General features: G+C 44.9%; 12 protein-coding genes and 2 long non-coding RNA genes across 20 annotated transcripts; 4 read left to right on the top strand and 10 right to left on the bottom strand.

Annotated features, from left to right (window-relative positions):
* Positions 1–20,798: 20,798 nt before the first annotated feature.
* LOC119162349 (uncharacterized) lies at positions 20,799–46,071 on the bottom strand. Its single transcript, XR_005108562.2, has 3 exons — positions 46,012–46,071; positions 40,444–40,532; positions 20,799–28,916 (listed from the first exon to the last, which is right to left on the bottom strand). It is a non-coding gene; the product is annotated as an uncharacterized LOC119162349 (long non-coding RNA).
* An 8,771-nt stretch (positions 46,072–54,842) lies between these two features.
* Positions 54,843–57,443, bottom strand: LOC119161226 (sulfiredoxin). The gene is made up of 2 exons (XM_037413595.2): positions 57,079–57,443; positions 54,843–55,368 (listed from the first exon to the last, which is right to left on the bottom strand). Exons 1-2 carry the CDS (start codon positions 57,349–57,351, stop codon positions 55,162–55,164), a joined length of 480 nt encoding a protein of 159 aa, XP_037269492.1. The 5' UTR covers positions 57,352–57,443; the 3' UTR covers positions 54,843–55,161.
* A 23,760-nt stretch (positions 57,444–81,203) lies between these two features.
* LOC119161227 (sulfiredoxin-1) lies at positions 81,204–84,069 on the bottom strand. Its single transcript, XM_075879681.1, has 2 exons — positions 83,719–84,069; positions 81,204–81,883 (listed from the first exon to the last, which is right to left on the bottom strand). The coding sequence occupies exons 1-2, from the start codon at positions 83,989–83,991 to the stop codon at positions 81,677–81,679; spliced, it is 480 nt and encodes a 159-aa protein (XP_075735796.1). The 5' UTR covers positions 83,992–84,069; the 3' UTR covers positions 81,204–81,676.
* Positions 84,070–85,793: 1,724 nt separating this feature from the next.
* LOC142776289 (uncharacterized) lies at positions 85,794–86,951 on the bottom strand. Its single transcript, XR_012887423.1, has 2 exons — positions 86,717–86,951; positions 85,794–86,109 (listed from the first exon to the last, which is right to left on the bottom strand). It is a non-coding gene; the product is annotated as an uncharacterized LOC142776289 (long non-coding RNA).
* A 27,995-nt stretch (positions 86,952–114,946) lies between these two features.
* On the bottom strand, positions 114,947–117,711 carry LOC142761670 (sulfiredoxin-1-like). Its single transcript, XM_037413598.2, has 2 exons — positions 117,359–117,711; positions 114,947–115,640 (listed from the first exon to the last, which is right to left on the bottom strand). The coding sequence occupies exons 1-2, from the start codon at positions 117,629–117,631 to the stop codon at positions 115,434–115,436; spliced, it is 480 nt and encodes a 159-aa protein (XP_037269495.2). The 5' UTR covers positions 117,632–117,711; the 3' UTR covers positions 114,947–115,433.
* A 1,795-nt stretch (positions 117,712–119,506) lies between these two features.
* On the top strand, positions 119,507–366,020 carry LOC119162350 (uncharacterized). Of its 4 annotated transcripts, none has more exons than XM_075879678.1 (5): positions 119,507–120,626; positions 340,850–340,920; positions 348,461–348,535; positions 348,629–348,685; positions 365,798–366,020. In XM_075879678.1, the coding sequence occupies exons 2-5, from the start codon at positions 340,896–340,898 to the stop codon at positions 365,977–365,979; spliced, it is 339 nt and encodes a 112-aa protein (XP_075735793.1). In that variant the 5' UTR covers positions 119,507–120,626; positions 340,850–340,895; the 3' UTR covers positions 365,980–366,020. The 4 variants fall into 4 exon arrangements, with proteins under 4 accessions (XP_075735793.1, XP_075735794.1, XP_075735792.1 ...); XM_075879679.1 differs by lacking the exon at positions 119,507–120,626 and adding an exon at positions 319,279–319,359; XM_075879677.1 differs by lacking the exon at positions 119,507–120,626 and adding an exon at positions 330,658–330,904.
* LOC142776290 (sulfiredoxin-like) lies at positions 125,025–146,106 on the bottom strand. The gene is made up of 2 exons (XM_075879680.1): positions 145,957–146,106; positions 125,025–125,694 (listed from the first exon to the last, which is right to left on the bottom strand). The coding sequence occupies exons 1-2, from the start codon at positions 145,960–145,962 to the stop codon at positions 125,485–125,487; spliced, it is 216 nt and encodes a 71-aa protein (XP_075735795.1). The 5' UTR covers positions 145,963–146,106; the 3' UTR covers positions 125,025–125,484.
* On the bottom strand, positions 202,785–208,201 carry LOC142776288 (uncharacterized). Of its 2 annotated transcripts, XM_075879675.1 has the most exons (5): positions 207,812–208,201; positions 207,507–207,682; positions 206,990–207,049; positions 206,523–206,918; positions 202,785–206,226 (listed from the first exon to the last, which is right to left on the bottom strand). In XM_075879675.1, exons 1-4 carry the CDS (start codon positions 207,925–207,927, stop codon positions 206,818–206,820), a joined length of 453 nt encoding a protein of 150 aa, XP_075735790.1. In that variant the 5' UTR covers positions 207,928–208,201; the 3' UTR covers positions 202,785–206,226; positions 206,523–206,817. The 2 variants fall into 2 exon arrangements, 1 of the variants encoding a protein (XP_075735790.1); XR_012887422.1 differs by lacking the exons at positions 206,990–207,049; positions 207,812–208,201 and having other exon boundaries at positions 207,507–207,643.
* Positions 219,199–226,622, bottom strand: Srx (sulfiredoxin). Its single transcript, XM_037413599.2, has 2 exons — positions 226,168–226,622; positions 219,199–219,948 (listed from the first exon to the last, which is right to left on the bottom strand). The coding sequence occupies exons 1-2, from the start codon at positions 226,483–226,485 to the stop codon at positions 219,739–219,741; spliced, it is 528 nt and encodes a 175-aa protein (XP_037269496.1). The 5' UTR covers positions 226,486–226,622; the 3' UTR covers positions 219,199–219,738.
* LOC119162048 (cyclin-dependent kinase 1) lies at positions 275,795–276,097 on the top strand. Its single transcript, XM_037414532.1, has one exon. It carries the CDS (start codon positions 275,795–275,797, stop codon positions 276,095–276,097), a length of 303 nt encoding a protein of 100 aa, XP_037270429.1.
* LOC142777254 (uncharacterized) lies at positions 279,218–281,270 on the bottom strand. The gene is made up of 2 exons (XM_075881579.1): positions 281,130–281,270; positions 279,218–279,664 (listed from the first exon to the last, which is right to left on the bottom strand). Exons 1-2 carry the CDS (start codon positions 281,177–281,179, stop codon positions 279,331–279,333), a joined length of 384 nt encoding a protein of 127 aa, XP_075737694.1. The 5' UTR covers positions 281,180–281,270; the 3' UTR covers positions 279,218–279,330.
* A 41,275-nt stretch (positions 366,021–407,295) lies between the features above and the next one.
* Positions 407,296–410,785, top strand: LOC142777253 (uncharacterized). The gene is made up of 3 exons (XM_075881578.1): positions 407,296–407,336; positions 408,719–408,775; positions 410,415–410,785. The coding sequence occupies exons 2-3, from the start codon at positions 408,742–408,744 to the stop codon at positions 410,681–410,683; spliced, it is 303 nt and encodes a 100-aa protein (XP_075737693.1). The 5' UTR covers positions 407,296–407,336; positions 408,719–408,741; the 3' UTR covers positions 410,684–410,785.
* A 13,718-nt stretch (positions 410,786–424,503) lies between these two features.
* On the bottom strand, positions 424,504–468,306 carry LOC119161229 (calpain-9). Of its 3 annotated transcripts, none has more exons than XM_037413600.2 (18): positions 468,014–468,306; positions 465,911–465,980; positions 460,935–461,187; positions 453,179–453,353; positions 452,518–452,595; positions 450,676–450,842; positions 449,035–449,207; positions 447,523–447,683; positions 440,642–440,847; positions 434,472–434,538; positions 432,719–432,757; positions 432,018–432,075; positions 430,328–430,410; positions 429,653–429,721; positions 429,479–429,557; positions 427,644–427,757; positions 426,767–426,822; positions 424,504–424,672 (listed from the first exon to the last, which is right to left on the bottom strand). In XM_037413600.2, exons 1-18 carry the CDS (start codon positions 468,296–468,298, stop codon positions 424,646–424,648), a joined length of 2,160 nt encoding a protein of 719 aa, XP_037269497.2. In that variant the 5' UTR covers positions 468,299–468,306; the 3' UTR covers positions 424,504–424,645. The 3 variants fall into 3 exon arrangements, with proteins under 3 accessions (XP_037269497.2, XP_037269498.2, XP_075735789.1); XM_037413601.2 differs by having other exon boundaries at positions 430,328–430,392; XM_075879674.1 differs by lacking the exons at positions 465,911–465,980; positions 468,014–468,306 and adding an exon at positions 463,967–464,018.
* A 27,176-nt stretch (positions 468,307–495,482) lies between these two features.
* On the top strand, positions 495,483–496,839 carry LOC142777252 (uncharacterized). Its single transcript, XM_075881577.1, has 2 exons — positions 495,483–496,156; positions 496,238–496,839. Exons 1-2 carry the CDS (start codon positions 495,946–495,948, stop codon positions 496,603–496,605), a joined length of 579 nt encoding a protein of 192 aa, XP_075737692.1. The 5' UTR covers positions 495,483–495,945; the 3' UTR covers positions 496,606–496,839.
* Positions 496,840–576,716: the final 79,877 nt, after the last annotated feature.

Below are 576,716 nucleotides of genomic sequence, written 5' to 3'. Positions count from 1 at the left end.
ACGAAAGAGGGAGAAAGAAGGCCACCGGCGCCACATTTGCTTCAAGCTTGGCACTTTTTTTTGGGGGGGGGGGGGAGTGTTAATCCATACATTATGTCCGTTATTGTATATGTAACTCTATGTATGCTATGTAAATATATATATTCGTAATGTGTATGTAATTCATGATTACTGAATTAGACAAATGGAGCAGAAAGGTAGGTCCTAAAGCTAACTTGCAGAAAACGATAGTAATGTACAACAACCTCGAAAGAGACCAGCGCTTCGAGATAGGTAGCAGTGCACTTGAAGTTGTCAAAGACTATGTGTACTTAGTACAAGTAGTAACCGCCAAGCCGAAACACGAGATTGCAGTAACTAGAATAAGAACGGCGTGGAGCACATTCTGCAAGCATTCTCAAATCATGAATGGTATATTGCCAATATCCCTCAAGAGAAAGGTATATAACAGCTGCATCTTGCTGGTACTTAGCTATGGAGCAGAAACCTGGAGACTTATAAAGAGGGTTCCGCTGAAATTGAGGATGACGCAGCGAGTGACGGAAATGAAAATGATACGTGTAACCTGAAGAGACAAGAAGAGAGCATAGTGGGTCAGGGAACAAACTGGGGTTAAGTATATCATAGTTGAAATCAAAAAGAAGAAATGGACATGGGCCGAGCACGTAACGCGAAGGCAAGATAACCACTGGTCATATAGGATTACAGACTGGATTACAAGAGAAGGAAAGCGGGCGAGGGAGACAGAAAATTAGATGGACAGAGGAGATTAGGAAGTTTGCGGGTGTAAAGTGGCAGCAGCAAGCACACGACCGAGTTGGCTGGCGGAACATGGGAAATGCCTTTGTCCGGCAATGAGCGTAGTCAGGCTCATGATGGTGTATGTTCCTGCGTGCGTTTCTATGCGTGCGTGTGTATATTTCGAAAGCGGCTCAACCCCTTCAACATCCTGAGAAGAATAAGCTAGCAGACGGCTCACACCTTCGTTCGTCCCGAGTTCTGACAAGCCCGCCGAAAACTTCATTGTGCGAGCGCGCGTTATACATGTGTTTGTGTGTGTGCGAGCTAGGGAGCCTTCAGCGCGAGCGTGTGTTGATGTGTGTGCGCGCGTGGGTGCACGTGCGTGATTGTGTATGTGCACGCGGGTATGTTGTTCCAAATATAGGAGGAAGAAACGGCGCGTGCACGAGCGACAGCGACGGGCGCTGGCTCGTTCAGTCGTTCCAATGTCTTGTGCACAGAACCTTGATCCACGAGGGGGAAACACCATCGCCATGCCATTTTGAAGGTTCGTTCGCACGCCCTGTCCTTTTGTCCGTGGTTCGGCGTGCAGGATGTGTTCAGGAGTTTTTAGACATCCAGGTAGCCATGCGGATATCGGACACAGAGCGTGTAGCGAGTTTTATGCGCGTGCGGCGAGCGCCTCCAAAATGGCGACCCCGAGCGATCCTTGAGGATGACGTACCCCCTGTAAATGAAAATAACTACAAAGAGAATAGGGGTGGACCGCACCACCAGGAGGTATAACCGGATTAAGGCAATCTAACATGTGTGCGTGTGTATGTGAGTGCATGCGTGCCTATGTGTGTTTTGACGTAAAGCTTCAGTGACTGCCAGACTCTGGCAGTCACTGAAGTCACGCGTTTTATTTAGCAGTGCAAAACAAAACGCGTTTCAATTTCCAACAGCTGTGGCCAAGGCGGCGTCCTCTGTAAGGGTTCGCAAGAAAACTGGCTTTTTGCAAGCATCAGACAAATTAGAAAGAGAAGGAAAGCGAGAAATTAAAATCAGGCATCAAGTAAAAGTACGTTGGAGGAAAACTTAATTGATATGTGAGGTTTAACGTCCCAAAACCATTTGATTATGAGAGACGCCGTAGTGGAGGGCTCCGGAAATTTCGACCACCTGGATTAGAGGAATAGTTGGTACGTCAATAAAACTGAGAATTGCGCGAAAGACGTCACGTGTGAGCACCGTTACTCATCTTGAATAGAATGGCTGCCGTGGCATAACCACGCCCGCCAGTTAATAGCATACAGAATAGAGGTAGTTGTTCAGCTTTCGTTGAGCTTTGGTAGGGTATATGTGGGCCCAAGGGGATGGTGCTAAAATAAGCACTTGTTAGAGCACTCTTAGGCCACAAGTTCTGGTGGCAGCGGTGCAACAAGCGGAATATAATTTGGAGCAATTTTCGGAGCAGTAAAAGGTTACTTTTGGAGCACTAAAATTACCATTTGCAGCAGATTACGGGGAAAAACGTTAATTCTTTATCACGAAAGAGTAAATTTGGAGCAGTATAAAAAGAAGGATTATATTTAGAAAAAAATGTACAAACGATTCCACATTCCCTAAATTATGTAGAGTGAATATGAGCACTGCTGTTTCAATAAAAGTAGTATTTTAAAACCCCCCTAAGCAACTTGACAATGATAAAGTCCACATTAGCACTTGCCACGCCTGTCTAATCTTTTTACAGCCTATGAGGACTCAAATGTGGTTCTGCCAAGCTGGCGACCTTGAGAACCGGGGGATTTGTAAAACTGAGAAATAGGGGCGGCAAAACAAAAAAAAAACTGGCGCTCTGCAGTTCTGTTTGATTTTTTTATTGCTGCAGATGTGTCATACTATGCTCCAAATAATAATAGCCAGTAACTTTTTATACGTCAGCGATCATATTATTACTTACAATTAGGCGGGGTAAACGCGCATGAGTAACTGAGCAAACAGTGCTGTGTTCCGCAAATAATGCTAACAGCCCCTATTAAATCTTAAGATGCTTTTCCGCAAACCACTATTGTACTGCGGCAAAGGTGGCTTAAATAGCGTTTTGTAGCGGTTTAGGCGAAGAAATTTTCAAACCGCTACGCCCCCCCCCCCCTCTTTTTTCACAATGGGTTTACGTTTAGGGCACAACTTCTCGCCTCGTTTGCAAGCCGCGTTTGACTAAAGTAACAACGGTATGCGCCCATTGGCCTGGCGACCACACCGGATATCTATTACATGCGCCGTTGCTATGGCAACAAACGTGTCGCCGACAACGCTGGCGTTCGCAGCACATCGAGTTTGTTCGCACGCAGTAACAGCAGCATGCGCTTCCCGCTTTAGTTTCTAACATGCCATAGCCGCATTTGCCGACTGGGAAATTCATATTTCCCGCGAACTGTTGCTGGTTAAGGCAACGCATTTTTGCCCTGAGAAGTTGCGTCGTCCCGCCGATAGATAGTCGCTGCGGTCAGCGGACCGATAGCACGCGGCGTAGTTACTTCATCTGGTCGATCGCATTTCGCTAGTATGGTTTGCGCACCTGGGTTCCTGCATTGATTGATGACGCTAACTACAGCTGGCCAATGTGGACTGCATTTCTAACTGAAATTAGTGCAACTGAAAAAATTTTGATGCTGGTCGGGTATTTTGGCGCAGCGTGGCACAATTTGACAAATTTCATGGTTTTGGCGCAATTCAGCGCACAAATAAGGAATTGTATCAAATCAGCGCAAGTAGCGTAGCTGTTGCACGGTGTACTGTTGAAACTGTTGCACCCCTGTGATGGTGAAAACCATAGGCGTGCAGATGAGGTGTGAGGAGGGGGGCACTCGCTTGGTAACATAAAAGGACGGCGCAAAGTCTGCCCCATACATTGATTTAATAGCGAGTAGAGCGTGCTGCAATTGCAATATCCCCCCCCCCCCCCGGTGCAGGGGAAACTTGCGCACACATATGGAAAAACCACTAGGACAAACTTTGTAAGTGCCGTGCTGATTTTGACACATACTTAACAAAAATAACCAATTTCATGCCTTTAAAGCCGCTGGACAGAGAAGCCGTTTCTCATTTCATTCGGTCTCTTCAAGGTTTTGCTTTCATTTTGTCAAGTTACTTCTGTCATTTCCTAGTTGTTTATTTAGGTTACGTAGCCGTGTCTTTAGTTCCAATCGATGACGCTGATTGGTGTGGTTCACCCTTGACTCTTAGTCTTTCTAAATACAGTTTGAATCACCCTCCTCACACAAGCTTCACCACGTGACCCTAACCCCCCCCCCCCCCCTGTCCACTCGGAACCACCTGTCTCACATATCTTTAACTGCGTAACTTCAGGGGCACCACGAGCATTTTTTTTTTTTTTGCGGGGATGAGGGCACTCACGACATGCGAGTTCGATCAAGAGGGCAGGGAGGCTGAAAATTTATGCATGCATATTTTTATTATGTTAGCTTTTGGGAAGAGTAAATGTGTGCGGGAGGATGGGGGGATGGCGGAATTTTTTTTTCTGTGCGTGTGTGTGTGGTAGGGCAGCTGCGTATCCGACGCTGATGCACCCCTACGTGACCTCTTTTCGGCCCGCTTAATATAGCAGCGATGGCGTAATGGTTAGAACATCAGCCTCACATGCAAGATGTCCGTGCTTGAAATCCCGGTGCCACTCAGTTCTCAACCAGATTAAAAACAGTCCGCGTGGTGATGGAGCTGCATTAAAAGGCCTGGGGTGCGGCCTCACCGGTGGCCACCGGCGGTAACGCACTCCCTCACCAGAGAAGGATTGGCCACCCTGGTGCAGTATCTGGCCACTACCTCCCACATGCATACGTCTATTAACTAACGGCCCTCGGTCCCCAGCGCCTGCGAAGCAATTAACTATGGTGGCGGTCAGATCTGCAACGCAGCAGAGGGTGCTTGAACTTGGCAACGTTTAACGCTAGAACATTATCTAAGGAGGCAAGTCTAACTGTAGTATTCGAGGAGCTAGAGGGCATTAAATGGGATGTAATAGGGCTCAGTGAGGCTAGGAGGACAGATGAGGCACATACAGTGCTCGAGAACGGGCACGTCCTTTGCTATTGTCGGGCTTGGCTGACAGAAGAGAACTGGGAGTGGGGTTCCTAATTCACATAAACATAACTGGCAACATAGAGGAATACTATAGCATTAATGAAAGAGTGGTAGGTATCGTAATTAAACTGAACAAAAGATACAAGATGAAGGTGGTACAGCCTTACGCGCCTACATCCAGCCATGATGACGTTTCAGTTGAAAGCTTCTATGAAGACGTGGAATCGGTAATGAGTAAGGTAAAAACAGAGTATACTATACTGATGGGAGACTTTAATGCAAAGGTAGGGAAGAAGCAGGCTGAATACCAGGCCATTATGGCATCGGTACTAGAAACGCCAGAGGAGAGCTACTAGTAGAATTCGCAGAACGCAATAATTTACGGATTTTGAATGCCTTCTACCGAAAACGAGGAAACCGCAAGTGGGCATGGAGAAGCCCTAATGGCGAAAATAAGAACGAAATAGACTTTATAATGAGTGCACACCAGGCATCGTGCAGGATGTGGAAGTGGTTGTAAAGGTACGGTGCAGAGACCATCGAATGGTACGGTCTCCAATTCGGCTAGACTTGAAGAAGGAACGACAGAAACTGATACTCAAGAAGCCAATCAATGAGCTAGCACTGAGAGGGAAAGTACAGGAATTCAGAGTCTCACTTCAGAACAGGTACTCTGCCCTTCGTGAGGAAACCGACCTTAGCGTAGATGCAATGAATGATAATCTGACGAGTATCATTACGGAGTGTGCAGTGGAAGTTGGAGGCAGGGTAGTCAAACAGGACACTGGTAGGCTTTCCCAGGAAACGAAGAATCTCATTAAGAAGCGTCAAATCATGAAAGTCTCAAGTTCAACAGACAAAATAGAACTGCCTGAGCTTTCGAAGTTGATTAATAGGCGTAAGGTATGTGATGTAAGAAGGTATAACATGGAGAGAATTGAACACGCTCTGAAAAACGGACAAAGCGTCAAAGCAGTGAAGAGTAAACTTGGGATCGGCAAAAATCGTATGTATGCACTAAGGGACAAAGAAAAAAAATAACTACCCATATGGATAGGATAGTTCAAATGGCGAAGGAGTTTAACAGAGATCTGTATAGTAGCCGGGACAACCACGACCATAATGTAAGAACTAGCAGTAACCCAGACTACATCTCACCAGTAATGACAGAAGAAGACAGAAAAGTCTTGGAGGGAATTCAGAGAGGCAAAGCTGCTGGTGAGGATCGGGTGATGTCAGACCTACTGAAAAATAGAGGACAGATTGTGTTAGAAAAACTAGCGACGCTGTTTAGGAGGTGTCTCCTGACGGGAACAGTACTAGAATCTTGGAAGAATGCTAACATCACCCTAATACATAAGAAAGGAGATGACAAGAACTTGAAAAAATTACAGGCCGACCAGCTTGCTCTCCATAGTAAACAAGCTACTTACAAAAGTAATTGCTAACCGAATTAAGACAACACTAAAATGAAATCAACAAAAAGAAACGAGGAGGATTTAAAACAGGCTACTCATCAATCGACCACATTCATATTATCAATCAGGTAATAGATAAATGCTCAGAATATAGCCAACCACTATACATAGCCTTCATAGATTAAGATAAAACGTTTGATTCAGTAGAAATATCAGCAGTCATGCAGACACTGCGGAATCAGGGCGTCGACGAAGCATATATAAACATCCTGGAAGAAATCTACAGGGGATCAACTGCTACCATAGTGCTTCATAAAAAAAGCAACAGAACACCAATCAAGATGGGTGTAAGACAGGGGCATTCAATATCCCCAATGCTATTTACCGCGTGCTTACAGGAGGTTTTTAGAGGCCTAGATAGGGAACAGATAGGCATAAGTGCTAATGGACAGTGGCTTAGTAACCTGCGCTTCGCCGATGACATTGCATTGCTGAGAAATTTGGGGTACGGATTGCAACTCATGATTACAGAGTAAGACAAGGAGAGCAGAAAGGTAGGTCTTAAAATTAATCTGCAGAAAACGAAAGTAATGTACAACAACCTCGGAAGAGAACACAGTGCTTCGCGAAAGGTAATAGTGCACTTGAAGTTATAAAAGACTATGTCTACTTAGGACAGGTAATAACCGCGGAGCCGAACCACGAGACTGAACTAACTAGAAGAATAAGAACGGTGGGGAGCACATTCTGCAAGCTTTCTTAAATCGTGAATAGTATATTGCCACTATCCCTCAAGAGGAAGGTATATAACAGCTGCATCTTGCTGGTACTTAGCTATGGAGCAGAAACCTGAAGACTTACAAAGAGGGTTCAGCTGAAATTGAGGACGACGCAGCAAGCAATGGAAAAGAAAATGGTATATGTAGCCATAAGAGACAAAAAGAGAGCAGAGTGGATTAGAGAACAAACTGGGGTTAAGGATATAATAGTTGAAATCAAGAAGAGTAAATGGACATGAGCCGGGCATGTAGCACGTACACAGGATAACCGCTGGTCATTAAGGGTAACCAACTAGATTTCTAGAGAAGGCAAGTGGGTTAGGGGAGACAGAAGGTTAGAAGGGCAGACGAGATTACGAGGTTTGCGGGTATAAGTTGGCAGAAGCAAGCACAGGACCAAGTTGACTGGTGGAACATGGGAGAGGCTTTTGTCCTGCAGTGGACGTAGTCAGCCTGATGACGATGATGCTGATGATGAATATTGAATCACCCACTTTCCATGAGCTTCATCGCGTGGCCCATTTCCAGCCTATTCTTCGTCACAGGACACTCTCTGAATCTAGTTTAGATGGTCAGCATTACTCGCGAGCCATCACATGACCCGCTGTAGAACCGCTGCTTGACTCACCGGCCTTTCGTCATGCTCATCATGTCCCCACTTTCAGTTTACTGAGATAAGCTTCAGCACGTGATCCCCTACCATCTTTCTCTAGACATACTCCCGCCTCTACCTTGGTCACGTGATCTGTACACGTCAATTCACGAACAACGCCGATGGCACATTGCCCGCAAAAACAGAGTCAAAAATGAAGTTGTTAGGGCGCGTGCAAGGGACAAAAGAGCATGAGAAGTACTCGAAGCACCAGTGATTGTGAGACTTGAACTAGATAACTGTGTTAAACCTTTGAGCGATAATGAGACGAATGTGTCCATTTCTCCGCCGCTTCGTGTGGCAATCATATGAATGCTTTTCCTCCACTACACTAGAGCGTATCAGGCACATTTAGGAAACCGTGTATATATATATATATATATATATATATATATATATATATATATATATATATATATATATATATATATATATATATATACTCAGGCAATCTCCCTGCCGGAGTCCCTTGTCTTGCTACAGGTAATTGCCTGCCATCAGGCTCTCCCACAATGTCCCTCCGTGAACGACGCGTCGCGGAACCCGCCCTATCCCTCTCTTCCTTTCTCCTCCTACCCCCTGTTTCTTTTTTCTTCTTTTTTTTCTTTTTCTTTCCTTTTTTCTTGGTTCTTCTTGGTTTGCTCCAGCGAATGAGACGAAAAAGAAACTGTTCGGCACAGCATATGTCACTACTGTAAAACACCACGAATTTGTCGCTCTCTCCCGTTTCCTTCTTGCACCACCATGTCAATGCGGCATGTTCGCATAGCGTCGCACTTGTTCGCAAACCCTGACGAAGACCGGTCCACCGGTCGAAACCGTTGGTAATAAAATTAAGACAACCGCTTAGTTGTGTTTCTTCTCTTCCCAAGTACGTTTGGCTCATTGGAAAAACTTCTTCAGTTGTACAGCAATGGCTGCCATCCATCCCACTTCTGAGTGGTTGTCGGTGCGCTGCCCGTGCGTTCCAGTTGTGCTGTCATCGGAGATTTCTCGATCAAGTATGTACACCAAACGTTCAACCCCATGGAACCTGGGCCCCTACGTTTTTCTCATACCGCGGAGCACGCTTCAACGACGTCCCTGGCTTACTTGAGCGTTTGCCACCAACACTGCCGAGGCTAGTGCTTCATGTGGGAACCGTGGACATTGCGGACGACGGATGTGCACAGTCTGTGAGGAACTTGAAAGAGCTTGTTGAGCGCATTCACCGGATGCGACCAAACCTCGAACTGTGTATAAGCCTGCCGCTACCCAGAGCCCCAAACCGCCGACACCGAGGTGCGAATAAGAGATTCGTGCATTGGTTTAACAGGGAGGTATCCCGCTTCGTAGGTCAGGTGCGCCGCTTGTGCTATCGAGGAGAACTTGGTCGTGGTGTTTTCTATCTAGACCACGCCTTCCACGAGATGCCGCCTTGGAGGGCCCTCGCCGCCGACGGCCTTCATCCAAGCTTCGAGGGCGTAGCGATTCTGGCGCTACACTTCAGAGAGCTACTCACCACCAAAACAGGCCGCTGGCACCCGCAGAACGTGCAGCCGGCCAGGAACGCTGCCCCCGTATGTGCCGGCTCTCGAGCGCCTGCTGCAAATATGGTGTCCGCGAACTCTTCCTTGCCACAAAATTCCGTGCCACCTGCTCCGAGGCCTGCCACTGGCCCAACTTCACCGACGATAGCCTACAACCTCCGCAGTTGTAGCGAAGCCGCACGACGACCCGCACGGTCGAACGCTAACTGACTGCCAAAGAGTTCAGGTATGGTCCATTCCCCCAAACCGCGATCACGCTCTTTTCAACATATTAGGAAGATAATTGAGAAGCGTGTAAACTACGACCTCCACTACTCGACGCTGACGTCATACTCAACCTGTGATTCGGTACCGAAAGGCTTATCTCTCAAGCTTAATCCCGCAATGACAACAATAAATCGAGAAGAACAAGCACAGTGGGAGAAAACACTTCGCGATGCATCACTGCAACTCACGCAAATTATTATTCAGCACAGCAAACAAAAATCTCGTGAACTTACAGAGAAAGAACTGTCACTTAGACGTCAGTCTGACCTCAGGCAGGAGGGCATTATGATCTTGAGAAGTATGAAACTCAAAAAACAGCACTGACAAAAGAGCGGAAGCGTCGCAAACTAAAGCGGGATGGGGTAACTTAGACAATTACTACACACGAAGCTATACCGGCGACACCGATAAATATCGACCGGGATGTGGAAACGGCGCCTCCAAGTGTAAATGACTTTTCTTCAGCACAGCTATCTGCGACCGAAATCAGACTGCTTTCAAAGGGTTTAACATTCTGTCCGGCTAGTGGAAAATTTAGTGAATTCCAATTGTATCAGGATTTAGATAACTTTGAGAGAAATATGCGCCTACGGGAGTACTTCCATGACCATGAACCGAGCGAAACAGTATTCCCCACCTGAACAGCGGGACAGACACTTAGCCATGTATATATCGGCAGTACAAAAATACATCATATATAGCGGCTTGTTCAAAAACAAGGCGCTATAGAAACAATCTCTCCTCGGAATAGCGTAAGTCACTGGAGGTCCTAAGCCGTCGAGCGGATTCGGTAATTAAGCCTGCGGATAAGGGTGGTGCGATAGTAATATTAGATAGAACCGATTACCCGGCAACTGGAGGGCAAGAAATTCTACTCGGAACTCGAAGATGACCCCACTAAATTATTCGAATCAGAAATAATCCGTGAACTAAATTTCCTGCGTAAGAATGGAAAAATTACGGCTGATATGCTCAAGGCAATGCAACCGATTCAGCCTGCTCCAGGCCGGTTTTACTTGCTCCCTAAAATACACAAAGCCAACCACCCCGGTCATCCTATTGTTTCAAGCAAAGGCACAGTAACAGAAAGAATGTCAAGTGCGCTAGATTTCATCATTAAGGATATTGTTCCAACTATCCCTTTATACATTTAGGACACTAATCACTTTCTACGTGAAATCAGGGAATCGAGGTTCCCAACGATAGCATCCTTGTTACAATGGATGTAGTGTCACTTTACACGAACATCCCACAGTCAGATGGCATTAACGCAGCAGTCGCAGCTTTCAAGAAGGCCAGTGTGCCGGTGTGCTTAGATGAGGACACGTTGTCGACTTTACTGCATTTGGTACTCAGCCACAATAACTTTGAGTTCCATAATGAGCACTTTCTCCAGATAAACGGAACAGCTATGGGTACAAATATGGCTCCTAATTACGCGAATATTTTTATGGCATCTATTGAAGAACCATTTCTTGCAAGCAGAACACTGAAGCCTTTCATTTACAAAAGATTCTTGGACGATATATTCATTATTTGGCACCATGGACAGGAAAGTCTGCTATCATTCATAGATGATTTTAATTCAACTCACTCATCAATCTCGTTCACACGCACCTACTCTAAGTCAAATATAAACTTTCTCGATGTCACTGTTCAAATTAATGAGAAACCAATTTGCACGGACCTATACAAAAAACCAACGGATCGCCATCAGTACCTACATTTTAAGAGTAGCCATCCACATCACTGCAAGACAGCCATCCCATACTCGCAAGCCCACCGATACCGCCGAATTTGTTCGGACGTGCCAGATTTCGAAGACCATGCCAAGGACCTTAAAGCGGCCCTTGTGGCAAAAAAGTACCCAGAGAAAATAATCGTTGATGCTATAAGCCGGGCACGTAGTTTAGATAGGAATGAAATTTTGTCGAGCTCGAAACCACGCCATTCAAAAAACCAAACTAACCTTGTCATCACAATACTCGTCCACACTACCGCACCTCAACAATATCCTTTCAAAACATTTTAACATTATACAGCATAGTGAGCGTCTATCCTCAATTTTCACGGAGCAGCCGCGAGTGGTCTACCGCCGCGGAAAGAACATAAAAGACATAGTTAGAACTAAGATGACCGAGTCTGAAAGCAGTGAATGGGGTCGTAAGCCATGCGGGAAACGTTGCCAAGTCTGCAAACACATGACTACAACCTCTGTTGCCGAGGCTTCGTCCTCAGACTTCACATTCAAAATTAAGGACACGCTGAATTGTGACAGCCAGAACGTAATATATATGCTGCATTGCGATGTCTGACCAGCAGTATATCGGTCAGACTGGTACGGCGTTCAGATTACGGTTCAATAACCACAGAGCCCACGCACGCAGTCTGCCAATTCTGCCTTTTTCCAAGCATCTGAACTTGCCAGGGCACTCATTCGAGAAAATACGAGTCACCCTCCTCCAGTAAGGCTTCCGCGGGACTCGTGAACGGGAACAAAGGGAGTCATACTTCATCCACAAATTCGAAACACTAACACACGCTATCAATGAAAGCATCGGCAACCTATCGTTCCTCAGGTCGCGCAGCGGTGAGATGGGACAGGAATGTAGTCTGGCGTAGATTTCGTTTTTTCATTTTTTAATATTTTCAAATGTTTTTAATAACGCTTCAATTTTTAAAAATTTTCATTTTTTTAAACTGTAACAGGTATTTTTAAAAATAGTATTATTATTATTAATCCTCGATATGCTCAAAAGAGGTGCCCAATAGTTATCGGGGGAATGAACCAACCGAAAAAATTTTTCCATGTACTATTCGTACATGTACCTTTGTTGTGTGATTTTTATTTCTTTATTATTTTATTAATACTTTTTCACATTCATTTCATTTTTGTGTTACTTGTCTGTCTGCATTTCCCTGAGTTTCTGGATTTGTGCACATATCTCTCGCACAATATCGGCCATTCCAATATGTTTGTTATTCTTTGTTTCATTTTCACTGTTCACCTTTCTTTATATTTTCCTTGTCATTCTGTTTAACTTATGTTTGCCTTATTATCTCATTATCTTTATTATCTTATTATTATCTGTTTTCCTTATTGACCGCCCTATCCCCCTCTTCCTTTCTCCTCCTACCTCCTGTTTCTTTTTTTTTTTCCATTTTTTCCTTTCTTACTTCTTCTTTTTCTTTCTTCTTTTTTTTTGTTTCTTTTTGGTTTGCTCCAGCGAATGAGATGAAAAAGAAACTGTTCTGCACAGCATATGCCACACTGTAGAACGCCACGAATTTGTCGCTCTCTCCCGTTTTCTTGTTGCACCACCATGTCGATGAGGCATGTTCGCATAGTGTCGCACTTGTTCCCAAACCCTGACGAAGACCAGTCCGCCGGTCGAAGCTGTTAAAATAAGACAACCGCTAAGTTGTGTTTTTCCTCTTCCCAAGTACGTTTGGCCATATATATATATATATATATATATATATATATATATATATATATATATATATATATATATGGCACGTATTTGTGACTCATGGTATTCGTTCAGTTTAAATTGGTTTTGTGCTGTTTAACTTCTTTTTAAAAGTGGTGTCACACTGTGTGCAAGATAGCCAAAGTTCTAGATTTATGGCATTTTTCTCCTGATCTGAGTCTCCAAAGAAGGAATGTTAGCTTGCTATTATACATATATTTTTTCGAAATTGGAGCAGTATATCAGCCAAAGATTATGTTGGAAGTGCACTTGGCAAAAGATGAAGCAATTTCTTATTTAGCTTAACTACATAACATGCATGCACAGTGGTTTCTTCAAGTTAGAATGACATTATTATGTAACAAAACAGCACTTTGTTATGGAGAAGGCCCTCAAGTTCTTTTCTATCATCTTTTACTACTACGAGAGCAGCGGCAATTAGACAAAAACCTGCTGCTAAAATGCTGTTCTTGCAATTTGGGGTCAAAGGAATGGAAAAACAAAATTGATGCTTTAGGCAGCCAGGAAGCCAAATAGAAGCACAAATCTTTAAGAAATGCCAAAATCTATGCACGAAATCTATGAGAACACCTAATATCTTAGGCCTGAATATAGTTCATAAATCTTACACAGCAGTTTTAAGCACACTTGCAGGATTCAATGCATTCAGTGACCTCACGTCGATGTAGCTTGCAGTGATTGATGACCACAATTTTATATTATATGGGCGGAAATATAGGCATAACTGAAGTGTTCGTGCTTATCTACACCAACAAAAGAGATATAGAAAGAGGCTAAAACAGTTGATGCCTACGAAGACCCCAGACAGAGCCACTGGGCCGAACACAACATGCAGAGGCGCAGATTATGTACCAAATCTAGAAATAAGGTACCCCACAAGTTTTTCTTCGCACATTTTTTAAGTGTCCCTCCCGCTTGCATCACACCTTTTCGTCTCAGAAATTTGGTAAAAAGATTACAGCTTGGCGCCCCCATGAGACAATGGGACAGGTGTTGTCTCACTTTTTCAAGCACATTTCATGGGTCAATGGGACTCCTACTTCCCACTTTTTTCTCATAAACTAATTACCATATTTTGGTCAATACTATTTCTAAGCACACTACTTAGGAATTCCTCAGGCATGATTTGGTTAACATGTGAAAAATATTGATGAACCCACAAAGGGTTAACGAGCATTCTTTCACAAAAAGAGTCTGAATTTCTGGAATAGATGAAGGGCTTGTGGGAAGGTGTGCGAAACTGTTGCAAGCGCTTGCGTGCGGTGTACTGTTGAAACTTGAAAGGGACAATTTTTATGCCTTCAATCAATTCAGTCAGTATGTGCTCATCTTTCTACTTCTCCTACTTGAGTTTCATCTTCCGCACTGTTTTAACTCAGTTTAAATCAGGTGTGCTCAAATGAAACAATAATGTTGCAGTCATATGGCACAGACAGAGTTGAAGTTGGGAGATATAAGTATCCCCCCGAAATGTTTTTACAATGTGTATTATACAGGCACACATTAAACACATGCGAGAAGATATAGAAAGGGGCTTCCGACCCTGCCTCGTAAAAAAAATGGTTTCTGCGTAGCTGTGATTGCATGTGCATGTGTTAAAATACAGGTTAGGGGTGTCTCTCTTTTCCAGTTCATCCCTCAGCTAGCATTTTGTGCCAGCCACATGAAGCTTGATTGCCATGAAATGCTATGGTAGTGAGAAAAAAAGCCCAGTGCTATGGACATGGCACTGAGCCCCTCAAACCATGCTTTTCATGCATCGCCCTCTCTATCCCTCCCTAAAGCCCCTCTGCCCCCCCTGGAGTAGACACCACTCACAGTGTCACACCACATACACACTCAGGTTGCGTTTCCTGAACGGCCGCCCGTGACAGCCGTCTGATTCTTTCTCTACCTGAGCTGTATGCTTACTGGAATTACTATAGCAAATGCTCAGAGGACAGTAACGAGTTAACTTTGCACTGCCTTCGTAGGAAACTGTTCATGTGCTCGGTGAACCCCCTTGCATCTGCTGCATACTGGGTTAAATAACACACATCAATCATAAACCCTTCATCACTACCACAAGATGTTGACAGAATTCCCGCACATCCTGGCACAAATCCTTGGGGAATAATTGTGTGGAGCAGTAGTCATAAAGCTTGGGAACTTCATAAATGCTTTCAGCATGATTGTTTCAGCATAATTGCCCCGTGGTTCTTCACTCCAATTGTTCAGCCGCCTCAGCAAACAACTTTCATTCTGTAGAGCTTTTAAAGAGACCATAGCATGGCTGTATAAATTATCACCAGCCTATTTCACTTTAACTACAGGACAAGAACACCTTCCAGTAGTTTCCAATTACCATTGTTGTGTGCAATCTAATTCCATCTCATGCTACTAAACTTTTGAATTCATAATGCCACTGCCATCTCTGATCATATTTGTCTTCTTTTGACACTCATTATTTCTCTCCAATAGACCACACATTATCTGGCCTACACGCTGCATGGCCTGCAAAGCTCAGTTTCTTCCTCTCAAGCCCTGCAACACTTTTTGAGCATAGTTAGAGAATGCTGCCGATTGGTAGTAGAGGCTCCTGAGAACACGCGAGCCAAATATAAAGCACAGCACGTGGCCTGGAATGCACAATAAATTATTAAAGTCATCTAAAAGTAGTTTTCTCTTCTCTCGACAAATTATGGAAGACGCACAAAAATCACTCGTAGGAAGCCTATGTATCAGCAATTGCTTGATTTGAACATGGCGCGCTCGGTTGTTGCAGAGATCGCCGCGGGAACCTGTGACTTGTCCATTAGAGATAGAGTTACTGTATATGCTACCTTTCTAAAGGTAGCATATACAGTAACTCTAATTAGGGTGCCTTGATGCCCGCGCTCCCTCTTGTCCACGTGTGCATACGTGGTCACACTGAAGAAGCCGCGCATTCAAACGAAAAAAAAAAGAGAGAAAAAGTGGTATAGGTCACGAGGTGCGGGTGACGTATTTTCTTTGCCCCTTCCATCCCTTCCTGCTTAGCTTCGAGCGCTTTCGTCAGGGCTAGAGGGAATGCAATTGCAGCATGCAACAAATCATTGTAACTACGTTCGCACTGGGCGGATTCTTGAAATTTTCGCGGCGTGGAGTTCGTGTGCCGATCTCTTCCAGCTCATTAATTCCATGGTTACTTGAAAAAGTGTTTCAGGGCCCCTTTAAAAATAGTGCTGGCAACCTTTGTTTTTCAATCCACACCATTGTAATATCTTCAACACAATCTTCCTGATAATTTTTATTCGGCTGCTTGCCTTCATAGCTGCAACTGAATCTCAGGTGTCCTTACTATCATGCCAAAGTTTTCACAATTAATTAAGGGGGAACATAGCTAGTGGAGAAGGAAAGTCAGCAAAGAATATCTTATTTTCATTACTACAGTAGACTCTCGTTAAACAGAACCTGAAAGGATAGGTAAATATGTTCTATTTGACAAAAGTTCTATTTACTGAGACATGAACAATGGAGCACGCACAAGTACGAAAACCAATAATATCACAGGCAGTTGTTCCACTAATGCAGCAATTCCATTTAACAGAGTTTTGTTTACTGAGAGTCTACTATACATTATTGAGATCCACCGCTATCTTTTTGCATGCACCCATAGCTGTCCTTTTGCTTTGTAGTCTGTGCAACATCAGCCTGGGTGCAAAGTAACCGTGATGGACGCGCTGTCAAAAGCATTCGGGGACACAGTGAACAAACTTCTGCAGAGTCTAGAATCAACATTGGTTATGTTTAGCTAATTTTGTATTAGTAATTAATATCAACCTGTCCAGAAGTTCTAAAGGAAATGCATTTAGAATCATGTCAGTGCCAAAAATTTGCATCCGCAGCGAAGTGGAACACACAAGTTTACATTAGGAGCCTGCTTGGTTCATTTCTCAATTTCCAGATGGCACAACCTGTCCTTGCCACTGATGTTTGTGGCTGCTGTAGTTAGATAAAATGCTAATGCTAAGGAGTTTGAGGAAGAACTAAAACTCTGTAATATTGTTACGAGAAGAACAAATAATAATACTAAAATTGGCACCATTCACTTATTCAAAGCTAAGTACGAGCCCCCCTTTAGCATCGTGCACAGCTTACCGGGGAGCAGTCAATGTTACAAAAATGTTTCAGTACAGTAAAATTCACACATGCACTCTACAGCTTGTAAGTTTTATCATACTTTACAAAGAGTAAGCAAGCACTGCTAAATGACCATAGTGCCAACCAGAAACATGACTTGAATGGTGTAGCATAGTAACATTTTCACTGAGCGTCTGCTCTTTGCAACTTCTGCCTTCCACACTGTTTGGCCCACATGCGTAGTGAGACTTTCAGTTCGTATTAATTTAATACGCCATACAAAGGCAGTTACTTAATGGGATTACGGTTTCGGCTGTGCCCACTCTTGCTTCAATAAAGCACTCCTTTGGGCTAATTGGTACACGTTGAACATAGGTGGCGGAGTTTTTTACGGCATGGGTGGAACAGAAAATACACTTACGGACACAGAAAAACACAACCACCAGTTCTGCTTGCATTTTTTTTGGTCTTCGTGTCTTTTCTGTTTCACCCATGCAGCACAAAACTCCGCAACCTACGTTAAACCTTTTTGCTTTATTAAAAGTATTCTCTAATTTTATGACCCTCACTAAGGTCAGGTGGAACCGACAGGAGCATCTTGGCAATGTAAAATCACCAGTACATTTCCACGGTTAACAATAACTATAATCATCAAAGTCAACAGAGGCATCGCAATCACTTCTTGTGGAATTCCCAAGTGCGCCAATAGCACTATTGGGTAATTTAGCACATTACGAAGCACATGTGGTAAGACTTCATGGAAGATGCGGTAACTATTCAGCACAAGAATGCTTGATGGTGCCAAAATGGCCAAGCTCTTTGATTACCTACTGCACACTACTACTACTACTACTACTACACTGGCACTGTCTTGAGTCAGCTTGACTGAGAGATAGCAGCCGAATTCAGATAGTGCACTGTCAAGCAAACTCAATTTTCTAAAACCAAGCAATGTCTAGCAGAGTGTCTCATTCACGAGGCATGTAAAAGAGACAAAGTGTGCAATGGCAATTTCATCAGAGATTTCGTAAACAACAATATGAATTGGTGAGCAATGCACTAGCAGGCTCGGTGCAATACGAGTGACCACTAAGACATGAAAGCTCGAAACAGCATGAATGAAGTCTGCACTAGATGTGTGGTGCTGCGCAGAAGCTTCATATAGTTTGAAGCCACTTGAGACCAAAATAATCAAAACAAACCCAGTACAAAGCCTGCAATGATGAAAAGGTAGCGCGGTGAAAGATTCGCATCAAATGTGCACACGCTGAGTTCAGCAGGCCAGTGTCTACTACCAGAAGTGCATCACTCATGCGAATATCTAAAATGAAACTTATTACTTCTAGCTGGTTTTTAACTATAACACCTATTATACACTGTGATAACAGCATGAAGTGTATCTTATCAAAAAACCACTCTAGATTTGTCTCAGTTATAAGCCAATAGCAGCAATCTGCTAATGACAAACTAGAGCAGTCGCTGGCAGATTCAAAAAGAGTGACGACAGACCACTGTATGAAAAGAGAGTGCCTGAGAAAATGCCAACTTCCCCCTCTGCTTGTAAACGTTATGCGTGCACAGGACTACAAAATTTGGGTGAGCTTTCTATAGCAGTGTTTGCTGTTCATAGAATGCATTTTTTACCAGGCCCGAAGAGTGGTAAAGGGGTTCTTTTACACCACTATCCACAGGAGCTTAAACTGTTTATACGTACCCAACTCAAGTGTTGATATGTGTTGTGCCAATTTCATCCCCAGCAACAGGCTTCTCAAAGTAATGAAGACAAAGCTTGATCAAGGAACGCATCATGAACACCATATTTTGGAACCATTTTTGCACACGCATCTCAGCAGTCAGCCATATATAGCTTCTGCAGGTAGTAAAAGCTCGTTAGTTTGAACTCGAAGGGGACTACTATTGATTTGTTCAAATTACAAGCATATTTCAAATTAGTGGGTGGGTGCTGAATGAGCAGACATCACTCCACACTGTACAGACATAATCCATAGTAGCCACTTCTACACTCGTTATGGTGACTTAGGCGATACTTTGTCTGCACCAGGCAATTTCGTGACTTATGTTTCTGGAGCCCTAACAGAGGACATAAATTACTTGATCAGTCAGTGATCCATCAGCAAGATGCACCGACATGCACTCATGTTAGCAGGGAGCTGCTAATGTAAAAATATTTGACAATAAATGCGTGTAGCACTATGTATAGTCCAAAACACCTTTATTTACATGGCAGAATAACACAATAAAAAATAAACGTAATCAGTAACTCATATTTGCTTGCCATTCTGTCACGTCTCCATGATCATCGTTTCTAGCTTGCTCAAGAGCTGTGGCGCAGCATCCAAAGTCCCATGTGCTGAGAAATGCTGCTGTTTTATTGTTTTGTATCTCTCGTAAACTCGATTTGATTTGGTTTCGCAAACACATATTGATCACTTCTGGGAGCAGCGATGAAAACCAGGGGCTCCAAATCTAAATTGATTGTTGTGGATACCAACGCGTTCAAATTTTTGGGAGTTTTCCCCGTAGAAATACACACAACTGTGCTGAGACCAGGGCTTCAGTTCGAATAACATTTAATTTCTACTTAACCCAGTTTTAATTAACAAGCTTTTGTTGTATAACCTGCTTTGTGCTTCTTTTCATAGCATGCATGAAAAAATTGTGACCACAATCCAGAAGCTGCTCCTCACTTCTAGACAGGAGAAGACATCACTCAGTGTTTTCTGTTGGAGCACTTGCACAGCAGTGAGAGTCTCGAACGAGAGATGTGACTCGAAAAACACAACCTTTTTGCAAAATAACATAAGTCGTTTTTAATTGCTTTCACAAGTTTAGTTACTCTACTTCCATGACAAAAGAAATCAAGGTTATTAAATTTGAAGCAGGCTAATGTCACCTCTAAAGATTACAAGATGGCTATAACAAAAATTAAAAAGAGCTCATTGTCTAGAATACCCTAGATATTGTCCACTGACTGCTTGCCATTGCATTTCGTATGAGGAGTACACCAAAGCCACATGCTCAAAATAACCATGATTCCGAAAGCTCTCCTAATAGAAGAGATCATTTAAAAAAGCATGTCCTTGCTACACAGATGAACTTTAATTTCTACATTTAAAATACGTTTTTCTTTATATGCAGCTTTGGGAAACTTCTTGAGTTTTGACATCATGGTACTTTTTATGGCCAGATCTAGATATAATTTTCACATATTCCTTAACATGTCAAGAGTGCAATTTTATTTTTAAGGCATATCATTTACATAATTATTATAAACCTAAAGTAAGTAATTAGTATAGGCTGAGCATTTAACACTTCTAACATTGAAATTTTTCTCGTTCGTTCAAATGTAGTTTACACTAGGTAAAAGCAGCGCTGCAAGGTTGAGCACAGGAAAAACCTCGACTACACAAACAAAGCACATCTAACAACCAAATTTACTGAAACAAAAACAAAAAAGAGCGGCGACATACAAAGGAGAGGCCCTCTCCTTTGTATGTCTACCCTCCCCCCCCCCTTTTTTTTCATTTCAATAAATTTGGTTGTTATATGCACTTTGTCTGTGTAGTCCAGTTTTTTTCTGTGCTCAACTTTGCTCCACTGCCTTGCTTTTACCTACAGTATGTTCAAACTAACCACCACGTAAGCTTTTTTAAATGTAGTTTAAACACTTTTTGATAGTTTCCACAGCTACTGTTGAGTAATACAAGTCATTAATGGCTCATAACTATAAATGTTTATTGGCAGAAAAGGTCTCTCCAAAAAGAGCTATACTTTAGGCAATTTTTATGGCACAAAACAAAAGCTATGCAACCTACTATAAAACTGTTTACATATTTGAAATCAGCATAAAAACTAATGGTAAACAACAAAACTTTTAACAGCCTTAGGCTACAGACTGAACTGATTTTTACTTGGAATCACATCTCCCTTTAAATGCTGCATGCATGATTTGAGCACAGTAGACTCCCATTAAGACAAACTCTGTAGATGCATTCTTGCTTAAGACGAACAACACGGGAGTCTTTGTTTAGTTTCCCATAGACTCAATGAAAAAAAAATCTGATTAAGAAGAACCGCATAAAAAGCTTCTTCTATTAAGACAATCGAACTATCACAGCGACCAACAACGACAGAGATTCTGTGCAACGAATATTATAATCTTGCTGGGGGCCCTCAGGTGAACAAGAGAAAGCAAAATGAAAAAGCAAAAAAAACCTTCCTGGTACAAAGACTCAAAGCAAACTGAAAGCGAATTGCGACGTGGAGGTAGAAAGTGAGATAAGTGGAAAAGAAAGGTCAGCGGATAAAGCTAGTACCTCCCTCACCAGTAGGTAGAGAAAGCTTTACCAGCAAAGAAAGCAACAAAAAGTGCTTGTCCTTTCGTATTCCTGCACCAGTAGGTGGAGAAAGGGAGCGCTTTACCAGCAAAGAAAGCAACAAAAAGTGCTTGTCCTTTCGTATTCTCCTTGTGTTCTTCAGCTCCCAACCAACAGGAGTACAATGGAGAACAGGAGAGCACGAAAGCTTGGCTAGACGGGAAAATGCAAGGGACAGGGTAGAAAAAAATCCAAATGAAAGGGGAAATGGGGAGGAAAATTGTCTGTACATTATGATCACATGAAACAAAAACCACATTTGTGGCACTAGCACTCGCATCAGAGGAGTCATATGCATTGTCATTGCCCCACAATGGCGCCTGAGCAAATATTGTGGTGAGATTGCATTGTTTTGCATAGGCCCTGTGTGTCGTATCTGTTCGCAGAGGAATGCAGCAAACTGTGATGAACCATTTTCATAATAAAAATGTACGGCAAAGAAAGGTTTGTGATTGTGAGTAGCGTAAACAGAAATCTCCAGCTGCAGGTCGTTCAGGAAAAATTACTGCAGGCTAATAATAAGAAAATATCCAAACCTCAAAAAAAGCTTCCAGACTTTCGTAAGCAACTTGGCGTATATTGGCTTTGTAAAAGTAGTGGTTTGCCATCGAAGCGTATCTAGAGTGATAGCAAAGCCATTAAAACAGCATCTCAGGTAAACAGCCAGAATAAATTTTTCATTTTTTGAAGGAAAATTGTGCTTGTCCCTCCCTTTTTATTTTTTCTAATTGTCAAAATAGGGTTATGCTTTGGTTTTCTAGTTAAAATGTGGTAGCAATTTATTTATGAGCATATTTATTAAGAACTGGCAAAATCGAGTACTCATTACATTAGTCTAAATACTCTACTTGAAAGCATAGTTTTTGTCAAGCTGAGCCAGATAAACGCTTTTTCTTGTTTTTTTCCTCCCCATTAAAAGTATATTTCATTCAGCGTTTTCAAGCAACATATTCGGGGTACTTGGTATGTTAAGATTTGGTCTTTCGGGGCACTTCTGATAAGATGAACTCCAGATAAGACGAACAAATTATCATGGTTCATTCGAGTTAGCTTAAATTGTTTCTCGTTTCCCAAAGGGAGTCTACTTCACATCAGATTGGCATGGCAAAATGTTGATCCCCATTTATGGGACACTGTAGCTTTACGCTAAAGCCATGCCAACACTTCTCAGATCAAGTGAACTTGGCAATGTGCTGCATACTACTGAGATATTCAATCACTAACTTTGGTGTTCGCTGCGATGGCCTATCTACAATTATTTTGAAAGGAAAAAATGGTGGTCATTTAGATTTCCATTGTAGGACATGCGGTTGCACCCTCCGGTTTGAGAATGCGTCAGTCATGGCTAAGGTGCGTGAAAAGACTGAAAGGGAGATTATCGAAGCGTACTTTATCAGGCAATATAATGACAAGTGCATAAGCATGCCTTCAATTTCACTTTCGGACAGGGAAACGGTCTTCCTACATGGTCATGTGTAATGTTCTGGCTAATGTCTTGTATTGTGTTCTCTTCCATTTCTCTTCTTTTGTTTTGTTCATCAGTGTTCTTGTTTTATTTCCCATGTGACGCTACGCAATGTTTTGTAAAGTTTTATGTTGTTATAGTTTTTTACTCTCTCGGCGTACTGCTTTTTCGGGTTGCTCAATTGGGGCTGTTTGGAGTGAATATAAAATTGTTATTTTATTGTTTTATTCGGTGCTAAGCGCTATTTTTAGTGTTTTTTAAACAAAAGTCTCTAGAGTACGTTTTCATTTTTTCATGCCTTTGTTGATGCTTGGTGCAATAAATAATAAAAGATAAATTTTAAAAAGATGAGCGCATACCTTGGGAATGCGCAGTTTAGATTGTGATGGGTATCACTTTTGTATTTTGCCATTTTATCACTTTTGTCATTGTGGTGGCAGTCAATTTTGATTTGATTTGTTTTGGGTCGGCTTTGTTTGCGGCATCTTTGGTTTTGTGCGCATCGTGGAAGCGCAGCGTACCATGCGTATATATTGGCTTCAAGAAACGACAATAAACAGTTGGTAGTCTGCGCTCTTTCCTGTCTCCCTTGTTTTCCTTCAAGTTTGTGCAGCAATTCAATTTTTAAAAGATCTAGAGATACTCAAGCCATCGCGTGCAGTATCAAGCAGCATGCTCCTTCGGAATTCCCCGCTTCCTGCTCTACTTGTCCTCCTCCTCCTCCATGAACTCTTAGCTGAAGTATCAAGTTGCACCTGGCCCTCCGGTTCGCAACACGCTCCTGCGCCTCTGAACATTCTCACTGTGCATTCCTACCTCCATGTTGCCACACCTATTTCTCTACCCCAATGCTTATTAAACTCAGTTAATCACCATTACAAAAGCCTGCGGTGTTTTATCGGCCACTTGAATAAGTCATAAAACATGGTGTCAGAAATTAACCAGTTCTAACCTCAGCGCATTTGTCATAAAAAAGATTTCTGCAACACCAAAATTCGACTCCAGGGTCAACACTGCAGAACAATGGCGAGCCTGCAAGTTGTACCTCAAGGCAACTAACCCAGCCAGAGCACCATCTTACTGGTAAGTAGCACTTTTTTCTACCGTCGGAGGCTCTTCACTGCTTGATATATACAACACTTCTGATTTCGGGGAATCAAATACAGAAAGACCAAATCTAAAATTCTAAAAATCTAAAAAATCGTCGTGCATTGCTCGAAGTACGTGTTGTCACAGACTTGTAGGCACAACTAGAAGTAGGAGAGGGCCTACGCCGGAATAATTCTTTTTGTAAAGAACGCCATCCTTTACGACGAAACGCCGTTGACCGTTCGTTCCGAAAATAAAGAAAGAAGCGAGACTGTTGTCATTGCTTTGCTCTGCTCGAAAAGTTGTTAGGTCAGGAAACGAAGTATCCACTACAGCCAAATATTCATCAAAGTTGTCAGCGTCACACTCGGTTGTCGGAAAGGGAAGTCGTCAAAGGCAATCGGCGTCAGCATGACGACGACCGCTCTTGTAACAGACTTCAAAGTTGTGTTCTCGCAATCGTAATGCCCAACGATCAAGACGACCAGATGGGTCCCGTAGTCCAGTGAGCCAACATAATGAATGGTGGTCCGTGACAATCGAGAATCAGCGTCCATAGATATAAGGGCGAAACTTGTGCACGGCGAATATGACCGCGAGACATTCCTGCTCTTTGACAGTATAGTTTCGCTCCGGTTTACTTAAACAGCAACTGGCATAGGCAATGACGTGTTCAGCAGCTGCATGGCGTTGGACCAAGACGGCGCCGATACCTACACCAATGGCGTCGGTATGAACTTTTGTGGCAGCAGGGAAGTCATAGTGGCAAAGTACAGGCCCTGACGTAAAAACAAACTTGAGTTGCGAAAAAGACGACTCGCATTCCGCTGACCACCGAAAAGGTGCGTTCTTGTTGAGTAGAGACGTCAAAGGGTAAGCGAGGTCGGCGAACCTGGGCACGAAGCGACGGAAGTACGAGCATAGGCCCAAAAAGCTTCGCAACTCTCGTATTAATTGACAGAGGTTGTTTGAAGCTACTGACTGCAGCGACTTCCTGGGGGTCGGGTCGAACGCCATGCTTGTCCACCAGCTAGGTGACCGAGAACGAGAGTCTCACGGCTGAAAAGTGACACTTCTTAGAGTTCAGGGTGAGCTTAGCTCTCTCAAGGCAGGTGAGAACAATGTCTAGACGATGGTTGTGTTCATCAAATGTACGGCGAAAAAATATAATGTCATCCAGGTGGCAAAGACAAACTTCCCACTTTAGTCCACGTAACACAGAGTCCATGAAGCGCTCAAACGTGGCTGGAGCGTTGCATAGGCCAAACGGCATTACATTGAATTTAAATAGACCATCTGGGGTTATGAAGACCGTTTTCTCTTTGTCATTCGGGTGCATGGGGATTTGCCAATAACCAGATCTCAAATCAACGGAGGAGAAGTACGATGTCGAATGTAAACAATCAATGACATCATCAATCCTGGGAAGTGGGTAGACATCCTTTTTAGTAACAGAGTTGAGCCATCTGTAATCCACGCAGAATCGCCATGTACCATCCTTCTTTCGGACAAGAATCACAGGGGCAACCCAAGGACTACACGACTCTTGGATGACCCTTTTTTTTAACATCTCTTCTATCTGTTGAGCAATGACCTTGCGTTCCGCAGATGAGACACGGTATGGTTTCTGCCAGATAGGTGAGCGGATCCTGTGTCAATCCCATGGCGAGTACGCAACTCGGGTACATTTATTTTCTCTTCATTCTGTGCAAAGTCAAATATAGTAGCGTGCTTTGCAAGGACTTCGACCAAAGCTTTACGTTTTTCTGATGATAGCGACTTGTTTACCATACTCAGAAAGTTGGCTTCTGTATGGTACGTTGCACGAATAGGGTCTACACTCTCGTCGCTTAAAGATGCAATAAAACTGGTCGCATTTTGTTCGAAGAGGGCGAGTCGCATTCCACAGGGTAGTATGACAGGTTTATTTGAATAGTTCGACACCCATAAGGCCGATCGCCTATCACTGATCAACAGAACACAATGTGGAACGAGCACATTTTTCTTGGTGCAATTGAGAGGAATGGGCTCCACAAGAACATCACACTTTCCGGCGTCGGAGGCAGAGGCGTCAACGCGTACGGTCTTCATCGAGTTGGGCGGCAAGACAACATCCTCAATGACGGTGATAGATCCTTGACAGCGCCTAGGATCGTCAGTAAATGCGGATAGCATAATCTCGCCAGCATCGCAATCTACAGTAGCCCCGCACTCTCGTAGAAAATCGATCCCCAAAATGATGTCATGAGTGGAGCTGGTCAGGACACAGCGAATTCAGCCTCGAAGACCTTGTCACCCAGAGTGACACTAACAACACACACACCGATTGGGCATAATGTCTCCCCGCTCACTGCACGAAATGATGCAAAACTGTCCCAGCGAAACATCACTTTATGTCCTAGCCGCAATTTGAAGTTAAGACTCATCACTGAAACAGCTGCTCCAGTATCTATCAAAGCCATCGTAGGAAGTCAATCAATAAGCACAGGGACCCTATTTTGCGTCATAAAAACGGGTGGAGGCATAGGCGGATGTAGTGAAAAATGTTCGGCGACCTCACCTCCATTGGCCGCACCACCTAGTTTCCCGGAGGCGGGGAGGTGACGCGTTTACCAGGAGATGGGGAACGAAACTGGCGTGTTGTGGGGGGCATCAAGCTTCGCACGAAGGAAGGCGAGTCGTTGCGTAAATTCCAGTGAAAATTGCATCCTACATGTGTATCACTGTGGGTCGTTTGCTGGAAGCCGTCCCCAGCGTACGCGTCCCGCATTGAGCGCATACCACCGCGCCAGCAGTTTTGTCAAGAAGACGCTGATGATCCCTCGTAGTAGCACTGCTGGGGGCGACACCTTTGACCACAGAATCGAGCCACATGTCCACGAAAACCGCAGTTATAGCACACAGGGGCCTCATGCACGTCGCCAAACCTTCCACGAGGCGCCATGTGCCCATGATTGTCCCACGAAGACACCATTGTAGGTGGGAGGCATTCTGGAAACCACGGCAATGATGTAAGTTGTCGGTTGGGGGCTCTGGTGCTCTTGATTGGGGCACGTCATATAGTGTGGCATCAATGGCAGCACACATTGCGTCGTATGGCGGGGAGGTGTTGATAGCAGGTGCCTTCGGCGGGTTGACAGCAATCACGTCGTCCAAGTTCTTCGCGTATGATTTGCCTGATCATTGAGGCAAGATCACAGGAGGATGTTGGAGGGACGTCAACACTTGCAACGGTGGTGACGTTGGCAAGTCTACCAAATTTGGGAGTGATGCACCTAGTCTTCAGGATCTCAAACGTGCGGCAGTGTTGTATTACATCCGCTACAGATGCCAAGGTGTCCTTGCCGATGAGGAAATCGTAGACATCCTCAGCAACCCCTTTGAGGAGATGCCCTACCTTGTCATTTTCTTTCATGCGTGGGTCTACAGGCTTGCACAATTTCAGAATCTCTTCAATGTACGTTGTGCATGTTTCACCGGGGACTTAAGCACGCTGCATCAAAGTTTTCTCAGCACGCTTCTTCTTCATCAATGGGTCCCCGAAGCAGCTCGCTATTTCTTTCTCAAACGCTTCCCAGGTCGGTGTTCTTTCTTCGTGGTTTTCAAACCACACCAACGCCGTCCCTTGAAGAAACAATCCGACGTTGGACAACCGGGAGGCCGCATTCCAACAATTGTATTTACTCACACGGTTGAAGTGTTTCAGCCACTCGTCGACGTCTTCTCCGACCCACCCAGAGAAGCTGCGTAGTACTATGTGTTGGGGCCACGCAGAGCCAGACGAAGAGTGCGTGGTGTCGCCATCAGCTATTGGATCCATATAGAGCGGTGGTAGACCAGCCAGTCGGCGACTTCAGCGTAGTTCTTGAGGTAGCGCTTCCGTGATTGTTCGACTGGGATCGCTCTGCTGTACCCCGCACCTTCCACCAATCTTGTTACGCTGAGATGCCTTTATTTACAGGAAATGATGAATGCGAGAGTCCAGGGATCTGTCCGATCACCGCTCATGCCAACCTCGTTCTCCTCTTCTTCCACCCGTCCCCTCAGTATCGTAGCAATATATATATATATATATCCATCCCTGTACTACATGCTGGAGAAAAATGACTGCAAGGACTTAACGTGAAGATGGGCTTTCCACACGATGAAGAAATTCCTGAAATGCATTTGATCCTCGAGGAACTTCCCCCTCAGCAATGAAATTTACTTGGCTAATGCTACACAAAACTAAATTTTTTGATGGAGTACCCTTGTACCAAACATCTTCATGCATTCTTCTCTAGCGTATTCACACAGAAAGAAAAAAATGTTTGCAACCAATCAACATGAAAGGAGACCTAATCATTACTGCTGCTACATGTGAATTACATGTGAAACGACTCAATCAAGGCCATCAACTGCTTTTGAAATGAGCAACATCAACAGTTACACTGCTTGTGCATAGGACCCGACAACCACCATCTTCAACATGCTGTGCATGCCCACATAACGTTATACACTTGACCAAACAACTCACTCCAGCGATGGTGCATGCCAGTGTGTTTTATGTATCAAAGGTGGAACTTAAACATGAGAAGATGAAACTGATGTTGTCCTATAAAGAACGTAAAGAGTTCCTGATAGCAGTAGAAAGATAGAAAAGCTATTCATATAACATTTTTCTATACATATTGAGCATTTTGACAACAGCCGAGATAATATTATTTCTATACAGACTCTCGAAACTATGTAAGCTATAAATCATAATCAAAAGTAGCCCGATAGCACGGTGGCAGGTGCCATTCTTGACAGTGTATTCCAAACAATGATCTTTGATGTATCTGTAATAATTAGCAATAGCAGGCTCTGTCTTCTCTGGCTTTGACAACAAAGGAGGAACATAGAGGAGCATAGGGTCCCTGCACAAAAAACAAAAACAGTGTTTACGAAGCGAAGACACCTTCAAAGCCATGCATTGGCTCATGTACAGGGGCACTACAAGGATATGTGAACTCCGAGGTGCGGGACACGAGAACCCTGACATGCACTGGAGTAAGTCAACATAATTTATATATCAAACGAAGGGTACAGTACTCGCAAATTAAAACACAATATTTTGGTCCAATAATGTGCATACTTTTGTTTCTCTCATCTACAGTTCATGTCATTACCTGCCAGATTTGCAGCGACGTTCCCCGGTTATCATGCGCAACTGCTCAAGGCACTCATTATATGAAAAAAAAAAACTTTCACATTTAAATTTGGGACTATAGCGCATGTTGCTGGAATACAGCACAATGCTACTCAAAAGTTTTATGCTTTAGTATTGTTATTTATGCTCAGTGCCACTGTTAATTTTCTTTGATACAAATTACAAAACTTGAACAAATGCTTGATACTTTCTAGCTCTAAGAGGAGGTCTTGATGGAAGCGGACTGAATACAATTTCTTCATTCAATACTTGCATCTAAGTACATTCTTTGTTATGCTTTTCCAGATTCCATAAAACGCTGCAAGTTTTTTTTTTTTCATAACTTTTCACCGAACAACACTTTTATATTACAGAATTCCCCCCTAAAAGTGAAAAAGATGGATGCACAAAAGTGCACTCTACAACATGAGTGCAGGAGACATCATCCAACTGAACCAACTGATCGCAGAAGGTGGGAGAAATCAGTGATGTCAATATTGAAAAAAGCTGGATGGCAATCTTTCCTCCTGTCAGACAGTCTGCATCCACCTGTCGCAGGGGTCTAGTAGTTACGGTATTTTACTGCTCAATCGCGGAAGCGAATTCCATGGCAGCCACATTTCAGTGAAAGTGAGTGCATTTAGACTTAGGTGCATGTTAAAAACCGCAGGTGGTCGTGATTTTTGGGGCTCTTCACTGCGACATCTCTCATAGGATCATGATTTTTTTAAATGTAAAACCCTTAGAATTATTAATTACTGTTTTGCATTTCATTACACTGCAAAGGGTTTATATGACGAAAAACTGAATATTCAAGCATTAAACTTTTATACATTACCAAAAAAAACACAGCCATTGCTAACTACAGTAACTTCTCTCAAAGAGAAATCGGCTATAGTGACTGATTACTGCCATGAGAAGTAATTCACTGCATGTAGATTACTTTCATTGCAAGCTTTAATAACATTTTACTAAAGCTGTGGGTAGAATGAGCTGGCCTAGTTATCTGACTCTGCCCTGAGGGCCCTTCGTACAATGATTTTCACCAACTAATGCTTTCGAAATTTTTTAATACTAATAAAAAATTTGCGGTTCCGAGCCTCAAAAAAGTAATATAATTATGAAAGACGCCATAGTGGAGGGCTCCGGAACTTTTGGCCATCTGGTGTACTTTAACATGCATGAACATTGCTCAGTACGCGGTTCAATTTTTTTACAATCTTTTTATTATTATTATATCTTATTATTATTATTATTATTATTATTATTATTATTATTATTATTATTATTATTATTATTATTATTATTATTATTATTATTTTAGCAAGATCAGCATCTACAATGAAAGCTTGAAATGCATGCCCTGTAGGGAATGGTGATGTGATGCACCAGATCACCGTTCGCCATTATCTGTGTGGAAGACAAACATGAAGGATTTTTCCCTCCATGAATAGGGACTGATGTTTACAGTTCTGGAACCAATGGCAAATGACTCAGCACATTTGCCATCGTAGTGAGTCCAGCATCCCCAACAAATGCATCACTAACAACCTTTAAAATGGCAATTTGCAGTATATTACTAACAAAGTCCGGTTTTCAGTGCTCATTCTTCTTGGTGCATCGATCAATCTTGAAAGGCACAAACATTCTCATGCACTTTGATTCTTTCCTTTTCAGTTCTCAAGCTGTATGTACTTACTTGTGGGATAAGATGTGCCTGAAATGCTTTTCCCATTTTTGCTGACGATCAGGATAAAACATTATCAAACTCTTTGCATGATAACATTAGCAAACCAGCTTGCATAAAGATAGCTACAGACAATTCAAGGGACCTTAAGATGTTTTTTTTTCTGTTTGTGTGACCGGTTAGTTGCTTAAAGTAGCAACAGGCAACAAAAAAGCACTGCAGTTCAAAAGACAGAGATGATGAAAAGGCACACGCAGAGGTACTGGTGGGTCCGTATTTAACTTTGTCTCCTAAATTATGCTGCTCTTTTAACAATCATGCACAGTGTCGTCCACTCTTATGGTGAACATGGCTTCGTGTGGCTTCTCTCTCCAGAGCACCAGTGCAGCTGGCACAGCTGTGCATTGAAGCTTAGTGACGTGCATGCGCACGCGGACACAAGGGAGATACTCTGCATCATCTACAAAATCATTGAAGTGCGCTGCTCAGTAGTAGCCAGGTGCCGGTCTTGCTGCAGTACATTAAGACCAGCAAGCTCGTGTGTGCCTGCACTGCTTCAAGTCGATGCAAAGCCATGGTGAATGCACTGGCACTCCACAGAGCGTTGCCACGCTGAGCGGTGTTCAGCCTAAGAGCCACTGTACAACAAAGCAGTCTACCAATACTTCCTAAGCGAATTCTCAACTTACTAAGCGATTGGGATCCCAGGATAATTAATCAAGGCTAAGCTCCACGTCCCCCAGCTGTTTGCCAGCACACAGCTGAGCTTGTTTTGCGGAAATCCCAGCCACTATCTTTCGTGGGAATCCCAGTCACTGCCTGCACGCACTTTCTTCTCTGGTAAGCTGAGAATCTGGAAAGAACCCCAAGTTTGCTAGCAGGCTAACATTCTCTAATGACGACCACTCACGAGCGTAAATACAGGAACCATGACTGCAGACTTCCAGCATAAGTGGTGGGTGCCAAGATGCCGATCCCACATTAATCAGAAACAGCCCGATCCTTAGTGTACTATTGCGCTGCAGTCACTTGCTTAACTCCACTCACTATTTGCCTCGCACAGGCACATAATGCCACACCATCACACAATCTTTTGCTATATTTGCAGCCTAGAACCTAACAGGGGAAATTAACGGTGCTAGAGAAAAGAAACTACAAGATAAACACTGGTTGAACAGCTCATGCCAACATATAGAAAGTAGCAGCACAGACAGGCACTGCTTAATGTACGCCGCAGGCTCCAAAGTGTAGTATTGAACTGTGAATGTGCACTCTATCTGTCATTGTCTCTTTCTTTAAACAAGAAGAATGATCAAGTGTTTCAACTATTACAAACAACCTTATTTCACAATGTGATAGTAAAAATTTGCTTTATAGCATCCACAAGACTGCCCATCACATGTAGAGACATCTGTGACTTGGCGTACTCATCTAACATTCTATGTGCAGGAGTGACTGATAACTCAGTTGACAGCGTCACTGCAATCTGTACTAGTGTGCCTATTTGAAGCCTTATAATAAATTAAACATGTTATGCAGGGTGCCTAAATCGGTCGGCTAGTGACCCTAAGGACCTATAGTACCGGTCCAATTCATTTTTACTAGACTGACAAAACCGTTTCAGGGTAAACAGAATTTCACACAAATAAAATAAACACATTGCAGAATTTAACCCCATATTTTTCACATGGTAAAAAATATCCAAATACCATACTTAGAAATGGTATGAAGCATTGTTCACTGAAATATGACCATTAGTTTATGAGGAAAATAATGAGATATATGAGTTCCATTGACCCATGATGGGCTCTTTAACAAGTGGGACAACATCTGTCCCATTTCCTCCCCATGAGGGCATTATGCGGCAATACTTTCGCCAAAATTTTCACACAAGAAGGTTGGAAGTAAGTGATGAAAAAGGACACTTCATAAACTGTGCAAGAAAACTCTGGGCTCAACTCATTTCCGGCTTTGGTACACCATGGGAACCGGCGCCCATTGTGATGTGCCAGCGGCTTTGTGTAGCCTATTCATACATCAAGCATTTTAGCTCCTTTCTGTTTCTTCTCCGGGTGTCGATAAAGACAAGCACCTCAGTTATGCCTGAATTCACGCCCATGAATAAAATTATGGCAATGAATCAAGGCAAGCCATATCAATGTGGTGTCATCGAATGGACTGAATTCTGAAAATGCAGTTACATACACCAACCATGTCTCAGGTATCCACTTGTGTCATAGGTCATGTATATTCATGATAGCCTTAACTTCCTGACAGTCTAAAGCATCAATCTCAGCATTCTTTTTTTTTTTGCTCTTAATTTCAGGAACAATGTCCTAACCACAACTTGGTTTTCTTGCAATGTAGTCATAAAAAAAAAAAGAAATTTCAGGGCATTCTTTGTCATAAAACATTTCTTGCGACATAACAGCACCCGTAAAAGTTGAAAAATACATTTGGGGGGCAGAGGGGGGTCTGTTTCTTAGTTGGGCTTAATAAGAAACTGCTTCATTTTTGTTCGAGCATTCTACGACACGATTATTGGCCAATTTACTACAGTAATTCCAAAACAAAACCCATAGATTCATCCTACTACTACTTTTCTCAAAATTCAGAAAAGGGGAGAAATACTACAAATCCACAACTGTATAGATATGTGGCACAAAACGGAATAACTTTTAAAATTTTCTACAGTGCAAAGTGAATTTCAACTCAGTGTGTCATCGCCACCACGTACTGTAAACATAAATATTTTTTTTTCTCGGTTTCCTAAATGTTTTTTACCCATGAAAGAAATGAAAGAAAATTTAGCGCTGATTTCAATGTGCAGTGGAAGGGGAAGCTCTTACTGAAAAAGGAAAATTAGGACATATTCGTCCCATTATCCCTCAAAGAGTTAAATATGTCTTCACAGTAACCACATATTAGCAATTTAAAAAAAATAATGTGTCTCCTGACGCTGGGTGACCGAGCCAATACAGCTAATTTAATCGAGCAGCAATGATGGCAGCAGGGCAATTGCACCATCGTTCAGCAGAGTCATTCGACTTTGTTGTATGTTGCCCATAGGGGGTATGCATTGAGCCTTGAACCGCAAGAGGGCTCAGTGCATACCCTCTATAGGACCTCCAAATGGCACAGTCATCAATGTGCCATTTTAAAAGTCCGTTCGTACGCATAATTTGGCTGTGCATGCTTCTGCTTGCGAATAGTGTTTCGAAGGTCTCTAGACATCCAAGGTGCCATACGGATTTCGGACACAGCATGTGCAGCAAGTTTTTTGTGTGTGCGGTGAGCACACGAACCTCCAAAATGATGAACTCGACACTAGCAATCCTCACGGGTGTCAAGCGCATACCCCCTGTATGTACAGATATTCGGTGCACGTTTTTGTTCATGGCTTTGTCACACAGACCTCCTCAGCAGCAGCTTTCACTGTACCTCACATGGTGTTGGAAAAAGTTGAACGAGGAAAAAGACGACGAACTGTTATGCCTTGGATTCTTGCCCTGTATCAGCAACCCACCGAGTTGGGCTGCGACTTATTGTAAATAAAACTATTTTCTACGCATAGGGAGGCTCGATTTTTTTCAAGTCGTCTCTAAATCTGGAAATGGCAAACCACATCAATGGCCCAAAGGTAATCCCCTTCACGCTTACAGATTGAACGCATCGACTTACAGCTGCTCAACACACAGAAGCACCATGGAAGCTCTCAACATAAAGCGTAAATCTGAGAGAGCTTAGTTATCAATGAGGCAAAAGCAACGCTCACTTAAAACAGTGTTACAGAAGAGGAGCTTTGTATTCTCCATGAACACCTACACCAGTTTCACGCCGATTTTATCTCTGATATTATCGCCCACCTGTAAGCCATAAAAGTAGAGGCAGAGTTTGACTGCGTTGTCGATTGTGATGATCGAGTCAGAACCACGTCAGTTAAACTCAAGCATTGGATATGGCAGTTTAGAGAGTCTCAGAACCATGCACTATTGGCAACACCAACTGAACCTGTGCAACGCGCGCCCCAGCCCGCTATCTAACTTCCGCAAATCGACCTCATAAACTTCGATGGCCAACGGTGATCAAGAACGCCTTTTTGGGAGCAGTTTAGTAAACTGATTCACTACAAATAAGGGCTCACCAATGTAGACCGGTCCACCTACCTACGTTCAATTCTGACCAGTGACATGGCATTGGCTATCGCAGGACTTCCAGCAACTTCAAGCTGCTACTATGAAGCCTTGCACATTTCAAAACAGTGCTTAGCCAAAACCGATGTCATCATTCAAGCTCTTATTTAGCGACTCATTGAAATGTGACCCATGCAGTCCTCCAACAATATCAGAGCACTTCAACACCTTTACGACATGGTTCAATCTCAGACACGCACCCTAAAGACTCTCGAAGCATCAGATGCCAATTACTCCACAATGTTCTACCCCATCCTGCTGAAATTACTTCCTCATGAATTGATCCTCAACTTCAACAAGACCATCACACACGCCAGCAGGGACAGCACAACCAGCACCGGAAGGCAAGCACTAAGTCTTAACTGCACTTTATTCAAATAGATCTAGAAACTCAACAGCAAACATTCCTGCACGTTTCTGTAAGAAAGAGCAAGTTGAAGGGCCACATTGATGATTTTTGCAATAGTGCGACATTCTCTACACACCATCAAAATCCGACCATGCAGTGTTTAATTTTATCCAAAAAACCAGCTCTTCAGAAGAACAGCAGCTTTTTTTTTTGTCACTCAATAACCCATAATAACGAGCAGTGCGACTTTCAAATGCCACTAGAAAAAAAAAATGCCTACTACGTGCCAGTCGCTGCCGTCACATTCCTCCATCACATGCCAAAATATTACAGGAGAAAGGTCAAATGCAAAAAATGTAATTGACCCCATGTGGATACAACGTGCAACTTGCAGATGATGACATTGACTACCAATTCTCAGACGTTACCAAAGCTGGTAAAACTCGAAATAGTTGGAAGTGCCACTTACAGATGGCATGTATACCTACAAACAGCTGTTCGTAGGGCAGCTGGCCACGAAAGCAATGTTCGAGTTCAATTTTATTTGATGGAGTCAGTCACTGCAGTTTTGTGATGAAGCAACTGGCAGAAAAATTGCATTGTCGATCACTCGGTCATGAAAGTCTTCAAGAGGGGTATTTTGAAGGACAACATGACGAGAAGGCCTTCCCACATGAGTTTGTCACGTTGCATTCAGTTCATGGTTGCAAGTCACTGCAGATAAAAGCTCTCCTTACAACGAATATCAGTCACCAATCAATTCCACAATTGACTGAAGACTTCATCGACAAGCTCAGACACCATGGACTTTAGTTCGCCAACATCAATCAAGCTGAGAACTTAAACACAGTTGACATCTTGATCAGCAGTGACTATTACTGTTCATTTGTGACTGGAACAATTGAGAATTTACAACATAGACTGAAAGCCATTGAAACCTTCTTAGGTTAGACACTACATAGACCAGCAAACTCTTGCACTACAGCCATGCACTGCAACGAGTTCATCGTACTGAAAGCAGAAGTGACCGACCGTAAGACAACAACAAATAATTATGCAGACTTGGAAGTCGTGAAAATGAAGTGCAAAGGACGTAAAAACACTCACAATCAAGACCCTAAAAACTCGTCCCAACAGCGGTCACAAGCCAATGAGATATCATGTGCCACTGTGATGTTACACAATGGCGCTTCCAAAGATCCAAGTGTTCTTGGAAGGAAGTCTATGCAACATGTACAGTTACATCTCGGAACAGTGGAAAGTGTGCCAAAAGCATTGAAACTGGCTCGGCACACTGACACCGGCGTATTGTCGTCTAGCCGGGGAAATTCAAAGGAAATACTACAGCAATAGACCAATAAAAAATGCTTAATCCACAGATGACCTGTCGCCCAGATGCCACCTTCAGCATGTTGAATTCTTTCACTGTGAACATGAAGTATGGAAAGTCGACCGCTTCTGACCATATAACGAGAGGAGTGTCCGGCCGTAAATTGACGGCAGGTTCCATCTGGTGGACAGGACTCCAATCGCTTACTTATGAAATGAAGGCACAGCCACTGGACCACATGCTGAACACTACCAATAGCTATGGCAACATACTTCTAAGATGAAACAAAAATTTATTTCGCAGAATATTAAATGCATAACAAATAAATGCCGGCACATCATGCATTCATTCCTTGGAACAGTGATACAAAGATGCTCTTTGGGAGCTGAAAACAACTCAAAGACCCAAACCAGCACCCTCATATATGAAAGCGTGAAGAAGAGACCTCGTTATTGAACACAGGTTAAGTGAGCTACGGCAACTATAGAACATTGTACGAATGGGGGAGCTGCAGAGATTACTGGGCATGAATACAGTTAAATGGGCCTTTCAAAATCTGTCCCCACTGAAATAGAACTTTTTGCAAACTTCTGCGCACAGGCCAGATTATTGAAAAAAGATCAGTGAGGAAGAACACAGTGAACTGTTCTTCCTTGGATTCACATGCTGCAACAGCAACCCACAAAGTCGCACTGCAGTTAATTGTAAATAAACCTTTTTTCTAAGCATCGGAAGGCTTGACTTCTTTCACATGGGAATTACGAAACACTTTAAAATAGCACACTGGACATCATCTACTGCCGCCGAGCTTATCGGCGTCCGACAAGCGGCCTGCTACATTTAACAATAGAGTCCAGTGAAATCGACATTATTTTCTGACACAAGTCCGTAATTCAACTAATCAGCAGTTACATGATGCAAGGAACTGCATATAGTTCTCTGTTGTGCAACACAATGAATATGTTAAATAAGGCATCTCAATCCGGACAAACTGTTGCGTTACAATGGATTCCCAGTCACTGGGACATAGCTGAGAATGAACAAGTTGACGCAGAAGCAAAAATTGCGCGCAATAGCAACAAAATTGCATCAATTCCTTTTTCTCAGCATGAAATCAACGCATTGCTGTCTAAGGCTATGAAAACATCTACGACTATGGAATGAGCCTGATTATCACTTGCTTTTTATCTTCCGTACTGACTGAGGAGAGATAGGAAACGCTACTACATAGACTGCGGCTGGGCGTCGTATATACACAACAATACCCATGCAAAATTGGACAGTAGCAAGACCCTAACTGTAGTGCGTGTCACATGTCAGAAACTACCTATTAATCACATCCTATCCATGTGCCCTCCATATGCAGCCAAAAGATAGTCAATAGAGTACCTCATAAATCATCTAGATTGCTCACCCTTTTCCAAGGAAAAGCTCTCGGGTGCTTGGGAACATTTAGATTATGCCAAACGCCCATTATAAATTCTTGTTCACATTTCTCAGTGATACCGGTTTAGATGCTCGTCTTTAGAGCACGTGCTAATGTAGCTAATGTATGTATGCCCTACCCCACATGAGACAGCGTGTTCAGTGACCCAATGTGCTATACCCATAGTCATCTTTTAGCATGCCTTCCTCTTGATCTTTTTTTTTTCTCCTTTTTGTCCTTACCCCCGTGAAGAGTAGCAGGCTAGAAACACGGTTTCCAGACTGACCTCTATTCCTTCGTCCCATTAAAAATCTTTTGCAGAGTGCAGAATTACGAAAAGACGGCAAATGAGAAGTGTATACAAGTGTCGTCAGATTGCCATAAGCAAGTCGATGTGTTATGGGTATGAGTCGACAAGTTCTTTACAGTACCTCAATACAGGTGCACTAATAAAGTTGGAGAATATCACATCAAAAGGCAGTGAAGCAAAGGTCACAATGATGTCATACTTGAATGCTGAAACTCCTAATGCTATTCTAGTATGATGATAACAAAGCCCAGGCTATTTCAACATCATCATAATCGGCCTGACTACGTCCACTGCAGAACAAAGGCCCCTCCCATCTTCCGCAAGTCAACTCGGTCCTGTGCTTGCTGCTGCCATTTTATACCCACAAACTTCTTGATCTCATCTGCCCACCTAACCTTCTTTCTCCCCCTAACCCACTTGCTTTTCTGAGAATCCAGTTAGTTACCCTTAATGACCAGCGGTTATCCTGTCTACGTGCTAGATGCCCGACCCATGTCCATTTCCTCTTCTTGATTTCAAATATGATATCCTTAACCTCGGTTTGTTCCCTGATCCACTCTGCCCTCTTTTTGTCTCTTAAGGTTACACCTACCATTTTCCTTTCCATTGCTTGTTGTGTCGTCCTCAATTTAAGCTGAACCCTCTTTGTAAGTCTGCAGGTCCCTGCTCCGTAGCTAAGTACCGGCAAGATACAGCTGTTATATACCTTCCTCTTGAGGGATAGCCACAATCTACCTGTCAATAATTGAGAGCTAGTGCTTGCCAAATGTGCTCCACCCCCTTCTTATTCTTCTAGTTACTTCAATCTTGTGGTTCGGCTCCACGGTTATTACCTGTCCTATGTAGACATAGTCTTTTACAACTTCTAAAGCACTATTACCTATCTCGGAGTGCTGTTCTACTCGAGGTTGTTGTACATTACTTTCATTTTCTGCAGATTATTTTAAGACCTACCTTTCTGCTCTCCTTGTCTAGCTCCGTAATCATGAGTTGCAATTCGTCCCCCGAGTTGCTCAGCAACGCAATGCCATCGGCGAAGTGCAAATTATTAAGGTACTCTCCATTAACTCTTATCCCTAACTCTTCCCACTCTAGGCCTCTGAAAACCTCCTGTAAGCATGCGGTAAATAGCACTGGGGAGATTGTATCCCCCTGCCTTACGCTCTTCTTGATTGGTATTCTGTTGCTTTCTTTATGAAGCACTGTGGTAGCAGTTCATTCCCTGTAGATTTTTTCCAAAATTTTTATATATGCTTCGTTTACACCCCGCTTCCACAGTGTCTCCATGACTTCTGATATTTCTACTGAATCAAATGCTTTCTCGTAATCTATGAAGGCTATGTACAGTGGTTGGCTGTATTCTGAGCATTTCTCCATTACCTGATTGATAGTATGAATGTGATCGATTGTTGAGTAGCCTGTTCGAAATCCTGCTTGTCCATTTAATTCATTAAATTCTAATGTTGCCGTAATTCTGTTAGCAAATACCTTTGTAATTAGCTTCCCATGCAAGGTTGCCTGAGTAGTAACCTTACATGACTTCACTTGGCGTTTCAAGCACTCTCGGTATAATTTCAAGAAATTATTATATAATAATAATTGTCGAGGTTTTACATCCCGAATCCACAACAAGATTTTGAGAGATGTTGTGGAAGAAGGCTCTGAAAATTTTGACCACTTGGGGTTTTTGAACAGGCACCTAAATATGCGCATACAGACCTATAGCCCATTGCATCCACTGAAATGCAGCCACCACAGCCGGGATTATATCTTGCAACCTTTGAGTCAGCATACAGGCACTAACACCACAGAATTTCAGACAGTTTTATGACTTTCGTGGAAATCATTACAAATGTAACACTTCGGTGAAACTGGTACTGATAGTACTGCCGCACCATCCCTTCTTGCACATTTCTCCATAGCACAGACAGTAGCATGGAATGTTTCAGAGGGAGCTCACCAAGGGATGATATGTCGAATAAACACTTGCAGATCGGACACAAAGCACGTCAGCCACGTCTTTTTAGTTCTCTGTGTGCCTCACAGTTTCTGTGGTGGAAAAATAGAAAATAGAAGTCACTACATCATGAGATGTCTGCACCAAGACAAAAAGACAGGTGTCTACCTCCTAACTTTCCTCCTAAACCTACTCTCTGCACTAGTAAAACTTCACAGCTCAGGTCTAATCAGAAGCCATTTCCAGATGCAGCCACAGACATTTTCAAGGCTATCATTTGCATTAGTGTTTCTGGCCCCGGATATGCTATGGATATGCTATGTACAGAAATAATACATCAAATGTGATACCTATTTACCATTATTAAATATGTTTACAAATAATTCTATGTTTTAAATAATCAATAAATTTCATCCAACTTGATTTCATATATGAATCTTCTTGTGAATACTGAATATTCCTAACATTTGCATTGTCAGCTGTGTGAGATCAAACAGAAAATTGGACAAAACCAGAAAATTTTCACATCAATGCTGAAAGTACAAAAACTTAACTAGAGTTTATGTTACTAAGGAAGTGAAATACCTTGGCTATACCCCAATCATCCCCACTGAACAAACAGTGCTGAGTATGCTAACTACATGCTTGTTAGCAAGCTTCTGTAATGACGAAAGCTTCCTTACAATAATATGCTAGGATATGAAGTATTTTAATGGCAAAAATGTTTATTTGCTACGAATCTAGAACAAAGTACCCAGGTTGGCTTTTGACAGTATCTGATTCATACTTTATTTAATTAACCTAAAAAATTATACAGGTACGACCCTAGCCATCCAAACTCTGAGATGATAAATTTAATTTCAGCTATCTTTATTAATGGGCTGCAGTATGCACCGAGCCTGCATTGGTGTTCCAGTTTTTTTACTGCTTCAGCAATTTTTTGGAGCAGGTGTGAAGCAGAAATTCTGTGCAGTGCTTACATAAAGATGAAGAAGGGTAGTGGAGTGTAGGCTGGACGAGTCTGGACTGAGTTTTGGGTGGGTTCAAATAAAGCAGAGGTCATCAGTGAGCTTCGTCGGGAGGACGGCAGCTCGTCCCTTCCTTAACATTTCGGTGCCACGAAACCCGGGAGAAAGAGCCTTTATATGTGTGACAGAGCCGACTTTTACAACTTCTCCACCGCATCTGCAGCCTGCAGGACCTTTGTTGAATGAAGCTCATGTGCGAGGTTTAACCCTACCCGTGACACAGTTTGTGGAGCGTGACATGTAGACGATGCCCGGAGCTTCATCATATGATGCTTTGTGACGAATAGCACGGCGACGTTTACTTCGCCTCGTGGCGTGGCCGGCCAATAATTTTCTACGTTTTCCAATGCTGGACCGGATCATTTAAGCCCTAATCGAAAGGCTAGTCACGTACGAAAGACCATCAGGAAAGTTATCGCAAGCATCAAAAGTCTCCTGCATCTGGAGCACCCACAAATCACTGTTTCAGAATACTGACCACGTTTTGACAGACCAGTTCGAACTTCTCAAAGGAACTGATAAAAAGATAGAAGACACAGCTGACATCGATAACATAGAAGCAGAAATGGAGAAAGATGATGTTTATTTGCATAATATTATTCTAGCAAAGTCAAAGCTGAATATAAAATTGAAGATTGAATAAAGGGTCGGAAGAATCGCTTGAAGGCCATAAGAGAAAGGATTAGAACAGAAGTGCAAACGGGAGTACTCTTTATGCCTGTGGTGCAACCATCTAGCCAATGCTTTATCAATAGCGATACCACAACACAGAAGGTAAACGGCTCACCTCACAATAGAGAGAGGAACGTATAGGAATCACACAAACTAACGATTCCACTACAGAGAATACAATATGAAATACTGCCAATGAAGAAGAATCCGAACTTCTAGACACCTATTTGATCCCTTCAGAGCTCTCGTCAATGTCCGATACCCATCTAGTTAACGACAAGAGAGCGTCAACAATTCGTGTGTGTGTGGACGAAGAGACTACTACGATCAAATGGTGGGATACCTTTGGAGCTTCGAATACTTTGCACCAGATACCAAGGGTGAGTACTCACCAAAGTTGATAATGTCCATTGTGAGGCAGTCCTCAATTGCATGCTTACATGTTACCGGATGAGTAAAATCACAGCCACAGCAACAAGCAGAAAGAAATAGAAAAAAAATGGAAAGATTGTGAGGACACTGAATCCTACTGTCTGTATAGCTCACAGACATAACAAAGCTGCAGACACCAACGAAGAGAAAAAAGTGGACCGCGCAGGCTGCATCACTGCAGATGCCAAATGCAAAGACAGTATCACAGTAGGGAATGATGCAGCACAAACCAAGAAGGTGAAAGAAAGCAGGCGCTCACAAGGTAAATGCAGCCAAAATGAGAAAGCCAAGTAAAAGGTTCTCTAGAAAAGGCTGCCTGAGATCTTTGTGCAAGAGCCTTCATTGCGAATTTTCATCCACAGGAAGATTTCTCAGAGTGAGCAAGCTCAGCAAGGTCAACACGTTCAAAGCCATGAGTGTGGCCCAAGCTTAAGAAGCATTGATGAAAAATAAAGTCCAATGAGATGCCCGGATGACCCCACAATGAGCGACTTGGAACTCGTACAGACATTTGGAATCCCTGTGGGTTAGTGTTCCTCAGCATCAAGCGCCACTGTGGCGGCACAGAGGATGTTGTTAAACTTCGTTGTTAAACGATAAAGCCTGTTCAAGAACTTTAGGAAGAGCTTAGTCAATTTGTAAGGGTAGAGGATGTGTGAAATTGTGTGCAGCGCTGATATGAAGATGAAGCACAGTGGGGTCGAGGCTGGGTGAGTTTGGACCGAGCTTTGCGTGTCTTCGAATAAAGAAGTCATCGGTGGGCTTCATCATAGGGATGGCGGCTCGTCTCTCCCTTAATAGCCCCATCATATTCAATAATTATCAAGTTATGCATTAGGCACACAAATAATCGTAGACTATGCACACCATGCACAGCAGAAAGTGTATGCGTTCAAGTAATAAATGGCTGCCTTGAACACATATTTTGACACTGCACAAAAGAGTTGTCTTTGAGACAGCATGCGAAGGCTTTGAGTGTATTCTTCAGAATCTCACCAAGTCCTAGTTGATGCCATGTGGTGAGCGTTGCAGACAGTTATTCTCTTTCGAACAAATGTCTAAATGTTTTTGTTTTTGCAGTTTTCCAAAACTAGAAAGAATTTTGTTGTAACTTTTCATTTACTATTAGAGCTCATTCCACTAGCCATAGCTATATCTTATGTGATTCTTAAAATAGAAAAGAAGATAAAAGTGAGCCCTGTAACTGTCTGCATCACAGTGCAACACCTCAACAGTAGCTCACGAGAGATGGCAGTGAGGAGGGATTAAAAGGATAGGATTAAAGGTATTGAGATAGAGAGGGGGAAGGAGAGAGCGTGGCGCAGGGACAGGGACACCAGAAGCAAGGAGAACATAGGAAGATAGGAAAGATGGACACAGTTGCAGGAGACCGAGGACGGGGCACCACTCAGTGAGAGCTCTTGTCGGCGGCAGGAGATGGCGTAGGGTGAGCCAGTTGGCCAGAGCTGAGCTGTCGTCGGAGGTCGCAGGGGCACAACCGGTCGGTACGAAATCTAGAGAGCGAGTTTTCGTAGCTATATGTATTGGCACGTATATATGGCACACAGTAGATTACTTCTATTTATGATTACATATTCGTTTACAAAAGTTACTTCGAAACCTCAATAAAATATGATGCAGTCGTAAGGCTGCGCCAGTCTATTATGTCGCAGTTATAAAAGCTTTCTGCACTTAGTTTTTATGCAATCAAAAGTCAACCTGCTCGAGGCAGACGCTCAACTTTACACGTAAATGTAGCTGAGTAGGTAGTTCTCGAAACAAGAGTGCACAACTCCCAAGTAGACAGGAAATGCCAGACTACAAGTCCCACCACTGGAAACTCACTGAAAAATTAGTTCAGTGGGCCTTATTTTTTTCTTATTTTTTTCATCTTTTAATGCTGCACTAACATGCATAATAATAATACCTGAGGTTTTACATCGCAAAATCAAAATATGATTATGAGAGCCGCCGTAGTGGAGGGCTCCTGAAATTTTGACCACCTGGTTCTCTTTGATGTGCACAGGCCTCTACCATATTTCCTCCATTGAAATACAACTTCCACTGTCACGATCGAACACATGACCATTGAGTCAGCAGCCTAGTATCATAACACCTGCTCCACCCGGTGGACACACACACACACACACACTGTACTGCACCGCAGTCAACATCACGTATCACGGCTGAGTTCATACAAGAAACTACTAGAAACGATTGACAATTTGTATCTATCTAGAAAACAAAATCATTCCTCGATTGCTCTTTCAACTACCCCATCCTGACTGATGTGTTTTTTTTTCTAAGTGGGCTATAGATGCCATAACAAAAAAACATTTTTATTATGAACACGTAGAGACTACTTAAAATTACAGCTCCTTATTGCCCAGTTTGCGATCTCCCTTCTCCTTTGCATTTACCCCTCGCTATTATGTGTTCTCTTGAAACACATTCGACAAAGATGTAGGCGCTTCTCTGCAATCCCACTACCTTTGTTACCCCCCTGCCCCTTCCGGCAACAGGTCTGGGCAACAATCCTTCCTCTTCTTTTCTTCGGTAAAGGGATGTGCATTCCACATAGCAGCTTCAATAGGCCCATCAGTTAACGTTCACAACTGGCGTGCAATCAGATATTTAAACCCTTGAGTTGAGGAAGAACATAAGAGTTGTTTTTGAAACTGCAGGCGAAGGCTTCAAGTGTAGCTTTCAAAGCCTCACCAAGTCCAAGTTGTCACCATGTGGTGAGTGTTGACAAGTGACAGTCATAACATGAAGGAAGTGCAAACAGTCACTCCTTCTTTTAACCTTCCTTGCTACATATATATATATGTATTATATAAAATTGATTCTAAATTGAACTCGTTACCATGTTAAACCTCAGCCTCAAGAAGCCTCGCATAGGGCTTCTGGGGACCGTCTTCCTCATCTGTTTATTCTTTCATAATTTCTTTCTGTCTTTCTTAACTTTGATATTTTAACTTCAAATTGTCCGTCCTGTCGAGGCTTTGCTGATTTCGAGTGGTAGGACTCCTAATGTGATGTTTAAGATTGACTTGCAAGCTGCACCCCCCTGTTTCACGAACTAATCCTCTACGTTTATGTGGTTGTAATGAACATTCATCTCTGGCGGGTTTAGTTTGGAATCATTAAAAACTAATCTTGCAATGTTTTTATAACTGCAACATAACAGAGTGGTACAGCCTTAGGACTGCATTGCATTTCGTTGGGGTTTTGGAGTAGTAATTAGAACTCTAAACGACTATATAATCATAAATAGAGGTCATTCACTAGGTGCCAGATATGCGTGCTAATAGTTACAGCTACAGCTAGTCGAACGAGCTGTCAAAGTAGATAAGAAGTCACAAGAAAATTCTTTTCAGTCCTGCGAAATGGCGAAAGATAAAAACACTTGAAAATTTGTTCGAAATCCAACACTCACCACATGGTGACAACTTGGGCTTGGTGAGGCTTTGAAATCTACACTTGAAGTCTTCGCCTGAAGATTAAAAAAAAACTCATGTTTTTCCTCAGCTCAAGGGTTTAAACATCTGGCTAAGCAGGCGTGATAGCATAAGAAAAAAAAGTACGTCACCCGCACCTTGTGACCTTGAGCACTTTTTTTCATCATATACGTGGCTTTTTCAGTGTGATCGCTCGTGCACGCATGAACAAGTTGTGGCCTCCCGCAGCGATCCCCGTAACAACCAAGCACGCCATGTTCAAATCAGGCAATGGCTGATAAAAGCCTTCTACGAGTGACTTTTGAGCTTCCTCCGTCATTTTTAGAGACAAGAGAAAGCAATTTTCAGCTGACATTGATAATTTCAGGCCGCGTGCAGCGATATAATATTTGGCTCGCGTGTTCTCGGAAGCCTCTATCGATAGGCCGCGTTTTTCTATCATGCTCAAAAAGTGTTGCAGGGCCCCCTTCAGGTTAGACCTATTATTTTCCTTTACATCACTCGATCCCTCGTCCCCAATTTAAGCTGACCCCTTTTTGTAAGCCTTCAGGCTTTTGCTCCGTAGGTAAGTACTGAGAAGATGCAGCTGTTATATACCTTCCTCTTGGGTGTTAGCATTAGGTTACCATTCATGATTTGAGAATGCCTGCCGAATGTGATCCACCCAATCCTTATTCTCCTAGTTATTTCATTCTCATGGTATGGCTTCGCGGTAACTACTTGTCCCTAAGTAGAGATATTCCTTTGTAAATTCTAGCGTCTCTACACCTATTGCAAAGCACTGTTTTCTGCTGAGACAGTTGCACATTACTTTAGATTTATGCATATTAATTTTCAGACCTACTCTTCTGTTTTGTGTGTCCAGTTCGGTAATCATGAGCTGTAGTTCGTCACCCGAATCACTCCTAAAACAAGTTTTATCAGAGAGTCGCGGGTTACTAAGACACTCTCCATCAACTCTTATCTCTAACTCTTCCCAATATAGTGTCCTGAAAACCTCCTCTAAAGATGCAGTGAATAGCATTGGAGAGATCCAGTCTCCCTGCCTTACACCCTTCGTTATTGATATTCAATCGCTTTCCTTATAGAGAGCTATAGTGGCTGTGGATCCACTGTAAATTTCGTCCTGTATGCTGATGTAGGTTTCATCGATGCTCTGATTCCATAGTGCCTGCATCGCTGCTGATGTCTCGACTGAGTCACACACCTTTTTGTACTCTATCAAGGCTTTGCACAGGGGTTGGTTGTATTCCCTGCATTCCTTGTATCACCTCATTGATAGTATGAATATAGTCTATTGTGGAGTAGCCTGTATGAAATTCTAGGTGGTCTTTTGTATGAGTGAATTCTAATGTCACCATAATTCTATTATTAGCTACTATCATATTTTTAAATAGTTTGTAGAGAACAGACAGTAAACTGATCGGCCTGTATTTTTTTCCAAGTCTTGGGTGGCTGGCTAGCACCTCCCAAAAGAGACTCCTTTTTTTTTTACGCCTAGCTCTCAGACTTCAGCAGCTTCTGAATACCTAACCGCGGCGGCAGTCAGACATGAAAAGAACAGGCTGTTACTGGAAACAACCTCGAAACGTTCAACACCAGGACCTTATCATACCAAGCTAGGCTAGAAGAGTTACTTCAGGAGCTAAAAAACATTATTTGAGATATTATTGGCCTTAGTGAAGTTCAAAGAACTGGACAGCATACACCATACTAAATAGCAGACATGTCATGTGCTATAAAGGACTTTCCGATGGGGAGAATGTGGGGTCGGGTTTTTAATTCACAAAGACCTCGCAGGCAAATTTGAAGAGTTCTCTAGTATCAAAAAAAGGTAGCAAGTCTCATTATCAAACTAAAGAAGCGATACAAACTCAAATAAGTTCAGGTGTACGACCCAACAACGAGTCATGACGGCCGAGAAGTAGAACAGCTATATGAGGCCACCGAACTAGCAATGTGACAATGGTGCACCCGATACACCGTAATTATGGGAAATTTCAATGCAAAAGTAGAAGCGAAATAAAATGATGAAGAGACAATGGTCAATTATAGCAATGACTCTAGTGATAGCAGAAGAGAGATGTTAGTAGAATTCAAAAAGTGGAATAGGCTTCGCACATTGAACACCTTTTTCCGAAAGCGTAAAAATAAGAAGTGGACGTAGAAAAGCCCTAATGGACAAATGAAAATCAAAATAGATTTTATTCTACGTAGAAACCCAGGCATAATCCAGGACACTGATGTCATAAACCAGGTGAAGTACGGTGACTATAGGCTAGTAAGAGAGAAAATAACACTTAATTTGAGATCTCAAGTAAGGTTAGCTATGAAAAGACAACTCAACCTAGATGTAGTATAAATAAAATCAGAAGCATTTGAGATAAAGATCGAAAACAAATATGCAACTTTAAGAGAAGAGGGTAATGCCGACGTTGATGGGATGAAAGAAACAGTAACTAGACTGATCTCTAAAAAGGCTATCGAAGCCGGAGGCAAAGTGCTACAAGAACTAGGCAAGCTTTTCCAATACACTAAGAACATGATCAAAAAACGGCAACACCTCTGAAGAAAACTAACCCTGTATGTAAAATAGCGTTAGCACAGCTTACAAAGCTTATCAACGAGAGGAAAGTGTCCATGACATAAGAAACAAAAGTGTCTAAAGGGACCAGTGTCAAAACTGTAAAAACAAAACTAAATAGAAAGAGGAAAAATGCATGCTCTCAAGGACAAGTGGAGAAATATTTTAGACAACTTCATTGCCATAGTTGGGGTGTAGAGGGATTCTACAATGAACTAAATAGTTCAAAATAAGTCATCCAACCTTGAGTGAAAGAAGTAATAAGAAAGATACGAAGTACCATTTGAAACTACCAATGAGATTAGAAAGGCCATACGGGATATGCCACGCGGGAAGCTAGCCGGCCAAGACGGAATAACAGTGCATCTAATTAAAGACGCAGGAGATTGCACTTGCAAGAAATTGGCTCCGCTTTAAACAGAGACCGCAAGTAAAATGACATTTACTCTAGAAGGCTTTCCAAGAAAATGACACAATTGTTAACAAAACTCAATCTACCTGTCAAGTTGACAGGTCGATTGCCGAGAAGGTACAGGCCCAGAAAAAGAAAAAAAAATATATGTTTTAAGCAGATCAGTTGCCATTGCCATGCGAGGGGGGGGGGGGGTTTAAAATAAAGGAACACCTATCCTCATAAACGTCTTCTGGCGGTTTGCACTTTCCAGGTCATTGTAGGAAATGTGGCTGCCAGCAGAGAAAATCACTTGTTTATTTGGCCTCCATGACAAATGCACTTGGGATGTGATGGAAGCTTTTTACATCAAAAAAGAGGGGGAAGGATGCGTGCACAGACCATCGGTAGCCCTTAGTGGAATAGTATTATTTTATTTGGATCTAATGCTACCACATTAAAGTGATTATACTGCATAGTGATACTTGATGTTTTTGCCAATAGATGGTTCTTCCCCTTTTTTTTCTTGGTGCGCTTACACATGTTTTTCTTCGCCATAAGCAGTTATTTTTGTAATTTTTACTACTATGCTGTGCAGACGCTACGTTGTGTCACTAAACAAGGTCGGTTGCTTTATGTATGTATGCTTGTACCTTCCAATAAATTTTTATTTGCGAGTTTACCACCACTGTTGTGCCATCACACGTCCTGATTCATATAAGCGCTGCTTTTCCTACTAGATTATACAAACACATAAGAAAGGAGACAAGGAGCTTGCCTTCGGGGATACTACACAAAATATTTGCTAAAATAATCTCAAATAGGATAAGAGAAACACTTGACTTCGACCTACCCAAAAAAACAAGCTGAGTTTAGATAAGGCTACTCCACAATGGACTGCATTCATGCGATAAACCAGGTAATAGAAAAAGCTACGAAATACAACAAGTCTCTTTACTTGGCGTTCATAAACTTCAAAAAGGCATTCAACTCAGTAGAGATATAGTTTTATAAGCATTAACTCGACAAGGAGTACCTAAATCCTATTTCGATGCCTTAGCCAACATCTACAAAAACTCCACTGCTACCTTAATTATTCACAAGAAAAGTGATAAAATTGCAACCAGCAAAGGAGCAAGACAACAAGCAATGAAATCCCCAATATTGTTCACTGTGTACTTAGAAGAAGTGTTGACACCGCTAGACTGGGAGGAAATGGGAGTCAAGATTGACTGAAAATGGTGTAACAACCTACGATTTGCAGACGACACTGTGCTCTTCAGTAACAGCTGCAACAAATTGCAAAAAATTATTGAGGAATTAAATCGAGAAAGTATTAAGGTACTTCTCAAAATGAATATGTTGAAAACCAAGGCAATGATGAATGTCCTGGTGAAACAGATTAAGATAAAAAACTATGAATTGGAGTGTACACACGAATATTCATACCTAGGACAATATTTGGGGTTTTACGTCCCAAAACCATAATACGATTATGAGAGATGCTGCAGTAGGGTGCTCTGGAAATTTTGACGATCTGATGTTCTTTAATATGCACTGACATCGCACTATACACGGGCCTCTACCATTTCACCTCCATTGCAATGAGACCACCTTGACAGGGATCAAACCCGCGACCATTGGGTCAGCAGCCGAGTACCACAACCACTGCTTCATCATGGTGGACGTCTACCTAGGACTACTCATGGAAGAGCCTAATCACAAAACAGAAATTCACTGAAGAATGAGCTGCAGCACACTTGGCAGGCACTCTGACATATTGTCACGAAATCTGCCACAATCATTAAAGCAAAAAGTATATAACCAGTGCATACTGCTAAATTCTGATGTATGGGGCTGAATCATGGAGCATAATAAAACAACCAGAAAGAAAACCAAGAACCATGCAGCGTGCAATGGAACGTAGAATCATAAGAATAACATTGATAGATTAGAAGACAGAAGAATGGGTAAGAGAATTAACTAAAGTTTGAGATATCCTAGCTGACATCAAGCGAAAACAATAGACCTGGGCTCGTCACGTACAGTGCAGTCCACTTATAATGATATGCAAGTGCCATTGAAGTTCCATCATTACAAGCAATCATTGTTATAAGCGGGCTGATAAAAGAAAGACGAAAGAGATGAAAACATTCTATTTGCATCCAAGTACGGTTAGGGCAACTATGCACTTGTTTGTAGAAAAGCCGTAGTCCGTCAGCTTTGATTGCATCAAGCGAAGCATGCACACAAACTTTCTCAGGAGCATCAAGAAGCTCCACATAGCCGAGCGGGAGGCCCTTTGGGAACAAAAAGTCCCGGAGGGGCTGCATGATACGTTGGGCCTCTTGCAATGAGAGTACCCGAGTAGGCTGCTCAGCCACGTCATCAGAGTCAGCGATCGCCTCATCACAAGGCACTCTGATGTTTGAGCAATATCGTCTCGACGAAATGGACCAGCCATGACACATCTTCGTTAACCGCCGACAACCCAGGCAGCTTTTCGTTGATGGGCGCTTTGCCGGCCTCTCCTGACATCACTTCAGAGGTTCAGAAAGAAAGCTCCTTCAGCTCTCGCTTCCTCGTTAGAGGCACAGTCGACTCATTTTCGGAGTATGGACCGGGTACAGGGCACATATAGGTGCATGCCATCGACACGAAGAGCCATTTCCAGCGCATGCTGCGGCCGTATTCAGTCGCTATATCCAATATTGCAGGAGCATCGTAATGAGCAACCCTGGAGTGAAATAATGAGCAGTTTATTTTTTTCCATTGAAAGCATACAAAAGTGGATGATGCCCTTATTGTTCGTTATATCCAATATATTGTTATAAATGGTATTAAATATGTCGACTCAACAGTAATGCGTAGAACAGACACCCAGTGGACAGTAAGAGCGACAGATTGTTCGCCAAGGGATGGAAAATGCAGTCGGGGAAGGCCGAGAGTTGGATGGAGTAACAAATTCTCAAGTTTGCAAGAATAAAATGTAATCAGCTCGCACAGGATAGGGTAAACTGGAGATCATCGTTCGTCCTGCAGTGGACTAACACAGGCCGAGAAAGATAATGATGACGACAATGCAATCAAGGACGCCTCTTCACAACACATACACTAATATATTGTAGTGAAGCATACTTGAGAAATACCTGGATAGGGGTTCGGTTCAGGCTGCAGCTGCAGAATACTGATCAGACTTTGGAAGTATTTGGAAGAAGAAGGCCGAAATTATTTACAGCAGCATCAGCTGATTGGCTTCCCTGCAGCAAGAAAGTTCGCATTTTTTTACAACTTTTAAGTGCACTCCCATTGGAAATAACAGAAAATGAAGCCTTGAAAAAAACGAGGGCCCGAAGGGCACATCCTTGTGCTGAAAAAAGGGGACCGTGGGCCGGGGCACAAGCTCGGTCTGCCATGAACAGTTACACTAATGGCTCACACTTCTGAGCATGCTTTGGTTGAGTGTGAAGGTAAATATACAATGATTCAAGAACACAAAATCAGACTTTCGAGAAACCTGATTTTTAAGGAATGAACATAACTAATCACAGAGAACAGATGCGCACATGCTGAGAAGATGGAACTATTATAGAATTAAATGCATCTCATGACAGACACACAGCATAGAACTAGAAAACGTTAAGGGCTACTGCGCGGTTTCTCTTACTTCTATCTTTTCGCAGTCGGTTGTAGGGCCCCTCCCAACAAAGCAACACGGCTGCAGCATGCCATGGTTGGGCACTCTTCGAGTTCTTTCAGGTTGGTTTATGCACGAGTTTTCTCGCTGCATTTTTTTGCGCCATCTCGAAGTGAACTTAGTAAGAGTAAGTGAACTTTTACTCGGACTGTGCTTTCTTAAGTTTCAGACTGGAACGGACGGAAGGTAGGTAATGGTTTCAAACTTGAAAGGGGTTGAAGAGCCAGTACACAGGCTCCAATTTTTGTTTTTTGCACCTCCCAAACAAGCTCGCCAAGCCCAGAAGGCCACAGCGACCACATTTTGCAAATATCACAGCACTGAGCACAGCACAAAAGCCCTTGTCCAGTCCTTTACTCCTGCAAAGCGATGGCCATGCAGTTTCTAATTGTTTACCTCAAGAATGCCTCACTTCTAACCCTTCGCTTCCTCACTGCAAAGCTCCACACACGAGCAACATCTGAAGAAAACATTGCTCGGTCGTTTCATTGCACACCGATGACTTACTCATAGACATAACCGTTACCCTAACAATGTGAATGTAGATACGATAATAGCTATGCCTACCCCCCTGCGCTGCAGAGAAGGTTGGCGAGGCTGAACGAGAAACTGAAACCGGTTCAAAATGAGCATTTCATGTCCTGTAACTAAATTTTTACACCACTTATTTGCAAGGATCTCGTGACAGTATGTTCCCATTATTTCTCCAGAAATTTTTGATAACAGAGTTACACACTGGCCCTATAAATGAGTTATGCTTTTTCGTGCAACAGTCTGTATGACTGCAGTGTATAATGCTTTGTTGGGAGGGGCCCTACAAATAATGCACTCAGAACTATGCAGAAGACTGGGGGAGGCAGCATGTTTCTTTTCACTTTTCATAGGACAAGAGGGGCTTAAGCACCTCATAATTATCAGTGGTTTTACGTCCCTAAACCACAATGTGATTATGAGAACATAATGGGACTTTGGGAATTTCGACCATCTGGTGTTCTTTACCACACACTGACATGTCAGAGTACTAAGGCCTCTACCATTTCACCTCATACACAGGTAGCCTAAACTGTAGTTAACGTAAGCGTGCTTGCATGTAACCGCGGTTCACTCATGTCACACGGTATGCGAAACTACGGTTATGCCGCTAACAGCAGTTGTACAGAACCGAGCTTTGCCACCCAAGTTTGGTGATTAACCAAGGAAATGACGGCGTTTATGGAGAGCGGTTTGGCCACTTTAACAAAGGGCGCATTTGTGCTGCGTAACATCAGTGACCATGGATGGCGCTAACCACGATTCAATGCGATTAACAGTGGTTTGTCATGACCGCGCTTAACTTGCCTGTGTAACAAAGGTATTTTAAATGCAATGACTTTGGCCTGGATTAAACGGTAACCTTCGGGTCTACAGTCGAGCCCCATAGCCACTTCCTGCCATCTTTCCGCCCTCCATTTCTACCATTTCGAAGTGGAAGGATCACAAACCGCATTTCATGAACAGCATTTTGAGATTCCAATAGCTGTCAGAACAAAGACTAACCCATCCCACTTTCCTGTTTTCAACTTGCACAAAATTTATAAAATTAAAAAACAACATTCACAAATCAAATTGGTGGAAATAGGAAGAGGGCGGCCAGAGCACTGTGGAAAAGTTGCAGAGTGCTAATCCCAAGGCCGAGAACATTTTATGCCAACACCCCAATGGTGTGTAACCAGGCGAAAATGGGGAGAAGCTTGACACAGCTGCAGCGAACAGCACATGGATGGGCACAGCAAGGAGCAGAGAACTAGAATTGAAGTGAAAGGGTAGACCAGTCACAGCTAGCCTGTTAATCAAGCAAATTATTAAACCTAGGATTGCAAGTGCCATAAACAGAATTAGACCCAAAGACAAAGATCTGAATACTTCATTTAGTAACTTGCCCACATACTCACGAAATGATACTAGTGGGCACACAGGAAAACAGATAATTTTGCATTTACATAAATTTTTTATTGATTGGATGCTGTACACACAGATGATTATGTCAATGTGAGCTTTGAACAAATGAAAGAGAGAAGAGGAGATGGGCATTGCACACTATGAAGACACTGTACACAGAGTGCAGGCTTTCACAGGTAGTCGCTCAGTGATGTTGCTCTCAAGAATTGTAAAAGGACTTGTGTGGCTTTCTGGGCTGATGTACTAGAAGACCACGCACCCTAGAATTCCGGAGTTTATGTCTTCTTCCGCTCCATAGAAACATACAAAAATATATTAAACTGCATAAAAAATGTTTAAAAACCCACGTATAGGGTTTGAATATCCCTACATTTCTTTAATTATTTCTCTCTCTCTCTCTTGTACAAATGGAGTAGTGGCTGAGTCACCAATGTCAATCAGGTACGATTCGAGGTTAGTAGCTAATGAAATGCTTGTTGTACCATGAGACTGTCCAACAATGGGCACCACTATAATCACTAGAGATCTGGCGCTGACCCTCCGAGGTATGGCAAAAGTGATGCAGGTACTGATGGAATCAGCTTGGCCCGAATGGTTGCGAGGCCAAGTCTGTAGTGTGCCTCGAATCTGTGGTTGCCACCGAAGGCGTAGTAGTAGTTGCCACCATCACGGCCCTTGATCCAGAGGATGTCCACAGGTGTCACTTGATCTTTCGTGTTTGGGTTCTGCATTACAAAAAAAAAAAAACAGCAGTAATGATAAACATAACAGTATAGGCCAATTCATTATGCAGATTAATTGGTATCAGAGGAAGTGAAAAGTATATAGAAGTCAATAAATTTCATCATCCTATCCCGTTTCTTTTCTATTCGCTATCTACTGGGATGATGTGACCAATTCATTATTTAGGTTTAACGTCTCAAACAAAATGAAAGGACTACAAGAGAGGCAATAGACTCTTTCCATAAATGTAAAGCTAGCTTTCCTGCAATGCAGTTAGCCCAACTAATGGTAGCTAGTCATTTGGCGCTGACTGCACGTTCAAGCAGTTTGATTGCGCTTTGACAAGGAAAATATTTAGCCACAATGGTGTACCAACTCTTTCGTGAGTGGAGGGCAAGCTAACATCACTCGTCAACTGGATATATTGAAATATACAATATATATATTCATACACTCTTACAATACATATATTCATTGCGGTGCTCGCACTTTGATGTGATGAAACTGACTCTTAATTAGGCATCTATAGTGCTATAAAACACGGTCTTCCACCTTCTCCTTAGTCCGGTGGGTCACGTTGTGGGGCAAGTTAAAAGCCGAGGTTCCCACTATGCTCGGGTCCATTGCTTCATTCGTCGCCACCTTGCAAGTTGCCGGCATCGCTCCAAATCACCATATGCAAGGCAGATCAGATTAATTGGAGACTACGACACAACCGAAACATTTAGAAATATTCATCACAATCACCATCTCACTGCAGCTCTGACAGAGCAGCCGTGATGCTATTGCTTTTCGATCAAAGAAAATGATTTTTCTGAAGCAGCAAATGATTTCACCTGTCCACCAAAAGTTTGTTTGTTCCCATCCATAACTGCATCGGCCAGTCAGAGCAGAATAAAAGCATGACCAAGTGATATAACTAAAGAGGGCCCCTGGTCCAGCGCTAGCCTGCTCCCCAATGCCAGAGCACAAGGCGGGAATGCGTCACATACGTGAACCGCACCCCAAAAAGCCTTCAAGGAAAATCATCACACCAGAAATGTTGGGAAAATTTCACTATATTGTAACGTTCTCTCCAAATAATTTTACTTCATCGTAACAATATAACCGAGTGATTACTGTGCTGAATAAAAACTTCGTCTTAGTTGAACGTTTCCACAGCGTGCAGCCTCAATGAGCACTGTCGAAAGGGGTGAGGGTATAGCCCCCAAACTTTTCTCCTTTTTTCAGTGGGGGGGGGGGGCACAATGGAAATGCTGGCGCTCCCCTTGCCCCCCCCCCCCCCCGGCTGATACGCCTATGCTTGGCCGGCTCTTTCGATTTAAGCATTTCAACATTTTCAGTCTCCATGACCCAACTGAAATTCTGTGTACCGTATGAATGCGAAGCCAGCCGTAGTAGGAACCCATTGTGAGCACTTGGGGATATTTTGACGTGCATCTAAATCACTGTAGACTCGAGCCCACGCTGTAGTACTAAGCTGCACAACCCCATATTTGCCAAGCACTCATGGCCGGTATGGTGTAACTATACTCATTACAGGTAACATTTATGAGCCTACACTATAAGGTTCGCCAAAAGCATTTTCAGCTGACGCTCTAACTCAAGTGGAACAGCATTGGTTAAGAAGCACAAGATCCAGCAATGATAAAATGACGGACGTAACACAGGTGCATATGGCACTACAATTACGCAATTCTCAATCCACTCACCTCAAGTAGTTCTGCGATTCCTCTGACCTTGTCTTCGTCGTAGTGCGCAACAGGCAGAGGCCGCGTTATTTGATCAAGGGGCACATCGTATACTTTTGTGATGTTAGCACTATGCACGCTAGAAATGTTGGTGTTGGCAGAAGCGCTGTTTACAATTACAACATTCTGCATATTACCTTGCCCAGCAGCTGTAACCAGCGAGTTGAAATCAAGATACAAAACCGTTTTGCCGGAGGTATCAACACCATCAGCTACGACTTCGGCTTCCGCCATTTCGAGCGTTTCTGCGTTACTTTGCTCACAGAGAATGTGTATCCGGGCAACGCCACAGCACACCTACCAGTTGCAACGCTTCGTTCTTTAAGATGCCTGACGAATGGCTCATGTTGCCAGCGGAGTCGTCCTACCTTCAGTTTTGAGCAGACGCCTCGCAGTGGCGCTCGCGACCGGCACTATTATGAGACGAGCCTAGAGCAGAGGTTTATAACTACAGCCCAAGGTGCTAGGCTAGAAGGGGACGAAGCCATTGAATATATAAGAACAAGGTTGACAGAAAAATTTCAACAAAGAAGTGCTCTATGCACCGTAATAGACAATGACGAATCAAGTGGTGCAATGGCTCCATTTTCACAACGAGAGTGGGAAAGAGATGAGAAAAGGGTTCCTAGTAGTACATCAACGGGCCCAGATGGCATTCCAATTATGCTGATAAGGACATTAGGTCCGAAGCCTAAGCAGGCTTTGAGAGAGGCAGCGAGCAAACTAATAATCGATGGTGAAGTTCCCGATAGATGGAAACTTAGCAGGATGAGCATGATCTATAAAGGAAAGGGGGACAAAGCTGACATAAACATCTACCGTCCCATAACAGTGACATCAGTGGTCTACAGGCTGGCGATGCAGATTATAAAGGAAAGACTGCAGGCATGGATAGAGGATGAGGGGGTGCTGGGGGAACTGCAGAATGGGTTTCGGAAACACAGGAAGTTGGAAGACAATCTGTTCTCACTGACGCAGTGCATTGAAATAGCAGAAAAGGAACACAGGCCCCTGTGGCTAGCATTTCTGGATATCAAGGAAGCGTACGATAGCGTGGTTCAAGAGGAATTGTGGGGAATACTGGACACACTAGACGTGGAACATGTCGTCACTAATCTTTTAAAGGATATCTACAAAGGTAACAAGGTATTTATAAAGTGGGAAAAACAGGTATCCAAGCCCACAGAGGTGAAACAGGGACTTAGGCAGGGGTGTCCACTGTCACCCCTGTTATTCATGATGTACCTAAAGGAATTAAAGGACAAATTAGAGGGAAGGTGACTTGGCTTCAACCTCTCTTAGTCAAGCAAGGAAAACTCATTGAACTGGCACTACCAGCATTAATGTAGGCAGACCATATAGTGCTAATGGCCGACAACAAGCAAGATTTGCAGAGATTGATCAACATCTGCGGTAATGAGGGATACAGGTTAGATTTTACATTCAGTAAGGAAAAATCAGCAGTCATGATTTTTAATGATAACGAAGATAGTGAGCTTAGAATACAGGAGGTCACGCTAGAGATAACAGATAAGTACAAATATCTGGGCGTATGGATAAGCAATTGGACCGAGTAGACCTAAGGGACCGAAATATACGTGTCGACTAAAGGTAACAGGAATGCAGCGGTAATGAAAAACACGGCACTGTGGAATTACAATAGGTATAATGTTGTGAGAAGAACATGGAAAGGAGTCATGGTTCCTGGTCTTACGTTCGGCAATGCGGTCTTGTGCATGAGATCAGAAGTTCAGGCAAGATTAGAAATAAACCAACGTGGAATAGGTAGGCTTGCTTTAGGAGCTCACGGGAATGCACCAAATTATAGGGAGTACATGGTGATATGGGATGGACATCATTTGAGGGCAAGGAAGCTAGCAGCAAGATGAAATTTGAGAACAGATTGAGAGAAATGGTGGAGGAGCGTTGGAGTAGGAAGGTTTTCGGCTACTTGTACAGGAAGAATGTCGATACAAAATGGAGGAAGCGAACCAGGAAATTGACTTAGAAAACAGCAGGTGGCCAAACCAAAAAGAACTATCGGTTAAGAAGAAAGTGAAGTAAACGGAGACTGACATGTGGAGAATGGACATGATTAAGAAGTCCACACTAGAGATCTATCGAACTTTTAAGCAGGAAATTGCCAAGAAAAGGATCTATGATAATACTCGGGGTAGTTCTTTATTCTTTGAGGCCAGGACGGGAGTACTGCGAACCAAGACATATCGGGCCAAATACGAAGGGGTAGACACAGTATGCAGTGCGTGTGGAGAGGAAGAAGAAACTGCCGAACACTTGATAATGTTCTGTAAAGGGCTTCACCCTATAGTTCAGGATGATGGCGCAGAGTTTTTCAAAGCACTGGGGTTTAGAGACAGGGAGGGCAAAATAGACTTTAAGCGGGTAGACTTAACTAGAAGGAGGTTATCTGATTGGTAGCTAAAGTCAAGGCACAAGTGAAAATTAAACACTTCACTGCAAAGTACCAGTCCTCAACTTCACTATTTAAAAGAAAAAAAAGATAAATGTAGTGGTTAGTTCAGTAAGTATTACGGCTAGGTGGCGTTAGCCGCCGCCCGAGCTAAAGGGTACAGCCACATCCATCCGATCAACGTTTCCAAAGGGCCACTTCCTCCGTGCCCAAGGGCCAAGAATGCAAGGACCTTTCCTTCCTCCGTGCAAGGCAGCGATGCGCTGCGCAGAGAAGGGAATCGATCACGCGCGCGGGCAATGTGAAACATTCAAAATATATTTTTTTTGCACGTGCATGGCCTCAAATGGCGACCGAGAAAATATGTTAATTAGCTTCTGGAAAACAGGATGCCTACGTGGGTGCACGACTGAACTGAAATATCGTCAGGTCGACAGGATGCCGAAAGTGAGCGCGTGACGGCACTGAAACATTTTATCGACGTGAAGTGGTAAAGAGTGGAACGATGAACTCAGTTGTGAGCCATTGCTTGGAACATTTTCTACGGCGAACCATAATTTCCTCATGCACTAATCTGTAATAAAGTCCCATCATTCATAACGTCATACTCAGAGACGAGAATCACGAGTAGTATCTGGATGAAAACCTTTTATTTTCTGTACACCGGTCATAGAACGCATTATCGAGTAGTGACTTACTATTTGTTTAAACAATGCATTCTTAATAATTGGTTGCGCGTCCTTCTTTATCCCCAAGAAAAAAAGGTTTATAGTTCACAAGCGCCCCACAGAACATTGGGCTGCAAGCCTAGGTGATGCGCCTGAGCTTCAGGTACTTCCTCTTTTCACGGGAAGACGCTCGCTCCTTGTGCAGTACCTCTGTGTAAAAAGGCAAATGGGCGAGCAGAAAAAACTTGGTTACTTGAGTGGTGAGGCTCGGACCATTTTTTTTTTTCAGGCAGGAAAAAAGCTCTTCGAAGCTGTCACTGTGAAGCTCGTTGTGGCTAAACCACTTTGAAGAAGTGATTTCAAGGGCGCCAACAAATGCGAAGAGCCTCTCCGAAAGGCCTACACATAGGCGTCCGCACGAGGGGCGCAAAGGGGGCTGGCCACCCTGGCGCGGAATTTGTTATATACATTGATTAGCTTGCGGCGCACTTTTTTAGTCATATAAAGGGGGGGGGAGGGCGTAAAATCTGCCTCGTACACTGATTTAATAGGGAGAAGGCGCCCTGCAATGAATCATCGCCCCCTTCCCTAACGGCAAACACACCTATGGGCATATACCCCTTTCAATGCAAACAATTTCGCCATTCACAGTGGGCTTGAAGTGCCAGGAGATGTACCTCTCGCCGAAGTGCAGCTCGCACACAGCCGAGTTTTCTTGAAGCAGCTTGTCAGCGCGCGGGATCGCTCTCCGCCACTGCACTAACAGAGCTTCGTCCTCCGAAGCACTGAACAACGCATGCTTCTTTTTAGTTGACTTGTAGCCTGTAGTGAACCCCGGGACGAAGCAATGACTTTACTTTCGTGCCAAATAATCCATATCCAGAAGCATGTCAGTATTCGTGTATATTTAACCCTGGGGTAGCAAGTGCCATAAGTAGGAAAGCTAGACCCAAACACAAAGATCTGAATACTTCATTGAGTAACTTGCTCACACTTTCGTGTAATGATACGAGTGGGAACACAGGAAAACAAACATTGTCACATTTACATACATCTTTTATTGATTGGATGCTGCACAAGCAGATGATTATGACAATGTGAACTTTGAACACATGAAAGAGAGAGGAGAAAATGGGCATAGCACACCATAAACACACTGCACACAGAGTGCAGGGGTTTCACAGGCTGTTGCCCTCAAGAATTGTAGAAGGGCTTGAGTGGCTTTCTGGGCTGATGTACTTGACGACGATGCACCCGAGATTTACAGAGTTATTGTCCTCTTTGGCTCTATTTGAAGATATATAAAAATATATGAAAATATTTAAATATATAAAAAACCCAGAGATAGGGTTTTAACCTCTCTATATTTCATTAATTGTTTTTCTCTCTTGTACAAATGAAATAGTGACTGAGTCGCCAATGTCAATTGGGAACAATTTGAGGTTAGTAGCTCATAAAATGCCTGTTGTACGATGAGACTGTCCAACAATCATCATCATCATCATCAGCCTGACTACGTCCACCGCAGGACAAAGGCCTCTCCCATGTTCCGCCAGTTAACCCGGTCCTGTGCTTGCTGCTGCCAATTTATACCCGCAAACTTCTTAATCTCATCTGCCCACCTAACCTTCTGTCTCCCCCTAACCCGCTTTCCTTCTCTGGGAATCCAGTCAGTTACACTTAATGACCAGTGGTTATCCTGTCTACGCGCTACATGCCCTGCCCATGTCCATTTCTTCTTCTTGATTTCAGCTATAATATCCTTAACCCCCGTTTGTTCCCTAATCCACTCTGCTCTCTTTTTGTCCCTTAAGGTTACACCTACCATTTTTCTTTCCATTGCTCGCTGCGTCGTCCTCAATTTAAGCTGAACCCTCTTTGTAAGTCTCCAGGTTTCTGCTCCGTAGCTAAGTACCGGCAAGATACAGCTGTTATATACCTTCCTCTTTAGGGATAGTGGCATTCTACCTGTCATAATTTGAGAGTGCTTGCCGAATGTGCTCCACCCCATTCTTATTCTTCTAGTTACTTCAATCTCGTGGTTCGGCTCCGCGGTAATTACCTGCCCTAAGTAGACATATAATGTTTTACAACTTCAAGTGCACTATTACCTATCTAGAAGCACTGCTCCTTTCCGAGGTTGTTGTACATTACTTTCGTTTTCTGCAGATTAATTTTAAGACCCACCTTTCTACTCTCCTTGTCTAACTCCGTAATCATGAGTTGCAATTCGTCCCCTGAGTCACTCAGCAATGCAATGTCATCGGCGAAGCGCAGGTTACTAAGGTATTCTCCATTAACTTAGTAACCTGCGCTTCGCCGATGACATTGCATTGCTGAGTGACTCAAGGGACGAATTGCAACTCATGATTACGGAGTTCGACAAGGAGAGCAGAAAGGTGGGTCTTAAAATTAATCTGCAGAAAACGAAAGTAATGTACAACAACCTCGGCAAGGAGCAGCGCTTTGAGATAGGTAATAGTGCACCTGAAGTTGTAAAAGACTATGTCTACTTAGGGCAGGTAATAACCGCAGAGCCGAACCACGAGATTGAAGTAACTAGAAGAATAAGAATGGGGTGGAGCACATTCGGCAAGCACTCTCAAATTATGACAGGAAGATTGCCACTATCCCTCAAGAGGAAGGTCCAACAATGGGTACCACTATATTCACTTGAGATCTGGCATTGACCCTCCGAGGTATGGCAAAAGCGTTGCAGGTACTGATCGAATCAGCTTCGCCCGAATGGTTGCGAGGCCAAGCCTGTAGTGTGCCTCGAATCTGTGGTTGCCACTGAAGGCGTAGTAGTAGTTGCCGCCTTCACGGCCCTTGATCCAGAGCATGTCCACAGGTGCCACTTGACCTTTCGTGTTTGGGTTCTGCATAACAAAAACAAAAAAACAGCAGTAATGATAAACATAACAGCATAGGCCAATTCATTATGCAGATTACTTGGTGTCAGAGGAAGTGAAAAGTATATAGAAGTCAATAAATTTCATCATCCTATCCCATTTCTTTTCTATCAGCTAACTACTGGGATGACGTGACCAATTCATTAATTAGGCTTAACATCTCGAACCAAATGAATGGGCTACAAGAGAGGCAATAGACTCTTTCCATAAATGTAAAGCTAGCTTTCTTGCGAAGCAGTTAGCCCAACTAATGGTAGCTAGTCATTCGGCGCTGACTGCACGTTCAAGCAGTTTGATTGCACTTTGACAAGAAAAATATTTAAACACCTCTTTTGATGTACATGGGTTGCACGTATGTCACATCTAGCAACGACAGGACCAAGAGCCCGCATGTTTGTCAACATAAGCAGCTGCCTTGAAGTGTAGTCGGGAGCTTCTGACACAAGTCTGTAATTTAACTAATCAGCAGTTACATGATGCAAGGAACCGCATATAGTTCTCTGTTGTGCAACACAATGAATATGTTAAATAAGGCATCTCAATCCGGACAAACTGTTGCGTTACAAAAGATTCCCAGTCAGTGGGACATATCTGAGAATGAACAAGCCGACACAGAAGCGAAAATCGCGCGCACTAGCAACAAAATTGCATCAATTCCTTTTTCTCAGCATGAAATCAACGCATTGCTGTCTAAGGCTATGAAAACATCTACGACTATGGAATGAGCCTGATTATCACTTGCTTTTTATCTCCCGTGCCGACTGAGGAGAGATAGGAAACGCTACTACATAGACTGCGGCTTGGCGTTGTATATACACGATACCCATGCAAAATTTGACTAGCAAGACCCTAACATTAGTGCGGGTCACATGTCAGAAACTACCTATGAATCACATCCTAACCGTGTGCCCTCCATATGCAGCCAAAAAATAGTCAATAGGGTACCTCATAAATCATCTACATTGCTCACCCTTTTCCAAGGAAAAGCTCTCGGATGCTTGGGAACGTTTAGATTATGCCAAACGCCCATTATAAATTCTTGTTCACATTTCTCAGTGATACCGGTTTAGATGCTCGTCTTTAAAGCACGTGCTAATGTAGCTATTGTATGTATGCGCTACCCCACATGAGGCAGCGTGTTCAGTGACCCAATGTGCTATACCCATAGTCATCTTTCAGCATGCCTACCTCTTGATCTTTTTTTTTCCTTCTTTTTTTCCTTTCCCCCGTGAAGAGTAGCAGGCTAGAAACCCGCTTTCCAGACTAACCCCTATTTCTTCTTCCCATTAAAAATCTTCTGCAGAGTGCAGAATTACGAAAAGACGGCAAATGAGAAGTGTATACACAAGTGTCGTCAGATTACCATATGCGCAAATCGATGTGTTATGGGTATGAGTCGACAAGTTCTTTACAGTTCCTATATACAGGTGCACTAATAAAGTTGGAGAATATCACATCAAAATACAGTGAAGCAAAGGTCGCAATGATGTCATACTTGAATGCTGAAACTCCTAATGCTATTCTAGTACGATGATAACAAAGCCCATGCTATTTCAACATCATCATAATCAGCTTGACTACGTCCACTGCAGAACAAAGGCCCCTCCCATGTTCCGCAAGACAACTCGGTCCTGTGCTTGCTGCTGCCATTTTATACCCACAAACTTCTTAATCTCATCTGTCCATCTTACCTTCTGTCTCCCCCTAACCCTTGCTTTTCTGAGAATCCAGTTAGTTACCCTTAATGACCAGCGGTTATCCTGTCTACGTGCTAGATGCCCGACCCATGTCCATTTCCTCTTCTTGACTTCAAATATGATATCCTTAACCTCGGTTTGTTCCCTGATCCACTCTGCCCTCTTTTTGTCTCTTAAGGTTACACCTACCATTTTCCTTTCCATTGCTTGTTGTGTCGTCCTCAATTTAAGCTGAACCATCTTTGTAAGTCTCCAGGTCCCTGCTCCGTAGCTAAGTACCGGCAAGATACAGCTGCTATATACCTTCCTCTTGAGGGATAGCGGCAATCTACCTGTTAAGATTTGAGAGCTAGTGCTTGCCAAATGTGCTCCACCCCATTCTAATTCTTCTAGTTACTTCAATCTTGTGGTTCGGCTCCACGGTTATTACCTGTCTTAAGTAGACATAGTCTTTTACAACATCTAGAGTACTATTACCTATCTCGGAGTGCTGTTCTCCTCGAAGTTGTTGTTCATTACTTTCATTTTCTGCAGATTAATTTTAGGACCTACCTTTCTGCTCTCCTTGTCTAGCTCCGTAATCATGAGTTGCAATTCGTCCCCCGAGTTACTCAGCAATGCAATGCCACCGACGAAGCTCAAGTTATTAAGGTACTCTCCATTAACTCTTATCCCTAACTCTTCCCACTCTAGGCCTCTGAAAACCTCCTGTAAGCATGCGGTAAATAGCACTGGGGAGATTGTATCCCCCTGCCTTACGCTCTTCTTGATTGGTATTCTGTAGCTTTCTTCATGAAGCACTATGGTAGCAGTTGATTCCCTGTAGATTTTTTCCAAAATTTTTATATATGCTTCATTGACACCCCGCTTCAACAGTGTCTCCATGACTGCTGATATTTCTACTGAATCAAATACTTTCTCGTAATCTATGAAGGCTATGTACAGTGGTTGGCTGTATTCTGAGCATTTCTCCATTACCTGATTAATAGTATGAATGTGATCGATTGTTGAGTAGGCTGTTCGAAATCCTGCTTGTCCGTTTAATTGATTGAAATCTAATGTTACCGTAATTCTGTTAGCAATTACCTTTGTAGTTAGCTTCCCATCCAAGGTTGCCTGAGTAGTAACCCTACATGACTTCACTTGGCATTTTAAGCACTTTTGGTATAATTTCAAGCAATTATTATATAATAATAATTGTCGAGGTTTTACATCCCGAATCCACAACATGATTTTGAGAGATGTTGTGGAAGAAGGCTCTGAAAATTTTGACCACTTGGGGTTTTTGAACACGCACCTAAATATGCACATACAGACCTATAGCCCATTGCATCCACTGAAATGCAGCCACCACAGCCGGGATTATATCCTGCAACCTTTGAGTCAGCATACAAGCACTACAACCACAGAATTTTAGACAGTTTTATGGCTTTCGTGGAAATCATTACAAATGTAGCACTTCGGTGAAACTGATACTGATAGTACTGCCGCACCATCCCTTCTAGCACATATCACCATAGCACAGACAGTAGCATGGAATGTTTCGGAGGGTGCTCACCAAGGGATGATATGTCGAATAAACATTTGCAGAACAGACACAAAGCACATCAGCCACGTCTTTTTAGTTCTCTGTGCGCCTCACAGTTTCTGTGGTGGAAAAATAGAAAATAGAAGTCACTGCATCATGAGATGTCTGCACCAAGACAAAAAGATAGGTGTCTACCTCCTAACTTTCCTCCTAAACCTACTTTCTGCAGTAGTAAAACTTCACAGCTCAGGTCTAATCAGAAGCCTTTTCCAGATGCAGCCACAGACATTCTCAAGGCTATCATTTGCAGTAGTGTTTCTGACCCCGGATATGCTATTTCCCTCAATGGATCTGTGGGATTAAGTTTCATTTTACACGAAAGTAGTACAGAATTAATACATCAAATGTGATACCTATTTACCATTATTAAATATGTTTACAAAGAATTCTATGTTTTAAATAATCAATAAATTTCATTCAACTTGATTTCGTATATGAATCTTCTTGTGACTACTGAATATTCCTAACATTTGCATTGTCAGCTGTGTGAGATCAAACAGAAAATTGGACAAAACCAGAAAATTTTCACATCAATGCTGAAAGTACAAAAACTTAACTAGAGTTTATGTTACTAAGGAAGTGAAATACCTTGGCTATTGAACAAACAGTGCTGATGTCACACTCAGGTCCAGTTAATTAGGGAAGCGATCGCCGGGCTAATTCCAAGGGTTGAAGGATCGGCCCCCCGAACCGCACCACGAAAGCGTGGACAATTTAGAAGTGGTCCTTTTTGGCGCGCCAGCGGACGCCGGCTGTGGCCCAAAGAACAAGTCAGAGCCGAGAGTTGATAAACAAACAAAATTATATTCTCAACAATGGCAGATCAGAAAAACAACACACAAATGTGCTCACTTCACAATAGCTGAGTACAATATGTCACCGATCAAACAACGTGCTACACAGTACAATTAGCCACACTCGAACAACGGACACAAACAGTACACACTACAATGCAGTCGCATGCATTGAACAACCAAGACACTCAAAGACTAAAGAGATAGAAAACCTATTCAGTCCAAAGTCCTTGGAACAAAAGTCTGAATGATACTCTTCCGAGAATCACTCACTCAAAGTCCAGGGTTGTTGCCGTTCCACTGCCCAGAAGTTTCTCTTCCAGGAAACCTCGCATCTTCAATTGGCCACTCTCCAAGCTTCAAACTTCTTCGCCGGAAACACGTCGGCTTCACACACGCAGCTGTTGCCACGCGTCTTCGCTCGATAGCGGTAAACACACGCTCTTGCCTGTAGCTCGAGCCTTCACCCCTCAGGTGGAAATCCTCTTCATCTCCTGCTTTGTCGCTACGGACAAAACCTTCGCCGACTACACGGCGGGATCCCTTCGCGCTCTGGCGATAACTTCCGTCTTCTCCTGATCTCTCATCTCGGCTGCTCGGTTAAATACCTTGCGCGCGACATTCCAGAAGGTTCTCGTCATTTCGTCGGCGCTATACGCAGCGAAGGCTGGGAAGAGGGCGAGACGGTTGGAATGCCCTCCGCGGCCGATGACTCAACTCGGTATGACCACGCCCCTTTCATTCTAGAACCTTCGCGGGCCATCTCGGCCGCCGATGTGGGGTGAGGAGGTTCGTCGGCGAAGCCACGCTTCCAAGGGGAGAGCGCGCGCCCGGGGAGCCTTGGATGTTTGTTCTTTTTTTTTTCCTTTGACCTCCCGGCGTCTCTTCCGCGCGTTACCGCAGAATTTGGCGGCGCGCCCATTTTTAGCGCTCGTTCTGTGACAGCTGAGTATGCTAACTTCATGCTTGTTAGCAAGCTTCTGTAATTGATTTGATATGTGGGGTTTAACGACCCAAAACCACCATATGATTATGAGAGACGCCGTAGTGGAGGGCTCCGAAAATTTCGACCACCTGGGGTTCTTTAACGTGCACCCAAATCTGAGCACACGGGCCCACAACATTTCCGCCTCCATCGGAAATGCAGGCGCCGCAGCCGGGATTTCATCCCACGACCTGCGGGTCAGCAGCCGAGTACCTTAGCCACTAGACCACCGCGGCGGGGCGAAGCTTCTGTAATGACGAAAGCTTCCTTACAATAATATGCTAGGATATGAAGTATTTTAATGGCAAAAACGTTTATTTGCTACGAATCTGGAACAAAGTACTCAGGTTGGCTTTTGACAGTATCTGATTCATACTTGATTTAATTAACCTAAAAAGTTATACAGGTACGACCCTAGCCATTCAAACTCTGAGATGATAAATTTAATTTCAGCTATCTTTATTAATGGGCTGCAGTATACACCGAGCCTGCATTGGTGTTCCAGTTTTTTTACTGCTTCAGCAATTTTTTGGAGCAGGTGTGAAGCAGAAATTCTGTGCAGTGCTTACAAAAAGATGAAGAAGGGTAGTGGAGTGTAGGCTGGACGAGTCTAGACTGAGTTTTGGGTGGGTTCGAATAAAGCAGAGGTCATCGGTGAGCTTCGTCGGGAGGATGGCAGCTCGTCCCTTCCTTAACATTTCGGTGCCACGAAACCCGGGAGAAAGAGCCTTTATATGTGTGACAGAGCCGACTTTTACAACTTCTCCACCGCATCTGCAGCCTGCAAGACCTTTGTTGAATGAAGCTCATGTGCGAGGTTTAACCCTACCCGTGACACAGTTTGTGGAGCGTGACATGTAGACGATGCCCGGAGCTTCATCATATGATGCTTTGTGACGAATAGCACGGCGACGTTTGCTTCGCCTCGTGTCGTGGCCGGCCAATAATTTTCTACGTTTCCCAATGCTGGACCGGATTGTTAAAGCCCTAATCGAAAGGCTAGTCACGTACGAAAGACCATCACGAAAGTTATCGCAAGCATCAAAAGTCTCCTGCATCTGGAGCACCCACAAATCACTGTTTCAGAATATTGACCACATTTTGACAGACCAGTTCGAACTTCTCAAAAGGAACTGATAAAAAGATAGAAGACACAGCTGACATCGATAACATAGAAGCAGAAATGGAGAAAGATGATGTTTGTTTGCATAATAATATTCTAGCAAAGTCAAAGCTGAATATAAAATTAAAGATTTATTAAAGGGTCGGAAGGTTCGCTTGAAGACTATAAGAGAAAAGATTAGAACAGAAGTGCACACGGAAGTACTCTTTATGCCTGTGGTGCAACCATCTAGCCAATGCTTTATCAATAGCGATACCACCACACAGAAGGTAAACGGCTCACCTTACAATAGATAGAGGAACGTATAGGAATCACACAAACTAACGCTTCCACTACAGAGAATACAATATGAAATACTGCCAATGAAGAAGAATCCGAACTTCTAGACACCTATTTGATCCCTTCAGAGCTCTCGTCAATGTCCGATACCCATCTAGTTAACGACAAGAGAGCGTCAACAATTCGTGTGTGTGTGGACGAAGAGACTACTACGATCAAATGGTGGGATACCTTTGGAACTTCGAATACTTTGCACCAGATACCAAGGGTGAGTACTCACCAAAGTTGATAATGTCCATTGTGAGGCAGTCCTCAATTGCATGCTTACATGTTACCGTGTGAGTCAAATCACAGCCACAGCAACAAGCAGAAAGAAATAGAAAAAAAATGAAAAGATCGTGAAGACACTGAAGCCTACTGCCTGTATAGCTCACGGACATAACAAAGCTGCAGACACCAACGAAGAGAAAAAAGTGGACGGCGCAGGCTGCATCACTGCAGAGGCCAAATGCAAAGACAGTATCACAGTAGGGAATGATGCAGCACAAGCCAAGAAGGTGAAAGAAAGCAGGCGCTCACAAGGTAAATGCCGCCAAAATGAGAAAGCCAAGTAAAAGGTTCTCTAGAAAAGGCTGCCTGAGATCTTTGTGCAAGAGCCTTCATTGCGAATTTTCATCCACAGGAAGATTTCTCAGAGTGAGCAAGCTCAGCAAGGTCAACACGTTCAAAGGCATGAGTGTGGCCCAAGCTTAAGAAGCATTGATGAAAAATAAAGTCCAATGAGATGCCCGGATGACCCCACAATGAGCGACTTAGAACTCGTACAGACATTTGGAATCCCTGTGGGTTAGTGTTCCTCAGCATCAAGCGCCACTGTGGCGGCACGGAGGATGTTGTTAAACTTCGTTGTTAAACGATAAAGCCTGTTCAAGAACTTTAGGAAAAGCTTAGTCAATTTGTAAGGGTAGAGGATGAGTGAAATTGTGTGCAGCGCTGATATGAAGATGAAGCATAGTGGGGTCGAGGCTGGGTGAGTTTGGACCGAGCTTTGCATGTCTTCGAATAAAGAAGTCATCGGTGGGCTTCATCATGGGGATGGCGGCTCGTCTCTTCCTTAATAGCCCCATCATATTCAATAATTATCAAGTTATGCATTAGGCACACAAGTAATCGTAGACTATGCACACCATGCACAGCAGAAAGTGTATGCGTTCCAAGTAATAAATGGCTGCTTGAAGACATATTTTGACACTGCACAAAAGAGTTCTCTTTGAGACAGCATGCGAAGGCTATGAGTGAATTTTTCAGAATCTCACCAAGTCCTAGTTGATGCCATGTGGTGAGCGTTGCAGACAGTTATTCTCTTTCGAACAAATGTATAAATGTTTTTGTTTTTGCATTTTTCCAAGACTAGAAAGAATTTTGTTGTAACTTTTCATTTACTATTAGAGCTCATTCCACTAGCCGTAGCTATATCTTATGTGATTCTTGAAATAGAAGATAAAAGAAGCCCCATAACTCAAGATAAAAGTGAAGAAGATAAAAGTGAGCACCGTAACTGTCTGCATCAGAGTTCGACACCTCAACAGTAGCTCACGAGAGATGGCAGTAAGGAGGGATTAAAAGGATAGGATTAAAGGTATTGAGATAAAGAGGGGGAAGGAGAGAGCGTGGCGCAGGGACAGCGACACCCAGAAGCAAAGAGAAGATAGGAAAGATGGACACGGTTGCAGGAGTCCGAGGACGGGGCACCACTCAGTGAGAGCTCTTGTTAGCGGCAGGAGATGGCATAGGGTGAGCCAGTTGGCCAGAGCTGCGCTGTCGTTGGAGGTCGCGGGGGCACAACCGGTCGGCACGAAATCTAGAGAGCGAGTTTTCGTAGCTATATGTATTAGCACGTAGATATGGCACACAGTAGATTACTTCTATTTATGATTACATATTCGTTTACAAAAGTTTTAATTACTACTTCGAAACCTCAATAAAATATGATGCAGTCATAAGGCTGCACCAGTCTATTATGTCGCAGTTATACAAGCTTTCTGCACTTAGTTTTTATGCAATCAAAAAGCCAACCTGCTCGAGGCAGACGCTCAACTTGACACGTAAATGTAGCTGAGTAGGTAGTTCTCGAAACAGGAGTGCACAATTCGCAAGTAGACAGGAAATGCCAGACTACAAGTCCCACCACTGGAAACTCACTGAAAAATTAGTCAAGTGGGCCTTATTTTTTTTCTTCTTTTTTCATCTTTTAATGCTGCACTAACATGCATAATAAAAATAATACCTGAGGTTTTACATCCCAAAATCAAAATATGATTATGAGAGACGCCGTAGTGGAGGGCTCCTGAAATTTTGACCACCAGGTTCTCTTTGATGTGCACGGGCCTCTACCATATTTCCTCCATTGAAATACAACTTCCACTGTCACGATCGAACACATGACCATTGAGTCAGCAGCCTAGTATCATAACACCTGCTCCACCCGGTGGACACACACACACACTGTACTGCACCGCAGTCAACATCACATATCACGGCTGAGTTCATACAACAAACTACTAGAAACGATTGACAATTTGTATCTATCTAGAAAACAAAAACCATTCCTCGATTGCTCTTTCAACTACCCCATCTTGACTGATGTGTTTTTTTTTTTCTAAGTGGGCTATAGATGCCATAACAAAAAACATTTTTATTATGAACACGTAGAGACTACTTAAAATTACAGCTCCTTATTGCCCAGTTTGCAATCTCCCTTCTCCTTTGCATTTATCTCTCGCTATTATGTGTTCTCTTGAAACACATTCGACAAAGGTGTAGGTGCTTCTCTGCAATCCCGCTACCTTTGTTACCCCCCTGCCCCTTCCGGCAACAGGTCTGGGCAACATTCCTTCCTCTTCTTTTCTTCGGTAAAGGGATGTGCATTCCACATAGCAGCTTCAATAGACCCATCAGTTAACGTTCACAACTGGCGTGCAATCAGATATTTAAACCCTTGAGTTGAGGAAAAACATAAGAGTTGTTTTTGAAACTGCAGGCAAAGGCTTCAAGTGTAGCTTTCAAAGCCTCACCAAGTCCAAGTTGTCACCATGTGGTGAGTGTTGACAAGTGACAGTCATAACATGAAGGAAGTGCAAACAATCACTCCTTCTATTAACCTTCCTTGCTACATATATATATGTATTATATAAAATTGGTGCAAATTTGAACTCGTTACCATGTTGAACCTCAGCCTCAAGAAGCCTCGCTGACGGCTTCTGGGGACCGTCTTCCTCATGTGTTTATTCTTTTATAATTTCTTTCTGTCTTTCTTAACTTTGATATTTTGACTTCTAATTGTCCGTCCTGTCGAGGCTTTGCCGATTTCGAGTGGTAGGACTCCTAATGTGATGTTTAAGATTGACTTGCAAGCTGCACGCCCCTGTTTCACGAACTAATCCTCTACGTTTATGTGGTTGTAATGAACATTCATCTAGGGCGGGTTTAGTTTTGAGTCATTAAAAACTAATCTGGCAATGTTTTTATAACTGCAACATAATAGAGTGGTACAGCCTTAGGACTGCATTGTATTTCGTTGGGGTTTTGGAGTAGTAATTAGAACTGTAAACGACTATATAATCGTAAATAGAGGTCATTCACTAGGTGCCAGATATGCGTGCTAATAGTTACAGCTACAGCTAGTCAAATGAGCTGTCAAAGCAGATAAGAAGTCACAACAAAATTCTTTTCAGTCCTGCAAAATGGCAAAAGATAAAAACACTTGGAAATTTGTTCGAAATCCAACACTCACCACATGGTGACAACTTGGGCTTGGTGAGGCTTTGAAATATACACTTGAAGCCTTCGCCTGAAGATTAAAAAAAAACTCATGTTTTTCCTCAGCTCAAGGGTTTAAATATCTGGCTAAGCAGGCGTGATAGCATGAGAAAAAAAAAAATACGTCACCCGCACCTTGTGACCTTGAGCACTTTTTTTCATCATATACGTGGCTTTTGCAGTGTGATCGCTCATGCACGCATGAAAGAGATGTGGCCTCCCACGGGGATCCCCGTAACAACCGAGCACGCCATGTTCAAATCAGCCAATGGCTGATAAAAGCCTTTTACGCGTGACCTTTGAGCTTCCTCCGTCATTTTTCAAGAAGAGAAAGCAATTTTTAGCTGACATACATAATTTCAGGCCGCGTGCAGCGATATAATATTTGGCTCGCGTGTTTTCGGAAGCCTCTATCGATAGGCCGCGTTTTTCTATCATACTCAAAAAGTGTTGCAGGGCCCCCTTCAGGTTAGACCTATTATTTTCCTTTCCATCACTCGATCCGTCGTCCCCAATTTAAGCTGACCCCTTTTTGTAAGCCTTCAGGCTTTTGCTCCGTAAGCAAGTACTGACAAGATGCAGCTGTTATATACCTTCCTCTTGGGTGTTAGCGGTAGGTTACCATTCATGATTTGAGAATGCCTGCCGAATGTGATCTACCCCATCCCTATTCTCCTAGTTATTTCATTCTCATGGTATGACTCCACGGTAACTACTTGTCCCTAAGTAGAGATATTCCTTTGCAAATTCTAGCTTCTCTAAACCTATTGCAAAGCACTGTTTTCTGCTGAGACTGTTGCAATTTATTTTAGATTTATGCATATTAATTTTCAGACCTACTCTTCTGCTTTGTGTGTCCAGTTCGGTAATCATGAGCTGTGGTTCGTCCCCAGAATTACTCATCAAAGAAACTTTATCAGAGATTCGCGCGTTACTAAGACACTCTCCATCAACTCTTATCTCTAACTCTTCCCAATATAGTGTCCTGAAAACCTCCTGTAACGATGCGGTGAATATCATTGGAGAGATCCAGTCTCCCTGCCTCACACCCTTCGTTATTGAGATTCAATTGCTTTCTTTATGGAGAGCTATAGTGGCTGTGGATCCACTGTAGATTTCTCCCAGTATGCTGATGTAGGGTTCATCGATGCTCTGATGTAGGGTTCATCGATGCCGAGAAGTAGAACAGCTATATAGGGCCACCGAACTAGCAATGTGACAATAGTGCACCCAATACACCGTAATCATGGGAAATTTCAATGCAAAAGTAGAAGCGAAACAAAATGATGAAGAGGCAATGGTTAATTATAGTAATGACTCTAGTGATAGCAGAAGGGAGATGTTAGTAGAATTCAAAAAGTGGAATAGGCTTCGCACATTGAACACCTTTTTCCAAAAGCATAAAAATAAGAAGTGGACATAGAAAAGCCCTAATGGACAAATGAAAATCAAAATAGATTTTATTCTACGTAGAATCCCAGGCATAATCCAGGACACTGATGTCATAAACCAGGTGAAGTACGGTGACTATAGGCTAGTAAAATAGAAAATAACACTTAATTTGATATCTCAAGTAAGGTTAGCTATGAAAAGACAACTCAACCTAGATGTAGTAAGAATAAAATCAGAAGCATTTGAGATACAGATTGAAAACAAATATGCAACATTAAGAGAAGAGGATAATGCTGACGTTGATGGGATGAAAGAAACAGTAACTAGACTGATCTCTGAAGAGGCTATCGAAGTCGGAGGTAAAGTGCTACAAGAACTAGGCGAGCTTTTCCAATACACTAAGAACGTGATCAAAAAACGGCAACACCTCTGAAGAAAAGTAACCCTGTATGTAAAATAGCGTTAGCACAGCTTACAAAGCTTACCAACGAGAGGAAAGTGTCCATGACATAAGAAACAAAAGTGTCTAAAGGGACCAGCGTCAAAACAGTAGAAACAAAACTAAATAGAAAGAGGAAAAATGCATGCTCTCAAGGACAAGCAGGGAAATATTTTAGACAACTTCAATGCCATAGTTAGGGTGTAGAGGGATTCTACAATGAACTATATAGTTCAAAATAGGTCATCCAACCTTGAGTGAAAGAAGTAATAAGAAAGATACAAAGTACCATTTGAAACTACCAATGAGATTAGAAAGGCCATACGGGATATGCCACGCGGGAAGGTAGCCGGCCAAGACGGAATAACAGTGCATCTAACTAAAGACGCAGGAGATTGCACTTGCAAGAAATTGGCTCCCCTTTAAACAGAGACCGCAAGTAAAATAACAACTACTCTAGAAGGCTTTCCAAGAAAATGGCACAATTGTTAACAAAACTCAATCTACCTGTCAAGTTGACAGGTCGATTGTTTCCATTGCCATGCGAGCGGGGAGGGGGGGGGGGTTAAAATAAAGGAACACCTATCCTCATAAATGTCTTCTGGCGGTTTGCACTATCCAGATCATTGTAGAAAGTGTGGCTGCCAGCAGAGAAAATCAGTTGGTTATTTGGCCTCCATGACAAATGCACTTGAGATGATATGGAATCTTTTTACATCAAAAAAGAGGGGGAAGGATGCGTGCACAGACCATCGGTAGCACTTAGTGGAATAGTATTGTTTTACTTGGATCTAATGCTACCACATTAAAGTGATTATGCTGCATACTGATACTCGATATTTTTGCCAATAGATGGTTGTTAACTTTTTTTTTCCTGGTGCGCTTACACATGTTTTTCTTCGCTATAAGCAGTTATTTTTGTAATTTTGACTGCTATGCTGTGCAGACGCTATGGTGTGTCACTTGACAAGGTCGGTTGCTTTATATATGTATGCTTGTACCTTCCAATAAATTTTTATTTGCGAGTTTACCGCCACTGTTGTGCCATCACATGTCCTGATTCATATAAGCGCTGTTTTTCCTACTAGATTATACAAATTCATAAGGAGACATCCAATACTTAAAAAATATAGGCCCATGAGCTTGCCTTCGGGGATACTACACAAAATATTTGCTAAAATAATCTCAAATAGGATAAGAGAAACGCTTGACTTCAACCTACCCAAAAAAACAAGCTGAGTTTAGATAAGGCTACTCTACAATGGACCACATTCGTGCAATAAACTAGGTAATAAAAAAAGCTACGAAATACAACAAGTCTCTTTACTTGGCGTTCATAAACTTCGAAAAGGCATTCAACTCAGTAGATATATAGTTTTATAAGCATTAACTCGACAAGGAGTACCTAAATCCTATGTCAATGCCTTAGCCAACATCTACAAAGACTCCACTGCTACCTTAATTATTGACAAGAAAAGTGATAAAATTGCAACCAGCAAAGGAGCAAGACAACAAGCAATGAAATCCCCAATCTTGTTCACTGTGTACTTAGAGGAAGTGTTTACACCGCTAGACTGGGAAGAAATGGGAGTCAAGATTGACAGAGAATGGTGTAACAACCTGGTCTTCAGTAACAGCTGCAACAAATTGCAAAAAATTATTGAGGAATTAAATCGAGAAAGTATTAGGGTAGTTCTCAAAATGAATATGTTGAAAACAAAGGCAATGATGAATGTCCTGCTGAAACAGATTAAGATAAAAAACTATGAATTGGAGTGTATACACGTATATTCATACCTAGGACAATATTTGGGGTTTTACGTCCCGAAACCATAATACGATTATGAGAGATGCTGTAGTAGGGTGCTCTGGAAATTTTGACGATCTGATGTTCTTTAATATGCACTGACATCGCACTATACACGGGCCTCTACCATTTCACCTCCATTGCAATGAGACCACCTTGACAGGGATCAAACCTGCGACCGTTGGGTCAGCAGCCGAGTACCTCAACCACTGCTTTATCATCGTGGATGTCTACCTAGGACTACTCATGGAAGAGCCTAATCACAAAACGGAAATTCACTGAAGAAGGAGCTGCAGCACACTTGGAAGGAACTCTGACATATTGTCACCAAATTTGCCACAATCATTAAAGCAAAAAGTATATAACCAGTGCATACTTCTAAATTCTGATGTATGGGGCTGAATCATGGAGCATAATAAAACAACCAGAAAGAAAACCAAGAACCATGCAGCGTGCAATGGAACGTAGAATCATAAGAATAACATTGATAGATTAGAAGACAGAAGAATGGGTAAGAGAATTAACTAAAGTTTGAGATATCCTAGCTGACATCAAGCGAAAACAATAGACCTGGGCTCGTCACGTACAGTGCAGTCCACTTATAATGATATGCAAGTGCCATTGAAGTTCCATCGTTACAAGCAATCATTGTTATAAGCGGGCTGATAAAAGAAAGACGAAAGAGGTGAAAACATTCTATTTGCATCCAAGTACGGTTAGGGCAACTATGCACTTGTTTGTAGAAAAGCCGTAGTCCGTCAGCTTTGATTGCATCAAGCGAAGCATGCACACAAACTTTCTCAGGAGCATCAAGAAGCTCCACATAGCCGAGCGGGAGGCCCTTTGGGAACAAAAAGTCCCGGAGAGACTGCATGATACGTTGGGCCTCTTGCAATGAGAGTACCCGAGTAGGCTGCTCAGCCACGTCATCAGAGTCATCGATCGCCTCATCACAAGGCACTCTGATGTTTGAGCAATATCATCTCGACGAAATAGACCAGCCATGACACATCTTCGTCAACCGCCGACAACTCTGACAGCTTTTCGTTGATGGGCGCTTTGCCGGCCTCTCCTGACATCACTTCAGAGGTTCAGAAAGAAAGCTCCTTCAGCTCTCGCTTCCTCGTTAGAGGCACAGTCGACTCATTTTCGGAGTATGGACCGGGTACAGGGCACATATAAGTGCATGCCATCGACACAAAGAGCCATTTCCAGCGCATGCTGCGGCCGTATTCAGTCGCTATACCCAATATCGCAGGAGCATCGTAACGAGCAACCCTGGAGTGACATAATGAGCAGTTTATTTTTTTCCATTGAAAGCATAGAAAAGTGGATGATGCCCTTATTGTTCGTTATATCCACTATATTGTTTTAAATGTTATTAAACAAGTCGACTCAACAGTAATGCGTAGAACAGACACCCAGTGTACAGTAAGAGCGACAGATTGTTCGCCAAGGAATGGAAAATGCAGTCGGGGAAGGCCGCGAGTTGGATGGAGTAACAAAATTCTCAAGTTTGCAAAGATAAAATGGAATCAGCTCGCACAGGATAGGGTAAACTGGAGATCATCGTTCGTCCTGCAGAGGACTAACACAGGCCGAGAAAGATAATGATGACGACAATGCAATCAAGGAGGCCTCTTCACAACACATACACTAATATATTGTAGTGAAGCATACTTGAGAAATACCTGGATCAAGGTTCGGTTCAGGCTGCAGCTGCAGAATACTGATCAGACTTTGGAAGTATTTGGAAGAAGAAGGCCGAAATTATTTACAGCGGCATCAGCTGATTGGCTTCCCTGCAGCAAGAAAGTTTGCATTTTTGTACAGCTTTTAAGTGCACTCCCATTGGAAATAACAGAAAATGAAGCCTTAAAAAAAACGAGGGCCCGAAGGGCACATCCTTGTGCTGAAAAAAGGGGGCCGTGGGCCGGGGCACATGCTCAGTCTGCCATGAACAGCTACACTAATGGCTCACACTAGTGAGCATGCTTTGGTTGAGTGTGAAGGTAAATATACAATGATTCAAGAACACAAAATCAGACTTCCGAGGAACCTGATTTTAAGGAATGAACATAACTGATCACAGAGAACAGATGCGCACATGCTGACAAGATGGAACTATTATAGAATTAAATGCATCTCATGACAGACACACAGCATAGAACTAGAAAATGTTAAGGGCTACTGCGCGGTTTCTCTTATTTCTATCTTTTCGCAGTCGGTTGTAGGGCCCCTCCCAACAAAGCAACACGGCTGCAGCATGCCATGGTTGGGCACTCTTCGAGTTCTTTTAGGTTGGTTTATGCACGAGTTTTCTCGCTGCATTTTTTTGCGCCATCTCGAAGTGAACTTAGTAAGAGTAAGTGAACTTTTACTCAGACTGTGCTTTCTTCAGTTTCAGACTGGAACGGACGGAAGGTAGGTAATGGTTTCAAACTTGAAAGGGGTTGAAGAGCCAGTACACAGGCTCCAATTTTTATTTTGCACCTCCCAAACAAGCTCGCTAACCTCAGGAGGCCACAGCGACCACATTTTGCAAATATCACAGCACTGAGCACAGCACAAAAGCCCTTGTCCAGTCCTTTACTCCTGCAAAGCGATGGCCATGCAGTTTCTAATTGTTTACCTCAAGAATGCCTCACTTCTAACCCTTCGCTTCCTCACTGCAAGGCTCCCACACGAGCAATATCTGAAGAAAATCTTGCTCGGTCGTTTCGTTGCACACCGATGACTTACTCACAGACATAACCTATACCCCACCAATGTGGATGTAGTTACGATAATAGCTATGCCTACCCCCCTGCGCTGCAGAGAAGGTTGGCGAGGCTGAACGAGAAACTGAAACCGGTTCGAAATGAGCGTTTCATGTCCTGCAACTAAACTATTACACCACTTATTTGCAAGGATCTCGTGACAGTATGTTCCCATTATTTCTCCAGAAATTTTGGATAACAGAGTTACACACTGGCCCTATAAATGAGTTATGCTTTTTCGTGCAACAGTCTGTATGACTGCAGTCTATATTGCATACAAATAATGCACTCAGAATTATGCAGAAGACTGGGGCAGGCAGCATGTTTCTTTTCCCTTTCCATGGGACAAAAGAGGCTTAAGCACCTCATAATTATCAGTGGCTTTACGTCCCTAAACCACAATGTGATTATGAGAACATAATGGGACTTTAGGAATTTCGACCATCTGGTGTTCTTTACCACGCACTGACATGTCAGAGTACTAAGGCTTCTACCATTTCACCTCGTACACAGGTAGCCTAAACTGTAGTTAACGTAAGCGTGCTTGCATGTAACCGCGGTTCACTCATGTCACACGGTATGCGAAACTACGGTTATGCCGCTAACAGCAGTTGTACAAAACCGAGCTTTGCCACCCAATTTTGGTGATTAACCAAGGAAATGACGGCGTTTATGGAGAGCGGTTTGGCCACTTTAACAAAGGGCGCATTTGTGCTGTGTAACATCAGTGACCATGGATGGCGCTAACCACGATTCAATGCGATTAACAGTGGTTAGTCATGACCGCGCTTAACTTGCCTGTGTAACAAAGGTACTTTAAATGCAATGACTTTGGCCTGGATTAAACAGTAACCTTCGGGTCTGCAGTCGAGCCCCATAGCCACTTCTTGCCACCTTTCCGCCCTCCATTTCTACCATGAACAGCATTTTGAGGTTCCATTAGCTGTCAGAACAAAGACTACCCCATCCCACTTTCCTGTTTTCAACTTACACAAAATTTATAAAATTAAAAATTAACATTTACAAATCAAATTGGTGGAAATAGGAAGAGGGCGGCCAGAGCACTGTGGAAAAGTTGCAGAGTGCTAATCCCAAGGCCGAGAACATTTTATGCCAACACCCCAATGGTGTGTAACCAGGCAAAAATGGGGAGAAGCTTGACACAGCTGCAGCAAACAGCACATGGATGGGCACAGCAAAGAGCAGAGAACTATAATTGAAGTGAAAGGGTAGACCAGTCACAGCTAGCCTGTTAATCAAGCAAATTATTAATTCTGGGATTGCAAGTGCCATAAACAGAATTACACCCAAAGACGAAGATCTGAATACTTCATTTAGTAACTTGCCCACATACTCACGAAATGAGACTAGTGGGCACACAGGAAAATAGATATTTTTGCATTTATATAAATCTTTTATTCATTGGATGCTGAACACACAGATTATGTCAATGTGAGCTTTGAACAAATGAAAGAGAGAAGAGGAGATGGGCATTGCACACCATGAAGACACTGGCTTTCACAGGTAGTCGCTCAGTGATGTTGCTCTCAAGAATTGTAAAAGGGCTTGTGTGGCTTTCTAGGCTGATGTACTAGAAGACCACGCACCCTAGATTTCCGGAGCTTATGTCTTCTTCCGCTCCATAGAAACATACAAAAATATATTAAACTGCATAAAAAATATTTAAAAACCCACGTATAGGGTTTTAATCTCCCTACACTTCTTTAATTATTTCTCTCTCTCTCTCTTGTACAAATGGAGTAGTGGCTGAGTCACCAATGTCAATTAGGAACTATTCGAGGTTAGTAGCTAATGAAATGCCTATTGTACCATGAGACTGTCCAACAATGGGCACCACTATAATCACTAGAGATCTGGCGTTGACCCTCCGAGGTATGGCAAAAGTGATGCAGGTACTGATGGAATCAGCTTGGCCCGAATGGTTGCGAGGCCAAGCCTGTAGTGTGCCTCGAATCTGTGGTTGCCACCGAAGGCGTAGTAGTAGTTGCCACCATCACGGCCCTTGATCCAGAGGATGTCCACAGGTGCCACTTGATCTTTCGTGTTTGGGTTCTGGATTAAAAAAACAAAAAAAAAAAAAACAGCAGTAATGATAAACATAACAGTATACGGCAATTCATTATGCAGATTACTTGGTATCAGAGGAAGTGAAAAGTATATAGAAGTCATTAAATTTCATCATCCTATCATGTTTCTTTTCTATTAGCTAACTACTGGGATGATGTGACCAATTCATTAATTAGGTTTACAGTCTCAAACGAAGTGAAATGGCTACAAGAGAGGCAATAGACTCTTTCCTTAAATGTAAAGCTAGCTTTCTTGCAATGCAGTTACTGGGATGATGTGACCAATTCATTAATTAGGTTTAAAGTCTCAAACGAAATGAAATGGCTACAAGAGAGGCAATAGACTCTTTCCTTAAATGTAAAGCTAGCTTTCTTGCAATGCAGTTAGCCCAACTATTGGTAGCTAGTCATTTGGTGCTGACTGCACGTTCAAGCAGTTTGATTGCACTTAGGCAAGGAAAATATTTAGCCACAATGGAGTACCAACTCTTTCACGAGTGGGGAGGCAAGCTAACCTCACTCGTCAACTGGATATATTGAAATATACAATATATATATTCATACATTCTTACAATATCTGTATTCATTGCGGTGCTCGCACTTTGATGCAATGAACCTGACTCTTAATTAAGCATCTATAGTGCTATAAACCACGGATTTCCACCTTCTCCTTGGTCCGGTGGGTCACGTTGTGGGGCAAGTTAAAAGCCGAGTTTCCCACAATGCTCGGGTCCATTGCTTCATTCGTCGCCACCTTGCAAGCTGCCGGCATCGCTTCAAATCACAATATGCAAGGCAGATCAGATTAATTGGAGACTGCGACAAAACTAAAACATTTAGAAATATTCGTCACAATCACCATCTCACTGCAGCTCCGACAGAGCAGCCGTGATGCTATTGCTTTTCGATCAAAGAAAATGATTTTTCTGAAGCAGCAAATGATTTAACCTGTCCACCAAAAGTTTGTTTGTTCCCATCCATAACTGCATCGGCCAGTCAGAGCAGAATAAAAGCATGACCAAGTGATATAACTATAGAGGGCCCCTGGTCCAGCGCTAGCCTGCTCCGCAATGCCAGAGCACAAGGCGGGAATGCGTCACATATGTGAACCTAACCCCATAAAAGCCTTCAAGGAAAATCATCACACCAGAAATGTTGGGAAAATTTCACTATATTGTAACGTTCTCTCCAATTAATTTTACTTCATCGTAACAATATAACCGAGTGATTACTGTGCTGAACGAAAACTTCGTCCTAGTTGTTTGTTTCCGCAGCGTGCAGTCTCAGTGAGCACGGTCGAAAGGGGTGGGGGGCTTAGCCCCCCAACTTTCTCAGTGGGGGGGGGCACAATGGAGATGCTGGCGCGCCCCTTGCCCCCCCCCCCCCCCCCCCCACGGCTGATACGCGTATGCTTGGCCAGCTCTTTCGATTTAAGCATTTCAACATTTTCAGTCTCTATGACCCAACTGAAATTCTGTGTACCGTATGAATGCGAAGCCAGCCGTAGTAGGAACCCATTGCGAGCACTTGGGGATATTTTGACGTGCATCTAAATCACTGTAGACTCGAACCCACGCTGTAGTAGTAAGCTGCACAACCCTATATTTGCCAAGCACTCATGGCCGGTATGGTGTAACTATACTCATTACAGGTAACATTTATGAGGCTACACTATAAGGTTCGCCAAAAGCACCTTCAGCTGACGCTCTAACTCAAGTGGAACAGCATTGCTTAAGAAGCTCAAGATCCAGCAATGATAAAATGACGGACGTAACACAGGTGCATATGGCACTACAATTACGCAATTCTCAATCCACTCACCTCAAGTAGTTCTGCGATTCCTCTGACCTTGTCTTCGTCGTAGTGCGCAACAGGCAGAGGCCGCGTTATTTGATCAAGGGGCACATCGTATACTTTTGTGATGTTAGCACTATGCACGCTAGACATGTTGGTGTTGGCAGAAGCGCTGTTTACAATTACAACATTCTGCATATTACCTTGCCCAGCAGCTGTAACCAGCGAGTTGAAATCAAGATACAAAACCGTTTTGCCGGAGGTATCAACACCATCAGCTACGACTTCGGCTTCCGCCATTTCGAGCGTTTCTGCGTTACTTTGCTCACAGACAATGCCTTGGAAAAGCTCCCTTCTCTTGAGTGAACTGCATGCGCCGAGAAAAGCGCCTGATAACGAGAGTATTCGCAATTGTGGTTAAGAATTGCCTATCTCTGTAAAATAAGAGAACATTTTTTCTAATTATTTTTTTTAAATTGAGATTACAGCAGAATACGTGCATTTAGAGTGGTAGTGTTGTTTTTTTAAGCCTTGTGTTGATAAAGTTAGCGAAACCCTGCTTCAAGTCTGGCAACAGTCGCACCCAAGCAGCTGAACGAACAGTTGATGGCATTTCGTCTGCTGCTGAACGTGTCTACCTGCTTAGTTTATTTTGTCTTGTATGCGTCTATTAATTGCAGTTTATATTTACGGTAGTGTTTGCGTGTGTGTCGTTTGAGAGCCTACTTTCGCCGGGGTGACTAACGAACTAAGTGAGTGATCACAGGAAGCGCAATAGATGGTTTGTTGCTTTGTTTACTTTCGCTTTACTGAGAGCCTTCTGATCACTAATGTAGCCACCGAATGTATAACGCGGTGGAATGAGTATTTTTTTACTATATATCACATTATATTGGCGTGCTTTTAGCATTCGCCACCGCATTATGTATAAGGATTACTCGTACGTATATTCGTTCTCGCTAATGGAGTACGTGCACAGTTCCTAATTTCAGGGGCCTGTGCAATGTTTATTTTTCTCATTTACTGCGAATTTCACCGTGGTGCTTTCATATTTATTCCTCTGCGTATAATAGAAAATTTGAAAGACATTGCTCGCAACTGATATTCAAGGTTATACCAGGGTAGCGTTAGAAACTAGGCATGTTATACTCGTGGCTGAGCGTTCGAATTAGACTGCTACGCAAGTTAAGAAAAGCGATCGTGTGCCTTTCTTTCACTATTGGCGAAAAATACATTTTAAAGTTGTTTTCTTGATTTAGCAACAAATATAGTCGGTTAACAGGGACTGGTGTGTGTGTGTGTGTGTGTGTGCGCGTGTGTGTGTGTGTCAACTTTAACATTTTAAACTTCCAAGGAATGAGTTATTGTTTTGGCATTGTTTTTCTATTTCCCTGCATTTGTGGATGCGTCTAATTTGACATATTCGCATAGACGTAACCTTTAAATTTGTGTAGTTTCCGTCTCCAAGTTCACACAGCGGCAACTTTTTTTTCGTATCCTTCATCTGCATGCTCAGAAGCACAATCGTTAGTGCATGAATGACCTTCGCACTAATGTTTTGGATTTTATTTGCAATATAACTTCTGGAAATACCTGTTGAAAAGGATCGTGGTGTCTGTGCTGCATTCCAAAGCCCCGGCACAACATAAATTATAGGGGATGTTTTATTTTTTTGGAAATCATAAAATTGAAGCCGCGTCTGACTTTTGGCGCTGTTCTGTTCTAAAAACTATCCTGTGGGTTCTCTCAACCTTCGAGAAAGTGTCGTCAAGAGAAGCGTATATTATTCTGCTGATTTATTGAAGACCAGTGCAACAAAGTGGAGAGAAATGCTCAAGAGTATTGCCGTCATCGCGGATACATCTGGTCAGAACCCTGTAAATAAAATATCCGCTATTGCTGCATCATTAGCAAGTCTACCAGTTAGAACCACGCCATCTCAGTTCCGTGGAAGAGGAGTGGTGCTGCTTTATATAAAACAAGTTTAATTTTCATAGAACTGCTTTCCTGTAGAATCGGAGAAGTGGTTTTCGCAGTCCTGTCTCATCATGAAAAGACAAACACGACGATAATTATGTATTGATAAATGAACAAAACAGAAGTTGTGAATGGCAAATGGACCTTTATTACATGTGGCTGATGAGGAGCAACGTGGCAAACATAAGAATGCAAATGAAAAGTGTTTCTCAATCAAACATATGCAACCTACACACTGTAAAGATGAAGTACGAGCTCGGAGGACATCATAAATAAGATTAAGGAAGAAGACACCATAGCGCGCCTAGTGCAGTGTAGCTGCACGCATTCACTGCTGTTTTTGTGCTTTTGTATACAGTCGTGCAAACTCTGCAATGCATTGATAATACGGCAGATTTTAGGAGGCCTTTTCTCTGTGTTCTTCTGTCGGCAGCTGGTCCCCTGCACAAAAGAGGCAAGAAATAGTATTAGAAAAACGTAATAGCTTGGACACAAAAGCCACATTTTTCTTTAATTCTAGCGGTGCACACATTCATTAGTATGTCTCGCGTTAAAGAACAGACATGGTTGAAGTATTGAGCTTTGACTATTTTGACACATGTTTGGCTCAGGCACTTGGGCAGCTGACCAGGCATATGGGTATATAATTTCATTATCTAATTGCACGAATCAGTGCCATAGCCAGCAATTCTTCTTCGGGGGGTAGGAATGGGGTTAAATTAAAAAAAAAACAATCTCATTATGTATCTGCTGTATTTATATTTCATATGTTTGCATTTTCATACGACACTCGATGCACGTTTGCGTACATGCAGGTTTCACAGAGCATGAGCATCTGCTTGATCCCCTAAATGTGTACGTGGTTGTTCATTGGTATTGTGAGCTGCATAGACACTGCATAAAGAAGCTATGTTTCACGCGTAGTAGCTACAGCAGCACACTCATTGCGCCCAATGTATTGTGTTGTGCTTTTCCTAAACTGTCTTAAATAGTAATCTCATCGAAGCAGGAAAAAAATTTAAAAAAAAAAAAACACAGGAGAACTTACCTTCTCATTGTTACAGATGGTCGTCTAACGGAGGTGTGCTTCGTCGTAAATTTCGGCTAGGGCAGCAAAGGTTCACCGGAGAGGAAGCCATTCTAAAGTACGGTGAACCCAGCACATCAAAAGTTTGCTATGCCGCTTGCTTGTCAAGCTTTCGCACCACGCTTGAACTGATGCGGTGTGCGAGCTTCATCAAAACACTTCAAAGCACTGGAATCCGCAGTAAGTCATGGAGCACTCGCACGAGGAGTATACGCACACCCGAAGGCAGGTAATCCACTGGCTCATGCACGGAACGCAACACATCACGGCACTGGTGAGTGCTCCTCTTGACACCACGCCCGCTTGTCCCGGCGCCACAGTAGCCGTTGCTGAACCGTTCGAAGACAGCTCCGTAGTAAACGCGCACCGTCATTGTCAAAAGAACGCGGCGGTGGCAGCCAAATTAATCGATCAACGCCGTCAAAGCGAGACGGGCTCTGCCATGGACGCGATGCTGGCGCAAATATTTCACTCGAGGGATGATTCAAGGCAGCTCAATCGCTTCCTTGACAATCTCGAGGAAATGCTCAAGATTTTCTCAAGTGAAGGGCGGTTTGTGAATGGGAAAACGCCACTTAAGGAGCGTTTCGAGTGAAGGGTCGAGTGGAGGAGCGTTTGTGAATACGGGCCAATGTATCCGGGCAACGCCACAGCACACCTACCAGTTGCAACGCTTCGTTCTTTAAGATGCCTGACGAATGGCTCATGTTGCCAGCGGAGTCGTCCTACCTTCAGTTTTGAGCAGACGCCTCGCAGTGGCGCTCGCGACCGGCACTATTATGAGACGAGCCTAGAGCAGAGGTTTATAACTACAGCCCAAGGTGCTAGGCTAGAAGGGGACGAAGCCATTGAATATATAAGAACAAGGTTGACAGAAAAATTTCAACAAAGAAGTGCTCTATGCACCGTAATAGACAATGACGAATCAAGTGGTGCAATGGCTCCATTTTCACAACGAGAGTGGGAAAGAGATGAGAAAAGGGTTCCTAGTAGTACATCAACGGGCCCAGATGGCATTCCAATTATGCTGATAAGGACATTAGGTCCGAAGCCTAAGCAGGCTTTGAGAGAGGCAGCGAGCAAACTAATAATCGATGGTGAAGTTCCCGATAGATGGAAACTTAGCAGGATGAGCATGATCTATAAAGGAAAGGGGGACAAAGCTGACATAAACATCTACCGTCCCATAACAGTGACATCAGTGGTCTACAGGCTGGCGATGCAGATTATAAAGGAAAGACTGCAGGCATGGATAGAGGATGAGGGGGTGCTGGGGGAACTGCAGAATGGGTTTCGGAAACACAGGAAGTTGGAAGACAATCTGTTCTCACTGACGCAGTGCATCGAAATAGCAGAAAAGGAACACAGGCCCCCGTGGCTAGCATTTCTGGATATCAAGGGATTGTATGATAGCGTGGTTCAAGAGGACTTGTGGGGAATACTAGACACACTGGGTGTGGAAGATGGAGCCATTAATCTTTTAAATGAAATCTATAAAAGTAACAAGGTAGTTACAAAGTGGGAAAAACAGGTATCCACGGCCACAGAGGTGAAACAGGGACTTAGGCAGAGATGTCCACTGTCACCCCTGTTATTCATGATGTACCTAAAGGAATTAAAGGACAAATTAGAGGGAAGGTGACTTGGCTTCAACCTCTCTTAGTCAAGCAAGGAAAACTCATTGAACTGGCACTACCAGCATTAATGTAGGCAGATGATATAGTGCTAATGGCCGACAACAAGCAAGATTTGCAGAGATTTATCGACATCTGCGGTAATGCGGGAGATAGGTTAGATTTTAGATTCGGTAAGGAAAAATCAGCAGTCATGATTTTTAATGATAACGAAGATAGTGAGCTTAGAATACAGGAGGTCACGCTAGAGATAACAGATAAGTACAAATATCTGGGCATATGGATAAGCAATTGGACCGAGTAGACCTAAGGGAACATGAAATATACGTGTCGACTAAAGGTAACAGGAATGCAGCGGTAATGAAAAACACGGCACTGTGGAATTACAATAGGTATAATGTTGCGAGAAGAATATGGAAAGGGGTCATGGTTCCTGGTCTGACGTTGGGCGATGCGGTCTTGTGCATGAGATCAGAAGTTCAGGCAAGATTAGAAATAAATTAACGTGGAATAGGTAGGCTTGCTTTAGGAGCTCACGGGAATGCACTAAATTATAGGGAGTACAAGGTGATATGGGATTGACATCATTTGAGGGCAGGGAAGCTAGCAGCAAGATAAAATTTGAGAAGAGATTGAGAGAAATGGTGGAGGAGCGTTGGGCTAGGAAGGTTTTCAGCTACTTGTACAGGAAAAATGTCGATACAAAATGGAGGAAGCGAACCAGGAAATTGACTTAGAAAACAGCAGGCGGCCAAACCAAAAAGAACTATCGGTTAAGAAGAAAGCGAAGGAAACAGAGAATGACATGTGGAGATTTGGCATGATTAAGAAGTCCGCACTAGAGATCTATCGAACTTTTAAGCAGGAAATTGCCAAGGAAAGGATATATGATAATACTCGGGGTATTTCTCTACTGTTGAGGCCAGGACGGAAGTATTGCGAACCAAGACATATCGGGCCAAATACGAAGGGGTAGACACAGTGTGCAGTGCGTGTGGAGAGGAAGAAGAAACTGCCGAACATTTGATAATGTTCTGTAAAGGGCTTCACCCTATGGTTCAGGATGATGACGCAGAGTTTTTCAAAGCACTGGGGTTTAGGGACAGGGGGGGCAAAATAGACTTTAAGCGGGTAGAATTACCTAGAAGGAGGTTTTCTGATTGGTGGCTAAAGTCAAGGCACGAGTGAAAATTAAACCCTTCACTGCAAAGTACCAGTCCTCAACTTCACTATTTAAAAGAAAAAAAAGATAAATGTCGTGGTTAGTTCAGTAAGTATCACGGCTAGGTGGCGCTAGCAGCCGCCCAAGCTAAAGAGTACAGCCACATCCATCCATTCAACGTCACCAAAGGGCCAAGGCTGCAAGAACCTTTCCTTCCTCCGTGCAAGGCAGCGATGCGCTGCGCAGAGAAGGGAATCGATCACGCGCGCGGGCAATGTGAAACATTCAAAATATATTGTTTTTGCTCGTGCATGGCCTCAACTGGCGACCGAGAAAATATGTTAATTAGCTTCTGGAAAACAGGACGCCTACGCGGGTGCGCGACTGAACTGGAATATCGTCAAATCGACAGGATGCCGAAAGTGAGCGCGCCACGGCACTGAAACATTTTATCGACGTGAAGTGGTAGAAGAGTGGAACGCTGAACTCAGTTGTGAGCCATTGCTTGCAACATTTTCCACGGCGAACCATAATTTCCTCATGCACTAATCTGTAATAAAGTCCCATCATTCATAACGTCATACACAGGGACGAGAATCACGAGTGGTATCTGGATGAAAACCTTTTATTTTCTGTACACCGGTCATAGAACGCATTATCGAGTAGTGACTTACTATTTGTTTAAACAATGCATTCTTAATAATTGGTCGCGCGTCCTTTTTTATGCCCAAGAAAAAAAAGGTTTATAGTTCACAAGCGCGCCCCAGAACATTGGGCTGCAAGCCTAGGTGATGCGCCTGAGCTTCAGGTACTTCCTCTTTTCACGGGAAGACGCTCACTCCTTGTGGAGTACCTCTGTGTAAAAAGGCAAATGGGTGAGCAGAAAAAACTTGGTTACTTGAGTGGTGAGGCTCCGACCGTTGTTTTTTTTTTCAGACAGGAAACAAGCTCTTCGAAGCTGTCACTGTGAAGCTCGTTGTGGCTAAACCACTTTGAAGAAGTGATTTCAAGGGCGCCAACAAATGCGAAGAGCCTCTCCGAAAGGCCTACACATAGGCGTCCGCACGAGGGGCGCAAAGGGGGCTGGCCACCCTGGCGCGGTATTTGTTATATACATTGATTAGGCAGCGGCGCACTTTTTTAGTCATATAAAAGGGGGGCGTAAAATCTGCCTCATACACTGATTTAATAGGGAGAAGGCGCCCTGCAATGAATCTTCGCCCCCTCCCCCTAACGGCAAACACACCTATGGGCATATACCCTTTTCAATTCAAACGATTTCGCCATTCACAGTGGGCTTGAAGTGCCAGGAGATGTACCTCTCGCCGAAGTGCAGCCCGCACACAGCCGAGTTTTCTTGAAGCAGCTTGTCAGCGCGCGGGATCGCTCTCCGCCACTGCACTAACAGAGCTTCGTCCTCCGGAACACCGAACAACGGATGCTTCTTTTTAGTTGACTTGTAGCCTGTAGTGAACCCCGGGACGAAGCAATGACTTTACTTTCGCGCCAAATAATCCAAATCCAGAAGCATGTCAGTATTCGTGTATATTTAACCCTGGGGTAGCAAGTGCCATAAGTAGGAAAACTAGAACCAAACACAAAGATCTGAATACTTCATTGAGTAACTTCCACACACTTTCGTGTAATGATACGAGTGGGAACACAGAAAAACAGACAATGTCACAATTATATACATCTTTTATTGATTGGATGCTGCACAAGCAGATGATTATGACATTGTGAACATTAAACACATCAAAGAGAGAGGAGAAAATGTGCATAGCACACCATAAACACACTGCACACAGAGTGCAGGGTTTCACAGGCTGTTGCCCTCAAAAATAGTAGAAAGGCTTGAGTGGCTTTCTGGGCTGATGTACTTGAAGACGATGCACCCGAGATTTACGGAGTTATTGTCCTCTTTGGCTCCATTTAAAAATATATAAAAATATATGAAAATATATAAAAAACCCAGTAATAGGGTTCTAACCTCCCTACATTTTTTTAATTGTTTCTCTCTCTTGTACAAATGAAGTAGTGACTGAGTTGCCAATGTCAATTGGGAACAATTTGAGGTTAGTAGCTCATAAAATGCCTGTTGTACGATGAGACTGTCCAACAATGGGTACCACTATATTCACTTGAGATCTGGCATTGACCCTCCGAGGTATGGCAAAAGCGATGCAGGTACTGATCGAATCAGCTTAGCCCGAATGGTTGCGAGGCCAAGCCTGTAGTGTGCCTCGAATCTGTGGTTGCCACCGAAGGCGTAGTAGTAGTTGCCGCCTCACGGCCCTTGATCCAAAGGATGCCCACAGGTGCCACTTGATCTTTCATGTTTGGGTTCTGCATAACAAAAAAAAAAAAAACAGCAGTAATGATAAACATAACAGCATAGGCCAATTCATTATGCAGATTACTTGGTGTCAGAGGAAGTAAAAGTATATACAAGTCAATAAATTTCATCATCCTATCCCATTTATTTTCTATTAGCTAACTACTGGGATGACGTGACCAATTCATTAATTAGGCTTAACATCTCGAACAGAATGAATGGGCTACAAGAGAGGCAGTAGACTCTTTCCAGAAATGTAAAGCTAGCTTTCTTGCGAAGCAGTTAGCCCAACTAATGGTAGCTAGTCCTTTGGCGCTGACTGCACGTTCAAGCAGTTTGATTACACTTTGACAAGGAAAATATTTAAACACCTCTTTTGATGTACAAGGGTTGCACGTATGTCACATCCAGTAACGACAGGACCAAGAGCCGGCATGTTTGTCAACATAAGCAGCTGCCTTGAAGCGTAGTCGGGAGCTTCTGACACAAGTCTGTAATTCAACTAATCAGCAGTTACATGATGCAAGGAACCGCATATAGTTCTCTGTTGTGCAACACAATGAATATGTTAAATAAGGCATCTCAATCCGGACAAACTGTTGCATTACAAAGGATTCCCAGTCACTGGGACATAGCTGAGAATGAACAAGCCGACACAGAAGCGAAAATTGCGCGCACTAGCAACAAAATTGCATCAATTCCTTTTTCTCAGCTCGAAATCAATGCATTGCTGTCTAAGGCTATCAAAACATCTACGACTATGGAATGAGCCTGATTATCACTTGCTTTTTATCTTCCGTGCCGACTGAGGAGAGATAGGAAACGCTACTACATAGACTGCGGCTGGGCGTCGTATACACACAATACCTATGCAAAATTGGACAATAGCAAGACCCTAACTGTAGTGCGTGTCACATGTCAGAAACTACCTATTAATCACATCCTAACCATGTGCCTTTTATATGCAGCCAAAAGATAGTCACTAGAGTACCTCATAAATCATCTAGATTGCTCATTCTTTTCGAAGGAAAAACTCTCGGGTGCTTGGGAACATTTAGATTATGCCAAACGCCCATTATAAATTCTTGTTCACATTTCTCAGTGATAACGGTTTAGATGCTCGTCTTTAGAGCACGTGCTAATGTAGGTAATGTATGTATGCCCTACCCCACATGAGATAGCGTGTTCAGTGACCCAATGTGCTATACCAATAGTCATCTTCTAGCATTCCTCCCTCTTGATCTTTTTTTTTTATTCTTTTTTTCCTTACCGCCGTGAAGAGTAGCAGGCCAGAAACCCGCTTTCCAGACTTACCCCTATTCCTTCTTCCCATTAAAAATCTTCTGCAGAGTGCAGAATTACGAAAAGACGGCAAATGAGAAGTGTATGCAACTGTCGTCAGATTGCCATACGCACAAGTCGATGTGTTATGAGTATGAGTCGACAAGTTCTTTACAGTACCTCAATACAGGTGCACTAATAAAGTTGGAGAATATCACATCAAAATGCAGTGAAGCAAAGGTCGCAATGATGTCATACTTGAATGCTGAAACTCCTAATGCTATTCTAGTATGATGATAGTAACAAAGCCTATGTTATTTCAACATCATCATAATCGGCCTGACTATGTCCACTGCAGAACAAAGGCCCCTCCCATGTTCCGCAAGTCAACTCGGTCCTGTGCTTGCTGCTGCCATTTTATACCCACAAACTTCTTGATCTCATTTGCCACCTAACCTTCTTTCTCCCCCTAACCCACTTGCTTTTCTGAGAATCCAGTTAGTTACCCTTAATGACCAGCGGTTATCCTGTCTACGTGCTAGATGCCCGACCCATGTCCATTTCCTCTTCTTGATTTCAAATATGATATCCTTAACCTCGGTTTGTTCCCTGATCCACTCTGCCCTCTTTTTGTCTCTTAAGGTTACACCTACCATTTTCCTTTCCATTGCTCGTTGTGTCGGCCTCAATTTAAGCTGAACCCTCTTTGTAAGTCTCCAGGTTCTGCTCCGTAGCTAAGTACCGGCAAGATACAGCTGTTATATACCTTCCTCTTGAGGGATAGCGGCAATCTACCTGTCAAGATTTGAGAGCTAGTGCTTGCCAAATGTGCTCCACCCCATTCTTATTCTTCTAGTTACTTCAATCTCGTGGTTCGGCTCCACGGTTATTATCTGTCCTAAGTAGACATAGTCTTTTACAACTTCTAGAGCACTATTACCTATCTCGGAGTGCTGTTCTCCTCGAGGTTGTTGTACATTACTTTCATTTTCTGCAGATTAATTTTAAGACCTACCTTTCTGCTCTCCTTGTCTAGCTCCGTAATCATGAGTTGCAATTCGTCCCCCGATTTACTCAGCAACGCAATGCCATCGGCGAAGTGCAAATTATTAAGGTACTCTCCATTAACTGTTATCCCTAACTCTTCCCACTCTAGGCCTCTGAAAACCTCCTGTAAGCATGCGGTAAATAGCACTGAGGAGATTGTATCCCCCTGCCTTACGCTCTTCTTGATTGGTATTCTGTTGCTTTCTTTATGAAGCACTATGGTAGCAGTTGATCCCCTGTAGATTTCTTCCAGAATTTTTATATATGCTTCGTTGACACCCCGCTTCCACAGTGTCTAAATGACTGCTGATATTTCTACCATGGTCCTTCAATACTTTTTTCTGGTCATGAAACTCCCGCGAAAGTTTCATATAGGGACACAAGTGGCCACCAGAGGCGCCACCGTAAACAGGAGGGCATCGATCGGCCGCGCTTGGCAGGGCTGTAGCGCGTTCGCGGAAGCGTTTCCCATCAAATACACTTCTTCAGATATTTTCCTTCTCCGTGTTATCGCTAACAAATCATAGCAGCTATTAGTATTGTCAAAGTGGTCCATGATGCGCGTTGTCAAATTGCCTAAGTCTTTGACTGCTGGCAATGTTTTAACTGAGTTCGTCTGTCAAGTGACGCGCATTCGTAGCGTTCCTAAATTTCTCGATTCCTGCATAGCCGCTTTTGGGGCTTAAACCGAACACTGTGACTGGTTCTAGATGACTGAAAGGTTAACATATTTTGCGCTAGAGATTGCGGAGCAGCCGTGCTCTGGCTGCACGTAACGTTCATTTTCGGAATAACTATCACTTTATTCCATATGGCATCACGAAGCAGCCAATAGAAGTTCGCGTGCCAATAAACAAATCTGTGTATCAGGGTGACTTGACATTAATAGCCTTGAAGTACCTCTTGAGGGATATCGTTAGTGAAACATAGCTGAAAAATTAAAAGCTCAGAATGAGACACCACAAGACAGAGAGGGATGCTCAAGTTGTGCTCTTTTCTTTTTTTTCTTTGATGTCATAATTAGCGCCCCTGATTTTAAAGATTAAAAAATGAGATGAAACTGTTGTGAGCTGCTAGATATAGGCACTACGTGCTATTTCGAAGCGAGAGCTTTTGTTTTTACGCATGCAGATTTGATAACGCAGCCGAGTTTTGATATACGCGGCTTTTTTTTTATCCATTCCCATGTACTCTCCCAATGACCACGACTTCTAAGTCCGCGTTCTAATTAGCCACCCTGTTCCTTCTACGCGCACATAGAAATCAACCAGGATCTTCCTTCAACCCAGTTATTCAGTTTAAACGAATCAGTTGTACATGAAACTGCATTGCTCTTTTTGAATATTTCTAGAGATTTTCTTTATGCACTTAGATATCTCTTTCAATCCAACTTGAGCTTTTTATGTGCGAGATATTTCTGCCTAACGAAAGCAAATCTGTGTGCCACTTACCTAGCAGGGGGTAACATTTTGAATTTGGCAACTACGCTACGCGGCAATCGTCGAGAATTCGAAACTGCCATGAGCACAGGCACATAGTTTATTCAAATCTGCGTTTCAAAACTGTGGATGAAAGTTGGGAGACGGAGTGGATGACACAACAAAAATCATTGAAAAAATTTATGTCCCTGGTTTCCTCCCTCCTTTGGCCGGGCAGGATAAACGACGTCCGCCAGCACGAAACAGTTTGTTCTGCTCACGCGTAAAAAAATGCAGACGGCACTTAATAAAAAAGTGCACAACTTCTGCCGTAGTGCTCACGAAATGTGAGCCACAGCCAACACTGGCCGAAGAAGTGCGGTCGTCCAGCAGGATGTTCTCAACAATGTTCATGTAAACACTGGCACAGGCTATTTTGTCCACCGTGCACATTTCCACATGTTCTTCCACAATTTGCAAGAGCCGCAGTAATTTCTCCGATGGCACTTGCAAAAATCCTCTTGTCTTGATTTGAGTCAATGCAGTTGGCTCTCGGGAGTTGCTTCTGAGTGTTTGGAGGCAGTCCTTGCAGCTTATTTTAGCAAACTTTTTTGCTACATACCCACCAAGGTAATCCAAAATACAGTCCCTCGTTGACTCGGGATGAATCATGTCTTGCATGCATTCAGCAGGCTCCAGCAGTATATCGTCAAAAAGAACTGCCAAGGTATCAATCTGAAACATATTTTGCGTTATCACAATGGCCAGAGTGAGAAATTTGTAAAGTAAAATATAAAAATGCAGAATAAAACTTCTAGGCGCTTAAGCAAAAAAAAAAAAAAAAAAAAAAAAAAAAAAAAAAATTTTTTTTTTTTTTTTTTGCTTAAGCAAGTGATCTTATCTTCTTTCTAATATATATATGTGTGTCGTAGTAGTAATAAATCAGTTGAAAGTCTGCGCTCGTCCTCGTCTCTTATGTTAGTTGTCTGAAGTTTTACGCGCCTAGAAGTTTTATATGGATTACCAACTAGCCCAATCCCACACTTTACTTAAGCAGAATAAAAGTCTGTTCTATATCATACGACCAGACGTGCATGTCATTAGCATCAAAAAGCTAGACGACATTCAGCACGTTTACGATGCACAAACACCCTACAAGCAGCATTGGTGGGTGCTATTCAAATGTTTACCTGATTAACAGTAGGCTCTTTATGTTGAAAGAGATCCTGCATTTTCAAGAGGAGACGCGGACCATCCCCTTCAACCGAGGCTCTCTGTGGAGGACGGATCAAGTTGTTCACCGAGAGCAACCGGTAAATGAACAAAAATTGCTGAACAGTTGGCTGTCCCCCTGCTCCAGCGACATGTCTTGCGATGCCAAAAAATCTCTGAAAAATATAAAAGTGTGAAGAAAACGTCTTCAACGAGCAAAAACGTTTAAATGTACCTCGAGGTGGTCTTGTCCAAAGTTGCCAACTAAAACATAGCGAAAGCCACAATTCAGCAGCTTTTCAACAAGCGTCACTGTGCTGTGCAAAGTCATTCTCAAAGCATTGCATGTTGGCTTGCTGAGAAAGAAGAGTTGCTTTTGCTTTGGTAAACTCTGGTTGTAAGTGTGCCACCTGTCAAGCCATTCGATGTTCTCCTTCAGCGTCTGAAAAACAATCTGATTTAAGTGGAACTTCAAAGGATGTGACAGTAGGTTTGAAATATTAGGGCTTACAGAAATGTGTTCCGCTTCGTTGTACTGCACATCTTGTGGCCTTTTAGAATTGAAGCAGTCGAATAGACTATTCATTCGCCTCGCAAAATCCGAAGTTGCTTTGGAGCCACGAAGTTTCACACATTCTTCTCTACTGCGATAGAAGTCCATTGCTGAAGCAGTGCTTTCACTGAAGAGCTGAAATGTTTTAGAGAAGTTATATGGCAGAGTGTTGTATTCTGATGAAGCAACACCACTTTTTGTTACACATACTGATTAATGACTCATGCTAGAGCAGCTGTTATGTCTTACCTGGACAGCAAGTCTCACACTCAGTTTTTGGAAAGCGTTGGGGCTGATGTGAGCTTTCGTAAGCTTTGGCACAGCCCGAAGTCCAGCTTGCTGCTCCTCGTAGTCCAGCAGAGCTTCAAAGTGGGAATGCTGTACTTCTTTGTCACCAGGCAACTGTTACATTTATAAAAAGGCTGTGAGACAAAGTTAGCCAGAGCACTGTGATGACTTATCTTAAACTGTTTTACGCACCAGGAACTTTCCGGCCTTCAAAAGGTTATTCCTGATGCACTTGAAGATGTGCGGCGGGTCAATTATAGCCTGAATGACTTTGGAGGAGTCACATGGATGCTCAAACGATGTTGATACTCTTGTGACATCACCACTGACACCTAAAAGAAAGGCATTTCTATTATTAAAATCACTTACTAAATACCTTGAAAATAAATAATGACTGCAAATATTTACCCAAGGAGTTCAGTGCTGATCGGTTCGAAGTTGAGTTATCGCAAGTGACTGCCTCCACAATGACGCCGGCATTCGATAGGAGTACAATGCACTGCAGGATCAGTTTGGCAACAGTGGATCCTGGTGCAGCCCCGGACGTGCAAAACGCTCCGACAGTCTGCGACCAGCCACCAAGGAATGGTCGGAAAAGGAACACCAACACGTGGTCCCCATCTTTCACTTGGTCAGTCGGCTTCGTGTGCTCTGCTAAGTCCACCTTTCCAAGCAGTGCCATATCCGATTCCCTGACGTGAAGGCTCTTTCTCACGCTCATCTCATCAAACATGAGGACACCTAAAGAAAAAAAAATATTTCAGCTCTTTACCTAGAGTCCAGAAAAATCAAATGCAAAAGAAAAAAAAAGATAAAAACCTCGCCGTTCTCTCTTTGGAATCTTTTCCACTTTGTCTTTGAGGATGTCAAATAAATTTTCATCAAATCCGAAGCCGGCCTTCAGATTTTTCAGATAGGAGTAGAGTGTGCGAGGGTGTGGTAGAGGCAGAAAATTATTCTCGTGAAGAAATGTATAAACTGCTGTGGATTTGATTTTCAGCAGTAAACAATCGTAAAGCCATTCCTTTTTATACCTGCAATAAATAAAATGCAATTTTTGTGGTCACGATTCTGCTACAGCTCAAGCAAACAGCACCATCAAAGTAAAACAAAATATTGCGTTTTGTCCCACGGCTTCACTTAGTAGTTTCTGTCAATATCCAGAAAGCAAACGAATGCGCACCGAACATCGCACTTCACATAAAATTGCACACACACACAAACTTTACAAACCGGATCTTACCGTGCTGCTTTCGCAGACTTCATATTTGCTTTCATGATGCACTGGTCTATAATGAGCTTCTCGCGGTCTGAAAGCTTGTGAATATCTGCATACACTCCATTCTTTCTATTCGCGTGCGCCTCCGCTTTTGTGAGTTTCCGCTGACATGACTGAAGCTGTTGCTTCACGCTGCGAAGTTGGGCCTTCACTCTCTGTAGCTCCGACGCTGAACAAACGGTGACCTCTGTTTGACACTCTGCATCAGCGTAGCCATTGCGATTCTCAGTTCTCACAACATCTGCAAAGAGTGAGAAAGGGCAATATTTATAAGGGAAGGAACCAATTTGGTTAGCGTAGTGAGCGAATTTTGTTAGCGTGGTGAGCGGGTAGGATACTTGCAAACTTTGTGCCAGACTTACCTTCGATTTCTTTGTCGGCTGCACTGGAGACGTCTGCATTCGCGACTGTCGCATCACAATCCGGAGAAAGCTCTCGCGGCCTTTTTAGAGGTGGGCCCTTCGTTGCACGCGAACGCTGCTTTGGTTTCGAGAGGTAGGAAGGCAAACCTTCAAAAATCCTTGGTACGGCGTCTTCCACCAGTCTCGGTCGTTCTCGGGGCAGCGAAACGATGTCTCCGTTCACAGTGCACACGTCCGCACGTACAATGTCACTGGCGTCGAAATGTTTTTCACACACGCGAGCGTACTTTGATTCGAACGAAAATCCGGCAGTCTCCTGTCGCGGGATCGCACGTTTCCACCTGACGCGTTGTTCTGCGTTGGCTGGTAAACAGAACAGGGAAACTTTTTCGACGGTGCCCTTGTATCCAGAATGACAGCCCGGCACGCAGCAGGTGTTGGGCATCGCTGTCAACACGATGCGACCGCGAAAAGCTAAAAAGGGGGGCGATCAGCACGACCACCACAACTCCGCGCCAACAGTCCGCTAATGGCGGCCAACAGAGCAGCCGGCCGGGCCGGCTTCCTCGTCCCCCGTCTAGCTACGCCAGCGCCGCGGCGCGGAAAGTGCGGGCGGTATATGAAGCTCTCCCATTGAGTGACGCGGGAGTTTCATGACCAGAAAAATATTGAAGGACCATGTTTCTACTGAATCAAATGCTTTCTCGTATACTATGAAGGCTATGTGCAGTGGTTGGCTGTATTCTGAGCATTTCTCCATTACCTGATTGATAGTATGAATGTGATCGATTGTTGAGTAGCCTGTTCGAAATCCTGCTTGTCTATTTAATTGATTAAATTCTAATGTTGCCGTAATTCTGTTAGCAATTACCTTTGTAAATAGCTTCCCATTCAAGGTTGCCTGAGTAGTAACCCTACATGACTTCACTTGGCGTTTTAAGCACTCTCGGTATAATTTCAAGCAATTATTATATAATAATAATTGTCGACATTTTACATCCCGAATCCACAACATGATTTTGAGAGATGTTGTGGAAGAAGGCTCTGAAAATTTTGACCACTTGGGGTTTTTGAACACGCACATAAATATGCGCATACAGACCTATAGCCCATAGCATCCACTGAAATGCAGCCACCACAGCCGGGATTATATCTTGCAACCTTTGAGTCAGCATACAGGCACTACAACCACAGAATTTTAGACAGTTTTATGGCTTTCGTGGAAATCATTACAAATGTAACACTTCGGTGAAACTGGTACTGATAGTACTGCCGCACCATCCCTTCTTGCACATTTCACCATAGCACAGACAGTAGCATGGAATGTTTCAGAGGGTGCTCACCAAGGGATGATATGTCGAATAAACACTTGCAGATCGGATACAAAGCACGTCAGCCACGTCTTTTTAGTTCTCTGTGCACCTCACAGTTTCCGTGGTGGAAAAATAGAAAATAGAAGTCACTACATTATGAGATGTCTGCACCTAGACAAAAAGACAGGTGTCTACCTCCTAACTTTCCTCCTAAACCTACTCTCTGCACTAGTAAAACTTCACAGCTCAGGTCTAATCAGAAGCCTTTTCCAGATGCAGCCACAGACATTTTCAAGGCTATCATTTGCATTAGTGTTTCTGGCCCCGGATATGCTATGTCCCTCAATGGATCTGTGGGATTAAGTTTCATTTTACACGAAAGTAGTACAGTATTAATACATCAAATGTGATACCTATTTACCATTATTAAATATCTTTACAAATAATTCTATGTTTTAAATAATCAATAAATTTCATCCAACTTGATTTCATATATGAATCTTCTTGTGACTACTGAATATTCCTAACATTTGCATTGTCAGCTGTGTGAGATCAAACAGAAAATCGGACAAAACCAGAAAATTTTCACATCAATGCTGAAAGTACAAAAACTTAACTAGAGTTTATGTTACTAAGGAAGTACCTTGGCTATACCCCAATCATCCCCACTGAACAAACAGTGCTGAGTATGCTAACTACATGCTTGTTAGCAAGCTTCTGTAGTGACGAAAGCTTCCTTACAATATTATCCTAGGATATGAAGTATTTTAATGGCAAAAATGTTTATTTGCTACGAATCTGGAACAAAGTACTCAGGTTGGCTTTTGACAGTATCTGACTCATACTTGACTTAATTAACCTAAAACATTATACAGTTACGACCCTAGCCATCCAAACTCTGAGATGATAAATTTAATTTCAGCTATCTTTATTAATGGGCTGCAGTATACACCGAGCCTGCATTGGTGTTCCAGTTTTTTTACTGCTTCAGCAATTTTTTGGAGCAGGTGTGAAGCAGAAATTCTGTGCAGTGCTTACATAAAGGTGAAGAAGGGTAGTGGAGTGTAGGCTGAAGGAGTCTTGACTGAATTTTGGGTGGGTTCAAATAAAGCAAAGGTCATCAGTGAGCTTCGTCGGGAGGACGGCAGCTCGTCCCTTCCTTAACATTTCGGTGCCACGAAACCCAAGAGAAACAGCCTTTAGATGTGTGACAGAGCCGATTTTTACAACTTATCCACTGCATCTGCAGCCTGCAGGACCTTTGTTGAATGAAGCTCATGCGCGAGGTTTAACCCTACCCGTGACACAGTTTGTGGAGCGTGACAAGTAGACGATGCCCGGAGCTTCATCATATGATGCTTTGTGACGAATAGCACGGCGACGTTTACCTCACCTCGTGGCGCGGCCGGCCAATAATTTTCTACGTTTCCCAATGCTGGACCGGATTGTTAAAGCCCTAGTCGAAAGGCTAGTCACGTACGAAAGACCATCACGAAAGTTATCGCAAGCATCAAAACTCTCCTGCATCTGGAGCACCCACAAATCACTGTTTCAGAATATTGACCATGTTTTGACAGACCAGTTCGAACTTCTCAAAGGAACTGATAAAAAGATAGAAGACACAGCTGACATCGATAACATAGAAGCAGAAATGGAGAAAGATGATGTTTATTTGCATAATATTATTCTAGCAAAGTCAAAGCTGAATATAAAATTGAAGATTGATTAAAGGGTCGGAAGGGTCGCTTGAAGACCATAAGAGAAAGGATTAGAACAGAAGTGCAAACGGAAGTACTCTTTATGCCTGTGGTGCAACCATCTAGCCAATGCTTTATCAATAGCGATACCACAACACAGAAGGTAAACGGCTCACCTCACAATAGATGGAGGAACGTATAGGAATCACACAAACTAACGATTCCACTACAGAGAATACAATATGAAATACTGCCAATGAAGAAGAATCCGAACTTCTAGACACCTATTTGATCCCTTCAGAGCTCTCGTCAATGTCCGATACCCATCTAGTTAACGACAAGAGAGCGTTAACAATTCGTGTGTGTGTGGACGAAGAGACTACTACGATCAAATGGTGGGATACCTTTGGAACTTCGAATACTTTGCACCAGATACCAAGGGTGAGTACTCACCAAAGTTGATAATGTCCATTGTGAGGCAGTCCTCAATTGCATGCTTACATGTTACCGGATGAGTCAAATCACAGCCACAGCAACAAGCAGAAAGAAATAGAAAAAAAATGGAAAGATCGTGAGGACACTGAAGCCTACTGCCTGTATAGCTTAAAGACTCAACAAAGCTGCAGACACCAACGAAGAGAAAAAAGTGGACCGCGCAGGCTGCATCACTGCAGATGCCAAATGCAAAGACAGTATCACAGTAGGGAATGATGCAGCACAAACCAAGAAGGTGGAAGAAAGCAGGCGCTCACAAGGTAAATGCAGCCAAAATGAGAAAGCCAAGTAAAAGGTTCTCAAGAAAAGGCTGCCTGAGATCTTTGTGCAAGAGCCTTCATTTCGAATTTTCATCCACAGGAAGATTTTTCAGAGTGAGCAAGCTCAGCAAGGTCAACACGTTCAAAGGCTTGAGTGTGGCCCAAGCTTAAGAAGCATTGATGAAAAATAAAGTCCAATGAGATGCCCGGATGACCCCACAAGGAGCGACTTGGAACTCGTACAGACATTTGGAATCCCTGTGGGTAAGTGTTTCTCAGCATCAAGCGCCACTGTGGCGGCACGGAGGATGTTGTTAAACTTCGTTGTTAAACGATAAAGCCTGTTCAAGAACTTTAAGGAAAGCTTAGTCAATTTGTAAGGGTAGAGGATGTTAGAAATTGTGTGCAGTGCTGATATGAAGATGAAGCACAGTGGGGTCGAGGCTGGGTGAGTTTGGACCAAGCTTTGCGTGTCTTCGAATAAAGAAGTCATCGGTGGGCTTCATCATGGGGATGGCGGCTCGTCTCTTCCTTAATAGCCCAATCATATTCAATAATTATCAAGTTATGCATTAGGCACACAAATAATCGTAGACTATGCACACCATGCACAGCAGAAGGTGTATGCGTTCAAGTAATAAATGGCTGCTTGAACACATATTTTGACACTGCACAACAGAGTTGTCTTTGAGACAGCATGCGAAGGCTTTGAGTGTATTCTTCAGAATCTCACCAAGTCCTAGTTGATGCCATGTGGTGAGCGTTGCAGACAGTTATTCTCTTTCGAACAAATGTCTAAATGTTTTTGTTTCTGCAGTTTTCCAAAACTAGAAAGAATTTTGTTGTAACTTTTCATTTACTATTAGAGCTCATTCCACTAGCCGTAGCTATATCTTATGTGATTCTTAAAATAGAAAAGAAGATAAAAGTGAGCCCTGTAACTGGCTGCATCACAGTGCAACACCTCAACAGTAGCTCACGAGAGATGGCAGTAAGGAGGGATTAAAAGGATAGGATTAAAGGTATTGAGATAGAGAGGGGGAAGGAGAGAGCGTGGCACAGGGACAGGGACACCCAGAAGCAAGGAGAAGATAGGAAAGATGGACACGGTTGCAGGAGACCGAGGACGGGGCACCACTCAGTGAGAGCTCTTGTCGGCGGCAGGAGATGGCGTAGGGTGAGCCAGTTGGCCAGAGCTGCGCTGTCGTCGGAGGTCGCGGGGGCACAACCGGTCGACACGAAATCTAGAGAGCGAGTTTTCGTAGCTATATGTATTGGCACGTATATATGGCACACAGTAGATTACTTCTATTTATGATTACATATTCGTTTACAAAAGTTTTAATTACTACTTCGAAACCCCAATAAAATATGATGCAGTCGTAAGGCTGTGCCAGTCTATTATGTCGCAGTTATAAAAGCTTTCTGCACTTAGTTTTTATGCAATCAAAAGTAAACCTGCTCGAGGCAGACGCTCAACTTTACACGTAAATGTAGCTGAGTAGGTAGTTCTCGAAAGAGGAGTGCACAACTCGCAAGTAGACAGGAAATGCCAGACTACAAGTCCCACCACTGGAAACTCACTGAAAAATTAGTTCAGTGGGCCTTATTTTTTTTTCTTCTTTTCTTCATCTCTTAATGCTACACTAACATGCATAATAATAATACCTGAGATTTTACATCCCAAAATCAAAATATGATTATGAGAGCCGCCGTAGTGGAGGGCTCCTGAAATTTTGACCACCTGGTTCTCTTTGATGTGCACGGGCCTCTACCATATTTCCTCCATTGAAATACAACTTCCACTGTCACGATCGAACACATGACCATTGAGTCAGCAGCCTAGTATCATAACATCTGCTCCACCCGGTGGACACACACACACACACACACACACTGTACTGCACCGCAGTCAACATCACGTATCACGGCCGAGTTCATACAAGAAACTACTAGAAACGATTGACAATTTGTATCTATCTAGAAAACAAAATCATTCCTCGATTGCTCTTTCAACTACCCCATCTTGACTGATGTGTTTTTTTTTTTCTAAGTGGGCTATAGATGCCATAACAAAAAAACATTTTTATAATGAACATGAAGAGACTACTTAAAATCACAGCTCCTTATTGCCCAGTTTGCAATCTCCCTTCTCCTTTGCATTTACCCCTAGCTATTATGTGTTCTCTTGAAACACATTCGACAAAGGTGTAGGTGCTTCTCTGCAATCCCGCTACCTTTGTTACCCCCCTCCCCCCTGCCCCTTCCGGCAACAGGTCTGGGCAACATTCCTTCCTCTTATTTTCTTCGGTAAAGGGATGTGCATTCCACATAGCAGCTTCAATAGGCCCATCAGTTAACATTCACAACTGGCGTGCAATCAGATATTTAAACCCTTGAGTTGAGGAATACATAAGAGTTGTTTTTGAAACTGAAGCGAAGGCTTGAAGTGTAGCTTTCAAAGCCTCACCAAGTCCAAGTTGTCACCATGAGTGTTGACAGGTGACAGTCATAACATGAAGGAAGTGCAAACAGTCACTCCTTCTTTTAACCTTCATTACTACATATATATATGTATTATATAAAATTGATGCTAATTTGAACTCGTTACCATGTTAAACCTCAGCCTCAAGAAGCTTCGCATAGGGCTTCTGGGGACCGTCTTCCTCATGTGTTTATTCTTTCATAATTTCTTTCTGTCTTTCTTAACTTTGATATTTTAACTTCAAATTGTCCGTCCTGTCGAGGCTTTGCTGATTTCGAGTGGTAGGACTCCTAATGTGATGTTTAAGATTGACTTGCAAGCTGCACCCCCCTGTTTCACGAACTAATCCTCTACGTTTAGGTGGTTGTAATGAACATTCATCTTGGGCGGGTTTAGTTTTGAGTCATTAAAAACTAATCTGGCAATGTTTTTATAACCGCAACATAATAGAGCGGTGCAGCCTTAAGGCTGCATAGTATTTCGTTGGGGTTTTGGAGTAGTAATTAGAACTCTAAACGACTATATAATCGTAAATAGAGGTCATTCACTAGGTGCCAGATATGCGTGCTAACAGTTACAGCTACAGCTAGTGGTACGAGCAGTCAAAGTAGATAAGAAGTCACAACAAAATTCTTTTCAGTCCTGAAAATAGCGAAAGATAAAAACACTTGAAAATTTGTTCGAAATGCAACACTCACCACATGGTGACAACTTGGACTTGGTGAGGCTTTGAAATCTACACTTGAAGCCTTCGCCTGAAGATTCAAAAACGACTAGTGTTTTTCCTCAGCTCAAGGGTTGAAATATCTGGCTAAGCAGGCGTGATAGCATGAGCAAAAAAAAGTACGTCACCCGCACCTTGTGACCTTGAGCACTTTTTTTCATCATATACGTGGCTTTTTCAGTGTGATCGCTCAAGCACGCATGAACAATATGTGGCCTCCCGTGGCGATCCCTGTAACAACTAAGCTCGCCATGTTCAAATCAGGCAATGGCTGATAAAAGCCTTCTACGAGGGACTTTTGAGCTTCCTCCGTCATTTTTCGAGAGAAGAGAAAGCAATTTTCAGCTGACATACATAATTTCAGGCCGCGCGCAGCGATTTAATATTTGGCTCGCGTGTTCTCGGAAGCCTCTATCGATAGGCCGCGTTTTTATATCATGCTCAAAAAGTGTTGCAGGGCCCCCTTCAGGTTAGACCTATTATTTTCCTTTCCATCACTCGATCCCTCGTCCCCAATTTAAGCTGACCCCTTTTTGTAAGCCTTCAGGCTTTTGCTCCGTAGGCAAGTTCTGACAAGATACAGCTGTTATATACCTTCCTCTTGGGTGTTAGCGGTAAGTTACCATTCATGATTTGAGAATGCCTGCCGAATGTGATCCACCCAATCCTTATTCTCCTAGTTATTTCATTCTCATGGTATGACTTCACGGTAACTACTTGTCCCTAAGTAGAGATATTCCTTTGCGAATTCTAGCGTCTCTACACCTATTGCAAAGCACTGTTTTCTGCTGAGACTATTGCACCTTACTTTAGATTTATGCATATTAATTTTCATACCTACTCTTCTACTTTGTGTGTCCAGTTCGGTAATCATGAGCTGTGGTTCGTCACCCGAATTACTCATCTTAAAGAAACTTTATCAGAAATTCGTGGGTTACTAAGACACTCTCCATCAATTCTTATCTCTAACTGTTCCCAATATAGTGTCCTGAAAACCTCCTGTAAAGATGCGGTGAATAGCATTGGAGAGATCCACTCTCCCTGCCTTACACCCTTCGTTATTGAGATTCAATTGCTTTCTTTATGGAGAGCTATAGTGGCTGAGGATCCACTGTAGATTTCTCCCAGTATGCTGATGTAGGGTTCATCGATGCTCTGATTCCATAGTGCCTGCATCGCTGCTGATGTCTCGACTGAGTCACACACCTTTTTGTACTCTATCAAGGCTTTGTACAGGGGTTGGTTGTATTCCCTGCATTCCTTGTATCACCTCATTGATAGTATGAATATAGTCTATTGTGGAGTAGCCTGTATGAAATTCCAGGTGGTCCTTTGTGTGAGTGAACTCTAATGTCGCCTTAATTCTATTATTAGCTATTATCATTTTTGTATATAGTTTGTAGAGAACAGACAGTAAACTGATCGGCCTGTATTTTTTTTCTAGTCCTGGGTGGCTGGCTAGCACCTCCTAAAGGAGCCTGCTTTTTTTTTTTTATGCCTAACTCCCAGACTTCAGCAGCTTCTGAACACCTGACCGCGGCGGCAGTCAGACATGAAAAGAACAGGCTGTTACTGGAAACAACCTCGAAACGTTCAACACCAAGACCTTATCATGCCAAACTAGGCTAGAGGAGTTACTTCAGGAGCTAAAAAACATTATTTGAGATATTATTGGCCTTAGTGAAGTTCAAAGAACTGGACAGCATACACCATACTAAATAGCAGACATGTCATGTGCTATAAAGGACTTTCCGATGGGAGAGAATGTGGGGTCGGGTTTTTATTTCACAAAGACCTCGCACGCAAATTTGAAGAGTTCTCTAGTATCAAAAAAAGGTAGCAAGTCTCATTATCAAACTAAAGAAGAGATACAAACTCAAATAGGTTCAGGTGTACGACCCAACAACGAGTCATGACGGCCGAGAAGTAGAACAGCTATATAAGGCCACCGAACTAGCAATGTGACAATGGTGCACCCGGTACACCGTAATCATGGAAAATTTCAATGCAAAAGTAGAAGCGAAACAAAATGATGAAGAGGCAATGGTTAATTATAGTAATGACTCTAGTGATAGCAGAAGGGAGATGTTAGTAGAATTCAAAAAGTGGAATAGGCTTCGCACATTGAACACCTTTTTCCGAAAGCGTAAAAATAAGAAGTGGACGTAGAAAAGCCCTAATGGACAAATGAAAATCAAAATAGATTTTATTCTACGTAGAAACCCAGGCATAATCCAGGACACTGATGTCATAAACCAGGTGAAGTACGGTGACTATAGGCTAGTAAGAGAGAAAATAACACTTAATTTGAGATCTCAAGTTAGGTTAGCTATGAAAAGACAACTCAACCTACATGTAGTAAGTATAAAATCAAAAGCATTTGAGATAAAGATCAAAAACAAATATGCAACTTTAAGAGAAGAGGATAATGCTGACGTTGATGGGATGAAAGAAACATTAACTAGACTGATCTCTGAAGAGGCTATCGAAGTCGGAGGTAAAGTGCTACAAGAACTAGGCAAGCTTTTCCAATACACTAAGAACGTGATCAAAAAACGGCAACACCTCTGAAGAAAAGTAACCCTGTATGTAAAATAGCGTTAGCACAGCTTGCAAAGCTTACCAACGAGAGGAAAGTGTCCATGACATAAGAAACAAAAGTGTCTAAAGGGACCAGCGTCAAAACTGTAGAAACAAAACTAAACAGAAAGAGGAAAAATGCATGCTCTCAAGGACAAGCAGGGAAATATTTTAAACAACTTCAATGCCATAGTTGGGGTGTAGAGGGATTCTACAATGAACTATATAGTTCAAAATAAGTCATCCAACCTTGAGTGAAAGAAGTAATAAGAATGATACGAAGTACCATTTGAAACTACCAATGAGATTAGAAAGGCCATACGGGATATGCCACGCGGGAAGGTAGCCGGCCAAGACGGAATAACAGTGCATCTAATTAAAGACGCAGGAGATTGCACTTGCAAGAAATTGGCTCCGCTTTAAACAGAGACCGCAAGTAAAATGACAACTACTCTAGAAGGCTTTCCAGGAAGATGGCACAATTGTTAACAAAACTCAATCTACCTGTCAAGTTAACAGGTCGATTGCCGAGAAGGTACAGGCCCAGAAAAAGAAAAAAATATATATGTTTCATGCAGATCAGTTTCCATTGCCATGCGAGGGGGGGGGGGGGGTTAAAATAAGGGAACACCTATCCTCATAAATGTCTTCTGGCGGTTTGCACTTTCCAGATCATCGTAGGAAGTGTGGCTGCCAGCAGAGAAAATCACTTGTTTATTTGGCCTCCATGACAAATGCATTTGGGATGTGATGGAAGCTTTTTACATCAAAAAAGAAGGGGAAGGATGCGTGCACAGACCATCGGTAGCCCTTAGTGGAATAGTATTATTTTATTTGATTCTAATGCTACCACATTAGTGATTATGCTGCATAGTGATACTCGATGTTTTTGCCAATAGATGGTTGTTACCTTTTTTTTTTCCTGGTGCGCTTACACATGTTTTTCTTCGCCATAAGCAGTTATTTTTGTAATTTTGACTGCTATGCTGTGCAGACGCTACGGTGTGTCACTAAACAAGGTCGGTTGCTTTATGTATGTATGCTTGTACCTTCCAATAAATTTTTATTAGAGAGTTTACCGCCACTGTTGTGCCATCACACGTCCTGATTCATATAAGCGCTGTCTTTCCTACTAGATTATACAAATACATAAGAAAGGAGACATCCAATACATAAAAAATATAGGCCCATGAGCTTGCCTTCGGGGATACTACACAAAATATTCGCTAAAATAATCTCAAGTAGGATAAGAGAAACACTTGACTTCAACCTACCCAAAAAAACAAGCCGAGTTTAGATAAGGCTACTCTACGATGGACCACATTCGTGCGATAAACTAGGTAATAAAAAAAGCTACGCAATACAACAAGTCTCTTTACATGGCGTTCATGAACTTCGAAAAAGGCATTCAACTGAGTAGATATATAGTTTTATAAGCATTAACTCGACAAGGAGTACCTAAATCCTATGTCGATGCCTTAGCCAACATCTACAAAGACTCCCCTGCTACCTTAATTATCCACAAGAAAAGTGATAAAATTGCAACCAGCAAAAGAGCAAGACAACAAGCAATGAAATCCCCAATCTTGTTCACTGTGTACTTAGAAGTGTTTACACCGCTAGACTGGGAGGAAATGGGAGTCAAGATTGACTGAAAATAGTGTAACAACCTACGATTTGCAGACGACACTGTGCTCTTCAGTAACAGCTGCAACAAATTGCAAAAAATTATTGAGGAATTAAATCGAGAAAGTATTAAGGTAGTTCTCAAAATGAATATGTTGAAAACCAAGGCAATGATGAATGTCCTGGTGAAACAGATTAAGATAAAAAAACTATGAATTGGAGTGTACACACGAATATTCATACCTAGGACAATATTTGGGGTTTTACGTCCCAAAACCATAATACGATTATGAGAGATGCTGTAGTAGGGGGCTCTGGAAATTTTGACGATCTGATGTTCTTTAATATGCACTGACATCGCACTATACACGGGCCTCTACCATTTCACCTCCATTGCAATGAGACCACCTTGACAGGGATCAAACCCGCGACCATTGGGTCAGCAGCCGAGTACCTCAACCACTGCTTCATCATGGCGGACGTCTGCCTAGGACTACTCATCGAAGAGCCTAATCACAAAACAGAAATTCACTGAAGAATGAGCTGCAGCACACTTGGCAGGCACTCTGACATATTGTCACGAAATCTGCCACAATCATTAAAGCAAAAAGTATATAACCAGTGCATACTGCTAAATTCTGATGTATGGGGTCGAATCATGGAGCATAATAAAACAACCAGAAAGAAAACCAAGAACCATGCAGCGTGCAATGGATCGTAGAATCATAAGAATACCATTGATAGATTAGAGGACAGAAGAATGGGTAAGAGAATTAACTGGAGTTTGAGATATCTTAGCTGACATCAAGCGAAAACAATAGACCTGGGCTCGTCACATACAGTGCAGTCCACTTATAATGATATGCAAGTGCCATTGAAGTTCCATTGTTACAAGCAATCATTGTTATAAGCGGGCTGATAAAAGAAAGACGAAAGAGGTGAAAACATTCTATTTGCATGCAAGTACGGTTTGGGCAACTATGCACTTGTTTGTAGAAAAACCGTAGTCCGTCAGCTTTGATTGCATCAAGCGAAGCATGCACACAAACTTTCTCAAGAGCATCAAGAAGCTCCACATAGCCGAGCGGGAGGCCCTTTGGGAACAAAAAGTCCCGGAGGGACTGCATGATACGTTGGGCCTCTTGCAATGAGAGTACCCGAGTAGGCTGCTCAGCCACGTCATCAGAGTCAGCGATCGCCTCATCACAAGGCACTCTGATGTTTGAGCAATATCGTCTCGACGAAATGGACCAGCCATGACACATCTTCGTTAACCGCCGACAACTCTGGCAGCTTTTCGTTGATGGGCGCTTTGCCGGCCTCTCCTGACATCACTTCAGAGGTTCAGAAAGAAAGCTCCTTCAGCTCTCGCTTCCTCATTAGAGGCACAGTCGACTCATTTTCGGGGTATGGACCGGGTACAGGGCACATTTAAGTGCATGCCATCGACACAAAGAGCCATTTCCAGCGCATGCTGCGGCCGTATTCAGTTGCTATACCCAATATCGCAGGAGCATCGTAACGAGCAACCCTGGAGTGACATAATGAGCAGTTTATTTTTTTTCCATTGAAAGCATACAAAAGTGGATGATGCCCTTATTGTTCGTTATATCCACTATATTGTTTTAAATGGTATTAAACATGTCGACTCAACAGTAATGCGTAGAACAGACACCCAGTGTACAGTAAGAGCGACAGATTGTTCGCCAAGGGATGGAAAATGCAGGTGGGGAAGGCCGCGAGTTGGATGGTGTAACAAAATTCTCAAGTTTGCAAGGATAAAATGGAATCAGCTCGCACAGGATAGGGTAAACTGGAGATCATCTTTCGTCCTGCAGTGGACTAACACAGGCCGAGAAAGATAATGATGACGACAATGCAATCAAGGAGGCCTCTTCACAACACATACACTAATATATTGTAGTGAAGCATACTTGAGAAATACCTGGATCAAGGTTCGTTTCAGGCTGCAGCTGCAGAATACTGATCAGACTTTGGAAGTATTTGGAAGAAGAAGGCCGAAATTATTTACAGCGGCATCAGCTGATTGGCTTCTCTGCAGCAAGAAAGTTTGCATTTTTGTACAGCTTTTAGGTGCACTCCCATTGGAAATAACAGAAAATGAAGCCTTAAAAAAAACGAGGGCCCGAAGGGCGCATACTTGTGCTGAAAAAAGGGGGCCGTGGGCCGGGGCACATGCTCAGTCTGCCATGAACAGCTACACTAATGGCTCACACTAGTGAGCATGCTTTGGTTGAGTGTGAAGGTAAATATACAATGATTTAAGAACACAAAATCAGACTTCCGAGGAACCCGATTTTAAGGAATGAACATAACCGATCACAGAGAACAGATGCGCACATGCTGACAAGATGGAACTATTATAGAATTAAATGCATCTCATGACAGACACACAGCATAGAACTAGAAAACGTTAAGGGCTACTGCGCGGTTTCTCTTACTTCTATCTTTTCGCAGTCGCTTGTAGGGCCCCTCCCAACAAAGCAACACGGCTGCAGCATGCCATGGTTGGGCACTCTTCGAGTTCTTTCAGGTTGGTTTATGCACGAGTTTTCTCGCTGCATTTTTTTGCGCCATCTCGAAGTGAACTTAGTAAGAGTAAGTGAACTTTTACTCGGGCTGTGGTTTCTTAAGTTTCAGACTGGAACGGACGGAAGGTAGGTAATGGTTTCAAACTTGAAAGGGGTTGAAGAGCCAGTACACAGGCTCCAATTTTTATTTTGCACCTCCCAAACAAGCTCGCCAACCCCAGAAGGCCACAGCGACCACATTTTGCAAATATCACAGCACTGAGCACAGCACAAAAGCCCTTGTCCAGTCCTTTACTCCTGCAAAGCGATGGCCATGCAGTTTCTAATTGTTTACCTCAAGAATGCCTCACTTCTAACCCTTCGCTTCCTCACTGCAAGGCTCCCACACGAGCAACATCTGAAGAAAACCTTGCTCAGTCGTTTCGTTGCACACCGATGACTTAATCACAGACATAACCTATACCCCACCAATGTGGATGTAGTTACGATAATAGCTATGCCTACCCCCCTGCGCTGCAGAGAAGGTTGGCGAGGCTGAACGAGAAACTGAAACCGGTTCGAAATGAGCATTTCATGTCCTGCAACTAAACGATTACACCACTTATTTGCAAGGATCTCGTGACAGTATGTTCCCATTATTTCTCCAGAAATTTTGGATAACAGAGTTGCACACTGGCCCTATAAATGAGTTATGCTTTTTCGCGTGCAACAGTCTGTATGACTGCAGTCTATATTGCATACAAATAATGCACTCAGAATTATGCAGAAGACTGGGGCAGGCAGCATGTTTCTTTTCCCTTTTCATGGGACAAGAGGGGCTTAAGCACCTCATAATTATCAGTGGCTTTACGTCCCTAAACCACAATGTGATTATGAGAACATAATGGGACTTTGGGAATTTCGACCATCTGGTGTTCTTTACCACGCACTGACATGTCAGAGTACTAAGGCCTCTACCATTTCACCTCATACACAGGTAGCCTAAATTGTAGTTAACGTAAGCGTGCTTTCATGTAATCGCGGTTCACTCATGTCACAAGGTATGCGAAACTACGGTTATGCCGCTAACAGCAGTTGTACAAAACCGAGCTTTGCCACCCAAGTTTGGTGATTAACCAAGGAAATGACGGCGTTTATGGAGAGCGGTTTGGCCACTTTAACAAAGGGCGCATTTGTGCTGCGTAACATCAGTGACCATGGATGGCGCTAACCACGATTCAATGCGATTAACAGTGGTTAGTCATGACCACGCTTAACTTGCCTGTGTAACAAAGGTATTTTAAATGCAATGACTTTGGCCTGGATTAAACAGTAACCTTCGGGTCTGCAGTCGAGCCCCATAGCCACTTCCTGCCACCTTTCCGCCCTCCATTTCTACCATTTCAAAGCGGAAGGATCACAAACCACGTTTCATGAACAGCATTTTGAGGTTCCATTAGCTGTCAGAACAAAGACTACCCCATTCCACTTTCCTGTTTTGAACTTACACAAAATTTATAAAATTAAAAATTAACATTCACAAATCAAATTGGTGGAAATAGGAAGAGGGCGGCCAGAGCACTGTGGAAAAGTTGCAGAGTGCTAATCCCAAGGCCGAGAACATTTTATGCCAACACCCCAATGGTGTGTAACCAGGCAAAAATGGGGAGAAGCTTGACACAGCTGCAGCGAACAGCACATGGATGGGCACAGCAAGGAGCAGAGAACTAGAATTGAAGTGAAAGGGTAGACCAGTCACAGCTAGCCAGTTAATCAAGCAAATTATTAATTCTGGGATTGCAAGTGCCATAAACAGAATTACACCCAAAGACGAAGATCTGAATACTTCATTTAGTACTTGCCCACATACTCACGAAATGATACTAGTGGGCACACAGGAAAATAGATATTTTTGCATTTATATAAATCTTTTATTGATTGGATGCTGAACACACAGATGATTATGTCAATGTGAGCTTTGAACAAATGAAAGAGAGAAGAGATGGGCATTGCACACCATGAAGACACTGTACACAGAGTGCAGACTTTCACAGGTAGTCGCTCAGTGATGTTGCTCTCAAGAACTGTAAAAGGACTTGTGTGGCTTTCTAGGCTGATGTACTAGAAGACCACGCACCCTAGATTTCCGGAGTTTATGTCTTCTTCCGCTCCATAGAAACATACTAAAATATATTAAACTGCATAAAAAATATTTAAAAACCCACGTATAGGGTTTTAATCTCCCTACACTTCTTTAATTATTTCTCTCTCTCTCTCTTGTACAAATGGAGTAGTGGCTGAGTCACCAATGTCAATTAGGAACTATTCGAGGTTAGTAGCTAATGAAATGCCTATTGTACCATGAGACTGTCCAACAATGGGCACCACTATAATCACTAGAGATCTGGCGTTGACCCTCCGAGGTACGGCAAAAGTGATGCAGGTACTGATGGAATCAGCTTGGCCCGAATGGTTGCGAGGCCAAGCCTGTAGTGTGCCTCGAATCTGTGGTTGCCACCGAAGGCGTAGTAGTAGTTGCCACCATCACGGCCCTTGATCCAGAGGATGTCCACAGGTGCCACTTGATCTTTCGTGTTTGGGTTCTGGATTAAAAAAAAAAACAAAAAAACAGCAGTAATGATAAACATAACAGTATACGGCAATTCATTATGCAGATTACTTGGTATCAGAGGAAGTGAAAAGTATATAGAAGTCAATAAATTTCATCATCCTATCCCGTTTCTTTTCTATTCGCTATCTACTGGGATGATGTGACCAATTCATTATTTAGGTTTAACGTGTCAAACAAAATGAAAGGACTACAAGAGAGGCAATAGACTCTTTCCATAAATGTAAAGCTAGCTTTCCTGCAATGCAGTTAGCCCAACTAATGGTAGCTAGTCATTTGGCGCTGACTGCACGTTCAAGCAGTTTGATTGCACTTTGACAAGGAAAATATTTAGCCACAATGGAGTACCAACTCTTTCACGAGTGGGGAGGCAAGCTAACCTCACTCGTCAACTGGATATATTGAAATATACAATATATATATTCATACATTCATACAATATATATATTCATTGCGGTGCTCGCACTTTGATGCAATGAACCTGACTCTTAATTAAGCATCTATAGTGCTATAAACCACGGCCTTCCACCTTCTCCTTGGTTGGGTGGGTCACGTTGTGGGGCAAGTTAAAAGCCGAGTTTCCCACTATGCTCGGGTCCATTGCTTCATTCGTCGCCACCTTGCAAGCTGCCGGCATCGCTTCAAATCACAATATGCAAGGCAGATCAGATTAATTGGAGACTGCGACAAAACTAAAGCATTTAGAAATATTCGTCACAATCACCATCTCACTGCAGCTACGACAGAGCAGCCGTGATGCTATTGCTTTTCGATCAAAGAAAATGGTTTTTCTGAAGCAGCAAATGATTTAACCTGTCCACCAAAAGTTAGTTTGTTCCCACCCATAACTGCATTGGCCAGTCACAGCAGAATAAAAGCATGACCAAGTGATATAACTATAGAGGGCCCCGGGTCCAGGGCTAGCCTGCTCCGCAATGCCAGAGCACCAGGCGGGAATGCGTCACATATGTGAACCGCACCCCATAAAAGCCTTCAAGGAAAATCATCACACCAGAAATGTTGGGAAAATTTCACTATATTGCAACGTTCTCTCCAATTAATTTTACTTCATCGTAACAATATAACCGAGTGATTACTGTGCTGAACGAAAACTTCGTCCTAGTTGTTCGTTTCCGCAGCGTGCATGCAGTCTCAGTGAGCACTGTCGAAAGGGGTGGGGGGCTAAGCCCCCCAACTTTTCTCAGTGGGGGGGGGGGGGGGCACAATGGAAATGCTGGCGCCCCCCTTGCCCCCCCCCCCCCCCGCGGCTGATACGCCTATGCTTGGCCAGCTCTTTCGATTTAAGCATTTCAACATTTTCAGTCTCCATGACCCAACTGAAATTCTGTGTACCGTATGAATGCGAAGCCAGCCGTAGTAGGAACCCATTGCGAGCATTTGGGGATATTTTGACGTGCATCTAAATCACTGTAGACTCGAACCCACGCTGTAGTACTAAGCTGCCCAACCCCGAATTTGCCAAGCACTCATGGCCGGTATGGTGTAACTATACTCATTACAGGTAACATTTATGAGCCTACACTATAAGGTTCGCCAAAAGCACCTTCAGCTGACGCTCTAACTCAAGTGGAACAGCATTGGTTAAGAAGCACAAGATCCAGCAATGATAAAATGACGGACGTAACACAGGTGCATATGGCACTACAATTACGCAATTCTCGATCCACTCACCTCAAGTAGTTCTGCGATTCCTCTGACCTTGTCTTCGTCGTAGTGCGCAACAGGCAGAGGCCGCGTTATTTGATCAAGGGGCACATCGTATACTTTTGTGATGTTAGCACTATGCACGCTAGAAATGTTGGTGTTGGCAGAAGCGCTGTTTACAATTACAACATTCTGCATATTACCTTGCCCAGCAGCAGTAACCAGCGAGTTGAAATCAAGATACAAAACCGTTTTGCCGGAGGTATCAACACCATCAGCTACGACTTCGGCTTCCGCCATTTCGAGCGTTTCTGCGTTACTTTGCTCACAGAGAATGCCTTGGAAAAGCTCCTTTTACTTGAGTGAACTGCATGCACCGAGAAAAGCGCCTGATAACGAGAGTATTCGCAATTGTGGTTAAGAATTGCCTATCTTTGTACAATAAGAGAACGTTCTTTTTAGTTACTCTTTTTTTAAAGTGAGATTATAGCAGAATACGTGCATTTAGAGTGGTAGTAATGTTTTCTTAAGCCTTGTGTTGATAGAGTTAGCGAAACCCTGCTTCAAGTCTGGCAACAGTTGCATCCAGGCAGCTTAACGAACAGTTGATGGCATTTCGTCTGCTGCTGAACGTGTCTACCTGCTTAGTTTATTTTGTCTTGTATGCGTCTATTAATTGCAGTTTATATTTACGGTAGTGTTCGCGTGTGTGTCGTTTAAGAGCCTACTTTCGCCGGGGTGACTAACGAACTAAGTGAGTGATGACAGGATGGTTTGTTGCTTTGTTTACTTTCGCTTTACTGAGAGCCTTCTGATCACTAATGTAGCCACCGAATGTATAACGCGGTGGAACGAGTATTTTTTTACTATATATCACATTATATTGGCGCGCTTTTAGCATTCGCCACCGCAATATGTATAAGGATTACTCGTACGTATATTCGTTCTCGCTAATGGAGTACGTGCACAGTTCCTGATTTCAGGGGCCTGTGCAATGTTTATTTTTCTCATTTACTGCGAATTACACCGTGGTGCTTTCGTAGTTATTCCTCTGCGTATAATAGGAAATTTGAAAGACATTGCTCGCAACTGATATTCAAGGTTATACCAGGGTAGCGTTAGAAACTAGGCATGTTATACTCGTGGCTGAGCGTTCGAATTAGACTGCTACGCAAGTTAAGAAAAGCGATCGTGTGCCTTTCTTTCACTATTGGCGAAAAATACATTTTAAAGTTGTTTTCTTGATTTAGCAACATATATAGTCGGTTAACAGGGACTGGTGTGTGTGTGTGTGTGTGCGTGAGTGTGTGTGTGTGTGTCAACTTTAACATTTTGAACTTCCAAGGAATAAGTTATTGTTTTGGCATTGTTTTTCTATTTCCCTGCATTTGTGGATGCGTCTAATTTGACATATTCGCATAGACGTAACCTTTAAATTTGTGTAGCTTCCGTCTCCAACTTTTTTCCCGTATCCTTCATCTGCATGCTCAGAAGCACATTCGTTAGTGCATGAACGACCTTCGCACTAATGTTTTGGATTTTATTTGCAATATAACTACTGGAAATACCTGTTGAAAAGGATTGTGGTGTCTGTGCTGCATTCCAAAGCCCCAGCACAACATAAATATAGGGGATGTTTTATTTTTTTGGAAATCATAAAATTGAAGCTGCGTCTGACTTTTGGCGCTGTTCTGTTCTAAAAACTATCCTGTGGGTTCTCTCAACCTTCGAGAAAGTGTCAAGAGAAGCGTATATTATTCTGCTGATTTATTGAAGACCAGTGCAACAAAGTGGAGAGAAATGCTCAAGAGTATTGCAGTCATTGCGGATACATCTGGTCAGAACCCTGTAAATAAAATATCCGCTATTGCTGCATCATTAGCAAGTCTACCAGTTAGAACCACGCCATCTCAGTTCTGTGGAAGAGGAGTGGTGCTGCTTTATATAAAACAAGTTTAATTTTCCTAGAACTGCTTTCCTGTAGAATCGGAGAAGTGGTTTTCGCAGTCCTGTCTCATCATAAAAGACAAACACGACGATAATTATGTATTGATAAATGAACAAAACAGAAGTTGTGAATGGCTAATGGACCTTTATTACATGTGGCTGATGAGGAGCAACGTGGCAAACATAAGAATGCAAATGAAAAGTGTTTCTCAATCAAACATATGCAACCTACACACTGTAAAGATAAAGTACGAGCTCGGAGGACATCATAAATAAGATTAAGGAAGTAGACACCATAGCGCGCCTAGTGCAGTGTAGCTGCACGCATTCACTGCTGTTTTTGTGCTTTTGTATACAGTCGTGCAAACTCTGCAATGCATTGATAATACGGCAGATTTTAAGAGGCCTTTTCTCTGTGTTCTTCTGTCGGCAGCTGGTCCCCTGCACAAAAGAGGCAAGAAATAGTATTAGAAAAACGTAATAGCTTGGATACAAAAGCCGCATTTTTCTTTAATTCTAGCGGTGCACACATTCATTAGTATGTCTCGCGTTAAAGAACAGACATGGTTGAAGTATTGAGCTTTGACTATTTTGACACATGTTTGACTCAGGCACTTGGGCAGCTGACCAGGCATATGGGTATATAATTTCATTATCTAATTGCACGAATCAGTGCCATAGCCAGCAATTCTTCTTCGGGGGGTAGGAATGGGGTTAAATTAAAAAAAAACAATCTCATTATGTATCTGCTGTATTTATATTTCATATGTTTGCGTTTTCATACGACACTCGACGCACGTTTGCGTACATGCAGGTTTCACAGAGCATGAGCATCTGCTTGATCCCCTAAATGTGTACTTGATTGTTCATTGGTATTGTGAGCTGCATAGACACTGTATAAAGAAGCTATGTTTCACGCGTAGTAGCTACAGCAGCACACTCATTGCGCCCAATGTATTGTGTTGTGCTTTTCCTAAACTGTCTTAAATAGTAATCTCATCGAAGCAGGAAAAAAAAAAACACAGGAGAACTTACCTTCTCATTGGTACAGATGGTCGTCTAACGGAGGTGTGCTTTGTCGTAAATTTCGGCTAGGGCAGCAAAGGTTCACCGGAGAGGAAGCCATTCTAAAGTACGGTGAACCCAACGCATCAAAAGTTTGCTATGCCGCTTGCTTGTCAAGCTTTCGCACCACGCTTGAACTGATGCGGTGTGTGAGCTTCATCAAAACACTTCAAAGCACTGGAATCCGCAGTAAGTCATGGAGCACTCGCACGAGGAGTATACGCACACCCGAAGGCAGGTAATCCACTGGCTCATGCACGGAACGCAACACATCACGGCACTGGTGAGTGCTCCTTTTGACACCACGCCCGCTTGTCCCGGCGCCACAGTAGCCGTTGCTGAACCGTTCGAAGACAGCTCCGTAGTAAACGCGCACCGTCATTGTCGAAAGAACGCGGCGGTGGCAGCCAAATTAATCGATCAACGCCGTCAAAGCGAGACGGGCTCCGCCATGGACGCGATGCTGGCGCAAATATTTCACTCGAGGGATGATTCAAGGTAGCTCGATCGCTTCCTTGACAATCTCGAGGAAACGCTCAAGATTTTCTCAAGTGAAGGGCGGTTTGTGAATGGGAAAACGCCACTTGAGGAGCGTTTCGAGTGAAGGGTCGGGTGGAGGAGCGTTTGTGAATACGGGCCAATGTATCCGGGCAACGCCACAGCACACCTACCAGTTGCAACGCTTCGTTCTTTAAGATGCCTGACGAATGGCTCATGTTGCCAGCGGAGTCGTCCTGCCTTCAGTTTTGAGCAGAAACTCGCAGTGGCGCTCGCGACCGGCACTATTATGAGACGAGCCTAGAGCAGAGGTTTATAACTACAGCCCAAGGTGCTAGGCTAGAAGGGGACGAAGCGATTGAATATATAAGAACAAGGGTGACAGAAAAATTTCAACAAAGAAGTGCTTTATGCATCATAATAGACAAGGACGAATCAAGTGGTGCATTGGCTCCATTTCCACAACGAGAGTGGGAAAGGGCTGAGAAAAGGGTTCCTAGTAGTACATCATAGGCCCAGATGGCATTCCAATTATGCTGATAAAGACATTAGGTCCGAAGTCTAAGCAGGCTTTGAGAGAGGCAGTGAGCAGAACAATAATCGATGGAGAAGTTTCCGATGGATGGAAACTTAGCAGGATGAGCATGATCTATAAATTAAAGGGGGACAAAGCTGACATAAACAACTACCGTCCTATAACAGTGACATCAGTGGTCTACAGGCTGGCGATTCAGATTATAAAGGAAAGACTGCAGGCATGGTTAGACGATGAGAGGGTGTTGGCGGAACTGCAGAATAGGTTTCAGAAACACAGGAGCTTGGAAGACAATCTGTTCTCACTGACGCAGTGCATCGAAATAGCAGAAAAGGAACTCAGGCCCCAGGGGCGGCGCCAGGATGTTTTTACTGGGGGGGCAACCACGAAAAGTGAGTTCCTCCGGGGGGGCAAGCTAGCTCTGCTCCTACTAGGTTTTCAATATATGCTTCCGGGCACTTGAGTGGGCATAGGGGGGGCAGGCGAGAATTTTGGGGGGGCTCCAGCCCACCCTTGCCCCCCCCTGGCGCCGCCCCTGTCAGGCCCCCGTGGCTAGCATTTTTGGATATCAAGGGATCGTATGATAGCGTGGTTCAAGAGGACTTGTGGGGAATACTAGACACACTGGGTGTGGAAGATGGAGCCATTAATCTTTTAAATGAAATCTATAAAAGTAACAAGGTAGTTATAAAGTGGGAAAAACAGGTATCCACGCCCACAGAGGTGAAACAGGGACTTAGGCAGAGATGTCCACTGTCACCCCTGTTATTCATGATTTACCTACAAGGATTAAAGGCCAAATTAGAGGGAAGTGGACTTGGCTTCAACCTCTCTTAGTCAAACAAGGAAAACTCATTGTACAGGCACTACCAGCATTAATGTAGGCAGATGATATAGTGCTAATGGCCGACAACAAGCAAGATTTGCAGAGATTTATCGACATCTGCGGTAATGCGGGAGATAGGTTAGATTTTAGATTCAGTAAGGAAAAATCAGCAGTCATGATTTTTAATGATAACGAAGATAGTGAGCTTAGAATACAGGAGGTCACGCTAAAGATAACAGATAAGTACAAATATCTGGGCATATGGATAAGCAATTGGACCGAGTAGACCTAAGGGAACATGAAATATACGTGTCGATTAAAGGTAACAGGAATGCAGCGGTAATGAAAAACACGGCACTGTGGAATTACAATAGGTATAATGTTGCGAGAAGAATATGGAAAGGGGTCATGGTTCCTGGTCTGACGTTAGGCGATGCGGTCTTGTGCATGAGATCAGAAGTTCAAGCAAGATTAGAAATAAACCAACGTGGAATAGGTAGGCTTGCTTTAGGAGCTCACGGGAATGCACCAAATTATAGGGAGTACATGGTGATATGGGATGGACATCATTTGAGTGCAAGGAAGCTAGCAGCAAGATAAAATTTGAGAACAGATTGAGAGAAATGATGGAGGAGCGTTGGGCTAGGAAGGTTTTCAGCTACTTGTACAGGAAGAATGTCGATACAAAATGGAGGAAGCGAACCAGGAAATTGACTTAGAAAACAGCAGGCGGCCAAACCAAAAAGAACTATCAGTTAAGAAGAAAGCGAAGGAAACGGAGAATGACATGTGGAGATTTGGCATGATTAAGAAGTCCGCACTAGAGATCTATCGAACTTTTAAGCAGGAAATTGCCAAGGAAAGGATATATGATAATACTCGGGGTATTTCTCTACTGTTGAGGCCAGGACGGAAGTATTGCGAACCAAGACATATCGGGCCAAATACGAAGGGGTAGACACAGTGTGCAGTGCGTGTGGAGAGGAAGAAGAAACTGCCGAACATTTGATAATGTTCTGTAAAGGGCTTCACCCTATTGTTCAGGATGATGACGCAGAGTTTTTCAAAGCACTGGGGTTTAGGGACAGGGGGGGCAAAATAGACTTTAAGCGGGTAAAATTACCTAGAAGGAGGTTTTCTGATTGGTGGCTAAAGTCAAGGCACGAGTGAAAATTAAACCCTTCACTGCAAAGTACCAGTCCTCAACTTCACTATTTAAAAGAAAAAAAAAGATAAATGTCGTGGTTAGTTCAGTAAGTATCACGGCTAGGTGGCGTTAGCCGCCGCCCGAGCTAAAGAGTACAGCCACATCCATCTATTCAACGTCACCAAAGGGCCAAGGCTGCAAGAACCTTTCCTTCCTCCGTGCAAGGCAGCGATGCGCTGCGCAGAGACGGGAATCGATCACGCGCGCGGGCAATGTGAAACATTCAAAATATATTGTTTTTGCTCGTGCATGGCCTCAACTGGTGACCGAGAAAATATGTTAATTAGCTTCTGGAAAACAGGATGCCTACGCGGGTGCGCGACTGAACTGGAATATCGTCAAATCGACAGGATGCCGAAAGTGAGCGCGCCACGGCACTGAAACATTTTATCGACGTGAAGTGGTAGAAGAGTGGAACGATGAACTCAGTTGTGAGCCATTGCTTGCAACATTTTCCACGGCGAACTATAATTTCCTCATGCACTGATCTGTAATAAAGTCCCACCATTCATAACATCATACTCAGGGACGAGAATCACGAGTGGTATCTGGATGAAAACCTTTTATTTTCTGTACACCGGTCATAGAACGCATTATCGAGTAGTAACTTACTATTTGTTTAAACAATGCATTCTTAATAATTGGTCGCGCGTCCTTTTTTATGCCCAAGAAAAAAAAGGTTTATAGTTCACAAGCGCGCCCCAGAACATTGGGCTGCAAGCCTAGGTGATGCGCCTGAGCTTCAGGTACTTCCTCTTTTCACGGGAAGACGCTCACTCCTTGTGGAGTACCTCTGTGTAAAAAGGCAAATGGGTGAGCAGAAAAAACTTGGTTACTTGAGTGGTGAGGCTCCGACCGTTGTTTTTTTTTTCAGACAGGAAACAAGCTCTTCGAAGCTGTCACTGTGAAGCTCGTTGTGGCTAAACCACTTTGAAGAAGTGATTTCAAGGGCGCCAACAAATGCGAAGAGCCTCTCCGAAAGGCCTACACATAGGCGTCCGCACGAGGGGCGCAAAGGGGGCTGGCCACCCTGGCGCGGTATTTGTTATATACATTGATTAGGCAGCGGCGCACTTTTTTAGTCATATAAAAGGGGGGCGTAAAATCTGCCTCATACACTGATTTAATAGGGAGAAGGCGCCCTGCAATGAATCTTCGCCCCCCCCCCCCCTAACGGCAAACACACCTATGGGCATACCCCTTTCAATTCAAACGATTTCGCCATTCACAGTGGGCTTGAAGTGCCAGGAGATGTACCTCTCGCCGAAGTGCAGCTCGCACACAGCCGAGTTTTCTTGAAGCAGCTTGTCAGCGCGCGGGATCGCTCTCCGCCACTGCATTAACAGAGCTTCGTCCTCCGGAACACCGAACAACGCAAGCTTGTTTTTAGTTGACTTGTAGCCTGTAGTGAACCCCGGGACGAAGCAATGACTTTACTTTCGCGCCAAATAATCCAAATCCAGAAGCATGTCAGTATTTGTGTATATTTAACCCTGGGGTAACAAGTGCCATAAGTAGGAAAAGTAGACCCAAACACAAAGATCTGAATACTTCATTGAGTAACTTGCACACACTTTCGTGTAATGATACGAGTGGGAACACAGGAAAACAGACATTGTCACATTTATATACATCTTTTATTGATTGGATGCTGCACAAGCAGATGATTATGACATTGTGAACATTGAACACATGAAAGAGAGAGGAGAAAATGTGCATAGCACACCATAAACACACTGCACACAGAGTGCAGGGTTTCACAGGCTGTTGCCCTCAAAAATAGTAGAAAGGCTTGTGTGGCTTTCTGGGCTGATGTACTTGAAGACGATGCACCCGAGATTTACGGAGTTATTGTCCTCTTTGGCTCCATTTTAAAATATATAAAAATATATGAAAATATATAAAAAACCCAGAGATAGGGTTTTAACCTCCCTACATTTCTTTAATAGTTTCTCTCTCTTGTACAAATGAAGTAGTGACTGAGTCGCCAATGTCAATTGGGAACAATTTGAGGTTAGTAGCTCATAAAATGCCTGTTGTACGATGAGACTGTCCAACAATGGGTACCACTATATTCACTTGAGATCTGGCATTGACCCTCCGAGGTATGGCAAAAGCGATGCAGGTACTGATCGAATCAGCTTGGCCCGAATGGTTGCGAGGCCAAGCCTGTAGTGTGCCTCGAATCTGTGGTTGCCACCGAAGGCGTAGTAGTAGTTGCCGCCTTCACGGCTTTTGATCCAGAGGATGTCCACAGGTGCCACTTGATCTTTCGTGTTTGGGTTCTGCATAACAAAAACAAAAAAACAGCAGTAATGATAAACATAACAGCATAGGCCAATTCATTATGCAGATTACTTGGTGTCACAGAAAGTGAAAAGTATATAGAAGTCAATAGAAGTCAATTTCATCATCCTACCCCATTTCTTTTCTATTAGCTAACTATTGGGATGACGTGAACAATTCATTAATTAGGCTTAACATCTCGAACCGAATGAATGGGCTACAAGAGAGGCAATAGACTCTTTCCATAAATGTAAAGCTAGCTTTCTTGCGAAGCAGTTAGCCCAACTAATGGTAGCTAGTCATTTTGCGCTGACTGCACGTTCAAGCAGTTTGATTGCACTTTGACAAGGAAAATATTTAAACACGTCTTTTGGTGTACATGGGTTGCACGTATGTCACATCCAGTAACGACAGGACCAAGAGCCGGCATGTTTGTCAACATAAGCAGCTGCCTTGAAGCGTAGTCGGGAGCTTCTGACACAAGTCTGTAATTCAACTAATCAGCAGTTACATGATGCAAGGAACCGCATATAGTTCTCTGTTGTGCAACACAATGAATATGTTAAATAAGGCATCTCAATCCGGACAAACTGTTGCATTACAAAGGATTCCTGTTGCATTACTGGGACATAGCTGAGAATGAACAAGCCGACGCAGAAACGAAAATTGCGCGCACTAGCAACAAAATTGCATCAATTCCTTTTTCTCAGCATGAAATCAACGCATTGCTGTCTAAGGCTATGAAAACATCTACGACTATGGAATGAGCCTGATTATCACTTGCTTTTTATCTTTCGTGCTGACCGAGGAGAGATAGGAAACGCTACTACATAGACTGCGGCTGGGCGTCGTATATACACAATACCCATGCAAAATTGGACAGTAGCAAGACCCTAACTGTAGTGCGTGTCACATGTCAGAAACTACCTATTATTCACATCCTAGCCGTGTGCCCTCCATATGCAGCCAAAAGATAGTCAATAGAGTACCTCATAAATCATCTAGATTGCTCATTCTTTTCCAAGGGAAAGCTCTCGGGTGCTTGGGAATATTTAGATTATGCCAAACGCCCATTATAAATTCTTGTTCACATTTCTCAGTGATACCGGTTTAGATGCTCGTCTTTAGAGCATTTGCTAATGTAGCTAATGTATGTATGCCCTACCCCACATGAGACAGCGTGTTCAGTGACCCAATGTGCTATACCCATAGTCATCTTTTAGCATGCCTCCCTCTTGGTATTTTTTTTTCTTCTTTTTTTCATTACACCCGTGAAGAGTAGCAGGCTAGAAACCCGCTTTCCAGACTGACCCCTATTTCTTCTTCCGATTAAAAAAATCTTCTGCAGAGTGCAGAATTACGAACAGACGGCAAATGAGAAGTGTATACAAGTGTCGTCAGATTACCATATGCGCAAGTCGATGTGTTATGGGTATTGTTGTGTTGGGTATTATGGGTATATGCGCAAGTCGATGTGTTAGTTCTTTACAGTTCCTATATACAAGTGCACTAATAAAGTTGGAGAATATCACATCAAAATACAGTGAAGCAAAAGTCGCAATGATGTCATACTTGAATGCTGAAACTCCTAATGCTATTCTAGTATGATGATAACAAAGCCCATGCTATTTCAACATCATCATAATCGGCCTGACTACGTCCACTGCAGAACAAAGGCCCCTCCCATGTTCCGCAAGTCAACTCGGTCCTGTGCTTGCTGCTGCCATTTTATACCCACAAACTTCTTGATCTCATCTGCCACCTAACCTTCTTTCTCCCCCTAACCCACTTGCTTTTCTGAGAATCCAGTTAGTTACCCTTAATGACCAGCGGTTATCCTGTCTACGTGCTAGATGCCCGACCCATGTCCATTTCCTCTTCTTGATTTCAAATATGATATCCTTAACCTCGGTTTGTTCCCTGATCCACTCTGCCCTCTTTTTGTCTCTTAAGGTTACACCTACCATTTTCCTTTCCATTGCTCGCCGTGTCGTCCTCAATTTAAGCTGAACCCTCTTTGTAAGTCTCCAGGTCCCTGCTCCGTAGCTAAGTACCGGCAAGGTACAGCTGTTATATACCTTCCTCTTGAGGGATAGCGGCAATCTACCTGTCAAGATTGAGAGCTAGTGCCTGCCAAATGTGCTCCACCCCATTCTTATTCTTCTAGTTACTTCAAGTGGTTCGGCTCCACGGTTATTACTTGTCCTAAGTAGACATAGTCTTTTACAACTTCTTCAGAAGCTCTTTAACAAAAATCGCCGCGCGAGCCGGTTCAGAAAAAAGAAATGCACTGCGCAAGCGACGAAAAAAAACAAAAAAACCGCTGAAATGGCCCGCGGGAGAAAGCACATTGTGTGCGCGACGCACATTGTGCGCAGCGATTTTGCAGTTTCTATATCTGCGTTGTCCCTCAAGTGAAGGTTGCCTTGAACGAAAACCTTAAGCGATCTCATGACCTCTCAAGCGCGAAGCTTTGTGCAAACTTCGGCTTCTCAGTGCCCCTTTAAGAAAAAGAAAAAAAAGGAAAGCTTGGAGGACGGTTGAGCTTCGCCGTCAATAGTATAGTATGCGATAGCGTAATCGGACCCTGTTCGCATCGCCGTTTCAATCTCTACCCTCCCTTCAGTTTTCGGAGGCCTATTATGCCTTCAACAGTGCAGACACAATGTGCAATAAGCGCTCAATCACCCTTGATAATTTATTCTATCATTCACATAACACGGGCTAGTACAAAAACACACATAACGCAACTCGTTAATTACCGTTTCATTCGGCTGTCCGCGATAACCCTGCATGCGCACTCTGCCAATGAACGTTAACCGCATCCGCAGATCTATAAATAAGGCCCCCTGCAATCGTCAGTGCCAGCACGGAGTCAACGAACTCTCCGCGTGAGCGCGACCCACAGAGGAAGGAAAACATCTCCGAAGATGCGCACAATTTCTCGAATGCAAAACTGCCGTACGCAACGCATTCCATCTGAAGGCGAGGCAGTTGGTCGCGCTGGGTTACAGAAGACCTACCAGTGGCCGGGCGGCCGCGGCGCCGACGTGGTGGCAAGGCCTCGGCGCCCGCCTGTCCTGCTAGTGCAGTCAGAAGGGGCTAGGGGCAGTGGAACGAACGAAGCGGCCGAGCCGGATGGCATGGCAACGTCTTGGGTTCTGGCGGGTAATCATAGCGGCGGCCGTGTAGTATACTGAAGCTGCTGAGAGCGTCTCTATTTCGCGCGCGTGCGTCGTAGCCTACGAAAGCACGTTTTGAGTGCTTGTAACACATTACTGAGATTCTAAACGATGTCTCAGCGCCTCGTACGCGTCATGGCACACAAATGAATGTGCAGGTGCGTTGTAATTGCGCTGAGTCATTGCCTGTTTGTGGAACCTACCGACCCTTAACGAAAGCGACAATTGTTCAGCTCGATTGTTTATTGAGTAACCTGAGTACACGTAACGCTACCCCAATGTTAATATTCATCATCGGCCTGACAACGTCCACTGCAGGACAAAGGCCTCTCCCATGATCCGCCACTCAACTCGGTCCTGTGCTTGCTGCTGCCATTATGTACCCGTGAACTTCATAATCTCATCTGCCCACCTAACTTACTGTCTCCCCCTAACTCGTTTGCTTTCTCTGGAAATCCGGTCAGTTATGCTTAATGACCAGCTGTTATCCTGCCTACGCGCTACATGCCTGGCCCATGTCCATTTCTTCTTCTTGATTTCAACTATGATATTGTCACGTGATCACAGAACGACCACAACGTCTGTTCACAGGAGCAGCACTGGACGTCGAGCCGAACCGAACGTTAGAGCACGAGCACACACCAACCGTCTTCTTCTTCTTTCACACCATGGCACATACTCGCATTGGCAGGGCTAAACCTCCTTCAATGCCTGTGGCACTACCCCCCCTTCGAAAAAAAAAAAGTACCACCCCGATGACCAATGCCGATTAAAAGTTAAAGTAGTCGCGTACACGCACAAAGACGCGTGAAGAAGCAGTGTCAGGTGGCTCGGGGGTAGTGTGGCTTCATCCGTGACACATGAACAATGTCGGCCTGTTGGGAACGTCGAGATCGCTGAGCTGTGTCTTCAAGCAGAATTTCGTAGTTGACATCTGTGAGGCGCCGTAGTACTCTATAGGGACCGAAGTAGCGGTGAAGTAACTTTTCCGAGCGGCCCCTTTGGCGAACGGGTATCCACAGCCAGACCAGATCACCGGGTTGGTAAATGACATGGCGATGACGGGAGTTGTACCTCTGCGAGTCGATTCGTTGTTGTTTTCGGATCCGCTTGAGTGCAAGCTGGCGGGCCGCGTCGGCGAGCCGGATAAAGTCGTTCGCATCAGTAGTAATATCGGTCGTGTCAGGCAACAGCATGGCATCAAGCATCGTAATTGCTTCTCGGCCGTGAAGCAACCGGAATGGAGTGAAACCCGTAGTCTCTTGAACCGCAGTGTTGTAAGCGAACGTTACGTATGGCAAAATTGCATCCCAGTTCTTGTGATTACGGTCGACGTACATGGATAGCATGTCAGCGAGCGTCTTGTTTAATCTCTCCGTCAGACCGTTGGTTTGTGGATGGTATGCGGTTGTTTTGCGATGAGCTGTTCCACTAAGTCTGGTGACGTCTTGCATCAATTGGGCTGTAAAGGCTGTTCCACGGTCAGTGATAAGAACTGTTGGCGCTCCATGGCGGAGGACGATGTTGTTGATAAAAAAATACGCAACCTCATTGGCGGTGCCTCGTTGTAGGGCTTTCGTTTCGCAGTACCTCGTTAAATAGTCAGTAGCGACTACGATCCAGCGGTTGCCATCATGTGACTTCGGGAAGGGCCCAAGCAAGTCCATGCCGATTCGTTCAAACGGTTGTGACGGGGGTGCAACAGGCTGTAATAAACCAGCAGGGCGCACAGGTGGGGCTTTACGGCGCTGGCAATGATTGCATGTTTTAACGTAATGCTTGACATCCTGGGTGAGCTTTGGCCAGTAGTAGCGAGTCCGAATCCGGGCAAGGGTGCGTGCGAATCCTAGGTGGCCGGAGGAAGGCTCGTCGTGGCAGGCAGATAAAATGTCAGCACGTAGCCCTGGTGGAACGACGAGGAGGTACTCAGTCGCATAAGGTTCGAAGTTCTTTTTGTAGACGATGTCGTTGCGGAGACAAAATGACCCTGAACGTGCAAATGCCGATGGTGGACTCGAGCTGCGACCTTGAAGGTATTTGATAAGTTGTTGGATCTCTGAATCATTCCACTGTTGTTGGGCCAAGTCGGATTCACTGACTGCACAAAGAAAATGGCCATCGGTATCATCGTCCCTTGATGTCGTCGCGAGGGGTGCGCGCGAAAGGCAATCAGCATCAGTGTGCCTGCGGCCCGACTTGTAGACGACTGTAACCTCAAATTCTTGAAGGCGTAAGCTCCACCTCGCGAGGCGCCCTGAAGGGTCCTTGAGATTGGCCAGCCAACAGAGGGCATGATGGTCCGTAACTACTCTGAATGGACGGCCATACAGATACGGTCGGAACTTTGTTATCGCCCAAATAACAGCAAGACATTCCTTCTCCGTGGTCGAGTAGTTAGTTTCCGCAGATGACAAAATGCGGCTAGCATAAGCGATGGGACGTTCAGCGCCGTCTTGCCACTGGACGAGTACTGCACCAAGACCGATGTTGCTTGCGTCAGTGTGAAGTTCGGTGGTGGCATCTTCATCAAAGTGCCCTAGTAAGGGTTCACTCTGAAGGCACTGCTGAAGCTGGGAAAAGGCGGCTCTCTGCTCTGGACCCCACTCAAAAGGAGTATCCTCCTTCGTTAAACGGGTAAGGGGTTCAGCGATGTTGGCAAAGCTCTGGACAAAGCGCCTGTAGTAGGCGCAGAGACCCAAAAACCGGCGCAAATCCCGTTTGTTCGAAGGTGGAGGAAATGCAGCAACAGCCATGGTCTTTTCTGGGTCTGGTCTAATGCCATCGTGACTGATAAGGTGGCCGAGGAACTTTAGTTCTTCGTAGCCGAAATGACACTTCTCCGGTTTTAGAGATAGGCCTGCGGATCGAATAGCGACGAAGACGGACTGAAGTCGTTGTAAATGTTGCTCAAATGTTTTGGAAAAAACAACGACGTCGTCTAAATACACGAGGCAGGATTCTCACTTCAGACCGGACAGGATGGTGTCCATCATCCTTTGGAACGTTGCCGGTGCAGAGCACAATCCAAATGGTAACACTTTGAATTCGTAGAGGCCATCGGGAGTTATGAATGCTGTTTTTTCCCTGTCCCGTTCATCGACCTCGATCTGCCAGTAGCCGCTGCGTAAATCCATTGAGGAAAAATATCGGGCATGTCGAAGTTGATCCAGTGAATCATCTATGCGTGGGAGAGGGTAGACGTCTCTCTTCGTCACTTTGTTGAGCTTCCGGTAATCGACGCAAAATCGAAGAGTGCCGTCTTTCTTTTTAACAAGTACGACGGGTGACGCCCATGGACTGTTCGAGGGTTGGATGACGTCGTCGTCGAGCATCTGTTTCACTTGAAAACGTATTGCCTCTTGTTCTTTTTGCGACACGCGGTAGGCGTGCTGTCGTACAGGCCGTTCGGTAGGGTCCGTTATAATGCGGTGCTTCACGGTTGGGGTCTGCTTGATTTTGGAGGTGGACGCAAAGCAATCACTATACGTACGTAAAATCATGCGTATCTGGTGTTGCTGCGCACAGGATAGCTGGCAATTCACGTCAACCGTACTGGCTATATCAGAGTTACCTTCGGCAGCAGTGGCAATCGGAGCGATAGTGGAACATTCTGCGTCATCGATGGCTTCAAAGTTCGCGATTGCTGTTCGCTTTGCTAAGTGTTGGTACTGGCCGCCGAAATTCGTGATCAGAAGCTGAGTCCGCCGATGTCTCAGTTTGACGATAGCACGCGCGACACAAATCTGCCGAGCCAAGAGCACCGAGAGGTTAGTTTCCGCGATGCCACTACTCTTGTTGTCACAGTCGCTCTCCACCGTTACCAACATACTGGCTCGCGGCGGCAGTGCGATGGTGTCGTCAGCAATTCGAAGTGTTGTGGTCGGCGCAACTGCATCCTTCCGTAGGGCTGTATGGTCGTTGGATAACGTTATGAGCAGGTCGCGAAGGTTAATAATGGCTCCATGCTCGCGGAGAAAATCCATTCCGAGAATCAGGTTTTGGGAGCATTCGCGCAATACAACGAAGGAAACAATGTACGTCGACTCACGAATTCGGAGGCGGGCAGTGCACATTCCTAGTGGTGTCAATAGGTGACCTCCCGCAGTCCGGAGGTTGGTTCCATGTCCCCAAGGTGTCGTTACCTTTCTTAGCTGTGCAGCGAGGTCAGCGCTTATAACAGAATAATCGGCACCCGTATCTACCAGAGCGGTCAGCGGGTGGTTGTCGAGAAGAACAGAGATACGAGCAGAGACCTGTTTGTCGTCGATGGCACACGTCGGTGAAAGAATGTTGTCGGATGTCGGCAGGCAAATCGGGGGAGGGTCTTGTAACGGTCGATCAACAGCGGCCTCACCCCCAGAGGTCGCTGTTCTTAGTTTCCCCGGCGCGGGCTTGTGGATCTAGGTGATCTTCCTGCAAGGACGTCCGCAAAGGTTGATTGTTGGCCAGGAGACGTGGAACGCCGTGGAGATGGTGAGCGGGATTGGCGACGCGGAAGGTTCGAGGATCGTTGGCTTGCCAAGTATTCGGCGATAGCACGGGGCCGCTCACCATCTCTGGGTCGACGAGCATCCGGACGAAAGCCGGGAAGACCCATGCGCCTGTAGGCGCACTCACGGTAGATGTGACCTGGTTCACCACAGTGATAACAAAGAGGCCGGTTGTCGGGAGCACGCCATACACTGGATTTCCGTGTAAGGGGTGGGTTGCCGTACTGCGGTGGTCCCGAGTAGAACGACGGTGCCGTCTGCAGGGTGGGCAGACGGGACGGATAGCCAACAGCCGGTGCAGGAGTACGCAGTGCTTCCGCGTACGTTAATAGCGGAGCTTCGGCTGGACGCGGGGCCGTCATGGGTTGAACTTCGGCTGCACGCAGAGTCGTCATGGGGTGCACCAGCTGCCGGACCTCTTCGCGAACGACATCCGTTAAAGCAGCAACATGGGGCGGAGAAGACACCACGTGCAGCTTTTGCAGCTCCTCGCGCACAATACTGCGCACGAGCTCCGTCAGGTCTTTTACAGTCGTGACGTCAGGTGTTTGTAGGGCCGACGACACTGACGAAAGACTGCCAGGACGTTCATACTGGTACGAACGCTGCCTTAGCATTCTCTCCATTGTCGTGGCTTCGCGAAGGAAATCCTCTACAGTGCCGGGAGGGTTCCGCACTAGTCCCGCGAACAGCTGCTCCTTCACTCCACGCATTAGGAGGCGCACCTTCTTTTCTTCCGTCATTGAAGAGTCGGCTCGCCTGAACAGCCGCGTCATGTCCTCAACGAACATGGCAACACTCTCGTTCGGACGCTGGTTTCGGGAATTGAGGAGTCGTTCCGCTTGCTCCTTTCGGTCAGAGCTTCGGAAAGTATTTCGCAACTGGTTGCAAAACTCTGGCCAGGTTGTCATAGTGGCTTCATGGTTTTCGAACCAAGTGCGCGCAGAGTCTTCGAGATAAAAGTAGACGTACCGAAGCTTTCGCTGCTCGTTCCACTCGTTGACGCTGCCGCAACGGTTGTAGTCGTCGAGCCAGTCATCGACGTCCTCATAAGGGTCACCGTGGAACGGCTTCGGAGTACGCGGGACGTTGAAGAACCACGGAGGAGGCAGCGTTGATGTTTCTTGGGTTTGCGTTCCCGCACTAGCCATAGTACTGCCGAGTTGAGGAAATGGTCCGAATTCAGGAGGTAGGCCTAGTTGTCGCCTGCTACGCCGTAGGTCAGCTGGTTCTTCCAAGTCGTGGCTAGTGTCGGGACCTTGCTGCTGATTGCAGTGCATACAACACTACCCAGCACCTCCACCAGAAAATGTCACGTGATCACAGAACGACCACAACGTCTGTTCACAGGAGCAGCACTGGACGTCGAGCCGAACCGAACGTTAGAGCACGAGCACACACCAACCGTCGTCTTCTTCTTTCACACCATGGCACATACTCGCATTGGCAGGGCTAAACCTCGTTCAATGCCTGTGGCAATATCCTTAACCCCGGTTTGTTCCCTGATCCACTCTGCTCTCTTCTTGACTCTTAAGGTTACAACTACTATTTTCCTTTCCATCGCTCTCTGCGTCGTCCTCAATTTAAGCTGAACCCTCTTTGTAAGCCTCCAGGTTTCTGCTCAGTAGGTAAGTACCGGCAAGATGCAGCTGTTATATACCTTCGTCTTGAGGGGATAGTGACAATCTACCAGCCATGAGCTGAAAATTGTTGCCGAATCTTCTCCACCCCACTCTTATTCTCCTAGTTATTTCATTCTCGTGGCTCGGCTCCGCAGGTACTACCTGTCCTAAGTAGACGTATATACCTTTTCCAACTTCAAGTGCACTGCCACCTATCTCGAAGCGCTGTTTTCTTTCGAGGTTGTTGTTCGTTACTTTCGTTTTCTGCCGGTCATTTTCTAGATTCCAAGAGAAGGAAAGCGGGAAAAGGGGAGACAAAGTTTGGTTGGCAGATGAGATTAGGAAGTTTGCGGGTATGAAGTGGCAACAGCAAGCAAAGGTCTGAGTTGACTGGCGGAACAGGGGAGAGGCCTTTGTCCTGCTGTGATGATGATGAGTATGTGAATGTAAAAGTACATGGGTGAGTGCGCCTGAGTATGGGTAGGCGCAAGTATGAAGGTGAATTCTTATGTGAGTGCAGAGGTGAGTGAGGGCCTATGATCTTGAGCAGGCGTGAGTATGAAGGTGAGTGAGTAACTATAAGTCTTAATTGAGGTGCACGAAAAATTGAAGTACAAAGAGGAGACACCTGGACACGGCGCGCCGTCTCGAGGTGTCTTCCTTTTGTACTTCAATTTTTCGCGCACCTCAGTTAAAATGAATTACCAACTCGCCCAGCAGTCCGTGTTTCTCTAAGAGTGTAAGTAGGCGTGAGTATGAACGTGAGTGACTGTGAGTAGGTGTGAGTATGAACATGAGTGAGCATTCATCAGTGTGAGTAGTCGTGAGTATGAACGTGAGTGAGGGCCTATGAGTGCTAGCTGGCGTGAGTATGAACGTGAGTAAGCACTCACAAGTGTGAGTAGTCGTGAGTATGAAATGAGTGAGTACTCATCAGTGTGAGTAGTCGTGAGTATGAACGTGAGTGAGGGCCTAGAGTGTGAGTTGGTGTAAGTTTGAACGTGAGTGAGTACTCATGAGTGTGAGTAGGAGTGAGTATGAACATGAGTGAGTACTCTGAGTATAAGTGACTATGAACGTGAGTGAGTACTCATGAGTATGAGTAAGAGTGAGTATAAACGTGAATGAGTACTTTCAGTGTGAGAAGAAGTGAGTTTGAACGTGAGTGAGTACTCATGAGTGTGAGTAGGAGTGAGTATGAACGTGAGTGAGTACTCTGAGTGTGACAAGGAGTGAGTATGAACGTGAGTGAGTACTTTGAGTGTGAGAAGGAGGGAGTATGATCGTTAGTGAGTACTCATGAGTGCGAGTAGACGTGAGTATGAACGTGAGTGAGGGCCTATGAGTGGGAGTAGACGTGAGTATGAAAGTGAGTGAGGGTGAAGGCTGAAAAAATTGTGGTGAGTGAGTATGAGTGAGTAGTCTCTCAAAGTGCCGACCTATGCTGTCAGGGTAAGAAAGCACTCTGGAAAAGATGTAGACAGCCCAGTTTTTGAGCAGAATGGTGGGGAAAAGAAACAATTATTATAGAGGGACAAGGCCATGCAAAGGAATGCAAAAAGCTCTTGTACAGGGCATGAACATAGAAGTGGCATGGTGAGAAAGCATGTGACAAATGATAATGATGCATCACATAACCCCCAAAATAACACCTTCACAAAAATGATGACATTGGTGACATTTGTTGATTTGTACACTACCAGTGCACTTGAACAGATCTAAAGAATGTCCAACATCTAAAAAAATAACTACATTAACAGTGCGAAATCTCAAAAAGGCTCTGGAACATTTTTTTTTGTCGTGGTCACAAAATGTTTCTGATTAGTATTTGAGGCAAATATGAGCCAAATATCATAGCACTATGCAACAGTGAATTTAAAGTTGGGTTCCAAAGTAAGATAAAATTATCTCAATCCTCTCTCAGCCAATTATGCCACAAAATCACCTTAGTGCATCATAAGCTCACCGATACAGATATTGCATGAGCATTCCTGAGCTCCGTAGTTGCTATGGCTACCATGGGATGCTGCCACGTAGCACACTCTACAGTGCTAGAATTACACACACATAAGCACACCAGCACACTTGCAATTATGTTTTCAAAGGGTGCCGACACATTTACAAAAAAATTCAATAGTTAAAAGCTCTGAACAGCAGTACAGCGCAAGTTATAAGCTACAAAATATGTTTGTGACAACTTATACCGCTGTGTTGCACCAGTGGTAACGCTCCCAGATACTAGCGCCACTTACTATCGCAAGCGGAAGACAGAGTAACGAGAGCAGAGCTGTGGAATTTTTGGGAAGCAATAAACAGTCGTTTTGTGTCCGCCGTGGACTGGCGTCTCAGCTTCACTTCTTCTGGCTACATGTAACAATGTTAAAATTTGCCATGCTTAGCACTATAAACTCATATAAGATGCTTTTGTGTGAAAAGGCATTAACTGGGCAGCAGGTGATAGCCACACTCTACATTTGAAGTCTGGCTTCGTGACAGTGTGCATTTTCCTTGATAATGCAGTTTCATGGCATGGCAGCTCTACGACGCAGCGAAAGCATCATTTAAGGTGCTTTACATGCAATAAAATCTCGCTATTGGTTTGCTTCGAATACTTCAACAGTCTCTAAATTTTAAGTTGACATGGAAGGAAGTTCCATTACTGTTATAACAGGTGAACATTCACAAAGAATTATACAATACACATCTGGCAGAAATCAATTAAACGAAAGTGGAATGACGAAATTAAAGACAATTTAAGGACCTAAAGAAATAAGTTTTGTAGGTCTTGAAGCTACTTTAAAATTCCAGCATTTCCAAGGCTTTCAAAGACTGCTACCAACCGTACAGTGCAGAGCCCATTTAAGAAAAATATCATATAGGAGACCTTGCACAGCCACTTAGCCAGGTAACTTTATTCGGGTCCTAAGGAACTACAGTCGTAGTTGCAAGCCATGCTCACGTTGTGGCCAGAAGACCATGGTCCTTCGCCTATTTCAAAAGTCCTTAGTTCATAGAGATCGCTGCTTTTGAGGGCTTCCTCCCTGTCCTCCTGAACAGTGTCAGAGCATGTGAGCTAACGAGCAATATTCTTCATGGCCCTCAGGGCAGTGCGGATCGATGTCTGGAGCAAAGTGACTATACCTTCCTCTCAACAGGAAAGGTCTCGTTTGCAACATTCTCTGAATGAAAGATTGCGGTCTAGTCAGCTTCGGGTGGGGGAGCGACATTTTTCTGCGCTCAAGCTGTAGTGTTTTACTATTTCATGAAAAGAAAGTATTGGGTCAGAGTTATGCCCACAACCCAGACTGTCTAGCGAATTAGGACCATCGTGGAACACCAGACCTCGTGCTTGGTGATGAACTAGTTTATTTGGGTTGGGTGTGCTGGGTTGTGCACTGATTTAAATGAGCGCTGAGAAGTATGTGATAGTGTGAAAGGCATCACACTGTCTTTGCTAAATTATGAGCGCTGCTTTTTTTTAGATTAGACGAGATAGAAAGTCCTGGATGGCTGATCTCGAGTCAGTGTAGATGTAAGGCTGCGAGGGGTCATTCATTGCTAGTGCAAAGGCAGCCTTGTTGGCTGCCGCCACTGTGACATTTTTTGATGAAGCTGCCTTAACACCTTTACTGCTTTGAACGAACAGAGCTCGTCCTGCCCAGACTGTCACCAAATTGCTTCAGACGTGCGAACTCGTTCTAGCTGAACAGGTACTCCCCTTTAGTGTTTGGGCATTTACTGCATTTATCGCTTACATTACGTGTCATCTACTAGATCAGTGGTTGTCAAATGGAGGTCCACGGAGACTAGGGGGTCTGCGAAGCCCTTTCTGTGATCCGCGAAACCCTCACCCACTTAAAAAAAAAAGTCGTGCTTAAACAGAGTTTAAGCGCGACTGTGCTACGTATTGATGAACTGTCTAAAATGAAGTGATGTGGCAAGTTCGGTGTTTTCAGTAGAAATAAAAGGCATATGTTTCACGCTCCAGTTCTGTTAATTTACCAATGTACCCCCTCCCTCCCCTCCGCTGCAAGGGGTTCCCCATCACTTCCACCAGTCCACAAGTGGTCCTCGACACATCCACAGCTGAGAACTACTGTACTATATATATATAACAGCATTTGCTCAAGGATTTAGATTTCTCCTCCGGCAGGAGCACGGTTTCTGTATTAAAAAACGGCATGCGGTGGCAGCGACCCATGCATAGCTGGCCCATAAACACAAAAAAGAAGCTATTTGTTTTCGTCATCTTCTTTGAGCTATGATGACTCAAGTACAGATATTTAGGTTGTGTCTGGAAGCGAAGACAGCGACGATGGTGAATTGAGTAGCTCCTTTGGTGATGATGAAGACAGCTTGGACGCAAACATAGTGACATAGTGCCCTTCATTGAAGCCGCTTTGCACTATTCTGTGTTTAGCAAATTTCCTAAGAGCCCCGAAGCTTCCAGAGTAAAATACGCCAAGGGTGCTTAGCCTACACAAGTGAAGAAAGATGTGGCATTTGTAACTGTTTTGTTTATAACGTTTTTAAATTTGATTAGCAGTAGGTAGCTGGTTTCCCAAGTAGTGTTCAGAAATGAACTTTTTGCTGATTTGGCTATGTATGTGATAACATTTTTTTTTCAGCATTGCCTAGCTGTACTTTTCAGTACAATCAGATTCTAAATCAGTATTAAAAAAATAAGCTCTTCTTGACCGGAAATCTTAAAAGGAAATGAGCAGTTAAGGGGCTAAGGGTCGTCCCACGTGGATCATCTAGAACAGTTACAAATGAATCGGTGCGCCCATACTGCACAGCATCTACATAAGTAGTTAGATGAAGGCTTTAGTGAACAAATTCTATGAGGGAGCGGGCACGTGCCTTGCACTTAGCCACATTATATTAAGGGTGCACGTTCCGTATTACCTGAAAGGTCTTCCTAATAGTGCGAGAAAGAATGGTGGCATTCTCGTCGATGGCCAAGAGGGTCAGTCCTTCAGACTTTAAGATATTTCTGCCTGCCTTCAAAGACCAGAGGCATTGCATTGTTCTTTACGCTTAGATTACTTCAGTGAGGACGCTGTGTACCGCTAGTTCGAGGAGCTTCTCTGTGCTAGTGCTAACAGGAATTCCCAGCATTTTATGCTTTTTCTTATCAGTGCATTAATTTTGGCTTCCTCTGAGCGGAACCATTTTAGCCCCTGATGCGACGTAGTTTATGTAGCTGATAAAGAACGCATAATACAGCCGCAGGAGATTGCTCTCACTGAGGCCGCCTCGGAGATTTGAGTGATTAATTTGAGCACATTCTCCATTTGTGCCTTCATGTGGGCAACAGTTTAAGTGTTGCTTCTGTCACAAAACGAGCGCTCAAAAAAGGGCACGCCGCCAAATTCTCGCGACGAAGCGTCGGAGAGACGCCTTGAGGTCAACGATAAAGAAGAAAACAAGCATGCAAAGACTCCCCGGGCGCGCGTCTCTCTCCCCTCAGAAGCGTAGGTTCGCCCACGAACCTCCTCACATCGGCGGTCAAGGAAGCCCTGGAAGGTTCTCGGTGGAAAGGGGCGTGGTGATGCAGAGTTGCGTCATCTGTCGCGGACGGCCCTCAAACCGTCTCGCGCTTTCCCCAGCCTTCGCTGCATATCGCGCCGACGAAACGATGAGAATTTTCTGGAATCTAGCGCGAAGGGTATTTAACCGAGCGGCAGAGATGGGAGATCAGGAGAAGAAAGTATGCGCCAGAGTGCGTAGGGTGTTCCGCCGTGTCGTCGGCGAAGGTTTTGTCCTCAGTGACAAAGCAGGAGAAGGAATTGTGCGCCAGGGTGTGTAGGGTGTTTCGCCTTGTCGGCGAAGCCTTTTGTCCTCAGTGACAAAAAAAGGAGAAGAAGAGGATTTCCACCTGAGGGATGAAGACTCGTGCTACAGGCAAGAGTGTGTGTCTACCGCCAGCGAGTGAAGACGTGTGGCAACAGCTGCGTGTGGGGAGCCGACATCTTACCGGCGAAGAAGTTTGGTGCATGGAGAGCGGCCAATTGAAGACGCGAGGTTTCCTGGAAGAGAAACTTCGGGGGCAGCAGACCGACAACAGCGCTGGACTTTGAGTGAGTGATTCTCGGAAGAGTATCATTCAGACTTCTGTTCCAAGGACTTTAAACTGAATAAGTTTTCGAACTCTTCAGTCTTTAAGTGTCTTGGTTGTTCGATGCATGCGACTTCATTGTAGTGCGTATTGTTTGTGTCCGTTGTTTCGAGTGTGGCTGATTGTACTGTGTAGTACGTTGTTTGATTGGCGACATATTGTATTCAACTATTGTCGAGTGTGCATATTTTTGTATCGATTTGATCTGCCATAATCAAGAATATAATTTTGTTTTGTTTATCAACTCTCAAATCTGACCTGTTCTTTGGGCCACAGCCGGCGTCCGCTGGCGCGCCAAACAGGACCACTTCTAAATTGTCCACGTTTTCGTGGTGCAGTTCGGGGGGGCCGATATTTCGGTCCTTGGAATTAGCCCGGCGATCGCCTCCCTAATTAAAGGGACCTGTGACAGCTTCCCTTTGCATTAAGTATTAGACCTAGAATCCTGACAGAGCCGAGTCTCCGTACCATGTGGCCAATTTTCCCACATTAGACCTAGAATCCTGACAGGGTCGACTCTCCGTACCATCTGGCCAATTTTCCCACATAGATTAAAGGGAATCAGGACGAAAGGTGTATAATATTTCGGGCCCCAGTGATTTGGCCTATTAAGCAGTAGTTCCAACTTTGACAGTGACAGACAGAGTGCCGTTTCTTTCAGGTACTCTTCCATAACATCCAGGGCTTCCTGAACGGCACACTACACAGCGCCGTCGGACCCCCCACTGCACCAAATTGTGATGTCGTCTACGTAGGGCGTATGGTTCATGCCCTCGGCTGGAGCCAGCTTTTTTGGGAGCCCTTTGATCACTATATTGAAAAGAAGGGGTCAAATAAGTGTGCCGGGCAGAATGCCCTTAGATTTAACTTGAACTCTTCGGATCTCAGTTGGCAGATTTTAATAGTGGCTTTACGGGGTCTGTTAAGAAAAAAGCTAACATGCACATAAAAGCATTTTCATAAGTTTAAGCCCTAGATAGATTTGAGAAAAAAATCTGAGCTTGATGGTGTCAAAGGCTTTGGCGAGATTTAATGCCAAAATACCCCCGACATCCCGATGTTCCTGTTGATGATCTGCCATTTGATCAGTGGCATGATGTCCAGCGTGGATAGGGAGGACTTGAAACCTACCATGTTATATGGCAACAGTTCGCGTTTCTTGATGTATATTGTTACTCTTTCGTGGAGCACATGCTCAGCCACCTTCCCATGCACGATGTAAGAGATATTGGTTTGAGGTTCTTAGCTGTGAGCACTTTACCTGGTTTCAGGATAAGTAGTACAGAGGTCTTCCAGGTATCTGGGACCAAGCTAGTTTCCGACGTATAGTTGATCTCTGCCGTAAGCTTCTCGATTTCTCATCGAGGTTGTGCATAGTCTGCTGTAGATACCATCGAGCATAGGAGCAGAGCGCCCGTTCAGCTCCAGTAGCATTTTTTTTTGCTTCAGCTTTAGTGATTGGAGCGTCAAGCTCCTCTGTGGGTTTACCTCTGTACTTTTGGTAGCCCCCGTGCACCGAGGGGCCTACGAGGAGGTAACTTGCTACTAGGCTCTGAAGTATGTCTACCTCTGTTTGCCCCTCCTCTTTAGGATTGTGAATTAGCCTATCAATAGCTAGGCACTGATTTCTTTTTTACATTTAGGATGTTAGGAGTTACTTCAAAAGGTTCCACTTGCCTCCCACGCCCATCTGTTCATTGACTCCTGAGCAAACCTCGTTCCATTGCTACTTCCTCGATTTTACGATTTAACATTGCTACTTTCTTATGCAGCCTCCGATTTAGCCTCTGCGTTTGCCATCTAGCAAATTGGGAGTTTTTGGCCTCTACCAGGTGCATCAAGTGCGCATGCATCCTGTTGACCTTTAGGTCTGTTTCGACTATTTTGGTAACAGCCTTAAAGTCCTCTTTGAATTTCATTCAGAGGTCTAGTACTAGTACTAGACCTCTGAAGTAAACGACTAGTACACATCGGAGTCCTCTGCCCAGTGTTTACAAAAGGCATCCCACTCTACAACACTGAACACTCTAGGGAGAGCTGCCTTAACTTCCACAGAAATTTTTGCAATGAAGAGGTCACTGCGCAGATTTTTTTGTGTATTATGCCAATAAATGCCGCTAGCGTTCTTTATGATAGATTCGGAATGGTGTCCCGTAATAAATTACCGATATGCGTGGGAAACTGTAGGTCCGTGACTAGCTCCAAAGAGCAGTTTGTAACCGCTTGAAGTAAATTTATTCCTGTCAGGGAGTGTCTTATACAACCCCATGCTTTATGCGGCGTGTTAGGGTTTCCAGCGACCACGAGCAAAGCCTCATTAGCTTTTGCCACCGCCTTGACTATACTAGACTTTACAAAAGCTGCACTTAGCATTTCGAGGTGTTCTAGATTATGTTACAGTATTTCCTACGGTCTTCCATGTGTATGATGTTTCATGCAATGAACACCGACGAAACCACTGTGACAGCACTGCATAACAGAGAGATCTAATTCCCGTTGCATCAGTGCATAACCTTAAGACGGCTTGTGTGAGTGCGACGAGGATGCCTCAGACTAAGGTGCAAGAAATGTTCTTGCACTGTGTTCAGAATAAAGTTTGTTAGAATAAGTCTCGCTCACTTTCCTCCCTAGTGTGGTGTGCGAAGCCTCTTTTAAAGGCAAGCGGCCACGCGGCAGCAGCGGAGCAGCACTGCTATATGCAGATAAATTTGTGGATTTCCCGATTCTCCTACAGCGATATTCATTCAAGTTTCTGTGCCTCATATAATGTATTGGCTCGTGCTTACTCAATACAATTCCTGTCTGCAAACATTCTAAAACCATAGCTATCAGCAAGGATTGTAGCTGCAAAAACCGAACAACAACAAATAACTCCAACATGTGGCGGAAAACCAGTCTGCCAGTGCCTCAAGTTAATGACAGCGTTCAACCTATGTTTCATCGCCTCAAGTTAACGACAGCGTTCAACCTACCTATGTTTTATCGCCTCAAGGAATTTGAGCAGTGTGTGGTCCTGCTTCACAAAAAAAAAAAAAAACATGGTATGGGCCTGCATCTTCATAGTAACAAAAAAAGAAAGGAACCACGTGTGTGTGCCGTTAATGACAAACACTTCCGCCCTGGGACAACAAATGGAGTCAATTTACAGGCGAACACCTTTTTGCACCAAGCGAACGTGATCTCCCATCAGAGCACAAGTGGTTGTCATCTGCTTAACGAACGTAACCGGCTTGTGCATATCGCTGCTTCACAATATAAGAACGGAATGTGAATATGCAGGTGACTGTTCACAACAAAGCACCATCTGAAGACGTACACAAACCACAAGTACAAGATCAATAATTCCCAGCTAAAATTTGACTGCAATGAGTGCGACAAAATATTCTTCACGCTGAAGGAGCTCAAGCTACATCATGTTAGCGAACATTTTTTCAAGCGAAAAAGCACGACTTTCATAAAGACAGGTATTTTGCTTGATTTTTTTCTCAAGTGCTCAACTCTAGTTTGGTTTCCAAATATTTACTCAGACTTTATAGTGTTAAGCTACATACTGAAAATAAGATGAACCCACAAATTTAATACTGGATTTTTTCACACTAAAACATGCTAAACAGGCTACACATGATTACAAGGCATGCCTTAGTGAAAGACTTCCGACTGATTTTGACAGCTCGGCGGAGCTCTTAACTGTGGACCCCAAAACTCGAAGCAAGGGCATTTCGAATTTCACCGACATTGAAATTCTTCCACTGTAGTTTGATTCCAGGCCCAGTAGCGTACGTGAGGTGCAACTGCCTTTTAACATAATTGTTTGCATTTCTACTCAAACTTTTCGAATTCATGGTACCCATACACATTGTAATTTTCATTCCAAATATTATTTGATTCAAGGTATATAGCCTACACAAGAAAATGTGCCATTATCAAAATTATCAATGTTTAGAATGAGCATAAGGTCAGTTTCTCTCTCTCTGTCTTTGCTGTCTCGGTTTACTTATTTCTCTTGAACTTTAACCTTTTCTATTTACACATTTTGTAATGTGTGTTTTATATGCTGTAACCAATATTTATTATTTATTTCGAAAAGGAGGTTTCATTGCAGTCTTTGACTTCGGGACCTCCTGTATATTATCGCTATGTAACATTCGTACTAATTACAATAAAATTGATTAACTTATGATCGGTATTTTTTCACGCCTGTCCTCGTCGTCTTTTTTTTTTTTTCGCGAGGTGTTAAATGCACTCTAGAAGTTATCAAGCTTTTACATGAAACTTGAAGCGCCAGCACGAAGTAAGTATGAAAGTATCAGTTTGCTGATCTACGCATTACAACTGAGAGCCAAGACACTTCTAAAGATGGAATTTATGCGCCGGTCTCTTAATTCCAAACTTATTCGTGAATACCACTTTTTTTTTTTTTCGGTGCGAAAAACGCGACTTCCGCGAGACAAAACAGCACGAGTTCTGTTCAGCTATTCTATATTGCTGTCACCGCTGCTTCTTATAACGCTGCAAGAGCCACCACAGGAAAAAAAAACAGCAACAAAAAAAGTACCTGCGCTAGTTCATCTGCTCATTTTTATGTTCTCACAAGCAAGTGGCTCCTACTTCGAGCTCGATAGGCTAGGTGAATGTAAACGGCAGAACGAGTTTTAGAGAATTCTGCAACACTGGCCACAATATAGCCATTGTTGCTTGTCACACAACAGCTACAACTCCAGCTATGTGCCAGCAGAAGCTTTTCTACACGACGTCCACTAACAGACATCGTCAATGCTGAACTACAAACTTGAATTGCACTTGTCAGTAACTGTTCAAAAATATAAGGCAGAATAAAACCATCTACCTTCATGTCAGACTACGCACACCTGACGCACACAAACACCACGCACCAATGTTCTCCAAGGAGCCCAAAGAGGGGTCACAGAACGGAGGGGTGCTGCAAGCCCTGCAATAATAGCTTCAGCAAAATTTGCAATTCTGTTACTATGTAAACGGCCATTTTAATTTGGACTACTTTGAATATGGATCGACTTGGCTACAGAACACCTACCAGTCTGGCTACAATGTACGCTTCTCACCGAAGCAAGAAAATAAACGCTGTTTCAAAGAAAGCGGTTTGCTTTAGTGCTCTTGCAAAAAAAAAAAAAAAAAAAAGGCAACGTTCTGTTTGGCGTTGTTACAGTGTAGTAGAAGAGGGTACACCTTTCCTTCCTCCGTGGGGTCACTGTAGCTACAATGAACTTCAAAAGGTTCCACTTGCCTCCCACAGTATTAGTACACTACTACAGTGTACTAGTACACTGTAACTGTACTGTAGCTAGAGTGTACTAGAACGTGGCCTTTCCCCTGTCTGCAGACGTGGTGCATTGACGGTGAAGCCACGCAGTCCCATCTGTCGGTACTGGCAACGGCGGTAAGTGTGCCCGACCTCGCCGCAGTGGTAGCACAGTGGGTGGTGGTCAGGGGTGCGCCAGACGTCAGTCTTCCTTGAAGCGTAGCGCTGGCTAGCCAGCGGGTGGTATGGCGTCGGCGGTGGTGGCGGCGGTGCCACCACCGCCGACGGTGCCTGGCGGAAGAAGTGCGGCGGGGCTGTGTCCTGAGGAGGGCGTGGAGGAGCGTTGCGGTGCACTGCAGTGGCGCAGCTCATTGCTTCCGGTTCAGGTTGCGGTGTTTCTGCGACTCCAAGCGACTGCCGAACTTCTTCGCGGATATGGTACACTCTACTATGGTGGCTAGAATTCTAGCCACCATAACTCTACTGTAGCGTTGCATAAATCAGTTGCCAGACTTTTAGGTGGTTGTTGCCAGACTGCCATCAAGTTTAGTGGATAAATTTGTTTCTGTAGTTGTGGCTTCTTCGTGAGGGTTTAGTGTCGTCCGCGGTGCATTTTGCGAGTGCGTGTTACGTTGGCCGTTTTAATTAACAAAATGAACGTAAAACGAGTTTATTAACAAAATGAACGTAAAACGAGTGTTCCAGAAGTCGGGGCGCGTTCTCTTGCTGTGTGCGCCGCTGTGCAATTAAGAGATCGTGTCTGAGAGTTAGGGAAGCAACGACGCGTCGTCCGCTGTGCATTTCGCGAATGCGATGAACTTTTTCACGAGTGTGTGTGCGACGTAATTAACGCAATGAACCGCGCGTTACAGAAGTCGGGGCCTGTTCTCTTGCTATGTGCGCAGCTGTGCAATTCAGAGATCGCGTCTCACTATTAGAGACGACGGGGAAAACTGAATAGAGTCCCAGCAGGCGGTGCGGTGCGCTGCCCCCCCCCCCCCCCCCCTTTCGTTTTTTTTTTTTCACAGCTGATCGTGCCGCGTCGACCGCGTGCCACGACGGGGACGCGACCAGCCACCGTCGCTTGCAGGGCCCCACTCGCAATTAACACAAACGACCCAAATTCCAAATAATGAATGCTTATGCGGGGTCCCATTTACAGGTACGCGCGAGTCACGCTTAATTCGCTCCAACTGCGTTGATAAAGCAGCCTTCCAGGCGTTTATAGCTGTAGCATATCCGACGTACCCCGATTAGCCAGCCTTGGGACGTTTATTCGTCACATGTACACGAGTCCGAACGATGTCTTGTGCTGACACAGCTAGGGGAAGCGTAGCGTCCCCGTCGTGGCACGCGCGGTCAACGCGGCACGATCAGCTGCGAAAAAAAAAAAAAGGGGGGGGGGGCAGCGCACCGCCTGCTGTGACTCTATTCAGTAATTTTCCCCGTCGTCCCTAATCTAGTGAGACGCGATCTCTTAATTGCACAGCTGCGCACACAGCAAGAGAACGCGCGGTTCATTGCGTTAATTACGTCGCACACACACTCGCGGACAAGTTCATCGCACTCACGAAATGCACGGCGGACGATGCATCGTTGATTCCCTATCTCTGAGACACGATCTCTTAATTGCACAGCAGCGCACGTCAGTGAAGTTGGTGATCATCTCCCATTCCGACTAAGGTGCAGCGGTAGCGTGGAGCTCAAACAGGTCGAACCAGTCTTGTACGGGTCCATCGTCTAGCTGCTGCTCCTGTGTATTTGGGGATGGGAAGGTCAGTCGATGGTTCCGTCATGATGCTTGTCAATGTGTGCAGCTAGGATATGCTTTGGCAGACCGTGTGTCTTCAGCGCGTCTCGTTGAAAACGTCGTCGATGAAGTGGCAGGCAGGTCTTCATCCTGTCGGCTTATATGACGGTATGATGATTGGGGGATGTGGCCTGGCCTATATGCATGTGTTTGTTGACAAAATAGTGTTAAAGAGCTCGTTTCGCAGAAATTCTGGTGTTAGTGCTGTTGGTTGTGAACGTAAAATGATCATCTTATGCGTGACCAAAAAATCGAGAAGGATGCAAAAAAATAAATTAATTATAAAAACTCCTGCAGCAGAGTGGAGACCGAACTAGGGTTGTTTGGGCCCAAATGGCTATCGAACCATGGTCGTTTGCATGGCAGGCGGATTTTCTACCACATGACCACGCCTCTGCTTGCGAAAGCGGTGAAAAGTACTTGCTCTGTTTAGAAATGCAGTGAAAGTAGCTCTCATGCTTTACACACATGTGCGTCCGGTACTCATGCTTCACAATGCAACATGAAATATTTTAGTAATAATGCATGGTACAAGCGTCCATTGCCAACGAGGGTCAGATTATGTGATTATTATAGTGGCTCTGTAGTTGAAAGCTGGTACCGCACTACAAAAAGCACAAACGCTACCTATTTCCTTAAGGCCACGTAGTGGGTACATAGCAAGTTCAAAAAGGTTTCATGCAGTAAGCGTTTGAAATACGCACTAGAAACAGGATGTCGGTATCGTGTTCAACTATTAAAGGCGAAGCTTGAGGGTTCCCTAATCACTTCTTCTTTCTCTACTTCTACCATCAATTACTGCCTCTGTGTATATATATATATATATATATATATATATATATATATATATATATATATATATATATATATATATATATATATATATATATATATATATTAAACCCAGTCCTGTGCTTGCTGCTGCCACTTTATACTCGCAAACTTCTTAATCTCATCTGCACACCTAAGCTTCTGTCTCCCCCTAACCCGCTTCCCTTCTCTGGGAATCCAGTTAGTTACCCTTAATGACCCGCGGTTATCCTGTCTACGCGCTACATGCCCGGCCCATGTCCATTTCCTCTTCTTTATTTCAACTATGATATCCTTAACCCTCGTTTGTCCCCTAATCCACTCTGATCTCTTCTTGTCTCTTAAGGTTACACCTACCATTTTTTTTCCATTCCTTGCTGCGTCGTCCTCAATTTAAGCTGAACCCTCTTTGTAAGTCTCCAGGTTTCTGCTCCGTAGCTAAGTACCGGCAAGATACAGTTGTTATGTACCTTCCTCTTGAGGGATAGTGGCAATCTACCTGTCATAATTTGAGAGTGCTTGCCGAATGTGCTCCACCCCATTCTTATTCTTCTAGTTACTTCAATCTCGTGGTTCGGCTCTGCAGTTATTACCTGCCCTAAGTAGACATAGTCTTTTACAACTTCAAGTGCACTATTACCTATCTCGAAGCGCTGCTCCTTTCCGAGGTTGTTGTACATTACTTTCATTTTCTGCAGATTAATTTTAAGACCCACTTTTCTGCTCTCCTTGTCTAACTCCGTAATCATGAGTTCCAATTCGTCCCCTGAGCTACACAGCAATGCAATGTCATCGGCGAAGCGCAGGTTACTAAGGTATTCTCCATTACCTCTTATCCCTAACTGTTCCCATTCTAGGCTTCTGAAAACTTCCTGTAAGCACGCGGTAAATAGCATTGGGGAGACTGTGTCCCCCTGCCTTACACCCTTCTTGATTGGTATTCTGTTGCTTTCTTTATGAAGCACTATGGTAGCAGTTGATCCCCTGTAGATTTCTTCCAGAATGTTTATATATACTTCATCTACGCCCTGATTCCGCAGTGTCTGCATGACGGCTGATATTTCTACTGAATCAAACGCCTTCTCGTAATCTATGAAGGCTATGTATACTGGTTGGTTATACTCTGAGCATTTCTCTATTACCTGATTGATAGTATGGATGTGGTCAATTGTTGAGTAGCCTGTTCGAAATCCTGCTTGTTCCTTTGGTTGATTGAATTCTAATGTTTTCTTTACTCTGTTAGCAATTACCTTTGTAAATAGCTTGTATACTACAGAGAGCAAGCTGATCGACCTGTAATTCTTCAAGTCCTTGTCATCTCCTTTCTTATGTATTAAGAATATATATATATATATATATATATATATATATATATATATATATATATATATATATATATATATATATATATATATATATATGTATATATCAAAGCGCTCGCACTTTCATGTGGTTTTTTATTCATACACACAGCACTTGTTCAATGGCGTACAAAAGGGAGTCGGTCTTTAGCAGCATGCACTGAGACAACACATATATGCACGTAATGCATGTAACACGCGATGCTTTTTATGCATTACCTCGCAACTTTTTGCATAAATACAAATATGTTGATGGCCGCCTCCCCAACAGTACACATTTGTATCATTTAATGATTTTTTAATGATCACTACGTAATAGCTCATAAAGATGTGTTTCTAAATGTGAAACAATACTTATAAAACAAAAAATACTTTGAGCATTTCTATCTCCTTCTCTACCGGCCAGCAACGTCTTGGTGCTATCGTAGCTGACTCATCACTTTAGTATAGACCGAAATCGGTAATAGGTGGCACGAGGGTATGAGAATAGGCATATAATCCCGATATAACATGAAAATTACGTGTGCGCCATGAAACTCTTTCTTGTAGTCATGTGTCTCACATACCCGTATACCACAGGCTGTGATATCTGGGTACGCGCCTCAAAGTTTCTATCTATACCTATAAAAATGGCAACAACAGACATCGGTAATTGAAACGCGAGAACCTTTAAAAATGCGGCATCGGCAGTGGTTAGCCGACGACTGTAAGGAATAAAAATCAGTATCCCAGCAACAATCTAAACCAAGTATTTCGTGCGGCAGTCAGGTATTGTACCAGAAAAACATGATAGGTATTGAATCTGCTTTGGAAAAGGTCCTGTGCAGACTGACAATGCTAGCTACCTGACTTTATAACAAGGAGATAAACATTGCATATTTACTCCTACTATACAGTTGCACGTCATGTCCGGTTAATATAAATTATAGCTTCAGCGTCAGCTTCACTTTTAACAACCTCATAAAGATTATATACACACTATTTGACTCAGCAAGATATAACCAAGCGTTGCTCGGCAATGCAGGAATGCACTAACGAATGATATTCACATCATTGCACAATACTGCGTACTTTGTTTTTATCAAGTTCACGTCCGTGCCGAAATGTGAATGTTGAGGTTGTATCATGTCACCACTACTACATCTACTTGAACACACCGTAACACATGCTCGAAGTAAAATAAGAAATGTGGCATTGGCTCGTTGACAGCTTCGTATGAAACCGATTCCCACAGTTTATGGGATCCGTCGAATTTTTATGCGGAACAAATAGTATGCCGGGGTTCACTAAGACTTCAGCGATGCGTTTCTATCACGGAAATGACGTTGAAAAAATGGACGCAATCACATGTCAATGAAAAAAGTTCCTTCAAGGGGCATGTAACCGATCACCTCTCGATCCGCCACCACAAGTTCCATGCGCGCTATCCACAACTGAACGGCCACAGATCGTAACTGCTATACAAACGCGTAATATATCTCGCTCTTTCTTCTTAAAGTGCTCTTGTTTAGCGGGGTAGTGTCACCCTCTTGCTGCAGTAAAGTAAATCATTATTACTGTGGACTTCGTGAAAAGCACCTGCAAAACCTTCTACTGCCCATCTGTCCCACTTGTCCGCCCCATTCCACATTAAACGGTGCTGTAGCTGTCAACCACTAAAACATACATTTGGCAAATCCTCCTTTATCAAGGTACAGTAAACATTCAATTACTTCTGAAAAGGCGCGCTTTATTTTCATGCTGTACTAATTTCTATGACGGAGGGATCAACCATGTTTTCTTAATTTCAGTTTTTGATTGCTGTTATACTTTATTTTCGTAATAAGTCTTACACTTTCTCACATATATTGAAGATTGTGTGTAATATAATTTACCCTGTTTGCTAATGGTCCAAAGAGTGTAACTGCTGGTGCATGCAAATATTAACGTTATTACTATTATTATATTGCTCTTATTACGCACATCTCAATCAGACAACCGTACTTACTCCGTGTTAGGAGCTCTGAGGAAACTGGCATGGATTTTCTACAACACCATCTGATGGCTCTCACAGCATATTCACTGCCGTGGCAGTGGCAGATTATTGACTGCAAAGTATCTATCGAGTAAGTTACTAAACACACACCTACTGCACACATTCGCACGCACTTCCTGGAACTTCAACATAAGTGCATTTGCCCAGAATTCTTTACAGATTCGTCTTATACTGCTGTGTTCCATGCAGCTGTTGGCCCATCTTTCTCAAATTCTGGTATTCTGCACCCCTAAACAAGTGTTTTTACCACAGAAGCCCATGCAATATCTGTGGCCGTCAAGCATACCAAGGAATTGCAACGACATTGCATGGTTATATACAAAGATACCTTCAGCATCGTAACTTTAAAAACTCTAAAAAACTTAGAAATTCTGTCCTAGTGTCGCTTTACTTTCTTTTCTGCACGATCTACACCCTCAAACAACATGTTTTTGTGTGCCGGGTGCCAGTGCACTGCGAGATCGCTGGAAACGTGGTGGCGGGCCTGCTATAGCTGCATCTGCGCACGACCACGCACCCGCCAATACATCCATGGCCGTCTCTGCACTTGATATAAAACCTTTCCTTTGGCGTGAGCGCAGGGCATGCTGGCAGTACTAATGGTATAGGCTAAGGGAAAACAAACTAGAAGTTATCAAACCGATACTTCAAGAGTGGCCACCAGTATACAGATCACGCTATGCACAAGTAACGCTTACCAGGCTACAAATAGGATACACTCACTCAACAGATTCATACCTTTGGTCCAATGGCAATCTGCCATTCTTATGCGATTCTTAAGGAGAAAAGTGAGCCCCGTAACTGTCTTCATCAGAGTGCGACACCTCAACAGTAGCTCACGAGGGATGGGGGTAAGGAGGGATTTAAAGGATAAGATTAAAGGTGTAGAGATAGAGAGGGGGAAGGAAAGAGCTTGGCGCAGTGACAGCGACACTCAGAAGCAAGGAGAAGATAGGAAAGATGGACACGGTCGTTGGAGTCGGAGGACGGGTTCACCCTTCAGCGAGAGCTCCTGTCGGCGGCAGGAGATGACGTAGGGCGAGCCAGTCAGCCAGAGCTGCGCTGTCATCGCAGATAGCAGGGGTACAACGGGTCAGCATGAAATCCAGAAAGCGAGATTTGGAGAACCACTTACGGTTCTCCACTTCCTCATTCAGTGCAATGAGTTAGATACTTTCAGAAAGAATTGTGTTTTTTTTTATTGCTGTAACGACAACAGATACCCTTTCACCCTTTAGTGTTCATCGGTAGGGAACCATTTTTGATGATGAAGTGTGGGGTTTAAGATCCCACAATTACCACATGATTATGAGAGACGCCTTAGTGGAGGGCTCTGGAAATTTCGACCTCTCGGGTTCGTTAACGTGCACATGATTCTCAGCACACGAGCCTACAGCATTTTCGCCGCCACGGAAAATACACCCGCCAGAGCAGGGATTCGATCTCGCGACCTTGGAATCAGCAGCCGAGTACCTTAGCCACTAGACCACCGAGGCGGGGCATGAAACCATTTTTCTCACGTAAATCGTTGCTGGTATTTTTAAAAGACATGCTTACTTTTAATGCCATATATCCAGGCACTCCGTGGCACGACCTCTAAAAAGAGGTCGCTGCTGCAGTGGCTATACATCTCCACCCTTGTTTGAATATCAACGCTTTTCGCCGTTCACTCTCGCTACACATCTTTCACGTCAGTTATTATTTTAATACTTCTATGCTTTTACCTGCCTTAGCACAAGGAATTTCAATGCCCCTATACAGCCACGTACCGTATCATTCTTCACATCTCTTGTCTACTGAAATGCCGTTGTTTGGCCATCGAAAGGTCCTTGCGCCATAAAATACCACACATCATCATTCCATAATTTTATAGTTTTTATTCACATCTTTTATGCTTCTATATTGCATAAGGTTTTAGGCCTCTCTACAGCTGTAATACACGCTGTCATGGCAATCATTGGTCATCGCTTGCATCGTATAAAAGATATGGCGCTCTTTGGCCACTTATGGCCCTTGCTCCACAAAACCTCACTAATCATTATCAAGGCGAATGAAAACAGTGTATGTGTGTATTCAATACCAGAATCATAGGTGTTTATTTTATTATCAGTGGCTCTTCCACTACCTGCTTTAATTTTGATCCACCACTGAGAGAGGTCCTCCTCTCCAAATGCTGAAATATTCTTCACCATAAAGGACTGGAGTTTCTTGCTCAAGATTGCACGTTATCAAAAAAAAAAGTATGCTAGCCATGACAATACGAATTTTGATGGCATCTGCTCAAGCCTAATTAACTTATCAATCAGGATGGGCCATTTCGCCAAATTCTCAACTTGGCAAGCTTCAAGACGTTTGTATGCTGCAATGACCTGACTAAGAAAAAGTTTAAGTGCTAGTCTACTTTGAATTCTACGACACTGCGTGGTACCAATTCTAGGATTAACGCATGAAATTATGCACCTTGTTCATGTGAACTTTCTGTTCCACTGGTGGGCTTATTATTATAAAATGAAGAAAGATAGTTTTGGAATAGTAGTTTATCAGAATGAGACATGATTTAGTATTTCTAATTGGTATTGCTTTCAAGTTTATACCATCCTACAAAACTATCCCATTTTAGAGGCTTAGCTGCTATGGTGGTGTGCTTCAGCACGAGGGTGCAAGTATTCTGGTGTAGATATGCAAGTAAGCCTGTTTTTTTTTAGTTGTAGTAAGAAAACATGTGGCATATCCCAAATATATCTTGGGAATCAATGTTATGTGAAGTATGCACATGAAAGATGATTGTGTTGTAATGTTTTATTGAGTGAAACATTACAAAGTGGCACTAAAGGTGTGTACAAATGCACTCACAGACGTATGTTAAACAGCCACATATGTTTTATCTAACGAGCTGTCTATACCCATATGAACAAGGATATTAGCAACACAGCAGTAAGCCGATATGAGAAAGCGCTGTTGCTCGCGACGATGGTAGCCCTGGACACTGCTAATTGAACTTCAGTGAGTGGCACCTAACTACAATTGACGTTCACCCGACATGACAGCTAGCTGTATCATAGGAGTACATCTAATGTTTATATAATGGTATAGCCAGCACTGCAACTATGCATTACATAAACTTTAGGGTCTACTTGAAAAGAAGCTTCGAAACCTGGCATGCAAGCCTCCGGTAGAATATTTATTCCCGTGCGCAAAATGTTGTGGTTCGATTCCTGCTGGGACACTGACATTTATTTTTTGCATTCATCGGGTCAACGTTTCCTATGTCACCTTTTTCATTACGCTCGTGCGTTAAAATTGCCCATGTGTGATCTTGCCGTTTCTTGGCAGATATAAAGTGTCAATCACCTGTGGCACATACCCACATACCAGTGGCACATACCCGTGGCTTTGGTAAGTGCCACCAACAATCTCAAGTTCCCACGCTTCTCTTTTTGAATTTTCAACCACTATCAGAGGAATGAGCTACATGCAGCAGTCTCCTCAGAACAGCTGCTCTCTTTGGTTGCTGACACAGAGTGACACAAGGTTTTGCTTATGGCCTCTTGATACTTGCTGAATTCACCATTCATTTTTTTTTCTCTTCAAGTTAAACGCATATTCTTCAATCTCTAAAGTGGGGTGCCGTCAAAGCTGAACTGTGTTCTGTCAGAGGCATATAGTTTTTATCTTTCCTTCATCGAGATATATGAGTCACGTGCGGTTGTGAAATGGTGATCGAAACCCTTAAAGAAAAAGCCACCTGGAGCAGCCTTGGGTGAATGTGGAAGGTCAGGCAAATTTTGACCCATCCATCTTTCAGAAAATGTTAAATTCATAAAGCCCTTATGCACACTTGTTTAGATATAAGACCTGTTGCAAAATGTATAGTTCCTTTAGGACAGTTTTTTTTCGTTATTTAACTTTTCAGGGTACAATAAAATATTTGACACATGCCCCCCCCCCCCCCCCCCCCGCAAGAAAATGTTTACAGTTGGCGCCGAATGTTTACAGTTGGCGAAGCTGAATATAGCGTGTCTCTGTACTAATGCGCACTGTAAATTTCACATTTTCTACAGTATGAGGTCTCAAAACTAGTTCAAGTCTAACGTAGTTGGACAGGTAATGCACTATGTAAAAATACTAGCGGCTGTTCTAAGGGGCATTGCATATGTTTAAGATGACCCCTTTCGCGTAGAGTTCATGTCTCGGAGGTACACGCGTTCCTTCAGCTCGGTTCCCTGGCTGCCTCCTCGTATTATAAGCACTTGGAAGTTGCATAAAACAAGCCAAGTAAGCGCAACAGCATGTGGTTAAAACAACATCAACCTTTGAGAAAGCAATAACTATTATCTTCCTTAAAATGCATGCAAAAACTGAGTCGTCACCGACATAAATGTTGTGACAATGTTACTTATACTCGGGTTTCTCATGAAACAATCGAGTGCATGTGTACCCATATGAGGAACAGCCAGTGCTCTGGATATCGCAGAGACTGTCGAAAAACGACCGTATGATTTAATCGTGGTTTCGATACATCTCTTTGTAGTTCACCAGTAGCCAGTTATGATTTAGCGCAGCTCAAAGCGCTGCTTTGAGTGATAAGCTAGGCGGATCCGTGCAAATTCTGATTTCGATGTGTGTGAGTGTGTATGGGCAGTCCCTTGAAACAGTCAATGTCCCACGGAAATTTCGGCGTGCTCGTGCACTATTGCGCGTAGAAGCTGTGCATACACTGATAAAAACTCAGAAACCCATTAAACGCGCTAAAAACGAGCAATTACACGCTTTTGCAGGCTTCGGCGCGCGCACTCTTGATGCAGACGCTTCTTAGATATTCAGCACCTGGATGGATGGATGGATGGATGGATGGATAAATGGATGGATGATAATGACTGTACCCTTTAGATCGGGCGGTGGCTAGCGCCACCACGCCGTAATCTTTAATGAATCAAAAACTAGATTTTTCCCCCTTAATTAGTGAGGTTGAGGATCCGTACTTTGCAGCGAAGGGTTCAATTTTCACTAGTGCCTTGACTTTAGCCACCAATCAGATAACCTCCTTCTAGTTAATTCTACCGGCTTAAAGGGCCACTCACCAGGTTTGACAATTTTGAGCTGACAAGCGCAATGCGTAGACGAGGCGTTCATGATCACGTCTGCCAAACATTGCAACGCAACACGCCACAGAAATGGGTCAAATTTCAAAATGAAAGCTGCTCCCCCTCCCCTCTGCCGGCGCACGCGTAGAGATTGAGGGCATGACGTAGGCGTATGAATGGCCCTACGTACTGTTATGCCTGCGAGTCCACAGCGAATGTCCGTGCCTCTGAAAAAGGCAATCTGTGTCAAGGCCAGCCCGCCTGACGCGAACAACTCAATGGCGTAAATTCGCGCGGCGCCTTTCTGGCGCGCACGTGCAGTGAGTCAGCGCAGCCGCGAGCCCGTCAAGTAAACAACCGGCGTCTTCCTGTCTGGCGGCTGACGCCACTCGTCCTTGGGTGTCACTCGTCCTTGGGTGCAGCCACCTGCAGCGCAGCCTCTCCAGATTCGATGAGAAAGAAGGACGCGGCCCAGCGGCGACCTCATTGGAGGATTCTGACCTCGCGACCAGCGGCGCTTCGGGTTGGACATTTGGGTTGGACCCGGGGCATATAAAAGAAGCCCTGCGGCGCGTCGAGAGAGCCCTCTTTGACAGCAGACCCATTTGAGAGCAGACCTATGTGTTAGAGAGGAGAGCTCGGCTCTTCGAGTCTCTGTCGGCCCCAGTGCCGAATTTGTAACGCCTCTGTATATATGCTGTACATAAACCTTGTTTAACTCACCGTCGTCTCGTCCGCTCGTCTATCAGCTCTGCGCAGAAGCAGTCGCGAGCTGAGAAACCTACGCTACCACACGGCTGGTGACCTTCCCTGCGGAGTTCGAAGCAGTGGCGCCTTCGGGTCCGTGTTGGCGTCGCCGTCTTTCGTAACAGTGGTTGCAGCAGTGAGATTTCGAGGCGCCCTTCGTAACGTCGTCGGAGGTGCGCTTCGCAACAGTGGTTAGCAGCTGCGGGATCGGCCGGCATCAGCGACATCGATGCGGTGGGTGCCTGATGTTTTCCCCTCAGTTCACCAGACTACTCTAGCTCAGGTTATAGTAGTTTAGAGAAGGGCTGTGTGAAGCATTAGAGTGAGCTTTGATCGTTTCAAGCCAAGTCGAAGCGCTTTGAAACCAAAGTTAATGCGGAGGGTGTAAACACGGGAGTGTTTAAAATTGCTTGCGCGTCTTGCTAGTAGGCTTATAGTGGGTACGGCAAGTAGATTCTGAACAGGGGCAAACAGCAAGATGCTAGTGTGAACGATGGAGAACCTTAAAGTGAAGGAACTCATCGAAATTTGTGAGGAACTCGGCATTACTTTGGGCCGTGCGAAACGAAAGCAAGCGATCCTTGAGATCATGAAGGATGAGGGAGTGTCGGCTGAGGAAGTCGATGAGGCCTGGGTGGATATCAAAGCACGACGCGAGGAAGCTGAAAGGCGAGAAGCTCGCGAACGTGAAGAAGCTGAAAGGCGAGAAGTTCGTGAAGAAGCTGAAAGGCGAGAAGCTCGCGAACGTGAAGAAGCTGAAAGGCGAGAAGCTCGTGAAGAAGCTGAAAGGCGAGAAGCTCGCGAACGTGAAGAAACTGAAAGGCGAGAAGCTCGCGAACGTGAAGAAGCTGAAAGGCGAGAACGTCGTGAGCGCGAGGAGGCCGAGAGACAGGAGCGCCTCGAGTTGAAACGAATAGAATTGGCAATCCTACAGTGTTCGCAGGCGCCTAGCGTAGCTTCTCCGACGATTCAGGTCAGCGGTTTTAGAATTCGGGACCAACTGCCACCGTTCGTAGTAGGCGAGGACATGGCGAAGTATCTCGTCAAGTTTGAACACGTCTGTGAGCGAAACGCTTTGGAGCGGTCTCTTTGGGCGCAGAACCTGTTAGCTCTTCTTCCCGGCGAAGTGTCCGACGCGATAACTTGCTTGTCAAGGGAAGCGTTTGAGAGCTATGATGAGGTTAAGGAAGTGCTTATGAGACGTTACAAGTTGTCACCCGAGGCTTTCAGGCAAAGGTTCCGGTATGCTAAAAAGGGGAATGAGTCACACGTTGACTTCGCGTTTCGTCTTAAAGCCGATTTAATTGAATGGCTCAAGGGCGAAGGTGTTTATGACGACCGCGATAAAGTGGTGGAATGCGTTGCATTGGAGCAATTCTACCGCTGCATCGAGGAGGATGTCAAACTTTGGCTGCAGGACAGACTTGGTGAAGTACAGCTAAACAAGGCAGCAGAGTTAGCTGAGGAGTATTATACTCGCCGAAAGTTGCATAGCAGGGCAGTGCGCGTGGAAAAGGATGAAAGGAAAGAGGGCTTTTCAAAGAAACCTGATCAACGGAAACCCGCTCCGTACCGTAATTTCAAGAAGGACCCGTCTCTTACGAAGGACACTGTAGGGGAAGGGCAAACGGAAGCGGAGAAATCGAGTGAGGTTCCTAAGCAACGCACTGATACCACACGGGCATTTGAATCACGGAAGCCGCTAATCTGCTACAACTGCAAAAAGGAAGGGCACATCGCGATAAACTGTCAGGAAAAGTTTGCTTTCGCAACAATCCGAGAATTAGAAAAAGACATGCGGTTGTTGGAGCCGTATCTCTAACAATTTAGGGTGAATGGGAAAACGTGCCGAGCACTTAGAGACTCAGCGGCAACCATGGATGTTGTCCATCCTTCATTGGTGTCTCCGGATGACTTTACAGGAGAATGCGCGCGGATCAGGCAAGTCGCCGAGGAGCAGAGTGTTTGCTTACCAATCGCCACGGTTGTCATTGAAGGCCCGTTCGGTAAGTTTCGCACCGAAGCGGCTGTGTCTGCCACGCTTCCCGATCGTTTTCCTTATCTTTTCTCCAACAACTCAGAGCAGCTTCTCAAAGAGCAGGGTAAATCATTCTTCCCCAACTTAGCGTATATGGCCCTCACGCGATCGCAAGCGCGGAAGCTTTCGCAGAAGCTTGATCTTGCTCAATGCGGTGAACTCTCAAGTGACCTTGTCGGCGGGTCGACGGAACCTCAGAGAGGAAATTTTCCGCGTGAGTCATGTGAGCAGTCACGCGAGCGGCCCGTCGCCGAAGCGACCGGCGCGGTATGCGTAGGGGGAGACGACATGGCGCCATTGTGTCAGAGCGAGAGGGCTGCAACGCTCTCGCCTGTAGCGGAAAGTTGGAGTGAGCTGTCGAGAGTTGATCGAGAAACGCCCATTCGAGAGCAGCGTGCGGACCTCTCGATTAAAGCGCTAAGGGAAAGCCACATGAAAGCTGCACAAGTGTTGTCGAAGGAGTATAACGACAAATCGGCGAAAAAGCGCGCTTTTGAAGTAGGAAGTCAGGTAATGCTGCTGCAACCGTCCAAAAGAAACAAGCTTGAGGTTCATTGGGAAGGGCCCGCCAAAGTAATATCAATGCTTTGCGATACAAATTATGAAGTGAAATTAGGAAGGCGGCAGAACAAAATTTATCACAGTAACTTGAGGAAACCATACGTTCAACGTCAAGCGGTCGTAAATTTACTTTTAAGTGATTCAGAGGAAGAGGGAGCGGAAGTTTTGAGTTCTAGTGATGTAATCGAAAGGGGATCGGAGGTAACCTTGGAGCAGTTGAACCTAGAGCCTAGGTTAAGTGAAGTCCGGAAGGAGGACCTGAGAAGGATTGTTTCCGAGTTTGGAGACGTGTTTTCGGACCGCCCCGGAAACACGAGGGTGATCGAACACGATATCGAGCTAAGCGGTGAGGAGTCAATCCGTAGCAAGCCGTATCGTTGTTCCCCTTTGCAACGTCGCAAGTGTGAGCCGCTTTTGGTACCGCATAGGTATTGTCGCCTAAAAGTGGCCGGTAACTGAGGTGGAGCATAATACTCCGACAGCGCAACTTTGACGTTCGCTAAAGAAAAAAGGAAAGCTAAACGCTAATGCAGGTGCATTGAGCAGTGCGTTCTAGCTAGTACCTTCTCCACCTTTTGGTTTCTCGCTGGCGATTCGGGGCAAAATTTTGTCCTCATCACGACCTGGGCTGAGCGCTCTCGTTCAGAGTGATCTCAAGGGGCCAACTTTATGTTCTATTCTAATTCGTTAAGTTATTGTACGTGTAAAAATTTGAGTTGTCATTTTAAGAGTCTTGTGTCCCACATGTGCCTCTTGATGTAGAGGGAACGAAATTCCGATAGACGCGTAGCTAGGTATATGTTGTACTATACTTTGTCTGGTGTTCTGTCCGGTGACCGAGGGCACTTGCTTGTGTCGTCTGTTGTCTGTTGTCGAACCGTTCTTGGCAAGTTGCAGAACCATCGACAAGTGCTGAAACCAAAGATTCTCAGAAGAGACGAGCGAAGTTGGTCGGCAAGTTGTGGCGACAAGCCAGTGGAGCTGGGATCCGTCCTCAAGAATGGGATGTGTTCCCGGAACGGAGCCTGGAGCTGCATTCTCCCCATGGCCCTGGAGGCGAACCTGGAGGGACCTGGCGAACGAGCGCACCTGACATCCGAGCCACGTGGAAGCAGCTCGTCTTTTCGGCGCATTGTCTGGCGGTGGGGGTGCTGTTATGCCTGCGAGTCCACAGCGAACGTCCGTGCCTCTGAAAAAGGCAATCTGTGTCAAGGCCAGCCCGCCTGACGCGAACAACTCAACGGCGTAAACTCGCGCGGCGCCTTTCTGGCGCGCACGTGCAGTGAGTCAGCGCAGCCGCGAGCCCGTCGAGTAAACAACCGGCGTCTTCCTGTCTGGCGGCTGACGCAATGCGCGGCGACGTCACTCGTCCTTGGGTGCAGCCACCTGCTGCGCAGCCTCTCCAGATTCGATGAGAAAGAAGGACGCGGCCCAGCGGTGACCTCATTGGAGGATTCTGACCTCGCGACCAGCGGCGCTTCGGGTTGGACATTTGGGTTGGACCCGGGGCATATAAAAGAAGCCCTGCGGCGCATCGAGAGAGCCCCCTTTAACAGCAGACCCATTTGAGAGCAGACCTATGTGTTAGAGAGGAGAGCTCGGCTCTTCGAGTCTCTGTCGGCCCCAGTGCCGAATTTGTAACGCCTCTGTATATATGCTGTACATAAACCTTGTTTAACTCACCGTCGTCTCGTCCGCTCGTCTATCAGCTCTGCGCAGAAGCAGTCGCGAGCTGAGAAACCTACGCTACCACACGGCTGGTGACCTTCCCTGCGGAGTTCGAAGCAGTGGCGCCTTCGGGTCCGTGTTGGCGTCGCCGTCTTTCGAAACAGTGGTTGCAGCAGTGAGATTTCGAGGCGCCCTTCGTAACGTCGTCGGAGGTGCGCTTCGCAACAGTACAGAGCAATGCAGTGACGTTGTCCTCTACATAAACGAGTCTGCTCTGACGTTGTCAACAGTATAGCACGTGACATGACATAAATTATTAACAAAATTAACATGCGTAGTTTCTGTATTTGTTACTTTAAGTGATTACTAAAACTTGAAATAAATAATGAGACACAATAAAAATTGTGCGCGTTTTTCTTTTATTTTTTTTTTGCCGTGAAATGCTACGAGATGCGGGGCTAATGTGCCAGCGTTTCGCATGCGTTCGGGTCCCCGCGGTCAGCGCATTGAGCAGACGACCGCCACGGAACGCTCCTACGCGTTCGCACACTCATTGTGCTCATCTACTCTACCGCGTCTAAGGCAGCGTTTCCAAACAATCCCGAAAAACGAGGCAGAAGACCACAAATTAACGTTGTTCAACAAAGCAACGCCGCCCGCGTGCACGGGGGCTGGGTTCGGGCACGTCATGCGCACGTCACCTCTTGGTCGGATGCCGGAGAGGGTAGGGAAGAGATTTGGCTACGAAGGCTACGCGGAAGAGCGGCAAGGGATTCCAGCCAACGCCGACTAAATTTCAAGGCCGAAAGGCTGCCGCAGTGACGTCAGAGGGTGGGGGCCCAGTTACGCCGTGAACGCGGCGGAAAGCCTGCGTTTCGTTCGCGTTTTAGGAGAACCAACGCTCCCGCTCTCGCAGTTGCTGCGGCTTGATTTGGCCGAATAAAAGATGTGAAAAAAAAAAGTCTTACTGATCAGGCTCAGTTGGGCAACTGGGCCCCCAACCTCTGACGTCACTGCGGCAGCCTTTCGGCCTTGAAATTTAGTAGGCGTTCTTCAAGCTCGCCTCCTCTCACCCTCGTTTCACGCCGCTTCAAAAAACCTGTTTTCTCCGCTCGTAATGAACCGATTCGAAAAATTTTTGTGGCAAGAGGTTCCTCATCGGACACCCAACAACTTCCACTGTCTAACTAAAATTCGGTATAGGGCCTGGTGAGTGGCCCTTTAAAGTCTATGTTGCCCTCACTGTCCCTAAACCCCAGTGCTTTGAAAAGCTCTGCGCCATGAACCTGAACTACAGGGTGAAGCCCTTTACAGAACATTATCAAGTGTTCGGCAGTTTCTTCTTCCTCTCCACACGCACTGCATACCGTGTCTACCCCTTCGTATTTGGCCCGATATGTCTTTGTTCGCAATACTCCCGTCCTGGCCTCAAACAGTAGAGAACTACCCCGAGTATTATCATAGATCCTTTCCTTGGCTATTTCCTGCTTACAAGTTCGGTAGATCTCTAGTGCGGACTTCTTATCACCATGTGACTACAGCGCTGCCGCTACTGTCACCCACCGGAGAATCGGCCGAGATAGGACGCGGCACGGAGAAAGGAAAGGTGTGACGCGACCAGAGAACCATAGGGTTAATATGCAGAGAACATCTACCACTTTCATCTGCCGTCCCATCCTTGCACAAGGGCATTTTTTGACAGGCCGTAAATGCAAGCAAATTCATATAACGTAACACGTTTTTATTGATTGTGGTAGCTGATGTGCAGTAGAGTGAGTGGGGAAAGTATAAAAAAATTTCAAAATTGATTTTTTTAATCGTCGTCAGAAGTTTTCCTTGCAGGCTCTTTTCTTGAATTTAGTGCGATCATACCTTTTTATAGAAAAGTGATATTTATATGAGGTTTGGCAGTTTTATAAATGAACATGCTGAGAAAGTGATGATGAACTTTCTTCCCTCTGCTATGCGCCCTTTGTGAAATAAAGGCCTGCAAACTAGGCAGAAAAATTTTTTGTTAAATTTGAGAATTTTATAACAAAGTATACATTACGCAGACACTCGAAATGTAATTGAGCGAAGGACCAGTATACGCATATATGTAGCCAAACAAATTTGAGGTACGTAGTATTATATATTTTGTGTAATTAATTCATCAGCAAATTCAAAAAAACGCAGCGGAGCAGATGATTAAGCGTGGCACTCCACATCTCCATCATTATTGATTTACTGCGCTTCCAAGAAAATTTTTACGGCAAAACAAATTGCGGATCTCTTTTTTACAAAAATCAGGCAGCAATATACAAAATTTTGAATGAAATTTAAGAGGTCGACCAGCCATGCTGTGTTCGATCCTATACGTGGAATCACGCAGCTTACGCCAGCTGCGTCGAGCGTACTAATCTATTGACGAAAAATGTCGGGGTTTGCAGGAATCGAACCCAATCGTTCTGCGTTGCAACCAAGTATTCTGCCGCCGTCTGCGCCGGCTCAATTACGCTACATATCAGCTTCCCGCTACTGGTGTTGATAATATCCATGTCGCTGTTGGCATCGTTACGCAACATAACACATTTGACTGTTTAACATGTCTGCGTACATTTGTACATATCTTTAGCGAGACAAAAAAATACAACATAGCCATCTTTGATTAACACCGATTAACACGTGTGCACCATCCGAATTTGTTTCGCAATCGGGGCTCAACGTGTACCACGCATGGTCGCAACACATACCACCCTCCTGTGCGTAAGTACGCTGCTCCGAGAGCGTCATATCATGTGCATTATCCCAGAACAACCACGGATCCCATAACCTTGCGGAATTCATAACGCCAATCCAATTCTGTCATTAATGCTTCATCCCTTGGACCAGGGACATTACGCCATAGAGATTCACTCTATATATCTCAGACAGCGACGCACGCACAAGGCGGGCCTCCAGAACTGGTGTAAGAGAATTTTATTTACAGATATATCTTACATAGCGTATGTGCACACAGAGAGATAGACTATGATGATCATGCGTACACAGTGAAAGCTGTTATATACAGCCAAAATAACTTATTTGCGTATGAAGTGATGTACGTACGATGCAAAAATTGTACAACAAAGGCAAGACAATAATGAGCATCGAGATAAAGTTTATAAACGGGAAGGCCATATGCACAAACAGGGGTTCACATCGGTTCATGGGCGGGGGGTTGAAAAGGGGGTAACGATTTAGAGTACAAGGTACTCCACATAAAGCCGTCCCGGAATCGACAGGACTAAGACGACAGGGGGGGGGGGGTTACAAAAAGGGGGTAATGATTTAGAGCACAGGGTACTCTACTATGGGAGTGCTTAAAGCCGTCCCGAGGGTATTACAACGAATGACTGGATGGGAGTACAACAGCTACTGCTGAAACATCGACAAGCACAGTTTTAATCGAACTGGTCACCATCCAAGTCCACAAATGTGGTGCTGTTTTTCTTGTATAAAACTGACAAATGCAGACCATTTTTTTCTGCTACTGTGACATCCATTTTTAGTGCGCAATAATGCCTTGGTCTTAAAACACAAACCTTTATTTAGAAATATACCTAATAATTATTATCAGCGTGAAAAAAGATATGATACTGCCTGCGCTTTTAAACCCCTGATGAACGCAGCCTCTTATATTCTCATAGAATCTATCCGATTAATTTGGGTCTGGAGATGCTGTGTGGTAAAAAAAAAAACTGATAAGCTAACAAACATTAACGCTAAATGTATATATCTATGTTCACTTTTTTTATCAGAATGAGTTTTTGAAAAAAAAAAAATGTGAGGCTTTTTTTTCCCCCAAACGTTGCGATGACCGCAGTTATTTCATTTCTCCATGACGAGCCCACTACGAGCACAGAGAAACATAATTTTACGAGCGTTTCTGTTTGCTTTGAGCGCATTTGAAGCATTTACTGTGCGCGTTTTTTAATTTGTATCCTGTCTGTAGTAGCACTGGTACTCGTATGGGCTGAATGGTTTTATAAGCAGATATGGCCAAGTTCAGGGTAAAGAGACGGTCGCAACGAAAGTTCTAACGCCATCGACGTGAATGTTCCAACCTTTTTTCTTCCTCCATGGTTCGAACCAGCAATAGAGGAGGCGCTGTTCGAACCGTCGGCCATGCGGAACGTTGCGAACTTGAACGAGACCTTTTACTGAGTGGTAATGTGATAAAGCAGGAAGTTATATTGAGCTGTATTCTGGAGCTGCGATTTGCCCTTGCCGACACTGGAGAAAGCGGTGAATATACCAGTGCCGCCTTTTTGCATTCTGGCTACCAAAACATATCTGGAAAGCTCTGTGAAGCTGCTGAGAATGTTGCATCTATAGATCAGTGACGAGTGCCACTGCTCAAGTACTACGTTGTGTTGTGCCAAGTAGTGAATGTGTTGTGGCAAGGTTCTGTTTGGCGTTGCATAAATTAGTTGCCTGACTTTGGGGTTGTTGTTGCCAGACTGCCACCAAATTTAGCGAAGAAACTTGTCTTTGTAGTTGTGGCTTCTCCGTGAGGGTTTGGTGCCGTCCGCGGTGCATTTCGCGAGTGCGTGAGCTACGTAGGCCGTTTTAATTTACAAAATGAACGTAAAACGAGCGTTCCAGAAGTTGGGGCGCGTTCTTTTGCAGTGTGCGCTGCTGTGTAATTAAGGGATCATGTCTCAGAGTTAAGGAATCAACGACGCGTCGTCCGCCGTGCATTTCGCGAGCGTGATGAACTTGTCCGCGATTGTGTGTGCGACGTAATTAACGCAATGAACCGCGCGTTACAGACGTCGGGGCGCGTTTTCTTGCTGTGTGGGCAGCTGTGCAATTAGGTGATCGGGTCTCAGTATTAGGGACGACGGGGAAAACTATATAGAGTCGCAGCAGGTGGTGTGCTGCCCCCCCCCCCCCCCCCACATTTTTTTTCACAGCTGATCGTGCCGCGTCGATCGCGTGTCACGACGGGTACGCTACGCTTCTCAACTGTGTCAGGACAAGACATATCGTTCGGACTCGTGTGTATGTGACGAATAAACGTCCCAAGGCTGGCTAATCGGGGTACGTTGGATATGCTACAGCTCTATACGCCTGGAAGGCTGCTTTATCGAAGCAGTTGGAGCGAACTAGGCGCGACTCTCGCGTACCTGTAAGTGGGACGCCGCATAAGTATTCATTGTTTGGGATTTTGGTCGTTCGCACTTATTGTTGGTGGGACACTGCAAGCGACGGCGGCTGGTCGGCGGGGTCCTATTTAAAAGTACGCGCGAGTCGCGCTTTTAGAAGGGAGCGAGCGCACGCCTCCTGGCGGGCCGTGGTCTTTCCCAGACTTTCCTGTGGATCTTTCCCCCTTCTGCAGTGACAGCGCGAGTCGGATGGTGGGAAGAAGTGGCGTTTTTAGGGGCTTTTCATCAACCGGCTGATGCGCCCGGTCACAATACACATCGTTATGATGATTGATTGATTTGTGGGGTTTAACGTCCCAAAACCACCATTTGATTATGAGAGACGCCGTAGTGGAGGGCTCCGGAAATTTCGACCACCTGGGGTTCTTTAACGTGCGCCCAAATCTGAGCACACGGGCCTACGACATTTCCGCCTCCATCGGAAATGCAGCCGCCGCAGCCGGGAATCGAACCCGCGACCTGCGGGTCAGCAGCCGAGTACCTTAGCCACTAGACCACCACGGCGGGGCCATCGTTATGATGTCCGCAGGGTCTGAGCTATGTCACATGGGATAGCAGCAACGGTAGATGTAACCTCGGGAGACGTACACACGAGCTCGGTGCGTCCACACATGGTCAATGATTAGATCGTGCCCACGATGCCAACAATCGGAGAGTTTCCTACGTCGTGGACGTCTGAGTATATTCGTGACTGTAGGCGTCGAACTGTCTTCAGAGGACCATGGAAACATGCCATTATTTACGCAGTCGTATTCACTTTTGAGCCGAAGCCTCGCTCAACACCATGGCCTCCAACACAAGCCTCGCAGACACATATACCGTGATTCTCAGCGCTTCAACATTGCCCCTTAAGAAATTTGCATAGACGGTGGCGCCACACTTCCATCTAGGTATTTGTGAGAAACTCTATGGATAAGGGGAAACCAAAAAAATGACACATACACTGGTGCCACCTTTGAACTGATTTTTATTTGCAAGATCACCCCACACGCATATCATTCATTTGATTGATTGATATGTAGGGTTGAACGTCCCAAAATCACACTATGATTATTTATTTATTTATTTATTTTTACATACTGCAGCCCGAATTGGGCTATCGCAGGAGTGGGTTTGCTATACATCAGCACACACAAGAATACAACTCTTAACAAACAGGAATAGAACGCTTAATAAACAAATTACGAATCAGTACTTTCATGCAAGAAATTACAACTCTTAATAAACAAACCGAGAATCAATACATTCATGCAAGAAATCTTCTAAAGGCAATGATCTAGTTGACCCAGGCAATACATTCCATTTTCCTATAGTGTGCGGAAAAAAACTGAATTTAAATAGGTTAGTACGTGAATGGAATGGTGTCAGGTTGAGTTTGTGGCTATTTCTTGTGGGTTTCAGTTTATCAGGAGACAGATATTCGTTAGTTAATGCGTAGCGTGGGGTAATAACAGGAATATGCATCAATTTTAGGCATTCGAGCTCGCGTCGCTCGGACAGGGTTTGCAGACCTAGCGTAGCAAGTTGAGAGGAGGGTGAGAAATTCCAGTCGTAACGGCGGAAAATGAAACAGATGGCTTTCTTCTGAAACGATTCTAGTGTGGTGATGTCGGATTTTTTATGAGGGTTCCAAACGGGGCAGGCATATTCGAGGATGAGATGGATGAGCAATTTATACGTTAGGAACTTTGTTTCGGGTGGAGCATCTTTTAATGTACGATTTAGGTAGCCCAGTTTCTTTAAAGCTTTATTGCAAGAGTATTCGATATGTTTAGACCAAGACATATTGGGTGTGAAGATGAGGCCTAGGTACTTATATTCGGACACAAGTGACAGAAAGGAGCCATTGGAGGAGTAATCAAACAACGAAACGGAGCTGCGTTTACAGAAGGAAAGAACAACTATTTTAGTGAAGTTTATGTTCATTTGTCATGTGTCACACCATCTGCAAAATTGTGCAAAACAATCATTAAGTAAATTGTGATCATCATTGGTATTAATTACATTATATAGGACGCAGGCATCAGCGTAAAGGCGGATTTTCGCAGACACATAATTGGGCAAATCATTTATGTACAATAAGAACAAAAGTGGTCCCAGCACTGAAACCTGGGGGACTCCGGATGAAACATTCACAACAGACGAGTTTGAGGAATTAAAAGAAACAAACTGAGAACGGTTGTTTAAAAAGCTAGCAATCAGGTCAACTAAGGAATAATTGTTGAGAACAGCGTGAAGTTTGTGCAGAAGTTTAGAATGTGTAACAGTGTCGAATGCTTTTGCAAAGTCGATGAAAATTGCATCAATTTGGCAAGAGTCTAGAGCGTTCAAAATGTGAGAAAATTCTACAAGCTCGGTTGTTGTACTAAAACCTTGGCGAAAACCATGCTGGGCATTACTTAGGATGTTATTATTTTCAAGAAACCCCATGATATGCTTAAAGATTATGTGTTCTAAAAGTTTACATGATTGAGATGTCAATGAAATCGGGCGATAGTTATATGGTGACTGCTTGCTGGCAGATTTATGCATAGGAAGAATTTTCGCCAATTTCCAAGCTGACCGGCTTGGTCCTAAGCAGCGCCCGTTGAGTTGTTATATATGATTTCATTTGTTACAAATTGTGTTTCATTTGGATCTATTGTATCGTTATACTCTTGTATCGTGATATCACATTGAATTTTTGTGTACATGTATGCCAACATAATCATGTATATTAGAGCAAACGTCTTCACTGTAACGTAGTGATGTTAGTCGTGAAATATAGATGTGCCGAAGTGTATGTTCCCTGTTACTGGAATGGTATGAAGCCTTTGTGTTCTGTACATGCTGTAAATAAACTTTTTCTAAACCAGGAACAGTTAAAGTGCTTAAGGACTTTTGAAAAATTATGGTCAAGTAGCGGCTGGTCCACTCGCAATATCTAAGAAGAAAAATATTAGGAATACCGTGAGGAGCAAGACATTTCTTAATTCCCAGGTGCAAAATTAGGTTCATAACACCGTCGAGAGATACGGAAATGTTACTGATTGAGTTATTTGAACCATGGTGAAAGCTAGGGATGTCTAAGTTGTCAGTTGTGAATACCGATTGGAAGTATTCGTTGAACGTGTTAGAAATGGTTGAGGGGTCACTGCAGGGAACGTTATTTATAGCAACTGTATTTGTGGCAGCTGAGGTGGGTAAAATAGAAGCCCAAAATTTTTTAGGGTTGCTTTTCATTAAATCTTGCAACGCAACTTTGAAATAGAAGTCCTTCGACGAATTAATTTTGATCCCAAGTTCTTCTTTGGGGAGGTTAAATTCCTGTATTTTAAGGGGGTTACCATTTCTTTTTAAACGTCTCAGTCTGGCAACCCGACGCAGCAGGTGAATTATATCACGCGATATCCAGGAAAGGTGGGGGTTTTTCTTTTTCGTTTTTATAGGGACGAAGCGCTCAATACATGTTGCCACAGTCTTTCCAAAAGAAGCCACCAAGGAATTCACATCATTACATTCGCTGAGGCGTTCGATATCATCAAAAGAATTTCACAAAAGATCAAAAACAGACACGTAATTGGCTCGTGAAAAATCGGGAAATGTAGAATAGACAAAATGGTTGGTATGTACAGGAACAGAAATTGATACTAGAACGGCTTTGTGGTCTGGAATACCATCAACAACTTCGCATTCATAACCATGGTCTAAGAGAAAAGGACGAACAAAAACTAAATCTAAAACTGCATCACCTCGTGTGTTAGTTTCAACAATCTGTTTTAAACAAAAATAGAGCGAGAAGTCTAACAGAACTTTGTAGATTTCTACGTCATAGCCAGCGAGCGATAGAGATGGCCACAAAACACCTGGAGTGTTGAAATCACCCAGGCAGATGAAGTTGGAAGTAGATAAGAAACGCTCGTGCATAAAAGTTGTTAAAGCGAGAAGCTGATCAATGTTCGAAGATGGCGAGCGGTAGATTACGCCAAAAACTATGAGAATGCTTCCAAAAAAGACCTTGCACCAAACAGATTCAGTATCAGGGGGACTTGGGATAACTGAAAATTTAAGATCAGACCGTAAAAATAGTGCGACACTCCCTCCCCTGCCATGACGTCTGTCAGTTTTGATGACTGTAAAACGTAGGGGTGTTACTTCACTATCGTATATATGTTCATTTAACCAAGTTTCTGTTACGCCAGCTATATGCGGTGAATAGGCCGTGATAAGTGAAAGAAAATTTGGGAACTTGTTGACTAGACTTCTGGCATTAACATTTAAGATGCGCAGGGACTCGTTAGGATCATTTCTGAGGCGTCAAAGAGCTTTAGTGGTGACATTAGAAGAAGCTTTTGCTGGGCGAGATTGAATCCTAATGAGGGCGTTGGTGTTATCGTTCCAGTTGTACCTAACTTGATCTATAAACACATGATCAAAACTTCATCGTACAATGGAGCCCTTATCCCGAAAGGGTTGTGATGCTTCCCATAATCTCTTTCTGGTTGTTCGTACGCGCAATGAATAGTCTTCATAAATGCGAAAGTTAGACCCTTTAAGTTTGTAGCCGTTTTTAAGGACAGATGTTTTTTCGCGATAGTCTAGCAGCTTTATGATAATGGGACGTGGACGATCGGCTTGCCTACGTCCAATCCTGTGACACCTTTTGTTATTAGGGCAGTCATTTTGCAGATTTCCTTTGAACCATTGAGAAAGGTCAGACAGAAGAATGTCAGAGGATTCATCTGGTGTCTCAGCGAGGCCATGCAGCAGCGAATTATCGCGGCAAGATCGGTTTTCTAGATCATCGTTCCGCATAGCGAGTTGCTTGATGTTGATTTGTAGCTGCTGAATATTGCTGTTCACTTTGTTACCGGCAGCTGTAGAAGGCGTGCCGGGAAGAGATTCCAATGCAGATACACGAGTCTCCAAAGCATCAAACCTAGAATGGATAACTTCATGATACTTCTTCATATCAGCTATATCTTGTGATATACGTTGCTGACCCTTAATTAATTCGGTAAGCATTTGAGTCACTGAAGACAAGTTAGCATCCGCTGCATCAAAATCACCCGTGTCATCAGCAAAGGACGAATCACGTAAACCAGTGTTAGCCTTGTTTAACTTAGGAGGCCTCGGGTTCAATTCTACATCACCGCACAAGAGAATCCTGCTAACGCAGACAATAAGGTCAGATCATCATGACAAAATATCAGAGGTACATGTCAAACTGTGCGGGCGAGACAACATCAGCAGGAAGCGATTATCTGAACGAATGCACTTGGCATTCTTAAAGTAACAGACCTGCGTAAAAAGCAGAAACTGGTTCAGCATTCTGTCAGCGCTGCTGTGAACTCGCCCACTGAAGAAGGCGGGCGTCGACGATGTCCTTTTATGCCTTGCCGACGATGTCACCGAGCCAGGCTGGACAACGATTGAAGGAACCGTGATGTCGTCATCATAGATGATGGCACGTAGAACACCAGCTGACGAGGCAACGAACAGGCCAGGACTATCCCTAGCGAGGCTGATAGGGGCGTCCACGCCACCAAGACCAGAGTTGCGCACTTGGCGAAACTCGGTCGAGGAACGGTAGTTCATGGTATTGTTTCCCAGCGAAGAAATTTGGACGAGTCGGTGACGGGATCGGTGAGGCAGGCCAAACACTGCGTAAAAAGCAGAAAACGGGTCAGCATTCTGCCAGCGCTGCTGTGAACTCGCCCACTCAGTGGAATAATGGGGCGAGTTGACTGCTGGGGCGAGTTTCACTGCTGGAACTCGCCCCATTATGAAAGATGCCGTAGTGGAGGGCTCCAGAAATTTCGACCACGTGGGGATCTTTAGCGTGCACCCAAATTTGAGCACATGGGGCCCTTCATTTGGTTGTAATACATTGATAACGACATCCGCGACATATGTAGAGGCGCATGCGATTAGCAATCATGCCATGCGCACAAAACTTTCAGTGTGTTTTGTGTATTTACCTCGTATTTACAGCAAATTTACCTCAAAGCACGTTAACGCTGTCAATAAGCATTTCCGATGGAGGCGGTAATGTTGTAGGCCCGTGTGCTCAGATTTGGGTGCACGTTAAAGAACCCCAGGTGGTCGAAATTTCCGGAGCCCTCCTCTACGGCGGCTCTCATAATCATATATGGTGGATTTGGGACGTTAAACCCCACATATCAATCAATAGGCATTGTCATATGTGGATATGCGAAGCATTCATCACGGTTGCCATTGCTGATATAACTGCCGAAGTCTTAAACGCGTCAAAAGTATTTTTTATGTTCGCGTGAACTAAAGGTGTCACGCGGTCATGAAGGGTGTGTTTCTGCGCGTGACATGGTCCATTAAAGCAGGAGTGAGTGATAGTATCGACTTAGAATATGATTTTCCTGTTTACACGGAGCTACAATAACCCGTCTCACGCAAGTGTCTCGGGCAGGGCGAATGCCACCTACATAATTTCAGGCCTGCTCACTGCTTCTGCAGCGGGCTCTGATGTCACTCCGTTTAGACCGGAGTGTTTCGCTGCCTTGACGCGCCTATACGCTTGCATCCGTCACTCGACTGACATGGATTGCCAAGCCCGATGAATGTTTTAATGGCGCGCTGGTGTGCTTGTTGGCGGCCCGAGTAGCCCGTGTTTTTCTGTGTCCGCGAACTGCAGCGCGGATATGTGATGCGCTTTGTGCACTGCATATTCGCAATCTGTACGGCTGCAAATACGAATGGTTGGGCGATGTTGCGTGGCAAATCTTCGCGACAGAGGGACCGAAGTTGCAAGTGTTCTCGCTTCCTATCGACAACCGAAGAACGAAATGGGAGCGTGTCGTTCTTCAAGCTGACGTCGACATCCGTTTTCTTCGTGACCCGAAGTTGCAGTACTAACGGATTGGCACAGGACATTCGGAGCACGTGGCCGCGGGTACATCTACCGTCGCTCTTGGTCACGCATGGAACCAATGTGTTGGATTGTGGTATAGAGTGAGCGGGAGAACACCTACGAAGCAGGATTACTCCTTCCGGTCGCCAAACTGTGAGCCTGTAGTTTACCGTCTGCCCACGTGGCGCTGCAAGGCTCGCACGCTTTCGCATGTCGAGCGAACTAGCTTGCCGCTGCGCACCACTTATATTGCAGATCCAACAGACGAACCCCTCGTTCTGCGCGCCTTAACAATCGAGTACGCATCTCATGCAAGTAAGAAGCAGGATTCAGTTGAAGATTGCACCTTGCGTTCGTTCGTAAAGATGATAAACATCTGCATAGAAACATAAAAAGTTTATTCGTACACCTGTGAAGGTATAAAAGAAAGTGAGTCACAAGCCTATCTTCGTGCAACATGGAAACATTTATTTATTTATTTATTTATTTAGGAGAATACTGCCAGTCTGAATGCCAGACTTTGGGCAGGGGTGGGCGGTACAATGAACACAAATGCAGGAAGTACAAAAAAAATATTGAACAGATTATACAGTGGTACAAAAAAAAGGAACGCGTTGATTCACATAGAAAGGAAACTGGAAATGCAGTCCACAATTGCCGTGCCAAACAAGGCTATACTGAAAACTGCACGAAAGTAGTGCTCAGCAGGTTTTGCTGTGTAAAAAAAAAAAAAAAAAAAAGTTCAAGTACAAGAATAGTCAGCAACAATTCAAAAAGTACATCCGGGCATGTTAGTTACAAGCGTGGCAAATTGTAAGGCAAATATTTTGTCTAAAATGGGCACAAGAACAAAGGCACTGTAAAGGAAATGGGAGTGTAGCTATCAGAAAGATGGAGCAGGTAACGCACGGAGAAATGATTTCAGATCGACACTTTCCAGAGCCTCTGGTGGCAATTTGTTCCACTCGTTGATTGCGCGGGGAAAAAAGGAGTACCGATATATGTTAGTATGACAGAGAAGCTCATCAATTCTTTTAGGGTGGGAGGAGCGCGTTTCGCGGCGCAAAATTGGTTTAATGTAATTGGTTTTCCGAATTGCTAGCTTGTCATTATATATGAGGTAGAACAACTTCATTCTTTCATGGTAACGTCTCCATTGCAAAGTTTTCAGCTTAGCGCTTTCCAAAAGAGCTGATGGAGATGTGTCGTGTCGGTAGGCATTAAACACGAACCGTACAGATTTTCGCTGTATTGATTCAAGTTTATCAATGTTAGCTTGTGTGTGGGGGTCCCATACAGGCGACGCGTATTCAAGTAATGGTATTACGTACGTTTTATATGCGAGTAGCTTAGTCTCGCGGGTTGCTTTAGCTAGCGTCCTTCGTAAATAACCTAGTTTTCTCAAAGCCTTTTTTTCAATGTAAGCTATGTGATCGTTCCACCTTAAATCAGATGTGATTACAAGGCCAAGGTACGTATATTGCGAAACGAATGATAAGGAGTGATTGCCTAGGTTGTATCGGAATTTTAAAGGATCTTTTTTGAGGGTTATGGTCATCGCAACAGTTTTTTTGGGGTTTATGTTCATTTGCCATTTCGTACACCAGTCTTGAATTTTAGATAAAGAATCGTTTAAAAGAAGCTGGTCGCTAGGATCATTCACTTCTTGATAAAGCACGCAGTCATCTGCGAAAAGCCTTATCTTAACTGGTATATCGCGGACAATGTCATTTATAAAAACCAAAAAGAAAAGAGGCCCCAGGACGGATCCCTGAGGTATGCCGGATTGAACTGGCGCGGATGGCGAGTTGGTTCCACCAACTGTGACGCACTGGTACCTGCAGCTCAAGTATGCTTCGATCCAGGCTAATAAAGAGTCATTTTTCAGAATCGCCTTGAATTTGATTAGAAGCTTACGGTGTGACACGCGGTCAAACGCTTTCTCAAAGTCTAGAAATAATATATCAATTTGGCTTTGTTTGTCCAGACCAGAGGCAAGGTCATGTACCATTTCGAGTAGCTGCGTAACCGTCGATAAGCCGCGTCGGAAGCCATGCTGGCGACTGTCTATTATGTTGTTGCTTTCGATAAACGCGGAAAGGTGCTTGAATATTATGTGTTCCAGAACTTTAACACATGCGCATAACAACGATATCGGTCTGTACGCGGAAGGTATGTACTGGTTTGCCTTTTTTGGTATGGGAGTTATTTTGGCGTAACGCCAGTCATGAGGAAGTTCTGCTCGAGAAAGAGATTTCCGAAAGATTAGGTTTAGGTACTTAGAACACCATTCTGCGTAGCGCACCAGAAAAGCATTAGGTATGTTGTCGATCCCACTAGATTTCTTATCATCTAACTTGAGCAGAAGGGAAAATACGCCCTCTTCATCTATTTCTATATTGTCAATCGGTGGCAAATCACCAAACAAAAGAAATTCAGGTTCCGTGCCATTATCATCAGTGAAAACTGAACAGAAGTATTCATTGAGTATGCGCGCTGTTTCTGAGCTGTTAGTCACCGCATTGCCGTCTAAGACAAGAGTAGGTGCCGATTTTTTATTTGGTGACAGATACCTCCAAAATTTCGCCGGGGACGAAGAAATAAACTTTTTTAGTTGCACGTTTTGATAATGAGCTTTAGCGTCAGCAATACAGTTTTTAAGCTGCAATCTCAGTGCGCAAACCAAGTTGCTTGTGGACGCTTCGTTGCGCCGTTTCAGTTTTTGTTTTACTTTTTTAAGTCTTCGTCCCAAGCGTACTATCTCTTTGGTTATCCAGGGGTTAGTGTTCCGTATTATTTTACGCTTACGTGGTACAAATTCGTCAATGCACTTTGTCACAAGGTTTTTGAAAAAGTTCCACAGGTGATTAACCGAGTGCTTATCCGACTCGTAGAGGGATACAAAGTGTGCAAAAGAGCTGTCTAGTACGTCAAGTACGTCAACATCACTTGCACGTGCAAACACAGGAACAAAAGTTTCTCGCTTTGTCACCTTGTGGATACAGCTTAATTGCATATCCAGGCATACAATTTTGTGGTCCGATATACCCTCTAAGATTCGGATAGTTGGATTTCGCTGTAATACCCTGTGGTTGACCAAGAATAGATCCAAGACTGATTGTTTGGTACCTTGGACTCGAGTAGGTGCATGAACAAGTTGTGTTAAATCATGAAACAACACAAGATCAAGAATATGTTCAGCCTCATTTGAAAGCGCATAGGGAAAGTCATTGTCCCAGGCAACGTGGGGAACGTTAAAGTCTCCAACAAGCATTAGATTACTGGAGTGATTTCTATAAGGCAATAAAAAGTTATTAAGCCTTTCGTAGAAAGATATGTCTGAACTAGGGGGCCTATAGAAACCGCCAATTATCAATGCACATTCTTTCAAGATAACCTTCACGACAACACATTCGATTCCTATGATGTCGGGCAGTCTCAACAACTCCAGCGAGTCCTTGAATATAATCGCAACTCCGCCACCACGCGTATCTCTATCGTTTCGAAGGATGCAGTAACCCGAGGGTGTAATTTCGTAATCACCAATGTCGCTGTTAAGCCATGTTTCTGTGATTACTATAATTTCTGGATTGTGCGCGATGACTATGCTTTCCAAATCGGTTGTTTTATTTACGATGCTGCGAGCATTAATGTTTAGGCAAGTAAAACTTTCTGTGTGACTGTGTGGTCACGCATCTTTTTGCCTTGCCCTAGATCGGCGTTTTGAAACTGATACTCTAGTCATTTGTTCGTCGTCCCATTCAAATAGCTCATCATCAATTCTAATTTTATCGTGCACGAGTCTGACTTTCCTTCCCGATTTGCGTAGGTCAGCCGTGCTATCCCAGGGCTGTTTTCTTATTTGCCTAGTGGCAGCGGAGAAGTCTTCAGACACTGACATGCGCTTTCCTTTTAGCTTAAAACAGTTTTGTAGAACGGTTATTTTTTCACGATGGTCGAACAATTTCAGTATCACAGGGCGAGGTTTATTTGGTTGGCGACGCCCCATTCTGTGTAATCTTTCTACTGAGTGTACTTCTACTCCCAAAGTATCTTTAAAAAGCTCAGTAACGACCTTCTCGCTTAGGACAACGGTTGATTCATTCTCGCTTTCCGGAATACCAAATACCACAAGGTTGTTGCGTCTGCTTCGGTCTTCTAAATCCACAAGCCTTTTTTCAAGGCACTGCACAGTTTTTTCGATTTTGTCAACTTTTTGCAGCTTGGATTCAATGGCGTTTAGCCTTTCTTGTATAAGTTTCTGACCATCAAGTAATTGTTTGAGAAGTTCCGCGGTACTAGGTCCGGGATTGAGCTCTACGTCTCCGCACAACATTAGCAAAGACCGTACAAGATCCCATGTATTCACAAAAAAAGCATGTAGACAGCTTGGGCACGTCAGCTGTATAAAACAACGATTGCTTGTTTTAACTGAGGAGTAATCGACACCAACCTGTACAAAGAACAGGAATGGGTTTGACATGACGCCGTTCCGATGCCAGCCGACGTGCCCACTGCGCGGGTGTTGCTGCAGCCGTCCTTTTATAGCCATAGTCGATGCAGTCGAGGCGCCATCATGCGGTGTAGAAAGATTCAGCACGTGCGGTTCTTGGTCATGGGTAAGCTGCTGATACGGGAGCGTGATGGCATTTATCTTCGTCTGCGTAGTCGATGCGCTGGCCGCCGTAGACACCACAGGCAGGAATACCTGTACAAAGAACAGGAATGGGTTTGACATGACGCCGTTCCGATGCCAGCCGACGTGCCCACTGCGCGGGTGTTGCTGCAGCCGTCCTTTTATAGCCATAGTCGATGCAGTCGAGGCGCCATCATGCGGTGTAGAAAGATTCAGCACGTGCGGTTCTTGGTCATGGGTAAGCTGCTGATACGGGAGCGTGATGGCATTTATCTTCGTCTGCGTAGTCGATGCGCTGGCCGCCGTAGACACCACAGGCAGGAATACCTGTACAAAGAACAGGAATGGGTTTGACATGACGCCGTTCCGATGCCAGCCGACGTGCCCACTGCGCGGGTGTTGCTGCAGCCGTCCTTTTATAGCCATAGTCGATGCAGTCGAGGCGCCATCATGCGGTGTAGAAAGATTCAGCACGTGCGGTTCTTGGTCATGGGTAAGCTGCTGATACGGGAGCGTGATGGCATTTATCTTCGTCTGCGTAGTCGATGCGCTGGCCGCCGTAGACACCACAGGCAGGAATACCTGTACAAAGAACAGGAATGGGTTTGACATGACGCCGTTCCGATGCCAGCCGACGTGCCCACTGCGCGGGTGTTGCTGCAGCCGTCCTTTTATAGCCATAGTCGATGCAGTCGAGGCGCCATCATGCGGTGTAGAAAGATTCAGCACGTGCGGTTCTTGGTCATGGGTAAGCTGCTGATACGGGAGCGTGATGGCATTTATCTTCGTCTGCGTAGTCGATGCGCTGGCCGCCGTAGACACCACAGGCAGGAATACCTGTACAAAGAACAGGAATGGGTTTGACATGACGCCGTTCCGATGCCAGCCGACGTGCCCACTGCGCGGGTGTTGCTGCAGCCGTCCTTTTATAGCCATAGTCGATGCAGTCGAGGCGCCATCATGCGGTGTAGAAAGATTCAGCACGTGCGGTTCTTGGTCATGGGTAAGCTGCTGATACGGGAGCGTGATGGCATTTATCTTCGTCTGCGTAGTCGATGCGCTGGCCGCCGTAGACACCACAGGCAGGAATACCTGTACAAAGAACAGGAATGGGTTTGACATGACGCCGTTCCGATGCCAGCCGACGTGCCCACTGCGCGGGTGTTGCTGCAGCCGTCCTTTTATAGCCATAGTCGATGCAGTCGAGGCGCCATCATGCGGTGTAGAAAGATTCAGCACGTGCGGTTCTTGGTCATGGGTAAGCTGCTGATACGGGAGCGTGATGGCATTTATCTTCGTCTGCGTAGTCGATGCGCTGGCCGCCGTAGACACCACAGGCAGGAATACCTGTACAAAGAACAGGAATGGGTTTGACATGACGCCGTTCCGATGCCAGCCGACGTGCCACACATTATCTTGTATTAGTGCCCAAGCGGCAAACTATGGCCTATCGTTGAATAAAAATGGCAGAAGCTGGCTCGTTCGCGTGAACTGTCACGAAGGATAGCGGCAGTATTGGCTGCTCGGAGCGAAAAAAAGTACTAAGACATTTCAATTGATTGATTGATTGATATCTGGGGTTTAACGTCCCAAAACCACTATATGATTATGAGAGACGCCGTAGTGGAGGGCTCCGGAAATTTAGACCACCTGGGGTTCTTTAACGTGCATCCAAGTCTGAGCACACGGGCCTACGACATTTCCGCCTCCATCGGAAATGCAGCCGCCGCAGCCGGGATTCGAACCCGCGCCCTGCGGGTCAGCAGCCGAGTACCTTAGCCACTAGACCACCACGGTGGGGCTCAGACATTTCAGTCATGCAGAAAAACAGACCAGTGACTGCTGTTTTCGTCTTGGCAAAAAGTGCGACCAACTTTCTATTATTTTGTGTAGCTACTTGTCATGTCTATGAATGCACGTCAGTCGCAGTTTCTTAGTTGAATCCCATTTCTTCCTTGTGCAGCATGTGTGCCGCATCATCAAAGGTCGCAGAACGACCACGTCGTCGGCTCGCACTGCAATATCAAAGGCGCGCACCACCGAGCCTTCTCGGGAGCCATTCGCAAGCGCGCGACTCTTGCAGCGCCAGGCTGGTGGTGTGCACTTAGTGAACACCGCCAGCATGTGAACACCGCTTTTTAGCAACCGGAAGGAGTAATCCTGCTCTTCAAGTGTTCTCCCCCTCACTCTATACCACAATTCAACACATTGGTTCCATGCGCAACCACGAGCGACGGTACATGTACCCGCGGCCACGCGCTCCGAGTGTCCTGTTTCAACCCGTGAGTATACGTGTGTCCGTACTACATATTTCTAAGTGGTTTGAATGGCATCATCTCCACCACATTCCGGTTTCGCTCTAAAATAAAGGTGTCATGTGTGATTCCGACTTGTTGGCGTACGCCCTGGCATTAATATAATAAACTCGCGTGACAGTACATTTTCAAAACAGGCGTTTTCCCTTCAGGATCGGTAAATATTTTGCTATTGGGGATTAACGCCACGGACTTTTTGTATTACTTCCGTTTATTTGGTTCAGAAGACAGGAAGGAACGCTGTTGCATTGCTTTGTGCATCGGTTTTGGGCGTAGTATATTATTGCCGGTGTTCCAACCACTTTGTTGCGGTATTGTAATTTTCCGCCAGTCTCACCAGCAACTTCGCCTAACATGTTTCCTGGAAATTTAGATGCGAGTAGACAATTACGCTAAACCGCTTTCTTAAATGGTTTTCAGCTGTGCGAGCTCTACTTCAAGCTAGAATATTCAAGAACTACTACCAAATATACTGATCCAAGAACCGGCAGTGCAGTGGAAGAGCCCACGGGGGCATCAATCTAGACCCAGTACTAACATTTTCCCTGGACCGTAAGTTATACGAGCAACCACGCACCACTGCGGGAGGGGCCAGAGCAAAAGAGGAAACGCTGCTCTTAGTGTCGGCCACGAGAAATTTTTGTGAAACGAAAGAATTTGTCTTATCTTGCAATGGTGATCACCCCGATATTGTGCTGAATAACATACTTGTGGCATCGCACACTCTCCTCCATTACTTCTTCGTGTCAACAAAGGCACATGTTAGAAAGATTACCAATAAAACAGCAGAAGCTTTGCTAATGAGTAATTAGGAACACGCGATTGCTCGGGAAAAGCAAGTGACGTCACGGCAGCAGTGAGCAGGCCTGAAAATATTCTTCGCTAAGGTGGCATCGGCAGGGCGGTTCTGGTTGCTTTGCGCTTCCCGGGATCTTCACGTGTGTGCACGAGAATTCGTGCACAGAAAAACAGCAATCGGGGAAACTTGCCGAGTCTATTTACGGTCTTTATGCATTTCGGGGTCTCGACTTGAGCGTACGATATGAGCCGTGGACCGGACGGGTACGTAACCACACTGTCCCCAGTACGTATAATCGAAGCATTATCAGATGCGTATTGAGGGTGAGTGTTGCCAAGATAGCCCTGGTCGTCTGGATGGATAATTCGTCAGCGCATTGGTTAGATGCGAGAATTTACCGTAACGATTCGTGTCTATGTTTTTACACCGCGCATTTGCATATCGTACCCCGGACCTTCTTGCTGAACTGCGTCTGTTGTTCTTGCATTAGTTGACAAATTAAAATGTATGTACACGTGTGATGTAGACTGCCGCAACGGCGATGACATTTTGCAAATGCCACCACCCTTAGATACCTTATGTTTTGATGATGTTCTCAAAGATGCAGCTACACGTCAACAACGCTCATATATGTTCACTGCAACTTTCCCTATTGCGGCCGCCGCTTTACACATGCGAGAGGCGTCCAGACGCGCCGTGCTCGGAAGCAGCTTTTACATTGAAAGGGTCCCTGAGACGATTTTTTCACATTCCGTTTTTGATTAGACCACTGCTGGACCAAATCATTGGCAGAGTTCAATCGAAACACTCATTAATAATGGAGCTACGAGTACTAATAAAGTACCCTCCGGCTCCACTCCGCTTTTCACCCTCAACTCTTCCTTCGAGCACTCGGGGCTACACTCCACCTTCACGGCGCCTGCGTCATGATGGGGCGTGAGAACACATACGCGCAAATCCCGCCGCCGATCCGATACCGGAAGTCTGTTATGCGCGTTCCACAGCCAATCAGATCAGCTGGAAACGATGACGTCAGTGGGGCAGAGCGCGTCACTTGGTGTATGGGTGATTGAAAACGCGTTTGGCCGAGTCGCAGCGATCTGGAGTGATTCGCAAATTTAAAGCGTTGTAATAAATTACATTTTACGCAGAGAGCACAAATCGGTCCCTAAGTTACCCTCGGGACTTGGTCTACCGGCACAATGTGTTTCTAAAGAAATCGTCAAAACCATTTTAGGGTCCTTTTAACTGCTGTGCCAGTTGTCACGTGAACATAGGGGTGGTTGTGTCTGGGATGGCTGGTGGAGCCTACGCGCCGCGGCGTCGCTACAACAAAACACATGGCGCCTACCTTTGTTTACAAACATGGAATAGGTCTATAGGTTCCCCTAAAGGTAGCCTATGCGATAACTATTCCTGTAGGATACTGAATGCGCCACTGGCGTCTGGCAACGTGCTAATGGAGGCCATGTTGACTATGCAGCAAAATAAGTGCGATCATGGCGTGGAATTCTGACCGAGCTCTGTGAGCACTTTGATCGCACTGACTTTGTCCTGCGAGCGATGTCTGGCAAGTTGCAACGCGATCTTCTCGCGAGGCACGTAAAAGAGACAAAGCGCACAATACGTGTCAGCTATTTGGGAAACAGCAGAACGTGTCGGTACTGTCGCAGTTAGCCCAGTGCGACAATAGTGAGCGCTTAAGACTCGAATCGCTCGAAGCAGTCAAGGAGGTTAAAATGAAGTTTGCGAGTTTTATTCAAACCTTCATGTGAACAGCACGCATGCGCTGCTTTCCGACTCTCACGAGGGTAGGAGAAAACGAAACAATGAGCAGACGACCGTTGAGTGTTGCCGGAACCCATGGAGGAAGGAATAAACTGACTAGAGGCCCTTAAGACACATTTTGTGAAGACGGAAGAAGGGAACACTATTGAACTCCTCCTCGTAATGTTCCGCAAGCTACGGCGGCTCGCACATGCGCAACCGGCGCCAGTGAGACGATTTCGAAAGTGTCGGGTGGCGCCGGCGTCGCCCTCTGATAGACGAGCTTGAAAAGCGATGCTTTTCTGTTGATTATAAGAAAACGTTCTGCAATACGTACTTGTGGAGTGCCTGTGTGCCGTTAGCAGTCTCATTACGGCTCATATTGTAAGTATACAATAAACACGCAGCTTTGCACTCATGTTTGATTCACTGAATGCAAGAGAGCAACGGCGCAAATAGACCAGATAATTGCCACGACAGGCTTTTTAATGTACCTTGCTACTCAGCAGGATGAAGTACCTCCGTATCATTCTTTGCCATGTGTGTCACGATACATGCGCAAGAGTATCGTTCCCAGCAGCGCGTGGGTCAGCTGACTGTGACCATATAAAAAAAAAGAAAAAACTTGGCCAAAGAGGAGGCTACCGTGTGCAAAGCGTTAACAGGAAGCAATAATTCAAACGATAAATCACCTTCTATGTCAGGCACGCTTAATTCTTGGCTCAGCAAGCTCCGGTGAGAACAGTGGTCCATGTTCTGCTTTCCAAAAGTTGTGGCCGTCGTACACGAGAACGGCTCACCGTGCGTCTGCCATTAAGAGCCGTAGAAGCTTCCGTTCTCGTATTGGAATTACAGGCTTCCTTCGCCGAGGCACACAAGCACAGTGCCGAAGGAAAACAGCCGGGCTGCGGTGCCAATCATTTTCGGAGAAGTGGTCACCAGCTTCGAAAACGACTGCTTTCGACCTCAAGCGATATAAACTAAACTCGCAACTGTGAATACAAACTCTCACTGTAGGCTTCTAATACATTGTCTTATCTTTGAAGTGCGACAGCTACATAAAAATGCACATTCAGAGCTCCAGCCGGCTAGCAACAGGGCGGTCATACAAGTGGTGATGCAGACGACGCGAGACGCCGGCGTGCCCTCCTAATCTCACAACCGCCGCCTGCAAAAGCACGTCACTTCCACCACACTTTTTGCTCTGCAGTTCGCATTGCGAGGGCCTCTCCTCAGCGTTCTTTCCTCCATGCTGGAACCCCTAAAGGGTAAAGGCGCGTTCACTCTTGGCCTCAGTGGGGAAGAGAGCGGCAAAACTTATTGGAAATGCGCTCGTTTCACCGCCAAAATGGCCGCAAAACCACGTGGCGATGCCGACACAAAATAATCGGTCTGAGACCGAAGCCCATGTTCCCGTTACAGCCACTAGATCGAATAGAGTCGGCACCTTGCAACGATCAGAAGAAATTTACCTCGTCATGTGAAGATGTGGATCGCTCTTTCCATCGCCTGCTGTTTTGCATACTTTATGGGCGTCCTCAGAAGGCAGCTTATTGTGTTGTGTTAGCACAGTGTCCAATGCTTGGACGATGCCTACACAACATGCACAAGCATTTCGCCATCCGAGACTTCCGTGCATTCTAAGCGAGTTCATGCACATGCCGGTATGACATAAGGGGTAATCATCCTAGCGTCCTTATCCTAAAATCATTTAAAATGTGGGTGTCACATTGTCGTTCAAGCGCAACGCATAGTGCACTTTCCGTCGTTCTAAATAAAGATGTACTAAATGTGAATGAAGAAATTGATTGAAACCGTCTCGTAGGGTTTTGGTGACAGAGCACAACGAGCTTTTGCAAAGGCCATGTAGTGATAAATAAAGATTTGATTTGATTTGATATGTGGGGTTTAACGTCCCAAAACTACCATATTGTAGCAAAACTTCGGGGTTATTTAAGCTAGACACATCTGAAGACAGTCGAGACGAAGTGTGGAAGCAATTCCACACCAGCAAGCGATGGCAAGTCGACACGATGATTTCGGGGAGCACTCATTGGGAGTTTATTTATCTGATACAGCTTAAATTCACACACTGCACTAAGTCACAAATACAAAACATGGAAAATGATGGCATACCACTCGGCTTGCATGACTGGTCTCCAGTGGTGAAATGCGCTGTTGGCCCCGAGTCCGCTCACACCAAAAAAGGCCCGAGTCACTGCTAAATAGGGTTTTGCAGCATCCACGGGTGCGTGGACCAATCAGGCAAGCCGAGGATAACCAATACCAACACGAGTTTTCATGGTCGCGTGAAGCCTGCCTCGCTACAAAACTGTAGCAGCTTTTTGAAACGGGCACATTCTCTAAAACGGCCTTGACGCGCACACAAGTGCTCAAATGTCGGCCCCCGATTGCCCCGGAGAACGCAAGCGGCGGCCCGCTCGTTTGGGGTGGTGGTGGTTGTGGTTAAAAGAAGAGAAATGCACGTAATTTCTGCAGCCTGGTTGGAAGCACGGTGTGGTGCCTGGTTAGGCGCGAAGCGCACAGTGACCGACTGGATGCAGCTTTTTCTGTTCAGACTCTCATTCTTCCTCCAGGTGCCCTACTCGAGACAAGTCGTTAAATAGCGTCTCTAACAAGAGCATCTGGCAAAGAACGAACTCCAGCTGTAGCTGAAAAAGAAAAAGCTTTCCTCGAGGCTTCGCCTTCGCGACACCTCCCCCCTACGAAAAAGAGTGACCCACTCGTTTTATATGTAAAACAAGAAAACAAATAGACTAAAAACACAAAGAGGTTTTGCATTCAACAAGTGTGTGAGGTGCTTATTTAAAGATGCTTATACGTGCCTAAAAGTTGAAAAGCTTAAAACAATTACACATTTAAAACCACAGATGAAAAACAAAAATCCTCGCGAAAGAGAAATGAATGCATTTCACCCGTCGGCACTGTAATACAACTCATTGTCCGTGTCGTAAGCGCCGAGATTTTGTTGTGCGTTGTTACCACTTGGAAATGCTTTCCAGTCGGAGTAAAGTTCAGTGTCAGTGTCGTAGCCTTCGAACTGCTGTACTGGAACACTGGTCTAAGTCCCGCGCCCACCATGTCGCAAATGGAGTTCATGACCCACTCGCGAACCGCACTCGCGCACAACACTTGTATGCAATCCCTTTTCATCACTGTTCGCACTGCACCCGCGCACGTGAACACCTCGATGTTGTTCGTGGATATCACTCCTTGCACTGCACTCGCGAACATCACCACTTCGATCGCGCACCTCCTGATTATCACCAGATTCATCGTCGGCGTCATCGGCATCAGAAGAGGATCGAACGTGGTAGGGCTTTGGACGCTGAACATTAACAACGTGACGTTTTTGCTCATCTTGGGGTAACATCTCCCAGATGTTTTCGCCTATGCGGCGCAGAAGACGATAAGGTCTGCGGTCACTGCAATGAAGCGTTGTCTTTCTTTTTGTTCGGGGGGAGTCCACACGTACAGCAAGTCCCCCTCACGATAGACCTCACTGCGTCGTTTGGCTTCGTAGGCCTTGTTTTTTGCTCGCTGTTTTTTTGCATTTATCCTTTTGGGCTTTGTTGAGTCGGTGCGGCATGCACTGTCTCGTTCCCGGAATGAGAATGGGGGCTCGCGTCAATAGGTAAAGGCGGTTTGCTGTCGTGCAAAGAAGAAAACGGAGGGATGCCGGTTTCGGGTATTGTCATCTGGCACTCCGGGCAGGACGCTACATAATTGTGTACATGCTCAAACGTATCTGGCCAAAATTAGCGCCTCCTTACTTTCTCCCAAGTTCGCCAGAATCCGAGGTGACCTGCCGTTATGTCTTCATGACAGTGTCTTATAACCACGGTTCTCAAGCTGTGCGGAGCAACGAGTGCCGTGCGATCCTGAAACCCCTGCGCCCTTCGATGCAATACACCGTCGACCAGCTGAAATCTCCGTGCCGTTCTTTTAATTTTTCTGACAACAGTAGCGCCCGGCGGTTCGAGGTGCTGCATGATGCTTCTCATCCACGATTCCTCTCTCTGCTTTTTTCTAACATTTCCCTGATCCAGAACCAGCAACAGTAAGGGGGTTTGTTCACTTACGCGCGCAGGATCATGGGGAAGGTGAGAAAGCGTGGCGACGTTAGCCTGCTCAAACTGTCGCATAACTGGGCTTGTCATCACCTGACTTTAAGATACTGGGACGATGGAGTGGCCGGGCTGACCCCCTAGACCCGGCCGTTCTCGTTTCCCGAAGGGTTATGCTGTCCATTCTGGTTCTCCACAGGCACCGCTTGATCGTTCCTGTCATCCCGAAACCGCTGCCAGCACTGTTGCACTATGTGGCCTACGAAGCGGCAAATTTGGCATCGGGGACGGCCGTCGTTGGTGCGGGAATTCGGCGGTGGCCAAGGCATTGGAGGGCGACGCATCTCGTCCTCAATGCTTTTGAGCCGGTCAGAAAGCGACGCGATGGAGTCAGCTATTGCTTTTAGGTCTTTTTCGCGGTCGGGAGCCTCCCGCGGGCAACGCAAGTCGGCCGCGGCGCAGCCACTGACCTCCACTAGGGAGCTGGATGGCGCTTAGAGCGCGCCGGCTTGAAGCCACCGGAAGTCGGCGGCCTTGTCCCGGAAGCCGGTGCTTGCTCCCGCCTGACTGCTGCCGGCGTGCGTGTTTTCTGGACTTCTCTCAAAAGAATGCCTGCCTGCTGTGCTGTTAATTGCACAAGCAGGCCAGAAAAGTCTTCTGGAAAGACGTTTCATGCGTAAGTGCCCTTAAATCATTCTTAATTCCCCGTAACTGACTTGCACGGAGCATGAGCACGGAGCATTTGCGATGCGTTGAACGGCGTGGTAAAGCTGTCCGGTATTTGTCTTGCAGGTTTCCGCGTTCCCAGCCCCACTTGTACCAGCAGTGGGTTGTTAACCTCAAAAGGGACAAATGGAAGCCATCTCCAGGCAGCAGACTTTGCAGCAGCCACTTTACCGAGGCGTGTTTTGACCGCTCGTGTTCAAGGACGCGTCTGAAAAGCGAAGTGTGATCGCCTCCTATATAAAGATAAGGATGCATCACACCGCGAAGACGGCGACGGCCAAGATAACTGGATCAAACATCCGCAAGCAGCTGACAAAGCTTATTCTATTCAAGCACCAGTAAAACATTCACACAAATTGACCAGTACGTGTCTTCTACATCAGCTCCAATAAACAGGCCATTCGGCCTTCAGGTCCTTTTCTTCAGTTTCATGTTCTCTGTTACTATAAATCGATATCAAGCTTATGTGGAGTGAATTCTATTCACACGGTTTTTATTATAAAACACACTGGTTATAATAAAACAGGGAACAGCTTCGTCTGAGTTATAGGAAACTTTGTTGCTGAAGTTCTCATTTAGGTGCAGTAAAGGTTAAGGTAAGTTGAGGATTCGACACTATGACCTTGTGTCGTGGTTTTGATGGGTTACTTAGGCTCCAACCCCCGATACACAGACCAATCACTGTCTCCTGGGGACTTGATTTGGTGGATTACCAAATCCGGGCTGAAAACACTGTTGGCAACGCCCCCCGTAACCCTCAAGCGACGGCCACTCTCTACCACGAGAAAAAAAAAGGAAAAGATCGAGAGCAAACCAAACAAATACAACAAACACTCAGAAACCCGCAGAGACACGTGCAAGCGGCCGTAAAAGCTTCTATGAACGCGGCCTGCGTCGCTAGATCCAACGCCTTGTACAAGACCGGACAGCCACTCCGAATCTTGAGAAAAAGAAAACGGACGCGCGTCAGAAAAAAGGCAGTTTTACGTGCATACGCTGTCTCATTAAAAGCGCATTAAACAAACCCTGATCTGCGCCTACATAGCCCTTATTGTTACTTGGCTTACTCTTCTAACCACGAGCAAGTATTTACAAAAAAGAAATTAACGAAACGCGATCCAAAGAACAGCAGCACGCCGGCATAACTCGCGTCGCGCGTACCGCGTAGCGCAGCAGACGACCTCCTTCCGGGACAAGCGGCGGCACTTCCGGTGGCTTCGCAAGCTCCCGCTTCGGGTAGCGCCGGTGCGCCATCCAGCGGAGGGGGCTGTATTGTTGCTGCGGCGGGTGCTATTCCAACCGAAGGCGCCATGTTTTGCGTCCATAACTGCATACCGCTTGAATAGGACGTGCCAATTGGCTGGGGCCCTGACGCACGGCTCATCAGGGATGCTTGGTTTATGCGCTGCAAAATCTGGAGGGATGTAGCGCAGCTTTCTGGGTTCGCAATTGTCATTTTCTCTTGAATATCGGGACGCAAACCACGCAAAAGGTGTCGCAACCGATCTTCTTTTGTCGTCGATTGGTTTACCCTAGCACAAAGTTGAACATCATAATAATAGTCGTCGGTGGTTTCAGACGGCAGTTGGGTCCGGTATAGCCTCAAATGGGCGATCTCAATAGAATGCCGACTGGTGAACGAAGTCCTCAAGAGCGTCGCCCACTCTTCCCACGAACATGGGGCACCCATTAGAATTTGAGTAGTGGGCCACTTTTCGCATAACCAACTAAGGCCAAATATAAAAATTTAACCGTTTGTGACTTGACCCCGGACCATTTTGTGTGCAGAAGATACTAGGACCTTAAGCATCTGCCTCAGTTGCGCAGAAAGCAACTAAAGCACTGCTTCTTTACCTTAAGTCAACAAACCTGAGCGACCGCCTGTGAATTGTGTGTGCTCCCCGAGTGTGCTCGTGATTGTGTGTACCTTCTCATTTTTGTGAAACCTCTTTTCTCCCCTTTATCCCTTCCCCAGTGCAGGGTAGCAAACCGGATGTGCGTCTGGTTAACCTCCCTGCCTTTCCTTGTATCTTTATCTCTCTCTCTCTCTCTCTTGTGACTTCGTCCCAATTGTTCAATGACGCTACATGTTCGTAGCAAAGTAGCCACTCAGAAATAGATTCCTCCAGCGCAACTCTGAACACGAGGGGTCCAATGAAAGGTTTTGCTTGGGGAGTAGACATCGCGGAGAGGAAAGTAGGGGGTTCCGTCATAGTAGAAAAGTCCGAGGTTGTTTCCTGATGCTTGTTATTGACACGGGGCATAATTTCAGCGTGGTAATATCGCTACCGAGCAACCTCCAACACTTTGTAGTGAAACTTCGGGTTTGTTTAAGCTAGACACATCTGAAGACCGTCGAGACGGAGAAGTGTGGGAGCAATTCCACACCGGCAAGCGATGGCAAGTAGACACGATGATTTCGGGGAGCACTCATTGGGGTTTATTTATCTAATACAACTTAAATTCACACACTGCACTAAGTCACAAATACAAAACATGAAAAATGATGGCATACCCCTCGGCTTGCATGACTAGTCTCCAGTGGTGAGATGCGCTGTTGACCCCGAGTCCGCTCACACCAAAAAAGGCCCGAGTCACTGCTAAATAGGGTTTTCCAGCATCCACGGGTGCGTGGACCCACCAGGCAAGCCGAGGATAACCAATCCCAACACTATTTTCATGGTCGCGTGAATCCTGCATCGCTACAAAACTGTAGCAGCTGGGCACATTCTCTAAAACGGCCTTGACGCGCACACAAGTGCTCAAATGTCGGCCCCCGATTGCCCCGGAGAACGCAAGCGGCGGCCCGCTCGTTTGGGGTGGTTGTGGTAGTGGTTAGAAGAGGAGAAAAGCACCTAATTTCTGCAGCCCAGTCGGAAGCATGGTGCGGTGCCTGGTTTGGCGCGAAGCACACAGTGACCAACCGGATGCAGCGTTTTCTGTTCAGACTCTCATTCTTTCTCGAGGCACCCTACTCGAGACAAGTCGTTCAATAGCGCCTCTAACAAGAGCACCTGGCAAAGAACGAACTCGTGCTGTAGCTGAAAAAGAAAAAGCTTTCCGCGAGACATTGCCTTCGTGACAATATGATTATGAGAGATGCCGTAGTGGAGGGCTCCTGAAATGTCGACCAACATGGGGCTCTTTAACGTGCGTCCAAAACATGAGCACACAGGCCTCATTTTCGCCTCCATCGAAAGTGCAGCCGCCGCAGCAGGGATTTGATCCCGCGACCTGTGGGTCAGCAGCCGAGTACCTTCGCCACTAAACCACCGTGGCGGGGGTGATAAATAAAGACCTTAAGCCATGAATTTCTACAGCGTCACACGAATTCATCATCATCATCATCACCACCATCAGCACCATCATCATCATCATCATCCTGACTACGCCCACTGCAAGGCAAAGGCCTGTCCTATGATCCGCCTATCAACCCGGTGTTGTGCTTTCAGCTGCCCCGTTATACATGCGAACTTTTTAATCTCATCGGCCCACCTAACTTTCTGTCTCCCCCTCGCACCTATGCCTTCTCTGGGAATCCAGTCAGTTACCCTTAATGACGAGCTGTTATCCTGCCTACACGCCACGTGCCCAGCCCATGTGAATTTCTTTTTCTTAATTTCAGCTCTATGATATCTTTAATCTCAGTTTGTTCCCTGACCCGCTCTGCTCTCTTGCTGTCTCTTAAGGTACACCTTTCTATCGAACTGGCTAACCTCCCTGTCCTTCCTCGTTCAATCCTCCTCCTTTCTATCGCTCACTGCGTCGTCCTCAATTTAAGCTGCAGCATCTTTGTGCGCCTCCAAGTTTCTGCTCCATAGGTGAGTATCGGCAAGATTCAGCCGTTATGTATACCTTCCTCTTGAGGTTTAGTGGTATATACACGAATTCCTGCAAACATAAAAGCAGAGTGCCCAAAATTGTCCTTCGTCCTGTTACACAAAAACACACACTTTTCTTTTTTATAACACCTAAATAAAGCAGTAAACGCTTCATTGTCTCATTAACACAACACTCTTGTGTATGCAGAACACAAGTTGAACAAGTACAAAGCAAAAAAAAAAAAAAACAACGAGCGCCATGCAAAACCCGCCTGTGACATAAGGCCAGTGACCCATTAATTGGCAGATTGCGCTTTTTTGCTCATAATAGGACAGGACAAACATAACACCTATATATTATGACGATAGTTATAGCGCGAGAACAAAACGACGACACAGAGACAAGAAGGACACGAAAGACACGAGCGCTACTTCCAACTGAGTTTATTGCGCAGAGCACGAAAATATATAGAGGAGACAGTGACCATGTGATAAAAACCATATGGCACAAGAGCAGAACAAGAGTAAGAAAAACAAAAACAAACAACACAAAAACAAAGGCACTGAAAAAACAGCAAAGAAAAAAACCTAGAAGAAAACGAAACAGAAAGGTAAAGATAAAATAACTACCTGCCCGCACCGAAACCTTCGAGGAACCTGCGTTCCTTCTCGGACAAAGCCACGGAGGGCTTGCTAATACAAGGCACCTGTTCGCGTGCCATCTGCGCAGCCTCGGCAATGACCCGGGTGCTTACATCTCTGTGTTTGTACAGCGTCGCTGTGTCCTCGAAGAGGGGAACACAATTGCACTCAGTGCAGTGCTGCATGGGCAAGAAAACCATCTTTCCCGTTTCTAACATTGTTCGCGTGCTCTCTCAGCCGATCGTTCAGACACCTTCCGGTCGTTCCGACATAACAAGCACCCCATGAAAGGGGGGTCCTATAGACGACTTCCCGGGAGCAGGCCGCATACCTGTTTCGATGTTGAACTCTGCATTCTGTTGATGATTTCGTTTTCAGGGGGTTGGTAGATTTGGTGAGGCTGATTAATTTGAACGGTGCCGAGAACAGGACACGAACTCCAACACGTGTTCCGATTTTTTTGAGCCTATGTGATATCTGGTGTATGTATGGAATCACGGCTATCCTTTCACGTTCTGTATCCGTGTTGCTCAGATTCTGTCGCGTCCTCTGCTCTGCCTTATTAGTCTCTGTGTCGTCGTTTTGTTCTCGCGCTATAACTATCGTCATGCCATACCAACTAGCGCAAGCTGCCACACTTCTAACCTATATATTGTCACGGGGTCGTGACGTGGCCGAAGACAGGAGGCTGCGTATAGGAGTTTAACTGTTTATTTGGGTGAACCTGTGCCCGGTAAACAGAAAGTCCGATTACAGTAGCAGTCTTGGACTGATAGCGGCGAACGGAGCGTCGGCCGTCGATAAACTACTGACAAGCGGTGAAGTGCGTCGGCATTTATACTCTTGCCATCGAATGTTCTAGCGTTATCGCTGGCGGTGGCATAGGTTCCAGAATAATCTGTACAGTTCGCAGAGTGGGCGTCATCTTATCGAAATGATTTACTAAAGTCCGGAAGCTTCTCGAAAACTGCACGCGCGTTTTGTGCTGAGAATTGTGTAGTGTTTTGGGGCGATAACGAAACTTGAGAAATGGAACGTGGCAATATTTACTTGTTTTGCGGCAGGAAAACAGCATTCGCACGCGAAGGAAACGATCTCGTTTGTTCTGCTCTATTATTTTGTTATGTTTATGTTATGTTTGCTATTAGGTTATGTTTGTCCTGCCCTATTGTGAGCAAAATAAGCCCAATTTTCCAGTCAATGGCCACTGGCCTTCAGTCAGAGACGGGTTTTGCATGGCGCTTTCTCCAGCTTGGATCAGAAGAGTGCCCTCGTGAAACGTGCGAGGACAGCGGCTCGCACCAATGGGACCGTGGACTAAGGATTACACTCACCCATCTACACGTGAAGAAAATCGTAATAAACGTTTTCTATCTCAATAGATGAACATGTATATTTTATATTTTAGTTATTGAATTCAAATCAAGCGATACTGACGTTACTGAGGATGTTTCTGCGGTGATGAAAAGCTTTTTCATTCTGCGAAATGGGATCAAGCGTGAGCGTGCCTGACATGTCGCTTTTCTTTCTTTACAGGTACCCCCACCCCCCCCTAAAATTTGGTCGGAATGGGGGCACGCTTTGCCCACTTCAGAAATAAGAGTTGCACCCCCTCCCGGAAAAAAATTCTGTTTTCACCCCTGCTTTCGAGCGTTCGTGAGCGCGTAGAAAGGCCCAAGGAGAGGAAAATCACGGGATAGGTATTCAATTTTCTCGACGTCAAACTTTTCCTCAAATCCGGAATTTCTGATGTCGACCTTAGGCTTTGTAATTTTAGTCCGCAAATACGAGATATTCAATAAAGCGCCCGTAGCAAGTGTACTGCTTCCCAATTATTTTTTTTTCATCGTCGATACTCCATAAAACGCATTCGTATGCTCCACTGCAATTATTAATGGCCATACTTGCGCACGTGGCCGATAGTGTCCAAGGCACTCGCTGTCGGCCCGGGCGGACCTGGTTTCAAACACCAGTGGCGGAGAGGAAATTTATTTTGTTTCATTTATTATTTCTTTGATGCGTACCAGGTCCGAGTGAGGAGGAATTTTTTTTTTTTGACGGCACCATTACCCGCAAGACAGGCCTATGGATATATTACTCTTTTAAATAAACCATTGACTGCACATATATTCATCCCTACACTTATATGTGTACACATAGTCCATGGCGTAACAGGTCTCTTCATTTACGTAGTTTGCCTGGAAGAGAGCGATAAACTCTTCGTCACTTTCAGAACCCTGGCCACACGTAACCGGTGTGACGCATCAGCGCGAGGCTTTTTGACGCGGCGCCGCTCTCCAAAAGGCCACGCTGGCTCAAAATGCACTGAACTCCTTCTATATAGGAGCGGTGACGCGTCAAATTCAACTCTTTCTAGGGAGCGGCGACACGCCAAAAAGCCACACGCTGACGCGCTACACTGGTTACGTGTGGTCAGGCCTTTACAACGGAGCTGTTCAAGCTCACCATTGGTCCATGGTGGGTCAACAGAAATGGTCATGTTCATAACCATCATGAACCAAGGCACGTGTTCTTTTCGACTTCTTCATCCTCTTCTTGATCTACTGCTTCGCTCTCCAAACACGTGCACTAATTTGTCCGGCATAGGATGCAGTAAGTTCGGCGGGCATGAGAGAACTAAAACAGAGATAGCGAAAGAAATAAACAGACACAGAAAAAAAGTTCTTGGTAAGGCGAGTTTTGAATTTGGGTACCCACGATCCGAAGGCGTGCACCTGGGCTATGCAGGCAGGCCAGCACAGCATAGCATAGCAAGAGTGGTCGAAAAGAGAGGTTATGGTGAGGAGGAGGAAAAGGAGCGGAGGCGAGTTAGTGAGGCCTACCATAGAAAGAATGAGAAATAGCGAGAAAGAAAGGCAGAAAGTGAAACAAAAGAAAGATGCAAAGATAGAAAGGAAGATTAAGCATAAGATAAAGGAAGATAGATAAAAAAGATAGATGGAGAGAGAGAGAAAGAAGTTATAAAGAAACAGAAAAAAACGAAGAGAGCAAAATGAAAAGACAAGGAAAGAAAACTAAAGAGAACAAAAGTAGACCGCCCACATTTACATTTCCTTCAGGCTTGCCCGCACTACTCACAGCGCGAAGTTGACATAAATATGAAAAAAATATTGGAGAAAAGATTGTTCATTCCCCAGTGCGTGCAGTGTAGTAATAGTTGGCTCACATGTTTGGAGGGGCTTTTGCTCTCAATTGGTGGCGTCTCAATGTTCAAGAAAGCTTTGCAGGACCTCTCTAAACCGAATAAGGTGATCTCCTGGTGGTATTGGAATTAAATACAGTTCTCTGGGCACGTGAATTCCCCACAATCATCATTTGTGCAAAGCATGCAGGTTTGAGTGATGCGCAAATTTCCAACAAACAAAGTTTTTTATTGCCTTGGACAGCCCACTTGGGTTCCGGCAGTTATTGGCTCCAACGTGTGGGATTTCAACACGACCACGAGAAATCATGCTGAGAGTGAAAAGCAGAAGGCAGAGCATGCGGCCGGAATAATCCAGGAATACGTTGTTCGTGAGCTATACTGTGTGTAAACGTTTCAGTCGATACAAAAAAAGCGCGTAAAAATGTTGTCTTTTTGTTCAACAATAATAATAGTAATTCATCTTACGTGCCTTTCTGTGTATTATCGCTGCGCGCCCAAAACCTCCAGGTCACGCGCGGCACGTGCTTTATGAGCGTGAGAGCATTCTGACAAGGAAGTGGCAAGCGCCGTGTTTTCGTGCGCCACTGTGCGGCCAGACCACTTTAACACCAGCCCACGCAATTTTCCCGTGTATGCTGGAAGTCGAAATTTGACATGATTCTATTTTTGGCAGGCCAACGAGAGGTCAGGCGTAGATGAAAAACTTTCTATGCCGCACAATCTGATTGAGATCCAATAACACCGGCGAGATCAACATTATTGTTGAACTCTATAATGAAAAACCGAGTGTTTGGGGAGTGTTTATACTACACAGAAATAATCGTCATCTGACTTGCTCGCGTTTCCTTTCTTGAAAACCCGGTGAGGGCCACTTTCCTATCGAGAATGCTATGCCAAACACGCGCCATTCGAAATAGCATTCCTCGCGTTATTGTTCGTCGCGCTATCACCACCGGGACCATTGTGATAACGCGAGAAAAGTACTCGAAGTAGATGATTATTGCTTTGTGGCAGAAACACTATACCGAAATACTCATTTTTTAAGTGTTGTGGCACAAGAATACCAAGTCAATTTTAAACAGTGAACTTGCACCTTGATTCTTAACCAGATATTGCGTTAACAAGGGCACTGAAGGACCACATGAATACGTGGTACAAGACACTTTCGGATTCCGCAATAGCGAAACCTTTCTTTCCTTGAAATATGCAGATGACAAAAGCAACAATCGTAATAAAAAGGGGGGGGGGTGATACAAATACCACGCCTAACTATCAATCTATATCAATTCTACCTCTGTTCTATATATAACGATTTGAAGAAAAAAGAATTGTGGCAAACTTGCCCACCTGTTCTGACCGCTGCATCTTGATAAGTTCTACGCAGTGTGGTTTTCGCAGAAACAAGTCTACAGAGATCGCACGACTGACCCATACAGAATCATTCTACAACATTTTGAGCGCCAGAAATTTGAAACTCGAGTTCTTTCTGGACTTTTCCCAAGTTAGATTGGATTAATCATGACAGTCTGCTAAAAAAAAAGATTTCTAATGCATAAAACGCATGGCGTATTGTTTAATTTTTTAATTCTCTACAGCGTGCATGATTTGTTTTATTTCAAGGAAATTGTTTCCCAACAAAATCCAATAAAACAGGTGTCATCCATGAGAGCGCCCTGGGACATTTTCTGTTCGTACTGTGTGTTAATGAAATTGTTCGTATATTTGACGCAGCCCACATTACAGGGTGCTCTTGTTTTCAGACAGCACATATTTCTTTCATTAAAAAATAAAATGCTTCGACAGACAGGAACTGTCACCTGTGCACAGGAGTGGATCCAGCCACTCATTTTAAGTGGGGAGGGGGGGGGGGTTCGCTTCAAGTAACACCGGAGAGGGGGGCGTGGTCATGACTTTTAGGGGCGAAGTTCCTGATGGCGTGGCTTGTGCATCTCCCGTTGTTGTTGTGGGTAACGTGTGACACATACCCGAATACCCGGATACCAGTGGCACATATCCGCATGTACACATGCTACGGAAAACGTAGCACGGCGTCGTTATCACGCTCTTGGTGTTAACTAAGCGCTGACAGCAGAAATGTGGTATATACTCTCGTTTAGTTCTTGGATTGTTCGCTGGATGACGGTACTTGTATATGATCAATATTGTTACGTGGAAAATAACAGTTGTCAGTCCGCAGCCACAACGCAGCTCACCAACAACGCCCACTTCTTTACTATCAGTCTGAGGCACCTTTCTTGGGTATGCCCCACTATGCCCTCTTTCAGTCAGACGAAATCACGTAACACGACCCCCGGCGGCAAAAGCGCCGACCCGGCGAGTTCACGGGGCCACAGCAGGAGCAGTGTGGTAACGCTTGAGCCTTGATACGGGGACGATGTCCCTTGACAGCAGAGCGGAAGAGGTTGATGGATTATCACGGACAATTTCATATGTATTGTCGGTCACTCGTCTAAGCACGCGGTATGGGCCCGTGAAACGAGAGAGAAGTTTTTCTGAAAGGCCTGCATGTCGCGTAGGGGACCAAAGAAGAACGAGGGAGCCTGTTGGAAAGTGTTCGTCGCGATGCCGCTCGTCGTAACGATGCTTCTGCGAGTCTTGGGACGCCATTAATATGCTGCGGGAAAGCTGACGAGCGTGGGCAGCTCGGGTAATAGCATCGCGTGCATGTTCAGAAGTAGGCTGCGCAGCAGCTGGCAGGAAGGTATCCAACGGCAATGTTGGTTCGCGTCCAAACAGAAGGTAAAATGGCGAGTACCCAGCAGTGTCATGCCGGGAGGAATTGTATGCGAACGTCACACAGGGTAGTGCAAGGTCCCAATCACGATGGTCGGCCGAGACGTATTTCGATAGCATGTCTGTCAGGATGCGGTTTAAACGTTCTGTAAGCCCGTTTGTCTGGGGGTGGTACGATGTCGTAAGCTTATGTTGGGTAGAGCAGGAACGCAGGATATCGTCAACCACTTTCGAAAGGAACGTACGGCCTCGGTCTGTCAGCAGTTGACGAGGGGCTCCATGCACTAAAATGAGATCGCGTAGTAGAAAATCAGCGACGTCAGTAGCGCAGCCTGTTGGCATGGCTCGCGTAACTGCATAACGGGTTGTGTAATCCGTAGCCACCGCGACCCACTTGTTTCCGGAGGCGGATGTTGGGAAGGGACCGAGAAGGTCTAAACCAACACGGAAGAATGGCTCCGATGGGATGTCTATGGGCTGAAGATATCCGGAAGGGAATCCCGACGGCTTTTCGCGACGCTGGCAAATTTCACAAGCGTTGACATAACGACGTACAGAGCGTGAAAGGCCAGGCCAGTAGGAGCGGCGGCGGACACGGTCATATGTGCGAGAGACACCAAGGTGACCCGCGGTTGGCGCGTCATGGAGCTCACGTAGGACTGTGGAACGCAGGTGCTTTGGTATGACCAGAAGTAGGTCGTGACCATTGGGCGATAAATTACGTCGATATAAGGTGTGGTCCTTTAAGGTAAACATGCGAACAGAAGCGTCTTGCGGTGAAGATTCGAGCTGTTGTATTAAGCGGCTGATATCCGGATCGCGGCGCTGCTCGTCCCCGAGATTAAGAAGCTGGGAGATGGAAAGGACGCAGCCCACAGAGTCAGTGCTCGTAGGATCGCAGTCGGCCACAGGGTAGCGTGACAGACAATCCACATCTTTGTGCAGTTTACCTGATTTATACACTACGGTGTAAGAATACTCCTGAAGGCGGAGTGCCCAGCGGGCGAGACGACCTGTGAGATCTTTGAGAAAGGCGAGCCAGCAGAGAGCGTGGTGGTCGGTGAGAACTATAAATGGTCGGCCGTATAATTAAGGGCGAAATTTCGCGACTGCCCACACCAGCGCTAGGCATTCGCGCTCTGTGATGGAATAATTACGCTCCGAGGTGGACAGCAGCCTGCTGGCTTAAGCTATCACGCGATGCTGCCCACGTTGTCGCTGAGCCAACACAGTGCCTATTCCGTAACCACTGGCATCGGTGCGCACTTCGGTCGGTGCCGTAGGGTCGAAGTGAGCCAGCACAGGAGAAGAAGTGAGCAAAGTGGTCAGGTCGGAAAATGCTGCTGCTTGCGAGGGACCCCAGGTAAACGTCTCATCTGGTTTGAGTAAATCTGTTCGGGGCCGAGCGACATCCGCGAAGTTCTTGATGAACCGCCGAAAATAGGAGCAGAGCCCCACAAAGCTGCGGAAATCTTTGGCGGTTTTTGGCACAGGAAAGTCTTTCATAGCTCGAACTTTTTCTGGGTCAGGCTGTACTCCGTAAGCGTCAACAATATGTCCAAGTATTGTAATGCGACGGCGACCAAACCGGCACTTGGATGAATTCAGCTGAAGGCCGGCGAGACGGAATACATCAAGAATTTTCGACAGTCTCTCAAGGTGCGCTTCAAAAATGGGAGCAAACACAATCACGTCATCCAGATAACAAAGACACGTAGACCACTTGAATCCATGGAGCAGGGAGTCCATCATTCGTTCAAAGGTGGCGGGGGCATTACATAGGCCGAAAGGCATGACTTTGAATTGGTAGAGGCCATCGGGTGTTACAAAAGCCGTCTTTTTTCGGTCCATGGGGTCCACGGCAATCTGCCAATAACCAGAACGAAGATCGATGGAAGAAAAGTAGGCGGCACCATGGAGGCATTCAAGGGCGTCGTCAATGCGGGGCAGAGGGTATGCGTCTTTCTTGGTGATGTTGTTAAGGTGGCGATAGTCCACACAAAATCGCCACGATCCGTCCTTCTTTTCAACTAATACCACCGGGGATGCCCAGGGACTGGAGGATGGTTCAATAATGTCCTTCGCTAGCATCTTGTTCACCTCCTTCTGAATTATGCTCCGCTCAAAAGTAGACACTCTGTAGGGACGGCGGTGAACAGGGTTGGCATCACCTGTGTTTATGCGATGCTGGACAAAGGATGTCTGCCCAAGAGGTCGGTCGCCAAAATCGAAAATATCCTGGTAGGCCTCGAAAAGATGTTGTAGGGCTTCAACTTGCGGAGGCGGAAGATCAGTGGCGATCATGTCTACAATTTTACGGCTGCCCGAATGTGTTGCGAGTGATGTGCGTTGCGGTGAAACAAGTGTGTCTAAAGCAAGCACTTCAATTTGTGAATCGAGCAACGGACACAGGTGGGCCACAGAAATGCCTTGTGGAAGCACATGATTCATGTAGCCGAAATTGACAAGAGGTAGACAAGTTTTGTTATCTGTGATGCTGAGCACCGTATAGGGCACTGCAACATTGTGCGCAAAGAGTACGTCGGTGAGAGGCGTAGCGTAATAGTCACCGTCGGGCACAGCTGGTGAGCACAGAAAATCGACGTACGTCACAGTTTTGGAGGGCAGGCGAACAAAGACGCTGCATTGTAATCGGCATGTAGGTTGGTACGGGGCGGCACTGATTTGTGGCAGTTCAAGGCGGAGCACACCAGCGAAGCAATCAATCAGAGGAGAATTGGCGGCAAGAAAATCGAGGCCTAGTATGAGGTCGTGGGGACATGTTGCAAGCACGGTAAAAAGGACGACCACTTGATGACCGGCTACGGTAAGTTGAGCTGTGCACATACCGACGACAGGGACTGTTGCAGCATCTGCAACTTGGACGACACTGGTCAAGGGGGGCGTGAGGACCTTCATCATGCGACGACGAAAACACGAACTCATAATACAGACGTGAGCGCCCGTATCTATCAAAGCTTCAACAAGTGTGCCATCAGCATATTGTCACGCAGCAAAGGACGACGCAGTTGTCTATGAGGAAAACAAGTTTATTGGAGCGAACCTGTGCTCCCCTAACAACTGAAAAAAATACACAGGCCATAGAGAAATAAAGGTTAAGAGTGGACACTCCCGTAGACCCCAGCGGCCCAATCGACCCTAGCACACCTAGTGGTTGGTGAGAGCAAGTGGCGTGCGCTTCCTGTTTCGGTTTCACTGGCGCAAATTTTGAATTACTTTGCATAACCGACGTTTGGCTATGACGAAAGTTCATGATTTCAGACCACTATTCATCGCCCAAATGGATAGTTTTGTAGGTCGTTTTGATTTAGCGATTCCCTGTTTTGTTTTGTTCAGTGGTTCGTGTGAATCAGTCGTGACGTAATTTTTATTTCGATTAAGTTATAATAAAAAGAGATGCAGGTAATGATAATTCACTACGGTTTTATTCATCGCGCTTGTGTTTTTCTTTTGGAACGAGTGATCAATGTATATATCAGTCAAAGAGACAGAGTATCCGTAATGTTTTATTCAAAGGCAAGGTAGAGTCTGAGAATATAAAAAGCACAATATGACAAAGGTAGACAACAAATGCATCTCGCCTTACAAATAAATTGTAACAAATACAGAGAGAACACAGACAACGCACACATCGCTATAGTTGGCAGAAGCTGAGAAGCTGGTGAAGTATGACACACCGGGCCAGTGGGTAAGTAAGGATCTATGGCAAAAACACAGCGCACAATGCTGATAAAGAAGGAAGAAGTGACATATACACAGCAATGAAGTCGCGAATCACGCCTGGGGTTAACCGAAATAATGCATAGAAAAAAAGAGCACACAGAAACCACACGACACAATATAGCAGAAAGGCAAAGGTGCAGTGTGCTGGCTGTGCTAAAGAACAGCTAGTCCAAAATGAAAAAAAGCAGACTTGATGTCTGCTTGTCCTCAGAAAGGTAGGGCTTTGCAGCTTGCTCACTACGTGAAAGACAAACTTTATGCTACAACACTGGCAGGTTTTGTGGCTTTTGTTATGCGTCGCCTTCATCAAAAACTTAAGATCCCAAGTGATTTGCGTCTGGGTGTTGCTGTGACGCTTGCGAGCTAAAATAGATTCTAGTCATCACTTATCCAGAATTGTGGACCTTAATTGGTGCTACGAGAGCGGTATTACAGGGCTAATAAATAGCAGAAGGAAACCACTTTGGCTCATTATTTTTCACAAAGGCTCTACATCGTACGTTATCACTCAAAAGCTATATAAAAATAAAATGGCAGCGTCCGCAGCCCCATCAAACGCTACAAGTTTGAGTATTCTTTTGAAAATTTTGATGGGCGAGATGAGGAGGTTGATGAGAAGCTAAAATACGAAAAGCGTGATAACGTGAACCGTGCCCACTTCATACTGTGTTCCTTACCCGCTCGAAGACATTTCAACAAGCGGTTTTGTTATCGATATATTACTTGAGCTGGAGAGATAAAGCATACACTGTGACCAAGCGAGCCACAGTAAAGTGTACAGTTCGCCCGCATTTGCTACAAAAATACAGACAGGATACCCAACACTCTTTTTAAGGTTATGCAAATCACTTCGAGCGAATACACAGTGTCCCTACTCCTCATAGCGGGTAACCTAAACAATGTATGCAACGAAGGAGTGGCTAGTCCAGTTGAGCTGAATATAAGCATATAAGACAATAATGAAGTCTGCTGTAACTAAGTAATAACATAACAAAGCTATTGCAGGATTCGGCTCAACTCGAATACATTAGTGTAAACCCGCCGCTAATTGCTAACCTTTGAACTTGTCAAGCTGTATGCCTGAGATTGAAGACTGGAACCTAACCCTATCTAAGTTTCGGTTCACAAAACGCACATGCCAACATAAACGAACCCGGCAAAACATTTTCAGAAACTTCGCGCGACACCCAGCAGAGCAGAAATGAAAATCGCCAACACTTGACAGATGGTGATCCAAAACATCGCACACTTTCAGGTGATGTGCAGTGGCCTCAATTATGGCAAAAAAATGAGATTCAAGTTGTTGTACGTATGCAAAAGCTGCTTGATGGCACAGTGAGATTCCCAAAAAGTTTGCTGGGGACGTGGTATGCTGTGAGCATTGTGAAATACTGGTGGGTACCCTTAAGCGTCTCACTGTCGTCTTTCAGTAACTGTGGGCAACTGCAACCGTCACATGCATTCCGAAGGAAGTGTTTGATGAGAAAACCAGCTACATAATATGCAGCGGAGCCATCGATAATATGGGAGTGAACGTTGGTCGCAAGTTCAGAGAGATCGTCTAGAGCGGGAAAGTCGTCAGGCTGTGGCTGTGCACACTCCTCATTATCCACAAGAGACGCACTGGTGAGGGAGAATGGCGAGAGCTGCTCCTGGAGGAGGTCACATTCATCATCCTCGACATTTCCGTATTCTGACAGCTTGAAGAGTTTTCTTATGCAGATGTGCTTCAGGCCACAAATAAATTGTGCTACATTGGGGTTGGTGTTGCAACCCTGTTTTTGCCTAATGTGGCCAAATATGTTCTCCAGAGGATCCTGTTGAAGCCTGCGTGTTAACAGGTATTCAAAATTGTAATTTTTGGAGAGGTCGTCCCATAGTTGACAAATTGCCTGAATTGTAATTTGCCAACCTACGATGGTTTGTGGTTGACGTCTGCCAACAAACTGCCATGATGCAATCCAGGGAAGCTGGCCTCGGAGGAAGTCAATCAGCTCTGAATCATTTTTCATGATTGCATGCCGCAGCTTTTGCGAAGTTCTTTTTTTACTCGAGCTGTTCAAGGCATCGAAAATCCTGTCCATACGATCACAAAATTGAGCTGTAGTGATGGCCGAGGCAGGCAGCACCTTCGCATACACCAATGCCGTGATAGCAATCGAAACTGATGCACTGAGGACCTGAGTTGCTCTGCTGACCTTCATATTAGAAAAAGGTTTCTGATGAACGTGCCGTTCAGTCAACTTTGGAGCCAATCGCAACCGCAACTCATGTGAGGATTGGTAAAGGCTTACAATGTGCGACCAGTTAACGATGTCATCCCCAATGTATAACTTGTGTGCTTGGACATTATTGCGCGTTGTTTTAATTAAATGCGGAACATCAAAAATGTAATATACCCGCTCACCATTAACTTAAAAAAAAAGGCTTTGCTACAGTCACTCTTAAATGGTTAGCGAGACTTACATTTGAACTGCCCTGGTCACAAATGACTGCTTTCACTGCAATATTAATGCTCCTAAGCTCTAAAATGAGTGACACTAGCAAGTTATGCATAACAGATGATGGTGTTGATGTGTGCCCTATAGTAAAAGCAACCGGTTGAACCCACTTTCTCGAAACGCCAACAAGAAGAAAAACCAGTGCTCGATCAGCGATAGTTGAAGTGCGACGAGTGCCATCATCTGTAAAACCCTGGACAACGTCTCTTGCAGCATCATAGTACAAATTCTTTTTGAGTGCTATTTCGTCGAAAACTAAAGCGCACACTCGGTCCCGTTCATTCCAAGCTTGAGTATTTGTTGCAATGGAAGAAAGGATTCCTGGAATTATGCCTGGAGTCATCTTTACATTAGCTAGCCACCTCCTTAATGAACGCCGGGAGGGCAAAGAAAAATATGGAGCCAGAAATCGGTATGCTCGCGGACCTCGGAAGTTTAAGTGAAGAGCAAATTTCTTGAACCACACGGGAAACCGCTTGCCCTTGCATTTGGGCCTCAAGCGAACATGTGCAGAAAGAAGTTTAAAAACCTCCTTGGTGACGTGCGGTCGGATAACTTCAAGGGCCTTTGAAGTCGATGACGGTGCTTGGTGAGGCTGTCTCCGCAGTCTTTTGATAGTTTTCTGCTGTGCTGCTACTTTGGCTTGCAGATGTTTAATGGTTTGCTTGTACTTCATTGATGGAGACATTGTCGCTGGCACACAGGAACGCACTGCAATAAACAAAAAAATGGATGTAAAAGCGAAGAACAACTAATCCCATACGAGCACTTTCCTCGCTCTTTCAGACCCAAGGTGCACAACTTTCTGTGGTGCAAAGTTTTCGATTCCACTACCTAAAAACAAACCATTCACAATGTTGACAATGCACAAAAAAAATAAAAATCACTGAGAGCCCACCCTTACATTTTGTAAGTGCACACGTAGTGTCCTTTTGAGGATAGTTTCCTCAGAATGTCCTAAACATAAAATAGCACATTAAAAACAGCTGCAATAAAAGCATAGTCACCATTTTCTCTAGGGCACTCAGGCGTGGAGCTGTTGGCGGAGATGTCTTCTGGAGGGTTTTGTGAAGCTTGTTCAGTGCCTCGGACAGTGCTGTCGGAACAATCTTGCGAGCGGCCTGCGGAAGTCTCTATATCAATCCACTCTGGTGTTGAAGTGAACATACAACTTACCGGTCACACAAGTTACTTTTGTGACAGCTGAATGACTGGTTAAGGTTTTCTCCGGCAAGACGAAGTCAGCGGAAATTCTTTCACCAGCTACAAGGGAGCTGCCACCTGCAGAGGTTTGGTCAACAGTTAATTTCGGTAAAAAAAAGAAATCGCGACACTGAACGCACCCTGTTCATTGGGGCACCTCAATGTGTGGGAGCCGCTTTTTGAAGCCTCTACCGCAGGTCCTGAAGAAATGAAATTACGACAATGTATCAGTAAGAGGCTTAAAATAACACAAACTGAAGCTCATCCGCACCTTGCAGTGCAGCTTCCGCAGCCATGTCACAGTCACTACTTGAAGCGACGCTCAGAGAACCTGCATATATGTGCAGTTGGTACAAGTTACAAAGCTTGTAGCATGGGGAAACTTAAACAGCTCTTTCAAACGCATAAATTGGTCGAACGTGGAAGAAAAGAGAAGGCACCAACTAGGAAACAAGTAATTTGTGATTTTTGGAATTATCAACAGTGGCAGCTTTCACTGATGAAAGGTATACGTACATGTGCACTCAGGCTTGAAGATAACGTGAAATAGCCCTTTAAAGTCTTTTGAAACAAGTTGCGCAGGTCAAGAGCATCAAAAAACGACAGAAATGTAAAGCTGCTGTTAGGAAGGTAATAGCCCACAATTCACAAAATTTAAGACTTTCCAAGTGTTACTTCTATAGTGAGGCTTCTCCATTGGCTACAAAGATCTTCACGGTTAACTGTCACCACTGATTCAATACAAGTGGCTGCTATTGCACATATTTGAGTTTCAGTCAATCACTTACATGGTGCAGCTGGTTGCACACTGGGAACAGCCATTCTTGTAAGCCTTGTGTGCCCAGGGTCCATGAAACTTTGAGCAGTAAAATGGTCGCTACAAACCCTGTACGTTGCGTACAATAGGCTGGCCGGCTTACTAAGGAGATCATCGCGTCCAGCATACTGCATCCATGCTTTCATCCTGCATTGGCAATGAACTATCAGCTGAAAGGGGAAGTGCTTGAATAGTGATTTTTTATTGTTACCCTCACTGAGCAAGTACGAACAGTAAGCCTAAAGACATGCAAACCATACAAAAGCTTTAACACACCTGCCGTCCCGTGGTATGCGGAAGAAACTCGTCCCAGGCTTCTTGTGGGTTCTGCCATTGTTGAAGCACCACGATACACAGCAGTAGCTGCCGTAGCTTGGACCGCCGGACGGCATGGCGTCAGCGCGGTGTGAAAATGTTAGTATGTGGATGCTTCGCTGTCAAATTACGAAAAAGATATGTGCACGTCATAAGTGTACCAACAAACCCCTTTGAATGATTAGCTAATCGATGCACAATACAAAACCAGTGATACATCTCTGACCCATAAAACTCTGACTTGCAAAGATATACGTCAAGACCACGTACAAAGATCTTCAGAAGTTTCCAGGCCGCTATCCCTTGTAATGCAATGGTATCGCGGCCTGGGAACTTTAGAACACCTTCGTACGTACGCAGTATCAGCAGTATCTTGGGAAGAAAAATCGTAGTTGAAATTTATGTGGTAAAATTATATTGGAAACGTCAAAAAAATTTGTGAGCAGCTTGCACTAGTGGCACAAGGCTAGCGAAAAAACGAAGATGATGGCCACTTGGCTAGTCCAGATTTGCCTCCGGCACACCAAGAATTATTCGTGTTCCGAGCCTTCGGGAAACGCGTTGTGAAGCATGCGAGGCCCAGCGAATGCTTCTCAATATTTTGCACCGAGCCTATGACCTAGCTGCCCAGCTACGCTCAGCGCACAGACGCTCGCGTCCGTGGCAGACGCAGCACGCTTCGCCTCGGCTTGACGCCGTGCCGCCTTTGCTATACTGCATACGTTGCACAATGTTCCCGTCTAGCCGCCGCATAGAACCACAAACTTTCTTTTTAGCGAACCTCCCAGTCCTTACAAGCTTCAGAAAAAGGTTACAACTGCGTGAATGAGACGCCACGTAAGAAACAAACTCGCACACTCGAAGCGCAACGTGTGTGTGTGCATCTTTCTATGTTTGTTGCATGGTGTCTTATTCGCGCAAGTGTAACCGTTTTCTGAAAAAATGACCCAACAAGACCAACAACATGTCATTCAACAAGCTTCGCTTGAAAACGTGCCTCACCTGTTATCTCACGCACGAAAACGCCGACGCAGCCGACGTTGACGAAAGCGACGAAAGCTTCTCGCTGTCAGTCATGCATGGGCTTGTCGCTGGGTAGATGGTGTTTATGACAGTACGGCTGAAGAAAAATAATCGCGTAAGGTGTGTTGAATAAATTGTTTTTATGTATAAAGAACATACCAAATTTGGGCGTATAACTATTATTTTGTAAAAACAATTCTGTTGCATTGATTATAACTGTTTTTTTTTGCGCTTGCGCCCTCTGACGTTTGGTGAGAGCACTAGTTTGTTACGTAGTCGTGACGCACTTCCTAAGGCCAGGTTTCGCGGAGTGTCCGCTCTTGTCTTCTTCTTTCTCTATGCACAGGCGGCGAAGAAGCAGCCAGCAAAACGAGGGGCACGCTAGTGAGCGTCGGCGATCGAATGACGCGGCATTGGCTGTGCGGGAATTTATATCCCTCGGCGCGAGGGTTTCTCGAATAGTCGAATTGTATCGGGAACGCCGTGATAGCGTTTGTTAGAAACGCTGTTCGTTCGAACAGCGCCTCTAACAAACAACGCTTGAAGCGTTGTTTCTATCGAACAACGCCTGAAGCGTTGTTCGATAGCGTTTGTTCGAAACGCTGTGGTAGCGTTTGTTCGAAACGCTGTGAAAACGGCGATAGCACAGGCCGGCGCAGCCAGGCCGAAAAAACAAAACACAAATAAACAAACCCAATGCATGGGTTGCGGCATTACCCCCCCCCCCCCTCTAAGAGTGCATCGACCTGATGCTAACATAATGGACAGTCCACACAAATTAAAAGTTCGTCATCGTCCGTAGAAAGGTTTTAAGCGAACCACATGGACGACTTCGGGCCGCGTGCGTCGTCGTGATGTACGGGAGCCCCCATCGGGGATCACTTCGTACGTTAGTTCGCCAACACGTCGTAGAATCTGGTAGGGTCCGAAATAGCGTCGTAGAAGTTTCTCACTGAGTCCACGTCGTCCCACGTCTTATGTTCAACGTCGACGTATATAGACAGCATATCCGCGATTGTCTTATTGAGCCGTTCCGTTAGTCCATTCGTTTGGGGGTGGTACGCCGTCGTTCTTCGGTGATCTGTGTTGCTGTAGCGTAAGATTCCTTGCATAAGCTCCGCAGTGAAGGTCGTTCCGCGGTTCGTGATTAGGACCTCAGGGGCTCCATGTCGCAGCACAATTTGGTTGATAAAGAACTTTGCAACTTCTTGTGCAGTTCCCCTAGGAAGAGCGGTGGTCTCTGCGTAGCGCGTCATGTAGTCTGTCGCTACGACAATCCATTTGTTCGCGGATCGGGATGTAAGGAACGGGCCCAGAAGGTCCATTCCGATCTGTTGGAAGGGCCTCGTTGGGACGGCGATCGGCTGCAGAAGTCCGGCTGGTCTCGTCGGTGGTGTTTTTCGTCGCTGGCAGTCACGGCAGCTCCGGACGTAGTGGGTGACATCGGATGTAAGGCGGGGCCAGAAGTATTTCGCCTTGATTTTTGTAATCGTGCGAGCTGTTCCGAGATGTCCGGAAGACGGATCGTCGTGGCACGCTTCCAAAATTTCGTCACGAAGGTCTGCGGGGATGACAAGTAGATAATTCGTTCTCGTTCCGGGGTTGAAATTCTTCTTCACTAGGATGGAGTTTTTGAGGCTGAATGCTGGTAAGTTGCGCTTGAACGCCCTAGGCACGGCGACGTTGCGTCCTTCGAGGTAGTCGATCATGGCACGGAGGTCAGGGTCGGCACGCTGCTGTGCGGCTAGGTCGCTCTCTGTCACGACTCCGAAGAACGCGCTGTCTTCATCGGAGTCCTGTGGTGGTGGGTCGACGGGGGCGCGGGACAGGCAGTCGGCGTCGGAGTGTTTCCTGCCGAATTTGTAGAATATTGTAACGTCAAACTCTTGCAGGCGCAAGCTCCACCGCCCAAGACGGCCAGAGGGGTCCTTCAAATTGGCGAGCCAACACAGCGCGTGATGGCCTGTCACAACCTTAAACGGTCTACCATAGACGGATGGGCGAAATTTTGAAATGGCCCATATGATAGCCAGGCACTCTTTCTTGGAGGCAGAGTAGTTTCTCTCCTCCTTCGACAGACCACGGCTTGCATAGGCGATTACCTTTTCGTAACCGCTCTGCTTTTGGACGAGGACGGCACCCAAACCGATATCACTGGCGTCCGTGTGCATTTCCGTTTCAGCGTTTTCGTCGAAATGAGCGAGCACGGGCGGTTTTTGCAGGCGTTGTTGCAGCTCGCAGAATGCCTTTTCTTGGTCGTTTTCCCAGCTGAAAGGGGTGCTCTCTTTCGTCAGGCGCGTGAGTGGCTCTGCAATGCGTGCGAAGTTTGCGACGAAGCGCCGGTAGTATGCGCACAGTCCGAGAAACCTTCGCACACCCTTCTTATCTTTCGGCCTTGGGAAGTTCGCAATGGCTGATGTTTTTGCCGGGTCAGGTAGGACTCCCACGGCGTTCACGACGTGACCCAAGAACTTGAGTTCCTCGTACGCGAAACGGCACTTCTCAGGCTTCAGCGTTAACACCGACGTACGAATGGCCTCGAGTACAGATTCCAACCTTGTGAGGTGTTCGTCGAAAGTCCGGGCGAATACGACAACGTCGTCGAGGTATACGAGGCAAGTGTGCCACTTCAGGCCTGCTAGCACAGTGTCCATGACTCTCTGAAACGTTGCGGGCACCGTGCACAGCCCAAACGGCATCACCTTGAATTCGTATAGACCGTCCGGGGTTATAAATGCAGTCTTCTCTCGGTCTCTCTCGTCCACTTCAATTTGCCAGTAGCCGGTCTTCAGATCCATGGATTAGAAATACTTGGCGTGGAAGAGGTGGTCGAGGGCGTCGTCCATTCGTGGCAGGGGGTACACGTCCTTTTTGGTGATTTTGTTTAGTCTCCGGTAGTCAACGCAGAATCTTAAAGTGCCATCTTTTTTCTTCACGAGTACAACCGGCGCAGCGCACGGACTTTTTGATGGCTGTATTATGTCGTCGCTGAGCATGTCATCAACTTGAGTCCGGATGGCTTCGCGCTCGTGTGAAGAAACGCGGTATGGTGACTGTCTGGTAGGTCGGGCTCCATATTCGGTTATTATCCGGTGCTTCGCCAAAGGTGTCTGACGTAACTTCGAGTTCGAGGAAAAACACTCGCTGTAGCGACGGAGCAACTCCAGTAATCTGTGCCGATTTTCTTGCGACAGCGCCGGGTTCACGTCGAAAGGATGTGGCAGCCTGGAAGCATCTGCGCGTGCGCGTTCAAAGGTGGCGACCGCGATCACTTGACTCGCTTCTTGCGTTTCTTCGAGGAACGCAATTGCAGCGCCCTTGTTTAGATGCTGGTACTCCTCGGTGAAATTTGTGACCAAAACGTGGGATCTGCGTTGCTTAAACCGTGCAATGCCTCTTGCGACAGACACACCGCGGTCTAGAAGCAACCTTTGGTCAGTCTCCACGATAGCGTCGACGTCAGGAGCAGCACCTTCACTATAGACGGCGATCATCAAGCTTGCGCGGGGTGGCAGGGTGACGTGATCGTAGGCGATCCTTACAGCAGCACGGTGTCCGAGGTTCGGCTGCGGCGTCGTGGAGTGATCGGAAGAAAACGTTATCGACCTGGTCTGCAGATCAATTATTGCGCCATTGTCCGTCAAAAAGTCCATTCCGAGAATTACGTCGCGGGAGCAGTTAGGCAAAATGACGAACTCCGAAGGGTACGTAGTGCCGTATATAGTGACGCGCGATGTGCACATTCCACTTGGGGTCACGAGGTGGCCTCCTGCTGTGCGTATGTGCGGACCGTCCCATCTGGTCGTAACTTTCTTTAGCTTGGACGCGAATGACCCGCTCATGACCGAGTAGTCGGCTCCCGTGTCGATGAGGGTGACTACGTCAAGGCCGTCGATGGACAACTGGACGTCGGATGCCGCTTTGCTCGAATTTCGGGTGCGTCGGGGCGTCGTATCATGGCTTGCACGTGTTGATGGTCGGGCACTATGCGCGTCATCGTCGTCTTCTCAGCGGCAGGCTTCGTCATTTCGGGTACGCGTTGCGCAGCGTAGCTGTCGTCGTTTTCGGGGGTCTCGTCAGGGTGTCGTCGGGTCGTCGGGATGAGGGCATGTCATGAGTCACGGTCTTGCGTCGTTGGAGGGTTTTCATTTTCTCGCCGTTGTGCAACTTCACCTCCAGAAGTTGCTGCTTTAAGTTTCCCCCTTGTGGGCGGGGGGACCTCCCACGGGCGAAGTCAGCATGGCTGCGACGGTTGGGGGATTGGTACGGGTAGGGCGACGGCGAACGGTTGAAACGGGATGGTCCACGGCTGGTGTTCGACAGGTATTCTTCGATCTCAAATGGGCGCTGGCCGGCTCGCGGGCGGGGTGCGTCGACGGAGAACCCACGCAAACCCAGCCTCTTGTACGGGCAGCGGCGGTAGACGTGGTCGGCCTCTCCGCAGTGGTAGCACAGCGGACGATTATCTGGCGTTCGCCACACCTCGGTCTTCCTGGGTGCCTGGTTTCGGGTTACAGGGGGTCGGGCGGGCGACATTGGGCGGTGGTACGGCGGGGCCTGTTGATAACGGGTTGGGACGGGTCGGGGTCGACGAGCAGCAGCGGAGTAGGTCATCGCTTGTGGTTCGCAAGATGCTTCCGACGGCGTGGAATTCCCCAGTGCTTGCTGAACCTCCTCGCGGACGATGTCAGTGAGGGAGGTGACTTGGGGCTGCGGCGTTGCTGGGAACAATTTCCTCAGTTCCTCGCGAACGACGGCGTGGATGGTCTCCCGCAAGTCTTCCGTCGCCAATCCAGGGGCGTTTACCGGGTTCACCGAAAGGGTGTTGAGTGGTCTATCGTATTGCCGCGAACGCATATCCAAGGTCCTCTCGATCATCGAAGCCTCGGTGACGAACTCAGCGACGGTCTTAGGGGGGTTGCGGATGAGTCCAACGAAGACATCTTGTTTAACTCCCCGCATCAGAAAGCGCACCTTCTTCTCTTCTGCCATTTCGGGGTCAGCTCTCCGGAACAGCATCTTCATCTCCTCAGCGAAAAGTACAACACCTTCGTTAGGGTGTTGCATTCGCGTCTCCAACAAAAGGGCGGCTCCTTCTTTCCGCACAACCGTAGCGAATGTTTTGAGGAAGTCGCTCTTAAAGACAGTCCAGTCGGTTAGGGAGCCTTCATGGTTCTCAAACCACGTTCGAGCTGCATCCTCCAAATAGAAGAAGACATGACGAAACGTTTCTTCGTCATTCCACCTGTTAAAGATGCGGATGCGCTCCAGCTTCTCCAGCCACTCTTCCGGGTCTTCACCAGGAGATCCTCGGAATGATGGGGGCTCACGAGGTTGTTGCAGAACGACGGGAGGGTTGGTAGCGCTGGTCATGGTGCCTGCGTTGATTATCGTGGTTTTTACGTCTTCTTTCCTTTTTTTATCCGGGAGCAGTTCAAACTCATGCTGAAGGCCTTGCTGTCGGTGGCTGACACGAGTTGGGCGTGCTTGTCGGCTTGGCAATGGCTTAGGGTTCATGTACCCCGCACCTCCACCAGATGTCACGCAGCAAAGGACGACGCAGTTGTCTATGAGGAAAACAAGTTTATTGGAGCGAACCTGTGCTCCCCTGACAACTGAAAAAAAATACACAGGCGGCGAAGCAGCGGCCAGCAAAACGAGGGGCACGCTAGTGAGCGTCGGCGATCGAATGACGCGGCATCGGCTGTGCGGGAATTTATATCTCTCGGCGCGAGGGTTTCTCGAATAGTCGAATTGTATCGGGAACGCCGTGATAGCGTTTGTTAGAAACGCTGTTCGTTCGAACAGCGCCTCTAACAAACAACGCTTGAAGCGTTGTTTCTATCGAACAACGCCTGAAGCGTTGTTCGATAGCGTTTGTTCGAAACGCTGTGGTAGCGTTTCTTCGAAACGCTGTGAAAACGGTGATAGCACAGGCCGGCGCAGCCAGGCAGAAAAAACAAAACACAAATAAACGAACCCAATGCATGAGTCGCGGCAATATACTTCTAGGGTGTTCCGGTTCAAACGTAAGGGCAACAGAGGATTTTTGGGTAAGGTCGATAGGGCAGCTTCACCTCCAGAAGCTGCGCAGCCTAGTTTTCCGGGGACATGTGGCGGTTAAACGATGGTGAGGGAGAGCGGCGACGCGTATTCGAACGAGAAGGGCGGCTTTGAGGTGGTGGCGACGACGGGACAGGGTGGCCGTAGTCCTCAGGGGCAGTAAATGCTGTAGACTCAGTGCGGGTCGGATAACGGTGGTTTGGTGGACGGAATGAGTTACTGTAAGCGGAGTACGAGCCAGACATAGATGGCCATTGGCTTCGGCAGTAACGAGCGATGTGTCCAGCGTGACCACAGCGGAAGCAGATCGGCTTATTTATTTATTTATTTATTTATTTTATTTTCCTCAAGGGTCCCTAACAGAAGGGACATTACATGAGGGGTGGGCATACAAGAAGAGGGGGGCGGTAACAGGTACATTTGTTTGAGGACTCTGGATGAAAACATTTTTCAGTGACAAAAGGTACCACTTAAAAGATTTCGAAACATTGCCAAGTACACAAAATATACATACAGCCATACTAGGGAGATGACACTAGAAACCATTATACAAGAAATAGCATGGCAGGTAACAGTTCAGTTAGCTATTACAGTTCAGTGATGGTTGTCAGGGAATTTTTAAAGGCTTCTGCATCCTGAATGCTAACAATGGTTTCCGGTAGGGCGTTCCATTCCTTAGCTGTCCGAATGAAGAAAGATTCTGCAAATGTGGTAGTTTTGGGACGAGGGTAATGTACTTGCATAGTGTTGCAACAACGATCAGAGAAATGGGGGCGTTGGGTGACGTAAATGCTGGATGGGGATGCGTGATAGAATTTGTGGAATAATGCGAGCCGCGCAGTTTTTCGGCGTTGACTAAGGGGAATGAATGCGGCACGTTTCTTTAAGTCTGTTACACTGGTGAACGATGAGTAATCGGAAAAGGCGAATCTGGCAGCGCGGTTTTGGATGGCTTCTAGGTTTTGGATGAGATAATGCTGGTGTGGGTCCCAAATTGCTGCGGCGTACTCCAGTTTGGGGCGTATTATTGTGGTGAAAGCTAATTTTTTTTTAAGTGGCTGGGAGCAAACTTCAGGGTTCTTTGGATATAACCTAAAGATCTACGAGCTGTTGAAATGACGTGATTGATGTGGAGGGTCCATGATAGATCACTTGAGATATGTATTCCAAGGTATTTATACGAGCTAGTCAGTTGTAGAAAACTGTTATGTAGGGTGTAATTGTACACTAACGGATTAGTACGTCTGTGAAAAGACACTGATCTACATTTGGAAATGTTTAAACTCATCTGCCACTTGTGGCACCAATTTTGAACGGCTGTTAGGTCTGTTTGTAAAGCTATTTAATCCTTATGACTAGAGATTGTTGCGTAAATAACGCAATCGTCGGCGAATAATCTTATATTGTTAGTAATACAGTGTGGAAGGTCGTTGATGTAAATCAGGAAAAGCAGGGGGCCAAGTACTGTTCCCTGGGGAACACCGGAGAGGACGGGAGAGATTTGAGACTTGGCTTATCATCAGCTGTTTGCCATTCAGACGAGTTCCTGGTTCGAATAGAGTACGGACGGCGACGTCTCATGTCCACAGAAGCTATCGAGAGACCAGTATTATCCAGGGTGGGTGCAGTGGAGAGGATACCAAGGATAGCGAATTCCTGGCGGACAACAGCCTGGATCAAGGCGACAGCTGGCGTTGAGGCGTCGGGCAACGTCGGTTTGTTGGCAGCCGGGTAAGCGGCCTCGAGTTCAAGTCGGACGATGCGCGTCACGTCTTCGGTCGTAGACGGATGACAAGGAGTGGCTTCGCAAGACGACGTTGCCGCGGTGTTGGGTAGGCGCTGAAACTGCTGCAAAATGCGTCGACTCTTCGCCTGCTCGAGACGGCGGCACTATTTGATCACGGCGTCGATGGTCGTTACGTTGGTAAATACAAGCAGGCTGAACGCATCGTCGGCGATTCCTTTTAAAACGTGCGAAATCTTGTCGGCCTCAGTCATGTTGGGATCGGCCCTTTGACACAACGCTAAGACGTCTTGAATATAAGTCAAGTAGGGCTCAGTGGACGTCTGTGTACGTACGGCCAATTGCTTTCGGGCATCAAGCTGTTGACCAAACGGGTTGCCAAAGAGGTCGCGGAGCTGTTGTTTAAACATTTCCCAGCTTGTGATTTCGTGCTCGTGGGTCTCAAACCAGATGCGAGGGGTCTTGTCAAGATAAAAAATGACATTCGCAAGCATAACGGTTGGGTCCCAGCCATACAGCTTGCTGACGCGCTCGTACATGCTAAGCCGCTTGTCCACATTCGCGTTGTCCTCTCCAGTAAAGGTACCGGGATCACGGGGTTGCGTTAGGGCGACGTACCTGGTTGCTGTCGTTGCTGAGGTAGGTGGAGAAGCCGTATCCTCACCCGGAGCCATGGTAGCAGACTTAAGGAGGCGTCCACTGCGTAGCTCCGTTGTCAGAAGAGTACCCAGCACCTCCACCAAAATGTTACGTGGAAAATAACAGTTGTCAGTCCGCAGCCACAACGCAGCTCACCAACAACGTCCACTTCTTTACTATCAGTCTGAGGCACCTTTCTTGGGTATGCCCCACTATGCCCTCTTTCAGTCAGACGAAATCACGTAACAATATATTATAAAAAGAAGCGGGATGACGCTACTTGAAGTGTTCACTAGATGGAAGAATAGATGGACGCACAGGCGAACAGACAGACAAGCAGATGGACAGACAGACAGACGCACGGAAGGACGGACGCATAGACGGACCCACGAACGGACGCACGAACGGGTGCACATACGTATGTATGGATGTACGGACGAAAGCACGGACACATTGACGAACGCTTTGCCACACTCGTCATCATTGATTCTGTGGATATGCTGTGATTTTTTTTTGTTTTTACTAGCGGAAAAAACCCTTCGTAGTATAAATACTGTTAAGGTGTGCTCAGAGCAGTTTCAATTTTTTGCCCGAATTATTGATATCGGGTGGACTACCAGCACTGAAGTGAGAGGGGGGAGGGTTTACACAGACAGGGGAGGGGCGATCACCCCCTCTCTCTCAATCCGCCACTGCTTTTGTACACGAACTCTACGTCGATGCGGAAACACTTTACCGCCCCTAAAGTTGTATCTAAGCGGTAATTAACAGATAATCCTTTACAAACTTTTAAATTATCAGCCTGAAGAGACTCTTTGTAGCACGTGACAATTTATGACAAATCCATCTCTTAGAAATCTTATAAAGCACACCTTCGAAATTCAAGGCCTCAATCGAGGCTATATGAAAACAGCGTGCCGAAGCAAACGCCGCCGCTGTGTTACGTCAGGCCGGAGCTGCACAAGACACAATAAACAAAAATACGCATCGTAGCAGAACCTGGTTAAAAAAAAAAAGCAGCAAGTCTTCTCAAGTGCACACGTGCAGGTTTATTCTCTGCTCTTGATCCGTAGTGCATATCTGAATAAGCGCAAAGAGCTTTCTCGCTCGTCTGCAAGAAGTGCTACAGTGGCCGCTCCCTATAGTGTAAAGCTGGAGAAAAAAAAAGTGGAAGTTGCACTTTTCTTTGGTATTGCGCGAAAGAATAACATAAGCACACATGCAAAGACGAAGCACACTTATCGATGACTTCCGCGATTCTATGTGCAACGTGCGCCATTTTGATTGTTAGGCACGCCGTATAGTGGAGGGCTCCGGTAATTTGTACCACCGGAGTTTAACGCGCACCTATCGATCCAAGTACACAATTCTCTCGCATTTCGACCCCATCGAAACGTGGCAGCCAAGGCCGCTATGAAACTCGCGACCTTCTGGCCAACAGATGATGTACACTTATTTCACGGATCCAATGGAACAAGTGTCTGTAAGTCTGTCAGTGACAGAGAACAGTAACGAAGTATGGTGTGCAGTCTGCATGTCAGTTCGCTCTATCGATAGAGCGAACTGACAGACTGCACACCATCTATCGATAGAGTGAACTGACAGAGAACAGTAACGAAGTATGGAGTGATTTGGCTTACCTTTACGTACGCCATAAAAAAAAAAACGCATCTGAGAATAAAATAAAGCAGAGTAAATGCAGTGTTGCACATTTCACTAAAGCGAGCTGTTTTACAGCGCTTTCTGCAAATTTTCATTTTCGCTGCGCTTTGTGCCGGTCAACATAAAATACTGATAATCGCAAAAAACAGTTAATTAATCGCCAACTGATTTCAAGTTTAGCGTATATAATTGTACCAGAAAGGAAAACAAACGCAAGTTGAACAAAAGTAGATGAAGTTTATTAGAGGCACATACGAAAGAACACAGTGAAAACATATAACAATAAAATAAAGGAGCGCATTTATAATGGGACAGGATCGGCTCGTGCAATAAAATGTAAATGTCGATAACAGGGGTAAAGCATTTCGTTAGAACACAATGTCGTAGCTTTCGCTAAACACACTAAGCTCGATATACGATACGAATACGAAGGGGGCGATGTAGGGCTCGCACCAAAAACATCAAAAACTTTTCATACATGCACGCACACACTCCACGCGCAGAAAAACGGACACAAAACCATTACGAAAAAAAGCATCACGAGCTCTTTCCACAGAGAAAAACAAAAAAAAAAAACAATATTACGAGCTATGTGCTCGCGTGCGAAATTCGACTCGCCAAACCTGTCTATTTGACGATTATATATGCACTCGAGAAGAAAAAAACTGCGCGAGGCGGGATGCCAGCACGCGCTTTTGGACGGCTTTGAATATCGCGAAGTCGTTCAAGGCCAGGGATGGAGGAGCAAGCGGGTCCATCACTTGAGGTCGGGCGTTGAGGCGCCCAGATAGGACTGCAGGTCCCTGACCGTGGAGCGGAAGAGTTTAGCCTTGGCTGTGGGCAGGCCAAGTCGCCGGTATGCCTCGTAGCGGTGACAGCCTCCGAACGAGTAGTAATAGTTACCGCCCTCGCGGCCCGTCACCCAGAGCACGTCGAGGGGAGGCACCGAGTCCCGCTGGGCCGGATCCTGCGGAGGACCAGGATGCATTACGAAGCGAGCGATTTCAGCGCTGCGAGCAAACAGCCAATTTTTTTTTTCATAATATGCGTTCAGGGGTTCGTATTAATAAGAACAATGAAAGAGATTAACATGCACGCGCGCGCATGCGTGCACACATACACGCAGACGAAGAGGGACACGAAGAACGTCGAGAAAGGCAGTGAATTGTAGTTTAAAAACTGCTTAGTTTTACTCCATTTTTACTCAAGAAGGAAAAAAGGACCTACATCGAAAAATGTCATGGCTAAAGAAAAATGTCGACTAAATTGAACTTAATAGTACTATGAAGGGTAGAGGTGTAAGTTTCTCACTTGCATCGTAGTGAAAGTGAGAAACCGGGGGTAATGGAGCCGGTGCTCAAGCCGGACTAAAAGCGCATTGAGTAAGGCACAGGAAATAAATTTGGCATTGTTATTCTAGCGTTGTGCTTGTCTAGAACAAATTATAACATCCAATTAGGGCATACAGGGCATTTCAAGAAAAGTGTCCAATATTCTTTAAAAATTACAGAAAGGAGGTATCTGCGAGCTATTTGCGGCGTTGCCTTCCTGTGGCAGGAGGCATGTTCAGATTGGTTCAGACATTAAGTATGGCAGTAATTATCAAGACTAACACAATTAACATTTTAACGAGTAGTGATAGCCGGTCGAGTCTAATGGGCGAATTCAAGCCCTTCCTACGAATAGTCCATAGCCACTTTGAAAGTTTGGAAAAGCAGCCACTGGTAATAACCGCGGAGCGATGCAATCTGGCCAGTTTAGCTGGCGAAACCCAAACCGACGCACCAAACAGCACATCTACCATTCACTTCGACAGCATTCTCAATGACGACACTGTTTACCTCACATTGCCGGAGAAGAATAAGCGAGCGTCCGGCCTCGAAGAGAAGTGTCTAAATAGGTGAACAGTAATATGGGAAATTTCAGAGAACTGAGCGATGCGACGGCTTCCGGTTCGACGCACCACGCGGGTTAGCGGAGGCACGCGCGCATTTTCGTACCGCTCCGTTGAAAAAAGCACCTCTTCGTGGAATGTCAGTGCTTTAAAGTTGGTTTTTTGTTTATGCTAACTGTGACTGCGTCGGTGACAAGCTACAAAAGCCATGAACGGTACGAAAACTTTTTTATCACATTAAAATGATCTTCAGTGCTTTTATGCCGCTCGAAGTTACCGTCAGTTTGGCTAGCAGATCAGTCGGTACAGAAGACAGTTTTCATAGGATACGTTACTGCAGATAAAAAATCACAAATTTAAAGATCTAAGGGGATGGGGGATGATAGCAGTGTGCAAAGAGTTTATTTCGGGATCGCTGCTTCGGCCGACATCGTCAGTCGATCGACATAAAGCGCATCACTCATTGAACGCGTTGAGATATCTTTCTTGTTTCTTTATAGCCTTCAGCGCGCTATAAGATGCAGTTTTAGTCTAAGCCACATGCTTATTCGGACGCTTATCTTGGTCAAGCTGCGTGGAACAGCGGCATACAAACAATGCTGTCAAACATAGACGTTGCCAGATAATCGAAACACTGCGCTTATTTAACACACTTCTTCCTTTGTGTGCCGTCCTGGCGCACAGTTTGACCTAGATAAACTCCAATAGACTCGTCCAGCACTTCGTGTAAACTGAACCTGCGACCTTCGAATGACGCAGGTTTGGTTTCTGCCCACGGCAAGTTATCTTTTCACCCACTTTTCTTTCTTCACATTTACATTACGATTCAGTCTAATAACTTCCCCTATACTTTCCTTGGCATTATTATCTGTTAGATCTCATTATTATTGTGTCAATATATATATATATATATATATATATATATATATATATATATATATATATATATGTGCGTGCGCCTTTCTAAGGCATTAAACTGAAGAAAGACGCTCCGGTCATTGCGGTATAGGCTTTACAACTTCATCCGTTCCGCCTTGGGGTCTCAGAAGCTGAAGACCACGCGAACTGCGCCCTAAAAATTGTTCAATGAAACTCACATTTGTTAATTTCCAAGACTAAGTGATTTGAGAATACCATATCGAAAGCTGTAGTAGTTACATTTTTTTAAAATAATAATGCAACGCTATGCGTTTGTATCGAATGCCCCGCCGAGGTGGTGTCTATCGTTTATGGCGCTCGACTGCCGACGCCAAGGTCGCGGGATCGAATCCCGCGGCTACAGCACGCGAATTCCGGTGGAAGCATGACGTTGGAGGCCCTTGTAGTAAGATTTCGGTGCACGTTAAAGGGGGGAAAAAAAGGATGCCTTCCAATCACTCCCTGTTTTCGGGACATAAAACCCCGACAATGGTTAGTTTCCATCGAATGCCATTCGTGCTCGAGGTGTGATGCTTGGCTGCAGCACCCCCACCTCGCATAATTTCGATTCTAATTCTGGACAAGTTTATGGCACAAAAAATTAGCCAGACAGAGGAAAATGCAGTAACTAAAGGTAATTTGTACTCTCATAGTTCACCAAAGAGTGACGTGCACACGAGAGGTTAATCGGAACCACAGTCGCACACTGGCGCAATTGCGTCGTTATAAATGTCTCTGTACAGAGTGGCTAAAAAGTATAAAAAAAGTTCACCTGTAGGCAGAGAACGACCAGACGCGTGCACTGCATGCACAAAAAAAAAGAAAAAAAAAACCCCACAGGTTTCAGTATTTGAAGCACGCACGCCTCATTTCATGCAATCCACGGAGTGAGCGCACTGCACACTGCCAGCAGGTCTGTTTGTCTGCTTCGGTGGCCTTGGGTGCCGTTGAACTTAGATGTGTGTTCGATCAGCGCCGACGCGGGGGCTTGGCAGCAGCGAACACGACAAAGCGCAATGTATCGAGAACGCTGTTTGTCCGCGGACCATTGGACACGCTCGAAAAACCGTCGAAGTCATTAGAAAGCTGGCAACTTTTGGAGACTGCTTGTTTATACCCCCCGCCCCCCGTCTTTTGTTTTTGTGGTTGTTCATATATCTGAGAGAGAAGCATTATGCTCGATCGTCCATGTGAACAAGAACGGCTCCAGGTGCTGTATTCTGCTGAAAATGTTGCCTATCACTATAAAACCATCGGTACGGATCAATGCTCTGCCCGGTATACGGCTTCGTTCTGCGTAATATTTGCGCAGTTACATACGAACTTCAAGTATTTTATCTCATTTTTATCAACTGCCGATAATGCTTGGCTCGACAACGTCATGGTCGGACAGTACGGTTCATAACAGGGCACTCGAGATTCACGCATGCGATAGGACTTGTCTTTTATCTGGAGCTAAAGGTAAAAAAACCAAAGGCGCACAACGAGTACGTCGACCTCCACAGCGTGTTGACACCATCAGGCCATTAGCCAGAAAGAGACGCCATCAAATCTGCAAGACATGCGTCTAAATCTAGAGAGCGTGGCATAACTCGAGAAAGCCGGAGCACGAACAGCATGTGGTGATGTCTGGCTATAAAACAAAGAAAGAGGACCTACCAAAGAGGCAGAGTATGCTTCTTGCCGAACTGCAATTCATGTACTGGGAAATATAAACACAATGTTTCCGGTGTGATGTGTGGAGTCGTTACTGTCACAAAAGCACTTTGACTTGGGCGAGTTGGTACATAATTGGAGAGGCTTCAGCGCAATTTAGACGAAGACCAGATGAGACAGCGCTCGTCTGTGTTCTGTGTGTCTCCTATGGTCTTCGTCTAAATCGCGCTGAAGCCTATCCAATCGTTACTGTCGGATCTGTAGACGAGGTATGTACGTGCGCATGTGCCTCTAAAGGCGCTTTGGGTATTGTGCACGTTAACGTCCCACATACCAAGTGAAACTGAAAACGCGATATTAGGAATAATCGCATTTATAGCCACCATCTTTTCGAGCGACGAACATTGTGAAGCAGTTCACCGGACATCGAATGATATATTAAAGTAAAAATGCACTATGTTTATATGACTTATGTGTATATGTACAAGCTGGAAAAGTATGTTGAGGTGCTCGTACGTACAGGTGGAGTAATAAGGAATTTGTGTCGGTGAGGGCACGCCCTTAATCTGAGGAGAGGCCCAGGAAGACTTGTGTGATCGATTGTCATTTTGTGCACTGCGTCTGATGGCAGAAAGATTTTGGGAGGGGCAAACGGCTGGTGAACCACCTCCTGCCGTACACCGCTGTTGCGTACAGTTTCACCCTGCTGACAATGAAATTGATGCCTCAAGCTGATTAATAGTAATAATAATATCCGTGGTTATACGTTCATAAAGCACGATGGTATTACGAGGCACGCCTTAGTGGAGGGCTCCGAAAATTTTGTCCATTTGGTGTTCTTGAGCATGCGCTGACATTGCAATGTACACGGGCCTTTAGCATTTTGCTTCCATCGCAATACGACTGCCGCGACCGGGATCGAAGCCATGACCTTCGGGTCACCTCAAGATTATTTGCTATGTTCTACCGGTTGCAAGCACACAAATGCCCATTTCCCTTACACATTGAAGCTTGCTTATTCATGGTGTATTTTACACGAAGGTGAAGCTGTTCTGCTCAATTGGAACTGTTCTATACTGTGTCATGCTGTCTAACTAGCTGCTGATGCCTGCCTAGTTTCTAGCATGAGAAACTGGTAGAAGTGGTGGTGGCGGGTAAGGACCGCAACAGCCAGGCACACAGCAGAAGTTATTAGAATTATTACTGCGCACATACCCACTGCGCAGACTGGTCATGAATAAAGTGCTTAAGAATGACTTTCAAGAAGAGGGCAATAAAAAAGTGAAAAGTTAACAACTACAGTAAAAATTTGTACGAGGGATGGAGCAGAAAAACGAAAAGCACATTACGCATAATTTAAAGAAATTTATATATAAAAATATAGGTAATAGTTTTAACAGAGAATCAGCTGGTTTCAGCACAATAATTTCGCACCACCCATCAAACATGCCTGCTTATGAAACCAATGATGCACACTTCAAAAGACGGAATTCGAGCCTCAGACAAGATTACAGATTGTAGCGAAGTTCGTAGTCCTGCATTGTGTTACACAGGGTCACCTACATGTCAAAAATAAACCATCATTTGTTTCCTCCAGTCCACATACAAGAACTGTGACGAGACAACGTAAGGTCGGCCACGTTCATATATCACTGAAGCTCTCACAAGACAAAGACCACAGTAGGTACCTTAGTCTCTTCTTGCCTTGTATTATGCCTAGATGCTGGAAGGTGGTGACCGAACAGAACTAAACCTTGGTTGATGAAACGTTTATCATCGGCCCGCGAGATCAGACACTTTAGAATTTTGGAGTTTGGCTGAGTTGGCGGCTTAAAAGTATGTGGATTTTCAGAGAAATAAGTCATTGCGCAATATGACAATACTTTCTTGATGTCATGCCTGCGATACCGAGAAGTCGTAATGTGAGCAGGTAAAGAATGAGAAAAGGGGTATATTCTAAGCATAGATTAATAATTTTCATGGGCGATGGGCCTTTATGACCACGTACCAGAACTAAACGAAACCTTCTGAAGCACGATTTGACCAATGCGTGAAACGTCGTCAAGACAGCTATTGTTGAACAGAACGCGGTCTTCGTCTTTTCTGAAACGTGCAAACAGGGAGGTCCTGACCTGCAGAGGCAGCGACAAGAACAGTAGGCGCGCCTACAAGAAAAGGGAGCGGAATATTCAAATAACAAGCATATGTGGCTGCTCGAGCACTGGATGAGCTGGTTGCTACCGAACACAAATTCAATTCCCAACTTATTTCGTACCAAACAGATCAAGTGACGAGAATCATACTGTACTAGAATGACGGAGCTCGTTTGCTCTCAAAGCTGTACACGCTTCACCATGTCAGTTTGTACGACACCGATGATCATCAATACTTTGTACAATTTATTTTCCCTGTTCACATAAGTATTCTGTGGGCCATAATTATTTAAATTATTCACTTAACCTACCTATTAGCCATAGAAAGCGTGACTGCGAGAACCAGCCTAGCATTGCTGGCGGGGAAGAAGCAGGAGCGTAATATCAGAAAGACAAAATCCACACAATATTCCTTACACGAAAAACAACACCCTGAAGGGTGTACAAATTTCGAGAAACGTACTGAAACCACACTGAAATGTTGGCACCCTTTTTGACGGGTGTGAAAAAAAGGCGGTGGACACCCTTCGCAAAGACAGTAGACAGTTGCATCTACTGGGCGCACCTTGAGCGTTTCCATCAGGCTGGCCACTTTGGCCTCGTCCAGGACCGGGGTCAGGGGCCTGATGAGGACGTTCACGGGAATATCGTGCACCTCGGCAATGTGGGCCGAGTGGATGCTGTAGTCGTGTGCCCTTCCAGTCGACATGGTCATCGCGCAGTGTTGTCGTGCCTGGTCGGAGTCACGAGACGTGCAGTGCGCCCGATGGTTCGCCCAGCTACGAGTGGTGGCGGGGCCTCCGAGAAGCAGCAATCGAAGCAGGCCGCCACACGTCAGTGCGCGCAGTGGCGAACTTACGACACCGCCGCTTGGGATAAACATACCAGGACAGGTTCTCTTGCTCTTGTCTCTTTTTGCCTTATCGCAATCTGGGCCGCCGTGGCCGGGCTTCCCCGATGGCCTCGAAAGCCCGGCCAAACAGGAAAGAAAGTGCCACGCCTTCGTCCGCCACGAGCCGCACTTGCCGCAGGCATTGTTTATGTGTTTGAAGCGCCACCTTGTGGCATTGCGGAGCGTCTAAATCAATCGTTTTAAGCATGCAGCAATAGATGTCGCGAGCCGGCACGGTTGAAAGCTGACGACGCTCCGTTCGGGTGCTGCGTGCGGTTTTTAGTGCTTATAGCTCACGGAGATGAAAATTAAAGTAATGCACAAACACTTCCATTGACAGTATTTCTCTGTGACAGTGGTGGTGTTTGTGATGATTATGATAAATATTGTTACTGTGGATATTGAATCAGGAGACCAAACTCTTCTAATTGCTTCACAAAGGTTCTTTGAGTAGGTACTTTCTGATGTGATAACACATGGCCGTTTCAGTATCTGAGATCTCATTCTGCCCTCTCCCAGTGCTCTTTGTCCTTGCGCAAGTTTTACAGAAATAACATGCAATTTTGTACTTTATAATGAGTTTTGTCCAGTGGGAACATGAGATCTCATCAACGAAAATTATGGCGGCATCATACAGCCTCCACAAGCTTAAAGAATAAGAGCAATAAACGAATACATTCGAAGGCAGTTATCTCCTAATTGTGCAGATGACTGTGCCTGTTCTTGCTTACACATGTAGTTGCTTGCCTTTTTTTAAAAATATTAACAGCAAAGCTGTTGTAGATCATTGTAGTTTGTGTGGTGTTGAAAGAACAAACAAACACAGGTGGCCTACAGCGGCAGAGGAATTGGACCAGCCAGCCAAACAAGTACAGCAGCTGCAAGCATTAAACAAAAGCTCTGCTCGGCGAACACACGAGAAAGCATAAGTGTGGCTTATTAGCGCTACCGGAAGCTAAACGAAGTGACCATAGAAAATGGCGCACAGAGAGTATTTATCGAGATAAAGAGAGAAAGAAAGCGATAGAAAAAAAGAAAAATAAAGACAATAAAGACATTAAAAGATCAAAAGAGAGAGAAATTCAAAGAAAGAAGAGTAAGCAATACAGAGAGAGAAAGGAAAAATTTTGAATTGACGAAATGAACTGCAACATTGATATACGATTCCTCATTCAGATAACTCAAAGTAGCAATTGTCAAGGACCCTCCTAACAACACGTGCAAGAGGCAAAAGAATCTTGGCAAGCAGTGAGTAATATATTTTGCACAGTTTCTGGTGCGTCAGTAATAAAGGGAGAGAATAATCATAAATAAAAATCATGATAATCACAAATGCAAAAAAGTGAGATTAAAAAAGAACACAGGAAAAAAATCACAAAGATAATTTGTAGAAACTCAAACAAAGATAAATGTCGCGCACAACTAGCAACGTGAACAAGTATCAAATATAGGCTAAATTAAAACATTTAGAATTGGTAACATTACCTTGCGAAATTGTACCGAAGACTGAACCTGATGAATTCTATATGCGTCTGACAAAGTGTTAATGAAATGCTCCTTAGTTCTACGTTTGAATGATAATAATAAAGATGTATTTATATCCGACAGCAATGACTTTAAAAGTGATAGGCCTGAAAATGCGAGGGTAAATTTCTCATCATTTGATATGTGGTGTTTAATGTCCCAAAACCACCATATTTCTTCAAGCTTTAGGAATAGATAGATTAGGTTGTTTTAAAATGCTTTTTATTATTGCTACTTTTGAGGCTGGAGCGAGTAAAACCTGGTGTATTGAGCTCGGTATTTACAAAAAGAAACAATAGTAGTAAGAACTTATGATTCAACAGCATACGTAATTACAAAACACTTAGAGAACGAAATACGGGAAACAAGCTGAGGACGTTGTGTGCGATTGAACTGTAATTATTTGCAATAACTACTTTGGAAAAACGGCACGTCATGAAAATGCGTGGCGTTTGTATTACCTGAAGATTAGAGAATGAGAAATACTTGTGTATGTGCGTGTAGTATGAGGGCATAAGAATGTTGATAAAACACAAAACAAACCTCGCGAGTGTTTATGGTGTAAATACTAAATGAGATTTTTTTGAATGAGTGATTGAGTATGGCACTCGAATTGAATAAACTCATCTGCAGCAACACCAAGAAATTCAACAGACACAGATCTTGCAATCAGATCATTATTTAGGGAAACTGTAGCAAAATGATTGAGCAAAGTATTTGAGGAACGGAATACCATAAACGTTTTCTTGAATGGGCCAATTATTATCTCAGTTATTACACACGATGAAAAAATATTTGCTAGGTCGGCGTGAAATATATCCTCCAATGCATCAGAATGTTTATCATAAAAAATTATGGTGGTTTCTTTATAAAAAAAAAGACAGTGTGCATGTGTAAATGTCAAAGGCAGATATATGATAAATATGAGAAATAAAAGTAGCGCAAGTACTGATCCTTGAGGAACTTCTATATTTGTGACTTTGAATGCGGAGACGACTGAATCCATTTATACTCTACATAACAGGTCTATTAATGTTACGAAATAATCATAACAGAAGACCAGAAATAACGTATAATTCAACTTTGCTTAAAACTATACGATGGTTGATTGAATCAAAAGTCTTAGAGAAACCAATAAAAGAGCACCGACTGAAAAGCATTGGATGGTGGCTAATTCAACGCTTTCAGCAAAAGCAATAAGTGCTTGTTCAATAGACTAATATTCTCGAAAGCCAAATTGATCATCAGGTAAAAGACTGAATTTGCAGAAGTATTTAATTGCCGTCGGGATCATGTCCCATATATATATATATATATATATATATATATATATATATATATATATATATATATATATATATATATATATATATATTATTTATAATTAGGAATCGAATCAAGGAGCGCACTTATGAAAATTTGGTAATTGTTAACTCTACGTATCGGCCGTGGCACGGCCTTCGTCAGGATTAACAGAAATACGAGTATGTGGCCGCTTTTATGGGCAGGTACGAACACGTCAGTACAAAACACGTGCGATCAGCATGTGAATGTCACAAAAATTCTTTGAAACAGCCGTGACTACACTAAATAAACCATTAAAAATGTAATACAATAGACAAGATTGTGGGCATGTAAAAGGCATTTGTAACATTCACCATTGACGACGAGGATCAAGCATGAAAAAAATAAATAAATATGTGATAACCTTTAGGAAGTATACAACACGTCAGGGATGCTTTAAATATTTCTCAAAATTTCGCACGTCAGGGCATCGTAGAAAGGCATGACACTTTGCCTACGCATTCGTTAATGCCGGATAACAGACTGTTGGACTTGTGAATCAAGAACGATTCTCGAATTTCGCAATCATGGTGCGATTTAAAGCCCGATTCTAATAGTGTCACCATAATCTTGTCAAACGAATGACCTGGTAGATGAAAATGCTTGGACAATGGAAGATGTGGCAAACTGCTTACGTGTGATTTGTGGTTGTTGAAACGGATGCGAAAAATAGCTTGCCTGTGAGCAAGCAAGTTATTTTTCACCCACTTTTCTTTCTTCTTATTTATATTACATCGGTTCTAATAACTTCCCTATACGTTTCTTGGCATTATTTTCCGTTAGATCTCGTTGTATTGTGTGAAAACACGTAAAAACGAGCAACTATATATATATATATATATATATATATATATATATATATATATATATATATATATATATATATATATATATATATTTGCCACAAAGACCACTCTGCTATGACAGCGTATTTCAGCCTACTAACGTTCTATTTATTGCAGCATTTGCGGCTGGTGGTACGCCGATCGCGGGGAAAAAATATCAGCCTGTTCTCTGCATTACGATTGAGATGGTGTGAAGGGCGCGCATCGTCCGTGCTCTACGAGGCGTAGGCACCTATGCGCGCGCACTTTATTTGTGATGGGGGCAGCTTGTACACGGTCGTCTTTCATGAAAGGAAACACGTGGACGCGTGGCCTGCGCTCTGCGGCGGCTGCTTACAGCCCCATCAACCAACAGCAAAAGGAAACATCTTCGTTTTCAGCGTAGTCTGTTGCCGAAAAAAATAATAACTAGTTATGGCGGGTAGACAAGCGCTGCTAAATTGCACTCGTTTTCTGCTCACGCCTGGAGTGCGTAGTCCACTGCCAACATATCAAACGTTGTACGCGACCACGGCGCAGGCTGCAGTAATCGCCCGATATCGCTCACCGGGAACGTAATCTAGCAGTGCTTGTCTACCGGTGATAACTCATTACCTTGCTTGGCCATAGATGACGCGAAAAGCAAACGTGCTTTCTTCACTGGTTGGTTGATGGTGCTGTAGGCAGCCGCAGCAAAGCGCAGGCCACGCGTTCGCGTGTTACCTTTCATAAAGAACGACAGTGTACATCGCGTGCTTTCACCAAAAATATTGCTTTTATGTTTTAGAGCATACGAAAGTCACTGTGGTCGCTGCAGATGCCTCGTTTGTGAAAGGAATGCACAGTTCAAGCACAGTGAACTAAGAACTGTGACACTTGTTAGATCACGCTCGCCCTTTGTATGTGCCTGTGCGTACGTTTCGTGCGTCTTTTGTGTTCGAGCAGTGCGTTAAGTGTCGAGCTGTGAACATTGTTAGACCATGCTTTCTTGGATGCGTGTTCTTTTCGGGTGTATTTCGTACTTCGGCAGTGCACGGCACGTTTTATGGGGTTGTTGTTCTTCGTGGGACATTCCACTCTGCTATTATTGCATTAATTGCTTCGCACAAGTGACGAAACTGCGGCTCTTTGTTTTTACGACCACGTTACTAAGTGAGGACAAAAGGCAAATTGGATGATTATTGCTTGTGCACTCATGGTCACGTTTTATATACACTGGCACAACTTCACCTGTTTTGAGGTGATTTGAAATACCCCATCGTAAAATAATTTGATTATTATACGTGCCTACGCAAGTGATATTTTTTTACACTGAAGCTTGCTTCAGTGGTGTCAGTACCTGAACCGGTTGTTTTAAGCGATTTGATGATATTACGAACTTCTTGTGGCGTTGTTAGGAATAAGGACAACGAATGAAAACATCGTAAAAGAGTAACATCGAATTAGGTTGATCGCTGCCTGAAACACTAAAATGATCACTGAAATAATCAGCATTATCTTCAATACATTCAGTAATATTGGCAATGTTGTGTTTTGCATTCGAGTTGCCACTTATAGTCAGAAAGAAAAAACTAATAGAGAGAAACAAGGAAAGATATAGAAAGAAGCCCAAAGAAAGATAGACAAGAAAGAAAGACAAAAAGACAAACGAAGAAATAGATTGGAAAAAGAAAGATAAAAATAGAGGGAAACAAAAAACAGACAAATCAGAACATAGAAAGAAACGGGCACAAAAAGAAGAAGAGAAACAGAGCCACATATAAAAAAAGAAAGAGAGAGAAAGAAGCAGAGTGAGAGAGAAAGCGATATAATGAAAGATAGCAGGATGAAGAAAGAGATAGAAAGATATATAAATAATCACACATGAAAAAGTAAAAACAAATTCAGCACCTCCCTGGTGTGGATGGTGGTGAGGTGGGTTTTTTGGTGATAGCTTATTCGAATGTGATACCTTTAGGTGATAGCTTGAGGTGGGTTTTTAGGTGATACCTCCAGAGGTTCTTAGGTGACAACTTGAATCGTCCGAGGAGCACCAGCCAGGTCCGCCCAGCACCGCACACGCTTCGCCGCCGCTGCCTGTTCTCGCATTCCGGGGTCAGCTTCTTGCTGAACACATTTCACAGCGGCTTTCTTGGCACGCACCATTGGATGGATGGATTGATAGGGCTGTACCGTTTAGATCGGGCAGCGGCTAACGACACCTCGCCGTAATATTTAGTGCACTACAAACTAGATTTACCTTTTTTTAACCTTTAAGTAGTTAAGTTGAGGTCTGGTACTTCGCAGTGAAGTATTTATTTTCACTCGTGCCTTGATTTTAGCCACCAATCAGATAACCTCTTTCTAGTTATTTCTACCCAGTACTACCCGCCACTCACCCAGAGTGCAGTTTCTCAAGAGTAATATCGCGGCATGAGAATATTATACTATCAAGGTTTTACCCGCCGAATGTTTCTGCAGTGCCTCCATGGGTCCTGTCTAAACCACCTGTTTGTCTAAGGATACCTCGAATTACGAAGAAGTCACTCGTTTTTTCTGTTGGCCTCAGACAACTGACCCTACATCAGATTTATACAACGTACGGTGATTCTCTACACGTGTACACCGACGGGTCCACCACACTAAACACCTCCGCCGCAGCCTTTGTCATCCCAGGCATGGATATCGCTCGACGATTCAAAGTGGACCATAAAACCACATCAACTGCCCAGAGCTTGTCGTTATCCGGGAGGCAATAAGATTTATTTCCGGAGAGCGACCTCGTGCCTGGACGATTTTCTGTGATGCCAAACCCGCTTTGCGAACCATTAATTGCATCATGAAGCAAGGTCCGTATTACATCTTGGCAATAGAAATCGCACAACTTATTCAGGTTGCTTCAACAAATGACCATCTTATCACTTTCCAGTGGATTCTCGTGCATCGCGGCGTGATAGGAAACAAAGAGGCAGACGCTGAAGCTAAAAATGCCTTAAGCAGTGCCCCTGAAGTACGCATTGCGTTTTCACGAGCTGACACGAACACCCTGCTTCGCTGCGTGATGAGCAGCTACGCACTTCAGCCAGCTTCAGCACTGGACCAAACCAGAACGGCGACACCGGCGACTTCACAAATGGGACCCGGAAATGAGGTTCCGCATGCCCCCTAAATTGAAACGGCAACTCACAAGTATGATCCACCGCATTCGTCTTGGTGTGGCGTACACCAGGCATTACGCACATATCATCTGTCGCAGTGACACCGGTTCTAATTCTGAACACTGTGATGTGCCAGAAACACTTGAGCACATATGTTGCGTCTGCCCAGCATACGCACGTGAACGACAAACACTGATTTCTTCTACTGAACGATATCGCAGTAGGTTATTAACTGATGAGACATGTTGGGTCCTTGGCCAGACACCAACAGTGCAATCGTGATCATAATAGCGGTTATAACATTTTTGGAAGCAACTGGACTATATGCGCGGCTGTAAAATTTGTCTTAGCTAGAAAAAATTTTACATACTCACCTTTCTATCTCACCATCGTCATCCATTAGTCTTTCTTCTCCCTTTTCCCCTTCCCCAGTGTAGAGTAGCAGGCTAGAGCAAGCTATCGCTCAGGCCGACCTCTCTGCCTTTCTGTAAATAAACCTATCTCTCCCTCTCTCATTTAAAGAATATTTTGCCCTCCCTGTCCCTAAACCCTAGTGCTTTGAAAAACTCTGCGCCATCATCCTGAACTATATGGTGAAGCCCTTTACAGAACATTATCAGGTGTTCGGCAGTTTCCTCCTCCTCTCCACACGCACTGCATACCGTGTCTACCCCTTCGTATTTGGCCCGATGAGTTTTGTTCGCAATAGTTCCTTCCTGGCTTGAAACAGTAGAGAACTACCTTAAGTATTATCATAGATCCTTTCCTTGGTAATTTCCCTCTTAAATATTCGATAAATCTCTAGCACGGACTTTTTAATCATGCCAATTCTCCACATGTTGGTCTCCGTTTCCTTTACCTTCTTCTTAACCGCTAGTTCTTTTTGGTTTGGCCACCTGCTGTTTTCGAAGTATTTAGCAGTCAACTTCCTGGTTCGCTTCCTCCATTTTGTATCGACATTCTTCATGTACAAGTAGCTGAAAACCTTCCTAGCACAACGCTCCTCCCCCATTTCTCTCAATCGCTTCTCAAGTTTTATCTTACTGCTATAGCTTCCCTGCTCTCAAATAATGTCCATCCCATATCACCTTGTACTCCCTGATTTGGTGTATTCCCGTGAGCTCCAAAAGCAAGCCTACCTGTTCCACGTTGCTTAAATTCTAATCTTGCTGGAACCTCTGATATCATGCACAAGGCCGCATTGCCTAAAGTGAGAACAGGAACCATGACCCCTTTCCATATTCGTCTCACATCATACCTATTGTAATTCCACCGTGCCCTATTTTTCACCACTGCTGCATTCCTGTTACCTTTAGTCGTTACGTATACTTCGTGTTTCCTAAGGTACTCGGTCCCATTGCTTATCCATACGCCCAAATATTTGTATTTATCTGTTATCTCTAGCGTGGCCTCCTGTATCCCAAGCTTACTGCCTTAATTATTATTAAAAACATGACTGCTAGTTTTTCCTTACTGAATCTGAAATATAACCTATCTCCCTCCTTACCACAGATGTCAATAAATCTCTGCAAAGATTCCTTGTTGTCGGCCATTAGCACTATATTGCCGCGAGGCGTATTGCGGATAGTGTTGCGCATGACCTCCCATGTTATTTGCCCTTCACACTTCTCAGTACTGTTGCAAATGATCAAATTATGCCTTTCACACATATCCATAATATTTTTACCTGTTGGGTCAGTATGCCCATCTACATCTTCTATATACGCATTCATATCTCCTAGTATATTTATATCGCACTCTCCTACTAATTCCTCATTATGTCATTTGTTATACTCTCTACCATTGCTTGGTTTTCGTCTCTGGCCTTTGCTCCCGTCCACAGGTACACCAAACCAAGGAGTTTCATGTACCCAGCTGCTTTCCCTTTTAACCATAAATGTTCCGTGCATCCATGCCTGACTCTTTGCCAACACACACTTTTATGTATAAATGCCTCAATTCCACCTCCCCTTTTCCTGTCTTCTTGATTGATGATTTGTGAGGTTTAAAGTCCCAAAACCACTATATGATTATGAGAGACGCCGTAGTGGAGGGCTCCGGAAATTTTGACTACCCGGGGTTATTTAACGTGCACCCAAATCTGAGCACACGAGCCTACGACATTTCCGCCTCCATCGGAAATGCAGCCGCTGCAGCCGGGATTTCAACCCGCGACCTGCGGGTCAGCAGCCGAGTACCTTAGCCACTAGGCCACCGCGGCGGGGCCCTGGCTTCTTTTCTATTGCAATATTCCCATAAGTAGTTCGGATTGCAAGGTGGTTGCTCCATGTCCCGAAGATGTGCCTCCACAACCCCATGTACCAACAGCTTCTCCTGCCTTAACTGCTCTGCTATCTCTTCCTAGTTAAACCTATTCCTGCCACCCTGCATGTTGATATAGCCTATGTCTGATTTAGCTCCTTCGGCCCTTGTGATTACGTCAACTTCTGCTTCCACGGACCCCACGGGGCTTGAATAATGGTGTCCATTCAGAAAAGTCTTTGGCGAAACTGTTGGCGTCAGAGCTCTGGGTATCCCTAAAAACGATATGGTATTTGTATGGTACGTATTTGTATGGTATAGTGCCATCTAGGAAAGTAGACGAGAAATGGCAATGACGACAAAAAATGCACACAGCTCCACATAGTATATCGTCACCCAACTGCGGTTCACATGTATCTCCATGGGACAGTGCCATCTATTGTATGATAAGGGAGACGCTATTGGGTACGCTGAAGTTACGAGGGCTCCTCCTAGACCAGACGGAGCTTCGCCACTATAAAATGTGTGTGCTTTGTTTGGCGCTAGTAGTGCAAAGGTGCCACGTTTTTTTTATTGCGATATCGATTATATGGATACTCTCGACAGGTTTTTGCCGTAACCATCCTCGTTACTGTCGCCATCACCGTGATGTCCCATATAAAGCCCAAATTGACAAAACCCCCTTGCATCGTACGTTTTACCCGAGTGCAATAGGTAGCCAGTAAAAGAGCGACGGACTGTGGGATGCACCGTCTGCTGCTGGCTTCCGGTTCGAGAAGAGTAGACGACGGCAAACCACTTCGCCGCAAGCCTCGGATTATTCGAAATTCGCACGCGTGGTCGCCCGTTTATCTTCATCCTGATAAACCATGGTCGTTTGTTCAGCCGTTGGCTGCTCTTACTCGAGCGTGAAAAGCAAACGCAGGTAAAATTACTAAGAAACGAAGAAAGAAAAACGAGGTGGGCAGCGGCTGAGAACAGAGCCACAGTGACAGGTAGCCTTTGAGTAGGGAACATTGAAGCCAGAGTGTGCGCAAACCATTTTATCACAGGTACGTGTGTATTCCACACTAAAAAAAAGGTTACGCATGAATTTGCCGCGAATATTATATGGAGAACTAAATTGTCGCGCAGGCGCGCCTAGCAAAGTTATTATGGGAACGTGCGGCGAAATCTACCTGCCATACGAGATGAGCGCCGGCCATTGAACCCAGATATATGACAAATAACGCGAAAGCTTCACTCAAGAGTAAGTTTACACGAAGAACTGGACGAATCCATTTGCGTTTATCTTGGTCAAACTGTGCGCCAAGACGGCACCCAAAGGAAGAAGTTCGTTAAACAAGCGCACGGTTTCGATTATTCGGCGCGGTCTATGTCGGACCGTATTGGTTATGTGCCGCCGTGCTGCGCAGCTTGATCAAAATCAGCGTTCAAATGAGCACCTGGCTTCGACTAAGGAATGCATCTAATAGAGTGCTGAAGGCTAAAAAAAAAGATATTTCAACGCACTCAATAGGTGCTGCGCTTCATGCCGATCGACCGATGATGTCTTCCGAAGCAGTGATCCCAAAATGAACTCTTTTGGTGATTTTTTTTATTTGCAGTAACGTATCATACAATAAAAACTGTTTACTGTATCGATTGATCTGCTAGCGAAACTGAAAGTACCCCCAAGCAGCATAAAATAATTGCAGATCATTTTAGTGCGATAAATGAGTTTTCTTACCGTTCATGGCTTTCTTAGCTTGTCGTCGTCGCAGTCACGGTTAGCAAAAAAAAAAAAAACAACTTAAAGCACTGACCTTGCACGGAGAGGTGCTTTTTTTTTCAACGGAGCGGTACGAAAATGCTTGCGTGCCGCTGCTAACCCGCGTGGTGCGTCGAACCGGAAGCCGTCGTATCCCACAGTTCCCTGCGATTGCCCATATCACCGGTCACCTACTGCGCGCAAGAAGGGGTGACGAAGACGGCTCTACATAAAACTCCGGTGCATTTTCGACAGTATAGAGATAAGGCCGTTTTCAAATAGCATTGATAGTCCTGTAACCGTCGATTTTGTTCGTACTGCAGAGAGACGCGTCAATGATTAAAAAGAAAACATTAAGCGATCAGCCTAAATCGAAACCGAAACAGGGAGCTGCCGCTCAATTATGAATATGCGATTACGCCAAGACATAGGCTACCCGCCAACATGATTGACCAGGGTGTCACAGTACACGTGCTTCTTCTATCGGGTGAAAAGCAAGTTGGAAATGTCCTCCGAGGCGGAAGCTGTTCCAGCTCGTCTGAACTTACCGATGACGAGTTCAGAGATGATTGCAGCTACTATTTGGGCGCAGAAACCTTGCCTTTTGATTTGGACTCACCGGTGCGTGAAGCAGCCGACGACGGCGCACGCATAAGCACTCCATCTTTGTCGCTAAGCAAAGCAGAAGTAGCATTCATAAGCGACACGTTCCGGCCCTTGCAAAGACGAGTTAGCTGGAGAGCTCTGCGCAGCATCCACATGCGCAATATTTTTCTTGATTTCTGTTTAGCTTGCAGAAACAGTTCTTTCATATTTTAATGTTTCTACTTTCACTCCTTCACTAGTTTGCTTTTTTCTTATTCAGTGGGACAGCCCGAAGCGGCGCCTCACAAAATATTCACAGTTGGTTGTTGCGGCCACCGATTTTGGCAGTTTTTTTTCTTTCTGTGCCCTTCTGAGTGTCCCCCTCCGAACAATTTTCCGCAACATATATAAAGCTGACGGCGTCGCTTCGCAGCCATTTGTTGGATAAACCGTTGCCTTAGGCTGTTTTAGTGTAAGCTTTATGTAGTCGCATTTACAAGGTATTTGTAAACTGGTAGCGTAATTTCCATAGAAGGCCATGGATTCATTAGTCGGCGGCTCGTTGCCACCGTTGCCATCTACGTGGGAAGGGGACAACCAACAGCAAACAATAATAATAATAAGATTAAAAATATGACGTCCCAACCGGAAGTGGTAGCGGTGTCACGCATTAGCCCTACATGACGCTAAATTGAAATTTGTCTTCATTGCTGACCTTTTAGGTGACTTTCTTAATACGCGATTTGATTGCGCCTTATGAATCGCTAATTGCATACGGAAGAGAAAAAAAAACGAAAAAAAAAAACAAAAATTGAGGAAGGAAATTTGTTTTATTAGCAAAATGACGTACTTACAATATGCATAAAAACTTCGCCGAAGCAATCGTGAGACAACTCTTCACGAGTACACTAGCATAATAGTTCGAAAACTCACGTTGCCCAATCGCCGAAAACCACTGCAGCGAGACGGCACCTTTGAAAATACAGCTTTGGCAGCCGTATAGAGTACAGCGTCTCGTTGCTTAGCGTGTCGCGTTCACCGTGACCAAAGGCGAGGGCATGCCGGTCGTGCACCAGCGAAAGCAGTCGGCAGTCACAGGAGCGGCTATCTACACATTCTGTAAGCTAGTTGAGCTATGAAATGTCACACAAGCAACACGAGTAAGCAGCACATAAAAAATAAGTAATCTACTCAAGGTCCGCACAAAAACTATATACCACGGAAAAGTGAACGATTCCTCGTTGACCTGGTAATCCACCGAACCATTGCAAAGAAAACGCCAAACTAACCGCATGCTCTGTTAGTAAATTGCCTGGATACGCACCCCCTCTCCACTAATGGCATTTGACAAAAATTTGAGGCACTCAGCCATTTAGCCAGGTGTGAGATGCACCATAAAAAGGTTAAGGTTAATTTTGACATATCTAAAATTATGACTATTTGAAGAAAAAATACATTGAGTTTTTCGTTTTAGTTGTTTGTCCCATTTTTACCTAGTCCCGCTTCCATCGTCGGTGGGCGTCGATGCCTGTCGCAATAGGTTTCGGACACTTTTTGTTCCATGTTTCATGATCCATGTAATTTGACTACGGTATTTGTACGAATTCTCTGGCACAAATCCGTTTATGCATGATGACGGTATTTTTTTTTCCCGCATGAACTTCTGTGGCCGATACCGCTTTGTTGGGTTAACTGGTGCCTTCTCGCCCCACCGCGGTGGTCTAGTGGCTAAGGTACTCGGCTGCTGACCCGCAGGTCGTGGGTTCAAATCCCGGCTGCGGCGGCTGCATTTCCGATGGAGGCGGAAATGTTGTAGGCCCGTGTGCTCAGATTCGGGTGCACGTTAAAGAACCCCAGGTGGTCGAAATTTCCGGAGCCCTCCACTACGGCGTCTCTCATAATCATATGGTGGTTTAGGGACGTCCCACATATCAACCATTAAACTGTTGCCTTCTCCCTTTTCAGTGGGCCAGTGGCGAGTGTGGTATTTACTCAATTTCTGCGGTGCGCACGCCCGTATATGGTGATGATAGTCTTTTGGTACTGGGTGAACAACTTCTAAACTTAATCACCGGGACTGTTATGTTTAAATGTTTGACAAGAAAGTAGAATCTGTCGCGCAGTGGTAGTCTAAAGATTATGGCGCTCATTCGCTAATCCGAAGGTCACAAGACCACACATTGGCTACGGCTGCTGCACTTTCGATGAAGGCGAAAGTATTCGAGGTTCGACTAGTTTGATTTAGGTTCACGTCAAATAACTCCATTATTATTATTATTATTATTATTATTATTATTATTATTATTATTATTATTATATGGGAGTAGATTCTGAATGCTAGTATTCTGGATGCAGTGTGAGACGTGAAGAAAATGCAGCGCCATAGGGATTACCGAGCTTCCTGTAGAAGGTAATGCCATAATCTCCAATAAAGTGATTGATGCTTTTCTGGCTGATCGCCTCCTAGAGGAGTGAACAAGCTGGGCTCGAAGAAAATGTCGAGGAAGCGATTAGAGACAATGACCACCTCTCACAGAGCAAGAACCAATAGTTTACTGTTGCGCCGAGGGGGTATGTCTCCTGCATGGTCGGCGTGGTGTACGAAATTCCGCTTAGTTGCGGTACAGTTTTTATTGGCCAAACAGGCCCGTGCATAAACGAAAGAATTAGGGAGCATTAACTTTCTGTAGAAAATAAACTTTTGGCACATTTGCATGTGCACTGTGGTTACTGAAAGTGTGAGCCTGGGTTTTCCTGTCACCCGTTCTTGGAAAGAGTAATGATGCCTTAGTGGGTAAATCACGAAAGCACACTTCATTAAAAAAAAAGGGAGATATGCGTGTTAGTGATATCTGTTGCTCTGCAAGGTTGGGAATTCAATATTTCAGAATTTTTTTTCTTCAGCGGCATTTTTGTAAATATTTGCCTTTTTTGTCAATCTGATCACGTTTCCCGAGGAGCATGCGAAGTGATGAGCGCGTGCATGGTTGCTACGGTTATATATGCCGCTGATGTTCTGAAAATGACGCTAGTTGTGAGTTAAGCTCTTGCTGTTCTGTCCTTATTTGTTCTCACTTGATGGTACGCATCTTTTTTTCATTCGCATTTCAGTAAGCATGTATCAACTTGCCAAACAAAAAAGTTCCATTAAGCCAAGGGTAACGAGAAAATTATTTCGCAGCTTCCCTATAGGCAACCAGTATGATATCGGTGTTTCAAATTTTAAGACATGTTTGTATGAAATGCAATATAGATTGCACGTACTCATGGTCATAGCTTCATAACGTACTCGTTTATCAACATGACTACTTTTTGTCAATAACAAGAAAATTTCGACAGCACTAAAATAAACGTGAATGCACGAAAAAAGAGCTGACGTAGGCAAGCGATGTCCCTCGTGTTTACTCTCGCGCTGTCTAAATATTCTTGATGACGAAATGCCAGCTCGCCCAAACATTCCCTTTAATCGGTTACGTCAATAACAAAAGAGACATAATGATAGCATTAACACGTGACGTCACAAACCTTGTCAGCGTCATGTGGCGCCCAACATTGCAGTTTCAGTGACGTCTGTGCAAGTCATTTATGCAAGGAATCCCTCATCTTTTCCATGACATATACAGTTATGCTTTTTTTTTTTTAGGGATTGAACCACACGAAAAGAGAACTTAGCTGTTGGAAAAATGGTGCAAAGCGTATAAACATTGTACAAAGCCAGCGAAACTTTTATTCTAGCAAAATACTTTATGCTCGACTGTAGCTTATGAAGGTTATAGGTTACGGAGGCATTTCGTCGTTTCGGCATTTCCATTTCAATGTTCGCCATTTTGCCTTTTTGGCATTTCAAACTTCGGTTTTTCCTCAATTCAGCTTTTTCTATTTTATGTGTTCTGAATTCGAGCGTTCCGACAACTCTCCATTTTCTATTTCGCTGCTTTGAATGCCTATAAAAAACCGAAAATTAAGAGGCTGAATTATGGAAAGGCCGATTGTGGGAACGCCCTAAATTATAATGCCTAAAAACTCAATGCTAGGGAACATAGAGAACAAAACAATTATTTTTCTCCTAACAGTTTGGCTGGTGGTCACGCTTTCGTCGGAGGACGTAAGTGAAATGGCACGTCCCGCACCAGAGGGCAGCTCAACCAGTTTGGGGCCAGAATAGAAAAAAAAAAAAAAACTCAGAAAACGAACCAACAAGAGCAGCGGCAGTAATTATGGCGTCGCTGAAATGTTCATCAGTGTGAAAAAAAAAAAAAAAACGGGAGGTGGAGTGCTGCCGGAAGCGAGCGGGTTGTCCGTGCATTGTCCTGAGGAGGAGATGAAATGACCGCCTGCCGAAACGACTCAAGAAAAGGGGAAACTTAAAAAAAGTTGCACTACTTCTGATCACACACACGGTCTGAGTTCAAGCTCCGATTGTTCGGTCACTCGGTGGTTCACCCACGGCACGGAGCCATACTCACCAAAGTGGATACATACATACGACCTGATACAGCTTTAGGAAAGTGTTGGATACGCTAAAACTCAAAATAAATAAATAAATAAAGAATCTTCAAGAGGTAAACACAAGAGCATAAAAACAGCACACACACACACACACACAGATATATATATATATATATATATATATATATATATATATATATATATATATATATATATATATATATATATATATATATATATATATATATATATATATATATATATATATATATATATATATATATATATATATATATATATATATATATATATATATATATATATATATATATATATATTAGTGATACTAACTTGCACACGCTCACGCCCGTAGCACCGACTGCGCTTATTTTCAAGCGCTAGATCACTTGTCCTGTGTGTCCGAATTCACGTATATATGTAACACTGAATTAAAGAAATATATTAAATAATTCACTTTCTGATTCCAACTATAATGCGCGTCAGTCGCCCTGGAATTTCATTAATTTCGTGGGGGAGGGATTCGAATTTGCTTATAAAGTATAATTCCCACTGGTCGCGATCCCGTGTTTTCTGAAGGCCACATCATACTTCATAAACAAAGTCACATCGCTCACCCACGGAATTAACGACAACCCTCCGTGACTGACATGCCCTCGTGACCTCTTGTAGAAGACAGAAAGTGAATTGATTATATATACATACGTGAATTCGGACACACAGGACGATCAATCTACTACTTGAAAATAAATGCAATCGATGCTACGGGCGTGAGTCGATTCTAAAACGCCAAGACCTCTAGAGACGGTCTCTTGAGAACAGGTCTCAATCGCGTACTTTTGCAGTTTGACACCTAGTGCAGTAGAACTAAAATATTTTTACAGCGATTTTGCTCTCAAGTGTCACGTTAATAATTTTATAGGTAACAGTAGTACAGCTGGACAAATGACTGAAAACTGAAAGTTTTTTTACGGTGACAAAAAATCTTTAAATTCATAGACTAATAAGTTTCACAGATGCCCCTAAATTACCTGCAATCGCAGTACGAGCACGCCATGACGTGATCCGTAAAAATAGGCACTTGGGTAGCCTACCAGCCTGTGCGCCAAACTAGCGATGGTGATAGTGACGGTTAAAGCCGGTGCTTTCCGAGGCGTGTGTTGAGCCACGGCAGGGCTAGACTGCACCTGTGCGCTCGCTGAAAGAAGCGCGCACAGGTGTGGTCTAGCCCGACAATGGTCGAGCGAAGGGAGACACAATGCTCAGGAGGGGGTGTGGGAGGGCAAGAGCAAGGAAGGGTACAATGTCTCACGAGATCCCTTCGCCACTGTTTCAGGTAGGCGCAGCACGGGCACAGTTTTTGATCCAGGGGTGGCACCTGGTGGGACACTTCCTCAACTGCCGCATAGTGTATGATTCCCGGCCATGTGCTACTTCTAATTGCCTTTCTGAACAAATATTGCCGTGTGATTGCTCATAATGCCTTCTTTCCAATTTCATGTCTCTTCCCAAACTCAACTTGATACGTTTGTGATCACTACCTAAGCTTCGGGACCCATATTCATCTATGTTCATCACCCTTAGCCGATCATACATACTATGTGACATTATTGCGTAATCTAACGTCGACTGCAGCTTTCCCACCTCCCATGTAATCTGCCCTTCGCATTTAGCAGTGCTGTTGCAATTCATTAAATCATGCCTTTCACACATATCAATTAGCATTCTGCCTGTTGGGTCAGTATATCGTTCCATATCTTCTATGTGTGCATTCATATCTTTTAATATATATACCTCGCACTCTTCTTTTAGTTCTTCAGTGTGATTTTCTATGCACTGCACCATTTCTTGGTTTTAATCTCTGGCTTTTGCCCCTGTGCACAAGTATACAAAACCGAGGAGTGTCATTTGCACTGCCACTTTGCCTTTTAGCCATAAATGTTCTCTGCACTCTGACTTGACCCTTTGCCAGGCTGTACTTTCATAAATGAATGCCCCAATACTACCCCCCCCCCCCCTTTCTGCTGCCTTCTGTTCTGTTACAATATTCCCATGCATTATATACAAGTACTGAGTTCTAGTGGACATTCCATGAACTAAACGAGAGGTGGCTACAGTCTACATGCATCGAGGACGCACGAACCACGGCTTAAGGAGCTTTGATATTCCAAGAACTAAACGAGGGGTGGCTACCTACCACATAGATCGAGGACGCACGACCCATGGCTTAAGGAGCTTCGCCTCTAAAGGTCAATTTCCTGTGGCCCATACCCGCACTCTCGGGTATGTGCCACTGGCGGTTACAAACGATAACGGGAGACGAACGGGAGACGCCATAAGCACCTTCGCCCCTAAAATTAGGCGTTTGAAAGACGATAGTCTTTCTTGGGGACCTTCGACGCAAAAATTTTGGTCTGTCGGTCTGTCCATCTGTCTGTTTGCCCATCCTTAGCGGTCAGGGTACTTACTCTAAACAGCACCACCTGATACCCTAAACGGCCGACCCCATCCGCAGCGCCCACCAATGTTGCTCAAGATTCAGCGTTCATACTTGTGCAATTATCAATTAAAATAAACTATTGTGCACATCTGAGGCCCCATAACATCAAGTATTTATTCTGTATGTGAGTCTTTTACTGGTTAAACCCCACAAATCAATCAATCAGTCTTTTACTGGAAAAGGTATACATGAGTAATTATAAGGACCGTAGCGTTTATCACGCTGCACTGACCATGCAACGCTTGCATGAAAAGGCGAGTGTTTCCAACGCTTTGCTAAGGCGACACGGTGGTGGCACCTACCCGTCACCTTGCGTTCTACACCTTATCACCTCTGACAAGGGCACGCACGCCCGTCTCGGAGCCACGCGCTTTGTTTTCCAAGAAAACTGCCAGATATCGCTCGTCTCACGTGTGACGTGACTTGATGCGCTCGGTCGCCTTCGCTGCACGCTCGAGGCCCTCTAACACAGCGCCTCCAGAATACCATTCACCGATTTTCTTGTGCAGAACATCAAATAAATGTTTTCTTCACTCTCTCCGCATACAAGATTATCGTCTTTCGACGACATTTGCAGATTGACATGCAGATACGGGGCCATTTTTATAAAAGGGTTAAGAGGGTGCTTAGGGCAGCGCCCCATGGTGAGGTTGAAGTCTGCTGTGGAAGAGGCGCAGAATCACAGGAGGGAGAGGAGTACAGGAGAGGAGAGAAGACAGATGAATGTGGTGTAGGAGGAAAGGAGAAGGAAAGGTGCGAGTCTGCAGCGGGCGCCACAGAATTTGACACCTCCGTGGTGGTTCGCGCGTGAGGGGCGGAAATCTTTAGCGTTGTAATCGGTAGATAATGCAAACGACATGAATCGAAATAGGCCGATCCCGCGCTATACACAGTGCCTCCTCTGCAGCGAGTGGTGACACATCGTATGATGGTTCCCGGACTGTAAACCGTGTTGTAAAGCACAAGCGCGAGGCGCCTCGTTTCCGGCAAGACCCGCATGCAGGGGAGTCCTGATTAGCGTTACAGTTTGATCGAGAGGGTAGGCCAAAATCAGGGAAAGTGCTGCCTTAAAAACCCGGCCCACTTCGAAACCAAAAATATGTTACAAGAAGAAGACGCAGATATATCTTCACAGCTGGTTAAGCGAACAGCACCAGCAATACCGATTAGATTGCGCCAGTCTATTTACTTTGTCCTCTTCATCTCCATGTCACTGGTACGTAGCCATACATTGGCCGCAAGGGCCTACACTAGAGAGGCCAGCGCTGCAATCCTTTTGACGTCACAGATAGGATGCCTAGTTGTGGAATACGGCAGCTTTGCTTTCACTACACCACTTTCATCGTCCCCCAAGGCTGCACCGATTTTTAGTGGATATTTTACGATGCAAAACACGAGAGTGCCATCTGAGGCACCGATTCGGAGTTTGCTTGCCCGTATTATCAGGTCTTACCGCTTCTGTAAGCACTGAGTTTCGAAACAAAGGGAAGCACGCACGGTGTCCACAGCAAACGCGCAGGAAATGCGGTGTTCTAGCAGACAAAGCCAACCAGGCATCCTACGAGTGACGTCATCTCGTAGGTGGCGCCTCGGTATGCCCTCGAGGCTAATATGGCTGTTTTCGACTCACTTACTCCAGCCGACGAATTAGAGATAGTGAGGGCCAGGGCTATGTCCGCCTCTTCCGCTTCCTCCGAAGAAAACGCAGGAATGAAAAAATGCTCGCTGTAGGATAGTATTATTATTCCTGCGCTTTGATGTTCTATTTTTTTTCTTTTTTTGAGTCACAGATCTAAAGCTCGTCAAAAATACTTTAAAGCTACCTTGATACTGACACGGTGTTGACAGTCTGCATGTACTACTATAGGGGAGTATGTCTGATACAACGCAAATGCCAGGCCTGCGGGGAAAGCGCAGCATGGACACAGCGAAAGTGGGAAGAGTGGTATTTCTAGAATTCGTTGTAAACTCTGTTGAGGTTACTAATACAAGTACGCTTCCAAAGAACCCACTAAACCATCAATCATAATTTTCGTTTAGTTAGGAAGCACCCACTACGCCATGATTCTTCATTATGCGGACAAGCGTGGTACCCGCTACGCATTCGCAGGACGTTATGTGCATTTTTGTTGATTCGGTGGCATGGCGATTAAGAATCATGACTGAGCCCTTTATAATAGGTTGGCAGCATTCAACCCCTCCCCACCCATTACGCAATTCGCCTTGTGTGACGCCTGCTTAGAGAATCAGCATTGTATGGCGCTGGTGTTTATTTTATTCTTCAACCACACTTTACTACACAAGTTAACGCGGCTCTTTTCTTACATAACGCATTTAGAGAATCTTTTTGCAACGGAGTTTCGATCTGCGTCACGGCTCTGTGGTAGACTGCTGGACTTCAAGGAAGGCGAACCAGGTTTGAAACCCATTCTAACGAAAAATGAAAGATATTTTTCCTTATTTTGTTTTTTTTCTTCTGTTTCGAGCGACAGCGGCCCTTGTGATCTCGTAGCAGCTTTTGATGTAACATACTAGGGTTATGAGAGCACAACAAAGGTCAGTTTTGGTGCCGTAGTTGCCCGCCGGTGGTGTACGTTACCGCTATCACGCGAAAAAAAAAGTATACCGGTCTTACCGAGATACCAGGCGTACCGTGATAGCGGGATCGAAGTGCGCATGCGGATATACATACGTTACTCGTACTCCTTACCGTAAGTGCGCTATTTTTCAGATATAACATTACCGTGTTAGAGAAGGTGTAGGTAGTGTACGTAAAACTTGACGGCGCTCTCGGACGCCCACTTCGAAGTGATTTCGCCATAGTTGCTGAAAGATTCACTTTGTTCGAAGCAAATGACTGTTTAAAGTGGCTTCGCTTGCCTTCAGTTAGCTTCGATGACCGAGTATTACGGATAAGTTGGCGTAGTTTTGGGATCGCTTCCCATTTCGAACGTGTTCTGGCCTAACTACCAAATTGATGTAAACAAATCGGCAACGTAAATGTTTTCGCGTTTGGGGCGTTGTTCATATTTACTTACTTTTATAAAACTACTAAAATGAACTTGTAACAATGCGTCATGCAGTGACAAAGACAGACATTCTCCTTTTATTTTCCTTTTCACTGTTTTTACTTCTCAACCCACCGATAGGTGGTGCCACTATCGCAGCTGAAGCACGTAAACCACCTAAACGCTATCCCGCTAAACTATGAGACGCAGTCCGCAACAAATGTTTGCTGCACGGTAACGCCATTTCATTAACCGTAATCAAGAAAAACGGTAATATAGCCCATTCCTGCTTAAATGAGGCTAGCGTTCCGAATTAATACATCCGAGAAATGGCCGCAGCCTGTAATACATATGAACGTGTGGCGATTGTTACCGTGTTAGCGTAGGTGTACGTAGTGTACGTAAAACTTGGCGGCGCTCTCAGACGCCAGCTTCGAAGTGATTTTGGCGTAGTTGTTGAAAGATTCACTACGTATAGCTGTCTATAAAAAATCCTCACGATTCAACGAGATTACGACCCGAATCCTCTGGTATACGCCTAAGTAAAACTCTGCGAGTTGAATTTTCTTCGAAAAAATGTGGGTGATTAATACCTTAAACTTCGTGTTCTATCCATGTCGGTCGTTAGCGGTTAATGATTGGTAGAAAGTTTTCGAGTTATGCTCACAGCACCTACTCGTAACACAGCAGAAGGAATGACGCCTGAGTGATCGTCGCGCTATGACAGAGAAAAGGTATATTTTCATTACTGCATATTGTCGGTCACTGCTCCTTCGATATTGGTCAAACATTTTTGGTGTGCCATAAAATCGCCTTCTTGTTAACTGACGCCGCAAGTTTGTGAAAACTGGCGGTGTTAAAAATAAAAGCCCGCAATAAACAGCATACTACTGTGGTCTACGATAACTGAACTTTTGTGGAATAACCAGACACTACTGTGACTGAATAAGAGTGCCCGGAAATCAGATTTGCAGTGGTTACTTATAGCATCTGGGAGATCGATTCATATGCGTATAATATATACTTTCAGTTTTATTATAACGGTTGTCCAGCTTTTCATGCGCGTATGCAACTCTCCGTGATCTCACCCTTGCCGAGAAAGAGGGAGGAAGAAAAAGAAACATTGTTATTAACAGACACAATCCTTCGAAGTTGGGCAGCCATCTTAGACCAAGAAACTATGTACGCTGATCACTCGTTATGGTCAGATGGATCAAATTACGGGGCATCAGAGAAAGTTGGGCTCCTCAATGTGCTTGAACAAGCTGCCTTTTTATTGCTTTGTTTCAAGCCGCCGCGATCACTGCAAGCTATCATAAGTTGAGCAAGGTGAGGCAAGTTATTCGGAGACTAAAGGGGGAATATTGTTGAGCTCTTACGGCTCGGCCACATTAAGTCATGACACATTGCTCGAATGCAAGAGCCTCAAGCTCCATTCAGCTGACAGGCCACATTCCCAAAATTTACCCCTGAAAAGGACCAAAACACTGTGACGAAGGTAAGAGCGGTGTGTGGCTTGGACTATAGTTCATGCAAAATGCCAGCTATAACATTGCCACTTGATATATCTAATGTTTCTCAAAGGGGTCCGACATCTCTCCATAAGGTTGGATCTTGAACTGTACATCTTCGCATAAAATTGTGTTGAAGGCGATGACATACTGATGATAAGGGGGTATAGCGTCGCCTTTGGAGACTCATCGTAGGTGATAACGTTATCGGTGAATCGCGCAACACAAATATTGTGTCGTTTATCGCATAGCACATTGCTTCGGAAAACATGTGAATACCCCTTTAGCATAAAAGACGCACCTAAGTTCTGACATGCAAGGACAAATAATTTCGATGAACAGGCTTGAATCCCCCTCTTCCAGCCCTTCGGTATCGCGATGACAAAGATAAGCATAAAATGAAAGCATGCGGGCAGTTTCTGAAGTTGCTTATGCTTAGGCAAAACAAAAAAAAATTCGTTAAAATATTTATTACACCCACTTATATGCATGTAGTTGAATAACAATTATGATATCAATAATCAAACAAGAACATTAAACTACATCAGCGAGTAAGTGTTCCTCGTCTCAGGTTGAGGATAAATTCAGGCGATGATGTCTCAAGCACTGGTCGACAGCATTGGCGACAACACTGTGGCAGGTGCCAGTTCACCATTATTGAGCACCCCAGAGCTCGAAGTTTCAACACAATAACTCCCGGAGAAGCTCTTGACGACGCCAACCAAAATGGTGGTGTTGCCGCTGCAACCCAGACCGGAGTCTTGACAGCAGACGAGTCGGGATTCACTGCAGGCGTCCTGGGTCGTGTCCGTCGTCGGACACGAACTGCAAGACGGCCCGGATTGCAGAGCTCGATAAAGGTGAGAACACTTTGCAAAAGATGTTACTGATGTCGTCGGCTGGATTGCTAGTTGTTGTCCAAATCGTGTGGCAACAGACTCGTGTGGGAGCGCGAACGACATTCCGACGAGTTCCGCTGGGGACAACGAAGGCTTGAGTAAGACTGAAGACAGAGCCTCCATCACAGCCTTGTGTGGACCACGGCAGCGAGCAATAGCGGTATGACTGGAAGGACCAGCGGGCAAAGGGGGCTGCAGAAGCACGGTGAACTGCGGCAGCGTTGAACATGGCTGGAATGGTGCTGGCGACACGTACACGCTGCATCTCGTCTCGTGCCAAAAGAATAGAAGCCGACAAAGCGTGGCTAGTGCCTCGTGAGCGAACGTCATTTTCGTCCTTCACATCCTTCAGTCGCCAATCTGTATGGCGCTTAGAAGTATGAAATTGCGTACTTTTATTTCTTCATACTCGTGCTTTCTTTTGCTGCTTCATAGGCTGAATTATTCGATGTTAATTTGTATTATTTTTTTACAATAATTCTTACAATAAGAATTGTGAGGGAACTCCAAACGCCGTTGCCTCTCTACCTTCCCGCAACCAGGCGGAAGAACGCAAAGGCTTCCTCTTTTTCCAAGCCTCTCTCTCTCTCTCTCTCTCTCTCTCTCTCTCTCTCTCTCTTCGTGGCCGTGGTAAAATATGGTACTCCAAGCACGGGCGTCGTAGGGGTGTGGCAAATGGATGTTGGTAAGTAACGGCATCCGACGTGGGCGAACGCTCTTTCATTGCAGAAGTAAAGGCAGACAGCCGAGGCTGGAGCCGAGAGGCAGAAGAGGAGCGATAGCGGCGGCGTCTAGCCTGCCGAAGTCTTCTTGTTCACCTGTTGCCCGTGGCGCGTACCCACTGTGTGGCACTGGACGAGAATCGAGTTGTTTTATAAAATAATGTGCAGCTTTAGCATAATGGAGGTTATATATTAGAAATATTACAGATAACCTAGGAAATTGTGGTGCTTGATCAAATCCATATAACTATTAAGTAAAAATGTTTATTGTTAATTTAGAGCAATACTCTGCTTTTAATACGTATATATTATAGTAGAGACGTTACGATAATATTACAGAATAATTGTTTAACTGATTAGTTTCACTAATGTAGTACCTGACAACCGCGCATACTCTCGCACTGGAGAACCAGAAATGGAGGCTCCAAAAAACAAAATGTAAAGCACAGACAAATTTATACCAATACCACGTAAAGGTATTTGTGAAAGGGTTTTTTAGCTGCCGTGAACCGTCTGAAGGTCGAAAAGAAATTATGTATTGTTTCCAGTTCACCACAGAACTAGCACAGTGGGGAAGGTGCCTGAGCGGGCCTGTGTTTGTAGAAATTTAGATTCAGTACCCGGGAGTGCAGCCTTGTGATAGCTACTTTGAGTTTGCGAGTTTGGCAAAAGGCTCATCGCCAAGGATATAATAAATTGTGATATTCGTTAGAGTTTGTCAGAGCTGTGCCTCCAAAGACTTCCATAAGCGCGCACCGGCGGAATCGAGCAATAGTCACATAAGCAGATGATGGAGAGTATACTGTAGAATCGTCCGCTCATTCACGACTTATCTAAGGAATCGGCTATTTCACTGAGAAAGAAGCCTTGTAGTCGAAGTACCTAAACAAATTGGACTTTTCTCAAATGCGCAGGTATAATATAGTCGGTGACAACCTGAGAATAAAAAGTAAAGTGTACCGCAGTCCATTTGCATTATGCGCGTCCAACTGCGGCCACTTTTTGCTATGACGTAACAATCATGATGAACCGATGACAAATTCAACATGGCGTCGTTCGTGACGAGGGGCAATGTGCCGCTGCATCATGACCGGAATGCGTTCATTCGGTTTTCCTGAGGTGTTTTCTTCGTCAAGACGCTATTTTATCAACTCGCACTCAGAATCATCCTCGCTGGCCGTAGTTTGATTGTGACGTATCTGATTTTGCAGTGTTTGAAGAGCCCCGAAGTGGCAGACCTTCATCGCATTCCGTCGTTTCGGCCGCGTGAAGGAGCATCTTGGCATCTACTTCATCAGTCGCACGGGTGCACCAAGCATATCGCCTGAGAGTGGCCAGTCTCGAGGATAGTCGTCGCGTTCATTCCTGTGCAGTAAGGTGAATGTAAAGTCCGAATTGGCGCGTCTGTGTTTTGTGGCATGTGAGATGAGTCTGTGGTTTATCGCCCGCATAAGCCGTGGCATCAGCGTTTCCACATGTGCGTGTGCGAGTTACTTGGGGGTCGCAACGTGGGAACCTTGGTGATTTTCTGCGAAATGCGCTGTTCTGTACGCCCTTATGAGTGATGTCGGTGCGGTCGAGGCGTGAGAAAAAAGCGTTCAACGGAACCTGCTATGCGACACAGTACAAAAATAAAAAAAAACCAGGTGGGGAAGAAAATGCATTGTTCTATGCAACATAAAATGAATTGTGGTCATGCAGTGGGTGTGTGATTATTATATGCCACGTTGAAGGGCCCATGGCGTAAGCACTGGTCTCCCGCTCGTTGCACAAATGGCTTGCATGAAAAACACCGTGCGAGGTTCTTCAAACAGCGAAATGGCGCACGGTATTCATTATCGCTGCATCTATCGTGATCGGTGCCGCGATAACGATCAATTACGATCAGTGGCATCGATTGTGGTCGTTACTGACGTGACACTGCTCAAACTATATTGAGCAAAGAAAAAAAGAGAAAGATCTCTCTTTTTTAAGGCATTGTACGATACTTATTATTGTCTTATTATTTATTTATTTATTCAATTTAAATACCTCAAAGGCCCCAGCTGGGGTATTACATGAGGGATGGGTATTAATTACAGAATAAAAAAAAAGTGATTCGAGGGCAATCTTGAATTGATGCGTGTCGGAGTGGTGCACGGTAGTTGCAGGCAGACGATTCCAGTCCCGTGCAGTTGTCACAAAAAACGAGCGAAGATGTGCAGTACTTTGGGCTGGTTGAGGATACACTGCGCTTGAATGGTTTGTGCGGCTTGATGAGCGATGGACTGGCAGAATGGCCGGAACTTCGATGGGGGCATGATAAAATTTGTGAAAAAGGCATAGTCGAGATATGTGACGTCGTAATTCTAGATTAGAAAGGTGAGCACGAGTTTTGAGTTTGGAAACACTGGAATTTTAGGTATATTCAGAGTAGATTAAACGCGCAGCACGGTTTTGAATCGATTCGATTGATTGATATCTGGGGTTTAACGTCCCAAAACCACTATATGATTATGAGAGACGCCGTAGTGGAGGGCGCCGGAAATTTAGACCACCTGGGGTTCTTTAACGTGCACCCAAATCTGAGCACACGGGCCTACAACATTTCCGCCTCTATCTTGAATCGATTCGAGAATGTTGGATAAGTGAGATTGGTGGGGATCCCAGACAGAACATGCATACTCTAATTTTGGACGAACAAGTGTGTTAGTTTGTCTAACGTGTTCTTTTTGCATTTAGCTTGTATTGTATGATGCATTACGTAGTGAAAACGTGTTTTTAATTAATTAGAATCGCGTGAAAGAAAACATGAAGGACGCATTGCACTCCCCTATGAATGCGAAGTCTGGCACGCAATTCAATCTCATTCACTGGAGAGAGAAACCCTCTTGCAAGCTGAGACACACCGTCGCACAGACAAATGCATAGAGGATATAGTGGCCCCTGTTCCAACAAAACCGGATCGCGTTTTGAAAACGGTAATATTCAAGAACTGACGGGGTCGTGCCAAACCATTAAATGCAAATTGTCAAACTGAAAAATATAAAAATTCGCCTACAGCCTCTGGTCACCACCATTTGGACGCGTACATCGTCTTGGCATTACCTTAACGATAACGTTTGATATGTTTCCGACAGTTAAACACAATGTGCGCTACGCACTGTTATTTTGAAAGAAGACGTGAAATAAGAAAAATTGGCGTTTACCTCAAGCATGATGACAATCACCGAAACGCGAGACGCGTATTTGGTATTTACAGGTGCACAAGAGCAAAAATTCACGAAGTCGATCTCATATCACTTCTCGGTTGATTGTTTTGAGTCATAGTTGTCATAGTTATAGCAGATAGCGAAGAAACCTGGCAGTGAAAGTTTCGTAAAACAACATGAAAATTGCCAACGACTTCAAAATTTTTGATTTATGTCGCTGTGTCGTTTTCTGAATGCGCAAGAGGACGACTCTTCTATTTTAAACTTCACTTTAATTGTGGCATCGTTTCTTTCAGTACCATTATAGGTAACGTGCAGAGACGTCGTCTTCGAGAGATGTATATTTCTTCGTCTTGGACACCGAGATATGCGCGGTAGTGGGTGTGATTTAACCAGCAGATATACTGCTAAGCTGGCACTGAGCTCAGTACCCTCAAAATTTTTCTCAACAAGCTTTAGTTTCTGTATCTAAATATCAATAAAGGATTGCAAGAATACGGTTGCATGTGGGAAAAGGATTGCCCTTGTTTGGCAACTACTTTTTTTTTGTAGCGCAAAGACATGGAATATAGAGCGATTCGGCCTCGTAGGCGGAGCTTATATTTATTCTTAGGTTGTCGCCGACTATAGTGTGCGAAATGCTGTTAGTACTTGGGATTCAGCACAAACAGAAAGAGCCACAAAGAGAGATTGAGAAGACGAAGTATCTTGGCGTTGCAACTGCCTCGCGCCACGATCCACTGGCGGTCATATTTTTTTTTTTTTGACTAAGGCTTGCCACGACTGACGTGGGGCTACAGGGGATCTCCCCCTACCTTCCTAAGCTATACACCAGCGCTTGCGTAGTCCCCCCAACTTAAGCTCTCTTTTAGCCCCCCTCGTCGCGGCTGCGAAGCACCACACTGCAGCTTTGCCCCTCCCAATGCAGTACCCTGCCGATGCCAACGTTCCCCAAATCTTTATCATGACTAATCTGGGTGCAGTGTCTCCTCCACTCGCGCGTAAATTAATATCGTTCTTGGCAAATGGCTTCCAGCCCTTCGACTTACGTTCGCTCCTCATAGGGCAATCGAGTAGCCGCTCCGATTTCTAGCGCGATCTGCTGGCTATGGCCTGTGGGCTGGAGATATTCCTCCGTTTCGTGAATTGCTCGCAGCGCACTTTCAATCTGCCCGGTGGCCCCAGTAGTGGGCTACATGGCATTTTTGTTGGCGTAAGCCACCAGGCATGCACGGAACGCACAGCAGAGACACAACTAAAGAGGGAAGAGCGGCATGTCCAGACCATAGTCGCCACCAATCGGGGTTGTCATCTTTTGATGCCGATGTGACTGACGCTGACCAGGTGAGCTCTACGTTGTTGGAATTCGAGTCAAGTTTCGTAATATATTGCGTTGCTCGTTACATTTTCTTCGGAAGAGAAACGAGTGGAGACAATCCATCAAGGCCACAACGGGACACGCACACCTTGCCACGGCAGCCATTTTGTTTTGTACATATAGTTTATTTTAAATGTTATAAAATGAAATATGCATTCACATATAATAATAATAATAATAATAATAATAATAATAATAATAATAATAATAATAATAATAATAATAATAATAATAATAATAATAATAATAATAATAATAATAATAATAATGTAAAATATTCTAATAACCAGCACGAATATCGGTTCACGGCCAGAATAAATAGCACTTAGTATCCAACAGTACATAAGCGACGTCACATGGCGCAGTTACTTTCTTATAAAAACTCGTAGGTAGGCACTAGCATTTTTGCAGCTTCATATATTAGGGTAAAGCATGCAATAAAAATAATGGAACTTTTTGTGCTAACGCAAAAAGGTATTACCCATCGTGCGTAGTGCCTAGAAGTCCTCTGACTCTGTTCTAGGAAAGTATTTCAGATTTCAATGTTGTTTTTACGGAAAGTACGTTGTCTGGCAAAGAATTCAAATGGGTTATCAAGAAGACAAATCTCAAGAGGGTACACTTGTATAAGGTGTCCACCCTGGCTGACCACAGGGTAGGTGCTGACCCCAAATAATTTACGCCACTGAGATATAGTATGCTGCTCCACAGGTCATAAGGTTGTTGTTGTAAGTGTGGATTGAGATGTGGTTGTGCTTGTAAGGTTGTGCTTGTAAGCTATTTAGGGGCGATGCTCCTCTTGCTCAGGGCAAGTCCCTCGGCGTGCGATAGCCGCTAGTTTTCGAGGCGAGCGCTTTTGGCGCGCCTCCTTTCTCATTGCCGAGAGCTCAGAAAGTACACATCTCCAACGTTAACGGCTTAACGAACGCACATCCGAAGTGCATCCCAAGCGCAAGCGACACGCATGAAACGCGCGTGCGACGCGCGCGCTCGGTGCACCCCGCCGCTCGGATAGCTCGGTCGCTGAGGGTGTCACCGTCTGGTGGCCTTCGGAAAAAGGCATCATCGGCAGTGCAAGCGTCTCTCATTGGAAACGCTCGGTGGTCGGCACACTAGTAAGTATATTCTAGGCACTACACAAATGGGCTGCAGGAATTAGGCGTCTTATTCTTCCTCAAACCACCACAGACAGCACCTTCAGCTTACTTGCCTGATACAGCAAGTGTGTCACAATGTTGCAAAGAGACGTTACAACGGAAAATACCATTCTAGGTCAAAGTCATGGGTGTAGCCAAGGGTAGCGGCGTTCACACCCGCGAAAATTGGCAGTGGCTATGGTTAGAGTGAGAGTCTATCGTTAGAGTGAGGGGGTCCGTAGTACTATCGTTAGAGTGAGGGGGCCCGTCAGCGTAATATAATCGAGGCTACAGTGACGGGGCCCGTCAGCGCATTCCTATCGTTCAAGTGACGGGCGCCGTCACCGTAGTGAAATCGTAACAGTGACAGGGCCCGTGATAACAGTGATGTGACTATAGCGATGGGCCCTGTCACCGTGAATCAATCATTACAATGAAAAGGCCTGTTACTGTAGATTAGCCCTGTCACCGTAAATCAATCATTACAATGAAAAGGCCTGTTACTGTAGATTAATGGTAAAAATGAGGGGTGGGGGGGTGGAGGCGTTACCGTATGTTTGTAGTCATTTTATACCCCTGTCACACGGGCACCCGCGAAGACCGTTTAACTTCCTCGTCCTTACGACAACGAAGATGCGGTCCGTGTCACACGGCCACCCTTACGCAAACGAAGGTAAACGGAGCATTTCGCAAAGGACGTTCAACGATCTCCCTTCGCAGCGAAACGAGGTACTCTCGTCCCCAGCAGTCCAGAGGTCAGAGAAAAATTTCGAGCACTAAGTGGCCGCAGTGAAAAAATAATACATTTTGGCAATATTAAACGTTCTTTTGTTGTAGTACTCATTCACAACGCGTGTTTGTTTACATATATTTACGCCCGCCAGAGTTCACTTACTCTCAACACCGATGCCCTACACACCGTGCCTCACGAGTCGGGCCGGCCGGCGCCAGCCGATAAACGTCATTACCCGCGCAATATGGTACCACTTTCTCACGTCGTCCGCTGTGTCACTCATGGCTGAAGAACACAAAATGTGCGCTCACGAGGCAAGGAAGCATAAGAATTTTTGTACCGAGCATGTATACCGGCAAGAAAACAACTAAAAGCACAATGTGGCCAGCGTCACTAGCAGCATTGCTACATTTAGCAAATGCGTTTTTATTTGAAATTATTTTTAATGGTTTGTTAGTCGCATATTACCTAATAGTGCTTTTTTGCAAAAAACCGCATAACAAGGCTTCACAAAAAAATCAGAAGAGATGAGATTAGAATGCTTTTCCGAAAATCAAACAGCGCCAGCTGAGCCCCCTCGCGGCAACTGTTGCAACCTTGTCATTGCCGTGTGACACTGCCACAACTCCTTCTCCGTCGAACCCCCTAGGGGAGATTTACGTTGACGGTGTTCAACGGAGTTTGGTGGTTGCCGTGTGACAGGGGTATTAGACTCCCCCGCCTAGGTGTTAATGGCGCAGTAAATTTTTATTGTTACGGGAAACTACGCTCAATATTCAAAAGAAAAACATGCCTTCAAGAAGCGAAAGGACTCGATGATTTCCTTAAAGTAGCCCCGCGTTCTACCTTCTAAACTAACTGAAGGCACTACACACTCGGGCGATCGAAGCACTAGCCAATCGCATTAGGCAGACAGTGCGGAAAAAAGGGACCTTTACGTCGTGAAGGTACAAGAAACGGTTTACAATCTTCTACTTCCACTGTACCGCACTCAGTACTCTGCTGGAACATGAAGCAAATTGTTAAACCGCGTTAAACGAGTGCGTGTGCGTCCAGGGGATGAAACATTCTTCTTCAAGCTTCATGCCGGCGTCTTGCCAGTTAAGACGATGTCACAAACAGAGAGTAAGTTCAGTTCCCGTCGTCCGATAATGTTTTTTTTTTCACGCTCGTAAGTCACTTTGATTCTATTTATTGTATAGTATCCTTCAGCGAGTTAAAAATAAAAGCATACTTTTCATGCGCATTGAATGTGTCCCACTTACAGTAGATATTACAAAGCGCCGCATGCCACCAACACGCTCGAGCTCGGCGAACGAAGAGAAATAGTTGGAGCAATGAAATATGCAGTCACGACTACCGTCCACGCTAACTTTTCCTGCACTTCACCGGTGCCATTGAACAATGTTGTTATTCGATGAATTTTCGTAATTTTAACATTGCAAAAAGCGTAAGCGTCTCGATATCCTTGTTTCGATCGCGCCGCTGGACCTTGCAACAACCGAGAGAAAGGAATTGTGCACTCTCATTCTGATCATGGCTGTGACAAAAGCGCTACTTACTGGGAAGTTAAACGCTTGTGTTCCTTTTCTCAGCGCCACTCGACTTCACACAGCCACATTCGCCGGCAGCGTCTCGGCGCCCGCACAAGAAACGCCACCCTACGTATACGTGGACTCCGAGACCTTAGCGCGTCCGCTCGGCGCGGTTGCCATGAAGCGTTGCTTTGAAGATCATTAAAAAAAAACAAAAGTGAGTTGGTGAGCCGGGAATGCATAGCCACGCATCGTCAGCGAGAAGGGTGAGCCGAGACACGAGTGGCGTTGGAGGTAGCTGATCAAGCTCCAGCACCGAAATCCGTTTCCTTCTACATGTAACTACTGCCGATTCACTTGTAACTTTAGTGCAATACAGTTTTAACAATCGAACCTTGCCTTAACATCATCATTCACCCATCGTTGACACATTGAAGAAGGAGCTGCATGATGCTAACAGCGCAAGTAATGACGACGGAGAAATGTGTTTGCAAACCATCGGTACGTTAAACATTCGGTCCTGTGCGGCCGCGACGGTGCGCTACTCGCTAGTGGCCCACTACTGCAGCAAATCCACCTGATAAGCTCGGCGCTAATGATGTCGGAGTTCCGTTCAGTTCATACGTCAATTCTAGTTCGCGGCACAGCTTTCGTACCACGCACAGAATTACGCAAAGCATCCTTGATACACGGTCGATCAGCGGACACCACCACCCTTTGCACTGTGGCAAGAAATGAGGTAGCGAACAGTCAGTCTCTGTGTGTGTGAGCTTCTGAGAATACGTTTTCAAGTTGTAAGGCTGCAGTGGACGCGGATCCGAGGAGTCGACGCCACAGGGGGTCCTCGGTAGAGGTGGCTTGAAGGCGGTGACAGTTTCCCTGAATTATTGCTTTGGAGTTTGCGCCGGGGATGCGAACTACCGCAGCCGATGTCAGGACGGCCAGGCGACCGCCGTGGTCCGGGCCATGTGACTGAAGCGACCGGGGAGCAGCTGAAGCTGCAAGATCAGGTTATGGTCCGTCGGCGATAATGGCCAACGCAGGTGGCGCGCCCGAAAGAAAGCATCCCGAGAATTTCTTTTCTCCTTGCTGAGAGCAAGGAAGAGGGGAAGCGCAGACTGTTTTTGTTTATGATTGTTTTTCAACTGCGCGGTTGTGAGACGGGACAGGAGAGTTCGTTGGGCGCGGCCTGAGCGGACGGTCGTGCAATAAACGTTGCCTTCAACCAGACTCTGGCTCTTCCTTCGCGTTGCCAGCGTGCACTTTTATCACCAAGGGGCTATCGATATTTACAACATCCACAACATCGGAACTTAATGAACATTCAGCAGTTCCCATCGGTTGGGAAAGTACTTTGGTTAAATATATATATTTATTTGACGATGAAGAGTTCTCCCGGTGAAAGCGGCATGGAAAACACTTCCGTATGTACCTCCTATCTTTTCTTATCGGAGTTCAAGGGTTGATCATTCTTCCGCAGCCATGTTGAATTGAATTGCGAGTCACCTATAGGTCATAGGCATTGCGATATGTAGATGCGCGACGAGCTATAAAATACTTTCGAGAGTCCTTAACTTCGTTTCTGGAACTGCAAAAAACAAAAGACAATATGCCCAATTGGGTACCACGCATGGAATCACTATATTGTACATAAAACAATTGTAGAAAAATTTTCTGTTGAAAATTGATGAAGAACTGCGATAAAGAAACAAAATTATGGTGGCGTAGTGGGGTGACGCAAAGGTGGGAAGTGATGGTGCTGCATGTCGTCGATTCAAATCCTGTTTTGTTATTTTTTGAATTTTTATAGCAATGCGTCAATACATACGTTACTGCTTTCAAAGAGTCGCAATCTAGTTTTTTGCAAGAAAGTCACGTCGCTGTTTGTGCCAGTTGTTAGCCCTACTGCACCGATTTTTCAAGGTGCAGTTGCCTGTGGTTATACGTTGTTCGTGTGCAACATGATGCGTTGTTGGTATGCGACTTCGGTTCGAGTTGCGCTGACCAACTGAATTTTCTCATTTTTTTCTGTTTTCAATATTGTTTCGAGTAATGTGGCCTATTTCAAAAGCAGCATCTTACAGTGGAGCGATGGGAGGAGCCACTGGCCAGCGAGAACCTTGATGATCACCTGTGTAGACGTTTTCGCTGACGGACACAGCTCGCTGAGTTGCAGCTCCCCCAGAACCCTGGTCTGGGTTCACCCACCGCGATATACACTGCAGTTCTGCAAGCGCAACGAGTTTTAACTGCCACCAATTAAAGCGCGTGCACAGACACTGCCGCATGAAGGCAATAATACAGCTGTAATGTTCCAGCTATGAGGTGGCCTGTCTAACAACGTGCCTATAGTGACTGATCTCAACATAGTGATGCTGTTTTTGCTCTCCCTGATGTGATTGGAAAAATTGATTAGCTTATTTTTTGTTTGTTTTTTACTGCTGAGCGAAATGACTGCGTTCAAACTCCCTATGGCTACCTTCCGTCATCGTTGGATACATCGACTCTGCTGGATGCACGTTTATTCTTGCCTCTTGGTTACATCGACTTGGTCACACCTTGTGGTTTACCCAAGCCCGCAGCCGCTCCAGCTAGCACTTGCAATTTAAAGCATCCAGACGACCAGTCATGCCCACGAATACGGCGCGCTTACATTTGAATCACCGAGAACGATACGGATCGCCCCCGCAGGACAAGCGTCGTCTCAAGATGGGAAGAGAGCTACAGAGGGCACATCACCGGTTGACTTCCTACTGTACCGTGGGGGTCTTTAATGTCTATCTACGTTTGCATACCAATAGCACACATTCATTGGACGAAAGCGACGTGCAATATCTCCTCGTTCTGATGGAGCCGATTCGATCATATGGATAAGTCTGTGTGTGCAATTTCAGGCAAAGTAAGCTCGAAGTCGGAGCTACATGTATTGTAGTCGTATGTATTGTGGTTTTGGGACTTACTCAAAGATGCTGCCCAACTACACAGCACTCAGGGTTACGACACATTCTGTATTGACCTGCACAACATTTGGCATCAGCCGATACGTCGTCTTTATATGGCGACACGGAAAATACGCGGTTAGACTTGATTTGGGAACCACAGATTGTGTGTAGCAAATTGGAACCACGGTATCAATGCAAAGGAATAGAAACCCCACCGACGGTGGTTGTTCAATGCTATAATAAAGTTAATTCGCACACATACAACGGAATCTGCTCACGCAGTATATGACCGATATCATCGGAAAATGTCTTCATTGAACGTTGGACATAAAAGGAAGTTGATAGTTATATCACCTATGAATGAGCATGATTAACATTTAAGAACAAGTAACAAAACTTCAAAAAATACTGAGAGAAGAAAATAAAAAAGACGCACCGAAGTCGAACACAAACGGCAGTGCGTTACGAAATTCACATGGCTAATTGTGCAACAACCGCCGCAGACAGCGACATGATTCTCTTGCAGCACTGCCTTGAAAAAAAAGGAGGAGATTAGTAAAACATTCGAAAACGTAAATTTGAACTGATGACCTGCGTGACAACCGCTTCTCGAACTGCGTGTCAAACCACTACACCACCGTAACAGCTACGGACGGCAGCGTGTAAAAGCACTACAGATATAAGGCAAGGGACCACCTCATTTTTACCATTACACTACGGTGACGGGCCTTATCAGCGTAGGCATTGCTTTACGATGACGAGGCCGTCACTATAGCTGCTTTGTTATAATGACGGACCCTGTCACTGTTACGATTTCACTACGATGGCGGACCTCCTCACCTAGAAAAAAAATCACAGCATATCCACGGAGTGAATGATGCTGAATACAGCGAAGCTTGGGGGGGAATTTAATCGGCAAATCGCGAATCATCCGCTGGCCGCATCCGTCTGTCGTCTGTCTGTCTGTCTGTCTGTCTGTCTGTCTGTCTGTCTGTCTGTCTGTCTGTCTGTCTGTCTATCTGTCTGACTGTTCGATGCGCGCACGGATGTACACATAGATGGACGCGCGTATGAATTGATGGACGCAGGGATGGATGGACGAATGAACGGATGCATGAACGGATGGACGCACAAATGGACGGATGGACGCACGGACGAACGCAGGGACGGACGGATGGATGGAAGCATAGGTGGACGCACAGATGGTTGCACGAATGGCTGGGCGCGCGGATGAACGAACAGACGCGCGGATGAACGGATAGACGCACGGATGGATAGACGGCCACACGAATTTACTAAAGGACGTTTCGCCCCACTCATCAACATTCACTCCATGGATATGCTGTGATTTTTACTATTTATCCTACTAAAAGTAACGTCCTCTAGTTTCGTACCATTTGCATTTTTCAGCCTATATATATTTCGTTATATGTTTAAGACCGCCCTCTAAGGCCGGTTCAAGATCTAACGTGAGGTTGCTAGATACGATTACCTCGGGGTGCTCAGCCCACGCCTTAAGTAGCTTCGTCCCTAAACATTTATGGTTATGGTTCCTGTCAAAGGTTCCATGTGGACCTTCATATAGTAAATGTCAAGGAAAAGGGGTTTTTGACGCCCTGCAGGGGGCCGCACAACCCTGCCACGCGGACCGCAGCTTGCAAACCCCTCGACAAGGCCAAAAATATAATTTTTTGGAAGTAGGGCAGCACGAGTTGTACGTCACTATTCATCTTCGTGAGAATAAGCGAGGTACTGGCTCACATATGCAACATTCATAAAAGTGGATAGCCAGCCCTGCAACCACAATTGGCGTTTGACCATTACGCCTGGATAGGGTCTTTTTTTTGCAAAGCAATGTCAATATCTGACATGGCTCTGCGGTAGTATATTTGATTGCCACAAGGAATGCTTGAGTTGGAGTCCTGCTGCGATTCTGACATATATTATTTGAATTTATCGGGCCAACGCTGCCGATGGAATACTTTTTCTTAACGCTCTCGCATCAAAACAGCCAATGTCTGTCCACCCCATTCCAGGGTAGAACTGTGAGTCCCTTGTGGCATATACCAGCATACCTATAGCGTATACCCACCCGTGGTATACTGGTACGTACCACACGTGTTTGGCGGAAAGAGTTTGACGATATACGCTACGCAATCCTCACATTCATGTCATGACTAGGCAGTGGCATTCGTCAAACCATCTTTCCCCCCAATACTGATTTTGGTTCACCCCAAGTGAAGGGGGTGATCGCGAGGTCACCCAGACGTAGGTGGCCAGATACGTGCACGCGCAAAAGTGCCTGCAGTCCGCAAATAAATGCCTCGTATTTGATACCACCAGCCCGTTGCTGAACGCGGCGAAGCCACAGCGAAATCTTGGAGAGCGGGCTTAGCACCTTTTTTATACACTCTTGGTACAGCTACTATATTTACACTTGTGTGGTACCCGCTACGCCATTATTCGTCATATGGTTTCAGGTAGTGTGTTCACCATGCCATTGTTCGTCATTCTTCGGCAAAGGCGGTATTCGCTTCACACTTGCAAGGCTTATTGTGCACCTATTTGATGCTGTGGCTGATGAACTTGTGCCTAGAACCTTTGTAGTGAAGGGGGGGGGGGCACTCGATCACCCCCTCGTTGTGACACCTGGGGCCGAATTCACAAAGCTTTTTCTTTGGCTACGCATTTTCTTAGCCAAAAGTTCTCTTATCTGGAGGGATTACTATAGCGCGGGTATGAATTTAACTTATTCGGCACTTAAGAGGGCAAGGAGGACACACGATAGCTGATGAAACGACAAGGAAAGAAAGAAGTGTGTGCCGATATTATCAAGGTAGCACGCAAAGCGTCTAGCATCGAGAGTATACGATGACAGCCAATGATTTGCTGCATCTAAGTTTCAGTTCCGCGAGCGTCTGCTACAGCGCTTACGGGATGCCGCGTACGTTGTAATAGGCGTTTTGGCGGGCTGTGCAAAGCCAAGCACTCGCCTTTCATCAACGACTGCAGCTAAAAACGAAATTGCTCGATGGCCTTAAGTCATCGAGCAATCCATGCACTATCTCACTAAGTACAAGTAAACAACACTCCAGGTGTACCACATAAATGAAACCACACATAAATCGATGCATGAAATGTTTGAAAATGTGCCTCGAATGTCTTCCTCTATTTAACGCGACCAGTTACCTTACATTTCATTGAAGGTGCGCTGCTACTTAACTAATTCGGTGCAATCTAGCACGGTATAGCGGTGAACGTAAGGGTGTTTTGTACCTATAGTCAAAGGTAGCCTTTGTTACAATATTCTTATTACAAGACACATGAGCGACTTTGGTGCCTGCAGACGAATTGTGCGGAAATAGATAACAGCAGTAATCAAATGAAATTGTTAGCGCAATTTCGCTGGTTCCATGCACCGCAGCATTTTTATAAAGCCGGAATGCGAGAACGTGCATACGCTTACGCTTAGGTATATGTATACGTAAAATGAGGGAGACTCGTCGGGAGGTGTCTCAGTGCTAATGCTTTTCACAAAACACGGTGCAAATATTTCGCCCAGCGTTGTTTGAGTGCGCAAAGCAAGGGACGTGTATACGAGTCTTGAGGTCGAGAGACGTTATCACACGTGCGAAAAGGATGAAAAGAGAGAGAGACTCTCGTTTCGGCTTCGCGAAAGCTTGAAATTGATAGATAATAAAGACAATTTTCTGGCCCAGCAGACGTCAGGGAAGGTCTCTGCAAAACAGGGTCAGATGCTCGGAGAGCATAAAAAAGTGGAGTACGCGTTATATGAGAGTGACAGCCACTCAGAAAGCGAGATGAAGTGTGACTGTCCTTAGGTGTGAGAATCAATGCTAATTAAGATAGTTGAGTTAATCAGCCAAAACTTTCCTAAATAACGATAATGAAAGCAAACTGAGCATTCATCTAGTGAAAGTGACACTAGTGACAGTGAACTCATAATAGTTGATTAGCGTTGTCACAGGCCGATATATATTTTTATTTTCTTGTCTATATTTGGAAAACTATGAGAAGGTAGCGTACGTTAGAGCCGGCTATCCCAACGTCATGACAGTAATGTACAAGAATAAATAGCGCACGGTTATACAATCACACGTGGCGGTTTCTATCTTCTAGTAACTTTGGGAAAACGCATTCTAACTATTTTTTCTATTTTTGACAAAGTTTCACGGGACGTTTTTGCAATTGGCTTCATTCGAAGGAATGACGATATATCAGCAATAAGGCGAACACAAGCACTGCTGCAGTGGACGAGCGGTTACAGCGCTCAACTACAATCTAGGAGGTACTTGGTTCGTTTCGCAGAATCACTGAGCACTTTTTTTTTTCAAGAGGTTGCCCGGCCTGACACTATGCGTGGTGGCGGGTACTAAGTTTTTGAGAAGTAGGCTTTCGCACTTGCTTCTTTCACTCCCCTTTTGACCCAAAAGCGCTGTACTTTGCTCCTTCAAAAATTAAACAATTCAGGGTTCATAATTTTCTCCTCCATCCTCTCTTATCGCAAAAGTGTCCAGTGCTGAAATACCAATATCATACCTGGTATATTACTTTTCACGTGTTTGGATAATCGACCAGCAATCAGTTTCACGGTGTTTTGAAGAAAATCTACACATGCAGTGAGCTAACTGCTTGCAGCCAAGTTGACTGCCTTTGTAGGGACACGCTTTCGTGCTAATTTGGTGGGCATCATCACATGCAGCAAGACCAAAGAGCACGGACAGTTAGAGCTGATGCAAACAGAGTGATTAGTTTGTGTCTTCTCTCCCGTTATTTGTCATGCTGCACGCTTCAGTGTAATGTCGCGCTCAATGGTTAAAATGAACTATAGCAGTTAATCGAGTTCTGCTGAGAGGGTCCCGTATTGTCCAGAATGGAACAGAACAATGGCAATTTGATTTGTGTGATAAAGAGATACACTGCTTTTGGCTACTAGAATAAATTTCTAAACTGAAGTTTATTTTTTATTAACAACAGTTCCAGTGCAGATGAAAGGTGCATGGACAAAAATCGTGTATTCAGCTTGACTAGGTTTGTGACCTTAATTGTAATTGCGAACCGGTATCACAGTATGCATAAATATCACACACATATACAACCACGGGTGATAGCTTGCTTATTCCGATTAAAATTGAAAGGTTGAAATCGACATATTCAACCAACGCAATGTGTACGAGATATGCCATGTAGAGTAGCTATGCTCGAAACTAATCTTCGCAGGTTCGTTCCATTTTACCCAATTTCTTGCCCATGACTGTAGGTTGGTAAATGAAACTTCTTCGAACATACATATTCTGTGTAAGGTAACATTTATTTTTATGCAGTACAAAACAAATTGAAATGTATAATGGCTCAAAAGAGAAATAACTAGAAACAAATTCAGCCAAATCATTACCAAACTTACTCACCAATGATAAACGGATTCTCATTTAAAACATACATACATACATACATACATACATACATACATACATACATACATACATACATACATACATACATACATACATACATACATACATACATACATACATACATACATACATACATACATACATACATACATACATATACGCACACACACATATACATATGTACACCCATACATACATACATACACTCAGGTGTAAATAATAAAATAAATGGCTATAAAACAACAATTCTAATACACTCATTTTGAATATACTACAGAAAGTAACTTACGAGAGATATCCACCGGCACTGTTATGTCTGAACACGGTGTTTCTCGAATTATCTCGCAAAAGCTTGATGCATAGTTTTCTGCTGCTGCCCAGTGACAAGCAGTTTTTATAAAAAACACAAGAATAAAGCCCTTGACAATGTCATGCTAAAGAAAAGGGCTGTGCATCAATATTTTGTACATGTCTGCAATATCACTCTGTTTATTTACATAGCTTGGCTCATTCACAACCCACTAACAAAGCATGTTAGGACACTTGGGCTGAAAGTTGGCACAGCACGAGTAAATTCTAGACAAAACATGAATAATACAATTATAAGCTACTAAGCTCCTTGGTGCAAACAGTGTTTATATTGACAGCTATAGGTGCCATTTCGTTTCCCCAAAACACTTCTCAAAAGTAGAATCAACTTTATTTAGCTAAAAGTTTCTATTCTGGCGCGTCGTGGTGGCTCAACGGTGGAAGCGACTCTTTCGGCCAAGAAAACAAAGACCAATTATTTTTCCAGTTCGTGAATTCACCCCATGCTAAAATTGAGGCAGCTGGTAAGAGTGCTTTTGGAGAGAGGAAACCACCACATTCCCACCAGTTGTGGCCTTGGGTAGCTACTTCACTTGGACAAAAATGATGAAAAACACTCCTCAAGAAGACTTCAAAGTTTGCACATCAACACAGTTACCATACAGCTGTCTATTAGTCTGCTTGAAAAATATTGAGTTTACTGGTGGGCAAAGACTGTACACTATGTGAGGTGATGCTCCAGTGCACTGCATGTATGTCTTGCTGCTGGCCTCAACTGCGATGTTGCTCAGCACATATGTGTAAAATAACAACTAATACTATGCCACTGCAAAGTAATTATGTGTCATTTGCATGAAACTGGGACCACAATAAAAGAACATAACAGCATTTGCCTTCACAAAGTTAAAAAAATGTAAATAAATTTCCACAGAGTTTTCACAGTTCATCTGAGGATAGTAATATTGATTGTAAACACATTCTTACTTCCACTAACAAACTATTTTAAGATGCCAGATTCAATATTAGAGAATACCAGCACTTTTGTAAGGCTAAACAATTGTACAGGCACCTAGAAAAACACAAGTTAATGCATGGTATAGCTACATATAAAAATAAGTACTTTTATTTCTAGTCTGAGTAGAGCTGCATAGATGATAAGTCACTTGCATTGCATTATGAACAAACCTATCCGAGCAAAGTATACATTTAAAAAGTTACACTTACACAGTAGATAAGTAGACTGTTGAAGGACGGACAGGCAGTGGGATAATATCCAAGCACTAAAATCTTCTGTCAAGATATACTAGGAGTAGTGATGATCTACTTCCTTCCAAATAAAATAATCCACATAGATTCACTTCCCAGAGCTTATACACTCATGGCATCATTGGTGCTATACAAATGAGTGTACACTGAAGGATTACCTCGACTAAGTACATGATTACTGCATCCATGGCTTTACTTCTTGTACTACAAAGAATGCAGACACAGTTACCATTGGCGACCATGGATGCTGTGATTTCTGGCATGTAAATGTAGAGGCACGCAGGCACTTAACACACATGTTAAAAACTTCAGCTCAAAAATATTTGCCCACTAACACTACAGCAGCCTTTAAATTAGTGTCATAGTTTGGTATCTTCCATGCAAAATTTAAATAATTTTGAATGCAAGCAAATGAACTGCTGAATAATGCACTGCTAAGAAGTTAAGCAGCAGCTGCTCCTGACATCACAATGTGCTCTTTCTGCTGTTGTAAACTTTGAACAGGAGAACAGTCACTGGCAGTCCCTTTATACTTGTTGGTCTTCTGTGCTCTGTTCTTGATACACTGTACATGACCGTGGAGCACCAAACCCCTTGTTACTGCTGGAACTTAGAAAAATACAGATCATTGTTACAACCATGCTACATGCAAGAGTGTATAGTTGTCAATTATGTGCTCATATTTACAGATATTGTATTTTCAGAAGCCAATGACAAGCCTCAACACACACACACACAAACAGTGAAGACTGAAAATATATTTATTATGATACAAGAGCAAAACTACAATGTTATAGATGAAGGCATGAAACTTCTGCCAGACATAAAAAGCCAATAAAGTTTCTTCTATTTTGACTTTACACTAGGTGCGAGAAGCAGACCACAAATAAGTTCACTAAGAAATACAAGTTAGACTGCATTACAACGCAACAGCCAATGTTCCTAACTTTAAGGCTGTCTAACATAGCCAGCTCACCGTGCTGCGTATAGGAGCAAATGGGCAGTCTAGAAGACACAAAGAACTTGTGGATTATGAGTGTGCTTGTTGCTGACATCTATTATTCTAAATGAAGAAAACCTTTCAAAAATGCACTTCATCAGGGGAAATAATCATACGCAACAAACACAACGGGCTCCTACAGGTGCCACCAACACTCACCATTATTGTTGATACCAGTGTCTTGTCGGATGGATATGCTGCGTCCTGCACAGAATACCAAAGGAGCGCTCCATGACTTGGCTTGCATGTGTGCTAGCCGCATCGCTCTGCTGCTGAAATAGGCTAGCCACAGACAGAGAAACGAGAAGCCATGGCTTTGAAACACACTGAACGTCACCTTTAGAGATCAACAATGCATACTTAGGTCAGGTACAATTTGTAGAAAAATATATATCACTATGCAATCGTGGTGAACATGTTCGGCTGAAACATAAGCAACAGCACTGAGAGAGAAAAAGCTACATTAGGTAAAAGATGCAGTTACTGGCCCTATGTCATCTGAAGCTTCTTCAATAGGTCTTTCTCCTTACAAGTTGTGAACAGCCAGGCAATTTTCACCCACTTGCTATTTCCTTCCAGAGCACTTGATCCACAGAGGGAGTCACAAGCTCGAGAGCTCAATAAGGAATCAAAGTATTTGTGCTCGTTTCAAAGCACAAGCTTTTGAGCCTCAGATTATTGGAGTTTCATTCATAAGCTGTAGGCTTTCAGCTTTCAACATTCTCAATTATCTTGCAATTTAGTTCTATAAATGTTGAATAAGAATTATGTGTAAGAATATTACAGGTATCCACTGAAAGCAACCATGCTTGGGTTTTCAATTTGTGCACAGTAAGTGGTGTTCACGTAATCGTATGTATTAAAGAAAAACTAACCTTGCAGCCAGCCGTTAGGCAGTTTTGTGCGCTCGAAGCTCCCAAGCAGATCGCAGTCCTTCCAGATGAGGCTGCCATGCATGCTTCCACGCCCCATCCACTGAATGATAACAGTCCCAGCAGTGACATAGGCTTGCACAGTTAGGGAGAACGCGTCCTTCCTATTTTTGTACAGGTGCTCCAAGTAATGATGAGGATTGATCTGCCAGAATGTTCAACCGATGAATCACAGGACCTTAACAAACCAATCTCTGCGATCTGTGAAGAGCCAAAAACGAGATATTTAAAAACAATCATTAAAGCACTCACTTCTAATACTTATTTGAGGAAGCTATCACTTCGTTAATGTGACCAAAATCTGCTATAATCACTTTGAAATAAACTGAAGCCTCATGTAAAATTTACGTACCGCAGTGTATATGTCCGACTGAAGTATAGTACTAGCACAGTGGTAATCGTCTATAAAACTAATTTTCCAAAATAACATAAATTTTTTAAGTGCAACCAGGCTTCTGAAAAATAAATTCACATTAGCTTTCCAACTATCAAACGTGGTCAATCGACAGGCCCAACCTCATAATCAAACAAGAGCTCACTTGTATCAAATCACAAAAAAACTTTTTATGTATTTGCTCCATAATATATGTATGTATATAACAGTAGTAGTATATTTTTCATGCTTCAACTTACCATAGAGAAACATTACATCTGATGGGCTTAAAAACTTGCACACGTTATAGAACTGCGTGAATTATAGTACTGGTGAAATTTAGTTCTGTAAGGTGAACTCACCGATGGCAGCATTTAGTAGCCGTCGGTGTCATGAGGAACCAAGTACGGCCAACAGGCAAAGGGCATCTGCAGACTGAAAGCTGCCAATGACAGCAATGAAGGGCTGGCCAGGCGTGCACGTCCATTGATAAAGTGTAAGAACTGGCCATGACCGGCTGTTGTCAAGGCTCTAGTGCCGTGAAAAACGATGGCCAGATAAACTCGGAAACCTGTAGTTAGGCGATATTGGCCTACAACTTCATCCAAAGCAAGGCACCGGTGAAATCTTTGCTTTTTCTGGGGGCCGAAGGGAAGCATGACGTTCACGGGCTCTCGCTGCCACATAGAACTCTCAAGTTGTTACCGAAGAACAGTCTAGGCGCGCTTCCAAAGTAACACAATCCACAACAGAATGTAGCATCTCGCAGTTTCGGTTGATCACATCACAGCGCTAGGACTATGGTTATCACAAAAAGGAGAAGTGACGACTTAATAAACAAAAGCGCCAAGCTGCCCCACCACAACTTCGCCGGGCAAAACAGTTATCAACGCTGTCTTTCAATTTTCGGTCACACGAGCACAGCTTGTTCACAAGTCTTGGAACGTGAACACAGCACCACTGTTCACAACGAACATCGTTTCACTCCCGAACAGTACATTGCTCTCAAGTAAATAGAAGCGTACGGGCTAACTAGTGGCGAAGCAAGAACCGAGCGCGTAGTTCATACGTTTACGTACGTACTTGGGGTCACTCAAGTAACGTGTCAAAACGCTGTCAATCCGAAATGTCGCACAGCACCCAACTGAGAGACTGGAAAGTCAAGCGAACGAACTGTTACCGGCACACAAACACACATTGCAGGCTTCTCGAGTGCTAGTTGCCGTCGATACATCGACGCCGATCCCCGCTTGATAACTACACCGACGCACAGGCTTCGCTGCGCTTCACCGTACACCATTGCACTGCCACAGCTTTCCGCACTGCTCACACGCACTGAAAGAGCTGCTGTAATCACAACGCATCCGGACGAACGCTGAAGTAACTCGTGCGAGAAGCGTTTGCTGAAAGTCGCACGGACCGATATGCTGTTTACGACGCCACGTTGTTTTCGACAACTGCACCGCACGTAAGAGAGCTCTTAGAAAGTACTTGCACTATTTTCACGGCGTGACAAAAATTTCTCTTATGTGCGAGGGGGGTGACATGACGAACAGGACAGGCGTGCCAGAGGAAAGAAGTGTTTTGGCAACGTCACGGAGTGAGCTGATGTAGAGGGTATTGCTTCACAACCAATCACAAGCTGTGCCTGTCGGCCAAGCCGTCGTCTGCTCGCGTTTGTCGTCTGCTTCGATCAGAGCATGCGACAGGGGATTCGTCTTCGCAACGCTATTATTCTCAGGTCAAGTGGCCGCTGCGTCGCGCAAAATACATGTCAGTGGCTCACTCTACCTTTGAATGATGTTCGTGCGCCAAGTTAAATGGCTGGTAATTGACGCAGGGATGAATTCAGCCAAGGTTTGCTCCATAATCGTGAGGGTTTGCATATTTTCGGTGTCATACAAAGTTACTAGGGTCATTTTATTCCAATTGCTTGCCATATTATCATGGTCCATATCGGTGTCTGAACAGTGAGGGTGAAGATGCATGATTTGTTTGGAGTTCCATGCGTAATCACGCGCACCCCTAATATGCTTTGGTTTACAAAGTACGCTTTGTTCCAGATCGTCCCAAAGTGTATCGACAGCTGTATTTCAGAGATCGCAACCATTGGACAGTTAGAGCCAATGAAAGTACACTAGAGCACAAACTTTATGAACCACTCACTGAAAACTTCCTCTCATTTTTATTTCCAATAGCGTGCAAAGAATGTGCTCCCATTAACCTCTTTGGTGGTAATTTCCACCAATGAGGCAAGGATCTCGAGTCGCACTTTTAATTGGATGAGATGGGGCGCAACACAACAACATAACAAATAAGGTTGATCCTATGTCATGTCGCGTTAGAATGCACCGACCATTCACGTATCACATTGGTTTTCATCCAACCACAAATCTTTACATGCGTAGTTTTATGCCATTGCCGCCCAATAGAATTCTTCAATTACTGCGACTTCGAACTTATTCGACGGTAGTGGTTGTCAACACCATCCACTGCGTACAAGGGAAACAACACGCGAAGCTCAAAGCGCCGAAAGAAATAAAAACGCACCAGCAGTCATCAGGCAGCCCTTAATGGGCGTGAATTAACTCAAAACCAGCCAGGGCACCAAAGTATACCGCTGCGGCAGCAGGTTCTAAGTAGCCACATTGTTCCTAAGAGTGGTCCGGACCACTCTTGGGATTTTATCTCAGCCATGCTGTTTTTACGCACAATTTCGCTTCGTGAATCCACTTACGAGCACTTTTCAGTGACGTAAGCAAATATAGCAGCTGCATCACCATCGCTGACATGTTCCCGGGCAGTCACAGCGCGCTTTATTTGCAGTGGCCGATGTGACAACTATGGCCTCTTACGACGTTTTTTCGTTTCGTGAATCGACTTACGCAATAAAATTTCTCTTGCGCAAAAATGTTTTCGTAAGTGAGTTTTGTGAATCCGGGCCCTGGTTCTTACTTTATTGTTTTAAAACGTGCCATTACAACTGTCAACGTAATTCCTCAGATGATATGACGCCTGCATACGGTCAGTCTGGAACGCAGTTACAAACCCAATCGTAGCTTAGTGATATAGAGCCCTTAAATGTTACGCAGAGCTTCGACTCTAATCCAATCTTCGGTAGTTTTGATTTGTTAAGTCTTTTTTTTTTACACGCAAGTGGTTATGAGCACCAACGGCGGTGGCGGTGGAGAAGTGCGGTGGCAAAACTAGTTATTGTTGTGACCTCAGAACAGCTTTGGATTTAAATTAACTTAGGAGGAAAACATCTCTGTCGCTCTAGTCGCGATTGGCTACGTAAATGGACTCGTTAAAAATTTATTTTGTTTAGATGATTGCTATGCGCATATATGCTAGTTTTGGAGACAGAAGGATCTTCGTAATCAACCACGCCAATGAGCGCGAAAGACAGCTTCTTTCCAACCCCCCCTTCCTACACATTCTGTATCTACAAAATAAATGTCAGAGGGCAGACACAAACGCTGGCCACGGAAGCGTCGACTTTATTGTTTCAGTACAAAAGCAAGATACCCGGTGTACACGCTCCGTACCTGGATGTAAAATAGGCCTCAATATGAAGGTAACGAGCGACCGAGGGGATACGGGTGGCCCTGCAATCGCCTCCTTGATAAGAAACAGCTTTCATAGTTGTACGTACAGTGCTCTAAATCATCGCAGTGGAGTGGTATAGCGCACACCTTTTTGGATTTGTGGTGTCGTTCCATGTCCAAGAAAGCCCACGCGAGCTCATTCGAAGTGCATTACGTCATGACGTCACCAATCTCATCAATGTGTCATATCAACATTATGCCTACTTATTTAGAGTGCAATATGGTGACATCACAACCGCATTACGTCGCATGATCAGGTCATCAATCGACATCCTAGATCAGTCAAATGCTTGTCGATACCGGAGGCAGTGCCACGGCTGATGAGGTGGAGAAAGTTTCAGCGGAGCCGCGTGCGCTTTTCGTGGGCCTTTCGTCACATCTGTGGAGTCAAGGCACCAGCCGCCTTAGCACAGTCGTGCGTGGCAAGAATCGGCCCACCGCGGCAACCCAAGCTGGGCGATCGGCGAAGAACCGGGTAGTTTTAGCGGAATACTTTATTTTGTTTGCTTATGTTTTTTAAATGACGAGAGACCTGGATAAAAAATGCAATATTAGAAATCAACAAACAAAAATTAAGGATATGGAAAATGAAGCAAAATATTTGAACAACAATAAATCAATCAATAAAAATGAGTAAATAAATAAATAAATACATAAAGTGCTTAGCAAACAAGTATTTTATACTTATTCGATTTCGTCATCCGTTTCGTCGTCCGTTTCGATTTCGTCATCCGATTTCGTCAGTCGTGCTATAACATATCCCATAGCGAGCAGAGAAAACGCGTGGTCAGCTTTCATAGGCTGCCACTAGCACACGCCTTGTTCGAACATTCTGGGTGGCCGTTAACTGGTCCAGTTGCACCTCGCTTCAACATAAACGCCCACGTACCGTTGAAATTTCTGCAGCATCCGAGACCAGCCCGGGCAGAATGAACAACTACGCCGTCATGGAAAAGATCGGGAAAGCACGGTGCGTACTGCATCGTGTGCAAGGCAAAGTTCAAGTTCAACGACAAAAGTTTAGGAAGAAGTTCAGAGTCAAGGGTGACGAGGAAGGCGTGCCAGCCACGGCCATACGAGAGGTGTCCCTTGATTGGGAGCTAAAACACAACATTGTGTGTCTCGTGTACGTTGTCATGATGGCGTCTGAGGCTACACACTTGGTCTTTGAGTATATGACCATGGACCTTAGGAGGCACTTGGATTCACGGCCCGAAAACAAGGCCCTATAGATGGCTCCATCGATAAGAAGTACCTCAGTCAGATCGTTTATTACTGCGGGAACAACGTCAACATCACTTCAAAGGAAAGCCACAATGGGGTGCGAGCTCCTCCTACGTAGGAGCTTCCAGCTTATATCATTTGGGCAGCCCTCCAACGTGACGGGCGAGTGAAATCTGGTCAAGTGACCTCGCGAAAATTGAGTGTAGGGGCGGCTTTTTAATTGAATTTTGAGTTTTCTAAGTAATATAACTTCAGACTACGTGCCATTACCACTGCCATTTTTCCTTTATTAGTCTGTCTGTACTTAAGTTTACACAACCCACGAATAAAGCATGCGGGTTGGAATAGTGGTTGAAGGCCCCTTTAAAGAACCCAGATGGTCGAAAATTTCGGAGTCCTCCAGTACATTGTCTCTCAAAATCATATGGTGGTGTTGGAACGTTAACTCCAGATATATATCTATTCATTAGAGGCGTGAATTACGTAGGGGTTGCCGTGTACTCCACCCCCTGGCCAACTCTACCCAGGGAGTTCTCGATAAATATATCATATGTTGTCACCTTTTTCAAGAAAATTGTCGTTGCTGGTTTGAACACCTCATAATACGTAGTCGAAGGTACTATATTAAAAGGCTTCAAGACGAGCACCAATTACCTGAGATATTGATGTTAAAGAGCATTTACATCGTGATAAAAAGAGCTTATCGTAGATTTACAGACTCATTAGTCGACTCAGTCGAACTCCGACTAAGATCGAGCCGCGAGTCTGAGTGAGTCCGGGTGAGTAATACTTCAGCGAGTTCGTTTCTGAGTAAGTCCGGTTGAAAAATGTTTTTCGTAAGCGTGAGTCAGAGCGAGTTCGGCTCAGGAAATCTTTGGTGAGTCCATGTCCGAGTGAGTCTTAAGCGCAAAATACAGTTTCGGAGTGGGTCTGAGTGAGCTCCATCTGTCATTCTGCTTTTTCTATAGCCTAATATACGTCGAGAAATATTTGTGAATTGGTGCCATCATTAGTGAAGAGCACGATGCCATCTGCAAACGATGAGATATTCAAAGTTCATCTTTATTTCCACCTACTTCAAGAGCTCAATCGTTTTTTTTTCTAAAAATGCATGTAGTAAATATTATTGGGCAGATCGCATCCCGGCGGCTGATTCTTTTTTCATCGCAACATTTTTTTCCTTCATAAATCTGTGCATTTCGGAGATTTCGCAGATAAGCACATAACAGTAGTGGTGTTCGGACTTGTCTAAGTTTCTCCTTGCAGAGGCAGTGAATAAAGCTTTTTCTGGGTTGATTGCTTTTTCGCAATCATGAACGTCGGATATAGATCACCTTTTCGGAAGATGTCTCTATCGCTTGACTAGTCGAAAAACGATGGTTCGTTCTATCCGAGAAGACGGCTAATTGTCTAAGTTGATTGAAGTTGGAAGTTTTTATAAAGTTAGTACAACTGTCTTTGTAATTTCTCATATATCAGAGAGAGTAAGCTGATGGGCTAATCAATAATGTGTTGTTTCGTACTACGGCTATGTGATTTTTACTTTTAAATCAGCATGCCTGGCTAACTTGCACATTCATTTGTTAAACTTGTGCTCCTTGGTCAATTTGCTCATAACAAGAATTTTCTCTTGTGCAGTTAAATAATGTTTGTAGCAATTTACCATTTTGATAAACCATTGCACTTATACCTTGGTGTGGGCCTCCGTGCCTAAGGCATGCTTGCGTTCCTGGCGACATTAACACACTAAGGCGACAGATCACGTTTTATTTTTGTGCTTTGAGCTAAGCTCAAGTCTCCGATATAACAAGCGAAATAATTTACAAGCGAAATACAGTCTGATGCGACAACGTTGGTGTGGCCTTTGTCGGCGTACAGGAGATGCGCCAGAACTTGGATGCCTGCAACATTTCTGCGAATGTCCGTCACCCGTGCGCGCAGTGCCTGTCTGCTGTGGTCTTCCGGCAATGCCACCATGCACTATATGCTAATGTATGCCTCAAAAATATGCCGTCACTTCCTCGTCGGCGTCCATACCGAGTTGTGAGAAGATAATACGCTGAACTCGCATACCGTCTTCTGAGACGGCACTCAGGGGCATCAACACGGAATCATACGTCGAGAACGCCGCACCGTGGTACTATTTAAGGGGCAGCAAATATACGAATTTGTACGAATCTGTATTCAATACACGCAACAATAAGTCAATCTTGCAGAACGTTGTTCACATAAAATACGCAAAAATAGCACCCACTTGCAGCAAACTTGGCTGCCATTTTGGGCGTGGTGCTCGTCTGGTGACCTGAGCAGTCGGCTGGTCATGGTGTCACGCATCTGTTTCTCCCGCCTTCGGCTGCGTTCAGCGACGTGTCAACCCAGGAACCCTCGTCTTCAGGGTCATCGTTGCGAAGACGGTGGTGCAGTGGCCACGAGAGCCTCGAACTCCTTCAAGAGGTTTTCATTTCACGGACCAAGGCTTCGGGCCGGGCTACAGCCACTGGAGCTATTCGTTGGCTCTTGCTTCACTGCACTTCTGACTTGGGTCGCAGTCGACAAGCCCTTATGTCCCGAGGTATGGGATGGGTTTACACCGTCCAAGCTCCCGCCTTTGACAGCACGATTTAAGTTTTTGACTGGCTGCTGTGGCGTTCCTTTGCTCTCGCCGCCAGTGCCTCTGCTTCGGGTTTGTTGCGGCCACTGCCTTTGTACACCAATTCGCGTGGCCGCAACCTGCGATGTCCAGTGAGCAACGTCGTCGTAACAAGTAGTACACGGGGATGCAGAACGGAGCACATGCGAGCACTGGCCATCTTGATAGCATCCTTCTTAGTTGATGGTATTCGAGATAACGATGTCATGAAGGGTGCTGCCACATGTGTCTGGATGCTGCTGCAATGCTCGTCAAAGCACGTGCAAGATGATAGGTGTTCTTTACAGTTTCGCTATGCTTACCACCCTGAAGGCGCACACGGGCGACAATACAGCGTTCCGGCTCGGTAAAGTCGCGATAGAGTCCATGTCGGGGAGTTCGATGATGGGCCAAAGCGAATCTGCTTCGCCTGCAGCACTGTGGCATCCAAAGGCCTCAGTATTCCTGTAGGCTTTTGTTGACGTCCTGCTGCTTCGCGTATACGCAGAGACAAGTCTTTGAGAGGTCGGCGAATTTCGGAGCTCTGGCCATCTGCAGCGAGTTTCATGGACTCAGAGAGTCCATGTCTAAGTGGCGAGTACGAAACCAAGCTCAGCTCACCGCTTGTGGATCGACAACACTGTGACAGGCGAAATTTTTTCCGCTTCCGATGGTCTGCCGCGTACGAGATGCCCGAACCTTGCGGCTTCGACGATGAGCGTATGTCGACCCATAGTGACTGTTGTCGCCGCTGCAACGTGTTCGGATCAACATCGTGCGGCTGTGGACGGAGACAGGCAGGTCGTCGATCAGGCGCAGATGAACCGTCACGCTGCTTCCAAATCCACTCCGGGGCGTTGCCAAAGATGGAATGTCGGCGACGCAAGGCTTTGTCACTGTTGCGCGAACGCAGGACAACGCGGCCGGCACTTCGGGCGTGCGACACCTAAGAAAGAAAATAAATGAAGAATGTGATTTCATTTTGTAGTGGCGCCAATGCGAATAACACAGTTAAATCTAACATTAATAGAAAATATAACTTTTCCTGGATAAAAAGCGGCCATTGCAATAACTAGTGAACATATTTTCAAAGCTATGGCGTACGACACCATGAGAGTAAAACAAATTACCATTTGTTTGTGGTGAAGCCTATGTGAGCAACTACACCACAGGTAAATGTAACATTCATATATATTACAGCGTTTTCTGTATGTAAAGTGGTAATTTAATGAAGTGTTGCACCAATTTTCAAAGATTTGGCGTAGTTGAACTATATGTTACGTTATTGCACCGAAATGGCAGCGTCATCAATACAGCTGTAGAACGAGGGGACAAGGTACTCATATAAGACTGTTCTTGGAAGTAAGTATTCCTAGGTAAGATACTTTAGTCGACTTCAGTTGCAACAAATATAGATCTGAAAAAAATCGGGAAAGCTTGAGTTCAACAGTTACTTTTTTGCCAGAAGAAACACTAGAAGGGGTCTTCTGCAGTTTCGGCATGCCAGAAGGACACAATTCAATGCTGTTGAATTCTGAGATAGAGCCTGATCTGAAAGTTTCAGGGGGTATCTGACATACGTATTCCAAGTTTATATTTCCTAATAAAAATAGCATACGAAACCCACGCACCCTTTAGAGGAAAGTTTAACAGAAATATTGCAGGTTACCACTGAAGACGATATACCTTTTCTTTTTATTCACAATAATGGCACGCGTTCTGAAATGGTATTTCAATGCCGATATAAAAACACCTTGAAATATGAGCTCACATCATAACTATTCCAGGCGAGAAAGTGGCTTAGTATGAAGAACAAGCGGAATGCATACACTAGGAAAAGGTGACATTACTTGTTGTTGCCCGAGCAGTGGCCGAACGGAGAACAAAGCAAGCGCACGTTGAGAACGAAGGAAATATACCTCCCCACCAGAACCATGCGGTGAAACGTGCCTCATTTACACATTTCGAGCACCCTCTGATGTACGTCAAACGCTGTGATAGAAAAACATGGGCAGCAGGTTTACAAAGAAATATTAGGAGCCATGATTTCGAATGCCATCACGTGCTCTCTGCCACGAGCAAAAAAAAGTGCTAACGTGAGTACCATGATGGCGCGCTTGTGCAGTAGCGCGATGTATCCTAACCGAACGGGAATATTGCTTTCGGAAATAGACGGTAGGTATCGATCGATCCACGAAGGATTGCTCGCATGTCGTCAAGTCGGCTTTTCCCATACGCCGAGTGTTTCTCAAGACCTGAAGTTCAACGCCGATGGAGGTCTTGAGAAACACGCGGCGTATGCCGAACACTCGGCGTATGTTCGGCAGTATGTGGGACGGCAAAGGGCCTGGTTACTAGCGATAGCGGCACTCAAATGATCCGACTATAACCAATGGGAGGACGAAGCTTACCTCTTGCTGCGCACATAAGCTGGAAGCCTCCGACGAGCATCTGAGCTCATGGCCAGCCTGCCGTTGGAGTGGCGGGAGCAGCGCGTGAGACCGAGCTCGCTTCTTCGTCTTCCACCGAGCACACGCAGCCCCCCTCGCGCAGGCAAGCGGCCATTGTGGCCGATTTCGTGGCGCGCACAGCGTTGAGCCACGAAATATGCGTTATTGTTAGCCACTCACTTTGCTTTGCTTTCCTAGATACATGGCACGTACCCACTTTGGGAGATTGGCCAAGTATGCAACGTGGAGACTGTTAAATGTTATTTTAGGTAAGCTATGAAATTTAAAACCAAAAATAAAGGAATGACATGGCAATAATTTATTTCAGGCAAAAGGAAAAAATAGAAGAAAGGTACAATTTGCCTAGGGGACTGGCGAAAAGGCATAGAAGCCTGACAAAGCGCCTGCCCCGTGTAAACCCAAAACACACCAAAATAACACAGTGCTCAGTGTAAAGTAAAGAGACAATAAGAAATTAAGCATAAAGAAGTTTCTACATGCAAAACATGTACAGGAAAACATAAATGAGCAAAATTTTGCGCAGGCAATGAAAATAAATAAAGCATATGCGTGTCCGACAAATTAAGCAAACTGTAGAGGACATAAACAAACACTAATGTAAGACATGTAAAATACCCGAAGAAACTTTAAATTTGAATAAGGGTTTCAACAATCAAAAGACAACAACATCAATAAGGAATAAGTTTGACCGATAAATGAAACACAGTTTGGATAATATAACCAAACGTTAATGTGATTTACACAAGAAAATACTTCAGGGAACATGAAACAAAGATGATGACGGTGATTACGTTTGTGTAAATAGGAAGTGTTCGTGTATCTTCCTTTCAAAAATGCCACATGAGACTGTATTGTCAATTAGAGAAGCTACAATCGGTTGTTAGTTCAGGAAATGCGAAATTTGATACAACAGTTTTTGTGTGCCGTAATTTTACGTGGTTTCTCATATGTATACACCCTGTGCCGTAGGTTGTGACTGTGATCTCTCGGGAGATGCCTCTGATAAAACCTTGAGCGATCAGTTCGTACCTGTTTATAAATAAGCATTGCCAATTTTTGTTTCTTGACGTTGGTCACCGTAAGTATTTTATGTTCCTTAAAGAGAGGCGCGGTATGATGCCTGAATGACACCCCTGATATTAGTCGTATAGCTTTTTTTTTGCAAGGTGTGAATTTCGTCAGTGTTTGCTTTAGTCGTATTCCTCCAAACAAGAAGACAATAATGGAGATGTGAGTGAACATTGGAATAATACAGTTGTTTTTTCAACCACAGACGGAGGAGTTGTCGCAGTTTGCAGATTATACCCGTGGATCTGGAAATCTTGGTACGAACGTGGTTGGTGTGTAAGGACCAGTGTAAGTGTTCTTAAAAAAGTATCCCAAGAAATTTATGCGCTGTGACACGTTCGATTTTCTGCCCTTCAAATATTATTGTAGGCTCGCTTGTGATAGCCTTATTGCGTGGGCGGAATAAAACATATTTTGTTTTTTTTGTGTTTATTTCTAATCTATTACACTTAAGTCAGTCAGATAGATGTGTCAGCCACAGGTTTGCTTGTTGTTCAAGGTGATTGAGGGAATTTCCGGCGAAGAATATATTGGTGTCGTCCGCATAGAGAACAACATCGGGTGTTAGCAGTATGTTAGGTAGATCATCGATATGAATGAAGAATAGCAAAGGCCCTAAGATTGATCCTTGTGGAACGCCACAAATGATATTACCTACGTTTGATTTAGTGTCGCCGAGAGTGGTGTACTGTTGCCGATTGCTTAGATAACTTGTTATAAGTTCTAGAGCCTTTCCTCTAATTCCATATGAAGGGAGTTTCCGTAATAAAATATGGTGCTTAACCGAATCGAACGCTTTCTTGAAGTCGAGAAAAGTCCCTATGGTAAGTAATTTATGTTCAAAATTGTCAAGTATTTTTTCTTTATTATCCAGTAGTGCTGTTTCAGTGGTTTTTTTTTTTTGGAAGCCATACTGTTGTTGTATTATCACATTTTCTTGCAATAAGTAATTTGAAAGTAGTAGGTTGATAACTTGCTCAAATATTTTAGAGAATATAGGTAATAATGAGATAGGCCTATAGTTATTATGGTCATTTTTATTACCACCTGTAAAGATGACAGATACTTTCGCAATCTTTAGCTCATCAGGAAAAATACCTGAACTAAGAATTGTGTTAGCGATATGTGAAAGCGGCTTACTTATGGTATGGGCAACTGCTTTAATAGGCTAGGGTTTTAAGTCATCGACGCCACATGCACAATTATTTTTTAATTTTTGCAACAGTTTGTATATTTCGGATTCGAATGTGGGAAACAACAAAACATAGGATGAAATGTTGCTAGTTACATAAGTATGATTGCTTATCTCCCCAGCAGTAGTCCCACAATCGCCAACTCTAAGGAAGCGTTCATTGAACCTATCTGCAAGTGGCGGACCTGAGCATGGTTCACCGTCTATCACGAGCTCCGATATAACTGATTTATTATCTTTGCACATAAGGTCATTGACCTTTTTCCAAACTTTTCTGGAGCCATTCGATATACCAGCAAACATATTTTCGTAGTACGCGAAACGCGCTTGTTAATTATCAGTGCCAAGTTTATTTCTATTTTTTTGTATGTAGCTATTGTGTCCAAGATTTTGTTCTGATAAATACATTAAACAGACTATCACGCACTTTTATTCTTTTTAAAAGGTGTGAATCTATCCATGGTTTTCTAGACCTATGGGTTTTTCTAATCGTTGTCTTAGGAAATGCAATGTGATAGAGACCTTTGATAGTGCTTAGAAAGAGGTGGTATGAAGCAACGGGATCTTTGATCTCTGTCACAGAGTTCCAATCTGTACCTTCAAATAAGTGTTGAAAAATCGCAATCCTATCCGCAGAAACTATTCTGCATTTAATGGTTGTATTCTGAATAGTTTGGTTATGTCTGGACAAGTATGACGTGAAGAAAATAAAGAAGGGCAAGTGGTCGCTTAAGTCTGCTATCAGTACACCGGCGTCGCATTCACATGGCTGATAGTTTGTAAAACATAAGTCGAGTAGCGTTTCAGATATGTCTGTAATTCTTGTTGGCATGTTAATTACATTTTGATACCCAAAAGAGCAGAAAATATCAACGAGGTTTTGCCTATTAGATGTTGGTGCAAATGAGTCGATAATAAAGTCACCACAGAAAATCGCCGGAAATCCAGATTGACAACAGTATTTTAGAACACTTTGAAGATAATTAAGAAACACAGTAACAGAACCAGAAGAAGGTCTGTACATGAGGACAACAATTGTGCCCATGCATTTGATCATTAAACACTCATAGTCAAGTTCAATATGGGAGTATTCCAAAGTATTTTCATATTGGAGGGAGTTTTTAATATAAATCGCCAGACCACCTCCTCTTATGTTCTCTCGCGATATTTGAATACATTTGTATCCAGCGAAATGTACATCAGGGTTATCACCAGAAAACCAGGTTTCTGTGAATGTCAAGATATCGAAATTATGTTCGAGTGTATCGAAAAAAAGGCTTACAGATTCTTGTTTGTGCCTTAGACTACGGGCATTTATATTTAACAAGGATAGGTGTTTGACGTTTCGTGTAGCTTTTAATTGCCGAAAAGAAAAGGCATCTTAATAATTCTGCGACTGTGTGAAAAAATCCATGAATTAAGTCGGCCAGAAAAGGAACTTTCTAGTTTTTTTTTTAGTTACCGCAGCCCTTCTAGATCTTGAGCAGTTCTTATGTTAACAATTTGATGACGTGGGCTTCGTCGCATGAACATCTTCCCATTCTTAACCCCAAAAAACTGATAATGCAGCTCACGGGCTTTACACCTCATCAGCCAGAACAGCTTTTTGTTCTCTGCAGTTAAGTTTTCATTGAAAGAGATCTTGGACTTTGATTTCCTTAGTTCTTGTCATTGCTTGAGCCAGATATCTCGCGTCAGTCGAGACGTGAAGCGTACCAATATAGGGGCGGGCTTATCAGCCTCGTCTTGCCCTGCTCTTTTCGGAAGCCTATGGGCGGCTTCTACATCCGATTCTGACAGCCTAGGCAGCTTCAAGTCATTTGCCAGTATGTTCAATTTTTTGAGAACATTTTCATTCATTTGTTGCGGAAGCCCGTGAATTTCAAGGTTTAGTCTTCTGCCGTATTGGTCTAGATCGTTCATTTCTTGCTTGAGTTGGTCAATTTTCTGCTCTTCCGCGCGTTCTTCAAGCTTTTTCACCTGTGTCTTTAGGCAGTATATATCTGCACCTTGTTTTTTCATTTGTGCAGTTACTTCATCGTACTTATCGGACATTTTTTGTACGGACTTTTCAATGGTATCAACGGTGGCAATAATGCCTTGTAGTGCGTCCACTTTCTCTTTGATTGTCAGTAGTATGTTCAGTTTACCGTGTATTTCAGCAATTTCATTATCAAGGTCTATTTCACGGTCCATTTTTTTCTTTTGCATTACTCGGGCCACCTCGAACATTCGAGGTTCTGCAAGTCGGACATTTCCAAGAAGTTCTGGCCTGAGACGATTTCTTTTTGTATGCGCTTTCGGTAACGCCTGAGCATGAACCGAGATGATACTCATAATTGCACCCTGAACATGATAAATACACAGAATCAGTTGGGATACACTTGTGACAGGCAACGCAGTTTTTTTGACATTTAATTCAGCAGCAGCGACAACCAGATCTCTAGCTAACGTTTAAAACAGTGTAAAAGAATAAGGTCGAGCTCCGACCTGCAAGTTGGAAGACGGTCACGTTAGGGATACCGCGAACAGGCCTTTCGGTGCCACTGCTGCTGAGCATGTGTGCTATTGCGCTCAATGTTCACTGCTTTTGAAGATAGTCCTTGATGACGTAGGTCAGCACGTGACCCTTTGGTCGTCGCGTGTTCATTCGTATCCTGCTACAGTGAAGCTGCTGCGCGTCAATTCCTGCAAGTTGGAAGACGGTCACGTTAGGGATACCGCGAACAGGCCTTTCGGTGCCACTGCTGCTGAGCGTGTGTCGTAAAAAATGACGTAAAAAAATCAATTTACCTTCAAGTAATATGCTTTTGAGCCTGTATTCCAGACTGCTGTAATAACCTGATGATGTAATTTTGAAAACTGAAGTTTTAACTTACCGAAACGATGAAGAATTTTAAATAACAAAAGAAAGTTGTACTCACTGAGTATTTATATTGTAATTACACACATCATCAATGGCATCTTCGTGGCAGTATCCCAAGCCTGATTCCCCGAAGCTTAAATTATTTTCCTCCAGTAAGGTCAAGCCTACTTTTGTAAAAGGAGTAATTAGAAATCGAGTTCTGATACGAGAGTATTTTGCACATGACAATAAAGTAATGTGGGATATTTTCCAGTTCTCTGCTGAATTGGCAGAGGGGTGATATCGTCAGACCAGCCGTGTACAAGTAAAAGTTTAGTGTGGGGACACGACATCGAAATTTGGTGATCATCACTTCTGATTGTCGAGAATGGCTCAACTGCGATTTCCATCGATATTTTGGATGATTATATTCTGTCCACGTGGGTATTGCTTCCATCCTATCTGTTTGGATAGCTGATCTTCCAAACCTGACTGCGGTCAAGGAATCTACCACCGCGAAAACTTGAATTATTGGGAGATATAGCGATGAGCGGGCTAAGGCGTGTGCCATTTCATTTAATGTGAACCCACATTGACCTGGTGCCCATACTAATTTCAGGTACTTCAACTGAGACGGAACTAAAGATTGTAACATCGTGATGGCACGAGAGGTACTAGAAGTTGTAAGAGCTGGGCATACCGAGAGAGAATGAGTAACTATTTTTACTCTGTTCTCCTTCCTCGGAAGTTTTCGCAGTGCCATGATGACTACCATTAGCTGCGCTTCAAAAACAAAAGTGAAATCGGGTAGCCTCACGGCAAATGACCAGCCAAGTATTCCGGAGATTATTTCTACGCCTGCCCTTTCCTCATTGACGGAAACATCTCTGCCTATTATGTCACGTGTCTCTGTATGCAGTAGAAAACCTGCTAGCCTGTTCTCTAAGAATTTGCGGGATTGATAATTATATTGTAAAGAAAAATCCAATCATATCCTAAATTAAGAATGTGGTTTGAGTTATCAGATGCAATTACGTCTCTAATGTTGATATTTATAAGTGTGAGTTCCTTTTGTACATATAATATCTGCGGTATATGAAAACGAGGCCAATGAGCAAGAAAGAACGAATGTGGGTCACTTATGAAAACGTATTCAGCTCTTCTCACTAGTGAGCTGCAAAAGTTTAGAAATGTATGTACTGTAATGGGCCAGCAAACATGCCTCAGGTCCAAAAACGTTTAAAGAACGATGCAGTTTTTTTTGCGAACATGCTGCCGCAAGTCTTCTCTGAATACGGGGTATAATAAGGAAGTTACAGGGTTTAGAACACCGGACTAAGCTGGTTTCAAATTTTCGTGCGGCCTCTCCCCCCTTCTCTCTTTCATGAATGGGAAGGCGTAGCCTATTGTCGTGACTCCGCCCACTTTGGCAACATGACACCACGTTAGCGATTGACGTCATTGGTGAGCTGGATCAGTCGCAACGCACTTTCGCTTGCTGTGAAGCATGGTTGTTTGTTTGCCGTTTGCCGCACCAGCCACGAGTCAACTGTGCAAGCGTCTGGTGTGATGTGTCGACCACAAACGATCAGGTACCCGCCGTACGTCACTGGATGGCCGATTCGCTTCAGCCATGCAGCGCGCAGGTCCCCATCGTGAGGCACCCGGTGCCGATGCTTCTCCGCTGGCCAGTCCCTCGACTTGCAGCCGACGACAGAGCATTGATTTCAGGGGCGGAGCCCCTTAAAGCTGCCCCCATTCGTCCCTCGTAATAGCGCAGAACATGTCTTACGCTTTGACCTGCAAGGTGGTGCCGGTGGGAGATTTTTCCTGTGCGTTGTTGAACAATAAAAAATTCTAAGAGCCGAATTCTCCTGTTTCTCAATCCCGATTAGCAGCCATTCGCATGTACATTGAGCACTATCTGACAAGAAAGGGTTGCTACGTTATACTCACTGGGTGAAATCTCCTTGGTTTTAGAAAGGTTTAGCGAGTGTTGGGCCACAGTGCTACGAATACAGTGAACTAGTGTATACCATGAACTCGAGGTGGTTAAAGGTGGGAAGTAGACACGAAGCGCAAGCGGTAAGAAAGTGTGCGTATGCCACCTCTCGTTTAGTCCTCGGAATGTCCGCTGGATGGATGTGCTTTATATGCGGGATACACGATGAAAAAATGCGAGATGGTGGTACTTGGAGTGTTCACTAGAGGGACGAACTGACACAGAGAAATGGATGGACGGACACACGGATGTCTGGACGGATGGACGTGTGGACGCACGAACAGGCGCACGTACGGACGGGCGGATGGACGCATGCTCAGTCACACAGATGGACGGAAGCAAGAAGTATTGAACGGACGAATGCTTCGCCCCACTCTCCATCATTCACGCCGTGAATATGCTGCCATTTTTCAACCCGTGTTGTTCATGTCAAGGGCAAAAGTATGTTCGTATGTGCGCACAGGCGCTGTAGTTGAGCGAGGATTGTACACGTGCATGCGACAACTGCGAGGCTGGTTTTTTTCACCGCAGTGCCAAGAAACCAGGGGCAGTATTGTAGCTGTGGGTGGGAACAGGAACTGACGTTGACTTCACTACTGTTTTTTTCACACCTGATTTAGACCAATCGGCGAGCTTCGTGCTACGTGACGTCGCCGATCGCCCAGTTGACGTCACTGCGCGTGCAAGGGGGTTGGTCAGGCGTAGAAAAGATGCGCGGGAATCTTTTTTCGAAATATAATCTACTACAGTGACTATATAACAAAAAAAAAAACGCAACCACATGAGGCAGCGAAAACATCCCATTGCCACAAACAGTTACCATCACGAAACCAGGTGATCATCGCGGACACGAAAGAGCATTAGCTGTCTTGCTCAGAGCGCCATAATTACGAACAAGTTTTTTTTCACCCTCGCCTCTCATTTAAGTGTGGACGCCTCGTCTTACGACTGGCTTCGCCTCTCACGAAAGAATGCTACTGATCGTGTACATTCACCTATTATTTGGAATAGGCAACCTCCAATTGCTGCCCCCGATACGTCCGTGGCCAAACAAAAGATTTGCAGGGGTTGGTTGCCGTAAACTCAGAAAACAACGGGAAGGCCTCTACCTCAATCAAACGCTACCTGTTCCTCTTTGTTTCATGGCAACGTGTTCGAAACTCTCAAACTGCCGTTACCGATAAATAACTGATTTTTTACTACAAGCCATTTACAACGTCACCATAATCGGTAACGGGCCATACATAAATACTAAAGAAAAAAACAAAGAACTGGTTACTAAAATAACCTATTATTCACAAAGAATATAAGAAAACAGCCTCAACATAAAATGGAGAACTCAAAACAAAATTTCGGTAGTTCAATCCTTCAAACAAGATACGGCTCCACTTCACTCTTGAGTCGCGCACGTGATGGTCCCATCCTGAAGACTTTTACTTTTGAACAGGGAATACGAATGACGTATTACCCATTCGTTCGACTGCCGAGCCCCAACTCTAGCCGCTTTATCTCAAAGTATGCTATAATGCGCTTCCTCATCTTCTTTCCTGACGACTTACCACCGCAAAAGTTGTCGTTTGCTAACAATTCTTCTCGGCACGACTTTAGTTCCACTGACTGGCGTGGCTGCTTTTGGTCTAACTGCTTCCTATCAGTCACCTTGACGTGCGACCCCTTTTTCACCGGACGCCACACATCATCTAGACGCTCATCTCTTTTCTGCTGTTTTGCTTGGGCGTCCTATGTTTTCTTCCTTTGTATTCTACCGAAGTTTTTGCATCGCCCAGTGTGTTTGTCACTTCGCGGGCACTGCTTGGCGATTCCTCTGCTGAGCGCTGCACGGTGTTATCGCTAGTGCTAGAACCTCTAGACACATGCTCTGGCTCCCTCCGGTCTTATTTCCGCTCTTACACAGCTTAATTTCCTCGCGTTCCCTTCATTTAGATCGTGCAGTGGCTTTCGCCAGTGACGACGAAGGCACTCGTAAAAGGCGGGAGTGAGCAATACCGACACGCTAGTGGTTAGCTGATCAGTCATTGCGCATCGCAAATTCAGAGGCTGAGCAGCGCTTGCGCTCGAGGTTGGAAGAACTAGAGGTATATACAGCAGGCGTGCGGTATGTAACACCATGCCCAAAAAGCGTCTGTTAGAATTTTTGTGTCACTACTCTGATCCACAGTTTCGGTGGGCACTTCATTCGCTTGTACCACTGTGATATCCGCACCTGAGTCAACGCATGCGAAACAGGGCTTGTTTCCTACAAAAATCTTGGTCTGCGGATCCCTCATCAGCGAGTTTTTCATACCCGCACTGTGTCGTGGTGGTGTGGCTCGGCTTTCAAATGACTGCTTTTTCTGGGAAGCCACGCATGAAATTTCGGCTGTATTTGCAGCAGTCGCACAGGAGAACTCGAAATACCTTTGAAAGGGGCCATGCCATCCACATCGAAAGCAAACTCCTGAATTAGGGTTCAAGCTTGCAGCAGCAAACTGTTCAGCTTGCGCCCTATAATTTAGGCCCCTTGAGGCAGTACCACGGCAATTCCATTGCGCAACTCCCTGTTTGCCATTGTCGAGGCTCTCTTCGAATTGGCGGCTTAGTAAGTAATATCTTGGGGCGTCAACCATCTCTTTATTTTTTTGCTGAGTGACCAGTGAGCGTAGATCACTGGGCAAAAACTGTTTGAGCCTATCAGCTATCAGCAATTCCTGAAGACTCTCAAACTACTCGACATCTCTACTTCTAAGGTAGTACATCAAGATGGTCTCCAGGCACGCCTTCACTTGGATCGAAGATTCATCTGCCACTCTCTATATTTGCAGCAACATTCGGCGGTACTCCTCGGAGTCAGCCGCAGCTCTTTTAGCACTGTAGACTTTGAATCCAAGTATGGCATTACCCAAGCCTCTGATTGATTGGCCACGAATGTGCGCACCTTGTCAATTCAAAATCGTAAAAGGCTCGTGCCCTGTATTTTTTTTGGGTATGCTCAATGCCGCAGAGAAAGCATCCACATGTTTGAACCAAGCGGGAATCATAGACTCATTAGTGGGCATAAGTGCTAAGACTGCTTTCAGCATTTTCGCGTACCATGCGATACTGATCAGCTGGTTCCGGTTGTCCGACCACACTGACAAGCCACGCGATGACTTCATCTTCTCTAGCTCAAGCTTGAGCTTCAAAACTTCTGTCTCGAGCATCAACTCGTGGGTGCAATCCAATTCATTCACACTGTCACCTATCAAATATCCATCTGAGTCCACCATCCCCCACCGTGTGCCGGAACGAAAGTGCATTCAGTAAAAAATAGGGGGCTCCGAGAGAGCACAAAGCAGGCTTCACCTTGCAGTGATGTGTCGCCCGACGATCACGTTGGTAGAAACTGCGTCCAGCTCGTCACCAACGTGGGTAGCGGCGAATCCTTTGATGCTCCGGGTGCTCCATCAGACCACCCATGTCATTGTCTGAAGTCAGCCGCGCCGACTGTCTCTGCTGCTCGGCTCTCGTTTACCGACACGCCACGCTCTTGCGCTGCCCGACTCCTGGCTCCTATCTTGACCAGCAGGCTCGTGCTGAATTCCAATACTGCTGCTCTCAGGGCACCGACTATTCCCGAAGCAGCGGGTGTCTTGACACTGATTCTTGCAGCGCACCAGCAGGTCCCGAAAGCGGTAAGCGTTTTGTCAGCTTCCCGGGTTTCAGCATTTTCCTCCCTGGGGGCTCTCCACTCCACGTCGACTGGGCCAGTCGATTTCCTCCTCCTCGACTAACTTCTACGCTAGCTAAGGAGGAAATATGTTTCAGGCTCGGAATTTGTGCCCTCGATGACTCAAGTGCACGGTGGTAGCGTGATGGAAGAGCCGTGGTCCGGTGAAGAGACGCTTCATGGCTGCCTCAGGCATCTGCCCGAGTGCAAGCCCGAACTTCCGCTCTCCTATTTCAGATTCAAACATCGTCTTGTCAACCCTTGCTTGAAAAAAGGGTCTCCACACAAGCCATTCACACGTGTGGGCTCGCATCGCCCCAACCAATTGCAAAAACACTTTCACAAGAAGCACTGCATTGGTAAGAATCACATTACGAAATACAACACCAGAAGGGATAGGTTCTCCCCGTGTCACACTCTCTCCCATACCAGGCACTGCCGATAGCCATTCTCACACTCAAGCCCCATCAGCTGTCTCATTGAATGTTGCTTCGTAGAAGCCTCCTTAAGAGCGGTAAATACACCGGTGGGCTCTGTGCACTTACCAGGTGTGCATAAGACATCGAGGCGCCCCGCCATCTTGACAAAATTCAGTAATGACGTATAGCAGGGGAGGATAAGCTCGTCTCCATGCCGCAACCATGGTCAGCCCAGTGGTTGCGTCCCCGCGGCATTTTCAACACACGTGCATGCCAACAATGAATTAAGATAAGAAGGCGGCAGAACTCACTCGCTGAATTTCGTGCCGGCCGGTTGTGCCCACAGGATCTCCGACAACAGCGCAGCTCTGGCCAACTGGGCTCCCCCTACGCCATCTCCTGACACCGACAAGAGCTCTCGCCGAGTGCTGCCTTGTCCTCGGATTCCTGCGACCGTGCCTATCGTTCCTATGTCTTCTTTACTTCCATCGTTTTCTATCGTTCGCGGTCCCTGCGCCTCGCTCGCTTCTTCTTCTCTCTAAGTATTTACTTTTTAGTCCTATCCTTTCAATCCAGCCTTACCCCCATCCCTCGTGAGCTACTGTTGAGGTGGTGCACTCTTATGCAGACATTTATGGGGCTCACTTTTTTCTTCATTTCTTTTTGAGAACCACATAAGACGGCGGCGCCTAGCCTGCTTCTTGCCAGACGCTCTTTTCAGTCAGCCTTCCCCTTCTTGACACTAGCTTGACGGTTCTGCTCGTGAACCATGTGAACGAAGGAGTCTCTACTTCCCTTGCGCAGGTCTCCCACGTTTGCTTTTGCGAAACGAAGAACCCATCAGCTTCGTTAGTTGACAGGTCGGCAACTGGCTCCGCGCTCTTCACCAGCCGCATTAATTGCGCTACACATACCACGCCACTAATGGTTACCTTATGCTAACTAGCTGGGCGAAGGTTAAACTGATGAGAGCGGCTTCAACTCCGGGCTACCCGACATTGAGGCACTCCCAAATGAACTTACGACTTTTCATGAACGAGAAAAGTTTTTATGAGGGCTACCAAAATATCGCTGCTTGGGGTGCATCTTTTTCTAATATATGTTCTTTAGGTTGTTTATTTGTAAAATTCGCATGGTGTTTTTCGGAGTTTAATAATACTTCTTCAGAGAAAATATACACTTTATCACAGTTTATGTATGCTAATCCCCAATTCTGTGAAAAATTGGTGTCTGCTTTCTCAGTTTTTCCACATTGCTCAAAAATCACATTCAGTGGTATGTATATACAAGAACGTTAGAACACCTGGAGTATATACCAACTGCCAGGAAAGTGCGCACAAACACAAGCACAATTAAGTTGAAAAAATTGAATAAAGTACTTTGTCGTATAACAATCCAAAAGCTTGTGGTAATATACACAAACGTATATTTGTAATCAATGCAAGAATATTTTACCATGTTGTCACTGATTGGAGCACACTCCTTTCTAGTGGCGATTCCCAGCCTCTGAAAAAGGGGGTGTATCAACATACCAAGTGATATATTGCTGTGCTTTTGAATCACTTGTTTGTACATCATGGTAGTCCTACGCCTAGAAAGCTCCTCGTCACATTAGGTTGAATAACTGTCACTGCCTCTCATCCGCGAAGCTCCCGCGACTCGTCGATGGAGATGAAATTGGGGTAGTTTTTCATAAAAGGGTCTGTCGACGCAGTGACTTTCGCATTATCTTAATATAGGTTTTTATTTATTGAGCAGAGGATATGACGCGTTGACAGGCTAGCGCTAAAGAAATCAGTTCTGTTCTAGCATTGAGGAAGACAAGTCTCGGCACAATTACTGTTTACGGCTGTTCATCGCAAGCTTCCGTCTTGCCATTTCTACGTTTAATTTATTTATGATACAGTTAATCAGTACTTGGCATCGTGTGTGCCACGGGTCACTTTATTCGAAAAAGTCCAAATGATCCATCAGCCAAATTTCGTTGAATCACAGCAAAATTAAGGTGAAGTTTATAGAAATTAAACCACACAAGACCCTTGCCCTCCTCCAGATTTTTTTTCGCAATTCCATACTCAACGAAAAAGGCCCATATACGAAGCGGTGCCTGCTCTCCCCCCTCCATCCCCCAAAAAATCTGCCTATGCCCTTGTATCTGACATGTCAATTACGGGTTAGATAATGTTTATTCGATAGAAATGAAGCAAGGTTATAATGGTCAATATAAATTAGGGGGCCCGGAAGCTTCACCTTTAGGAGTTCAACGCGATAGCAAGCTTCTTTTCCTAGAGTGTGTATTTCAAGCACTTAAAGCATGAAACCGTTTAGAGCTACCTACGCACGCTCTAGATTGCCTTAACGAAACAGGTGCAGTAGCATGTGTGCGTTTCGTAGAGGGTTAGAGGTTTTAGTGATGATGATATGTGGCGCTTTATCGCACAAGGGCCAATTTCAAAGAGCGCCATTTCAGTGAATAGAGATGTGGACAATGATATGTTGCATGGCTGAATAGGGGCCTTAAAATTCCTTGCTCTAATGCGGGTAAAAAACTAAGTAATAAAATCATGACAGGGGCGTGATATGGATAATAAATATTAATGACAAAAGGTTTTGATAATAAAAACATATGTAAAAAAATTTGGCCCAAGCACAAGTGCCTCATCAGTGCCCTTGTGTCCAAGGGCCGCGAGGCAAGTGCTTTTCATTGTAGTCACTGCAGCATCAACTTCTCTTGAGAGGTCGCGCTACGCAATGCCTGTGTATACGACATGGTAAAAGCGAACATCTCTTAAAAAAGCTAGCACCGATTTATGAGTGAACACTGGTTCCCTACCGACGAATATTGCAGGCTGTAGAGGTATATGTTGTCGGTAGGGTAATGGAAAGTGTTCTTTTCTTAGAGTGTCTAATTGTTTGCACTGGATTAAAATGTGCAGAACTGTTAGTGCTTCACCACATCTGTCACACAATGGTGGATCGCCACCGGACAAAAGATATGAGTGTGTCGTGTATGTGTGTCCTATCCTGAGCCTCGTTATTGTTACATCTGTATGACGTGATTTTGATAATGCCGGCCAATGGCCATGGTGTGGCTTAATAATGTGTAGTGTGTTTTCTGTGTGTCTATCCCACTTGCTCTGCCAGTAGTACCCGAGCTTTTGTTTGAGAGATGGCTTAAGATCAAGGGCCGGGATTGATACGGGTGTAGTGGCAGTGCTTTCGTGGACGGATGCAGCAAGCTGACCCGCCATCACGTGACCTTTTGATCTCACGGTGCCCTGGCACCCAGCACACTATAATATGTTGTTTGAGTGTGTAGAGTGTGCATAAAATGGAGTAAAGTGAGGCGAGGGCACGGTGTTTTTGTTCTTTAAGAGTGTGCAGAGCCGTTGCCACACCCAGAAAGTTCATATAAATTACTGCTTTCTGTAGTTGTAGTTGTTTGATGTGATTAGCGGCCACAAGAATCGCATAAGCTTCCGCTGTGAAGATACTTGTCCCTGTATGTAGAAGGCCAGCATCCGAAAAGGATGGGCCGACAGCAGCGTAGGACACAGACGAGATATACCTAGAGGCATCTGTAAAGAACTCAGGACGTGTGCATCTGTGTTGAAGTTCCAGGAAGTATGTTCGGATATTGGAAGTGGGCGCATGTTTTGTAATTTCTCGGAAAGACAGATCGCAATCTATAGTCTGCCACTGCCATGGTGGCGGGTATGCAGCAGGAGCCATTAAACTGTGTTCAAGTGACATACCCGTTTCCTCAGCTAGACCGTTCAGGTGAACTGAGTAGGGCTGCCGCATCGAAGGCCTGTTTTGAAACACAATGGAGATCAACAAATCATTATTAGTGCAGTATAAGGGGTGCTTCTTGTCTGCTTTCACCTTAAGGAAATATACAAAGGACATGGATGTTCTCTGCAGATGAAGCGGCCACTCATTTGACTCAACGTAAAGGCTTTCTACGGGGCTTGTGCGAAAAGCACCAGTTGAAAGGCGGATGCCCAAATGGTGCATGAGGTTCAGCATCTTCAAAGAACTTTGAGTCGGAAACTGATAAACAACGGCCCCATAATCTAACCGGGTACGAATGAGGCTTCTATACAGGTTCATGAGACATTGCCTGTCACTACCCCACGTAGTACGTGCCAACACTTTCAGAACATTCATGGCTTTTAAGCATTTCGTTTTTAAATACCTGATGTGCGGTACGAAGGTCAACTTGTTGTCCAAGATTAGGCCTAAAAATTTATGTTCCGCATTAACAGACAGACGTTGACCGTACAGTTCAATGTCTGGTTCATAGTGCATGCCTCTCAGAGAGGAAGTGTTGTTTGTGGATGAAAGCGCCTCGAATCTCTGCCTCAATGCGCACCAGATGGTCGGTGGTGGATCTACCCTCTCGAAACCCGCACCGGAATCTGTCGAGCAGATTAGTGTTTCGAGGAAATGTAAAAGTCGGCGGTTTATTATCTTTTCAAAAAGTTTACAAAGGCAACTTGTAAGTGAAATGGGCCTATATTTCGCAACTGAGGAACGATCCTTGCCCTGTTTAAAATAAAGGATAACAATAGCCTCTTTCCAGGAAGAAGGGATGGTGCCAGAAAGCCAGATAGCATTGTATAGGGAGAGGAAAGTTTCTTGCGTTTTGAGCGGCAGGTTTTTCAACATTTCATACGTGACTTGGTCGTATCCTGGGGCAGAATTACTGCAGGAGTTTAGTGATGTTTGTAGCTCAGCTAAGTTGAAGGGTTGTTTGTATGTCTCGTAGTTTGTGCACTTGTATTCTAGTTTCTGCTTTTTTATCATTGCTTTGTATCTTTGGAAAGCTTCAGTATAGTGTGACGAGCTAGACACCTGCTCGTAGTATGCACCGAGGAAGTTTGCCTGATCTTCCAGGCTGTCACCCTGTGTGTTTACGAGTGGGAGTAAGTGTACTTGTCTTCTTGCTACCCTATCAACCATGTTCTAGACTTTAGCGTCTTGTGTATATGAATTTATCCCTGATAAAAACTTGTGCCAGCTTTCTCTTCTGGCCTGCCGACGCGTTCTTCTGCCTTGAGACTTTATTTTCTTAAAGCTGTCAAGATTTTCGGCTGCCGGTGAATTCCGAAGCAACCTCCATGCCCAGTTCTGCTCCTTTCGCGCATTCCGACACTCAGCGTTCCACCATGGGACGCGTCGCTTGCCAGGCATTCCTGATGTTTGCAGTATGCCCTTGGCTGCTGCATCAGTAAGAAAAGTTGTGAAATACTGCACAGCTTCATTTATGTTTAACCTACATATGTCAGTGCAACTTAAACGAGTAGTGTTGAGAAACTGTTCCCAGTCCGCTTTGTCTGTCTGCCATCTGGGAACATGTGGAGGACATTTTTCTAGTGGTGTACTTAGAATGATCGGAAAGTGATCACTTCCGAAAGGATTGTTGATCACTTTCCATTGAATAGGGTACAAGCGATGGGGACACAATGCTGAGTACTATGCATGAGTAGGTTTTGTTGGCAAGGCTAAAGTGTGTTGGCTCTTTCCTATTCAACAGACATGCACCCGAAGAAAAGAGGAACTGTTCGATTAGGCGACCTCGTGCATCGCAGCGTGAGTCGCCTCGTAGACCATTATGTGCATGCAAGTACCCAACGACCAGATAAGGTTCCGGTAGTTAATGTATCAGTGACTGAAATTCGTGTTTTCGAGACGGTACTGTGATGGTGACAAGTTCGTTTAAAAGAAATGCTCGAACAGCCACTGCCTCAAAGGATGTTTGTAGCGGTAGACGTGTACATGCTACGCCCTGATCAACTATAATGGCCACGCCACCAGATAACGCAACAGCGTCATTGCGGTGCTTTCTGAATATTACATAATGACGTGGAAAATTGGTGTTTTTGGAATTCAAGTGTGTCTTTTGCACACACAGCACTTTTGAGGAATGTTTGTGTAAGAGTTCCTGGATATCGTCGAGGCTTCTAAGCAGTCCTCTGACATTCCATTGTATTATTTGTGTAGCCATATTGAGTGTAAGTGAGTGTTGTGTGTACTAAACAATTATTTTGTCAAGTCAAAAAGCCTTGTCAGGCCCCGTAATGATGGCTTTTGATTTTCTGGCGCGCTCCAAATAGCGGCGCCTCTCCTTTGGCGCCAAAGACACCATTGGACTTGCGGTTGTGTCCATCACCTCAGACGAGGTGCTGGATGCCCGCTCGCGGTTCACGCGTGTGGGCACGGAAGTCTTAGGACTATCTGTCGAGACAGAAGGCTCTGGGACTTCATGTACGGAGGCCTGCAAACCTTTTGGTGTCGGAAGAGCCTGTGCTACTTCCGCTGAGGGGGTTAATGGCGCTGCCACTCGTCCACTTTGTGTGGTAACGTATATGATGATTTTTTGCTCACAACCAACAATACCGAAGCCGAGACCAATGCCGGAATTTCTGCGAAACGAGCTCTTTAAAGCAATTGCGTTAGAATGGGAGTTGATGGATAACACAGATTGGTGAAACATTTTACAGGCGTGAGCCTCTTGATGTTTTCCTTATCCGAAGGCATGGAGTCCTAAATATAACACGGGGCACGTCGAGAACGAACGCTCTTGTCCTCGGTATTCCGGCCCCAATGCACACAGTTAAAAAAAAGTCGCATTTTTATTCATAAATATTTATGCCATGCTTTTCCATTGGGCGATTGGATATGGTGTCATGACAGTGTCAACATATTCAATCACACCGCGGCAGAAGCGGGACAAAAAGCGGGCGCCACGAATGATTTGCCGAAAACTCCTCACCCTTGCAACATCTGGAAGAACTTACACTAATTCTTTTATTTTTCTGTATCCATGCCCATGATTGAGTTTTATCAAAATACTTGCTGGTATAAAAGCGGCAGTTCTACAATATAGAGCCTAGTTACAGACAATTTGTTGGAATAATGTATGTGAAGCGGGGGTGTTCAGGTTCTCTGCGACACCAGCTGCCTCGGCGGACAGGCTCAGTTCGCTTCCACTTCAAGTACTCAGCGAAAATACCAAAAAAGGCATATGCGAACGTAGGACAGAACACACATTATCACATTAATGAAAAAACGAACGACCTACGGCGACTTCGACTGTTAGAAAACGCTGGCAGTAACGGCCGTTTCACATGACACAAAAAGTAGCAATGTTCATACTGCGAATTCACTCGCAGCGAAAAAAAAAAAAGAAAAAAGCCAGTTTGCTTTCGCCGCATCCGTGCGTGGCCAGCTTCCAACATGTTAGAAATTTTCACTCTGATCGCAGCGGCAGGAGCGATTTTCGTTCAGAACCCGTCGAAATAGTGCTGGGCTGGCCTAGTCATTGAAATAGATTTGACGTGTTTGTTTTCGTAATGGCCAATCCTGTGCATTTTAAAACGAACTTAGATTGGAAAGTCTTCTCAAATGACGAAACAAGCGGTATCTTCATTACTGTTCACGGAAACCTAATGATATCATAATGCACAATATATTACATTATATTCGTGTCTGCCACAAGAATGGTGGTGAGAACTCGCTGCTCCAGTCGCATAGCGAAAGTGGCGAAGCATTTTCAGTCCACGTGAAACGAAACCACCATTACTGGCGGTTGCAAACAGGGCGAACGAAACGATTTTTTTCGCAGCAATCGCGGCATGTGAAACAGCCTTGACGGTGTGCATGCACGTAGATTTGCCGCTTTGAGGCATCAAAGATGGCGCGTTGCTGTGATGTACTCCTCACTAGCCAACATTGGCCTCGGCGGAGGAGGGGATGTTCGCCTTCCTTTCGAAATTTTAGTGTTGTATGTGTATACATGCAAAAATACAAATGAACACACGAGCATACATGAGCATAAATAAGATATGTACAAATATCCTCCCCCGTTTCCTCGCTGACTGGCGGAGGTCAGCCGAAACGGTGGTGTGGACCGATCTGCGCAGAACAGACGGCGAAACGGCAGGCAAGAAGACGCGGAAACACGACAAGGCATGGCTGCGCGTAGTAGCCACGACAGAGATATCTTCCTACGGCTTCTTTGCTGCTGGCTTGCGTTCCATTCCTTGAAATGCCAGCGCTCATCACTTTCTATCAAACAAAAAATAAAATGTTTCAGGCTGGTAACGTGCTTGCCATTCTTGAGTGCAAGTGGCGGAAGTGCGTCGATAATACGATCGAATGGCTCGCAAGATTTCAGGACTAGTTTTGTGAGGCAAAACACCACATTTTGAACACGTTCTTTGTTTAGTGAACTCTGCGATTCTGATCAGCATAATTTTATCGGTTGTTTTACGCTCCGAAACCACGAGATGAACGTGAAAAACGCCGTAGTGGAGGGCTTTTGAAGTTTCCATCATCTGGTGTTCTTTAACGTGCACTGACATTGCACAGCTGAAGGCCCACTACCATTTCGCCTCCATCGAAATGTGACCGCCCCGGCGGGCATCAAACCCACGACCTCTGGGTCAGAAGCCGTGCTCCATAACCACTGCTCCGATGCGGCGATCTCCTGATTAGCGTATCTTAACCGGGATTATTAACCGATGACACGCAAGCTTTGGTGCCACAATGGCACTTCACGCCTGTTCAAAGAGTAATCTCTATATGAGAGGATAATTTCAGGCATGAATACATGCATGTCGTCTTTACTGCTGACCCGGAACACTTACCCATGCCAGCACTGTAAACAAAGTGAATGAAAACAATGAAAAAAAATCAACGCTACCAGAGCTTTTTACAATTGTGTTATGCCTAAAAATTAAATGAACCAAGTGTTTGATGCTCACTAGAAAGCCATTCACTCAGTGTTCGTGAGCCAAACCCAATAATGGTTCATCAAATAAAGAACAGATCAAGCGCACATTGGTTGTTTGCCTCATGTTTGACACCAACGTGTTGCTGCTCGCTAATCACTGAAAAAAAAAAGAAGTATGCCAGCGGTTTCATATCACATTTGCAAGTGGCTGCCGCTTATTCGTCGATGTTTGTCTTCATTTTTTATATCAGTACTACTCTGTCATCTCTGAACATCCTTCTTAATCACCGATAGCCTGCTTAAGCGGCCTTCCTTTGTAAACAGTATTTGATAATTTGTTGGAACGATATTTGAGGACATTGAAACATAGCACGTTAGAGGCAGTGATGTGATAATGTTTCAATGTAGCGAACTTTGAAACAAGGCTGGCAAAAATTAGGCAGTGGAGTTATCTTACCGCATATTCAAAATTTCATCATTTCTGTGTAGACGCTATAGTTTTGGGATTGAAGATGTTTTTCTAGAGCCAATAATACAAGGTTAATTAAGCGACGTTTTAAATTGTCAAGCTTGACAGACGGAAAAGAATACACTGACATGCTCTATATGGCGCAGAAGCAAACTGCACTAATTGTAGACGTGTAGTGCTCATGTATGATTTTTTAATATTACTTGGCGATTTTATTTAAAACACCATGTTGAGAAGTGTGGCAGCTTGGGCTAGTTGGTATGACATGACGATAGTTATGACGCGTAAACAAAACGACGACACAGAGAAAAGATCGAAACGAAGGACACGAGCGCTCGTGTCCTTCGTGTCCTACTTGTCTCGGTGTCATCGTTTTTATCTCACGTTATAACTATCACCATGTTGAGGTTCGAAGATGTAAACTATAGCAGTGCACCGCAATCAGACTCTATGAGCATTGAAAACAAGTTATAGGCACGCGGTGGACACAGCAGTGCAATTAGAATCGCCATGGCACAAGCATATTCCGTTAAAAAAGAAACCACGCCTTTGTATAATGAGATACTGCGAGAGATTACCCTTATCAGATTCATTGCCCCGCCGCGGTGGTCTGGTGGCTAAGGTACTCGGCTGCTGACCCGCAGGTCGTGGGATCAAATCCCTGCTGCGGATGCATTTCCGATGGAGGCGGAAATGTTGTAGGCCTGTGTGCTCAGATTTCGGCGCACGTTAAAGAACCCCACGTGGCCGAAATTTCCGGACCCCTCCACTACGGCGTCTCTCACGATCATATGGTAGTTTTGGGACGTTAAACCTAACAAATCAATCAATCAATCAATCAATCAATCAATCAATCAATCAATGAATCAATCAGATTCATCGGCACCTTGGAAAGCGTTAATAGCAAAGGATAGTACTCTGTGAACAAAATCAGACAAAACTTTACCACAATATTAACACCTACGTGACAGAATGATTGTCCACAGAAACAGAGGTAGTCTGTAGCTGTATGGAAGTGTAGATGCACTGTATACTATAGTAGAATTTTAGGAAGTGTTGCTATAGTACGCAAGCACGCTGGACAATTCACCAGCGTTTTCATTTAGCCTCCTAGAAGGCGCTTTCAATTTGAGAAATAAAAATTACTCGTGCAGTTCGTTCTTGAATTGTGAAATGAATCCCACTTTCTATACCGTCGCCCTAAATAATTGGAAGGTATGCCTGGTGGTGAGAACATGCTTGTATCGGCTAAGGAAGCATAGAAAGCACCTGCGCGTATACGTATAAGGGACGGAGTTGTTTCAGTTGTTTCGTCCTTGTTACAAGACTAGCAAGGAGGGGAAGGTTCTTCGTCGTGCTCTGCACACTACCACGTGAGATAATAGAGAGTTTTAGTACTGCGTAGGCTGCGTACGTGGCGGCGTTGCGTACGTAAGGACGCCACGTTCTGCGTAGTGCGCATGCGCAGACCGCAACGCACACGTATCGCGTTACGTACGCAGCCGCTACGTACGCACGCATGAGATGCGTGCGTGCGTACGTATGAGCTGATCGCGCCGCTCTCGAACAAGTTCGCGACAGCGCGAGACTTCGTTTTGCAAAATGGCGACATTGAAGGCAAGCACCGACCGGCTCTGTGGCTTAAAATATGGCCATAATCTGGCTATAACACTTGGATTGGCTCACATTGGTTGTAAACAACACGTGCTTCTATTTTGATCTACCAGATGACGCAACACGCTTCACGCTCGTTACGTACGCGGGTACTACGGCGTACTAAAAGCCGAGTAGTGGCAAACGACGCCACGTAACGCAAGGCGCTTGCGTGATGCGCACGTAGCACCATTCCGCAGTACTAAAACTCTCTGATGATGCTGTGTGAAAGCAAGCATGACTGCGTGCGTAAGTTCGAAATACAACCGCTTCGACGCCGCCAAGTTGGAGGTGGCAGCAATATTTCGACAAGGACTAAATGAAAAGAAAAAACACATATCTTACTCTTTGTTTTCAAACTCTCATTTCTAGTTGTCCAGTTATATTTTAGCGTTTTGCAAAGACCAAGAGAGCATTGCTTAGGTTGCGCACAAAAAATTGGTCATGGAAGAACCACATTGTCCTTTTCGTACCCAAGCATAATGCTTGACGCTTAGTAAACACGAAACTCTGACAGCAGCATGCTTTTCTAATATCCCCACCGATACGGCAGTGCAAAAACAAATACGCTTCCTTTGATACACGGTGCACCTATACGACGGCCAGACATGCGGAGTGCTGCGAGCTGTCTGGCGGAGTATGTCTAGAAAACTGTCAATTCATTGTCAGTCGTCGGTGTCGAGATGACGCTGGCATGCCCCACCGCGGTGGTCTAGTGGGTAAGATACGCGGTTGCTGACCCGCAGGTCGCGGGATCGAATCCCATCTGTGTTTTCGATGGAGACGAAAATTCTCTAGGCCCGTGTGCTCAGATTAGGGTGCACGTTACAGAACTCCAGGTGGTTGGAATTTCCGGAGCCCTCCACTACGGCGTCTCTCATAATCATATGGTGGTTGTGGGACGTTAAACCCCACATATCAATCAATCCATCGAGATTACGCCGACACACCGCTATCTTTTATCTGCGCACTGAGGTGAAATGACAGTAACAGGGTGCGTTTGCCGTTTTTTATTATATTTTATTGATTTCTACGTCACTGCATACGTCCAGGCGGGATTTTTGAATTCTTGAAGGTAGATACGCCACGTGGTGTCGTTCACGCGAACTAAACCGCTGGAGACCAGAAAACCTGAACATAGAACGATACAACTGATCCTTGAGAAACTCTCCGTGTTTGTTGGTATGTTTGAGAACATGAGTCATTCTGCGAGCAATAGAATGTTCGTCCGCTTAAAAAAATTTTGTACCCACGCAATTATATACTTGACGAAACTTGACGTTTTGTAGCCTACTAGTCAATATGGTGTGTTCTATGCTGTCATATGCCTTAGCAATATCTAAGGTCGCTAAAGCAGGGTCTTGGTTTTTATGACAGCCACGCTTAATTCTACTTTCTAAGTCAAGAAGAGTGCAACATATCCAACAGCCCGGCCAGAATTATCTTTAAGAATTACTCAAAATGTGATTATCTTCAAGTATTTCTTCAAGGTGTCTACATAATAATTGCTCTATTAGCTTTATGCGATTCGAAGCGAGGGAAACAAGCCAAATGTTATCTATGGCATATCCACCGCCCCGTTTTTTCAACAACGGTACTATTTTGGCCACTTTTTAATCTGGATGGGTCCATGCATTTCGTATGAGAAATTTAAAAAAAGCAATGACCTAACTGGGGGATAAATCAAACATATTATTTATCATGGCTTTAGAGCTATCAGCTCCTGATGACCAATCCGGGAGCGTCTTTAGTACCTCTGTGACTCCTTCTAATGTAACTGCCTTACATTCTTTAGGTTTATATACCATAATTTCTAACTTCTTTCTTTATTGAATTAGGTGGACACATTACTTCAAAAAGCATTGGTTCTTGATCACTGTTTTTGCCCGATAGTAGACCAGGACAGAATGACACAATCAGCCCTTGCGAATGTCAGCTCAAATACAGAACGTGATAGGCTAGATACATAAGTTGGGACTCTAGAATTTACACAATGAAAACCATTCAAAGCGATCAATTGTGACAGCTTGTTATTACAGACATCGGATCGAAAACTTAACAAAGTACTTTTGAAAATGCTCTATTTTCTTTTAACCAGAAAACAACAAAATTTGAATAAATCATCTAATCTATCAGTCTTTGTAGAAACGCTTGATATACACATTTACGTAATACTCTATATCGCAATTTTATATCTCCCCCGCTTAAGTTCAGTCTTATCTTTCACCGTTATTCCTCCAAATGATACCTATTGAGGTAATTGAGGCAAGTGCTACTGTATAGCTTAACTGGGTAGGGGGGAGTTTTCCTTTACCACCACGTCAGTCATTGCGAGCCGGCTTCAAAAAAATATATTGAAAGCAACTGTTGCTTGAGGCGGTTAAACCTCAAAGGCATATCGGTTGGCAAGACGCCTCTGCTAACGCTTCTATTCGGGGTCTCAGCTCCATCTTCGGCTGTCAGCCTTCGACTCTGCAATAAAAGACTGATGACAGCCAGCACGTCCACGTCCGATGCCATCACTCTGCAACACCCGTTTTGCCCATCCTTGCCGAGCCCCACCACGGTGGTCTAGTGGCTAAGGTACTCGGCTGCTGACCCGCAGGTCGCGGGATCAAATCCCGGCTGTGGCGGCTGCATTTCCGATGGAGGCAGAAATGTTGTAGGCCCGTGTACTCAGATTTGGGTGCACGTTAAAGAACCCCAGGTGGTCAAAATTTCCGTAGCCCTAAACTACGGCGTCTCTCATAATCAAATAGTGGTTTTGGAACGTCAAACCCCACAAATCAATCAATCATCCTTGCCGAAGCCCCCGCTTTAAGTACGCTATTCTAAGACCACACACACACACACACACACACACACATATATATATATATATATATATATATATATATATATATATATATATATATATATATATATATATAGTGTGACGACGCGGACGCGAGATTGACGAGCACACAAAGCGCCTCAAAGAAATACGATTTATCGATCGCAGGAAACAGACTGCAACGACTTCTTCGTCTTTTTGCCCTCGGCCAAGGACACTCGCGCTGCTTCGTTGTCCTCACCACTGGCACATACGCGCGTCATTATTCCCCCTTTAAAAAAACATCGTCCCGATGTTAAACGTTTGAGAAGCAAGGCGAAACCAAAACTGCACAGTTAGTCACTGAAAGTAAGGCTTCATCCGAAGCACGTGGACAATTTCTGGTGAATGTCTGCGCCACTTTGAACACTGCATGCCGTCCGGAACAACCTCGTAGTTGACCTAACTAATGCGTCGCAGAACCTTGTAGGGTCCGAAGTACCTTCGCAACAGCTTTTCGGAAAGCCCACGCTGACGAACAGGTGTCCAGACCCATACTTTGTCGTTCACGTTGTATATGACGGGTCTGTGCCGGAGGTTGTAATACTTGGCATTGTCGTCTTGCTGTTTGGTGATTCGCAACCTGGCAAGTTGTCTGGCTTCTTCTGCTAGCTGGGTAAACTCTTCGGCGTCTGTCTCATTGCCATCATTTTCATGAGGAAGCATTGCGTCTAACGTTGTTGTAACCTCGCGCCCGTAAAGGAGACTAAAGGGTGTCTTCCGAGTGGTCTCTTGACGAGCCGTGTTGTACGCGAACGTGACGTAGGGCAAAATGATGTCCCAGTTCTTGTGCTCTACATCTACGTACATGCTTATCATGTCAGCCAGGGTCTTGTTGAGGCGTTCGGTGAGCCCGTTGGTCTGGGGATGATACGCCGTTGTCTTCCTGTGAGCTGTACCACTTAGTCGAAAAATGGTGTCCAAAAGCTCGGCCATGAACGCAGTACCTCTGTCGGTGATGACTATTGCGGGAGCACCATGTCTTAAGACGATGGCTTCAATGAAAAATTGCGCTGCTTCTGCTGCCGTTGCCCGTGGCAGAGCGCCTGTCTCCGCGTATCGGGTCAGGTAATCCGTGGCGACGATTATCCACCTGTTTCCAGTGGCAGACTTTGGGAAGGGGCCCAGAAAATCCATGCCAATTTGTGCAAACGGTGTCGCCGGCACTCGAACAGGCTGCAGCAGGCCAGCTGGTTTGATGGATGGTGGCTTGCGGCGCTGGCAATCTAGACATGCCTGCACGTAAGTTTTGACAGCTTCGGCAAGTCTTGGCCAGTAATAGTTCTGTCTTATCCTTGCCAATGTTCTTGCGTAACCCAAGTGACCAGCGGTAGGTTCGTCGTGACAGGCTTGCAGTACCTCACGGCGAAGCGAAGAAGGAACGACGAGCAAGTAGCTGCTGCCGGTGGGTGAAAAGTTCCTCTTATAAAGAACGTCATTTCGCAAGCAGTACGACGGCAGCCCTCTCGCAAATAACTTCGGAACGCTATTCACTCGCCCTTCTAGGTAATCTATAAGTGGTAGCAGCTCAGCATCGCCTCGCTGCTGTTGAGAAAAGGTGGCAGTGTCCACAATACCGAGAAAGGCCGTGTCGTCATCGTCGTTGTCCGGGGATGCCGTCTCAACAGGAGACCGAGAGAGACAGTCGGCATCGGTGTGTCGTTTTCCCGACTTGTAGGCAACAGTGAAGTCAAATTCTTGGAGCCGAAGACTCCATCGTGCAAGGCGGCCAGACGGATCTTTCAAGTTGACTAACCAACAGAGAGAGTGGTGATCGCTGATAACGGTGAATGGGCGGCCGTACAAATAAGGACGAAACTTCAGGACTGCCCATACCATTGCAAGACATTCTTTTTCCGTCGTAGTGTAATTAGCTTCAGCTCGGGACAGTGTCCTGCTGGCGTAGGCGATCACGTTTTCGTTGTTGTCCTTCGACTGTACGAGCACTGCTCCAAGACCCACATTACTAGCGTCTGTATGAAGTATTGTCGGCGCGTCTTCATCGAAGTGGGCCAGCACGGGGGGTGTTTGCATTCGCTGACGAAGCTCATGAAATGCCTGCTGTTGGTCTTCGCCCCATCTGAAGGGGGTATCTTCCCGAGTAAGCTGTGTCAATGGCCATGCGATGCGCAAAAAATTAGCAATAAACCGCCGGTAATAGGCACAGAGTCCTAAAAAACGTCGCACTGATTTTTTGTCTGATGGCGTCGGGAAGTTTGCCACGGCGGCAATTTTATCCGGGTCGGGTCGGATCCCTTGGCTGCTCACGACGTGACCGAGGAATCGAAGTTCGTGGAAGCCGAAGTGGCACTTTTCTGGTTTGAGAGTAAGACCAGCCAAGCGTATTGCTTCAAAAACTGCTTCGAGCCTTCGTAAGTGTTCCTCGAAAGTCGCTGAAAAGACAATCACGTCATCGAGGTACACCAAGCAGGTTTGCCACTTAAGTCCCGACAGAACTGTGTCCATGAGACGCTGGAATGTTGCTGGCGCCGAACACAAACCGAAAGGAAGAACCTGAAATTCATAAAGTCCGTCGGGCGTAACAAAGGCGGTCTTCTCACGATCTCTCTCATCCACTTCAATTTGCCAGTAGCCGCTTTTTAAGTCCATAGACGAAAAGTAGCGTGCGTTTCGTAGTCTATCCAATGAATCATCAATACGCGGCAGAGGGTAGACGTCCTTCTTTGTGATCTGATTAAGCTTACGATAGTCGACGCAGAAACGCAAGCTACCGTCCTTCTTTTTGACGAGTACTACAGGCGATGCCCAAGGACTGTTAGACGGCCGAATAACACCATCTTCTAGCATCGTTTTCACCTGTTTTTGAATTGCCTCACGCTCCTTTGGGGCGACTCGATAAGGATTTTGCCGGATGGGTCTGGCATCGGAATCCGTGATGATGCGGTGTTTCGTCAGTGCAGTTTGACCAACTCTTGATGTGGATGAGAAGCAGCCGTGGAACTTGTTGATCAGCGTGAGAAGGCGGTCTCGCTCAATGGGAGATAACATTGGACCAACGTCGACAGGTGTCGGTGTAGTGATAGTAGACGCTGCTGCTTCCTCCACAAAATGACAATCTTCTGTTTGGGAGAGTTCGTCAAAATAGGCAATAGCCGTGCCTTTAACTATGTGTCGGCGTTCTCTGCTGAAATTTGTCACTAGCAGTTCAGCGCATCCGTCAGTAACAGTGATGACAGCCCTGGCAACAGAAATGCCGCTATATATATATATATATATATATATATATATATATATATATATATATATATATATATATATATATATATATATATATATATATATATATATATATATATATATATATATATATATATATATATATATATATATATATATATATATATATATATATATATTTATAGGGAGAGTGAGAGAGAGAGAGAAATCGGTGTGAGAAAAGCGGAAGCCAAATGATAGAGTCCTGGCATTCTTTGGCCTAGTTGGGGAGTGGGGTGGGGAGGAGAGACAGAACGTCGTTTGTACTATCCAGACAGTTTTTGTTGCATAAAGTAAGTATTTATTAAGAATTATTTCGAATAAATTTGGTAATGAAACAACTAAAGTATTTCTCAGTATGAAGAAATAAAAAAGAACCTAATTTAAAGCTTTAATGCGCCGTACACATTGCGCCTGACAGATGTGGAAGACACATAAGACGTTCGCCCATAAGGTGCTGGCCCACGAGCACACCATTCTCTAAAGGAATCGCCGGCCACATTTTGTCGGCTTCCATTATTTTGTGCCCGAGACGTGATGGAGCGTGTACGTGTCGCCAGCACCATTCCAGCTATGTTCGACAGTGCCTCAATTGACCACGCCTCTTGAGCCCCCTTCACCTGCTGGTTCTTCCAGTCATACCAGGATTGCTCACTACCGTGGTCTGCACAGCGCTGTTATGCAGGGTTGATCTTCAGTCTCGCTCAAGCCTCCTTTGATCCAGGCAGAACTCGCAGGACCGTCGGCCACGCTCCCGCCCAAGTCTGTTGCCACAAGATTCGAGCAACCATCAGCAATCCAGTCCATGGCATCAGTAACCTTCTTTGCAAGTTTTCCATGCCATTATCGAGTGCAGCACTCCTGGCAGCATTGGAGTTCGAGCTTGTCGATTTTGCCAACGAAAAACTCAACTCAGCGCACCTGCCGTGTGTCCCGACTGGTCTTCTGTCAAGTTTTTGGCGTGGGTCTTCGGTAACACCAACACTTCGGTTGGCGTTGTCAAGATTTTCGCCTGGAGTGATGCTGTTGAAACTTCGGGCTCATCGGCGCTTGTTGATGGTGGACTGGTACCTGCCACAGGGTTGTCGTCAGCCTGTCGTAATGCTGTCTTTCGACCACTGCCTGGGACATCGTCACTTGATCCTCAACCTCCGACGAGGACACCTTATCTGCTGATGTAAATCGATGTTCCTGTTTGATTGTTGATTTCAATTGTATTGGTTAATTGGAAGCATCTAAGTGAGTATAATAAAAATGTGTCGTGAATTTTGGTTCGTTTCGCCTTCCGAGCACCGCATCAAAAGCACTCCGAATTCTTCGGTAGTATGTCGGCCTACGTATCAATAGCGCTTGCAACAAGAAGCGGAAAGGGAGTGTTTGGTTTTGTTAGAATCAACGCCAGCCCCCGAAATTTTTTATTATTGCTTGTGTACGCGCGCATACAAACGAGAGCATGAGCATTCATCCAGTATACATTATTAATGTCCCCTTTTACGCAAAAAAACTGCCTTTCTCCCTTTAACAAATACAGGGCCATTACTGAGAGCACCGGTCTGCGTTGTTTGTATTTATTAATAATATTTAGTTATATCAATAGTTGCTATTTGTCCCTCGTTAAATGGAAGGGGCTAATGGGACAGAAGGTTTTGGGAAGGAAGTATTTGGAATGGTCCTCCTCTACCCTCTGAGGCCACTCGAGGATGCCCTCCTGAATGCCGGGCCTCGAGCTGCGGAAGACAGCCTTCCACTTCACCTCACTAAAAAAATCGCAGCATATCCACGGACGGAATGATGATGAGTGGGGCGAAGCGTCCGTCCGTCCATTCGTGCATCCGTCCACTTGTCCAATTGTGGATCGACCTGTCCGTCCAGGCGTCTGTCCGTCTATCTGTATGTCCATCCCTCTAGTGAACACTCCTAGTACCACCATCTCAAATTTTTTCATAATTTATTGATTATATACAAGTACCGCCATCTAGCGGTCACTCCGAGAACTAAACGAAAGGTGGCTACCTACTACGTACATCGACGACACACGACCCACGGCTTAAGGCGCTTCGACATTCCAAGAACTAAATGAGAGGTGGCTACGTACTACATACATCGATGACGCACGACACATGGCTTAAGAAACTTCGCCCCTAAAAGTCTATCCCCTGTGGCACATACCCGCTCCCTCGGGTATGTGCCACCGGCGGTCACAAACGACAACGGGAGACGATCGGGGTACGCTTTAAGGAGCTTCACCCCCAAAATTAGGCGTTTTATGAAAGGGTTAAGACGGTGCTTAGGGCAGCACCCCATGATAAGGTTTAAGTCTGCTGTGGACTAGGCGCAGAATGTACAAGAGGGAGAGGAGTATCAAGAAAGATGAATGTGTTGTAGAAGGTAAGGGGAAGGAAAGGTGCGAGTCTGCAGCGGGCGCGACAGAATCCGGCACCTCCGCGGAGGTTCGCGCACGAGGGGCGGGAATCTTTAGCATTGTAATCTGTAGACAGTGCAAACGACATGGATTGAAATAGGCCGATCCCGCGATGCACACGGCGTCTCCTCTGCAGCGAGTGGCGAAACATCGGATGATGGTTCCGGGACTGTAAAACCTCGGGTACAAGCATGAGACACCTTGTTTCTGGCAAGCCCCACATGCAGGAAATCCATAATATAGCGTTACAGTTTGATCGAGAGGGAGGGCCAGAAGCAGAAAAGTGCTGCCTTAGAAACCCTGCCGCTTCGAAACCAAAAATATGTTACGAGAAGGAGACGCAGATATATCTGTACAGCTGGTTAAGCGAGCAGCGCCAGCGATACCGATTAGCTCGCTCCAGTCTATCAACTTTGTCCTCTCCATCTGCATATCACTGGTACGTGGCAATATATATGACTGTTTTGGAGTCACATACTAAAGCCGACGAATTAAGAATAGAGAGAGCCTTGGCTATGGCCGCCTCTTCCACTTCCTCCGATGAAGACGCAGCAATGAAAAATTTCTCTTTGTAGGATAGTATTATTAATTCTGCGCTTTCATGTACTCTTTTTATATTTTTTATTGAGTTACAGATCTAGAGCTTGCCAAAATTACTTTAGAGCTACCATGATACTGATACGGCGTTGACAGTCGGCATGCACTACTATAGGGGAGTATGTCCGTTACAATGAAAATGGCAGGCCTGTGCACAAGCGCAGCATAGACACAGCGGAAGCGGGAAGAGTGGCATTTCTAGAATTCGTTCTAAACTCTGTTGAGGTTACTAATACAAGTACGCTTCCAAAGAACCCACTAAACCACCAATCATATATTTCGTTACGTTAGGAAGCCCCCACTGGGCTATGATTATTAATTATGTGGAGCTGAGCTTTTCATGCGCGTACGCAACTCTCTGTGATCTCATTCTTGGCAAGAAAGAGGGAGGAAGAAAAAGAAACTTTGTTATTAACAGACACAATCCTTCGAAGGTGGGCAGCCATCTTAGACCAAAGAACTATGTACGATGATCCCTCGTTATGGTCAGATGGATCAAATTACGGGGCACCAGAGAAAGTTGGGCTCCTCAATGTGCTTGAACAAGCTGCCTTTTTATTGCTTTGTTTCAAGCCGCCGCGATCACTGCAAGCTATCATAAGTTGAGCAAGGTGAAGCAAGTTATTCGGAGACTAAAGCGGGAACATTGTTAAGCTCTTATGGCTCGGCCACATTAAGTCATGACGCATTGCTCGAATGCAAGAGCCTCAAGCTGCATTCAGCTGACGGGCCACATTCCCAAAATTTACCCCCGAAAAGGACCAAAACACTGTGACGAAGGTAAGAGCGGTGTGTGTATAGGACTATAGTACATGCAAAATTCCAGCTATAGCGTTGCCACTTGATATATCTAATGTTTCTTAAAGGGTTCCGACATCTTTCCATAAGGTTGCATCTTGAACTGTACATCTTCGCATAAAATTGTGTTGAAGGAGATGACATACTGATGATAAGGGGGTACAGCGGTGCCTTTGGAGACTCATCGTAGGTGATAACGTTATCGGTGAATCGCGCAACACAAGCATATTGTCGTTTATCGTATAGCACATTGCTTCGGAGAAAATGTGAATCCCCCTTTCGAATAAAACACGCACCTAAGTTCTGACATGCAAGGGCAAATAGGTTCGGGTGAAGAGGCTTGTATCCCCCTTTTCCAGCCCTTCGGTATCGCAATGACAAAGATAACCATAAAATGAAAGCATGCGGGCTGTTTCTGAAGCTGCTTATGCTTAGGCAAAACAAAAAAAAATTGTTAAAATATTTATTACACCCAATTATATGCATGTACTTGAATAACAATTATGATATCAGCAATCAGACAAGAACATTAAACTACATCAGCGAGTAAGGGTTCCTCGTCCCTGGTTGAGAATAAATTCAGATGATGATGTCTCAAGCACTGGTCGACAGCACAGGCGACACACTGTGGCAGGTGCCAGTTCACCATTAATGAGCGCCCCAGAGCTCGAAGTTTCAACACAATAACTCCCGGCGAAGCTCTTGACGACGCCAACCGAAATGGTGGTGTTGCCGCTGCAACCCAGACCGGACACTTGTCAGCAGACGAGTCGGGATTCACTGCAGGCGCCCTGGGCCGTGCCCATCTTCGGACACGAACTGCAAGACGGCCCGGATTGCAGAGCTCGATTACGGTGAGAACACTTTGCAACAGATGTTACTGATGTCCTCGGCTGGATTGCTAGTGGTTGTCCGAATCGTGGGGCAACAGATTCGTGTGGGAGCGCGATCGACATTCCGAGGAGTTCCGCTGGGGACAACGAAGGCTTGAGTGAGACTGAAGACGGAGCCTCCATCACAGCCTTGTGCGGACCACGGCAACGAGCAAAAGCGGTATGACTGGAAGGACCAGCGGGCAAAGGGTGCTCCAGAGGCACAGTGAACTGCGACAGCGTTGAACATGGCTGGAATAGTGCTGGCGACATGTACGCGCGGCATCTCGTCTCGTGCACAAAAGAATAGAAGCTGACAAAGCGTGGCTAGTGCCTCGTGAGCGAACGTCATCTTCGTCTTTCACATCCCTCAGTCGCAATCTGTAGGCGTTAGAAGTATGAAGTTGCGTACTTTTATTTCTTCATACTCGTACATTCTTTTGCTGCTTCATAGGCTGAATTATTTGATGGTAAGTTGTATTATATTTTGTTACATTAATTCTTACAATAAGATATGTGCGGAAACTCCAAACGCCGTTGCATCTCTACCTTTCCGCAACCAGGCGGAAGAACGCAAAGGCTTCCTCTTTTTCCAAGCCTCTCTCCCTCCCCCCCCCTCTCTCTCTCTCTGCGTTGCCGTGGTAAAATATTCCAAGCACGGGCGTCGTAGGGGTGTGCCAAATGGATGTTGCTAAGTGACGGCATCTGACGTGGGTGAACGCTCTTTCATTGCAGAATTGAAGGCGGACAGCCGAGGCTGGAGCCGAGAGGCAGAAGAGGAGCGATAGTGGCGGCGTCTAGCCAGCCGAAGTCTTCTTCTTCACCTGTTGCCCGTGGCGCGTACCCACTGTGTGGCACTGGCCGGGAATTGAGTTGTTTTATGAAATAATGTGCAGCTTTAGAATAATGAAGGTTATATAATAGAAATATTACAGATAACCTAGGAAATTGTGGTGTTTGATCAAATCCATATAAATATTAAGTAAACACATATTTATTCTTAATTGAGAGCAATACTCTGGTTTTAATACGTATTTGATATAGTAGAGACGTTACGATAATAATACAGATTAATTGGTTAACTGATTAGTTTATCTAATGTAGTTCCTGGCAACCGTGCATACTCTCGCACTGGAGAAACCAGAAATGGAGGCTCCAAAAAAGAAAATGTCAGGCACAGATAAATTTATGCCAATACCACGTAAAGGCATTTGTGAAAGGGTTTTTTGAACTGTCGTGAACCGTCTGAAGGTCAAAAAGAAGTTTTGTATTGTTTCCAGTTCACCACAGAACGTGCACAGTGGCGAAGGTGCCTGAGGGGGCCTGTGTTTGTAGAAACTTAGATTCAGTACCCGGCAGCGCAGCCTTGTGATAGCTACTTTGAGTTTGCGAGTTTGGAAGAAGGCTCTTTGCCAAGGATATAATAAATTGTGATATTCGTTAGAGTTTGTCAGAGCTGTGCCTCCAAAGACTTCCATAAGCGTGCGCCGGCGGAATCGAGCAGCAGTCACATAAGCAGATGATGGAGAGTATACGGTAGAATCGTCCGCTCATTCACGAATTATCTAAGGAATCGGCTATTTCATTGAGAAACAAGCCTTGAAGTCCAAGTACCTAAACTAATTGGACTTTTCTCAAATGCGCAGGTATACTATAGTCGGTGACAACCTGAGAATAAAACTTAAAGTGTGCCGCAGTCCATTTGCATTATGCGCGTCCAACTGCGGCAACTCTTTGCTATTACGTAACAATTATGATGAAACGATGACAAATTCAACATGGCGGCGCTCGTGACGAGAGGCGATGTGCCACTGCACCATGACCGGAAGGCGTCTATTCAGTTTTCCTGAGGTGTTTTCTTCGTCAAGACGCTATTTTATCTACTCGCCCTCAGAATCATCCTCGCTGGCCGTAGTTCGATTGTGACGTTTGTGATTTTGCAGTGTTTGAAGAGCCCCGAAGTGGCAGACCTTCATCGCATTCCGTGGTTTCGGCAGCGTGAAGCAGCATCCTTGCATCTACTTAATCAGTCGCGCGGGTGCACCAAGCATATCGGCTGAGGGTTCCAGTCTCGAAGATGGTCGTAACATTCATTCCTGTGCAGTAAGGGGAAGGTAAAGTCCGAATTGGCGCGTCTATGTTTTGTGGCATCTGAGCAGAATATTTAGTTTATCGCCCGCGAAAGCCGTGGAATCAGCGTTGCCACATGTGCGTGTGCGAGTGTGTTACTTGGGGGTTGCAACGTGGGAACCTTGGTGATTTTCTGCAAAATGCGCTGTTCTGTACGCCCATATGAGTGATGTCGGTGCGGACGAGGCGTGAGAAAAAAGCGTTCAACGGAACCTGCTACGCGACAGAGTACAAAAATTAACAAACCAGGTGGGGAAGTAAGTGCATTGTTCTATGCATAATAAAATGAATTGTGGTCATCTAGGTGGTGTGTGAATATTATATGCCACGTTGAAGTGCCCGTTGCGTAAGCGCTTGTCTCACGCTCGTTGCACAAACGGCTTGCAAGAAAAACACCATGCGAGGTTCTTCAAACAGCGAAATGGCGCACGGTATTCATTATCGCTACATCTATTGTGATTGGTGCAGCGATAACGACCAATTACGATCAGTTCCATCGATTGTGGTCGTTACTAACGTGACACTGCTCAAAATATATTGAGCAAAGAAAAAAGAAAGATCTCTCTTTTTTAAGGCATAGTACGATACTTATTATTATCCTAATATTTATTTATTTATTTATTTTAAATACCTCAAAGGCCCCAGATGGTGTATTACATGAGGGATGGGTAATAATTACACAATAAAAAAAAGTGATTCGAGGGCAATCTTAAATACATGCGGGTCGGAGTGGTGCACGGTAGTTGTAGGCACACGATTCCAGTCCCGTGCGGTTGTCACAAAAAGGAGCGAAGATGTGCAGTAGTTTGGGCTGGTGGAGGATACACTGCGCTTGAATGGTTTGTGCGGCTTGATGAGCAATGGACTGGCAGAATGGCCGGAACTTCGATGGGGGCATGATAAAATTTGTGAAAAAGACATAGTCGAGATATGTGTCGTCATAATTCTAGAATATAAAGGTGCGCACGAGTTTTAATTTTGGAAACACTGGAAGTGTAGGTATATTCAGAGTAGATAAAACGCGGAGCACGGTTTTGAATCGATTCGAGAATGTTGGATAAAAGAGATTGGTGGGGATCCCAGACAGGACATGCATATTCTAGTTTTGGACGAACAAGTGTGTTTGTTTGTCTAACATGTTCTTTTTGCATTTAGCTTGTATTGTATGATGCATTACGTAGTGAAAACGTGTTTTCAATTAATTAAAATAGCGTGAAAGAAAACATGAAGGACGCATTGTACTCCCCTGTGAATGCGAAGTCTGGCACGCAATTCAATCTCATTCACTAGAGAGAGAAACCCTCTTGCTAGCTGAGACACACCTTCGCACAGACAAATGCATAGAGGATATAGTAGCCCCTGTTCCAGCAAAACTGGGTCGCGTTTTGAAAACGGTAATATTCAAGAACGGACGGGGTCATGCTAAACCATCAAGTGCAAATTGTCAAATCGAAAAATATAAAAATTCGCCTACAGCCTCTGGTCCCCGCCATTCGGCCGCGTACATCGTCTTGGCATTACCTTAACAATAACGTTTTCTATGACGCCGACAGTTAAACGGAATGTGCGCTACGCACTGTTATTTTGAAAGAAGACGTCAAATAAAAAAATGGCGTTTACCTGAAGCATGATGACAATCACCGAAACGCGAGAGGCGTATGCGGTATTTACAGGTGCACAAGAACAGAAATTCACGAAGTCGATCTCGTATCACTTCTCCATTCATTGCTATGAGTCATAGTTGCTATAGTTACAGCAGATAGCGAAGAAACCTGACAGCGAACGTTTCGTAAAACAACATGAAAACTGCCAACGATATTATAAAAAATTGATTTATGTCACTGTGTCGTTTTTAAATGTACAAAAGGGGGATTCCTCTATTTTAAACTTCAGTTTAATTGTGGCATCGTTTCTTTCAGTACCACTATAGGTAACGTGCAGAAACGTCGTCTTCGAGATATGTATATTGCTTCGTCTTGGACACCGAAATATGCACGGTAGTGGGTGTGATTTAACCAACAGATATACTGCTAAGCTGTCCCTGAGCTCCGTACCCTCAAAGGTTTTCTTATTAAGCTTTAGTTTCTTGATCTAAATATCAATAAAGGATTGCAAGATAACGGTTGCATGCGGGAAAATGATTGCCCTTGTTTGGCAACTACTTTTTTTTTGTAGCGCGAAGACATGGAAAATAGAGGGAGTTGGCCTCGTGGGCGGAGCTTATATTTATTCTTAGGTTGTCACTGACTATAGTGTGCGAAATGCTGTTATTACTTGGGATTCAGCACAAACAGAAAGTGCCACAAAGAGAGATTTAGAAGACGAAGTCACGGCAAGCCTTAGTCAGAAAAAAATATGACCGGCAGTGGATCGTGGCGCGAGGTTCCAAACGCCTCGCGCCACGATCCACTGGCGGTCATATTTTTTTCTAAGGCTTGCCGTGACTGACGCGGTGCTACAGGGGATCTCCCCCTACCTCCCTAACCTATACACCAGCGCTTGCCTCGTCCCCCCAACTAAAGCTATCTTTTAGCCCCCCTCCTAACGGCTGCGAAGCACCGCACTTCAGCTTTGCCCCTCCCAATGCAGTACCCTGCCGATTCCAACGTTCCCCAAATCTTTATCATGACCAATCCGGGTACAGTGTCTCCTCCGCTCGCGCGTAAATTAATATCGTTCTTGGCAAATGGCTTCCAGCCCTTCGACTTACGTTCGCTCCTCATAGGGCAATCGAGTAGGCGCTCCGACTTCTAGCGCGATCAGCTGGCTATGGCCTGTGGGCTGGAGATATTCCTCCGTTTCGTGAATGGCTCGCAGCGCACTTTCAATCGGCCCGGTGGCCCCAGTAGTGGGCTACATGGCAATTTACTCGGCGTAAACCACCAGGCATGCACGGAACGCACTGCAGAGACACAGCTAAAAAGGGAAGAGCGGCATGTCTAGACCATAGTCGCCACCAATCGGGGTTGTCATCTTTTGATGCCGATGTCACTGACGCTGACCAGGTGAGCTCTACATTGTTGCAATTCGATTCAAGTTTCGTAATATATTCCGTTTCTCGATACATTTTCTCCAGAAGAGGAACGAGTGGAGACAATCCTTCAAGACCACAACGGGGCACACACACCTTTCCATGGCAGCCATTTTGGTTTGTACATATGGTTTATTTTAAATGTTATAAAACGAAATATGCATTCACATATAATAATAATAATAATAATAATAATAATAATAATAATAATAATAATAATAATAATAATAATAATAATAATAATAATAATAATAATAATAATAATAATAATAATAATAATAATAATAATAATAATAATGTAAAATAATATAATAACCAGCATGAATATCGGCACATGGTCAGATGAAACAGCACAGAGTATTCAACAGTACACAAGCGACGTCACATGGCGCAGTTACTTTCTGATAAAAACTCTAGGCAGGCACTAGCATTTTTTGCAGCTACACATATTAGGATAAAGCATGCAATAAAAATAATAGAACTTTTTGTGCTAACGCGGAAAGGTAGTACCCATCGTGCGTAGTGACTAGAAGTCCTTGGGTTCTGTTCTATGAAAGTATATCAGATTTCATTGTTGGTTTTACGGAAAGTACACTGTCCTTGGCTGGCAAGGCATTCAAATGGGACATTAGGAAGACAAATCTCGAGAGGGTACACTTGCATGGGGTATCCCCGCAGCCTGACCACAAGGTAGGTGCTGACCCCGAAAAGTTTACGCCGCTGAGGTATAATGTGCTGCTCGACAGGTCATAAAGTTGTGGTTGTAAGCGTGGATTGTGGTGTGGTTGTGCTTGTAAGGCTTTGCTTGTAAGTTTTTTTAGGGGCGATGCTCCTCTTGCTCAGGGCAAGTCTCTCGGCGTGCGATAGCCGCTAGTTTTCGAGGCGAGCGCTTTTGGCGCGCTTCCTTTCTCATCGCCGTGAGCTCAGCGAGTGCAAATCTCCAACGTTAACGGGTTATCGAACGCGCATTCGAAGTGCATCCAAAGCGCAAGAGACGCGCATGAAACGCGCGTGCGACGCGTGCTGTCGGTGCGACCCGCCGCTCGGTTAGCTCGGTCGCTGAGGGTGTCGCCGCCTGGTGGCCTTCGGAGGAAGGCATCATTGGCAGTGCCAGCATCTCCCATTAGAAACGCTTGGCTAGTAAGTATAATGTAACCACTATACAAATGAGCCGCAGGCATTAGGCGTCTCATTCTTCCTCGAACCACCACCAACAGCGCCTTCAGCTTACTTGCCTGATACAGCAAGCGTGTCACAATGCTGCAAAGAGACGTTACAACGGAAAATACCATTCTAGGCCAAAGACATGGGTGTAGCCAAGGGTAGCGGCGTTCACACCCGCGAAAATTGGCGGTGGCTATGGTTAGAGTGAGAGTCTATCGTTAGAGTGAGGGGGTCCGTAGTACTATCGTTAGAGTGAGGGGGCCCGTCAGCGTAATATAATCGAGGCTACAGTGACGGGGCCCGTCAGCGCATTCCTATCGTTAAAGTGACGGCCGCCGTCACAGAAGCGAAATCGTAACAGTGACGGGGCCCATCATAATAGCGATGCCACTATAGCAATGGGCCCCGTAACCGTAAAGCAATGATTATGGTAAAGAGGCCTGTCACCGTAGTGAAATGGTAAACATGAAAAAGTGGGGGCGTTGCCGTAAGTTTGTAGTCGTTAAGGCTCCACCACCTAGCTGTTCTGGGGGCGCAGTAAATCTTTATGCAATTTTTTACGGGAAACTACGCTCAAATATTCAAAAGAAAATTGTGCCCTCAGGAAGCGAAATGACTCGATGATTTCAATAAATTAGCCCCGTGTTCTACCTTCTAAACTAACTGAAGACACTACAAACTCGGGCAAAGCACTGGCCAATCGCATTTAACAGACAGTGCACAAAAAAGGGACCTTAATATTGTGAAGGTACAAGAAACGGTTTACAGCCTTCCACTTCGACTGTACCACACTCAGTACTCTGCTGGAACATGAAGCAAGGTTTTAAGGCGCGTTGAACAAATGCCTGTGCGTCCAGGGGATAAAACATTTTTCTTCAAGCTTCATGCCGGTGTCTCTCCAGTTAAAACGTGAATGTCTGACAAAAGTTTATGTGTTCCGTGGGGTGATCACTGCTTTTTCTGTCGCAAGCCCGGAACAATTGAGCATGTTTTCCTTGATTGTCGGGACGCGGGGTTCTTCTGGGATGTTCTACAAAGGACAATAAAGAAATTTTTCCCGCTGGACGCACAAGGAATAAGCTACCTTGCCACTGATAATGAAGATGGTTTTCCGTATACCAAAGCCACGCTATTAGCTCTGCGTAGCATTTGGAGGTCGAGAATGGCTATTCGCATTGTTCATAGACTGTCGCGCCGCCTAGCGAAATTCAAGAGCGTCCTCTCAAGGATAATCAGTAGGCAGACGCTCCCATTGATCCCTTGTTTGATGGTGCTAGCCGCAGTGTTAACGCGTTAGCAAAATAGAAACATGAACGACTTTGTATGTTTCGTGAATAAGTGAATATACCGGACCGTCCGTAACCCAATAAATCTGATTCATTCTTCTGAGACGCGAAGTTTTCGTGAAAATACGTGGCAACTCACGCTTTCGATTATAGCCCGCAGAGTACACATACCAGCTTCACGAGATTTTTTGCATGCACTTTGGGTAGTTAAATGTTCTCGTCTGGCCAATCCAGTTAAAACTTGTCTTGCTTTACGTGCGTATAGCATTCGTCAGTGCTTTTGTAGTGTATGAATCTCATGACATTAATTTTACACGGAAAGTAGCGCGGGCTCACAATTTGCGTTTCTAAACCTTGGCCTACAATGCACGGCCTGTTTTCTTTTACGTTGTTGATAGGTGGCAGCACACTCCAAGCAATTCGTTTCTTGCCGGGTTTTGGACCGAATCGATCTCCGCACACTCAGATAATCGCAGTGAGTGACACCGTGTGGGTGCTGTTCGTGGTGGTATAGGCGTTGTTGGTGCTATCGATGGCGTTTGGCGGAGAGAATTCCTCAGATTACTTTCAGTAAGGATGTTCTAAGAAACCGTCTTGACGTCGAGGATTTTTTTCACTGGACGTAGATGGTTGCCTTCACGCTGATTGTGACAGCGGCGATGAACGCCAGCAGCTGGGCCACTAGCAGAGGTGCACTTCACGTCCCGTCATCCGGTAATGTTTTTTAACGCTAGTAAATTACTTTATTTGTATTTATTGTTTATTATTCTTCAGCGAGCTAAAAATAAAAGCATACTTTTTCTTGTGCATTGAATGTATCCCACTTACAGTAGATATTACAAAGCGCCGCATGCCACCAATACTCTCGAACTCGGACAACGAAGCGAATCAGTTGGAGCGATGAAATATGCAGTTACGACTACAGTTCTTGCTAACTTCTCCTGCACTTCACCGGTGCCGTTGAACAATGTTGTTGTTCGACGAATTTTCGTAGTTTTCACATTTCAAAAATCGTTCGTGTCTCGATATCCTTGTTTCAATCGCGCTGCTGGACCCTGCAACAGCCTAGTTCAGGGAAACGTGGACTCTGATTCTGATCACGGCTTTGATAAAAGCACTACTTACTAGGAAGTTAAATGCTTGTGGTCCGTTTGTCAGCGCCATTCGACTTCACACAGCCACATTCCCCGGCAGCGTCTCGGCGCCCGCACAAGAAACGCCACACTACGTAAACGTGGACTCCGAGACCTTAGCGCGTCCGCTCGGCGCGGTTGCCATGAAGCGTTGCTTTGACGATCATTAAAAAGAACAAAAGTGAGTTGGTGAGCTGGGAACGCATAGCCACGCATCGACTGTGAGGAAATCGAGGCGTGACATGAGAGGCATCGGACGTAGCTGATCAAGCTCCAACACCGAAATCCGTTTCCTTCTACATGTAACTACTGCTGATTCACTTGTAACTTTAGCGCAATACCGTTTTCTTCTAAACAATCGAACATTTCCTTAACTTCATCATTCACCCATCGTTGACACATTGAAGAAGGAGCTGCATGATGCTCACAGCGCAAGTAATGACGACGGAGAAATGTGTTTGCAAACCATCGGTACGTTAAACATTCGGTCCTGTGCAGCCTCGACGGTGCGCTACTCGCTAGTGGCCCACTACTGCAGCAAATACACCTGATAAGCTCGGCGCTAATGATGTCGCAGTGCCGTTCAGTTCATACGTGAATTTTAGTTCACGCAGCTTTCTGTACCACGCACAGAATTACGCAAAGCGTCGTTGATACACGTCGATCAGCGGACACCACCGCCCTGTGCACTGCGGCAAGAAATGAGGTAGCGAACGTTCAGCATTTCCTATCAGTTGGGAAAGTACTTTGGCTCAATATATATTCATTTGACAATGAAGAGTTCATCCGGTGAAAGCGGCATGCAAAATACTTACGTATGTACGTCTTATCATTTCTTATGCGAGTTGATGGGTGATCATTCAAAAAGACAACACTTTTTATTACACTACCGACAGCTTATACACCTTCACCCTGCAATATTTGTCGGTAGGGAACCACTTTTTACACATAAATCATTGTTAGCTTTTTAAAGAGAGGTTCATACTTTCCATATTATATACCCGGGAGTTCCGTAGCACGACCTCTCTCAAGAGGTCTCCGCTGCGGTGGCTACATTAAACAAAGCACTTGCCTCACGGCCCTTGGACGCAAGGGTGTGAATGATGGAGGCACTTGTGCTAATGCCATACATGTCAATCATCGTTTTTATTATCACAAACTTTTGTAATGCATTCACACTACACACTTTTCACGGCATGGTCATGTTTTAATTACTTCTATGTTTTAACCGCCTTAGAGCGAGGGATTTTATGGTCCATATACAGCCGCTTATCACAATCATTGTCCATATCTCTTGTAACATGAACTGGCGCTCTTTGGTCTTGAAATGACCTTTGCGCCACAAAACATCAAACATCATCATCAAAAAAGTCAATTGTAAATATTATTTAAACCCATGCGGAAAGAAGGCGTTTGAGGTGATCAACTTTTCCCGTTATTCCAGTACACTTTTCGATTACTGCATTGACATAACTATTTCAGGACATACTTGCAGAAAATACCACTCCTAGACTCTTCAGGGTATAACAATTTCAGCGGTCTGAGCAAGTCGAGGCCGACGCGGAAGAATGGTTCAGGAAGGAATGTCGATAGGTTGGAGCAGGCCAGCCGTACGGAGAGTAGAACGTTTGCGACGCTGGCAGCGCTCGCAAGCAGCGACATAGCGGCGCACAAATTTATACAGGCCAGGCCAGAAGAACCATTGCTGCACGCAGTGATAGGTGCGTGAAAAACCTAGGTGTCCTGTCGTGGGAGCGTCATGCAGATGTTGAAGAATGGTGGCACGCAGGTGTTGGGGGATAACCAACAAAAGGTCCGGGCCATCAGGCTTCATGTTGCGGTGGTACAATATTTCGTTGCGGAGGACATATTGACGGAGCTAAGGTTCGGAATGTCATGAAGATACTCGCTCAATGACCGTCTTGAGGGTTGCGTCCCGGCGCTGCTCCGTGCCGATGTCGCGCAAATCGGATATGGCGAGCACACAAGAATCGCTCTAATGGACGGCGAGGCTAGCAGGATCCACCGGATAACGCGAGAGACAATCGGCATCTTGGTGTAACCTGCCAGACTTATAAATTATGTCAAAGTTATACTCCTGGAGACGTAGAGCCCAGCGACCTAGGCGACCAGTTGGGTCCTTGAGCGAGGACAACCAACACAGAGCGTGGTGGTCCGTAAGAACTGAAAACTCCCGGCCATACAAGTAGGGGCGAAATTTCGCTACAGCCCAGACCAACGCAAGACACTCGCGCTCCGTTATCGAATAGTTTCGCTCAGCTGTGGAGAGATGGCGGCTGGCATACGCACTAACACGCGTTTGGCCCCCCTGGTGTTGAGCGAAGACAGCGCTGATGCCGTGAGCACTGGCGTCTGTGCGAACTTCAGTCGTCGCGGATGGGTCGAAATGAGCCAATATTGGTGGTGAAGTGAGCAGCTGGATCAGCGTGGAAAACGCAGCTGCTTCGTCTTGGCCCCACGAGAAGGGCGCATTCTTTTTGAGAAGATCAGTGGGTGGTCGTGCAATTGTAGCAAAATTGCGTATAAAACGTCGGAAGTACGAGCATAAGCCAACAAAACAACGAACATCTTTGTTAGTAGAAGGAAGAGGAAAGTTTTTGACAGCGCTAATCTTGTTAGGGTCCGGTTGGACGCCAGCAGCACTTACACGATGACCAAGGACCGTGATTTCTCGTCGGCCGAAATTGCACTTTTTCGATTTCAGCTGTAGTCCCACTCGACGAAAAACGGCTACAATAGTCAACAGGCGAGTTAGGTGGTTTTCAAATGTTGGACAAAAACAATCACATCGCTGAGGTAGCAAAGGCAGATGGACCATTTATAACGACAAAGGAGAGAGTCCATCATGCGTTCGAACGTTGCCGGGGCGTTGCACAGCCCAGAAGGCATAACCTTGAACTAATAAAGGCCGTCCAGTGTGACAAAGGCACTTTTTTCGTGGTCTAAGTCGTCGACAGAAATTTGCCAATAGCCCTAACGCAGATCTATAAATGAGAAGTATCGCGCGCCATGAAGGCAGTCAATGGCGTCGTCGATTCGGGGCAGCGGATATACGTCTTTGCGGGTTATCTTGTTCAAGGCACGGTAATCAACGCAAAATCTCGAACTGCCATTTTTCTTTTTGACTAAAACAACAGGTGACGCCCATAGACTTGAAGAGGCCTCTATGACTCCTTTAGAGAGCATCTTCTCGACTTCTCGTTGTATGACCTGGCGTTCGGACTGGGAAACTTGATATGGTCGCCGTCTAACAGGACTAGCATCGCCGGTATGTATTTGATGACGCATGACGGACGTTTGACCTAAAGGGCGGTCATCGATGTCGAAAATATCTCGGTAGGTGGTCAGAACGTGGTGGAGTTGCACAGCCTGACAGGGCAGGAGATCAGGGGCAATCATCATCGTGATTTCATCGGTAGGTGCGTTTGCTCGGCTGGCTGCAATAGGGGACGAGCAGTCTTCAGGGTCTAATGCCACGATGTTACATGCATCAAGTGGGGAAACATGGCCTAACAAAATGCCTTGCGGGAGAACTTGGGTCGAACTACTAAAGTTGAGAAGCGGAAGCTGAACGTAGTTGTCCACGATAGTCACGATGGTATGCGGCACAGCAACACTTCGCACCAAGAGCACATCCACTAATGGAGACACTATGTAGTCACCGTCAGGAAGAGATGGTGATGTCGTTAAGGCCGCAAACGTGGTGGCTTGCGGTGACAGCCGAACACAATAAACAGCGCACAATCGGTGTGACGGTGAGGATTGCACAGCCCCAAATCGAGGCAGTTCAAGTTGGAGAACGCCGGTTGCACAGTCGATGAGAGCGGCATGAGTGGACGAGAAATCCAATCCAAGAATCAGGTCATTGGGGCACTGCTCAATTACTGCAAAGAGAACAGATGTGAGGTGATCGGTGAATGTGATGCGTGCTGTGCACATTCCTATGATGGCAAGACTTCTTCCATCGGTGAGACGAATAATGCCAGAAGCAGCTGGTGTGAGAACTTTCTTCAGGCGGCGACGAAGTTTGGCACTCATCACAGAAATATGCGCCGCGGTGTCAATAAGTGCAGAAACAGTCAGGCCGTCAACGTCTACGTCGATCAAATTTCGTCGTGCCTGCAAGGAGAGGATTTAAGGTCGGTTTCGAGGATGCAGCTTCACCTCTAAGAGCTGCACCGCTTAGTTTTCCTGATGAGATTTGAGCGGGGAGGTCGGGCGTCGTCGTAGAGGAGTAGGGGACTGCGGGTGACGTGCAGGCGGCAAACGAGACTGATGACGTCGAGGCGACGGTGAGCGGCTGTGCTGCGTATTAGGGGCATCGACGGGTGGAAGGCGGCGGTAGCTGTCGGGGATAGGCCCAGGAGGCTGGAAAAGGCGGTAGCTGTCGGCGCGGCGAGCAGTGTTATACTGTGTATGGGACGAAGACCAATGGTTGCGACAATACCGTGCAGCGCGCCGTATGCGATGGCAGTTAAAACAGATCGGCCGATCATCCGCCGTTCGCCATTCGGCCGGATTGCGAGAGCATGGAAAAGACCGTTCCTGGGTCGGTGACCTGGGGCGAGGCGGTGACTTTGAACGGAAGCCAGCAACGGCGCAGACATCGAAGCCCAAATTGCTGAGTTCTTCCCGCACAATCGACTGTACCAAGCAAACTTGAGGTACTTGCGTATCGACGTGGCCGTTGCTGGGAAGAGCAGGCGTAATTGCTTCGATTTCCCACCAGACGATTCGCGTAATTTCAGACGCCGGTGAAGACTGCCGATGAGAGGTCAGTCCATCTTCGCAGGAGGACGTCGCAGTGGTGTTCGGCAGTCAAGTGAAAGATCTTGAAATACGCCTGCTTTTGGCTTGTTCGAAACGCCGGCATTCCTGAATAATTTTCTCGACGGTCGCGCAGCTCCGGCACATTAGCAGGTTGAACGCATCGTCCGCTATCCGCTTGAGAACGTGGCCAACCTTATCCGACTCCGACATGTCGTTGTCGACTTTACGACATAGAGCCAGCACGTCCTGTATATACGAGATATACGGCTCTGTGGAAGTCTGAGCACGTATAGACAACTCCTTTTTTGCAGCCGCCTTTCCACCGATGGGCTTCTCGAATAAATCGCGAAGCTTCTCCTTGAAGGTGTCCCAACTGCCAATCTCCTCCTCATGGTTCTCGTACCAGACTTTGGCAGTGCCTTTCAGATAAAATAGCACGTTGGCCAGCATGATAGTCGGGTCATACCGGTTGAGCGCACTGGTACGTTCGTAGTAGGCTATCCAGTCGTCGACATCAACTTCGTCCGTACCGCAGAACGTTCCTGGATGTTTCGGATGCGTCAGCACGTACGTAGGTGGGGGTGGGGCCGGTGGAGGCGTTGCCGTAGATGGTGCAGGCGTTGCTGAGGCCGATGGAGAGGTGGCCGTGGGATCAGTCCCGTGTTCCATCACGGAAACTCTGATTTGACGACCACTGCGAAGCTCCGTTGTAGTGCGCTTCGTTGCCCAGCACGTCCACCAATTTGTTACGGGGATTCAAAATACACAGAAGATAGAAAGGAGTGTATTTGCAATATTTACAGATAGGTGTGACACCTCAGGCTTGCTAGGATCTCGCGCGCGGAATCCGCTTCTTCTTCATCGATGCGTCTACGACGGGGTGGTGTCATGCCCACTGCCTCGTAATACTACGATCGTCTGAAACTATATCTGCATAGAGGGGGGGGGGCGGTAATTCTTAGTTTTTCGCTCTAAAATGTTAACCTATATTACTTTGATTATTTTAATCCCATTTTTTAATGACCATGCTGATAAGTTTTGTAAGGTGTCATAACAGATGCCTATCAGGTTTTGTATATTATTACCAGAAACAAAAATCCTGATGTCGTCGAATTATATAACGAACTTTGCACAAGAATTGATACGTACAGCATCATTATTATACAAGTAAACCACAGCAGACCTAAAATGCTCCCTCGTGGCACTTTGTAGGGTACCCTAAAGCACCTGAACGTGCCTTATAAATTTCGACTATTAGTTGCCGCTTGCTTAGGTATGATCTTACTTGCTCAACCATATATAGCCCTTGTTTACAATAACAACTGAGTCTTTTGATTAGAATTGCATGATTTACAAAGTCGAGAGCTTTGGTATAACCAATGGACACCCCAACTGGTTTTAGCTTTTTTTCGAACTATGTTATAATATACTCTTTCTGTCTAAGCAATGCCAACATTGTAGATTTATTTTAAGGAAACAGAATTGCCATTGGGGGAGTAGTGTTGTTCCTTTTCAATGAAGTTTATGAGTCTCCAATGTAAGAGCTTTTCCAATACTCTCGAGAAATTCAGCAAAATAAAAAAACAGATCTGTAATTTTTTTAATTGATCATGATCACCTTTCTAGCAATTTGCATTTTGCTGGGAAACACGGAAGTATTATTTGTCCTAATATTCTAGGTTTCCCGCACAGAAAAAGACAAATTGAAACCCCAGTAAGCCCAGTTAATCTTTTCTTTTCTCTCCTCAGAACGATATTGTGTCAATGCCAAGTTTTCACTTAAAATATCGTTCGCAGTATGCATACGTAGATTTCACATTGATGACAAATAAAGGGAGTAAAAAGCAATGATACAGCATTGGTGGGTAATGAGGATTATGAACTTACGGCTAAAAATACGTGCACACGTGAAACGGTACTCGGCAAATACTAGCGAAAATTGCGAAACACACACACTTGCAATGCAGAGAATATAGGAGTGACAAGGTGGGAAGTCTATTCGAAACGTAATCTTGCAGGAAAACAATTTGAAACCGGATTCCACTTACCTAATGAGGTAGTCAACTATCACAGACCGTTGTTCGAATGTTTATATCAATGATTCATTCACAAAGTGAGCCTAATTAGGAGATACGCGAAATACACAGTATAAGAAAAAAGTAATCATAGTAGGATACGTAAAAATCAACTACCTAAATGAAGCGGAACCGCGCGCTTAAAAGAAAATAATGAGGGTGCGCTAGGTTTTTACATACACAAAAAAAGTGCTTCACGCTTTGATGGTCATAAATTTTGCAGTACTTTGCCAAGAAAATAAAAAAAAAACGTTCCACTGGCAGTAAAGGAATAGTTTAGAGAGATAAATGGATATTATTACAGTAAGCAGTAATTTTTTTCATGTTTTGGATAAAGTACGATATGGTAGGCAATAATGGCACAGCGAAAGAAGATATTACAAAGGGCAATGGTACAGTTACTGGTGACGATTTATAGAAATAATGTGCGAGAACGTACTCGAGAGCTTCAGAAATGTGCAATATTTTCTCTGCAAGTCATTTAAAATTAGAATGGTAAGTAGTAATAATGTCGAAATATATAAAATGGTTTGGCGAAATATAGTCCGATAGCTGACACGATTCTGCAGGTGTATATTCCGAGTGGACAACTGTGCGCGAAAGGGCGAAGGGGGAGTCGAAGTGGGTTAGCGTACACGTTAAGAGAGGCATAGTAGATGAGTGCACAAAGTTTTTAAGTGAATTTATTCATCCTTTTATCGTTCATAGCGGAATTATAATTACCCGTCGAAAACGAAGTCCAGCTCCTGATTAGAGCTGATTGCTAAGGTATATCTAAACCGTGAAACATCAGAAAGAGGAGGGAGGGGGAGGCGATTTTTTTGGCTTTCACCGGATTGATTTCATTGTAGTCTCCGTTTCAGTAAAGGCAGCGCTTTTGAGACACAGTGAAGTAACAACTCAGAAGCTAATTCACGTTTATCTGTACCTGTGAGTACGTTTCGCGCGTTATTCTTGCGTTAAAACGCTGGGAACGTTTCGCTGCGGTCGTTCGCAGAACATTGCTTTGCCTTTGCAGCAAAGCTGTGACTTTTTCTGTTCTGTATGGATATTGGATACAAAATATGATCCCTACATTAGATAATCAATTCTTGGCCGATCCTCCTGAGTGGGTACGAGCCAAGTCTGTTGAATCATCATCGTCATCATCGGCTCCTGCAGCTCCTACGTGCCAGTTGGTGCGGTTGTCGTTTTCTAACCTTGCTCCGTTTCGGTAGGTTCAGTATGATGATTTTTCTTCTTTTCTAGTATCTGCAGCGCATTATTCCATTTAAAGCTGAGCCCGCTTCTTTTTCTTGATTGACTTTATATGAGAGCGCACTGATGTCGAGCAATTCTCGTGGTGAAGATCACTCCCCGTTAACGCCTGTCTGCGCCATGATGACATTGCCCATGACGAGTTTCTCCGCAGTGGTATGGGCAGAGTTACCGTCACGCTGGTACCGTTGGGTGGTCCCTTATTAGGTTGAATAACCCCTAGGCCAATGAAGAAAATCTTCATACAGTGTCCCCAAGCTGCCAGAGCATAACTGACACTCGGCAGTTTAATCGCGGTGGGATGGTGGGCAGATTGCCAGACCAGGTCTGTGTAAGAGACTTAAAAGTTTCATCTTTTGCATCCATTCTGGTGTGTGCGTTTTTTCTACCTGATCTGGTTTGCACTAACCGCACCGCATACGAATAATAGACGCGCAACTGGGCCCTGCCTAATCCTTAGAAAAGCTTTCTGGGGCAGGCGTGGAAGCTCTTTATCGATGCACTCAAGTTGTGGACAACAAGAGCGTCCCGAAACTGTCAGTGATTGAGACTTTTGCTGGTACTTCATGTCCTGTATAGATTACCGCGTGACCTACAGTTTTTAGAGCGGTTAGCTAACATCTCAGTTATTACAATGCCGGATATACGGGCAATTTCGGCATAGTGCTGGAGGTTACAATTAGACAAGCGCTTCAGCGGATGTGGGGGAGATGACGCAAATAGAGATTGTATGGCCTAAGACGACCTGTGTCGTTTGTGTGGTGGATGACATGCAGTGACTACACAGAATGTACGATTCAGCCACAAGAAATTCAAGTTCTTGAAGATACTGACTAAAGGAGGTGCTCTCGGCGGCAGGCTATTGCATTTTGTCACGGAAAGAGCGCATGGCTAGATTGGCCTCCCAGCAAATCAAATGTTCCTTGAGACTTCGATTGCATGGCAGTGAAGGTAGCTGTAGGAAAAGATACAACTTGAGTGGTACAATCGCTGCCTTCGAAATTGGAAAGACTACCAGATTTAGGCTGGAGCTTTTAAACAAGCAGTTCCGCACGGAAAAGAAAATCATTGCTTTCGGACTTTCGATTGTATACCAAAATCAAACAATAAACTTGTACTCATATATATCTTCCTGAAAGGAAATGATGCAACAAGCTGTGAAAGTAGTAATTATTATTTAGTCTTCAGAGGAAACAAATTATTTTTTAAATATTATTAGTAGGAAGTTAGAGCAGTGCTTTTCCTTCCAGATATCATCACCTCCAAAGCATTGCCAAAGAGACGACGACTTCATATAAATTTACTGGTCGGAATTAAAAGAGTAGCTAGCATTTCATCAGTGGCTCCGGGTCTTGATGCGTTGGCCATATTTAAATATATAAATAAGGAATCTCAAAATAATTTATTAGATTTTTATCAACCACCCAATAGGAAGGGCATGACTTTCTCCTTCTTGAGAAATTGCTAAGGTGATACCACTGCCTTCAAATTCGGATAAAGGGTATGAATTGAACAAAATAGGACCATTGCGCTAACTTCCAATTTATTGAGCTTGAATAAAATAACTTTAAATATTTGTCACTTAAGTTTGATTAACAGGAAATAAATTCCAAATCCGCCCAATTTGATTACAGAGCAAGCTGATCTACATGACAGGCACTTATAGACCTTTAGAATAGCATTCAGTTAGATAACCGGCAAAGAAAGTATGCCGCATTAGTCATCCTGGACATCGCGAAAGCGTGTGACAGCGTTGAGCATGTAGCTCTAGTAAATAAGCTGAATGCATAAGTTTCCGGGAGTAGATTTAGCCATGGATTGCTGAATATTAGTGAGAGTGTTTTATATTTCCCAAAGCAGCATTTGTTCGTCTACGCAAGCACTAACAACAGGCGTTCCATAAGGCGCAGTCCTTCTCTCCAGTTTTTTAATGTACTGATGAGTTTTATCCAACGACATCAAGATGTATACAAATGTTTATGCGGATGAAAAAAAAAAAACAGAACGCAGCGGTAGCTACGTGGTTACCGCGTTGGTTGCTACAGCGTCCGCTTCCGATGTGAGAGGGGCTGGGTTCAATTCTAAGGGACGACCGGTAACCCACCGATTTGTCACAATGGTTATAGGAGTACACCGACCTAAAATTTAGTGTTTTTGGGGTACTCATCTCAAAAGATAGCGCTATAGGTTTCAGCAGTGTTCCCTAGGCGTTTCTTCACACACCACAGCTTTGGTGAAATGTTAAAGGATCCGCCACTGCTGTGGGAGGCAGACAATTGAGGCTGCTAGATACCTACGGGTTAGATAGGTACAATCGCACTTCCTGCCCGATCTTTAGCAGAACGAAGTTGATAGTTGCTTGTGAGGGCACCCACGCATGGGAAATTGGCGACACGGGACCGCCACACCTAAGAATAACGTCATGCTCTTTTTTTGCGGTTTTTTGGATGACAATATTGGCCATACTACAGTACTACAGTACTTTTGACCAAGTCTTACAGCCATACTTATTACCATTAAAAGGCTGGATTGATGACATGAACCTGCATATAAATGTCAGATAGCTGACAACCTTTTCATTTCGTTTAAAGGGTCCATTCATATTTTGATTTATCCCACAGAGCATATTCCGCAAGTAAAACAGGTAAATAACCTTCGTGTGAATAATATACGGCAGTTATATGTATTGGAAGGCTCACCATGCATTCATAGCATCCAATGGTGTTATGGTCGTTAGGATGTTACGCAAGATTAGTCATAGTCTATTTCGTATGCGAAGACAAACGCTTTTGTCAGTATATTGCATGTACGTTAAGCCGGTACTTTACTTTGGATGCATATTTTACGCTAGGGCTCCTGCTTGTACGTGATGTCACTCTTTTGTAATCTTTGAAAGGCAAGCCTAGGGACTATATTCAGGTTTTCCTAAGTGGGTAGTCTTGTTTCTGGAAGCTAGGCTCCCTTCACTACGTGGTTGCAATTGTTGGCAGTATACAACAGTTTTTAAAGTTTCATAAATTCTCAGAAAGACGTTTTGAATTAGTTTTTATCTCCCAGCCCAAGTTGTTCTTTGGACCATAGTAGTTGAGATGTCACAAGCCTCAAATTTCGAATATACAGTCTTCTTGACAAACGAAGTATCCAAAGTAGTGATGTATCTTAATCAGTCATTCCAACAACTCTATCAAAATACAGGTTGAGGAAATTTTTGCAACAGACGCAAAACTAACCCCACGCCGCCTTTTGAAATCTATTCTAAGTGGATTACCCCGTACATTTACCAATACAAACAGTCACTGTGACGGATGTTTCGCAAAATGAAGAAAAATCTGCGATTGAGGTTTTCCATACTCTAGGTTGGCAGTTTTCTTTACGCCTTCGTTATTTCGAATGCGTTTTTGTAGCACAATTTTAGCGTAAGTTTTAGCTCTGCGAAAATATTAGCATCAACTTGTTCTGCCGTAAGTTTAACTGATTCTATATTTGTGTGTTATTTTCTCACTAAAAATGAAAACTCAAAAGTGCTGAGTGCGTTGAATTTAGTAGTTTCACCACAAACACACTTGATTGACTTGCCTGGGTACCGGGATATAAGGTAGTTTGTCTGAATGAAATGGCACATGCGTATGCTAAGTCATTTTTGATTGGCCCGGTTATTCACCTATAATACGGGCTTGTAAACTTATTATAGGAGCAAGATTTAGAAGAGAAATTGTTCTTGCAGAATGTTTTTACAGTCCATAACAACTACATTAGAATTTCGGCTGGAAATCATCGTTGGAGTATTAAAATGTGCGACGCGCGTGTAATTGCATTCGAATTTCCTAGGCCGCAGTGCCAAAGCCTATTTCTAAACTTTTTTTACACCGAGCCTGATTTTAGTATTATTTGTAATAATAATCTCGGTTTCCCGCACACGAATCGACAAATTGAGACCCCAGTAAGCCCAGTTAGTCTTTTCTTTTCTCTCCTCAGAACGATGTTGTGTCGATGCCGAGTTTTTACTTAAAATAACTTTCGCAGTATGCATACGTAGATTTCACATTGATAACAAATAAAGGGAGTAAAAAAACAATGATACAGCATTGGTCAGTAACGATGATAATGAACTTACTGCTAAAAATACGTGCACTTGTAAAGCAGTACTCGGCAAATACTAGCGGAAATTGCGAAACACACACTTCCAATGCAGAGAATATAGGAGTGACAAGGTGGGAAGTCTATTCGAAACGTAATCGGTGCAGGAAAACAATTTGAAACCGGATTCCACTTACCTGATGAGGTAGTCAACTGTCAGAGACCGTTGTTTGAATGTTCATATCAATGATTCATTCACAAAGTGAGCCTAATTAGGAGATACGCGAAATACACAGTATAAGAAAAAAGTAATCATAGTAGGATACGTAAAAATCAACAACCTAAATGAAGCGGAACCGCGCGCTTAAAAGAAAATAATGAGGGTGTGCTAGGTTTTTACATACACAAGCAAAGTGCTTCACGCTTTGATGGTCATACATTTTGCAGTATTTTGACGAGAAAATAAAAAAAACGTTCCACTGGCAGTAAAGGAATAGTTTAGAGAGATAAATGGATATTATTACAGTAAGCAGTAATTTTTTCCATGTTTTGGATAAAGTACGATATGGTAGGCAATAATGGCACAGCTAAACAAGATATACAAAGGGCCATGGTACAGTTACTGGTGACGATTTATAGAAATAATGTGCGAGAACGTACTCGAAAGCTTCAGAAATGTGCAATATTTTCTCTGCAAGTCATTTCAAATTAGAATGGTAAGTAGTAATAATGTCGAATTATATAAAATGGTTTGGCGAAATATAGTTCGATAGCTGACACGATTCTGCAGGTGTATATTCCGAGTGGACAACTGTGCGTGAAAGGGCGAAGGGGAAGTCGAAGTGGGTTAGCGTACACGTTAAGAGAGGCATAGTAGATGAGTGCACAAAGATTCTAAGTGAATTTATTCATCTTTTTATCGTTCATAGCGGAATTGTAATTACTCGTCTACAACGAAGTCCAGCTCCTGATTAGAGCTGATTGCTAAGGTATATCTAAACCGTGAAACATCATAAAGAGGAGGGAGGGGGAGGTGATTTTTTTTGGCTTTCACCGGATTGATTTCGTTGTAGTCTCCGTTTCAGTAAAGGCAGCACTTTTGAGACACAGTGAAGTAACAACTCAGAAGCTAATTCACGTTTATCTGTACCTGTGAGTACGTTTCGCGGGTTATTCGTGCGTTAAAACGCTGGGAACGTTTCGCGTCGGTCGTTCGCAGAACATTGCTTTGCCTTTGCAGCAAAGCTGTGACTTTTTCTGTTCTGTATAGATATTGGATACAAAACATGGTCCCTACGTTAGATAATCAATTCTTGGCTGATCCCCCTGAGTGGGTACGAGCCAAGTCTGTTGAATCATCATCGTCATCATCGGCTGCTGCAGGTTCTACGTGCCAGCTGGTGCGGTTGTCGTTTCCGTACCTTGCTCCGTTTCGGTAGGTTCAGCATGATGATTTTTCTTCTTTTCTAGTATTTGCAGCGCATTATTCCATTTAAAGCTGAGCCCGCTTCTTTTTCTTGATTGACTTTTTATGAGAGCGCACTGATGTCGAGCAATTCTCGTGGTGAAGATCACTCCACGTTAACGCCTCTCTGCGCCATGATGACATTACCCATGACGTGTTTCTCCGCAGTGGTATGGGCAGAGTTACCGTCACGCTGGTACCATTGGGTGGTCCCTTATTAGGTTGAATCACCCCTTGGCCAATGAAGAACATCTTCATGCAGTTGTCCCCAAGCTGCCGGAGCATAACTGACACTCGGCAGTTTAATCGCGGTGGGATGGTATGCAGATTGCCAGACCAGGTCTGTGTAAGAGACCTAAAAGTTTCATCTTTTGCATCCATTCCGGTGTGTGCGTTTTTTCCACCTGATCTGGTTTGCTCTAAAGGCACCGTATACGAATAATAGACGCGCAACTGAGCCCTGCCTAATCCTTAGTAAAGCTTTCTGGGGCAGGCGTGGAAGCTGTTTATCGATGCACTTAAGTTGTGGACAACAAGAGCGTCCCGACACTGTCAGTGATTGAGACTTTTGCTGGTACTTCATGTCCTGTATAGATTACCGCGTGACCTACAGTTCTTCGAGCTGTTAGCTAACATCTAAGTTATTACAATGCCGGATATACGGGCAATTTTGGCATAGTGCTGGAGGTTACAATTAGACATGCGCTGCAGCGGACGTGGGGGAGATGACGCTAATAGAGATTGTATGGCCTAAGACGACCTGTGTTGTTTGTGTGGTGGATGACATGCAGTGACTACACAGAATGTACGATTCAGCCACAAGAAATTCAAGTTCTTGAAGATACTGACTAAAGGAGATGCTCTCGGCGGCAGGCTATTGCATTTGTCACGGAAAGAGCGCATGGCTAGGTTGGCATCCCAGCAAATAAGATGTTCCTTGAGACTTCGATTGCATGGCAGTGAAGGTAGCTGTAGGAAAAGATACGACTTGAGTGGTACAATCACTGCCTTCGAAATTGGAAAGACTACCAGATTTACGCTGGAGCTTTTAAACAAGCAGTTCCGCACGGAAAAGAAAATCATTGCTTTCGGGCTTTCGATTATATACCAAAATCAAACAATAAAGTTGTACTCATATATATCTTCCTGAAAGGAAATAATGCAACTAGCTGTGAAAGTAGTAATTATTATTTAGTCTTCAGAGGAAACAAATTATTTGTTAGATATTATTAGTAGGAAGTTAGAGCAGTGCTTTACCTTCCAGTTATCATCACCTCCAAAGCATTGCCAATGAGACGACGACTTCATATAAATTTACTGGTGGGAATTAAAAGAGTAGCTAGCATTTCATCAGCGGCTCCGGCTCTTGATGCGTTGGCCATATTTAAATATATAAATAAGGAATCTCAAAATAATTTATTAGATTTTATCAACAACCCAATAGGAAGGGCATGACTTTCTCCTTCTTGAAAAGTTGCTAAGGTGATACCACTGCCTTCAAATTCGGATAAAGGGTATGAATTGAACAAAATTAGGACCATTGCGCTAACTTCCAATTTATTGAGCCTGAATAAAATAACTTTAAATGTTTGTCACATAAGTTTGATTAACAGGAAATGAATTCCAAATCCGCTCAATTTGACAGATCAAGCTGATCTACATGACAGGCACTTATAGACCTTTAGAATAGCATACAATTAGATAACCGGCAGAGAAAGTATGCCGCATTAGTCATCCTGGACATCGCGAAAGCGTGTGACAGCGTTGAGCATGTAGCTTTGGTAATTAAGCTGAATGCATAAGTTTCCCAAAGTAGATTTAGCCATAGATTGTTGAATATTAGTGAAATAGAGTGTTTTATATTTCCCAAAGCTGCATTTGTTCGTCTACGGAAATACAAACAACAGACGTTCCGCAAGGCACAGTCCTTCTCTCTAGTTTTTTAATGTACTAATGTGTTCTATGCAACGACATCAAGATGTATACAAATGTTTATGCGGATGAAAAAAAAAAGACCGCAGCGATGGCTACACGATTACCGCGTTGGTTGCTACAGCGCCCGCTTCCGATGTGAGAGGGGCCGGGTTCTATTCTCAGGGCCGACCGGCAACACACCGATTCGTGCCAATGGGTAGAGTAGTACACCGACCTAAAAATTGGTGTTTTCTGGGTACTCATCTCAAGAGATAGCCCTATAGGTTTCTGCAGGGTTCCCTAGGCGTTCCTTCACACACCACAGCTTTGGTGAAATGTTAAAGGATTCGCCACTTCTGTGGGAGGCAGAGAATTGCGGCTGCCAGATACCTACGGGTTAGATAGGTACAAGCGCACTTCCTGCCCGATGTTCAGCAGAACGAAGTTGATAGTTGCTTGTGAGGGCACACATGCGTGGGAAATTGGCGGCATGGAACCACGACACCTAAAAATTAACGTCATTCTGTTTTTTCTTGCGGTTTTTTGGACGACAATATTGACTGTACTACAGTACTACAGTACTTTTGACCAAGTACTACAGTCATACTTATTAGCATTGTAAGGCTGAATCTATGACATTAACCTGCATATAAATGTCGGAAAATTGTCAGCCATTCTATTTTGTTTGAAGAAACCATTCATATTTTGATTTATCACCAAGAGCATATTCCTAAAGTAAAACAGGTATATAACCTTCGTGGGAATAATATACGACAGTTATATGTCTTGGAAGGCTCACATAGAATTCTTAGCATAAAATGGTGTTAAGGTCGTTAGCATGTTACGCAAGATTAGTCATAGTCTATTTCGTATGCAAAGACAAACGCTTTTGTCAGTATATTGCATGTTTCGTTCAGCCGGTTCTTCACTTTGGATGCATATTATACGCTGGGGCTCCTGCTTGTAGGTGATGTCACTCTTTTGCAATGCTCGAAAGGCAAGCCTTGTGGCTATATTCAGGTTTTCCTATGTTCGTATAGCCATTAAAATCTTGTTCCTGGAAGCTAGGCTTCCATCACTTCGTGTTTGCAAATAATGGCAGTATACAACTGTTTTTAAAGCTTTTTGAATTCTCAGAAAGACGTTCCAAATTAGTTTTTATCTCCCAGCCCGAGTTGTTCTTTGGAGCATACTGGGTAAGATGTCACAAGACTCAAATGCTGAATATACAGAGTCTTTTTGACAAACAAATATCCTAATTAGTAATGTATCTTCAATCTGTCATTCAAACAACTCTATCAAAATACAGTTTGACGAAATTTTTGCAACAGACGCAAAACTAACCGCACGCCACCTTTTAAAATCTATTCTAAGTTATTACCTCGTACATTTACCATTACAAACAGTCCCTGTGATGGATGTTTCGCAAAATGAAGAAAAATCTGCGATTGAGGTTTTATATGATACTCTAGGTTGGTAGTTTTCCCTACGCCTTCATTATTTCGAACCGGTTTTCGTAGCACAAATTTTAGCGATAGTTTTAGCTCTGCGAAAATATTAGCATCAACTTGTTCTGCCGTAAGTTTAACTGATTCTATATTTGTGTGTTATTCTCTCACTAAAAATGAAAACTCACAAGTGCTGAGTGCTTTGAATTCAGTATTTTCACCGCAAACACACTTGATTGACTTGCCTGGGTACCGGGACATAAGGGACTTTTTCTGAATGAAATGGCGGATGTGTTCGCTAGGTCATTATAAAATGGCCTGATTATTCACCTATTACGGGCTTGTGTATTCATTATAGGGGCTAGATTTTGTGAATTCATTATAGGGGCTGAATTGTGCCTGAAAAATGTTTTTACAGTCCATAACAACTACATTGGAAATTCAGCCGAAATTCATCGTTGGAGTAGTAAAAAGTGTTAGTATTCATCGCACATCGATGAATCCTAACTCTGCGCGGTGCTTTTGCAATCACAGTACTCGCTCTATAAAATCATTCTGCAGAGTCACTTCCGTGGAGAGAAAATCAATTACTTTTGAGAAAAAGCCCACTTGTTGGAGCCTATCACGTGGTCGAATGCTCGGTACACGACGTGTATTGGGTATTTTTGTGTGGTGCGATCGTAAGTTTTCTTCGCTGTTTAAGCAGTGTTTAAGCATTGTTTAGGTACTTCACTCTTAGCACTGTTTTCTTCAAAAATAGTTGGACATAAAAATAATTTGAATATTTGAGACTGGCATAGTCGGGTTTGACTGTATTATGCTTTACATGCACACACGTACGCACGCACAAACACACTGAGTTGTTGTGAAACGCTCTCCATATGCATATATTGTATTGTTAGCACTGCGTGGTAACCAATAGTAACGTCAATATCACTCCCATTCTCATGACTCATATCAAATAGTGGTTCAATTTCCTACTTTCACGGCCATGCAGCTGCGGGCTACAACTGTGTCTACCGAAAACCCCGCCTGTGGCCACGATGGATACGGACGAGAGTGTTCCCGGTATGCTTTCAGAAACATTTATTTGTTTTTTGTATTTGGGTACCAAAATCGTTTTATGTTTAGGAGGGATGCTGTAAGGAAGGGGTGTGCTCGAGAATAATTTTGGCAGTGCTACTTAGGCTTCTTTAACGTACACATAAACCCAAATGCGTTCGTATCTTTATACTTCACGCCCACAAAGTCACTACTCTCATGAAAGGTAATCGACCTCATGCATGTCTTCGAGTTAAGCGGTGCGACAACCAGTGCCGCTCCCATCCACGTCACTGCTCCCATATATATGTATATATTTGCAAAAGGCGTAACATTCCAATGTCTTGCGTGTATACTAATAAATAGCAAGACGTCATTTATGTAATGATTGTAAGATAGTTCAGGCTCGTGTTTCTGTTTTTCAGCCGCCCTCCCCCGTCCCGTAATGAGTACGTGCTTGTTCGTAAACGCCGCTCAATAACAGATCACTTTTGTTTCTTCGTTTTGTAGTAGACTTCAACGTTCAGTCGAACAAATTGAACGCCGCAATGTGCCGTGAAGGTGTCGAACACGTCGAGCTCCCCTATCGGGCTTTTCTCCCAACATGCAGCGAAGTTTAGCGACACGAGCACGTAGTCTTCCTCCTTTCACGTGACCACCAAGATAGTAGCGATGAGACGCTATAGCGTATCAACGATCAGGTGTAGGTAATAACACGTTGTCCGCCTCTTGACCATGGCCGTATTCCCATGCAGGAAAGCACAATGCACAGGAGTACGTAAATAAGCCTCGAAGACATCGTTGATTGATTGATATGTGGGATTTAACGTCCCAAACCCACCATAAGATTATGAGAGACGCTGTAGGGGAGGGCTCCGAAAATATTGACCACTTGGGGTTCTTTAAGGTGCACCCAAATCTGAGCACACAAGCCTACAACATTTTCGCCACCATCGGAAATGCAGCCACCGAAGCCGGGATTCGATTCAGCGACCTGCGGGTCTGCAGCCGAGTACTTTAGTCACTAGACAACCGCGGCGGGGCTACGAAGACATCACGCTGATATTCCTAATAATGTAGGTGGGATGCTCACCGCTACCTAACTTTTTAAGAATAATTGTTGAGATTTACGTCCCAAAACGACCAAATTATTATGAGAGATGCCGTAGTGGAGGGCTCCGGAAATCTCGACCTCCTGGGGTTCTTTAACGTGCACCCAAATATGAGCACATGGGCCTCGCGCATTTTGCCTCCATCAAGAATGCGTCCGCCACGACCGAACTGTAATCACGTGACCTGCGGGTCAGCAGCCGAGTGCCTTAGCCACTAGACCACCGTGGCGGGTCAGCGAACTTGTCAATCATTTTTTGTTGAAATAACAACACCGCTTGAGTATGTGAATACACGACGCAATTTACAGTGCGGAGAAATGGCTCTGCGAATAATTTATTTTATCGCAAAGGGTGATGAAGTATCTTATCGATGATATTTGCATCAATAAAATACTTTATCACCCTTTGCAGGCAGATCGAATTGCTGAAGTGCTGCAGGCACAAAATGGTACCTAATGAAGATTAGTTTTACGTCTTGATTAACTGAAGTTAAAACTGAGCTACATATATGACTTTATATCCTCCCCCTTCTTTACGCGAACGAAAAAAAAAGAAGAAAACAAACTCATACCGCACATGTGTCTACCAACAAAATATGTGCAGGAATACCCAAAAACTTTTTTTTTATTTTTATTTTTTTTATTTATTATTACTGTGAGCCTTTCTCAGGCTCATACAGGGTGGGCGAGCAAATATACACAGTCGCGTACAAACCAGGCAATATCGCACATAGCGGAAGAAACAGAATCACAAGATGATGGTGAAAATAAAACTTGAACGATGAAAGCAATTGTACAAAATAATGGACAGGTCACAAAACATCGAGGTATCAGCAGGGGGTACTGTGATCAGTGTGTTCGGAAGCGCTCACAAACATAAAGAAACAAAAGTTGCTTTTAGTCTTCATAAAACAGGCTTTCTACATTCCGAACAAATGAATCTGCAGAGGAAAGATTAACGCATTCACGCGGCAATTCGTTCCACTCTTCCACTGCTGATGGGAAGAATGAATATTTAAAAGTATCACAGCGTGACATGAATGGTCTAATGCACTTATTGTGGTTGGTACGAAGGGAGTGATGGTTAGGCGGCTTTATATAGTTGTCTTTATGTTTAAACCGTTGTGATAAAAAAGAAAAATAAACTTTAAGGAAGAGACACGGCGACGGGCTGCAAGGGTCGGCAAGCATGCCCGCTTGCGCAGCTCAGCGACACTGTCATGCCTCGAATACTTAGAATAGATAAAGCGAAGGGCCTTGCGTTGGACGACTTCTAATTTGTCGGAAAGATATTTTTTTTGGGGGGGGGGGTTCCATACAATGCTGGCGTACTCGAGGATCGGCCTTATGAGAGATTTATATGCTGTCATCTTTATATTAGAAGGCACCAATGCAAGTTTTCGACGCAGGAACCCTAGCTGGCGATAGGCTTTTGTGTACGTGCTGCTTATATGTGCATCCCACTTCAGTTTACTTGTAAAGGTAACGCCCAAGTATTTAACAGCGTCGTTTCTTGCAATGTTTGTGCCGACCAAATTGTAACTAAAATGCTGGATTGTTTTCCTGCGAGTTATGCTAAGGCAAGCTGTTTTTGACACGTTAATTTCCATTCCCCACTCAAGGCACCAACATGCAATATTAGCTAGTGTGGTATTAAGTCTAAGCTGGTCATCAGTTGTGCGGATAGTGGTGTAGATCACGCAGTCGTCAGCGAATAATCTCATTTTAACGTTAGGCTCAAGGCACATATAGATATCATTAACATATATTAGGAACAAGATGGGTCCTAAAACGGAACCTTGTGGTACTCCGGAAAAAACTTCCAATGAATCAGAGGCTGTGTTGTTTACGGTTACATAATGGCTTCGATTTAATAGATACATTTTTATCCATGCTATTATGTTACTGTTAATACCAATAGACACAAGTTTGTCAATCAATTTACTGTGAGGCACCTTATCAAAAGCTTTGGCGAAGTCTATAAATATGGAGTCGGTTTGCAATTGTGAGTTAATTGTAGTTACGAAGTCATGCGTTATTTCCAAGAGTTGAGTAATGGTAGACAGGTTTTTACGGAATCCGTGTTGGTTTGGGTGCAATAAGTTGTTGTCTTCTAAATAAGTAATTATTGCCTTGTTGATTACATGTTCCAATAATTTACAGCAGCAGCTAGTTAGCGAGATAGGGCTGAATGTTTCTATGGACAGCTTGCTCCCACCTTTATGAATTGGAATTACCTTTGCACACAACCAGTCTGCAGGTAAAGAAGCTGTTAGCAGGGATGCTTTAAAAATTGCTTCAAGGAAGGGACAGAGTTGCTCTGCGTAGCGTCGAAGGAATACATTTGAAATATTGTCAGGACCCACTGATTTCTTAACATCCATCTGGAACAGCAGGTTCAGAATACCTTCCGTAGTGACAACGACATCGGGCATTAAAAAAGGATGCACCGGAGCAACAGGGCTGCTTGGTGCGCATGCACGTGTAAATACCGACTGAAAATACCTATTGAAAGCATTGGAAACGGCCTGCGCGTCCTTTACGATAGTACCCTCAATTTCTGCTTCAGTTGTTGGGTTTTCAGGCCGTGCCAAGAAACGCCGAAATTTTCGCGGCTGATCCGTCATGGAGTAAGATAACGTATGGGAAAAAAAAGTTTGTCTTGCATTTCTAATTTCCGCCTTAAGCTGAGATGCAAGTTCCTTTAAGATGATTGGATTCCTCTTTTTCTTGCGCATTCTCTGTACCCTTCTTTCAAGGTGAATAATACGGCGATTGATCCATGGTGTTTTTCTTTGTGTGCGTTTTAGTTTCGTTGGTATAAAATTTTGTTCACAGTACGTAATTATTTTTTTCAGTTGAATCCAGATACCATTACATTAACACCCTCACATTGCTCTAGAGAAAAAGTCTCTAGTGCTGTGTCGAGGTAATCAATAACACAAACATCATTAGCTCTGGTGTAGTCTTTCACGGCTGTCCGTGAATTTGTGCCATTGGGTTTGGTATTTAAGCATTCAAGGTTAAAAGTTATGATTAACAATTTGTGGTCAGATATTCCATCTTCTACAGTGGCTTTACCGGATAGCTTATCGGAAAGAAAAGCTAGGTCTAGTATGGAACGAGTGTTTCCTTGAATTCGGGTTGGTTCCTGGACCAACTGGGACAATGAAAAATTGAACATTAAATTGTATAATAGCTCGCTGTTGGCGGTATTTCTAGCACCTGTTAAGTTTTCCCAGTCAATAGCGAGCTTGAAATCTCCAGTAAGTATTAATTTGGTACGGGGGGTAACCTTATCAACCAGATAGTCATGTATTTGTAAAAGGTAATCATCAGACGCATTTGGCTTTCTGTAGATGCCACCGATCAGTACTGGAGCATCGTGAGCAAATATTGTGCACGAAACGCTTTCGTGATTCGCGATACCCTTTTCTCTACGATATTGCAAACCACGTTTTATTGCAATGGCGACCCCGCCCCCGCGACCGTCACGATCTGAACGAAGTAAGCAGTATGAAGAAGGAACAATTTCAAAATCAAGAATGTCTGGGTGCAGCCACGTTTCAGTTATCACGACAATATCAGGAGTGTAGGAAAAACAATTCTTCTAGCTTGTCAGTTTTGTTAGCAATGCTACGGGCATTCAAACATACCAATGAAAACGGTGGGGCGGCTTGCGGGTGTCACGCGTTGCTTTTCGCGCGACCATCGTGACGTGCCCTTCTCAGGGAAACTCTTGCATTTTTTGCTTCATCCCATACGTACAATTCGTCATCTATCTTTAGTTTATCGAATACAAGAGTGACCTTAGCACCATTGCCCCGATCTTCCTTTTCTGATTGCCATAGCTTTTTGCGCAGGTCCCGAACTCGTGCGGGAAAAGTCTTCGGATATCGATATCGCTGTTCCCTTCAGTTTGCCGCAATTACGAAGGACTAACATTTTTTCAGAGAAATTGTACAGCATAAGAATTACTGGCTGCTCTCGATTTTGTGTTTTCCTGCCAATTCGGTGCATGCGTTCTACAGATGTAACATTCACCTTGAGGATGTCTTGAAAGATGCCCTTAACAATCCGCTGTAGTAAATCTGCATTTTGTTCGTTATCACCCTCTTCCATGCCATAGATTATTATGTTATTCTGGCGGCTCCTGTTTTCCAAGTCTTCTACCTTAACCGATAGCTCTCGCACCAGTTTATTTGTTTCTACAGTCATCACCTCATGCTCGGCGAGTTTATCCTCAAATTGCTGTAGGCGAGCTAACTCTTTTTCTATGGCGGTTAATCTTTCCTGTACGTTGCCTACTGTAGTGTCTACGTGTTTTAAGTTTTCGGAAAGAGCAGTGAGCGCTTTATTGGTCTTTGTTTGTTCCTTTAGAATTTTCTTGAGGAGCTGGCTATTTAAGGTGGCTTCTGAACCAGACTCTGAGTCTGAGTGGGGTCCAGGGTTTAACTCCACATCACCTGATGTTAACAGCAGTAGCCTAATAACAAGCAAACAATCACACAATGAAGAAAGCAGACTTTGTGGGCCCGGCAGCACTACTAAAGTGAGCGAATCGTCTCTAATAGAGCAGACAGAATGTTTGTCACCCACCTGGACGAAAAAGTAGAAATTCATGAGCAACCGCCAGAACACGGTACTGCCAAGCCCACTGAAAGACTGCTGAAGATGGCTCCGGGTTTTATGCTGAAGCTCAAGCGTGTCCGCTGACGTCACTCGGTTGACCACATGGTAGGGGAGGGGCACTTGAGGCGCTGCTTTCCATGATGGTTCTTCGTTGACGGGGCTGTCCGGCGCAGGCGCGACGATGTTTCCCTGCGGTGGGAAGAGTTCCGCCGGACCAACGACGGAATCCACCCGCAGCAGGGCGATCTGGACGAAAAAGTAGAAATTCATGAGCAACCGCCCAAACACGGTGCTTCCAAGCCCACTTTTTCAGTGTTCCAGTACTTTTTTTCGCACAACGGCCCGTTACTCTGTTAATTTTAAGCCCTTTTTGGCGCGACGCACAGTACCATGGGTTCTGAAACTGGGTTCCGTGGGAACAGGCACTCTATGAAATTCACCTACGGGTTTTGCTTGCTGCCAGAACAAATGGAACCTGCTCCAGTCTTACCCTCATTAGCAATTATTTGCTGACTTCGACGAAAAGTCACAGCTTTGCCGCAAAAGCGAAGCAATGAACGCAATAGCAACAAATTGGAAAGTCCTGCACAGAATAGCAAGCCGATTGAAATGTTCCCCATGTTTCTCATGCACAAATGACAAGCGAAACTTATTCACAGGTAAAGATGAACGTGAATAAGTGTCTCAGTTGTTACTTCTCTGTGTCTGAAAAGTGCGCCATTTTCACAAACGGAAGCTGTGGAACGATTGCAGTGGCCTTTGTGCGCCCCGTAACTACAACAGAACCGATCAAGTGCAAGCCGAACACCAGCCAAATGTATGATCCTCCCAACTGAGAGATAAGGGCACGCGAAACATCGTCTACTACCCCCCCCCCCCCCCCCACTCTACGGGCCAGCCAAAGTACGCGCGAGAGATGAGAGCCGCCGTTAAGGTTCCTCGAGGCACGCGCCCCTTGGGAGGGTGGAGCCTCTCTTTGAAGGGTTGAGGGCCGTTCTACGCGCTTTCCGAGCAGCCGCAGCGCACGTGCCGGGACCCCAACCGCACGACCATTTAAGCTTAGCCTTAAGACTGGCGTAGAAGTCGGTGGCGACTTGGCAATGTGAGTGGCGTGCTTCATTTTTCGTTTTGCAAAAGTAAATGAGGCTTCCGCAAAGCGAGCACCTTGTCTGCGCTCGAATACAGTGCTTATGATTAACCGCGGGTGCTTTGCGACTCGCGCAACAAGGGCGTCAGGTGAGTGAGCTGTGTATGACCACAAGCTCCACGTTGACATGATTGCCTGGGATGTTAGAGATAAGAGGCCAATGTGGCGGTGGTAATGCTAAGGGTGTAATCACCGACACCTACTCTGTCGCCGCCCCACCGCGGTGGTCTAGTGGCTAAGGTACTCGGCTGCTTACACGCAGGTCACGGGATCAAATCCCGGCTGCGGCGGCGTCATTTTCAATGGAGGTAGAAATTCTGTAGGCCTGTGTGCTCAGATTTGGGTGCACGTTAAAGAACCCCTGATCGTCACAATTCTCCGAGCCCTCCACTACGGCATCTCTCATAATCTTATTTTGGTTTTGGGACGTTAAAACCCACATATCAATAAATCAAATCAATCAACTCTGCCCCCTTCCCCCCCTCTATATGGTTCTTTCTACTGCCTTCGTGAAAAAAATGTCAGGGGTTTCACGGCACTCTCAAAAAGCTGTCGGGAATGCCCAAGAACAGATCGATTGAGAACCAGGACACTATACAAAAGGTTATCGATTCAGTACACTCAATAATGCGATTCTGCAACCATATTCACTTCGTCTTTTTTTTTCGCACTGAAAGAACAACAGACTGGCCCAGAGCTACCAAAACAGGGGAATGACAGCGGTGCTATCGAGAGCACCGAATACCCAGAGGGTGAGTCGAATACTGCTGATGCATCCCTTGAACAAGAAGATGAGCGCTGTGTCGCCTTCAAATGCGTGGAAATAATGTCTGTCGAAACCGCAGGTGACAACGACGGTCGACACAATACACCAACTGACTCCCAGGATGTGGCGCCTTGCGGTAAGTCGTGACTGCAGTCGTCGACCTTTTTTTGGGGAACTGTTCATGACTGGTGCTTGCAGCTCGGAAAGGGATGAGAAGACGAAACATGTCTGGTGAAACAAAACGTGCATTTTGAGGTCAGCATTTAAGATCAATCTCTATGTTTTTACAAGACTCTAGATTTAATTAGAAAAACCACCAACCAAAAGATGTTATGGTAAGAAAAGCATTTACTTCTACTGCTTCGGAGTGGATGCAGTTTCCGCGGCTGGTCCCTACCAACCTAAGGAGAAGCGAGCTACATACACAGGGTGTTTCGGCTAAAAAGCGCCAAGCGATAAAAAACTAGAAGTGAGTTCCACGCGTCTTCAGTTAGCGCAGTATTGTTTCTAGCTGTATGTAGCACGTCATAATATTTTTTGATCCGCCAAGTAAATACTGACTCCAGAGAAAAAATTTCAAGACAAGAGAATAAATACAAGTTTCAAGTTACGTTAGATAACAACGCTGGTATACTTATTTAGGGTTTGTTTAAAGCGCATGAAATTCAGAAAACAGCTCGCGATTGCCGCCTTGCGATTGCGCTTTGGGTGCCCTGAAATGTAAGTTGAATAAATTAGGAAAAACCTTCCCCATATATATATATATATATATATATATATATATATATATATATATATATATATATATATATATATATATATATATATATATATATATATATATATATATATATATCAGGGGATGAGTGTAACTCATCCCCTGATGAAGGGAGGACCCCTCCCGAAACTGTCGGGAAATAAATATATTTATCCTTGTTGACAAGGCTCCCGTTGTGCCATATCCCATACCTTCACGAAGACTAACTGGCCCATTGAATTATTACTCCCACTGACTATATATATATATATATATATATATATATATATATATATATATATATATATATATATATATATATATATATATATATATATATATATATATATATATGAGATCTAACAGACGCTAATGCCAAGGAATGTACAGGGGAAGTTATTAGAACCAATGAAATGTAAACAAGAAGAACGAAAAGTGGATGAAAAAATAACCAGCCGTGAGCAGGCTGGTTATTTTTTCATCCACTTTTCTTTCTTATTATTTACATTCGATTGGTTCTAATAACTTCCCCTGTACATTCCTTGGCATTACTGTCTGTTAGATCTCATTAATATTGTGTCAAAACACGGAAAAACGAGCCCTTAGGTATACACTTTTTTCCCTTATTTGATATATATATATATATATATATATATATATATATATATATATATATATATATATATATATATATATATATATATATATATTGGAAAGGTTTTCTTTCTTAAAGCCAGCTTCATATTTTCGCGGAATGCTCAGCAAAGTGAACTAGGCTCAATAAATAAGTAATAGTTAAGCGACTGAGCAGGAGACAAACGGAAATAAAGGTTAAAGAAGGGCTTCTCGCCAACCTAAGATTTGTAGATCACATAGTGCTATATAGCAATCATAAAGGTGGATTGTAGAAAATATTATTTAGCTTGAACAAAAACATATGAAAAGGTAGGGCTAAATGCATCAAAAATAAGGGTAAATAATTGTTAATGGCCCAGCAATTAAAGTATGAGTGATTGGCAAACGGCTTTTGAAATCTGTAAAATGGTGCGTATACCTAACTCAACTACAGGGAGCTGGCTCATGAAAAGAAAAACAACCAATGGAAAAATGGGTGGGAGTGCATATGGTAGGTGTTACTATATCCGGACATGCAAACTACTGCTCGTTTGAAAACGAAAAGTGTACAATCATAGCAACTTTCACAATCAAGAAAGCGGGCAAAAAATTGGCAGATCCCGCGTAGAGTTAGATAAGATGACATGCGAAGCACGAATGAGGAAGGTTGAATTGTCAAAAAGAAACAGCAAAAATTCACGAGTCGCTTGTAAATTACGCCATACTTTACTTCCATGTTGTGAATCATCATTATCCTGAAATTTGTGTTCATCGTCCATTCACGTCGTGTATTGCCAAATTTTTAATATTAGAATCTAACGAAATGACCGCGAGCGCGCCGTGAGCGTATCATGTAGGGATGTTTTGCATGACACCCATGTCATAATTATTATGTTTGGATGTGTCATTTATCTTCGACGCCTATTCACGTCTCGTAATACCAAATTTGGTATACATAAAACTACCGAAACGGCTGCGAGCGCATCATGAGCGATGTATGTAGTCATGTTCTTACAAGACACAAATGTCATGATTATCATGTTTGCACCAGTCATATATTTTCCTCATCTACTCACGTCACGTAACACCGAATTCGGTTATAAGCAAGCGAAATGGCCATAAGCACACCATGATCGTGGCGTGTAGTTATGTTTTACATAACACGCATCTTATGATTATGATGTTTGGACATGTAAAAAACCTTTGTCATCAATTCACGTCAACTTCCAAAATGAAAAAAAAGGTATATATGAAGCTAGCGAAACGACCGCAAGTGCATCATGAGCCTGCATGTGCTCATGTTCCTACATGACACGTATGTAATGACTATCATGTTTCCACCAGTGATATACCTTTGTCAAACGGCCACGAGTGACTAATGAGCGTGGCATGTAGTAATGTTCTCCCATGACATGCATGTCATATGTTCCAGTGAGGACATGTCACTTATGTTCGCCATGCAGCCATGTCATACCATACCAGTTTTGCAATAAGTCATTAGAACGAAACCACCACAGGAGCAGCAAGACTATGGCAAGTGAATCATGATATCTATAAAACACATGTCCTGATTTTCATGTTATGACAAGTTAACAATGCTCGTTATGCAGTCATGGTGTGCCATACCAAGTAAGTTTGGTATAGATCCCATCATCTAAACAGCCAGGAGAGCTGAAAGTCGTAGACTATCATATATATATATATATATATATATATATATATATATATATATATATATATATATATATATATATATATATATATATATATATATATATATATATATATATATATATATATATATATATATATATATATATATATATATATATATATATATATATATATATATATATATATATATATATATAGACATCGTCACGATGTTGTGGCGCGCGCTCTCATCTCCCACGCATACTTTACCCCGTGGAGAGGGGCAGGGTGGACGCTCACGCGTGCGATTGCTTATCTTGCGGCGGGGAACAATCTCGTATGCTTTCGCTTGACTTGGGCTTTCATAGGAAAGATTGTGTTGTAGTTGCCGGGCGAACAAACGTCACTGCAAGTGTCGCACAGTCTCTGTTTGCGAAAAGGGCGCGCTTTTCAGACACAGCAACGTAACAACTTTGACGCTCATTCGCATTCATGTGTACGTTTGAGTATGTTTCGTGCGTCATTTGTCTGTAAGAAACGTGGGGTACGTTCCAATCTGCTTGAGTTTTGGCGCGTGACCTTTAAATTTGTTGCTATCACGTTTATTCCTTCGTCTTTTCGGCAAAACTGATACTTTTTCAGTTGGAAGAATTCCTCTTGAACCAAAGGTACTTTAAGAATCTTTACATAAAATAGGTTGTAACTTAGGAAAAAAATGAATGCACCATCCACAAAGCCGTGGCACGCCTGCACGCCTCAGGGGAAATACTATCGCGCGTGACGGTTTGCCCTTGAAATGTAAGGGCTTTTTCTAAGCTAGTACAAATAATAACACTCTGATACAATGCATATGAAAATTTAAGGTTCGTCGTTATCACTAGCTAAAAATTTTCTAAGGGATGATGTCAGACTCCCTGGTAAAACTATCCAGGATGCTTTAGCTTCTGACGTAGAACCAGCAATGCAGAGGCGCCTCACTATTGAAAAGTCAGCTTTCTGAAACCTTTCGGAAGTATTTCACGTCTCATGAATGCGTATACACCATTGGATGGACGACTTACGGAAAATCTATTTTAGATGAACAAAGTTGGCGGTGGGTAGAGCTGACATCTCAGTTTGTGAACGAATATCTATCTATCTATCTATCTATCTATCTATCTATCTATCTATCTATCTATCTATCTATCTATCTATCTATCTATCTATCTATCTATCTATCTATCTATCTATCTATCTATCTATCTATCTATCTATCTATCTATCTATCTATCTATCTATCTATCTATCTATCTATCTATCTATCTATCTATCTATCTATCTATCTATCTATCTATCTATCTATCTATCTATCTATCTATCTATCTATCTATCTATCTATCTATCTATCTATCTATCTATCTATCTATCTATCTATCTATCTATCTATCTATCTATCTATCTATCTATCTATCTATCTATCTATCTATCTATCTATCTATCTATCTATCTATCTATCTATCTATCTATCTGTCTGTCTGTCTGTCTGTCTGTCTGTCTGTCTGTCTGTCTGTCTGTCTGTCTGTCTGTCTGTCTGTCTGTCTTGCCGCTACACTCATAACGTGCTCGCGGCCGTTTGGGTTGTCCCACATATAGATAGTATGGTATTACGTGACGTCATAGACGATGAAGGTATATGACACGTTCGAACAGGATAATCGTGACATGAAAGTCATGCACGGCAAAATTAACGTCTGCCTCGTAACGTTGTGCTGATGTCAAAGCGACATATGAACCTTCCTCATTCGGGCTTCGCATATCAACGATTGCCACAGTACGCGAGATCTGCCTATTGTTTCTTTTTAGCAACATAGAAAAGAAGCGTTATTATGTGTGCAGTTTAATTATTCAGTAATGAATGCGGTATATCCCCTAATTAACGAAATCCTCACGCAATGATTTTTTGTTGCGTTCCCGTGATAATTTAGCACTTGAGAAAATGGGAAAAAATAACGTAAACCTACTATTTGCAGAACCTAAAACTATTCGAAAGATCTCTGACCTTGCTTGGTTTCAGGCAGCTTTGAAGAATTTCGATGGCTCAAGCCTCGCAACTTGCTAAGCTCTACATAGCTTTGTAGTCAAATGTAGGCACCGTGGAAACAGAATTGTGAGAAAAGCGTCGGCTTCCTCGCGCGAACACACTTGTCTCTTCTGGGTATTGTTACTTTCCTCACTCTGATCTTAACTCTCATATTCTTTGCGCACGATTTCGGTGATAGCGTCGCAGCTGAACTTTAAGAGCACGATCAGGCCAGTGTCGGTAGCCAGAAAGTCGTGCCGTTGAACAGCGTATTGTAGAGCTCTAACGACATGATGAATCCCATCCCAAACTTCACCTAGCGGCTGCAGGTGTTGGCTGCATTTGAACAGCAATGGTAGCACTAATGCACTTCGCAGAAACCTAGGTGCATGACTTGTCAAATAACCTATGCACATCTGTCTAACTTCGGGGTTCGCACTAGCTTTTGAGATAAAAAACTGTTACAGGTTTTTTATCTCATAGGCAGTTGCAAAAAACCTGAAAGCTTCCGTTATTGTGGAAATGCTATGTCAAATCTTTTGGCTCTCGAAAAGGCTCCATAAAACATTAAAATACATGGGCATTCGCCGACCTGATTTTTTTTAACTAGCTAGATTTTAGCTCTTGGAGGCTTTATTTAGAAGAGAGTTTGACTGAACGGTGATTTGAATGCGGAAAACCACTCAAATAGGAGCACTGTTTTTCCCGTTTGCTTGGTCTTCAAGCCTAAGATAAATTACATGTAAATGATTTTATTGAAAAATATATAGCGTGCATATAGGTCGTTCATGTAAAATAGACGGATTTCGTTTCAAATTCAGAGTAATTTTGCGATACGCCAGCAAACAAGTCAGTTGGAAAATAAGTTTTGAAGCTGTTTTTCTGTGAAGCAGCAAAATCAGTTTGATGAGCGGTCTTTACATAACCGCTTAGTAAAAGGTAGTGATATATGTTTGCAGATGAACAGAACACCTTGTGGAAAATCGTTCTTGTTGTGAAATTAACGAGTGATCAAGTACTGCACATCAGGCATTTGCGCGTAGCTTCAGGGTACGAATTGGGGGTAGCGTAAGCACGGTTTTAGTCCTGCAGTTTGCACTATGTACGCAACTTCGCCACGGTCCATTTGCAGGCACGCCCGTGTGGCGTTGGGTTGCCTATACATGCGCACCAAACTGCTGGTGGGGAGCACATATGAAATAACTGGTCACGGCATTTGAAGAAACAAGACTATATTTACATTATTTACACATAGTAGTTAGAACAGTCCATGGCGGACGCTTTCATTTTTCTTTAAAATTCACGCGTTCTTTCGATGGCTTCTTCTTCTTCATCTTCTCAAGGAAAGACGAATATTCAATTTTCTCCGCCCTCCGAAAAGTCGCGCGCTTTGAGTTCATTTCAGTGAAGACAGTTCCATTGGGTAAAGAAGCTGGACAGGTCATGGTATTACAAAGCCTGTCGGAAGTTTAACCGAACAGCTCCTTATACTTTGGTCACATCCACGATGTTCATCTTGGATTTTCCCTGTTTTCCGTAGCAGCCTTGGGATGCTTTCTTCATAAAAAAAAGATGATACCAGCTTTGAGATAGTTTGAACCCTGCACATTGGCACAGCGCGCAGAGCGGAAGGCATGCTGGTACTCTTTCTTCCATATTTTTCAAAAATGTTCCAACAATTGTTTACGATGGAGCCCTTTTCTCAAGACCATCGATCTCAATCCTGAAGTGTCAGCGTTTTCGTTTGGATAGGGAAGGCTTGTTAATAATTTACCGCTTAAGAAACGAGCCGGCGTTAACATTTCGCTATCGTCAGCTGTAGTTGACAGATAAGTGAGGGGCCGGGAGTTACTTACCACCTCTACTTCCTACAACATTGAGGTTAACTCTTCAGGCGAAAGCCTCGCTGTGCCTGGAATCTTCCGTAGGCTGGTTTTGACAGTTCTTATCAACCTCTCCCAGAATCCGCCCTATCATGGTCCCCTTTCTACAATAAACTTCTACTCAATTCTCGAGAGCAGTAGTCCTGTAGCTCTCCACTGAACAATACTCCAGCCAAAGAAGAGATTTCCTTTGACGCTTTTTTGAACGTCTGTCCGTTGTCTGTATAGATCACATCAGGCAATTCTCGACGTGCTATAAATCGGCGAAACGTCAGTAGCAAGCTTTCTGATGACATTTCGGTGGCTAAATCAAGATGTACTGCCCTCGTGACGGCACAAGTAAGCAGTACAATGTAGGTCCTGGTGTGGCTGCCTTTCACATAGAGTGTTCCAGAAAAATCTATTCCAACCGCTTGAAAAGGATCTAATCGGCGTACTCGTTCTCTTGGTAATGGGGCAACATGTGCGCTGCTTGGCTTTAAGCGCGTCTTGACACAAGCGTTGCAAGTTCTGACAATCTTCTTCACAGTTTGTCTGCCGCGTGGTATCTAAAATTTTTCTTGAAGTTCCGCAAGGGTATCTTGTAGGCCTCCGTGGAGTGTTCGCTTATGGCACTCTCTTGTTATAAGTTTTGTAATCTCATGGAGTCGAGGCAGCAAAGTAGGATGCTTGATTTCTTCTGCTTCCCGTGAGAGTTGTAGTTGTTCGTTACATGACACCGGCGTTTCCTGTCAAGAATAAATGAAGCATTGCTATATCTGACTTGTTACGTAGCTGTTGTTCCTTTCCAACTTGAGAGATTTCTTCCACATAAGCATCCTCTTGAACCACCATGACCGAGTATTCTTCTGCTTCGCAGATTTCTTCGGCTGTGAGGTGCGCTCTGCCTCTGATACTTGAATCTTTACAACTTTCTATGAAACGAAATACCCAGGAAGTTACTCGTAATATTTTCGTCAAGCATGAGTGATGTTGAAGATCAAAATAGGCATATATGTTCTCACATGTGGAACTTTCAAAACAACTTTTGCTTCATTTAAGTCTACATAATCAACAGGTAAATCTTCAAGACTGTTTTTGAGCCATCTATCTTCCATTTCTTTTAACCATGGTGGTCCTGTCCACCAAATTTTGTTTGTCTTGCCAAGATGCAATAGCACTCCACGTGTGAAGTAATCCGCAGGATTATCCGTACCGGGGAAGTGTCGCTATTCTCCGTTCACAGAACATGCTTGAATTTCAGTCATTTTAATTTCGACATAACCTTTCCATTTCTTTGCGGACCCCTTTATTCAATGTAGCGCGGCCTTTGAATCGGTCCAAAAGAATGTTTCCAACCTGTAATTATTAGGATCATCCTTCAGAAAGTTCCCTAGCCTTGCTCCAAGCAAAGTGCTATGTAATTCCAGTCTCGGCAAAGTCACTTTCTCCAGAGGTGCCACTCGCGACTTCGCCATAATGAGGTGCCTATGGGCGACATTCTCTTGATCAAGGAATTTCAAATACGCACAAGTTCTATACGCCTTCTGACTAGCATCACAAAATATGTGAAGTTGCATAGAGTGACTTGTTAGCCCAGTTTTCAACGATCGCACGATAGTCATAGAAGGAAGGCACTGCAGATTAGAGCACCATTTCTTCCACTGTATAGCAATATCCAAAGGCAAATTGTCATACCAATCTGCTTTTCTTTGCCACAGCTCCTGAAACAATATCTTGGCCTGAATGCTGAAAGGTGCAAGTATTACCAGTGGATCGAATGTCCTTGACACTGCTTGCAGCACATATCTCTTACAAGGTCTTCGCCCTTTCTCCAAGAACATTAATGCTGATTTTGCCGCTACTGCCATCTGATCTCTCAGAGGATCCCACAAAAGCCCCAATATCTCGCCAACTCTTCCGCTTGCACCATCTCCTTCAGCTGTATTAATGAGATCTCTCAGCAGTTTGGAATTTGATGACTTTTTCCTCAAACACGTTTCTGCTCGTTCCATAATGGCGTTTGCGTCTGTGTGCTCTTTCTGCTGAATCCTCATTTTCGTGCCCGATAAGAAGGCCATCAACATAAAATGATGCTGCAAGCTGCTTGACCGTTTCTTTCTTTGGACCTTTCACTGCCTTTAATTGATGTTGTAGTGTGGCGTTGAGCAGAAATGGACTTGATACGGTACCAAAAGGAACCCATGTCATGCGCCATTCCTCTACTACTCTAAGAAGGTATTTCCTGGAACCATAGGAATCTTAGTGCGTCTCGGTCTTTCATTTTTACGCTAATCTGAGGAAAGGCTTTCTCTATGTCGGCTGTCAGAGCGACACGGTTGAAGCGAAGGCATATGAGAAGAGTAACCAAGTCTGATAGTAGCTTTGGTCCCTTCTCGAGATGCTCATTAAGGGATGAGGAACCAGGATTGTGAGAGGATGCGTCGAAAACCACTGTTACTCGAGTTGTCGTAGACTCGGTTCGCACGACTGTATGATGTGGCATGTAGTAAATCCGATCTGCTTGCTCAACGCTTTGAGGAGGTACTCTCTCGGCATGCCGCATCTTCATATAGTTCGTGATGGTGGCATCATATGCCACAGCAAACTCTGAATTGTTCTTCATCCTTTTCCCCAGATACTTTAGCCGCTTCATTGCTTGTATTCGGTTATCATCTAGTTGTCCAAAACTTTCTTTCCACGGAAGCGCTACTTGGTAATGACCATTGAAGAAAGTAACCTCCTGGTCATACTTTCCAGTACCCTATTCTTTTCTTTGGTCGGAGTGTTCTCGGCTGGAAAAACTCCAATGCGCTCCATTCCCAAAACCTCCGTAGAATCTCGTCAGCAGAGTCAGCAGACGTGGTTAGTCGTAAGACGCATACGTTGAGAGCTGATTCCAAAGAGTAGTCAAAAGAAAGTGGCACTTGCAACATCTATCCAAAGGCACAACCCATCTCCACCAAGCTTTTCTGTCCATTGTACCGCTCCGTCTCTCCCGACATGAATTTCCCAAGCTGATCGGCACCGATTAAAAGGCTGATTCCTGGAACTGCAGCCATACCAGGTATCACCAACTTGTCAGCGAAGAGATGGTCTTCGATTTCAATAGCTCTGACAAAGTCATGGTCGACTGGTACTTGCACAACATCCTTGCAGACGAATGGTACTTCTATGGCGGTTAACAAGTATTCCTTGGTGCCACATTGACTGTGAAGCTTCAGTTCGACGACACGATGTTGTCTCGGAACGAAACTTGTTTGTCCGAACCCATTTAGCTGTAGATTGACTTATCCAAGTTATTTCAATCCAAGCGTCGTGGATACATCTTCACGAATAAATGAACGCTGGCTTGCGCTGTCCACAATGCCACGAATATAGACCTTTTGCGTTTTCCCTATGACCCATGCCCTAAATGTTTTGCAGTAAGACATCAGATTCTTCGTACCAATGAGAGCTGGTATGCGGACTGTTTGCAGTTACGGAGCCTTCATGTTCTTTCTTTTTCTGTTTCCAATTGGGATCACACACTGAAGAAACGTGCCTACCTCAGGATGTTCCACACTTGACTTTTTCTAGCATTCTTTGGCTAGACGCCCTCTTACGGTGTATCCATAGTATCACTTCTGGGCAGCCAATTTCTTCAACTTTTCCTCATGGGTAGTACTGCTGTCACAAACTGGAGTAGCGTGCTTTGTAGACCCACAAAACAGTCTTTATCGTTAGCTTTCGACGAACACTGCAAAACCGCTGCTGTTGGTAGAGTAGCGTTCAAGATCCTTCTCTTTTCGGGTGGATGGGTGGCTTTCTTTCCTTTAAGTTCATATGCTTCCCTTCTTTCGCAGCTTTCGACTTCCACTTGAAGATACCTCAGGAGTTCTTGCAATTCCTTTTCGGCTGTGGCTGTCGTTGATGAGTCACGCTGTTGTCCCGAGCCTGCATTGTGTGTCGTAGACGGTAGTGACTTTAGCTTGGCTTCTTTCTGGTAATAACCAACGACGATGTGTTTTGGCAATGCCTCTAAAAAAATATCCGTCATCTAGTTGCATAAATAGCAGGACTTATGTTTAATACTTTCGGACCTCTGATGTGACGCTGCACATGACGCAACAGCTTTCAAATATTTTAGACGTCTTCCGAAGAATCAACTGCTAGTTGAGCACGCAGTCGGCGTAGATAGTCCTGTACAAAACGCCGGTTATCTCCGAAGCGAGATTTCAAAATCCAGGCGGCATCATCGTAGCACTCGGCCGTCGTTTGCAGCCCAGAAATCGCAGCGACTGCGTCCCCTTTCAAAAGATTCTTTAGATATTGAAACATTTCTCCTTTTGTCAGGTTTTCGATTTCCTCAAAAGCGGTCCTGAACTGCTCCCAAAGTGAAGGCCAGTGGTGGAGCTGTTCGTCAAATGTCTGCAGCTGGAGTGTGGGAAGCTTGATTTCCTTGCGCAGTGTGCGATCCTCAGGCCTCTGGGATGGCCTTGCAGGTAGAGACTGAGATGTCGTAGGACAATGGGTTTTACACAATTGCCACTCTCCAGCCTTCAGCTGTCCCAGCATTTCTAGCGCAGCGTCTTGATAAGTCAACACAGCTTGAAACTCTCTAGCGAACTCATCCTCTGCAATAAGCTCTTCATGCTCAGCGTTAACTTTATCCAAATACGCGTTGTTGCCTTTTTGCACTGTCAGCCCTTTCCATCACGGCTTTAGCTTCATTGATGAGACGCGTATTCATCTGTCATCGTGCCGTTCGCTTCTCGTTCAGCGCTCTGGCGCAATTTATCTTGCTTCGAAAATGCGCGACCATGCTGACCTCAATCGACTGGTCTGTTTGCTGTCATGGTGAAAAGCAGCGGAATATGTCCCTACAGGACTTCTTTTCTGGTTTTCTTCCAAGGTTGCCGCTGTCCTCCCGAAGAGCTGTCGCATTGGAAATTTCCCGATGAGCACTGGTAGCATGTACTGTCCCTGTGAGTACTCCAGATGGCTTTCGTCACCACTTTGTGAAATAACTGGTCATGGCATTTGAAGAAACAAGACTATATTTACAATATTTACACATAGCAGTTGGAACAGTCCATGGGGGATGCGTTTTCTTTCCCTTTTTTCTTTAGAGTTCAAGCATTCTTTTCGATGGCTTCTTCTTCTTCATAATCATCTTCTCAAGGTAAGACAAATATTCAATAGCACACATGCATGCATCGGCTGACATGACAAAAACAAGGAAATATGGTACTTTCTCTGTAAATAATAAAAAGGATGGCTACCTAATCCACAACAGCAGAAGTTCAGAAGTAGCTAGAGAGTAGCCGTGGAGCCATCCTGAAATTTCACCACCAGATTGAGTCGTGAAATGACCATTATTGAGCGTAGTACCCACCAATGCATTATTACTCCGTACCACAAAGACAATCCTGCCCACGCGAATGCTGAAAACTGTGTAGGAAAAAGACCCCACAATTGCATTTGCCAGGACGCCAAGACGGAAGCACTTAACAGGCCCAAGCCGGGCCCAAGCCCAGCTGAAAGCGCGGGCCTGGCCCGGGTAAAGTACTGCTAGATCGAGCTCGGGCCCATGAGATATGGGCTGAGGTGGAGCTAGGTCCTCATTCAGACCCGTATTAGGCCCGGGTCTCATGCATATCGGTGTCATGGCGTGTGTACACTGTCCGGCTTTGTTTTGCAACTTGATATTCCACTTAATTTGTCGACTGAAAAGCTTATGCCTCCTGAAAGCAAACCTACTGAAGCAGTAGAATATGTCTGATACACGTAAAATGTCCATTAACATGGGCGTTCTCCCTATTGAAAATTCGCTTCCTATTTAGCTACCATCTTTGCCTCCCCAGCATAGCCACCCCTTTTTCGTTTCTCCTACACATGTCATTCTCCTCCACTGTCGCCGCCGCGAGCTCGAAGTTTGCAACTACAACCACGAGCTAGTGGCTTCCAGCCTTCACTGCCATGTTTGCACCGAGGCCTTCGGCCATCGGCGACTGGGGAATATGCTCTACCGATTTTGTTCTTGTAGGAGATCACTTTCGGACACCCGACATGCCCCATTAGATGGGGAGCACTAATGAAGTTGCCGGTTGATTCACTTCGGCACTCTAATACAAAGTTCTTTAAGCCCTTAGCCCGTTATTGCTTTCAAAGATCGAAGGCAGTCACATGAAGACGACAATATAGGGATTTTCAGCGAACAGCGAAGAAGGAGGCTCGGTCGCTGACGGGGTGGGCTCGCTTTGACGTATCTATGACACTCTAGTGGCAGCAATCGAGGAAAAAATGTGGATCAAAGAACATTTTTGTTTTGAGCAGAAAAACACAAAGTACGTTGGGGACAGTTGTCTGGCGGAGAGTCTACGCGACCGCTTTTATTCATGTCACGCTGCCAAGCCTGATGTATTTCTCACGAAAGCAGCTACAGCGCATTTTTTCCTATGGCATTGCGCAGTAACTTAAGTTCGTAAAAGACGGTATTATTACTCAACAGCCCCAGCTGGTATGCAAATTTAATTGGCCCAAACTGCAAATGCCTGCCTTTTTTGCAATATGTGTGGTGTTATATTTTGTAGTCATTCTTTGAAATACAAAAGTAAGACTGCGTGACTAACACTGCGTACAGGAGACAGCTAGGTATGACTCCAATTATAGTTTATATTTCCCTGGAATTACTTCGCAATAGTGCTACGGCGGTAGTTACACGAAAGTATGCACCACAGCACCAGAGAAAGCCATTACAATGACAGAAGTTAGAAGCACACTAGAAAATATCATGTGTGCGGCAGGTCTCTTTACGATAAGCTAAGATCAGACAGTGCCTCGTTTATGCTGCAGTTATATTTGGCTGAAACAGGCAAGGCCGGGCCGGGCCCAAAATTTTTGGACGTGGGCCGTGTACGGGTCATATTTGAAAACACCGGGCTGGGCACGGGTGTGCCGTAGCATGGCGCTTTCGTGCCGCGGGCCGGGCCAGGGCTAAAAAAAAAAACGGCACGTGCAGTGCTCTGGTCGTCCATTGCAGTTACACTGTTGACAGTCGGTTTTTATGGGAATTTTAACCTCTATACATGATGCCATTTAAGACTCAATATACATCAAAATGCTGCATTTCTCAAATATATACTCCAATATTGTCACTAGATTTATGCTTCATGCATTCCCACCCTGCTTCTGCCATTTATTATACGAGCTCCTTTGAATGTATTTCCTACATAGTCATGTACACTTCTTCTGAAAAAGTTCACCGTAAATGGCAATACAGCGTAATGCGAATTCTGAGCGCAGCTTCATGTTGGATCAAGGCCAACTGTGTTTAAAATATCACCTTTCCACAAGGTATCTACTATGCCATAAATAGCAATCTTTCTGAAGTAGGACATTATCCACTACGCTATTATTCGTCTTTTTAGCGAGGTACCCGCTTCACATCTGTAATGTAAGATGTGGCCTTAAAACTGTTGATGCTGTATGTGGCTGATGGCGAGAAAAGATCATGACTGACCATTCTGCACTGAGTGGAGAGCATACAGCCGCACACCGTTTGCATATATAACATTGGTAGACATCTGGTTTATGGGGCGAAGCTCCTTAAAGGGGCCCTACAACACTTTTTGAGCAGGGTAAGAAAACACGACCGAATGGTAGTAGAGGCTCCCGACAACACGCGAGCCAAATATAATAGCGCAGAACGTGGCCTGGAATTCAACATAAATTACCGAAGTGAAATAAAAACAGCGTTTTCTCGACAAATCACGCAATTTACCCAGAAATCATACGTAGGTAGCCCATCTATCAGCCATTGGCTAATTTGAACATGGCGCGCCCACTCGTTACAGAAATAACGGCGGGATGCCGCCACTTGTCCACGGGCGAGCGCGCAATCATACTAAAAAGCCACGTATTCAAAGAAAAAAAAGTGCTCAATGTCATAATGCTCACGTGACGACGTTTCTCTGTGCCCCTTTTATCCCTCTCTGCTTAGCTTCCAGCGCTTTCGTAGGGACGAGGGAAGAGAGAGTGCGATTGCAGTGTGTGACAAATCTTTTTAACTCCGCTCATACTGGACGTATTGTTAAAATTTTTGCGGCGTTGAATTCGTGAGGATATGAGCTCTTCCAGTGAATTCATTTCATATTTGATTAAAAGAGTGTTTTAGGGCCCCTTTATGGCGTGGGCCTCTCCACCCCTTATTAGTATGTAGAAGTACATAGCCACCGGTGGCACATAGCCGCTCTAGAACAGGTATGTGCCACCGGGAAGGCAAGATGGGAGATGGCGGTACTTGGAGTGTTTGCTAGATAGATGAACGGACTGATGGACAGCTAGAGTAGCAGACGGATGGACGGATATATAAACGCGTGGACGTACAAACGAATCAACGCACAAACAAACAGAGACAGACAGGGAGATCGATGGACGGATTCATGGACGGACGCAGGGACAGACGGATAGAGGCATGGATGTACACATGGGTAGCCACGCGGACGGACGGAAGTACGAATGAACGTATAAACGGAAACACGGACGGCCTCATGGACACTTCGCCCCACTCATAATCATTCACTCTGCGGATATGCTGTGATTTTTCATTTTACTTCTCTGACACGCTATATTACAAGCAGGTTAACGCGATTTGTTGGTAGACAAGGCACGTGTAATGAGGTCTTCTGAGTTTCAAGCTCTATAGTTGCTCTATGACGGAATACTCGACTGCCACGCGGAGGGCTCACGTTCCAATCCTTTAACTTGGGTATTTTTGAAGACGATAGTCTTTCTTGGGAACCTTCAATGCAAAAATTTTGGTCTGTCTGTCTGTCTGTCTGTCTGTCTGTCTGTCTGTCTGTCTGTCTGTCTGTCTGTCTGTCTGTCCGTACAAATGTCTGTCTGTCCACTCTTAATGGCACCGAGTATTTGAAATGGCCGACCCCCTCCGCAGCGCCCACCAATGTTGCTAAAGATTTAGCGTTCACGATTGTGCAAATGTCAAACAAAAAGCAATTATTGCGCATGTATGAGGCACCATAACAGCACGTATATAATCTGAATGTGCGTCTTTTCCAAGGAAAGGCATACCTAAATAGTTTCAGGAGCATAGCACTTATCACGCTGCTCTGACCATGCAACGCTTGCACGAAAAGGCGAGTGTTTCCAACGCTTTGCCTAGACGAGACGGTGGTGGCACCGAACCGTCGCCTTGTGTTCGACACCTTATCACTTCTGAGACGGGCGCGCACACCCGTCTCAGAGCCACGTGCTTCGTTTTCCAAGAAAACTGCCAGATGGCGCTCATGTCTCGCGTGTGACGTGACTTGAAGCACCCGTTTGCCTCCACTGCACGCTCGAAGCACTCTAACGCAGCGTCTCCTGAATACCATTCACCAATTTTTTTTTTCGCAGAACACCAAAGAAATGTTTCGGTAACTCGCTCCACAAATAACGCATCAAACGCATTATTCGAAGGTCGTGGGTTCGATTCCTGCTCACAGCTGGTAATTTTTTCATCCACTTTTCTTTCTTCTTTCTTCTTATTTACATTCCATTGGTTCTAATAACTTCCCCTGTACATTCCTTGGCATTACTGTCTGTTATATCTCATATATATATATATATATATATATATATATATATATATATATATATATATATATATATATATATATATATATATATATATATATATATATATATATGTATATATATATACATGCCAAAAAGTGGGTGAAACTTGACGTGGGCAGGAACCGCGGCAAAAAGCGCGGTTCCTGTTTCCCACGTTTAAACTCACATAACTCACATATATATCCAATGAAGGGGGGGGGGGGATAGTTGCCGCGGTAGCTCAGTGGTAGAGCATCGAAGGCGTTGTTCGAAGGTCGCAGGTTTGGTTCCTGCCTATGGCAAGTTATCTTTTCGGTCACCCACTTTTTTTCTCGACATTTCCATTAGGATTCGGTCTAATAAATTCCCCTGTAATTTTCTTAGCACTATTGTCTGGTATATCCCAATAATATTGTAATTGTATCTAACAGGATGAAACGAGCCCTTAAATATACACTTTTTTACTTATATATATATATATATATATATATATATATATATATATATATATATATATATATATATATATATATATATATATATATATATATATATATATATATATATATATATATATATATATATATATATATATATATATATATATATATATATATATATATATATATATATATTTCATGATATATATTATCTCATTGGAATAACGTAAAAAAAGCGCTTCGCGACCACTTCTCGTTGCAGGCATCGACCTTGAACAGTCATTGTTTAAGGTTCTCCGTCCAACAGGAGAACGCGGCAAGGAAGAAACCGGGAGCGGTAAGAAGGCCGTGGATGCTGGGGCCCCAGGCGGGAAAATGCCCAAAAAAACTGCTCTTCGGCGATCGTGCCGAATTCGTCGGCCACCGATGAGGTACCAGCCGTAAGGGTTATGAGGGACTCTGAAATAAATGATGGAGAGGAAAGATTATGAGTGGGACGTTATAGTTCACAAAAGAAACAATATAGCGCTTGTTGTTGTCGTCTGTTTAAGGAAACACTAACCTAAAAACCGGCGCATAATTTTTTGTGCCTGCTGTCACTCATGATTCACATTCGGAATCACTATTTGATCGCACTTCAAATGCAATGCACGGGTGTACAAGAGTGCACCGCTGCAGTTCCTCTCTGCTGTATTTTTCCACTTTTCTGCGAACAGCGTATTATACACGAACGTCAGCAACAGTCGTTGAGCGGTCATCATCGACAAAGAGATCCAACAGAGTTGGGACATCTTATTTGAAGACCTTATACGAGTGACGCCATTGACTCAGGCGCTCGTGCAAACTAAGTTCCAGTATATGGACACTTTATGCCCCATGGTACTCTCTGCCTCATTTTTTTTAATTGATAGCACACAACATCAAATTTCTCTTAATAAACCTGAACTTAATCAGCAAGTCGTGCACAATTCGAAGTTGTGAAATTATAGCTTCTGACAACTCGTCCACTTTTTATAGTATTTTCTCAAGAGCGAAAAAATGGCACGCCAGTAGTCCAGAACATCTAACGCTTCATAAAAAGAGAACTACGAAGAAGGATATACACGGCGACTTGGTGGCCGTGCACATGGCCACGCGACCTAATTTCCGTGTAGTTCCCGTGACGTTTTCAACCGGGCCGCAAGAAATACAGTAAAATCTTGAACTTCTAGTATTGACCTTGCCTGAATACCATCCTCAAGTGCACAGGTAAGTAAATTATAGAGGCCAAACCTGATGATGTAAAAAGATCGCTTAGAAAATGCCCTTCTGTGAAGAATGGAACAGGGTCGTACTTTCTGTTAAAATTAGAGTTCATCAGATAAATTTCAATTGTAAAACAAATTATCACAAGTATTTATCTGAGTTTTCAGTATTGATCTAAAATCAATGTGTACCACTTATGTTCCATAAAGCAGCAGACATGCATTCGCGTACTGCGTGTTGTTCGCGCACAAATGTCGATTGTTGGTCGCAGTGACTTGCCGGACGAATCTTCGTACTTAAAGCCCTTTCACAAGGCACTTTAGCTGTGCATGGCGCTGTCCGACTCCCAGGCGGTTTTGACGGATGCTTCCGCGCGCTACGCTCACGCACTAAAGCTGACAGCACCGTCTCCTCTTGCCCGCTTGCCACAGGTGACAGGCGTGACGTTGACGCCGCCTTCCCGACAGCGAACTAACCCAAGGGCTTCTACGCCCGCCGGCTCGTCGAATCTTCCTCGAGTCAGTTGGATTTGACCCCCTATTTCGTGATGGTACCAACCACACATGAAGATGAAGCAGGCTCAAGCAGGGCTGAAATAAAATGGCTGCCATAATTCCCGTCAAACAAGAAACGTCTTTAGCGCTAAGAATGTCTGCTCGTCTCTCAAGTGATGAATCATTCGGTACGTCCTCATATTTGATGAGAAGACGGAAGCCTTGGGGTACAATGTATGTACAAATATTTTTCGTTTGTAAGTCACTTTTTCGCTGGCTTGTTGCCATCTCCGATATATTCAACATCGTGGCGCCAAACTCAAAGCTTTCAGTTCTTGAGTGCTCACTTCCCATTGGTCGGCTGTCTCTCTTAATTATGTGTCAAGTGCGGCAAGATGGGAATGTTGGTTCAAACGAGTTCAAGTGACAAGTGCACAAAAAATGGAGTCAGAGAGAGCCGTAGGTAGGACAACCGCTAGCTTCTTTTGCTCTGTTTTAATACTTTAGTCTTTGGACGTTACGTACATATCCCATATCAGGATTGACAGGTGCCTTTGATTACAAAGAGTTCTATTGATTAATTTTTTTTTCATTCATTTTTAGCACCTACTGCCCATCTCGTTAGCGATTATGGCAAGAAAGACGCCAGCTATAAATAAAGAGTTGTCAATAATTAAATGAAAGATAATGCAATACAACAGATAAGCTTTCTTTCTGATAGGGAATGTGAAAATCAATATGAAAATTCATACGTGCCAAACATCTATATAGAATTGTGAAGCCTCACTGCACAACGCTGACACATCATATCATACCAATAGAATAACGATTATACGATCTTAGTGACACATCGGTACGTAAAGTACAAAAAAAGCATACAGCCTCATTGTAGGCAGTGGCATGGAGGGGGCAGCTCAATAAATACTACTAATAATATACTACGTCGATAAGGAATGGCGTGAAATATTTGTAGTTTTATGTTTATGCATTATGCAAGCAAATTTCAAATAGTGATAGATAGGTAGTTAGTGCGGAGATATTGTCGATAGTGGAATAAGTCATGACTGTGCCTTATGGTTAGCAGGAAGAAGCAGCATTTAACAATCAGTATGAAAGCGATCTTCATCTGGGTGTATCAGTGATTCAGTCGAGTTAGTCATGGGTCTACAATGTAGATGTATTTAGAAATTTTAACATTTAACTTGTTATGAGACAATTGATGAAGCAATTTCAATCGGGAGATTTTGAGTAAAACATTTGAAGAGGTTGTGCGTTCATATTTATTGAAGAGAAATTTCGTTGATTTTCTTTGCACTCCTTTTATTAAGGTGAAAACCTTAACGCCGATGAAAACCAAGCCATGGGAGCCTACTCTAATTCTGTCCTTATGAGTTCTTACTTCAGCTTTTCTGGTTTCTGTGAATATAAAGCACTTACGAGACATTTTGAAGCTTGCCACCCTCTACTAGCACTGGGGTCCAAGCGATAGCCGACACACTACCCTAAACAAGCCTTGAAATGGAAACCACAGGTGAACAGCACGAGAAAAAAGGAATTCCTTGTTATCATGGCAGCTCGACAACTTTTGCTAGGATAAAACAAATGTAGTCGAAAGACGATAGTCTCGCGTCTGGAGAGACTGAACAAAACGTTTATTTGATGTTCTGCGCAAGAACATCGGTGAAGGGTATTCTGGAGGCGCTGCGTTAGAGTGCCTCGAGTGTTTAGTGGAGGCGAACGAGCGCATCGAGGCACGTTATACACAAGCGCCACCTGGCAGTTATTGTCGAAAACGATGGAGAAAAATGCGCGCCAGTCTCGGAGGTGATAAAGTGTAGAACACAAAGCGAGGGGCAGGTGCCGCCACCGTGACGTCGTAGCAAAGCATTGGAAGTAACTTTTGGAGCATCGCATTGCACTGTCAGCGCAGCGCGCTAAAATGCTACATTCTTTAGAGTTACTTGTGTGTGCCTCTTCTAGTATAAAGGCACACATACAAAACTTCGAAGTGATGTTATGGGGCCTCAGATATGCGCAATAATTGCTTTTTAATTGACAATCGCACAACTATGAACGCTACACTTTAAGCAATATTGGTGGGCGCTGCAAATGGGGTTGGCCGTTCGGTGCCGTTTGAGGTATCGTTAGGGTGGACAAACAGACAAACATACAGACAGACAGCCGACCAAAATCTACCTCTATGTTATTTGACTTCCTCGTGGATAACGCGAAGAGCAAGATCTGTTGCTCATTTCGCCGCTTGCAATGTAAATGCCTGTTTATATTTTCCGTTCTATCCACATGTGGGACAGCATAGGCACTCATCACAGCACGCTCTTTTATGTCATGCCAGAATGAAACAGTGTTTGCACCGTGTGAATGCAGGCACAGACAAATCGGCCCTGTGCACGATCTTCCAAGCTGCATTGCGGCTACTCATGCTTGCCTCTGATGCTGTTTACATCATTACTTTGTCAATTACATTGCGATAACAATTACATATTAGCCACGTAGCTTTTGCATGTCATTGATTCTCATCTAATTGAGCGGTTGTGCTCGAACATGTTGATTATAGGTAATTGTTTATTTTAGAGTTTAATAAGGTAACAATTGGTGGTGTGGTTTGCACAGGTATTGCTTCACTATACGTACAGGTATTGCTTCAATACGTACAGGTATCGCTTCACCTTTGTGTGCCATAAAATGTTAATAGATGTCTTAATTGTGTGACCACTGTTCAAAACAAAAAAGTACTGTTCTGGCAAACAAGTCATATCTAACTGTGGGTGCGCTTCCACTGTTTACGCACAAAGGTGGTTTCGCAAATGTGCAGTAGGCGATACACAACTACCCTGCTGCAAACGGCGTGAAATTGTAAGGTGCAAATAAGCCCCAAAAGTGATGACGTGAACGCAAATATTTGACACTTTCTGTGGTGTTTACGAGCACATGCCTTCCCAAAAGGGTATTCAATGAAATACCAGCTGATCAGCACTTACTTTATGAATAAGGTTTTCGTTTTTTTTTCACGCACACGAGTCTAAAAGTTTGAAGAAATTTATTTGTGTGTTAGTGCTATATAGCGTACGTTTATGACTACCGCCTCAAAGAATTATTTTTTTTGAAATATAAAGAAGAGTAAAAAGTTTCATTTCAAATTAGATGTGCAATAAATCGGAGGGGCTATTTTGTAAGTATTCTATCTAGAACAGGTCAGACATGAAACAGAAGAATGAAAGGGAGCCACACTAGATTGGTCAAGGCTATTCATATGGCCACGACATGAGAATAGCCATTGCATGTGCATATAACGAGTGGAGGCCACATTGCGTCAATAAAATGGAGACAAAATGGCATCCGAACAACAGGAACTCTATTGAAATGAAGCGCTTGAGCCCAAATAATTGAATTAGCTTGTTTTGCACCTGACTTACCTTAATCCTCCTGCAAAAATCACAACAAAATGACTCCTCCGAATTTCAACACCACCTAGCATCTACTCAAGACACAAATAAATGGCTGAAGTCATCCCACTGTGCAATCTCAAGCTTTCAAAAACAATACATAGCAATATTGATGATGTGCTGTATTCATTTTATATATTTTCGTGCGTTGAAAGCATTTCCGAATTCTCTTAGCTTGCCTATAACCTTTTTGATCCCTCTTGTTCTTTCATTCTATCTCCTTCTATTCTAAATACAATGCTTACAAATGAAACCCCATGTAGACTTAGGCTGTTTCTATTAAATTACACTTTGCAATGGTGTAGGAGAGCTTCCTTAACCCCCGCCTGTGTCTCGCTATATCCTCTTTTCAGTCCCCCTGCAATGTTCCTCATGAATAGCAAAAACCTAAAGTAATCCTTATTTTAAAATACGGCGACTGCTCCAGTCTATTTAAAAGGCCCCTAAACTACCACCTATAATTTTTTCCAAACGTTTGGTAAACACGTGCATCATATGCAAAGTACTGCATGATCAATGATTCTCCACGTGGCAGCGCAACAAGCCGCCAGTGCTCCACAAATTCCAAGAAACAATCCCGTCATGCCTTTCGGGCTGGTACCTGACATCAAGAAGTTGAATCTGACGTGCAAAATCATTATGCTGCAATTGGTCAAGCAAGCCCCTATGACTTCCTGTTAGCCTGCACGAAGCTGTCCACGCCACTCGTCGCTTGTCGTGATGCCCGCATGCATGCACGTGCTTGCAAATCAGGTACTGTGGTCCGTAGCACAGGGTTCACACCGGCATGATTCGTATAAGCACCGGCTGGCACAGCAACAGCAATTCGCCAACAAGCACACAGTTGACAGAGGGCGGAGTCGCGGCAACCGTAACAAGACAGTGTTTAGAGCAGCATGTCATCGATGATGTATGCCGCGCGAGATTGGGAGAAGTGCTCGGCAAAAGGGCTAAGCGGCTTCGGGAGAGGTACCAACGGAGGGTAGTGAAAAGAAGAATGAAAGGAGTGATTACAATTCTTAGATAATCAAACGCAGTCACTTCTGCTATTACAGCACCGTTTCAAACAGTTTAACGGCTTTATGGTCGCTGTGCACTTGCGCATAACTTCTTCACCACAACTGAATTTCCACCTCTGGGTGGTTAAATATTGCATCTGGTTTCTGGCTGCATGCACTATAACACATATTGTGTGACAGCACTGTTTAGCTTTTAAAATAATCTTTCGTGTATGGCTGTGAGATTGGTGGCCTCGAAATCAAGCGGCAAATGCTTAGACCAGCAATGCTATTTTCACTGATACACACTGTAAAACGCGGGACTCTGGTGCAGCATGGCATAATCTACATTGATTTTATTAGGATGGCGCAGGAAACTTAATTTGGCACATTTGTGCGCAGAAGCAGCATCACTCAATGAGGAATGGGGGGCGTTTACATTATTAACACCACACGAAGCTAGCAGACAAGGCAAACATAGGAATTCAGATAGATTATTACTTGAAATTTCATATTTTGTTTCTGTCTCGTCACGAGTGAACTTTAAAAACAAATTAAAAGGTATTGTTCGGCTTACAAAGCAAGAAAAAAACAAAAAAGTAACTCAGACCTCCTTTTGTTGTCTGCCAAGCTAACCCCGCTTGTAGCAACATAATCCACACCGCCACTTTCTTTGCTGCGAAGTAACTGACAAAAAGGTTGATGCCACTTTTATTTACTCGTATTGATGTCAAGAATCTTTTAAACATCGCTGTTCTATATATCTACTGTTGATAGCAAGTTGTGTAACTTAATGTGAATCAAGTTACACAAGCCTTGTCTAGCGTACTCACCTCCCTCACAGAGAATTGCCTTTAGCTGCAATGGGCCACGCTCCATATTATGGCCACGCTAACCCACGGCAGGCTGCAGTAATTGGCTTTGTTTTAAGTGCATCGTAAAGACGCGGTTATGCAAAATGGTGCGACATGTGCAACGTTTATGCACCATTTAGCTAACACTGCCGATCTGCTGCACAAGTTTGACGTCAAGGTACATAAAATTACGCTTGGTGACAGGCAGGCACTTTTCTAAAAGGTACCCGAGAATGAGGCAGACGACACAGTCTCCCGTCATGTTGCGGTAAGGTTACACAAGTTGCAAACCAAAAGATTACCTGTACTCTACTAAGTACCCTCGAATCGAAAGAAAAAAAAATTGATCACTCGGGTTGCACGTACGCGACTTGCCGCATTTGTTCGTCCTACTTACTCACCGAGTACTCGCACACTACGGTGAGCGGTTGATTAAGGTGCACGTGGCAGGTACGAACAAGAAAGCAGTCGTACAGAAGAACAGTAACTTATACTAACAAATGAAATCTGGCTCGTCGCTGGCGTTGCTGAGGCAGCTGAAGTTCTCATTCTTTTTTCTTTGCCCGGAACCCGGATGACGAAATCAGTGTTGCCAGGTCTTGGTAAACGAGCGTCGTTGAAATTGGACAAAATTACCCGTAATGTCGCCAGGGAAGTATTTATTCACAACAAAACTAAAAATCATTTCAAGCCTCCTTTAGAAAAGTGATATTTAGCAGCCAGAACGGCAGCGATGATGTAGTCAACCAGCAAATGTCGAAATATACTGTCGCTCAGCTCGGCGAGCTGGTATCACGACCGAGGTCGTCATTGGCGCAAAAGACTGTGAAACGAAAATTTTTTATTGAAGTAGCATGCAATTTATAGCTTTTATACAGCTCGAGCTGGCTGTATCACTAAACAAAACAAGCGTACTTCTTCTTACGACTGTGCTATGTTTGCGTTGTGTGCCACACGGACAGGGGAAATAAGATGGTCGCGATCTTTTCTGACTCTCAGGCTGTGATTTAGCTAACGTCTGCGCCAAATGTTTGCGTGATTCTGCGCCAAACACAACCTGAGGGGCCTGATCACACTCAAAAGACACCGTTACAAAGAATCAGCAAGGAAATTCAGGCGTTCCTCAAAAAATCGTGAAAACCGCTGATATGATTGCAGCATGTATTTTATTTCAACATGCCGAAGTTCCGGACGGTATGCAGCTGCAGTAGTCTTGAACTCGACATGCGTGAAAAGCAGTGGTTGAACGTGCGAGAATGCCGCGTAAATACCGAGCAAGAATGATGTCCGTAAAGAGGCGAAGAAACGCATAATTTTCGTCCTAATTAAATAACTGGTAGTGTAAGGTGACAGGCGTTGCCACAAGGTTAGGTTCAACTATACAATTCAGTACAATAAGACCGGTCCTACCACACCGTGGATTCGACGCTCCACCCAGAAATAAACACTGGCTACACCCTTGAAAAGGTGACTCATCATGATCATATGTGTGTGTACTTTTATTATCAGATACAACGCGCTCTGAATACGACATACACCAGACCGCGTGAACACAATACGGCAGCTCGTAAAATACAATCACTAAGTGTATATATACACCTGCATGGTTTATTAGTAAGAAATGCGCAAAGCCATAACAGTGCACCTATACGCTTGTCCACTATTAATTTAGTCCTAACAATAATTCATATATACATTCTGGAAAAGTACCGGATTATGGTAGCAGCGAGCGTTTAAGCAAAACATCGCAAAAATAACGAGGACAATGGAAGAGTGTGCACAACACGAGCGCTAATTTTCAACATTTTTTGACAGCTTAACCGCAAAGGAAAACTCTGCATCGGTGCGAAGCGATCTGTCAGATTATTATTTGTGTTTTAAGGCATAGCAATTGTACCTTTTCGTTGAAACGATGTTATTGCACACTACATTTTCACTGTTTTATATACTAAAACGCGGAGCCACCACAACAGTATGGGATGGTTCTTTGAGAAAGAGCTCTAGTGTGAGGGCTCTGATAACAGAGAAGCAAAGAAGAATTATTTTGCATATGGCAACTCAACCATGAAATTTATGTGTTACTTAATTTATATTAAAATTACTATCTCAATCGGGCTGCAATTCAAAAGAATTTTCAAGGAAGCCATACCAAATTACGTATATATTTACAGAGTTTGCCGATTTCACTCAGCCCAATGTGTGCTGTGCGTTGGTGTTACTGTGTTCCGCGAATGGTGCTGAAGTCTAAATCAGGATGCTGACGGCATAGCACCAACAGTCAACTGAGCCTAGCTGTTCCAACCCAGCACCTCACATTCGTATATGATATCACAGATATATGATGCAGCCATTTCCTCCAAAATTGGCCTCATGTGGTTCAACCATCAAAACCTTTAAGAAGACGTGTAGATTTCAAATAACATACTGATAGTGACACAGTTCATTGTGTCTGATTTCCTACATATCCCATGCGGCATGAGAAATTCCAGACATACACTTCAGCGTTTTCCCCAGCCTTGAACTCTGTCATGCTTGCCTCAACAACCTACTCATTGCAAGTTCATCAGATGAGCACATTTCACATCTTAATTCTGTAATCCAACACCTGAACAAGGCACATTTGTCAGAAACTCACCTTTCCTATCCCTGTCATTTCAGCATCCCGTATTCAGCTCTACCCAGGCAGATTTATAGATTTCGAGAGCTTCCCACCTCCGAATACTAGATGCTGATAAGCCCTGATGATGATGATGATGATTTGTGGGGTTTAACGTCCCAAAACCACCATTTGATTATGAGAGACGCCGTAGTGGAGGGCTCCGGAAATTTCGACCACCTGGGGTTCTTTAACGTGCACCCAAATCTGAGTACACGGGCCTACAACATTTCCGCCTCCATCGGAAATGCAGCCGCCGCAGCCGGGAATCGAACCCGCGACCTGCGGGTCAGCAGCCGAGTACCTTAGCCACTAGACTACCGCGGCGGGGCATGCTGATAAGCCCTACAACCTCCTTCTTCCTATTTTTGTGAACTGCGTACTATGTTAACATTTTGTATCATGGTGCCAGGTCATTCTACATATTCCCTCCAATTCGTGCAATTGATACACAGAAACACTACTATATTGAGCTCCCTTAGACCAAGAACACCCATACAGACTCTTTGGGATCAACAGATGCTTGCGCGACAGTATATGCTCTCTCTGAATATCAAATGTGAGTTGCACTATACATCATCGTACATCATCTTGAACGCAATTTGTGCTAGATCACCGACTTGTCAAAGTAGTACATATGGCAGATAATCAGTTCCCTGACACGTCTTGAAAACTTATGCCCACTATCTGAGCAGCATCACAGCATTTTTTTTTTGTGGAGACTGAAGCTAATAGATACTCAAAAATGCCACTGATTCACGTGGTTGGCCCTCTAAACATACCCACAAATGTAACAATGCGACTGAATGTTGAAGTGCCGCAAAACAGTCTATTCAGATGGTACATACACCCACGTGTTGCTATACTACACCTCATGTTATTTGTCTAGGAAAGTCTTTGGATTTCCCGTGTACTTGGTTGTATGTGAAAAACTCTCTGATTGTGAAATACCTAATTGTGCTTACAAGTGGGCATAAATGGTTAGTGCTTATGTCATTACCTTATTACATGGAAGAAATTACGTGATTTCTTTGTCATAAAACGTGTGAGTACATCTCTTATCGGTACATGGTACACTCCCTCAGTTACAATATTGGCATCTATATTCCCATGAACTGCAGCAGATCTCAAACATATCAGAGACATATCATAGGAGCTGTCAACATAGTCATTGATGCCCGGTCACATAGCCCAATCAACATGTTCACCTGTCCAAGCGAAATATACATCTTAAAAAGTGGCGACTGGTTGACATGACAAAAAATTCTGCCATCTGCAAGCAATATAAGCTTCCACTCTGCTAGACTTTCAGTGGTGCAGAGTCGTTTGCCAGTAACAGGAGACATATTAGCTCTAACACATGCTGTGACCCAAGAGCTGACCATTTATTCCCACTTGCAAGCACAACTAGGCATACTACTAGACTGTGTTTCATGCCCAAATACTCGGGAAATCCAAAGGCTTCCCCAGGCAGATAACGTAAGGTGTATGGCATCACGTGGGTTTACGTACCACCTGTGTCGAATGTTTTGCAGCACTTCAAGATTCAATCACAAGGTGACATTGCTGGATATGTTTGCAGGCCCAACTACTTGATTCAGCGACGTTTCTGAAGATCTTATCGTGCCATTGACGTATACTGCTGCCTTGCAAAATACAAACTTGTCAGCTTGAGTTGATTGCATAGTTCAGCGTTGGGTGGAATATATTTTTACTCCAGACATTACTAGGTTACGCACTGTTGTTCCTGCTTTTGTAGGTGCTGGCTGCATCACTCATGTCATCGTTGGTCCCAACAGATAGAGAAAGCCAATATGGACCGACAGTATTCCACCAAGACCTGCCTCCCAATGAGCAATGGAATTAAGGAAACGTATATGCATGACATTGAAGGCAGACATTGGTTGCAACACTGTAAAACTTGCTTTAGGCGTGACTGTAGGTCTACCAAGTGACCATGTTCTTTTACTCTGATTGCCACGAAGCCCAACTTCCTGCCAGTGACTACACATCTCGTCTATGTTACATCATAAAGAAGCTTCTACCTATAGCTGTGTGACAGCGCTTTGGAAGGCACATATGGTAGCAGTGAACTAGACTCTTGTACACGCATGCATGATATGGGCTAACCATCCCCCATCGGTGTCATGCTGCCCACTTTAATGAAACCATTCTCTCAAGTAACTTTTACTGAAGTTTTATGAAAACAAAACAGATGATTTACTTCCTATGCAGAAGTCATCATCTGTGCACAAATGGCCTGAAACAGCAAAAATATCCCACTTACATAACATCAATAACATTCCCCACAATGCCATGATTGAAATTACATGTTAACTGGTTGTCAAGTTATTCTAGCTAATAAAGCCTTTACTAGCATCATTTCTTCAGGGAAAGTGAAAATATTTTTTGCTGTGTTTTATGCATTTGTTATATCTATAATAATTATTTAGGTGCAAAAAAAGCTCTATTGAATATGTGACATCTGAGGTATGATGGCTACCAAAATTATTGAATAACAGCTGTAACGTTATCATATGATTCAGTAAATCTATGCTTTGTATGCGTTTGCAAATGTGCTAGTTCTCGAGTGCCACAAATAAAAAGTGAGAATGCAATTTCAATTTTTATTGCCTGGCCCTTACGCTAGAGTGCTGTGAAAAATAAAATGTAGCTTCATGTTTGCTGTGAGCTTGACCCCTGCAACATGACCCCGTTAACGAAGGTTGAGGCACTATTCTAAATACCTGAATTTTGAATCAGTTGGAATGAAAGACAGTCGGGCTTTGTTTAGTTTGTAGATCAACAATCTCGTGGTCGACAATTATGCTTAATTGTCTGACTCATTCACATCATAAAAGCACTGAAGGTAAAGCCACATTCGCAAAAAAAAAAAAAAATTAAGTTGGTGCATGTGCCCCTGAGCAGCAAAAAGCAATGTTCACGTATCTAATGTGATGAATGCTGTGAACCCTGTCGTACATCGAACGGCCCTCCAAACATTTCGAAACGTATGCTTGGTCATAACTCTGACATGGTTTAGTAATACAACTATAGGAGCCAGAAAGCTTGAATAGGACTGACAGAATAAGTTGGTATGGATTCATGATGTTAGAACAGTATAACAAAAAAAAATAAAAGCAATTGAGCTACAGAAATACAAGCGCCGATTCACGGCTGAAGTTTATTCAAAGTTACGGAACAGATATATACGTCCACCTGGCAATACGCAAAATTGACCAGCAATACCCTAAAAATAAAAAAAAAACAAGTTGTACAAAAGAGTGAAGGATTTATTTACCCTGTAGTAAAATTTAAATTAGGCTGATGCATGATTTTTTTTTCATTTTGAGTGTACCTTGTTAATAAGTGCCTTTTTTTTCAAAACATCAACCAAAGACAACTCGGGAAGCTTGTGCTCGCGCACGTTACTCAATAGCCTTCTTTCCTTCTTTGTCGTGCCAGTCTAAAAACCAGAAAGCTTACTGCATCTCAAGATTTTATGTAGTAGTTCTTCCCCTACTTCTTTATGTGAAAATCCTCTAGTATGAACTCTTTTCGACTCCAATGTTGCCATAATTGTTGTGTATCTTCTGCCTGATTAGTTCTTTTTTGAGTTAACTATAGCAACTGAAATAATGCAACTATCAGACCCCCGGCAGCTTTAGCGCAATGAACTGAATTTGTCACTGACAGTAAGTCAACGCAGCAAATTTTCTTGCAGTTCTTTGAATCAAACACACATTGAAGGCAAAATAAGTAAGATGACCGCTAGTGATGGCATTTTTCATATCGAAAAAGTTGTTTGAAGCAAGGCACAGCATAAGATTTTAAGCAAGGCCAGATATATTGAGGAACATGTGAGCCCTATCTATATACATGATTTGTGGGGTTTAACGTCCCAAAACCACCATATCCCTATCTATATACAATTAATGATAATATAATAAACAAGAGAGCCGAGTCTGACAGGGGCTATACAAGAAAGCACGTTGATTGTCATTCTCTGATTAGCTTCCAAGCTGCACTTTAGTTCAAGCAAGCCTGTCTTTCTCCACTCATTGCATGTACAAAGATAGCAGCAGCACAGTACAAATATTTCTCTATAATATATACAGTGTCATTAGAGCAACAATTTGTTTTTTTATTTCTAACGCAGTTTAAATTTGCAATAAATAAAAGACGTCTCAAAGTTTACATACCTCTCTTACTGACAGTACGTCTTTCATGCCTTGTTAGTGGCACAACTGCTACACTAACATGTCAACGTGACTATAACAAATGGCTCATACGTTGAAGGTGGTCAAAGATGACCATGCAGGCCATTGCTCACTTATTCGAAGAACACCGTCTGCATGCATCCCCACCAGTGCCCCCTGTCTCCTTTTTTTTGAACACACTCCCAGCAACGATGAAGGTGGTGAGCTTATTAGAGAGAAATTCGGTGAGATGGTTTCTATAAACCGGGAAGCAAGAGCATTTTAACCACGTAAAGATCAGTTGGGTGTGTGTATATGCCCCAGTTTCACATCATGGCGATGGGCAGCAGGTCATTGGAACCTTTTTATCGTGTTTGTGAGGTAGATTTTTCGATTGGAAACGTTGAGTTGGAGCCAGTGTTCAAGATTTCTTGCGGCATCCACTCTAGCATAAGTTCATGATTGGTAGTTGACGTGTTCATTGTGTCGCATTGTAGTCAGCCTTCATGTCTTGACCACTTGCAGTCAGCCCTCTTGAGGGTATGTTCAAGAGTTGTTCAAGATACTTGGACCTGGATTCCATTGTTAGGAATCCAACTCCAAGTATCTTCCACCAGTGCATAAGAGCCGGATTTGAGTAATGGCTTTCTTCTCCATCAGTGTGTATTCCTTTTAATGTTCTTGTGCAAGAAAGGCATTGAAGGTAGGTTTTCATAACTTTTCAGTGGTGTGCATGAACTGCTCACTTGACTGAAAGATCTTTGTTTTTGTTGTGGTGTTGTCTCAGTCAGGGCCACACAGCCTCCTGTTGCTTTATAATATTTCGCTTCGTAGGATTGCTCTTTGCATGCTTCTTCAGCACTATGTACTATTACGATAGCAGCTACTAGCTGGTGTTGATTGTGGTGCTTTTATTTGGTGTTCCACATACTTCTCGCTAGATTGCTAGATTCATTTGCACACAAAACAAGAAGTCAAAGTATGGTGGTAACCTTTGCTTTGAGTTTTCTGTTGTTCTCATTGTATTTTATCCAGTGTCGGTCAGTATTAGTCTATACCGGGGGTGCACTCACGATAAGCGAGGTCCTTCAGGAGGAGCCGAGAGGCGAGGAACTTGGTCATTGTGTTACAACTATGTTCCCTCTTGGGAATATAGTCGTAAGACATAATCATAACACAACACAGGGGTCAGGCAAATATTGGGGGAGGGGGGCCTCCAGCCTCCCTGTGCCTACCGTGGCACCACCACCGATTTCAGCCTGTGTCAATTGACTGCTGACGACCTCGTGTGACAGCTCTCCCTCGTGCACACATTGTTGGTGAGTTACTTACTCACCTTATCAGTTGAAGGCTGTTCATGTGATGAAGACACACCTCCGTCGGTTCTTGTTTTGTCATTTGCTGATGGCGTATCCTCAGTATTTTTTCTCAGTGTACCCTTATTTTACTTAGCTGGAAGATCAGCAATGTTATAACTTTCAACGCTTGGCATGTTTTTATGGACTGTAAAAGTAATCGCCGCTCCTTTCTCCAGCATTCTTTTTTGGATGATTGGCATGTCAGTACTGCTCCTCTCAGCTGGTGAGTGTTTTGTAAGTAGGGCTTTGTCGCTGCAGCCTCCTGGTACTGGATGCAGCGCTCACTCAGCCAGCCTTATTGGCACAGCAGAAAACATGAAAAGTGTGGATTAATCACTACAGGTGTGCCCTTTCTTGGTTGCGGCTGGTTTATCTTTGCAGAGGTGATGTCCAGAGTATGTATTACTAGCTCGACAGGCAAAACCTCTTCTTTTTTTAGCTGCAAATCACGTGCGAACAGTACTATTAACACTTGCTAAGATTATAGCCTCTTCAGGTGTGAAGTATTATGCACTGTCAATAAATGTAGCAAATTCAGATAGCACAATCACAAGACACTCAATATAACATTTCAAGGAAGAAAATGATGTGTTCTTTTGTGTGAGCTTCAGCAAGCGATTAAAATTTCAATGAAATCAAATACTTCAACATTCTGCTGTAAGTTATATTTAGTTTTGATATAAAGAGAATGAAATCATAAGCTCCTGTTGTGTGTGCAATTAGTTTTTTATTGCATTAATTTTGGAAGGAGAAAAGCAACACTTGACGTTCGTTTTAAAATATGATTTGACCAACGCATCAAAGATAACAGTTCCTTCACTAGAGTGATCAGCTACGGTTGTGTGCAGCAGACTGAGGTCAAGTCAGGGCATACTGACTGGGAGAAGGTTCAGTTCATCTAACGAACAATGTGTTTTACTCTATTCTGCTCTATTCTGGTCTCAAGTTGACACAGCTAGCATAAAAAATGCGTACACAAATGTCGCCCCTGTTGCTAAAGGGTTATATTTGTTTCTCTTAGAGAAATGTTTCCCTTTGAAAACATAAAGTCGCCTAAACCATTGCAAAATGCTTCAACATGAGCCATGGACTTATAACCTGTGATATAGGCGGAACTTTGTGTGATGAAGGGATGGAGGAATGATGTCCTTGGTTTTCAGTGCATGCAAGTCGAGTATGTGTTATTTGGTTCTCGGTGTCCCATTGCTGAAAATTTCAGGGGTGGGTCATTTGCCCAGTGTTCCACTCCTTGGCTACATTACTGCATTAACTATGAAGCATCCATCTTGCACTTTTGTGCCTTCGGTGGCTCATAAGTTAAACTGCCTCTCTGGTGGACGTGACCATTTCAGCCACTACTAATACAGATAAGATAAATATCTTTATCTGCATGTCAAACTAAAAGTAAAAAGGGCCGTTTTAGTTTGAACATTTTTGAGGAAACATGTTCCTATACCACATGAATATGAAAATTAATGAGAACTTCATGTGTGTAGAGCAGTAGAAGGCACAAAGATATAAAATATGGGAAGAGTGTTATGCACCAGCTACTTAGGCCAACTGAGCCGTTCAATTATGCTTGCTTTTAGTTCTGTTTGACTCTCCCACTAATATAGGACGTCCTGAAGACACATACATCACACAATTGCACACACACAGAGTATGTGATAATTAAGATAAATGAACTAGTTATTCGCTGATCACCACAATCCTGTTTGCTCTTCTGCACTGAGTCTGGAGAAAGAAAACTAAAAATATGACTGAGGTAGATTGAGAAACACTGTGAGAAAGAAATTTTAAGATCTCACATGCCAAATATACAAAACATACACAGATGCTGACAGCACAGGCAACAGTCTTCAGTACTACAAACAGTCACTCACTCGTAGCTTAAGATTTATTCATAGATGTTGCCTTTCCATTTTCCCAGGAGGGTTTTCGTTACGCACTTGAAAGTATATAGCGCGGAGTTCAGTGACGGCACTACGCCATATATTTACGTCACTCCCTACTTTGTTTGCCCCAGTTGTTACTTTCCGTTCTTGTTCTAGCGTCTTTTATCATCTATATTGTGATTATAACTTTATTTTCGAATTTCCTTTGATACGCGACTCCTTATTTGGACTGAGATTGAAGAAGTGATATTGGGGGGGGGGGGGGGGGGTATTATACCGGTATCAGTGGACACCGTAGTCTTTCAGTCATTGAAAGTCTTTTTTTCCGCGCCGGAAATACAATAAGATTGTGAGGCACTATGCTCCACAATAATTTCAATCGCCTGAGGTTCTTTAACGTGCATGTATATTTAGGTGTGCGGTAGTCATTTGGATCTCGCCTCCGAGTCAATGCGACCGCCGTGACCGGTGTCAAACTCGCGACTGTCAGGTCGACAGGCGAACACAGTAACCACTATAGCATGGCGGCTGAAGACTGTAGTCAATGTCAGCGAGTGCTGGTATAGTGTGCAAGTATACCCGATACTCTCTCAACTTCGCGAGACGCACTGTTGGTTTTCACTGCCATCGAGATCAGCCGTATTTTCTGTCGACAGAAACTAAGAAATATCGAGATCAGAGTCATGTAAGAGTCATCCGAGTCAAAGTGGAGTGAATGGAAGTGGTTATAAAGCACTGGTCGTAAGCATCTTAGTGGCACCAAAGCGGAAATGTAAGATCAGTAACTTTGCGCCGAACTTTGTATGGTCCGACGTAGAAAACAACTTTCCGGAGAGGTCTTTGTGACTACATGGAATCCACAAGAGGGCTAGTAAACCGCGCGTATAGGAAACGTCCCGGTGACACGATCTCACAGGTATATTCGAGAATCTTGAGATACTATGAGTAGTTTTTGGGTGATCTGTCGTGCTGTCTCGGCCTATGCTGCGGTATTGCGAACGTATGTGGCAGTTCCATTCCACTTAATTTCATTGATATACCTTAAGGACGCCAGAGGGGTATTGCATAAGAGGCGGTTATATACAGAAAAATTACGAAGTTTTTCCACAAATAATCTTGTCATTTTTTCAATGAAGGCCGGGGAGGGGGTGATGGAAGTGATGTGTTGTGAAAGGCCTTTCCAGTCTTTCGTGGTGTAGTGGAAAAGTGACGACCATCAAGTTATAATACAAGCACTTGGACGAGCAACGTTAAAATAATGGCCTGTGCACAAAGAAATGAGCATAGGAGGTAGAATGTAAGGTGGTTGGCGAAGCGAACTATTACAAATTGATTCATACGTGGGGTTTAACGTCCCAAAACCACCATATGATTATGAAAGACTCCTTAGTGGAGAGCCCCGGAAATTTCGACCACCTGGGGTTCTTTAACGTGCACCCAAATCTGAGCACATGGCTCTGCAGTTTTTTGGTCTCCATCGAAATAACAGCCGCTGCAGCTGATATTTGATCTCGCAACCTTCGGGTCAGCAGCCGAGTAGTTTAATCATTAGACCACCGTGGTGGGGCAACTGTTATAGAAGTGAGGGCAATTTACTAGTACATGAAAACCAGAATCTGCTTTTGATGACAAAATTTATTGTCATATGAAAAGGATGAATTTCTATACCTTACGGCGCAGTTTTCAACAGATTCTACGGCGTCGCTGAGATAGATTTCATGAGGATTGCAAATTGGTGATGCAAATTAGAGGTTAGGCCAAACCAATGTCTTATATGCGAGTAGTTTTACGTGTTGAGTGAAGGTTACGTTGCTGCGAAGGTTACGTTTGAGAAATCCCAGGGTTTCGTTTGAAGATGATGTGAGGTTAGTCACAAGAGAGGACCAGTTTGGATCATGTGTGATAGTAATGCCCAGTACTTCAATGAGCAACATTGACTATGGGGGTGTTGTCAATTTCGAAAAGAAGAGTATGATGATTACGGCAGCGGAAAACTGACATAGAATCACAATTATGAAGATTTAAGGCTATGAACCACTCGTCGCACCACTACTTAACGTTATTTAGGTCAATATGCAATGAGATGCGGTCGTTATCATTAGTGATAGATTGATATATGAACAACCATCGGCATACATTCAAATGTTAAAGGATAGATGCAATGGTAGATCGTTTATGTATATCGAAAATAGTGTACCTAAATCTGAACCCTGAGTTACGCCCTATGTTACCGGCTAAAATGTAGAAGCAGTATTGTTAATAATGACAGATTGTCATCAGTTATGAAGAATCTCTTTTATTATTGTGAGGATGTTATGGTGCAAGATTGAGTGAGAAAGTTTTAATATTAATCTTTTATGCACTAATTAATGAAATTCCTTGGAAAAGTCAAGAAAATCGACGATGGTTATAATGTAACGATCAAGGTTTCAGTGGATATCATGCATAAATGTAGTTAATTGCGATCCACATAATAGATGCTTATGGAAAACATGCTGCGACGGATAGAAAAAGCTATTGCTGCCGAGAAAATTCATAACGTGTGAAAATATGAGGCGTTTCATGATTTTGGAAGGAATGCAAGGAATAGACATGGCGCGATAGTTTATGGTGACTCACGGTTACCTTGTTTAAAGACTGGAACAATCTTCCAGTCATCTGGAAGGGAGCCTGATTATAATGATTGTGAGAACAACAAGGTTAGGTACATGGCAGATATGCATTTGGTATTTTAGTAGCTTCGACATCATTTCATCTACAGTGGCATATGGTGAAAACTTATGATTGTCAATCAGCGTAGATATTGTGGCTGGTGAAGTAATAATAGCTGACATGTGAAGCCTCACGTGAACAGTATTTGGAAGGAGAGGCATGGGTGGTTCAGTTGTGAAAATGGACGCAAAATCAGAATTAAACAACTTCGCACACTGTATGACAGATGAAATTTAATGGTCCTTAGAATTTCTGATACCAAGTGCTGATTTAGGGTTGATTACTTGCCATAATTTTGCCAAAAGTTGAGCATGCGGAGCTGGTCTGAAAAACAGGACTGTTTCTGTTGTAGGGTAGCGGTCAACTAGATGTGTTCAGTGTCGTATTAGTTATTCCGGGAGATGGGGCTTGGCCGAAGTTGAGCGGAGCAAAAAAAGAAGTTTCTTTTTGTTCTCAAGTTTTTTTAGTGTGCTTGTAAACCATGGCCGATTGCGATTAGGCTGGAGTGTGATGAGCGCTATATACTGTGCGACAAGGTTAAACAGCCTGTTTTATAAGAGCCACTAGTTTTCATTGACGGAACAATTTTTCAAGCCCGATTCAAAATATTAGTAGAATGCTTTTATTTCACTATTAATAGCGCTATAATTTCCTTTGTCATACAAATGAATTGTTTTCCGGTCTGTATCATGTTTCACGGGTGAGATAGAGAAAACTGCGTGAATTACTTTGTTGTCGTTTATTTCGTTTAAATAGTTCATGAATGTCATGCTATCTGGATGCGAGGTTAGTATCAAGTCAGATATGTTTACAGTATCATAAGTTACACGCGTCAGCCCCTTTGTGATCATTGAGAGGTTGAAATTACGCAAACATCTAGTAAACCTTTGACTCCTGCATTACTGATGCCTGAGCTAGAATAATCAATCCAGTCGATGTGCTAGTAGTTGTAGTCCCCAAAAAGCAAGACGCATGCGTTCAGGATTTTTTTTTGTTAAAAAGGCGAAGATAATATGGGGCTCACCAGGGAAGTCCGCATAACTGTTGGATGGATGATAATAGACACATAGGTGTAGTAGCGGATTAGCTCGACATATAAGCTATACAAATTTCAGGTTCGTGGTCACGTGAAGAGTGGAGCACTTGAGTTGTTTTTTACAGCGATAAGAACACCACCACCTCGAGCACTCTTCTAGTCCTTGCGAAACACAATAAAGTTTGTCAGTTTATTCATAACTTCAATGTCATCGATTTTATTAGTAAGTCACGTTTCTGTCAAAATAAGTAAATCACTTTCTGATGAGGATACGACGTCACGGTGCAGTTCATTTTTGGAAAGGAAGCTTCTAATATTAGTATAAATAACAAAGATTGAAAAGTCTTTCGAGGGGCAGGTGGTGGTATTTCAGGACGGTTGGCGCTGGCCATAGGATAGCTATATTTCTGTAACTGATTGTGACGCTTTATCGAAAATATAGCGTTTTCACCCAATGAATAATGTTTTGTTGTGAAGAGAAAAAGGAGCTGCCTTTGTTCTCGCAAGAGCGACAAGGTGTTTTGTGTGTTCTGCACTTTTTGGGAATAATCGTCGTAGCGGATCGAAACGTGCCCCACATTTCTCATGCACAGATGACGCACGAAACGTACTCACAGGTACAGATGCACTCGAATAAGCGTCTCACTGTGTCTGAAAAGCGCGCGCTTTTCGCAAACGAAGACTGCATGATTGCAGTGACCTTTGTGCGCCCGGTAACTACAACAGAATCGTTCCAGGCAAAGCCGGCGGCCAGCAAAGACGTACGATCCTCCCCACCGCGAGGTAACGGCACGCGAAGGTGTGTCACCCCCCCCCCCCTTCTAAGCGAAGCAAAGTACGCGTGGGAGATTAGAGCGTGCAATGCAGTGTGATCTGGCAACGCGAGCTTATTGCGCCGTCTTGCTGGTATTGCTGAAAACACGACGATTCCCCCGAGATGCCCGTCAGCAGCTGTAAGTGATAGATATAAATAGCTTACCGTTTCACCCGTTCAAGGACGTGCTCCTCGGGGGATCAGTGGCTCACGTCTCAATTTCATGCTTCTGAGGACCCAAGTTGAATTCCGCGTGCCAGAGTCTTATTCTGGATTTTTTTTCTTGCATTTTTATATATAGAGAGACGTATACGTATGCGGTGAGTGACGGCGATGCCAACGCCAGTGGCAAAATCTAGTCGAGATTGTCTACATAATTGTTATCGCCATAAAACACAGCATGTGAACACGGCAGCGCCGCCACTCAGTCAACATTTAAACACTGCAGTGACGTCAGCGTGATTGTCACGCTGATTATTTGCCAACTCAACGCGTGCCTCCTACAGGCGTGCTGGTGGGCGTATGTTCTGTTTCGGACAGGTTCTTTCATTCCCCCTACAGCATGGAAATTCCCACTCTCGAAGGCAGCAAGGGTGCACATGCAGCACTCTCGTGCTGCTCGTTTCGCTTCTGTCAAGAGTTACAGATAAACATAAGGACAGGTGGTCACCAGGCACGCTCGCATCTTGGCGGCAACGCTCCTGTGATTGGATACGTCGTGAGTGTAAGGAAATTGAATGCGAGACATCGTAGCCGCATGGCGATATCACTTTTACTTCTGCATGTGTCTGTGCACATGCTGCGCGATAAATCTGATATGTTAATCGGGCTGCTCGACGTGAGTACTGCTCCTCGGGACGAGGTAACGTTGTGGGCGTACCCGACCTTCACCGCGGGCGTCTGTCAATCAAACTGATTGATGAGTGAACTCAGATACAAACTCGTTGTTTCTGAGAAGGCCCGAGTGGAACTCGTGACTGCGATAGTGCCGATGTGGCTGTCAAGCGTTCGATGCGGTAAACGCTATGCGGCAGTTTCTTTCAACATAAAATAATTTGGTGAGCTTGCACTACCTGCGCAAGGCTGTAGCCATGGAGGAGCTCGTGATAACCTAGCCTCTTGCAGCTTAAATTGGTCATCTGGTCATGTGCGTGGTCAGCTTCGAAGTGAGGTCCGCATTAGCTCTACCTTAATTTTGATTGTACTAATTGGCTGAGGCTTAATGACCATTACGCTGAGCTGTCTTGTCTTCGTTTATAAGGCTTCAATTAAAAAGCAATTATCTCTTGTGCAACTAGCAAGGCCATGATCAATATGGAGCTATTAAGCGTAATCCTGACTAGCAGGATACTGATTGTCATCATATTAGTAAGTACACATTAGCAGGGTTTTACTTTGCGTCCTCATGATTAACGTTACGTTAATTAACATAGTTTAATTAGCTCTTCGACTAACATGCTTCAGTTAGCCGGTTCTAGCTTTACATGCTTTCATTATCATGGTATTTGTAATATGTGGCGCAATTACTTCAACCTTACTATGACGGTGTAAATGGTTTGGTCATAGCATGTCCTGGCCTTACTATATAAGTATACCGTCCGCCCCAAAAAAATCACAGCATGTCTACGGAGTGAATAATGATGAGTGGGGTGAAGCTTCGGAGGGTTTTATCGGTAAACTGTGAATCGTCTGTCCATCTGTCTGTGTGTCTGTCCATCTATCTGTCTGTCTACCCATTTGTCTGTCCGTCCACACCTGCTGAGTGACTCATCGAGCTAGGTGGTCACCTACCACGAGCTAGAAGGGACAGACCTACAGCTTTAGAAGCTTTGCCCAAAATTAGGCAGCCGCGCGTGGTCGGGTGCTAGCGAGCAATGGCAACAAAGACGACGCACACCCGCCGAGAAGCGCGCTACAGACGAGCCATGATGAATAACACGTAGCCTCGGGTTTAGCTGTGGTCGCGATGTTGTAAAACGAATGGCTGATACTGCTTACAGAAGCCACCGTGCTCATTATTCTAAAACAGACTTAGTGCAAGCATTAAACGTTTCAAAATAAATTCTAACGCCCGTGACTCTAAAAATATCAGTACGAAAAGTTTCTGACATTTTTATTGCATGGGTGCCCTTCTGCACTCAATGGAATGACAGACAAATGAAAGAGGATGCCTCTGCTTAGAAAACACCGCCCACATTAGTCGACCATCTTTGACGCGATGACTCCTTTTATCGTAACCAATGAAATGCAGCGCGCTGAGGGGTGGATTTGTATGTCGTATTGTTGGCTCATTCAAAAGGGGGTGTCACCAGAGTTCGAGAATATCCCAAATTTTGTGAAACTCAGCCGATCCTGCATAGCACCCCAGCTCAGGGTGTGCGGGGATCAGAAGGTTAAGCTAATCGACTCCCGTCTGCGGCGGCTGAATAATCGATGGAGGTGAAAATGTTTCAGGCTCGTATACTTAAATATAGGTGGACGTTAAAGAACCCCAGGTGAACGAAATTCGTCGAGGCCATGACTACGGCGTCTCTCATAATCATATCGTGGATTTGGGACGTTAAAACCCAGATTTTATTATATATGGAAGGTCCCACTAAATATATATTTTACAACTCATCGATGATCATACCCTTCCCATGGTTGGAGGTATGTTTGTAAAAGTGGGTGGTTGGCAAACCTGCAACAATTTTTTGTTTTACTCTGGTTTTGATTAGTCTTTGTAGAGGCATTTTCGTGCACATCGGTCATTGCGCTAATTGACTGCTGTGTTTAGGCATTTTCAGCTTCATTTTTATGAGTGTCTACGTACGTGAGTTCTCACATCCACAAGTGCTGTTGTTTGTTGTTCCTGTGCATGCTCCGCACTTTTTGGATGCAAAGCATCTCATGAGCGAGCTTAAACCGGTGGCGTCCGCGCTCCACTGAGCATAAGCCTGCTTTTTCTCCTACTTTTCTCCTTGACCAAGTGTTCGGCCGCCTTCTCTCCTCTCCTCCGACCATGCTGCAGCCGTAGACACACTCCGCTTCCTCATTGACTTCATGCAAGCACATGCACTCGGTTGGCTTCCGTAATTATCGATTTACTCTGGTCCAGATAAGTACAGTAACGTCAACGTCGGCGCCAGCCGTAGGAGCACTGCAACCTCTGCTGAGATTGCCGCGACGCCGCAGCAGCGCCGGGCTCGTGATACCGAACGCAAACGCCTGCACAGACGAGGTGATCCCGAACTGCGGGCCAGGGAAGCGCAAGCCAAACGTCAGCGTCGAGCTACCGCCACCTCTACAGAAAGACAACGTGAGACTGTGGCGAGGGTATGGAAGCTTTTGAAACAACGAAACTGAGGCAACATTTGTGCGAATGGGGAGGGAGTGTAATCTAGCAGCGCTTGTCTACCGGCCATGACTCGTCGGTTGATGGCATCACTGGCAGCCGCCGCAGAGCGCTGGTCAGGTGTTCCCTTTAATAAAGTACGGTAGCGCACAATTTTTTGCCATCGCGACATAACCGTTAACGCGCAAGGGCTCCTCCGCCACCCCCTTCAACCTCGGTCAAAGTGCGCGTAAGAGATCAACTTGTGATTACAACGGTCATGACGAGTGGGGCGCGGCGCGCGTCGTCTCGGTAGTAATGCTAAGGTGAATAATGCTGAGAACACACAATTTCCCCCTAGATTAGCGTACCAGTAAGTTGTGTTGATTGATTGATTGATATGTAGGGTTTAACGTCCCCAAACCACCATATGATTATGAGAGACGCCGTAGTGGAGGGCTCCGGACATTTCGACCACCTGGGGTTCTTTAACGTGTGCCCAAATCTGAGCACACGGGCCTACAACATTTCCACCTCCATCGGAAATGCAGCCGCTGCAGCCGGGATTTGAACCCGCGACCTGCGGGTCAGCAGTCGAGTACATTAGCCACTAGACCACCCGGTAAGTTGTGTATAAATCGTTTTCTGCAGCTAGTTTGTTCTGCAAAACTAGATGGCGCCACCACACCAAAGCGCCATGGCCTTCTCGGCGGCGCGGGTGTGATGTGGCGTGTGGCGGATGCTGCCCGGCAACCTAAGGCGAACAACGGCGGTGGTAGTTATCCTTGACAAAAGAAAATGGCACTTTATTTCTATCAGCTGTAACGCGATACGGCGCAGTGCATAAGAGAAAAAAAGAACCAAAAAGAAAAGCGGGCGGTGTGTTCTATGTGCTGCGCCCACTTTGCTGGCCTTCTATCTGGGAGCGGTGGTGGTGAATCAGTCGGAAATCGGCAACGGTGAAGAAGTGGAAAGGTGGTGGTGGTGGTGGTAAGGGTTAGAACAGGAAAAAGGCATCTAATTTCTGCAGCCTGGTAGGGAGCATGACGCAGTGCCTGTGGGGAAAGGAAATGGGAGAAAAGTGATAAGAAGATAAAAAGATTACGTAAGCAATGGCAAAGTCATCTTCAACACGAACAGCAGTCCGGCAGCAAGGATAAGGTTGGCAAGGGTCTCGTTCTCAGCTGTAGGCCGCTATTCCCGTTTCGTGCGGGAACTCCCCCAGTCTCCGGAGCGCTGGTAGAGGGAGACGAGATGGGTAGAGCAGGTGCTCCAGGGTGGTGGCAGGAAGGCCATGTCTCCGGTGGGCCACGGTGACCCTTGAGCATTCCTGTGCCAAGGCAGGGCAGGCACAGAGGAGGTGCTCGAGGGTCTCGGGGTCGCCGCAGCGGCTGCAGGCTGTGGAGGCGCAGCGTCCCTTGAGGTAGTGGCGGGCCGCGGTTCACACGCATCCGGTGCACAGCCGCAACAGGTCGGCTCGTTCTCTCCTGGTAAGGAGAAGGTCATTAGATGACGTGTTCAAACGTGGCAGTGCCCGTTCACCGTGGCAGAAAACCGTCTATATGTATAAATATCTCGCTGTTGGAATGTGGAAGGCCGTGCGGTGTCGTGGATCAGTGGTTTACGCCTCGCGCTGTAGAGCAAGAGATCCGTCTGTGATCCCGCTCGTAAAAAATAATTTTAGAAATTAATTTTTTTAGCTTTTGAAGTATACAGATACATATGGGTATACGGAGCATGATGGCGGAGACAAACGCTGACGGCAAAAATAAGCCGAGAGTGTTCCTATAGTTGCTATGAAAATAAAACAAACAAGCAATTTAAGAGGATGTGGCACTCAGCATGGGCTATCTTAAACGAGATGTACCGGAGAAGCACTCTACGAGATTCTTACTACATGCGAGTCTTCTTACATAGGAAACGCCAGGCTTCCACCGTGGTGGTGTAGGGGCTAAGGAACTCGTCTTTTGACCCACAAATCGGGGGATAGAATCCCGGCTGCGGCGGCTGCATTTTGAATGGAGGCGAAAATGCTGCAGGCCCACGTGCTTAGATTTAGGTGGACGCGAAAGAACCCAGGGTGGTCGAAATTTCTGGAGCCCTCCCCTACGGCGTCTCTTGTAATCACATGGTGGTTTTAGGACGGTAAACACCACATATGAATCAATCAGTTAGAGTAAACCAGCAGATGTTTGAATCAGTGGATAAGGGAGCATGAACGAAACGTTCATAAAAACAAAGGAGGCCAAAATTTGCATAAGCATATAGGTCTTTGCTCTTCAAGCGCTTGTGGACTATGATTTTTTTATTTGTGGCTTATCCCCGAAAATAGTACACCCAAAGAATTGATGGGAGCGTTTTGTATCGGCAAAAGAAGGCGACACGTGCGTGTCACTTCAGTAGTACTGTATGAATTCAAGAAGAAGTTTTAGATGCGAAGCAGCTTACGGTGGAGTTCAATCAGGTGATGTGCGGCATGACCACCCCGACTTCGCATGCGCAACAGCAGGCCCAGGCACTGCAAGAAGGCACTCACGCGATAGCGTGTTCAGCCCTGCGTAAGTGGCTGTGTTAGAGGTTGTGGGCTTTATAATTACACTCTCCGATATCAGGTAATGGCGTCGGGGAACAAGATTTCAAAGACGCGTGATGAACCCAGATGATCCCGCGTGGCGTGGAAGTTAACCCGCGTAACGTGTTTCAACAGGGGTTGTACCAGTAACAGTTACAGAAACTACAGTGAATTCATCGTTGGTTCCACTTGCAAAGACGCGTTAACGTCGGACGCGTTAAGTCGCATGCTTCTCATGGTTCCTTTTAGTATGATTACTGTAATTTTATCGAGCATGCGCTAAGTGTCCACCATTAATGTGAACATGTTTTTTTTTCTGCGCACGCTCTGAGAAGGCTATGTATGTACGCGCATTTTCATGGTTCTACCTTCACGGTGAAACTGTGACTTCTTATGGCGTATTTGGGAGGGCGTTTTCGAGTGCTCTGAAAAGTGGCTGTGCCTTCGGTTCGTAGAATTTGAGCGCTTGGGCTTCCTTCGGTTGGTTCGTGTAGAGCGCCAGCCTCTGACTCAGAGCGCTCCCGACTTCGAAGGGAGAGCGTGGCACTATCTGACCGGGAGGATGGATCACGTGACACAAGCCAGCCAATCACGTGGATACCTGCAGGTGTGTGAGATGAGGAGCACGAGCGTGCATTTCGGAAAGGGGACTCACCGGACGCGTTATACTTCGTACACGTGCGATGTTAAAAGCGTTTTTGCGCATGTGTGGGGCGAATTCACATCTACGAAGCCATAAAGGCACCATGTCAATAACGAGGTGGCTAGCGAAAGCGCAGGAAACGTCAGTGCTGCATTACAGCAGCTCGCAGACAGCCTCGCGTTTTGCCTTGAAGATAGCAGCTCGGATGAGGACGATAACCAGATTTATGTGCTGAGCTCACACGGCTTTCGCTACATCCAGACATGTCAGACAGAGAGATAGAATATAAGAAAGGCTAGACTTGTCAAAGATGTCCACAGAACTGATCAGCCCCATTTTTTGACGTGGCGCAGCAGTTTTTATTGTTTACTCGGCAGCTTCCAGCGCTAGCTGCGTGGTGGCGCTACTGGCGCGCTGCTCTTAAAGCGACTTTGGCTGCTCTAAGCGCTCTGAGATCGTCGATTTATTCGATTAGTACGCTGCCTCTCTCGTTCCGATTGCGAGCTGCTTCTGCATCTGGGAACTCTGAGTCGGAGGACCAGAGCGGCCAACCGAATACGCCATTATACTTTTCCAGCTCCCAGCGCCACTTTTCAAAAACTTGCCATGACATTAGTTGCCCCGTGCATTGGCTTTTTCATCCCGTTATTTAACTCTTTCGTTTCTCGCTATAGCGAAAACGAAGGGAGGGTGTAGCTCGCGCACCAGTTCATTTATTTAACTATGGGGGGGGGGGGGCAGGGGGTTCACTACGGCTCCATTGACGTATTTCCATCACGGATATGACATTATAAATGTTCACCAAGAGGTGGCAAATAAATAACTCGAGATAAAAGTTTTGCCACCGGGAGTCGTACCCTACGACCTCTCTCTGCGCAGCGTGTGGTGCGAACTGACTCGGCCACAAACAGCATGTTCTTCAGCTTACTAACGGCGAGGTATTTCTATACACCATTTTCGGTAAGTGGTACTCGGAGCTCGGTGGTTTCAGCATGTCCTTGTTATCACCATCGAGATGGCGCGATTGTCATTGAGGGCGTGCTTTAAAGATCGTCACCCATCATGTTGATATGCACACGTGCCTCTACATTGCGTGTTCTCTCGTGCACACACGCGTATCTAGTGATGGAGGTGGTCTGTACGTCTTGTGTTTCCGCGCAGGTTTGCGTAGATATTACTGGGAGTCCGAAGGACACTTCGTTCACGGCAGCGACCACGTTTGCGAAAGGAGCGCGATGCTCCGTGCTCACACATGAATAAGTAACGGTTTTGACTACCCCTAGATGTTTCATACACGGACACGCCACTGCTTGTCATTACATTAAAAATAACTTCAACTGCTTGGAATTGCACTTAAAGTGAGTGTCATGCTCTAGAACTACGACGGTTCTGAATACATGCTTCACAATAAAACATTAAATATTGCCGCAATAGTGCATGGTACAAGCGTATATTTCTATCGGGCGGCAGAAAATAGAATTATTAGAATGACTTTGTAGTTTAGAGTCAGTCACGCAGTACTAAAGATATGCACGCTACTGCACTTTTAAGGCCACGTAGAGAGTGCATCGCCAGTTTGAAATATTTCGTGCACTAAATGTTTCAGGTGCGCACTAGGAACAGATTATCGCTATTGCATTCAAGTTTTAAAGTTGAAGCTTAAGGATCCCCAAAATTTTTTAGATGCGAAGCAGCTCTTTGACTGGCCAGTGTAACGTTGCCTTTCCGTGCTTTTGTATGAACGCGCTGCAACGCACTTTCCCCGCCGCAGGTGTTGAAGCGGTGCCAAGTAGATCACGCCGCAGTGGCGCGTTGAAGTCACGCTACAGTGGCTAGAATACTAGAAGTGTGATCACCGCCAAGCGGCTGCAATGGGAGGTAGTGACGATGTTTCCGCTAGGTGGCGCGCGCCTTCGTATACACGTCAGGCTCTCAGGCTGCGCAAGTTGTTCAACGCTGCAACTCGCCGGTCAAACGTAATTCTTTTGCCTGTTTAAGCTGTTCTTTCGTGCTGCATTTGCTGTTCGGACAGCCTTCTCGTGTCTACGTTATGTCTTTTGCGGAGTGTGTGCCATGAGCAGACGTCAGAGCCACTGTTATGTGCCCAGATGCTCAACAGGGTACAAATCATGCAAGCAGAAGCTTTCATTGTTTGGAGTCCCGAAAGACGACCATTTGTTCCAGCAGTGGCAGCGTAATATACCAAGAACAGACAAGCTTTTGGAAAAGAATGCTGCCGTTTGCGAGCGAGCTCCACTTCGATCAGCAGTTCATATCGCGCCACTTCGAGCACGTTATTAACGGTGAGGTAGTGCGTTTGGACAGAGCTAGGCCTGTACTATTGCCGCATACCGTCCCAACAATCTTTCCAAATGCTCCTTTCTACCTCTCGAAACGTGTGGTGCAAAAAAGAAAACCCAGGAAGAGATCACACCCACCGCTTGTGATTCCTCAGAAAAGACGTCGAAAGGACGACGACCGGGAGCCGCAAGAGGAGCCGCAGGATCAACCGGAGCCACCCGACCTTCCAGCTGCGCCCGTTTACGACTACAAGCACGTTCCACTTCCTTCAAATCGGTGGTAAAGGCACGTATTCAGTGAGGAACTGCTAAAAGTCACCTGTAGCTTGTGCACGCCCAGCTCGGACATGAGCCTTCTACACGCAGAGAAACTTGTTAAATTTTGTGCTAGTGGAAGTGCCATAACACATGAAGTATTTGTGCGTGGTGTGAAAATTTCGATGAATGGGTCATATGAACCAGATTCTCTTCTGGAGACTGTTGATGCCATGCCAGTGTGTTCAGGGGAAAGCTTGTTGTGCGAGTTTCCTTTTGCATCATCTGGTAAGAACTTGAAGGTCTGGAATGGGAAGCTCTACCATCACAATTGTAAAGGTACCTCAAGTCAAGATGAAAGACGCTGCATGAGTTGCAAGTACTTGAGAAAGCTCCTTGTCAATCAGAGATACCAGAAAAAGAAAACAGCAGGCAAACTGACCCATGCAACAAAGCTTAAAGCTAAAGCTCAAACATTACGCCGCCTTAGAAACAAGGTGAAGACTCTCGACCAGACCATTGCACAGCTAAAACTAGAGAATGAAGAAATTGAAAAAAGCGCACTCTTGGGCAAAATAGACAAGCTCCCATCCAAACAGAAAAATCCTATAATGCAGTGTTTTGAAGCTGTAAGGCGCAAGTCCCGAAATGCCGTGCGCTACAACCCGGATTGGATGTTGGAGTGTGTCATCATGCACATGTAGAGCCCACGACTTTATGAGCATAAGCGTAGGGAGAAAATTCTTGTGCTACCCAGTCGTACATGCCTCAGAGCATTCATCAAGAAGTACGACACGTGCTTTGGTTTTAAGAAATGTGTCCTCTCGGTCATTTCTAAGAAGACTGCTAATATGGGAGACTTTGAACGTCATGGTAGACTGATCGTTGACGAAATGAAACTTGCAGAAAACTTTGGTGTTCAGCGGGGAAGTGGAAAAGTTGATGGATTTGTAGACCTTGGTTCTTTCACTCCCGAGGCTGACAAAAGTGTTCCATGTGATCATGGTCTTGGGATAATGTTTCAACCTTTGTCAGATTCATGGCACCAAATCTTGGGTGTATTTGCATCCAGATGCAATGTGAAAGCTCCACTGCTTTCCAAAATCATTTTAGAAGCACTTATCCTGGCAGAGAATGCTGGCCTCAGGGTAGACTATGTGACATCGGATGGAGCACCTTGGAACCGTGCAATGTGGCATAGATTTGGAATATCTGGTTCGGCATCAGCTATTAAGCCTTGAAGTGAAAACAGCGCGTAACACAGGACACAGGACAGAGAAGAGACGGACCAGCGCCTCGTCCGTCTCTTCTCTGTCCTGTGTCCTGTGTTACGCGCTGTTTTCACTTCGTTGACCATGTACCAACCGGCCCAAATAAGCACTTTAGTATTAAGCCTTCAGCACCTCATCCAACTGACGTCAAGAGGCGGCTTTTCTTTCTGTCTGACTTTCCGCATTTAGTAAAGTGCATCAAGAATGGCTTCATCAAAAATGGCTATAAAACACCAGATGGGCACATTGATGCTAGCCCAATCAGGATAGCTCACAACTTGGACAAGTGTGCTATAACGTTGAAAGCTATGCCGCAGATTACAGAAGTGCACTTGAACCCCAACAACTTCGAAAAAATAAAAGTTAATTATGCATTACATCTCTTCAGCCTTGAGGTTACACGCGGGCTTTTCTTATACAAAGAAGCAATCTAAAAGTCATGTTCATATAGAGAAGCGACAGAACAATTTGTTCGCTTCATGGAAAAGCTAATTGTTGTGATGACATCCAGAGTGGCTTCAACGGCACTAAGAAAAAATTCTGGACAGGAAGGAGTACTGCAGGGTGTTCTAGCATACTTAGACCGTTAGGAAGCCTACACCGGACCTACGAAGGCAGGCTTTTTGTCTGCTAACACTGCAGAAGGTCTAAGAGTAACTCTGCAAGGCATTTTGGAATATTTAACATACCTGTCAGAGGAAGTGCAGTACAAATATTTGTTGACTTCACGCCTCAGCCAAGATCCAATCGAAAAGCTATTTGGGATTATTCGTTAGTTATCCAGATGCAACGATCCCACATCGACCCAGCTCCTTACTGCCGTGAATTTCTCAGCTTTTACAATTTGGTAAAAGCACCGGACTCGGGCAACTGTGCAGGTGGCACACTTACGTCATTAGTTGGAACTGATGAAGTGGCCAACAATGTCGACAATTTACTGGACACTGGAAAGATGGCCGAAGCTTCAAGTGTACTACAGGCATCGACTGTCCTTTCTGACCATGTGTATCCTGTGCAAGTCAGTGACGCAAGACTGGTGCACTCTTTGGCTGGCTATGTGACGCGGAGGAAAGTTATGGCAACGAAATGCCGGGACTGTTTTGAGCAGCTGCTCACATCCCTCGAGAACGCAGATGAGAACCTTGCGTCATTCACAGCATTCTGTGATGTTGGAGGGCTCTTGTACCCGTCTCCTGAGCTATTTTCATTTGTGGAGGCACTGGAGGACACATTTACATTGTGGTTCAGTTATAATAAGCTCCAAAGGGACACTATAGTTGAACTTCTTAATTCAATGCAGACCGTAGCATCCGTAGGGTGTGACTCACACAAGCAAGATCTGACGAGCAACATAATCAAGTTTTATGTTCTCACACGGCTTCACTTCTTCACGAAACCTCTAAACAAACAGAGAAGTTCTGCTAGAGAAAGATCAAAGCACCTCAAGCTTTGAAGAACGATGTGATGTGCATCACACTGTAGTGTGCTAGCTTTGTTCTCTACTATGATGCCCCCAACTTCAAATAAAATTTGTAAGAAAAGTAAAACGCTGTCCGATTTTCTGTGCAGTTGTTAATCGAAAATTATTTCCACTCTGCATACGCAAGAATGATTAAGTCCTTAAAAACTATCTCATGCAAAATGTTAAGTATAACAACATTAAAGAAATTGATATCAATGTCACAGTAGTATTTTGTGCTTCTTGAGCTTCCTTATAATCTTGCGAAATGGCAATCCCCCTAAAATATTAGTCGGTTACATTCTTAGCACCAAGTAACGATCGCTAGCAGTGGCAAGCTTAGCTGGCCGCGATGTTTGCGATTGATTTAAAGATTCACTTATGATGCTATGGGTATGGTCACACCATACGGTGATAATGTTTGATAATATCTGCCGCGAAGTTCATTTATATATGATGCACTTATGCCCTGCAATATAGTAGATGCACATAAAATTTACTGTACAAAAAAAACCATATCAGCCACAAATGAGCCTCGACATGGCAGCTTCGCTGCTGCGAGCCGCCGAGCGAGCGACGTGGATGGATAGATGGATATGGCTGTACCCTTTAGATCGGGCGGTGGCTGGCGCCACCTAGCCGTAATACCTAATGAACCAAAAACTAGATTTATTTTTTTTCTCTTAAATAATGAGGTTGAGAATTCGTACTTTGCTGTGAAGGGTTTAATTTTCACCCGTGCTTTGACTTTAGCCACCAATCAGATAACCTACTTCTAGTTATTTCTACCCACTTAAAGTCTATTTTGCCCTCACTGTCCCTAAACCCCAGTGCTTTGAAAAACTCTGCGCCATCATCCTGAACTATAGGGTGAAGCCCTTTACAGAACATTATCAAGTGTTCGGCAGTTTCTTCTTCTCCACACGCACTGCATACTGTGTCTACCCCTTCGTATTTGGCTCAATATGTCTTGGTTTGCAGTACTCCCGTCCTGGCCTCAAACAGTAGAGAACTACCCCGAGTTTTGTCATAGATCCTTTCCTTGGCAATTTCCTGCTTAAAAGTTCGATAGATCTCTAGTGCGGACTTCTTAATCATGCCCATTCTCCACATGTCAGTCTCTGTTTCTTTCACTTTCTTCTCTTTTTGGTTTGGCCACCTGCTGTTTTCTAAGTATTTACCAGTCAATTTCCTGGTTCGCTTCCTCCATTTTGTATCGACATTCTTCATGCACGAGTAGCTGAAAACCTTCCTAGCCCAACGCTCCTCCCCCCTTTCTCTCAATCGCTTCTCAAATTTTATCTTGCTGATAGCTTCCCTGCCCTCAAATGATGTCCATCCCATATCACCTTGTACTCCCTGATTTGGTGTATTCCCGTGAGCACCTAAAGCAAGCCTACTTATTCCACGTTGCTTAATTTCTAATCTTGCTTGAACTTCTGATCTCATGCACCATGCACAAGACCGCATTGCCGAACGTCAGCCCAGGAACCATGACCCCTTTCCATATTCCTCTCACAACATCATACATATTGTAATTCAGCAGTGCCCTATTTGTCATCACTGCTGCATTCCTGTTACCTTTAGTCGTCACGTATATTTCGTGTTCCTCAGGTACTCGGACCCATTGCTTATCCATACGCCCAGATATTTGTATTTATCTGTTATCTCTAGCGTGACCTCCTGTATTCTAAGCTCACTACCTTCATTGTCATTGAAAATCATGACTGCTGATTTTTCCTTACTGAATCTAAAATCTAACCTATCTCCCTCATTACCGCAGATGTTCATCAATCTCTGCAAATCTTCCTTGTTGTTGGCCATTAGCACTATATCATCTGCGTACATTAATTATGGTAGTGCCTGATCAATGAGTTTTCCTTGTTTGACTAAAGACAGGTTGAAGCCCAGTCCCCTTTCCTCTAATTTGGCCTCTAATTTGGCCTCTAATTCTTGTAGGTACATTATGAATAATAAGGGTGACAGGGGACACCCCTGCCTAAGCCCCCATTTTACCTCTGCAGGCTTGTATACCTGTTTTTCCACTTTACAACTACCTAGTTACCTTTATAGATATCCTTTAAAAGATTAGTGACTACATGTTCTACGCCTAGTGTGTCCAGTATTCCCCACAATTACTCTTGAACCACGCTATCGTACGCTCCCTTGATATCCAAACTTGCTAGCCACAGGGGCCTGTGTTCCTTTTCTGCTATTTTGATGTACTGCGTCAGTGATAACAGATTGTCTTCCAACCTCCTGTGTTTCTGAAACCCATTCTGCAGTTCCCCCAACACCCCCTCATCCTCAATCCATGCCTGCAGTCTTTCCTTTATAATCAGCATCGCCAGCCTGTAGACCACTGATGTCACTGTTATAGGACGGTACTTGTTTATGTCAGCTTTGTCCCTCTTTCCTTTATAGATCATGCTCATCCTGCTAAGTTTACATCCATCGGGAACTTCACCATCGATTATTATTTTGCTCACTGCCTCTCTCAAAGCCTGCTTAGACTTCGGACCTAATGTCTTTATCAGCATAATTGGAATGCCATCTGGGCCTGTTGATGTACTACTAGGAACCCTTTTCTCAGCCCTTTCCCACTCTTGTTGTGAAAATACCGCCATTGCACCACTTGATTCGTCCTTGTCTATTGTGGTACACAAAGTACTTCTTTGTTGAAAATTTTCTGTCAATCTTGTTCTTATATATTCAATAGCTTCGTCCCCTTCCAGCCTAGCACCTTGGGCTGTAGTCATAAAACTCTGCTCTAGGCTCGTCTCATTTCTTAGGGAGTTTAGATGGTTCCGAAATTTCGCAGCTGCCTTTCTATCTTTTTTATATACTTCTGCCAGCCACTGAGCTCCCTTTCTTCTAATCTTTTCATTGATCAGAAGGACTGCATCCCTTCTGCAGCTTGAAAGGTTTCCCATTTTCTTTCAACATCATCTGTTGGTTCACCCCGCTGCTTAGCATGTCTGTGTTCCCTGGAGGCTTCCTGACGTTTTGCTATGGCTTTCTTAACTTCCTCATCCCATCAACTTTTGGGTTTTTGTCTTCTTTTCCGGGGTGACTTGTCACGCGTCTTAGCAAGCTCTAGCTCAAAGAGTCTAATTAGATTCGTGTATGTCCACACTGTCTTATTATACTCCATGATAACTTTCTCAATTTGTTTAGTGGCTATTTCAATTTGCCTTTCTAGATAAAAATTTTCCTGTAGTTGCTCATCTTGTCTCCTTCCCACTTTCACTGCCCTTCCAAAACTTAGCTTGATACGCTTGTGATCGCTACCCAGACTTCTGGAGCCACCTTCATCTATGTGCATTCTCCTGAGCTTATCATACATCCTATGTGACATCAGTGCATAATCTATCGTCGACTGCAGCCTTCCTACCTCCCATGTTATTTGCCCTTCACACTTCTCGGTACTGTTGCAAATGATCAAATGAATCCTTTCACACATATCCATGATCATTTTGCCTGTCGGGTCGGTATACCCATCTATATCTTCTATGTGTGCATTCATGTCTCCTAGTAGAATTATCTCGCCCTCTCTTTCTAACTCCTGAAAGTCCTTTGATATACACTCTACCATTGCCTGGTTTTCCTCTCTGGCCTTTGCTCCCGTCCACAAGTACACGAAACCAAGGAGTGTCATTTCACCTGCCACTTTCCCTTTTAGCCATAAATGTTCCTTGAACTCCTGCTTGACCCTTTGCCAGTCTGTACTTTTACGAATGAATGCCCCAATACCACCACCCCTTTCTGCTGCCTTCTGTTCTATTACAATATTCCCACGCGTAGTCCGGATTGTTCGGAGGTTGTTCCATGTCCCTGAGTTGTGTTTCTACAAAACCGTATACCGGCGGCCTCTCTTCCCTTAGCTGTTCTTCAATCTCTTCCCACTTCAGCCTGTTCCTACCACCTGCATGTTAATATACCCTATGTCTGAATTGGCTCGGTGCTCGTGGCTACGTCTAATTATGCCCCGGACTCTACCTATCTTAAATATTGGTGCCACTTTGGAATCGTATCTGTCCATACCACCTGTCGAAGAGCCTCCCTGGTTGTTTTCCTCGTTACTAGCTATCCTGCACCCCGAAGGGCTCGCTTGCCGCCCAAAAAAGCTACTGCGCGTCCTGCAAGTCGCCAACCCACCTCATGACCTAGCCACCCATCAAAGTGAATTCTGTCTCGTTGAAAACCATCCCACCTATGTACCTCTGTTTATTTCCACCACCTCAATGCCTTTCTCTCGACTCATCCGCCATATCTCTTGGTTTGCGTTGACAACCGCTCTTTGCAGGTTGCTATCACGCACCGGTACCTCTGGTATCGTGCATATGAATACCTGTACCTTAGGGGAAGTGGCGCGCATGCCATCGACGCCTTTCGCCAGTGTGCTTGCTAGTCCTGCTGTATCTTCATTTAAGACATCGTTTAAACCGCCTGAAATTATCACGAGGTTTCGTTTATCAGCTAATGTTTTGAGTTTTGCGCTCGCTTGCCTCATGACTGCTTCAAGCTTGCTTCCTGGGAACGCCCCTACTGCAACCCTCTTGTCACCTCTTACCCTCTCTTTGATGGCTTCTGTGCATCGATTTAAATTCGAGTCCCCGGCGATTATCACATGCTGTGACTTTTCAGCTGGAGCGTCCTGCACCTGGGGGCTACTTGCACCTGTGACGCCGGCTGCTTTGTCCCCTCACAGCCCCACCGCTACCCCGCTGAAGCTGGGCCTTGCGACAATTGAACCGGCTGAACCTGTTTTTTCCAAACTTGCTTGCTCTGCCTTCTCCACCATTATGGTTGCCGGTTCCCTACCGTTCTTTCCGTAGGTCGCTTCTTTGTTCAGCTTCGCTAGTGCTTCCTCGGTGGACTTCAGTCCTTCTCCCATTGCCCTCGTTTTCTCTTGCTCTGTCGCCAACGCAGTCTCGAGTTCGGCGATTCTCATCAGCAGTTCACTCTGGGCAACTATCATTTTCTCCATTTTTTCCTCGACCTCACATTGCCTACACTTCGCGTCAGCCTATTCTCCATCCGCTTCTACGCTTGGGTCCACTTTCAAACCCACTCCACATCCTGAACACTTTACAGTCTTTTTAACCATGTCTTTCTCACACCAATTGTGCCTATACTCGATAAATACTAAACTCGAGCCCTGCAGTACGAAAAAAAAGAAAGTCTAAGCTCTACTACAAAAATTTGCGTGTTCAATGTACGCGCACCTCCCCCATGGGGTGGCAAAAAAAACAACAAAAAATTCAAACACACACACCCGCACTAATAAATACCTGGTGACTGGCCCCCGAAAAAGCCGTACCATAAAATAAGTGCTACGAAGACGTGTAAGCCACAACGTGTAAGGTACAACCAGCGCCACCTAGACAGCGCTGGTCGAGGCATCGGTGGAGAGCATCAGCGCAGGCAGCGTGGTCTTCACACCTCCCCTATTCTAGCCACTGTGTTCACGCTCCCCCCCCCCCCCCCCCAGCAGTGCTTGCTGACGTTACTCTCTCTCAGATGCTACGCGCTCACCAGAGAGCCAGAAGCTACCGCGTCATTCGTTCGCCCACACCACCTGCCGCTACCACCGCTCGCTCCGCTACGGTGACCGCCACTGGCTACACCACCGACTTGTTCGTACACGCGCAATAAACCTGACGCGCGCCTGACGTATGCATTGTCATATGTCTGTACAGTGTCAATTTTCATGAAAGGGAACATGGCGACGCGTGGCCTGCCTGCTGCGGCGGCGGCTGGCAGCGCATTCAAGCGAGAGCGATACCAACCACAGTCTCTTTTCGCATCATCTTGCAGTGAGCTAAACAATTATTAGTTGGGGATATAAAACGGCAAGCTTGCAACCCTTCGCTCTTCTAGGCGATTACCAGCTTTCGCGTAATCGCATTGAAGGGCGAGGAGGTCGCAATCTTGCCGCTGGTTTCATATCAGACACGAATGGTTGTTTCGCTCGGCGCACGGAAGGAAAGCTCCCTCCGTGGCTCGGCGCGAAATGATGCGAAAAGAAACTGTAGTTACGATCGCTCCCGCTTGAGCACGCTGCCAGCTGCCGCTGGAGCATGCTGGCCCCGCGGTCTCTGTTCCCTTTCATAAAAATTGACACTGTACATGTCACTTCTCTCTCACTTCACATTCTCCACCGCTCGCAGCGCTCGAGCGCACATCGAGGGGTGAGACTCTTTTGGCTCGTTTATCTGCGATCGAGAGGGCGCCGGAAGACGACGCTCTTTCGCCCGCCGTAACATTCACCTCTCTCTATGCGTTTCGCCGATCAAAAGGCCGTGGTAGTCGAGGCAAAACGCGTGCCAGCTCCGGTTCAGCACCTGTGTCCACTGTGAAGAAACGACAAGACCTACACCAGCCATTGCTTAAAATGAATCTTGTAGAACTCTACGCAGCACCTGCGTTAGCGCCGTTCAATTCATGATGCTACCCGTGCCCAACGCTGCTGCTTCGCTTTCCATCATCTGGGGTTCCCTTTGGGAAGGTGGTGTCAGTTTTTTAAAGACGATAGTCTTTCTTGGGGACCTTCGACGCAAAAACTTTGGTCTGTCTGTATGTACATTTGTCTGTTTGTCCACCATTACAGTGAATTGTGTACTCTAAACAGCAACAGCCGATGGAGGCGGAAATGTTGTAGGCCCGTGTGCTCAGATTTGGTTGCACGTTAAAGAACCCCAGGTGGTCGAAATTTCCGGAGCCCTCCACTACGGCGTCTCTCATAATCATACGGTGGTTTTGAAACGTTAAACCCCACATATCCTAAACAGCACCAGCCGATAGCTCGAGCGGCTGGCCCCATCCACAGCGCCCACCAATTTTGCTCAAGAATCAGCGTTTATAAGTGTGCGATTGTCAATAAAAGCAATTATTGCGCATATATGAGCCACCATACCAACATTTATATATTCTGCATGTTCGTCCTTTACTAGAAAAGGCATACATAAGTAACTATAAGGACCGTAGGCGCTTATCACGCTGCGCTGACCATGCAACGCTTCCATGAAGAAGCGAGTGTTTCCAGCGGTTTGCTAAGACGCCACGGTGGTGGCACCTACCCGTCGCCTTGCGTTCTACACCTTATACCATCTGAGACGGGCGCGCACGCCCGTCTCAGGGCCACGTCCTTTGTTCTCCAAATAAAACTGCCGGATGGCGCTCATGTCTCACGTGTGACGTGACTTGATGCGCTAGTTCACCTCCTCTGCACGCTCGAGGCACTCTAACGAGCGCCTCTATAATACCATTCACTGATTTTCTTGCGCAGAACATCAAATAAATGTTTTCTCCACTCTCTCCGCACACAAGACTATCGTCTTTTGACGACATTCGCAGAATACATGCAGATACGGGGCCAATTTTTGTCATGTCACTGTTACACTTTGCGAAGAAAACGACTCCTTATTATCCCATTCGCTAACCTAGGGCTAAACGTAACAATTGACAGTAATATTGGCAATATACCTTTGGTGCTTTGGCTCAGAGCTTTAGCCACGCGAGTGCTTTCAATGCTGTTTCCAGTTTTCTTCACAAATCACAAGGAATGCAACCTTAAGTTTCCACTTGCTTAAATATTAGTACAAATGTTGTGAGCTAGATAAAAAAAAAGGAAATGGTATTTTTACTGCTCTATTTGTAGTTTCTATTCAAGATAAATGCTATACTGGCTGATTCAAATGATTAAAAAATCAAGTATTGTACTCTTTCTGCTTCTAAGTACGTTCCTTGTTTCTTTTTTGTTATCAATTATTATTACTTGAATGAATGAATAAACTTTACTTTAAGTCCGACAGTTGCCCCCGGGCGAGGTGGGGAAAGAAGGGATTAACCCCTCTCCATTCCCACCGACCATCGATTATGATGGCGATGCCTCAGGTCACCGCTGAAAGACCTTGGACCGGAGCGGCATCTTGGGCTTGCTGGACGACCCAAAGTTGGGGCCAGCTTGTTGCTGGTGAGTGCCACCTCCCAGCGGCAGCGAAGCTGACGTAGCCGATCCTGAGCAGTGACCGCAGCCATGACGGCGGCCGGCCCCTGCCCTCGTGTGGTGGTAGCAGCTGCTATCAGCCACGGAGTTAGTTCCTAATTAAAACACGTCGTGAAGGCAACGACATTGAAATGTCGAAGTAATTCATGTAATAAACTATCGTCCAATTCCCCTGAGTGGGTATGAGCCATGGTAGAGACATCATCATAATCAATTCGTGGGCGGCATCTCTTTTTGCTCAACTGGCGCTCGGTAAGTTGTTTTGGTGACCGGCGTTCCTACTCACTGTTAAGCAGATGAGGCGTGCAAGTGCCTTAGATAGCGCAGTCAATAAAGCATGCGGATGATCTATGTCAGGTACACGTCTGGAAACAGCGCTGTAATTACTCGTTGAGTTGAAGTGCATTTTCAGTCTACAACGCCCAAACCAGTCAGCGTGCTTTTAGCTGTTTCGGTCAATGTGCGATTTCTACAAATGATGTTATCGCTTCGAAGGGCGCATACTGTACGCGGGAGAACCTAACAAAAAATGGGCAGACGCATTTCAGATAGAATACTACGCTGAACACACAATCGGTGTGAGCTCATTGTACATTCAAATCCGCATTTTTCAAGCTCACATAAGACGAGAATCTGTTGGATACATCAGATAACTTAATATAAAGTGTTTAGAGAAGGTACTGCGTTTTCGTAGGTAATCTGGTTGCGCAAGCTGGCATCTGGGATTATATATATGATAAGGCATGGAAGGCGGCTTAGAGCAACGCTCGGAAGAAAATTTTCAGCTTTCATTTTTTCGCATTTTATTGCTGGAGTGGCGGGTTATAGGCAGGAACAGGTTGCTGGCAAGATTTTGAGGTACTCACGTAAACAGCGACTCAACATCTTCAAACGCAGCTGTGCGTTCTTGTCAGGTGGCCGAATGCTCGCGTGTTTTGGCCCTAATATTGACATCGTTTCTCAATATCATACTCAGCATGCTTTTTGGGATGCTGTACGAAGCGTGGACATCAGACGTCTTTTGTCTACATTCGATTGGGCTGCTTATCGGAAGCTTCGTGCAGAACAGCCAAGTTGAAGGGAGTTTCGAAGGGAACGGCCACACTGCACGCCGGCTGCGATGACGAAAGATCACGCGAGAAAGCACGTAAAGAAGAACGATAGCTTCAACTCACTCTGCTGGGCACCTTATTAATCGCAAGCGCACTCTTTCAAACTCATGCAATAGAGTCCCCTTTCTAAAAAACGTTTTTATCTTTTTTAGCAAAAAATCTAACTTGGAAGCTATCACGTGGTCCAATGTTCGGCGGTATATCAAGTGCCACGCGTACTTTTACTGGTGTAGCAGTAATTTTTTTTATGCATTGACGCTAAAGAACTCTTTTGTTCAAAAATGGTTCGATATAAACGATAATTCAATTTATTTGAGTTTGATATCGTTGGGTTTTACTGTAGTATACATGTGACTCTGTGCCTGCGTGTGTTCAGAATCATGCAAACGCAGAGTTGATGTGAAAATTTCGATATACATATACAGTATTTGTATTGCATGGCATATATGACATATACGTCGTGAATGATCCCATACTCATGACCCCAAAACTTATGAATTTTCATATTTTACTGTCATGCAGTTTCGTAGCACAATCAAGTTGAGATGGATGACAACGTAAGCAACAAGAACGAAAATGGTACGCTTCAAGAAAAGCTTGTTTAGAATCTTGTATTTTGCATGCCGAAACCATTGTGTGTTTATAAGGCACACCCTTAGGGAGAGGCAAAAGAGAGCATTACAGATAAAATTTGACCATCATACTCTGGCTTCTTTAGCGTGCACCTAAATCTAAATACATTGGTATCCTCATATTTCATGCACATTTGAATGTTGTTGTCATAGAAGGGAATCGATCTCTCGTCCCCGTTTGAGCTTAGCGGTGCTATATGCCATACTACATGCTAGCCTTGAAGAAGTGTAAATTGTAGGGCTTGTTTTCTTTGTTAGACGCAATTACATTGAGAACTAACAGACAATGATGTAAATAAAAGTATGAGGGATCCTATTGGAAGTAATTGGAATGCAAATGTGAAGAAATGGAACTGGTATGCCACATTGGCAGCAGGCAGCGCTGACTGACGCTCCCACTTTTATATGCACATACATACCCTATAAAATGGACGGAGGGACGTCCGCAGTGCAGCTCAGTGGCAGGAATCGCTCGTGTTATTTGAAGGTGGCTGGTTTGAATCCTGTCGGTATCAAGTTTTCTTTTCGGCCACATTTCTTTCTTCACAATTACATTGCGATTACGTCTCATACAATGTCATATACATAGAACGTAGATAACATGATGACAACTTGTGAACGGCAGAAACTTGACATGTGGAATTTATAGGCCGTGACATGGTGATCCCATTGCAAAACTCTTACGTGGGCAGAAATGTCAGCCTTCCGGCACTTTCATTGTTGTCGAACGGTAATGTCTCAAACTTGTAGATTCGCGCGCTTTCCGTTCGTGACGACATTCGAAACCAGACTTCAATATGGTGGCCGTCAAGTGATTATGTGTGTGTGCCCTGTTGTATTCATGTGTTTAAATAAGGGCACATTAGAAAAAATAAAGACATGCACTTTGTGACGATAAACAAACCAAAACCGGAATGGTGTCGCTGTCTGGCTGACGTACAAATATCTAGCAGGTTCAGCAGTCAAGTTGGTACACGCATTCAGTTGTATCTAAGTGGTAACAGCACTGTAAACTAGTTTGCATCCTTAAGGGTGCTTTGCGTGTTTGTAACTATTACCCTACAGTAAGGGTTTACTTAGAAACCAAAACACCAAGCCATGGGTGTTTTTAAACACCGAAGCACTGCGCTGACTGAGGTCTCGACGTTCAATGCACGTATATACCCCTTAAGTAGACGGGGTTAGCCGCCGTGGTAGCTAACTTTTGTAGAGCATCGGTCACGTTAGTCGGAGGTCACAGGTTTGGTTCCTGCTCAAGAGAAAATATCTTTTCATCCTCTTAAGTTTTTCACATGTACACAACATTTGCTTCTAAAAAGATTCCCTATATTCTCCTTGGAATGACTCTCTGTTAGACCTCATTGATACTAGGTAACATATAAAACGAACCCTTCAAGGAGAATTCCATTCTTTCACCTACAAATATTGCCTCTAACATCTACTGCATTCATACTGACAAAAGCTGCACTCTCCTGCCGAAATGTTAATAAAACGGCATTTCGTCTGTGCGCCCTTCTCTTCATATATATCAGAAAGAAAGAATGAATAACGTCAGTAAAGGACTTCACGATGACTTCCTGTTGCAGGCTCTGAGCTCAGCTGCTTGTTACAAGACAAGGAGGGCCAAGGAGGGGGAAAAGGGCAGTCGAAATCGGAGATTGCTAGTGATGATAAGGAGGACGAGATACACCCGGGCGGTGCCAGGCCGACAGGAGAATATCCTACAGAATCTGTGGCCCCTCCGTGTGGCCGGGACGGGAACGAAAAATTCGAAGAAGGTGAAAACACCGGGCGAATTCGCCCTGTACGCAGATCCACTAGAGTAAGGCGGCCGCCACAAAGGTACCGACCATAGAAGGCACCAAGACAGATTGGTCCCCTCGAGCAGCGAGCGGTGTCATGAAACCGCAGACAAGAAAAAAATGTCATTAGGTTTAAATAAAAAGATAACCTGTGTTCTGGTGTCTCTAAGTTGAAACACTTTCATATATATTCTCAAAACTGCCGGCCAGAAGTAAAGTAGATCATTTTTTTATATGCAAGCTTGAAATGTCATAAATCAAGGGTATTTCAAGAACTCCTGTGATTATAAAGAAGAAGATTGCTTCGAAGTGCGTACGGAAAAAAAATAATAGCATGCAGCACACAAGGCTGTTTGTCAATTGTCTTCCCCCCGTTTCTTGCAAAAGGCAAGAGGAAGCGTCTAGCACCTATTTAGGAACACTGCAATTCTCACGGGTGATGATACCCGGACATGGGTTCAGTACGCCTATATAAAGTATCCATAGTGATTATTGGTCAACAAAGTTAACGATAATTATACTGGCGTGAGGGCACAATAGTTGTAATATAGTCAGAACAAGCTATAGAGCGGTGTGCTGCCGCCACCGCTGACTGCTTTTGCTGGCCCTACTCGCAACGCTACTGAAGTCCCGAGAGTTATGAGGTCACAGCCGCAGCCACCATGCAACAACTAAGGCGCGATCACGTTAAACTTTTACTTTAACTCGAGTGGTAAATATAGGCATAAAAACATCATTTCACGGGGAAAGCTCTTGTCAATGTGTCCATGTAATAGGCTCTCTATTCCAGCCGACGCTGACTGGTGGCAGCTCGACTAGCAGAGCGGCCTCACTTTCCAGTTCTTCCTTTTCGACACCATTTCGAGGGCTCGAAGTTTTCAAAACTCATGATTCAAATTACAAGAACAGAATTCACTTCAACCACAGGGGAGAAAAAACTAGGATAGAGCACGCCTGGTATCCATGAGCCAATCTCTTCTGAAGCCGCAACTTCCTAGGGCTCGTGTCACAATTCCCATCGTGTTCTTCGTTTTCCTTTTTTTTTTGGTGAGCTCATGGAAAAAAAGGCAATTCATGAGTCTGCGCGCCTCGCACCCAGAAACCAACCTTGATGCCCGTGCTCATAAACATAGCCGGTCCCCGCTGAACCATGCCAGCCCTGCGTCCCAACAGGCGAAATAAAAAAAAATCCGACCAGTAAATTTTTAAAGGAGACTTTTTTGGAGATAGTTGTCTCCCCAACAATTACTTCAACAAAGGAGCATCTTTTAGAGTTTTACAGTGGAATCGTCGTTTGATATTTGCTACAATTTCTGATTGTCACTGCCTCACTTTTCACCTAAATCCCGATTTAACTTTGTTCCGAGAAACATAGCTTAATCCAGACAACAGTTCTTATGTTGGTAATTACCGTTATTTTAGGCCAGTCCGCCCTTCGAGAGCTGGTGAAATAAAGACATCGTTATCAAGCACCATTTGGCATAAAGATAACGTGAAGTAAAAGCTGATGTTCCCGGAATATGAAATTTTAGTTTTAAAGATAACTGTGCCCTCTGGTCCGACATTTTTAGTAGCTAATGTTTATTTTCTATCAGGCCTACATGATACCAGGCCACCGGACACCCTAATAGGCACGTGGGTAAGAAATGTTTTATTGGGAGGAGATTTTACGCCCATTGTGTCAGAGGGGTGTAAAAACTGATGCGTGTGGACACCATTTGCGGGAATGGTCCCAAGATAACAAAATAGCCTGTTTAAATTCAGAAAGCCCAACGTACTTGAGATGCAACATATCTTCTTTACTGGATCTTACTTTTGCAAGTGTCAGCCTTATATTTTGGGTCGGTCCGTGGTTAACTGTGCACCAAGATAACGATCACGTGTCTAGTATTTATGAAATATTAAGTCCAGTGGTCTCTGTAGCTTCTAAAGCACGTACGTTTTAAATTATACTAAATTTAAAGAGTGTTTGCCTACTTCACTAATTTCTCTATCAGATACAAAACGAAGTTAAAAGTTGTGAGCATTTGTACAGTTCCAAAGAATTTACGCGGAAAATCTGAACTTACAGTCGCATCCGTGAAGCAGAATGGGAATTCAACGTGGTAGAATGTTTATTGTTCCGTGGGCTACAGGCGTAGAAAGGCAGTTTGAAAAAATTTAGTATTGGATGAGTGCTCTCAAAACTGGAAGGATTACCACTTTCATGCTGGAGATTTGGAAGAACAATTTCGCAAGCAAAAAAGAAGAACTTCGACATTCGAACGTTGAAGTATGTATCTAAATCAAACAATAAGCGCGCACTCTATAAATTATTTCGTAAAAAGACAATGATACCACGATCTATGAGCACATGGCCTATTATTTTCTCTCAGGAGGAAACTGACTCGTTAGGTATTAGTAAGGGGTTAGAGCAGCGCTTTTATTCCCAATTACTCTTACCTCCAAAGTATGCCCAGAGTGACGAGGACTTCACTGAAACTTCAGTTCTGAATTTACAGAGGTAGAAGGTAGCATTCGATCAGTGGCTCAAGACTCAATAGGAATGGTATCGATTCTTCTGGGTTGGAAAATAGCTAAGATGATACCACTCTTCAAAATTATAGATAAAGGGTATGAATTAGATAACATTAGGCTCAGTGCGCTAACCTTAAAGTTTGTGAAATTGATTAAGCGAACGTTCGAAATTCGTATAATAAAGTACATTAACGAGAAAGATATTCTAAATACGTGGGGCTTCAGATCAAGGTGCCAGATATGGCCGGCACATTTAGATATTGAGAGCCGCATTCAGTTAGCTCGGCGTGAAAGGAAATATGCTATATAGTTACGTTGAACATCACGAAAGCGTGATTTCGACGTTCAAGTTTCTATCTAAATCAAACAATAAGCGCGCACTCTATATATTCCTTCATAAAAAGTAAATGATACCGTGAGCACACGGTCTATTATTTTGTTTCTGGATGAAATCAAAGATACGTTAGATATTATTAGTAGGGGTTTAGAGCAGCGCTTTTCATCCCTGTTTCTCTCACCCCCAAAGCATGCCCCAAGAGACAACGACTTCACTGAAATTTCATTCTGAATTTACAGAGGTAGTAGATAGCATTCCATCGGTGGCTCCGAGGGCTGATTAAATCTCGTCGGTCACGTTAAAAATGTTGAATAAGAAATCTCAGGAGTTTTTATTTGATGTTATCAACAGCTCAATACAAACGGCATGGATCCCTCTGGCTTGGAAAATAGCGAAGGTGATACCACTGCTTAAAAATCTAGATGAAGCGTATGAACTGGATAACATTACGCCCATTGCGCTAACCTTAAATTTTGGGAAATTGATTATGCGAATGTCAAACATTCGTACAATAAAATTTAATAACGACAAATATATTCTAAATCCGTCTCAATTGGACTGCAGATCAGGGTGCTCGATATGGCCGGCACATATAGATATAGAGAGTCACATTCAGTTAGCTCGCTGTGAAAAGAAATATGCCACATTAGTTACGTTGAACGTCGTGAAAGCGCTTGACAGCAAGGAGCATGTAGTTTTAGTTAATCATATACACAACATGAAGTTTCCGAAATAAATTAAGGCATGGATGGAGGAATTGTTTCGAAATAGGCAGTTCTATTGTTCCCAAAGTGGCATTTCTTCATCTAACTACGCGCAAACAAGAGGCGTTTCGCAAGGAGAAGTCCTTTCTGCAGTTTCATTTTATATAATGTGTTTTATACCACAACATCACGATGCAGGATGTACATGCATATGTTTAGGTGAATTAGATTGAATTTTTTGCAGCGGCCAACAATATTCTCAATCTATACCAGGTACTATGATGGCATATTTCTCAACTTTAGAAGAGTGGCTTGATGAAATACACATGCATCTGAATGTGCGAAAAAGCTCCGTACGGCCATTTCCTTTGAAACACCCCATTCATATTTCGCTTAGTTGCCACTTAGAGCATATTGCGCAAGTAGAGCAAATAAAATACCGTGGCATGTTATACAATCGCTCTATGCCTTAGTAAGCACAAATCGGATACGTAGCATCAAAGGGTGTTTGAGTGGTTGGTTTGTTACGCAAGATAAATCATTGTCGATTTGGCATGTGAAGGCAAACACTTCTGTCAATATACTGAAGGCACGTTCCGTTGGACTTTGAATTTGGATGCATATTATATGCTGGCGCTTCTGTTTATAAGCTTCGCCGTGTTGTAATGCTTGAGAGGCAAGCCTTGTGTTGGTGTTTGGGTCTTTTTAAATTTGTAATAATTAAACTCTTTTATCTGGAAGCTAGAATCGCATCACTTTATACGCGTTTCAAATTGTTGGCGGTATAATAACTTTTCAAGCTTTATGAATCCCCAGTGAGGCGTCTCGAAACAGTTTTTATCTCGCAGCTCAAGTTGTTTTTTGGAGTACACTGGCCAAGATTTCACACGCCTGAAGTTCTTCTTATAAAGAGCTTTCTTAACAGCTTAAATTTCCATATTAGCGTGTTGTATCAATGATAGCAACAGTGCCATCAGAATAGAGTTTGATAAAATTTTTCCAAACGAAGCAGAAGTAATGTCAGACGGCATATTAAATTCTATTCTGAGTGATTATCTGTGGCCCCGCCGCGGTGGTCTAGTGGCTAAGGTACTCGGCTGCTGACCCGCAGGTCGCGGGTTCGACTCCCGGCTGCGGCGGCTGCATTTCCGATGGAGCCGGAAATGTTGTAGGCCCGTGTGCTCAGATTTGGGTGCACGTTAAAAAACCCCAGGTGGTCGAAATTTCCGGAGCCCTCCACTACGGCGTCTCTCATAATGAAATGGTGGTTTTGGGACGTTAAACACCACATATCAATCAAATCAAGTGATTTTATGCTACGTTCACCAATGAAGACAGTGATTGCGAAGGATGCTCCGCAAAATGAAGAAAAAAATGCGGAATTGTAATATTTACTCCTAATCAAGATTGGTAATTTTCTCTGCGCATTCCACATATTGTACCCACTTTCGAAGCGGAATTTTTTCGATAATTTTAGCTCTCAGCGAACTAAGAGCGTCAAATAGTTCGGCTATATATTTTAAACTGATTTGTTGTTGGTATATTTCTTATCTTAATATTTATTTACAGAGAAAGGGTCTGGCTGCTTCACCCTAATTGTTAATTTAGAGGAGTCCCTGATATAACAGACCCGATATATTGTACAAGATACGCCGCATTGCGGAAAATTGCATTAGATGCCGTCTTCCATCTCGTAAGACTGGAGTTACACTCCAAATGCACATTCTTTGGGGAATTTCTCCCTAGGATTCAGTAACATTCCTGGTTACTCATTCAATAAACTAACAGCTACTATACTGGAATCAGGTTTCCCTTCATATTATGATAGGGAACTGCGCGAGTTATTTCTGATACACAAGTTCAACGTGATCTTATCCGGTATAAATGAATATCCAGGCAAACTGACATTTCTTTCGGTGCAGAACTAAGTTCCAGTTTCATCACAGTCTCTTCATAATCACTGTACACACAGATATTTAGTACACGTTTTCGGTGCAGTGAATTTCTTGACTCTTTGTTATCGATTCTGTTTGTGCCCAAAGAAATTCTTAGTAACGCGTTTTGTTTTATTCGAACGTTTTCTGCTATACTTTCGTGTTTTATGCCCGTGATTTGCTGTATGGATATGATAGCTTTATTTTGTTATTTTTTGTTTGTAGATGTCACATTAGTTTTCAAACTGTTATTCATGTGATTTATTTGATGTAAACACCATTTATGCATTCTCATAATTTTACTTTGACATTGCTTTGACATTCTCTGCTAACCATTCAGTACTCGCCACATTGGAGTAGTTAGTGTATGATAGTAATGATTGACGTGTCAGGGGCGCCTGACATGCCATGCCTACTTAAGAAAAACGCAATTTCGTATCGAGTTTTCTCTGATGAAGGTCGGTTCCCGCGGGCTGAAGCGTTGGATAAATAAAAGGTTTTCGTCTCGCCCGTCCTCTCCACTTCTTAGTGATGCATATATATACATACATACATACACACACACACACACACACACACACACACACACACACACACATATATATATATATATATATATATATATATATATATATATATATATATATATATATATATATATATATATATATATATATATATATATATATATATATATATATATATATATATATATAAATATGAGTTATTGCCCCTTTTAGGGGCAAAGCTCCAAAAGCCGTGCATTTGTCTTTCTATGTGACCGTTTCATGACCACCTAGTTGTTTATGAATGACTCAGCAGGTGGTACTAGCGTGGGTGACGGTCATACATACATACATACATACATACGTACGTACATACATACATACATACATACATACATACATACATACATACATACATACATACATACATACATACATACATACATACATACATACATACACACACACATACATACATACATACATACATACATGCATACATGCATACATACATACATACATACATACATACATACATACATACATACATACATACATACATACATACATACATCATCAGCCTGACTACGCCCACTGCAGGACAAAGGCCTCTCTCGTGTTCTGCCAGTTAACTTGGTCCTCTGCTTGCTACTGCCAATTAATTCCCGCAAACTTCTTAGCCTCATCTGCCCACCTAACCTTCAGTCTCCCCCTAACCCTCTTGCCCTCTCTGAGAATCCAGTTAGTTACCTTTAATAACCAGCGGTTATCCCATCTACGCGCTACATATTTGGCCCATGTCCATTTCCTCTCCTTGATTTCAAATATGATATTCTTAATGCCGGTTTGCTCCCTGATCCACTCTGCTCTCTTGTTGTCTCTCAAGGTTACGCCTATCATTTTTCTTTCCATGGCTCTCTGCGTTGTCCTCAATTTAAGCTGAACCCTCTTTGTGAGTCTCCAGGTTTCTGCTCCGTAGCTAAGTACCGGCAAGATACAGCTGTTATATACCTTCCTCTTGAGGAATAGTGGCAATCTACCTGTCATAATTTGAGAGTGCTTGCCAAATGTGCTCCAGCCCATTCTTATTCTTCAAGTTACTTCAGTTTCATGGTTCGGCTCCATGGTTATTACCTGCCCTACATAGTCTTTCACAACTTTAAATGCACTATTACCTATCTCGAAGCGCTGCTCTCTTCTGAGGTTGTTGTACAATACTTTCGTTTTCTGCAAATTAATTTTAAGACCCACCTTTCTGCTCTCCTTGTCTAACTCCGTAATCATGAGTTGCAATTCATCCCCTTACTTACTCAGCAATGCGTGCCATTGGTGAAGCGCAGGTTGCTTAAATACTCTCTAATAACTCTTATCCCTAAGTGTTCCCATTTTAAGCCTCTGAAAACCTCCTGTAATCACGATGTAAAGTGCCTTGGAAAGATTGTATCCCCCTGCCTTACACCCTTCTTGATTGGTATTGTCTGACTGGTATTGTAACTAACTGATAGATTACGCCTCTCGCCTGGGAATGTGCAAGTAAGTAATTTGAATGCGGAGTGCTTTTTAGGGAAGCGGGCCGTCGAGTGCTGTCATCGTATGTTGTTGTAGCCTGGCGTAACGTACGCAAAATCACGCATATAGCATACAGCCATCTGAAGCATAACGAGCACGCGCTCGCACCTACGACAAGCCTTCTTTTGGTTGCTCATCGAGCGCCTTGATGATATTAAGTGCGGAACAGTTGAGTACCATGTCACTGTTTGGTGTAACTTGGGTAAAATGAAGTATAAATTAAAGGGAGTGAGAAAAGAATAGAAAGAGAGAGAGAGGAAAAATAGGAAGTCAACTAGAAAAAACAAGGAGTAGATACAAATATAGGCAAAAAGTCAATAAAAATAAAGAAAAAAACTGAAAAATGGTCAGAGAGAGACAAAAAACAAAAGGAAACTAAGAAGGAAGCCCGGCTCCACCCTTCCTTTAGGTTTTGCACCACTGATGCGAAGCTGCACTAACTCTTCTTGTTGTCTATACCTTCTTTTGCGCGGCTTTCGGTTTTTTCAGTGAGCGGCCTTTGCCTTGTCATGTCCTGACTTCGCTTTTGTTGCCAGTATTTGCACGTCCTGTCTCTTTGAGGGCCCTGAAAAATCCTCCGAATATACAAAATGAAGCGCGCTGGCCTCTTTGGGCTTTTCTAGTTTTTTCTCTGTCTTTTTACACTTGTCATTACGTCAAAATGGAGATTCACATGACATGGTTAGGACGCAGACTCTTGATTGGCACATATGCGAGAAATAGCAATGGTCTTTTACGCTGCTTTGCCGTGAATTCACCTACCCGTTCTTCCTCACCTCGTTTGATTATCGAATGCGAACTGATTTCATTCCATTTTGTGAGTTTCCGATTGTGCAAGCGGAAATAGGCGAGTGTAGCAGATCATTCGAAATTTTGATAGGCTGAACTCTTAGTGCTCTTATCGTACACGTGCGTTTTACCAAAAGAAGCGTCGAGGAGACATCGCCTATAAAAAATATGAATACGAGAACCAAACAAATGTACGAGGCACTGGATTATTCAATTCTTTCCACAGACAAACCCTTTAGAGCAAAGATGATTCATATAAAAAAAAATATCCAGCCCATTTCCACGTTTCTTATATGTTTTAGACTTCGACAACAATAATATGAACACTCTGTATACAGGGTTTTATCGTCCCCATCATGCTCCATATAAAGTCCAAATCGATAAATATTGCACGCGCATGGAATGCTGTACAAGTGAGTAAAAGCTCGTGAGCGCTAACGAGGAAGACGGTTGTCTGAAGCATAGATGAAACAACCTCTCTATCTCCATAGCAGGCACGGCGCATACGAAAACATCATTCCGCGTGTGATGCCTGCCATCGATTGCTTCTTCAACCAGAATGGAAGCCCTGTCCGCCTTTGGGTAGACGAAGCAGGGACGCCGGGTTAAGGGGGCTGCATGGCTCAAGCCCCTACTGTGACTATGAGGGCGCAGACTCGTGCTATCTCGACAGGCATGAGAGAACGGCTCGTATACCCTTCTAGCCGCTAACATCTGACCGCTTAGTGTTGTGGTCACTGGTATGACATTGTCTTCTAATACCACTTTTTTTCCCGGAGCAAGCATAATTCCATGCACAAGCATTTTGCACTTTCTGGAGATCGGATAAAAAAGAGTTAGCTGCCAGCTTTAGTTCGTTATAAAATTAGGACATGTTGCTATCGCACTCACTGCTCCGCATATCGGGCTTTTTGTTTTTCAAAATTTAAGGGATGAACCACTTGTTTATATTCTTCCTGGCCGTGCCGCCATCGATCCGGTGAACTCCGCGCCGTTGACACACCGCCGCCAGTAATTTAGAGACCGGCAAACAGGTCTAGTATAAACTATAAGCAGTACTACCTAATTATCTGTATAATAGATAACACGCTATACAAAATAAGATTATTAGATGTATGTAGGTGTAAAGCCATAGTGAGGTGTGACTCGCGGCACGTGCACTTTATAATGTAGTGACTGATAGGAAGTAGGACTTTCAGATCATTACATTTCCTTTTGACAAATCTGTGCAGGTGTTGCTTTAAGACATGACACTTTATCGACCCTTTTACTATATTATAGAACCATTAATCACTCAAATGTGTGTGATCGTATATCAGAACCCGGGTTGTAGTAATACTTGTAGAGAAACCCCGGGTTGTAGTAATTCTAGAGCTGGCGTTGGCGGTGTTGACAAAAGAATGAAAAATCGGGGCTGTAGGAGACTGAAACATCTCGGCGAATGCCCGGATCAAAAGGAAGGTGTTCGAGCCAGAATTGAACCAAAGATAGCGGCGTGGCAGTCAGGCGTTTTATCCAGTGTGTCGGAACGGAACGAAAAAAAACAAAAAAATTGTATTTTTTATGGCCTGCAGGATGAAAACGTAACTAAAACGTTACATAGTATTTCATTCCGGAGGGTAACCGAAATTTTATCGTTGTTCGGCTCACGGGAAGGCATGGTAATCCGGAACAACCGAGGCCATGCTTGCAGCGTCAGCAATAATGAGCATCTTCGAATATAGTATTAACGCGGTGCTCAGGTGGGAATGTGAAGATGTGTTGAAATATTGGGAAAAACAAAGATAGTAGGAACTAGAGATGTATATACTTACGCAATTGGACTTTCCTGCGCCTGTTACAAAATCTGCGGAGAGAGGGAGTTTTCGGCGCTGTAGTTCATTTTATCTGAACATAGGCCTTTGATATCAGACAGGACGACGACGGGCACTCGACGACGAGTTGCTTCGGCGATCTTGCTTACTTCCTTGAGCAGAAGCACTTAGCCTGCTTAGAAAATCGGTAATTCACTTTTGAGAAGTCGAAATACCATAACTTAATATAAGATGAATTGCGCTAGTTGTTAGGAATTTGGGGTACAGGTACTAAGGCTCCTACGTGGGAGGAACGTGTTTTAGCCTTGTTCAAGCAGAACAGGTAACAACGTGTATACCACAATTGCCATGTTTTTATCATTGCTTTAACAGCAAATTTTTCTGGAAATAAAAACCATTACGAACCATTATGAAACATTTATTTATTTTTTTTGGTTCCGGAAGTGAAACAGAACGGAACTTGCTATGGTCCAACGAAACGAAACCAAAAAAAAAAACATTTCGTTCTGACACCCAGGAACTTCTACCACGGAGCCATTCCAGTGCTTGAAACTGCTATAAAAACTGTACAGCGGCTAGGTGGTGTAATGATTCGTGGTAACGCATGCAGCATTGCGGGGTAGCAGTGTAGAATTACACCAGCCATAATTGATCATCCTTATAGTGCGACACAATACCAACAAAATGTGCTTCTATATAGTTGCGCGTATTGCTTTGCAGACGCGTATACAGCGCAGCTACTGCGCTACATAAGAAGATAATGAGGAGGAGGAAGAAAAAACCTTTATTGATGCTGGCTGTGCCAGATAGCCCTTATCCCCACCGGGCTGGTTGACATCCCTAGTCCGGGACGTCTTAGTCGAGGCCGCCACCCGAGCCCGCTGGACTAGAGTTCGCTGTTCCTCTAGTGTGGAGCTATTGAGTAGGGTCGTCTCCCAGTCCTCTTTGGTGGGGTTTGGAAAATGGGTTAATTTTGCGTTCATTTGGCAGGCTCAGACCATATGGTAAGTGTTGGCCACTTCCCCATAGTACTGGCACGGCCCACTTGTTTTTGGGTCGTAATATTTGAGTATTGCTGGACAGAGCAGCGTATTTGTCTGTAGGCGCCGCAGGATGCGCTCCTCCGTTTTCGAGAGTCCCTTCGCTGGTGCGGGATACAAGCGGCGTTGCTCAATGTAGTATTCTTTGATTTCTCGAAACCGTGTTAAAGGTGTAGGACGTTCAGGTCTATCAGGGGAACGGGGAGATTCCCGGGAAGTAAGCACGCGGGCCGCTGCATGTGCAGCCTCATTACCCTGTAGACCCTGATGTCCCGGAGTCCATATAAGACGTTTTGGGGTAGGATCGCGGTTCCTGATGCTGAATTTTAAAAGTCTATTAGCCAATGGAGAGATTTCTCCTGCAAGATAGCTCTCGCAGGCTCTTCGAGAGTCTGTAACTATTTGTTTTGAGTCAAACAAATAGTTACAGACTCTCGAAGATAATGAAGTGTGGCGTAGTGAGCACTTCACTGCTGTACTTGCAGTGAACATTCTAAGGCGAGTTTAAAACGGCCAATGTTTTGTGCCTTTTTGTTTCCTTGAGGCACGGTTGAAGTGTATACCGGGAAGTGAATACCAATAATAAATAGAGTTTCAAACGCCACAACCGCGATATGAATATGAGCCACGCCCCTTAGGAAAATTTGTCAATCTTGTATTTATTTAAAACGCATTGACATCGCACCGTACACGGGCCTCTAACATTTCACCTTCATCGAAATGCCACCTCCGCAGCTGTTATCGAAGCCGGGACAAGTTTTGGTCAGAGATCATAATTGAATAATTTGAACTTATCAACCATGTCACTGTTCATATTTCTAGGCCTGGTGTTTTTTGTTAAGTAACACTGCGACCTTTCCTGTTAACACATTACTGTAACAGAAAAAGGAGGTTCTTTCGTTCCGTGGACGACAGATTTCCTTTTGTGCACTATAAAGATGTCATTTGCTTCTGCGAAACCTTCGAACATCATTTGAATATACTTAGAAATCCCTACCCTGAAAGAATTTCCTATCCTTTAATCAATGCGATCAGCCACAGGGCATGTTTAAAATGCTTGGCCTGTATAACTTTCAGGCAATTACAATGTGCCATACTCCAGCTATATCACAGCAAAGCACACGGTCATTATTTCGTGAATCTCCTGCTTTTGTTTGCAGTAATATACAGCGCAGAACTTTACGCCGGCGTAAATTTCTTTAATAAATGCCTGTGTTCGCTTGCCTGACTATTTAGCCTGATTGAACCCTTCAGTTTTGTTGTGCTTTGCGTTTTCATAATGTGTTGCTCCCAATTATGAAACAAAAAGTGCAATGGTGGAGTAGTGTTTTGAGCACCTGACTGATTGTTCTTTATCTGAGGAGCTCTAAGATGAGTCGAGATTGCAACCATTACCTACCGCAATTTACACCTCGAGCAAGAAAATAGCGCTTCGATAACATATGTTAGTAAAGAAACCATGGTAAACTAAATATCCACTGATTTGCATGAGATGTTCACTTCTTGTATGACGTCTTTTTTTTTTTTTGAGAGCGCTGTACGATTCTAACTATGATGCAAGTTGAATGGATATATGTTTTTTTCTTACAATGGGAGGGGTGTGGTTAAGAAGAAAAACAAAATTGCTATAGAGGATGAGAGGAGCAGTATCTATACCCGAATTTTGTGGCAAAGACCAAGAAAGAGTCAGGCTGCACGAGGCTATTCAATGCTGCCAACCGGCAGGATGCAGCCATTGCAGCTCGGCGCACTTTCATCGCTGAGGTGCTTTATCCGCCTCGTTTCGTGTACCGGACATTCTTCCAGCACGCGCAATGTGAAGGAACGCGTAATTTGTCTACATTCGAAGCAGGTGTGGCCATAGTTGCGGGTTCCATGCGCTGATCTTAGATATAGTACACATACCGTTTGCTTACCTTGGAGCACATTGCGTATGTGCTCTACTTTGTGGTGTACTAAGAAGAGACATCGTCCAACAAGGAATCGCGCTTTTATTTTCTGACACATCCGGCGTGACGGCTGCAAAGCCAGAGCGCACACCGATCGACAAAAAAAAAAACAAGCACTTGTGCGGGGTGGGGTAAATAATAAGAGACGGTACGTGGTTATCAAGGCGTTCTTAGTACAGCATTACCACGATGGTTTTGAATCTGACCCTCAGCTTCCATTAGCTCGAAAGACATGTAACACGAGTGAAGAACACAAGAGAAGTTTTAATGGAAGATATCGCCAAGTATATAGATGTGGACACCAGAAAGAAGCCGTAAAAGTTTTCAACTCTACCGATATCTCGCCTTCGACGTATATGCTCGAGTCGCTTCTCTGCGACCTTTTATCACGACAGAATTCGCCGTGAGTCGATATCATGCACAATACCATGCGATTTTATCTGTGGTGCAAATTTTTCCCAAATCGAACTGCGTGGTCGGCCAGTGGAGTTCCTGTGAGCATCAGTGGTGAACCACAAGTCCGCGGCATGGTGTGCGTATACTGGCTACTGCTGTAAGAAGACAAGACAGATTGTTTTTAAAAAAGACATCATTTATTTCCTCCTTGTGAAAGATAGAAAAAAAAGATGTCGCTTTGGGAAGGCACGCACACACTTACGAGTGCCACACTCGCACACGCACGCAAGGTACAATGTTCTCGATAAAGTTTTCTTTTTCCTCGATAGATTAGCATATATTACATATCTTGAGCCGCGTTGCGCGACTCGCCTATTTGGAAGTCTCTGTCTATGGAACCCGGCACCATGACAGGATCGGGATGTCTCTGTAAATGTATCTCGCTTTTGTCCATTAGATCTCAGGAGTACACCGTCATCAGGATCATCTGCGGATGAATATAAAAAGAAAAGGTGTAAGAACGGGCGTTAATCTTAAAATGAACGCCACTGATAGCGCACATTGGGTGTCCTGGCTCTGCGAGCAAAGAGTCTGTGCTTCCAAATTGACCACACGCAGTAGCCATAGCAGACATGCGAGGGATGTTTTTACTGCTGACTTAACTTTAGTAAACTATGTCTTGACCGGTGTTTCATTCGGATAGCAATTATACTATCGGCTGCTTTTTGCCACCAGCGTCACCGCCATTCACCGTATATGTATACGAATCGATATATATGAAAACGCAAGAAAGAAAATTATTCCAGGAAAAGACTCCTGCTCGCGGAATCAAACGTCTGACCTCTCGTTTGCGAGCACGAGGCGCTAATCACTCAGCCACGAGGGAGCACCTCCTTCACTGTTGAAACGGCAATATATTTATATCTACACATACCGCTGGCACTGCCGACTTCGGATGAGATTTTCAGCATTAGAGACTTTTAGATGGGTGTACGAAGAAGCTGCGTGCGCTGTGAAAATTACGTTGCCTACGCGGCAAGTGAAGCGTGCGTTAACACTTTTATTTTAACGTACCTTGATGCGTTTCACTCAAATAGATCGATGGTACGCGAGATGCAATGATTTGTAATGCTTATCGGCGCCACCGACGTTAGAAGTATGCTACGTCGTACTACCACAGTCCCAGTAATAACGTGGCTTCTGTGATCTGCACGAAACACATCCTGGCAACCAGGGGAACGGCCACAATATTAAAAGTCAGGCCGCGGCGTTCGCTGTGTAGATTTTATATGTGAAGCATTTCTTAGCGAACTTCGGTGACTTTGAGCGTGTCTATCTATATATCTATCTATCTAGCCGCTTACGTTTGGGTGCTCTCGTGGTCACTCCTTTAACTTGGCGTGAACCAAAATTAGCGTGGGATGGTAAGATGGTTTGACAAATGTGACGTGCTCGTCAAGACATGAATAATGTCACAATCCTGTCGTGTACGCCATCAAATACTTCCCGCTATACAGTGGCACATACTCACGGATGAGTATGTGCCGCTGGTATGCGGGTATGTGCCACTGGTGATTGACACATATCTACCCAGGAACGACGAGAACACACATGGACAATTTTAGCGCAGAAGTGTTAAGAAATACCTCACATCGGTAGCGTCGACCCGACGAATGCAAATAATAAATGTCAGGGTTTACGCTGGAATGGAACCCAATCATTCTGCGTGGAAATGAAACATTTTACCACATAGCTAAGCCAGGTCTCGGAACTACTTTTCAAAATAGACGCTAATATTCGTGAAACGTCAATAGTACACAGTTCTGCCTACCGAAGTTTCTGAACATTACATATGTACTCCTTTGATACAGCCATCACGTTGGGTTAACGTCAGTTGTGATTAGTTGCCGTGCGCTGAAGTTGATTTATCTTGCAGTGTCAAAAACCAGCATCTTCGCGAGCATCAGTGCTTCATATCAGCTTCTGGTTTTCCAATACGCATGTTCCAGTTGGCATCGTTGCGCAAGTGCAAACCGCTGGTTATATACACATCTGCAACTCTTCAACATGTGTCTGTGCGTGCAAAATTTGTACATATACTTAGCGTCATTTCATGACGTGCTGCTCAGTAAAAAATTGTAACTTGGTCACTTTCCCTCCACCTCCTTCGCATAACGTCGCTTCCCTGGTACGTGGGATCTGCCGAATTTTTCAGCATCGTTTCTGGGTGCACTAAATGCGCACGTTCACTTTTGCTGTTTCGAACTTGGGTGCGCAATGTAAGAACGGCGCGTGATCGGGCATGGCCACACTGGATCGACCCCAGCGTTCTATCTAGCGCCGCTGCGGGTGAGGCTTAGCGCACCCGATCAGGAGCGCGACGGCACAGATACTGAGCGACTGCATCGAGTTCTTCGATGCACAAAAATGAGGTGAACTCAACAACGACTCAGCGCATTTTTCTGCATCGTCGCACTACCACCACGGGGTGGCTGATACTCATGCGCAGGCACTTCCTGCGTGACGGAGCGCGCGATGCCGCCCCTTATTAGTGCAGCTCGAGTGCGTCAGGCCAACTCACCTCTTCTAGGGAGATGGTGTTCTCCTTGAGCTTCTTCTCCACTTGACTGTACCTGTCTGAGAACGATAAAAACAAAATAATTATTTCTAATGTCGCACACGCACAGTACAGCAGCAATAAGTACATGTATTAAAAAACAACTTTATTTTTTATCTCTCCTTTTTCTTATCATTTATGTGCACTGAAGGGGCCGCTAAACAAATTCTGATTTCAAAGAACGAGCGAATTATTTGCTTATGTTTTGTGCCGTGCCTTCGGTATAATTCGTGAAGCTGTCTGTTCACGCGACGTCGTGAAGACATGAGCTTGGATTGGTCCGTGTAGGAGGAATGTAAGTCGTGAATTGTTTCCGGTCCGGCTTTGCCGCGGAGTTGTTCGTCCATTTTGCCTTGTCTTACATGACTATCATATGCTTATCAACTGAATTCACGTCGTTTTATGCGTTCTCCACTGCGCAAGAGAATAAAATTGCAAGCAGCCTAAAAGTGCAAAATCCTGACTGGCTGAATGTTTTCTGTCGACATTTGCCCCGTGCTTTATGAAGAAATAACTATAAGGAGGAAGATATAGTACCTGTAATGAAACGTAGTGAAACTGAGAAAGAAAGGAATTTCTCGTTTTTCAATTTGAAGTAATTTAGAACCCCCGTCCCACCTGACATTCTTCATAATCAAATATGAAGCCAGCATTTACAAATTATCCTCAGTTACCTTTTGCCCTATTTACGGAGTTGACAATCTTAACGTGAGTTAAGGCCTCGAAAACAGCACGAAAAGCGAAAGATAAGAAAGGTTGCTGCGTGAATAAGAGCTCTCGATTTATTGTACACGTATATACCGCATGCCCTGGCATTTCTTGGGCTGCGCAGGTCTCTCACCATGTGCCAGGTACAGCTTGACTAGAGCTCCTATGAAAGCCTCCGCCGTGATGGTGCAGTCTTTGGTGTAGCGGATGACCAAGCATTCCAGTACCTTGTTGCTCACCGTGATCCCTGCGCGAGTTGAGTAGGCACTTGTTCAACGCAACTATTCATGAAAAGACGCAGTGATCACTTTGTAACAGTTTGACATTCTTGCCGAGAAATCCGCACCGGTTTAGTGTAGATATTAAAAATTCAATACAAGTCCAACACAGATTCAATCTGCATCGAAAACTGTTTTACCTTTTTGTGATGTTTCACACTCCACATAAGGAGTGCGGAACATCACAAGGAGGTTGTCAGAGGCATTACTTGACAATTATCACGTAGATTACATACGTTGTTATGATGTACACCTTTTGAAAAGTCTGCTGGGCATCATCTCGTTTCCTGTTGCTTTTTTTTCTCTTTTATGGTTTCATTGATGATAAGGGCCGTGTTCCGATTTTTCGACACCACGTAGACAGTATACGCAGACAGCTTAGAAGACAGCATCGAGCCCATGCTGTCCGAGAAATGGGAGACGTCTGGACGGCTTTTACGCAACGAGGCGCCACCTCACGTCGAGAAGAGAATGTTAAACAAACGTAACAGTTGTATTTTCTGGCTTATTTCGTATTGAAATATTTAAAATATTAAACGCTTCTGACATTGAGCTACTGGATAAGCGTCTGCTTGTGTGCAGACGACCATTCCGGCGAGATACGATTTATCTGATCGATTCGCTGAATTGCCATCTCGTTTAGACAGCAAAGTAGCCTGCATTGTATTTGTCTACGATGTGGTCTTCTCGGAGCTGTCTATCTTGCCGGCTACGTGAGAATTAGAATGGGACTTAAGGTGGCCGCCGTCCATTTAGCTGCCTATTTAGCCGTCTACGGCGTGTATTGGAACACACTCATGGATGTCACTATGAAGCTAAATTTACAGTAAAAGTCCCATAAAGCAATAGCAACATCGTGGACGAAAGATATACTTCTCATTTTTAACTTTGTTTATACTTTTCCACTAATTCGGTCTTTTGTTGCTTCCAAGAACACCATACAAGCCTTGCAATCACTTTACAGCGAGTAGCCGTAGGTCATGGGTTAAATGAACGTGTAATTCGTTCGACTGTTATTTTTTTCCCTGCGTTATTTATGCTGCTGTAAAGGTTTCTGAAGGTTTGCTTTTTGAATAGCAGTTTTGGTGAAATTCAATGCGCGTTTCTGTTTATTTGGTTTGTTTTGCTTCCAGGGCTTCACTGTGGTATCGAAGATAGCGGACTTCATGGGAGCAACGTGAAAAGAAAAAAAAAACGAGAAAAAAAACATAAAGTGTGACACCGATTAAACGCAAAAACAAAACAAGTACGCCCTACATGCTGTCTGTTACAGTGTGGTCCTAGTTCACTATTAAAAATAAGAATTTCTGGATAACTGCATTTCTACAACTTTCTGTCTTTTTCTTTTTGTAGTAGAAGAGCATGAATTCACAGAAACTCCCCAAAATTTTACGCCATTATTGCTCATAGAAAAAAAAAAGATACCTTCCAGTTGCGACGTCTGATAGCGAAAACGCCCATGAGTTTGGCAAGAAATTCGTACTGAGGATGGATGAAGTGAAACTCTCTGCCATATCATAAGTGTCATTATCATTTCCTCGCGCTACGAGTAAAAAAAAATTCATAAGACCTCGGTGCACTCGCTTCGGTTTAATAATATATTAACAACAATTCTACCGACGAAGAGGTTATGGGGCAATCGGGGCTAAAAGCAAACTGTGGTATAAAGTGTCACTCTGCATTCGCTCACCTGCTTCCCACAGAAGCGGCCTCAAGTTGAAGCTGCTCGTTCGCCCTTTGTGTGGCCGGTCGAACTTCACGAAGACGCTCTGCACAGAAAGATAACAACGAGAGACGGAGTCGACGCTGCGGCAGACGCCAGATACAAAGCATCGCTAATGAAAAATAGCCTCGTTATACGCACCCGCCAAAAGTGCAGCATGCCCAGTATTAAGGGTACGTCCTTGATACTTATCTTGCCGTTGATTACGGGCTGACGTCCAATTAAGGCTCAGCAACGAGGCGGCAAACTTTTTCTCCGATCACACTGACGTAGGCAATCAAACAGGTACGCCCCAGAAACATGGCTGGAGCTCTAGGTTGATGAAGTAGGCGCAAAAGTATTAGTATTTACTACTGTTTGAAGTTCCTTATACAGCGGCTGAGGTTCTTTTTTATGATTGTTTTCTGGCGCCTATAAATTACACTGATGCACCAGTGGGAACTTAAACTGTGGCACTCGACTACTGCCTCAATGACTGTCTGAAATCATTTTGTTTTTCTTATGTTTCTCTCACTCACTTTCTCTTAATCAAAGCACTTGATCCTATAAAAAATGTCACATATGATTCGGCTACGTTTATGGGTGAGCATAGATTTGAATTATGGAAGTGGCCCCCATCTGGATGCCACTCTAAAGCTTCAGCTTGCGGTGTTTGTCGTCCTTAAGCGTTGGGATCCTATTTATCACCCTATAGGTTGAACATGCGGTGTCACAGGCAACACTATAATGGTGTTCCTTAAGATCATAGCTAACTTCCTTCCATATACTAGCTGCAAACGCTTCACAGCTTAGCTTGGCTATCTTGAAAAAGGATACATCCTTCAGCATGACGAGGTGTCGGCACAGCTCCAGAGTCGGCTTCTCCAGCAGAAGCTGCGTATCTGAAAGGCACAGGTTTTCTGCGCGGGATAAGTCCAGCGACCTTCATAAAGATTATTGCACACACAAATACTACCATGAGCACAAACTCAAACACGAACGTTTATTACATACGCACATAAATTCAAAGAGGTGACTCAGAAGACCTCTCTCGTTCAGCTACCTCATAGTGACATGTGTCGCCGTTTTCTAAACATACGATAGTCTGAAAACTACGACTTGAATACAAAACAGCCCTAAGAGGTATTCAATTGTTTACGGTGAGTGCGGGAAACTTGTAGTTGATTTTGACTCATTCGCTTTTAAATTTGTGCTGACAGTACCATAACTATTACATACGTTTGCATCAGAATACATCACAACAGTTTAGTTGTCGTTGGATCGCGTGATGGCTGCACTTTTTAGGCGCACCCAGTTAAAAAAAATGACCTGCAAAGTAGAAAATGATGTACAGAAGGTCCTTTTTTGTATTCTATAATTGCTGTAACACCAATAAGGTGACTAGTGTGGCATAAGAACAACTATCCCACATAAAGCCACTGCGCCCTTTCGATTAAAAATGCGAAATATAGGCATTCATAGAAAGGGCCACTAAAGAAGAACAACGACTTGGTTTAGATAGGCAAACTGCACTCTGAGAACTGTAATGGCACGTTTTTCACTATCATGGACTTCATATTAGCAAAGAAAATTAAGGTTGAAGTTTGATTTTTACATGTCGTGCCAAAAACTCTGTGCGTGGCGTAAGAAATTTCAAAATGCATCTTCGGTATTTTCGTGGTGTTGGCTCAGTAAAATTTTCTGAAACTTCATATGCTAAGTCCATGGCACTTCGAGATTACAGCGTACTTGGTTACGTACTTCATTTTTATTGATTAGAAGATAAGTAGGACCCAGCAGAGACCTTTGAAATTTCTTACGCCATAGTGTTTGGTTCGGGAATCTCAAGATGGCATCGCTACTCACACTTTCTTTTCGCATGTTTTCTTGCGTAAGCATTGTGTCGTGCTAAAAAACGTGTTTTCAGGATTGTGAAATTGAATTTTACTAATACGCGAAAAATTTAGTGTCCCTCTTTATTGCCCCTGTGAAGCTGCGATGAAAAAATGGTAAGCTATCTCTGTAAGAGCTTCCATTTGCAATGCTAGAGTCAATGAGAACTGTATTGCACTGCACCGTTTACAACTCTCTCTACAGAGTCGAACATATTACAAAAAATATTTGGTTTGGAGGACCACCTTCTAAACATAAATCATTACTTCTGAGCCCGGGAGTAAGTGGAAGCGTTAACATCCCAAAGCTGCAGCTATTTAGACTATAGGTTCACGAAGGGCCGAGGAAAGAGTATTTATATTCGAGGCATTTTTCTTTTTCAAACTGGCTGAAACTCAACTGTTATTGACCCGGAAAAGTAGGGAAATTCTAGAAGTTCAACAGAAAAAAGGTGCTGTCGAACAGTCAAGTTATTAATGCTGTTTTTAAACTGCAGTGTAAGTTTGCTAATATAATATTTCTGCTAGGTGTCATTACACTCGTTGGCACATTATGTTGAGGTATGAAGATGGTGCATTAGGTGAACAAACGGCACGTGCGATTCGCCGCGTCGTGTGTTCTTCGAGTCACTTACTTCTGGAGATGGCTCGCAAAATCTTGAGCAGCATGTAGGCGTCAAGCTCGCATGGTAGCTGCAATAGGTAGATCACACGAAGCGTCAGTCCAGTGCGCGTCGAAGAAACATTTTCTCCGGCATCTTATCACCGCAGACATGTTTCATTTCGTGTAACGCCACATAACTGGGAATAGTAGACAACCACGTTGTGGGATATGACAGTTACTTCATAAAAGATTAAATGAAAAAGAAAAAAAAACGTAGTAATTAAGGGGAAGGGGGCGGAGGGCGATCGCCTGCACAATTACACACGAAGCCTCCTTGTTCTTTAGACAAGTGAACGAAAACATGATGAGTTTTCAAGAAGCTATTATGAAAAATTATCTCTGCTTCACCACCAGTGTAGTATTTAGACGCCTTATATATTGCGGCTACAAGTAATGCGGAGAAAAAGAAATTATGGGAAGAAATTAAAAAATCGTACATAGTAACGACTGTGTCGGAATTGCATTAAGGCAAAGGCGGACAGGCCGCACATAAAACCGAACAGTATGGACCGATTTTTTGTTGAAGTTTTTGCGCCTATTTAGGGGAAAGCCTCAACAGATTAAACATAAAATACATGTTCAGTTTGAACTAGCTGTCAGACATGCTTTCGAAACAGTAGGCGTTTCAGTGCAGACAAATAAACAATGTTCTGAACTAACGATACTACGTACCTTGTGCGCTAGCTTTGAAAACATGGCAGGTCCTTTCGGCTGCGAAAAAAAAAATAAACATGATGGGAAATGAGAGGACGTCAAGATTATATGGGTGAATATTTATGACATGGAACTGTTCCCTCATAAAATAAAACTTATATCAGACAATTCAGTAAGAATTTGGCTCCAAATACTGAGTTCTGCGCCTCGCGATGCGTATTTCAATTTGTGAGGATCGTATCAATAGAATTATACAGCTTGGAACTTATTCTAACATTTAGTGGTAGGTTTGTCTCTGGATGCTGTTTGAGGAGCAAGGTTTCATTTACCTGCCTTGTGATGATATTTTAAAAGGCGGATTTTCATTGAAGCTGTAGAGGGGACTGTTATGAGGACTTAATTTATTTGTTCATTTGAGCAGCAAAGCAAGATTGTCATAGTGCTTGTGGCAAAAGTTGCGTTGAAAGAATCGTGACCTGACTAAGCCTATAGCCCCATACATGTATTCATCGCACAACATGCTTGTTTGCGTGTGGTAAATATTATACAAAAAAGTACTAGTACTGAAAGTAGAAATGACGTGCAGACAGTAGTGCACTTTCGTAACACAAAAATGTGACTACAACTTAGAACAAGATACATCATATACGGGAATAATACAGAAATACAGGCTTAAAAATTAACTATGGTGGTAATCACAGCAGGCTGTTGCCGAAACTCAGTGACACTTTTCTAACTTGAAGAAAAAGAAAGTATACGTCACAGTTTTTGGTTCTTCATGACCAAAAAAAAAACAAGCAGGGGTTGGCAAGAAGTGTTCCAAGATACTGGCGCTGTTCTCATAGTTGCCCGTGCAGTATCTGCACGGGCAACTATGAGAACAGCGCCAAAATTACAAGACGGCACATAAACGAATAAGGTCGCTGCAGTCGCGGTTATCTACACTGAGACCATGAGCATCACTATTCATGGGTCTCGAAAAGTATACGGATCGTATTTCTGACCTGAATACGCAATTCGGTCAGTGGTACATACCGGGACAAGGTAACCGCATAAAGTTATCTTCGATTTTGACTGGTATACGTTGCATACAAAGCCGGATTTCCGTGAAATAGAGATGCGCAAACGACTTGCGGGGCATAGTGCGATCCCTCACAAGTGATACGGCTCTGTATAATAGTGTCAAGGTTCTTACTTTGTGCATTATACGTTCTTGTCATTGTATTCTCCCAGCTATGTCACTGAAGCTGCAATTTTTTCTTTATATTGACATTCGTTTATTTAGGCTGTACACGTACGTACTACAATACATATATATTTCAAATAACATTATGCGGTAGCTACTGTAATCTTTTCCTGGCCTCCACAGATTCCACGACTGCATGTTGTTTTCGTGGCATTAGCAATTGAGTTGTTTCCCCGCCAGTGCGTTCAGCCAGCCCAGCAACGTTTCAAAGAATGTTCGGGTATAACACATCAGTGTGCCCACTTCACCAGCTCAATGAATGTATTGGGAACCAGTTCAAGAGGCGTTACTGTGAAAGTGTTCCTGCACACAGCTATTACTTGTGCTGTGTTTTTTGCACGACGTGCTTTAATCAAATCACACGTTAGAATCCCAATGCTACGCAAGCCAATGTTGTACAGCATGCGCACATTTGGCGTGTGGACCTACATCACTGATCTCGAAAGAACGTTATAAATTAACACCCGGAGTTTTAATCCCTATCATAAGCATTTAAAAATGTAAGAGTTCTCACACAATACTCACATGACCCGTAGTCCCATTCTTTGTCAAACTCAAGTTGCGGTAGATAAGGTTGTCATCGTTGACCTCCCTGCGATATAAATTAAGGTGGAAAGTTAAAATACGTAAGAATTATACTAATACGTGAAAAGTAAAGTATGTGAATCCTACTAATGCGTGAGCATCGGCGTGGGAAATACACTAATGATTAAAAAACACATAGATGCACGAACACATATACACACACCTCTTCTTGCTTTGGTTTTTTGAGCTCGTTTTCTACGACCGCAGGGCGCTTTTGCAGTGTACACTACTTTGCCCTGAAGAATTTCGCAATGCGCATGACGCCATTTCAGGGTGTTGCTGTATTGCCTGCAGAGGCCTTTTAAATACGGGCGAAAATTCCCTATGTCCTCCTAAAATAGCCCCCATGACTTCGTCTTTTTTGGTGCTTGAGTGCCGACCCGAAGTTCACGGGATTGAATCACGGGTGTGGCGGCCGTCTCTGTAGATGGAGGCGAAATGCTAGAGGTACCTGTACTTAGATTTGGGAGCACGTTAAAGAATTGCAGGTGTACAAAATGCCCTTCTACTACGGCGTCTCTCACAGCCGTATCGTGGTTTTCGGAGCTGAAAACCCAAATATTTTTGGCGCAGGAGCTCGAGTCGGCGATGAATGCAGTACCACGTGCACCAAGAGATGATACCTCAGCGTTACTTCGGGAGTGTGCTGATTACTTTCGCACTATGTTGTAAAAATCAGGCAAGCGAATGCACGCGTATACATACACACAAAAAGGTGCATTTGCTCAAGATTATCTTAAACCTTTGTTGTACCACCTTGTAATTGAAAACAACAAAAAGGCTGTGATAGCTCAATTGTTAGTGAATCAGCTCGGAGCTAATATATAATAATTACTGGGTTCTTGCAAAACACAAACCGTGCTATGATTTTGAGGAATGTCATAAAGGAAGGCTCCATCTGGGGTTCCTTAACGTGCGCCTAGACTGAACATCACCGAAAGGGCATAATTTTAATCCCCAGTTATAATTTAGCCATCAAGTTGAGCTACGAAAATGACGTATAAGGTAGGATGGAGACATATCGTGCGCAGCCAACCAAACTTCGGGTGCTCAACTTCTGTCACAGTACAAATCAAACAAAAACAAGAAAAATGTGGACGTGGGACTCATTCCTACGGGAACGAAGTGCGTCATTCAGTGTGAGAGAGTGCTTAATAAGCCCCACCACAGCCGACGCGCACAATCTCATATGTAACAAATGGGGTGTTTCCACAAATTCACTCAGTTTAATTATAAAAAAATGTATGAGAACATGGTCGCGATATCTGAAGGACTGCCAAAACCACCGGGACATTTTTGAATGACTCCAAGTAGGACCACTTTAATGATATTCAAACTTAAACAAAAAACACGTTTAATCTTAATGGTCCTAACAGAAATTTTACTGGGGCACTCAGTAAACGTCTATAAAGTTAAAAACCGGTGCGAGACTTGCAAATATTTGGCGCTACTAATTATTCGTAGCCAATAATTCCAATCAGTTCTGGTCAGAAAATCGAAATTAAAATGCCTTAGAGCACAAGTGCTAGGAAAGGTATAGATGGCCAACTATTAAGACGGCGAACTAGAATAGCGTGACTGTTTTCTCGTCGCCATACTGAACGAACGGCCATCAACATGACGCCGATGGTGAGGCAGTAACAGGCGTTCTGCTTGAGGTATATACCCGTCCATGCGTCTCACGCACACAAACCTCTCACATTTCACTTTTTATGTAACCAAAGCCCCCAACCAAGGTAACACTGGCGTAGCCAGGAGAGTTAGGAGAAATTGAACCTATTCCTTTCCCCCCACCCTGAAAATTGTGTGTCATTATATGCATGCACACGATATCTCGCCAAAAGAATTGGAACTCACTCATTCTCACTCAAGCAATTTTGCTCTCAGAGCTCACTTGGACTCATACACATCGAAATTTTTGCTCAACAGAACCCACTCGGATTTAAGCTAACTAAACTTGTTCTCAACTCGGTTCTTTCAGACTCACAAACATATTGCTCTGCCGGACCCACTCAAACTCAAACTCACTGCTTGGACTGAGCCTGAGTGAGCATGAGTGAGTCGACTCATGAACCCACTGCAATGTTGTGGAGTTGCCACTCTGCAATTGGAATGATTCCGAGATAATTCCACACTTTCGCGACCCCGGAATAGAATGGGAATGAAATTAAGTACCTTTTGTCCGGAAAAGAATGGGAACAGTCTTTTTTTTCCGGAAATAGAACATGTTTTCGTCCACGTGGTGTTTTTCAAACTTCAAACACTAGTAAATTTGAGCTTATAATTTAACAACGAAGCAGCATTTTAAAAATAACTCGGCTGATTACAAGCAGATCTAAAAGCAACGCCTCTAATACAACTTTGTCCTTATATTGACTGTGTTTCTCCAAAGTCTGTCTCTATTCTCCGCGTAAGCGCGGTTGAGCGGAACTACAGCAGCAACATCCCTCCCTCCCCTCCCCTTCACGCCTTGTGATCTTTTTTTCCCTCGGCGGCACCTCAACCACCTGCTGTCTCCCCACCCTTAACTTCGTTGCACTATGTCACCGCCAGCGATTCGCACGCATGTTCGAAACAACGCTTCTCCAAGTTGTGATGCGTATTAACACTGGCACAATGCTTTCGTCCGGTGCAAGCTTTCCTATACCTGATTGCACAGCCTCTCACCTCATACTCCCCCCTTCCACCCTTGGCAATACAGTCGCCCCTGTCTTGACACATAGACGCTTCCGCCCGAAACTGTGTCGGCAAAGGTCTGTAGGTCAGGGTAACACACAGTCGTACACGATGAACTGTATGCCCTCCCCCTCCATACAGACAGACAGAGAATAAACTTTTGAAAGCTTCGGTTCGGGAAATCACCAAAAGCAGCAAAGCCCACATAATCACGGCCACTGCAGCAATTCTCTGAATCCTGACGCTAAGATTCCACCGAAGAAATTCTATGGTTGCTTTGTTCTAGGGCCGAGAAAGACCCAGGGGGAAAGCCACCGCTACCGCACCTGTTGGCGGCTAGAGAAGCACTACCATAACGCACTACAACACAGGCTCTTGCGTCCCGTGATCCACGTTCTTGCAGCTAATTTCTTTGAAGCGCCGCACTTATATACATAAAAGGCAATTGTTTTATCTCAATTTTTCATAACCAGCCATTCAAAAAGCCGTCATTCACAATTCTGGTTTTAAAAACTAAACGGCGAAGTCTGTATTTAGCTTGTAACATTTCGTGGCAATATTTTTATAAATAAAACAAAAAGAACGCCTCTTTCTGCACCTTGTCTGGCTATCGACTTTTATTGCAGCCCTTAAAAATCACGAGAACGCTCAAGCATTTTTTTTCTTTTGTGATTAAGCTTGGTGACCAGAGAATCAGTGACCAATTGCCGAACGTGTTCGGAAGATCAGGCATTACTGGATCTCGAGCGGAGAGACAGTCATCCCGCATTCCCACTGCTCCGGGTGAGATCATTTCATTATAATTATTTTTTAAATTCTTTTTTGCGATTTCGCTCGGTTCCCTTGACTCGGCATATATCCGTGTTCGCATCACCAAAGAAGTAGCACATTTGGGAGGAACGCATTTTGCTACATCCTTAATACCTTCTCTGTAATATCGCATTTAAATTAGTCATGTAGGCCTGAGCACATGCTCCATCAAAGTTGAAGGCCACAACGCAATCTCTAAGTCCGCTTTTAGCTGGCCAAAAAATTGGCGTGGCGTAAAAGTGGGAACAATATGGCAAAATTAAAAGAGAAATGGAGGCATAAATTAGTGTACAAACAAATGCATTATATTGACATATGCTGAAAATGGAAATGAACTATCCCTGCAAGTTGGTTCACATTGATACCCCTCAGGACAGTGGCGAATACTCTATGCACTGTCTGATCTTCATCTCACGAGCAGTTTACTACTTGACACACGCAAATACCCTTCACGACAAGCAATACATTGCATAGCTGTGCACAGGCGAACACAGAAAGTTCTCCTACGCCCGCCTATGCTTATGAGGCGCGCTTAGCATGCGTGAGTGCTGACGCGCAGTGTGGCTCAGTGTTCCGTATTCGATACGAAGGCACAAGGCGCCCCAGCGGCATTGCACTGTTTCAACTAATACTAGCAGATCAAGTGGGTTTGGTAGCTCAGTAACAAAAGTTTAGCAAATCTTAGGTTTCTTTATATTCCCGGCCACTCCATACACGTGACAAAACAGCTTAGTCTACTTTCGTCAGCATAAATATACGCTATGTCGTCATTTTAGCATTGACACATGCATACTTAAACATTATTAAAGCATCACATTCGTTCAAACGTACTCACTATGCAAATACCATATGTAGCAGGAGAACTGCGCCTTTGAGAATCAGTAGAATGGTTTTACTGCATGGTATATACCACTGAGCTGCTATCCCTCGGCCTTGGTAACATGTTTTGCGTACTTTTGCAGTTCTAAATGCATCTCGTGACACAAGCTTTATGGGGGCGTTCATTATTAGCTCAAACATTATCAAGATGCATCTCCTACATGAATAATTGTAAGAATGAAGTTGAACTGTACGTCTATTCCCGTAGCGGGAGAGGGCTAAGTTTTTTTTAATGCAATGAATCAAAAGGAATGAAATTTCGGCAAGTCCTGATTCCCCAGAATGGAATAGGAATGAAACGGAAGTGCCTATCCCGCAACACTAATCCACTGGCGTAAAGTTACCTTTTCCGATGTTTAACGCCAATATCTCACGTAATCGCTACACTACGATACACCTTTTGATATTGTAGCTTTAAATACGAGTTATTAGTAGTTTAAATTTAGTAAGATATTCAATATGAAAATGAGTGACTCACACAAGATATTTCTATCAAGAACGTTCAGTGAAGAGTTTGGGGTGGCAAACTTTGGCACCCCCTCCACCCCCCCCCCCCCTGATTGACGCCTCTTATAAATAAATATTGTGGCCGCACATCACGCTGAAACAGTGAGATATGTGTAAATAGACTTGAGTAAAAATGTAAGCCGATATAAAACGAATAGTAATGCTTATAGGATCATATGTCAGCCATAAAAAGAGCAGCTCACTCAGGCTCATTCAAGAAATATGTGTGTGGCGTTTAGAGCCTACTCGGACTCCAACTCACCTATATTTTGCTAGACCAGACTCAGTCGGACTCCAGCTTACCTAAATGCTTCTCACAAGGACTCGCTCAGACTCAGGCTCTTGGCTTCATACGAATCCCAGTGAGTCGATTCATAAAGTGGGTTGGCAGACCTATATATGATGCACGCGTAAACACACGCAAGAACATAGATGCATGAAGTTTGGTTAAATGCCTTCGGAAAAAAATGTTTCTGGCTATGACTCTGCAAGACAGCTCTTTTAGTGCAACTTTCAAGGAGTCTGATCTCTCCCAAGCACAGCTGACCTAAAATATAAGTCAATTATTGTATAGCATGTGCCACAGCTCATGCGGGCTGCAAGCAGCCATGTGTACTCTATGTGACCCGGTGCCCCAGAGCAAGCTATTATGTACGCTTGGCGTACAGTAAGTTAAGTCCCCGTGCATTGCAGTGCTCCCCGTTTACGATCAGCCAGAAAGCACGTACACATTTCTTGTTGCCGTAACCATTGCGTCAAGGCCACGCTTTTCCAACTGATGCGGTTTTCCAGGCTTTCTATAACAACGGTATCTTCGGTCAACATGGCTCAATAGGCACAAACGTTCTCCGCAACAGGCTATAACACGTCTACCGCATCATAACAAAATTGTCGAATTACGAACAGTCACGCTCGTCGTGTACGAAAAAGTGGGCTACATCCGTCGACAACCCGGCATTCCGTTTGACTCGTCCTGCAGCGACAAAGCGTCGTAACGGCGCGGACGCCGGTCAAGGAATGCTTCTCCCAGTGGATGCAACGGGAAGTCTCTGCTTTGGTACGCTGAGCTCGCGGCCGGCGATCCGAGAACATTACCGCGTCTACGCGTATACGCTGCCGTAACGACCTTAGCACGCGCGCACAGTCCGCGTGGGTCGCGCGAAACACATTACGTACAGCCACGGCACCACGTGTACGACGCCCCAGATAGAATGGCTCTCCCTGCAGAGATGACGTACCACACGTTGCTGTGCTCGTCGGTGAAGATGCGCAGCAGGAAACGCGTCTCGCAGTTGGGCGCGCTGGTGCAGGGTAGCACGATGTAGTCGCCAGCGGGCAGCGTGAAGAAGGTGACCGTCTCTCGAGTCGTCGTGTGCACCGTGACGTCCAAGGGCCGGTGCGTGGCCACGAATTGCGTCGTCAGCCGCGTCAGGTTCGCCGGGATCTGCGGGGCAAGCGCGCATATGTACATTTAGATGCGGCCGTCACGACCAAAAGAAAAAAAAAAAACAGATCAGGAAAGGACGTCGCTAGCAGAGCATGCTCCTTTGTTTTCAAAGTACTGCGTCGGGACATCTCAACTACTGGACTTTTATACATTTCAAAGCGGTAATGAGACCGTGAAAAAATGACGTCTATAGCGAAGAGATGGCGATTCTTTTCAGCTCTGCCTGTTCTGAAACAATGCTGTTGCGCCGTTGCTATTAAGCTCCTTCTCGCCTTTTGAGAGTGGCTTGGGGTGTTTAACTGGCGACACTACCACAAAACACAAGGTGGCTTCTAAATCGCGCTTAAAACTAACCCAACCTATTTGTCGCCGTTTTTGTCGGAATAAATCAGAAGTGACCATGGATAAAAAAGGGCTGTACCTCACTCGAAGGGCTTTACTGACCTCGGGTGACTTTTTGTTGCGTTCGGAGTTAGGTGCACCACACATTGAAACAATGTCTAAAATAACGTATTATGCGGAAGAATATGGTGCACTAACATTACCTAGAGGCTTGAATTCAAACTATGCCAGAGTAAAAAGTTACAATGACGAACATAGGCAACTCTAAAATTGACAGTTATATTAGGATGTTTGCTATATGAAGAATGTGTCCCAAAACACTCAGTTCCACAAGCAATATTCGCAAACCAGGCAAACACTTTACACCGGCTCGTAATTTCGCGCTTTCCTATATAAAGCAAGATAAGCACCACAAAGGTTTTCAAGTATGACGTCTTCGTGTAGTCGTATTGGAACACTGCCAGCACATCATACTTCATATTATGCAGCAACTGAGCTCTATACTAGGGTGTTTAAGTGGGCTGCAAAAATCAACAAGAAATATACTTTGAAAGAGTTGCTGTATAGACAAAGCAATCATCGTCATTAGCGCAACAGGGCATGACAACAGAAAGTAAGAGACGAGCAATGAGCAAACTAAGAAATGATTTTATCGAAGGCAGATCCGCAGCTTTTATATACCAGCAAACTGCGCAGGCGCGCTGTCCCAACGACCCATACAAATTTAAAGATATATCAATCAGGGCAGGAAACGAATTGCATTTCAGCATTTTGCAGTGCAATGTAAGTGCCGCTTACACACTTCTCAGCTGGTTCTCAGATTTAAAAAAAAAAACCGCTTCTAATGTTTCACAAGCAATTTTTCGCATATACTTCTACCGAAGATTTTTGTGCCCCGGAGATACGTGGCTTAGTTTTAGCACGCCATGCAGTAGTCAACAAGATTATTCGTCCCCTTATTGGTCAGATATATTTTCTGTTCCGTGAGTCGGTCATTGCGGCAGCGCCCCGTCTGGTCATGTATACTTTGCGCAGGACAGTGAAATCTCATACACGACACTGTTGGCACACTGAACAAAATGCTTTTATGGTTCTCTTTAGGACGCCCCACCCCCCTCTTTTTTTCTCAGGTCATGCGTTAGCTGAGCGAGCATCTTCTTGACCGAGAAAACCAACGGCATGTTGAAGTGACTATATAGCCACCCTTTCGAGGGTATGTGTGACCTTCTGCATGTACGGAACCACTTCTGGCGTCTGGCTGCCCACCAGGGACATCGCGGCATGCTTGGATCGACCATTATTGATTTTCACAAGAGTCACGGCGTCAGACACGACAGGAAGCTGTGCTTTAGCCACTAGAGGACGTTCATTTGCGCCTCCAGTCCAGCCAATCCGGAGGGTAGACATGTTATTCACGAAGGCAATAGTTCTATGGCAAACTCTCCTTACCATAGAAAAACTTTGTGAACGCAGCCTAACAGCTCGAATTCACAAGAATTTCTTCCACTGAAATTTTTTGTGAAAGACATTTTCAGGCAGCCATGACACTGAATATGCTACACAATTCATAATACGGTTAATTCGTCGGAAAGAGTACCTTCGAAAAAGTAGTTTGATTAATTTGGTCCCTGATCTTCTTTAGTCTCACATTCGCTCTTAGAGCAAGCATAACTTTGATCTTGACCCCATAATCTTCACCTCAGTTATTAGTACCCCCTGTCAGGGCAAATAGATTTTGCTGACACAACATCAGATCACGAGCGAATACCAGCTGCGAGCACACAAGGACTGCCCGGGCAAAAAAAGAAAAAAAACACTTCAACCCTCCCCCCCCCCCCCCCCCACACGGCCACGGTAGTCTAGTGGCTAAGGTACTCGGCTGCTGACCCGAAGGTCGTAGGATCAAATCCTGGTTTCGGCGGCTGCATTTTCGATGGAAGCGAAAATGTTGTAGGCCGGTGTGCTCAGATTTGGGTGCACGTTAATGAACGCCAGGTGGTCGAAACTTTCAGAGCCCTCTACTACGGCGTCTTTCATAATCATATGGTGGTTTTGAGACGTTAAATCCCACATATAATTGGAACATAACATCTCTTTACAAGCGAGAAAAATTGTGGCGCCGCCTTCACAAAACTTCGCTATCATAAGTGCATTTTATTATTGGTCTGCCGGGTTCGTTATTTATATGTCCCGCATCATGATTAGGTGAAGTATTATTCTACTAAATATTTCAGTGTAAGTAATTTCTGTCTATACGGGTGTGGTTGGCAGTGGCATTTACATAGAGCTCTGGAGCAGCTGGCCAAATAATTCATAATTTTTATGTGCCCTTGATCTCCCCCTCTGTATCTTTCTCATGGGTTCACACATAAGCTTTAGTTCGTAACTAAGCAGAAAATTCTAGTTGGAATTTCTAAAAACCGACCTTCAGTCATATCGCGACCTTGTTTAACCTCAATAAAAGAGTCGCATTTTTGAAATAATGTTCAACGCGACATTAAAAACTAGCGCAGTTTTTGGAAACTTGACGCAGAGCTCGCTCACTCATTCGCGAATTGTCATTTTCTTGCCACTCAACACATGTGTAGGACACCAAATGGTCGTGAGCACTGGTTCAGTATTGCGAAAATAAATAAAATTGCTCGTGAACAGATGTACACTCTTGTTCTGGTTGAACACGCTGAATGTAAAAAAACACACACTTGAAGTATCATGCCAATTTCACCGAAAGGTTATCTTTAAAAAGCTCTACAGCAAGCGCTACACATTGCACAACGAAGATCCCTCCTTATTCTCGACATAAAATGCTGCCGAGACTGAGGGACACCTACGTAACAAGCTATCCTTCCAATCACAGAAGAAAGAAGCTAATTATTTTGGACAGCACTTCGCCGTGGACGACTTGCCCATGTACCCCGTGCACAACTTCGTCACATGAAGGCTGCGAGTGATTGTGCGCATTCCTTTACTCATCATTTCTCTTTTTCTCTTTTTTTATGCTGTACCACGGTTTACAAAAGTTCTCAGAACAATCTCACTATACCTCGAAATAAAAGTTTTATCGTAAATGTTTTACGATGCCAATAAGTTATAGGGTAGTGCAATGTACAATTATTGCTGTGTCAATCTGCCCCTTTCATTTATTTTGCCACTCGGCTGCCTCATTTTCTCGCAAAACATTAAAGAAGCTGGCATTCTGTAAAGTGGCCTTTTTTTTTTCTCTTCCTAAAGCTGGCCGAATGTAAAGCGCTCGTTTATAACTCCAAAACGAAATGGCCTGAGGTGGCCCCACTCCGGAAGCTCTTTGCGTGTATAATAACGAGACAGGTGGCGTGCTCGCGGACAGGTGACCCGCAGAAGCGCTTAAGTCACCCGCGCGTGACCGCATGCCGAGGGCATCCGAACCTCTCTGTGTGCGGTCGCTTCCGAAACACTTTAAAAAACGCCTTTCAAAAACAAAATAAAACAGGAATGACTCCACGGAAACGTGGTGCTGCACGCGACTATGACACGCAAATCGCTTTTTCCCCTGTCTCTGTGGGTATAAAGACAGCCCTCCCGTGTGCCTATACGTGTATCGTATTATACGCGACACCTTTTACGACGCGGCGTTCAAGGTTGCGCACGCCATCTGTTCAAAATGGGTTCACTCGCGCCAGCGTGAAATCACGCGACTTGGAATGGTGCTTCGGCGATGAGACGGAGAGGAAACGCTTTCGTTGCCAAAGGATACGCTAACACAAACCGACGAAGTGCCGCGTTAGATATATGAAACCATAGCTGACGTACTGTATTCGAGCCTTTCTTCGTTCACAGATTGACATTTTTTTATTCAAATGATGAACCAAATCGCCTATTTTTTAGGGGCGAAGCTCCTTATAGTCTAACCTTGTGGCTAGTCGCGCGTAACCGAGAGAAGAAGAGGCCAGAAAAAAAAAGAAGTAAAAAAAGGACGACCATTTCTCGTCTCGTTTACTAAATGACGTTACTATGCCACTACTCTCCGAAATGCCGCTACTATCGGATTATGTGCTGCGCACGCTTTGCCAACGAGTGCTTCTCTCTGTCTTCTCCATGGTCGCCATACGTCGCGGCAGTGCTTCCAACTTGAGGAAAATTTCCTTAGATCTAGGAAATCTTCGTTGTACTCAGGGAGAAAGAAAAATTTGTCAACATCTAGGGAAACTTTTTACTTCCACGTGAAGCAAGCAGATCAACGGACCTCCTGCCCACAACCTCGTTTATGTTCCTTCTTTGCTTTTTTTCATGCTTTTTTCTTGTACACCCTTTCTACACTCATCCGAAATCTCTGTGCCATGCCCAGTAGCGGTTGAAGGGTGCAAAGACGGGCTGGTCTCCGCCCCGAACGCTGTGTCAGCGCTCTTCTCTCCTCCACTTCATTGCGGTTCATTCTTTGCCGTCGGTGTTTGACGTCGATTGCCTGATTCCCGGTTCGAACCAAAGAAAAAGTTCTTTCTCTCGAGCCCACCAAGTACATGTTTTCCTTTACACCAACCTTACATTTTCTCACATTTAACCCGCAACGTTATTTATTTGGTTTGTTGTTTTTCTTTATCAGGTTCTCTTTATTGCAAACGCTGTCATGTTGCTAAGGAGCTGCCCCGTGGAGCCATGGGGCTCCGCCAAGGTCGCCAAGGTTTCTGGGAAAAGGCTGCATGTATATGCGGTTATTTGCACAGCTGAAAAAAGGTTGAAAAAAGTGGGTGGTGGAACACTGCAAGGATATATTTGACACGAATATATGGCAGTCGCCATTTGTAATAAACATATCTTTTCGTAACCATTCAGCAGGTTGCGAGGGATGAACTACCAACTGGCATATAATATGCTTTCATGGTTAAACTATTTTTCGTCACAATAACCTGTATCAGATATCAAGACAAAGCTCGAGAGTATGTTTTTCAGGATATTGTTTATGGGTTATGTAAGGGTGCACCATTTCATGTTTTATATAAACACCACCAAGCATTTTCTGCACGAGAGTTACAAAATAACAGAATCGAATTTTTTAAGCTTGCTCGCTTGCTCGTCGTAATATTTCACATATTGCGCGCTATATGCTCGTTCTGGTTATAATAATAATAATAATAATAATAATAATAATAATAATAATAATAATAATAATAATAATAATAATAATAATAATAATAATAATAATAATAATAATAATAATAATAATAATGATAATAATAATAATAATAATAATAATAATAATAATAATAATAATAATAATAATAATAATAATAATAATAATAATAATAATAATAATAATAATAATATTATTATTATTATTATTATTATTATTATTATTGTTGTTGTTATTATTTGTAACTTGCATGGTATTACAAGTGCACTGTATCGTAGTGTAAGATTTCCGTGTTTTGCATTAAACAGCTAGCAGTGTTCCTAAACATTATTTTCATAGTTTACCCCTTCTTCGGCCTATATATTGCTTCTTTCTAGGTGATTTATATAAAATACTGTGATACGACATGCCCCCCCTCCCTCGTAATGTGATGACCGCTTACTTTTGTAATTTCATGGAATAAAACGTTATTTAAAGCTTTTCAATTTGTTCTGCGACATTCTTTTCACCTTCGGCGCGGTGATTTTAGTGATTATTTTCAAACGAATGCACCATTATATCATAAAAGTGAGCTTTGAAATCGTTTTACACAGCACAAACACAACAGTCGTCAAAAAAACCACTCTTAATGAAAATCTAGGTAAACCTAGATAATTTTTTCACTCCATAGAGGGAAAAAGTGGCTCCGCAGGTTGGCAGCACTGCCTTCGAGTGTACTGGAAGTGTCCCTTCTAGTACACAGTAACTGCGTGGCGGATCAGTGGAAGGCCATGGACAGAGCAGAGCGGCGGGCGCATTGAAGACGGTTGCGCTAGGCTTCCTTGGCTCGCGTCTCGTCAGTGTTACCCGCGCGGCGTCTGCATTCTCAGACGTGATCGAACGCATAGACGCATGCACGGACGAATGGATGGACCGACGGATCTTTGCCCCACTCATCATCATTCACTCGGTGGAAATGCTGTGTTTTGTTCTTTTTTTTTGTCCGGACACTAAGTGCTCAATTTGACTGGCGACACGTCCTCTAGAGACGTCGCGCCCTAGCGCCATTTCGCATGTTGTCGATGCTCTTCAATTCGCAAAGAACATAGTCGTCATACTAGCTACAAAGCGGCATATCGCCGGCGAAAATCACGAAAAAAACAGCACCAACGAAGGTAAAAATAGCATTCGCACACTCCGACGTATACCGCGATGACGAGATGTGGCAAGGAAGCGGCACTCACCTCGTATATGGCGAAACCGACAGGGTGCAACGTGGGCTTCTTTCCAGAATCTCGCAGGACATCTGTGACGTACTGCTGCGTCACGGACACCACCATGTGGCATTTACTTAAGTTTGTCTTTGGAATCTGCACGTGAAACTGCGGGTTGCATCCCGTGGTTTCTGTAGGAATAAGTGAAATAAAACGTGATGTGGGAGGAGAATGAAAGATTCGGGGGAGGGGAATGTATTGCATAAAGTGCAGAAATTCAGAGTGGAACTCTAAAATGTTACATATACGCGCGACTGCATATTGCTTTTTGCGTCGTTAACTAATAACTCGGACGTGTAACATTATTTGAGCCGTCATTTTGAAAGCAGCAAAATTGAATTGATAAAGGCTAGCACACCACGCACTGTCCCAGTGTGTTTCCTGGTTGCCTTCTAATATGGTGATTTCGGTAGCGGAGTAGGTTTGGTTGACTGACTGACAATACCACTGCCCTTTCACGCGGCACATGCTCACAAGAATATTTCACAGTTTCGCAATGGAAATGTTAAGAAAGCATCTGCTTTGAGTGCGAATGGTCTCGCAAGGGTGCGGCGCGGGAGCTGCGTGCAGTCTTGCGATTCTAAAGGGCACACCATAGCTTTTACAGTCGGTGCCCACGTAAAATCTCCAGCCGAAACAGGGGAAATCGTTCGTATACTATAGAACAGTGAAAGTCATTCACGAAACAAGAAGCAAAAGTGCGATTTGGGAATATATGTTTGATAGCAAGTTCGTTCACTCAATCATTGATTGATGGATTGATTGATTGATTGATTGATTGATTCATCCATTCATTGCGTACCTCAAGGATGTCTTGCGGGGCATTACACAGCAAATATATAACATTTATCACTTTATCACGTAAGCTGTCTATAACAATACGCCTTGCTGTGGAGGGCACGAACGCAGTGCAATGCGCAATATTTAAATAATTGCTTTTAAAACACGTATGCTGTCTATTGCAGGGACCGAGAGATCTAAAATAGGTTAAGCAGAAGCAAGTAAGGTAGCATAGATTACGTTTTAACCTTCGACAGAATCAACACCATACTTATGAAGTAAACCAACCACGACACTCTTTCTACTTCTCTCTCTCTCTCTCTCTCTCTCTCTCTCGGTCTTGTGTTTTTGGTCAGAAAAAGGAACCCCTTTGCACTTTGCAGTTCTCATTGTTGAAACCTATTCGGAACTTGATCCTATCATTTTATTTCATTTTATCTTTCTTTTGATGCGAGCAATCATTCCCAACTCTATTGCGTTTCTCAAAACAAAAACAAAAGAATTGGCACATATCACTGGCCTTAAGTGCGGGGAGCTTTGCATTTTAAGTACGACGCATTGTCCATTGCGCAGCTGTTATCCCCATGCATCATAACACAATGGCAGAAAAAACAAAGCCCTACTACCTAATGTGACATGAACCCGAACGCGCATTGCATTTGCATAAGGCTACAGCTCATGAAAAAAAGAGCCGCTGCTGACCCGGGTGGTTCGGTCCTCCACCGGCGTTGTACCCGGCCCTCCAGCGACGCCTGGCCAGCACGGCGCGCCAGGGCTTCTTGCTGTGAAGCGCCGACTCCTGCATCCAGTCGTCCGGCCCGATATGCACAAGGTCGAGATGCGTAAAGTTCAGCGTGAAGTCCTCGAAGGACATCCTGCAAAGGTGAGTGGCCGTTAACACACGTACTTTTTATGTGCACAGTGCAGCACGCCGGCGGCACCACACTTCAAGCTCCTGATTCTTAAAGCCGAGCAGTATGCGCGCGGCTTTTGCGACTGCGGCTACAATTTCGAGCCCTAATACCTGCGGGTGACCGCTGAATCACAAATGTCCCGCAACAGGCCAGAAACTACGTAAAAAAACTATACATATTCAATAAAGCGGTCGTATACAAACGGAAAGGGTTGGATATACTTTCTTTGTGTCGTCAATGTCTCCGAAGATAAAGGGGATTACGCTGCTACTTACCCTTAACAGGCTTCAGTAAATATCCTACGCAAGCTCCATGCCTAATCCCAACACAAATGATTGTCTGCTCTTAGTTTATTTTTGATAGGTCGCAGGTACCCTTTCTTTTCTAGTCCGTCTGTTGATGGGACGATTTGTGAAAGAAAATAAAAGGCAAGAAAATTTCGGAACAAAACTGCAGAAAACTGGTTGTTCAGGGAAATGGTTTAACGAACTAGGCTACCGAAGGAAAAGGAAATGAGAAAATCTCGTTACAGGCATTGACCCTGATATAGTGCGTTATGAACGACCGTAATAGGCCACGCCTGCGGTATGGCATGAACAACGTGCACCTAAACAAAAGCAACCATCATCTGTTATTCAGTACTGTTTGGGATTTGCCTTGTGTATATTTAAGAAGCGTGTAAGCAAGGTAGCACGTGGTACCAAGGTGACCTTTGCACCAAGTTACATGAATTGAAGCAGCGATTGATTGATTGATTGATTGATTGATTGATTGATTGATTGATATGTGAGGTTTAACGTCCCCAACCCCCATATGATTATGAGGGACGCCGTAGTGGAGGGCTCTGGAAATATAATTAAAGCAGCGAAACCAGGATATTTTATAGCCTGATGACTGTCTTGCCTGCTCAGCGCTTGTCTTCTTGTTTTACTGTTCCTTATCATCCACGTTAACTTTGCCCCGCTGCGGTTGTCTTGTGACTAAGGTACTTAGCCCGCAAGTCGCGGGATCGAAACCCAGCTGCGGCGGCGGCATTATTGATGGAGGCGAAAATTCTGTAGGCCTCTGTGCTCAGATTTCGGTGCACGTTGAAGAACCCCAGGTGGTCGAAATTTTCGGAGCCCTCTACTACGACATCTCTCATAATAATATGGTGGTTTTGGGACGTTAAATAACACATATCATCAAGATCAACAACATCATCATCTACATTAACTTTTAAAGAGATACGTACCAACTTTCACAGCTATAATTATCCTGCTGGGGTTATAAGGTGCCACGACGAGAGCGGAATCAGAATTTGGCGTACTTGAAGGGTTGAAAATAGTTTCTATAGACGTCGAAAGTCGGCCTACAAGGGATGTTTGGAGGGACAAACATGCGTGAACGGTTGCGAACTCTCTCAGTGATCGTTGTTCAGGTGACTGACCAGAACTCTCCGTCGGAGGGCGGCTGGCGCAGTCCGAGAAGCTGCCGGTCTCTCTCCGAGAGGCTGTCCCACTCCCACGAGCGGTCACTCCAGGGCCCGTTCCACTCGCCACGGCCCCACGGGTTGCGCAGCCGGATGAGCGTCACTTCTCCTTGTTTGACGCGCACCTGCGAGCACCACCGCATGGTGGCGCAAGTGCACAACATTCATGGTATGATGATGTGAGAGGTATGATGTTGTGAGAGGAATATGGAAAGGGGTCATTGTTCCTGGGCTGACGTTCGGCAATGCGGTCTTGTGCATGAGATCAGAAGTTCAAGCAAGATTAGAAATTAAGCAACGTGGAATAGGTAGGCTTGCTTTAGGAGCTCACATGAATACACCAAATCAGGGAGTACAAGGTGATATGAGATGGACATCATTTGAGGGCAGAGAAGCTAGCAGCAAGATAAAATTTGAGAAGCGATTGAGAGAAATGAAGGAGGAGCGTTGGGCTAGGAAGGTTTTCAGCTACTTGTACATGAAGAATGTCGATACAAAATGGAGGAAGCGAACCAGGAAGTTGACTGGTAAATACTTAGAAAACAGCAGGTGGTCAAACCAAAAAGAACTATCGGTTAAGAAGAAAGTGAAGGAAACGGAGACTGACATGTGGAGAATGGGCATGATTAAGAACGGTATGCAGTGCGTGTGGAGAGGAAGAAGAAACTGCCGAACACGTGATAATGTTCTGTAAAGGGCTTCACCCTATAGTTCAGGATGATGGCGCAGAGTTTTTCAAAGCACTGGGGTTTAGGGACCGGGAGGGCAAAATAGACTTTAAGCAAGTAGACTTAACTAGAAGGAGGTTATCTGATTGGTGGCTAAAGTCAAGGCACGAGTGAAAATTAAACTCTTCACTGCAAAGTACGAATCCTCAAACTCACTTTTTAAGGAAAAAAATAAATATAGTTTTGGATTCATTAAGTATTACGGCTTGGTGGCGCTAGCCACCGCCCGATCTAAAGGGTACAGCCATATCCATCCATCCATCCATCCATGGGCGTACACTGCTGTGAATGAATGTTATACCCTTGTCTAACGGAAAAGCTAATGTAATTTACAACGAATGGCATTAGGCGGCTCTAATGTCATTTTACCTGCGTGTTGTCACACGACGAAAAAAAAAATGTGCTTTTAAAATGATTACCGTGACCTTAGCTTTGCTTAGTCGTAGCTTTGTCAGAAATATAAATCTATTGAAACTCACAAATAACATGCACGTATCCTAAAGATGTTCTTTATCGCTGAAAAGTTAATCCTAGAATATAAGCACATCTGTTTTAACAACTTGTCACAGCTGCAGGGCACAAAAGAAGGCAAGGCAAGAGCCATTCGAAAACCAACAAGGCTGACGATGTGAAAAAGAGACGCAAATAAGAGATAAAAGGCAAGATAAAATAACCAGAATGAACAGTTTTCATTGTCTAGTCTGCACTGGAATAAATTAAAAATGGTTGAAAAGATGGAAAAGGAGTAAGATATAAAAATAACTGTTCCGTATACAGCGCAGCCGATGACAAACACGTTTTTTTTTTCAAGGGGACGCCGCAACCGGGACTAGAGCTGCATTTTCGTAATCTGCAGCGTAACGCCATATAACGTTTCAGTTACTCTAGAGTGTGGTAATGCACGCGGGCTTTCGGCGTTAGAATTAAGGCGGGTATATTTTTCTTTCTTACCTCGTAAGCAATGCTTCTTTTCCTAAAAAACATGAAATTCCTGTGACCATCACTGAAATAAAATATGAATAGGCCGCGCACTGCCGATTAAACAGGACATCGAATAACAGGCAATATTTACCTTTGCTATACCCGTCACGCTGTAGGCATGCTGGGTGTATAGGCCGTTATTTAGTCGTGCGGGGCCCTTGTGATGGTCCTGCGAGTGAAAAAGAGAGAAATCAAAGTGAAATGCGTTAGGTTACCGTCGCTTGAAGGGCAAACCCTGGTGATGTTCACCGAAATGCCACATTCCGCCAGTCGTTCCTTCTTCTAAAACTATTCGCGATTACCGATATAGCTTGAGCCCTTCCCTACAGTCGTCGCGCGTGAATAGCGCAAATAGGTATCAAATGACAGCCACGATCGGCGATTTGAGAACGAATATGCATGTCGTGCAGCAAATTAAGGTCAATGATGCCGTTATACTTCACCTTATTCACTACATATGACGGCAAGATATCGTTGTGTAGCCTCACTGAGGATACGGAAAAGTATATTTCAAGCATGCCTGCACTGCAGAACGTGCTAGAGGCCCGTAATTAAACACGGCCACGTGAGCCTCTAAAATTCCAAAATATGTTTTCATATTGCCGATTGTGCACTGCAGTACTTTTTTTAATTATTTTTCTTACGCAGTAGCCGACTGTGGTTGCGCAAAATAAGGTCATCACGCAGACTTTATTTTCCCCGCGGCTATTACCAAGTGACCGCAGTAAATAATGTAAATTTGATTTTCTCACCGGTATTATGCAGGCGGCCATGAGTGTGGAGCGAGGTACGGCACTGGACACCATTGAGAAGGCCATCGGTGGGTCCACGTGCGCCATGCGGAAGGTCTGCGCTACGCCGCCGGTCAGATCCTGCAACGCCCGACCCGTGTGGCCGGCCTGCAGCTGATCGTAGCCGCCGTAGAACCTGCATACGCGTGAACACGGCTAGATTGCACATACTCGTGCCGTATTCAGTGGCGTGTAGCCAGATGGTGACACATTAGGCCCATACCCCCCCCCCCCCCCCCCTTCCCTTTCAACGCAATCTTTTTGCCATGGCATATAGCACAGAAAAAGGATGCACGCTCCACCCCATCTGCCTGCCCTCTTCGCCCCACCCCCCGAATAAATTTTATGCCTACTCCTCCAGTCCTATCTTCTGTATTCAGTCGTGGTAGTCACATTTTAGGAAAGCGGAAAATTTGACGAGTTTTGACACTAGTCATGATAGTGACGAAGTGCGTGACGCCACGGCACGCAAGAAACAGATTGGTTTTATGTACGCTCCACAGTAACGCATATTCCTTTATATTTCTTTTCTTTTTATTTATGATTATTTTCAACTGTCCGATGTCGCACTATGCTGATTGCCAAGGATCATTTGCGATATTTTTTTTTCAATAAACCTCACGTTTCAGTGTGTTGTCTTAATTCTGCGCGTCCGTCCTTCGTACTCCCACTCGCATGCCGTTTCGTTTTGCTTGTACGTATACTGCGTAGTCGATATATAAAGCCAAGAACCTTGATTGTCCACACTTCGCAGTAACACTGGTGTACCGCAAGAAGGCAGTGACAAACGTACCATCATCGTTGTCGCTAATATTACTGCACTGTCTCATGCTGAAAACTCATCTCCTAAAAACATCATAAAGAATTCATTAAGAGAAAATATGCAAGCATCACCACAAAACGAAAAAAAGACGCCTGCGGTGCTTCCGAACCTTTTTGATGATTTGTAGCGCTCAGCGCTGTTCGTACTTTTGCTCGTGCAGAAAGAAGAAGCCTTGCGAATGAAGTTGCGACGTTTTTATAAACTATTACAAATTTTAATAAGACAAAGCTTGTACTATAAGCCACGTCAGGCTTCAAACAGCTAAACAGGATGGTCTTGAAGACTAGTATGGTGGCTTTTAGATTGTTTCTTATCCTTACCTTGATGATGCAGGTTGTCCCTGGGTCGTCGCTAGGATTTAGCTAGAAGACGCTAGGTTGTTTCTACGTTGATTCTCAGCGCGTAGACTTTTGTGCTCAACCACAGACAGTCACATACACGACACGGTTGTCCACACTCCAGAGGCAGAATCTCGCGCTGAAACCAAGCATTCAAACCACTCATAGATCTGCGGGCACGTCGTCATTGGCGTGAGCCCTCTATAACTTCTGGTTGTTCTCGAAGCCGCCATTTCCTTTCTCGTTTTTTTAGTATTCTCTCGTTGTACGTACTTGGGGTGTTGTGCTCACCGCTGTCGCTTGCTTGCTTATTTGGGTCTTGTGATTTGGCTCTTACCCACTTCGGGGGATTGGCCATGAAGATGACCTGGCATGGATGGCGCTCACCCACAAAGGAGCATGGGCCAAGAACCGGGAGACAGGATGCCTAATGCAAAGGTCTATGAAACTAACACAAAGCTAGGACGAGCTGAGAAACCAGTGGCCATTTGTTGGGCTAAATGCTGCCTTTTTTTTCACTGTTGGTTGTGAGTAGTAGAAGTTACCTAATTTCTGTGGCACGTACCCGTATATGATCGTTCCCGCGTAGGCCGCACGGCACGTACCTGTCGGTCGCACAAAATACTCTTCGTCGGTCACACAAAATTTCTCTTTATTTTTTTAGCAAGCGTTGTAAAAAATCATCTATTATGAGGTACAGTGTGGCCAATCCCCCATGTGGGTATTGTTGTGACCGGCGCCAGAGCGGAAGAGGGAGCGGCGCTCCTTTAATCTTCAAACAAGTAACCGAACGACCGGCTGCCTACTGTTAGGACCGGCGCCAGGTCTGACAATGGATCGGCGTTCCTTTTGATGTTCCTTTTTAGTCGCCAAACGGGCTGGCGGCCTGTGTCCGCCATGTATTGTTCCCCCCTGGCCGGAGGGTGCGGCGTCTTGCCGCCACGACACCGTGAGCAGTTCGGGAGACCACAAGTGCCGTTTCTTCTTTGGAAGATGACGGCGGCGGCGGCGGCCGGAAATCGTCCCGCTAATTGAACGAGTCGTTCGGCGACCATTTGAAGCTTGTTTACGGCGGCCCTTTCGATGGATGCAGTCATCAACTTCAGACCCCTCGCCCAGCGACACCCCTTGACGAGGAGGAGCCACGTTCGTGCCACATGGCCGTGCAGTGACCACGCTTCAATTTTGAACGTTCACGTGGACCGTGCGTGCTCGTCACCCTCGCGGGTAATGTGTGATCCGTGGTTGGACGGTGCCCTCTGTACGCGGTCCCCGATCTAGGGATCTGGGGAGGACAGACCCTTTATAATGAGCCCCCACGGCTCATTCGTGTGTGCTTTTTTTCGAGAGCAGAACCGAGCAGAACCATGTAGAACCAAGCACCATGTAGCGCTATGTTAGGAGACATGTAGAGGCCTGCCACGTTTGAGAGCTCACCGTGTAGGGAGTTCGCAATGTACATATTGTAAATAAACCCTCTTCAAGTCTCTCTTCCTCCTGCCTCGACAACTTCATCCCGGACCTCCGGTGTCTGGAAACCCCGGTCGCAACAACTGGTTGGCAGCGGTGGGATACGAGTCTGCGACGGAGAGCGACATGTACCGGAGGCCAGCCGAAAGCCCTGGAACTCGGCGGGATCGAAGCAGCGTACCACCACCGCACGTAATGGGGTGAGTGCCTGGCTTTGTGCTTGAGATATATCGAGTCTTTTGGCCTAAATTCGTTAAAAGATAGATATAACCAACAACTGCCTGGCCACTGTGGTTGTTATCTCAGCACAGGGCAGCACTGGATGATTATCTGAGCAAGTACGCTAAAGCAGGAAAGCTTAGATGATTCAATAGGAACAAGGGGTAATGTTTCAAAATTTCTAAGGGTACGTTGCGGGTTAAATTTTAGGATGTTGTAAAAAGCAGGAGTGAAAAATTAACAAGAAAAAGTAGAGAGGGATGTTGGCCACGTAGTGCTACTTGGGTGCTTAAGCTTGTGGTCTCCGCTGTGAGATTTGCCAGGCTTCAATTTCTCTAGACCCAGAATTGAAGCGCTGGTGGGTTTGTGTTTTGTCACAGCTGAGCCAAAGCAAAGTAGTCGCCATGGATCTTACGAGATTGACGAGAGAGAACCTGCTGAACCTGTGTTGGGATCTGGAGCTAGATTTTAATGATGATATGCCTGCTTCTAAACTCCGCGAAGTGATTCTCGAAAGCAATAGTGACAATGAGGAAATCGAGCACTTCGGGAATATGTACTTATTGGACCAGGAGGAGGAAGTACAAAGGGCGCAAAGAAAGGAAAGATGGCGCCAGGAGGAATTGGAAGCTGAGCGCAGGCATGAAGAACATATAAAAAGGATGCAGGAATTAGATGAAGAGATAGAAAGGCTTAATTGTGAATTGGTGGCATTGCAGCAGAGTGGTCAATCCATAGATGTAGCGCACGAACGGTGCGATGTAGCGGCGGTGCCGTTTAAGACCGAAGCGAAGGCTACAGGTCAGACATCTGTAGATGTAGCGCACGAACGGTGCGATGTAGCGGCGGTGCCGTTTAAGACCGAAGCGAAGGCTACAGGTCAGACATCTGTAGATGAAGTGCACGAACGGTGCGACGTAGCGGCGGTGCCGATTAAGGCCGAAGAGAGGGCTACAGGTCAGAAATTTGCAGATGTACCGCACGAACGGTGCGTTTCAGCAGCGGTGCCGTTTAGGGCCGAAGAGAGTGCTGCGGGTCTGATATCTGTAGATATAGCGGCGGTGCCGTTTGAGGCCAAAGAGAAGGCTAGTGCCTGTAAGGGAATGGAACAGGTTTTAACCCATTCTGAGGGAAAAGAGCTCGCGGTCACAGCAGGGTGTGAGGGTTCCGTGGTGGGGGAAACGAAGTTAAGATTAACAGAGTGTTCCATCGAACCTTGCAGCCCTGTAGACCATGTTGATGAGCGTCAGAGGCGGACGAAAGGCTCCAGGTTTGGCACCAAGGAATGTGCCAAACGGAGAAAGCGTCCGAAAAACAGAAGCGCGGCAAGGCTCGCGATCAGCGCGGCGCGTTTGACGAGGACCTTCAAACGGCGTGGCGGATTTGCGAGAAAAGGCCCGTTGTCTTCTCTGACTGGCTTAAATCGCAGGCGTCTGAGCGGCCGGAGAGTAAGGAACAGAAGTGCGCAATCTACGCGGCCGCGGTCTTACGATGAACTGATAGGCAATCATCAGGACTGGGCGCGCGAGATGGCGGAGGAGCATATCGGTGATGAAGAACGTCAGAGTAGGACGAAAGGCTCCCAGGTCCGCACAAAGAAGCGTGCACAGGGGAGAAAGCGTCCGAAGGGCAACAATAAGGCAAAGCTCGAGATGAGCACAACGCGTTTGAGTAAGGGTTTCAAACGGCATGGTAAAATCGCGAGAAAAGTGCCGTTGTCATCTCTGACGGGTCTGTATCGTGTGCGTCCGAACCGCCGGAAAAGAAAAGCGCATCGTACGCGGCAGTGTTTGAAGGATAGATTGCTAGGCAATTATCCAGACAGTCCGCGCGAAAAATCAGATGAGCATGTGGGTGCTGGTGAGCATCAGAGATGGGCGAAAGGCTCCGTAGACGGCACCAAGAGACGTGCAAAACGGAGAAAGCGCCGTAAAAACAGGCAGGCAAAAATCGCGACGCGTTTGAGGAATGTATTCAAATGGCGGAGCGAAATTTCAAGAAAGTTGCCGTATCGCAAGCGTCCAAGCGGCCAGAGAACAAAGAAAAGAGAAGCGCATGGTGTGCGTAAGTGGTCGAAGGGCAAGAGACCCTTCCGTTGTTCTCGCGGTGCATTGGACGGGGTGCGGGGCAAAAGAGTCGGTGGTTTTCGAGGGGCAGGAAGCGACAGCAAGTCGGCTTCGAGGAACGTCGCGGGGTTCGGTAGCAGGGCGATTGACGCGTGTTGTAGACCCCGTTTCTCGAGAAAATCGTTCCGGGCGCGACCACCGCGAGTTCGACTCAGAGTTGTTGCGAACAGCTGTTAGCCTCTCGGAAAACGTCGACTCGGGACTGTTGAAAGGAACATTTTGTTTGTTTTTGTGATTTTGTAAATAACTCGTTTGTACTTTGTTTTCGTTAGCGCTCTATCATTTTGGTAGCCTATATACGTTGTATAGATCTATTGGAAGGATAGTGACACGCATTAGAGCGTACAGAATTAGGCGTTTGTCATCGGCACCGGAGTTGGTTTGTATGCGTCCGAGCCGCCGGACAAAACGAAAAAAAAAAAAAAGCACGTTGGGTAGAAAGGCAGACCCTTTCGTCGCTCTATCGACGGCATGTTTGATGGACTGCGGGAGTGCGAGGTACTCAGCGAGAGTAAGAACGCAGGTTGTCAGCGCAGAGCTTTGCGGGGGTCGGAGGCGAAGCGAATGGGTTTTGCCATTGTTCCATTTCCCGTTCGCCTAGAAAGACCCACAGGACGCGACACCGCGCGTTAGTCCCAAAAAGGAGTAGACATCCGTGAGCTTTTGACGATGGTCATTAGTGGATTTATTTTGTTTTGAAATTTGCTTTTGACTGTTTAAGTTGTTTTGGATTTTAATGTGTTTTTTAAGAATCTCGTCTACCAAATAGTGTTTAGGTAACACAATTTTGGTTTTGTTCATTTCTTGGGCGTTGTACGTTTAGCTAAGGTAAGCGTTGTGCGATTGCATAAACGACACGCATAGGAGCCTGCGTCATGGTAGATACGTGTAAATGAGCAGGAGCAACGTTATGAACTAATTATGACTGAGCGTAGAGACGCAAAGTTATTGCTTGCGAGATTTTTCAGGATTCATGCGAAACTTTTTTTTGTTGTTCATTTAATGTTTTGTTCGCATGTGTCCGGTGTGTAAGAAAAGCTAGCTCGTGAGTTTATATGTATGCTTTGTGAAAGTGGCAACAGCAAGGGAACGGTTAGGTGGTATCTCATCCAGGCAGGAGCACTGTGATGTGCGTTTGCGGATATATAATAAAGATGTTCCTAATGCAGGTGCAGCACGGCAGTTATGCTTTCGTCTTCTCAAAAGGAATTGACGACTGGCTTTGGCGGCACTAAATTTCGGGAACTAAAAGATAGCGTGAAGTAAAATGCTTTATTTTATGAGTATGATACCTGGTGGGTTACGGCGGATTGCTCACGCAAGCACTCGGGTATGCCACGGTGAGCGCATCACTTGACAGTTAGTTTTCTTGAAAGCAGTTTGATGGGAAGATTATTATCGGATCGGGATTAGGAGTTTTGGTGAAACCTCAGAGAAACGTCCCGATTGCTGCTTTGTGTTTGGTAATACCGCTTAAGTAAGGTTGCTTTTGGATAATTTGTCGGACTCGACGTGTCTCAGTGCGGGCAGGGTGCTCTCCCGTGCCTGTGGTGGTGTGTATGAATGCTTTTCCCAGAGGGGAGCCACAAGGAGCGAGAGGGAAAGAGTCCTTGGCTGAGCGTCATCAGCAGTGGCCTGGAAGACAGCACTACACAGCGACACTTCGGGCAACCTGTGCAGCTGGTCACCCTCAGGTCGCTTCTCCCGCCGGCGGACGAGCTGTTGTGACCGGCGCCAGAGCGGAAGAGGGAGCGGCGCTCCTTTAATCTTCAAACAAGTAACCGAACGACCGGCTGCCTACTGTTAGGACCGGCGCCAGGTCTGACAATGGATCGGCGTTCCTTTTGATGTTCCTTTTTAGTCGCCAAACGGGCTGGCGGCCTGTGTCCGCCATGTATTGTTCCCCCCTGGCCGGAGGGTGCGGCGTCTTGCCGCCACGACACCGTGAGCAGTTCGGGAGACCACAAGTGCCGTTTCTTCTTTGGAAGATGACGGCGGCGGCGGCGGCCGGAAATCGTCCCGCTAATTGAACGAGTCGTTCGGCGACCATTTGAAGCTTGTTTACGGCGGCCCTTTCGATGGATGCAGTCATCAACTTCAGACCCCTCGCCCAGCGACACCCCTTGACGAGGAGGAGCCACGTTCGTGCCACATGGCCGTGCAGTGACCACGCTTCAATTTTGAACGTTCACGTGGACCGTGCGTGCTCGTCACCCTCGCGGGTAATGTGTGATCCGTGGTTGGACGGTGCCCTCTGTACGCGGTCCCCGATCTAGGGATCTGGGGAGGACAGACCCTTTATAATGAGCCCCCACGGCTCATTCGTGTGTGCTTTTTTTCGAGAGCAGAACCGAGCAGAACCATGTAGAACCAAGCACCATGTAGCGCTATGTTAGGAGACATGTAGAGGCCTGCCACGTTTGAGAGCTCACCGTGTAGGGAGTTCGCAATGTACATATTGTAAATAAACCCTCTTCAAGTCTCTCTTCCTCCTGCCTCGACAACTTCATCCCGGACCTCCGGTGTCTGGAAACCCCGGTCGCAACAGTATGAGCCAAGATCTCCTAGGAGACAAGACAAGACAAAATACAGCTACCTCAAACAGCTTCGCAGTTAAAAGAGCAAACCTTTGAGCTGCAGCGTAGGGTACTTTATACTCCTTTGCACAGCATCGTCGAGGAGTCCACAAGATCGGCCGAGAGAGAAAACGAGCAGATGCGTGCGGCAATGAATACACTCACTTGGCATACGCCTTCTCAAGCAGCGCCGCCCAGAACTCGCTGGGGTCTGCCGAGTGCATGTAGAAGAGGCGTCCCCGGTGTGTGGGCAGCCGGTCGTCGACGACCAGCTCGTGCCACTCGCCGAAGCGCCAGAAGCGGAAGCGGAACAGGCCACAGTATCCCGGTCCAAAACCCTGGTCGGACGGCACCACGCGGTCCAGGAATCGGGGCGTGCTCGTCAGGCACGAGATGGCGGACAGCAGCCAGCGGTCTCCTGCGACCGCCGCACATCACAAGCTATACATATAGGTCCCCAACCTGGTGAGTGCGGAACACCACAGTGCCGCTAACTCATCGCAGTCACTGTTATGCTCCCACTGTTCATTTTAAAAAGTGTCTGGTATACTGACCGCTCACATCTCTGTTCGTTTTTTTTTTGGGGGGGGGGGGGCAGAAGAATGGAATTCCCTAGGAGTACAGTCGGCAGAGTGCTACAAAATGAAACACAGCTCAAGGACAAGACTCTCGTCAACGAATATTTTAGCATTTCCAGTATAACTACCAGTGCATCGCCAACAACGTTGGGAAATTAAGCGTTTGTCATCATTCATTCATTCATTCATTTAATCAGATGCCTGGGGATGATTGATTGATTGATATGTGGGGTTTCACATTCCAAAACCACGCTATGACTATGAGAGACGCCGTAGTGGAGGGCTCCGGAGGTTTCGAGCACCTGGGGTTCATTAACGTGCACCCAAATCCGAGCACACGAGCCTCCATCGGAAATGCAGCCGCCGCAGCCGGGATTTGATCCCGTGACCAGCGGGTCAGCAGCCGAGTACCTTAGCCACTAGACCACCGTGGCGGGGCGGCCTGGGGCTGCTGCGTGTTGAAAAGAAGTATTCTGCGTTCTGGTGCACGTGTGCGTTTAAAGCTCACTTGAAGCTACAGTTACGATCACATATGAAATGTAAACCGCCCCTGAACAATGCCTACAATTATTTCGGACTTCGTTTCAATTTATGCTGAATTAAGAAAAAAAGAAAGAAACAGAATGCGACTCTTTTTTTTTATTATGACCGCGCACTGAACTAGAACTACAATTATAATATAGAGCTGCCCAAACCATGGCGGGGTACTGAAAGCAGTATTTTGTTCGTGAGTTTATTTAATTTGTTCTTGCCTTCTGTTATTCAGATTATCTGTTTTCTGAAGTAGCGTTGTATCACCTCGGAAGATATGCTGCAAATAATCCAGCATACTAAGATAACTGCCAGTCTTTCTCGCTATAGCCATACAAATATAATATCGCCACACCATGTTGCTCTTTGTTCATTTATTTACAACTCTATCGGAGCGTTCATGTTATACTGAACGTGAATCAATTTTATTCGCATATATAGAACGTCGTCTACGTGCGAAGGGAGTATGCTGCCCATAGACATTCTATTTGCTTTCGCCGGCCGAATCTCGAAAAAGACACTACAGTGTCTTTTATCTCACTCGCTGGATTCCGTGCCGACCGCTTGTGCCCTCGCGATCTCCGACGTCAGCGTAGCTCTGGCCGACTGGGCTCGCCCTACATCATCTCCTGACGCCGACCTCCGACGACAGCGTAGCTCTGACCGATTGGACTTGCTCTACGCCATTTCCTGACGCCGACAAGAGCTCTCGCAAGTGGTGCCCCGTCCTCGGACTCCTGTGACCATGTTTCCATCTTTCCTATTTCTCCTATACCGTCAATATGTCCTCGCTCACTGGCTTAGAGCACCTCTCTTCCTCTCTCTATATATCTTTATTCATATCCTCTTAATCCCTCCTCACCCCATCCCTTGTGAGCTACTGTCGAGGTGTCGCTCCCTGAAGCAGACAGTTACGGGGCTCACTTTTCTTTTCCTTCTTATAACATGAACCCCCCCCCCCCCCCCCCTGAGTTTCGGGGACGCGGGGACGCGGCATACTTTTGTTGGCGTATACTGCGTCCCTGTTTTTTTCCCTTGTACAATTACCACTTTTCCACCACAAACAAAAAATTAATGGGGTGTTTGAAGTAACAGTCCATTTCTATTTGAGTGGACGTACACCTGCTATGCTTTTTCGCAGGGACAGGTTTCTTTCGTCTTTTTTTCGGCATTTATGTCTCTCTAGTGCTGTTGAGAAAGACAATTAGGGTTTTTTTTCAGATCTATTCATTAGAAAAATAATGCGATCACTAAAGCACTTGGTGTGCAATAACTATTAAATTAAAGATGGTTCGATTGAAATTAAACGTATGCGAAACGGTTTGTTTTGCAGCGGCGTGCATTGCTAAGTCGAGGCAAGGCAGGAACCATCACGCCACGCAAGTCCTGTCATTGATAAAGAAGTTTCGCGTACGTTACAACCCATTACAATTACATTTTCGCAGTGACAGGCCATTCCTAATACTGTCACCACTGTGTTTCTTTCCATCTCTCTCTATCTTTTTGCGGGCTCAATTGTAATGTAGGCAAAGCAGCTACAGACGGTCGCTCACATGTACAGTCTTGTTCAAAAGTTCCCAGGCCACGCTTTTATAGACCTACGTGGCATAACCCCCCCCCCCCCCCCCATCTCTCATGTGCCTCACTTGTGAAAGGAACACAGCGAAGTGTACATGCTTCACCACAGCTATAAATAGCCGCCTCCTCCAGCGGAACCTAATCGACCTGCCTGGATCTGCTTCGAAGGATACCAAGTCGAAGGATGCTGCGATTCTCGTGCGGGGGTCAACTCAGCCCTCTTACGTACACCGCACCCCACTTCTTCCGGTTGATGAATGTAAACATAAGAGCCAAAACGAACGACCCGAGTCGCCCACCCTGCAACCCACGCTCGCTCTTTTGCTCTCTCTCTCTCTTATGTTATTCACATCCCGACCCTTTTGTTCGAGCGCTCATGCCATATGGCACTCCCATTTTTCTTAGTTGTAGACCGCGGAAATTTTTTTCATTCAGTATGTACTCAGTGGCACCTTCAGCGACAGTTGCTGTGACCTCATGACAATAATAAATGTGACCCTTTCTACTAACCGGCATCCACACCATCGATTCTCCGCGCAGCACACATCTTCGGAGGAAGACGGATGAGCTGAACTCATACAGACAGTTTGAAGGCTCTATAAAACAAACAAAAATTATTGGACATGTATGTGTACGTAAGTGACTGTTACGAGATTTTGCCGCTCAATGCAACGAAAGAGGTGCATCAAGAATATATGTAATAAAAACGACGTCGTATAATTTCAAGGCTTGTGTTTAGTGATGTGCCACTGCTGTTGTTCGCATGTACACCAACATGGTGTTTGGAAGTAACCTATGTGTCTCATTTGTGAGATTACAACAGTCCGACACAAAGTCCCAAGCTCAGTTCGAACGGGCAGCGTTTGCGTTTACGCGGTACTTTTTACCCCCGCCCCCACTTCCCCAACTCACCTTCTTACATTCTATATTATGGGAAGCTTAAACTTCTACTGACAAGTCCTTTTAACCCGCTTTTTCTCGGCTGAGTTCATACATTTGCACGAAAAAAGTGCACTGAGTGCAGGGGCGGCCACTTTATGTGAAACCCTTTCCTCCAGACACGTGTGGCACTTCCCCGTACACTCGGGGCCGTGGTATCTCTCTGCGAGCCACAGCCGAGTGTTTATAAACACAAGAAATGCGAGAACAGACATTGGCAATTGAAATGCGAGGCCATTAAGAAAACCTGACATAGGCTGTGTTGACCCGATGAATGCAAAGAATAAGTGTCAGGGTCAAAGGCGGGCTCTGGGTTTCCTGCACGGGGGGGGGGGGGGGGGGATGGCAAGGCTTGTCGCAACGCCCTCCCCCTCCCTATTATGTCATTGTATAGAGCATACTTTGCGCCCACTGTTGCACCCTTCCCCCCCTTGCTGCCTCGTGCGCACGCCAATATTAATGAGCCCAGCAGGAATTAAACCCAAGCATTATGTGTGGCAATCATGCATTCTAACACAGAGCCCCGACAGGTCTGGAAATTTTTTGAAAAAATATCCTATGCAGGTGTAATGTTCGTGAAACGTCAATTCTGGTAATAGTGCTGCCCAGCTAACTTTATAAACATTACATATGTACTGCTATGATACCGGCGTGCCTTCAGTTTGGAGTCAATTGTATTTAAGCGCCATCCACTGCAGTTTGTCTACGTGCGACTATCCAGGGCTACCATCCTAGCAAGCACAAGCTCTACATTTCTGCTTAGCGCTTCTTGGGTTGGCATTTTCCATGCTGCTCTTGGCATCATCACGCAGCCTTAAAAAAAAGGTTATATAAAACGTAAGTGACTGTGCAACATATATGTCTGGGCATATAACAATTTTACATAGGTTCATCATCATTTGGTGACGCTTCAGTCTACGAACAAAATTACACCCGAGGCACCTTCTCACCGCATGCTTCGCATAACATCTTTTCCTTTGAACGCGAGATCTGCCCAAGATATTTTTATTTCGTTAGACCCTCAGGGTTAAGGGCATTGAAAAGGGGAGTGGTTGCAATAAATTATAGAAAAAAGCAGGTAAGACGATTTTGTACCAATGGATTGTTGAATGAACAGTTTTAGTAACGTCTCCACAGACAAGTGACGAACAATAATAAAAAGGAAATAGAAAAAATAATAAAAAGCTGCTCCAAAGCAAACCACTGTCATGAATTAATACGACATCATATGGAGGGTGGTTCCATTCAGAGGATGATCGAAGAATAATTCAGTGAAAGAAGGTTTTTGTGTGAGACGTTTGAAGGCCAACCCTGTAGCGGGAGTGCTCGATTAGAGGCGATATGTACTGCGGCAGTGTAATGCTCGTCCAGAAAAATTGGGCAATGTAACCTGCTTGTGAAAAATAACAAGCCTTGCTCCGACTCCCGTTGTTCAGAAACCTTATAGTTGATGTATCTTATATGAACAGCTCCCTAAAATATAAACTAAGACATGACTCACTGTGGGTGGCTTACCTAGTTCACCTTGCTCGACATCAAACCGTGACGAACCTTCCGAGATAAACTTTGGTCTGGCACATATTTCCTGCAGAAAGAAAAGACAGTGAAGTAGAAGGCGATATAGGCGTATCAGCGGGGGGCAAGGGGGTGCAAGCCCTCCCACAAAGAAAAGGTGGGGGGCTGAGCTCCCCCACGTTGGGCACGCTCCCTGTCGGCTGCACGCTTGGGAAAACAACAACTAAGGCGAAATTTTCCTTCACCACTGTAATCACTCAATTACCCAACTACATTGTTACAAGGAAGAGAAAATATTACTAAGAAAAGTTATAACATAGCGATAATTTTCCAACGTTTCAGCAGTAACGATTTCCTTGAAGGCTCTTTGCAACGCTCTCCGCCCTGTGCTGCAGCGCTGTAGAGCAGGCTATCGCTGAACAGAGGCCCTATATTAAGATATCACTTGTTCATGTTTTCATTCTGCTGCAACTGGCCGATGTAGTTAAAGATGGTGACGAACAAACGTTTTTAAGGACCGCTCAAAGCATTCGCTGCTTCAGAAAAAATCCTTTTCTTTCTTGTAAAAGCATTACCATCACCCCTGCTTTGTCGAAGCTGCTGTGAGCACATGATTGCGACAAATCTTTCTGAATATTTTAGTTTTGCTGTACTGAAAGCGCCAAGAAAAGTTTCCATATTACTCTCCAATAAATCTTATCAGCATTGCTTATGGAAACTAGGAGCGATGGTGGCAAGCTTGCAAATTGGTGACAAATAAGGCAGTGAACTCGAGCTCAGTGGGAAGCTAAGTAGATAAAAATGCTCAATATACCTTTGGTTCCTCAATGATTGCTTCACATTTAAAAACTGAATTCTTTGTGAGCTGTCTTTGGTCATTTAAAAATTTCAATGAATGATATATATATATATTTATATATATATATATATATATATATATATATATATATATATATATATATATATATATATATATATATATATATATATATATATATATATATATATATATATATAACATCTGACGAGGGTGGTAGCTTTGTCCTCCCCCCACTCACGAATGAGTTGGTATGCCACTGGAAGGTGGCGGAGGGAGGGTAACTACCTGGCATTGGCAACGTTTGCAGTAATTCATGAAGCGCTGCAAATGCTCGAGGCTGGAATTTTGTTGCACCTTGGTCTTTAATCCGAACCAGTGAGAGAACATTATGATGCTGTTGCGAAAAAAATCTGGCATGTACCAAGGAATAGAGATGGACGCTCTATACAAGTTTGTTGAGACCAGCGGCGGGACCACAGAAAATGGGGCTCCCTTTTTGCGCCTTCCCCCTTTTCTGGCTGTACACCATAGAATGCCTAATTAGAGCTGCATTTTGTTCTTGACGTGCAGTATACTACATGGAAGAACCTTGCCTAAAAATAATCCAACATTCTGATCACAACAATGGCCAATTTATTTTGAGTGGGTTGCTCGCTGTCAATGCACAGTTACTCCAGCGACTATACCGAGAATAACTTGGTGTTTGGCGATAGTCGTTGCTCGTAGTTAACCAGCCGAACACTTACCCTATGTCTCTTAGTATTTCTTATTAAGCACTGCGAAATAATCTGTATCTTGGCGCTCTATATGCGTCTACAGTCAAGATTGCCATCGTCAAACATGCTGAGTAAATGACCGATCTATGCCGTCGGGTGAATTGAGATTGACGTATATTTTTCCCATAGTTACCATGACAAGAAAGGTGAGTGTTGTTTATAAAAAACGTTGAGTGTCTCATTAACGACGCGTGTTTGCCCCTCCGTGAATACGAAGTGATCAAAAAATATAAAAAATATACATTCTGCACTGTCCTTATGGTGCAGTTACTGTCTGCGTTAACACATTGTCAAGCAGTTCCTTCACTGACGATTGGGCCTCGTTTATATAGAGAGTGCGATGAACTGAGAGATTCGCATTTCAGGGGGCGGGGATGGAGGGGGCTGATTGTTAAATTGTTTTCTACTTTGACGACGGAAAAAACGTTGCATGTGTACATGCAGCGTTTTTGCGCTGTCACAGTACACACGCAATTGCAGAAACATACCACTCGGGCTGACACTTACGTAAGGTCTCATCCAGACGACCTGGGCACTAGTGTACTTGTTCTTGGACGAGAGGGCACGGTTCGAGGGCGGGAACTCCGGGTCTTCGAAGAGCGTGCCCCGGTCCCGGCAGAGCCGCTTGAGGTAGGAGTAGCCCGGCCCGTGGCCGTTGGCCATGCCACCTTCGGACACGCCCATGGCACTGCTCACGCGGCCGGCCGGCGGTCCGCGCTGACTGCACGGCACAAAAAGTCGTTGTCTGCAGGGGAGCACATTCGTCGGGTGCACGCACACATGCTGGGACATTACTACAAATGATCGAAAACGGAGCGGGCGCATGGGGCGAGAGACTCGACTGACGTAGGAGCTGTCTTGGCCCATGAGATCCGTGCCACCTGCATGCCTCTGAGTCATCCCTTCTCGTGGCGTAGTCCATCTTTAAAGCGGTACTGAAACCAATTTTCGAGCTTGGTTTTTTTTTTCGCCATGCAAATCTCATGTGTACGAAGACGGCTTTGAGAAAGTCTGAAGCTCAGGACGTTCTGATAAGTTTTTTTTTTTATTTAGACCTTCAAATCAATTGTTGTATAAAGCACCTGCTGACATCGGCACTAGCGTGACATTAGCTCAAGCTGTCAAGTTTTATGACTTCACATACCAGTACTACTAGTTGTGATGACGTTCAGTAACAAAACGTAAAATATGCCCACTTCTGCGTTCGGAACTGAGTGGTCATTGAAACACCACGATGCATTACGACAGCACGTGGCGAGAAGCTCCAAAACGAGTCGTTACGTGAGGTTATACAGTGGTATCCAAAACTAGTGTTCAAAAACACGTTGCCATTACCTTTTTGGGGAGCACTCATGCTTGCCAGCACATATTCTAGGCCTTTGAAGCATTGACCTTTCATTTGGCACAAAAAATAATAAATAACGGGAACTGAACAATTTTGTCAGTAACCCTTAAACGCTACAAGGTCTCTATTACTTTGAATATACATACTTTTGAAGTGATACATTCCTCACATAAAAGTTACTGCATATATATACCGACCTTGGCTGTTCACACTGCGTCATAATAACTTGGAGTGCTGGCGGAATATATATACAAGCCCCAATTTAGGAATGTTATATAACATTTGCTGAGCACCTGTCTTAACATTTTCTCGGTCAAAGTCAGCCGTTCTTGAGGATAATCTGTCCAGAACAGCATTCTGAATACGGTTCAATGAAACGCATTTGAAAAATCTGAAATGTACAAAACAACCGTCAGACCGTACATAGAACAGACGCGACACAAGCAAGGAAATTAGCTACTGTCGATATTTGCCTAGTTTCTATGCTTGAAGTCGTGACTAACAAAGCACTTATTGGAGACCAGTAGCGTATTCTCACATAGGGGATTGGTTGGTTGGCCTGGGCTTTAAGGGTTCTCAGGTAAAAGCAGTTTGTTGTTTCTGCACCAATATGTTGACGAGTGCCGCATCGACAGTAATCGAGAAACTATTTAATGCCTTTTGCAGTTCAGTCTATCTGATCACTTAGAGCGCACAACGCGTACAGCTGATGTCCGTGAAAGTTTAGACAGTCGGTTTGATGATTTAAAAAAAAAGGTAACCACCACTCGACCTCGATTGCACCATTTTCAGAGTTTACGAGTTTATCGCATTTGCTAAATCCACAGTTAGCACGATGGCAGCGCAGGCCACGCGCAATAAAGTCCAGGTTTCGGTCATCTCCCTCATCCGATTGCCGGCGAACAACGTCGTCAAAACGGGACGCTTCCCGCCCCGGTGGTGAAGGGGGCGCGCGGTGACCGGATGACGTCGTGGGCGGCCACAGCTGCTGCCGCTCAGCCCGATCGCGCGCGACGCGAGTCAAAACGTGCGTGGGCTGCAAGAGTATCCGATGCTACTCGCAACCCCGTCGAGAGACATGTGGGAGGGCAGCAGAGCGGAAGCAGCAATCTTCTGCCACGAAGAGGTGCTTCCTCCGCCGGCGGACGACCCGCAAACCGACACTTTGCATGCACTCGCCGTCATCTGCGAAGGTCTTGCCGAATCACGACGCACTGATGTGGAGTGTGCGCGCGACCCTGAATCCCTTGTCCTGATGTCACCAGATCGTTTTTATTGAGTGAGGGAGTGAGTGAGTGAGTGATTGAATTGAATTGAATTTTATTGGTCACACTTTTTACAAAAAATTTGCATACACTGCGTGGACCCATAGCCATAGGGTAATTTGGGTCCAAAAAAGAAAGATTTTATAAAGGCACTTCGGAAAAGTGTAACTAAAAAAAGGTTATACAATATCAATAAAGAATTAGCTAAAGTTTTTACAATATAATGTAATGAAGAATTGGCAAAGAAACATTACAGTGTATAAAATAACCGCACTAAACCGTTACAATGCACGAGAGAACGAAGACGGAATAAACACCTACTTACACATTGAAATCAAGACAGTCATCAGACTAAGTATGACAGGACATTAATAAATCAGTACATTCTTCTAAATAGTATTTTTCTAGTGCCTCAGTGAAATTTGAACACATTTTTATTTCAAAAGGAATAACATTCCAGATTTTAATACCAACAAACTGCAAAAGCCGTTCACTATATGCGTTGTTGGTTCGTGGAATATTCCATTTACCAAAGGTAACAGTTGTCTAGTAGAACGAGAAGGGTGCTGATTGATTGATTGAGTGAGTGAGTTTACTCATTAATATAAGTTAGAACTCCGTGTTTTAGTATTGATAAAACACTCGCCGGTAAATTTTTTCGCAATGCAAATTTATTGGATAAACTCCGATTTTAAAAGAGCGTTTCCAACGTTCCAGGGGCGTTTTCAAACCGAAAATCATCAATCGAATGGAGAGCACCTCCATCAGCGGCAGCAACCACGTAATATTTGCATGCATCTATTACAACATACTTTAAGGTTATAAGACGAACAAACGTAGTGTTTTGTATTGAAGTGTTTGGCCTTGTATGCAACTGTGTTTGTGTGTTGAAACCTTCCAGACATCTAAAAGACACTTAGTGCGCTCTGATATTTTCGTGTTCTGATATCATTTCATCTAGGATTGCGGAATAATGAGTGTAAATAATAATAGGTCCTTCATTTTTCATGAATATGAAGGTGGCTGAAACAAAAAGCTGAAAAAAACTTGTCTATAGTTCTTCCTCTCACCAACAGTACACCTTGGCGAGTTTACAGCAATACTCATCAACTGCCTCATTAGCAAGGTAAATAAACGTCAAATGAGAAAAAAATGAAAGAATGGAGAAGCAGGATTATGAGGAACAATACATCGCAATTTTATCGTAAATAATTGATAGTAAGACCACAATGCATCAACCTGTATTGCAAAATTAAACACCAAATTTTGGAGAATTGGGGATTTACAAAAAATCAACTTCATTAAGCACTGTATTTATTTTCAAAAATAACTACCGAGAAACAACTTTGAAATTTCAAGAAGATCAAATAAAAATTCGGCAAACACGGAGCCCTAAATAAAACCAGAATACCACTGTCTAAACTACAGGGCACGCAGCGACAAATACTCTTTTTTAGCATTACTGAATGGGCAATGGCTACCGATACCAGGCCCTTTTACCTCGACATCTATACGGTCGCAATGCATTTTTTTTCCCTCTTTCTTATTGCACGTGCCCCCATAAGAACGACGTGGTGTTGCTCGCGAGGCGAATAGTGAAAGTTTAAGGCCACAAAGTGTGGGTGCGCGCCACTGCGGAGGCATTATGGTGATTAATGAAGACAGCGGTGAAATAACAGATGCTCGCCACGCTCCCATTTCAGCTCTATTGAGAACAAGGTTGCCCGGCGGGCGCTATTTCAACGGAGGTGGGCATTTCTTCGAAGATGAAGCTATACATCCGGTGAAGCTGCGAAATTACGAGTTTTCTTTTGTTATTCTAAAGAGCCTTTTGAATTTGCTCAGGTGTACGTTTCGCTGAATTAAGTGCAGAGGAATACATGTTCCTTATGACCGTGAGATGACAGCCAATGAATAACGAGAGCCAGTCGCAACTTCCGAACGAGTTGAGGTCCCCAACCACTGTGTGTTATACTCATGCATGCATGCAACGACACTTTCAAGTTAAGTCGGCTTTCTGCGAAGGACAATCAGAAACTGACATATGGCGGAGCTTGAAGACATGATCAAAAATAAGAGGAGTAGACGCCTCAATCTATTTCACCCAAATCAAATAGCGAACAAAAGCATCAATGTTCGAAAGTCCCTTCCGTACCGAATTTGTAGGCCCAGGCGTGTTTCGTAACAGCTGTCCGGTGGTGGAGTGTAACCGCTCCAATATTTTTGACAGAAGCGAGACAGCTGCCTCTTCTCGTGAACCTGGCGTTCATGCCTCAAGGTTGCGTTCCGCCCAGAGCCTGCGTTAGTTCGTACTTTCGCCGCCTGCATCACGTGGCCGCCTGACACGTGTTTCTCGAAAACAAAGGCACGCGCCTCGCGCGCGGGGGTAAATGTCGCCGTTCCAGTCTCTCCGCGCGCGATCGACAGTCGCGCCGCGCCTTGCGGCATCAGGCAGTCTTTCGGCGTACCGCGCTATTCCACGCATTATACAAGATAAACAGCCGCGAACAACATCTTATTGACTGGCTTCGCACGCGAAACGGATTACACGCGCTGCGGCCACGCTGACAGTTTGATGGGCTCGAGCACTCATGTGTAGTAACCCTCCCAAGGCCAGAGTGACTGACAACGGAGATCGGGGCGCGGGCAATCATTTTCCCTTCCGCCCACCTGCAAGCCATCGTTGCATTTCGGCGATGACGCGGAGCTGCCTCAGTCACCGCATCGCGGCGTGCACGTGCGCGAGCTCGCGCTGCACGCATCCACGCATCCATCGCTGCTGGACCCACTTGCTACATGCGATCCATTCGCGAGGGGGCACCACGGGGAGAGGACCTTGGCCCCTCCATCCCGCGCTGACTGCACACCGGTGTATCGCTCAGCCCTACTAGCCTAGCGGCCTGTTTGTTTAGCCTGCCGGAAAAGCGGGCCTAATTGCCGGCACGAGATGCACTATAGGCCGCGACAGTGCGACGCGGTGCTTTTTTCCGCTATGGCGCCCACCTTTATTATAATAACGGACCCCGTCGAGCTCGGGGTCAGTCGCCGCAACAAACCAACGTGCACGAAACAGCGACAGACCGTTTTCCCGCAGTGCGCTGACTGCAACTCGAAGAAGTGTGCATATAGTACGGGAGGATATATTATAGAGACGCCGTGTTGCCTTCCTGATTGAGGTGGTACTTGATTGATGGTGTTTATAATGATAAAACAAAACAGGGACTCTCTGACGCTAGACAGTGGGACGCGCCATACGAAATTGTTGTTTCCACTTAGCTCTATATAACTTTCACCAAGCACGATACACCCAGTGATATTTCTAAATTCAACCCCGTAATACCAATTGAACGCGTGGGCCACGATTACATATTCAGTATCATAATGTCACGCACAGCCTAATTAAACAAAACGGACAATGAAGCCACGACAGACAAAAGAGACGTCATTGGTAGTTTTAACTTTACTGCAATAATTAATACATAAATGGTATTAAGTGGTCATTCGTGGAAAAACTACCCTGTGGTAGGGAACGAGCCTATAACCTTTGGATGAAGAATTTGATACCAATGTTGCTATACTGGGGGCTCTTTTCCCATCCACTTTATCGGATAATCCTCTGTAATGCGGAAAGTGTTAGCCAGCGTCATAAGTAGCCGTAACGGTGAGTGTAGAAAACTTTTTTTTTTTGAAAGGCAAGGACATAGCCCCATTTCAACGCAATTCTCTATTCACTCGCCATTGATCTGGCTCAGTAGTTAATTGAAACCAGGAATGAGCTACACGTTTGAGGCAGTCTATTCAGTGAAGATTTGGCATAGTGTGCTCGTTCACTGGCAAATTTAGAGGATACTCGGCCTTATATGACTCCGATGTAGTGAATGGAGAAATGGTAAAATTTACCATTAAAGGTACATAGTAAAACGTACAGGAAACGTTGAGGAAATTTTTTTACCCCTTGTACGCGACTTTTCGAAGAGGCAAACGTCACAAGTACGAGAAGTTCAAATACACGATTTGCTAATGATTAAAAATTATAGTCTATTTTCAAGAACAATCACTTTATGGACATAGCAATAGACTAATGGCATACCACCAGTGAGGATTCGCTCGCAGGATTTCAAGCTGGACGGTTGTGCCCTCGCGATCTCCGACATCAGCGTAGCTCCCGCCGACTGGTTCGCCCTCCGCGGTCTCCTGACGTCGTGCAGCTCTCGCATTGTGGCACCCCGCCCTTGGACTGCTTCGACCGGATCCCCACTTTCCTATCTTCTTCTTTTTTTCTCTTGTTGGCTGGCTTCTTCTCCGTCTATTTTCCTTCTATTCTTTTTATCCCTCCTTCTTTTTCCCTATATCTTTTATTCCCCATATCCCATTCCTCTGCTGACCTGTTGAGGTGTCCTCGTAAGGAGAGACAGTTACGGGTCGGCACCTTTCTTTTCTTTTCTTCTGATATAACCACTTATATACCACCAGTGAGTTGGCAAGGTGCACTCACTTGAAACGAAAATACTCAGGGTGATGCCAGTGGCGAGATACCCATTTTAAAAGTGGGTGGAAGATGAAAAAATGCGTGAGCATTCCAGATACTTATGTGTTCCAGTTGCACAGAACGGCGTTTCGTTAAGTAAGTGGATCGGTAAGTTTCATGGTGTATACCTCGAAATTCGCGTTGTCCTCAACGTTCGTTATAAGTCGGCATGCTCTGTCAACTTTAATGGCTATGCAATTTAATATTTGCGATGTGCGCCACAAGTACTTATAAAGGTAAGCAGCGAGTGTTGGTTGAATAACCAATTGCGTCTTTTTCATTGATGAGTTGACTGATGGAAAGCTTTTACTGAAAACAAAGTAAAGGTACAGATATTAAAGGAGCCCTGAAACACTCGGTTACCGTGGTCAGAAAACGCTGCCAATCGGTAATGGAGACTGCTGGGAACACGTGGTCCAAACATTATAACGTGAAGCACGGGGTCTGGAACTTACAATCAATTCTGGAAGTCAACTAAAAGTCCTTCCTTCTTTCTACAAATGATGTCATATACCCAAATGAACACGTCATTTACCCAAGTTCACGACCATTGGCTGGTTTGAGCTTCGTGAGCTGCGCAGTTACTCTGACCGTCACGGGAGGCCACCACGTTCCTACGCGCGAGCTTACAATCAGACTGAAGATAAGCTGTGAGCTCGAAAAAAATAATAAAATGTGCTCAACGCCATGACGCCCGCACGATATAACTTCTTTGCGCGAGCAATCTCTCCTTGCTTGACTTCCAGCGCTTTCGTGGGGACGAAGGAAGAGAGAAAACGCTTATAGCGTGCTGTAAATCAGTGTAACTGCTCGTAGTTCACGAATTATAAAGCTCTTCGGGAACTTTTTTAATGAAGCCATTTCATGGTCACTTCGAAAAGTGTTGCAGGGCCCATTCAAGGGGCTCCTCAGTGGGCGGAGTTTTCATTCTGAGACTCATTGGTATCAGCCACACTTGCTTACTAGCATTCCGGGTACAGCCTGTTTGAACACGAAAGTCCGAGAAGCCGAGCACGGTCGCCTCTCACTCGGCTCCGGTTGTTGGGACACACTGTGCGTTCGGGAGAACAGTCGAGTTTAGCTGGTAACGCCCATTTCCGAACCGTGTGGTGCTTGTAAGCCATCTCCCCATAGTAATGGCACTTGCCGTGAAGGAACGCTTCGAGTGAGCGAGCCAAAGTATTTCAGTTACGCCTTTATGAGAGGTCTTTAAGTATGATGTAAGGTTTAAAAAACAAAAGAAAGAACTGCCCGTATGTTGCAAATTGAAGGTTGTTCAGTTTCGTTGCACGGCCTGAGAGAATTCCTGCACAGTCGCGCACCACTAACGTGCGCGTCGGGTGAGTGCTTTCTCTCAAGTCCGTGGGCAACGCGACCATCTTACATCCCCATTTCTCTATAACTTAGTAATAACGTTCATGTCTGGCTGATTTTTACTTGTCCAAAAACAACGCAAAAGCGCATCTGTATGCATACGTAAACTGGCGGCAGTGATTCGTGGTCTCGCTGGTGAGTTGGTATTAAGCTGCGCTGCGCCGAAATAGGCGCCAGACCATATATATATACGCATTGCAGTGCGTCAGTGCGTGGCTTGTTGACTGGGCGTCGTGCCCTCAACCTATGGAGACAAAGGTTGCGGAGCCTAGTGTAGCCACTCGCCCTCCCCCTTGATAGGCAATAGGCGCGGCACCAAATCTACAAACACTACGCTGGCGCACTTCAACGCATGCGTGAAGTCTGGCCTTAACTAACGCCACCGCGTTTGTCTACTATTGTATCAGGACCATCGCACAAAGTCATATGTTTGTATATGACAATTGCCTTTGAAAACAAAGGAGAGCTGATAATGAGCTAACAAAAAAGGGGGTGGGGGGTCGGCAAATTCATCGAACTCTCTTATGTAAGTGCTCTTTGTCATTGGCCTTCGCTAAAGATAAATCTGGTGTCATGATTGCCTGAAATTATCTCTTACTAATAATACTAACGCGACTGTCTTTTTTGTGTGTTGTTTTTTTGTGAATATATGCCAAGAGCTTATATTCGCAGAAATTTCATACGCTTGAATTGTTCGCAACAGAAAAATTGAACCAAGTACAGCATGGTGTAGCCACACGGTGTAAGCACTTCTCGGCTAAGCTCCGCGTCTTTCCGTCTGTTGCCCCGTTTCCACCTCGAGATTTGGGATAGTTTCAAGTTTTTTCTTTTAAGAACAATTCTAGAGTAAGATATTTCTTTAGAATGTGGAGGTTTTGAGCTGAATTAACCATTTAAAGACCACGAGAGAAGTACAACTTGAATTTCATTTAGATTTTGCCCGTTTAGTTAAATTTAATAGACAACACGTGCAAATCTTCGAAGAGTTTCATGAGTTTCTGCGAATATTATGACACCGTACTTTGATTGATTGATTGATGGACTGATTGATTGATTCATTGATATGTGGGGTTTAACATCCCAAAACCACCATATAGTTATGAAGGACGCTGTTGTCCAGGGCTCGGCAATTTCGACCACCTGGGGTTCTATAGCGTGCACCCAAATTTGAGCACACGGGCCTACAGCATTTTCGCCTCCAACGCAAATACAGCCGCCACAGCCGGGATTCAATCCCGCGACCTACGGGTCGGCAGCCGAGTACCTTAGGCAATAGAGCACCGTGGCGAGGACACTGTACTTTATGGAAGTACACTGGGCCCTCGAGTTAGCAATAGGGAAGCTGGTGACATGCAAGATTGTAGAGTGGGCTAGGCCCTTGGCAAAAGAACACAAGAGTCATCTTCACTAATTCAGCTAACTGAATCACCCGCGCTTTACGGAAAGCGTATTGTCACGCTTCTTGCGATACTATTTTAATGTGTTGCGACATACCTGCATATTTAAAGCTTTGTGAAAATGTCGGTATGGATATAGTTTAATACCAAGCTCAGTCGACGCTAGAAATCTTTTGAGACTTCTGTTAGATACCACAACGCCAACTGAGTATCTTCATATGATGCGCCTGAAGGACATTAGTCAACACGCAGGGGGTCTGCTGAAACATACAGTGCAGTTGCAGATACCGTATGCGTTGTCTGCGGCAATTTATATCAGCTGGGTAAGGCTTGTTCCACGTTGTCTCAGGGATGAAATATCTGCAGTTACTCGTAGCATGGTCGTGCAACTAAGCCTCTTCCAAGCCATTCTTACAGCGGCTGATGAGAGTGGCAATGTCACTACATTTCTATTGTTTTTTTTTCAGTAAAAGGAGAACTGGTGACAGAACATAGAAGCTGCTGTGTTGTTGTTCAGTAGCCTATCAACTATGTTTTTGTCTTTGGCCTTTACGAAACATTGTTTTCAGCATCAAAACAGAAACTATGCTCCCAACATTCATTTCGTTCCGTAAAGGTATTGTTGGCAGATTGCACACTTCGTACCGTCGTCATTCTCCTTCCCCTCTCAAGTGTCTATATTAAGGTCAAAAGCGACAATAAGAACCTCAACAGGCTCTCGCATAATACTAGCGGCATCTGGCCCAGCCTCGTGTGTCTCAGATAACAATATAAAACGGCATTTTTAAAAGAAAATAGCTGGTTTAATCTCTGAGGCGACGCACAACATTAGGTATACATGTTTGCTCCCACGAAATCTTATTACACTATAAAAAGAGCAGACATATTTTATTACACTTCAGAGCAAAAATATATGCTCTATACACTTCTCGCGCTGTTTAGGGATAATTATGGTCTTGCTGAAGCACAAGCAATCCGTATTTTCAGCATATAAATTCTGAAACCTGAAACAAACTTACGAAAATGACTACTAACCAGTGCGTTCGAGGGGCTTTCGTCTTTCTAAAATACAACGACGCAGAAAACAACAACAAAAAAAAGGACTGGGTCAATATGCCAAGTTAGCATTACCTTGCAGGAACCCTTGGCGTCCATAACTTCAATAAGCGAAATCATAACAGTGTGTAATTATTTTTCATTCTCAACTTAGGAAGTGTAATCTGTAAAGTACACTGGTCCTTAATGGTTTAATAATAATTGTTGGTGTTTTACGTCCTCAGCCTACGATAAGGTTATGAGAGACGCTGTAGTGGAAGGCTCCGGAAGCTTTGACCATCCAATTTTCCATAACGTGCGCTGAAATCGTACAGTACACTGGTCTCCAGCATTTAGGCTCCATCGAAATACGACTGCAACGGCCGTCATGAAACCTGCCACATTCGGGTCAGCAGCCAAGCACAGTAACCGCAGCACTCCCGCGGCCTGAAGCAGAATTCACGTAGCTATTCTTTCATAAGTATACTTCGCTAATGGCCGGTGCTTTCTAGCCCCACAGGACAACAGGTTATAAGAAATGGAAAATAGAATGACGAAAGTTGTCGTCCAGCAGAAAAATTACTTATAAACGAAAATCTCTGCGAATTTCCCACCCCTCAGGTATACGCAGCCCTAAATGTCAGCGGGTCCATTCCGTCTGAGCATGCGAAGGCGTTGAGTAAACCTTGTGCCGATTTGGCATTCTAGAAGTTGCATCGAGAATATCGCCTAATGATGACCCGGCGATCGTAAGCAAGGCGCGTACACACGTTGCACTGAGAGACAGGGCAGCGCAGCTGCTGGCCATTCCGATCCCCGGCTACGGCGCAGGCATGCCCGAATGTGCATGGCTATAGGGGACGTCCGACCACGCTTTCTTTAACAGTTATAGTCTCAGACCGGCGAATACGGCTGCGGAGATATCATTCTATAATTCACTGTTCCTTGCAGTGTCTCCTGGGGCGTTCCTTTATCGTGCGAGGTTGTGCTTTCGCTTTAGTATTATAAACCCTCGGGCATGCATCACCTTCGCTGCTCTCGAATAACGCTTAAGTATAGTCGTAAAACAACGGCAAAGAATGTATGCATATGCGCGACATCGGTAAAAGGACTGCGGGGAGTGAAAAGACGCGTATTGTTTCAAGTACTCGCACCTGTTCTCATGCGACCATTACGCTTAGCGTTATTTTTTTCTCTCACTCTTTTTTTCTGTCCGCAGTATCCGCAGGCGCTCGTATAAGAGAAATCAGAGAAGTAGTCGACGTTTAATGACGCCTCTGCTGGCGATCTCAAGGCGGCTTCTGCAAATGGTTCAGGCGTCGTACACACACAAACGCATCGAATGCACCCCGTATACTACATATACTAGGTGCGGAGGGGGAGAGGTATACGCGAACTAGCTCGCGCGTGATATAATGACGCATTCTTTTCATCCGCGTATAGTTCTGCTCCGTACGCCCTTTCACTTTTTTCCTCTATTTTTCCTCTGAGCGGCGGCGGCGGCGGCAGCTCGCGACTTTGCTGCTCATGAATGCGCGCGTGTTGTGCGCTTTCTTCCCGGTCGTCTCCCAACAATGGATTTTCGCAGGCGTGGCGGCGCACCGCCATGTGTATGCGTGTTCACGATGCAGAACGTCTTCGGAAGTCTTGTTCTTCCTTGCCGGGTAGAGGCCCTCTCGCTCGGCGCCCTCTTTCTTGTAAACAACAGATCCATCTGTTTTCATAGCCATACTGCAGCGCATATGCCAACGTTTTTTTCATTTTTCGTATCTTTTCTACACGCAGCTCGCTTAAAGTTCTGAGACCATAGAACATAAATCCTTCTCGGTGGCCAAAACGAGGAAAGACACAAAAGAATTTGAACCGCACCCGGAAGAACCCCGCTCTCATTATTTTCTCCCTGAGCGTTGCCGTTGCCCGTAAAGCGAGTGCGGTGCTCAAAATAAAGCGCGCTTAACATGACTATAGCGTTGCGAAGCTGGGAACGACACTTAACAAGCTTGGCTACTTTCACTGCCTATATTCTCAGCGAAGTAAAATGGGCAGGCCGACAACGTGAGCTATACTATAATCGTTGCGTGCACTTTTAGACTCCAATCATGAAGTTGCGCATTCCAGAGCACGCGCATTTTCATGTAACTTTTTTTATATTTTCTGCACCGCTATAGCCACGTAAGTATACCACTTGTAACTATATTTTAAACTTTCACACCTCCATATGAAAAATTAAGGGGGTCTAGAGTAACTACGGGCGTAGAAATCGTGCGACATTTCATCTATGGTGTAGAAGAGCGTGCACGGCAAAACACCGTTCTAACGCAAAATCATGAGCAATATATACGTTGAGTTATCACAAAAAGTCCGCATTGAAAGACTCTAACCGTTGTGATCTTTTAATAATATTGACCTCGAATGCACAATATTCTGACATTATATTTTTTTTAAATTATGTCGCAATGGCCTTTTGGCAACATACAGTGCACCCACCTACATACCTGCAGAAACATTCGAGTGTACATCACTTTCATGACCCATTCATTGCTACTGATCGAACGCTGTCAGTTTTTAGATAAATACCCACATGGGCATTCAACTAGACACTGTGGATGTTCAATATCAGATTTTTTTTCTTCGCGTTTTTTTTTTATGAACAGTGTCAAAGAGTCAGGCACACTGCAAATTATGAGGGCATTTTTTATTCAAGATTGCTCTGATTCTCTTCAGCGGAATATTTCATGGGGCGACGTACTCTTTTCGTGATTTCACCTTTGTTCCAATTGAATGTTCGGGCAGTTTTCAGGGGCGTGCGTCTGCTCCAACGCAACTCCCGTTTTGAGCGACATTTGGTGGCCTAAGTTGCTTTCTAACGTGTTTATGTTGCGTCTATAGCTTCAAAATGCGTTCGTTTTTACCTTATCTTGATTGCATGGGCATGATGGAGCACAAAAAATATTTGCATTGTGAATCAAGATAAACTGTTATGGCGAGAAAACCTTGAAACAATAATACGCCTATGTATTCGAAGAGGCGTATCGCAGTACTTCATACACATCATGTTCATCTCGATGGGGAAACAGCAGGTGCTTTAGTTGCTCTGACCGTTGGTAAGAGTTCGCAGTAGTAGCCGACGCTGCTTCCTTTGCGACAATGCTACCCTCGTCATGAAAGCCGCTTTATTAGAGCGACAAATATAGTGACGCTATTGTATGTAAAAAGCTGCTGCTCTCACATTGACTTTCAGGTACCGAACCAAAAGTAAAATTAGGCAGTTGTTTTTCGATAAACGATATAATGGCTAAACATTTCTAAGTAGAACACCAACCAATAGTGTTAAAGAAGCCCAGGTGGTCAAAATTTCCGGAGCCCTCCACTACGGCGTCTCTCATAATCATATGGTGGTTTTGGGACGTTAAACCCCACAAATCAATCAACCAACCAATAGAACATGTAGGACGATGTAGACCGCTACAAATTTCGAGCTTAGATGTAACACCGTGAAGGCAGCTGTATGGTGCGCGATCGACCATGTAAAAAAACTGGGACACATATCCTCGTCATGTTCCTCTTGCCTCGGATTTGCGGCTTACAGGCCGGCGGCGTTAGTCATTACACAAACCATACGTAAGTTGTACATAACAGCTGCCCCATGCCCATCCCCGCCCCTCCCCCCACGAAAAAAGTAATAGCAATATAGCGTAGACTTATTATAATGCATACTCAGATGTCTTCTCATTCTAGGTGTAATAAAATACAACTTCACAGCTGCGCCCAACGTGAATGGAATATAATGTTCGCCCGGCGAGGCGAGGACCCACCCCGTCACGAAACGTTTTGGGTCGCGATATGATCGCGTCTCATCACTAATTCATCGAAACTTTTGTATGTAGAGAGGAGGAAAGGTTTTGAAAACTAGGCGTGGCGAGCCTCTGTTGCTCCTGCGAGGCTTCCGCGGGCGCGCAGTGGCGCCGTGCTGTGCTTAAATGTCGATGTTTCACGCAGTTTGCAACGCTTTGGGGTGGTTTTAGCTCGTTCAGTGAAACAGATACGTGATATCACCTGAGGGCGTCCAGAGTACACCGCAGTAAAATTGGAACATATAGAGGCCATAACTACGTCTGCCTCGGTGGATCAGTGCCTATGGTATCCGGCTATATTAGGGAGTTTTAGAAAAGCGCACCATGAGCCCTTGCGGTGCGGTCGCTGCCAGTGCGCATGTGTCGTAACGCGAGTCGGCGTTCGCGTTCGCGGACCGCACGCAAAAAAAATCTGAAATTGCGTGCGGTAATGGAGGCCCCCATGTGGCCAGCAAGCGCTGGTTTCGAGGCTACGGTGTCGCTGCGATCGTGCGTTGCGGTTCGCAGCCGGGCAAACGCTATTCTAAAACTCATATGGCGCCCGCTACGCCCGCAACGCCCGCAGCGCTTGCAAACGGTATTTTAAGACTCCCTATTGACTTGAAGATGGCTGGTTTGATCCCGGCCGCTGCGGATGCATTGCGATGAAGGTGACGTGGTAGAGGCCCGTGTGCTGTGCGATGTCAGCGCACGTTAAAGAACACCAGGTGGTCAAGTTTTCCGGAGCCCTCCACTATACGGCGTCCGTCATAGTCATATCTGGTTTTGGGACGTTAAGCCCGACATTTTATTATAATTAGGTCATACTTGTTGTACACTTTGCGTGGTATTGCTATCATTGTCACCGCGAATGTCGCACGCCTTCGTGCGCTTCACGTGCCGAACCAAAAGTCACTGGCCCTGTTTTAAAATGAAGAAGGAGAGGGGGGGGGGGGGGGCTTGCTGAGTTCTAAGTGCGTTGTATGCAGGCAGCAGCGCTTTGGCCCGTCACTGCCTCGTCTGGACGATAACATCTAAAGCAGTAGCAGCACCACACGTTGCTCACAATCGACTCTACCCGCTAGCGCCGACGAACGTTGGAGCTTGCATCTTGAGAAAAAAAATGAAAAAGGCGTTGTCGTCGTCGTCGTCATGGTGCAGCACTTTTTTTGCCAGCCATTGTCTCTCTTCCGATGCACCGTTTTGTCTCCACTTATCGGCGCACGTGGCGTGAACAATCACTGCGGCCTTTTCTTTTCTTCTTTTTTTTCATGCTGTCTTTTATTTTTTGCGCTTGTTTATGGTGCGCCGTGAAAAAGACCGGCTGCTTGGTCGTCTTTCGTTTTGCTCCAGCGCGTGTCGCTGACAGGAGGGACAATTTTCAAAGTTTTCGACGGGCGTAATGGTCCAGCAGACTTGAGGAAGTAAGGCGGCCCTGAGAAACATCATGTCACAGGAAAGCACTTCACCAAACAAGACGAGAGCCGCTTTAATGATTGGCGAGTTTATGTATACATTCCCGAACAAAATCTGCTCCGCAAATGTGTCAAAAAAAGTGCCGCGTAGACTGTGGCCCTATAGCACAATGCAGGAGTGAAAATCATACGAACAGACTGCCTCATGCGGCCTGCACATACGTAACAACACAGCCCTGAATGACGGGCACTTCTGTGGGCAGTCTCAAGCTTATAGCACGGGACCAACGCTGTAGGTTTCCGCACAGAACAGCGTGACCTTCTGTCTGCTAAATAAGACATGCTGCAGTTTCGATTCCTTTATACAGGTCACGTTCACTTCTTTTTTCTTGGTTGTTCGCGTTTTTTGCTATCCCTCTGATTCATGCTCATCTCTTTCTATATTGCACGTATACATATCAATAGCCCTTAAGACACTGCGCTGTAACTCAATGGCCGTGACTTTCTGCTGCTCAACAAATAGTCACGCCTTGGCCACTGTTGCCGCTTTCCGATAGGGTCACAATACAATAAGGTTCATGCATATACTGAGATTTCCACGAAGAACAATCCAAGGTCTTCGAAATAAAGCCTCACGTCCATCAATACACCATTCCCTCATTACGCCGTCTCTGAGAGCGCCCGTGAAGTGGGTCGTAGCCCCCAGGCATTATGTATACTGTAAGCGCCCCACATGGTTATATATGAAAGCACAAACGCGTGTATTGGTCGCGCATCTAACCGAGGCTGGATGTACGTCCCGGTAGGTTTCCACCGGTTCGTTCAAAGGCAGAGGTTACAGTACGGACTAAGATATTCTTTTGTATGAATGGAAGGTGGTCACAACAAACGTAAGCATTTCTCATATATATAATTTGCCGCACGGAGTCCCACTACCCCTCGACGGAAAAAGAATGTCTTGCTCTCGTATGGGCAGTTATGAAGTTCGTATCTCTACAGTAGTTCCTCCCATGAAGTCAGCGATCATCATTCCTTCGGCTGGCTGATTAACTTTAAAGACCCGTCTTGTCGGCTCACACGGTAGATCTTACACCTTCAATAATTTGATATGACGGTCTTGTATAAATCCGGATGGCAGTACGCCAACGCCGATTGCTTATCAAGGTCAGCGATAAAGCACGATAACGACACAGAAGATGGCGACATGGGGTTTGTAGAAGTCGTCGACACCATTACAATTTTTGCAAACAGAGGGAAGACAGCGAGCTGCTTCCCTTATTGATTTTTTGAATGGCCAGACTACAAGCGTCTCAAGAAATTTCGCAAGAAGCCTGCCGTCATTCTGCTTATGCAGTGGTGTTTTCTATAAGAAGAGCTTTTCTTCTAAAGGAAACACCCACTATATTGCCGCCCCGACATCAATCTGTGAGGAGATACTTAGTGCTTGTCACGATGAGCCAACGCCCGGTCACCTCGGATACACAGGCACATTGGTCAGAATCCAACAGAAATACTACTGGCCAGGCTTCCAGCTATTGTGAAAAATAACGTGCGCACGTGCATCAATTTTCAATGACAGAAATCGCCAGCCACAAAAATTGGTAACACCCTCTTTCGAGGTCCATTGACGAGAAGTAGCATGCATATCTGTCTCGTGAATCGTGAATGCGAGATAATGGATATACGTATTTTTATCGTCACATTGTTCCGCATTTCTTTTTAATCAGCACTACCAGTGATCCTAAGGGCTTCCTGATGGCTGGATGACGTCATCACTAAGCATTTTCTTCACTTTTGGATTGGTTCGCGCTCATTTGGGGCCATGTGATATAGGTTTTCTCGTATTGACCTTGCAGCCTCCTCCGTTATTACCTGGTGCTTTGTCAGTGGCATTTCATTGATTCTAGAAGTCAATTAGAAATAGTCTTTAAACTGGTGAAGAAGATCTATACTATACGCTGTCTCTGCGTTGGTGATAAATCCGCGCTCCCGTCAATAGGCGGTGGGGCTGACGTCGCTTGCGGCTAGTCCTGTTGCACTGCACAACACTCGTTGATTTCGGCAATCTCGTCGAAGCAACAGTAGTTACCTTGTGTAATGTGTCGTCGCTCGTTGCTGAAATTCGTCAACAGAGTCCCCGTTTGAGCAAACACAACATTGACGATACTTTCATATGGTGGGTTTGGGACGTTAAACCCCACATATCAATCAACATTGATGATACTTCTGGCAATTTCAACACCGCGAAAGAGTATAGAAGCGTCGCTACTTGTTCAGTAATTCCCGCCAGTACGCTGCGCGTTCCACGTGATCATATAGATTCTTTAATGAAGTGTAATAGACTGTATAAAATTTCAGTTTCAGCAGTAATTTATTGCAATTCACTACTAGCCAGACCGCGCCCTTTATGAGCACCAATCCAATAAATTACATATTTATTCATGTACCCTAAAGGTGCGAGGGCACTACATAGAGGGTGGAAGGTAATAGTTTACATACATAGAATCAACACAAGCACTAAAGTAATAAAATATTTGAAAAACTGAATATCATTGTGCAAAAATAAAGAACATTGAAATGTAATTAGAAAAAGTTCATAGAAAGTAATTATAAGGACCAGCTGCACCAAATGTAAAGAAGGACAACAAGGTCGAACTTTTTTTTTCCAAAAAGTGGTAAAGTGACCGAGCTATACAGTGAGCTTGAACTATCCCGATGCACACATGCGATACATCTGAGGCAATTATACAGGGTTGCTCAAGCATGAAAACGAAGTTTTAATTTCTTGTGTGTAAACAATATCCTTAGGCAGTTTATGGAATGGAATAAAAAATGTTTATTCCAGTCCTGCAGGACGCACTGCAGGACGCGTAGCGGTGGTGCCCCACGTGGTAATAGCAAGAACCAGTGGCGAATATAAGAACAAGTTTGTAGGGGCAAACTAAGGTTGTAGTTTGAATTCATCATCAAGGCGAGAGAATATTCGACGGGCAGGTTTATTAAGTGCAGACAGTGGTGAATCATTATGATATGGATTGTGGAAGAAAGATAGAAGTGAGAACAGTCTACTTGACTGCAAAGACGGCAACATCAGCGATATTTTTATTTCATTTAGGCTAAATGTTTGAGGGTAGAGTACGTGCTAGGTGAGTACGCGCCGAAGAAGCCCCGTTTCTATTTATCTTTCTTGACGGAGTGATTATGTCAGGTAACGTCATTGCGAAGATCTTTCGCACAACCGGGCGTCTTCTAGGAGAATCGTGTTCGTTCACAGTCGATCGTTGGGCAGAACACCGTGACCTCGGCATATAGTGAGGAGATGCGGGGCGTCGAAAGGGTCGTTTATCCTGCGCAGCCATTGGAAGAAGTTGAAAGCGAGAGCTTGCAGCAGGCACTGCACAGTCCTCTTCAATGGCTTCTTGGTTTGACCATTGGCGCGTGACTGGCCGGCCGTCCGCATCCGGAGAGTCGATCTTCCTTTTAGAGACGCAACACCAAAAAAAGAAAAAAAAAAGGTCGATGCACCTCTTCCAAGCCAATCTGCTTTGCCTTTTTTTTGCTTCTCTTGTATTTTCGCTTCTCGCGTCACTGTTACAGCTTTCGAAAGCGTGTTCCAAAAGCCAGAGCGAAAGCATTTCCGTTGTCTTCGTGTTCCCCGGACTTGCCTACTCTGAGCGCTTGCACGTCGTTCACGGCATGCCCGTTTGTGAGTGAAAAGGTATAGGCCGTGTCGTGGCGTTGGCGTATTTGGCTCAAAATACGCTTGCCCAACTGGTGAGTCGTTTGAGTACGAAAATTGCGCGCCACGGACCTAGAGGGCGAAACGGTGCTCAGCGATCTGTGAAGGAAGTCTTCGAAAAACGGAATCACCTCTGCTATCCTTGACGTCATTGAAAAGAGAGATGGGGAGAGAAGAAAAAGCTTCATGTCTGAAAAAGGTTTCGCATCATGGCCATAGTTTTGTACTATACTCTTGGAGCCTGCTCGACAGCATAAGCAACTCCTGAGTGCGCGCCGAGGCAGATGCGCTGCACTGCTAACTGCAGCTCCTTATTTCGGATTTTTGAAAAATCCAGATTTTGTTTTATTGTATGAAGGGGGCTCTTTATCGTGTGCGCAAATATTTGTACGTGATTCATTACTGCCAAGAGCACACTACTGACCATATTGGTACGACAAGGCCAGTAATATTTCCACTGGTCACCATTGATGAGAAAGTGAAAAAGAACAGACATCGCACCTCGGGCTAATTACACCCCCATACATACTAATTCGTTCTTCAATTAACTTGCGGTGTTCTGTGATTGGTTAGAACAGTGGTCATCATCATATGCCAGTCAACCCGTTCCTGAGCTTTCTGCTGTGACCTTATACTTGCAAACTTAATCTCATCTGGCCAACTAATTTTCTGCCTGCCTTTCACGCATTTGCCTTCTCTTGGAATCCAGTTTAACCTTAATGACCGGTGGTTATAATGCCTACTCATATTAGTATGATAGGACATTTGTATAGGGAAGTTATATAGCGCATCTGACGGGGTAACTGATGTCCTGCTAACGACAGTAAAAGGCGAAATTATTTATTTATTTGTTTTTCATTTCACGCGATATTGGCTGCCAATAAATCCCTTGCGCTTGTGTTTCTAGTCGAAGGTTTGATTCTGTTCATGCGCAACCGCAGTATGCCGACCAAGTGCACAATGAATAAATATATTATTCCCTCCGCAATTGTCATAGCTCTCACCGAACTATAAGTACTAAACAACATCCCATACCACTCTACCTTTCTCGCAACGAGGTGTGCAGTGCCTATAAGTTATTCACCATTTGACGCATAGCATCCACAATTCATTGTAATTTGTGCCTGAAGGAGACAACAACGGCATGCTTTATGCAACAATTGTTTTTATTCAGGTAGATCATTTTTTACTTCGCAATTTTTCTCTCTTCGGGCTATCGAACAATCACGACAATCACCGAGAGGGAAACGTTCAGGGTCCACCTGATTAAAATAGATAAAACAGACTGAAAACGATTCTCACGTAACTTGACGAGAAGTCTCCCCCTCCCACCTTTTTGTTTTTAACGTTTGTCCGCATATGTGTACGCGTATGCCGTATGCTGAGGAAGTAGGCGATGCGAGTGATCAGGTTGATCAGGTAAAAATGAAACCTTATTTGCCGGTATTGTAGCAAGACATTTTCTTTCACTAGTCTCATACGAGGTCGGTCAGGTAAAAATGAAAAGTTCTTTTCCGTATTACAGGAAGACAAAACTTTCCAGTAGTCTTATAGGAGGGGATTCCTAATACATTGCAGCAAATTATGGGGTATCACATTTTGAAACCACGACATGAATATGGGAGACATCGTAGTGGATGACTCCAGAAATTGTGGTATTTGGTTTTTTTGACGCGCACATAACTCTAAGCTCACGGGCTTCTAGCTTCTTCGCCTCCATCCAAAACGAGGTCGCCACTCCCGAGATGCGATGCGACAACTTGCGGGCAAGCAGTCAAACACCATAACCACTAGACGACCGAGGAGTGTCTTGGAGAGCATTTCTATTATTATAGATATTTTAGGGCCCTAACATAGCGTGGCTCGCCTGCCGTCAATGCCACACGTAAGGTGAACGAAAAACAGAACTGTCATTCGGAGATCACGAAAACGTGGCATCACTGCCATGCATGACCTTTTCACGACAAAAAAAAAAAAAAAAAAACGTCAGGCGGGGGAGATGCAGAAGGACTAGGTAGACGATAAATGCATACCGCTTTTCATTTTGCTCATAGCTGTCGGCGTAATGTTTAATCCTAAGCGACGACTGATTACACGTATATCTTCACCCTCATCTGCAAGTGAATTCACGGTGACAGAAACCATTCATTTCATTTTATTTATTTTTAAGAGACACGTCTTTGAGCCGTAACAAGTCTTTGTTTATGCGCCAATGGTCGTCTGCGATGTCATATCTGTATTCTTTGTATTTCTTCAAGAGTAAAAACGTCCGGTCTCTTCAAGGTCATCAAATGCGCACGCACTACGAACAATTCACGGACATTAAGATGTCCCGGCTGTCATTCAACGGGAACCCGCGAGGCCGTCTATAACAATAGGCCTCTCGTTCACGCCATACTCTTTACTCAGCCTCCATTTGTCTACGCGTGTGTTCACTCTTATTGGACATTGTTGCGCGCATATACAATGTTTGCTTCCATCAATCACGCACCCATCAACTCGCCGTCGGCGCTAATCCGTTTTGCTAGGCCCCGTCACGACGACTGTGTTTACCTCGGTACGGTTAAGCTTTGAACGGGGTCGCCGCCCGCAAGAGGGCTCAGCAGTATATACATTCCCCCTTCAGGCGCAAACGCAATGAACTGTCTGCATATGCGTGTGATTCGCACGTGATTCTAGGTCACTCCTCATTAAATGCCAAGAGAGAAAGTGAAATATTACGGTGCTTCGTGCGAGTTTTAGTGATTGCTCGTAATTAGCGTGTAATTACATATTTAATTATTCTGTAGTAGGTAAGGTTCCATTCTCGTGTAAAAGAAGCGAACTTGTGCGTTAAAGATGCACGCGACAGTTGTTTTTGGTTACAAAGAAAAAAGTCGAAGCCAGGTGCGCGCCTGTCCTATCTGAGTAAACAGCGGAGCTGAGAAGCAAGCGTCAACACCTGACGAAGGCAGACTTTAATTCTTTCTTCTCATTTCTCCTTCATATTTTTCTTCGTTCGTTCTTTATTCTTGCTTCCTTTGACTCTTTCGACATCTCTTTTTTTCTTTCATCTTCCCTTCTATTGATTGTCTTTTTTTATATTTTTCTTTTCTCTTTTCCATCCTCCTAACCCTGACATCACCCCTCCTTCCATCTGTTCTCTTTCCCACATCATGCTATACTGTACTGTAGTACATGGATATGCCATTCATTCGCCCTCAAACCTTCTCTTTTTCTCCTCCTCACCCTTACAATACTATTTCTTGCCCTCGATTCTGTTTCCCGCCGTCTTGTTATACTATACTAAGGCAGTTGCTTGATTTCGCGTGCCTTGGCACAGCTAGACTGGGCTCCCCCTCTCTTAACGTAGCTCCTCCTCACTCAACCTCTTAATGCGGGGCAGCAAGGAAGTTTTGCCAAGCTTAACGCTGTCGAGAAAAAAAAATCTGGGCCGCTAAGCACTAGTGGTGCGAAGAGTGGAAGAAGTGAAGCTGGTGGCCTTTCTCTCCTCGTCACCCTCATTTACATTTCCCACCCCCTTGCTATACTATATCTACTATGCATAGCTAAGCTATGCTTCCTTTGTCTTGCTTTTTTCTTTCTGTCTGTCTCTTTCTTTATAAATTGGTCTGTTTATTCCTTTTTCATTCTTTCTACCTCCTTGTCTTTTTTTTCTTTATTGGTTTCTCATTCTCTTGTCCATATCAACGCACTCATATGATTACCATGAACACTTGTTCCGCTATAGCGTGCCGGGTAGCTTGATGGATACAGCACGCGCCTTTCGGCAGAGGCTACCGTGTTTGAATCCCGCCTTAAGAATAGTTTTATTCGGTTCATTTATTTCTTCTACTCCTCCTCCCCCACGCTTATTTCATTCTCTCTTCCTCTTTTCGTTCCTGCGATGCTCCCTCTCTCTACTCGTTAATCCGGGTTACTACATCACTGATCTGACATCGCCCCGTCTTCTGGGAGCGAAGCAGAAGATAAAGATGACCAGGAGAGTGCTTGCCGGTATAGTTATTGCGTTTCATGCGCCAGGCTTTATGTAAGAAACCATTCACAATGACGATAACACTTTTGACTTTGGCCCTGGAACACGGAAAGCTTAATGACTCGATCGTCGAACATCGTCATCGCAAAAGTAATGAGCTGCAGTCATACCAAGCCCACTAAGGTCAAATCAAAACACTTTGGCTATGGAGAAGGTTCAACTCATCCTGCGTCTTGCCTTACTCTTTTTTGGCCACTAATACAAAGCAGTGGCGAAAAGTTGCATCCATCAAGCTTTCGTTGCAAAGAGCGTGCGGAAGAAGTTTCGAGCTCGTAACAAGGAAATTTGTGAACGTGAAAAGAGCAAAAAAAAAGAAAAGTGGCTCTCACTACAAAGGTACACAAAATGTCACATGACCTGGAAAAATCGCGCGAAAATCAAACGTCCAGTTGGCGTTTTTTGCTCCTGCAAAATAATCAGAATTTGTCGCTTCACGTGGCAAGCCGATTTAATGGACTGTGAGAAATGTTGTCAATATAATTAGGTTTATTGATTGCATTCAAAATGTGTGCCAGAATCCGCTCACTAGCAAAATTTCACACAAGTGAGGCTGGTCATTGCGCTATCTATAAGATAAAAGAACATGACAATAACGTATACGCACGATGGTTGGTAAGCCATCCGCTAGAGGGAGTGCATGCGCTCATCTGTATATGAGAAATCAAGCGTACTGAGTAAACACAATGATAACTTAACACGCGAAATTGATGAAGTTCATCACATTGCGCGGTTTGGTGACAGCTGTGTCAGTACCCCATTCATCATATTATCATCCAAGGAACAGCACTATTTAGTCAACGCTTTTTGTAGTCTGTCGTAGTTTTTGAGCTGTCGGTGGCCCATCTGAGCTATGCTTCGGGACTCAAAGCTCTGGAAGTGGTTATCTTGGGTGTACATGCGTGGTTGATGCGTTCTTTTGTTGAGAGTGAGCGCACTGTTTCTTTAAACACCTACGGCAAACAAGTCAAGTTTTCGCACTTTTCGGACTGACGGAGATATAGCGTATGGAAGAGGGCTCATGCGTTTTCTTTTCTTTCTGTCCTATCTCGTTATCGGGTATATATTCAGTTTCCAACTCAACAGCTTTCACGTAATCTAGGCACAAAATTCGAACATAACGCGTTCCGAAGGAAGCCAAATATGCTCAAGCACAGCTATTTGAGGTGCGCAGAGCACCGGGGGCCGAATTCACAGAAGCTTCTCCTTGTTCGTAAGTACGTGCTCTGCGCCACTTACCAGTCGTCTGGGCTTGAGTAATACAATTAGTATCAGGATTTGTTGAAAACTTCTTTAACACGATAGCGATAAAGAGCTCGTTTCGCAGAAATTTAGATGTCGACGTCGGCGTGGGCGTGGTTGACTGTGAGCGAAGAATAATATTGTCCATGACCGAGAAATCCAGAAAGATGCAAATAAAATAAATATTACAAATTTACGAGTTTCAGTGAGGATTGAACACAGGGCATTTGTGTAACAAGCACGTGCTTTACCTCACAGGCAGGCATTTGCACGCAAATACAGGGAAAACGACATTGGACATGGTGTGAAAGTAACATTCATGAACATATAATTTCGCAGCAATATTATAGCTATACAAGCGCACATTGCTATCTGGCACCTGAACGTGTGATTATCATTATGACTTCGTAGATTAAAGCCGACCACCCATTACAAAAGGCACGCGCGTTACCGCGCGTATGCACTCAACACCACGCATAAGCAAGTTTGAAAACATTTCACGCCCATAACTGCTCGTAGTTTAAAGCGTCCTCCCTATTACACAACCCCGCCGCGGTGGCCTAGTGGCTAAGGTACTCGGCTGCTGACCCGCAGGTCACGGGATCGAATCCCGGCTGCGGCGGCTGCATTTCCGATGGAGGCGGAAATGTTGAAGGCCCGTGTGCTCAGATTTGGGTGCACGTTAAAGAACCCCAGGTGGTCAAAATTACCGGAGCCCTCCACTACGGCGTCTTTTATAATCATATGGTGGTTTTGGAACGTTAAACCCCACATATCAATCTTCGATCCCCATTAAACAGAAGGCAACAGTATGCGAAAGTTTCACTGATACAAGCCACTTTCAACTTTATCAATTACATAGTTGTAATCCACAATTTAATTTTCTGCCGTGACATGATCCAATCAACAGTTTACGCTGAGTGGTTCAAGTATGCGCTAAGGAGAGGATATCGCTATCACGTTCAACTCTTAATGGCGAAGCTGAAAAGTCCCCCATTTTTAACCCTTAATTTTAAGGGGCTGATCCTTCATAACTATGATAGTTTATCTATTTTTGTGCTAAATTTCTTCATGCATGTTGGCATTGGTGATAAACTGCGATATGCTACATATTTAACGTACTTTGTAAAAAGCACAGGTTTTTTCACGAGTAATATATTCGCATTATGTGTTTTGTCGGTTCTTATAATGAATGATGAAAGTACTTCGGGATCGGTTGATGCAAAAGCCTTGCCAATTTATTATGGCACATTCAGAAAAAATTAGCATATTGCTTATATTGCTGGTTCATTTTCCTAATGTATGAGTCCAAGTAAAATATCTTTTAAATACTTCTGCATAGCATGCTTTTTCAGTAAGACATGCAGAGAGTATCAAAAGATTAGTTTTTGTTTCAGGGGATAAAAAACTTTTTCCAGCGAAACAACGACAGGTAGTAGGAAGTTTGCCTTCGTCTCACTTTCACTGCATAGCACGTCCACCTAACATTTCAGCGGGAGATTTTCGGCAGCGAATAATGCTTATAGTAAAAGTGCTTGTCACTTTTTTAGTAATATTATTATATAGAACACTAAAAATAGCTATATAGCTAAAATTATCGAATGGTATGTTCCCCTTTTGGATTATCAAAGGACAGGTTCTACACAACCGCTTCATAGTACCAAGGGCCAGAAATTATTATAATGTTGTCGATGTCCCTCTCGTATTAAGACTTTTGATGAGCTTCTCATAATTAACGTACATGATGCAAATAATAATTAAAACATAAATACCATATCTGTTATTTAAGGTGTTTTGATACGAAACGGAGTCTTCTATATCGAGGTCGAAAAATGCCTGTGCACTTTTACGGCTATAGAGCCACAAACCTCTGCCTTTCGTGTTGTCGGAGCGCAGTGTGGTTGTGTATGCATGAACACAGGCGTAGATTACCCAATAACTCGGGAGGGGTCATCGTGGTGTTTCTTTCTTCAATGGACGACGCTTTGAATAACTGCATAACAAGTATTGGTGTTTATGTGCCTGTTGATGCCATCTTTGTGCGGGATTTACGATGTGTCCAGATGTACGTTGCCATTGAACCTCTGTGATGCAATCATGATCGCGGGTGTTAGTGGTAGCGATAGGGATGCGCCACTAGGCGACAGCGTGGGCGCATTCACGTCAAACGGTGCTATTGTAGCGTCATCATCATCGCGACTGATCGTCATCATTTTCGAACCAACAGAGCTCGACTCAAGGCGTCACCGCTAGGTATTTGGTGCAACGAAATTGAAACAATTGAACATTTCTTTTTATTCTGTCATCGTTATTCTTATCAGAGAAAAAGATTTTTAGTGGCCCCATTACAAAAGCTAGGAATACAAGTAAATCTACCAGTAATTTTATCACTTGGCGGAACTTCATTTGGTTACTGCCACAGGGATATATGATCCACTGTGTTTGATTACATCAACGCAACTAAAAGATTGCTGTGCTAGTGAACCCTAACCTTTTCAGATCTTTAGTTTATAATTCGTAGCTATGTCGGTCAAAAACACGAGATGGTTTGACCGCTTGCTCAGCAAACATTTTTTGTTTATTGGTAGTATTATTTATAAACTACTTTTTCAGATTGGCTTTATTTTCATTTTAGTTTCATTTAAGTATCCTGCCGCCCGGTTCTTGGTTTATCCCCCTCTGTGGGTGAGTGCCATCCATCAGAGGTCATCAGCATCGTGACGCACCTTTCACGCAGCTCATGCAGAGCTCGAGTCACGAGCCAGGGAGAACGAGCTCAGCCTCCTGGACGCTGGCAGTCATCGCCGTTTTGTTTCAGAAATCACCAGGTCAAAGCTAGCAGGCCACTGATTCCGGTGGAAATGGAAGAATATTTCAAGAAAGATTACAGAGACAGAGAGATTGTAGCCCGCTTCGTCGAAGAGAGCGTCGAGTGCCTGCTTGAGAGTGAGGATGAAGAGTACGAGGAGGCGGTGAAGCATCACTTGCTGTCCGGCGGTAATTTGCTCTGTCGTAGAACGAGCCACCACGAGAGAATCAATTCTGGCAGTTGGGCGGCTGCTTCTGACCGGTACCAAAGGACAGTGCGAGGTGGAAACACATCAAGAATGGTTCCGATACTTCAGCCATAGCGGTCGCCGGTGCAGGGGAATGCGGCAGCGACGCGATGACGGACGCAGCATCGAGGGTGCTCATCGGCGACTGTCCCTTATGGACGTACGCCCAAGGTGGTGATGTCAGTGCAACCAAAGATGCCAGCAGCAGCAGCACTGGCAACCTGTGACCATATGTCCGCCGACACCTTCGTGGCTGCTGTCATTGCAGAGATAGCGTCCAGCGCGATCACCGCGGCGCTGCATCCATGGTCTACCACACTCAGGGCTGTAGTGGCTGCGGCTGAGTCCGGCGCACATGGTCCTGCCGCTACCCGGCACAGTGCTGTAGGTGAGTTGTGGGGTGCCGAGGCTACTGCGGGCGGGAATCTGCGGCCACTTATCCTGGTGACCGCTCATGTTATCATCGCAGAGAAAGCGTCCAACCACGCCGCCGCTGCACTCCATCAATGGTCTACCATATTTAGGGCTGCAGCGGCTGTGGTCAAAACTGATATGCCTAGTGCCACCACTACCGAAACCGGTGCTGTCGTCTTGTCGGGTGCCGAGGCTACTGCGGGCGGCAATCTGCGGGGACCTTTCCTGGTGACCGCCCGTGCTATCGCTGCCGAGATGGCGTCCAACACGGGCGCCACTGCACTGCATCCATGGTCTACCACACTCATAGCTGTAGCGGCGGCGGCTGAGTCCGGCGTACATGGTGCTGCCGCTACTGGGCCCACTCGAAAACCGACTTTGCCAAACTCTACATGGAAGGGCAGCCCCGCAAACTGGCGCTGAAGCAGCGCTATAAGGTTCGACGTCATGTCGTCTACGTGCACTGTTGGCGGCAGCGAGCGTCGGGGGGCCGAAGGTGAGCCTATGCTCTCGCCTGCTGATGCCATGAACGGCAAATAAGCCCTCCGGCGGCGTTGCCTAGTTTAGACTGCGAACTGGAGCTGTACGCGCCAGTGAACAAGAGCGGGCCGGCTGGGGGCGCCGTTGTCGTGCCCTCGCACTTCATGGCCAACATATTGTGACAAAGTTAGAAAAAATAGCTCATATTGCCTTTAATTTTCAATGTACCAAACGAAATAAAAATATATTTATAGATTGTTGCATATTATGTTTTGTTAGTAGAACATAAATAAAGTTTCAAAAGAATAGCTTTTGTTTTAAAGGAGAAAAAACTTCCAACTAAATAACAAGGAAGTAGCTGGCTAAGATTACAGCGGGGACTTTTGGGCAGCGAATAACGCATGTCATAAAACTGTTTGTCACTGGTTTTAGTCATACTGTTGTGTAGAAAGTAAAAAAGCGCTGGAGTGCTAAAGTTATGAAACGGTATCTCTTCCTTTGGGCCCCTAAAGGGCAGGTTTTATACAACTGCTTCATAGTACCAAGAGTAAGAAATTTAATGTAGTGGAAGAGCTGTAGGATAGTATTAGGGCGCCGTTTCTGTATAACCATAATGATGCACACAGTGCTAATTATAATGAACGACATAAGGTATATTTTACTTCAGGTGCTAAGACGATGACAAGAAAGATCTCGTTTCGCTGAAATTCTGACGTAGGTTTATGTGTCGGCGTAGGCGTCATTGTTTGCGAGTGAAAAATCGCTATCTTCAGTGCTAGCGAAAAAGAAAAAAAATATTTCAATAAATAATACAAATTTTCGCATTCGTGTGAGGATCTGAACCGGGCCGTTTGCGTTGCAAGTATGAAAACAGCTTCCTCTGCTCGAATATGCAGTAAAAGCCACTTTTATACTTCACAAACACACGCGTCCAGTTAACATGATTCACAGTAAAGCATGTAATATGGCAGTAATAATGCGTTGTGTCAATTTTTATGAAAGGGAACACGGCGACACGTAACCTGCATGCGCGCTCCGGCCGCTGCTGGCAGCGCGTTCAAGCGGGAGCGAGAGCAACCACAGTTTCTTTTCGCGTCATCTCGTGGCGTGCAAAACAACCATTTGTTGCTGATATAGAACGGCAAGATTGCAGCCTCTCTCCCTTAAAGGCAATTACAGGCTATTGCGTAATCACCTTCAAAGGGGAGGGGGTCGCCGTCTTGCCGCTGGTTCCATATCAGCAACGAATGGTTGTTTTGCTCGCCGCGAGATGACGCGAAAAGAGACTGTGGTTGCTCTCGCTCCCGCTTGAACGCGCTGCCAGCAGCTGGCGGAGCGCGCAGGCAACGCGTCGCCATGTTCCCTTTCATCAAAATTGACACTGTAGAAGCGTACATTGACATCGGGAGTCGGAACATGTGATTTTCATAATGACTTCATGGTTTAAAGCCAGCCTCCTACTACAAAAGGCACCCACGTTCTGCACCTATTCCTTTAAGGCCACTTGGTGGGTGCATAGAAAGTTCGGAAAGATTTCGCGTGAATAACTGTTCGTAATTTAAAGCAAGCTACCCAACATACAGAATGCAGCTATATGCAAAAGCTTCACTGACACAAGCCACTTTAAACCTTATAAATTACGCTGAAGGTATCAACAATTTAATCTTCTTTAGTAACATCATAAAATAAAAATGTATGCACTAAATGTTTAGGTACTCCCTAGGGACAGGATATCGCTATCGCGTCCAACTCTTGAGGGTTAACTTTAGGGATTCTGCAAATTTTTAGTTGCACTATAGACGTGTTTGTAAGTGGGAGCTCTTATGATAAAAATTTATCTTGACTTTGACAGCCGTCATCTTGCTTCAAGACGTTTGATATTTTAGTTGAAATACATATGAATGATCACCTTTGTTTCACCATGAGCTACTGTAGTGATGAACCACTGCGTCGTTCCTATCTGACAGGGAAGTAGAGCACCGTCATTAGAATTGAAAACCTCGCACTTTTTTGTATCTTTGGGTGCACGTTAAAGATACCCAGGTGGTCGAAATTTCCGGAACCCTCCGCTACAGCGTCTCTCATAATCATATGGTGGTTTTGAGACGTTAAACTTTACATATCAATCAATCAATCACTTTTTTGCAACCGCGACGGCAGCACTTGTTTATGTCGACTGCGAAGCTGTTCCTGAAAACCAGTCCAGTTCGTTGGCGCATGCCGCAATGTGGCATTCCTGCGTGTACAGCTTCTTTCGTGGCTTTCTTTGCGAAGAGAAGTTGATTTATGCGCGGGCTCAAACCGGATGACTTTTTGCATCACCGACAGCGCATTAGTGTGGGCACGGTCACGTTTCACAGCTTAAGACACAACATTAGATATCACGTGGAACGTGAGTTGTCGATAGCTGCAGTATATATATATATATATATATATATATATATATATATATATATATATATATATATATATATATATATATATATATATATATATATACTGTCACGTTCCCACGCTTTGTAGTCGGCCATATGTGGTGTAGGGCTGCAAGCGCTAAGGTCGCGGGTTCGATCCCAGCCGGGGTCGGTGGTCGCACTACGATGTAAGCGTGATGCTATAGCCCCGTGTACTGTGCGATGCTGGTGCGCGTTAAAGAACCCTAGATGATCAAAGTTTACGGAGCCCTCCACTATGGCGTCTCTCATAAACTCAGAGCGGTTTTAGAAGTTAGAACCCCAACAGTTATCATTAGTGATGAAGCTTTTTGTGTAAAAGTACAGGTATATTTCGAGGATAATATGAACACGTACACATTTTTCGCAATCTTTAGACAACAGTGTTGATGTCACAAATATTGCTTAACTGGCGCAACGCTATCGAGACGCATGACAAGCTTCCATGTAAAAGGCCATCCCTCTCTTACGTCGAAACGCACCCTCTAACTTCAGTTCTTGGGCAAACACGAGAACTCGTCATATATATGCAAAACAATAAATAAATCATCAATCACACGTACCACAATTTCGGCACTGCTATGCTCGAGCTGATGCGAATTATTTAGTGCTGCACAACTGTGTAATTTCGCGAGGGTTCACAAAGTGATGCGACGTTCTCCAACGCGGAGGTGTTGATGAACCTCAGTCCATCAGTCACATCAGACATACCTCCGAGGCTCTCCTACACGTGATGCATATCGATGCGTTGGAAACATGCTCCCGAACATCACTCTCCTAACCTATACGCGAGAGCACACGGCGCGACACCGCCGACGTCCATGGAGCGCCTTCTTTCGCGACTTCGATTGGGGACGCGTATACAAGTGCAGGACCTCCTCGCTCCGCGTATGCCCCCGTGGCGATCGCGCCGAAGCTGACTGAGCGCGGTGACAATGGCGTTCCACATTCATGCGTCGCCCGCATAGACGCGCACGGCAATTAGCGCCGATCGAGCGAGGTGGCGGCCGCCAGTAGTGATGCGTGCGTGCTCCTTCGACCGCCGAGCGAGAGGTGTGCGGCAGCTGCTAGAGCGAGGGGAAGAATGCGCGGCGTGCGCGTTCCGATCCGGCGCAGTGATAAGCCGCTTGATTAAAGGCTCAGCCATTCCGCGGGGGCCGCTCGGCGAAACCCGCTACGCACAAACACACGGCGAAAGAACGGGGGAACGCCCTGCATTAGTTGCTCGCGATCTGCATGCATGCAGACGCTCGATTTTCAGGGTGAGCGTCGCGCCTCGAAGAGGATTGGATTGGATAAACTTTTATTTGGTCCTCCAAAACACAGATCACTGTGTTGCGGGCAGCTCCCACGTGGGGACTGAGATGCCAAGCTCCTCAGCCGCCTCGCGGGCTTGGTGGACAGCCCAGAGCTGATCTGCCAAGGACGAGCTGCGGATTGCCGCCTCCCATCTGGCAGAGGTGATGTGCGATAAATGAGCGAATTTGGTGCACTGCCAGAGCATGTGTTCTAATGAAGCTATTTCCCCACAATGTGGACAAAGATTACTTGGGTATAGGTCAGGGTACATGATGTGTAACATTTTCAAAGTAGGGTACATCCGCGTTTGTCGAAGAGGATAGTTGGAGCGCGCAAGCGGTGAGAGCACGCGGAGACGCCTCGGCGCTCATCGGAAGGCAGCTGCGATGCGATAGGAGAAAGCACGTAATGTTTTCAGAGACGGGTAATCGGGAACGTTCACTTGCCAGCAGCACCGGGCAAAGGTGCGTGTAATACTTTGTGAGACCTCGTATGCAGTCAAAGCTTGACGAATAGCGCAGCATTGGCACGATACAGCTTTTATTTCACGATGACTCTAGCCGCGATGCGATTCTCTACGCGTGGGGAGCGACAACATCTCCAAGCGCACTTTTCTCATTGCGTGAAATTTGTTGACTTGGCGTGTTGTTCCCGCACCCGTGACTGAACAAATACGCTGATGAACATTGCCACTATGGCATGCCTCATATCGTGATTTTGTCCCGTTAAATCCCAGTCAATATAAAGGAAAAATAACACTGACTGCAGGCGCAAAAAAAAGAAGAAACATGTCGTTCGCATCATGTGGTCTATGTATGCATCCAGCTTGACAAATACACCCTGGAAGTTGCTGCACCCATACGGATGCCATTAGTGGTCCGACTCGCATCGCGTCTGGAAGGTGATCAGATACTTCTCGGCCGTTTTGTTCTGATAAACTTGCCACGGGCAAGATAAGAAAAACTGTAACGACATCAAATCTGTAACACGGACAGTTTTTTTCAACAATGACAACGCGCAAAACAGTACATATAGGCCGCGACACCACTGTGCGTATGAGCAGTAGATAGGTCTACTTATGTGAAACGGAGCTGTCGTATGTATTCTGCTTTCTATACCAATGCCTTCTGTACTTGAGCTTTAGCCTTTACAATAATCTCTTAATGTGAGTCGCAAATTTATGTGGTTCATTATTTCTATGTGTCATATCAATGTGGCCTGTTGAGTTTTGATTATTCATTTCTTCAAGATATTTAGGCATGTACAGTGTTCTCCTCCTTTACAAAGAAGCTGCGCGTACTTTCCCATTATTCGCAGACATTCTTTTGTGGCTGAAATTTTCAGTAATCATTTCATGCATGGTTAATCAGAGAACTGCCACGTTTACTAAATGTCTGCCGCGTGGGTCCGAAAACCCGGTTCCACATCCTCTCCCTCTTTTTTTTCTCCGTGGAACTTAAATGCTAGCTTTAGGCAAAGGTACAATATACAGTAACTCTACTACGGAAAGACAATGAGCGCCGCTTGCGGCAAACGGCTGCAACATATGTCACGTGATGCTGCCTCTGAGATTGTCATTACACTTGTAACCGTCTCGGAGGTGCTAGCAGCATCACCGAGCAGCATCATGCCGGCAGACGCCCCGCATTTCCGCTGCCACCGGAAATGGGTAAGGCCACGAGCGACGCCTCACAGATTTCTGGCGAACTGCACGAACTGAAGAAACTGCCACCGCAATACAAAAGCGACGCTGTGGGCATCTAGTAAAACAGGCATTGGTCAAACGTACTCAGCGTCATTTCTAGTGGTGAAGGTGACATCAGGACTGTATATCCTCTAACTATACCTTCAAACAAAGCTTTGCTATTGTCGTTGGCCCGTGCCACACATAAATGCTTTGTCAGCTCTGAAACAGCCAATTGCACCTTTCGCGTGCACCAGTAGAGTCAAGAACCTGTGTTGACAAAAATAAATTATCTTGCGCTAGATTAGCCGATTTAAGCCTATCTGATATCTGGTAGCTAAGCCAGCTAGCTAGCAAAACGCACTTTCGAACAGCTACGTAAATTTGACCCTAGGACTTTCTTCAGCCAACTGTTGAGACTGAACTAGTGACTCTAAAGTGCGTATATCCTGAATATGCGACCTTCGACAGCACCACCGAGTCATTGTCCCACTGAACGCAGTTCCGTTCGCTACTAAGGATGCATGCATGCCGTCGCCGTAGTTCAAGTGGTGAAGCACCTCGGACGCATTATTCGAGGTTTCCAGATTCGTCCCCGCTGGTCTCAAGTTGTATTTCACGTTCGCTTAAATTTCTTCTCCATACGTCGTAATTCCTGCAAATAACGTTCCCTATACGTTTTGTCGTGGTTGTCTCTTGCTTCTCATTCTAAACAAAAAGCGTCTAAAAAACTAGCCCTTATTTACCACTTCTTTCGTGGAGTCCCAGCCTGCGTATAATGTTCCACAATCACATTCGATAGTAGTTATCACATTGGTCTTGCCAAAGAATTTATTTTCGCATGAACGTCCACAGATTAGCAATTAATACGGGGCTCTTCAGGGGACGTGGCCGCAGCGTGCCTAATACACCGTCGCCATTGTGTCTGTGGCGGAAGGCGCTCCTGCGACAGGGTCACCTCGTGGCGCGCATCGTTTATCCTCGCCGAGGGTAGCATACGCACGCGATAGTGCACCACTCTGCTCTGGGTCAAGTACTACTCAGTGCCCTGCACTGCTTACCAGCGCCATTCATATGTCAGAGCTCACCTGCACCGGCGAGGGCTCGGCCGGGTTGGGTCGTCTTCCGCGCTTGCAGGACCATGTCACGTACGCTGCTTCCTATGCCTAGAGCGGAACCTATATGGTGGTTGCGACAGAGGGAGCGCAAGAACCGCCAGGAGAATTAAAAAAAAGTGATGTCAGCTTCACCTTATCCACTCGCAATGCTCCAGATGAAACAATGAGGTGGCACTTGAGCGGGTACGAAGACATGCAGTGCCACAAACATACACAACAGGACACGCTAAGTCTTTGAATGTTAAATATGCGAAATTGCAGTGCGAAATATGCGAAGACATGCAGTGCCACAAACATACACAACAGGACACGCTAAGTCTTTGAATGTTAAATATGCGAAATTGCACTATCTTCCTGTTGAACAATTTTTTACGAAGAAACATAGGTAATAAAAATGATTTGTAGGTAAAGGTGTGACAGAGAGTTGGAGGGAATGTAGAATGTTGTATGTTTCTGGCCTGCAAAGTAGATGGAGCCAGCTGGGACTGAATTCAGAAAGCTTTGCTTTCGGATGACAACATGCATCAAGTGAGCATTGGCAGAAATCGCTTACAAAAAATTCGAGCGCGAGAACTCTACATGAATAGAGGCCCGGTTCTTTAACGTGCACCCAAATCTGAGCACACGGGCCTACAGCATTTCCGCCTCCATCGAAAATGCAGCAGCCGCAGCCGGGACTCGATCCCGCGACCTGCGGGTCAGTAGCCGAGTGCCTTAGCCACTAGACCACAGCGGCAGGGCCAACACCAGGAGCGGTAAGCTGATGTGAAGCACTGGTGCTAGCCAGGATGTAGCCCTGGACACTGCTCCTATAGCGGACGCCGCCGAACTCCGATTGAAGTTAACCCGACGTGATAGGTGTATCATAGGAGTACATATACGAAGTTCATAAAATTTGATAACCAGCACTGCAATCACAATTGACATTTCACTGAACATCGGGGTCTATTTGGAAAGTATACATAATAGTTACAAAACCCGGCGTGGTTTGTGGTGCAATATACTTGATTGCCACGCAGAATTCTGGGTTCGATTCCTCTTGAGATTCTTTGCATTCTTTGCTTTTATTCTTGCATTTACTTTTATGCTTTGCTTTCGTCGGTTCAACGTGGTCGATGTCAGCTTTTTCATAACGCTCACGCGTTAAAATTGCCCATGTCATTCATAACTGTTTTCGCCGTTCTTGGGTAGATATAAACTGTCAGACATCTGTAGCACCTACCCGCCCGTGGCTATGTGCCACACGTCTGGCAGAAAGGGTTTGAAGACATGTCTGACAGAATTTTGACATTATTGATGTCATGGCCAGCGAGTCATACTCGTCCAACCATTTTACCTTCCTATAGTAATTTTGATTTACCCCAAGAGGGTAACGAGAGCACGCAGAGGTATAGGCGGCTACGGCTAGATAGATAGATAGATAGATAGATAGATAGATAGATAGATAGATAGATAGATAGATAGATAGATAGATAGATAGATAGATAGATAGATAGATAGATAGATAGATAGATAGATAGATCAGTAATATCAGTAAGCAAATGTCATACAAGTGCCTAAAAAGAGTTTTTTTTAAATAAACGAACAAACTCATAGTGCTAACTGTTATTATGAATTAATATAGAAAATAAAATAAAAATAATATCAAGAAGACTACTACTAGAGCACCAATACACGAAATAAATTAATGAAGAAAATGAAGAAAGAAATAAGTAGTAAGTATGTACTTGTGATATTAGCTTGGTAGCAGTTTTGTTTCCTTTGTGTAATTATATACCGCTTCATACATGTTCCTATTGCAATGACCCAGTGCCGATGCCCCTATAGGGAGAGTAATACTGCTTCAGAAAGCTCGAGCCCATGTTTTCGGAATGGTGGCGACAGAAATATTTGTCCTAAATTTCGATACCTGCGGCATTCTCTGAAAAGGGTTCTGTGATTTGTGCTTGTTTACAACACTAACACTGAGGGGAAGGAACAAAGCCAGGTCCGTGTAAATAAAAAATTAAAGCTGGAATCCTGCATCGCCATTTAGTAAATGTCACTTCAAATCGTCATGTTGCACACCATGAGCTATACCACTGAAACTTAAGGTACTAGAAATCTGCGCAAATTAGAATAGAAGAGTTGGTATGTTCCTGCCACATACAGAAATTTTGAAATCGCGTGATTGTATATGCAGGGTCTTGAAATATTCAGGACGGGGCACTGAATCATCATCATAGAGCTAGCCAGCCACCTTTCTTTCTCTTCGATTTTCTTTTTCTCTACTCCTCTCATTTTGCATTTGATCTCTGTCTTCCTTCTTTTTATTCTCTCTATTGCTAGTTTTCATCGTACTTTTTTTCTTTGTTTGTCTCATTTCATTTCTCCATCAATTCCTCCTTCTTTTTTCAATTTTTATACGTAGTGATCCACACTTAGTGATGTCGTCATCATCCAGTCATTCGAAGATCAAGATCATGAAAACTTCTCCTTGGCGATAGGGTGCGCTACAAATTATATATGTTGTTTTCCCTGTGCTACACCAAATGACGGCGGCACACGATCACAGTACAGAACAGCCTAGCTCCCACACTTACAAAAAATTAAAAACGAGTTTATTAGAGCACGCAGTGAGAGCGATGCTCGCACGAGAAGTGCCTAAAATTCCTTGCAGTTGCATCATTGCAGTAAAGTAATCAGCGTTGGTTTTACCGAACCGCAAGTCACGTGTAAGGCCACCATGTCCACTTAGGTGCCCGCTGTGGACACGACAGGTCTCGACAGAACGTGTCGCACCGCCATCCCGTCAATGAAGTTGTGTCCGTCTAGGCTGATACGTGACGCCTGCGACCTTCGCGTTCAGTCGCTGTATTTACAACGTGGCTGTTTCATGTCCCGGCTACGATGGAGCTCCGTAATTCCAGGCCCCTATGATGTAAGCCCATTAAGTTGTCCGAAATTCTGAGGCCGGAAGAGCTATGAAACTCTGCTCACGAACACGACCATTCATTGTCTTTTGTAATTAGAAGAAGCGTTAAAAGTATCGCCATGATCAAAACAACTCGCTTGTGTAAGAGGCCCAGGATTGGCCTGAACTGCAGCTGCAAGTTGATATCACGGCTGCTTTAGCGAGAGAAATCAAATACGTCACTCTAGCGAAGCATGTAGCCGCCGTGGCCTGAGACCTTAGTGTTCAGGCGCTGAGGCATGCCCCCTCTAGGCTATTTTACGGGTGTTCTGCGGAGCACGTAATATGACTGTTAACCCTTGCATTTTGCACGTTTAAGAGCTAAACGAAGAGTCTTATGTTGGACGCATGCGCACGGAAATGGTCAAGTTAGTACATGCGATGTTTCTTGGTCTTAATAAATCACGTAGCGGTATACAATAACAAGAAAACATCAGGTTAAGATCCCAAGATGGCGGCATCCACATGTCTTATGGAGCATCGTCTATACAGGGAAGCATAAATTACGTATTTTCATCGATGCAGTATCCTGCCCCTCTCCCTTCCCTATCTTTCTTCTTTTACAAGTTACACTGCAACAAGCGTAGTGCTGTGTGTTACCCAGCGAGAGGCCTAGTTGCGAATTTTGTAAGGGTGTATGAATGCTCTAAAATTTTGAATAACGAATCGGGTAGTCTTTCATTCGTTTCAGCACTCGAATCAAATAGTGCATAATCGAAGTATTGAATATTTTCATATATTTTATTGATAATCACCAACGACAAAATAATGGCGGTAAGGACGAGATGGTATACAACAGCGAGAGACAACTTTTCGACTTTTAATCATTCACTTATCCAGATGGATGGAGCTAGCCCATGTTCTTACAGGACAATAATACATCGATCACCGATCGAAATCGTTTTTGTCTAAGCCCCAGTGTCACCGAAACGACAGTGTCATCAATTCGCTGTCATCACCATGACATTCATTAGTGCGCTTTTTCATAAAAAATTGCTTGAACTTTTCAAAAACGGTGTATATAAAAGCTGTAGACAAAGTGCAGCACAGGATACTCTAGTCACTGATGTACTTTATCCCGAAGAAACAAAGTATTTCGAAGGTTCTTGTATATAGGTGCTGTATGCGAGCTTGCCCCAGTTTAAATAATTGTGGTGTTTTTTTTTTCAATATGAAATAATCGTAATGCTTATTTGATAAAGCTTGTGAATGGTTCTTTTAAATAATTGTATAATTCTTGTGCGCTTTCTAAATTTATTACTTTACCAGTCCAGAGCTGCCTTGAAAATGGGTGCCTTATTATTAACCAAGGCAACTGATCAATGACAGAGAGAACATACGAAAGAGAAACTGTGAAATAGACCCCATATGTAAGATAGCTACTAATAACGTCCACAAATATTAACTGAAAACATAATTCAGGTAAAATTGTTTGTTTATTATTTTAAACTGCTTCACAGCCGATATAGACGTATGTGCAGGAAGAAAAACCTGGGCGACTGGGTGATGGTTCATTTTCGAACAGCTTACAGCATTTTGATTATTTATGACAACTATAATTTATACGATGATGACGGCCAACATGATACTATTCCTTTCTTTATACAAAAGGTATGTACTAAGCGACCGTTGATACATTAGCTAGTTTGTCCAATATAACTCTACTTCACGCCAACAGTATCTTGTAAACAGAAGCCTTTGCACATAAAACAAAAGGCTTGTCGCACTTGGCGCGAGCGATGTCAAGTTATATGGGGCCCCTGGTAGCGCGAGGCGACATGTTGATATACGGTCCCCTTTTGGCACTGGGGCTTGCCAGGCGATATCGAATACACAGATATCGTAAAGTATGCTCGCGTCTCTTACAACAGGCTTTAAGGTTGTAATACACACAAGCGTACGTATTTTCTATTCGAGTATTTGTGTTTGTGTGTATATGTGTTTTTGCGTTCAGACCTTCCAGACAACTAAAATACGCTTTGTGTGTTCTGATGTTTTCTTCAGATCTCATTTTATATAAGATATTGGAGTATTGAAAATAATAAAACATAAACTCCAAATTTCGGGGCATTAAGGATTCACCAAAAATGAACTCCAAAAAAAACACCCACCGAATATCAAGAACAAAGATCGCAGCGTACCTTGTGGATTCGTCTAAGATGACCCGAACGTGAAGGCAACCTCCTTCTTTTTTTTCTCAGTTGGTTGAACTAATTAAGGTTGTATTAATCGATTGATATGTGCGGTTTAACGTTCCAAAACCACCATATGATTATGAGAGACACCGCAGTGAAGGGCTCCGAAAGTTTCGACCACCTGGGGTTCTTTAACGTGCAACGAAATCTGAACACCCGGGCCCACAGCATTGTCGCCTCCATTGAAAATGCAGCCGCACCAGCCGGGATTCGATCCCGCGACCTGCGGGTCAGCAGCCAAGTATATACCTTAGCCGCTATAGACCATCACTGCGGGGCAACGTTGTCGAAATTCTTTCTTATATATATACCTCTATGGTGTTAAGGTATAGTAGCAAATTACTTGTTATAGACAACACAGATTTTTAATGTGGTGACCGTAAGGAACCTGTCATCTTCACAGACCATGTAGTTCTATACATCCTGGCGGAAATACCTTGCCACTGCTTAAGTTACACCAGTTTAAAGAGTGAACAGAAAGTTGGTAATTTACTGAGATTACCAGGGCGAGGGTATTTGTGAATGTGGAAAAGTTTTACCACGTATCAACATATGACATAACCACTTTGTATGAATCGAGCGCTCCGAGCGTGCGGAAAAGGCGGTTGCTGTCTTACGTCAGAGAGGAACTTCTCGTGACGAGTGAAAGCGACAAACTTTGAGCGAACGTGCATGACGGCAGTGAAAACGATCTTGTTGAACGCAGAAGTGATTGCAATTATGACCTGAAGCAAAGGTTATTACTAAAATAACCCTCCTTGCGTGCGTGAAGGGGAAAAAACAGACAGAAATACTGCGCCCAACCATTCCAGTACCTCGAACAGCGTATGTTAGTAAAAATAACAGAGACCGTCACTGCCGGGAGACATCTACTGTTCCTGTATACGAAGGAAGCATGAACTGTGTAATACAGAGATACCGAAGGATATGCCACTAGTGCCGAACGGTGGCAGACGCATGTATTCGGCGCTGCGTCGCATTTCGGAATCGCGCGCATTATGTCTGCGTCTTGAAGAGGCGTCGTCAAAGGGCCAACCGAATAGAGCACCGGCATAGCCTGCAGGCAGGGCAGGCCAAGTTAAATGGTCCGCTCTATCCACGCGAGCGGGTATACATTGTAGCCTCCATATTCCATTTCGAGCACATGGCACACCAGATCTTTGTTCGCACGAAAGGGCCGCGCATATGCTGCTGGACTTTCCGATAAAGAACGAAAAGATGAAAATATTGCCGTGTGTGCTGCAGGAAGTAGCTTGAGATGATATTTCGCGAGCAAAAAAAAAAAAGGAGTTGAAGAGAGGGCGGCGGATGGGGGAATAAGTTGGCGCGCAGGGCAGCGGACTGGACTCAGAGGCCTCTACGCAAGAAAGTTAGATCGTCATTCGGACCCGGCCGTCTTTTGTTCACCCCACTGGTCCTCCGCGCCTCGACTCGAAGTTTGCGGGGGGAAAAGATAAAGCGGCCCGAAAGCATTGTTCTCCGCGTTACTTGACTGACGGCGCGTATATTGTTTTCTCAAGACGGCGCCCCGCGAAAGCGGAAGCGGACAAAGTGGACCCGTGGACAAAGTTTTAGCGTGACAGATATAGGGCAGACATTTTGGTGCGGTTTCGGAGGAGCCTGCGCGCAGTTATATCACCACCCGTTTTGCACGCGCAGACGTCGGGTGGGCTACCGGGCTTCAGGAAGTGCGGAAGACGAAAGGGTGAAGAAAGAAAAAGCAAAGAAAGAACGAATGCGCTGAAGCGACGACTGATCTACACGCCCGTTCACGAGAAATGTGTAGTGGATATTGGAGCCTTGTACGTCAAGGAAGCAACCGAGAGAGCGCGGTCAAGCGCTTCGTTGTATTGTAGACACGAGTGAAGACCCCGGTGTATACGAAGTGCATACAAGGTATATACGCGCACGGAAGCAGCGAGCCGTTTCATAAAACGTTTTGCTATTCATTGAGCCGTGAAAGAGAAATGTGTGGGTCACGTTGGATCAAGGGCTTCCATCCACGCATCAAACAGCGATGCGCAGATGGAAGCATGAGAGCACACCATATCGGGTTGTCACTCAAAAGAGCGCAGCGACCCATACGCCGGAGAGGCGCTTCACGTGCTCGACCTACCGCGATGTTCCCCCGTCAGTATATATTCTATGGAGCTACATTACAGCGAGCCTCTCGATTCTCAGGAAACATTCACGCTTCTGAGGTAACGCGCCAAGGTGTACCGGTCGATTGCCCCCTCCCAAGTTCACGCAGTACGCGATGCCTGCGGGTGAAATTCACCTTTACGTCCATGACTGGCACTGGATAGTACTCCTGTGTATATAGACTCAAAAAGGCTCAAGACAGGGAAACGCCCGTCATCGCAGCTTCATTGATAGCGCATCTCAATTGTTTGCTATTCGAATCTCGTAAGCAAAGGTTTTATTTCTTGCTTATCTTGACGATGTCATCTGATGGTAAGTTCATCCCTCAATCTGAATGCCTTCCATGGCTGAACAACAAAAGTACCTCTCTGAGTGAATTCATTGGCCACCAGCTTCCTTGTCGGTTGGCTTCGAACTATTTTCATTAAAAATGAATGCCTTCGGTCTTCCTTTGACACATTTATGGCCGAAAATATTTAGTGTAATATATATAGACTCTTACCGCGGTGAACTCTTACTGCCACACTTTTTTGCCTTCGCATGCAGTCAAATCCCCATAATTAATTCACTAGCTCAATAATAGATAAATAGATAGATAGATAGATAGATAGATAGATAGATAGATAGATAGATAGATAGATAGATAGATAGATGTGTGTGAGTGCGTGTTTGCGTTACAAATTATATTGTTCTTTGCTAATTATCTAGTTTGCCTCATTGGTTCGAGCTACACTATTCGTTTAAAGTGGTGGAGGTGCGGGGAGGTGAGCTGCTACCGCTCTGTAAGACAGTAGCAGCGTTGGAGTCTCGACGGCGTTTATCAGGCCGAATCGCCTGATCAACCCTTCGAACGAAGACGACGTTTTTCGTGATGATGATTATATACAGATGAAGAAGATGAAGGTCAAACGTTGTCAATATTGTGCTTACAGTATATATATATATATATATATATATATATATATATATATATATATATATATATATATATATATATGTATATATAGCGGCAGGCAGCACGTTCCTGCTCACAGCTGGTAATTTTTTCATCCACTTTTCTTTCTTCTTTCTTCTTATTTACATTCCATTGGTTCTAATAACTTCCCCTGTACATTCCTTCGCACTACTGTCTGTTATATCTCATTAATATTGTGTTAAAACACGGAAATACGAGCCCTTAGGTACACACTTCTCTCCCTTATTTATATATATATATATATATATATGTATATATATATATATATATATATATATATATATATATATATATATATATATATATATATATATATATATATATATATATATATATATATATATATATATATTATGGTGGTTGACCCATCCAACCATAGCCTATATGTCTTTGTTTCCTCACTCATCACTCTTCGTTTCTTCGGGTCAACTTTCCTCATTCCACCTGGCATGAGAGTGACCAATTGCATCTTTACTTTTCGAGCATTTCTGGCTTTGATGCAACCATTGCCTTTATACCTTAACGGGCAGTCCGCCGCAAAGGAGCGGCGATTAGGGCGCTCGGCTGCTGGCACCAAAGTCGTGGGTTCGATTCCGGCCGTGGCAGTTGCATTTCGATGGAGGCGAAACGGTAGAGACCCGTGTATACTGTGCGGTGTCAATGCACCTTAAAGAACACCAGGTGGTCGACATCTCCGGAGCCCTCCACTATTCGGCGTCTCTCATAGATCATAATTAGGTTTTGGGAGGTGAAACTCCAGATATTAGTCTTACCTTAACGGGCAACATGGCTGCTCATCTGGCGAACGGCAGTTCAAACGGCTGCATATGTGCTACCACGCTGTACCTCCATTCACTCTCTCAACCTCTGATTACTGAACGCCTTCTTATAGATCCAGTAACAAAGATCTTGCCCCATGTCCTCTCTTATTATTGACCCGAGAACCTACATAATGTTAGAATTTCAGTAAATACACCTAGTCATTCACGCTCTAACGTGCTACGCAGAGTACCGAATTCGTTCACGCAGACCATAAGCTATGAATCATGAGAAACGAGGTTCAGTATACGTGTCAGTCGTAAGAGACACCGCGTACCATGGGCCTTAGTGCAGATATCCTAGAAGGAACTGCACTAAACGCGTGCATATGAGCACCGGTTCGAGAGACTGCTTTATTACGTGCCTTCTTTGCACGTGAAGAATTAAACTCGATCCCCCCAGTCAGGTCTCTTTTATTTTTGTTTTACTTGGCATACATACTTGCGCCCAATTTTACCATACGCTTTCATTTTTTTTTTCGACGCATTTTGAAACTGAGCCAAGTCAGCAGTACTTCACTTCGATCACCCTTTAGTTCGGGTCATACGCGCAGCTGCATTCTCCGAGGCTCTGCATAAAAAAGCAAAGAATGGCCCTTCGGTCTAGTTCTTCTTTCGAGCCTCTAGTCGGCCCTCAACACCTACGACGACGTTCTCGTAACCGTGAACGGGCAACTCTATTTGAAGCACCCATATTTAACAAAAATTGCGGCCGCTTCCTCGCGCTCGCCCTGTTCACGGCCTCTGGGGTGGAGCACCACGTGCGCCACGCGCGCTTCGAATATTGTACATTCACGAACGTACAAACACGCTCATCGGCCAGCGAAGTCGCACCTTCGAAGCAGCAACAAGCGCTCGCGCGCGCGTCTGCGAACGATGACGCGGGGGCAGCACGTGAAATTGGCGTGCCGCCGTGCGCGAGCTCCTACCTTCGGTATAATGCTGACGGAGCGGCTACTCTTTGAACGCGGCCATCCCTGAAGGGCGCGTTTCCGCCTCTTCTTGGACCAAGTAATGACCACGCGGCCCCAGCCGAATCGGCTCTTTCTGGGGGAAGAGGGAGAAAAGCGCGAAACAATAAAGACAGCCTCCTCCTTTTCTTCGTCCCTTTTTAAAGGAGCGCGCACGGTCGTTCAGAATAAACGAGCCCTCGTTACGCTGGCGTCCGTGTGCACGGACGGCACGCGCGCCATCGCTCAAGCTCGCGCCGCACCAACGAACGCAGCGCGACCCGAGTCGTTGCGCGCACGAGGTCAAAGTGCTGACGCTGAGTGACCGGTAAAGCATAGACGAGAGCAAGCGGGAGAAGGCCACTCTCCGCGAGAACTCGCACGCTGACCATCGGCGCGGAGACCGCGGAGGTCACACACCCCCGCGCCACACTTAACTCGAGGAATCTATTATCGCGCGCCTCGATCCAGAGCAAGCGACGCATGCGCCGCTGCTGGGTGCCCTCAACCCTCAATTTCTTCCATACGCATGCACGTGCAGGCACGCGCGTGTGTATACACTGAAAAAATTCAGGTGGAGAACGCACTATGTGCAGGCTCACCGTTATAGCGGGATTGTAGCGCAGCCGAGGATGCTGCAAGGAAATTTTGCGCTCCATATCGAAAAACAGAACTCTGCTTTATTTGTTGAACATTACACGCGATAAGCCTTTAATTTCAGTAAAGATTTACGTTACAAATACTTAGAAGTGCGCGTTGCATTTGCACATTCTTATTATTTATGTCGGTAATTTTCTCTGCCTCCATTTTTTTTGTTATACCCGCAAAACCTTCCGTTAATTTGGTGCCAATAGATACTTCCTGATATGTAAAGCTGGTTGTAATCAAATTGCATAGAAATGCTACATTCCTTTATCTAAAATTTTCATTCTCCTTCAAACCAATTCAACTTTTCATACCCCTGCTTGGAGGATACTGGTCACTAAAGAATCTGATTACGGGGTCATATACGTATCGTCACGACCTATAAGTACACGCGCCTTCGCTCCGAACTTTGCCCCATAACTATATACCGCCCTTTTCCCAACAATGTCACTCGCGAACATAAAAAAACATCCAGTAGTCCACGTCCACGGTGAAACCAGACCACTGATATTTTCTGTCGCTCTTCCATTCCTAAGCGTGTACGTAAAAGCCCCGGCGGATGGCTCGTACATATCTAGGAGTGCATGCGGCAGCATGATTATCGGCTGCATTACAAAGTGTATAAAGGGTCTCGACGTATTCTGTAGAAGCTCTTTTGCACATGAAGTCAGTGCCTATATATATAGCTTTTAGTGCCTTTTTCTTCTTTATTTGTGGGGGTGGGGGTGGGGGTGGAAGGTGGATGGTCGCTGCCTTCCCCCGTTACGATGTTGGCTTGCGTAATGACCGGCAATGCTGACTTATACAAGGACAATAAATTTGACACAACTTAATCCCTGTATACGTCAGCAGACTGACTTTCCATGTAAAAAAACTAGGAATAAATCTCGGCCAAACGTCTCACTGTACCGGGTTACAGTTAACAGGGGAGGGATTTCGATGCTACGAACCAATCTGTGTATGAGAATGGCGGATACCTTCGGCCAGCTACAGAATAGGAAGTAATTTTTTTAAAAGCGTGTCGTGATTCATATTTTAGGCCCGGCCGTAGTGGCCGTGGATAAGGTACTCGGCTGTGACCCGCACGTCGCGGGACCGAATCCCGGCTGCGGCGGCCACTTTTTCGATGGAAGCGAAAATGTTGTAGGCCCATGTGCTCAGATTTGGGTGCACGTTAAAGAACCCCAGGTGGTCGAAATTTTTGGAGCCCGCCACTACGGCGTCTCTCATAATCATATGGTGGTTTTGGGACGTTAAATCCCACATATCGATCATCCATACTTTAGCACTGAGAAAAGATATCAAGTGAGATAGCAGAGCACAGAGACCGTAGGGGTGTTAAGTAGCACTTGCTTTGCTATGTTAAATTGGGATTTGCAGGAGCCGGGTCACGAAAAGAAACAAAAACAGAAAAGTAAAAGCAAGAGAACAAGGATAGCGCGCCTGTGTATACATAACAGCTTCGATTGCGCAATAAAACGTGATCCCAGGGTTCAGCTGCGATTTAAAACACTGCGCCGCAGTGCTTAAATAAACTACAGCAGCGCACGCAGATAACGGCCGCGTAATAGCCCCAGTGTTGTCTCTTGACGTGCGCGTATTTTTCGGTGGAAATTGATTGATTGATTTGTAGGGTTTAACGTCCCAAAACCACCATATGATTATGAGAGACGCCGTACTGGAGGTATCCGGAAATTTCGACCACCTGGGGCTCTTTAACGTGCGCCCAAATCTGAGCACACGGGCCTACAACATTTCCGCCTCCATCGGAAATGCAGCCGCCGCAGCCGGGAATCGAACCCGCGACCTGCGGGTCAGCAGCCGAATACCTTAGCCACTAAACCAACGCGGTGGGTCATTTTTCGGTGGAAAGAACAATATCATTCTACACTTGATGGTTGATTGATAAGTGGGGTTTAACGTTCCAAAACCACCATTTGATTATGAGAGACGCTGTAGTGGAGGGCTCCAGAAATTTCGACCACCTGGTGTTCTTTAACCTGCACCCAAATCTGAGCACATGGGCCTACAACATTTCCGCCTCCATCGGAAATGCAGCCGCTGCAGCCGGGATTTGAGCCCGCAACCAGCGGGTCAGCAGCCGAGTACCTTAGCCACTATACCACGGCGGGGCCTGTTTCTACACTTGACTATGCGTAAAGGAAAGGAAATTTTAAGAGCTCGTTTCTCTTCGTTAGACCCATTATAATGAGATCTAACTGACAATGATACCATGCAAAGTACAAGGGATGTCATTTATAGTGACTATTCATGCTGTAACTGTGAAGAAACCAAAGCTGACGAAAAGATAACTTGCTGCCGGCAGGCACTGAACAAGCAACTTTTTTTTTTTCTTGCCATGCTCTGCAGCTGGTTAGAATATCAATGAACAGAGCTTCTGCCTGTTTTGTTTTAATTATTCATCATCACCGCTGCTTGCGAGAGAGAACAACGAGATGTTAAACATTGATTCTGATATATATGTCACAGAAGTTGAGGCCTTCAATAAAGAACATTATATCCACCGTGGTGACTCACGCAAGTGGCTCTGACAATCAGGATGAGTACGCGATATCGAATACCTTGACTGAAAGTTGCGGAGATGAATGCCTTGAAAAAAAAAAAAACTCTAAATCACCTGTGGCAGTATAGCTGCATTTTCATATATCATACTGAAGAGGAAGAACTTCTTATACTTGGAAGTTGAAACCCTTAGAAGAAAACGGTGATGTCAGTTATCGCGGCCCACACTTTGTTGTATGGCGTCTTTAGCAGTTCGAAACGCAGTTTAAGACTATCATCCGGCCCTCATATATCGATTGAAGTTTCTCGCTTAAGCCTAACTTCTACAAGCTGGGAATTTGAATTATAACAACAAAGTATAGGCGCCTGCGGACACTGTAGGATTGCCAATAATATTCGTTTCAACTGGAGGCGCTCCTGTCTTTCGCCTTCCTCAAGCTCGCGACGCGCTCGCCTTTCAGCCTCATCGCGGCGTGCTTTGATATCCGGCCAGGCCTCATCGACTTCCTCAACCGATACTCTTTCATGATCACAGGGATCGCTTGCTTTCGTTTCGCACGGCCCGAAGTAATGCCAAGTTCCTCACAAATATGGAAGAAGAAGAAGAGAAGAAGAAGAGAAGAAGAAGAGAAGAAGAAGAAGAAGAAGAATCTGTGGGGTTTTACGTGCCAAAACCAGGATAGATTATAAGGCATGCCGTAGTGGAGGGTACCAGATGCTAAGACCATTTGGTGTTGTATAACGTGCTCTGACATCGCACAGTACGCGGGAGATCTAGCATTTAACCCTCGTCAAAATTCGACCACTGCATCCGGGATTGAACCTTGGGATGACAAGCCAAGCACCGTATAGCCACTGCAATAGTGAGGCTAACAATTCAAATCATTCTACATTTGTATTTGTATTTATTTTACCCTCAATCACACATAGCTTTACAGAGGGGAGTGGGGTACACAAAAAACCATAACCGAGAGCAAACATAGTAATATCAAAATAATAAAGATTACAAGACATGAAAATTTTATGTTAGACAAACAACTGAATGTACGTGTAGGTATCATCAGAAACATGGGGTAAAAGAGTGCAAATATATAAACGTACAATACACACTTCACGCGTCATCGCGTAAGTAATTCTCTATTGTAGATGAAAACCAGTCGTGATTTGAGATGGAAACCATGTCCGAGGGATGATGGTTCCAGTCGTTGAATGTGCGTGGGACGAAGGATTGATGGAAAGTGTTAGTGCGGCAACTAATGACGTGTACCTTATGTTGATGATCTAAACGGGCTGAGTAATAGGATGGAGTGGTAATGAACTGAGCTTTCAAAAGTGGATGATTGGAAATCTTGTGAAAAAGTGTGAGACGAGATGCTATGCAAAGTGACTCAAGTGACTGTAATGAAAGAAACTGTTTCATTGACGTAACACTGCAAGTGCGATGATAGATAGAATGAAGCGTGCTGCGTTATTCTGTACCATTTCAAGCGAGTCAGTCAAGTTCAGGTGAAAAGTGTCTCAAATGGACCATGCATATTCGAGTTTTGAACGAACTAGTGTTTTATACATTGTTAGTTTCACGGCTTGAGGGGCACGACTAAAGTTGCGTCGTAGGTACCCTAGCATTCGGTTGCTATTGTTATTAACGTAGTTAATGCGATGCTTCCCGTTCAATTCAGATGTTATATGGACTTCCAAGTGTTTACACGAAGTAAAAGACTCTAGGGCGGCCTCATTTAGGATGTAGTTAGCAGGAAGTCCGGTAGTTCGCGAGATGCGTAAAACTTTACATTTGTTATTGTTGAGGTCTATGGGCCAAGTTCTGCACCAGCTTGCAATATTATTAATGTCACTTTGCAAAGAACTAGTGTCAGGGTTGGACGAAATTTCTCGGTAAACAACGCAGTCGTCTGCAAAAAGGTGAATCGAAGAAGTTAAACATCGGGTAAATCGTTAATATAAATAAGGAATAGTAAAGGATCCAACACAGAACCCTGGGGCACACCGGAGGTAACGGAAGAAGAGGGTGAGCTGTAGTTGTTAGCAACAGCGAATTGTGAGCGAATAATTAAGAAAAAAATCGATCCAAGCAAGAATGCCGCCATCAATAATAAGGGTCTTAAGCTTATATAGTAGTAGGTGATGATTGTTCTCTTCAAAAGCCTTCGAAAAATTTTTAAGAAATGCAGTCGACCAATGAACTCTGATCTAGAATGACATGTAACGAATGGGTAAAACAAAGTAACTGCGTTTCACATGAGAATGACTTCCTAAAACCATACTGTGACGTGCTAAAGAACGAATTTGATTCTAGAAAGGTGATCAGGTTAGAGAAGATTATGTGCCTCAAAAGTTTACATGTTACAGAAGTAAGTGAAATCTATCAGTAATTACTGAGAGAATGCCTGTTTCCTGACTTGTGTAACGGAACCACCTTTGCCTCTTTGCAAACGCGCGGTACCACACCTTCATTCAAAGACAGTTGGAATATTTTACACACAAAAAAATAGATGAGGCTTGTTTAGTTTTTAAGAATTCTTGCGTTTATATCGTCAGCACCGCAAGCAGAGGATACTCGAGTGAGTCAATTATTTTTACAATTCCATGGGTCTAAGTCCCTATAACAGACATCGATAGATAGTTGCGGCTGGTAAAACGACGGTAGCAGAAGTGGACGAACTGAAAAGTTCCGGACAAAATTTTTCTTCAGACGTGCTGCACACAACTCGGAAGACGCGGGAAGGCCGTCCGAGTTAACAAGTACAATTTCACTGCCGTTAGTATTTGTAACGGTTTTCCTAGACTTTCTAGGGTAGCTAACAAGCATTGATGGCAGAGTATTAGATATAATGTTAGCCTTAGCATCCGAAACCGCTGACGAATGAACTCGCGCAGCGCTTTCCTAGGCACGCCAGTGTTCCTCTGTACTCTTGAGTTTCGCAGCGCGAAACAAGCGTTTCTTTTTATTGGAAAGTCGCTTTAGTATAAATTGTACCAGGGTGAGCAAGAGCTTATAGGTATAGACTTTAAGGGAACATATGTGCGAGTAAGCTCGTAGACTTTGTTAACAAAGAGGTCCCACTTTTCATGCCCGGTTCTATTATCAAAGTCGTGTAGATAAGGGTCGTAAAATAGAGTGAGTTCGTAGTTGATTGCCTCAAAGTTTACAGCATTGTAGTTGTGGATTACCTTGCGTTTCTTAGTAGCAGTTGGCATGCTGTTGCGTATGTAAAAATGTAGCAAACAGTGATCGCTGAGACCAGGAAGCGATTGATTGATTGATTGATATGTGGGGTTTAACGTCCCAAAACCACCATATGATTATGAGAGACGCCGTAGTGGAGGGCTCCGGGAACTTTGACCACCTGGGGTTCTTTAACGTGCACCCGAATCTGAGCACACGGGCCTACAACATTTCCGCCTCCATCGGAAATGCAGCCGCCGCAGCCGGAATTCGATCCCGCAACATGCGGGTCAGCAGCCGAGTACCTTCGCCACTAGACCACCACAGCGGGGCGACCAGGAAGCGAGTTTAGTGCATAAATGCTCTCGGGCATTGTTGTAAGAATTAAGTCTAGAATGTGCGTGAAGAACTGGTGACGCGAGTTGGGTTATTCACCATCTGCGTAAAATTAAAGCGGTTGCAAGTATCAAGAAAGCATTAGCCATTTGAAGAAAAAGGTACGACTTCTGGTAACGATGACGTCAACATTATGATAGGATAGTTGAAGTCGCCAAGAATAGTTATCGAAGCAGATGGGTACCACATTATAACTTCATTGATGTTATCGTGAAACTCCTAAACAAAGATGATATCTGTATCTGGAGGGGCGGTAAGAGACGCCAAAAACAAGCGTTTTAATATGAACAACCACCCGCACCATATCACTTGCAATGCATACGTCACATTTATAAGGAAAGACTTAAAATGTTTTGAAATGGCATGCAAAGTATCACCACCTTGTCTTCCATCTCTATCGCGGCGATAAATGATCAACGACTTGAAAATAGTAAAAATTTCGTTATCGCAAACATGAGCATTCAACCAAGTCTCGGTCACGGCAATCGCGTCGGCTTCACAAGAATCGATAATAGCGTCAAAAGCGTCATGCTTTCCCATTATGCTACGAATGTTCGTGTAGAGTACCGAAATAGGACGTGATACAATACTGCCACCTCCCCTTGCTGATGGTTATATATAACCTATAGGAAGGCATTAGGTGCGCGGGCATGAGAGAAAGGTACTGTATCGGGCAATAAACGTGCGTGAAAGTCATGGCTGTGATCAGAGGTCGAGTGTGCCCCATTTTAGATGCTGAATCCGCTACCGATGCTGAATCCGCTACCTAAAGTGTTTATTATTATTAACGCTAGAGACTCTTCAGCTGGGCGTACTAAATAAATAAAAGAAAATAAATATATAGAATGTGGTTGTAGTAATTTATGCGGTAAAATAAATAGTATTCGGCAAACAGGCCTGGAGCAGCTGCTATAACAACGCAGTTGGCACATCCGTCGGAAGGTTGCACCGACTTTTTATTTATTTTTTCGCTTCGTTGATTTTAGCTCTGGAACTAGATCACCGGAGCATAGCGCACTCGAAAAGAGTTGCTTTCCACCGCTTGGCCCAGTCGCGAAAAGTATCAGTTGCGAGTGCACGGGGCGGGTTATGTGAGCGACTGGCACCGGTATATCGTGCGCGGCCTCGAAGCGCGGTGAAACCCTGCATTGAGGCGCCAAGGAGGGTATTTCTCGCGAGCACAACGGAGACCCCGAACGACTATCGGCTGGACGCGCGCACGTACGCCCCGCACATTGACGCCCCTGCATCTATGGGTATATATGGCTGCTTGGCCGCGCGACGCGCGCGTACTCGCTCATTTTCTTCCCCGACGACCCCCTGAATCATAACGCCAAAGAAAAGGCGGGCGCGCCGGTTATACGGGCGGTAAGGAAGTTAACCTTGTATTCTTCCGTGCTGGCTTTGAGTGAATTGTGTCACAGGCGCTCGAACGGATTTCGCACACCGGCCGCGATTTTTCCTTCCGTGTAAACAAGAAAATGCGGACGCACCGCGCTGTGGGAAAGGGCCAGCCGGAGGAGGTGGCGCTTCGAGATTGTTGCTTGTCGAGCGCTGCTTTGTGCGACGTGTCTCTGCGTGTGTGTGTGTCAAGTGTATACGACTGCGGAGTATACGCTCAGTCTGTAGGCCACGGCCGCGTGGGACTCGCGTATGAGGTACTCGCAGCGATCCACTCGGCGGCGCCTTCGGGAGCTCAGTATGCTGCGTTCCTTCACAACACGACGACCACCGCGCGCGGGCATACAGCAGCGGCGAGGCGGGCGCGCGGCGGGTACTGCCCTCCCCACACCCAGCGTGCGTTCGTGTCCGTGGGAAGTGGCGCCCATGCGCGTGCTGTTCTCGGGCCGCGCGAATCGGTGGGCGGAAAGAACGGCGCACGGAAACGGAGACTTCCGTAATTAGCGCTCGGGGGTTCCCTGGCCGCTATTCCCAGCGGTGAGAAAAGAGCCAGTGGGTTACGCGGCGGCAGGCCGCGGTCCGCCGCAGTCTTCATGCCTAACGGGCCTGGCCTTCCCCACCCTCTCGTCCACCTTGCGGCAGATACATGCGGCGCACATGTTTACAGAGGACGCCACCACGGAGTAACAAATCTCCAGCCCCGTCGTCGAGCATCGCCTAGTATACCACCGCGCCTATGTATGTTTTGCCCCGATCTGCTATGTCGTCCACTGCTCTGTCGACGCTGACCTTACATAGATCTCCCATGGTCGCATTATATACTGTTCGGTATCGTGTGTATAAACTATAGACGTTGCTATTGCAGTAACTCCTTCCTGTTGTTTTTTTTTTATTTTTCTTTCTTCTTTTTTTTTCTTTTTGTTTTGGGATTTTCGATATATACATTACGCTATATCAGACGGCTCTGAACGATGCTTAATTTACCTGCCTTACTCGTAGAAGAACTATGAAAAGCAATGTCCCCGTTCACTACCAGCCCCGAAACTCCCAGTTTACTCAGAACAAGAGGGAGACAATTTTTCGCTCAAGATTACGTGATTGAGCCAACCAACAAGAATATCCGAATAAATTTACCTAGACTGTACCAATAATTCGGTTGTAGAGCGCGTAGCTCTTTCATCAGAAGCTTAGCCTCTTTAGCAACGGAAAGCTTAGGTGAAATTGTCGCTCTGCAACAAAGCCATCGCAAACTTCACGTGTTGATCGAAGGATATGTCGTGTAATAAAAAGAAGAGAAGAGCTTTGAAAAATGGGAACGATTCTCCGCTTCCGGGGCCCCTCCCCTGTCATTATGAGCCTGTTCTGGCACACAATGCAGAACGGCGTACGCGCGAGAAAGTCTATCTGCATCTGCAGCCCAGGTCGTAATGGCAGCTCAGCACTTCGCGTAGGGCCACCCGGGGACCGATTAGTGCGCGCTCGGCCCCCTCAGCTAGAGTGATACGACGGCCGCGCCGCGAGGGTGTCCGTGTGTGCGCGTACGACGCTCTCTGCTATAGGGCAATTATGAGCCCGCGCCAATCAGCCCCTTCGATACTGGAGTAGAACGCTGCTCGCTTCGTTCCATCAACCCCCATCAACGTATAACGACAAAGACGCTTCGTATACACGCGTGGGAAGAGTGCGGGTACGTGGGCGTCGCCTTCGGTGTCCGCACAGCTCTACCACGCAGGTCTCTACATTCTGTAGCTTGAGGTAGACGAATTTCAGCGTTAATTAGCTGCTATGCGAGTACCGTCCTCCGTGTAGTTGTGCTCCCCGGACAGTTTGCAGGAATTTGCACCCTGAAACTGCGTTTCTCGAAGCATTTGGTTTTGATTAGACCAAGATCGCGCACCTCAGTACACGGACGTTACTAACACGTTAAAATGCGGGACGATTCTTCGCAGTGGCCCTCGTGCTCCCGCGCTATCTATAAGCTCTCAAAGCAGCTGTTTCAAATAGTGCTACACAGAATAGGACGTGGTCATCTTGTTTCTTTATCATGGTCATCGTCGTGGTCACCAGCTTCTCGTAAATAGCGCAATCCGAACATTTTATTCATTAAAGAAGCCTTTCATGAAAAGTGTTCGGTTCTTGACCAACTCCCCAGCGTGGGTGCGCGCCATATAATAAAAAAACTTGACTTGACTTGACTAACCACTGCAGGACGAGGGCCTCACCAAATTATTTCCAGTGCACCTTGTCCTGCACGAACTGATTGAATTTCATGTCGCCAAATTTCTTAATTTCGTGTCTCCGCCTAACTTTCAGGGTGGACACCTTGCTTAGGATACGTTAAATAGGTGAAAACAGTACAGTTGTTCCTTCTATTTGATATGTGGTCCGTTGCCATACCTCCAAGTTGTTTTTACTGGAGCTTTTGGAGGGACTGCGTACACTTGATGGACGTTCTCCCGAGGACGTCTGAGTGACATAACCGAGCGAAATTGTCGAAGGAAATGCATTAAGAGAATACTACTGGAGTTATTGAAAGCTAAAATAAAAATGGCGGCCCACGTAAGTTTAGAGATTAATATTGTCTATTATTTCCTGTTCGTGCGAATATGGATGCCACTGTGGAGAAGTGGGCAACGTTGTACCTATTGTTCCGAAGTTAATTTTTTTATCCTCAGAAGTGGTCTTGCACCCTCCTCTTCATTTTTGTTTTACGGTAGGCCTATGTGTATCGGGCGATCAGTTCTGTCAGTCGTTAAAAAATATTCAAGTATCATAATTTTTACGAATAATATTGAACCTTTCCATTTCGAATATTCCCTCTTCAGGGATTTCTCGTTGGGAAATTGTCATGTGGATGTCTGCGCAGCTGCTGCAAAACGTATCGATTGAATCTGGAACAATTTGCTGGCAAATTTTTTAAAGACTGCTATATTTTATTTATTCCGATCAATGAAGGTATTACCAAAAATATTGACCACGCACATGACACATTATTTTGACCCACCCGACTCTTGGCTAATCAGCCGAGATTAAGCTGATTCATTCACGGAGGACAATGACAAGATAAAAAAGAACACATAAATAGTTGCGATTGAGAAAATGGGCGCGCTCGCTGTGAGAACATGCGTTTTACAGCAAAAGCTGTTGTGACATCACAACACGGGTCACGCGCGGTGCCGTAGTTGTCCGCCGCCGTCGCCACCGCCGGTGTTTGTAACCACTATATATCGCACTAAACAAGAAAGAACACAGTAAATGAAAAACATTGAAAAGACAGTGGGGTTTTAAACCGGGTCCGCTGGGTGCAAGCCCAGTATTCTACCAGTGAGCCACGCCGGTGTAGGGGATGAGTTGGCAAACTTGCCTTAGGCAGGCTTGATGTAGGAATAGGAATCACGTCAATATGAGTAATAAAGCGTTTGAGAACATCAAAGCAACAGCCAGGCGTCACACAAAGCGAATCGCGTAACGAGTTGGTCGTTCAATGCTCCAACCCAAAAGAAAACTTTTTTTTGATCACTTAATCACCGTGGCGTATACCCGTTTCAGGCATATTTCTTCATGGCTGTCAGTCACTGCATAAAAAAAATTGCACAAAATTCCTAACATTTGTGTGCAGCGGATACCACGCTTCACCAAAGAATGACGAAGGATAGCACATGTGAATTCTGGCCTACTACTCAGAAATTATGATTATTAATGGCATAGTGGGTACCCAGAAGGTGTGCTTGTAGCAGTTACCCAAAGATAGTTTAGAAAATGCTTTGAAAGGCCGCTCTTCCAGCTTTCGCTGTGACTGTGCTGAGCGTTCGGAGCATTTCTAGCATTTTTATGCTAGATTTTATGCTAATGATATTAATAAGTTATTATTATTAATATTATTATTATTAATAATAATTTTGCTAACATGAGGACAACGTATTACACTACATATGAAAACAGGACAGCTTAGAATGGAGGCGTAAATTACACATACTGCAGAACGTCATGCTACTGCGTGCAGCTTCGTATAATCAAAGGCTCATTTTGACCGACGATCAGCTTTGAGGCAAATGCGTGCTATTCTTATAAACCAGGTGACCTTATGATCCCGGGTGTAGTTAGGAGAAAAGTTCGGGGACAACTCGCCGTACCTGTGGGCGCTTTCCGGAGCGAAAATTTGCAGTGCAGGTGTGCGGTCACGAAGTATCTATGTACCGGGCAACATGATTTTCCTATTAATCTGTGAAACGCGCTGAGAGGCATTGCCACTGAGATTGGTGCAGGGGTGTTTGTGTCGCTTCTTTTGAGCACGCTCAGTCTGCCAAAGGTAGGAGGACGTAGTGGAATCGTCACTGGTCTAAAAAAAGCCTGAATAATTCACCTTTGATGTAGGGCAGTGTTTTTTACATTATTTCACAGCATGTGAGAAAACAGGGGAACGCAAGAAGAAGACCTTATTGGAAGTAAAATGTTCAGATGTGTGAGGGGAGTGGGGTTAAACTGGCCGTGAAGGTAGGAAAATCACGAATAAAAGGAAGAACGCCTGGAGCAGGACCGTCGGTACGACGCAAAGTAGGAACGGAAGTACGAGCGTGTCGAACATTGTGACCAGACGGGGGCGCGGCCTTCTGGCTGCGGATGCTCCAAGCACTTGCGAGGTCAGCACGACGACGTCCGCAGAGAAGAAGGCGTCATACAAGAGACAGTGTACACGAGTGGGCATCGGCGGCAGGCCGCGGAGGCTTGCACATCAAGAGGAGGAGAGAGCCGCGCAGGTAGCCTGCAGCACGGCCTCCGAGGAGGTGACCGCGAAACGATCTGTGCACGACGCGCGACTCACGGAAGCGCACGCTCCGGATGCAAAAGAAAGCGTGGCCGATGCGCAGCGACGCGACGCCATCGGCCTGTTCCCAGGCGACCGCTGTTCGGCGAAGACGACGCGTCGTCGAGATCGTGCTACTACTGCTGCTGCTTTCGCTCGAAGCCTTGCGACCCGCACAGCGGAGTTTGTGCTGTTTTGCTGCGCCTCGAAGAACGTCCTGGCGTTGCGCACACAGCGGGGCAGGCCCGCGCGATCATCGGCAAGCCGTCGTCGCAGGCGGTGGGCGGCGGGCAACCGCTGGATTGCTACCGTGCGATTCGTGCCATAAGGGCGCGAAAGCGTTTTATAGTGTGGCCACGCTGCAACCAAACGCTTGGTGCGCCCGTTTGTTCCTTTGCTGTTGCCGTTATTGAGCTCGTGATGACTGCGAGCGGCGCACATTATTATTCGGTGCCCTCCGGCGGTGAGAAATCGCCAGCGCGGCTTAGTGGGAAGCGGTTCACCCTTGACTGAGTCCCGATGCACCCGAACAAACGTGTTCAAGGGCACAACTGAGTGGGCGTGCCAACGAAGCGCTCTCAGGACTTGCAATAAGCTAATTCGGAATGAAAGAAGAAAAACCAGAAAGATGTATATTTTCATATCTGATGTCTTCGCAGGCATAAAGTGAAAGATGCCTCAAAATGCTAAAAGTTTTCACTGAGACTAATTCGTGCTCACTTGATTGCCGTCGTTTTCTGCACGCATGAAGACGAGCGCAGCCAGCTAGGTCTCACTTTTTTGCAAAGGATGTATTTCCTTATCCGGGGAAATCGGAAAAAATACAGTCACAGCGGGAAAAAAACAACTACCCAACTCTATAACTGTTGTAGTTTCGCGTTCTAAAACGATGGCATTATTGGGAGGAACAGCTTTTTGAGGGCTCTGAAAATCTCTGTCTACTGGGGTTCCGTGCCGTGCACCTGAATTAAGTAGATAGGCTTCTAACATTTCTCCTCTATCGAAAAGCGTCTGCCGCGACCGGAATTCGATCCGCAATCTTCAAGTCAGCAGTCGAGTGCCATAACCAGAAGGCCAGAGAGGAGTGTTTGGAGCAAACGCTACTAATCTTCTGAAGTCATAACGGGCCATATTGTGTACTCTGCCATCACTGCTGCTCAGCGGTTATGGTGCTCGGATGCCGACCCGAAAGACACGGGTTCGTTCCCATGCGTGGTGGTCGCTTCTCGGTGAAGGTGATTTGTGGGGTTTAACGTCCCAAAACTACCATATGATTATGAGAGACGCCGTAGTGGAGGGCTCCGGAAATTTTGACCACCTGGGGTTCTTTAACGTGCACCCAAATCTGAGCACAAGGGCCTCGACATTTCCGCCTCCATCGGAAATGCAGCCGCCGCAGCCGGGATTTGAACCCGCGACGTGCGGGTCAGCAGCCGAGTACCTTAGCCACTAGACCACCGCGGCGGGGCACTTTTCGGTGAAGGTGAAATAAACTCTACGCGACGACAACGCACGTTAATGAACATCATGTCGTCCAAATGATCCTCAGGGTCTTTACCACGGCGCTTATCGTAGGCTGAGCCACTTTGGGACATTAAACCCGTTGAACAAACTATTATATTCCTGGAGAACATGCACCCAAAATAGAGTAATAAATAACATGAGAAAAGGATCGTGGAGTTTCAACACTAAGGGACACTAACATTTATATTCATATATTCAAAACCAAAGGTGAAAAATGGTTTCGCCACGAGTCGCTTCGCGCGCATACGCACGCGCTTGCTTGCCGAGATTTTGCGAGCGGACGCCCGCTCCTCTGTGGCCCTGCGTCCAGGAAGAACGCACACGTGTGTGTGTGCACGCGTTTTGATTGGCGCTACAGATTAAAGCAAACAAAAACAAAAGTTCAAGTTTCTGCATACGAAAGCGCGCATGGTACGCTAGAGCCAAGGGAGAGCTGGTCGGCCGGCGGCATGGTTGTGCCTGCATGATGCATGCCCGCCTTCTCGCCTACATATACGTATATACCTGCTGCCCGCGATCAGCGTGGTATTGTTCCTTGGTCGCCGACCGACAGCCGCCGATGCGAGGAAGTAAATTAGCCTCTGGACGTTGTCCGATCGACATTTCTCCCCGTGACGCAACGTGGCAATGCTTGCCAGCCGTTCGAGGTCATGGGAAGCAGCCTTGGAGGAGGAGCGCGCGGTATACGGTGAAAAGGACGCCACGCTCGAGCGCGCGAACAATATGAAGCCTGAGCGCCGAACAGCATGACGGAAGAGAGTGAGTGAGCCTTACAGAGCGCGAGCGTTTGTGTGGCCTTGGAAGAAGGCCGATCATGTTGTGGTACCAGATCCATGACCGCTGATTAGACGAGACCGAGAAGGACCTCGGAGCGGAGAACAATAGGGAACGCGCAGATACTCGTGCACTCGTACACATACACGCTGAGTGGGAGACGAGTTTTCTTTTTTCGAAAGAGCGGGTCGAGATGTTCGGCCTCTAAACGCGATCAAAGCATGCACGGAATTCGGCACTCCGAATTCTTTTGGACAGCGCGAGTTGATGCGCGGAGGTCAAGCGGAACGCTGCTTCAGGGATGGTCGCGAAGAAGAACGCCGGCCAGTGGGCAGCTTTATCAACTGGAGCGACGCTCAAAAACGACGCGAAATAGGATGTTCGCCAGGGGGCCATCAATGACGGGATGATCACCAATGTTTGTGTGTTCTTCGCGGCAGTGGTGGTATGAGAAGGGAAGGCGGTAAGCATTGATGTATAAGCTTCCAAGCGCCCGAAAGTCCTTCACCTTTGTGGTCTTGATGTTGACAGCCCATTCAACACTGAAGGCATTAAAAAGAGTGTCGTGTACTGTGACGGCAAATCATGCAGCGGTCTTACGGGCGGATCAGGTCCCCTCTGCATCACTTCTATAATTGTAGAATATCCTTACTGCCCTCTACCACTCTGTTAGTCTCGTGGCCTAGGTGGTTTTGTCACCGTATAAATATAACATCCCTCTCGACATCATGGCTTTTGAGTCCATTATCAGATTACCTGTATAAGCCAATATTCCCAAGACACTCACCACTTTCTAAATAACCATTCGCAATATGCGGACAGTACCAAACACTTCTGCAAGATATTTTTAGTTATCATTGTCTATTAGCAGCGCCATTAGTAAGGCTTCGTTACAGGAAAGATTTGTTATCTATGAGACCAGATACAGTACTCGGCCAGGAATTTCAAAAAAAGAGTTAAGGAAGCAAGACTAAACTATCGACAATACTTATGTACGCGCTAACGCATCACAGACGTCACACAAACAGTATACTTATCATGTGCTACAGTCCAGACCAACGTAAGAGAGAGCACTTGAAGGACGCAACGCGTGCGCGCATTTCATAAACATGTTTACAAACAACGCACTATTGGAACGTTGCGTACATCAGCCTAAGTCGAGGTGGGAAGTGAAGTGAGCGTCGATAATGACTCGGCGACCGAAGTGACGCCTCTCCTCGCGCGTCCCTCTCCAAGCGAACATGTGCGCACCAGGGGTCGCTTCGTGCACGCAGCACGGCGCTCAGGCGAAGCGCGGCCGCCATTTCGCATCACGGCCCGCCGAGCGCGGCTTGTGGCGCAGGCGCGACCTTCTGCCGATCTTCTTCCACTGCCGCTGCGTCCACAAAGACGGCAGGGGCTCACGCACGCACGCTCGCCATGCGGAACACGCTTCTTTTGTGCCGGCTCACCGTTATATACTGCAGAGGCGCACTCGAAATACATCCGCGCTGAAGAAGCATGCTTGACGCGCGACGAGCGTGAGTTACCTTCGGGCCGGAGTACTTAGTTTGTGCCCGCCCGGCTCTCTCGGTGCGCCGAAGACGGAAGCTGAGCAGCAGCGCTGGGTGGCTCGCACGGATCGCGGAAAGAAGCGCCCGCACACACAATTCCTGCAGCCAGCCATTATTATATGGCGCTAAGGAGCGTAAAACAAGCGAATATGGAAGCTGGCGCTGCGAAAAAAAAAGTGAAACACGTGGGCCTCGGGGTAGCGACGATGCTAGCCTAGCGTGTCTGCCAAATAACCCGCAGATGTTGCAGGAATGAGGGGAGTTAATCGCGAGCACGTAATCACGTATATAGAGATGGTTTTTTGTTTCGCTCCATTTTTTTTTCTATTTTAAACATCGTGCGCATTTCGCTATATCCTTCTGTTGTCTTCCGTGATTTGCATGAATTTATGCGTGGGACTCCTTTTCTTGGCAGCCGCTGCCTGCACGCGTCCTTGCAAGCGCAAGTAGGGCAGAAGGCTATCAGTATAACGCGAGGCCTACGTGGTACCAGTTTGTGCCCCCGAAACAAAACACCACAAAGCCTTCTGCACGAACGTACTTTTTTTTTCATTCTTCATATTCATGTGTTCTTCTATTCGGCGCAGCTAAAGATGAAGGTGTGCCCAGATGACATTTTCTTAGTCCGGACGGACGTTATAATGCGGCCATATTCACAAACGAGTCAGCGCATTGCAGGAAGTCAACCTCGAAACTGTTTGGTTCTTCTGTGTGCAATTCACAAAATTTTCATCACACTGGCCAATAAAAAAGCATTTCTTCGACACACAGAGTTGTGAGTCTGGGTCACATGCTCTTCAGTATTGAACGGACCTTCAGTGTTCAATAAAAAAAAAACAGAGCATTGGATAAGGCCACGCTCGCAACGATAAATCTGTTTGCACTGGTATTTTATGCGCTGAATCGTATACAATTGTCTCGGAAAGTAACAACGGTCCAATTTATAATGAAGAAATTTTTTTTAAAACTTGTGCTATATTCAGGTGGGGCGCAAGCGGGTCGTGCATGGTGGGTCGGTGGAGAGGGAAAGTTGATTCACTTTTTAAGTGTTTTTGCCTGCAACCCCTTTGCCCTCCAAGAGAGGCGACATAGTCAGAACAACGCGTGAGGCTTCCCTGTCACCCCCAATCGTCGGCTGTGCCCCACTTCGCTCAGTGGAAGAATCCAGGCAACGCCCTTCATATTTCTTATGTTCGTATATTGATCCTGAAAAGGATCGCATTTCAAGACAGACTAGTTGTAATTCCCAGAAGCGCTTTTGTTTTGGAAGTATCATCATCAAATTTGACCCACTGTTAACTTCGCATTCAGGAAAGCGCATTTAACCTCTAGTGCTCACGCATAACAAATATGGTGGGGTTAGTGTGGGGTCAGAAAGGTCGAGAAAAAGCCGACATGTGATCACAATTAACTACTTGGTTTGTTTTTGTGCGCAGGTCATACCACGACAGCAAATAGCAGGATACCTGCCCTCTCTTGAACGCACGAGCAAACAGCACTGATATTACATTATCATAATATCACTTGATGTCATATAAGCCACACTGCAAATTGCCTAAGCTGTTTGGTTTCTGCGTGGATTTGTCATTGCGAAAGCCCGTAATCTATCGTTTGCAGCATAGCCTTCTTTTTTTTGTTTCCTTGTTTCTTCCTTCCTTTACTTCTTTCTTTCAGTTAAAATTTATGTGCGAAGTATGCATGACTGAATGTGCAGATTGCCTATGGATTGTAATCTGCATGTGTAACCATCGGCTTTCTTGCAGTCATAGTACGTCTTTTACACGTGTGATAATATTTGCATTGTGTATTGTTGTGTGTTGAAGAAAAATAAAATACAGCTCTGTCCGCATGACGGCGACTCTGTGGACTGCGTTCTGCAGGTGTCAGATTTCTGCTGATCTCCTCACTTTCTCTTTAGCATCATTTTTCTTCGATTTCAAGGGCACATAATGATTGATATGTGGGGTTTAACGTCCCGAAACCACCATATGATTATGAGAGACGCCATAGTGGAGGGCTCCGGAAAGTTTGACCACCTGGGGTTCTTTTCAAGAGCACACGTTAGTTAGTCTCGGCCTCTTTCTCTCTCATCCCGGCCGCGGCGGCTGCCTTTTCTATGGAGGCTAAAATGCTCGAGGCTGTGGGCTTAGAATTAGGAGTCGGGTAAAGACCCCAGGTGGTCGTAAAGTACTCCACTACGGCATCTCTCATAATGACTTGGTGGTTTTGGGATAACCAGAGCAATTATTATTATTATTATTATTATTATTATTATTATTATTATTATTATTATTATTATTATTATTATTATTATTATTATTATCTCAATGAATATCTTTGTACCGAAACCTTTCCGTTCGTTAATGTATGTTCTTGCCGTTTGAATTTCATCTCGACTGTATGTTCAGGTCACTGAAAAAGTAATCTTTCATACAATCAGTCCCACCGCAGTGGTCTAGTGGCTAAGATACTCGGCTGCTGAACCGCAGGACGCGGGATCGAATCCCGGCGGCGGCGGCTGCATTTTCGATGGAGGCGGAAATGTTGTAGGCCCGTGTGCTCAGATTTGGGCGCACGTTAAAGAACCCCTGTGGGCCGATATTTCCGGAGTATTCCACTATGGCGACTCTCATATTCATATGGTGGTTTTGGGGCGTTAAACCCCACATATGAATCAATATTTTATAAAATCATCATGTTCAACTTATCATTCCACGGAAGCTTAAAATAAATACATGAACACTCACTTTTCACTATATATGTTGACTCTTTTATCTCTATGCACTGTCGTATCACTGCACGGATTTGATAATTAAAAAATAAAGCGGCAAGTACTCGCACCAGTCACTAACAAGGCAACGTTCGACGTAACATCGATGAATGACAAGCCTGCAGACACCATGTGCTCGTACGCTTACCACGGAACCCGTCTGCGCGTTGCAAAACTGGCAGAGATGCCGCAAGCATGCGGGGTTTAGAAGCGCGGGGGCAGCGCTGCGGTGGACGCGTGCTCTTCAACAAAGGCGTGTGCCCACGCTCTCGGGAACTGCTGCTTTGCCAGAGTTCCGTCGAAGAGCAGCCAGCCAGAGGGCCAGACACGGGGCGTCCCACTGTACACGCCGTGTCAAGGAGGCTGCAAGGCGAAGCGTAGAGCGACGCCCCTGTTTGATGCACGCCGTGGTGCACACGCGACTGTTCGCCGTGGGCCGCGTGGGCAAGAAAAGCGCCACCAGGCCGCTTCGGTGCGCAGATGCGCCCTGACGCTCCCGCTTATGTATCCCGCACGTCGCACACGGCTGCCCAAACAAAACAGTACGCCTTCCTTTTACTTTCTGCGCTTCTCCCGCACTAATGCAAAAAAAAAAACGATAATAATAAAAAGTCGAGCCCGGTTCGAAAGTGCTGCGCGTCGACGGATGCCAGCTGCCCCGTTTGCCGTTTCCTAAGGACCCCGCCCGTAACAACGCAATTTGTCTTGCTTTTCTGTCACTTTCGTGGGCAGAATCCACGTAAAGTTGGCAACCTAAGGCTATGTGAGAGTAAGCGGGAAACTTAATGAGCTCGGCGATTGTCTACGCTAATGCATACGCGTTCGCAAAGTATCTCCATGGTTCTCGTTCCAGTCTTCGGAGCGCAGTCGCGAGCATTGCACAGATTGTATTCGCAGCTTCCTCAAACAAGCAAGAAACATGACATTCGCGAATGCCTCTCGCTTAAGATCTTTTCTTGGAGAAACGGCGCATGGCTGTCACAAATGACTATAGTTTTTACATAGTTAACAGCGCCTGAACAGATTGGTGCCTGGGCGATGATAAAAGAGTGAAATGGGATAACCTGTTTTCATGGCATTGATGGCTCTCCACGAGGCGAGGATGCCCGAGCTCTTAAAATGTCAACTTCAGAAGATTATCGAGATCGAGAGACTAGTATAGGGAGCGCGGCACAAATCCGTGCTTCAGCTCAGCACAGCTCGTCGCTGCGTGCAATGGTCCAATTAACGATGTGAAGTTGGAACATTGCCGTTCGGAATGGCATTTATGCACTTCGGCACGTCTTCAGTCGCTGTTATCAGCAACGCAGTAGTAGTTGATGACAGCATCGTTTATATAGGATTGAGAGATGACAACTTATAAGCGATACGATGCAGAGAAGCACCGACCTCGGGATGAGTGTTACCACCCATTGAGGGAGTGAACGTTTTTTTTTTTTTTTCAGTGTTATCTGTACATTCCGAAATTCTGCGATCTCGAGTATACGTGACACTAGCCTGTCGCAATCATCGCAAGTGTGTTGAAATGTCGGACACTCTTTTATTTTCACTTCTTGTAGGGGTGCTAACACCCCCTGTAAAGGTATTTGCGCCTGGTGGCAGAAGTGTTTCGCGCATAGGCCGCATTTAGGGTTCACAACTATAGAACGGTAGGTGGCGTGGTGCTGGCAAGCGTTTGTTATGATCATCATCATCATGGTTAGCGCGGTAGCACCGGCAGTGTCGCCTGGCGGCAAGCCTGGGTGGCGGCACATGAAAGATGAGCGGCTTTTTTTTTTCTTTTGCATGTGTGGGTTAAAGCGAACGGTCATTTCTCGCAGTGGGCCCGTGAGGACGGCCCCCCCGAGTCGTCGCTCACGGTCGCTCGTGGTGAGTCGAGCGTTGGTGATGCCCCCTTGTGTTCGTTATGTTGTTGAGTGTTGTGAATTATTGTGTAATGTTGTTTTTGCATGTTGATCGCAATGGCTGTATTTTGGTTCGGCTAGCAATATAGTCGTTCTAAAAGCAGTTAAACAAATGTGTGTTGTTTGGTTTCTTTCAATCGCGTCTGCTGTGTCCTTTCGCTCCGAGAGCGGCGCTCTCATGGCGAGACCCTACATCCTTAAGGGGAGTGCATAAGGAATGGGTCACAAAGAAGCACTGCGTGGTGAATACTTGGCGACAAATCGTATTGTGATGTCATTCTTTTCACGAATGCAGATAAGCCTGAGATAGAAACACTATCTTGCACAAGGTTGTTTTAGTCTTCGGCTGCTTAAACAAAAAATAACAAATAAATAAATAAATAAATAAAAAAGAACATGCGAATGTATGAGGGTCAGGACAGAGCATAATGGATTGCTTTTAAGGAAGTACTTATGTGATGGTGTATGTGTGATGATGGCAAAATAATGGTGTTTAATGAAGTGCCTCGTGGCAGTACAGAATCGTGACGAAATAGCAATATAACTGATTTCTATGCCAGATTTTGCTCTTAAATATGTTATGCTGGTGTCATATGTGAAAATACGGCATGGATGAATTGAACGGCACAATTCTGAAAGGTTTCAAGGGCGCTTTTGAGGAAAATTTGCCAAGCATTTAAAATGGCTGATATCGTGTTCGAGTGACGGCCGTATTAGTTAGCAGTTTCACGTACTGAAGAGCGCTGTATCAGTGACGTCACCGTGTGTGTCACTTACACGTTTTGTTAGCTTACAAACTCACTTTAGTCGTTTGCTTACACCAGTTAAAATTGTCTGAGACTGTCACACCTAAGTACTTTTATTGGTTTAATGTCTCTATAGTTGCTGGTTTGTAATTTCGTATTGAAACTGCAACGCATTATCGAATTTACATATTCCAGTGTATCTCAATGGGGGAATATGAACGTTTTCCTAGTTGTTGTTCTAATGAACATAAGGAGCCCCGCCGCGGTGGTCTAGTGGCTAAGGTACTCGGCTGCTGACCCGCAGGTCGCGGGTTCGATTCCCGGCTGCGGCGGCTGCATTTCCGATGGAGGCGGAAATGTTGTAGGCCCGTGTACTCAGATTTGGGTGCACGTTAAAGAACCCCAGGTGGTCAAAATTCCCGGAGCCCTCCACTACGGCGTCTCTCATAATCAAATGGTGATTTTGGGACGTTAAACCCAACAAATCAATCAATGAACATAAGGAAACGTCCACATTTGCTTCGCTCCCGATCTTTGCAGATTAGTGAAGAGTGCTAATATTTAAGTATCTGGAACATCTTTGCTCAGTCATGTTTCCGTTAATGTGAGTACGTTGTTCCGAGATGATAAAACAAGGTTTGATATGGTGTCAGGCTGCGAAAGATTGCTTCGTGTGCTGGTGTATATGACTGAGAAGGGCGTAAGTGCGCGAGCAGCAGGTGTACTATGGCGAATGCACTTTAGTACAGTGTGATCTACGTTACTACTGTGACACCTTGCAATCGCTGTTTAAAAACATATCGCGTTTACTCGATATACAGTGTTTTGTAACGAAGGTGAATGAAAAACAGATTTTCTTCTAGAAAAGCAACAAGAAGCTTCCGGGCATCATGGACCTGGCGGAAGTAGTCTTTACTATTGCCGAAACAGGTAACCTTCAATTGACGGCCATTAGGTAAGACTGCTTTATTAATTCTGAAAAAAAAATCTAGATTTTATGATCACTTGACGGTTTTGACCTTGAGTTTGTCTGCTCAGTCGATGTGCACATTCAACTAATTTGTTACCCAGTCTGAAGTTAAGTTAGTCGGTGTAATGGCGAATAGATATTCCTTCAGAGTGAGGGACAGAGTTGTTTGAATCAGTGTCAGAAATGCAGTGGAACAACATATTGTCGCGTCTAGATTAGTTATCAGCGTCATCAAGGTGATTCTCCTGTCTTCTACGATTCGACGAACAGAACACTCGACTTGACTGTAACGATTCCATGGCTGTTGCCACGTGGGCTCAGTACACGGGCAGTTTCTCTCAACATAGCCAATCGTGTACTCAGGTCAGAAATGGTAGCAGTACTCGGTATAAGAAGTTGGGCTTTGAGGCCCTGCACTTTTGTTAACAACTCGGACTGTCCAACGGATAACATGATCACCTATATGAGAATCGTTACCATTTCGGAACCAAGGTTAGTCATGTGATCTGCCGTGAGCAATTGTAGGTTACGCTTTAGCAGGAACAGATTCGCGAGATGCACACATTAAACACAATCAAGACTGGAGTACACTGTTAAGGCGTGCTGTCAGAGTTCCATTCTTTAACTCCATTATCTTGCACCGATAACCTCTTATATACTCAATCCAGTGCCCCCCCCCCCCCTCTTCGAAGCAACGTGGTGTGACGTTTGCGCATGCGGGTAAAATGGTGGGTTTAAACTTGTTTAAGATAAAACAGAATAAAACTCAAAAACAGAAACACATAATGTCCAAAAGGCTTCCAATACCTCCCAAGCTTCGTCACAGCAAAAGCACATCATTGAAACGCACGCTTTTTTTTTTCACGCACTTTTCTTTTTTACAGACAAGAACCTACCCAAACCCTTGTTAACTAACAGAATTTATCTGAGTGCTGTGTTCGTACAGCATGCGATAAATGTCATGACACCACAGATCTCGCTCATATGTTCTGGCGTTGCTCCGCGTTACGCAGCGAAAAGGAAAATACTGAAAAGCGATGGGACGCAGCTTTACGCAGTCCTACATTAGAGGGACATATGGGCCGTCCAACGTGCCCGGAAGCGCCTGAAAGTCTAGGCCTTTTGGTCCCAACGTGGGAGCGACCCGCTTCTGCCTAGGACACTAACCCAACCTATTCGACAATAGTAAAGGTATTTTATCCTTCCACTCTCCAATTTCTTATTGTTTTGGGAAACATAGAAGCGGACGCAGGAAGGCGCGTCTGCTTATCGTGTGTAGCATAAGAGAGCAGCGCGTATCGCGGTGAGGAAGACCGCCAGCGTCCTTGGCCGATTTTTACTGATGGCGCAGTGCCACGAGCACGCGCGCGTGTGCGCCTTCCTTACTAAGCGAGTATAAGTGCGCGCTTCGGCGTCTTCCGCCTCCTCGTGTGCTGCGAGCGCGTAACCTGGAGGCAGCAGCAGAGTAGACGGGGGAGCATGCGCCAAGGCCCGTGTATGCAAGTGCAGCAGCCCCGCCAAACGACGTCGGCCGACTTCTCTTTCACCCTGACGACTTCAGACAAAATTAACACCTGACCCATCAACACCTGCCAAGGCGCGAGTCTAGCAGCCAAGTTACCACCGTCTTCGTATACACGAGGAGCTTGGGAGACTGACGTGTGAGGCGAGCGCCGTAACGGAGCGCGACCGGTGGGCCCTGCACGCGAGGGGCGCCCGCCGTTAGCGCGCCCGAGCTCCGCGGTTTCGTGTGTGTACGCGGGAAGTGGCCGCAGCGTGCGGGTCGCTCGGCTGCGCTACAGGCGGCGGACGCGACGTTGGGTATCAGGCGACGACGAGAGAATGACTCCATATACGCGGGAGTCGCACGCCTCCACGGAACGTGGGGCAGACTTTATACCCCGACGAGGCGGACACGTACCAATCAACGTGTCATATTCGGGAGGTTACACGGCTGCGTGATTTTGCAATTCGAATTTTTCTCCCCCCTCCCTCTCACCCGACGTCGAGACAAAATACGGAACAGTGCCATGGTATATACGTCTTCGGTTACCTCCAAACTATCGTCGCCGCCATCTCCCCGTAGATAAACAGGGCGTACAAGGGTCTGCTTCCTGAACGAGAGAGAAAAAGAAAAAGACCGATGAATTGGCGATAGTGGAAAAGATACATGATGCATCTACAAGGAAACGAGGCAGACATGGAGCTGACTTCAAGAAGGGCGCGTATCGCTGCGCGCAGAAGACTTGATGGTAATGATGCTATCTTCATCACCTTAGCGTTGTTGTTGCAAGCCAACGTCTAGGTTCAGAGGAGACGTTGTCAAAGACGTATTGACGTAGAGTGCAAAAAGTCTGACGTCGGGAAAGAAGGAGGCAAGAGTAAAATGAAGAAAAAGCAGGAAGATCAACCAAACGCACCTCTGGTTTGCTATCCTACACTGGGGGAAGGGCAACGATGGGTGAAAGAATAGGGCGACAGAAAAAAGGAGCATAAAAAAAACACTGTTCTGTTCCCCAGTACTGAACACATGATCTCAGCCACATCACGTTGCACTGTAGATCGTCGAATAATGGCGCCTACTAAGGACTTGCAAGTAACATGAAATATCTAACTTGTATTTTTTTGCACCTTTTGTGGACCGCTTCACGATGCAATCCGGTACACATTGAAAAAATGCATGAAAAGCTCCTTCGAGAGTCGAGACCTGTGAAAAGCTTTGTTAATCTATAACGTTATCCGTAGCATGAAATATTCTTTCACTGTCTGAAACTGTGCCATTACTAATAGATCAACATGTGCCACGCGTAACCAAGGGAACTGGGATACCTTTATTTATACACTTGAGCACTTTTCATTAGGCGCTGCGCCGTGCTCCTGTTGCGACCGGTGTTTGCAGGCACCGGAGGTCCGGGATGAAGTTGTCGAGGCAGGAGGAAGAGAGACTTGAAGAGGGTTTGTTTACATTATATACAAGGTGAGTTCTCGTACATGACGAGCTTTCGAATCTGGCGTTCCTCTACATGGCAGTCCTTCGAATGAGCCGGGTGGCTCATTATAAAGGGTATGTTGTTATTATTGTTGTTGTTGTTGACCTACTGATAGTGGCGCATAACCACTATGGGGGATTGGCCAAGAATCGAGTGGTTTTAAAAATTACTGTTCAGATTTGGAATAATGGAGGTATAACCGAAAGATTACCGATAAGCGTATGTGCTCCCCAGATCCCTGGATCAGGGAACACGTGCAGATGGTACTGTCCAATCACAGATCACACACAACTGGTGAGGGGGACGAGCATGCACAGCCCACGTGAACATCCAATATTGAGCCGTGATCACTGCAATCCAAGGTGGCGCCAGTAGGGCTCCTCTTTGTCGTGCGTGTGCCGCTGGTCGAGAAGTCCCACGCTCATGACAGCACACATCAAAGGGTCCGCCGAACTGCTCGCGTAATTATCGGGGCAATTTTGCGGCAGCTGCCGCGGCCTCTTCCAAGGAAGATGCTTTACTCGTTGTCGTCTCCCGAACGGCTTACGGCGTCATGTCTCACCCTCCAGCTAGAAGGGACAATGCCTGACGGTCATAGGCCAGCCGGCCTGACGGCTACTTGTTTGAAAATCCAAAGAGCGCCGCTCCCTCGTCAGCTCCAGCGCCAGTCACAACACTCCCTACCGATGATGATGATGATGCTCATTGGATCATTAGCACCTACCCACTCTGGGGGATCAGCCATGACACCGGGCTGCAGAAATTAGACACCTTCTTATTTTTCTAACCACTACCATCACCTCTTCATTAGACCATGCACGTGTTTGTTGCTAACTGGAGATCACAAAGATGGTTATACAGTAATAAAAAATTGGCCCCGTATCTGCATTTTACACAACAAATGTCGTCGAAAGACGATAGTCTTGCGTCTGGAGAGAGTTATCGAAACGTTTATTTGATGTTTTGCGCAAGAAAATTGGTGAATGGTATTCTGGAGGCGCTGTGATAGAGTACCTCAAGCGTGCAGCAGAGGCGAACGAGCGCATCAAGTAACGTCACACGGGAGACGTGAGCGCTATCTGGCAATTATCTTAAAAGACGATGAGCGCAGCGTGCGCTCCCGCCTCGGCGGCGATAATGTGTAGAACGCAAGGCGACGGGTAGGTGCCACCACTATGTCATCTTAGAAAGCGTTGGAAACACTTGCCTTTTTGTGTAAGCGTTGCATCGTCAGCGTAGCGTGATAAGCACCATGGTCCTTGAAATTAGTTATGTAAGCCTTTTCTGGCACATACAGAATATATACGTGTTGTTATGGTGCCTAAGATATGCGCAAAAATTGATTTTAATTGACAATCGCACGAGTATAAGCGCTAAACCTTGAGCAATATTGGTTGGTGCTGCGGATGGGGTCGGCCGTTTAGAGTATCGTTAAGTGCCGTTTAGAATGTCGTAAAAATGGACAAACAGACAAATGTACCGACAGACAGACAATATCTTTCGCGTCGAAGATCCCTGATAAAGACTATCGTCTTTAAAAAAACTTAAATGACTCGTTCATTGGCCACTTAGAAAAATGCCGGGTCTGCGCGGAAGGTGCAGCACAGTCACAGCGAAAGCTAGAAGAGCGGTCTTTGATAACCTTTTCTAAGCACTCATTGGGTAACTGCTGCAAGCATAATTGCTTGAAGCCCACTACCGCATTAATAAGAATAAATTGAGGGTAGTACGCCAGCATTCGCTATGCTATTTTTTGTCATTTTTCTCGGAACCATGGTTTCCGCTAAAGACCTGCAAGGCATTGTGTACCAATTGTTCATGCAGTGGCTGACGACGATGAGGAATTATGCCTGAAGTGCGTAGGCCCCATAGTAAATAGCTGAACAAGAACAAGCTTTTGTAATGGGTTGCAGCATTGAACGATCCACTCGCTATGCCATTCGCGTTGTGTGACACCTTGTTCTTTCGCTGTTTTAAGACGTTTTATAAGTCGTATTGACGCGATTGCTTTCCCGACATCAAGCCTGCCTAAGGCAAATTTGCCAACAAGTCCCAACCACCACCGTCTCAGTGGTAGACTATCGGGCTGGCACCTAGCGGACCCGGGTTCGAGCCCCACTGTGTCATCGGTGGTTTTGTTTCTAATTTCGTGCGATGTGGTTACGGTTACCGGCGGCGGCGGATAACAGCGCGTCACCAGAGTTGTGATCTCATAACAACTTCTGCTGTAAAAGAAAAGTTGTAAGGAAAAGCTTGATCGGCGGAATTACAGTGACATGCTTTTTTTGCAGGTATCATATATGTCCTCTCAGCAGAACGTATAGCTTTTTATAGAACACCAAGAGGTTTCGTTCCTGCAAATAAAAAACAGAATAATAAAAAATTGAATAAAAATAAAAGCAATGACCACGCCTCGGTCTTTATGCAGAACAAAGCTGCTCACGTACGCTCCACGAAGTCAGGGAAACGAGCCGTATACACTGACGCACGTTTTGTCGTCCAGGGGCGCCGCCCTGGTGGAGCACAGGCCTGGCCCTTTTCCGCGGCCAGGCCCCGTAGCGTCGCGTCCGGGGCCCGCGCGCGCTTCGTTGCCGGATGGGAGGGCGAGACGGAGGAGGCGCACGCGGAAGTGGGCCATTAGCGACTTCGCCCCCGCTCAGCAGCAACAGCGCGCCACACGAAGGGCGAAATCCGGTCGATCTCACCGCTGCATAGCGCGAGACACCTCCCCTCCTCTCGATGCTGTTGGCAACGGACCGGTCAATGACAGCGGCGCGTTCAGCAGCCGGCGCGAGACATTCGGGGGCTCCTTCGAAGAACAATGGATCGTTCATTAGAACGCCCCCGAGAAGGAAGAGAACCCGGCGCGCGAGAAAGTGTTGTGGCGTAACTCCGATGGACAGCACTGGACGTCCATTATCATCCCTTCGCGGACTCTTCCACGGAGAGGGTGGCTCTACAGGGCGACAGCAGCCAGACCACGCGCTAACATCGAACAAGGCGGCGAGGACGGCTCCCGAGATGGGATGACGGACGTCGTCCCGCTGGCCGCCTTGACAGTTAGTCCACTGTCGCGGGCCAACTTTTCACACGGTCGCGGTTCACCGATGGGGTACGCGAATAACGAGCGTAACCAGGTGGTTGGACTGCATTCTATTATGTGTACTTGCGGCACGCGTATTCCTATACTGCATCCAACATTTTCTCAAAAGAGGTGTTCGTTCAGTCAGGACTGCGTACTGAAGTTGAGTGACGAGATTGTTTCATACGAGTTCTCTAAGTGGTCAATAGATATGACAAATCTAAAGCGTCCGAGTGATTTCCCGGTATCTACTTGCACCGACCGTATCGCTGCCTTAAACCACGCGTATCTTGTAGCATGCAGTGTACAAGACACGTGAAATACGTGAGTATGCATGCGCCTGTTTTGACTGGAAACCAGTGGTAGCATTCAACGTGCCATCGTGATCACCGGAGTTTTACGATGCATAAATCCAGGCGGGCAGGTGCTATCCAGAAGACATTTTCATGGACTCTCTGCCGACAAGACATGTTTATGAAGTTGCACGCCAAACGCTTACTCGGTCGCGTATAGAGCTGTCAAGTTGCGCTGAGTGTCATTGCGGGCCACCTGGCGCAACCACCACCTGCTCTTACTGCTCCCAACTTGCGAAGCACGCACAGTAATGATCATAGCACTTCTTGCCCAGCACTGCAAGGACACATCGACATATAAACTTGCTGCGTACAAGCGTCCGAGTAGGCGCTATCTTGAATGCCCAGCGTATTTTTACAGAAATCAAAGTCCAGCACGCGCTCATTTATTGTTTCTCAGCTCACGCTAAACCACAAAAAGAAAGTCAAAGGAAGTTTGTGATGGTTCATACACGTAGAAAAATCAGCGTGCAAGCGAACAAGGTGCGGTATAGTTGCCACGAACTGAGCTAAAGGTATATTTCCGAAACATACGTGATATACGTGAAAGAAAAGTAAGCGAAAAAAATCATTGAAAAAATACGAATCAACGCGTGGCCTAGTTGACGAAACAAAAATTATCACCAACGTGCGAGTTTCATTCAAGATCCAAACAATAAGAGTACAAGCATTCGGACACACGAACAAGCTGAAAAGTGACGCATATGCCCGCTGCATAAACAAGGTAAATGAAAGAAAATTAGGGGGGATCCAACGCGACGCATTATTAGCAGGTGGCGTTCCACAGCAGAGCATCGAGTCGCGGGTTCAACGCCAGTGGCAGCGCTTGCATTCCAACATGGACAGAGTAACTTAAGCGGGCTAGGTTATTGTGCACACTGGTTGCATACTCAATAACCATTGCTGGGAAAAACATTTCTGCAAACATTCACTGAGGTGTAACTCATGACCCACTGTGTGCGTCATGTATGTTCATCAATGAGTAAATCAGAGAGCCTAACTAAAAGGAGGGATCTGATGCGCTTGCAACTCAGCGAGATCGGAGCACAGTGTTTCGTGATACCGTTGAGGTAATGTAAGGCATGCTTGCGTATACCTCATTTAACACCGATAGAACGATGATGCCGCGGGTAGCAGCTGTCTGTATAGGGCCGCTGTCTTTCCGGTCGTCGCGATGATGCCATGCGAGAAGCTGTCAAACAGGGACGAGTGAGAGGGAGCGAGGGAGGACAAGCCATAACAACCCGAGCACGAACTTGTCCGCGCGAATGTTACTGGCAGCCGAAAGAAGCGGGAAGTTGCGGCGCAGTATAGTTTCCGCGTTTTTTGAACGGCTTGCAGGGGGAAGGGGGGGATGATGTTGGTTGGGGGCGGTGCAACGAAGGCGTTTCCAAGGTCAGCCGCTAATGGCAGTGGTGGCTGTATAGCATATATATATACGCACGCCTTCCTGCTCGCGGGACTCGGTTGTCCACGGATGGAAACCTCAACACGCGCGCCTGCCACTCGCTCGACGAGCCGAGCCTCATGGACCGCGGAAGAGGTCAAGTTTTTTTTTTTTTTTTTTTTCCGAAAGTGCTCCGCGCTGCCGCCACGCATGCTTTCACTGCAGCACACGAAGAGAGGGGGGGGGAGGGGGGGACGCCAGAGGCAGAACACACGCACACTTTGCAGTTTAGAAAAAGAAGAGCAAGAGATGAGAGAACTTATAAGAGGAAGAGGGGGATTAGACGAGCATCCGAAGTGGCGTAACGATGCCGGCGGAAACCGGCGGTGGCGGCGAGGGAAAGGACGGTCACCTCGCCCCAGGAGTCTTCGCGGCGGCGTAAATGTGAGCAGCGGCTGACGCGAAGCGCGCGCGAGAATTGCCGGCCGGTTGTTGTAACGGTAGGAAAGAGATGCGCGCGATCCTTGTTATCTGCGCGCGGAACGGGCTTTAATTGGCCCGGAGTAAGAAGCGCGCGGTCGGCTCGATTGGCATCGCTTCCTGCTCGTCAACGTTTTATTGCCGCCCCAAACTGTCTGCCACTGTTCTTAACGGTAGCGCTTACACCCAGAAGACACGCGCTGCACCGCTATTCTCTGCGCGCCCGTTTAAAGATGTGTGCTTCCCTTTTATGCTCTCTCTCCTGCTCTTGTCTCCCGGTGTTTAGTGTCGATGCCTCGGATGAAGAAGAGTCAGCAGGCCTGTTCCTATCTGTATCGAGCCGCACCAATTAGGCGGCGCTGGCCCTGTCACGCAATCGAGCTCACTGTCGCTATCGCGCTCTCTTTCGACGTGCTCCTCGGTGAGCCAGCCATTTTCACACTCACGTGCGAGCTCGAAAAAGTGAGCGGGAGTTTCTTTTGTTCTCTTATTCATAAACGTCGCAGAACGTTAGAAAAGGGAACTGTCTCTTTTCTTGCGTTTATACTCAACTTTCCTCTTGATAATTATTATTTTTTCCCCTTTTTTCAAAGTATTCACAGAAAGGTTTGTGCATATGCATGGCGCCGGCTGCGCCTCTTCCTTTGAATAATTGTGAATATTTTCTATCTTTCTCGCTTTGCGCAACGGTAATGTCAGTTCGTATTCTGTGGTGATTCATTTCGCAGCATTATACTAGTAAGTGGCTATGGCGATGCTCTGCTGAGCGTAGATTTGCAGGTTCGGTTGCCGGCGGCCATGGCACGGCGTACAAAACAGCTTGTGTACTGTATCCTTCATGTGGGCTTTGCTTAATCTCAGGTGGGGAAAATTAATCTGAAGCCCTCCACTACAGCATCCCGCATAGCTCACTGTGCATACATATCACGTTGTTACATAAATGAACATTTAATTTCTTTTTCTTATCGTCCCACTCACGGCCAGTCAATTACGGTGGCAAGAGGAGCGTTTCAAACCATTGATGAAGACCTAAACAGCAAAATGATTGAAATATAATTGCCTATCCTTACCACAGAGCCTTTTTTAATGTTCTTTTCCTTTGAGCCGAAACGCAAAATCAAATGAATCATAACAAAACGCAGCGCATGGTTGCATGGTGGCATTACAGCTATTGTGAAGTGTTGAAATGGGAGCAGTGTGACAGGTCTTGACCTGCAGTTAAAGCCGAAAGGTGGACTAATTGCTGGCGCTAATTGCTATCTGTGAGTGCTCGTACCGTTCATTTCTTTTCTCTTGTGTCATGCCTGGTGACATTATACAGTAGCATTGAATTCCCGCTAGCGAGCACCGCCGTGGTGGTCTAGTGGCTAAGGTACTCGGCTGCTGACCCGCAGGTCACGGGATCGAATCCCGGCTGTGGCGGCTGCATTTCCTATGGGCGGGCGGAATTGTTGTAGGCCCGTGTGCTCAGATTTTGGTGCACGTTAAAGAACTTCAGGTGGTCGAAATTCCCGGAGCCCTCCACTACGGCGTCTCTCATAATCATATGGTGGTCTTGGGACGTTAAACCCCACATATCAATCAATCAATCCCGCTAGCGACGTACATTTGTCGCTGCTGTTGTCATGATTGCTAAACGAAAAGCAGAGCTGTCAGTCTGGCTGCTCCCCTTTGGATGGATCTAATTCATAACCAAAGACGTGTGCTTCCTTCCCCCGAGGGGAAGCGCGTACATCGGAGACATAGCAAAGTGGCTTCGCAATTACACGTCTCTGCACCTAAGCGACGTCCAAACTTCTCTGTCCGTCTCCTTCTGCCTTTGTAAGCCGGTAGCGTTAAACTTAGTCACGTAAACGCTTGGGGTCAGCTCTGCGCGAACTGTAAGAGGTGAGGAGACAATTACGGGCGCTGCTTGAGCGGGCAAAACTGCAGTTAACTGATCAATATAGCGCATGAACTTGCTCAACGTCAAACCAACCTATAGCTTGGAATTCCGCTGAGTGCTTCTGTATCCATTCTGCTGTGATCATATATTTTGCACACTCATAATGTGCCAAATGTTAATACATACGAAAGAAAACCGACAAAGAGTGCTTACGTGGAGGTGACGATAACGCGTGCACGTAAGAGGTCGTATATGCGTAAGGCTTGCAAACAGTGAGCGACAGCGAACATCTAAACTGTAGTGCCACAGCCTGTTCTGCGTATAACGACACAGCAATACAGTTTAGACAGAGAGAAATACATACATCTAAAACACACGCGCCCCCTCAAAGAAAATGACTGAGCTGTGACGGGTTGCCTATTTCCCTTGAGGACGCTGCATCAGAGCGTGAAGCAGCGCAAATGTTTGCCAATCTTTCCTGCGGATGTTTACATGCGCATCTCAGGGGAAGGGGAGCTCCTTTGCTCGAAGCCAACGAGGGCGACACTCTTCAGCGAGCAGCGGCTACACGGCGCTTCCTCCTCTCGCCTTGAGCATGCTGCGACTCCGTTTTTTGCGGGTGGTGGTAGGGGTAAGGACAGGTCTCATCTCCGTTGTTCTGGTCAGTCGCGGCATCCCAGCACACAATGGGGGTGGCCCTTTCGAAAGCCCGGAGAGACAACAGACCCGTTCCGCGGGGCACACGCACAAACACATGGCCGCCGCCGCTCCGTTTATTTCTGCGAAAGAAGTGAGGGAGTTCGGCCCGCCGTCGATTGCGAAAACGGCGCGCAAGGGGTTTCGCAGTGACGACGGTGTCAACAGTGCGCGAGAAGTGTGCCACGCGGGTGGCCCAACGCAACCTAAACATCGCTTCCTGCCCTCCTTCTGTGCACGCTGCATGCATGCGCGTCGTCTCCTCGACCCTCTCGTTGAGACGCCCGCGTCCCTTCAGCCCTTTTTTTTGTGCAATCGCTCCGGCCTGGCATGCTTGCGGCCACACACTGTTGCTTGTGCTGCGCACAAGGCGACACAGTGTCTTGCATGTGTCTGTTTTGCGAGCAGTCCGCCTTCAACCCACTGAAGACAGAAACAAAAATGAAATCAGAAACGAACAAAAAAAAAAAAAAGAAACCCACACTTTTCGTTTTATTTCGTTCCTATTTACCAGTCGACAACGATGTCTCAAGCTTTACTGTCATCTCACGTTTCGCGTCGCGCCTCGTACCGCGTCGGGCGCGCTTTCTTTCTTGTTCTGCGCCGCACGGCGATTTCTGGCTTGTCGCACGGCTATTCGCCGCGGCCTCCCATGTTGACGCACGCGGGGGCAAAATGTTGTGTATGCCACGGAGAAAGAATGATTCTTGCTCCGCGTTGCATACACCGAGCCCCCCTCCGCTTGCATCGTGACAGTCACGGCCTCTCAAATACATACATTTTGTCGTGAGTGACGCAATGAGACGAGTCAAAACGGAGAACGTGTGTCCGACAGATTACGGCTATTACCGGCCGTGTCCACTTTCGGTGGCTCCTCCCGCCCGCTTGTTGCGCCAGTCTCACGACTCGAGCGCTCTTTTGTTTATTTTTTAACGCTCATCCCGCAAACGTCACCAGTCGAACGAGAAAGAACATGACTCTGCACCGGTGCTCCGAGGTTGAATTCTTCCTCCAGAGTGTCGCGAGAAGGAATTCGAGAAGAAATAATTATGTCCGGCCTTTGGGAGGCCGCGGCATGGGCAGCTTCGACTGTAACGGGCGAAGGTTTCGGTGGCCATTGCCTCGGTGAGAGACACAACACACGCGCTTTCTCAAACACGATCAATCAGCTAGAGGTATATTTCATTTGCGTGTCTTACTTATCATACCTTGTGTTAGATAGCACTTCTAAGAAGGCAAAGAAACAGTTTTTTATTTGTTATGTTATTTTTTGCCATAAGCATAAATCTTGACGCTCAGTACACGCCGGCAAATCTTTCTGGTCTCCAGTTAGAAGCGAGCTCAATTACATACCTATTCTTGAAGATGTATAAGAAAACGTGACCTATCTTGTTTTTTTTTAATTTGCTGGAATAATCTTTCCCGGACATATTTACAAATAAGTGATAATATTAGAGGAGCGATCCGCCATATTCGAAGGGCAAAAAAGGCAATAAATCAGAGCTGCAGGTGAGTTTTCTTTTTTTTCTTTTTGCATTTCCCGTTGGTTGGCCTAAAAATAATTTTCAAGCAAAAAAAAATAAACAGAGGAACAATGAGGAAGAAAATCACTAAGGTATGCCGCCAGTGAACTTCGTTCGCCAGTAACCCCATGAAGTCAAAACTATTCCCGACTGATTCTCATCCGTGTCGGAAAAAATCTCCATCCCTGAAGCGACCACCCGTGTCATCCATCGGTGTACACGGCCGCCGTTTGGTCATCGCTTAGTCTCGATTATGGTGCGTCTCGCGCTGCGTTTCGGCTACACTTTCCTCGAACTAGATACTCCACATTATTTCTTACGGGGAAACTACTATGGCGGCGCACGCTTAAGTATCCGCAACGAGCCACGGGCCGCAAACGAGATATCGTTTCCACCGTCCCTCCGCGCGCGTGGCGCCCATCGAGAAAAAAAGTAAGGCGGAGCGCGCGGTCAAAAAGCGAGGCCAAGTTTCTTCCTCCATCGCCCGCCAGTCCTCTGAAGGTTGTCTTCATCGTGTATTTCTGCGTTCCCCGCGTCAGCTGGATGACATTTGCATAAGAGGAGCGCCGCTTCCTTCCCGAGTGGCGCTGACTCCACATGAGCCTGCCCCTTCTTTCGAAATTCGGCGCTCTCCGAAGTGGCACGAAGCTAAGAGATTCCCATTTCTGTGTTTTCTTTTTGCTTTTTTTCGCGCGCACTAGCAGAGCATCCCTTGTCATTCCACGGGTGACCATCGGCCGCCGCCTGAACTCTGGAGGTTGCTGCGGGCGCGGGGTTGATTTGGGGGGCGCGAGCTCGCGGGAGCGACCACGCTACCACGCCGAGGTCAAGCCGAGCACGCGGGGTCCTCCTGCTCGGGGCGCTGCTCCTTCTTTGGTCACCCGTTAACACAGTTTTTCTTGCGCGGGGGCCCGGTTCTGGTTGCGCGGGAAGGTCCCGGCGCAGCGAGTAGTAGTGACCCGCCATGCGAGCGGGTCAACGACGGCTGACCTTGCTGCGGCGGCCCGAACGCGCGCGCTTTGACGCCGCCCGGACAAGAGGAGCGCCGTGTTCGGCGTCTTTCGCGGACGTGACCGCGAAAACGGGGCCGCGCGTCCCGAGACGAAGAAGAGCAGCGCGCCGAGGGGCTCTCCCCTCTCGTCTTGTCACGCGCGCCGTTCAATACCGTGCCCGGCTGCCGCGCTCATTTGCGTGTCGCCATTGTGGCCCTGTGTGTACCAACACAAGCCGTTTCCGGACCTCTCCTCCTCCTCCCGTTTCTTCCAGAGCGTGATGTCGCAACAAAGCGGACCCTTTTAAATATCTCCCACTCTTTCTTCCTCTTCCGGAGTTTGGTGGTGGAGTTGCTGTTACGCGCCCAGTAATTGTGGTAAATGGTTGTGTAACGCCGTGGCCCATCTCGCCGGCACCACCACTCTGCGCACCCGTCCGGGTGATCTCTTGCCCCAGACATTTTTAATTACACAAATCGTATGCCGTGCCTTTACAGACAGCCGTCGCTTACGTCTACTGGGCACAAGACGTCTCGTTGTCTGCGTGAGGATTCGTGTCGGTGGTGCGTGGTGCCGTAAGGCTGACAAAAAAAAAAAAAAGAACCTTAATTGCCAAAAAACTGGCAAAGAAGGTAGGGAGAAGGGGTCATAATTTTTCGGCCTCTCTCCCACCTCCCGCAAAGCTGGGAATCTGAGGACAATAAAAATAATTCATAGTGCTTTACCTCCCAAAACCACCATTAGATTATGATACACGCCGGGCTCCGGAAATTTCGACCACTTTATCGAAATTCACTCGTGGTGGTCGTCATTTCATCCCGTGACCTCCGGATCAGCAATTAAGCGAATGCGCGGATGCAGGAATGGCAAGGAGCCTATGTTGTTTACGTCCTGGAAAAGATGTCTGCTGTAAACGTCAGCCACTGATATAACTTGATTCGCTCGGTCAGATATTCAGATATTCAGTTTTGATTTTCGATGATTATATTTAAATGACGAGAACTTGTGACTTTTTTGGCATCTTCTTTAACTAAGGACATGCTAGCTGGATGAAATTGGCGCGACGACCTCGTGTGAACATATTTAACACATCTTCCAGTGAAATACCTGTAAGGTGAGAATGTCGCTGTCAACACAATGTGTGGCGCGCTGTCTTGTGTGCGAAGTTCCCTGATGCTCTAATTATACTGCAGAGCCATTCAATATTTTCCTGAAAAACATCAAGGTGATCCGTGCAATCTATGCACACTAACATAAAATTTCAGGAATGCATTACACATGGCGCTATATGTGGCATTGGCACCCCCCAATTATCCGCTGCTTCACAAGACACATGAGGGCTGTAGCTTTTGGATAGCCGCAGAATTTTTTAAGTGATATTATAAATAGGAACAGGCCGACACTTTAACGTGGTCGACCAAAGGAGGCACAACTCTTTTTTTTTTTTGTTATAGAGCTAGATCACACCAGTGTAAAGGTAAAGTAATAATAATAATATGTGAAATTTAACGTCCCAAAACCTTCATATGAATATGAGAGACGCCATGTAATGGAGAGCTTCAGAAGTTTCGACCACCTGGGGTTTCTTTAACGTGGACTCAAATCTGAGCACACGGGCCTACAACATTTTCCCCTCCATCGAAAAATGGCCCCGCCGCGGTAGTCTAGTGGCTAAAGTACTCGGCTGCTTATCCGCAGGTCGTGGGATCGGATCCCGGCTGCGGTGGCTGCATTTTCGATGGAGGCGAAAATGCTGTAGGCCCGCGTGCTCAAAGAATGGTGCACGTTCAAGAACCCAAGGTGGTCGAAACTTCCGCAGCCGTCCACTACGGTGTCTCTCATAATCATATGGTGGTTTTGAAACGTTAAACTCTACAAATGAATCAATCAACCTATCGAAAAATGCAGCCGCTCCCACCGGGATTCAATCCGGCGACCTGCGGGTCAGTAGCCGAGTGCCTTAGCCACTATATATAGGCTACCTCATTGGGGCGTAAAGGTAGAGTATTGATCCGTATCTAAAAATGAGCTACCATGCTAAAAGATTTCTTAAAAGTGAATTGCATATCATCATCGAAATCTATTATCGAAGGGGACAATGACCAAAAGAACTTAAACACAAAAGCTTTATGAATTGTTGCCCATAGACTAAAGAGAAATGTGAGGGGGGGATCGACATTCAAGGGGCGCAACACTGTCGTGCAACGCGCCTTTTAGTTGGTTGTTTACTTTCCAACGTGCACGCGATGCTAAAGCATCACTATAAGATGCTTTCAGTGCAGTCTCGGTTTCAACGGCAGCATTGCTTTTACAAAACAGTGGTCTTTGCCTGTCGGTGCTTCTAAACAGCTGCGTTCTATTATTGCGAGAAGGACCCAAGTACTGCGGCATTTGGATCGCATAATAGCTACTCTAAAGAAGAAAAAAGAGACCACGTGGGCATTCCTTCGTTCTGGAGTTGTTATTCCATTGCAAGTCGTTTCATTGCCTTTACAACGGTTACAATGACGACTGCAAGCACAGCTACACTATACCGCCTGCACATTTCGTTGTGACTAGCGAATGCATGTGGTAAGAAAGAACTTAGATGGGAACTTTGCGATCACGTGCATAATCTTAGCTCTAGCTCTGAAAGTTTGCGTAGAACAAGGGCACACAATTGGACAAGAAAAAGAATTGATTTGATTGATTGATATGTGGGGTTTAACGTCCCAAAACCACTATATGATTATGAGAGACGCCGTAGTGGAGGGCTCCGGAAATTTAGACCACCTGGGGTTCTTTAACGTGCACCCAAATCTGAGCACACGGGCCTACAACATTTCAAGAAAAAGAATATATAGCGCTGAGTTGTACAATACTATCATGTTCTCATGGATACCACGAGCATACTTTTCAGCAACAGCACTCCTTTTTCACCGTGCTAATTGTAGATAGGTTCGTTAATCCAGTGGCAGCAGTATATAGATGGTTGACGTTTTTATAACTGACCTATTTCATCAGTTTCGTTGTAGCTTTGTTAAAAAGTAGAAGAATTTATTATGGTTAGAGGCAAAACACTTAGGAGGGATGAAAATTATTGGCCTGTCCTGTTATTCGATGTGCGACGCCGAAAATATGAATAAATAATAAACAACAAAAACTACGAAATTTTATGCAAAGACGAATGGATAGTCCGGCCTCGCATTCGCATCCGCCAGTGGTGGCGGAAGTTGGAGATGCCACGTTTATTACGTTACGTTGATGTGAAAACCGATAGCTATATACGTTCGCGCACTCGTCACGCCACTTTGACGCATGCGCATATTTGCCCGGCGTCTCTCTTGTTATGTACTTCTGCAGAATGTCGTGGCTTTCGTTGTTTTTTATTTCGTCTTTTGTCGGCGCTGCAAAAAAAAAAACAAAAAAACTTGAGGGGCCTCTAAATTTTCATTCTACCTGAATATCTCGCCACTAACAGCAGTAACATCACATTATTTGTGAAGAAATCACAAATCAGTTAAATACGTTCGTTTCTAAAAGAATCGCCCGGTGTTTGTTGGAAGCGTGAATGGAATCAGGCAAATTTGCAACGTTTGCTTTTTTCCCCTTCTTACTTGAAGTACCCGCTCTCGTGCTAGGCGTTCTCTTTCTGGCACGCCAGTGTGTTGCGCTTACTGGTTGTACCACACGCTTCGGTTCGTTTCATACTGACTAGTAGAAAGGGGAATGTGAACCACGTGCCCCTTTCCATACTTTTTGTCTGCTGTCTTAAAACTTAAGCCCTTTTTCTGTCACACTGTTGCTGGCTTGACAAAACTTCAAGCAGAAAAATCCACGGAGAGAAATGATCATCAAGGTGCACTTCCTTTAAAATTCGGATGACTCCCGGCTGCATTGGCGGTCCTCAAAAAGCAACGTAAAAGCGAAACTAGCTCAGCCAAGTACGATTTCAAAGCTATAACGATTGAAAGGCCCGACAAACAGCACATCCCTTCCGCAGATCGTGATATGCAAACTCCAGATGTTCCCTAAGCGAAGGCTGTTTTAATATAGCAAGAACACACCACGGAAACGTGTCGCACCACGTAAGTATCAGAGCTATGCAAACTTCGGTCTCGAAGAACCCAGCACTTCTAGAATGCCCCAATGTCCCGCCAGGATAGATTACTTTCGTGACAGGGGTTTTCACTCACGTCCTTACTGTATGGCTTCCGAAAATATTTCGCGCCTGCCATCTTAGTGCGATATGACGGCACCCTTTTCGAACGAGCATCGTTGCAACCGCCGGTGAGGCTGGATCAGCAATGCTCCGAAGTCTGTAGACAGTGTGGAACGTCCACGAAAGAAAGGTCGCAACCCGTTCTCGATAACTACGCTATATGGTAGATGCTGACAGGACAACCCCTGACCGAGGCGTCGTCAGGAGTAGTTGTGTCAGCACGGCGAGAGAGTTCTCGAGCAGTGCCCGAAGTGGTCCCCCGCACTTGATCAACGAAGGCATGCCGTCTTGCGGGACTCACCAGTGCGCATGGCCTCGGCGTCCGTCAACAGCAGCAGCTCGTCGGCGTGCAGTTTTCTCCACTGGCGACAGGACGAGGCGGGATCCTTTCGCCGCCGCGACAATGGGGAACGGGCACCGGCAGTCCCGCTGCCGGCTGGCTTCCTGGTCTCGAAGCGACAGCCCGCAGGTCACGCGGGCGGCCGCCGCAATCGGCAGCCGTCGTCTTCCCGCGCGGAAGCTGTCACAACACGGCAGAGCGAATGGTCCAGGTGAGTTCGAGACGGCGCGAGCACGCGGAGCTCACTGGCACTTCTCTCGGGCAGACGCAAATCATCGAGCCGAGCAGGTGCCGAGGGCAGCGGCGGCGAGGGTGAGCGCTCCTCGGAAGGAAGGGAACCGAAACTAGCCGGACAACCCTTCTCGCGCTTCCTACCCTCAACCTGCGTTTCTTTCTTGCTCGGAGAACGCCTTCCACGCGCGCTACGATTTCAGGGCGCGCATACAAACACACGCTCGTCCATGCAACAGTTGCGATGTGGCAGGTCGTCCGCCCAACGCAAACAGAGGGGAGACCGGCAACACCGATCGTGGGAGAGCTCACATGTAAATACGGAGCTCCGAGATCGGCGAGCATTTGACGTCAAGCTCTTACAAAGCAACTCCCGTGCGACCCATTGCGCGAGGCCCGGGACGCCAGTGTAGTGACTTGACCCTTACGATTTCGCGCACGTCATTAGGAGGAGCCGTGTCACTCGAGGGCACACTACGAAATTTCACTCTGTTGGGGCTGCCAAAGAGATAGGGAGAGAAAGAGAGAAAGCAAGACATTTTCCTTTTTCTTTGCTTTTGAAAAAGGCAATTGAGGAGGTTCTCTTTTGAAGGCTAGAACTGCCTTCTTCATCGCACCTGATCACAGGTCACGAGCAAGCTAGATGACGGATTTAGAAAATGGATGACGAACCACTTCCTTTGTTTTCGCAGATCGACCATTTCAACGTACTGCATATATTGTAGATACACAAATAATTGCAAAATAGTGACATGTCGCAAATAATTCGTAGAGCCTTGCCCCCACTCGTGAACGGGAAGAAACGCTCCCTCCAGGTTTTTACATTGCGAGGCTATTCCATTGTCGTCACTACCAATCATTTCATCTCGGAGACAGAGTAGGCGCTGCACATTACGCAGAAAAACCACCGTTAGCCAGTAACCATAGGCTCAGTTATTTCCATGGAGCTACATCCACTGCGGTGTTCTAGTGGCTAAGGCACTCGGCTGCTTACCAGGTCACCGGATCGAATCTCGGCCGCGGCAGCCGTATTTCCGATAGAAGCAAAAATGACTGAGGCCTTGTTGCTTAGATTTAGGTGCACATTAAAAACCCCAGAAGGTCGAAATTTCTGGAGCCCTCCACTACTCCGTCTCTCATAATCAGATGGTAGTTTTGGGACGTTAAACTCTAACAAATAATATTAATATTATTAGAGCTAGAACTCATTGCTATAGGGCTGACATAGCTATCAAGTAATGCGAACCTTTTCGCAAAGTGAAGTGGTATTTACCCTTTCGGGTGGCATACGTAACCCGTAATGCGGGCTTGAAGGTTTAGCAAATCAGAAATCGCCAGCATCATTTGGGCTCTGTGTCACAAAAAAAGAGAAAAAATTATCACCAATGACGGAAGTAGAAGTGACATTGGAAGGGGATTGAAAGACGGACAGACAGACAGACATGCAGACAGGCAAATTATTGAGGTTTTGAGGAGCCAGCCAGTGCAGTCCTATATACGGAATCTGCTTTGTTGCTTTCGGGTTGATCTTATATTGTGCCAATCATTAAGCCTTTGAGATCACTGCAGAAAATAAATCTCGAAGTGGTTCTTCAGGACTACGCAACACTTTCGACATATGAAAATTTTGTCTTCCTGCAGAAACAACGAAATCGCGCTTATTTCTCTACTAGATTGTCTGGGCAACATTTTGGCCGGGCTTCTCTCACGTTGCGATGGCTCTGCATACAAAAGAAAGAAAGAAAAAAAAGGGTGTGGATGTCTACCCTTTGGTAGCTTCGAGGCGTTCGATATGTGTTTTATAGTTCGTTACTTTACGCCACAACCATTCATTGAGAGGGTCGTTGCTGCTCACGGTGGTACATAACATCACGTCACTCGGTGATACTCCGCAAAGCTCATCGTGTCCTCTAACCAATGGAAACTAGGTGCATGTACTTTTTGTACTGTGCAAAATAAGCTCTACTTTTTAAATGTCATGTCGTCCAATTCAATTTACAGCTGTGGGCCCAAATCAACCAGCTTTTTTTTTCACTAGTTCTTTTTTGTTATCGGCTGGCTGCTTTCGCTAGTGATTTATCCGGCGTTCGGGTTACACTCTAAAAAAAAAAAAAAAAAGGGAGCGAGAATGGAGAAACGGGCTCCGTTCCTCCTTCGGCGCAGCAACTTCCTCCCTTTCGGGCGCTTTACCTGTCGCGCCCTCTCGCGGCAAGGACCAAAGGAGCAACGTTCCTCCTTCAGCGTTCAAGTTTCTCCTCAATCACGGGGGTCTTGCTGGCGCGTACGCGCACGCCAAGCCTATAGCCGGCCGCGGCCAGTCGCGAGCGATTGCTTTTACCTAGGATTGTTGTAAGCAATGCAGGAGTGACGTTTTCTTTTGTTTTATTAGTGTAGAGTAAAAGCCTCTCTTTTTTTATCGTCAGGCACTCGCACGATGCTCCACACACTTCCATGTGTGTCTCGTGTTGTTTCATACTACCAATTTGTCACGAATACAAGGAGCTCTGCTTCCCAAGCAGTCTTGCTTTATCGATTACCTTAGAGTGTAAAAAAATAATGTTTTTTTTCGGTGTCGACATACTTGGTAAGCCCACGCATTTTTAGTTCCGCACGGCACCAACAGCACTCGTGAATTCAACGAGGCGCGCAAAAAAGCATCACACTTAATTTTTCATCATTCTAGGAAACCTGATACCACTGTACACTCCATGCGTGAAAGTACGATCATATACAATTGATAGAGTTATACGTGCCACTACCGCCATATGGATGTTCTTTGCAGTTTACCCCCATTCGAATACGGCCGCCGTGGCCGGAAGTCGAACCTGCGTCCTCCAGCATAGTCACACGACACCCAATAAGGCTACGCTACCACGGCAGGTGAAAGCACAAAGGGAAACAGGCTGCGAAGTTTCACCGAGTGTTTATTCGCCAGGCTAGGTTACAACCATCAGAAACTTTTTAAACATCATCATAACTAAATTTTGTGAAAAGTGAACCAATGACTTCTGTAGGTTAAACCAAATTCTGAATCGCATTCGTTTTGAATTGCCCATGCCAGCACTGAGAAGTAGGAAGGAATAATGCACGCGTGCAGTATGCCTTTCTCGTCCATGATTCGCCTTTGTCGTGAGAAACTCAACACAAAATACACTTCTAGTAACAGCTGTGCACAGCAAGTAAGTACTAACGCTCACTCACCTTTGTGAAAAGAGTATTCCGAATCCAGAGTAATAACCACCGCAGCCGCAGCGCTAACAACAAAATTGTGGCACGCACTATGATTGCCAGTTGACTCGCGAGGCGAATCGCGAGAGGCATCTGAAGCAGAAATGTATGCAGACACAACATTATATAAAGTTATAGTAAGCTTGCGCACTGCAGCGATAGTTCCTCCAGTCAAGTATTAGAGCTGCCGCGACGCCAACAACCACTGTCATAGCTCACGAAAAAATACCGTCGGATGCGAGGTCATCGCTTATTTCTCTCGCAAAACCCGCGTTGTAACGTACGTATACACTGCTAGGACGGTCGTTACCGCATCAAAAATCTTGTCATTGAAGGGCTAGTGGTGTACTGTATCCATGGCTAACGGTCACACTTGTGGTACGCACGTAAAAAGAATATAAGCAAACGTTAAAACGAAGCAACTAAACGAGGTCGACGTGACCACAGAACACCTACCACAACGGAGACAAAGTTTTGTCTGCATGCTGCGCCCTCTCCAAGTAACAAGAAGAAAAAGAAGCGTGACCTCCGAAATGGCTAACGCGCGGCAAGTGTTTGTACTCTCGAAGGCTTCAAGAAAAAAAAAGTAACTGTGGCAGTGGTCAACAGCTGGCGCAGCGTTCGGAATGCCGAGGACAACTATGCAAGGCTTGGGGGTATCCGCCTTCGTGAAAACCTGATAAGCTGTAGTAATTATTCCGTTCATTATAGTGCAACCATTGATAAACTCGCGTTTGTCTTAGCATCAGATACAATATATTTACGTGTGCGCATGTTGTGGTATTGATACGAAACGTAAAAAAAGCGTAAGAAATCCTATTTGTAACCTGTGCCCCTATGGTCAGTCGAAATTCATCGCTATATAAGCTGGCGCGCTTTCATTGTATGGTGTGAGTAAACACGTCGTATACCTGAACTTTTTTATCGCGAAGAATTGTATAGCGTAAGATCTTCGTCTCTGTATTCGGGCCGTAGTAGCGATCTTAAGTAGAGTGACACTGATTGCATTCTGCCCTCTCAAAGCTTAAAGACTTGTTATGAAAGGCTAAGAAGAGGCTCTGACTTGGCATGCTGCCCGAGGTTGCCTTATATGGTATAATGACATAATGGCCTTCGTGACCAAAATCCGCGCAGGCATTTACCAACAAAATTTCGTTGCTTAGAATTTTTTGAAAAGAAATATTTCAGCCAGACATTTTAACGTATGGATATCAATAGGAAAGGTGTTTATTTGATAGCAAGTTGCTTGCAGCAAGAAACTTGGCGCGTCAGTTTTACTCGTCAATTTACGGACCGAAATGAAGGAACTATTCTATTCGACGAACCGGTGCTCTATACTCGAGTAACAGTGCATGCATACACTGGAGCCTTTTTCGGAGTTTAAGTAAACCCTGTATAGGATCAAACTGTGGTTTCAGACTCAAAGAATCTAACATAATAGAAGCCCAATGTTCACGATGTGCAACATGATACCGTGAGCATAATGGCTAGTATCGCATGGAAACATTATAGCACAAGGCACATTCTGGCCAATGCGCGTACTTAAAGGGTGCGTGGCGATGCCTTTTTTGTATAGTGCGGTAGATGTAGGGGGATTAAATCTATTTTTGCACGCTAAACCCACAATACGATTACGACGCAGGCCATATCTACGGAACACTACTGAATAATTTTGACCACCTGAGTTTGTTTTGTATTAATTGGGCATCAAAACTCAATCTCACGGGTGTTCTTGCACCTCGTCCCCATTGAAATGCGGCCGATGTGGACGGGAATCAAAGCAACGTGATCGAGATTAGCAACGTGACACCGTATAAAGTACCACAGCGGGTGATTACCTTAGGTAGCGCTGTTTAGCATAGCAACAATTTTTTTTTCTATCAAGAGGCCAGCCTTCAAACTGACAGCTCGCGCAGAAATTCCGTCAACGCGGTACGCCGCCATCGAACTGCCGCCGGACGCAGTTGCTCGACATCGACGCTCAGCGAGTTCATCGAATGCCCGCTGAGCCGCTCCCTGTAGCGTCCCATCATCGGGCGAAGGCTGCACGTGTCCCGCAGTTCCACCTCGCGCTTCAAATCACGTGTCCCCATCTTCGCCACATATTTCGGGGCCGAGCGTCGCTCCTATTCTTGCTTCGCCCGTGGCAGGCACGGCTCGCGGGACGCAATCCGATCCTTGCGTGACCGAAGCGTCACGATTGGCAGGGTACTCGCGAGCCGGCAGTGCGCTCGACACGCCCTGTCATCGTTAACGTCGGCAATGACTCTGTTTTTGATCACGTCTGCTATTGCCACTTGCACTGTTTCTCTCGTATTTACTTCTTTCGTTGTTTATGACGCTGAATTGCGGGAGCTCCCAAGAAAGAGAACGTCTATAAGCGTGATGCACGCGAAAGCTGGGAAGCTGTCAACAGCAGTTCCGTACAGCGCGGGTTGCTTCCAAGTCTTCCGACACGCCATTCCGCATTCGCTAACGTGGCTCGTTAAAAAGTGCTCGGGATGACCTCGGTAGCGAGCGTAGTTTCAGCTTGTTTTGGATTTCCTTGCGAGGAATCTCCTTTCTCAGCTATGTCCGCGTGGACAAAACATTGGCTGTGCTAGCGTCTTTATACAGTTCCGGACCATGGTACATGGCTACGCCAAAGTTTGACTTTTACTTATCTGATTCTTATGTGATTATTAAAGGGAAAAGAAGAGAAAAGTGAGCCCCGTAAATGTCTGCATCAGACTGCGATACCTCAACAGTAGCTCACATGGGATGGGAGTAGGGAGGGATTAAAAGGATAGGATTCAAAGGTATATATAGAGAAAGGAAAGAGGGAGCGAGGCGCAGGAACAGCGAACGACGGAAGTAAAGAGGAAATAGGAGACATGGACATGTTCGAAGGAGTCCGAGGACGGGACACCACTCGGCGAGAGCTCTTGTCGGCGTCAGGAGATGGCGTAGGGGGGGCCCAGTCGGCCAGAGCTGCGCTGTCGTCGGAGATCGCGGGGGCATGCACAACCGGTCGGCACGAAATCCAGCGAGCGAGTCCTGACTTTTACTAGAGACAGCTGTGGTATAGTATAGTGTGATTTACAGTACGAATACAGAACACAAAGCAGAGAGAAGAATGATGAGCCACAAAAAGCAAGGCTGCGGAACTTAACACTACCAAGGACAACAGCCTGAACACTGATTGAAAATAGTTTTTAATATGGTTTGTATAAGAATAACAAATACAATCCCTTGTGGGTTTGCAAGAAGTCAGCGTGTTTTCTCCCATCAAGCCACTAATATTAGAAATTGACAGCCCGAAAGTCCAGCTTCATCTAAAGTTAGAGATGACGCAACTGCACCGAAGGCTGTTTGGAAGAAAGTGGGAGGAAAAAAGCTGTGTGGTGGCAACTTTGTGAACGTGAATCAGAGGGATAATAATGGACATTTGGGATAGTTGTAGTTGATCATGCATATAGGCAGCGTTAAAAACGAGGGCGCAAAGTGTAAGGCATACAGGCCCTACAATTGCTAGCATCCGCAATGACTGCTTTTAATCGCGTCTGCTATTTCCACTTGCAATTATACAGCGCTTTGTGGTGTGCTTTCCTACCATCTTGTGTTCTCGTTTTTTAGAGCTGCCCATTTCAAGCGGAGAGGAACGTGGTAGGTAGAGGCACGGGAAAACTAAATTAGGTAGATAGATAGATAGATAGATAGATAGATAGATAGATAGATAGATAGATAGATAGATAGATAGATAGATAGATAGATGGATAGATAGATAGATAGACAGACAGGCAGACAGGCAGACAGGCAGACAGACAGACAGATAGATAGATAGATAGATAGATAGATAGATAGATAGATAGATAGATAGATAGATAGATAGGCCGACAGGCAGACAGACAGACAGATAGATAGATAGATAGATAGATAGATAGATAGATAGATAGATAGATAGATAGATAGATAGATAGATAGATAGACAGATAGACAGTCAGATAGATAGATAAATAGATAGATAGATAGATAGATAGATAGATAGAAAGATAGATAGATAGATAGATAGATAGATAGACAGACAGACAGACAGACAGACAGACAGACAGACAGACAGACAGACAGACAGAGAGACAGACAGAGATAGATGGATAGATAGATAGATAGATAGATAGATAGATAGATAGATAGATAGATAGACAGACAGACAGACAGACAGACAGACAGACAGACAGACAGATAGATAGATAGATAGATAGATAGATAGATAGATAGATAGATAGATAGATAGATAGATAGATAGATAGATAGATAGGCCGACAGGCAGACACACAGACAGATAGATAGATAGATAGATAGATAGATAGATAGATAGATAGATAGACAGACAGACAGTCAGATAGATAGATAGATAGATAGATAGATAGATAGATAGATAGATAGATAGATAGATAGATAGATAGATAGATAGATAGATAGATAGATCTATGTGGTTTAGATTTCCGAGCTTGTTCTTGTTGTAGCTCGTCGCAGTGATAAATCGAGACCGGGAGGAATTCGGCCTTGTTGGTATAGGACATTAGGGAGATTTAGAATAGCGCACCGCAAGCCCTTGTGGTGTGGTCGCTGCCACTGCGCATGCATCGTAACGTGAGCCGCTGTTCGCGTTGGCAGCCCACCCGAAAATTCGAAATAGCGGGCGGTGCGTGCGGCCCGCATGCGGCCCCCAAAGGCTGGTTTCTAGGCGACTGTGTCGCTGCGATCGTGCGTTGTGGTTTGCAGGAGGTCAAACACTATTCTAAAAGTCGTATGACGCCCACTATATCCGCAACGCCCGCAGGGCCTTCATACTTTATTTTAAAATTCTCTATTGTGTTTCAGTACGCAAAATATCGAGAAGTTCATACGTTGTACATGAATGATATCTGGGTTTTTTTCTTGGTATTCATTATCATACTTAATAACATGCTGCCGAAAAATGAAGCAGTGCCTGGCATAACAAAAATCATCTCACAAGATAAAGAAACACTGCATGAAAGTGGAGGTGGAAAACAACGTGGCTCCTTCGGCGCTATGTAGCAGGAACTGGACCAAATATATCTAATTATCTGTGGGGATGCATTAAAACACTACAAAATTGTATTTTACGAGTATTAGTGTAATAATACCAGCCAACGTAGTCTCCTTTGTACTCTGATGAGCAAAAAGATATACCATTTTCAAAAAAAGATTACTTCTCTCCACTCTCTCCATCTGCGCCCACTCCTTTCTATTCGGCAGCGATCACTGTCGGAAGCAATCAACAACCAAACAGAGCTTTCTTGCAACGCGCGTATCCTGTAACGTATTCTCCCTGCAGTGTTCAGATCACCTGTAGGTGTATTGCAGGGCGAGCTGCCTGCGCGATGCATTCACATCATGCGATGAAGCAATGCGGAGGAGGCTATCCCACTGAGCAGGGGCTCCACGACGCCAGAACGCCAGACTATTCTGTGCGGTTTTTGTTTCGTTCTACCTGAAATGAAATTTACAACACCGACAGCACAAATGCAGAGGGGGGGGGGGGCAGTAGGTTTTGAGGTGATGTCAATTATTGTTAATGCTTACAGGCAGTTATATTTTTATCCGCGAAAACACAAATCTTCACCTGCTTATCTCCTTGGCTGCTGCTTGTCCATGAGTGCGCAGAAGTGTTGAGCAATTCAATTGGGCAGAGCTAAACCAGAACAACGGGAAATGAAGGTTTCGTCTTCGTGTCCGATTATTCTACTTCGCCTTGCTTATCATGGGGCGGCTTGCAAAAGCCGCCGGGAGCTCGCTTCTAGGCATCAAAGAAACACGCATCGAGATGCGATATATGCTCATGATTTTTTTTCGGAATCCACTCAAAGGTGTTACTGAAGGATTTCTAAATGCCATTCCAGATCACGGACCCACACTGAAATGGGGAAGACAAATTATTTTCTATAATTTTTCCAAGGGTATTGAATAAGTCAATTCGCTCGGCAGGAGTACAACTCAATAAATAAATGCATAAACAAATGAATAAATAAACACCCAAATATTTAAAAAACACCCTTATAATGAACACTACGTTGTTGACCTTCAATAGCCTTACTTTGCAACGAGTTAATCGCACGAAATTTATCGGTGTTCATCTCGACAATAAGTTAAACTGGCATAAACACTGAAAGAACACTATCTATCTATAGGAAAATACCAATATTGTATAAACTGCGCTACAATTTTCTTTTGCACATCCTTCGCACTCTCTATATCAGTTTAATTCACACATTAGATAAGGCATACCATATACGGACTCACGTACCCCACCACTTCATGCCAATTATCGCAGCACACACACAGCGCTCCAAGCTATTCTCCCTTATAAAACGAACCGATTCAACTACATTTGCATACCGATTGCTTAAATATATTTCAGTGAAACGCTGCATTGATTACCATGTTCTCGTATTGCTGTATGAAATTAAGCATAAAATGATTCTGTGTCCTTCTGTAAAAATTAGTTACGAAACACCTCATACTCGATACGATCAGTTACCTGCAGTACTTTAACCATTCAGACATATCACATGAATTATGGATAATTTACACTCACACGCACCGCATCACATATTTGCAAAAAAAAATCAACAGACCTAACAAAATGCCAGTCGTTTTCTTGTTAGAAAACTAACCTACATTGGTACATGCTCTCTTCACTTGTTTGAATTATACCCCCGTTCTATCCCCGTCATACTGGCTTTTCTTAGCGCTCTAGTGTTTGTATAACGGTATACGACATAAAGGCCCCCTTCACAACTCCTCTGCGAGTTATAGGGCCCTGCCTTTATAACAAAAGTGGTGTACATATCTTCTTGTGAATAATATTTTAATTGAATAGAATCAATCAATCAACATTTATTTACTGTGCCCAGGGATTATTGTAAAGTCTTTGTCAGGTCTTTAAATAAACGAAATATGCAAAAAATACAGTCATCAGAAGGAAATAGAATTGAAAAGAGAAAAAACGCATAGATAAAAATAAATCAACACAAACAGCAGCAAAACAATAAGCAAACAAAAAATATTGTTAATATGAAATATAATATTTCATACATACAAAGACGCAAAAGGCTGGCAGAAATATGAATAAAGGAAGAATTAGTACATCATTAGTACAACATATTTATTATTATTATTATTATTATTATTATTATTATTATTATTATTATTATTATTATTATTATTATTATTATTATTATTATTATTATTATTATTATTATTATTATTATTTTGCGCAGGTTCCCCTAAGTGGCAAGGCTGCGCCACAGCACAGCTGGCGGTAAGTTTACCTTATCTTGTTAACAATTTGTACAGAGTGCTTGAGTGGTAATTCTGGATGGGTCGGTTCATGTTAATGATAATTTTCTATCTACGACTCAGGAGCAACCTCTACAACAACAGCTCTACTGTAACACTCCTACAGCACGTTTTTGTCGCATAAAGTGGGCAGATCCCGCTACAGCTAACCTTGTAAACATAATTTTGTTGTGGTGATTGACCAGGTGCCGGTTCATGATCACGATCATTTTTTTGTCTACCACACACGGTAAAGCTCTACAGCTGAGCTGTAAAATAAATTAGTCATTTATTTAACCTATTCAGAAACAACCATAAGGGCTATGTGTTGTGCATACAAATTAGGAAAAACCCTAATAAACAATAGAATAAAAACCTTTTACGAGAGTTGATTTTTCCAATACTACTATAGTATTGATGGGTTAGCTGCCTCTAATGCAGTCTACCTTTCTATCTTTTTTATACATAAATAAAAACAGTGCCAGAGTTAAAAACGTTTAAAAACGAGAAGTCAGGACAAAATAACATATACACAATATATCTCAACGCAAAGAATGTAGAATGTCAACGTTGAATGAAATCCCATACAACAATCCGCAAGCTAGAGGAGGTCAGACAAGAAGAAAAGGATTTGTCAACCGGTGCGCAGAGCTCCAGCTCGCAGTAAAAACTAGGCAACGCCACTGGATAGCTTTCCGTCCATGGCATCAACACGTGGGGGCATAGGCCCATGTTCAGCCAGCCGGCGTTCGGTGCCGCCATTGGTGGACGCAGTCGAGCTGACGTAGACCCTGTTAGAACCGACGATTGTCTTCATGCTGAGGCAGCATTGGTTGCGTGGCAGCACCTCTTGCTGATCGCTCAGTGAGAACTCCTAGAAGGAAAGCGAGTCCCTGTCCCCTCCGGTGAACTGACATGCTCAACCGGGATGTCCCATGGCAGCGCAGGTCTCGTCGGGCCAGCGCTGCTTGAGCACCGGCTTGCGGGGCTGCCCTTCGATGTAGAGCATGGTGAGGTCGGCGTCCGAACGGGCTGCACGGCAGGAGTCACCCATCTCGTGGTTCACTGCGGACATCCCGGCCTCCATCCTTGGTCCGACAATATCTCCCCGCGGATTGCCACCCGCAGTAACGTCTGCACCACACGATTCGCTGACAGAACCGGGTCCGGTAGCGGTGACCCCATGTACGCCAGTCTCGGGTGCTCCTGCTGCATCCCTCAGTGTGGCCGACCACGGATGCAGCACTGCGGCGGCCGCGTTGGACCCTATCTCTGCGACAGCAGCAGACACGGAGGGCCGGCGGACACCTGTGAAGAGCTTGCCAGGGCCGTGCTGCTGCTGGAGTCTTTGTGGGCACTGTCGTGGACAACTTGGGCGTACGACCATGAGGGGCAGTCGCAGATGAGCGGTCGCGATGCTGCGTCCATCGTCATCTCATTGCCGCACCGCTCTGTGCCGGTGACGGCTATGCCCGCAGTGTCGGAACCATCCTTAATTCTGTTCCAGCTGGTGCTGTTCCCTGGATGCCGCTAGGAAGCGGCCGCTGAGCGCTCCTCACTGCCGGGATCAGGCCTTGCGTGGTGGCACGTTTGACTGAGGATCAGATTACGACAGGAGAGCACACGGGGCTTTACCACCTGCTCGTACTGTTCATTCCCGCTGTCCAGCCGGAACGCGACGTTCGCTTTGGGATAAAAAGCTGGAGTATCCCGGTCCATATACTTCTTCTTCAAAGATTGCTCCATTTCCTCCGGAATCAGTGGCTTGCTTGCTTACTTGATCCTTTCTTGTGACTCTCACCCACTAAGGGGGATTGGCCAAGAAGCCGGCGTTTAATGTAAGTCAATACCATAGGATTATCCTGGCTAGAGAAATATGATTAATTTGCTTTGACTTGGCGGGATTATTTTGGCACAATGTGAAAAAAAAGTGAAATAAAAGAAATAATAAAATTTTTGAATAACTGAGGTGTAGTCGTTATATGAAACTCTTCTGAAGGTTAAGTCATTACAGTGTAATAGTTAAATAGTAATTGTTAGATTGGCTAGTAAAAATCGAGAGCTGATCAATGGCTCAGCAAGGTAATCTTCTAGTGTCACATAGGAATTCGCAGAGGGCCCCGCAGATGTTCCTGTCGCTGAGTCCTAATGAAGCAGCCCCAAAAGAGAAAATATTCGGAGTAGTAAGTGAAGTTCCTAGTTTTTAAAATAAAATTTCGAAACAATTTTTCTTTGATATTTAAAATGGTGGCTTGTGAGAAGTAAATGGTCAATATTTTCTACCTTTCACCCAGGAACTGCTTCTTCTTCTACTTCCCGTTGTCCTCATATCATGGTTCATGCCCAATGCTTAGTAGTAGGTGATTGACCAAGTAGTTGGCGAGTTTTTTCAAAAATGTATCTGGTTCATTACACGTATAAGCTTGCTCGCTTGTGCATATATGTATTGCTCGTACCACTATGGGAGATCAGCCAATAAACCGGTGGTTAATATATTAGAGATAAAATAATTTCAAATTTTGATAACAATTATGAATACAACATATCTAGGGAATACAAAATTTAAGAAGCCTAAAATGACGTACGTATAAAATAGAAACAGATCTGAAATAAAGATTATAACTGAATTTCAAAGAACTAGACTTCCAGAAGAAGAAAATCCTCTCGTGTATCGAAGAAATTCGCAGACTGCTATACAGACGTTTCTGTTGCTGTGACCCAGAGAAGAAGCCCCAAAGGAAAGAATTTTTTCTGAACTAAGAGTAATGCCTTTTAAGAACAACATTTCGAAATGTTTTTTTCCTATCGCTGGTGAAACGTTGGCATGTAAGTAAAAAATAATCAATATTGTCAGGCTCTTGACAGTTTAAGCAGAGTGAAGAGGGCACCTGACCCGATCTGCATAAATAAATATTAGGAGGTGGAATTCAGCAACAAAATTTTGTGAATTTTGCGAATAACCTATAAATAAATAATAAAATGAGTGCCTGCGTGCAAAACACCAGGAGTGTTAGCTCGTCCTCGCTGCTTGCGCTTCGAGCGCCACATTAGCTGCGCAAAAGGTGTGGCGTGATCGATAAAAACGATGATCAAGAATGGCGATGATGATGACGCGGAATAGACCCGTTTGCTGTAGATGCGCCCACGTCAACGCCTCGTGGCACATCTAAATCGCAACGACCAACACCTATGATCACGTTTAAACCCATGAGGCAGCTGAAATTGACACCTGGACATAGTTTATTGTAAATCACGCGCCAAGATGACATGAACACGCACGTCATGCAATTGTTATGCAATTCTTCAAACGGTCGTCAATTGAGGGAAGAAAGGGCCCGATGAGCGCTCCCAAGCAATAGGGTAACCCACGCCTGTGTTCGTGCACACACTACCACGCTGTGCTTGAGCAACGCAGGGGGTAGAGGTTCGTAGCTTGAGCCATGAACGTGCACAGGCGTTGCATGTCCCACTTGCCTTTGTCTTGCTCCACCAAGGCACGACGTTCCCCCACAGATATAACGGGCTTTCTGCATCGCTTATTGCAGCAGTTTTATTCTTGAATGAGAAACGCCGTTGGTCCAGCTGGAAGCTTCATAACTCTGACAACGCGCCGTCACATGCCAACATGAGCATGAAAGCAAAGACCATAACTCCAATGGCGACTCTCCGATGCTCGCGTGGCCACTGTCTGTCGCTTCAATCAAGACGCTTTAACCATTACATCCGAGGTTTCGCTCCAGCACGCAATCTAATGTTTAATTAACTGCGTCATCTACGAATCGGTCTCTGAAAGTTCTAGAAAGTGCCATGCCGCATTACGTATATTCATCGCATACAGTACGCGGGACCACACGGCCCCGACAACAGAGAACACCGAGAAGGAAAGACGGTGTGAGAGATATAAGGTGCGTTTGCAAATGATCTGCCATCTGCCTCATTCGCTTAGTAAATAAAATACAAAAAGAGACAGCGGCTTAGTCTGGAGAGCATCGGGGACATAACGCCACGGTCTGAGAAGTCAGAGGTCCGATTCTGGGCCGGGAAGCATTTTATAAAAGCTTTTTTGATTCATTTGTTAATACTGTCAACACTCATGGAGGGCTATAACAGAGAGGACATACATAAAGTATGCAAAATGAACAGTATCATTTTTTATGAAAGGGAACATGGGAGCGCGTGGGCTGCGCGCTCCGGCGGCTGCTGACAGCGCGTTCAAGCGGGAGCAAAAGCAACCACAGTCTCTTTTCGCGCCATCTCACGAAGAGCAAAACAACCATTCGTTGCTGCTATGGAACCAATGGCTAAATTGCGACCCCCTCTTTCTTCAAGGCGATCGCTCCTAGTGGGCAGTGGAAGACAGAACACTCCGATTGGAGACAGAGAACCACCTCCTAGGTTTCGTTAACGCGCACACTGCGAATTTTTATTTTCAACAATGCACAGGAGAAATCCCCCACCGGCACAAGATCCAGTATCTACATATATTGAGTAGCCCCGCCGCGGTGGTCTAGTGGCTAAGGTACTCGGCTGCTGACCCGCATGTCGCGGGTTCGAATCCCGGCTGTGGCGGCTGCATTTCCGATGGAGGCGGAAACGTTGTAGGCCCGTGTGCTCAGATTTGGGTGCACGTTAAAGAACCCCAGGTGGTCTAAATATCCGGAGCCCTCCACTACGGCGTCTCTCATAATCATATGGTGGTTGTGGGACGTTAAACCCCACATATCAATCAATCTCATATACTGAGTAGCAAGTGAAAGGTTGTGCAGTGCTAGTAGTCGGTTTTAAATGCGAAGCAATTCTTAGTAAACTTCGGTGACTTTGAGCGTATCTATCTATCTATCTATCTATCTATCTATCTATCTATCTATCTATCTATCTATCTATCTATCTATCTATCTATCTATCTATCTATCTATCTATCTATCTATCTATCTATCTATCTATCTATCTATCTATCTATCAATGTAGCCACCTACGACTTTCAGATCTCATGGCCGTTTCGATGACAGGATCTATACCAAAAAAAATTAAGGCATAACATGGCTGTATGACGACAATAAATAACTAGAGGTAACACGAAAATCATGACATGTATGTTATCAATGTCATGAGTCACCTGTCACGGTCTTGCTGCTCTTGCGGTGGTTTCGTTCACATGACATAATGCAAAACTGGTATGGTCATATGATAACAATGCATGGTGAAAATAAGTGGTAGGCCCTAACGCGGAAATTTTAACATGCATGTCTTGAAAGTAATGAATACACGCCATACACTCATGGTGCGCTCACGGTCGTTTCGCTGGCTTCTTATATTGCAAATTTGGTATTATGTGACGTGAATTAATAACGAAAGAATATGACTGGTACAAAACGATAATCAGGACATGCGTGCCATGCAAAGCATAAGTTCTTGCTACGCTCATAGCATGCTCGCCGCCGTTTCACTAGTTTCGCATGTACCCAATCCGGTATCACTTGACGTGAAAGGATGACGAACACGAATTCCAAGCGCAAACATGAAAATCACGACATGGAAGTCATGTACAGCATAATTTACATGCCTACCACTTCTGGGGCTGGTATTGCAAACTTAAGTGGTGCCGTCGTTACGCGACTATAAACACCATATATACTTGCATCATATCTAGATACCTTGGCACGCACAACATTTCCACTTGTGTTTACTGTGTACTATATCTACCCCCCTCGTAACGTTGCAAGGGTTTTAAAGTGACATATGAACCTTCCTCCTTTGTGTTTTGCATGTCATCGATTCCTACTGTTCGTGTAATCAGCCAAAATTTTCAGTCAAGATACTGGCTAGCAGACACTGTCAGCGTTGCGAGGCGAGAGAGGGGAGGAGGTAACGCGCATGTGAATCAAGGGTAGAAAAGCTCTGGGGAAGGATGCTAGAGGAGAAAGAGAGGTGGTGGGGCATAGAGGAGAAGAGAGAGGGTGATGGGCGAGTATCTGATGTGTGGTTGGTCACGCCGCACACCAGCTCGAGCTGATTGATTTGTGGGGTTTAACGTCCCAAAACCACTATTTGATTATGAGAGACGCCGTAGTGGAGGGCTCCGGAAATTTTGACCACCTGGGGTTCTTTAACGTGCACCCAAATCTGAGTACACGGGCCTACAACATTTCCGCCTCCATCGGAAATGCAGCCGCCACAGCCGGGATTTGATCCCGCGACCTGCGGGTCAGCAGCCGAGTACCTTAGCCACTAGACCACCGTGGCGGGGCACCAGCTCGAGCTCGACCATATAACGCTTCACATGTAATCTATATATATATATATATATATATATATATATATATATATATATATATATATATATATATATATATATATATATATATATATATATTTCATAAAGATATGTATTTTATTGTACATTTCTAACGTTTCAAAATTACATTTGAATACCCAAATTTATGGTGTGTACTGCCCATTTTTTTCAGGAAAGCTGGGCAGAGGTTGGGAGGGCGAAACAGCGTTCTTTACCAATGGTGTCAAAATCCATTTGTATTCCTCTACTACGGGACCTCCGTGTTGCTAAATAATTCCCACATATCAACAACAATTTGTGCGCTCTCCTCAATGGCGGTTTATGCACTGACGGTGAAAGTTAAAACAAAGTAACAAAATACATCCATGAACGCGTTTTTCTGGCAGCGATAACATTACAATTACGGTTTCGTTGCTCCGAGAACGATTGCTCTTAGTCCTGTCATTCTTCACAAGTGCAGAACACATTGAATAGCATCAGCAAAAAACAAGCACGGTGGCCAAGCCTCTAAAAATTTCTTCGTTGTCGAAGGAAAAAAGATCAGCTAACAAAAAGCAGGAAGACTAGATGTGTCGTGGTAATTACTCGCTACACTTCTTGTAAAGGAATCAAAGTGATACGAAAAGAGAGTACTGCAAGAAATGAAAGCAACAGCAGGTGGATGCATATACCAAGCCATAAGCATGAGGTGTTAAAACAAAAAAAGTACTCTAAAAAGCCATAACGTCAGTGGCGTTCAAAGAGCATGGAAGCTGCCCCGCCACGGTAGTCTAGTGGCTTAGTTACTCGGCTGCTGACCCGCAGGTCGCGGGATAGAATCCCGGTGACGGCGGCTGCATTTTCGATGGAGGCGAAATTGCTGTAGGCCCATGCGCTCAGATGTGGGCGCACTTTAAAGAAGCCCAGGTGGTCAAAACTTCCGGAGCCCTCCACTACGGCGTCTCTCATATTTATATGGTGGTTTCAAAATGTTAAACCCCACATATCAATTAATTATTCAATCACTCAATCAAGAGCATGGAAGCTATAAAGCATAAGATACCCATAGGTTTCCGCGAAAGTTTTCTGCATCCATTGACAGGCGTTGGACATCGGTAACAAAAATTTTAAAAATATATGTGGTTATTAGAGTCGTAAAGATATAGTGCCCCTGCAAAATTAGAAAGTGCAGTAGAAGCCTGATTACACATAACTTGTATTTAGGTATTAAGCATATTTTTATTTACACGCCCACGATAACTAAGCTTCAGCGCATAATATTGAATAAAAGTAGTCAAGGACTAAAACATATCGAAACAACTTTCCTATACAACCATTAAGAGTGTGATAGCATAGAGGTTAAGGAGAACGTTCTCAGGAGACATTTTATAACCATATTTGTTCAGAATAGATATTGTTAAAACAGTATGCAAACGCCACCACTCGCCCAGGGGCCTAAAAAGTACACGGAAAAGGAGAAACTACTATGTCCTCGGTTCACGGCATCTTCGGTCAGCCGGTGCTCGGTGTCGCAGACCATGGACGTAGACCAGGTGGCATGACGCCTGTTAGACACGTCAAGTGTCTCTATGCTGAGAGATTGCTGCTATGGCAGAAATGCCGCGCGCTAATTGCTTAGTGAGACCTCGTCTTCTCAATCCCTGTCCTCTCCGGTGCGCAGCTGTACTCTACCGGCAGGTCCAATGGTCGCGCCTGCCTTGGCCGGCCAGCGCTGCTTGAGCACCGGTTTACGGGGCTGCCTTTCCATTAGAGCGTGGGGAACAAGTCTTATTTCGCCGCGTGGCAGGAGTCACCCGTCTCATGGCCCCCGAGGACATCATGACCTCTTTACTTGGTCTCATGAGAGATTGGGCGGTCGCCACGGAAAGTCCCCATGGATTACCACCCGTGGTAGCTTCTGCACCCCACAAGGGTCCCACAGCGCTGGATGTGGTAGCGGAGGCATCGCCGGACTCGGCTGCAGCCACTGCAGGCCTCAGTGAGGCCACGGATGCAACGCAGTGGTGGACAATTAGAAAGCGATTTTCATCGGCTAAAGCCGGGCAGGCCTCGGTGGATACCTTATAACACATTGAATGAGTCGGGCTGCTGCTGGCACCTTTGCTGGCACTGCCATTGCCGCCTTGGTTGTATATCTCCAAGCCAAGGGATTGCTGGGGCGGTGGCAGTGCTTTGCTGTGGTCGCTAAGTGGCAACGCGTGAAAGAGCAGCGAGTAGCTCCAGCCTCCTGCGAACCGCTGCGCTTGACCAAGAAGTCCCACAAAAACGTCGATTTAGGTTAGCCAGTGCTGCTTGAGGGCCAGCTTGTGGCGCTGCCCTTCCATGTACAGTGTTGTGAAGTCGGCGTTCCATTCGGCTGCAAGTGAGGAGTCGCCCGTTTTGTGGCACCCAAAGACATCACAGCCTTCTCTTCAGTGCACAGCTGTACTGGACCGGCAGGTCCAACGGCAGCGCCTGCCTCGGCCAGCAAGCGCTGCTTGAGCACTGTTACGACCGGCCCTGGGGAGCCAAGCAGGGAGAGTTTGGGGGAGAACCGGTTCTTGACCTGACGGTGTCGTCCACCCCCACCTCCCCATTCGGGTTCCTCCTCGCCGGGAGAGCTCCGGGGTCTGCTGTGCGTTCGTGACCATGTTTGGTAACATTTTAGGGCGCCGTGACCATATATGGACCTCGTGTTGGGATGTGCCACTCCATGTGTTGTGAGGTGTGTTTCCCCCTCTCTCGTGGCCGAGGGGCCGGAGACACCGTATTGGCTGACGATGCGGACGGGGCGCCCAGTGTCAACGGCGCGGCGCTATAAAATGCCGAAGACGTTTTGTATCACACGCACTCTTCTCTCTTTCGGTCAGTTGACCACTTCTCCACATGTAAATAAATCTCTGTTGTTCGTTCGGGCGCTTCTTCTCGCTGAATTGTTGGACGATGGATCCTGCGACGGGGCCAGCTACCGAAAACGAGACCGGCAGGACCCGGAGTCACAACAACTGGATGGCAGCGGCGGGATGCTGATAACCCCGAAAGCGACCACTGGACGGAGTGAGCCCGAAGTTCAACAACGGGACGACAGGAGAAGGATTACAAGAGCTCATCGACTTCCAGAGGGAATCGAACGGCACTTCTGAGAGAAGCACGACGCCGGAGACATGACTGCGAACTGGGTGAGTGCCGGCTTTCTCTGTTAAATTTTACCAGGCATTTACTCTATGTGTTAAGTAAAAGCTGGTAGAGAGGGGCTGTCTTGGTCATTGGGTTAACAGGTAACTTGCGTCAGGCAGAAATTGTGTGATAGCTTGGTTAAGCTCTTTCTGTCAGTGGCGTCAAGGTTAACAGTGACAGGGCAGGATTCCGTGTAAGAGCTTTTGAAGCTTTATTTGTAGACTAAGTTAACGGAAAACTTGAGGCAAGGCAGGTATCTAGAGCTGTCGTTGCCGTCAAGGTTAATTAGTTGCAGAACAGGAATCTTTGTGGAACAGAGACAGCGGTACTGGAAGCAGCCATGAATCTGAAATCCCTGCGAAAGTCCATGTTGTTGCTACTTGCAAGGGAGTTGAATCTGGAGGTGTCGGACTCTCAAAGAAAGCCAGAGCTGATAGAGGCGATTCTCGCTTTGGGGGCGGAGGATAACGAGCTGTCAGAATGTGTCGAGGAGATTCAGGAGAGGCAAGCGGCAGAGGCCGAAAGAAAGGCGGCCGAGGCCGAAGGAAAGGCGGCGGAGGCCGAAAGGAAAGCGGCAGAAGCCGAGGCAGATAAGATGCGAAAGCACGAGCTTGAAATGAAGCGCCTCGAGCTAGAGATTAGCCATAATAGTAGAGCAGGAGGCAGCGAGGCATCCGGTACAGCAGAGCGGGTCAGGTTCAAAATGACGGACCTAATGAGATCGTACAAGCTAGGGGAGGACATTGGGCTGTTCCTCGTCAACTTTGAGAGAACTTGTGAAAGGCAAGGTTTCAGCCAGGATACATGGTCTCAACGCTTGTTGTCCCTACTTCCGGGGGAGGCCTCAGAAGTAATCGCGCGCCTCACGAAAGAGGAGGCTGACGAGTACAGTCAGGTAAAGTCGAGCCTTCTCAAGAAATACAGGTTGTCAGCGGAAGGTTTCAGACAAAAATTTCGCAACGCCGTAAAAGAGAGCAATGATTCATACCCGGAGTTTGCTTACAAGTTAATGGCCAACATGGGGGAGTGGCTGAAAGAGGCAAAGGCGTATGGGAATCATGACAAGGTGCTCGAGTGTATCGGTCTGGAACAATTCTATCAAAGGTTACCAGAAAAGGTGAGGTTCTGGGTTCAGGATAGACCAGACGTGAACACCGTAACAAAAGCGGCAGAGCTCGCTTAAGAATTCGTTACGCGCCGCGCCCTCGGGGCAAACAGCGAGCCTAAAAGGGAAAAATTCCTACGGCCGAATAAGGCACCGTTTAGAAAACAACCGACAAGTCTCGCACAAAAGGGTGAGGAAAACAATTCATCTAACCATGGGGCGTCGGCAGAGGCAAGCAAAAGGAAATTTGAGGCGAGAAAACCGGCTGCTTGTTTCAATTGCCACGAAACAGGGCACTTCGCGAAAGACTGCCCGAAAGAAAAGGTGGCCTTTTTATCTATAAATGAAGCCGACGAGAACATGAAGTTGTTAGAGCCCTATATGTACGACCTTACCGTGAACGGCAAGCAGTGTCGGGTTCTTAGAGACTCCGCAGCCACTATGGACGTAGTTCATCCGTCTTTTGTTCAGTCCGGACAGTATTCAGGAGACTGTGCCTGGATTAGACAAGCCGTAGAAGCAAACAGTCAGTGCCTTCCCGTCGCTAAAGTTGTCCTTAAAGGCGCATTTGGAACATTGGAAACAGAAGCCGCGGTATCGCCATATCTACCCCCTCAGTATCCTTACTTATTTTCAAATAAGTCAGATCAAATGCTCAAGGAGAAAGGTCTAACGTTGGGAGAAGGCATAGTGCAGGCACTGACTAGATCAAAGGCACGTGCGCTGGCTGCGAGAGCAACATTCACTGAGGCAAACAAGCCTCAAATCGACAACGGGCCTGGTTGCGAGTTGGACACCACGGAAACATATCGACTTGTGCGAGAACAGGCTGCAGAAGCCGTAGTCGCGGAGGCAACCATTCCTAAAGGCGACGTTGAACCTCCTCCCGAATTGGAAGGGGTCAATTACGCCTCGTTGACCGAGCAAATAGAGAATGCCATTGCTCCCAAGCCGATTCCTGGTAGTACAGAGGATAGCACAGAG

The sequence above is a fragment of the Rhipicephalus microplus genome, chromosome X, assembly GCF_043290135.1.
Source record: "Rhipicephalus microplus isolate Deutch F79 chromosome X, USDA_Rmic, whole genome shotgun sequence".
NCBI classification, from domain to species: domain Eukaryota; kingdom Metazoa; phylum Arthropoda; class Arachnida; order Ixodida; family Ixodidae; genus Rhipicephalus; species Rhipicephalus microplus.
The sequence above is the reverse complement of the archived record's forward strand: the minus strand, read 5'-3'. Positions and strand labels throughout refer to the sequence as shown.

Coding starts and splice junctions, on each gene's coding strand:
- LOC119161226 (XM_037413595.2), bottom strand. CDS start 57,351: ATGGCGGAAGCCGAAGTCGTAGCTGATGGTGTTGATACCTCCGGCAAA. Junction 55,369..57,078: donor GAATCGCAGAACTACTTGAG/GTGAGTGGATTG, acceptor TTTGTAATGCAG/AACCCAAACACGAAAGATCA.
- LOC119161227 (XM_075879681.1), bottom strand. CDS start 83,991: ATGGCGGAAGCCGAAGTCGTAGCTGATGGTGTTGATACCTCCGGCAAA. Junction 81,884..83,718: donor GAATCGCAGAACTACTTGAG/GTGAGTGGATTG, acceptor TTTTTAATCCAG/AACCCAAACACGAAAGATCA.
- LOC142761670 (XM_037413598.2), bottom strand. CDS start 117,631: ATGGCGGAAGCCGAAGTCGTAGCTGATGGTGTTGATACCTCCGGCAAA. Junction 115,641..117,358: donor GAATCGCAGAACTACTTGAG/GTGAGTGGATCG, acceptor TTTTTAATCCAG/AACCCAAACACGAAAGATCA.
- LOC142776288 (XM_075879675.1), bottom strand. CDS start 207,927: ATGCCGTCCGGCGGTCCAAGCTACGGCAGCTACTGCTGTGTATCGTGG. Junction 207,050..207,506: donor TGTGCAACCAGCTGCACCAT/GTAAGTGATTGA, acceptor ACATATATGCAG/GTTCTCTGAGCGTCGCTTCA. Junction 206,919..206,989: donor TGCGGAAGCTGCACTGCAAG/GTGCGGATGAGC, acceptor TCATTTCTTCAG/GACCTGCGGTAGAGGCTTCA.
- Srx (XM_037413599.2), bottom strand. CDS start 226,485: ATGTTTATCCCAAGCGGCGGTGTCGTAAGTTCGCCACTGCGCGCACTG. Junction 219,949..226,167: donor GCCTGATGGAAACGCTCAAG/GTGCGCCCAGTA, acceptor GGTCCTCCGCAG/GATCCGGCCCAGCGGGACTC.
- LOC119162048 (XM_037414532.1), top strand. CDS start 275,795: ATGAACAACTACGCCGTCATGGAAAAGATCGGGAAAGCACGGTGCGTA.
- LOC142777254 (XM_075881579.1), bottom strand. CDS start 281,179: ATGAGCTCAGATGCTCGTCGGAGGCTTCCAGCTTATGTGCGCAGCAAG. Junction 279,665..281,129: donor GCTTATGTGCGCAGCAAGAG/GTAAGCTTCGTC, acceptor TTTCTTTCTTAG/GTGTCGCACGCCCGAAGTGC.
- LOC119162350 (XM_075879677.1), top strand. CDS start 330,756: ATGATCCCTACATTAGATAATCAATTCTTGGCCGATCCTCCTGAGTGG. Junction 330,905..340,849: donor TCTAACCTTGCTCCGTTTCG/GTAGGTTCAGTA, acceptor ACGGCCATGCAG/CTGCGGGCTACAACTGTGTC. Junction 348,536..348,628: donor GAGCACCGAATACCCAGAGG/GTGAGTCGAATA, acceptor TCGAAACCGCAG/GTGACAACGACGGTCGACAC.
- LOC142777253 (XM_075881578.1), top strand. CDS start 408,742: ATGGATGACAACGTAAGCAACAAGAACGAAAATG. Junction 408,776..410,414: donor AAGCAACAAGAACGAAAATG/GTACGCTTCAAG, acceptor TTCCTGTTGCAG/GCTCTGAGCTCAGCTGCTTG.
- LOC119161229 (XM_037413600.2), bottom strand. CDS start 468,298: ATGTCCCAGCATGTGTGCGTGCACCCGACGAATGTGCTCCCCTGCAGA. Junction 449,208..450,675: donor CCCTCCGACGGAGAGTTCTG/GTCAGTCACCTG, acceptor TCACCTTTGCAG/GATGTCCTTCGAGGACTTCA. Junction 434,539..440,641: donor GACGAGCACAGCAACGTGTG/GTACGTCATCTC, acceptor TTTATATCGCAG/GGAGGTCAACGATGACAACC.
- LOC142777252 (XM_075881577.1), top strand. CDS start 495,946: ATGTCAGTGCAACCAAAGATGCCAGCAGCAGCAGCACTGGCAACCTGT. Junction 496,157..496,237: donor TACCCGGCACAGTGCTGTAG/GTGAGTTGTGGG, acceptor TTATCATCGCAG/AGAAAGCGTCCAACCACGCC.